At 43.6% G+C, this 427,011-nt stretch overlaps 4 protein-coding genes and 1 long non-coding RNA gene across 11 annotated transcripts in view; 4 read left to right on the top strand and 1 right to left on the bottom strand.

Annotated features, from left to right (window-relative positions):
- LOC106577489 (TBC1 domain family member 14) overlaps nucleotides 1–5,017 on the top strand; it is an 86,886-nt gene extending 81,869 nt beyond the window's left edge. For both annotated transcript variants that reach the window (XM_014155520.3, XM_014155523.3), the window contains 4 exons: nucleotides 156–284; nucleotides 614–723; nucleotides 1,946–2,204; nucleotides 2,586–5,017. In XM_014155520.3, the coding sequence (XP_014010995.1) occupies nucleotides 156–284; nucleotides 614–723; nucleotides 1,946–2,204; nucleotides 2,586–2,633 (546 nt within the window). In that variant the 3' untranslated portion in view covers nucleotides 2,634–5,017. The remainder of the gene's footprint in view (nucleotides 1–155; nucleotides 285–613; nucleotides 724–1,945; nucleotides 2,205–2,585) is intronic.
- A 21,548-nt stretch (nucleotides 5,018–26,565) lies between these two features.
- LOC106577491 (transcriptional adapter 2-beta-like) lies at nucleotides 26,566–31,971 on the top strand. Its single transcript, XM_014155525.3, has 2 exons — nucleotides 26,566–26,872; nucleotides 27,423–31,971. The coding sequence occupies exons 1-2, from the start codon at nucleotides 26,603–26,605 to the stop codon at nucleotides 28,599–28,601; spliced, it is 1,449 nt and encodes a 482-aa protein (XP_014011000.2). The 5' UTR covers nucleotides 26,566–26,602; the 3' UTR covers nucleotides 28,602–31,971.
- A 146-nt stretch (nucleotides 31,972–32,117) lies between these two features.
- LOC106577492 (grpE protein homolog 1, mitochondrial) lies at nucleotides 32,118–36,705 on the bottom strand. Its single transcript, XM_014155526.3, has 4 exons — nucleotides 36,571–36,705; nucleotides 35,775–35,919; nucleotides 33,709–33,790; nucleotides 32,118–33,486 (listed from the first exon to the last, which is right to left on the bottom strand). The coding sequence occupies exons 1-4, from the start codon at nucleotides 36,636–36,638 to the stop codon at nucleotides 33,134–33,136; spliced, it is 648 nt and encodes a 215-aa protein (XP_014011001.1). The 5' UTR covers nucleotides 36,639–36,705; the 3' UTR covers nucleotides 32,118–33,133.
- A 43,327-nt stretch (nucleotides 36,706–80,032) lies between these two features.
- On the top strand, nucleotides 80,033–423,991 carry LOC106577493 (VPS10 domain-containing receptor SorCS2). 6 transcript variants are annotated; one of them, XM_014155530.3, is made up of 27 exons: nucleotides 80,033–80,452; nucleotides 182,160–182,227; nucleotides 243,071–243,170; nucleotides 370,340–370,504; nucleotides 372,784–372,857; nucleotides 374,641–374,705; nucleotides 378,620–378,738; nucleotides 381,382–381,471; nucleotides 385,094–385,273; nucleotides 386,767–386,913; nucleotides 392,200–392,302; nucleotides 396,197–396,273; nucleotides 396,974–397,065; nucleotides 399,610–399,717; nucleotides 408,463–408,583; nucleotides 408,680–408,813; nucleotides 409,339–409,467; nucleotides 409,677–409,848; nucleotides 411,478–411,798; nucleotides 412,240–412,363; nucleotides 413,011–413,123; nucleotides 413,429–413,551; nucleotides 413,665–413,764; nucleotides 413,902–413,943; nucleotides 419,619–419,721; nucleotides 420,332–420,629; nucleotides 420,922–423,991. In XM_014155530.3, exons 1-26 carry the CDS (start codon nucleotides 80,084–80,086, stop codon nucleotides 420,582–420,584), a joined length of 3,492 nt encoding a protein of 1,163 aa, XP_014011005.1. In that variant the 5' UTR covers nucleotides 80,033–80,083; the 3' UTR covers nucleotides 420,585–420,629; nucleotides 420,922–423,991. The 6 variants fall into 6 exon arrangements, with proteins under 6 accessions (XP_014011005.1, XP_014011002.1, XP_014011004.1 ...); XM_014155527.3 differs by having other exon boundaries at nucleotides 420,332–420,534; XM_014155529.3 differs by having other exon boundaries at nucleotides 420,332–420,522.
- On the top strand, nucleotides 93,158–117,355 carry LOC106577494 (uncharacterized). The gene is made up of 3 exons (XR_001322157.3): nucleotides 93,158–116,043; nucleotides 116,160–116,256; nucleotides 116,353–117,355. It is a non-coding gene; the product is annotated as an uncharacterized LOC106577494 (long non-coding RNA).
- Nucleotides 423,992–427,011: the final 3,020 nt, after the last annotated feature.

The raw sequence follows: 427,011 nt of genomic DNA on the forward strand, positions 1-427,011 counted from the left end.
ACTATAACCGTCAACATCGCTAACACACTATCTCGTGTGTTCATTTTTGAGTACACAGTACTGAGATGCAGTATATCAACATAGCTACAGCAATGTAGCACTACTAACATACACTTAACGTAGTCACTAACACCTGTTCCTCCCTGGGGGTTCAGGTGCAGGGCATGTCGTTCATCGCGGCGGTGCTGATCCTCAACCTGGACACGCCGGACGCCTTCATAGCTTTCGCCAACCTGCTGAACAAGCCCTGTCAGATGGCCTTCTTCAGAGTGGACCACAGCCTTGTGAGTACAGTTTAGTCACACACACACACACACACACACACACACACACACACACACACACACACACACACACACACACACACACACACACACACACACACACACACGCAGTTAGTTAGTTAGTTGAATTTGGCGTTTGTGCTGGGCTGGAACAAAAGCCTGCACACCCTGTTAGCACTGATTTGTACAATACACCACTGCAATCATAGCACTTAGCACCCTGTTGGCAACTGTATCGACGTTATTACATTTGTCTGAGTCATAGTCCACATAGCCCGGCTCTAGGAGCTATCTGACTCGGTTGTTTCTTCTTGCTTCTACCTCCTCAGATGTTGAAGTACTTTGCAGCATTTGAAGTGTTCTTTGAAGAAAACCTACCAAAGCTGTTTGTACATTTCAAGGAAAACAACTTGACCCCCGATATTTATTTAATTGACTGGTAAGTCAGACCCCCATCTTTTTCTCTCTTAATCCTATTGCTCATGTAAAATATGTGTATAATCTGTATTTTTGTGCCACATAAATGAAATGAAAGATCACCTACTATTTACGAATATGAAAAAAGATATGATTAAAAGATGGACACGTTTTTTTCTGGGTGTAATTTTTGCCCTTTAGAATGTGTTATTGTGTACTGAGAAGACCGGACGTGTTTAGAATGTGTTATTGTGTACTGAGAAGACCGGACGTGTTTAAAATGTGTTATTGTGTACTGAGAAGACCGGACGTGTTTAGAATGTGTTATTGTGTACTGAGAAGACCGGACGTGTTTAGAATGTGTTATTGTGTACTGAGAAGACCGGACGTGTTTAGAATGTGTTATTGTGTACTGAGAAGACCGGACGTGTTTAGAATGTGTTATTGTGTACTGAGAAGACCGGACATGTTTAGAATGTGTTATTGTGTACTGAGAAGACCGGACGTGTTTAGAATGTGTTATTGTGTACTGAGAAGACCGGACGTGTTTAGAATGTGTTATTGTGTACTGAGAAGACCGGACGTGTTTAGAATGTGTTATTGTGTACTGAGAAGACCGGACGTGTTTAGAATGTGTTATTGTGTACTGAGAAGACTGGACGTGTTTAGAATGTGTTATTGTGTACTGAGAAGACCGGACGTGTTTAGAATGTGTTATTGTGTACTGAGAAGACCGGACGTGTGAGTGGCTTTACCGGTGGTCTCCTCTCCCACCCAGTGCTCTCACCACACAGCTGCCAGTTTTCACATCACTTACTTATACACTGATTAAGAGATGAGGGGGAGGTGGAAGTCAAGAGAGGAAGCCCTGCACATAAGCTATTGGACCATGTCAATAAATAAAAACAAAAGCACCCCAGGAAAATACATTTAATCTGTAGATAGTTTGGGAATTTGCTGATTTACAAAGCCTTATCTGTTCAAATGCCATTGTCCTTATCTGCATTCTCTTTCTCACTCTCTCTTGCTCATTGTTCTATTTTTGTGCATTGGACTGTGTGTGGTTTTGTGCTCGTTAGTGTGTGCTTGGTGTGTTTGCGTCCATGTCTCGATGGACTACTCACGCCTGTGAATGTGTTTGTGTGAAAATAACGTCAGGCCTCTGTCTTTATGATACCTTTTGTACCTCAATGCTTCAATATGGAAAGTGTAACCAAATAAAGTATCTCTATATCTATTTATAGGATCTTCACCCTGTACAGTAAGTCGCTGCCTTTGGACCTGGCGTGTCGGGTGTGGGACGTGTTCTGTCGCGACGGTGACGAGTTCCTGTTCCGGGTGGCCCTGGGCATCCTGCGCCTATACGAAGACGTGTTGACCCGCATGGACTTCATCCACAACGCCCAGTTCCTCACCCGCCTGCCCGACCACATCTCCCCCGACCAGCTCTTCTCACACATCCACGCCATCCACATGACAAGCAAGAACAGGAAATGGGGGCAGGTGAGATGACACACAGACGTGGACATTCTGGTTTTCCTCGGTTTTGTTTTTAGGAGGGATGTGCTAAGAAGCCTTCTGAGGCAGCTGACTTCAAAATAGTATCTTGAAAATAGACATTCTTTCAGGTGCGGCGCAACAGAGTTAGGAATGTGGGGGAAGGGACACTTATGTCAACTCTAGGTTTGTGCTTTGTTGGTTAGCACCACTGCCTATGTACAGCATTCTAAAGAATGAGGCTTGATGGAATTTCCTGGAAGCCCTTTCCTATGTGATTGAATAGATGAGATCACACCATGCTTCTTCCTTTGAGTATGGTATGAACTCCATGCCCCCTGCTTAACATGACTGATATTTCCTTGTTTCTCCTTTTGGCATCCTCAGGTTCTTCAGGCCTTGCAGGAGCGGAACAGTCCAGTCCTAAAGCGCTGAGTCCAGTTATCCAGGAGCAAAACAACACAGACACTAGCTCATTCTCCGACCCAGTACTCCACCTGACCGTGTGAAACACTAGACTCTAGCCCAGGCCAGGCTGTGTGTGAAAGCTGCCCTCTGGGCCCCAGATAGACATGCCCTCCCTGGGATGGACCTACCCAGGCTCGGAGTGCTCACGGATGGGGAGAACCAGCCACTGTGTTCCCCCTGGACCTGGTTCATGGAGCAGAGAAACTGGAGGTCTGGAAAAGACAGGGCTAAGGGGGTGCGAGGACTTATTATGACCCCCCTCAACACATGTTGTGTCCCCCTTCCTCAAATGGAACCGGGCAGATGAAGGATGCTCTCGAATGTACTGTACACTCCCATATGTCTATAGCAGGGATGCTAGTTTCTCTTTTTCTCTTGATCTCTCCTCCCTCTTTCTCTCACTTTTTCACTCCCTGTGTCTCTCCTCTTTCTCACTTTCTCCTCCCTTTCTACCTCTACTCCCAGCCTCCATTGCCGTTGATCATTCCTACAAATCAGCTGCGATTTTTACTGTTAGCCTTTGTTTTTTTTGTTTGGTCTGATGTGGTTTCAATGTGTTTTTAATTTGTTTGCCGTTCATTCGTTTGTTTTTATTTGTTTCCGTACCATTCTATGACGTAAAGACTCCCAAGGAGAAGCCGTGGCTATTTGTGATTTGGGGACAACTGTTCATCGGCTTGAAAAGAGGGGTAGTGAATAGATTTTTATTCTTATGAAGATTCATCGGAAATGCAACAAATAGCAATTTTTTGTATGTAGTATTCTGAGGCACCTCAATGTTACGGTTAACTTTTTAAATAAACATTTTACCAACCCTCTTCAAAGAGGAAATAAGCTGCCTGGAAAAATAAATGAAGTGATATTTAATGATGTCCTATACATACACTAAATTGGTTTTTAACTGGAACAGCTAGGGTAGATTATGAGTATCTTCTGTCGTACCATACTACTGTATATCGGTTGGCTTTTTTTTCTGTTATTTGATTTTTTGCACATTTCATTTGTCATTGTAATGAATTATTCTGTGTTCTTTGTTTCTAATTGAAGTGTCATATCTTAATATGTGTAACGGTTTGATTTTGAAGCTGCTTCACCAAATGTGTTTTGCTACGGATGTCGGTGTGCAATAGAAGACTCTGAAAAGGAAAAGAGATTGCTGTGGATCTTCTGTATCCCTACTATCAAAAATGCTGGTATCCCTATTTGGCCTCAGTATGCCCTTCCTCTATTGGATGTTCTCACTCAGTATGTGCTGTAACCTAATCATAAGCGGTCTTACTCCATGGTGAGGAGCAGAGTGGCTCAGATCTATTGCATGCTGTATGTTCCCTGTTCCATAATGCCTTTGCTCATGTAGCTGAAAGACCTGAGTCATGTTAGGAGCTCTGATTTACCCCGTTTCAAACTAACTGAACACACCAACCTTGGTTTCAAGGTGTGAGCTGTATGGGAGAGAGTTGTTCAACAAGATGCTTTGGTGTGGTGTTCAGTTCACAGATCCTACTACTGCTTTCATGTCTGCCGCCACCACCACCACCTGCCAAAAAGATAACTCCTCTGTAGATGATTCTGAATGTATTGGAGGCTAGGTCCAAATGCAGGTACCGTACAGAACGCGCCATACTCCAGAGCCCCCAAGCATTTAGTGATCCCTTTGGCTGTTGGGGATCACTCCTCACCCCCCTGTGCACGTAGACATTCAGATCACTGTATGAAGACGGATGCACTCCATTCCCCCTGCTCCCTTTTTGCGGTGAACACTGCAGTACTGCAATAAAAAATGACAATCATTCTTGTCACCTCGTGCAGTTTCACCCCTGTAGTTTCACACTGTCATTTGGACAATTTATCCCATGTTTTTACGATTTTTATTTTGCCTTGTTGAGTACTTCCTGTCATACTGTATCAGTGTCCCTCACACGTGACCATCGAGGATCCTTGTATGTGTGTTTGTTGTGTGTATGTGCTTTTGAAGAGCTTCCGGTAACTCTGATAGCATGTCAACACGCCTTATATCACAGAAGTGCAACCTGGTAAGTATAAATGGCCCCTGTTTTAAATTATTGAATACATTTTTTTACAAATCTGACCTCGCCATGAAATAGAATAATAGAGGCATCATGATGAGTTCTGTCCATTAGATTTGTAGTAAATCTGCTTTTCTTTATGCTTTGTTTTGATTTGTCAGTTTGACTTATGTCCTCTTGTTTTAATGTGTGACATTTCCAATGGACCCTTTTCTGTTGTATTGAACTAGAGTTGACCTTGCTACCCTCCCAGCCAAGTCCAAAACTGGAACTGTGTATATAACTACTGTTTTATGAAATAAATTATCTATTCATACCGGTTAACTTGATTGACCATGTTATTACCTTTTATCTCTACTACTTATGTGTGTGTTGTCATTGTTTTTCCATAGTTGCAAAGCAAGTGATCGCCAGGAAACCGCTTCATAGCCAAAGATTGTGTAGAGCAGGGGTATTCAACTCTAACCCTACAATTTCCGGAGCATGCTGGTTTTCTGTTTTATCTGATAATTAATTGCACCCACCTGGTGTTCCAGGTCTAAATCGGTCCCCCTGGTTAGAGGGGAACATGAAAAAAATGCAGTGGAACTGGTTTATTATTTATCAAACAACCATACATGAACAAAAGACAATAATCAGACGCACACACATTTCAACAAACATCAATGACATCATACCTGCTCAGACCCATATGTTCCCACCACAACCATACAAATCACATATGTCTCGACCACACTCATCCTTCATCCCCTGGCCTCAAATTGCACTGTTCTATTTTTCTCTGTAGCACACACCTTTTCAATATTTAAATAATAGTGATGGAGAATCATTTGATTTCCAGTTTTTAAGTAGATACTTTTCTTGTCAATGATTTTGAAAAAAATATTGGTCCTCCCCATTGGGTATCCCACAGCACCCTCATATGCCATGTCTTGAAATATGCACATAGACGGATTAATGACGTTTTACGTGCCCCCAACCGATTGTGTTTTTTCTGTTCGTTTATCTGCGTTTTCTAACTTTATTTTTTAAAACTTATTTTGTACATAATGCTGCCCCTACCGTTTTCTTATGACCGAAAATAACTTCTAGACATCAGGACTGCGATTACTCACCACGGACTAGCAGAATACTTTTTCTTCTTTCACAACTCTGACGAACCCAAGTCGGAGGATATACGGCTCCCTCGGGAACAGGCCCCAACCCCCGTGATCTGTGTGAAGAGGAGGCGGAGAAAGAGAGGCCGGAGAGTGCGCTGCCTTCTGAGAATTCGGAGGCTATCGAATAAACCCCCACTTCCCTCAATTCTGATAGCAAACATGCAATCTTTGGACAATAAAATCGACGAGTTATGGGGAAGACTAAACTACCAACGGGACATTAAAAACTATACCATCTTATGCTTCAGGGAGTCGTGGCTGAAGGATGACAATATCAACACAGCTGGCTGGTTATACGATGTACCGGCAGGATAGAACAGCGGCGTCTGGTAAGACAAGGGGTGGCGGACTATGTATTTTTGTAAATAATAGCTGGTGCCCGATATCTAAGGAAGTCTTGTGCTATTGCTCGCCTGAGGTTGAGTATATCATGATAAGCTATAGACCACACTACCTACCCAGAGAGTTCTCATCTGTGTCCTTCGTAGCTGTTTACATACCACCTCAGTCAGAGGTTGGCACTAAAATAGTGTTGAATGAGCTGTATTCCGCCATCAGCAAACAAGAACACACTCACCCAGAGGTGGCGCTCCCAGTAGCCGGGGACTTTAATGCAGAGAAATGTAAAACTGTTTTACCAAATTTCTATCAGCATGTTAATTGTGCAACCAGAGGGAAAAGAACTCTGGACCACCTATACTCCACACACAGAGACACATACAAAGCTCTCCCTCGCCCTCCATTTGGCAAATCGGACCATAAATCCATCCTTCTGATTCCTACTTACAAGCAAGAAAATTAAAGCAGGAAACACCAGTGACTAGATCAATAAAAAAGTGGTCAGAGGAAGCAGATGCTAAGCTACAGGACTGTTTTGCTAGCACAGACTGGAATATGTTCCGGGACTCCACCACTGGCATTGAGGAGTACACCACATCTGTCATTGGCTTCATCAATAAGTGCATCTATGACGTCGTCCCCACAGTGACTGCACATACATACCCCAACCAGAAGCCATGGATTACAGGCAGCATCGGCACTGAGCTAAAGGCTAAAGCTGACACTTTCAAGGAGCGGGACTCTAACCCGGAAGCTTCTAAGAAATCCCGCTCTGCCCTCTGACGAACCATTAAACAGGCAAAGCGTCAATACAGGATTAAGATCGAGTCGTACTACACCGGCTCTGACGCTCGTCAGATGTGGCAGGGCTAGCAAACCATTACAGACTACAAAGGGAAGCACACCCGAGAGTTGCCCAGTGACACGAGCCAACCAGATGAGCAAAACTACTTTTATGCTCGCTTTGAGATAAATAACACTGAAACATGCATGAGAGCACCAGTTGTACCGGAAGACTGTGTGATCACGCTCTCCGCAGCCAATGTGAGTAAGACCTTAAGACAGGTCAACATTCACAAGGCCGCAGGGCCAGACGGATTACTCAAAGTATGCGGACCAACTGGCAAGTGTCTTCACTGACATTTTCAACCTCTCCCTGTACGAGTCTGTAATACCAACATGTTTTAAGCAGACCACCATAGTGCATGTGCCCAAGAATACTAAGGTAACCTGCCTAAATGACTACCGACCCGTAGCACTCACGTCTGTAGCCATGAAGTGCTTTGAAAGGCTGGTCATGGCTCACATCAACACCATCATCCCAGAAACCCAAGACCCACTCCAATGTGCATACCGCTCCAACAGATCCAATGATGCAATCTTTATTGCACTCCACATTGCCCTTTCCCACCTGGACAAAAGGAACACCTATGTGAGAATGCTATTCATTGACTACAGCTCAGCGTTCAACACCATTGTGCCCTCAAAGCTCATCGCTAAGCTAAGGACCCTGGGACTAAACACGTCCCTCTGCAACTGGGTCCTGGACTTCCTGACGGGCCACCAACACATCCGCCCAGCTGATCCTCAACACAGGGGCCCCTCAGGGGTGCGTGCTCAGCCCTCTCCTGTACTCCCTGTTCACTGATGACTGCATGGCCAGGTACGACTCCAACACCATCATTAAATTTGCCAATGACACAACAGTGGTAGGCCTGATCACCGACAACAACGAGACAGCCAATAGGGAAGAGGTCAGAGACCTGGCCATGTGCTGCCAGGACAGCAACCTCTCCCTCAATGTGATCAAGACAAAGGAGATGATTGTGGACTACAGGAAAAAGAGGACCGAGCATGCCCCCATTCTTATCGACGGGGCTGCAGTGGAGCAGGTTGAGAGCTTCAAGTTTCTTGGTGTCCAAATCACCAACAAACTAACATGGTCCAAGCACACCAAGACAGTCGTGAAGAGGGCACGACAAAACGTATTCCCCCTCAGGAAACTGAAAAGATTTGGCATGGGTCCTCAGATTCTCAAAAGGTTCTACAGCTGCACCATCGAGAGCATCCTGACTGGTTGCATCACTGCCTGGTATGGCAACTGCTCTATACCAGGTGGTGTCAGAGGAAGGCTAAAAAAATTGTCAAAAAGACTACCGCCACCCTAGTCATAGACTGTTCTCTCTGCTACCGCACGGCAAGCGGTCTTGGAGTGCCAAGTCTTGGTCCAAGAGGCTTCTAAACAGCTTCTACCCCCAAGCCATAAGACTCCTGAACATCTAGTCAAATGGCTACCCAGACTATTTGCATTGCCCCCCCCCCCCCCCCTCCACACCACTGCCACTCTCTGTTGTCATCTATGCATAGTCACTTTAATAACTCTAGCTACATGTACCTGCTACCTCAACTAACCGGTGCCCCCGCACATTGACTGTACATTTATCTCTTATTCTTATCCTTATTTTTTTTTTAACTGCGCTGTTGGTTAGGGGCTCGTAAGTAAGCATTTCACTGTAAGGTCTTCATCTTCAAATAATATTTTTGCAGGAATCTCCTTGCGAATGATTTTGCCGAAGATTGTATCTCCGCCGAATACCTGTTGTATTCGGTGCATGTGACTAATACAATTTGATTTGATTGATTAATAGTAAACTTACATTGTCAAACTTCGCCCATTACTTTTATGACTTTATAGCACTCCCAGAAGCCATGAATTATTGATTTGTTTTACACTTAAGACCTGACTGTGCTGTTGTGTTGTAAAATTTGTGAATTTTGTCTCTTGTTATAATAAATTCTATACAAGAGTTTATACTGGTTTAAGAGTAAGTTCCCTCCATCTTGTGCCTATATCAGTTATTGTTTCTAAGAGATAGCCTATCTAATTGACAATCTGCAAGGCTTTGTATATCTTACCTATCATGTGAGTCAGATAGGATTCCCTCAACATTGCTCTGATGACCAAAAGCTTTCAGGTTGAAATTTCGTGATATTAATCTTTTAAGTTGGGGGGGGGGGGGGGGGTTGTTGCATTATGAGCTGAAGTGAAAGATTCCATGTTGACAAATAGTATGTCAGAAAAAGTATAGGAAACTGACAGATTGTCTTTTTATACAGATGGAAATGTTCCTGATGAATGCTGTTTCCAGTAGTACCAAAGAAGAATCCCCAAACAATTAATTGTGGCATATGAAATGACCAGATCTGACTGCACTCATAAGGGGGTCATGTATGTAGCCTAAAATAAGTTTCCTTGTCATACATAGTTTCCACACACACACACACACACACACACACACACACACACACACACACACACACACACACACACACACACACACACACACACACACACACACTACACCTATAGTAGTGATATTTATTTTGATATTGTCTCTTTTCCAGGTTGATCACGAAAAAAAACTGCCCCATTTGTGCCAATCCAGATGAGCCTTTGATTGACAGGATCATGAAGGCCATCGATGAGAGTAAATTCAAGTAACCACTTCACTGGAAGAAGGCTAATGTCTGAGCATGTATAAACTCTGGCTCCTACTTCATTGTCAGCTCTGCTTAGAATAACTGTTTTACTTTGACATGTAGTGACAAAAACTTTTAAATTATATTCTAGCAATCATGATAATCACTTAGATGTATAACACATGTAATGAACATGTTATGAACATGAAATACGTTGTATAACTCAAAAGGGCTTACCAAGAAAAACTTCAAAAAGGACTAATTCGAGGCAGAAAATAGTTGCCGCTCTTAACAAAAAAGTCAGGATGAGTACATTGTTCAGGATGAGTACAGTTGACTGACATCTTCCTCAAGGCGACCTGACAATTGCACTTAGCTCATATTTATAGCCTAGTGGCCTTCTGAGACACAACAATGTAAAAATACAAATATCATGATTCAAGGTAAATAAATTGCAATTTAGCACACAATAAGAAGACGACAAATCAGGTGTCTAGTTGATTTTTTAAACATTTTTATTTCACCTTTATTTAACCAGGTAGGCTAGTTGAACAAGTTCTCATTTGCAACTGCGACCTGGCCAAGATAAAGCAAAGCAGTTCGACACATACAACAACACAGCGTTACACATGGAATAAAAAAACATACAATCAATAATACAGTACAAAAATCTATATACAGCATGTGCAAATGAGGTAGGATAAGAGAGGTAGGGCAATAAATAGGCTATGTTGGCAAATTTATTACAATATAGCAATTAAACACTGGAATGGTAGATGTGCAGAAGATGAATGTGCAAGTTGAGATACTGGGGTGCAAAGGACCAAGATAAATAACTAAATACAGTATGGGGATGAGGTAGATTGGATGGGCTATTTACAGATGAGCTATGAACAGGTGCAGTGATCTGTGAGCTGCTCTGAGAGCTGGTGCTTAAAGCTAGTGAGGGAGGTAAGAGTCTCCAGCTTCAGAGATTTTTGCAGTTTGTTCCAGTCATTGGCAGCAGAGAACTGGAAGGAGAGGCGGCCAAAGGAAGAATTGGCTTTGGGGGTGACCAGTGAGATATACCTGCTGGAGCGTGTGCTACGGGTGGGTGCTGCTATGGTGACCAGTGAGCTGAGATAAGGTGGGGCTTTACCTAGCAGAGACCTGTAGATGACCTGGAGCCAGTGGGTTTGGCGACAAGTATGAAGCGAGGGCCAGCCAACGAGAGCATACAGGTTGCAGTGGTGGGTAGTATATGGGGGGGCTTTGGTGACAAAACGGATGGCACTGTGATAGACTGCATCCAATTTGTTGAGTAGAGTGTTGGAGGCTATTTTGTAAATGACATCGCCGAAGTAAAAGGATTGGTAGGATGGTCAGTTTTACGAGGGTATGTTTGGCAGTATGAGTGAAGGATGCTTTGTTGCGAAATAGGAAGCCAATTCTCGTCCCAGAACTTTTTTGTTTGTACTACAGGATGCAAATTTCTGTTTGAAAAAGCTAGCCTTAGCTTTCCTAACTGCCTGTGTATATTGGTTCCTACTTCCCTGAAACGTTGCATATCACGGGGGCTATTCGATGCTAATGCAGAACACCAGGATGTTTTTTGTGCTGGTCAAGGGCAGACAGGTCTGGAGTGAACTAAGGGCTATATCTATTCCTAATTCTACATTTTTTGAATGGAGCATGCTTATTTAAGATGGTGAGGAAGGCACTTTTAAAGAATAACCAGGCATCCTCTACTGAGGGGATGAGGTCAATGTCATTCCAGGATACCCCGGCCAGGTCGATTAGAAAGGCCTGTTCGCTGAAGTGTTTTAGGGAGCGTTTGACAAATAACAGCTTATCAATGACTGATTGACCTTCCCACCAGCCAAAGGTGAACCTGGGCTTGTAGAGAGTGAAGGATGTCACTGCAAGACCTGGCAGAAACATAGAGTACAAGTTCCTTGCAACAACAGTGTGTAACTCCACAAAAATCATGTCAGTGTGTGTGTGTGTGTGTGCGAACCGTGTTGTCAGTTAAATGGTCAGTATTTATCAGTCATTAACCATTGCTGAGATTCCTCCTACTGAGACACTGGCGGATGGCAGGAAGCTGTGTGTGAATGCCACAAGCTACTTTGCGATGTGATCTGGATGTGATCTAACACAATATACAGGACTTATATCATATAATACAAATGTCTTCACTTCATTTTTAGGTTTTCCATTGCTGCTTATTTGTGTGATTTTGTTTTCATAATGTAATAACTGTAATATCCGGTAACTGTGCTTTCTTACTCATATCAGTGGGGACTTTTTTTTTAAACTTACTCCTTTCCTGTTTTTTACATAGCATGCATATTGTGTTAAAGATAAGGTATTCACAATTAATCTGAAATTTTACAACGTATTCCTCTATGTCCTTTTCACCTCTGGGTTGTGTTCATTTTAACTGACCATGTAATAAAACGTAATGAATTTGTTCAGATATTTCCCTCAATTCCTAGGCCATTAAATTACCCAGACTGGGAAGGGACCACAACCACAACCCCTAGCCCAAACACCTCTACAGTGTCCTTTTCCCCAACCACACAAAGAGAGGAACCAATGAGCATGACACCACCAAGGGACTAAGGTGTGGATTTGTATGACTATTATGCGTATGACTATAATGTGAATGATTATGGCAGTTTCCCTGGTGAAAAACAAGCACAAGAACAAGCAGCATTACCCCCAGGCTTTCCAGGACTCTCTAGATCACCAGGGTAACTAACTTCAGCTGTCATTCTCAGTTTACTGTGGTCAGCCAGGGTGTTGTCTGTCATTCTGTGGAGGGATGGGGTTAGTAGTATAGCTATTTTACCCAAACATGCTATTCTGTACCTACCTACACTATTGATAACATGGACTAAACTGAATGTTTATCCTAATCATTACTGGAAGAGTGTGACTAATGCCAAGCTAAATGTATAAATGTATATTTCAGGTCTCTCTCTCTGTTTCTGTCTCATGCAGGGATTGTCTGTGCTGCATGTGCGTCAATAATGAGCAGGGAAGAATAGCTAAGCTAATCACTAATGTTGTAGTGTACACATCTCCAACCTGCAACGTCCTGGAGGTTATGTAAGCTTCATTGATGTGCTTTATTACTGTATTATTGTTCATCATATTACTGTATTATTGTTCATCATATTACTGTATTATTGTTCATAATTTACTCACCATACACTTTGTTTTATAGTACCTTTATTGTGAATGTTTGACTTATCATAACTGTTTCATATTACTCTCCAATGTGGTCCTATGCACAGCGCAACTCTGAAGACGACTGGTCAGAAGATTTGTGTAGACCTCACTCAACCCTGGGCCAAAAGAACTCTGAAGAGATTGCAGTTATCGTCAGACTCCACTTGAGGGAGTAAACCTAATTTCAATGCATCCTTCTGAATGCATCCTCCTCAATGATGCTATGCTGAAAAAGTTGTACTTTATGATACAGTATTTCCACAGCAGACAGTTGTAAGTAAATGCTGCTTATCAAAGAGCTAAATGTGTCAGCCTTTTGACATTTCATATCTGATAAAGATGTTTGATAAGTAATGACTGATTCTTTCCACCCTGGAAAAGTTCTTTTTAAATATTATTTTTGTTATCTGATTCTGCTAACTGGGAAACTAAACCACTGAGTGAAATTAAAAATGTTACATTTTGATGACAGCTTAAAGTGATTGCAAATAAACTGCTCAGTGTGCTCTCTACCACCAATCCTGAGTATTGTAGTTTCCTTCATGACAACTGTAGTATAACCTGGTGTTGTAAATACAAATACAACTAAAACACATGCCAGCAAAGAAAGTAACAGACTACTTATTATAATACATATGGTTTTCCTCTGTGGACAGTTAGTGATTTATGACTGATCAGAGACCTTTTGCAGCATGCTCACTCATAGGGTGAGAATAGTTTCCTTTACAATGTCGCCATCTACTGAACATCAGAGAGGATAGTTGATTATCTTATAAGAAAAAAAAAGCTGGTAGTTTGCCATAGTTTTTGGAATAGCCTACATAACAAGTCATCAAGTGGATGGTGAAATGACTTGAAGTGATGTTATTTTATTTAACCAGGCAAGTCAGTTAAGAACAAATTCTTATTTGCAATGATGGCCTACACCGGCCAACGCTGAGCCAATTCTGCACCGCCCTATGGGACTCCCAATCATGGCCGGTTGCGATAAAGCCTGGAATCGAACCAGGGTGTCTGAGGTGACGCCTCTAGCACTGAGATGCAATGCCTTAGACCGCTGCGCTACTTGGGAGCCCGAGGCACAACTTTGGTTTTAGAAGTGGGGGGGTATAAACTGGCGGTGGGTCTGGGGGTCCTCCCTCAGAATTGTTTTGGGCATCTAAAGCTCATTTCCTGCATTTCTACTAGGGCTGTCTGTCAAAAAACATAAATTCTTGTTGACCAAGAGTATCAATTGGTAAAACATTTTAAATATGTATTTTACCCTAGACAAACCCTATGTGTTTTAATAAGATCAACTAGGTTTATGTACTGACCTAGTCTGATGCTTTAAGCACGCTGTTTGATTAAATAATTAAGACACAAATGACTCAAGAGGGAGCAAGCGATAAAGAGCCTTCTGCCATTAAGCTCCTGAAGTTGCCTGTAATAGGCTACACCAGCGGTCAGCAACCTTTTCCATTTGGAGGGTCAATTTATCTTACAAGTTCTACCAATCTGCACCAGTTATGATTTTCATATGCACATTTGTGGAAGTTTAATTTATAATACTCTTTGTATCTCAAAAATCATTGTCTGTTTAATCTACATTCAAATTATACAAATCTAAAAGTACATTTTATTGCCATCTAAAAATAGCCTACATAAAGCCAATACAAAAATATTGCAGCCTACAGGTCAAAAATATCCTTTAAATCACATTGGCTATGCATGGCCTGTCTGAAACATTGTATCAACAGGGTCGGGTGAACCTCACACTAGCAATGTTGTATAAAATATTCTGGGCCCTCAGAGTTTCCCACGCCAGTGAGCTCAGGACAGACACAGCTGTAGGCTATTTGTACAAGGGATACGAATGAATCAGTTATTTTATTAAGTTTCCACTGGATCAGAGCATTACATTTTTCCCTTTCATGCCGAGTGGTTATCAAAAAGAGAGCTGGAACTATTGTTCAAATACTGTACTTTGAGGAACTATCGTCATTCTGAATTGATTCCAAAAAACAGAGTTTGTTTACTTGCTGTTTGAGGTGAAGAAATATTACATTGAGAAGCTCAACAGCTCATTCATTAGAGGTGGTGACTCAAAACAATCAAACATCCCCAACTGGGCACATTTATAGAACTAAATTTGTGTGCAGGCCAGGTAGACTAGTCTTACCTCAACATGATTAGTCAGGTGCGCATCCTTACTCAACATTGACAAGAGCATTTCAAACAAAAGACGATCAATAAATTAAAAACTCATGAATGCAATAAACAATAAAAAAATCTCAAGTGTAGCATAGGTTATGAGTTCTGCGAAACACATGTCCAAGCCGACAATAAGAACAGTAAATAACGAATAATATTTTGAATGCGTTAACCAAACAAACACTGGTGTAACGCGCACGCTGGGAGTCGGGAAGCAAGTACAGGACTGCAAATGAAATCAATAGAACAAAACAAGAAAAACTTAGACATGAAACAAAGTCAATAACACCTGAGAAAAGAACCAAAGGGAGTGACAGATATAGGGGAGGTTAGAACCTGTCGAGCCAGCTGAGGCATGGAAGCCTGACGAGCCAGCTGAGGCGTCGCCGAGAGCTTAGGCAATGGAAGACTGACAAGCCAACCGAGGCTTGAGAACCTGTCGAGCCAGCTGAGGCATCCCCGGTTGCTTTGGCAGCCGCTCTTAGACCCCGATGTCACCAGTAAAAATAAATCCCTGTTGCTTCCCTTTGGTGAGGCATTATTCTGTAACGTGTACACTGGGAGTCTGAAAGCTGGGGAAAGAACCAAAGGGAGTTAGAGATATAAGGGAGGTAATCAGGAAGTTGATGGAGTCCAGGTGAGTGTCATGAGGCGCAGGTGCGCGTAACGATGGTGGCAGGTGTGCGTAATGATGAGACAACTGGCGACAACGAGCACCAGAGAGGAGGAGCAGAAGTAGACGTGACAATTAGAAATGATAGGAAGTACAGATAAATGTAGGCTACTACTGGTGATATATGTAATGGGGAATTGATAGACACAACAAAAAAATACACACAATAAAGGGAAACAATGAATACCCACGAAATGGTGGGAGAGAACGCATTCTGGAGAGAAAAGTGCCTTGTGCATATGAGCCACAATCCCCATATTCTTGGACCATGTCAAGACTGTGGCCTCCTCAATGGATTAGTCCACTGAGACAGGTGTCTCATGTGCCATTCATTCTTTTAAATCTATTTGTGACCGCTGGACAAAAGAAATCTCATGTTTTCAATACATACAGTATTCCATATAAGGCACCCAGACCTTATGAAAGTTGCACAGTATACACTTAATCTTGTAATAATTATTCAAATCTAGTGATATGTAACTTGACATTTCTGCTATCCATTGTGACATTGTGGGAAGATAACTAACATTCCAATTTGTAAGTCGCTCTGGATAAGAGCGTCTGCTAAATGTCTTAAATGTTAAATGTTAAATGTAATTAACGGCAACGTATTTATTAGCTGCTATAAATACTAGGTTACATAGTTTCTTCTGATAACATTCTCCAGTATAAACATTTCCAGCAAACAAAAACAGGGAAAAGGGAGAATCTGTAGACATGCTGAGATAAAAGAAGACACTTTGACTGAATTCATCCTGCCTTCACAAGATCATAACATGCAAATATGTCCCCTTTTGTGTTTTACATGATATTCAGTTTCACTGGCATAATAGTACGCTCTATGGATGGTCTTAAACTGCAGTAATTTACGTCTGAGATGATATGAACATGACTTGGCATTCAAACATATCTGTATCCATTCATCATCATCAATACTGTCTCCCAGGTCTTCCTTACATTTTTGTTTTGTGTCATCAGGAAAGCCTATATCAACTTTTGATAAAGTTTGGAAATAAACTTGAGGTTTGTCAAACTGCCTTAAAATAGTTTAAATATTTGACGCTTCTGGCTTGTCCAATGATTACTGCACAGAGAGAAGGTGTTGTGTCTGCAAAAGTTCACCTCAGCAATGTCACAGACTTGACTTCCATGCTTGCCTGACCCTGCTGAGACCCCTGTCACAATCTGATCCTGCTCAGATGAGGCATGACAAAGAATTACCTTGGTGTACATTTACAGTGCATTCGGAAAGAATTCAGACCCCTTGACTTTTTCCACATTTTGTTATGTTACAGTCTTATTCTAAAATGTATTATATTTATTTTTTTCCTCATCAATCTACATAACCCCATAATGACAAAGCAAACATTTTTTGATTTTTTTTTTAAATGTATAAGAACAATAACAAAAAAAGCATTATTTACATAAGTATTCAGACCCTTTGCTATGACACTAAAAATTGAGCTCAGATGTGTTCTGTTTAGGGTTGCACATTTTGGGAAATATTCAGAGGCAGAACCTTTCTGTGGGAATTAACAGGAATATATGATAATTAATGGGAGTATATGGGAATTAACGGAAATATATGCAAATTAATATTAATACCATTTAAATGTAGATGTTTTTTGCATTCGATATATTTACCATATCATATGGAGACAGAAACATAAACATTTTACTTTATCATAAGTAGACATAATTGCAAATGATTAAATCCTTCCAATATAATTTTTTATTAACTAAACAATTTAGTTACGACTTGCACTTTAATTAAATTAGTTGACTCTTCATATTTCACTGAACAACAAAATAAAGGGAATATTGAATAATCCCCAATGATCAATCGCATCTCCCAAAAACATTTTCAACATACATCTGTAAAATGATAGTCTAGAAACTAAAGCTTTGGTTGTCTTCCTCTCAGGCTTCCATGTCTTCTCCCTGGACCCTCTCAGTGTCCACCTCTTGAACATCCGACCTGAGGCCTCATCTTCACTGTCACTTTCCAGCCTTGTTGAGAATGGCTCATTGTCAAACTCAAAAAGCCTCAAATTTTCCCGGATGCCCACCAATTTTTCAACCCGTGTATTGGTTAGCCTGTTGCGTGCTATGGGTGTGTGTGTGTGTTCCAAAACAAGGACCAATTGTGTTCTGAGGCGACTGATGTTGGTGGGATTTGGAGGATGATGGAGGCAACAGGGGAAAGAGCCTCAGATCCACAAAGTCCCTTCCAGCAGGTGGCTGATGAGTGGAGAGAACAAGTATTTGATACACTGCCGATTTTGCAGGTTTTCCTACTTACAAAGCATGTAGAGGTCTGTAATTTTTATCATAGGTACACTTCAACTGTGAGAGACGGAATCTAAAACAAAAATCCAGAAAATCACATTGTATGATTTTTAAGTAAATAATTAGCATTTTATTGCTAATTGCAAACAAACATGTTGGCACGACTGCCATATTGCATCTCCATCCTAAAGCCCTTGCTTGGTAGTGTACTTCGCCAGACTGCCAAGAACCTTGCCCTCATCCAGGCCAAGGTGGTGAGACACGGTAGTGATGACACCATAGGCCTTGTTGATCTCTGCACCAGACAGGATGCTCTTTCCAGCATACTTGGGGTCCAACATGTACGCTGCGGCGTGTATGGGCTTCAGGCAGAAGTCTTTGCGCTTCTTGATGCATTTCAGAACTGCAGTCTCCTCTGCTTGGAGCAACAGTGAAGTAGGCAGGGCAGTACGGATTTCTTCTCTTACATCTGCAAGCAATCAGACAGGATGGCATTGTCTCAATCTGTGCAATGGCTACTGCTATAGTTTTCAGGCTGCTTACCACTCTCTCCCAAAATTCATAATCCAGGAGGATCCTCTTGATGGAGCTGTTCATATCGGCACACTGTGATATGCCCATTTCTTGGAGAGAATCCTTCCCCTCCAGAAGATTGTCAAACATGATGACAACACCACCCCAACGGGTGTTGCTGGGCAGCTTCAATGTGGTGCTCTTATTCTTGTCACTTTGCTTGGTGAGGTAGATTGCTGCTATAACTTGATGATTCTTTGCATACCTAACCATTTCTTTGGCTCTCTTGTAGAGTGTATCCATTGTTTTCAGTGCCATGATGTCCTTGAGGAGCAGATTTAATGCATGAGCAGTCCAGCAAGGGGTGTGATGTGAGGGTAGGACTCCTCCACTTTAGACATGGCAGCCTTCATGTTCGCGGCATTGTCTGTCACCAGTGCAAATACCTTCTGTGGTCCAAGGTCATTGATGACTGCCTTCAGCTCTGCAATGTAGAGACCGGTGTGTCTGTTGTCCCTTGTGTCTGTGCTCTTGTAGAGTACTGGTTGAGGGGTGGAGATGATGTAGTTAATTATTCCTTGCCCACGAACATTCGACCACCCACCAGAGATGATTGCAATACAGTCTGCTTTCTCTATGATTTGCTTCACTTGAACTCTGTTGAACTCTGCAACCAGCAAATGAGTAGATAAATCATGTCTGGTTGGAGGGGTGTATGCTGGGCGAAGAACATTCAGAAATCTCTTCCAATACACATTGCCTGTGAGCATCAGAGGTGAACCAGTTGCATACACAGCTCGAGCAAGACATTCATCAGCATTTCTCTGACTACGTTCCTCCATTGAGTCAACAAAACTTCTGATTCCATGAGGACCACGAGCTGTTGCTATCGATAAGGACTCTGATTCATCATTTTCACCTCGAATAGAAGTAGAGGGACTTTTGTCAGAGGTTGCTTGTTGTGAGCACTGAGGGAACTTTATGCACTGGACCAGATGATTCTGCATCTTTGTTGCATTCTTCACATATGATTTGGCACAGTATTTGAAAATGTACACAGCTTTTCCTTCTACATTAGCTGCAGTGAAATGTCTCCACACATCAGATAGTGCCCGTGGCATTTTCCTGTAAAGATTAGATTTTTTTTTTTTAAATCACTAATACAATTCCATGTACAGAGAAATAGTTAAGCAGTTAGCTTAAACAACTCCTTTCTAAGATCAATGTTTTAAAATGAAACATGCATGGAAACAGGTGAATTAACACTCCTCAGTTCGCAGGCTCAAGCAAGCTAAACCCCACATGGTAGCAAAAACTAACTAGCAGAAATTGTTAACAAGTTAGAAATTATTTAAACACACTTTGCTGTAGGCTACTATTTACTAGTTAACAAAAAATAATGTATGTCTTATAAAAATACACTGCTCAAAAAAATAAAGGGAACACTTAAACAACACATCCTAGATCTGAATGAAATAAATAATCTTATGAAATACTTTTTTCTTTACATAGTTGAATGTGCTGACAACAAAATCACACAAAAATAATCAATGGAAATCCAATTTGTCAACCCATGGAGGTCTGGATTTGGAGTCACACTCAAAATTAAAGTGGAAAACCACACTACAGGCTGATCCAACTTTGATGTAATGTCCTTTAACGAGTCAAAATGAGGCTCAGTAGTGTGTGTGGCCTCCACGTGCCTGTATGACCTCCCTACAATGCCTGGGCATGCTCCTGATGAGGTGGCGGATGGTCTCCTGAGGGATCTCCTCCCAGACCTGGACTAAAGCATCCGCCAACTCCTGGACAGTCTGTGGTGCAACGTGGCGTTGGTGGATGGAGCGAGACATGATGTCCCAGATGTGCTCAATTGGATTCAGGTCTGGGGAATGGGCGGGCCAGTCCATAGCATCAATGCCTTCCTCTTGCAGGAACTGCTGACACACTCCAGCCACATGAGGTCTAGTATTGTCTTGCATTAGGAGGAACCCAGGGCCAACCGCACCAGCATATGGTCTCACAAGGGGTCTGAGGATCTCATCTCGGTACCTAATGGCAGTCAGGCTACCTCTGGCGAGCACATGGAGGGCTGTGCGGCCCCCCAAAGAAATGCCACCCCACACCATGACTGACCCACCGCCAAACCGGTCATGCTGGAGGATGTTGCAGGCAGCAGAACGTTTTCCACGGCGTCTCCAGACTCTGTCACGTCTGTCACGTGCTCAGTGTGAACCTGCTTTCATCTGTGAAGAGCACAGGGCGCCAGTGGAGAATTTGCCAATCTTGGTGTTCTCTGGCAAATGCCAAACGTCCTGCAAGGTGTTGGGCTGTAAGCACAACCCCCACCTGTGGACGTCGGGCCCTCATACCACCCTCATGGAGTCTGTTTCTGACCGTTTGAGCAGACACATGCACATTTGTGGCCTGCTGGAGGTCATTTTGCAGGGCTCTGGCAGTGCTTCTCCTGCTCCTCCTTGCACAAAGGCGGAGGTAGCGGTCCTGCTGTTGGGTTGTTGCCCTCCTACGGCCTCCTCCACGTCTCCTGATGTACTGGCCTGTCTCCTGGTAGCACCTCCATGCTCTGGACACTACGCTGACAGACACAGCAAACCTTCTTGCCACAGCTCGCATTGATGTGCCATCCTGGATGAGCTGCACTACCTGAGCCACTTGTGTGGGTTGTAGACTCCGTCTCATGCTACCACTAGAGTGAAAGCACCGCCAGCATTCAAAAGTGACCAAAACATCAGCCAGGAAGCATAGGAACTGAGAAGTGGTCTGTGGTCTCCACAGGCAGAACCACTCCTTTATTGGGGGTGTCTTGCTTATTGCCTATAATTTCCACCTGTTGTCTATTCCATTTGCACAACAGCATGTGAAATTTATTGTCAATCAGTGTTGCTTCCTAAGTGGACAGTTTGATTTCACAGAAGTGTGATTGACTTGGAGTTACATTGTGTTGTTTAAGTGTTCCCTTTATTTTTTTGAGCAGTATATATTCACCCCACCCAGTATTGTATTGAAAACTTACCAGAAAGCATGTTGTCCTTGGCTCAGACAGTGTAGTGGTGTGGGCTCAATAGCTTCTCATTAGAGTGCAAGATCTTGAGAATCAGCTGTACACATGATGGAAGAGTGCACTGCACATATGATGCAAGAATGCACTGTGCATGCAAAGGGTTGCAATTCCATTGAATTGGGGATGGTTTAACCAAAATATCCCACAAGACCTAGAATTGCCTTATGTGTATCCCACAAAAAAAAGGTTCACTGTTATAAGCTAACCTTTTTGATGAATGTAAGCAAAATTCCCCAAATTCCCGTGCATAACTTACCATGGAAGATTTCCGTAAAAATACTGGAAATTTACCGGAAAGTTTCTGACCCTTTGCAAGCCTAATCTTGTTTCCACTGATCATCCTTGAGATGTTTCTACAACTTGATTAGAGTCCACCTGTGGTAAATTCAATTGATTGGAGATGATTTGGAAAAACACACAGCTGTTTATATAAGGTCCCACAGTTGACAGTGCATGTCAAAGCACAAACCAAGCCATGAGGTCAAAGGAATTGCCCGTAGAGCTCAGAGACAGGATTGTGTCGAGGCACAGATCTGGGGAAGGGTACCAAAACATTTATGCAGCATTGAAGGTCCACAAGAACACAATGTCCTCCATCATTCTTAAATGGAAGAAGATTGGAACCAAGACTCTTCCTAGAGCTGGCCGCATGGCCAAACTAAGCAATCGGGGGAGAAGGACCTTGGTCAAGGAGGTGACCAAGAACCCGATGGTCACTCTGACAGAGCTCCATAGCTCCTCTGTTGAGATGAGAGAACCTTCCAGAAGGACAACAATCTCTGCAGCACTCCACCAATCAGGCCTTTATAATAGAGTGGCCAGATGGAAGCCACCCCTCAGTGAAAGGCAAATCACTCCTCGCTTGGAGTTTACCAAAGGCAACTAAATGACAGACCATGAGAAACAAGATTCTCTGGTCTGAAGAAACCAAGATTGAACTCTTTGGCCTGAATGCCAAGCGTCACGTCTGGAGGAAACCTGGCACCATCTTTACGGTGAAGCATAGTTGTGGCAGCATCATGCAGTGTGGGGAGACTAGTCAGGGTTGAGGGAAAGATGAATGGAGCAAAGTACAGAGAGATCCTTGATCTCAGGACCTCAGACTGGGCGAAGGTTCACCTTCCAACAGGACAATGACCCTAAGCACACAGCCAAGGCAATGCAGGGGTGGCTTTGGGACAAGTCTCTGAATGTCCTTGAGTGGCCCAGCCAGAGCCTGGACTTGAACCCAAACAAACATCTCTGGAGAGACCTGAAAATAGCTGTGCAGCAATGCTCCCCATCCAACCTGACAGAGCTTGAGAGGATCTACAGAGAAGAATGGGAGAAACTTCCCAAATACAGCTGTGTCAAGCTTGTAGCATCATGCCCAAGAAGACTCGAGGCTGTAATTGCTGCCAAAGGTGCTTCAACAAAGTACTGAGTAAAGAGTCTGAATACTTATGTAAATAGGATATTTCCGTTTTATTATTTTAATACAATTGCAAAAATGTATTAAAACCAGTTTTTGCTTTGTCATTATGGGGCATTGTGTGAAGATTGATTAGGGGAAAAAACGATTTAATACATTTTAGAATAAGGCTGTAACGTAACAAAATGTGGAAAAAGTCAAATACTTTCCGAATGCACTGTATACATGATTTTATCTAAGAATAGAATCAAAGGTTCAATAACTGAAATTACCATTATTTCCAGATCCCAGACTGTAGCCTACCCATCAACTCAAGTTGGAACTTTGTATCCATTAACTGAACATATACTGAAAAATTCACCTGAGCTCCGTAGACTGGTCTTCCCTGGCTGTCTGACACAGCTGGGACCCCTGTCACCATCTGATCCTGCTGATCTTGATGAGCATAGTATTGTATACTGACTGTGCACCATGGCAGTGTAGTCTGTAGAACTATTTATACCATGTAAGTGTGAAAAATAGACAATTAGCTAGGGAAACTGACAGATCAATAACGTTACATTACTATACTGACTCTAATAAAAACTCACATTGTGCTGTCAAAAAACGTCCGAATATCAGTCTTCAATCGTTTGGCAGCTGGTTTCATCGTTTGATTCAGGTCTAGCGTGATTGAGGCAAAAATAATAGCTAAAGTTAGTGAGCTAGCTAGCTGACGTTAGCCAACTTTTGGTTGCTCTAATGGTACATCAATTGATGAAAACTAGCCAAGTGAATTTACTTCTGTTGAAACGGGACAAAAAGGCTACAAAATATTTCCATACACACAACAGCTGTTAAGATACAGCTACCTGACAGATAGAGAGACTACAGATGAACTGGCTGTGGTAGCTACTAGCTAGCTAGTTCATTCTCTTCAGACAGAACTTCAGTCGAGAGGGGATGAAACATTACTGTAACTAATGTTACATGTCAGTTACACTACTAGCTCAGCACTGGAAATAAAAAATAAAAAAATTCTGTGTAGTCAAACAGCAGTTACCTTGCCAGCTACATCAGTCAAATAAAGAGTAGATTGTTTCTGTTTAGGTTGCTTTTACAACTCAGAGAAAAAGCTCAACATACACAGAGACAGCAGCTGCAGACAGCAGCACTGTACCTTTCAGACTTCACACAGCCTGTCCGCACGCTCTGTCGTGTCCAAGTGGTCCTAAATTCAGCCGTCTGAAACCGCCAAACAGCCTACCTGAGGGCTCTGAGGCGTCCGCATGATCCTAAAGCACACCAATGCCGCTTTTAGTATCACAGTGCAATAATAAAACTGGGTGGGACAAAAATGCAATTTTAGAATGTGGGGGTGGGGGTCATGTCCCCCCCGTCCCCAATGAAAGTTCCGCCCCTGGATGCAATGGTGTCTGTCACTAATTAGGTAACTGAAAGCATTTCATATTCAGAATCATTGAGCTTCACTACTCACACTGTCCATATCAAAGCTGAGGTTGTAGCCTATTATGGTCCTTTGAGAAATATTAGAATTAGGACATGAAGAATAAACTGAATATTTATTATAAATGTGAAAACATAACTCATTAATGTATTTATGCATTTATGAACATGCAAGTAATTTTGCATGACAAATATGCCCTTATTCACAACAAATGTGTTTGATCGCATTCTTTCATTGCTTTGTGTGTCAGTGTGTGTGCGCTTATACGTTAGCGTGTCTTCCCGTGTATCCTCTCCTCTCCCTCACTTCGCCGTGGGTTTGGTGTGCTCCACTTTCTCCTTCACCCCGGAACACTTCAGTATGAGCTCTGCGTGCCTCTCCTCCAGGCCGTCTGAGGCATCCACCTTCTCCTCAAAGTCTCTCAGGAGGGTATCGTTGCCCAGCAGGCCAGGTTGTCCATGCGGAGGCCGACCTTGGCCTACTTGGTCTTGGTCAGCACGTCCTGGCCACCACCGCCTCCACTTCGGCCAGCTAGGCCTGCTTGGCCTGGTTCTCCATCTGCACAAACTGGAGCTTCTCCTTCACGTGGGCCAGTACCTGGACAGTGCTGGTGATCTTCTTGTACAGTTTGAGGAACTCCTCGTTGTGCTCCTCTATCTTCTCGTTCTGTATGCCTGGTTCTCGATCTTCATCTGCTCGAAGTCGATGAGGTGCAGGTCCTCGACAAACTCCCCCTTGCAATCCACCTTCTCCTGGCTCTGCTGCCGCAGCTCCTCGGCCTGCTGCTTGGCCGCCTCCAAGTCATGCCGGTGCTACCACCTCAGGTCCTCCATGATGGCTATATTCTTCTAGTAGCGCTGCTCCTGGTTAGACACGCCTTCTCCTACTTGGGATGTGCGTCGTAACCTGTCTTCTTGCAGATATACTCCACCAGCTTGATCTGGAGCTGACCGTTGACCTGGCTCTGTTTCTCCTTCTCCACCTGCAGCTCTATGAAGAAGTTCATGTAGTCTTCGTAGTCGAGGCTGGGGCCTTACTTTTCAGTTGGAGAGGGACCCTCTTCTTCAACCTGCACAGGACTGCAGCACTCCCTCTCGGGGGTACCTGGGCCTAGTTTGGTCCATCTTCATCATCGTCGTTATCGTTGCTATTTTCGAGTGTAAAACTTCACTCACGGGAGAGAGGCTCCCCTACTAGAGGCTTCATCTCCGGGCCCTCTCCCTCTTCAAATGTCAAGCTCGTGGGTAGGTTTGCTTATGTGGGTGACTCGTCTCCAGCGCCTGGCTCAAATGCGGCTGAGTTCCCTCCCTCTGTCTCAGTGTAACTGGTGTGAAATGGCTTGCTAGTTAGCGGTGCGCACTAGTAACATGTCAATCGGTGACGTTCAATTGGTGCCCTGCGAGGGCAGCAGCTTTTGTGGCGCAATAGGTAACGATGCTTTGCGAGTGACTGTTGTCAATGAGTGCAGAGGTTCCCTGGTTCAAGCCCAGGTTGGGGCGAGGAGAGCGATGGAAGCAACATCAGTTGAGGTGCAATCTGTTGCCTGTTCTGGTGAAGCTTTTTCAGACTCCACTAACACGCCCTCCTCATCCTCATCTGCAGGGGTATCAGCTTTATTCTTACTGTCATCAACATTAGGGGATTTGCCCTCCTCCGAGGGCTCTACAGCTTGTGTCTTCTGGAGTTGTTCATTGTTCTTCAGCTCTGTGTTTTCAGGGTCATTGTCTTGTTGCTCTGCATCCGCATCGATGGGAATGTAGTATTCCTGACAGAAAAAAGCTAGAAAATCACATAAGTATGTCAATGAAGTCCCAATGTGTAAGGCAAAACTCAAATATATCAACACAAATTAAATTAAACACAGCTATGCGTTTTGTAGTATAAAACGAAGTCAAGAAACGCTAAATGAGAACTTCACTCAGAAGTCAATGTTTGTCAATGAACCTATTGGTGTTTTGAGTTGTCCTGGAAACTGAGCATGTAAGCCAATCACAGGCGTTTGCGCCAAGCTTATTCATATTAATGAGACGCAGTTGTGAGACTCCAGTACGCATGCCCTCCCCCCGCGACACTGCTGCTTCCAACAACAAGCAAGAAGCCAGCAACATGGCCGACCTAGGAAAGAAGTACTGCGTAAACTGCCTTGCAGACGTTACGAATCTGCGACTTCGCTGTACTGACTGCCCAGATATCGAACTGTGTCCGGAATGCTTCTCCGCAGGTGCAGAAATCGGTAATCATCGGCGATGGCACGGTTATCAGCAAGTTGACGGCGGGCGCTTCCCACTCTGGGGTCCCGAAGCGGAGGGAGGATGGACTAGCAGGGAAGAGCAGTCGCTACTCGATGCGATCGAGCAATATGGCTTTGGAAACTGGGTATTTCAATTTATAGCCTACTTGTCTCATAGCTAGCTAGCTAGAATACACATATATGCATAAAATGATATAGATTAAATGTGAATGAGTAAACTTACACTGTGTTATTTTACATGAGAGTATCTCCGAATACATTGGACAACTTCAGACTGACAGCCAGGACTTGTCGAGAGTTGGCAATATCGATGCAACTCTGCAAGCCTTGAAATCCACCTTGTTTTAGTCCTGATTACAGCTAGCTAGCTAAATTGTTATAATGCATATTTTTTTTATACAAATGTACATTGCAATCCAGGTTGCAAACCTGCACTGCATTATGAAAACGTTTAGTTTAATGTAGGCTGGTCATCTGTTAAAATGAATCTGTTGTATGTATTGCCTATCAACGGATTTCAACACACGTATGGTAATAGTGTATAGCAATGCATGCAGTGTCTGTCTAGATGCTTGCAGTGATGTATCCCTATATGTGTAATTATCTGCATTTTATGAGGGGGAAAAAAAGCATCCCCCAAGTAACACTCTGCCCTGTGTGTGTGTTGTCTTTCAGGAGGACATGGCCACTCACATGGGGGCGATTCGGACCCCCCAGGAAGTCATGGACCACTACGTCAGAATGTACATTCACGGCAACCTGGGCAAGGCCTGCGTCCCTGAAAGTATCCCCAACCGGGTAACGGACCACACCTGCCCCAGCGGTGCCCCCCTGTCCCCCAGCCTCACCACCCCCCTGCCCCCGCTGGATGTGACCCTGGGCGAGCAGCAGCAGCTGGGCTATATGCCCCTTCGCGACGACTACGAAATTGAGTATGACCAGGAGGCAGAGAAGCTCATCAGCGGCCTGTCGGTCAACTACGACGATGAAGACGTGGAGATTGAAATGAAGCGGGCGCACGTGGACATGTACGTGCGCAAGCTGCGGGAGCGTCAGCGCCGCAAGAATGTGGCCCGCGACTACAACCTGGTGCCCGTCTTCCTTGGGCGAGATAAGAAGGACAAGGAGAAGCCAGGCACGCTGGGAGTTGTAGGTGGCGGGGGTAGTGGTGGCGCCGTCGGAATGGGAGGAGGAGTAGTGGGGACCCTTCTGATGCTGACCAATCCCATTGTGACGCAGGGAGCTGCAGCCGTTCCTACAGTGCCAAAGCGTAAGATCACCAAGGAGGAGAAGGAGCAGCGGGTCAAGTTACGGGGGATGTGCCAGTTCATGGCTCTGCGGGAGTTTGAGGACTTCTTTGACAACATGCACAAGGAGCGCATGCTGCGTGTCAAGGTACGAGAGCTGCAACGATACCGCCGCAACGGCATTGCACGACTGGACGAGTCGGCCGAGTACGAGTCGGCGCGGCACAAACGGGAGAAACGCAAGGAGAACAAGAGTGTGGCTACCTCCAAAACAGGCCGAGGCGGCGGGCTCGGCCCTGGGGGAGGGCTTGGAGGAGTAGGCGGTGGCATCATCAAAGAGGAGGGCAAGGAAGGCGAGTTTGCAGCCATTGAGAACCTGTCCGGCTTTGAACTGCTGTCGGACCGGGAGAAGGTCCTGTGTAACACGCTCAACCTCAGCCCCACGCGCTACCTGACCGTCAAGACCATCATCATCAAGGACCACCTTCAGAAGCGCCAGGGCATCACCTCCAAGAGCCGCCTGCCAGGCTACCTGGACAAGGTGCTCAAGAAACGCATCCTCAGCTTCCTCACAGAGAGCGGCTGGATATCCCGAGACATGTCCTAACAGTCCATCGGGTTTGTAGGAACTGGACTGGGAAGTGTCCTAACAATGTGTGTATGGAGTTGGTGGGGACTGAGGATTATAGAAGGACCATGACTCTGTTCTCCGTTGGATTGGTGTGTCTTGTTAGAAACGATGTGAGATTTGCACTCGTAAGCTCCACATAGACCAAACTATTGGATTTTACCACCTTTTATCTCGTTTTGTCCAACATCATCGACCACAGGACTGTTTGTGAATATGTACATTGCAAAGAATAAGGATTTCCCCTTAAAAAAATAAAAGTTTGGATACCATTTACAGGAGAGTGATGAACAGATATATATTTTTGCATTTGAATCCATATGAATGATAATGTATGGGTAGATGATACAGGGTCTCTGTATTGAAATTCCAGTGAAGGATCGCCTAATGCTGCTGGGCAAACCAGACAACACTGTTTTCAAAGCTGTTCTCAAAGTATAGTTTGCCTCCAGCTTCCTTTTAGCCTGGTCCCAAATTAGTTGGTGCTGTCTTTCCAACTCCTATGGTCATTGACCAGACAACACCAACAGATCTGGGACCAGGCTAGCTTCCTTTAGGTCAGGATGTAGTTTTGGAGAGCACAAGTTAGTGCCTATTCAAACAGCAATACAGTCACACTGTGCTGCAACGCAGGGGGTATATCATCCTATTCCTCCCATGAAGAGATGAAGGCCGGCAAAGCATACAGGAGTCAGTATTTGGCAGCTAACGCTCTCGTAGAGTACTGCAGTAATCCCCATTTTGACTTTTGTAGCTTTGTGGCAGTCTAACTTAGGATGTCAGGCTCAGAATTTGGCACTGAGAGGAATAGCCTAACTTCTCACTATTCTGTTCCATCCCCTGCATGATTTCTGATTCTAGTAGGCTATTCACTAAGATAAGAAACATTTTAACTTTTAAATATGGGCATTAACCAATGACATGCGTACAATCCTTAAGCACAAATCAAAAATCTCTTGTTTGCCAAATGAGCATATAGGCTATCACTAGTTTTTTTTACTACCCTGTTCCATCGCAGGTTAAGTTTGCCATCCCATTGGTTTGGATATTATGGTGTTAACTGTGTGATGGCCTGTCAGACTGTTTTTAACCTCTTAATGAATATGTGGTGCATGATTGTCTTCTTATCACCGGTTGCATGCTGTTTTGTTTGCCAGTGTTTCACTTATCCAAAGGGATTAAAGTCATATTTAAATGTTTTGAAGACCAGCTACATTTGCTCCATCTAACTTCCTGGTTCATTGTTTATATTTTTTTTACAGTCACAGCATTCATATAGGCTACTGTACACATCACATGGCCTTGCAAGTACAATATCAAAGGCCAGGAATAATCTGGTAGAGTAAAGGGACGACTGCCTCAGAAAAGCTTGGTTGGTATTAGACATTGATGTTTTCCATTGACATCAAATGTGTTTGTTCCCAGCACAGGTACTTTGAAGTGTCCACTGGCACCTTTTCTTTCTGACATCCAGTTAGCCTGTTTAAAATGGAAAAGGTGAACTACTGCAGGGATAAAGATGCGGTTTGGTTGTATAGAAAGTGTTGAGGAGTATCAAGTTTGACGCTGGGAAGTAGATGTAATGATCGCATACCAGTGGAGGCTGGTTGGAGGAGCCTGTCCTCCTATAGCTCCTCTGTCACACGTATAGGCCTTGGTGGCATCCCCATCATAGTATATTTATCATACCACAGAAGTAATAAAAGCAATATATTGTATTTATGCTTCCCCATAAGCTTGAAAGTATCCAGACACTGACACGGCCCCTGGGTTCTCGCATCACCTACCTGAAGATTTCTATTTGTTGCAACAACTGGCACGGTTTACAATCAAAGACTAGATATCTCCTTATCTGGTTTAAAGAGAAAACTGTTTTTGAACCATAACGGCATCTATGATTTCTTTTCACTTTCCTCTGCGGTGCCGAGGGCTTTTGTGCGTGTCGATCAGAGAGGTGGTAGGAGAGCGCCATTTAAATGTAAATGGAGTTTTGAATGGGCATCGGTTGATGGGCAGAGTTGGAATACAAAAGTGGGGTTGAGGCTGGGAGAGCGAGGGATGGGCGTAAGAAGTAGTGGAGTGTTCAAGCTCTATCTCTGTCAAAGCATAGATTTAGTTTTGTGCTGCTTCTTGTTCTATTTTCCTCCCTCCGCCTCTCCTTCCTCTCCCTGTCCATGTACTGACTCTTGGATCTTGGTGCTTTTTACTGATAGGGATTTTGCCATAAAACTAAAGCCCCATTCCTCACTGCTGTTTCTGCTGCAGGGAGCCAGTTGCCCTGCGTTCAGAGGTGGAGCTAGCTGGTCAGCCCAGTGTTATATTTATTAGAGAACATAAAATAATCATTTCTTATTGGACAAGGCCAGGTAGTCCCTCCCTGTTTCACCCTATTGTCTTCCGTTTGGTGCCTACTGAATGAGACCCAGGCTGTATTAAGAGGTCAGCCTGAGAGGTCAGAGTTCAGTCTAGGCTAGAACCTCTAAAGTTGACAGTGCCTATTATCAGTCTCTCATTTCCTGTCAAAGCCAGTAACTAACTACTTCAACCATTGTCATTATAAAAAGTTAAAATACATTAATACACACAGCCTGTTTCCCATAGCCGTGTTTAATAATCAGGGTGTGCCATTGCTGTGCCAAACCATTTTACCTATGGCACAGATATTATGACCGAGGGAAACACAGTTAAGCTAAAGCTTCCCATCAGTAGATTGCATTCTGAATTGTTTCAGCCTCTTTTTCTGTACTTATTTATGTTCAAAAGATAACATTTTATAGGTGGTTGAAATTACTCTTGTTCTATGAAACATCATTACCATTTGATACAAGCATATGGGAGTGTTTTGCCTGTTTTTGCATGTGAAGCCAAGTGTTTTAAATTATGTAAACAGTACATTTTGGTTAAATGGCTTGATTGAAAATTATTTCCATTTGAATTGTTTCTAAACATCAAGACTTCTGAGGGTGGGGAGAAAGGTTTTATTTTATTTCTGTGGAATTTTTTGCAAAAATATTTTACCAAATGTACATGATTTTTTTTGGAAGATAAATTGAAAATGAACATATTAATACTGACCTGTGAAATGTACAGTATTTTATTTCAGGGACTTTATAACTAAGAGAAAAACAAATCTTAAATATGCGAGAGAACCATTTTAAGCCTTTTGCATGTGTTGTCGTTGCATGCTGTTAAACTGTTCATGTGTACAAGTAGTATGCTTAGGAAGTCAAAGCATTTGTTAACAATTCAGTGGTTGAAAATGTTGAGGGGGAATTTTTGATGGCCCATTCTTTGTGGTTGCACAGGACATAGTATGTTTTGTATTAAAAGTGCAAATACTTTATACTTCTATGGCTTCCTTGGTTAATTTTTACAGCATTGGGTGAGTTGAGTATGTGGTAATATCGCTGATAGTTTGAGTGTTCTACATTTATGAAGCCTTCTACCTACAGTGTAACAGTCAAATCGAAAGCAATAAAATCAGGGGACTTCTGATTCAAAGTAAATCTGTTTATTTAAATGCTGCTGTGGCACTCAACAGAACAACTATTCACTATAATGTTCAGTTCAAATAGTTATTGTATAAACTCAATTGGTATTATGCCGTCTATCGTAGACCACCAAGTCGACATCTGCCAAAGCAGTGATGTACAGTGAAGTCCGGAATGATTACATCAGAGGCTCAACATAATGTTGCTTATCTCAGGTGAATCTGTAATCAATTTGACCAGAGCATTTCGACAACCGTAGTCATTGTTCTACTGTACCTGAACAATAATTTGTCTAGACATCATTTATAAAAATGAAGTATACAGTACATGTAAAACTGTTCCTGGAAGCAATACTAAAACAGCAATATACAGGGTTAAGTTGTGCCAAAAACAACTCATCTTACAGGAAAAATGTCATTATTTTAAATTCAATTGTATGAGAGTTCTCCAATGATAGTGATGACAACAATTTGGTCTATAATCAATGAGATCCATTACATTCTCCCATCCATAACACAATAATTACAATGACTGGACAAAGAGAAGAATGGAATCTGACCCCGATGACATACGACAGAAACGACTTGCATGAAACTGGTTCTGTGCTCTACATGCCATTACAAGTGTTACTTCTGTTAAAACATATTTGCTCCTGGCATATACATGGGTTCTATCCCAATTATCTACCCTTCTCCCAAAGTATGCACTTGCACACTCCCTGTCATGGATTTAAAGACAGCGTAAACTCCCTCCAGCCAATGCTTATACCAATCCAATGCTTTTCAATTCATGACGGGGAGTGAGCGAGTGCACACTTCCGGAGAAGGGTGGAGAATCGATATGCAGTCAAAACAGGCTGTGTGATGATGTCGTCCATGGTAACAATATCAGTTCGAGTTGGATTCCTGCCTCTGAGGCAACGTTAGGTGGTTGGGGGAGGGGGCTCTGACCAGCCTGCTGTACTTAAGGCGACCCGTCGCCCAGGCAACAACATCACGGTCGCACTGAATCTCTCTTTTTTTAAGGGGCTTTGGCCACGCCCACCAGCGCCGGCCGGAGGGTGCGCCCATGGAGCTTGTAGCCCACCTTGGTTACTATGGTGACCGTGCCGGGCTCTTTACCCTCCACGGGGGCGTGAAATAGAGCCTCATGCTCATAGGGGTCAAACTTCTGCCCTCCGTCAGGGTTGAGCTTGAACAGGCCGTGCTTGGCGAAGACCTTCTGGATCTGCGTCTCCGTCATCACCAGGCCATCGTACAGGTTCTTCAGGTGGGGGTTCTTCTGAGAGGTCACCTCCTCCTTGGGCACGCTCTCCGTCGCCTTCTCCAAGATGTCTGCCACCTCCAGCAGGTCTTTGCAGAAGCCTTGGACTCCTGATAGGTGTGGGAAGAAAAGAGAGATGCATTCTGTATTCTGAAAACAGACTGAACACCACAACATCATTCAATATACCTACATATTAACTTTATACTGTGTTCCTTGCTGTCAATGAACCAAAATGATGGTTTTAAATACCACTTATGTGTGTCTTTCTGCTGGGTCCAATGCACTGGTGAGACAAATAAATATGCAAACGTGCAAATATGCAAACTCACCATATTTCTTTGCGTCTTCCACCATCTTCTGACTCCTCGTCCTGAGGTTCTCCATGTCTGCCAGAGACCGCGTGTACTTGTCCTGTAGACCGAGACAACCACACTAATTCTGAGACCACACAGAGACCCCATGAGGAGATTTTTTTCCTCAAAGCTCTTCTGACTTAACCTGTTAGGGCTAGGGGGCAGTATTTGCACGGCTGGATAAAAAAATGTACCCGATTAAATCTGGTTACTAATCCTACCCAGTAACTAGAATATGCATATACTTATATATGGATAGAAAACACCCTAAAGTTTCTAAAACTGTTTGAATGGTGTCTGTGAGTATAACAGAACTCATTTGGCAGGCAAAACCCTGAGACATTTTCTGACAGGAAGTGGATACCTGATGTGTTGTATTACCTTTAAACCTATCCCATTGAAAAACACAGGGGCTGAGGAATATTTTGGCACTTCCTATTGCTTCCACTAGATGTCACCAGCCTTTACAAAGTGTTTTGAGTCTTCTGGAGGGAGATCTGACCGAACAAGAGCCATGGAACGATGATGGCCCATTAGACACCTGGCGCGCGAGTTCATGTTGGGTACCATCGTTCCAATACGTTACAAAAAAGAATGCATTCGTCCACCTTGAATATTATTCATGTTCTGGTTAAAAAAGGCCCTAATGATTTATGCTATACAACGTTTGACATGTTTGAACGAAAGTAAATATATTTTTTCCCCTCGTTCATGACGAGAAGTCCGGCTGGCTTAGATCATGTGCTAACAAGACGGAGATTTTTGGACATAAATGATGAGCTTTTTTGAACAAAACTACATTCGTTATGGACCTGTGATACCTGGAAGTGACATCTGATGAAGAGAATCAAAGGTAATGGATTATTTACATAGTATTTTCGATTTTAGATCTCCCCAACATGACGGCTAGTCTGTATCGCAACGCGTATTTTTCTGGGCGCAGTGCTCAGATTATTGCAAAGTGTGATTTCCCAGTAAGGTTATTTTTAAATCTGGCAAGTTGATTGCGTTCAAGAGATGTAAATCTATAATTCTTTAAATGACAATATAATATTTTACCAATGTTTTCTAATTTTAATTATTTAATTTGTGGTGCTGACTTGACTGCCGGTTATTGGAGGGAAACGATTTCCTCAACATCAATGCCATAGTAAAACGCTGTTTTTGGATATAAATATGAACTTGATAGAACTAAAAATGCATGCATTGTCTAACATAATGTCCTAGGAGTGTCATCTGATGGAGATTGTAAAAGGTTAGTGCATCATTTTAGCTGGTTTTATGGTTTTGGTGACCCTGTCTTTGAATTGACAAAACATTACACACAACTCTTGTAAATGTACTGTCCTAACATACTCTAAATTTATGCTTTCGCCGTAAAACCTTTTTGAAATCGTAAAACGTGGTTAGATTAAGGAGATGTTTATCTTTCAAAGGGTGTAAAATAGTTGTATGTTTGAAAAATTTGAATTTTGACATTTATTTGGATTCAAATTTGCCGCTCTTGAAATGCACCTGCTGTTGATGGAGTGCACCACGGGTGGGACGCTTGCGTCCCACCTAGCCCATAGAGGTTAAGGATTCAGCCAGGATGACATCACGGCAACAGTGTAAATACGAGTCTATGTATACCTTCCAATGTCCATACTAGTATACCACTTGGAATGTAAGCAGGCTTCATTCTAGGTAGTATTTTATTTTAATTGTATTATTTAACTAGGCAAGTCAGTCAAGAACTAATTCTTATTTACAATGACAGCCTACCCTGGCCAAACCCTAACCCAGATGACGCTGCGCCAATTGTGCGCCGCACTATGGGACTCCCAATCACAGCCTGTTGTGATACAGTCTGGAATCGAACCAGGGTCTGTAGTGACGCTTCTAGCACTGAGATGCAGTGCCTTAGACCGCTGTACCACTCGGGAGCTAGCGTGGATGTTGGAACCGAGTCTATGTAGTGACCCAGGAGTAGGGTGAAGATGCCCCTCCTAGACACTGATCTTGAGTAAACTAGGTAAACTTCACCCTGGAGCCAGACTCACCGTGACCTCTTTAAGCTGCTCCTCCAGCTGACCCTTCTCCTCGGCCAAGGCCTTTTCTGTAGGGCTCTGCTCAGCCTTCTGGTCCTCTTCTGACCCCTGGCCACTCTTCTGATGAGCTGCTGTGCATAGGAGCCGCTGGGATGCCCTAACAGAACAGAGAGAAATGGGTTAGATACACAACAGAACTTCAGCTGTTTATGCAGTGGTCACTTTAGTTCACTGGGATTCTTGTAAATGAATGTAAGTGTGTAGCAATGGTTGCAACTACTTTATGTATATGCGTCATCGGTCAAATCGTTAATTGGTGGCACGTGCCTTAAACGTTTCCTCCCCTTGGCATCTTTCAATTTGTCATAATCTGGTGAATCTCTCTCATTGCATGTGCTCTACTTTGCCAATAAATGGGCATAGTATATTGTGGTGTTTTAGTAGGTATGCCATCTGACTTGGCAGCATTGTGACTAGCTGAGCATAACGTTAGTTCATGAAAGCAAGGTTGTTTAACTAGCTAACGTTAGCTAGCCGGCTACGTTAGTAGATTGAGTTAGCTATACTAGTTAATTTTTTTAACAGACTCATAGGATTCAACTATTTTTTATGTTCAACATTTCATTCAGTTTGCTTTCCTTAAGAAATGTGCTCCCATTATGAAAGCAGCATATGACAGGTTGAAACGTTACTCAGCTAGCAAGCACCAAGGGTGATAGCAAATGGCACAAGCTAGCTAATTACTTTACAAACGACAACGTTACAATTATCTGAACAAACATATTAAAAAGCACACTCAATGTATTACCTTATTAATGAAGGCGATGCCGCAACAGAGTAACTCTGTCTCACAGCTCGTACACACCAACTCGCCATTTTTAGTGATAACACAAGCTGAAGGAGCCGAGCACCGCAACGGCAAGCGACTGAGGTTGAGCCAATCAGAAAGAGCCGCAATTAGTAGTCGCGTCCAATCAATGGTGGTATATACAATGACGTTTTCCTGTAGTTTGGTTGAGGTGACGTTAGAGGTCGAACACTTTGCACGTGACCAAGGACAGAATTAGATTGTTTTGTAAACTGAAGGTTATCCCTATTTTGTAACTTTTGGCAGCGATGTATCATCACCAAACCCATCCCTGTCATTACAATGTTGGATGGATAGGGCAATGATGATGATTACTGTGGTGATGATGATGATCAGTAAATTGGCCTGATGCTATAATCATATATGCATATGAACATTGCTTTTAATTCCTAATAAAAATATGACTCCACCCAGTGTTCCTCTTGAATTTATATTTGGATGGCAAGTCTGTCTGTTTAACAATGTTTTATCCCCAAGGAGCCGTGAGAGTTTACATTAAACATGACTACAGTGCTGTGACAAAGTATTTGCCCCCTTTCAGATTTTCTCTTTTTTTGCATATTTTTGATAGTGAATGTTATCCGATCTTCAAACAACATCTAATATTACACATAGGGAACCTGAGTTTACAAATATTTATTTAACAAAGTTATGCAACACCCAAATTGCCCTGTGTGAAAAAGTAATTTCCCCCTTACACTCAATAACTGGTTGTGCAACCTTCAGCGGCAATGACTGCAACCAAATGCTTCTTGTAGTTGTTAATCAGTCTCTCACGTCGCTGTGGATGAATTTCGGCCCACTCTTGCATGCAGAACTGCTTTAACTCAGCAACATTTGTTAGTTTTCAAGCATTAAATGCTTGTTTCAAGTCTTAATTGGGATTAGGTCTTGACTTTGACAAGGCCATTCCAAAACTTGATTTAGCCATTTTCACATAGACTTGATTGTGTGTTTTGGATCATTGTCTTGCTGCATCACCCGGCTTCAGCTCACATACGGATGGCCTGACATTATCCTGTAGAATTCTCTGATACAGAGCAGAATTCATGGTTCCTTCTATTAAGGCAAGTCGTCCAGGTCCTGAGGCAGCAAAGCATCCCCAAACCATCACACTACCACCACCATGCTTGAACATTGGTATGAGATTCTCACTGTGGAATACAGCGTTTGGTTCTCGCCAGACATAATGGGACCCATCTTGTTCAAAAAGTTTGCTCAAGTTTGCCAAAAAGCACCTGGAAGCACCTGGATGATCATCAAGACTCTTGGAAGAATTTTCTATGGACAAATGAGTCAAAAGTATAACTTTTTGGACGACATGGGTCTCATTATGTAAAAATAGAGAAAATCAGAAAGGGATGAAATACTTTTTCACGGCACTGTATATGTCTCGTTACAGTTATCAAACCATGGAGACTTGCCATCACACATTTTATACAACTAGTCTGAAACTCCTCCAGGCAATGTTCATCTTAACTGACAAATCTCAAAGCCCTTCCTTTGCTTCACCGGAGCAGCTCAGAATGAAAAAAAAAAAAGCCAGAAGAATGGTTGTAAAAATCTCTGCAGCAGGTATTGTCTGTCAGATGCAAAACGTTAGCACAAAAATCAGAGTCATTTTATGGCAATGACAAGAGGCCTTCAGAGTGCGTCTGACTGTCAAAATGGGGCATTGTATTGTACATCAGAAGTCAGCATGTGGGAGCTCTGGATGATAGACAAGTTTCCCACAGTTGGAGGGCTGTTCAAGTGGATTTTTCCCAGTCGTATGTATAAATTCCCACTTCCCACTTGGTTACGAACACAGCATTATTGCAATTTGTCGCCTTGTGTTCCCAGTTTATAACTGCCCCTGGTGGGTCAAACAGGCATGATGCCTTTTATCCCACAGCTCGATAGGGATGGACCTGAAAGAAGAAGAAACATCACAGGTTTTATGTGAAATTTGAGGGAAGAAATCAGCCTCAGATCATGCACAGTAGTCTTTCTATCTACCCTTTTTATCTCTCTCTCTCTCTCTCTCTCTCTCTCTCTCATATCTGAAAAGGCGGAGCCAATTGATTTCCAGCACTCCTCGCTGTGCCACCTGTGCAGATGTTTTGATAACCACCAAATTATTCATTTGCAGAAAGCGGAGCAGAAAGTGAAGCAGACAGAATCGGCGAGCGGCGGTGTGTGCCCCTTACGGATTCTTCATTATTTGACACAGGCCCTGTGAGATGGAGCTTGACTCTGTGTTGTCGTTTGATGATCCCAGGATGGTGTCCTGTCACAGGTCTTTGAACATAATTAAGATGCACTGTGTACCCAGCCAGTGGTGATTTTAGCATGTAGCTTAAATCTTGGTGGGGCAAAAAAAAATGTTTAGATGCATGCCAGCAAAGCCACTACACAACCCAACCCTAAACATAACATTAATTGCACTAAAACGGTAACAAACGGTGCCCACAAACTGTTAGGGCCTACATAAAGCTTTCCCAACAGCAGAGCTTTATTTTCAGCACTATAGAGTGAATACTTACCACCGCTACACCTGGCTATCAGCGGAGCCTTGTCTGGCAGCGAATAGTTCATTCAGCCTCATTTACTGCTTTTAAACAAAACCATAGCTGATATGACTGACTTGCTTAAACAAATGTGGTTTCTACTGACAATTGAGATGTACAAACTATGGCATAAGGGAACGATGAGCGGATAAGAGGCAATCCGTAATTTAGATTCAGACATTAATGAGTGAGCTAATACGGACATAGTCAATATAATTATTTGTTCAGCACTTTTGAAATGTACAGAGACAGAATTCAGAAAATGGGCCATTCTTACAGTATTCTCCCTGTACACCAAGTCAGAACCATAGAATAAATAAAGGGGACATATAAGCAGACAATGAGATCTCTTACAATATTCAATGATGATATTTCTCTAAAACAGGCTATATGTGCACCACCAAGTCAGAACAGTAGGTTAAGTTATGAGGGGGAAAGAGACCAAATTAATAGGGTGAGGCACATGGGCTACTAACAGCATACACTTAGTATTAGTTTCTTATCTACAGTATACATATCTCCCTGGCATATTATATAATGTATGCAGCAGCATAGAATACATTTTTGGACTCACCTTGTTGTGCTCACTTGAATAGGGAAAGGGGGATACCTAGTGAGTTGTACAACTACATGCATCTTCCACATTTAACCCAAACTCTCTGGATCAGAGAGGTGCAAGGGGCTGCCATAATCAACATCCACAGCACCCAGTGAGTTAACTGACTTGCTGAGGGGCCTAATTACCTTGTCAGCTCAGGGATTTGATCCTGCAACCTTTCGGTTACTGGCCCAACGCTCTAACCACAAGGCTACCTTGCAAGTCGGTGGAGTTCCCAGTTCTCTTGAACTCACGGAAGTCAGAGATTTCCCAGTTCCGAGTTTCCAGTTGTTTTGAACGCTGCAGAAGTCATGCTGGATTGACAGCATGGCCAATGTATTCAACCTTTTCTTGCCCATGGTGTTGCATGTGAATGTTTATCCTTTAAAGCTTGGAAAAGAGATCCTTAAACCCAGACTTGGACCACCTTTACTGAATAGCAGGCTAGATAATTGCTTTTCAACGGTTGCAGTTAGCCACTGATTCTTTCCAAACCACACATTGTTGAATTTGTGATTCCCAACTTGTTGTGTAATGTTTATGTCCAATGGCCGATGAGCACCGATACATTTTTATCTATAATTTCTCTTCATATAACAAGGATTGAAAAGGATTTGCCAGTAGATTGTCGACTTGATTCTTGATGATGACTGCTTGTCTGGCTTGCTAAGTAAGATTTTGAAAGTATGATGTTGACATGATCATTCCAATCAAAGCTACGGTAGATATAGTGCCCCACCTGCCCTAAATGACGGGTCGCCATTGTACCCAGCGAACATGCCCACATTGGCACGAAGTGGGCCTGTCATGCCAAATAGTGTCCCCCTGCCAAAAAGTGTCCACCTCCCTGCGTCACAATGGGATTCGATGAGTTCTAGCTTTCGTTGATGGGGTTGTTGCTGGAACTTGCAAAATTCACACTTGGGAATGAATCAAAGCGTCCGTTGCTATGCTGGCTGCTTGGTTCTATTTTACCTCGTAACGGTCGCGGAGGATGCAGGCAGTTCTAGTTCTATTTCACCTCATAAGCACTCGCTCAGTCCACACAAAAGTATTACATCAGAATCGCTCTCCAGGGATGGTGTTTTTGACTGTGACTACCAGCTGACTACCTACTGCTTCAGAAGACCGAAAAGACTGGAAAGAGAACATGTTCTTCACTATATATTTGTCTTTATATAAGAAAATGTTGTTAAATAGGAATACATTATTTAAGCTGTTTTTAGATTGGCATTGCTAGCTACTGTACTTATTTACCTCAGCCTGTTTTATTAAGCTTAATGCGGGCTAAAATATTGGCCCCATGTAAGCTGTCAACATTGGGCTAATATGCCTTTGCTCATCGGCTCCACGTTGGCCCCCAAGGCATTTGCCCAGTGTGGGCAGCCCATATCTAGTGAAGGTAGCCTTCACTCTGCCTGAAATAACCCCATCTTTTCCCAGTAAACATGCCAACATTGGCTCGATGTGGGCTAATGCGGGCAAAAATATTGGCCCCATGTAGACTGCCCACATCCATCGCTGCGACCATGATTCTGCCACCCACGTTCGATGCTACCAAAAAAGCTGCTTCAGCTTACATGCCGACTTCCTGACAATTGCTTCAGTAACCATTCTGGCTTCCTGATGTAGTTTTTGTTTACTTGTATGTTCTTTATAAGTATGTGTAGGCCTATTTAATTAATATTTTGTATGCTCATGGATTTCAGTTTGTATTGACTGAATGTGATACATTGTATATAAAGACAAACAAGTTGGTACTATCATACATATATTTTTACAAGAGAAACTGTCTCATGTCACATGCACTTATTTGTCTTTTAAAAGTCTTCATCATTGGCAGTGTACAAGATATTTAAATTGGGCATCACACAACAGAACACTAAACTGGAGCCCCCTCCTCAAGCTGGGTTTGGTGTGAGCTAGCCTGTGCTGGGCTTGGTGTGGGCTAGCCTGTGTCAATAGCGTGCAACTGCAGCCTGTAATTCAGGGCGTTCCTGCTCCGTTAGCCGTGGTTTATTGGCCATATACCACAAACCCCCAGTGTGCCTTTTTTGCTATTATAAACTCGTAATTTTTTGTCATACCCATGGTATATGATCTGATATACCACGGCTTTCAGCTAATCAGCTTTCAGGGCTCGAACTCAGTTTATAATGAACAATAAGGCACGTGGGGATGTGGTATATGGTCAATATACCACGGCTAAGGGCTGTTCTTATGCACGACACATCGCGGAGTGCCTGGACACAGTCCTTAGCCGTGGTATATTGGCCTGTGGCAAAGAAGGGGGTCGAGTGATAAATGGCAGATATGTGAGGGCAGAACTAATAAACGGGCTCTGCCCGATCACTAAAATGGCCACCCCGATCAGAACTACAGATCACAAAATGGCCGACTGCCAAAACTACAATTCCCAGAAGCAAGGGAACCCTCAGAAGGTGGAGCCGACCCACAGATAAAAGGTCAAGAAAAACCAGGAAGAGAGAGAGAGGGCGGGAAGGATCTATGAACCATAGAGAAAGAGATAATCTACATTGGCTGGATTTACCGTGTACGAGCTGGACTGTTTTGGACTTACCTGTTGGCGTTTAGACCTGGACCTACCGAGAACCAGATTTGTGTACCGAACCCTGCTATCCTTGACCTTACCTGCGGCCTGGGTGGACCAGGACAGCGAAACAAACACACAAGTACTGTCATGTTCGAAAGAACTTTCAATCTGGGCTGACTTTGGTGACAGTTTCCCACTTAATTTGTGACAAACGCTCCTAACTTTGAAGAGGTTTGCCACATGGCCATATACCACTAACCCCTGAGGTGCCTTATTGCTATTAGAAACTGGATACCAACGTAATAGAGCAGTAAAAATACATGTTTTGTCATACCCGTGGTATACGGTCTGATATACAACGGCTGTCAGCCAATCAGCATTCAGGGCTCGAACCACCCAGTTTATAATTGTAAATAAATCTCTTTTGTACATGTGTATAACTATAGATAAATCCAACAGGAGAGTTTGAGTGATGAAAGTTGGACAGAGGATCTCAATCTCTGAGCGAGAAACACTTGGGCAAACTTAAAACAAATGTCAGGCTATTTTCTGGCAATTGTGCCAATATTATGTGCCAACTGTTGACTACAAACAGTTACAGTATAAATGGCACATTTGCAAGTTTGACTTGTCATTTCAATAGGCATAGGCTAAAGACTAAAATCTGGGTTTATTAATGTAATTAAACTTTGCCATAGTTTGCTTAGATAGATGTGGGCAGCCTAAAGCCCCTGATAGGCCTACATTTTCAGATAGTCTACAGTAGCCTAGGCAAAATGTAGGCAAGATGTAAACTGAACGATTTAGTATCTTGCTTAGTTCAACTTAACAGACTAATTTTGTATTGATGTGATTGTGAGTGATGGTTTACGACATTCTTTTATGACACCTGTGGTACATGTGGCAATGCGGAATAACATTAAAACTAGTTAACTATGATTTGTGGTGATCGTTGTCTTTGCTCGCTGTAACTAACAAAGTAATACATGGTACCAGGTGTGGAAATCGTGTTTTTTCTGTGAATGTTGGAGTTTATGGAAGTGCAATGGATGTTATCAAGCCACCAGAGTCTTTGAGCCTGGATGGGAATGTGGACACGAATTGGAAAACATTTCGGCAGCGTTTTTTGCTGTACATGTCTGCCATTTGAGTTACAAAGGAGCTGTATGAATGTAAAGTTGCTCTCTTTCTTACTATAGCGGGACTACAGGCGATCAGTATATTCAATACCTTCGCATTTGCAAGTAAGGAGGATAAACACTAGTTCGCGGAGGTACTGGATCAGTTTGATGCATATTGTTCACCTAAGAAGAATGAGAACATTATCTGTCGTATACCAAATCAAATGTATATAGCCCTTCTTACATCAGCTGATATCTCAAAGTGCTGTACAGAAACCCAGCCTAAAACCCCAAACAGCAAGTAATGCAGGTGTAGAAGCACGGTGGCTAGGAAAAACTCCATAGAAAGGCCAAAACCTAGGAAGAAAGCTAGAGAGGATCCAGGCTATGAGGGGTGGCCAGTCCTCTTCTGGCTGTGCCGGGTGGAGATTATAACAGAGCATGGCCAAGATGTTCAAATGTTCATAAATGACCAGCATGGTCAAATAATAATAATCACAGTAGTTGTCGAGGGTGCAACAAGTCAGCACCTCAAGAGTAAATGCCAGTTGGCTTTTCATAGCCGATCATTGAGAGTATCTCTACCGCTCCTGCTGTCTCTAGAGAGTTGAAAACAGCAGGTATGGGACAGGTAGCACGTCCGGTGAACAGGTCAGGGTTCCATATCCGCAGGCAGAACAGTTGAAACTGGAGCAGCAGCACAGCCAGGTGGACTGGGGACAGCAAGGAGTCATCATGCCAGGTAGTCCTGAGGCATGGTTCTAGGGCTCAGGTCCTCCGAGAGAGAGAGAAAGAAAGAGAGAATTAGAGAGAACATACTTAAATTCACACAGGACACCGGATAAGACAGGAGAAATACTCCAGATATAACAGACTGACCCTAGCCCCCTGACACATAAACTACTGCAGCATAAATACTGGAGGCTGAGACGGGAGGGGTCAGGAGACACTGTGGCCCCATCCGATGATACCCCCGGACAGGGCCAAACAGGCAGGATATAACCCCACCCACTTTGCCAAAGCACAGCCCCCACACCACTAGAGGGATTTCTTCAACCACCAACTTACCATCCTGAGACAAGGCCGAGTATAGCCCACAAAGATCTCCGCCACGGCACAACCCAAGGGGGGGCGCCAACCCAGACAGGAAGACCACGTCAGTGACTCAACCCACTCAAGTGACGCACCCCTCCTAGGGAAGACATGGAAGAACACCAGTAAGCCAGTGACTCAGCCCCTGTAATAGGGTTAGAGGCAGAGAATCCCAGTGAAGAGAGGGGAACCGGCCAGGCAGAGACAGCAAGGGCGGTTCGTTGCTCCAGAGCCTTTCCGTTCACCTTCACACTCCTGGGCCAGACTACACTCAATCATAGAACATACTGTAGAGATGAGTCTTCAGTAAAGACTTAAAGGTTGAGACCGAGTCTGCGTCTCTCACATGTGTAGGCAGACCATTCCATAAAAATGGAGCTCTATAGGAGAAAGCCCTGCCTCCAGCTGTTTGCTTAGAAATTCTAGGGACAATTAGGAGGCCTGCGTCTTGTGACCGTATACCACAGCAAGGTGAAAAGTATGACGTCTATCATACAGATTGGAAATTAAAAGCACAGACGTGTATTTTTTGTAGACCTAACCTCATCTATGCTTCAAGATCAGATTGTGTTTGTTATAAATGACTCTAGAGTTAGAGAAAGATTGTGAGTTACATTTGGACAGTGCAGTAAAAATATGTCAGGAGAATGAGCTGGCACAATTGCATATTAAAACCTTTAGCTCCACACAAGCAAACACTGCTATGGAGGTGGAAAGCGCAGCAGTGGATTTTGTAGATAAGTACACAAGGGGGCACTATGAGCAAAGGATTCACAAGCAATATGATTGTAACAGGTGTGGCACCAGGCACCAGGCCAGGAAGTGTCCTGCCTTTGGAAATTGCTAGAAGTGCAAGGGAAAAAATTCATTTTGGAAAAAGGTGTTTTGCAAAGGACAAGTATGGGAGACCAAATGTTCACACCATTGAAATGGAGGAGAATGAACCAAGTGATTTGTTTGTGGGCACTGTGGATTGGATGGACAAGAACCATCACAGGTCCATACTGTAGCTAGTGACCACTGGGTTGTACCACTCGTGGTCAATGAGGAAAATATTCAGATGAGTTCACAGGATTTTGAGCATTGTCTCTCATTCACTCTATTACTCTCACAGAGAATGCCAAGCCAGTGATTCATGCACCACTCAGATTTCCCATGCCACTACGGGTGGATCTAAAGAAGTATTTGGGAAGAATGGTGAAACTCAATGTGCTCATGAAAATGTGCTCATGTTCGGGAAAATAATGTAGATTTGAGAGTCGGTATGGACCCCAAGGGCCTTAATAAATTTATCAAAAGGGAGCATTTTCAGATTCCTAAGACGGAGGAGATAGTGTGTGAACTGGCTGGCACACATTATTTCTCCAAGGTGGATGCTTCAAATGGATTCTGGCAGGTGAGGTTTAGATGCAGCGAGCACCAAGCTTTGTACTGGCAATACCCCCTTTGGAAGATATTCCTTTAAGTGGTTACCTTTTGGCATAAGATCTGCCCCTGAGTTCTTTCACAAGGCCATGGAAAGTGTTAGAGGGAGTTCGAGGTGTTAGAGGGAGTTCGAGTGTATGTGGAGGATTTTGTGGTCTGGGGGTCCACTATTCAGGAACACAATGACCAGCTGGAAAAGACTCTGCAGAGGGTTCAGAAGCATGGTTTGAAGATAACTTGGGCTAAATGTCAGTTCAGTGTGAAGGAAATCACATTTCTTGGGGATAAGCTGTCCTCGGAGGTTGTGCAGCCTGATCATGCTAAGGTCAAAGCGACGAGGGAGATGGCGAATCCTACAGATATGAAAGTTATTCAGCGTGTTTTGGATATGGACAATTTGTCTTGGTTCCACCGGTCACCAGAGGGCAGCAGAGACCAACCTAGAGACAATTATGAGACTCAGGTGTGGTCTATTTACAACTATGATTTCCCCTTCTAAAGAGGTGTGTTTTCTGTCCTTGTTTGCAGAAACTTGATTTCGGTTGCCATGTGTGTTTGTCGCCTGAGTAAGTTTTGTAATTTTTTTCTCAGTATTACGGTGATCCTTCTGTTACCTTATTTTTAGTAAAGTATTTACATTTATCCTAAATCATTGATTCCTCTTCTGGTCCATTCTCTGCACCTGGGACCAATCTCACCACGCCACAGCAAGCTTCTGCCCAAAATATGGACCCAGCAGAGATCACCCAGATCAGGAACATCATAACCCATCAAGTAGCACTGTTGGGACGGCAGCAATGAACAACTCTCCCAAATCTCAGAGACCCTCTGGGCACTTACCGATTCCTTTCAGCCACGGCATGCCCCCAACCCAGGAGGAGCCAATGCCCAAGTCTCATTGCCGAGTGCTACAGGCGTTGCCGTAGTTCCTCCAGGGAACCTGTACCGGGAACCCAAGATCCCAGCCCCCGAGCGGTATGACAGCCACCCGGGAGGATGTATGGGTTTCCTCACTCGGTGCTTGAGCTACAGTCCTCCTTGTTCCACAGGCGTTGCCGTAGGTCCTCCAGGGAACCTGTACCGGGAACCCAAGATCCCAGCCCCCGAGCGGTATGACAGCCACCCGGGAGGATGTATGGGTTTCCTCACTCGGTGCTCGAGCTACAGTCCTCCTTGTTCCACACCGATATGGCCATGATCGCCTACATCATCTCTCTACTCTCGGGCAAGGCCCTGGTGTGGAAAATGGCTGTGTTACGCACACCTCTTGGAGGAGGGAACGCAACACCCTTCTACACTCAACTCTCCGTGGAGTGAAAGAGGTATGTGACTGTAGGTGCGGGTAAAGATGGCAGAGAATTTCAGTTAACAAGGAATTTATTTCCTTCACATTGTAAAGTGGGGAAAAGGGGCTGGACGGAACCAAAGAAAGTAAAAGTTAGAGCCCCCTCTCCTACCTTACCTACCTACCCACTACTTACTTATTCTTAACGCCACCTGGCGCGCTAACCAAAATACAGGGGGTGGTCCGCCCAGCTGTTACCTAATGTGCATAGACAGAGTACATACTACAGGTATATGTATGCCCACAGGCTTCTTGCCTAAACACTCCCAAGGTGCCTTCCCCTTTCCCCCTGGGAACAAAAACAGAATAATTACTAACTTAAAGGGAACAGTTTCAATAATCCAAAAATGTCATTTTGACATACACATACCTCTGCAGGACCGGCTACAAAATAGTTTAGAACAAATTATACAGACCCACACCGAACACAGCACATACAAAGAATCTCTCCCTCCTAACAAAGGAACACCAGCTTTGATCCAGCTGGAGAAGGAGTTTGTAATTGCCGACAGCTGTATCCCCTAACGAGAGGGTGGGATCCGACCTCCAATCTGCAATGGGGCCGACCAATCAGCTGCTTGGAATCCAGGAAGCCATCCTGAAACATATACACATACAAACCCAAAACAACACAGAAACTGGGGAACGTAACACGCCAACCCCAAAACCTGCAAACTTCCAGTTTGCAATAACAAAAACCAACACGCATCCCCAGTTACTAAACCTGTGATACAGCGTTGGCAACCACATTCGCTGAACCCTTCACATAGTTAATCTGTATATTGTATCCCTGTACAATCAGAGCCCACCGCATAAGGCGGCGGTTCTGATTGTACATTTGCCTAAGAAACACTAAAGGATTATGGTCCATGAAGACCAGTACAGGCAAGGCACTAGAGCCCACATATACCTCAAACTTTAAGGCTAGCAATAAAGCCAGCATCTCTTGTTCAATGGTGGAGTACCTTGACTGACACGAGCTGAACTTACGGGGGAAGAAACTGATGGGCTGATCCATTCCCTCTTCATCTTCCTCCAAGAGAACCGCACCCACCCCCACTATACTAGCGTCTACCTCCCAACTTAGAAGGTTTGTCAAAGTTGGGGGCGGCAAGCACTGGGGCACTACAAAGTAGCGCTTTGGCAGACTCAAAAGCATAGTTACAGTCCTGGGACCACTTAAATGGTTCTTTAGGACTGAGCAGAGATGGTACCCGAACATTCCCAGTAATCTGCACAACTGGCGGCAAGTTGTGGGAGCAGGAAAAGCAACAATTGCTTCCACATTGCATCCTGCAACTGCATGCTTCCACATCCTGCAACTCCATATTAGCATTCACTGCCAAGTTGCTTCGAGTCTTCGACCACCCAGTCGGCGGAAGAGACTGTTCAGACTTTGCCAGGGGGCCAGACCAGTGGTTGATTTCGTACCCTCGCCGCCGAGAGTGGGTGGAATACTGAGGCACTGGTTACTGCTTTCCACCAGGGACTGTCTAACTCCAAGGATGAACTGGCCGCTCAGAAACTGGGAGAGGACTTCGAGTCCTTGATAACGCTAGCAATCAGGATTGACAACCGCATTCGGGATTGTGTGAGACAGCACCCTTTTGACACCACTCCAGCATCCTGGTTTCCTGAGCACCCCAAGCCCCCCGAGCACAGCATGGAGGAGCCCATACAGTTTTGACGCAAATATCTGAGCCCACAGGAACCCAAACTATGTGCGAAAGCTGCTGCCTCTACTGCGGCAGTCTTGGCCAGTTCCGTTCTGCATGCCCAGAGCTGACGGGAAAACGCCAGGACAAGGGGAGACCCTGACGAGCTGGCTACACACTCACCATCTGTCACTACCTGCAACCCTCCACTGGGACAACCGTCAGCAACAGATTCAAGCCTTCATGGACTGCGGGGCCGCAGATAATTTCATTGATCAAGACGTCACCAGAGAATTACAAATCCCTTGAGTGAAATGTCCCATCCCTCTGCAGATTCAAGCCCTTGATGGATGGCCCATCGGCTCCGGTCAGGTGGAATATCAGACCAAGCCCATTCTACTGCAGGTAGGGGTGAATCACTCAGACTCTTAGTTTTCTTTTGATCACTGCTCCTGAGAACCCCCTTATCCTAGGGTGCCCCTGGCTAGCGCTACATAACCCACTATTCTCTTGGTCAACGGGACACCTACTTGACAGGGGTAAGGACTGCCACACTAAATGTCTAAGACCCCCACAAAGAGCCTTGCCACATCCTCCTGCATCCATTGAAGTCCAAGACTTCTCCGCTCTCCCTGCCGAATACTTCAACCCCTGAAAGGCCTTCAATAAGAGGCAAGCAGCCACCCTTCTCCCTCATTGTCCATACGACTGTGCCATAGAACCTCTACCTGGCACTACACCTCCCCGGGGCCATCTGTACTCCCTCTCGAACCCTGAAGCAGTAGTCATGGACAATTACATCTGGGACTCGCTGGAGGCAGGTTTCATTCACCCCTCTACATCCCCAGCTGGTGCAGGCTTCTTCGTGGGTAAGAATGATGGATGCCTGTGTCCTTGCATCGATTACAGAGGGCTGAACCGAATTGCAATCAAGAATCGTTACCCCCTACTCCTGATATCCGCTGCCTTGGAGTTGGCCCAAGGGGCCCAATTCTTCACCAAACTGGACCTCCACAACACTTACAATCTGGTGAGAATCAGGGAAGGAGATGAGTGGAAAACTACCTTTAACACCCCTAGTGGCCACTATGAGTATTTAGTCATGGATTATCGAACTCAACAGCAGTCTTTCAAACATTGGTCAATGACACTCTTAGGGTTATGTTGAATCGTTTCGTCTTTGTTTACCTCGATGACATCCTGATCTTCTCCAAAACCCTTCTGGAGCACATACTGCACATACTCCGCCAAGTCCTGAGACGAGTCCACTATATGTAAAGATAGAGAATTGTGTGTGTGTGTTCCATATATCCCAGGTTTCCTTCCTGGGTCACATTATCTCTACCGCAGGCATCCAAATGGATCCCGTGAGGCTTAAAGCGGTCACCGGCCCTGTCCCACCTCACTCAAACCGGTCCAGGGGTTCCTCGAGTTTGCCAATTTACACAGCCGTTTTATACGCAACTTTGGTGCAGTGGCAGCGCTTCTCACGGTCCTAACCTGCAAGTCCCCAGACCCATTTTTGCTGGACCCCCAAGGCTGACAGGGCGTTCATGGCGCTCAAGGGACATTTCACCTCTGGACCCATCCTTGTTCATCCTGATCCTACTTGTTCCTTTGTGGTAGAGGTGGACGCCTCGGGCACCGGGGCAGGGGCTGTCCTTTCACAACGGCACGAGGAGGACAAGAAACTGCAACTATGCGCCTTCCTCTCCAAGCTGTTCACACCTGCGGAAAGCAACTACGATGTAGGCAACCGGGAGCTCTTGGCAGTTAAGTGGGCCCTTGAGGGGTGGAGACACTGGTTGGAGGGAGTACCTCATCCTTTCGTGATCTGAACGGACCATAAGAACTTGGTCTCCAAGAAGCCAAGATGTTAAACGCTCGCCAGGCTAGGTGGGCTCTGCTTTTTAACAGGTTCGACACTAGCCTATCGCCCAGGATCCAAGAAGCAGATGTCTCTAACTAGGAGAGGGACAGCAAGCCTATCATCCTCAGCTCCTGCATTGTGGCCCCTGTGATATGGCGTATTGAGACCACAGTCCGACAAGCCCAGACCCGAGAACCTGACCCTGGTGGGGGACCCACTAACAGACTTTACGTTCCGCAATCAGCCCGTTCCCGAGTACTACAATGGGGACACTCCTCTAAATTAACTGGGCATCCAGGGGTTAATCGGACACTGGTATTCCTGAGGCGGAAATTCCAGTGGCCCAACATGATTGAGGATGTGAGATCCTTCATGGTGGCTTGTTCTACCCGTGCCCGAAACAAGTCTTCATGACAGCGACCGGCTGGATTGCTCCAACCTCTGCTCGTCCCCAGCCAGCCCTGGTCCCACCTGTCCGTAGACTTTATCACAGGGTTACCTCCATCCCAAGGGCTTACCACTATCCTTGTGGTCATCGATCGGTTCTCCAAGGCAGCCCATTTCATCGCCTTACCCATGTTGCCCTCGGCGACGGAGACAGCTGATCTCATGATTACCCATGTCTTCCCCGGGATATTGTCTTGGATTGTGGGCCCCAGTTTGTCGCACGGTATTGGAAATCCTTCTGCTCCCTGTTGTCGGTGTCTCTCTCCTCGGCGTTCCACCCACAAGTTCCTCGTCTGGGTAGAGTATGCTCACAACACACTGCTGGACTATCGCCATTCGAGTGTTACTTCGGACTCACCCCCCCGGATCAGAGCGCAATCCTCTTTGCTCTGCTCCTCTGCCCAACACCAACACCAGGCAAAATGGCACCGAAGGCCTCTTCGTCTCCTCCGACTCGGTCAGCGGATGTGGCTGTCCACTGTGATCTTACCTTTAAAGTGGACTCGCGGAAGCTTGCTACATAGGACCATTCCAGATCCTGAGTTTCATCAACCTGGTCACCTATCATCTCCTTCCCAGGTATGAGGGTCTGCACATCCTTCCATTTCTCCCATCTCATCCACATTGCCTTGCATGTGGATATGGTCATGGAGTCACTTCCTGTTTCTGAGAAGCAACTCAGGAGAATAGCTGAAGAGACCCATTCTTTGCAAGGTGATCCATAATCTGGAAAATGACTGGTAAAAAGGCTCTTGTAAGCAGTACTTCCCACTAAGTGCAGAGCTGTCGGTGGTCAATGGTGTACTGTTGAAGAACAGAATGGTGGTCCAAGAGGCTTCTAAACAGCTTCTACCCTCAAGCCATAAGACTCCTGAACATCTAGTCAAATGGCTACCCAGACTATTTGCAGTGCTTCTCCCACCCCCTCTTTACACCACTGCTACTCTCTGTCATCTATTCATAGTGACTTTAGTAACTCTACGTAAATGTATATACTACCTCAAATAACCGGTGCCCCTACACATTGACCCTGTATCGGTACCTCCCTGTATATAGTCTTGCTATTGTTATTTCACTGCTGCTTTAATTACTTGTTACTCTTATTCTTATCTGCATTTTTTTAAATTGCATTGTTGGTTAGGGGCTCGAAAGTAAGCATTTAAGGTCTACACTGTAAGGTCTACACCTGTTGTATTCGCCGCATGTGACTAATAACATTTTATTTGATACCTACTGGGGTCTGTGTCCCCACCCAGAATGTTTTTTGCCATCTAAAGAATTTCCTGCATTTTTACATAATCCAATATGCCATCATTGAACAAAAATTAAGCATCAATGCCCTTAGTCATCAAGCTAGGTAAGAGGGATCATTATTAAATGTATAAGTGGTTAATAAGAATGAACTAGATCAAAGGTAATTCAATAGTAAATATTGTGTTGCACCTTTAACCAATAGCCTAACACATTAACAACTTGAAGTACAAATATTTTGATTGTCTTTAAGACATCCTCTATATCACATTTCAGCCTGCACACCTGACCCCCACCAGTCTAGTCAATAACTCAACTCTCTCCCAACACTATTTCTTTCCCAGTTCCCACCTTTATTTTTTTTAAATTCCAAAGTGAAAGGTTTGGGAACAAAATAAAAAACACAAAAATACCACATACAATTCCAATCTACTTTAATACACAGAAACAACAAATACTCCATATAATTAATCTCATAGGCCTAATAGTTCTGAAGAGTTTTTTTATTTATTTTTTTACTTGCACATAATATAGCTGGGTTGCCCCGTCCTGTCCCTAGGGGTCCACCACTCTGCAGTGACAATCCACAACAGTGACAACCCACAGGATGGCAGACCCCAAGGGCCAGGACTGAGCAGCCCAGCAGCTAGGCATTGCCTAAATAGTTATCTCCCCTGATGTGGCAAGTTTTCAATACTGACTCCCTTTGTTGTACTGTTTTCCATATAAGGCATCCAGACTTTATGAAAGTTGCCTCGTATACACTTTTAATTTTGTAATAAATCATATTTAGTGATACATAGCTTGACATTGTGGGAGGGTAACCAACCTTACAATTAATTGAATGCATTTCTTACCCACTGTAAATGCTTGGTTACAGTTTCTTCAGATAAGTCTCCAGTATCAACATTTCCAAGCAAAAAAAAAAAAAAAAACGGGGAGAACGGAGAATCTGAAGTACATACTCTTTGCCAGAATTCAGCCAGCCTTCACAAGACCATAACATATGCAAATATGTCCCATTTTGTGTTTTACACCTCCACTTGAGGAATGACGTTTCTAAGTGTATGTAATTCAGTTTTACTGGCATACAGTACGTTCTATGGATGCTCTTAGACTGGAGTAATTTATGTCTGAGATAATATGAACATGACTGGGCATTCAAACATACCTGTATCCATTCATCATCATCAATAGCTTTTACCAGATCTTCCTCACATTTTTGATTTACATGCTTTGTGTCATTGGGAAAAACCTCTATCAACCCTTGATACAGTTTGGAAATTGTCATGACTTTCCTGTTTGGATCACAATGGGTCAGATTAGCTTGGCAATGGTTGATAATAACCAGACCTTCTCTCACCCACTGGAGAGGGGAGGAGGGAACTGGGCCGGTTTGACAGCTCACACCCTGTCGTAAATTACAGGAGAAGAGGACTCTCTTTTCCCCTTTTCCTGCCGAAACTCTAACAAATTCAAAAGAAACTCTAACACGTTCAAAAGTGATTACTGGAACAATATTTCTAATATATGAACGTGGGGAATGGTCGGAGGTGATCTATAGAAAACTAGAGCGTGTCAGACTGACGGAACCGTCTCCTTCGGCCAGAGTGCATAAAAGGCTTGGTAACGAAATGAACATTAGACCAGGAAAATGTGAGGCGGTATCTACACGTTTGAAATGGTTGGAACATTGAACCTCAACACAACGTGAAGGAAATCAACTCATCTCACAGACTAGACCAGAACATCGCCAGGCTGCAGCTGTGCGTGTAAAGTGGTTAAAACTCTGACTATCAACACGAGGTGGAGAGAAGAGAACTCCCTTCTCGGACAATCACTGGTATGCTGATTAGCGGTCTTAAGTCAAATATCTAGAAAAGCAAACTCTTCAAATGATCCTACTATACTTCTCTTCTCAAATCACTGTATCTTACTACGCTCATCACCAATGGGAACCCTCGACACGGCTGGCTAGCTATCTTCCAGAGTGAACAACAGTAGAAGACGGGAAAAGGGAGACCCCTTTCAGACAATCAGAGCCATACAAGCTTGCCGCTGAAAGGCCAACATCCTTCCTAAAGAGGGCTGGTTCCGACAGAGATAAATTGCGAACGGCACTCACACATAAATACATTAATGATTTCTGATTCCAATCGGGCGGTGGTTCATGTGCAAAGTATATGATTACCGTGAGAATAGTTTTGAAAATGTATCGATGATAAGTGTATTTTTCTCTCTCTCTCTCTCTCGCTCTCCATGTCATTGTGTAAAAGTCACCATATTGTGTCAGTCCCCTAGGGACCTTTGTCTCATGTATTAAGGGTGTATGTTTATTCTGTTTTATTATATAGTTAGCTAGTAAATAAATAATTAAACCCATTTGTGTAGTACTGAATCATGAGTAAGGCTGGGGGTTTTGCAGATCCAAGAAGGTTACGACTGTTCTGAATGATGTTAAAACCTCTTGCATCTAGATGTTCCGCTAGCGGAACCCCATTCCGCCAGCGGAACCCCTAGCCAACAGCCAATGGCATCGCATTGCGCGAAATACAAAACCAACTAAAATACCACAATTCAATTTTCTCAAACAATCAACTATTTTACACCATTTGAAAGATAAGACTCTCGTTAATCTAACCACATTGTCCGATTTCAAAAAGGCTTTACAGCGAAAGCAAAACATTAGATTGTCAGGAGAGTACATAGACAAAAATAATCACACAGCCATTTTCCAAGCAAGTACATGTGTCAATAAAACCCAAAACACAGCTAAATGAAGCACTAACCTTTGACGATCTTCATCAGATGACGCTCCTAGGACATTGTGTTACACAATACATGTATGTTTTGTTCAATCAAGTTCATATTTATATCAAAAAACAGCTTTTTACATTAGCATGTGATGTTCAGAACAAGCATACCCACCGAAAACTTCCGGTGAATGTGCACATCCATTTACAAAAATACTCATCATAAACGTTGACAAAATATATAACAATTATTTAAAGAATTATAGATAGACTACTCCTGGATGCAACCGCTGTGTCAGATTTTAAAATAGCTTTACAGAGAAAGCACATTTTTCAATATTCTGAGTACATAGCTCGCCATCACAGAAAGCTATACAGACACCCGCCAAGTTCGGAGCAACCTAAACTCAGAATTAGTATTAGAAATATTCTCTTACCTTTGCTGATCTTCGTCAGAATGCACTCCCAGGACTGCTATTTCCACAAGAAATGTTGTTTTTGTTCGAAATACTCCATATTTATGTCCAAATACCTCCGTTTTGTTCGTGCCTTCAGAGCACTATCCAAAGGCATAACGCGCGAGCACAGTACTCAAGACGAAAAGTCAAAATGTTCCATTACCGTACTTAGAAGCTTGTCAAATGCTGTTTAAAATCAATCTTTATGGTATTTGTAACGTAAAAGTGTGATAATATTTCAACCGGACAATAGCGTATTCATTCAAGGAGAAAAATAATGAGGGGCGCGCTCGCGGGATCGAGCATATCCAATCCCTTTGTTGCCAGGCAGTCCACTCAGTAACTAAGCTCCTATTATCTGCCCAGTGACAGGAGAATGCTCAAACCACTTTCTGAAGGCTTTTGACAGCCAATGGAAGCCTTAGGAAGTGCAACGTAACCCCACAGATACTGTAATTTTGAAAGGGACTAGAAAGAAGAACTACAATTCTCAGATCCTCCACTTCCTGGTTGACTTTTTCTCAGGTTTTTGCCTGCCATATGAGTTCTGTTGTACTCACAGACACCATTCAAACAGTTTTAGAAACTTCAGAGTGTTTTCTATCCAAATCTACTAATAATATGCATATTCTAGTTTCTGGGCCAGAGTAGTAACCTGTTTAAATTGGGTACATTTTTCATCCGGTCGTGAAAATACTGCCCCCTAGCCCAGACAGGTTAAATAACCTCTTCGTGATTCCCCAAATCCTAATGAGTTAATTGTTACATGATTAATTTAATTGGGTAACAATTAAACATAGTTGATTAAATAAATAACAGTCATCTGATTAATGAAAGTAAAGTCACGACAAAATCAAGTTTGGAGATTCTAGATTCTCTGGCCTGATGAAACCAAGATTGAACTCTTTGGCCTGAATGCCAAGCGTCACATCTGGAGGAAACCTGGCATCACCCCTTCAGTGAAGCATGGTGGTGGCAGCATCATTCTGTGGGGCTGTTTTTCAACGGCAAGGAAATGGGAGACCAGTCAGGATAGAGGGAAAGATGAGCGGAGCAAAGTACAGAGAGATCCTTGATGGAAACCTGCTCCTGAGCGCTCAGGCCCTCAGACTGGTGCGAAGGTTCACCTTTCAACAGGACAACGACCCTAAGCACACAGCCAAGACAACACAAAAGTGGCTTCGGGACAAGTCTCTGAATGTCCTTGAGTGGCCCAGCCAGGACTTGAACCCGATTGAACATCTCTGGAGAGACCTGAAAATAGCTGTGCAGCGAAGCTCCTCATCCAACCTGACAGAGCTTGAGAGGATTTGCAGAGAAGAATGGGATAAACTCCCCAAATACAGGTGTGCCAAGCTTGTAGTGTCATACCCAAGAACACTCAAGGCTGTAATCGCTTCCAAAGGTGCTTCAACAAAGTACTGAGTAAAGGGTCTGAATACTTATGTAAATGTGATATTTCCGTTTTTATTTAATTTCTTTAATTAAACAAAAAGACAAAATAACAGTTTTTGCTTTGTCATTATGGGGCATTGTGAGTAGATTGATGAGGACAAAAAGCAATTCAATCAATTTTGGAATAAAGCTGTAACGTAACAAAATGTGGAAAAAGTCAAGGGGTCTGAATACTTTCCGAATGCACTGTACTTCCTAAATAGGCCTATGATTAGGCTATAGTTTACTACATTGCCAATAAATAAATATTGATCACCTATATTTCTCAGTCTGAAAATCTTCCCACTCCTAAAAAGTAGGCTATAAAAATAGCTCAAGAGAAGGTGCAAGTCTCTCCTACTCTGCTTTCTTCAAACTACATCAAGCATATCACAGATCACTATCCCCTCCTCTCTTCTCCAGACTATTTCCGGAGACCTTCTCCCTTACCTCACCTCGCTCATCAACTCATCCTTGACCGCTGGCTACGTCCCTTCCGTCTTCAAGAGAGCGAGAGTTGCACCCCTTCTCAAAAAACCTACACTCGATCCGTCCGATGTCAACAACTACAGACCAGTATCCCTTCTTTCTTTTCTCTCCAAAACTCTTGAACGTGCCGTCCTTGGCCAGCTCTCCTGCTATCTCTCTCAGAATTACCTTCTCGATCCAAATCAGTCAGGTTTCAAGGCTGGTCATTCAACTGAGACTGCTCTTCTCTGTGTCACGGAGGCTCTCCGCACTGCTAAAGCTAACTCTCTCTCCTCTGCTCTCATCCTTCTAGACCTATCTGCTGCCTTTGATACTGTGAACCATCAGATACTCCTCTCCACCCTCTCCGAGTTGGGTATCTCCGGCGCGGCTCACTCTTGGATTGCGTCCTACCTGACAGGTCGCTCCTATCAGGTGGCGTGGCGAGAATCCGTCTCCGCACCATGTGCTCTCACCACTGGTGTCCCCCAGGGCTCCGTTCTAGGCCCTCTCCTATTCTCGCTATACACCAAGTCACTTGGCTCTGTCATATCCTCACATGGTCTCTCCTATCATTGCTACGCAGACGACACAAAATTAATCTTCTCCTTTCCCCCTTCTGATAACCAGGTGGCGAATCGCATCTCTGCATGTCTGGCAGACATATCAGTGTGGATGACGGATCACCACCTCAAGCTGAACCTCGGCAAGACGGAGCTGCTCTTCCTCCCGGGGAAGGACTGCCCTTTCCATGATCTCGCCATCACGGTTGACAACTCCATTGTGTCCTCCTCCCAGAGTGCTAAGAGCCTCGGCGTGACCCTGGACAACACCCTGTCGTTCTCCGCTAACATCAAGGCGGTGACCCGATCCTGTAGGTTCATGCTATACAACATTCGCGGAGTACGACCCTGCCTTATACTGGAAGCGGCGCAGGTCCTAATCCAGGCACTTCATCTCCCATCTGGATTACTGCAACTCCCTGTTGGCGGGGCTCCCTGCCTGTGCCATTAAACCCCTACAACTCATCCAGAACGCCGCAGCCCGTCTGGTGTTCAATCTTCCCAAGTTCTCTCACGTCACCCCGCTCCTCCGCACACTCCACTGGCTTCCAGTTGAAGCTCGCATCTGCTACAAGACCATGGTGCTTGCCTACGGAGCTGTGAGGGGAACGGCACCTCCGTACCTTCAGGCTCTGATCAGGCCCTACACCCAAACAAGGGAACTGCGTTCATCCACCTCTGGCCTGCTGGCCCCCCTACCTCTGCGGAAGCACAGTTCCCGCTCAGCCCAGTCAAAACTGTTCGCTGCTCTGGCACCCCAATGGTGGAACAAGCTCTCTCACGACGCCAGGACAGCGGAGTCAATCACCACCTTCCGTAGACACCTGAAACCCCACCTCTTTAAGGAATACCTGGGATAGGATATATTAATCCTTCTAACCTCCCCCCCCCCCCCCCCCCCCCCCCCCAAAAAAGATATAGATGTACTATTGTAAAGTGGTTGTTCCACTGGATATCTTAAGGTGAATGCACCAATTTGTAAGTTGCTCTGGATAAGAGCGTCTGCTAAATGACGTAAATGTAAATGTAAATGTACCATTCCAGTGTTTAATTGCTATATTGTAATTACTACGCCACCATGGCCTATTTATTGCCTTAACTTACCTCATTTGCACTCACTGTATTTAGACGTTTTGTTTTCTTTTTTTCTACTGTATTATTGACTGTATGTTTTGTTTATTCCATGTGTTGTTGTATGTGTCGAATTGCTATGCTCTATCTTGGCCAGGTCGCAGTTGCACATGAGAACTTGTTCTCAACTAGCCTACCTGGTTAAATAAAGGTGAAATTAAATAAATAAATAAATAAAAATATATTGGCTGATATAGCCCAGTAATACAGATAGCTTAATATAAGGGCCATGTGAGAATCTCTGGTAATTTAACCTATTTCGTAAGTTATTTTGTGCATTTGATATTGCCTAAAATTATGCATTTGTGCATTTGATATTGCCAAAAATTGCTGGGATCACGACTGGCAAGTAAGCTGCGTCAAATATGCCTAAAATAACATTGTGCGACTGCGGATAGGTTTGATACCCGTTCTTGCGGTAGTGAGTCGGACAGAAAGCCAGTGGGTGCTGACCTGGTGTGGAATGAAGAAATTGGTCCCAGACATCTACTATGCCCCATGATAGTGAAGCATTTAAATTTAGAGCTGTTTATTACTGTGTCAGTGGAAAAAATAGGGAATTAGCTAGGGAAACTGACAGATCAATAACGTTACATGCCATACTGACTAATAAAAACTCACATTGCACTGAAAAAACATCAAAAAATCGGTCTTCAATCTTTTGCCAGATGTTTGATTCAGATCTAGTGTGATGGAGGCAAAAAAAAACGTTAGACAACTTTTGGCCAGCTCTCTCTCTAAAGGTACATCAACTGACAAAAGCTATCCAAGTTAATTTACTTCTGTTGAAACGGGACAAAACAAAGGCTACAAAACATTTCCATACAATCAACAGCTGTTAATAACAATAGCCACCTCATATTCTATCTATCTGACAGATCGCTAGCTAGAGGCTAGAGCTGACCTGGCTGTGGTAGCTACTAGCTAGTGTAGTTAATTCAATCACCTCAGTTGAGAGGGCATGAAACATTAGCTAACGTTACTGTACATGTCAGTTACAATACTAGTTTTTTTCTGTTAAGTTAAACAGCAGTTACCTTGCCAGATACATGAGTAAACTAAAGAGTAGCCAGTTTCTGCTCTCCTGCTCTTTGCCTTCACACAGCCTGACAGCCCGCTCTGAGGCGTCCGCATAGTCCTAAAGCACACCGATGCCGCTTTTTGAATCACATTGCAATGATAAAACAGGGGGAAGAAATTCAATTTCAGAATGTGGGGGGACACCCCCCACCCCTCGCCCCTCTTTCCATGACATAGACTGACCAGGTGAATCCAGGTGAAAACTATGATCCCTTATTGATATCACCAGATAAATCTAGTTCAGTCAGTGTACATGAATGGGAGGAGATAGGTTAAAGAATGATTTTTAAGCCTTGAGACAATTGAGACATGTATTTTGTATGTGTGCTATTCAGAGGGTGAATGGGCAAGAAAAAAGATTTATGTGTCTTTGAACTGGGTATGGTAGTATGTGCCAGGTGCACCGGTTTTAGTGTGTCAAGAACTGCAACACTGCTGGGTTTTACATGCTCAACAGTTTTCCGTGTGTATCAAGAATAGTTCACCACCCAAAGGACATTCAGCCAACTTGACACAATGGTTAGCCCATGCTGGGCGATTGTGTAGGCTAGCCTTTGTTGGGCTGATGTGGGATTGTTGTGGGTTAGCCTGTGTTGGTCTTGTTGTGGGCTAGCCCATGTTGGGGTGGTGTGGGTTAGCCAATTCTGGGCTTGCACTGATGTAGGATTGCAACCTGGTCTCAGAGCATTTAGTATTGTAACGACCCGGTATTGTGTTCTGTGTTTGTGGGTGTGTTATGGTTCTCATGGCTACTAGCAGGGGTTAAATATGTCAGGACAGAGGGAAAGGTTGGGGGGGTATGATGGGTAATCCCGCGGGACTTGGAAATGATAAATAGGGATTACTGTCTCATCTTCTCTCTCTTTTCTGTTCGGGGCCTTGATCTGTTCCTATGGGAGTAAACATGAATTAGACTTGGTATAATTGTGTACGTTCGGCATTTAGCGGCGTGGGCTGTGGCCTGAACAATAGCCCAGTTTAGGAATAAACCTGTGTTCTGACCTGCACACCTAGAGTCCGTCTCTTTTCCCTTTATGACCCAGCCGGGTCATTACAGTATTATTCTGTATGTAAATCCGTGACACTCCATTTAGTACGATATGTTATGTTTGGTATGGTTACATAAGACAAATGGTTACTTAAAGATGCACTATGCAGAAATCATTCCTCCATTTCCTGGTTGCTAAAATTCTATTAGTTTGCCTAATTTCAGTTTATGTGGCAAAACAAGCAAGTATAGTGTAGACAATCATTGTCCCATCTAAACTGCTGTGGAATATCTTTTCCATCACCAAAAATACAGTATTTTCAGCTGGTGTACAAAGCTGAAAGTAAAAGATGCAAAAACGAGCACAAGAAGCATAGAAATAGTGAACATAGAACAGATCTACTCCTTCTTAGACTTTCTTTCAATGACAATGACAGATCTGTAACTCAAATTTCTATGTGAATTTGGTCTGGTTGCCCAAAAAGTTACATATTGTAGCTTTAAAGCAAAAACAAAAGGAGGGTGGTTGCGCGGGGTGGATGGGTAGCCGTATAACGTGAACATCTAGCAACCTGAAGGTTGCAAGAAAGAAATCTCCTTAAAGACAACTTTAGCATTTTAGCTAATTAGCAACTTTCCAACTACTTACTACTTTTTATCTACATTGCAACTACTTAGCGTGTTAGCTAACCCTTCACCTGCCCTAACCTTAACCCTTTTAGCTAACCTTAATCTTAACCTTAACCCTTTAACCTAACTCCTAAACCTAACCCTAACCTTAAACCCTAACCTCTATCCTAGCCTATGTTAGCGAGCTAGCTAACGTTAGCCACTTTGCTAGAATTTGTAATGTATCATATGTTTGCAAATTCGTAACATATTGTACATTTAGCCATTTTTTTACATATAATACCATTTTTCATTTGTAACATATCATATGTAATGGGTGATGGGACATACTGAAATTAATACATACCATAAACAATGTAATATATCATACTAAATGGAGTGTCTTCTATTTACGTACAGAATAATACAAAGTGCTTTGAGATCAGGTTAGGGATTGCTGTGGGATAGTCGGTGTTGGGCTGGTGTAGACTTTATGTAGGCTTGGTGTGGGCTAGCCCGTCCTCACCTTGCCCATCTAATACCCACATGGGGATAATGGGGTCATGTTTGCTGGGTAAGGGTTTGTGTAGAGCTGTTGGGTTTCTATATCAGTCTATGGCTTCAGAGCAGCATGTATTTTCAGTATCAATTAATTAGAATTAGAAGAGAAAGATGCAAACTGACATGCAGTGATCTGGTATTTTGCATAACTATATATTAGCAATGAGTTAAAGGAGAATTCCAAATGCATTGACCAAGATAATCACTAGATTATTTTTGAATTGCCTGAGAAGGTTATATGAATCATCACTAACCAGAGAGTGCAAACCTTAGTGGCTCATATAATTCAGGATCCATTTCCGCACTCTCTCTTTACTGGGGCCAAATAGAAAGATCATCTTTCTCCGTAAAAGACAGATTTAGGTTCCTCTCATTAAAATGTCTTCACCAATGTACTTTTGTGTTTGTGTGCTCTTTGAACACCAACATGATCTGAGCAGGAAAGTTTAGCATTGGGGACGCTCACCCACATCCTCGTCACAAAGATAAAATTGGAAGACAATTTACCACATGTCTGTGGTAAAAATGTCATTCTACTGGCTCTATTTTAACAAGCCTAACGCAATGTTATATCTAAGCGATGGCAGTAGAGATATAGGTTCACAAGATCATGTGTAGTTTGTGCTGTGTTTTTGTCTATTTCTAAGGGCAACCATTTTGTGACCATGCTGTTTTGAAGACCTAATGTAATGTATGCCATTTAGCAGGCGCTTTTATCCAAAGCAACTTGTGTGCGTTCATTTCTTTACATATGGGTGGTCCCGGGAATATAACTCACTATCCCACTATCAGTGACCTCATCCCTGCTTATCTGTCTGTGTTTTCCGACCTCTGATACCTCCCTGACTTCATTACCGGTTACTCTATTTCCAGACAACTCTCCAAAGTTGATGTGGGTAGACAGACAAGTGTTTGTTTTTCTCCACTCTGGTGCTTTTCTAGGTTAAGGGCCTAGTCCTTATGAATAGTCATTGTGACTGTACCACCCCGGGGGCCTGCGGACGCTCTTTACTGCTGCTCCTATACTGTTAGTGATGGTGACAGAAGAGATGCACCGAAATAGCAGACTGATGTCATGCAGAAAGAGGGGGAGGGGGAGAGTGAGAGAGGAGGAGAGAGAGAGATAGCAAAGAGGCAGGTAGAGAGAGGAGAGAGGTATAGAGCAGACTGAAAGGGAGGGTAAGAGAGAGCGGGTTTGTTAAGTTAACTCTTCATCGAGATCTTAATGATTCTAATGCAAACAGAAAAATGCGAGACAAGTTTCATATTGGTCTCATTGTTTATTAGCAATTAACAGGAATCTTTCATAACCCCTCGTTCTCTTGCATTGAGACTAACAAGGCTGTCACAACACTGCAGAGCAGCTGTCACTTGTCTTTATACATATCAAATCGCTACTGTTGCTTGGTGTGAGTCCTCTGTTTGATACAAAAAACACATTTCTGTTGTGATTGACAGACAACTCCACTCACTCTATCATGAATGGTCAATAGAGGGCACTGAAGCATAGTCTACCTGCCTGGCCTGGTCCCACAGAACAATAACATGTGCAGGCTATAATTCAACTGTAGTCCAGCATCGAAACACCCAAACCTCTTGTCAAGGGCCCAGAAGGAGAGAATATATTTTATAGATTAGGAAGACAGAGCATATTTCTGTCATGAATGTTCATGACAGACAGAAAGACATTCATCCATCTCTACTTTTGTTGACTGAATTCCTTGCCACACAAAGCGAAAGAGAGAAAGAGAGCTGTTCCTTTGAAGGAGGCAGTGGCGACCCATCATTCAGGGCAGGTGGGGCTTGCCTGTTTTCCATGTTATTTTGGCATTAATATGTGTCACATATCAGTTTGCAAACAATGTAAAAAATATATATATCATTGAGTTAATAAAGTCACATACAAACATGGTCTCTTTTTTGTTTTCTTGAGTAAGGCAGCTCCAAAATGTAGGTGTTTTCAACCTAGCTCAGTGCTTTCTGTGGTGGTGTGGCAAGCCAGCAGAAAATACGGAGCGTTGCACTATGATTGGCTCAGTGTTCTGTCACTCATGTGGACACTACGTCACCGCCAAGTCTCCGCCAAGGGTAGAGCTTGAAAATTCTAGCCCCTTGGGTGGTGCCATAGAGTTACATTAGAAGTGTCCATCCAAGAAGGTCCTTGGCCACAGATAAAAGGATGTCAAATCACATTATATGTACAGTAGCTTTGATTGGACTGATCATGTTAACATCATACTTTAAAAATCTTAGCTAGCAGTCATCATCCTGAATCAAGTCGACAATCTACTGGCAAATCATTTTTAATCCTTGTCATATGAAGAGAAATAATGAAGAGAAATTATAGATAAAACGTATCCGTGCTCATCGGCCATTGGACATAAACATTACACAACAAGTTGGTAATCGCTAATTCAACAATGAGTGGTTTGGAAGGAATCAGTGACAGTGGCTAACTGCAAGCATTGCAAAGCAATCATTAGCCTGCTATTCAGTGGAGTGGCTGTGTGGTCCCAAATCTGGGATTAAGGGGCTCTTTTCCAAGTTTAAAATGCGGCACTCAAAACAACTGTTAACTCAGGTATGCAAAAACTTGACTTCAGTGAGTTCAAGACGACTGGGAAGTCGGGAATAAACGAGCTTCGACTGGGAAAATAAGTTTTCAACGGTCATCCAACTCGAAATTGTAAATCCGGCCTCTTTCTAGAGCTACAACGTCATCATGATTCAGCCTTGTTATTTTCCTGAGTTCCCAGTTGTTTTGAAAGCACCATAAATCCAAAGAATGCCAGACTTTGATGACAAAATTTGCCCACGAAGGACCGCGGTGCCACCTTCCTGTTCAAGTGAGCACAACAAGGTGTATTGTATGCTGCTGCATAAATGATGTAATATGCCAGGGACTATTGCTAAGAAAGTAATACCAAGTATGTGTTATGTAGTAGTAGCCCATGTGCCTCACCCTAATAATTTGGTATATTTACCCCTCTTAATTTCGCCTACTGTTCTGACTTGGTGGTGCACATGTAGCCTATGACCTGTTTTAGAGAAATGAAATCATCAGATATTGTAAGAGCTTTCATTGTCTGGTTATATGCCCCCTTTATTTATCTTACGGTTCTGAATTGGTGTACAGGGAGAACACTGTAAAAACGGCCCATGTTCTGAATTCTGTCGCTGTATATTTCAAAAGTGCTAAACAAACAGTTTACTACGTCCGTCCTAGCTCGCTCATTAATGTCTTAATTGAAATTACGGATTGCCTCTTATCCGCTTGTCGTCCCCTTATGCCATAGTTTGTACATCTCAATTGACATTAGAAACCACATTTGTTTAAGCAAGTCAGCCATATCAGCTATGTTTTCTTTAAAGGCTGAATGAACTGTTTCGCTGCCAGACAAGGCTCAGCTGACAGCCAGGTGTAGCAGTGGAAAGATGTTGGGACTGCTGTTGGGACAGCTTGATGTAGGCCCTAACAGTTTGTTGGCACCATTTGTCACCGTTATAGTGCAATTCATGTATTGTTTAGTGTTTTTTTTTGTGTGTGTTGCGGCTTTGCTGGCATGCATCCCAGTTTATTTATTTTTTGCCCCACCAAGATTTACATGGTAATATCGCCACTGGAGAGAGGCATCTGTCATCACTGCTATCTTCAGAGCTCATCAATGTGTGTGTGCCTGTGTGTGCACACGTGCATGTGCGTGTGAGCTGGGCGTATTGTCCCACTGCAGTGTATGTTTGTAAGGGAAAAGATGCCTTTTCCGTCTCCATTTGGGACCGTAAGAGTTTTGTTTTGCTTTCCGAGCTGCGGCACCATTAAATGTTAATCCGTCTCTGAAACTCCCCAGTGGTGTGGATAAAGATGGATTCCCTCTCATTAAATCCTTCATAAATGTTATATTATTTGGCTTTCATTCACATTTTGGGCCTCTCGGGTTCTCATAGACACAGAACATTTTCACCTTGTGCATTGTGTTTACTGCAAAGTGCATTAATCAGTTTTAGACATTCTCAAAGTACCACATTTCCCCCCTATCTCCCTCAACCTCAACCACAAGCCCATCATCCCAATAATTTAGTCTCTGAGCAATGCACTTGAACTCGTTGGTAAGAAAACTTCCTTGGCATTTTTTCCTCACAGGAGTTTTGGCTCTTATCAGGCGACCTACATCTAACCTTGTGTGTGGAATAACTTTGCGGCATAATTCACTGGTAAATGTGTCAGTGTGATCGCGTCATTTCCTCCAGTCTCCCTAGGCACAGAGAAAAGCGTGAAATCCACCCTCCCTCTCCTATCCTCCTCCCTCCCCCTTGATCATGATTAAGATGTTGTTTGCTTAGCTGGGTGTAAACAGATCTGTCACAATTAGTGGCGTTAGAGAAGGATGGTATTCCTACTTCCCCTTGGCGTGGACCAACGGCACAGAACACCAGGGGTGTGATAGTGGGAGGGTCCTATAGCAAACAGGAGATGGATAGTATCCTTAGGGAAGAGCTGGGTTGAGTGGGAGTTCTGGGTGGGAAGGTGTGGAAAATATCCCACTTGAGAATAGATGCATGGGAGTAGGCCCACCCTACTCCAGCTATAACTCTCTAAATTTCCATAGCGTTATTACTATACATACAGTGTTTGCATTCCATTGCTCTAGATCATTGGTTCCTAAACTTTTTATAGTTCTGTACCCCTTCAAACATTCAACCTCCAGCTGCGTACCCCCTCTAGCACTAGGGTCAGCACACTCTCAAATGTTGTTTTTTTGCCATCATTGTGAGTTTTTGTCACAACCCGGCTCGTGGGAAGTGACAAAGAGCTCTTATAGGACCAGTGCACAAATAATAATATAATCATGATCAATAATTTTACTCTTTATTTAACCATCTTACATATAAAACCTTATTTGTACATCAAAAATTGTGAATAACTCACCACAGGTTAATGAGAAGGGTGTGCTTGAAAGGATGCACATAACTCTGCAAAGTTGGGTTGTATTGGAGAGAGTCTCAGTCTTAAATCATTTTCCACACACAGGTTGTGCCTGTATTTAGTTTTCATGCTAGAAGACAGTGAGGGCTGAGAATCCTCTCTCACATAGGTATGTGGTTGCAAAGGGCATCAGTGTCTTAACAGCGTGATTTGCCAAGGCAGGATACTCTGAGCGCAGCCCAATCCAGAAATCTGGCAGTGGCTTCTGATTAAATAACATTTTCACAGAACCGCTTGTTGCAATTTCGATGAGGCTCTCCTATACAGATATCAGTAAGTGGACTGGAGGCAGGGCATGAAAGAGATAACGAATCCAGTTGTTTGTGTCATCCGTTTCAGGAAAGTACCGGCGTAATTGCGCACCCAACGCACTCAGGTGCTTTGCTATATCACATTTGACATTGTCCGTAAGCTTGAGTTCATTTGCACACAAAAAAAATCATACAATAATGGAAAGACCTGTGTGTTGTCCTTGTTAATGCAGACAGGGAAGAGCTCCAACTTCTTAATCATAGCCTCAATTTTGTTCCACACGTTGAATATAGTTGCGGAGAGTCCCTGTAATCCTAGATTCAGATCATTCAGGCGAGAAAAAACATCACCAGTCATGTGAGAAACTCATCATCATGCAAGCGGTCAGACAAGTGAAAATTATGGTCAGTAAAGAAAACTTTAAGCTCGTCTCTCACTTCAAAAAAACATGTCAATACTTTGCCCCTTGATAACCAGCGCACTTCTGTATGTTGTAAAAGCGTTACATGATCATTGCCCATATCATTGCAAAGTGCAGAAAATACACAAGAGTTCAGGGGCCTTGCTTTAACAAAGTTAACCATTTTCACTGTAGTGTCCAAAACTCTTTCAAGCTGTCAGGCATTCCCTTGGCAGCAAGAGCCTCTCGGTGGATGCTGCAGTGGACCCAAGTGGCGTTGGGAGCATCTGCTTGCACGCACCTTACCACTCCACTATGTCTCCCTGTCATGGCTTTTGTGCCAACAGTACAGATACCAACATGAGCATTAGCTACGTTGGAATTCCCACGAGAGAGTAACGGTTAATGTGATTGGATGTTAATTTCACTAGGCTACCTGTATTTGACATTGTGCTGTTATTTCGCTGAACACTAGACGGTTGAATTTATTTTTGGCAGTGAAATGAGGCTACTCAGGTGAGAAAAAACCCAAATGTATAGCTCCGTTGGAAAATATAGATGGACTGTTTGAAAATGTGAAAAATGTATATATATATTTTTTTTTAATTTAAAATGTGAATCACATTTTTATTTGGCGTACCCCCGACGGCAGTATGCGTACCCCAGTTTGGAAATCCCTGCTCTAGATGATGCCCATACAGTGGTGAGGCATTGTGAATGATCCATGTACTGAATGGTGTGGAAGGTCCTATCCTTTTCAAACATGGTTATGAGACGTATCCATCATATTGTGTCGTGTGGGTTTTCTTAGCTCCCGAGAAGGTCAATTGACATGCTATTGTAACTCACTGTTAGATAATGTTGTTGACTATATTCACATTCTTAGTTGCAGTTAAATGGTTGCTTTGTGTGAAGCAGAGGCTACTAATGCTTTCCAGTCAGAGCCTTTACAGCTACAGGGAACATGCCAAAAGTAGCTCAAGGACCTTAGGTGCACTTTTTCTTTATTCACTGTATGCTGCCATGTCTCTCAGGTCTTTTGTACGCCCAGGGTGAGCATAGCATTTACCAAGGTCCTTCACTCATTTGCACCTATTATGGTGTGTGTGTGTGTGTGTGTGTGTGTGTGTGTGTGTGTGTGTGTGTGTGTGTGTGTGTGTGTGTGTGTGTGTGTGTGTGTGTGTGTGTGTGTGTGTGTGTGTGTGTGTGTGTGTGAAGTAGGAGAGAGTTTGATGTGTGTCAGAAAGAGTATGTTTGTGTGTGTGACTGTTCGCATACCCATGTTGTCACACCCTGAACTGTTTCACCTGTCTTTGTGCTTGTCTCCACCCCCCTCCAGGTGTCGCCCATCTTCCCCATTATCCCCAGTGTATTTATACCTGTGTTCTCTGTTTGTCTGTTGCCAGTTCATTTTGGACTCTGATCTGGATTACTGACCTCTGCCTGCCCTTGACCTGTCATTTTGCCTGCCCCCTGTTCGAGTAATACACTTTTGTTACTTTGACACTGTCTGCATCTGGGTCTTCCCTAAAATGTGATACCAAGTACTTTATATCCACATCCAGCACATCTACATTATATCCACAGACGACACTAAGCAGACACTCTGACTGGGTCTACGGGTGGTTGTGTGTGTGTGTGTGGGGGGGGGGAGGGGGGGGGTTAGTTATCAGACTAGTGGTGTTTAATCTCAGACGACAGAGCGTGACAGTGGCGGCGTGGAGCCCCAATGAGGGAGGCCGGGAGAGAACGACCCCCGCTTAATGGACGGTTACGGTCCTCACAGGGATACACACACACGCACACACTGACTACCCACCACACAGAACGAGTGTGTGCTGCTTAATGGAAGATTGAGGCCCTTGATGAGACACCCGCCGCACGGCGTAGATGAGATCCAGTGAGCGTTGGGAAGGGGGGTGAGGGGGTGATTGGTTTTAGACTAGCCCACTGAGGTAATTACTCCTCAGGTTACACGGGGTCAATCGCTGGCAGCCTCACTACTTCACTGGAACATCCCATTAAAATGTGTTTGAAATACTATTAGCACCCGATAAAGGTGTATGGGTCATGCTAGGGAATGGGAATGTATGACTATGTTATCACTGAAGTATTATATGCTGACATTCCAGGGTTGAAGATCTTGTCCTCTGTAGGTCAGTTGGTAAACCATGGCACTTGCAAAGGCAGGATAGTGGATTCAATTCCTGGGACCATCCATACGTAAAATGTATGCACGCATGACTGTAAGTCGCTTTGGATAAAAGCGTCTGCTAAATGTCATTATAATATTATTATTATTATATTTTAATTTAAGATGACGGGATATTGGCCATGTATGCGCTGACTTCAATGTAAATTTGGTTTCTTGGTTTTAGTCTTGAATAGGCCATCAATGAAATAAATACATTATACAGTTAAGTATCATATACACATAGGAACAGAAGAAACACAGATGTAGGATCTTAATTTGAGATAGTTTTCTACAGCAGGAAAATAATCCTGCAGCAACAGGAAATAGGAATTATTACACTATGTGGATTATAATTAATGGACATTTTTGTAGGCGTTGATACACAAAATCAAGTCTGACTAAGTGGAAATGACCAATTTAAACCTCAAATACAATATAAGTTTTAAATTACCTAACACTCGGAAAGTTTGTATCCAAACTGTTTGGCAAGGCAATGAAAAAGGAGTTGGCAAAATCTCAAACAGACTAGAAACCCAGACCAGCATTCCAATCTACAGTATTTATGCTGTATTCAATTGAGTAATTGTGTCAAGCTAAATAAAAATAATTGACATACAGACACCAATGGCGATAGTCAGTGACACTGTAGTATGTGTTCCCAATCCAAATTCAATAGCATAACCTTTTGGTGAATTTAAACTCTGTAAATATTTCAACACGCCATGGATGGTTGACTGTGACGGTGTAGTGTGTGAGTCTATAGTCAGTGATGATAGTTAGGGGTGAATGCCGAGGTCTTGTATCACATTAACACACACTGCTGCCAACAATAAACCCTGGGCCTGTGTTCCACAAGCATCTCATAGTAGGACTGCTGATCTAGGATCAGGTCCCATAAATCCATGTAATCTTATTCATTATGATCTGAAAGGTAAAACTGATTCTAAATCAGCACTCCTACTGTGAGGTGCTTTATGAATACAGGCCCTAGCCCATCTCTCCACTGAGAAAAGCACCAAGCTAACGTGGCGCTACATGCTGCGTTAAATGGGAGCTTTTGCTCCATGAACTGTCTTGGTAAGCTGGATGTTATTTTGATTCATGTGAAAGAGTAGGCCTATTCAGGCACTCTGGGAGTTCAATGAAATGCTTATGAATAAAAACAACAACATATATTTCAGCATTAAAATCTTCACCAGGCAAACAGCAGTAAGCAGTATACTTTTTTTCACTTTCACTATTAGAACGATAACGACAGCCCTATTGTAAGACCCACTGCATGCATCCCAGAATTTGTATTCATACCAGCCCAGTTAGTATTTTCCTCCCCCTGCTGCTCTTGTATGCAGCGAATTACAGCAGTATCAAATATTTACATTTTATCACCAGTTTAGGAGCAGCAATTTGAGGCAAGGATGCTGACAACAGAGGTCAACAGAGATATACACACACTCCCCACTGGGCACACACTGGTTGAATCAACGTTGTTTCCACGTAATTTCAATGAAATTACATTGAACCAACGTTAAATTTACGTCTGTGCCCAGTTGGTCATCATCATCTGTAATCTCCCACTGTGCTCCCAATGCAGTGTGTGTTGTGTGTGTTGTATTCTCTTGCATGAGCAAAACGCATAGAGATGGGGAGAGGGAAAGATAAGGGGTAGATGGGAAGTTAAAGGGCTAGGCAAATTCAGAAAAGAACACTAAAGGTAGAATGCATGACAAAAATAGAGAAAGACCCATTGATAACACAAAAAAATGGATACGAGGACTTCGGGGTGTAAGGACTCTCCTCACTCTCTCACACCCCTCATCCTGTCCTCTCCTCTCCTCCATCCCTCTCCCTGCAGTAGGTCCAACACCATCAAATATTCAAACTCCTTCAGCTCCTCCTAGACCTCCCTCGACACCTAAAACGGCTGATCCATGAACGGTAAATAGCCTGTGGTTCGCCATTTATTCTAAACCAACAAAAATGAACTAGCCCACAGACAAATTGGAGGACAAGGGGTACCTGGCAGTCATCAATATTTTACAGAGATTACCTTTTCCATATCTACATGTACAGGGACTGTACAGTGTTGTTAGTTGTGGGTTTACAGCATTTTAACCAAGGGTTAAGTACAGTGCTTTATAACTGGATCTATGTGGAACACAGGAGGTTGGTGGCACCTTAATTGGGGAGGATGGGCTTGTGGTAATGGCTGGAGCGGAATGGTGGAATTGTATTAAATACATCAAACACATGGTTTGATGCCATTCCATTTGGTCCATTCCAGACATTATTATACCGGCCAGGCTAGCGACCAGGTGCTTACCAAAGAGGAAGAGGTGAAGCGAGAGGTTTTACTCAGTACAAAATCTGTCCACGAAAATAATCCCACGAAGTGAGGAATTTTTATTTGGAGATCAGTGAGAGACTGTCAAATTTGGTCAACAAAAAATGTAATTGCTAATTTGCTATGTGAGGTTTATTTGATCTAATAGAAGTTTTGTACTGGTTATGTTGCAACAAGTGCGCTAATATAAGTGGACGCATGTGTCATTTTTGCAATTTTGAAAAAAACTGCTTTATATTGGAGCTGTACCTGTTGCCACTGAGATAGATAGAGGAATCATCATGGATATAACCCATTTTTAGCATGGACGTTGCCATTGAGGGCTTTTACCACTTTAAAGTAGTCACCTGGGTGGGGATTACAATTAGTTGGGATGCAATGTTAGCCAATGAAGAAGAAGAAAAGGTACTATTTTAAAATGGAGATATAATAGAATAGAATAGAAAATGAATAGAAAATGTTTGGCATTACTCAGGTGTATCATTCTGAACCCTGCAGATAGAAATGTGATGTACAGAGTCTGTACTCCCAAAAGCATATTCTACATGTTCTTCACACAATAGCCATGCAATGTTACGGAACCTCCAGATAGAAATGGCTATTTATTCACCCTGCTGTCCTTATTTTGTTCTTATGTAAATGTTAAATATGCATTTGTAACATTTAGTTTTATATACAGCTGATCTTCAACCTGGTTTCAGAGCATTTCGTATTTCTCTGTACATAAATCCGAGACACTCCATTTAGTATGATATGTTACGTTTTGTATGGTATGTATTAATTTCTGTATGTCCATCACCCATTTTGTATGATATTTTACGAATTACAACTTGTATTATATGTTATAAATTTGCAAAACGTGCAATACTCTACAAATTTGTAAAACATACTATATGTTACAAATTTGCTAAATGTTTGATATGTTATGATTTCTAGTTAGGTGGCTAACATTAGCTAGACTAGGCGTTAGGGTTATCAAATCAATGTGTCAATGTGAATAGTCCAGGTGAACAGTTGATTAATTGTTCAGCAGTCTTATAGCTTGGGGTTAGAAGATGTTAAGGAGCCTTTTGGACCTAGACTTGGCAGTCCGGGAACCATTTGCCGTGCGGTGGCAGAGAGAACAGTCTATGATTTGGGTGACTGGAGTCTTTGACAATTTTTGGGGCCTTCTGGTTAGTATATAGATCCTGGATGGCAGGAATCTTGGCCCCAGTGATGTATTGGGCCATACACACTACCCTCTGTAGCACCTTGCGGTCGGATGCTGAATAGGTCAAGATGCTCTCGATGGTGCAGCTGTTTGAGGATCTGGGGACCCATGTGTTTGGACCATGATTGTTTGTTGGTGATGTGGACACGAAGGAACTTGAATCTCTTGATCCGCTTCTCTGTAAATTGGGGCCTGTTCGGCCCTCCTTTTCCTGTAGTCCACGATCATCGCCTTTGTCTTGCACACATTGAGAGAGAAGTTGTTGTCCTGGCACCACACTGCCAGGTCTCTGACCTCCTCCCTATAGGCTGTCTCATCGTTGTCGGAGTTGTGTCATCGGTAAACTTAATGATGGTGTTGGAGTCGTGCTTGGCCATGTAGTTGTGAGTAAACAGGGAGTACAGGAGGGGACTAAGCACGCACCCCTGAGGGGTCCCAATGTTGAGGACCAGCATCACAGATGTGTTGTTGACTACCCTTACTACCTGGGGGCGGCCCATCATGAAGTCCAGGATCCAGTTGCAGAGGGAATGTGTTTAGTCCCAGGGTCCTTAGCTTAGTGATGAGCTTTGTGGGCACTATGGTGTTGAACGCTGAGCTGTAGTCAATGAACAGCATTTTTACGTAGGTGTTCCTTTTGTCCAGGTGGGAAAGGGCATTGTGGAGTGTGAGTGAGATTGCGTCATCTGTGGATCTGTAGGGGCGGTATGCGAATTGGAGTGGGTCTAAGGGTTCCGGGAAGATGGTGTTGATGTGAGCCATGACCAGCCTTTCAAAGCACTTCATGGCTACCGACGTGAGTGCTACGAGGTGGTAGTCATTTATGCAGGTTACCTACGCATTCTTGGGCACAGGGACTATGGTGGTCTGCTTGAAACATGTAGATATCACAGACTCAGTCAGGGAGAGGTTTAAAATGTCAGTGAAGACACTTGCCAGTTGGTCCGCGCATGCTCTGAATACACGCCCTGGTAATTCGTCTGGCCCCGCAGCCTTGTGAATGTTGACCTGTTTAAAGGTCTTGCTCACATCGGCTACGGACAGCGTGATCACACAGTGATCTGGAACAGCTGGTGCTCTCATGTATGCTTCAGTGTTGCTTGCCTCGACGCGAGCATAAAAGGCATTTAGCTCATCTGGTAAGCTCGCGGCTGGGTTTCCCTTTGTAGTCTGTAATAGTTTGCAACCCCTGCCACATCTGACAAGTATCAGAGCCGGTGTAGTAGGATTCAATCTTATTCCTCTTTTGACGCTTTGCCTGTTTGATGATTCGTCTGAGGGCATTTCAGGATATCAACTAAGCGTCCGGATTAGTGTCCCACTCCTTGAAAGCAGCAGCTCTAGCCTTTAGCTCAATGCGGATGTTGCCTGTAATCCATGACTTCTGGTTGAGATTTCTACGTACTGTAACTGTAGGGACGATGTTGATGCACTTATTGAGGAAGCCGTTGTCTCAGGTGTTATACTCATCAAAACCATTGGATGAATCCCGGAACATATTCCAGTCTGTGCTAGCAAAACAGTCCTGTAGCGTAGCATCCACGTAATCTGACCACTTCCGTATTGAGCGAATCACTGGTACTTCCTGCCTTAGTTTTTGCAGGTAAGCAGGAATCAGGAGGATAGAATTTTGGTCAGATTTGCCAAATGGAGGGCAAGGGAAAGCTTTGTATGCGTCTTTGTGTGTGGAGTAAAGCTGGTCTAGAGTTTATTTTCCTCTGGTTGCACATGTAACATGCTGGTAGAAATTAGGTAAAACATTTGCCTGCATTAACGTCTCCGGCCACTAGGAGCACCGCTTCTGGATGAGCGTTTCCTTGTTTGCTTATGGCCTTATACAGTTCGTTGAGTGCGGTATTAGTGCCAGCATTGGTTTGTGGTGGTAAATAGACGGCTACAAATAATATAGATGAGAACTCTCTTTGTAGATAGTGTGGTCTTCAGCTTGTCATGAGGTACTCTACCTCAGACGAGCAATACCTTGAGACTTCTTTAATATTAAACTTTGCGCACCAGCAGTTATTGACAAATAAACACACTCCACCGCCTCTCGTCTCACCAGACGTAGTTGCTGTGTCCTGCCGATGCACGGAAAACCCAGCCAGCACTATTACCCATGTCGTCGTTCAGCCACGACTCGGTGAAACACAAGGTATTTGTCACGCCCTGACCGTATAGATACTTAATATTCTGTATGTTTGGTTAGGTCAGGGTGTGACTCGGGTAGGGAAGTCTATGTTTTTTGTTTCTTTGTTTTTGGGCTGAGTGTGGTTCCCAATCAGAGGCAGCTGTTTATCGTTGTCTCTGATTGGGAAGGTTGCTTTCTGTTTAGCATTCTGAGCCTGACAGAACTGTGCGCTTTCGTTTTTTCACCGTTTTTTATTTTGTTTGAGTGTGTTGTGAAATAAATCATCATGAACACTTACCATGCTGCACCTTGGTGCACTTCTCCTTCTTACGATGAGCATTACAGAACCTCCCACTAAAAATGGACCAAGCAGCGTGGCCAGGATAGTTGGACGTGGGAGGAGATCCTGGACGGCAAAGGGCCCTGGATGCAGATTGGGGAGTATCGCCGTCCAAGGGAGGAGATGGAGGCAGCAAAGGAGGAACGGCGACGCTACGAGGAATTAGCACGGCAACAACGGAAGCCCGAGAGGCAGCTCCCCCAAATGTTCTGGGGGGGGGGGGGGCACACGGGAGATTGGCGGAGTCAGGGTTGAGACCTGAGCCAACTCCCCGTGCTTACCGTGGGGAGCGTGTGACCAGTCAGACACCGTGTTATGCGGTGATGCGCACTGTATCTCCAGTGCGCATTCATAGCCCGGTGCGCTCTGTGCCTGCGCCCCGCATTTGCCGTGCTTGAGTGGGCATTCAGCCAGGACAGATTGTGCCGGCTCAGCGCTCCTGGTCTCCAGTATGACTCCTCGGTCCAGGATATCCTGCGCCAGCTCTATGCACTGTGTTGCCAGTGCGCCTTCACAGCCCAGTTCGTCCTGTGCCAGCACCCCGCACTTGCCGGGCTAAAGTGAGCATCCAGCCAGGACAGGTTGTGCCAGCCCTATGCTCCAGACCTCCAGTGCGCCTCCACGGCCCAGTATATCCTGTGCCAGCTCCACGCACCCGGTCTCCAGTGCGTCTCCCCAGTCCGGTGAGACCTGTTCCGGCTCCATGTACGAAGCCTCCAGTGATGATCCATGTTCCGAAGCCTCCAGTGATGATCCATGGCACGAAGCCTCCAGTGATAACCCATGGCCCGGAGCCTCCAGTGATAATCCATGGCACGAAGCCTCCAGTGATGATCCATAGCCCGGAGCCTGTAGTGATGATCCATGGCACGAAGCCTGCAGCGACGGTCCCCTGTCCGGAGCCTGCAGCGACGGTCCCCAGTCCGGAGCCTCCAGCGAAGGTCCCCAGTCCGGAGCCTCCAGCGACGGTTCCCAGTCCGGAGCCTCCAGCGAAGGTCCCCAGTCCGGAGCCTCCAGCGACGGTCCCCAGTCCGGAACCTCCAGCGACGGTCGGCAGTCCAGAGCCTTCAGCGACGGTGTGCAGATCAGAGCCTCCAGCGGGGGGTCCCAGTTCAGAGCCTCCGGCGACGATCTACGGTCCGGTTCCACGAAAGTGGGGGGAGCCCCAAGCGGAGGGGGATCTGCGTCCCGCACCAGAGCCTCCACCAAGAGGAGATACCCACCCGGACCCTCACCTATAGGTTCAGGTTTGCGGCCAGAGTCAGCACCTTTGGGGGGGTCTGTCATGCCCTGACCGTAGAGATCCTTAATATTCTCTATGTTTGGTTAGGTCAGGGTGTGACTCGGGTGGGGAAGTCTATGTTTTTTGTTTCTTTGTTTTTGGGCCGAGTGTGGTTCCCAATCAGAGGCAGCTGTCTATCGTTGTCTCTGATTGGGAATCATACTTAGGCAGCCTGTTATCCACCTGTGTTTGTGGGAGGTTGTTTTCTGTTTAGCATTCTGAGCCTGACAGAACTGTGCGCTTTCATTTTTTCACCGTTCGTTATTTTGTTTGAGTGTGTTGTGAAATAAATCATCATGAACACTTACCACGCTGCGCCTTGGTCCACTTCTCCTTCTTACGACGAGCGTTACAGTATTACTGTTTTTAATGTCCCGTTGGTAGCATAGTCTCGATCATAGATCATCGAGTTTGTTTTCCAGTGATTGCACTTTGGCCAATAGAACCGATGGTAGTACTTCTGAATCCTCACAAGGCACCGCAACCTTCTCCCTCTGTATCTCCATCTTTTCTTCACGCGAATGACGGGGATTTGGGCCTGGTCTCTGGGAAGCAGTATATCCTTCGCGTCGGACTCATTAAAGAAAAAATCTTTGTCCAGTTCGAGGTGAGTCATCACTGTTCTGATGTCCAGAAGCTCTTTTCGGTCATAAGAGACGGCAGCATCATTATGTACAAACTAAGTTACAAACAATGCGAAAAAAACAAACAAAATAGCACAGTTGGTTAGGAGCCCGTAAAACGACAGCCTTCCCCTCCGGCGCCATTATCTGAAAAGGGGTTAGGGGTTAGGGTTAGGGTTAAGCTTAAGTTTAGGTGCTTAGGAGTTGGGTTAGATAGGTTAAAGGGTTAGATACTACTGCACTGTTGGAGCTAAGAACCCAAGCATTTCGAATCACCCGCAATAACATCTGCTAAATATGTGTATGTGACCAATACATTTGATTTGATTTAACTTTAGGAGAAGGGTTAGCTAAAATGGTTAAGGTTAGGGTTAGGGGAAGTGTTAGCTAACATGCCAAGTAGTTGCAAAATAGCCTAAAAGTAGTACGTAGTTGAAAAGTTGATAATTAGCTAAAATGCTGAAGTTCTCCTTGGTGAGATTCAAACTTGCAATCTTTGGGATGCTAGACGTTCATGTTATATGCCCACCAAACCAACCTACTTTAGTTTTGCCGTAAGTAACCATACAAAATATAACATATGTAGGCCTACAGTATCATACTAATTTGAGTGTCCCGGATTTATGTTTACTATATTACATTTAGTCTTTGAGTCCAGACTGACAAATTGGAAACCCCTGGAACACTATAAACACCAAGCCATTGTCAGAGGTTAGCAAAACAACAATAATACGGCATGGCTGCTATTCAATGGATTGTTGCTCTCCAACATAACCTGCGCAGGCAGCTCAGTCTGTTGGTGTAGACTATATGATGTGCATTTTCTCACGGAGCCCGTTGCAGACTCACAATGAAGGGGGTATCCTTCCAAAATACGGGCTTTCCCGGGATACTCGGATTAAACAAACCATATGTGTGCAGTAGAGTAGGGTCAGTTACTGTATAAAAGGAAATTGAGACCGATATATTGTGATGCTGTGTGTTAAAGCACTGTGGAGGTAAGAAGACGCCGGGGGTTCAAATCTTGAAATGAATTAACGTTACATGACGAAAATGGTTAGTTTGTAGATTATGGTGTTATTTATTTTCATTCATAAAAACTATTCTGCGAAATGTATAGGCCTAGCTTACGTTTAACATTAAATGTGGGCTATTAGTCGATTCTGCTTATGATACAAGTGGCATCGATTTCAGCACCTGGGAATTGGACAGCTAGGCCAACAGGATCGTGTGAAAAACCGAACACGGCCCCAACGACGCTCTTGGTTGTGGCACTAACCGTTTCATTCTACACGCTTGTCATCGTAATGTTTAAGTTATATCGCAGTTGGGAAAGAGGACCAGACCCAACTGCTATCACACCAATGGGATAGCCACCCATTAAGCAGACTGGAACTTCAATATTTTAATGGTCAACGGCCTGAGTGAACTATCTTCATTTATCCACCATCTTTGAGGATAGTAGGCCTATATCATCTAGTGGGAAGTGATCAAGTCAAATAATTTAGTCTCGTAGAAACAGCAATGGTTTTGCAGTACGAGATGCGTCACCAGATGGCGCCCATGCTATGTACACGGCGCGCGTCCTCTAGTTGGCACACATAGACGACCACGTTGTTACCAGTGTCTGCCCTCGCTCCAGTTCCACTCCCTCTCTCCCCGCCTCCCTCCCTCCCTCTCTCTCCGCTGACAGTATAGCTATCTATCTTCCACTCACATCGCAGTCTCTGTCAGTATCCGCGGTATGAGCGCTATAGGCCTAATGGCGCGAAGCATGGTATCTCTGCGTCCGAAAGGAATCGTTTCAGCGCACCTGTGCTTGGCGGTGGTTATCGCCTGGATGTCATTGATGAGACCCGTGCTATGTGACAGCGGCGTTTTACACCGGAGCGACGGGGATCGTATGCTTGACAGCCGCGGCGCTGTAGGCATAGACGGGGTTGACGGAGTGTTCGGACCGGGCTTGGGTGATAATGATGGGGACGTGGAATCCCCGCGCTTCAGGAGAGCACTATCCCAAGAGAAAGTGTCCCTGCTCAGCAGCTCGTTCGTGCTCAAAGGGGATGCTACTCACAACCAGGCGATGGTGCACTGGACTGGGGAGAACAGCAGCGTAAGTACCGGTCCCGTCCCGGTTCCACTCAGTCGCGATATGTCGGGTTCCCTGCTTGTAGCCTACACAACCCACCAGTCACCAAGACACCCAATGCCGATTGACACAAGTTATTGTCATTGCAGTAGCTATACATGCGTAAATTATTTTCCGTCATGGCATTGCGCATGGCATTGAATCTATGTAGAAAAAATTATTATTCGAGTGCGCATCTAAAAGGATAGGCATATGGTATATGTTTACAACAGCTTATTTTCCTATTGTGTGTCATGCTCCGACTGGTGAGAGAGAGGGCATGATTAGGTGCGGAGAAATGCGCCTGTCTTTTGTTTAGCTGCACATTATCATGACAGCCTGTTTGAACGGCGCGCACACTGGAGGCTGGTTTTTCTGTCCCATTCGGTGCCACTAGGTTAGTGTTGTTGACTGACATTGTCATATATGATACGAAAGTGTGTAAATAATATGTATTAGTAGCCTATCAACCTCGAATGTTTCAGTGTATTTACGGCATTTGTTCCAACAATGAATGGCGCATAATTAGAGGTTAATAACCTAGTTTAATTGACATGTAATTAATTGACATCTGTAACTGTATATTTTGAGCTTCGCAAGGCCGAGGTCAAGTCAGAGCAGGCCAATGTAAACAACATAAGAGGAGGGCTTTGTGACTGGGTAGCCTATTGTCAGCTGCCCGGGACCTCGCAGTGTCTACCGGAGACATCACTTCAATACGATGCTATTGTCATCAGCTAAGACAGAAATTGCCCACTCCTGCAAACACAATCAAGACTGCTCTCTAACATGCCTTGAAATAGACGTCAACTAGGTTCGGTAGCAGTTATTTAAAGCCACAAACAGCAACATGCTAGGCCTATAACATTGAAATCACATTTTGACTTGGCATTGAATTTGATTGATATCTATTAAAAAAAACTGAGTGTGTAGGCTAGAACACACAATTTTGGCTTAAAAAGTGCGATTTTTATTCCCGAAGAACTTCTCTACTTCAATATGCACTGATTCAGTACTGAGCCAAGTGTGAATCTGTCAGTCAGTCAAACGTACACTGACAGCCTAGGAGGACATGTTTGAGTTATCCTAAATTAACTTGGCAATGTCCTACTTTGAAAGGTCGACTGTAAGGAGGCCTCCCCTTATATAACGCAGGCTAATAAAAGAAGACAAATGCTGCCATTCAATATCACCAGGTCTGACATTTAGGCCCCCAGCACAGATTGATAGGTATAAAAAATGAATTTCACCCCCCCCCCCCCCACCCTATTTGAGAAATTTGTATGGATTGATTTGAGGAAACCTCAGAATTTGTGTGTATAAATGGCTATTGGGGCATCATGATTTGGAATCCCTGAAGAATACAGCCACTTCTGAATCTTTGCTTTCTATGAAAGGGGAAATGATGGAGCAATCATGGGCAGAAGATGTGTTTTTTGCTCCGAGCCAAGATAAGATAGAAGAGTCCAAGGTGGGTGTTCTTTGTTAGTGTAGTAACCCATTTAAAAACCCACTCTACCTGTCTCTATGTCTTTAAAGTGATTATTATATGGCTTGATGAAAGCACTTATGCCCTCTGCTTTGTCTTCTCTGTGCCCATATTACAATCACATGTGCTGTGCTCGACTCACTCACTTATGACAATGACAAGATGCGTGCTGTTATTTCTCTGAGAAGCCTTGATTGATCAAGTGCCACTCAGAGGAGAAAATCACTCTCTCTCTCTCTCTCTCTCTCTCTCTCTCTCTCTCTCTCTCTCTCTCTCTGTGTGCATACGTTGTCGCTGTTGGAGATCGATGATGCCTGTGTTTAATAGGGAGGTGGTGGGAGGAGGATGTCCTGTTTAGAGAGAAAGAGAGTGGTGGGCGGCTTTCACTGATGGTGGAACATCACTTGAACAGAGAGAAATGGAAAAGGGCGGATTCAGGAGGTTGAACAAAATGGAAATGTAGAGCAAGACAGAGAAAGAAAGGGAGAGGGGAGGTTGAGAGAGCGCTGTCTTCTTTGAATTGGTTGCTAGAGATGCTGCTGGTACATGTGCATTTTATTCACGCATACACACACACACACACATACACACACACACACACACACACACACACACACACACACACACACACACACACACACACACACACACACACACACACACACACACACACACACACACACACACACACACACACACACACACACATGGGATGGGAAGTATTTGAGATTCGTATTTGAATTACTTCTGAGTATTTTGTCATTTGAGTTACACTGGGCAGAACTACACTCCAATGTACACTGCTCAAAAAAATAAAGGGAACACTTAAACAACACAATGTAACTCCAAGTCAATCACACTTCTGTGAAATCAAACTGTCCACTTAGGAAGCAACACTGATTGACAATACATTTCACATGCTGTTGTGCAAATGGAATAGACAACAGGTGGAAATTATAGGCAATTAGCAAGACACCCCCAATAAAGGAGTGGTTCTGCAGGTGGGGACCACAGACCACTTCTCAGTTCCTATGCTTCCAGGCTGATGTTTTGGTCACTTTTGAATGCTGGCGGTGCTTTCACTCTAGTGGTAGCATGAGTCGGAGTCTACAACCCACACAAGTGGCTCAGGTAGTGCAGCTCATCCAGGATGGCACATAAATGCGAGCGGTGGCAAGAAGGTTTGCTGTGTCTGTCAGCGTAGTGTCCAGAGCATGGAGGCGCTACCAGGAGCCAGGCCAGTACCACAGGAGACGTGGAGGAGGCCGTAGGAGGGCAACAACCCAGCAGTAGGACCGCTACCTCCGCCTTTGTGCAAGGAGGAGCAGGAGAAGCACTGCCAGAGCCCTGCAAAATGACCTCCAGCAGGCCACAAATGTGCATGTGTCTGCTCAAACGGTCAGAAACAGACTCCATGAGGGTGGTATGAGGGCCCGATGTCCACAGGTGGGGGTTGTGCTTACAGCCCAACACCGTGCAGGACGTTTGGCATTTGCCAGAGAACACCAAGATTGGCAAATTCGCCACTGGCGCCCTGTGCTCTTCACAGATGAAAGCAGGTTCACACTGAGCACGTGACAGATGTGACAGAGTCTGGAGACGCCGTGGAGAATGTTCTGCTGCCTGCAACATCCTCCAGCATGACCGGTTTGGCGGTGGGTCAGTCATGGTGTGGAGTGGCATTTCTTTGGGGGGCCGCACAGCCCTCCATGTGCTCGCCAGAGGTAGCCTGACTGCCATTAGGTACCGAGATGAGATCCTCAGACCCCTTGTGAGACCATATGCTGGTGCGGTTGGCCCTGGGTTCCTCCTAATGCAAGACAATGCTAGACCTCATGTGGCTGGAGTGTGTCAGCAGTTCCTGCAAGAGGAAGGCATTGATGCTATGGACTGGCTCGCTCGTTCCCCAGACCTGAATCCAATTGAGCACATCTGGGACATCATGTCTCGCTCCATCCACCAACGCCACGTTGCACCACAGACTGTCCAGGAGTTGGCGGATGCTTTAGTCCAGGTCTGGGAGGAGATCCCTCAGGAGACCATCCGCCACCTCATCAGGAGCATGCCCAGGCGTTGCAGGGAGGTCATACAGGCACGTGGAGGCCACACACACTACTGAGCCTCATTTTTACTTGTTTTAATGACATTACATCAAAGTTGGATCAGCCTGTAGTGTGGTTTTCCACTTTAATTTTGAGTGTGACTCCAAATCCAGACCTCCATGGGTTGATAAATTGGATTTCCATTGATTATTTTTGTGTGATTTTGTTGTCAGCACATTCAACTATGTAAAGAAAAAAGTATTTAATACGATTATTTATTTCATTCAGATCTAGGATGTGTTGTTTAAGTGTTCCCTTTATTTTTTTGAGCAGTATATTTTGTATTATCCAAATACTATAATTAGTATTTTCCAAATACAAAATACTTTTCTATAAAACAAAATTAAGCGGTTCACATTTTGTGTCCCCCCCTTTCACCCTGCAGAAGTCTGATAGCACAATGATAGCACTATAGTGTGATAAAAGTGTCTAATAAATGAACTAAATATAAATGTAAATGTGAAAATGAACAAATACACAGCATGCTGAGTATTATTCTAATGAGCTCCGCCCCAAAACAATATACAGTGTGCTTTGCAGTTAATTTTGTTGTGTTCATTTTTACATATACATAAACATTTTGGTCATTTAGTAGACATACTCATCCAGAGTGACTTGGTCAACTAAGGTAGTTAAACAACAACATATCACCGTCATAGCAAGTAAAAACATTTTTTTAACCGTTAATGAGAATGTTGTTGCTGTTAGGGCCGGCTACTAATTACATTTTGTTTTTTAATATACAAAATATGTTTTTTAATTAAATACATTACAAAATACAAGTATTTTGTTGTTTATTTTGATACATTGATTTTGTATCTGCATTTTGTAATTGTATTTTGTAATTTTTGCCCATCTTAGCACACACACACACCCACACCCATAGGATTCGGTACATCTTCCCTGCCTCTCAAGTTCTTTAACACCGCTCTGAGTGGTGAGTATCAGCCTCTTTCAGGAAGTGGCATTAGCTATGTACATAATGCATAGCCCAGCCAGTCTGGTTTGATACAGTCTATAGGGCCTTCAGAGGTGGCTGTGGCCAGACAAAGGATACAGACGATTGTCAATGTCAATAAATGTATCCCAAGATGCATCATGCCTGGTGGTATCTGGAGGTCAGACTCTATGGGACTGCCCAATTAGAATTTGACCTTTTAATTGTGTGTACACAAAGCCGCATTGCCCTTTACCCCCTATTATTACATATTTATTACACATCTAGACAAATATTGCCAGTGTACTGAAGGGTCATGCACATTGTCATAATGGTAATGTAGACATGAACTTTTCTTCATAATGACGCTCAAGACATGCACGCGCACACACGCACACACACACACACGCACACACGCACAAACACACGCATGCACACACACACGCACAAACACACGCATGCACACACACACACATGCACAAACACACGCATGCACACACACGCACACGCACGCACACACATTTTCCTTGTCATTAAGTTAACGAGACAGGGTTCAGACGCTTGGTTGAACCAACAAGACTCTGTTCAGCAGGGAGTCCGGGTTGACATGTGGTGTAATGAGGGCATGGTCGTGTTTGGACCGCACACAGTCTGACCGGAGCCAGAGGAACATTCCCGTACATGTCCCCAAGAACGGTAATTAATTCCAGAACCCCTTGTTGTCAGTTCCGGAAGACATTCTGGGAACGGTCGGGCACCAAGCCCCATAACTTGATACCAGCATTCCGAACAGAGAGTTTGCTTCCACTGTTGAAAGAGCCTTCTTTGTGCTTCCCTATGCACTCTGTCACTCTCTCTCTCTCTCTTTCTCTCTCCCCTTTCTTCTGGGCTTTGTTGACTAGCTCCAGGGCTCTGAGAAGTCGGGTCCGCTCTATTTCTGCACTCATCTTTCGATCGCGTTAAGCTCAGCATTTAGCAAGTGTTCTGTAGTATCCAGGGCCTCTACTCTGTGAAGGAGATAGACATGAGGGGGAGTGAAAAGGATAGAGAGAGAGGGAGAGCGAGAAAGAGCGCGAGAGAGATTGGATGATGGATGAATGCAAAGTGAGAGTTTTAGAAAGGGAATGAGTGATTGAGAGAGAGAGAGAGAGAGAGAGAGAGAGAGAGAGAGAGAAAATATATATATATCATAAGCACACACTCTCCGATATTTTGGTCCTCCCTGAAGAGTGAGTTTCTGACCCAGGTAAACACACCCCCCCCTGTGTGCTTCTTGTTTTTTCTGATGACTGCACACACTTGCATTGTTGTGTTAAAAGAGTGTGTGTGTGTGGAAGGCAATGGTGATGGTGGTGATGAAAAGTTTCAAGATGATGAAGAAAGACCACAAGGAGGCACACCGGAGGAGGCTCATGGGAGGAGCTGTAGGAGGACGGGCTCATTGTAATGGCTGCAATTGAATTAATGAAACCCTGTCAAACACATCAAACATATTGAGACCACATGTTTGACTTGGTTCCATTTATTCCATTCCAGCCATTCCAATGAGCCCATCATCCTATTTCTCCTCCCATGAGCCTCCTCTGGTGTGCCTCCTTGTGGTCTTTCTTCATCGTCTTGATACTTTTCATCACCATCATCATCACCATCAAACATAATTTTCCTCTTCTTCTTATCGTTGTTTCTGTTGGAAGGCCTATAGGGATGGGTGTTTACGAGTGTTGTTCACCACGGTGTCTGTGTTGATGACCCTGTGTCCCACTAAATGACATTAAGGAGACATAAGATGACATCACCTCCTTACCCCTTCACCCCTGTCCTCCCCCCTAACCCCCCCTTGTTACCACGGCGATGCATTCCGCCAAGCTGCCAGATGCTGTCAGGAGATTGCAGGGATCATTTCAGCCAATCATGTCAGGGGTTTATCCCCTGCAGCAAACATGTAATATAAACATGATATTTGGTGCATTTAGATTGAGAATTGAAAAACATGTTTTATGATAAGGTGCTTGATTGCAATTTGCATACATAACATATTTTGTCTCCCTCCCACCACCACTTCCTGAATCTGGTCGTAAGCTGAGGTGCTGACTTAATGCAAAAGACATTTGTTCACGCTTCGCATACTAAACAGACAGTTCATTTAGTTCCACTAGACTTCGGTTGGAAATTGTTTGTACATGTGAAGTGAGTCCTCCAAATCGTTTATGTCATCTCTCTCGATCCATCCTCTGCGCACTTTTCTCCAACCAGGCTGTAAGTCAATGCTAGGTCTGGAAGTTTAGGGCTGATCTAGTGTGTGTGTGTGTGTGTGTGTGTGTGTGTGTGTGTGTGTGTGTGTGTGTGTGTGTGTGTGTGTGTGTGTGTGTGTGTGTGTGTGTGTGTGCGTGCCTGTGTGTGCCTGTGTGTGTGTGTGTGTGTGTGTGTGTGCGTGCCTGTGTGTGTCTGTCTGTGTGTGTGTGTGTGTTTGTGTGTACAGTTGACATGAATCATGGGTCCGACTGGAGACAAGGTCTTTGCCAGGGAGTTCAGAATGACTGGTTCTGCCACCAAAGATGCCTGCTGGCCCGTGGCTTAGAGTGCCCTCCCTCCCTCCCTCCCTCCCCTCCCTCCCCTCCCTCCCTCCCTCCCTCCCTCCCTCCCTCCCAATGTTTCTGTCACTGATTGTCTCACAATAACAATGACAGGGCAGCATAAGGCAATGGTTGCAATGTTTTATAATTATAACATAGATTTAGACTTAATGCATGTATTAACTAGTAACTACTTACTGTTAAATTGATGCTATCACCTATTGCTTGATCTGAATGATGCACCTTAGAAAGTCTGATGCAAAGTTATTATCTCATTACTGTGGGTTGGTTCACAATTTGGCTTGGTACACTATTTTGCTTGGTACACTATTTGAGTTGGTACACTATTTGGCACAGACCATCTATACATAACACCTAAGGCTACTTTACTTTAGCAGGGTGAGGCTTCCAGGTCAACCCCATGGGGAACCAACCAGGCAGGCTAGGCTAGGCAGGATGCTGCACTAGCATTAGAGATGAGAGCTAATTAGGTTGTGTTTTAGATGTGTTTTCCTTCCAGATCGTTCTGATCGGGCTGGCAGCAGCAGCGGGCTGATAAGATAAGGGAGAGTCCTAGGGTGATGTGATTGTTATCCAGGTTCTGTTGCTACTGATGAGGTGGATAAATTCCACTCTTTCGTGATTTCTTTCTTTCTTTCGCTCTCTCTGTCTCCTTCCTGTTATTCCCTTCCATCCTGGGCTCAGCCCTATCGTTCTAGCTCGAGGCAGTACCCCCTCTCTCTCTCTCTCTCTCTCTCTCTCTCTCTCTCTCTCTCTCTCTCTCTCTCTCTCTCTCTCTCTCTCTCTCTCTCTCTCTCTCTCTCTCTCTCTCTCTCTCTCTCTCTCGCTCTCTCCCTTTTTTTCTTTCCTTTTTCTCTCTCTATTTGGCGGTCTCACAAATGAACACATCCCCATCTTGGGGAGCTGAAAACTATTCAGACTTAAATAAACTATTCTAGGGATGTGTGTGTGTCCCGGCAACGGGAAAAACAACCACTTGGCAGGCCTTGGCCCTATGGACACTTACGCTTTCCTCCTCCTCCATACTTCCTGCCTTCTTTGATTGACTTTCTTTACAGTGAGTGCTCGCGTCTTAGACGTGGTTAGTTTCTTCCTGGATTTGGGGACTTGTTTTAATTCCTGCTCATCAAGTTGTTGTTTGTGTTGCCTCTCTTGGAAATGCTGAAATTCTGTAAGGGTCTTCCAGTGGATGTGAGATGTTCATGAGAAGCGTTCAGATTGCGCTCGTGCCTCTTGCCGCTTTGTAGACCTGCATATTTCATTCTGACTCCAGCTAATAATACAGCCGCAAGAACTACACTCTTTCACCGATGGAAAAGGCCTTCGGATTTGAAGTGTGTGTGTGTGTGTGTGCGTGCGTGTCACGTGCGTGTGTATTTGTCTGTCTGCGCGTGTGTGCATGCATGTGTGTACGTGCATGCACGTGGATGTGTGTGGATGCCCTACTGCTGCTTTAGTACAGTAGTGAGAAATCTAATATGAGGGGAAGGGATATGTTGCGGCACAGTGAGATAGATCCCTTAGTGGCTCAGCGGGGTTACCTCCCTCTCATCTGCTCCTCACTAACACCACAGATTGGAGATTGGATTCTGGCCAGGCACTCTATACTCTACCTGTCTGTCTCAGCAGGTGTTACTGCATAGCTTTTCACACTATTTCTCACTCCTGCACTTGACCAGATCGTTTGTCAGTATTGAAATCTCCATCTGTTTTTGGTTTGTTTCAATATTATACAGAAACCATTTCTACTGTTAGGAATATCATCTCCTTCCTTTTTCATTGGACTTGTCAGTCTCAATTGGTGGAACAGTCTGCGTTATCCAAATATTCTGTGCCCTGCCCTTGGGCCTAATGGGTTCTATTGGCAGCAGTCGAACTAGGACCAGGAGCCCAGACCCTAACTCAGGAAAAATTCAAAAAAGTTGTTAAAACGCAGTTCTGCCGCCCAAGTTCTCCTACGGTGATGTACGTGCCCAGCTGCCTTGCCAAACCAGCACTCACACACCCAGATGGAAAATATGCATGAGTTGACCGACGGCCGTTTGCCAGCAATCATTTTCCCCCGGAAAAGGTGAACCATTTGTGACTCACATTGATAGCAATTAGCGCACCCATGTACCGGAGGAAGGGGAGGCTGGAGAGAGAAGAATGAAACAAATGAGAGAGAGAGACGCAGTGGGCTCTTTTTTTTAATCTCAACTTCATGTTACTTGGGCAGTGTGACAAACACGCTTGTCAAAAATAGATCCCTGTTTTACATGAAAAAGACATGGCCGATGCTATGATCTCACAACACGACAATGCCGCCACATTCTTTGGTGGGCTTCCATAGTGTTGGTTATTACATTCATTTCTCTCCCCTTCCCGCTAACTGTTGCCTGTATGATTAGATGAAGACATGGGAGACGACAAGAAAAATGGAGAGCGGCAACAAATTGAATTATTGTTTTGAACGCTGGCTTGTCAAAGCATCGGCTATAGAGAAATCCAGACGTTCTGCACAGCATCCAAGGAAATCCATGCCATGCTTTTAGTTATAACCAGACTGTCACTGTGAAATATTATATAGCCTACCATAAGGTGTACCATGATAGGTTTCCATTATAGAGTTTTGCAGTGCATACATTGAAATGTAAAATAATGTCATGACCTTTACATCAGCAGCACCTATAGATTCCAATATGCATCATTTATGATTTTCAGTGAGCCCTATTTGCACTGCTCTGTCTAGCCTAGCAGTCATGAGGTGGAAATAGCCCATATCTACCTATAGCACCTCTTTTAGACTCTCCAATATAACTACATGACAGTCAGCTGCTTGTTATCTCGAAATTCTCCCTCCATCCTGTCCAGGTTGTTTATGATCTTGTGGTCCGTCCATTTCCCAGGTGTTGCCGTGGTGCAACTTTAGCAATGCAATTCCATCAGTGTCCTATCCGCGACGGCCCAGGGATGAGTAGAGAGTGATTTGATCCCTGAACCTCCTCTGGACTGTTTGCTATTGCAATTGAAACTTTGTTTTTCCAAGGGAGCGCAGGACGGGAGAGGAGGTGAGAGAGAGAAGTGGCTCTCTCCTCGGAATAATGCGAGGGTAAACAGAGAGGCAGTGCATCACACAGTTAATGAGATTCTCCACGTTCAATCCAAAGCTGTCAGCATCAGGGGAGAGGCAAGCAAAAACACACATAGGAATACACAAATGTACATACTTGCAGGAATGTACTATCTAGGCTAGCACGCAAGCGCACACACAATCCCCCCCCCCCCCCCCCCACACACACACACACACACACACACACACACACACACACACACACACACACACACACACACACACACACACACACACACACACACACACACACACACACACAACACAGTCTTGTAAAGCTAACCTTGTGGGGACACAATTCAGTCCCATTAAATCCTATTTTCCCTAACCCCTAAACCTAACCCTAACCCGTACTCTTACACTTATCCTAACCCTAACCATAGCCCAAAAACCTAACCTAAACCCAAAAACCTAACCTTAACTTTAACCCTAAACATTAGCCTAGCTCCTAACCCTAAAACGAACCCTAGCTCCTAACCCTAACCCTTAACGCAATTCTAACCCTAACACTAATTCTAACCTTAACCTTAACCCTAAACCGCCTAGAAATAGCATTTGACCTCGTGGGGACTAACAAAATATCCCCAGTTTGTCAAATTTTTGTTTGTTTACTATCCTTGTGGGGACTCAAACACACCCTCCTCTCCCTGTCCGTCTCTTCCTACCTTCCCCTGTGTGTATTTGGGCAGGCTGTTTGTATGCAAATGCATTGTCCGGCGCGCGTTGGTTGCGATGGGAAAAGCCAATTGATTGTCACAGTGTGCTGGGACTGAGGTAAACCCTGCTAGGAGAGGCAGGCCTTGAGGAGTGTTTGCTCGTTTTTCTATTTGTCTGTATTCAAGCAGGCCCAACTGGTTTTCCTTTGTGTACTCCCCTTTTTCCATGATCATTTATCTTTCCGCACGACATCGCCAAGCCAACAGACATAACCAACAAAGACTTTCAATGGTGGTTTCAGTCAAGGAAGCAAAAGCTTCTTTTAAATGATGTCCATTTAATTTGCATGATCTGGGAATATTGTGAAACCGTTGTTACTCTTTCTTTGTTCATCTTAAGTCTAAGGCCTCTGTCATACATGGGAGTACAAGCACTATGGTGAATACACGCGGACACTAGATTATCCAAACTGTATCCATCCAGTCATGGAATTTAACACCTTGGCCCTCTGTGACAGTTATATAAAAAGACAGAGAGAGTGTGTGTGTGTCAGTGTGTGTGTGTGTGTGTGTGTCAGTGTGTGTTTTTCCCATTCCAGTGGCCCATGGAAAGAGGACATTCCATCTGGTGTGTTACAGGTCTGTAAAAGCATTCCCCCTTTTCCTTATAAACCTCAGCCCCCATCTGCCACACACACACATACACAGGCACACACATACGCGCACACACACACACACTCCGCTGCTCTGGTCTGTAGGTGAAGATTGCTGTTGTATAAATTAGAGTGTAGTGTATACTTTTATTTGACGGTTTGATAGCAAATGTTTATATGTTTGAGTGTGGGGGTGTGACAGTAGGGTTTTATAGTACTTTGAGTGAGTGTGTGTGAATACGAGTTTGTGTGTAATGTGTAGGTGTATTGCCTCCCCCCCTCCCCCCTGTCACAGGCCCCAAATAAATCCCCTTACTGGACCCGGTCTTCAACATGGCCGCCAACACGGTTGCCTAGGAGAATCCCCAGAAGCCCCCACATTCTGCAGCCAGCTGTTCTCCCTCTACCCCACCGCCTTGTGTTCTGTTTTGGCCACACTGGGGGGGGGGGGGGCTTTTTGTGTCTCCTCCAAACCCGTCACAATGGCCGTCCGAGTCCCTATGACCTCATTCTCATTACAGAGAAGTCGCTACAAAGCGGGGGGAGAGGAAGAAACAAGGGGAAGGGGAAGTAACATCCGTTTGAATGTCTGGTTGGTGACGGGTGGAGGAGAGAGGATGCCCACTGCATCTTTGGGGGGGGGGGGGGGGGGGGGGGGGGCACGGGATGTGTGAGTGTGGAGAGAATGGAGAAAGTCCACTCTCGGGCATTTGGGCCAACTTTGGCACGCACTGAATGGAAGAGGGAAATCACACATACCAGTTAAAGCATGGACTGAGTTCGTTATGTCACTCGTCATGGTGATTGAACGCAGAGTCTCTGCATGTTTCTCTATTCACTTAACTATGGCATGTTTGTCTTGGTCGGACATTGTATTAGACTGCATCTTAATCAAACATTTGGCTGCACTATCAACACAGAATTGGTAACACAGATACAGTGGGTGCAGTTTTATCAATTGTAACTAATCATAGCTGATTCCTGATGATGCAGACAGAGATAGTGGAGAGGATCCGTTTACGGAAAGGCCATTAGCTATATATGAATGGGGAGAGATATCTTCACACATATCTTCACACATACAGAGGGATTATATCTGCCTGTCCCCCCCCCCCCCCCCCTCTGTTTCTCTCCCCCCTCTGGAATCTCAGGATATCTCTTCAGTCTTGTATCTAGTATCTCCCTCCCTCCCTTCAATCTTTTTTTTGCTCCGTCTCTCTCTGGGAATCTTTCGATATCTGGGGCCCTTCCCCCCCCTCTCTATCCCCCTCTCTCTCTGTTTCTCTTTTTTTCTCTCTGGGAAGCCATGGGTATCCCATCGGTCTTGTCTCATTTTACGCCCCGTCATCAAAACCCGAACTGTAGCATACCTGGGGCAGAGCTTCGCCTCGGGGAGCAGGAAGACCCTCGTCTGAACTCCCACAAGGCTCTGTTCCTGGTAACCCCTGACCCTGCCTTGTTAGAAGAAAATCCTCCATAAAGAAAAAAACCTTAAACACCATGTTTAGGGCAGCACCACTTGGGGGGAAATGGGGGGAGAAAAATGAGCTAAGCATTGTGTTTAAAAAAAATATCATCTTATTATCTTCCGTCAGTGTGAGATGTTGATTGGCTCCAATTAGTGTTCCAGCATCTGCACAAGGTGTCTCACGTTGCTTTACCCATTACTGTCATGACGATTACTTATCTGTCTGGCAGACGGTCTTATCTGAAGATGGGGTGGAGGGAGGGGCTGTGGCTTCCAATGACAGATGTGTGTGGGAGGGGGGCCTCTCCTGGAAAATATATCTATTTCAAATGCCTGGGGAGGAGGAGAGGAAAAGGGGGATATTGCAAGGCGATTGCTGCACTACACTGTACTGTTGTCAGCATCTATAAGAATAGACAGTCAAAATGAGCTTCCTCTTACAATGGGCAAGTATATAACAAGTGGAATTGGTTAGGGAAGCCATACTTTACTATTAGAAAATCTCATATTAACTATTTTTCTCCAGCTCCCCGACTATTTTCTTTCGCACTCTCGGCCCATTGTGTAAAATACTTTCTCTGTCGGCTTTTCCATTCGAGACACAATTTGCTGGATGAGATAGAGCCCTGTGTCTGGCCAAATCATCCCAGCGCGGTGGTGGAAGAAATTGAATTTTCCTATGAATATGTGATTGGCTGGGATGTGGTCTCAGTATTCACGGAGTTGTGCTAATCCACGGCGGGGAACACAAACATAGCCGTGACGCTATGGCGCTAACACCGGCCAGCAGCTGCCGTCACACACACCCCAGGATGAAATGCACACACACAAACACACACACACACACACACACACACACACACACACACACACACACACACACACACACACACACACACACACACACACACACACACACACACACACACATTGTACATACATACACACGAGACGGGAGGCAGCAGCTGTGTGTGTCTGTGTGTGTGTGTCTGTTTGTGTATGCCTGTCATTGTGTTGGAGTCGTGTGTGTGCGCACATGTGTGTGTAAGTGCACATGGGTGAATATGTGTCTGCTATTTATGCTAGACTTATGATTAATATAGTCGTTTGGGACTCTTGTTCAGACATGCTTGTGCTCTCTGTCCACTCATAGACCTTTCATAGACCACTTGTGAGCCCACAGTAATTCAAATCCATACCCAGCTAGCCCATTTGGTTCCTTGGAAGTTGTGGGAATGTATGTTTTTGGTTTCACGTTCGTTGTGGGAATGAGGCCATACGTTTCCTTACCGGTAAAACAACATTTTTAAACATTCTGAGAACAGAAGTGCAAATTTTGCCTGTTTTGGGAGCTTTTATTTTTAGGTTGCAGAGAGATTCTGAGAACGTTTTACTCTGGTTCCTTGAAAGTTTTCCTTGGAGGTTTTATGAACCTTTTACTGCAGTGGGCTAAATCAGGGTCACACAGAGTGTTTCTTGGTAGTCTTTAAAAAATCTACTTTGAAATAAAAGTGTACACCTCACACACATGGCTATGAAAAAAATGATGGCACATGTACCATGTCAGATATAGAGTTGAAATGTATTACATTTTGAGTTTTCATCCCAATATTACGCTTTATATACATCACAGAAGACCGTTTGACATACAAACACCGGATTTTGTGTGTTTAAAAAAATATATATATGTTTCAATAAGACCTTTAATAACAGTGCTAGCTTATTTTGGGGTCACCCTTTTTGAACTCCAAGTACAGATAGAACACAAGGAAATTATTGTCCTTAGGCATTGATAATGCAAACACATTTATTGTGACATGGTATCAGTGAGATTTGAACCTATAAACATCTGTTCTCTATCATGGAATTAGTCCACCAGAATGGAGCTAGTATGCCATGTACTTTTACACATAATATGCAATTTAGCAGACACCTTTATACAGTCATACGTGCATACATTTTACATATGGGTGGTCCCAGGAATCAAACCCACTACCCTGGCATTACAAGCACCAAGCTCTACCAATTGAGCTACAAAGGACTCATTTTAGAAAACTGTTCATTTTAGTCTATTCAAACAGACCCCATTTCAAAGCAAACAAGCTCTCATTAAGACCAGGTGTGGCCAATTCACACACCTGAACACACTTAAAGGACAAATCCACCCAAAACCACTCATTTCTATAATTTGCAGTGAGAATATGTGAGAACAATATTTTGGTGAACAAATGGCTCATTTTGTCATTATAATAAGATTGGTGACAACATGTGAATATTGTTGTGGAAATCTGTTGCAGCTCAAGTCGACTACAAAACCCACAATGCAATGCTTTCTCTATGGCTAGCTAGCAAATGTAGCTACACACAATAATGCCAAAGCCAATATCAGCACGTGAAGTAGCTTGTTAGCTGTAAAATCACTAAATTGCACTATCAATTTAGGAGTCTAGAATCTCACCATGTTTAACCTGCAGATTGATGTGCCTCACAGAGAGGAGTCTGACATTCGCAATGGCACCATGCAAAGCACCCTGGTCTGAAGGGGCAGACAAATAGGAGAAATGTGTTTCTCTAGGTAGGAATATCACAAAAATATGATCAATGAGGGAAGACAACCTGCCGCGTTATGACATCGGCCAGTATTGAAATCTGACATGTATGATAGATTTTTCTCGCAATCTAAAAGTCTGTATTCCTATTAACTTCCAGTGTAGTGAGAATGGCAATAGGCCAGATACTGTACACTTGAAAACATGAAATGACCCAGGGAATCGATAGAAGATCGCTCAGAGATGCACAGAAAAAATGTACAATTCTAAATGGGTGACTCTACTTTAACAAGATCGTTTTTTTGATGCTGAGTTACGGGATGGATATGTTTTTAAATAACGTCCTTAGTATGTTCTCTGAACATTACAAACATTTTCTTGTGGTTTTTATGGAATGTTTTATTAATGTTCTCACAACAATTTGAGAACATGACTTTAGATAGAATCATGAGGACGGCGCACAGTTGGCCCAGTGTCATCTGGGTTAGGGTTTGGCCGGGGTAGGCCGTCATTGTAAATAAGAATTTGTTCTTAACTGACTTGCCTAGTTAAATAAAGGTTAAATAAATAAAAAATCTGTAGGAAACGTTATGCTGAAGTTTTGAAATGACCACAGAAGAACATTGTTTCTTAACCTTCTTGGAACAATTTGAGAACATAACTTTAAATAGAACCATGAGGAAATCTGTAGTAAACATTATAGTGAAGTTCTAAAATTCCCACAGAAGAATGTTGTTTCTTGACATTCTTGGAACAATTTGAGAACATGACTTTAAAATAGAACCATGAGGAAACCTGTAGGAAATGTTATGCTGAAGTAGAGGAGAGTGGGGTAAGTTGAGCCATTTTTTACATTCAGCATCACTCCATTATGGAAAATATAGCATTCTATCTAACAAAGATATCTACATATATTTCAGGATATTGTGTATCCCTGGAAATAATCAGAATTAATTTAAACATTACAATTTTGAAAACATAACTTAAAAAAGTGGTCTCTTGGCACAATTTACCATGGGTATGGGGTAAGTTGAGCCACGGGAAAGGATAAGTTAAGCTGCCTACACATTTCTGTACTGAATGAAATATTACCATTATCTTTTAAAAAAACGTACCCAGGTTTGCATCCAACCTTTTTATGCGACTGAAGTACGTCGGATAAAAAAATGTCATTACAGGCCTGATAGAAACAGCAACTTTGTCGGTAAACTTTCCAAATGTTGACAAAAACGAAATACTCTATGCAAAATAAGATATTTTTGTGTCTGTAAAATGTATTATGCGATAAATTGTGGTGGAAACGCTTTTAATGCGCAAGTATTGATAAGATAAAAATCATATTGAAGTAAACTTGGAGTCACACAATGATATGTCGTGTGGTCCTCCCACTACAACTTGGGAATATGAATTATGAAAGACACGGTGATAAGTTTGATGCTCCTTTACAATACATATTGAGAGTCTTACTCTAGTGACATGATGGTAGATGCTTGGCTGCCATCTGACAAATAAAAATAATCTTGCTCTTTTGTCCATAACAATCTCATCATGTAGACTACACCCCACTGTATCTGCAAGCCGTTGGCTAGAGTGCACGTGCCAAGACCAGAATGGCACATTCCCTATATAACGCAACATTTTTATCGACAAAACCATGGGTAGAGTAGAACATGCGATGGAAACCCATTTAACTTGTATTTTTTATTAGGTACATGCAAATTTAACTGCGTAAGTTATTTTTTTACATGCAATACGTCATCATGTACAGCCTTTTATCTGCAACAAGTCAGTGTGATTGAAACACCCCACTGCTGGGAAAATGTGCAAACTGTTTTTATGCAGATTTTAGAATATTCACATGAAAATCTGTCGCCAATTGGATGGAAACCTAGCTCATGTATATCTTTATTTCCCAAACACAATTCAACACAATTACATAAACTTTTTGTCTGGTAATCATTTTAAGAATATTTTAACACAGGCTTAACACCTAACACAAACTTTGTACTTTTATTTAACACTTTTAGCATAAGCCAGGCCCTGTTGTTACCTTATATCCCAGTGATAATGCCTTGTATTACGCCTAGGAAGAAAACACTTCAATTTGCTCAACTTGCCATTGGCTCAACCATCGGCTCAACTTACCTCATGGCCATTGGCTCAACTTATCCCAAGGCAAATGTTTTGACTATATTAGCCCACACAGCTGCAAGGATGCACTTTCATGCTAGGACCTCCCATTGAAGCTTATAGAGACCCCAACTGATGTATAGAAGTCTTAAAATGATCTACTTTGGTTTAGATACAATTATCATGAAACCTCTAACACAATACATTTATTTGACTTGACTTTTTTTATCTAACTTGCTTACCTCTTTTTCCATGTGGTTTCTTCCTTCACAGACTCCATGAAATGATAATATATTCCTAAATATTTTGTCAAATGATACACTTTGTGTATTATTTCCTATTAACAAGTATGGCTCAACTTACCCCCTTGGTTCAACTTACCCCACTCTCCCCTATTGAAATTCTCACAGAAAAACATTGTTTCTTAATGTTCTCTGAACTATTTTAGAACATTCCCAATATCAAACCAGCTGGAGAATGTTCCTAGAACTTTACCAACATTGAAATGAAACGTAACCATGTTTGATGTGCCAAGTAACTATCCTGCACCATTCAAAGAAAGATGTGGGAAAGTTATATGCAAAATAACCATCGGACAACCACACTCTCACCCAGCTCTAAGAAACATATTGTTTTCAGAACCTTATGTTCTAGCTGGGTAGTGTCTGCTTGGCTAATGCCTATCATATATTTATCTTTATGCTAAGTACCTCTTGAGTTTGCTCCTATGGCGGCATTGGCGTCTCCACTGAGCACTTCAAACCACTTCCTTTGTAGCACCTGTGCTGCTGCAGAAAAATGATATAATTCTCAGATTTATTTTAGGGAAGCAGTAATGAGTGTACTGCAAGGCGAGCTAATGCCTCTGGGCTTGTCTCCCATGTTAGACAATGCTACGGAGTATGAGTCTCTCTCTCTCTCGCTCTCTCGCCTGCTGCCATATCCTCCACCACACACACACACACACACACACACACACACACACACACACACACACACAGACACACACACACAGTCACTGTGGGATAACACCTGTGAGTCAAACTCAATGGATCTCCCCCTCAGCACCAGCTCGGCTTTGTTCATAACTGAGTGGGTTTGTTATTTACAATCATATATTTCTCTCTCTCTCTATCTCCCTCTCCCTCTCCCTCTTTGTCTCTTTCCAGCACTTCACAGTTTCTGTCCCTCAAGTCAAAACTGAGCCTTCAGGAGTTAGCTCGATTCTCCGTCCACCCGAGTGACCTTTAAAACTTCTCTCGTAACAATGGAGAGGCATTCACTGTTTGCCAGACTGTATGCCACTCAACAGGGCAGTTCTGAAAGCCCTGTAATACCACTTGACTCCAGCGATTGTAATAAAGAGCATCAGCTGTCATCAGCCACGCCTTTCCACATGACATTCATGTGCTACACATGAATAACCGGATCCGTTTCCTTGTAGCAGATCTCTGTAATTTGATAAAACTGTGGATATTAGTTGAAGCAGAACCTTCCTGTCACTCTATATACCTAAGGGCATTGAATCTCCTCACTAGGCTGGAATCTTGTCAGTTGACTAGAATTTATTCCATATGACCCCTCTGTAAGTTTTCCTATATCAGGTATCCGAATCAAACTCGGGTTCAAAACCTTTAGATGTGTGTGATTGAGCTCACCTGGCGCAGTGGAACCAATGGAGTAGTCACAAAGGGCAAACTCAAGCTAATTCAAGCACACACTCTTGAACCTAGGTCTGGTCAGAATGGTGTAGGCCCGCTGTTGCTTGTGTTAAGTCTGACCATGCGTAAGATTGCAAAAAGTCCTTTTGACATAGTCGAAAGTTTTACAATCCCCCCCCCTCCCCCGACTGAGACAAAGCACGAGGAGTCTTTGGAAGAAAGTGAACTCCGATCCCGACCAAACCCAACGACTGAAAAATGTACTCAAATCATAATCCAATGATTTGAGACATTACGAAGAAAAACTCAAAACAGCCGGCTGACACCATATTTGACGGGCCTCTCAAGTGTAACTAATCACACGCCCTCTGAACGGGATCCCCTTTTTTCATTCTCTCCCATCGCATCACAGATCTTACCCTCTCTCCCTCCTTTCCTCCCTCTATCCCTCCTTCCATCCTGACTTCCATTGTGTCCGCCCAGAGCCCCTATACCTACCCAGACAATAAAATGTAACCTGGCACGTCTGAGAGCCAAATGCTCGGGGTAGAGAAAAGATTGCACCGATGCCCACACACACAACAAAAGAAAGGGGGGAGGGGTAAATCTGATAATGGCTTCCTCTGCAGAATATAGGCTTCTTCCTGGGAGCATTGTGGCACAGCACCCTATTCATCTACCAGGCTTAGGCCCTGTCCTATAATTACATATTCTTCATGGGGTTATATCAGTGAAGCCTGGGTATATGAGAACGCTGGTCAACAGACATAGGCGTGGGATGATTAGAAACAAGCTCAAAAGGTGGGTTTTTGTACCCCCCCAGACCAGATAGGAGACATGAGGGAGCAGAGGAAGGGAGCAAGAGAGAGGGCTTCCTTGTATGTCACAGAGATAAGAGTGAAAGAGGCCATCAGTGGAGTGTACAGTATCATTGAACAAACAGCTATTGTTTGGCCAGTTTCTCACCCCACATTACATTGTTGCCCACTGTTCCTGAATCCTGGCACAGAGGACTGAATATCCATGCCTTTCTTCTCAGTCTTCTCACGATCCCCTTGGCTGAATGAAATAACATGACCTATGAAATGTGACCACTTCCTGATACGGTGACTGTTTCTATATGGCACCCTATTCCGTATTGCACTACTTTTGACCATGGCCCATAAGGCTAACGAATAGGGTTCCATTTGGAACAGTCACTATGATCTATGAGAAGTGCAGACCGGCTACTAATTGTTTTCGCTAAGATCTCCCAATGCACGAGTTAGTCAACTCAAGTTAGGGTTTGGCCGTGTGTATGTAGCATTGATGCTTGGATGAGTTTTTCGTTTCTATCTATTCTGAAGAGTGTAATTAAAAGGGCAACACTTCGCAATCGCTGTTGCCTGCGGTTATGGCAAATGTCTTCATTTGCCTTGGTGGTTGCATTGTCTACAGAAAGGTGAACTAAGGTGCTTTCACCCTCAGCAGGTTGATGGCCTCCTGTCACACTAGCCCAGGGGGCTGGATATCTGACTCCCCATTCACAGTGATCCACTCCCACGTCTCCTTGTGTTGGTGTGTGTATGTACAAAAAAATATAAAACATGTATGCACTCACTACTGTAAGTTGCTCTGGATAAGAGTGCCTGCTAAATGACTACATTTTTGAATACAATATCTAAAGGTGTGTGTGTATGAACATTTTGAGGAGCTCTGTCTCCAATCAATTGGCCTGAGAGAGGAAAACACCATGACTTTCTTTTCTCATGCTCCCTTTCTTTCTTTCTTTTTCCTGAATGGAGGAATTCTCTGAAGCTCTTTCCCAATTGGGCAAATGGTTGTGGCAGCTCCCACAATCTCCTCTGTCTGTTCCTTTTTCGACACAGATATGAACACAATCACGAACACACACACACGTTTGTTTTACTATCCTTGCGGGGACCAAACAATTGAGTCCCATTCAAAATCCTATTTTCACTAACCCTAAACCTAACCCTTAACCTTAAATCCAATTAAATTAAACATTACAATTGTTTTGGGGTCATATGCACCAAATATAACTGGTGTAAACCTTCCCCTGAAATGCTTGCTTACGAGCCCTTTGCAACAATGTAGAGTTTAAAGATAAAATCAACGAGTAACACAAGAGGATTCAAATAAAATACACAAGAATGGAGCTATATACAGGGAGTTGCAGTACCAGATCAATGTGTATGAGGTGTTGGAGGTAGATACAGCATCAGGATAGATAATAATAACAGTGAAATAAAGAACAAAGCAGCAGCAGCGAATGATGAGTGTAAAATGTGTGTGTGCGAGTGAGCGTGCGTGCGTGCGCATATAATGTGTATGTGTGTGTGTTTGTGTTGTGTCGGTCTGCGTGTGTGTGTTATGTGTGTGTGCATATGTAGTGTATGTGAATGTGTGTGGGTTTTGTGTGGGAGTGAGTGCATATGTGGTTTCTATATATAGTCTAGTGCAGGGATAGGCAACTCTGTTCCTGGAGTGCCACAGGTACTGCAGGATTTTGTTCCAACTAGGCACCACACCTGACCAACTAAACTAATTGATCAGTTTAGTGATTGCCTAAATTCAACACACCTGGTCTTCCAGGTCGATTAGAATCAGGGACCAGGGTTACTTCCCCTGGTCTAGTGAATGTGCGTAGGGTCAGTGCAAGATAGAGTCAGTGCTGGTAGTCTGAGTACCATTAATTTACTATTTAGCATTCTGGCTATTTAGCGGACTTCTGGCTTGGGGGTAGAAGCTGTCTCGGAGCCTGTTGGTCCGAGAGCCGATGCTCCGGTAGCGTTTGCTGGACGGTTACAGAGTGAACAGTCTATGGCTTGGGTGGCTGGAGTCTTTGGCAATTTTTTGGGCCTTCCGCTGACACCGCCTGATAAAGAGGTCCTGGATGGCAGGGAGCTTGGCCCCAGTGATGTACTGGGCTGTCCGCACCACCCTCTGCAACACTTTGCTGTCAAGGGTGGTGCATTCGCCATACCAAGCAGTGATGCAGCCAGTCAAGATGCTCTCGATGGTGTAGCTGTAGAACGTTTTCAGGATCCGAGGGCTCATGCCAAATCTTTTCAGCCTCCTGAGGGGGAAGAGACGCTGCCGTGCCCTCTTCACGACTGTGCGGGTGTGTGTGGACCATGTTCAGTTCTTCATGATGTGGAGTCCAAGGAACTTGAAGCTCTCTAATCGCTCCACAGCCGCCCCTTAGATGTGGATAGGTGTGTGCTCTTCCCTATTTCTCATATAGTCCACGATCAGCTCCTTGGTCTTACCGACGTTGAGGGAGAGGTTGTTGTCCTGGCACCACACTGCTAAGTCTCTGACCTCCTCCCTGTAGGCTGACTAATCGCCCAGGGTGATCAGGCCTACCACCGCTGTGTCGTCAGCAAACTTGATGATCAAATCAAATCAAACTGTGACATTGGACGCTGTAGGTGTCCAGGAGGGCAGGTAGTTTGTCCCCGGTGATGCATTGTACAGACCGCACCACCCTCTGTTGGGTGCCGTACCAGGAAGTGATACAGCCCGACAGGATGCTCTCAATTGTGCATCTGTAAAAGTTTGTGAGTGTTTTATTTGACGAGCCAAATTTCTTCAGCCTCCTGAGGTTGAAGACACTGTCTGTGTGGGTGGACCATTTCAGTTTGTCCGTGATGTGTACGCCGAGGAACTTAAAAATGTCCACCTTCTCCACTGCTGTTCCGTCGATGTGGATAGGGGGGTGCTCCCTCTGCTGTTTCCTGAAGTCCACAATCATCTCTTTTGTTTTGTTGACGTTGATTGAGAGGTTGTTTTCCTGACACCACACTCCGAGTGCCCTCACCTCCTCCCTGTGGACTGTCTCGTTGTTGTTGGTAATCAAGCCCGCTACTGTTGTGTCGTCTTCAAACTTGATGATTGAGTTGGAGGCGTGCATGGCAGTCATGGGTGAACAAGGAGTACAGGAGGGGGCTGAGCACACACCCTTGTGGGGCCCCAGTGTTGAGGATCAGTGAAGTGGAGATGTTGTTTCCTACCTTCACCACCTGGGGGCGGCTCGTCAGAAAGTCCAGGTCCTTATTGCACAGGGCGGGTTTGAGACCCAGGGCCTCAAGCTTAATGATGTGCTTGGTGGGTACTATGGTGTTGAATGCTGAGCTATAGTCAATGAACAGCATTCTTACATAGGTATTCCTCTTGTCCAGATGGGATAGGGCAGTGTGCAGTGTGATATAAATCAATGTTATTCTCTGAGGCTGCCCGGAACATTTCCCAGTCCGTGTGATCAAAACAATCTTGAAGTGTGGATTCCGATTGGTCAGACCAGCGTTGACTGGTTCTTGTCACAGGTACATCCTGTTTTAGTTTCTGCCTATAGGGAGGGCCTTGTATGCATCGCAGAAGTTAGAGTAGCAGTGATCCAGTGTATTGCCCACGTCAGTGCTACAATCAATATGCTGATAGAATTTAGATAGCCTTGTTCTCAAATGTGCTTTGTTAAAATCCCCAGTTACAATAAATGCAGCCTCAGGATTAGAGGTCAACCGATTATGATTTTTTTCAACGCTGAAACCGGAAAAGATTATTGGAGGACCAAAAAAAGCCGATACCGATTAATCGGCCAATTTTTATATATACATTTGTAATAAATGACAATTACAACAATACTGAATGAACAATGAACACTTTTATTTTAACTTGTAGTTATTATAGGAATTATAGGACTATTTCTCTCGATACCATTTGTGTTTCATATACCTTTGACTATTGGATGTTCTTATAGGCACTTTAGTATTGCCAGCCTAATCCCGGGAGTTGATAGGCTTGAAGTCATAAACAGCGCTGTGCTTCAAGCATTGCTAAGAGCTGCTGTTTGAATGAATGCTTACGAGCCTGCTGCTGCCTACCACCGCTCAGTCAGCCTGCTCTATCAAATATCAAGTAATTACGGTCTTTGTTAGGAATAAATGGCCTTTCAACAGTTCGCAACGAGCCATGCGGCCCAAACTGCTGCATATACCCTGACTCTGCTTGCACTGAACGCAAGAGGTGACAATTTCCCTAGTTAATATTGCCTGCTAACATGAATTTATTTTAATTACATATGCAGGTTTAAAAAATATACTTGTGTTTTGATTTTAAGAAAGGCATTGATGTTCATGGTTAGGTACATTATTGCAACGATTGTGCTTTTCTTAAATCATCACCTGTTTGGCGAAGATGAAGTAGGCTGTAATTCGATGATAAATTAACAGGCACCGCATTGATTATATGCAACACAGAACAAGCTAGTTAACCTAGTAATATCATCAACCATGTGTAGTTAACTAGTGATTATGTGAAGATTGATTGTTTTTTTTATAAGATAAGTTTAATGCTAGCTAGCAACTTACCTTGGCTCCTAGAAGCTACAAGGTCCTTTTGATACTGCACTTGCGTAACAGGTGGTCAGCCTGCCACGCAGTCTCCTCGCGCAATGTAATCGGCCATAATCGGCATCCAAAAAGGCAGATTACCGATTGTTATGAAAACTTGAAATCGGCCCTAATTAATCTGCCATGCAGATTAATCGGTCAACCTCTACTCAGGATATATGGTTTCCAGTTTACATGGAGTCCAGTGAAGTTCCTTGAGGGCCATCGTGGTATCTGCTTGAGGGGGGATATACACGGCGGTGACAATAATCGACAAGAATTATTTTGGGAGATAATATAGTCAGCGTTTGATTGTAAGGAATTCTAGTTCAGGTGAACAAAAGGACTTGAGTTTCTGTATGTTATGATTACATCATAAGTTGTTAATCATTAAGCATACACCCCTGTCCTTCTTCTTCCCAGAGAGATGTTTATTTCTGTCTGCGCGATGCATGAAGAAACCCGGGGTCTGTACCGACTCTGAAAAACATATCTCAAGAGAGCCGTGTTTCCTTGACACAGAGAATGTTACAATCTCAGATGTCTCTCTGGAAGGCAACCCTTGCCCTAATTTCGTCTACCTTGTCTAGAGACATTGGCAAATAATATACTCGGAAGCGGTGGGTGATGTGCAGCCATCGAAGTCTGACCAAGAGGTGTTGGTGTTAGAGTCAAGCGTGGCCATGCATTTGTGGGTGAACAGGGAGTACAGGAGTGGACTAAGAACACACCCATGATCCCTAACTTTAACCCCAAACCCCTTTAAAGCTAAACCTCACCCTAGTTTTTTAGTTTATTAACTACCATTTAAAAAAAACAAGCACACATAAAGCTTGAAAAAGTCATACATGCACATGAGTAATATCATCGAGGATAACACACAATAAAGTCTGGGACTTATTTCCATTGTGGTCCTCTTGAGACAAGATTGCTAGACAAGATCGAACACAGTTAAACACAGTATGGCAGTGAAATAGTAAAACAAAAACAGAGAAGAAGAACATCTATCTCATCATTGCAGTTACATCATAGGGGTTATTCATATGGGCACAGAAGACAAAGCATATTTTTACTTTATTTTTAAAGCTGCCAAGAGAGGACATTGTTTTTATGGGCAGAGGCAACTTATTCCATTCTGAGTTTCCAGTATACAAGAAAGTACCTTTCCCAGCATTACTCCTGAACCTGTATAAGCACACATAAGCAACACCTGCTGCTGTGATTGTGTGCATCCCTAACACTAGGAAAGTAATCACTTAGATATCTGGACGCAGGACCATAAATACTCCTGTAAACCAAACCTAGTCTAATCTGGGACACCCTAGCCTCAACAGGCAGCCAGTTTAGTTCCTGAAAGCAGCTCCTGCCTATGTGTGCCTAGACTCACCTTTAATACTACCCTGATCAGCTTATTCTGGGCTATCTGGAGCGTCCCCTTCGTAAGTTTAGATAAGCCCCCAAACCAGGAAGTACTAGCGTAGGCAAAGTGGTATTGAATGAGGGCAGTGGCTAGCACTTTCATGGAGTCCTTATCAAGCAGCTTGGACTTTCTAGCAAAACCTTAGTCCTGACGTAAACCTTCCCTAGCACTTTATTGGCCATGCTCACACCTCCCAAGCTTCCATCAAAGATACATCCCAGGTAGCTAAGAGGTTTTAGTAGTCAGCACCTCACCCTCTAACTCCACTCTGATTTCAGAGGACCTACCCTAACTCCTAAGCCTAACCCCAATTGTAATCCTAACCTCTAAGCCTAAAATAGCCTTTTTACTTGTGGGGACCAGCGAAATGTCCCCACTTTTGCCTTGTTTAACTATCCTTGTGAGGACTTCTGGTCCCCACAAGGATAGTAAAACCAAAAACACATCAGGTCCCATGATCTCTGTGCGGTTCCAAATCAACGGCGATCTCAGCAACGGGATGTCAACTGATCGAATTCTGCTCATCCTCCAAGTCCTATTCGCGTAATTCCATGGTAATAGAATTACACTTTGATTTCACTTTAAAATGTATGCCAAAAAACAAACATTGATTTCAAAGTTTAACAAACCATACAACTCTATGCACAAGGACAACTTTGAACAATTTAACAGAAAATGTCACAAACACATTTACTGGAAGAACTGCAGATGCAAAGTTTGGTAACAGAATTACGGTAAAATCTGTTTTGTGACAACATTTTCCAAAAACTGTTAAATATCTGCTAAAAATTAAGATTCACAGATGTCTGCAGAAAGAATGGGGTGTCTATGACATGACACCTTGTGTTTGAAAAAATGTATTTTGATTGAGCTACAGTAGTGAAGTGGATTTACATCCAGTAACTGAATTACATCATGGGTACCTGATCTGTACTATACAGAAATGCATAATTATGGATATGAATATCACTCTCTTCATGGCGATGTATCCTGAATAGGTACACAGAGTTAGAAATTCTTATTTTGCATATTATTTTAATAAGCTCTGCCCCCAAACACCACCACATTTGGTTGGTCCGAACCAGACCAAATCTGAAACAATCACAGCAGAGTCAAAATCAAGCTTTATTTATATAGCACATTTCAGACATGAATAGAACGCAATGCGCTTTACAGGAACAAACATATTTAAAAACCAATGAAAATAAAAATAGAAATATTTACTACACAAACATAAGAGAATAAAAAAACTCAATAATAAAATCTGAAAGACTAAACACCCTAAGGAAAAGCAAAAATAAAAAGGTGTGTTTTAAGATCGCTTTTAAATACGCCCACAGTTTTGGCCCCCCTCAGGTGCTCGGGCAGACTATTCCAGAGGCACGGGGCATAGTAACTAAAGGCTGCTTATCCATGCCTCTTGGTCCTAGGCTTTTGGATAGTTAAAGGGCCATGCCAGAGGACCTGAGGTACCTACTGGGTACATAACTCAAAAGCATGTCTGATATGTATTGGGGTGCACAATCATGGATTGATTTAAAAACCAATGGAAGAATCTTAAAATGTATTCTAAAACTCACAGGTAGCCAGTGGAGACTAAAAACCGGTGTAATGTGTGCTTTCCATCCGGTCAGTACCCGTACAACCAGAACCAGCGCCTTATGCATATTTTTTGCAGTTGACCAATTACATTTCAGTCATTTAGCAGACGCTCTTATCCAGAGCACTTGAATACATACATTTCTTCTCTCCATACTGGTCCCCCGTGGGAATCGAACCCACAACCCTGGCATTGCAAACACCATGCTCTACCAACTGAGCCACACGGGACCAATGGCTTTCTTGGGTAGACCAGACAAGAGAGCATTACAGTAGTCAAGCGGGCTTTTAATAAAAGTATGGATGAGTCTCTCTGTATCAATCTGAGATAGAAACGTCCGTACCTTGGCAGTGTACCTCAGGTGGTAAAAAATATATTTTGGTCACATTCCTAATGTGTGATTTGAAATTGAGTTCAGAATCTAAAATGACACTGTTACGAATCCCTTTGGCCCTGCAGTCTAGGGGGGATGGAAACGAGACCCGTAACATAACTCATGCAAATCATAATAGTGATAAAGAACAGTGAGAACAAAAACCACAGACAACTTAAATCTACCGTCAAACACTATAGGTTTATTTTAAAACACACGGTAAAGGGGGGCGGGAAAAGGGGCTGAGCTGGACCCAAGGAAATAAATAATAAGTATTCAAAAACACCCCTAAGCTAGTCTACCTGCTTCAAGCACAGCTAGCTAACTAACCAATAAAATACAGTTGGTGGTTTGCCCAGTTCTAACTAGTGTACTTAGACCAAGTATTCCTACGGGTATTGTATGCCCATGGGCGACTTGTCTTGGTACCCCCTTCTCCCACCATCAAACAAACAGTCAACACTTTAACAAAAACAATACTCACAGGCTGACGGACAAAGTGACATGTAGTTGCAAAAACAAAAGAGAGATCAATCCAGCGAGAGATTGAATGATACAGAGAGGTCGAGCTACAGAGAGAAAGATTGAACTGTTGAGAAAACTACTGACTGGTTTTTTAAACCAAGGGAAAGGGGATGTGATTGGTTGAGGGAAAAGGAGCAGGTGTCTTGGTTGGTGACTGATTGAGGAATGATAATTGTCACCTGTGAGGGGAGAAGGAGAGAAAAGAAATACACATACAGGATACACACTACCAGTATCCGTAACACTCCCACCCTTAAAAGAGCAACCCTAAGGGGGATTGCGAACAAAGTATACTCACAAGATCAACACTCAAAGTCAACTTTACAAAAATCATTATTTTACACACGAGACAAAGCATCTGCTAACACATTATCAGAACCCTTTTTGTGACGGATCTCCAAATTATAATTTTGCACAATAAGCGCCCAACGCATAAGGCGCTGGTTCTGGTCGTACATCCGGTGGAGAAACACTAAGGGGTTATGATCAGTATATACGATCACAGGTAGGGCACTAGAGCCAATGTACACTTCAAAGTATTGCAGAGCTAACAAAGCTAGAGCTTCTTGCTCGACGGTTGCATAGTTTGCTTGACATTTGTTAAATTTTAGTAGAACAGCACCAGCACCTCAGGCACTAGCATCTACTTCAAGTTTAAACGGCCGTTCAAAATCCGGAGCAGCAAGTACAGGGGTATTACATAAGAGTGCTTTAGCAGTATCAAAATCTACCTTACAATCCGGGGACCACTCAAACGATCTAGCCAGACTGAGCAAATCGGTCAAGGAAGCAACTACCGCAGAGAAGTTTTTACAGAAACTACGGTAGTAGCCAACCATCCCTAAAAAGTGGCGTAGCTCTTGTCTGGTGGTAGGTGCAGGGAATGCAGTTATAGCCAAGACCTTGGCATCAACAGGGCGCACCTGTCCATGGCCGACCTCTTTGCTGAGATAGGTAACAGTAGCCTTCCCAAACTCGCACTTTGCCAAGTTCAGGCTTAGAGAAGCAGCTGCCAAACTTTCACATACTACCCTTAGAGAGTTAACATGATCTGACCACTCAGACGAATAAATCACTAAATCATCAAGGTATGCACTACAATTGGGAACGCCAGATAATACTGCGTTAACCAGTCGTTGGAAAGTGGCTGGTGCATTCCGCATCCCAAAAGCCATGACTGAGTATTGTAGGAAGTTGTCTGGGGTCACAAAGGCAGAAATCTCAGAAGCACGTGAGGTTAATGGAACCTGCCAGTAACCTTTTAAGAGGTCCAACTTTGTTACATAAGTAGCAGCACCAACAGTGTCAATGCAGTCGTCCAGTCTGGGTAACGGGAACAAATCTGGCATTGTGACAGAATTTACCTTTCGATAATCCGTACATAACCTGGACGTACCATCAGGTTTAGGAACCAGAATGCAAGGAGAACTCCAGGGCTTGAACTTGGCGTAGCCAGGTCGTTCTCCAACAAATATCTCACTTCATCCCTCATTATTTTCCTCTTAGAAGCGTTGACACGATATGGGTGTTGTTTGATAGGGGCAGCATTTCCAACATTAATGTCATGTTCCAACATGTTTGTGCGAGTAGGAACGTCATTAAAGAGACATGGAAAACTGTGTAGTAGCCTCACAATATCGTTGGCCTGTCTGTCCGTTAAATGAACCAGACCTGACTGGAGAGACAGCAGCATTTCTGAGTTGGGCAATCTAACGCAATGTTGCTGAGTATTGCACAACTTTAATCCATCAACATCATTAATATGACAGCCCACTATCATAGCAGTAGAAGCAGAAAAGACATCAGTACCTTCCGCTGTTTTTGAACTATCTACCTGGGTGATGGGTCGGGTGTGGTATGCTTTCAACATGTTAATGTGGCACACACTTTGTTTGCGTTTTCTATCAGGAGTTTGAAGCACATAATCAGTTTCACTTAATTTCTTTCCAATCAAATAAGGACCAGAGAAACGAGCTGACAGTGAAGATCTTGGAACAGGCAATAACACCAGTACTTGGTCACCTGGCTGTAGTGGACGAGAAACAGCCTGTTTATCATAGTGTCTTTTCATACTCCTCTGTGAGGAAGACAGAGCTTCCTTTGTGAGAGAACAGGCTTGGTGTAGGCGCTCACGAAAGCGACTAACGTAGTCCAACACATTCTCATCTCCCGTACACAACTCTTGGGACAAAAACTGTTCTTTAAGGACTTTCATTGGTCCTCTCACTGTGTGCCCAAATACTAGTTCAGCCGGGCTGAACCCTAGGGACTCCTGTACAGTTTCACGAGCAGCAAACAAAACTAGAGGAACTCCCTCATCCCAATCTTTCTCAGATTCCAAACAATATTTACGTAGCATAGACTTCAGTGTCTGTTGCCATTGTTCAAGCGCACCCTGAGACTCTAGGTGATATGCGCTTGACACACGGTGCGTAATTGACAAGGATTTTAACACCTGCTTGACGAGCTTTGATAGGAAATTTGTACCTTGATCAGTTTGTACCACCTTAGGTAGCCCAAATGTCGCGAAGAATTTAATTAAGGCTTTACTCACTACCGGAGCTGTAATCCTACGCAGAGGAATGGCATCGGGGTATCTTGTTGCCATACACATAATCGTTAACAGAAACTGGTTACACGTAACAGACACCTAAGTTTTTTACCTGGTGTGTGAATTAAAATGTGCTGCCAGATCCTCTCTCTCTGCTTTGGCTCCAATAATAAGTACCTCGGTCTTGTCTTGATTTAGCTGGAGGAAGTTGTGAGTCATCCAAGTATTTAAATCACTAATGCAGTCGAATAATGTGTCTGTTAAACTAAAATCCTCTGGTGACACAGAAATGTAAAGTTGTGGTTCGTTTGTGTAGCAGTGAAAATCAATGCCTTGCTTTCTGATAATGCTGCAATGGGTAACAAATATAACCTGAACAGTACCAGACCCAGAACCGAACTTTGTGGAATGCCACATGTGCAGTGACGTGTAATCATGGATGCCAAGGGAAGTCAAGATTCTTAAAAATAAATAAATAAATAAATAAAAATATTTAGTCTCTGTGTTTCATACATTTCCTTTAATTCGTAAGAGGCTGAATGTATCTCACCGGAGAAAGCATTTGAGCGAATGAAACAGCGCCCCCTCTGTCTCAGTATGTTTAGCACCTCCATCTGATGCTGTCTGGTCAAAAATAGTATGACACTGTTGTCGCTCGTAGCATTGAATGCAAGGGAAGCCAGCGAGCATTTGGCCTCCCTTGATGAAAAAAAAGTATAAAATAATAGCCAGTCAGCATTGAGGTAAACTGAGTGAGCTCAGCTGTGAATGGTCCTGGCGCACCAAAAAAAAAAGCGTCAAGGGAACCCAATTTAGATTTGGCTTCACACCAATCACTTCACATGCCAAATGTCATTGACAGAAAAAAAATAGAATTGTTGCATCTCGTGGAGTTGTTGTCCTCTGGTGGCTAGCTAGCTAGCTGGATAAAATCGTTAATTTCCTAACTTAGCCATGGATTGAGATAGGGATTTGGACTTGTGGTTTTAATTAATTCTCCGTACTGGTAACAATATCTACCAAGAGAATTATAATCTATATTATTAGTAGCCATCTATTTACCACCACAGACCATTGCTGGCACTAAGACCACACTCAACCAACTCTATAAGACCATAAGCAAACAAGAAAATGCTCATCCAGAAGTGGTGCTCCTAGTGGCCGGGGACTTTGTGCAACTAAAGGGAAAAAACTCTAGACCACCTTTACTCCACACACAGAGATGAGCTCTCCCCCGCCCTCCACTTGGCAAAACTGACCATAATTATATCCTCCTGATTCCTACTTACAAGGAAAAACTAAAGCAGGACGTGCCAGTGACTTGCTCAAAATGAAAGTGGTCAGATGCTATGCTACAGGACTGTTTTGCTAGCACAGACTGGAATATGTTCCGGGATTCATCCAATGGCATTGAGGAGTACACTACCTTAGTCATCGGCTTTATCAATAAGTGCATGGACGATGTCGTCCCCACAGTGGCCCTGCGTACATATCCCAACCAGAAGCCATGGATTACAGGCAACATCCACATCAAGCTAATGGCTAGAGCTGCTGCTTTCAAGGAGCGGGACACTAATCTGGACGCTTATAAGAAATCCCGCTATGCCCTCAGACGAACCATCAAACAAGCAAAGCGTCAATACAGGATTAAGATTGAATCCTACTACACCGACTCTGACGCTCGTCGGATGTGGCAGGGCTTGAAAACTATTACGGACTACAAAGGGAAACCCAGACGTGAGCTGCCCAGTGACGCGAGCCTACCAGATGAGCTAAATGCCTTTTATGCTTGCTTCGAGGCAAGCAACACTGAAGCATGCACGAGAGCACCAGCTGTTCTGGACGACTGTGTGATAACGCTCTCGCTAGCCGATGTGAGCAAGACCTTTAAACAGGTCAACATTCACAAAGCCGCGGGGCCAGACGGATTACCAGGATGTGTACTCAAAGTATGCGGACCAACTGGCAAGTGTCTTCACTGACATTTTCAACCTCTCCCTGACCGAGTCTGTAATACCTACATGTTTCAAGCAGACCACCATAGTCCCTGTTCCAAAGGAAACGAAGGTAACCTGCCTAAATGATTACCGCCCCGTAGCACTCACGTCGGTAGCCATGAAGTGCTTTGAAAGGCTGGTCATGGCTCACATCAACAACATACTCCCGGATACCCTAGACCCACTCCAGTTCGCATACCACCCCAACAGATCCACAGATGACGAAGTCTCAATCGCACTTCACACTGCCCTTTCCCACCTGGACAAAAGGAACACCTATGTGAGAATGCTGTTCATTGACTACATCTCAGCATTCAACACCATAGTGCCCACAAAGCTCATCACTAAGCTAAGGACCCTGGGACTAAACGCCTCCCTCTGCAACTGGATCCTGGACATCCTGACAGGCCTCACCCAGGTTGTAAGGGGAGGCAACAACACGTCTGCCACGCTGATCCTCAACACTGGGGCCCCTCAGGGGAGTGTACGTAGTCCCCTCCTGTACTCCCTGTTCACCCACGACTGCGTGGCCAAACATGACTCCAACACCATCACACAACAGTGGTAGGCCTGATCACTGACAACGATGAGAGCCTATAGGGTGGAGGTCAGAGATCTGGCCGTGTGGTGCCAGGACAACAACCTCTCCCTCAATATGAGCAAGACAAAGGAGCTGATTGTGGATTACTGGAAAAGGTGGGCCGAACAGGACCCCATGAACATCGACGGGGCTGTAGTGGAGCGGGTCGAGAGTTTCAAGTTCCTTGGTGTCCACATCACCAATGAACTATCATGGTCCAAACACACCAAGACAGTCGTGAAGAGGGCACGACAACACCTTTTCCGCCTTCAGAGACTGAATAGATTTGGCATGGGTCCCCAGATCCTCAAAAAGTTATACAGCTGCACCATCGAGAGCATCCTGACCGGTTGCATCACCGCCTGGTATGGAAACGGCATCTGGTCGTAAGGCACTACAGAGGGTAGTGTATACGGCCCAGTACATTCCTGGGGCCAAGATTCCTGCCATCCAGGACCTATATATAATAGGCGGTGTCAGAGGAAAGCCCAAAAAATGTACTCCAGTCTCCAGTCACCCAAGTCATAGACTGTTTTCTCTGCTATCGCACGGCAAGCAGTACCGGAGCTCCAAGACTAGGACCAAAAGGCTCCTTAACAGCTTCTTCCATAAGACTGCTGAACAATTAATCAAATGGCCACCGGACTATTTACATTGACACCCCCCTCCATTTGTTTTGTACACTGCTGCTTTTTGCTGTTTAATATCTATGCATAGACACTTCACCCCTACCTATTTGTACAAATTATCTCGACTAACCTGTTCCCCCGCATATTGACTCGGTACCGGTACCCCCTGTATATAGCCTCGTTATTGTTATTTTATTGTGTTACCTTTTTACAATTTTTTACTTTAATTTATTTGTTAAATATTTTCTTAACTCTTCTTGAACTGCACTGTTGGTTAAGGGCTTGTAAGTAAGCATTTCACAGTAAGGTTTGCACTTCTTGTATTCGGTGCATGTCACAAATAAAGTTTGATTTGATTATAACAGCGGTTCTGATCCAACCATAAATTCATACATTGTGCCCTGGCCTGAGCGGATGGAAGTTCAACATGTAGCTAGATGTAGTAGGCTAATGTTAACTAGCTGGCCTGGCGCATCATCTGGCACTAGAGTCCTGCATCAGGCAACAACAAAAAAACTGTCAGTGGTCCTGGAGTTAAGAGTGAACTTGGGTAAATACAATGGGGGAATTTCACTTGACATGTGGACTGATGATTTTAGAAAAATAGGCACGGTGGGCTTTTGGTTTATCTCACACTAAAAACAGAAATAAATTATTCTATATAACAAACTGGCTTTATTTACAAATTAGTAAGAATGTCTCACCCCATGTTCAAGAATGGCCTTTTTTCCTTTATTCAGATTACAATCGCTCACATTCGGTTATCTGAAATGAAATCATCTCCAAAATATTGTTATTTAAAAAAAAAAGCTATAGAAAGTTGGTTGGAATTTCAATTTTAAAAAAATGAACTTGTCTGTTAGCCCTACATTAAAGACCAAAATTGGTTCACGAAAATTGTGATCAATAAAAATATTTACCAGTTTCATTTAAGGACCTAAACATTTACAGCTGTATAGATTGCAAAATAGTTGGGAAGAGATTTTCGATGTACCAATTCCATGGCACATGGTTTCTGAATTGACACGCAATTTTCAGTTTATTATAACCTACTATATTATAACCATAAGTCCACGCAAGTTTCTTCCAGGGTTAGGACTGTAACCACCAAAGGACTTGAAAATGAGCCGGAACTGAGAGGATCTCCAAAACTAAAGGTATTTTTGTTTCAGTGCATTTTCTTTAAAAACATGTATATAGCCTATCAATGTGTAGGTATACTGTATAATAACATCGATAATTGTGTACTAAAAATGTGAATGTGTTTTTGCAGAGCATACAACCATGCCGACACCCATCCGTGGAGATCATTGGACAAAGGGCTAGACAACGGGCCGCACCGAAAAAAACGCATGGTTCCCAAGAAAGTGGTTAGTTTTGCTCGATTCTTAAAATGTCTTTCTATACACAGTATTGTGTGTTGTAGTCACTTTTAATTCTTAATTGATCTACCGTTTCTATCATAGGCCACTGTAATCAATTGGGGCTCAGGGCGGGACCATTCTGTTCATCTGATGAAGGTGGACATGGATCAGATTCAAACTTTGAAGACCGAGATCGAGTCATTTGATTCTTTTACCTTTATTTAAGGTAGACCAGTAGAAAGAGCAACATTCTCTGAGGGAAGAGATACTGGTGACAGCTGATGCATTGGTCCAGAGCCAGGCGGTATTGGCGGAGAGTCAAGCGGCATTGGCGGAGAGTCAGGCGAAGAATGGCGCGTTGAAGAGGGCGAGGAACAAGATGGAGTCATAATCCATGCCAGGCATGCCAGTGAGCTCTGGAACTCTACCTCCGACAGGCAGTCAACATACTGTACGTGGCGGGTTCAATCGCTTTATTGTTTAATTATTTAAGGCTCCTTTCTATTCTCCGTGCTGGAGTTCTTTTAAGAATAAAGTAGGCTAATGAAGGCAACACATTGTTGCTTACTGGAACACCCAAAGTCATCCACTTGTTATAATAGGATTTGAAGCAATAGCTTACCCGCGTGTGGTCAACTATTTCAGCACTGTTTCGCACTGCTCTGAGACAAGCATGGGGACTGGTCTTGATAAATCAATGAGATTTTTATTTTCACTGAATCTCCGTTTGGGTATTGGTTAGCCTACAATTAGGGTGTGGAAAAGTTAGGATTATTTTTTGCTGTCCGTCAATGATTCCCAAACCAAATGTAAAGAGCTTGAGCAATTTTGACAAAAACTATGAAAATGCATGTAAATGTGGCCCTAAGGGTTGTGCACAATCTCACATTCAATTCGTGCATATATGTACATAATGTATATCTGCAGATGTGAGTTTTTGTGTGTTTTTGTGTGGCTTTACAATGTTTACTATGTACTGTAGGCTATGGGTACTTGTTAGATTGCACATTAGCCTAATAAACATCTGCATTTTGAAATTGTTTTTTTTACCATGGTAGATGCTGTGTTTTTTCTTGATGGCCAATATTAAAAACTGTCATATGCATTTGTGCAGTCAATCGCTTTATTATTTAATTATTTAAGGCTTCTTTCTATTCTCCGTGCTGGAGTTCTTTTAAGAATAAAGTAGGCTAATGAAGGCAACACATTGTTGCTTACTGGAACACCCAAAGTCATCCACTTGTTATAATAGGATTTGAAGCAATTGCTTGTGGTCAACTATTTCAGCACTGTTTTGCGCTGCTCTGAGACAAGCATGGGGACTGGTCTTGATAAATCAATGAGATTTTTATTTTCACTGAATCTCCGTTTGGGTGACCTAGTAGCCTACTCCCTAGTAGCCTACTCCCGACCGGCCGCGTTGTACAGCGTCAACTTTTGAAAGCCAGTCACCGCACCCCTCCCCCCCACACCCCACCATGTTAACAAAACTTTTTCTCTCTTTCTAATTCTCCTATTTTCTTCTCGCTAAATAAAAGGTACTGTAGTTGCCCTGATACTTCCCACCTTTCCCTCAGCTATACATCCATGGCTCTTCCTATAGCATCTGCCTCCATCTAATCCTTGTTTAGAGTTACTGAATCTGGCGCTGTCTGTCAGATGTATAATTTTTGGTTTTTCTTGTAATATAAACACCATTATATTAATCAAATTAATTAAGCTACATTTCTTAAAATCAATCCCATATACTATGTTCTTACAAAAAAAGGTTTTAAATTCTCTAGTACAGCCAATATTAAAAACAGTCAAATTCTTCTCAAAGATGCCCTCTGGTGGTCAAACTGGCACTAACTAGCATTAATGGCAACAATGGCTGACACTTAAATAATGTGCCATAGAATTCTGCGGCAGCCTGCAAGCAGTGCTGCAGTACGACGCAATTTTTAAAGAACCACTGTACACAGAAATCGGAAACATGGGCAACCACATAATTTAGCTTACATTGATTGGACTAAATAGTTGTTGGTATATTTTAGTTGTCACTGTATTAGACTAAGCATAGTTGATGAGATGATGTTGAAATTTTGAAGTTGAAATGGTGCTGTAATAGTGGAGGCAGTGCCTGTTTTTTTGTGACTTGCGGTAACTCTCCGTAAATCAATAGTAGTTTAGTAGTCTGAAAAAGTCCGAAACATTAACTTGCTTGACCATGCTGTAGGTCATGTAACTGTTTGTTACATACAATATGTTTTGTGGACTTTACCGGACAGATGTTTCTCTCCGGTTTTGTGATGAAACAAATGTGTGGTTGAATATATTCTGCAACTGTCCTCTTATTGTCTTGTCCTTATGCCTATATATCATGTTGTCAAGGCATATGAACTAACAGGTTATAGAGCAAACAATGCAAATATCACAACACATAGGTTGTTATATGAATTGGCATCCCCGGTTATTTTACCCATGCACCGCTACTGCACATGTGATATCAATTTTCTTTGAAAACCAATTTTTCCAGAATTTTGCACATTTAAGTTTGGAGATTAGCCAAAAATAGCTAAGAGCTGAAGAATCTAGGTTACATTTCTTCAGAAGGGGTTTCACCATAGCAGTTTGTAGTGCAGTGGGGAAAGTGCCTGTGAACAATGAGTGATTAACAATAGCTTGTACTTCTTCAGATATGCAATTAAAAACTGTTCTGAAGAAGGTGGTGGGGATAGGATTGAGAAGGCAGGTAGAAGGCTTAAGTTGTGATATCACTTTCCTGAGCATGTCTGTGTCAACCAGGGAAAATAAATCCATAGTGCTTTTGCGTGGTAGGCTAGAGCACATATCATCAAACTTCTCATCAGGTCTTGCTTGACTAATACCCAGCCTAATGTTTGCTATCTAATCTCTGAAATATGTCGCAAACTCATCACATTTAGATGTGGATGAAAGTTCACATTGATTTGCAGGGGTAGGATTTATCAGGCCATCAATGGTCAAGAAGAGTACTCTTGAATAATTCTGATTATTATTGATCAAGTAGTAAAAATGATCCCGTCTGGCATTTCTAATTGCCTTGTTATACAGTTGGTATAGAAAGTCACCACCCCCTTTCAAAATGTTCACCTTTGTTGCCTTACAGCATGAAATGAAAACACATAAAAGGGGTATTTTTCCGGCTTTATTTACACACTGTAACCAACAATATCCAAGTGAAAAAAGGTGGTTCCACAAAGGGTGCTGTTCACTTATCCAAATAGGGTATTTTACTGTTTTAGTTGTAAGTCATTTTCAGAGTTTTTTCGCCAAAAAAAATCACTTGGATACTGTGTGTAAATAAAGCCGGACTAAGTCTGATTTTATGTGTTTTCATTTCAGGCTTAAGGCAACAAAAGGTGAACATTTTGAAAGGGTGTGGTGACTTTCTATACCAACTGTATAACAAGGCAATTAGAAATGCCAGACGGGATCATTTTTACTACTTGATCAATAATAAGAATTATTCAAGAGTACTCTTCTTGACCATTGATGGCCTGCCTACGGTCTGTGGACCGACCAAGGTCCGACCAAGGTCCATGACATCAACTCCCTCCTGCCCACGGTTCTGGCCAACTACTCCAATATTGACACCGTCATCACTCACGTAGGTTTTTATCAAGGGGCTTTCTATTGACATATCCTCTATTGTTGATGCTGCTTTATCTGATCACTACTTTTTTAATACCTTGATGCCCATAGCACAGGGTAATACTGAACGCATTATTCCGCGTCCAGCTCCCACACAACCGGCGCTACCAGAAAAGAGGCCGGGAGTATGGGAGTCTGATCCATGGGCCGCTCCTCTGTGTCATACAGCCGGGACAGCGCGTCTGCCTTTGTATTCTGGGAACCTGGTCTGTCGGATAGGGTAAACAAAAAACGGGTAAAGAACATGGCCCACCTTGCCTGATGAGGATTCAGTCTCCTCGCGGCCCGATGTACTCCAGGTTGCGGTGGTAAGTCCAGATGAGAAAACGGTGTTTAGCCCCCTCAAGCCAATGTCTCCACGCCTTCAACGCTTTAACCACAGCCAACAGCTCCCGGTCCCCTACATCATAGTTACACTCCGCTGGGCTGAGCTTCTTCGAGAAGAAAGCACAGGGGTGGAGTTTTGGTGGCGTACCCAAGCACTGTGAGAGCACGGCTCCTATCCCAGCCTCGGACGCGTCCACCTCCACTATGAACGCCAAAGAGGGATCCGGATGGGCCAGCACGGGAGCCGAAGTAAACAGAGCTCTTAGCTGCCCAAAAGCCCTGTCCGCCTCAGCCGACCACAGCAACCGTACGGGACACCCCTTCAGCAGTGAGTTAATGGGAGCAGCCACCTGGCCAAAACCCCGGATAGATCTCCGGTAGTAATTGGCAAACCCTAAAAATCGCTGCACCTCCTTTACCGTGGTGGGAGTCGGCCAATTACGCACGGCTGCAATGCAGTCACTCTCCATCTCCATCCCTGATGTGGAAATGCGATACCCTAGGAAGGAGACAACCTGCTGAAAGAACAGGCATTTCTCGGCCTTGACGTACAGGTCATGCTCCAACAGTCGTCCAAGTACCTTGCGTACCAAGGACACATGCTCGGCGCGTGTAGCGGAGTATATCAGAATGTCATCGATATACACCACTACACCCTGCTCATGCAGATCCCTGAAAATCTCATCTACAAAGGATTGGAAGACTGATGGAGCATTCATCATTCACTAAGTACTCATAATGCCCTGCGGTGGTACTAAACGCTGTCTTCCACTCGTCCCCCTCCCGGATACGCACCAGGTTATACGCACTCCTGAGATCCAGTTTCGTGAAGAAGCGCGCCCCATGCATTGATTCAGTCGCCGTGGCGATAAGAGGTAGCGGGTAACTGTACCTCACTGTGATTTGATTTAGACTTCTATAGTCAATGCACGGGTGTAGACCTCCATTCTTCTTCTTCACAAAAAAGAAACTCGAGGACGCGGGTGAAGTGGATGACCGAATGTACCCCTGATGCAGGGATTGAGAGACATATGTCTCCATAGCCACCGTCTCCGCTTGCGACAGGGGATACACGTGACTCCTGGGAAGCGCAGCGTCTACCAGGAGATTTATCGCACAATCCCACCGTCGATGAGGTGGTAATTGAGTCACCTTCTTTTTACAGAAGGCGAGAGCTAAATTGGCATATTCTGGGGGGATGCGCATGGTGGAGACCTGGTCTGGGCTTTCCACCGTGGTAGCACCAATAGAAACCCCTACACACCTCCCCGAGCACTCTCGCGACCACCCCGTGAGAGCCCTCTGTTGCCAGGAGATAGTGGGGTTATGCTGAGCTAACCAGGGAAGGCCTAGTACTACGGGAAATGCAGGAGAGTCAATGAGGAAGAGACTGATTCTCTTCTCGTGACCCCCCTGCGTCACCATGCCCAAGGAGATGGTGGCTTCCCTGATTAGCCCGGACCCTAATGGTCGACTATCCAGAGCGTGAACCGGGAAAGGTCTAACTACAGGAATAATGTGGATCCCTAAACTAAGATCTAACGCTCTGTCGATAAAATTCCCAGCTGTGCCTGAATCGACGAGTGCCTTATGCTGGGAATGCAGGGAAAAATCTGGGAAACAAACAGGTGGTCAACAGAGGACTCTGGATGAGTGTGGTGCAGCCTCACCTGGGGTGACGCCAGAGTGCTCTGCCTGTTGCCTCTACTCCCAGAGGAACCGACATGGCACCGACCAGCAGTGTGCCCTCTGCGGCCACAGATGGTGCACGTGATGGCTCCTCCTCCAGTCTCCCTACGCGCAGCCCCCTCAACTCCATGGGCACACGAGCGGGAGTGCTGGAAGATGGCATCGACAGAGCCCCCTCTGGACGTCCGCGGGTGACCAGCAGGTTATCCAACCGGATGGACAAATCCACCAGTTGGTTGAAGGAGATGGTGGCATCTCTGCAGGCCAGCTCACGTCGGACGTCCTTGCGCAGGCTGCACCAATAGTGGTTGATGAGGGCCCTGTCGTTCCAGCCTGCTCCGGCAGCCAAGGTCCGGAATTCCAAGGTGAATTCCATGGCGCTCCTCGTCCCCTGCCTCAAATGAAAGAGCCGTTCCCCCGCCGCTCTACCTTCGGGTGGATGGTCAAAGACGGCCCGAAAGCGATGGGTGAACTCCCCGAAGTGGTCCAACGCCGCATCTTCTTCTCCCCACATGGCGTTTGCCCCCTCCAGAGCTCTCCCCGAGAGGCATGAGACGAGGGCAGACACTTTCTCCCTTTCCGAGGGAGCTGGGTGCACAGTGGCCAGGTAGAGGTCCAGTTGTAGCAGGAATCCCTGGCACTGTGCTGCCGTCCCATCATACTCCCTGGGAAGGGAGAGACGCATCCCATTGGGACTGGTTCCGGACGGGATGGGTAGAGGTAACCCCGGTTGCGCTGGTCGAGGCACTGGGGAGACTTCCTGTCTCTCCCAGTGGTCCATAGTCTGGACAACGCGATCCATCATGGCACCAAGATGATGTAACATAGCAGAATGTTCCTGGACGCGCTCCTCGACTCCTCTAACCGGGGTCCCTGCTCCTGCTGACTCCATGGTTCGGTGTGTAATTCTGTCAAGGGTGTGTACGGGAGGCGAAGTCAGGTGCAGGAGAGCAGAGTGTAGTGAACAGGCGCACTTTAATTCCGTACCAAAAATGACAGCACATAAAAACAATAACGTGCCAAAAACACGGAACATAGCAAAAGTAAAGCGCCTGACAATAATCCCCATAACAAACAAACAATTACACACAAAGACAATGGAGAACAGGGGAACAGAGGGGAACAGAGGACTAAATACATGCAGTAATTATGGAATGAAAAACAGGTGTTTAATGGAACAAGACAAAACCAATGGAATATGAGAAATGGAGCGGAGATGGCTAGAAAGCCGGTGACGTCGATCGCCGAACACCGCCCGAACTTCGGTGGAAGTCGTGACAGTACTATGTTGGCTGGCCAAACTTGTGAAACAGACGTCTATGATTGGTTCAGATTTGGTCGGGCCAGGACAGACTGACCAAATTTCAAGTACTTTTCAACATCCATGGACGTCTGGTGTCGGTCGGTGCTCAGTGGATGAGGATGCTTGTTGCAGTAAGTGGAAAGAGGGTAGGTGGTAGGTGCCATGGTAGGTGTCAGTAAGAGCTGGGAGAGGTGACATTAACTGGAGAGAGTGAGAAAAGTGAGAGGGAAAGTGAGGAGTTGTCCAGACTGCTTTCACAATCTTGCTTTGACCACTAGATGACAGAAGAGAAGAAAAAAACGTTTTTGGAGCTTAACATAACAGTATGTCAGTGGAAGGGAGTACAGTAGCAGGTGACTTAACTGGTTTGTGACTACTATGATTTCCCATTGTAGCCAATTCAATTACATTAATTCCGTTACAGATGTTTTGGTAATTCCGCTACCGATTTGGTAACAGAATTTCACATTTTAATCACTTAACAATTCATAAATACACGTGACATCAGTAAAAACACTATAACTAATTGGTAGGACTACCTTTACATGTTACTTCTGTGAACTTTCACTATCCTCGCTCCACATGAGGGAGAGAAATTAGAAAATATGTTAAAGATACAGTATGTGTGTTTTTGGTAACAGAATTACAAGGCACATACAGAAGGCAAATTATAAGTGTTGCTATTAGTTGGCAGGGGTCTTTACTTCAGCATTATTGTGTTTTGATGTATTTCTAATATCTTTTAAGACATTTTCTTTTATGTTTGACCAGAAATCAAGTACTTTGCTTTTTCCAAATGTTTAGGATGGGAAAAAGGTTAAACTAATTGACATACCTTAATATAGATTTGTATCTTTCATTTGACACCCAATTTGACATGCTCCTATGAACTTCACATGTTGGTGCTCATGGGTCCTTTTAGATGGAAATGCCCACTGTGTTCTTAACTCGCCCCTCCTTATCCATCTATGGGCTCCACTGCTCAACCTCTCAGGGCTCTGGGTTAGTGGAGGAGACCTTTTCCCCGATAGCAGTTTCTCTATGGAGCTTTATATTGTTGTGACCTCCGAGTAACAGCAGGCTCTCTAGTGGAGTGATCCCCTCTGAAACTCTCTTTGTGTGGCTGTCTGAGGGGTGGGATTCAGGCTGAAAATGAAAGTGGAAGCTGCAGGCTAGTAGATGGGGAGGGGGGCTCCAGAATGTACTCCCTTTGAAGCCAGTCTGACCCTGGAAGTGGAGATGTGAAGGCCAGTGAGAGGTTCTATGGTGATGTGAGGGGTTCTGAATGGCTGGGTGGAATACAGACCAGACATCGGGCCTTTAGTGTAAGGTGCCGTCTTTCAGATGGGACGTTAAACGGGTGTCCTGACTCTCTGTGGTCACTAAAGATCCCATGGCACTTATCGTAAGAGTAGGGGTGTTAACACCGGTATCCTGGCTAAATTCCCAAGCTGTCCCTCATACCGTCACAGTCACCTAATCATCACCAGCATACAATTGGCTCATTCATCCCCCTCCTCTCCCCTGTAACTATTCCCCAGGTTGTTGCTGTAAATGAGAATGTGCTCTCAGTCAACTTATCTGGTAATATAACGGTAAAAAAAAATAGGGCCTTTAGTAATGACCCACTGGAACTCTGTTGATTTAAAGGGGATTGGGTCAGCTGAACTTGGTGGAATTCGTTTTTCCTATTACCATTTTGGTGAATTTGGCCTAATTTGAGGAGAAAAAAAAACTAAAAAAACATGGATAGATGTTTTATGGATAGAACATTTCTAACTATTACTTTCTCTTTCTCTGTGTGTATGCATCCCACATCGGTTGCTATGGGGTAATGTTGTTAGGAACAATATAGGATTAATCACAGTAATTGTTTGTCAAAATAATAATAAATGCCAATCCTGGTTATAGGTAAGAATCCTTTGTAAGAACTGGTTACATTATTACACATATTATTTGTTAATTGTGGAAACAAATTAAGATATGCACAATTTATATATATATATCTATACAGTATATACAGTACCAGTCAAAACTTTGGACACCTACTCATTCCAGAGTTTTTCTTTATTTTTACTTTATTTTTATTAGATGCATGATAATGGTCCATTCTAAATCAAAACTAATTTCACACATTATTTAGTACATGTAAAGACAAGATTAAATCAAGAATAGTCTGATGGGTGAATTATATATTGTCAACTGTGAATGATGCTCAGCTTGTGTGGAGTAAGGTATGAAACAGAAGCCTTTTTTTTGTGACTTTTTCCAATCATAGTCCCACACCTCATGCAGCCTAGCCCATAGGCCTATGTGTTTTGATAAGGTTTGTATCACAACTAAAGTGACCAAATAATTATTAACATTAAGCACATTAATCTGCTTTACAACCGGTGTAGAGCCTTACTTGCATACATTGGCAGCGTGTGTTTAAAGTTTGGGGAAGATCATTTTCACCATAAAAATGCACCTTTATAATAAAGCATTGAATGCATAATCACATTTGTGTTTACTTTTGAGAATGGTGTTTTCCTGCTAATTGATCGCATGTTGGAACATTCAAGCTTATATGTGTGCATTGCTGCGCTTATAATGTGAGGAAATAGCCGAATGGTTTATTAACATTTTATTAAAAAATGGGATCATTTTTATTTTACCCCCTTTTTCTCAATATCCAATTGCGATCTTGTCTCATCCCTGCAACTACCCAACGGGCTCGGGAGAGGCAAAGGTCGAGTTATGCATCCTCCGAAGCATGACCACACCCAACCGCGCTTCTTAACACCCGCCCGTTTAACCCGGAAGCCAACCGCACCAATGTGTCGGAGGAAACGCTATTCAACTGACGACCAAGGTCAGCCTGCAGGCGCCCGGCCTGCACAAGGAGTTGCTAGAGCACGATCAGCCAAGTAAAGCCCCTGCTGCCAAACCCTCCCCTAACCCAGACGACGCTGGACCAATTGTGCGCCACCCTATTGGACTCCCGGTCAAGGCCGGTAGTGACACAGCCTGGGATCGAATCTGGGTCTGTAGTGACGCCTCAAACACTGCGATGCAATGCCTTAGACCGCTGTGCCACTCAGGAGGCCCCGTTTATCAACATTTTAAGCTAAGCGTTCTGCTCTGTTGCATCAGCCTCATTGCTTAAAAATAAAACAATTGTACTATTGGGGATAGTAGATTAACATAGGCTAGTGATTTTGCTGTTCGTTAGGCCTTTTGCTGACGAAAAGTAAATGTGGACAGTTCTAACATCTTCAATATGAGCCGTGGAATTTGATATGAAGGATGTATGCAGTTGCATCCCCGATGTGTCTGTCTTCACTTGTAGCCTACTTAGGAGCTGAGATAGATGCCTGTGAGGAGAACCGGATCATGTGACGGGAATTGGCTAATAAGAATTGAGATATCTGAGAGAGCCATGTGAGTGAGAGGTTCTTCAGAACACCCCAACCGGGAGAAGGGAATTCTAATTATTATATTCAGCCAGAGGGCACAACTGCCACTGGCTGCAAAAGGCATGGATTTTTTTAGGTGGCATTACGGCCACACTAGGGGGATGCTGCCGGGAAATTCGAGGCATTATCAAGTGCTTGTGAATGAGAGACTGATGAAGTGTGTGCAGCTTGTGCAAGAAACAAAGCAGAGCTCATGTCTTTCATTCAAGTTTTATGAAATAATCATTAGAATGTATTAAAAATCAAAAATAGAAATAAAAATAATAGTCATTTACAACAATAACAATGTCTACACTATATTTCTGATCAATTTGATGTTATTTTAATGGACAATTTTTTTTTGCATTTCTTCCAAAAACAAGGATGTTTCTAAGTGACCCCAAACTTTTTAACGGTGGTGTGTATATATATATATACAAAAAAAGATATATCGGGGATTGGAAATGATGCAGACAATTACATTGACGTAAGCCTCAATCTATATAAAAAATATAAAAAAACGGTTACTTTATCTTCAAGAAGATTATAAGACCCATTCATATTTTGACATCCTTGGAATTGAACAATGCTTCTGTTTTCCCTGCAGAAAAGTACCTTAATATCTTAAAGGAGTCAACCAGCTGTGTCTTTACTGGAAATACAGTGATGTTAAAGCTTTATGAGTGATAATGGAAAAGGAGTTGTGTCAACGAAAGCAGCCTGGGTTATCTTGCGGGGACATCACAAAGGGCAAAATGGCCACACAGAGAGAACAGGTGTTCCAGCTGAATCACCTTCAAGAATAAACCCCAAAGGTGTGGGAGTTATTCCATATGTCTCTGTGCTTGGGATTGTTTGTGCTCTCTTGATTCTACAGTACACATTGCAACATTGGCAGAATGTTGGTATAACGTTACCGAAGCTTGTGAGCTTTCTTCTGGCCAGTGTCTGGTAAATCAAAGTGCTCAGCCTGTAGCCTGTAGTCTGTGGTGATTGGCTTTGATGAGTGGTTGTCGACATGCAGCGAGTAGCTTTCTGTGTCAGAGGCTACAGCCTTGACCTTTTTAACTAGACAATCCAGCAGAGCTCTCACAATGCACAGATTGACTTCACCATGCTCCCGAGTGGCGCAGCGGTCTAAGGCCCTGCATCTCAGTCACTACAGACCCTGGTTTGATCCCGGGCTCTATCACAACCGGCCGTGATCGGGAGTCCATAGGGTGGAGCATAATTGGCAGAGTGTGGTCCTGGTTAGGGGAGGGTTTGGCCGGGGTAGGCCGTCTTTGTTAAATAAGAATGTGTTCTTAATAGGCTAGGTGGGACGGTATTGCATGAAAATACACATGCAATATGTCAAAATAAAGCTTAACTTCTTGTTAATCCAGCCGCGGTGTCAGATTTCAAAAAGGCTTTACTGCGAAAGCAAACCATGCGATTATCTGAAGACAGCACCCCACCATACAAATACATAACAATCATTTTCAACCAGGCAGGTGGCGACACAAAAGTCAGAAATAACGATATAATTCATGCCTTACCTTTGAAGATCTTCTTCTGTTGGCACTCCAATATGTCCCAGAAACATCACAAATGGTCCTTTTGTTTGATAAACTCCTTTCTTATATCCCCAAAAAGTCAATTTATTTGGCGCGTTTGATTCAGAAAAACACCAGTTCCAACTCGCCCAACATGACTACAAATTATCTAATAAGTTACCTGTAAACTTTGTCCAAACATTTCAAACAACTTTCCTAATCCATCCTTAGGTATCCTAAAACTTAAATAATCGATAAAATTTAAGACGGAATATATTGTGTTCAATAGCGGATAAAATCAAAGTGGAGTGAGCTACAGGTCGCGCGCCCCAAACAAAAGAGTCCACTTGGCTTGACACTCATTCTGAATAGCCGTACTTCTTCATTTCTCAAAGGAAAAACATCAACCAATTTCTAAAGACTGTTGACATCTAGTGGAAGCCATAGGAACTGCAACCAGGTTCCTCATAAATCTAGTTTACCATAGAAAACAAATTGAAAACACAGTGAAGTCAAAACAAAAAAAATCCTGGATGGTTTGTCCTCGGGGTTTCGCCTGCAAAATAAGTTCTGTTATACTCACAGACATTATTTGAACAGTTTTAGAATATCCTAGCTTCTGGGCCTGAGTAGCAGGCAGCAGGTAGCAGGCAGTTTACTTTGGGCACGCTTTTCATCCGGACTTCAAAATACCGCCCCCTATCCCAAAGAAGTTAACTGACTTGCCTAGTTAAATAAGGCTGAGAAAAAAAAAACATGAAACTGATATTTGCTTCCTGTCTTCGGTATGTAGCAGGTACTTTATTTAAGTAAAATGAATCAGTTCCTGATTATTGGATCAAGCAGGGATCAACTTACAGTGGTTGCTCCACTAAAAGTTTGGCGATTATGCTGCGGGACTTAGAGGTAATTTGCGGTGTAGTACGGTACCCTGCATCACCACTTCATTGCTCCAGACCAGCACAAGGGAGAGTTAGAGCGCCGATTATGCTTTTGGGTCCTACTGTGTCTCTAACTGACAATGAATGGGCGACATAAACCTAAATAGAAACTGATAAAGTGTGCACAACTTCAGTATTACGTACAAAAACTGTTGTTACACCAAGGTTTTTATTATTTTCTTTTGTTAGGATTATTTTGCTCTTACTGTAGTACTGTAGCCCCACTCCCGACATGGTCATGTTGTACAGTGCCTGACACTGCATAGCAGTACAAGCTGTGTTGCTACAGATGCTGGTTCAATACCTGTGCTGTCCTCGACTGGGAGACCCATGAGATGACTGTAGCTTTTTGGTTTCTCTCCCTCTGAAAACATAAAATAATTCTAAATAACAAACTGGCTTTATTTATAAATTAGTAACAATGTCTCACCCCATGTTCAAGAATGGCCTTTTTCTCGCTCATTTTACTTTATTTGAAAACAAAATTATCTCCAAAATATTGTTATTTTTTAAACAAAGCGATTATTATTATTAATCATTTAGAATTATATAAAATCCCTTTGGATATTCTCACAGATATATTATTAACCCTGTTATTAGCAGGACAATATATATTGGTCATATTGGTCATGGCTCCCGAGTGGCGCACAATGGGATTGCCTTGCAGTTCTCCAGCTGTATCCACTGAAAGCGCACGAGGTTCAAGGCATGAGGGCAGGGGGCACAGAATGTGCCACAGAACCACGTTCAGAAGACGGACCTAGCCCATGGGGAAGGGAGGAAGAGGAAGGGAGAGGGGGGGGGGGGGCATTGCACTAAGCAACACTTTAAGGGGGGGCATTGCACTAATAATGGCTCTGACTAATTACCGCTTTCCCCGTCGGGGAATTGAACCCCAGTTTCCCGCATGCCCGCACAACATGGGGATTTCTTAAAATCAGTCCCATATACTGTACTATGTTTTTACAAAAAAGGTTTTAAATTCTCTAGTACAGCCACTATTGAAGGCTATCAAATGCTTCTCAAAGATGCCCTCTGGTGGTCAAACTAGCACCAACTAGCATTAATGGTACTAGTGGTTGGCACTTAAATAACATGCCATAGAATTCTGCGGCACCATGCAAGCTGTGCCGCAGTACGCTGCAACTTTTAAAGGACAAACCACTGTAATTGGTTTTATTGTGTCTTTACATTGTGCCAATGCTTCTGGAGCATTAATATATCTGGCAACATTGGCCCTAATTGATCGTCATTGTCTAAGAAGCAGTGGCTCCAAGCAGGTGCCCAGCCATGAGCCCTTCCCGTCCTTTCCCCCAAATGGGCCCAGATCAGCCAGTGATAGGGCTGTGGGGTCAGACTGAGGTTATTAAGGGAGATGTTTGGAGCCACAGAGTGGGGGAGGGGCTTGGAACAGTGGATTACTGGCTTAATGTTTTGACCGCAGCTGCCACCTCCAACAATGCGTACACACACACACACACACACACACACACACACACACACACACACACACACACACACACACACACACACACACACACACACACACACACACACACACTAATGTATCCCATCAGAAGGGATAGCAGGCAGGCGGCCCCTGTAAATTAACAGTACAAAGCTTCTTTGTGGATGTTGACAACAGCTTTCTCTTTAAAGGGCCTACCTGTCCCATAACACCTGTAATTACTCTCTGTAACCCCAGGGTCAATACCGTGGGTGATTAGAGCCAGGCTGAGCTGTGATGATAGTACCTGGGACGAGACCCCGAGGTATGGAATGCTGTTGCTATGTTCCCACAACGTTCTATCAACTGTTAATAGATGGGTTGCCTCAGCAGACGGGTTTGTGCTAATGCTAAGTGAATACCACATGAACTTCTGAAGCTGAAAGTATTCTGAAGTGGTTTTAGAGGAGTTGTTCATATGGTACATTGTGTGACTATTGTGTGACTATAATAATTTATATAATATAATATATTCCTTTTAGCAGACGATTTTATCCAAAGTTACTTATAGTCATGCGTGCATACATTTTACATACAGGAAGTCCCGGGAATCGAGTCCACTATCCTGGCATTGTAGAAATGTGAACACACAATAACAATAAGTCATTTTACACTGCCTAAAGCACCTACAGAGCTCACTGTGTGTGATGAAAAACATAACATTCTATTCTAAATGTTCACTGTCTCTATTTCTGGAGGTGTTAAGCCAAAATAATAGGTGGGTAGAGCTTTTCCTGTTTCTTTCTAAGGCTGCTGTGCTGGGTAATGCAATCCTTATGCACAGAGCAGTTTCTCTCAGGAACTCCATTGTCTCCCTCTGTTAACTTCCGACCTCGAGAGACTATCGGTTCGCTCATTCAGCGTGGAGCTACCAACCACTTACAAAAGCCTTTAGATCCTAATGATCATGTTACTGTAACACTGTATGACTTTGAGGTAGGAGGTAGGAGGGTCAAACTCCCACAAGTCATAGACATGTGATGTTCTTGTATAAAACCAAGATAAAAGGAACCCGATAACTTTCGTCATAGAACAACGCTTGCTTAATTAAAGTCATATCACCACGGAAACGGATGAAGATACATACTGTAGGTATTCTAGTACAATGTTGGGAGGAATTCACCAAACGACTCTGCTAAGGAGGAGGAGGAGTAACTTGGACTTTTGAGTGCGAGTAGCACTATCCGTCACGGTTGGTTTCGACCGTGATTGGAAGTCATTGCGGGAAATGTGGGGAATGCCTCGAGTCAGGCACGAGTGCTGAATTGAACCGGGAGACATTTGCATTATGAACATGCATGTCCTCAGTGTGTGTGTGTGTGAGTGAATGAATGTCACTCCATGCATGTACATTGAGAAATGGTTTAGTCGTTCAGTGTGTCTGCGCAAAGGGGAAACCTGGGAATATGAATATTTCGCCAGTAAACTGTGAAAATTGTAGAATGAGAGAAGGATACGAATGTCTAGTAGGAATTATCCACTGCTCTTGTACAATACCCAGCTACAATTATTGATGTAGCTATTTGTGTCTAGACAGCCCTGTCAATGTAGAATAGACAACATATGAATATGGTAATATAAATTAAACTATACATCCACCTGTCCGGTTGGATGATAAATACCATGTTGTATGTACAATAGAGACGGCTTATCATGGAAACCTTGTCAGGCACTGTCAAAGTAAATGAAGCAGGAGCAGCCAACTAAAACGAAAGAGGGACACTTTCTTGTACCAGGGATAAAGATATGTGCATTACCATACATACATGTTGAAGGTATGAACAGGTGTTAAAACACAATGTTTACTCTAAAGGAGTTCCCACTTCTCAGTGGCGTATGGCTATTTAAGGCTTAGTAATGAACTTAAGGACTGTCACCCAGAGCTTAATTAAGCCCTTACCCTGCATGGCAGCCTGGGGCTTAGGTGTATCGTATCTAATTAACACATGGTAATTAATTTGCAGAGTGGGAAGTGGATGGGATGTCGCTGAGCTGTAAGGAAGCCTCTCTAAGAGAGGCAAGACTCACTGAGTGTGTTAACTTGGAACAGATGGTTCAAGAGGATGGTCTATGGCTAGAAAATATTCTGACCCCAGAGCAGTGAAAGTAGGTTTCAAGTTCATCCAGACTTCAGCTAGGATTCAGTTCCACTAGAGAAACTTTCTTAACATAACCTGTGCTCCATCTGAGACTGGGATTTTAACTAGACTTTGATTCAGGAATTGTTGATATAGGCGGTTCAGCTGGGTATCTGAAGCGATTACAATCATTGTCCAAGATAGTTCAGAAAAGGAGCAGGGCGAAGAGAAGGTGAATGTTTCTCAATAACTTTGAGTCTTGCCTTGTTCCAGAGCTGTTTATCGTGTTCATATTTGAGGCATTCTCATAATAGTTGGAGAAAAATGTCTCTACTTCTCAACTGTCCCTAGGACAAGAGTGCAGTGTGAACAACGGAAGTCTAAAGAGGTCTGGGAGGAACTCACGGCCAGGGAGGAGATCCGAGGGATGTTATCCGTGCTTGGTGTGTGTTCAGGTGCCCGTGGCTGTGTGCGCAAAGATTAGCCATGTCTGTGTGTTTGCGTGTTTGTGTGTGTGCGTGTGTGTGTGTGTGATAGGTTCTCACTGCAGTGAACTGGTGTGTTTTTCTGGGGGTATGAGAATTAGGAAGGTAAGAAGGTAATTCAACGGGCATTGGAAGGGAAGGTGCATGATTCACCTGCAAACTCATTCCTAAGAGAACAGAAAACCCCAAGGCACAAAGGTTTAGTTCATTACATAGTATTGTGTTCCTGTGACAGACCATACAGTATCTCTCTCTCGCTAGCCTTCTCTCTCCTGTTATCTTTCTCTTTCTCTGTCCCTTTCTCTATATCACCCTCTCTCTTTGATCAGGGATTTACACAGATGCACACATACACACAAACACACACACACACACATGGCATGGCGTCTGTGGTGGACAGATATGGCTGCAGTACAGATTAGTCCTGTGGATGTCATCCTTGACAGGCCCTGAAACAATGGGACCAGACGCTCCACCACTGATAACCACCACGTATTGCTAACACGCTACAAATCTCTGACAGACAGCACCTCACAGAGATGCTGTGATGTTTATGCACCCCACTGATAGCCACCATTGCTAACAAGCTAACAGATGAAAACAGACAATGCCTCACGGGGATCCAACGATATTTCCTGTCTCGTTTGGTCATGGCTACCTTCATGTAAGTTTATGTCATGTTAGGTGAAAGTAGCTGGAGTTTAAAAAAAATAAAAATAATAATGTGTACTTTTTAGCCCTTTTTCTCACCAATTTCGTGACATCCAATTGGTAGTTACAGTCTTGTCCCATCTCTGCAAATCCTGTACGGACTTGGGAGAGGCGAAGATTGAGAACCACGTGTCCTCCGAAGCACGACTGCCAAGCCGCACTACGTCTTGACACAATGCCCGCTTAACCCGAAAGCCAGCCACATCAATGTGTCAGAGGAAACACCGTACAGCTGGCAACCGAAGCGTGCATGCGCCCGGCCGCCACAAGGAGTCACTAGAGCGCGATGGGACAAGGACATCCCAGCCAGCCAAACCCTCCTCCAACCCAAACGACACTGGGCCAATTGTGCGCCGCCTCATGGGTCTCCTGGTTGCGGGCGGCTGCGACACAGCCCAGGATCGACCCCAGATCTGTAGTGATGCATCTAGCACTGCGATGCAATGCCTTAGACCGCTGTGCCACTCGGGACGCCAAGCAGCTAGAAGTTAAGCGACTTGATCATGGGACGAAAAACCTTGATTTTAGGATGAATCAGGTTGTGCTCGCCAAATTGAGTGATTGAATGGTAAAATAGTCATTAACTCTTATAAGTCCTATAAATGTATTGGTTCATAGAGTGTGTAACCAATATTATCACAGTCCTCAAGACCGCAGTAGAAACTAATGTAAAAAACAGAATTCTTCAAGGGAAGCTTGTGTGGTGGCACCGGTCCAGTCCTGCTGTATAGGAAGAAGAGAATCAAAGAGTGGAGGTAGTGGAGCTACTAGCTAGCTACTACAGTGCTGTGTGATCTTGCTAGGCCCCAGCTAGCGCTAACTGCCTTTGTTGCTGCTCTGGGCCTCCCACTTTGATCACAATATACCCTGCTGCGTCAACTTCCTTCTACAGTCTGCCCACAGCGAGAATCTCTCTCATCTCCAGTCCCTTGCTTACTATACTATCATGACAGCATTTGCCTATTATGTCTAGACATGAAGTGAATTTGGTACAGAGCCTAATGTAATGTTAACATGAAAAGTGTTTAGATTGAGTTAGTAGTCCAAGGTGAAAAGGTATCTGTGTGTAATAATATATTTACCCATCCCTTTTGAAGTTCAGGTTTTATCCCACAAGCGATGTAGAGAAAATGCCATCAAAGTAAGAGTCTTGGTCTGCTTTCGTGTGTGTGATGTAGGGAAAGGGTAATTTTCCGGCAGCCCTCTCTGCGGTTCTCAGACAACGGCAGTAGGAAAGCTAGGAAAGAGAGGGATCAAAGTAAACAGATATATGCAACTGTCCCGTTTATTACCGGTCCCCCTCTAGACTTAAAAAACAGATGTATGTGCTTGCAACGCACTCCTGGATTACTGTGGCGACTCCAAACCGACACATTCAAACAGGCGGCCATGGGAGGGTGGGTTCTGAGGAGTCTTAAACCCCAAAGCAGGCTGGGTATGGGGTGGTGGACGCTCTGAGAGGGTGTTGGACAGAGCAGCTGTCCTGTCTTTCTCAGAATACTTCACCTGTATCCAACCCTTAGCCCTTACTTCCTGGTGCCTGGCTGACTACTGACGATAGACACAGATCTGTGCATACGATAGACACACATCTGTGCATGCAAATACGAGTAGCCTACATGAGCACACATTCCTGGTGAAATAGATTTGGGAGCTCTATGGTTAAATCATCATGCCTCCGCATATTACATGGGGTAATACAATTATACCTCTTCTTATTACAGTAGACATGTTCATATCATATAAACCCCCTGTCCTCAGAGGTTCCGATATGAACATGATAAGTTCGGGTCAATCCATCTAGGACCAGGGCTAAAGAGTTGACTGGACTGCAAGGCATGTACTGTATGTCTGAGCATCTGAGCATACACCCTCACCCCTCTACACCTCCCTTTTCTCGCTCCCTTCATCATATTTTCGTCTTTTAATAGCCCCTTGTCCCTGCTTCCCCTTTCTACCCTTCCCTCTCACCTGTCTACCCCTGGCAACAGAGACAGGGAATGAGACGGTGTAGAACTATGACCAATCGGGGAAAGAGTGGATATGTAGGTTGGCCAATGGTGTAGGATGAAGTTGACCCTATAGGGGCCAGAACTTGCTGCATTACCCTAAGGTAAGATATAACCTGCGCTGTTGTATGCACAACATTCTCTGTGGAACAGAGTGGTGTATAATAGTGTCATATTGAAATGGAAAAGCTGTGTAGTGTTCAGCTCGCTGTGTGCAGATCAGATGTGTGTGACAGCCAGCAGGGGAGTCATATAGGAAATGACAGCCACACTTTCAGTGTGACTCACAGTTGTTCATGCGTCACTGCTGGGCATAAGTGGTGCAGGTGTATGTCATATGATGTGTGTCTGTGTGTCTGTGTGTGGTGTGTGTGTGTGTGTTCATGTGCGAGTATCTGACATGATGTGTAGTGCATTCGGAAAGTATTCAGACCCCTTCCCTTTTTCCACATTTTGTTACGTTACAGCTTTATTCTAAATTTGATAAAATACTTTTTTCTCCTCATCAATCTACACACAATACCCCATAATGACAAAGCAAAAACAGGTTTTAGGAAATTTTAGCAAATGTATGAAAAATAAAAACAGAAATACCTTATTTACATAAGTATTCAGACCCTTTGCTATGAGACTCAAAATGTAGCTCAGCTCAGCTGCATCCTGTTTCCATTGATTGTCCTTGAGATTGAACTTGATTGGAGTCCACCTGTGGTAAATTCAATTGATTGGACATGATTTGGAAAGGCACACACCTGTCTATTTAAGGTCCCACAGTTGAGCACGTCCCCATTCTCATCGACGGGGCTGCAGTGGAGCAGGTTGAGAGGTGTCCACATCACCAACAAACTAACATGGTCCAAGCACACCATGACAGCCGTGAAGTGGGCACAACAAAACCTATTCCCCCTGAGGAGACTGAAAAGATTTGGCATGGGTCCTCAGATCCTCAAAAGGTTTTACAGCTGCACCATTGAGAGCATCCTGACTGGTTGCATCACTGCCTGGTATGGCAACTGCTCGGGCCTCCGACCACAAGGCACTACAGAGGGTAGTGCGAACGGCCCAGTACATCACTGGGGCCAAGCTTCCTGCCATCCAGGACCTCTATACCAGAGGTGTCAGAGCAAGGCCTTAAAAATTGTCAAAGACTCCAGCCACCCTAGTCATAGACTGTTCTCTCTGCTACTGCACGGCAAGCGGTCTTGGAGTGCCAAGTCTTGGTCCAAGAGGCTTCTAAACAGCTTCTACCCCCAAGCCATAAGACTCCTGAACATCTAGTCAAATGGCTACCCAGACTATTCGCATTGCCCCCCCCCCCCCCCCCCCCCCACTGCCACTCTATGTTGTCATCTATGCATAGTCACTTTAATTAATTAACTCTACCTACATGTACATACTACCTCAACTAACTGGTGCCTCCACACATTGACTCTGTACCGGCACCCCCCTTGTATATATTGTTATTTTTTACTGCTCCTCTTTAATTACTTGTTACTTTTATCTCTTATTCTTATCCATATTTTTTTTAACTGCACTGTCGGTTAGGGGCTCATAAGTAAGTATTTCACTGTAAGGTCTACACCTATTGTATTTGGCACATGTGACTAATACAATTTTATTTGATTTAATTTTATTTGACTGTGCATGTCAGAGCAAAAACCAAGCCATGAGATCGAAGCAATTGTCCATAGAGCTCCGAGACAGGATTGTGTCGAGACACAGATCTGGGGAAGGGTACCACAAAATTCTGCAGCATTGAAGGTCCCCAAGAATATAGTGGCCTCCATCAATCGTAAATGGAAGAAGTTTGGAACCACCAAGCTCTTCTTTGGAACCACCAATCTCTTCTTAGTGCTGGCCGCCCGGCCAAACTGAGCAATCGGGGGAGAAGGGCCTTGGACAGGGAGGTGACCAAGAACCTGATGGTCACTCTGACAGAGCTCCAGAGTTCCTCTGTGGAGATGGGAGAAACTTCCAGAAGGACAACCATCTCTGCACCACTCCACCAATCAGGCCTTTATGGTAGAGTGACCAGACGGAAGCTACTCCTCAGTAAAAGGCACATGACAGCACGCTTAGAATTTGCCAAAAGGCACCTAAAGGACTTAGACCATGAGAAACAAGATTCTCTGCTCTGATGAAACCAAGATTGAACTCTTTGGCCTGAATGCCAAGCATCATGTCTGGAGGAACCCTGGCACCATCCCTACGCTGAAGCATGGTGGTGGCAGCATCATGCTGTGGGGATGTTTTTCAGTGGCAGGGACTGGGAGACTAGTCAGGATCGAGGGAAAGATGAACGGAGAAAAGTACAGTGAGTTCCTTGATTAAAACCTGTTCCAGAGTGCTTAGGACCTCAGACTGGGGCTAAGGTTCACCTTCCGGCAGGGCAACGACCCTAAGCACACAGTCAAGACAACACAGGAGTGGCTTCGGGACAAGTCTCTCAGTGTCCTTGAGAGGCCCAGGCAAAGCCCGGACTTGAACCCGATCGAACATCTCTGGAGAGACTTGAAAGTAGCTGTGCAGCGACACTCCCTATCCAACCTGACAGAGAAACTCCCCAAATACAAGTGTGCCAAGCTTGTAGCGTCATACCCAAGAAGACTCTAGGCTGTAATCGCTGCCAAAGGTGCTTTAACAAAGTACTGAGTAAACGGTCTGAATACTAATGTAAATGTCATATTTCAGTTTTTTATTTTTTATAAATTTGCAAACATTTCTAAAACCTGTTTTTGCTCTGTCATTATGGGGTATTGTGTGTAGATTGATGTGGGGAAAAACTATTTAATCCATTTTAGAATAAGACTGTAATGTAACAAAATGTGGAAAAAGTCAAGGGGCATGAATACTTTCAGAATGCACTGTATGTGAATGTGAGTGTGTTTGTCTGTCTGGTATGTGTGTGCATCTGACATGATGTGTGTGTGTGCGCGCATGTGTGTGATGTGTCAGATGTGTTTGATTGACAGTAGGCCAACAACAGCTAATCAAGTGGGGTTTAGGAGATGCTGCGTCTGGACTGAGCTGTCCGTCAATAAGGCCTCATTTTCATGTTTTAATGAACATGGTTGGTGTCTGAGGTATAGCTTCTCTCCCATTGGTCTGCCTGACCAGCAGAGCATGAGAAGGTTCAGTTAGCGTGCTTCTGACATTTATTTAAAGTTTGGTTTGTGTGTGTGCATGTATGACTCTGACATACCCTCTAATTATGTGTGTGAGATAGGTGGTTGTCTGCGTCTTCGCGAAATGCAGTGTGTGTGGGGAATGTATGTGTGTGTGTGTGTGTGTGTGTGTGTGTGTGTGTGTGTGTGTCTGTGTGTGTGTGTCTGTGTGTGTGTTCTTTGGTCCGGGTCTTTCAACATGTATAACATAGCCAGGTCACCCGTGATACAAGTCAGTATTCGATGTCCATCCATGTCTGAGGACGTCGGGAGATGAAATTAGCACTGTTACCTTTTAGTAGGTTTTCGTTTTGTCAGGGTGTTGTGGACAGGGATGGCATCTGCTTCTGATTCCAAAGATTGCATGTTCGAATCCAGCAATAGAAAGTTGTTTTTGATATTTTTGTTTTAAGCCTATCCCAAACCTTAACCCTTACCTTAACCATTCAGAGTTATTGCCTAACCTTCCAAATTTGAAGTCAATTTCCTAAACTTAACCCTGACCTAAAAAATGCGGAGTTAATTCCTAACCTTAACCTTAAACACTTAGAAATTTGACGTTTGGAACAACTTCAAAATTGGACATTTGAGAAACATGGATGAACGTCTAATTCTGACGTGAGACTGTGAGAGCTGGTAGGTATAACGAGCAACGTCCCACACCTTCATTTCACCTTGTTGGAAACATGCCGTTGACAGATTCATCCATCTCCCTTTGAGAGTGTGTTAAAAGTGCCGCTGCGCATCAAAACTGCAGACACAGATGCTTATAGACATTCACGGACACACACAAGCACACAAACACGTGCACGAAGGCATGCATGCACACACCCTGACTTGGCGCATACTGTACAGCAGCCACAGACTCATTTATTACCCTAATCACTGCCTTTCTACATGGGCTCTAACAAAGACTAAAATAGTAATTCTGGGGCCATAGAAAGAGAAAGAAGGCTGTAAAAGGAGACATGAAACTAAATAGACTCCCTGCTTCCTTTCCCCATCTCCTCAGACGACGTCTTTACATTTTAATCAATATGAGTTTAGCATCATAGCGCCACTGCTCCGCAGCGCAAACATATGAGGGGGCATAATTAGAGTTAGAGGAGCGACAGGGAACCCAGCACGCACACACACACTATTTACAGCTCCAGTCTAATGGCACCCAGTGGACCTCTATTACAACCTTTATTTACTCTCTCTTTCTCTTTAAGGAGTTATTACCCAGAGCAATGGGGCCCCTGTCACCTCTCACCCCTGAACCCTGGTGTTACACTGTGTACGGTCCTCAGGGAAACACAGGCTAATGGTTCCCACGGGAGGTGTCTCGCATGCTGTGTGGGCCATCGCTCATAAATAATTAATTTGGTGTGTGCTTATATTTGTCCTATTTCACACATGTACAAGTTTGTATAAATACATGTGTGAATTGGGAATGTGTTCTTTGCATATCACAACTCTCCCTGAGACATCCTCGAAGATTGTGGTCACAGCCAGGATCTGCAATTATAAACGGCGACCCTGGACCAATTTGTCCTATGCCTTGCTCAAGAGCACATCGACATTATCGGCTCGGGGCTTCAAACTAGCAACCTTTCAGTTACTGGTGCTAATCGCAAGGCTACCTTCCGGAGTGTGTATGTGTGTGTGTTGGTATAGAGGCTGAGTAATTGAGAATGACCCCCTAGGTCAGAGCTGTGTTCACCTGTCAGTAAGTTAAGCGACCGTATCTATCACCCACATATACTTTCTTACCCTCAAACTCACACATACATTCTCAAACACACACCCTCCCTCAGCTCACGAAAAATACTCCATATACAACGCGCATGGCATGCATATTATCGGGCAGAATGAATGTGAAATGTCAGTTCCGCCAAGGACATACTGTAAAACTGCCTTAAAGAATAATTAGAAAAAAAAAAATTTTCCATGTAAAACTACCTTTGAAACGCTGCCTTGATACAGCCAAGACAGGAGACAATCGGATGATTTATTCAGTTAGAGTAGCTAGGTTTCCAACCAATTGGCAACAGATTTTCATGCAAATATTCAAAAATCTGCATAAAGAAAATATGCAAATTTCCCCACCAGTGGTGTGTTTCCACCAAACTGACTTGAAAGCAGATAAAAATCAGTGCATGATGACGTAATGCACACAAAATGTACTTTTCCGCTTAAGTTAAGTACCGAATAAAATTTGAATGTTCAATGTGTTTCCAACGCATTTTCAACTCTACCGATAGTTAAACAGCAAATGTGCCTACTCTGGTCTTGGCACGTGCACAGTCGGTGTAAAGTACTTACAGTTGAAGTTGGAAGATTACATACACTTAGGTTGGAGTCATTAAAACAGATTTTTTCAACCACTCCACAAATTTCTTGGTAACAAACTATAGTTTTGGCAAGTCGGTTAGGACATCTACTTTGCGCATGACACAAGTAATCTTTCCAACAATTGTTTACAGACAGATTATTTCACTTATAATTCACTGTATCACAATTCCAGTGGGTCAGAAGTTAACATACACTAAGTTGACTATGCCTTTAAACAGGTTGGAAAATTCCAGAAAATTATGTAATGGCTTTAGAAGCTTTTGATAGGCTAATTGACATCATTTGAGTCAATTGGAGATGCACCTATGGATATATTTCAAGGCCTACCTTCAAACTCAGTCAAACTTTGCTTGACATCATGGGAAAATCAAAATAAATCAGCCAAGACCTCAGAAAAGAATTGTAGACCTCCACAAGTATGGTTCATCCTTGGGAGCAATTTCCAAATGCCTGAAGTTACCACGTTCATCTGTACAAACAATAGTACGCAAGTATAAACACCATGGGACCACGCAGCCGTCATACCGCTCAGGAAGGAGATGTGTTCTGTCTCCTAGAGATGAACGTACTTTGGTACGAAAAATGCAAATAAATCCCAGAACAACAGCAAATGCCTTGTGAAGATGCTGGAGGAAACAGGTACAAAAGTATCTATATCCACAGCAAAACGAGTCCCATATCGACATAACCTGAAAGGCCGCTCAGCAAGTAAGAAGCCACTGTTCCAAAACCGCCATAAAACGCCAAACTACAGTTTGCAACTGCACATGGGTACCAAGATCGTACTTTTTGGAGAAATGTCCTCTGGTGAAACAAAAATAGAACTGTTTGGCCGTAATGACCATCGCGATGTTTGGAGGAAAAAGGGGGAGGCTTGCAAGCCGAAGAACACCATCCCAGCCGTGAAGCACGGGGGTGGCAGCATCATGTTGTGGGGGTGCTTTTCTGCAGGAGGGACTGGTGCACTTCACAAAACAGATGGCATCATGAGGGAGGAAAATTATGTGGATATATTCAAGCAACATCTCAGGACATCAGGCAGGAAGCTAAAGCTTGGTTGCAAATGGGTCTTCCAAATGAACAATGACCCAAAGCATGCTTCCAAAGTTGTGGCAAAATGGCTTAAGGGCAACAAAGTCAAGGTATTGGAGTGGCCATCACAGTCCTGAATTCAATCTCATAGAAAATTTGTGGGCAGAACTGAAAAAGTGTGTGCGAGCAAGGAGGCCTACAAACCTGACTCAGTTATACCAGCTTTGTCAGGAGGAATGGGCCAGAATTCCCCCAACTTATTGTGGGAAGCTTGTGGAAGGCTACCGAAACGTTTGACCCAAGTTAAATAATTTAAAGGCAATGCAACCAAATACTAATTCAGTGTATGTAAACTTCTGACCCACTGGGAATGTGATGAAAGAAATAGTTCTCTCAACTATTATTGTGACATTTCACATTCTTAAAATAAAGTGGTGATCCTAACTGACCTAATTTCTACTACGATTACATTTCAGGAATTGTGAAATTGAGTTTAAATGTATTTGGCTAAGGTGTATGTAAACTTCAGACTTCAACTGTAAGTGAAAATACTTTAAAGTACTACTTATATCGTTTTTTTGGGTATCTGTACTTTACTATTAATATTTTGGACAACCTTTACTTCACTACATTACTAAAGAAAAATGTACTTTTTACTCCATACATTTTCCATGATACCCAAAAGTATTCATTACATTTTGAATGCTTAGCAGGACAGGAACATGTTCCAATTCACACACTTTTCAAGAGAACATCATAAGGTATATATACTTTTACTCAAGTATAACAATTGGGTACTTTTTTCACCACTGCACGTGTGCTCTAGCCAACAGCGTGCAGAAACAGTGCGGGTAGATTAGTCTACATGATGAGATTATTATGGATAAGAGCGAGAACATATTTATTTGTCAAATGGCATTCAAGCATCGATCATCATGTCACCAGAATAAGACCCTCAACATTTATTGGAAAGCAGCATTAAGCTCATACTGTGCACTTTCACAACCATGTGAAGTTTATCACAATTTATTTAATCTGTAGCCTAATAAAATTAATGGTTTCCCGAGTCTTACTAGGAGACACACCATGTCATCGCGTGACTCCATGTTTACTTCAATATGATGGTTATTATATTAATATTTGCGCATAAAAGCGTTTCCACCCCCATTTCTCGCATAATACATTTTACAAACACAAAAAGATCCCACCATGTCGAACGAACAAATGATCTGTCGGCATTTATGAATTTTCTTTATACGGTATGAATTTACATGCATAAAAACTGTGGATATAGACATTATTTTTATTTATTTACTCTGATTTATCTATTTCTCCCTCTCTTTCCGGCCTCGCTCTCTGCCAGGTCTAATGTTATCAGGGTCGTAATGAAACGAGAGCAAATGGAATCACTCATGGGCCTTAACGAGACCATCACTCAGAGGAGACTACAGCTGTGTTCGAATACTCATACTAACAGCACTAACTGTACCATTTTTGACATGAATTGAGTATATAGGATACTTATTGGTCATAGTATGGATACAGTTAGTATGCCAAAGATTCCCGGATGTCGTACTAAATTCGATTTCGGGTAAAATATGATACACACAGAGGACACTATTTCAGTACTTTAGGGCCCATAATGCAATTCTTCAGGAAATGGGCATGGCTTCCCATCATTGTGGTGGGTCCCCAGCAGGACAGTTGAGCTAACATAGGCTAATGCGATTAGCTTGAGGTTGTAAGTAACATGAACATTTCCCAGGATGCAAATTCATTGCTTTAACTAATTATGACAAATGTTATGAAAATGTTGAGCAATGTAATAAAGGAATGACTTTTCAAAAAAGTTACCTTACACGTTATGTTGGCTGACAATTTGTTAGCTAAGCTGTCCTTACGAACCACATAGCATATTATTACAGCAGTATGTACCGGTATGTTAGCTAGCTACTTAATGTTAGTTGGCTACTTGCAGTGGGGGAAAAAAGTATTTGATCCCCTGCTGATTTTGTACGTTTGCCCACTGACAAAGAAAGGATCAGTCTATAATTTTAATGGTAGGTTTATTTGAACAGTGAGAGACAGAATAACAACAACAAAAAAATCAAAAATGTTTTAAAATGATTTGCATTTTAATGAGGGAAATAAGTATTTGACCCCTCTGCAAAACATGACTTAGTACTTGGTGGCAAAACCCTTGTTTGCAATCACAGAGGTCAGACGTTTCTTGGAGTTGGCCACCAGGTTTCCACACATCTCAGGAGGGATTTTGTCCCACTCCTCTTTGCAGATCTTCTCCAAGTCATTAAGGTTTCGAGGCTGACGTTTGGCAACTCGAACCTTCAGCTCCCTCCACAGATTTTCTATGGGATTAAGGTCTGGAGACTGGCTAGGCCACTCCAGGACCTTAATGTGCTTCTTCTTGAGACACTCCTTTGTTGCCTTGGCCGTGTGTTTTGGGTCATTGTCATGCTGGAATACCCATCCACGACCCATTTTCAATGCCCTGGCTGAGGGAAGGAGGTTCTCACCCAAGATTTGACAGTACATGGCCCCGTCCATCGTCCCTTTGATGCAGTGAAGTTGTCCCTTAGCAGAAAAACACCCCCAAAGCATAATGTTTCCACCTCCATGTTTGATGGTGGAGATGGTGTTCTTCGGGTCATAGGCAGCATTCCTCCTCCTCCAAACACGGCGAGTTGAGTTGATGTCAAAGAGCTCCATTTTGGTCTCATCTGACCACAACACTTTCACCAGTTGTCCTCTGACTCATTCAGATGTTCATTGGCAAACTTCAGATGGGCATGTACATGTATTCTTGAGCAGGGGGACCTTGCGGGCGCTGCAGGATTTCAGTCCTTCACGGCGTAGTGTGTTACCAATTGTTTTCTTGGTGACTATGGTCCCAGCTGCCTTGAGATCATTGACAAGATCCTCCCGTGTAGTTCTGGGCTGATTCCTCACCGTTCTCATGATCATTGCAACTCCACGAGGTGAGATCTTGCATGGAGCCCCAGGCCGAGGGAGATTGACAGTTCTTTTGTGTTTCTTCCATTTGCAAATAATCGCACCAAATGTTGTCACCTTCTCACCAAGCTGCTTGGCGATGGTCTTGTAGCTCATTCCAGCCTTGTGTAGGTCTACAATCTTGTCTCAGACATCCTTGGAGAGCTCTTTGGTCTTGGCCATGGTGGAGAGTTTGGAATCTGATTGATTGATTGCTTCTGTGGACAGGTGTCTTTTTTACAGGTAACAAGCTGTGGTTAGGAGCACTCCCTTTAAGAGTGTGCTCCTAATCTCAGCTCGTTACCTGTATAAAAGACACCTGGGAGCCAGAAATCTTTCTGATTGAGAGGGGGTCAAAAACGTATTTCCCTCATTAAAATGCAAATCAATTTATAACATGTCTAACATTTATTTTTCTGGATATTTTTGTTGTTATTCTGTCTCTCACTGTTCAAATAAACCTACCATTAAAATTATAGACTGATCCTTTCTTTGTCAGTGGGCAAACCTACAAAATCAGCAGGGGATCAAATACTTTTTCCCCCACTGTATACACCAAACTTACCAGTATATTAACTATAGGCTATCTAACCAATGTTTATTGACTTGATTATTCTCGTCATTCTTAGCTTAGCTAAATGGTATAGTTGTGCGTTCTCATTGGACATTCGTGTGCTTTTGTCAATTCGCTCTGGCTATCTACACCGATTTCAGAGCACTCTCATCTGAGTGCACCAGAGCGCAGAATAATGCATTTACAAGCCTCAACAACCGTTGAGTATGGCCGGTGTGTAGCGAGTGCGTAACTGGCTGCAGGGAAGTCAGGCGCAGGAGAGCAGATTTGGGTAGCAAACGGAGCCCTTTATTACGGCGAACAAACACACAGCACTAAGAAAACTAAACACATACGGGTTGACATAACCCGGCGCAAACCAGTCTGACGTGCACATACACGTAACATAAACAATTCCACACACAGACATGGGGTGAACAGAGGGTAATATACATTCAGTCTGATGAGGAAATGTGAACCAGGTGTGCGGGAAAACAAGACAAAACAAATGGAAAATGAAAGGTGGAGCGGCGATGGCTAGAAGACCGGTGACGTCGACCACCGAACGCCGCCCGGACAAGGAGAGGGACCGACCTCGGCGGAAGTCGCGACACTGTGTCAGTAAACGTCAACAAAAAAGCATAATTAAATTGTTGCTAGCAGCACAGTTACAGTCACCATTGCTCTGGATAACATGAAAACTGCCTAACCAGCTCGGCTAGGGCGAGTAAAATGGTCAGAGTGGTCTCATTTGTGTCTGGAATTAGCTAGCAAACTAGCCAATGTTAGCTTGGGTGCTTGACTGCCGTTGTAAGGTCAGAACGCTTAAATCAACCCTACTCCTCTGCCCAAGCGTCCAGTGTGCGCTCTGAGAGCGAAACGCTCTGAATTTACAAGCAGACAATCTGACAACGCTCTGAGTTCAGGAGCACACTCTGGCACTCCAGATTGAATTTAAGAACATACCCAAAGTCGTAAAATGTCTCATTCGTCATTTGTTATGCTAACTAGCTAAAAGGAGGTTGCATAGCAACAGCATCAACTTCCTGTAGACAGGCGAAGAGCTAGCACGTTCAACTGAAAGAATACCGTTTGTTTACAGTATACTAAAATGAACTAATAGTATATAGTATGTAGTATATACTCATTAAGTATGTAGTATACAATATGTTAGTATGGGTATTCGAACACAGCTTATCTCTGCTTGAGGCTGGCTGCCAACAGTTTTCTAGGGCTGATGGGAAATAGAGTCCTCTAGAGTTACATTTGGAGGCTCTGGTTTTTCCATTTGGCCTTCTAGTACAGCAACAAGTACTACATTTTTGTGTTAGAGTTAGTTAAGAATTTTTTGTGGCACTTTGATATTGACCTGGGGTGGTTAATATCCCTGACAGCAGAGAGACAATTACCCCTGGGTACTGGAACTTGACCATGAGCCATCAAGCTTGAGAGAAATTGGATATAAGTTTTCTTCCTCTTGCTTTTGAGCCACATCCCTCTATGTCCTGCCACATTACCACATTACCACATGAAAGCACAGTGTTGGTGCTTGTCTAATTGGAAGTCAGTGCATGAAAATGATATTGATATTGTAATGTGTGTAAATGCAGTGTGCTTAATGTACTGTATATAGTCTCAGTGCACATGAGAGATGAGCCGTGGACGCCCGGAGAGGCTGAGTGACAAGGACGTCACACACATTAAGACGTAACAACAGAGCACAGAGCGATGATTGACGTGTGTGGGTGGATTAATCATGTCTGTATTCATCTGTGGGAGTATTGGTGCCACAACAGTGGATGAATGAAAATCGTACTCTTGTGTTTACGTCTGTCTAAGAATGTGAAGAAAATGCCAAAATAAAAAAACCTCAGGTTGATTGGATTTGTCCAGATATCTCACTGCTTGGTCATGAATAAACTAGTAATAAGGTATTAACTTAGCGTGTCAGTTATTCTTATCTTTTCAAAGTTCTCAAACCCATGTTTAGCATCTCAGCTACGTTTTTCCTGCTTCACCCAGTAACTATTGGAACCGTGGCCCATTCCGACGTCATTCCCATTCCCTGTGTGTGTCCCATCCCCATTACTGGTCCTCCGGGCCTTGATCCCAGATTCCCCCTAGGAACATTACAGAGGGTTTGGGAGGGGAAGGCCCAGACCGCTGTGGGGTCATTGTGGCCCATCGATTTGCCCTATTAAGCCCATTCAGCATTCACAGCCCAGCGCATTAAAACCCTCTCAAAACAGACACCAGGCGAACGAGACAGGACCAGCCATTGTGCTTTGTTTTGGATTTTTTATTTTTGGATGATGGATAGAGGGAGGGAGATTGGCGGGAGGGAGGATGGAGGGGGAGGGAGGGAGGAGTGGAACTTTGGACAATAACAATAGCATCACAAACACACAGTGTGGGATGGAGGGAGTAGGGAGAAGAAATGAGGGGAGTAAACAGTGAGGAAAGAGTGAAATATGGAATGAGAGAGCGGGAAAAGAAGAGATAGGGATAGAGAGACTCGGAATGGGGGATTGAGGGAGAGGGAGGGAGGGATAAAAACAGAGAGAGATTAGTGGTGATGCCATGCTTTATGGTGTCCCCAGGTGAACACATAGACTATTCTTGAGGGGGAGAAAACCAGTCAATACATCTCAATACGCCTCAGCAGCACAGTTTGACTGTTGGAGACATCGACTGTGACAGAGAAAAATATTTCCCCCAACACCCCTCCTCATTTAAATCCCTTACCCCCTGCCAGCCAATCGCAATTACTTTGGTAAAAGCCTCCAGTGTGTGCCAACCAACATTCCCATCTCACACCTGCAACAACACCCCCCCTCCATCCCCAAACAAATCCCTGCCCCACTGCACCCATCAGACGGGAATAATAACAAGGAGATCATTAATTTGCCCCAAACAAGGCTACGGGTGGAGGGGAGGGGGGCTTTATTGCACGCCGTTGTGTCCGTGGAGTAATTAATTAACGAACTAGGCTAACACCGTTTCTTAATTAGCACCACATGAAAGGAGATGGGGGGGATGTTGTGGCTTTGGCCACGGGTAAGAAATGAGGATAGAGAACCAAGGAGACTAGAAGACCAGTTACCCAATGGTTTACTAGAGCTTCTGGAAGATACGGGGGAGATATGAAGGAGGAACGGGGCTAACGGGCAGAGGCTGCAGCTCAACCAGTTTAACCTCATCAAACCAGATACAGTAGTACCTTATAGTCTCTTATACAGTACCATTGGTAGGCGCCATCCTGCAAGTCAGCATAAATCTATGCTGTACCCTATAGTGCTGCACTGATGCATCTTCAAAGGGAATCCTTGCACCCATGAAGAGATACATGTACATACTGTAGGCCTAACAAGATACAGATTCTTTTGAAGCTCGGTCAGTAACAGATGCCTCAAATTCCCACAATTCTTTAAAGTGAGACTAGGTTGAAAGTGCATTTGTTGGATGAGGTTGAAAAAGCGTTTTATACTATGACTGGAATCCCTGGAATGTTTTTGTTTTAATCTAGAATGCATTCATAGAAAGAAAATATACGTTTTCCTAGGTTTATTAGGTTGATAAAGGTATTAGACTGCATGCTATAACCCATTTATAGATGTCAATGGCTGGCGGGCAGCAGCAGTCATCTGTGCTTTGCTAAAGCCGTGCACTCTGGTTTCCCTTTCACTGTTGTAATCATAACTGTGCCCTCAATGTGTGTCAGAGGTCTACTGGCAGGAGCACGGGGGCATCGCAGTAATGTATTCACATCATTTAATCAGATTCATTGAAAATCTGTGTGTGTGTGTGTGTTGCCTCGCAGTCCTATCGGCACGTACAGAGAGGAAGTAAGGTTTGTTGAGACCATATAAATAGATAGAAAGATGAGCAGTACCGTCTCTCCCCTTGATCTTTATTTAAGGGACCCACATATTATGGAAACGCTGAAAATAGCTACGATTCACTTCCTGAATTCTTTCATCATAAGATACATCAGGATTGAGCTAGGTGTAGTTCCAAGATGAGCCAATAGTAATCCATGTCTGTCTGTCTGTCTGTCTGTCTGTCTGTCTGTCTGTCTGTCTGTCTGTCTGTCTGTCTGTCTGTCTGTCTGTCTGTCTGTCTGTCTGTCTGTCTGTCTGTCTGTCTGTCTGTCTGTCTGTCTGTCTGTCTGTCTGTCTGTCTGTCTGTCTGTCTGTCTGTCTGTCTAACCCCTCAGGGCGACACCCCCACACTGGCCTCAGAGTTGTCGTTCCGTAAACCATTCCTCTCCTCTTTTACTGTCTTCTAACCCGGATCTGTTCCGTCAAACAGAGGCTTGCTGTCACGTTCTGACCAGTAAGGGGTTATCTGTTATTGTAGTTTGGTCAGGACGAGGCAGGTGGGTATTTGTTTTATGTGGTTCGGGGTGTGTGTTTATGTAGAGGGGTGTTTGATTTATGTATTCCGGGGTTTTGGTCTATGTTCTATGTTAGTGTATTTTCTATGTTCTAGTCTAGTCTTTTTAGTTCTATGTTTAGTTTATTGATTTGGCCTTCAATTGGAGGCAACTGTTCCTCGTTGCCTCTGATTGAAGGTCCTATATAGAGGGGTGTGTTTTGTTTGGGTTTTATGGGAGGTTGTTCTTTGTACTGCTGTGTGAGCCTACAAGACTGTTCGTTCGGTTATTGTTTTGTTTATTAGTCGTGTTCACTATAAAAGTTAAGATGAGCACTCAACCCGCTGCGCCTTGGTCCAATTACTATGACGACCGTTACACTTGCAAAGATAGAAAACTGAACCCGCTCAAGTGTGTGCGTGTGTTTTTTTTTTAAAGCTCCTAGTCTTCTTTATTAATTATGTACAGATATACAACTCTCATGCAAGTTTTATCTATATTAAGTCAATTAATAATGGAACGGCATTGTAATTACATAGAACTTATCACAGATCTTTCCATCGCTCCCCTCTCTCGCTCTCTGTCTATCTATGCCTCCATCTCTCATTTACTCTCCATCTCCGTCTGTCCCTATCTCTTTGTCTCTGTGCTTAAGTTGAATCCAATCAGTTCTCTTCACTGTCAGCTTCTATATTTTGTCCTTCTGTGGGCAAGCCATTATTAAACAAAGAAAGGCATTGTACAGCTATATGGTACATTCTTCTACAAGTATTTATTTGTCTGACTGGTCACTTGAAGTGTCTCACTTTCAGGAAAATGACTCAGAACGGCCACATCCCCAGAGTGTGAGGGAATTTTTATTGTCGTGTCATGGCCGCCAAGTTGGACTACGAGAAAATATGGCATGAGGCAGCCAGCCAGCTAGCCAACCAACCAGCCAGCCAGACAGCATACAAGTACCGACTCACGCTGTCTTTCTCCATGCACGTAGCTATCTATAAAACAGTGGCAGCGGTGGTTATGTTAGCACTCTTCTCCGGTAGTCTCTTTGAAGTAAACCACCGGTTAATCATTGGCATGAAACAAACATCATCAACAACAACACCATTATCTCTGGTCTGTTCTTTTGTGAGACGCAGTGCAAAACATGCTCCCCCTGGATCCTTTTTCATAATACAACAGAAACGTACAAGGAAGTGGAGGGCTTTGATGGATAGCAGCACCAATCAGTAGTCTCTGATTAAACCCAAATGCAAATTTGACAGTGCAAGGTGTTTGTTGACTTTGTTCATTTGAAAATTATGTTCACAAAGCTCTTCTCTCTCTGTCTCTCTCTGTCTCTGTCTCTGCCCCCCCTCTCTCTCTCTCTCTCTCTTTCTCTCTGTCTCTCTCGCTCTCTCTCTTTCTGAACTCTTATTTCATCAAGTAGAAACAGCACCCAGAGGGAGATGTGCTTTGTTGATGCTCCGTACAAACAGTAGTTATTAACTGATCGGTGGGGGTTAGTTCCTGTTTTGAGCGACTCAGTGAGGGTTGTCATATGGAAGTGGTGTGGCAGAGGGTGACAGAGAGACGGGGTTGATGGGTACTGTGGGAGGAGAGGGGGCAGGCCCTCACCCAGCAGGCTCAGGCGAACGCTTCTTAAAATAGCTCTGTGTACTGACAGGACAATGATGGGTGTGTGTGTGTGTGTGTGTGCGTGTGTGTGCGTGTGTGTGCGTGTGTGTGCGTGTGTGTGTGTGTGTGTGTGTGTGTGTGCGTGCGTGCGTGCGTGCGTGTGTGTGTGTGTTTTTGGTCTGTGTGTGCCTGTGAAATCTTAATAACAGCAGCTCTACCAGACCTACCCAATCATTAGCAATCTCCACAGTCACAAGGTCTTGCAAAATAACAACAGCAGAAAGAAAGAAAGAAGAGAAAGAAAGAAAGAAAGAAAGAAAGAAAGAAAGAAAGGAAGAGAAAGAAAGAAAGAAAGAAAGAAAGAAAGAAAGAAAGAAAGAAAGAAAGAGGGGGAGGGAGAGAGAGAGAGAGAGAGAGAGAGAGAGAGAGGAAGACTTGAGAAAAATTGATGGCCTAAAATGCACAATGATTGATACAGAAAAGCTGAGACAGAAAGAGAGGGCAATCATTTTCAGACACACTGTCCAGGCGATCAAAATGTGCGCACACACACCGGCACGTACACACACACCTGTCTTCTTCTCCTATCTCTCACACCTTAGCAGGAAGGCGTCTGGGTCGATATACAAAACTCCTCTGCCTATGTGTGAGCTGCTGCAGTGCATATTGAGCACTCTTTGATAGATTTTCTCACCTGTGTTACACAGAGAGAGAAGAGGAAGGGAGGAGCGAGAGGGAGGACAAGGGGAAAAGAGGAGACGGAATAGAGGAGACAGAGAGAACGGGGGGAAGAGAAACATGAGTACTAGAAGGACAGAAAGAGACAGAAGAGGATATAGAAAGCTGAGGGCAGAAAGAGAGAAATGGAGGGGGGTAAAGTTGTGTAACCCTAAACATGCTCAGTTAATTCTAGGCCAAACGGATGACGGCCAAGCCAAACCTGGACCCTTTCCCAGAATGCTTTTGCCAGTGATAAAATCATGATTGGGTATAGGCTAGCGTAAAACTATCTTGTTATGTATTCCAACGCAACTGACTAATTGACTGAGACTACTTTTGTGTGCCTGGGAGTGAATTGTCATTGTGTATCATTTGTTTTTCCCTGTTTGTATTGACACTTCACCCAGAGCTGGTGCTCCATGAGAGAAAGTAGCAACTCATATTGCTTTTGAATCATGGCTATACACATTATGATTCATCACTGATAAGTTAAAGTTGTGCAAAGATCTGAGTACTTTGTTGCAGAATGCAGGAATTGTAACTGTTAGCGTTAGTATTACATCATAGTGGTGTACAGGTCAGCTGTTTGTTTACCCGCATCCGCAATTGCTATTAACCCATCTGTAAGGGCCTGAATATATATGTTAATGTGAAAATCGGAAGCCCACACCCGACCCTAACTCGCAAAATAGAAAACGTGCTATAGGCTATGTTCAAAGAGGTGGAACGGGTGCAGGATTTATTTTTCGCCTGATTTTGATATGTTTTACTTACAATTTCCAACATTTTGGCAGGCTATTTCTTAGTCAACTTGTCTATAATTGGATACATGCAGCTTATCTTCTGTCATTTTATGCTGCCCTAGAAGAATAAATAAACCCTTGCTCACCAGAATAATGCCAACAATCGATAGAATGAACGCTTCAATCCAGTTGACATCGGTAAAGTTCTCTCTGTCGTCTTCTTTCACGGAGCAAAGACGTTTAGGGAGAAAACGCAATAACTAACATTTCCAAATGACATCAGTTTAACCGGTTGTAAGGAAATAGAAAGCTGTGGTTGAAGTATGATAAAGTTAGCACCTCTACAGATGGTATCTAACTGAGCATTCGGATTCTCTCTCAAGATGCTGAAAGAAGGAAATCAGATTTCTCTACTCTTGTTCCAGAGTCATTTTACTGCAAGAAACGCTTACTTCTGCAGGAGTTCATATTAAGGCTATGTGAGAGGTTATAGACCTACAGTCAGTGTCCAGATTTCAGTTTCCATTTAACCCATCTGAACAATAGGCTACAGTTCCCTTGATGTACCATAGGCCTATTTGAAGTCCCCGTCTTGTGACTGTCGAATTTGTATTGTACCTCACAATCATCACACATATCTTAACTTATTTTCCAAACGTTGCTTTTCTCTTTATTTTCAACTCTCCTTTTGCAGCTTTTCTCTTATTGAATTAAACAACATTGTCCTTTTTGCCTTCCCTGTAGCTCAGTTGGTAGAGCATGGTGTTTGCAACGCCAGGGTTGTGGGTTCGATTCCCACGGGAGGCCAGCACAGAAGTTATTTTTTATAATTATGAAATGAAATGTATGCATTCACTACTGTAAGTCGCTCTGGATAAGAGCGTCTGCTAAATGACTAAAATGTAAATGTAAATGCCTCCGTGGATTGACATGAACTTTTTCTGTCTGTTCCCAAAAGCATTTGGTGACTGGTGTATAGGATATTTGGCACGCGTAAAGTTAGTTCCTGAAGCATAAGCTTTTGCACTAATGCCAGATAGGCTAAAATAATGAAAGAAAAACCTCAATGTAGCCTATAGATATAAATAGCACAAGAATAAAACATTTATGTATTTAATAAGGTATTTTTTTTCTCTTTACTCAACCTTTTCTCTTTATTCAACATATTTAATGATCCTAAACCCGTCTGCCCTGCCAATATAACCGCGTGGACTGCGGGTTATGAGTCAACCTGCGCATCACTATTACATCAGTATTTGCTTGTGATTAGAGAGAAAGACCTTGACTTTCATCAGTTAAATGTGTTTATTTTGGCAGCACTTAAAATTACTCTCTTTTACAAAGACTTACAAAGCCCTCACCATTCATTTTTGGAGAGGAGAAATGGAGGTTGGGCTCTCTATTAAGCCCATTTAGAAGCCTATAACCTTCCTATATAAATCAATAATGATAGCATTGTAGCTAGCTACTGTATCAGGTTAACACTGTGCACTTCCTTAGCATCATCGTTAGCTCTCACAGCTCGGCAGGTAGCCTAGAGGTTAAGAGAGTTGGGCCAGTAACAGAAAGGTGTCTGATTCTAATCCCTGAGCCGACTACGTGTGCCATTGAGCAAGGCACTTAACCGTAATTGCTCCTGTAAGTCGATCTGGATAAGAGTGTCTGCTAAATGACTAAATGTCAAATGTACTGTCCTTTATATCTCTGAATGTACCTCAGCGCTAAGTCGCTAACACTTGGCTACAGTCCTGTTTAAGGGATTCGTAACGACAAACTCTAGCCATCCATTTTGACTTGTCGGTGCGCTCATGTGGAAGATAAAATGTCTGGGCTGCACATTAGTCTCCAGACACTCTGGGATTGTTTTATTTCCCTTCTCAGAGATGTGTAATCACTGGCTTCTGTGGCTTTGTCTCTGTTAACCTGGTCTTCCCTTGGCCTTGGAAACAGATGAGATTGTCTGTCTTTCTTCTATCTGATATTTGTAAGAGAGAAGGGACTCAAAGTTAGGGTTGGTTGTGAGATCACAAAGGGCTATTAGTATGTGTGGGAGTGGAGTGGGTGAGTGTTTGTGTGTGTCTGTGTGTGTGTGTATGTGCGTGCGTGCGTGCGTGAATTTGTGTGTAACTGTCACTATGGTAGGCAAGATGTTTGTTGGTTAGATATAACCTTCAAGTGTTGTTCAGCCAATTGGAACAGTTTTGACGTGAGGCTGCTGGCATGTTTTTCTTAAAGTGGCTTGCTGTTAAGACTGGAGATAATGCTGCTTTTGTGGAACAGGTTTGAATGCACGCACGCATGCACGCACACACACGCGCACACACACACACACACACACACGCACGCACGCACGCACGTGCGCACACACACACACACACACACACACATTCATTGACACAGATGGCAGCACACAAAGTCTCTCTCTCACACACACACACACACACACACACACACACACACACACACACACACACACACCACACACACACACACACACACACACACACACACACACACACACACTGCTGTGTTCCAGGTCCTGAATAAGCCCTAAGGAGATGTGGTCAGTGTGGGTAAATAAGTGATTGTTGTAGCATCGAGCAGGAAATTAGTGTGTGGATTTCCTAATTGCTATGCTAATGTTGGTTGACCAAGTGTACCGCAGAATTTTTAGATTAGGGACTTTAACCTGGTTTAACCAGACCTTTTTAACTATGCATGACACACACACACACACACACACACACACACACACACACACACACACACACACACACACACACACACACCACACACACACACACACACACACACACACACACACACACACACACACCTTGCTGAAAGTCTGAGAACAGTTCCTACTAATTAGAAGAGAGAGAGAAAGGGATTCGCTCAACCAATCACAATGGCCACAGCTCAGTTCGACACTTGTGAATTAATCATCATTAACATTTAAGAAAACAAACCAGTAATCAGACCAATACACCCTGAACTCACCATGTCCAAGACCATATCCAGGCACAACTGAATTTTCTCCTTAGTAATGAACTCAGTACATTCCGATACTCTGTCTACTCCACAATCCCATCACTAAATTAGATCTGTGGATTAAATTAGTCCAATTTGGATTTAATAGGTCCACTTAGGCTCCCTGTCAATACTGTAGGCACCTGTAATTTGAGTCAGGGCCATTTGTAATAGATTACACTCCAGCCTGCTGAAGTCATCTGACACACATATCTCTGGGTTTAGTGTGTGCGTGTGTGTGTGTTCATGCCTCTTTTGTTTATTAGCTATTCATGTGGATTTAAATCCATACTGTACCTCCTGCAGGGTTGGGTATGTTACTTTGGAAATGTAATCTGTTACAGTTTATAGTTTCCTGTCCAACATTTTTGTCAGTAACTTAATTTTGGATTACCCAAACTCTGATTTGTAGAATGGCGTCGGAGAGGATGGCTGATGTTTTACATGTCCCTAACCAACTGTGTTATTTTGTTCGCTTTTTTGTGTTGTGTGTAACTTATTTCTTTAACTTATTTTGTACATAATGTTGCTACTACCGTCTCTTATGACCAAAAATAACTTCTGGACATCAGAACAGCGATTACTCACCACAAACTGGAAGAAGCTTTTTCCTTTAATGAGTCCGACGAGTCCGACGTGAAGGATATACTGCTTTCCTGGGAACAGGCCCAAATCCCCGTCAGTTGCATGAAGAGAAGAAGGAGAAAAAGGGGGCAGAGGTCGGGCTGCCTTATGAGAATTTGTAGGTAAGCAAGTAAACCCCCACTGCCATACGTTCTATTGGCAAATGTGCAATCATTGGAAAATAAAATTGATTACCTACGAGCAAGATTAAACTACCAAAGAGACATTCAAAACTGTAATATCTTATGTTTCACCGAGTCGTGGCTGAACGACGACATGAATAACATACAGCTGGTGGGTTATACACTGTATCGGCAGGATAGAACAGCAGCCTCTGGTAAGACAAGGGGTTGGCGGTCTATGTATACAGCTGGTGCACAATATCTCGAAGTCTCGAGATTTTGCTCGCCTGAGGTAGAGTATCTCATGATAAACTATAGACCACACTATCTACCTAGAGAGTTTTCATCTGTATTTTTTTTGTAGCTGTCTACATACCACCACAGACCGATGCTGGCACTAAGACCACAGTCAATGAGCTGTATACCGCCATAAGCAAACAGGAAAAAACTCATCCAGGCTGTGGCAGGGCTCGCAAACTATTACAGACTACAAAGGGAAGCACAGCCGAGAGCTGCCCAGTGACACGAGCCTACCTGACGAGCTAAATTACTTCTATGCTTGCTTCGAGACAAGTAACTCTGAAACATGCATGAGAGCATCAGCTGTTCCGGACGACTGTGTGATCACGTTCTCCGTAACTGACGTGAGTAAGACCTTTGAACAAGGCTGCAAGGCCAGACGAATTACCAGGAAATGTACCCCGAGCATGCGCTGACCAACTAGCAAGTGTCTTCACTGACATTTTCAATGTCAGAGTCTGAGTCTGTAATACCAACATGTTTCAAGCAGACCACCATAGTCCCTGTGCCCAAGAACACTAAGGTAACCTGCCTAAATGACTACGACCCATAGCACTCATGTCTGTAGCCATGAAGTGCTTTGAAAGGCTGGTCATGGCTCACATCAACATCATTATCCCAGTCCCCTCCTGTACTCCCTGTTCACTCATGACTGCATGGCCAGGCATGACTCCAACACCATCATTAAGTTTGCCGATGACACAACAGTGGTAGGCCTGATCACCGACAATGATGAGACAGCCTATAGGGAGGAGGCCAGAGACCTGGCCGTGTGGTGCCAGGACAACAACCTCTCCCTCACCGTGATCAAGACAAAGGAGATGATTGTGCACTACAGGAAAAGGAGGCCCGAGCACGCCCCCATTCTCATCAACGGGGCTGTAGTGGAGCAGGTTGAGAGCTTCAAGTTCCTTAGTGTCTACATCACCAACAAACTGACATGATCCAAGCACACTAAGTCAGTCGTGAAGAGGGGCATGACAAAACCTATTCCCCCTCAGGAGGCTGAAAAGATTTGGCGTGGGTCCTCAGATCCTCAAAAGGTTCTACGGCTGCACCATCGAGAGCATCCTGACTGGTTGCATCACTGCCTGGTATGGCAATTGCTCGGCCTCCAACCGCAAGGCGCTACAGAGGGTAGTGAGTAAGTCCCAGTACATCACTGGGGCCAAGCTTCCTGCCATCCAGGACCTCTATACCAGGCGGTGTCAGAGGAAGGCCCTAAAAATTGTCAAAGACTCCAGCCTCCAGTTATAGACTGTTCTCTCTGCTACCGCACGGCAAGCGGTACTGGAGCACCAAGTCTAGGTCCGAGAGGCTTCTAAACAGCTTCTACCCCCAAGCCATAAGACTCCTGAAGTCTAATCAAATGACTACCCAGACTATTTGCATTGCCCCCCCCTATTTTACACTGCTGCTACTCTCTGTTATTATCTATGCATAATCACTTTAACTCTACCTACATGTACATATTACCTCAATTACCTCGACTAACCGGTGCCCCCGCACACTGACTCTTGATTTTTGCTTACTTTCTGTTACTTTTGGATTACTTTCCCCTTAAGAGTCATCAGAAGAAGACAAAAAGAAACCATCAAACGTGCTTTGTGTCATCATAGTGATCTCTGACTTGTGGTCAAACTCTCTCAGGTGGACCAAAACTGAATGTCATTGAAGAAACAAAAAGGTGTCATAATATATTTTTTCACAAACGTCCTTTATTTTTTTATGATTTCATTTTTATTTTATTTATTTCATTTTTTACTCCAGATAGAAACATATACGAATAACAACTTACAGATGCACACAAACGTGGCAGGGGGCGTGGCAGGGGGGTGTGCTAATGGGCGAGGTCGGCCCGTCGGTGCGGCTGAATTTCTCTACACCGCCAATTATGGCGGTTGTAAGGGAACCCGACTAAAGTCTGGAAAACTGTCAAAACTCTAAAGGGTTGCACTTGCTCCTCTCTGACCCAACAAATCAATTCAGACTCAGGGCTCATTACGGAAAAAAATGCCATCATGCATTTAATCGTCATTTTATTTCAGCGGGCTATCTTTTTGAAAGAGCGTCTAACCCTTCTATCTCTAAGAGTGGGCTAAATCAATCTGGGTTTAGGGCACAGCACTATCACAGCAACCACCTAAATTGTTACCTATATTGTCAATGCTTTACACGTAAAAATGTATTGTGCTGTCTTGTTTGTGGTTTAAAAAATTAAATAATTTGATACTGTTGATCATGCTTTTTATTGAACAAGTTGTCCTGGATTGGCCTGGGCTCTAAACCCTGCTCTAGGTTTCATTATTATCTTAGTGACAGAACTCAGGCCATCGTGATTGATAGGGTTTCATGAAGTATATAAAGGGAGAATTTCTTGAGGTATATGAAGGTGTTCCGCAGGGGTCGATACTAGGACCTATTCTTTTCACTATTTATATAAAAAGCAATTGGTTAAAAATAGTACATGTCATTTATATGCCGATGATACTATTATGTAAGCAATTGCCTCGACTGCTGAACTGGCTGTGACAAGGCTGCAGTCCGATTTTGCAGTTGTGCAGGAGTCATTACTGATTTAAAACTTGTGCTTAATATTGGCAAAACTAATGCATGTTGTTTTCAAGTTCTCATAAGATTGTCTCAGATGGACATCTTCACTCATCTGATGGTTCTATAATCCCTGCATACAAATACCTTGGTATTTGGATTGACAATGATTTAGTGTTAAAAAAACATACGAATACTCTTCTTTAAGAAACTTAGATTTAAAGTGGGCTTTTTTTTTTACAGAAACAGATCTCTCTCTAGTCAGCAGGAAGCAGATTGTGCAGTCAACCTTTCTACCTGTTCTTGATTATGGAGATACTATTTATCAAAGTGCAGCTGCCTCTACTCTTAAACCCGTGGATTCCGTTTTTCATAGCGCCCTTCGTTTTATCACCGTAGACAGTATTTTTACTCATGACTGTATTCTTTACCAAAAGGTGGTCTGGACCTCTTTGAATTCACGTAGATCACATCATTATGCTCTTTTTGTTTACAAAGCCCTGCTCCACATGCTTCTGACTTACCTAACTTCCACTGTTAAGATTTAAAATGACAAGTTATCTAACCTGTTCACAGAGTTGGTTAACTACGTATACTAGTTTGGTGTCTACAGAGTTAGTAAGCCTTTAGTTTTCTTGCTTTACATGTTTGGCATGATCTCCAAAATACATTTAGAATAGATGTGTTAGTGTCCCTAGGGCAGTTCAGGCAGCGGACAGAGGATTTTTATAGTGAAGAATGTGTTTGTTTTAGTTGACTGTGCATATTGTGTATATTTATGTTCGTCTGTGCAATATGTTTTGTGTCATATTTTATTTTTGATGTATTTTAGGAAATTGTAAATGCAGGGCTTCCTCATAAAAGGTGACTCCCTGATTAAATAAATATAGGGTATATTTTCGAGTGTATATGCTATATATAGATAGAGAGATTTTTTTTGTTTTATTCAGAAAAAAAATAATCCCTCGAATAAAACATTTGATATACACTATCGTTCAAATGTATGGGGCCACTTAAACATTTCCCTGCTAGCTGATAACCTCAGCTATCTACGTTGTACCTCTCTGGAACAATGAGTAATTGCACGCAGGCCTGTGCTCAGTGGAAATATGAACAAATTCCCCTAGAAGCTGATCATCTTATGTCAGTTTTGTGTTTTCACTCTTATTGTTATGGTCAGGATTTTGAAAGAGATAAGCTGATCCTAGATCAGTGCATACAGGGACCTCCATCTGTTCCTGTTGCAAACCAATGCCATTATCCAGGAAATGTTCATTAGCAAACCTCCAAAATCCCCAAATGGCCACCAATTCTACACCAACCACAAGCTTGATTAATGACATTAGAATCATATTTTCGATTAGAACATAACCCTTGGTTTGGACGCTAGCCCATATCCCTTTAGATTCACTTTCTGTTACATCTGCCAAGTGTTTTAAAGGCGGAACAGACTCAAAACTTCTCCTTTAACCAACTTTGACAGATGAGGGAGGCAATTTGTAGAGACCTTTCATGTCTCCAGTGCCCACATTACCACTAAGCTTCTCAAACACAAGTTTCTCTTCGCAGTGGGAGATAGATAGTTCATACAGGGTGATGCCCACTGCTGCTCACTTTATTTGAAACTGACCTTCAGACACACAGTTTCTGTTACATAATGGAAAGGAATGGAGAGAAATCTGAAATTAATAATACCGAGGAATTATATCCCTGCCAGTTTGAATGTCGGTTGGCACAAGTTGGCAAACCTCTTCACTCTTTTTCACAGCTTACTGTCTCTCGTGATGCTAGATACTGTTGCACAAGAGTTGAACTTTCAACTGAGTTTGCAGAACACTGCCATGGCTATCTATTCTTTTATTGTCTGTCTTTAAATGCTTTTAATTTAATAATGGGGATCTACAAGTGGTTCCTGTATGAATCAGTTGCGGTGGCCATATAATACTAAAAATAACACTTTTTTTTTTTTACCTAACAGGACATCTCGACCCTTGACATCATTATTTAGTAGACATTTAAAGAAGCCCTCTGGGTCAATGGAAAGTGAGTACTTACCCAGTAGCTGTGATGGGTTGGTTTTCAAGTGATGAATGCTTAGTGTCCTCGATCTGAACTAGGACTAAACAACGCACTCACACACGCACGCATTCACACTCGAGGCACTCTATATTCTGTTGAAACCCATCAGGTGCTGCCGACTCCTCTCTTTTCCTGTTCTCTTCACCACTGATGTTCGGAGTGGTTGAGCTGTGTGCGTGTGCGTTTGTGTGTGTGTCTTGTGTACGTTCTCAGCTGATTGTCTTTGCCAGAGTCAGGCCGCTGTCTGCTCTGTTCGCTCTCAAACGATGTGAATTGGCCCTGCTTATGATAGCATGAGTTCAACCAACCTGGCTCTCTCTCTCTGTTGTGTGGCTGACAGGAACAGAGTGAAATACAGGAGAACAGGAGACACAGTAACCTTTAATCCCTAACGGGATTAATTGACACATAAACAAACATTGCAATAATTCACTGTGATAATTCAGTGATAATATTTATTCCGGTGTTCTCTGCAGTGTATGTACATTGTCTGTGGTTGGGATATGTGTGCGTCTGTGTATGTGTTGCCTTGTCTATGTGCTGCAGAGACAGTAGCCACAGTGTGCTGTGAATAGCCGCCAGCCCAGTATCCTCCATCCTCTCTCCTCCCCTTCCATGCCCGGTGATTGTATCTGTGGTGATAACAGAAGCTGCTTGTTGTCAGGGTGAATGGAGGGGGCTTGTGGGCACAGCTGTGGCAGGGCTCCGTTGGCAGAGGGGCACAGCCTGTGCCAGCCTGTCTGTCTGTCTGCATCTGGGAGAGACTGGGCACACACAGGCTGACGTTGGACTAGGGAGGGCACAGGGCCACTGGTTTTGTTATTTTTAGAGTTGATACTTCCCCCCGGTATCTTTTAGCTCTTTCTGGAAAACAGCAGAGACTCTTTCTGGAAACTCTTTCTGGAAAACCCAAACTGATGGGTTCATGACTAGTGTATCGTTTTAGTATTGTTTTTGGGCCATGTCATGCAACCAGGTCAATAGTTGGTTTTGCCCAAAGTTTAGGGAGAGAGAGTTTGGCGCACCTTCAACATAGAAGAGTTCAGCTTTGTACCATTTGAGATTGGGAAATGTATCAAGCAGGGTCTCCCCCCCATCTCTCTCTTTCTTTATCAGCCTCTCTTCCCCTCTCCTTCATACCTTCCCTCTTTTTTGTTCTCCCTTCCATTCTGAGCTTCTGCCTGTGTCTCTTCTATGTGAGAACAAAGCACAGATCTTGATAAACAATACATCTCGATTAGGGCTTGCCCAACCCTTCCTTTTTCTTTCCCACTCAGTCTGTCTGCCACCACAACCTCAGCCTAGGCCCTGTTTATGGATGAGCCTACACGCCAGGGACGAGCACTGCCGGACAGACCCAGGAAAAACCCCTCCGCCATCTGCACCGGCTGACATTTCCAATTTTCCAATCTTCCACCTTACTATCCTGGCGTTGCAAGCGTCATGCTCTACCAACTGAGCAACAAGACTGTACTGTAGGCTGTTCATACAGGTTCATTCAGGGCACAAGCACACTATCTGATCTGTTTACAAAGTCTCTGACAGACCAAATCATAATCTGTTCACCGTTCAGTGGCATAGCACAGAGGTGGGCACAGAAGTGGGCTAAGAGACGGGCAGAGTCCGTTCTCTCTGTAGTGGACGAGTAGTGCCCACTTGCCAACTTAAAAGGAACATAGCTGTGGTGATTTCCAGCACACCTTAGACAGGTTTCCTAGCCAACATAAACCTGGACTCTTTATTTCTGTCCTGGATGTCATGCATTTTAACAAGTTTGCTTTTGACATCAATTTCTTTGGCTCTGCTTTTAACGTTTACAAGATGTCTCATTGCGTTAGTTTATTGGTGCACGGTCTAGCTAGGTTTACGGGTTTGGGTGAGGAACAAGACTTGAGGTATTTTTCTGTTTTTCACTCCTGCGGCTGAAGCGGCATGGGCTTTTAACCCTATCAGTCTCAAGACCCCAGCCCTTATATTTAGCCTCACAATGAAGTGTTTTACGATTTTCGTTTAAGGACAAATAGGGCAAGAGGTAGAACACAAAACAATTTGACATAAACAGTTACATTCATGAGTTTTATTGACAAATGCCAAAGCAAAAAACCTTATATGAATGGTGTAAGTACAGAGATTGTTTGCATACTGGGAAATGAATATCCAACTAGCCAGTGACAACTGTGTGGAGTTTGGAGTTTGTGACAGCAACTATGTGAGCTTATTACAGTATTATAGACACTATGTCTGGGATTTACTATGATCTTCTATGTAGAAGACCCCTTACCGTCGAATGACACTTGTGTGGATTGTGAGCATTATAGAGCTAAACATTTTACATGTGCGTGTTCATGAGTCTCAGCTTTTCATAGAGACAGTAGCTGTTTTTTTTGTGTGTATTTTTTAGTTTTTTACCCCTTTTTCTCCCCAATGTCATGATATCCAATTGGTAGTTACAGTCTTGTCCCATCGCTGCAACTCCCGTACTGACTCAGGAGAGGCGAAGGTCGAGAGCCGTGCTTCCCCCGAAACACGACCCCGTCAAGCTGCACTGCTTCTTGACACAATGCTTGCTTACCCCAGAAGCCAGCCGCACCAATGTGTCAGAGGAAACACCGTACACCTGGCAACCGTGTCAGCGTGTATTGCGCCCAGCCCGCCACAGGAGTCGCTAGAGCGCGATGGGACAAGGACAAAACCGGCCAGCCAAACTCTCCCCTAACCCGGATGATGCAGGGGCAATTGTGCACCGCCTAATGGGTCTCTCAGTCGCGGCCGGCTGCAACACAGCCAGGGATTGAACCAGGACCTGTAGTGACACAGCTAGCACTGCGATGCAGTGCCTTAGACTACTGCGCCACTCGGGAGGCCTGAGACAGTAGCTTTTAATAGTTTGTAGCGCAAACCATTCGGACTCACCAGATGTTTTTGTATAAAAGACCTGGCCCTGGGCCCCTTCGGGATCCGTCCTTGTCTCATAAACACCACTTTAGCTCAGCCCCCGTTAATCACACCGACTAATGGTTGGTGTCTACGGATGCAGAAGATGAATCCAATCGTGCAACCCAGAAGTCTGTAGCTCAAACACACTATGTTTAAAAGATACGTCGGGACTCATTGGTATAATTCTAAAACTTTTTGTGACCTCATCTCGAGTTGGGCTGATCTTAACAGTAGAAAAGTTTTGCGTCATGTGGACACAAATCTAATTTAAATGTTTAATTACTCTGCCATTTTTTAAGTCATGCTTCCCCCCCCACGTCCTTGATTATTCCTTAATGAGTCTATATAATACACTGTCATTGTTAGAATCTTAGAATTGTTAGAATCTTAGAATCAAACATAATTTGTTTTAAGAGGACGTGATTTTTTTTCTTCCTGCCCCTCATTCACCAGCAGTCATTCACTGAAAGTCACGCATATAATAATATAGTTAGCCTAAAGACAAGATTACATTGACAATAGTCTGATGGGTGACAATATTATCAATTGTTAAATTGTATATGAAGAATCTGATGAACATCAGCTTGGTATTGATACAGAGACAATGACACAGAGTGCCAAAAAGTGACTTTTTCAATTCCTCCTATGAGTCACAAGAACAGATTCTGCAGTTTCCAAATCACCTATCCCTGCCAAACAACTCTTTAAAATGACCTCTTGAGCTCTATTTCAAAATATAGCTTTTTGGCGATTCCATGCCATTCGGGTCTTTTTAAATGCATTTTCTTAGTTTCATAATGTTTCGTAAATGCCCACACCAGTAGAAATATATTTTTTCTAGCTGAAAGACAATGGCCAGAGCTTACCCATGATGTTGCACATCAATGTAAGTAAATAAGTCCACGTTTTAGACAAAGTATTATATATTTGGTTTTGAAGTGCCAAATCTGAATGTGTGACTTAAGATGTTTCCATCAGTCTTACATGTTTTTTCCTATGAGATGACAAGCAAATAATTTTCAGCATACAAGCAAATTATTTTCAGCAAACTTTTCCGTTTGAAATTTTTTTACATTTTTTGAAACAAGAAACAATTTTTTATTTTTTTTTTCACTTCACAATTTCGACTATGTTATGTATGTCCATTACATGAAATCCAAATAAAAATCAATTTAAATGACAGATTGTAATGCAACAAAATAGGAAAAATGCCAAGGGGATGAATACTTTTGCAAGGCACTGTAAACAACTATTGATTTAGAACCATGGAAAGTTACTGTAAGTTGCAAAGAAAAAAGGAGCTGCCTCCTCTATTCCAAATACATTTCAACTTCAAAATTTCAACATCATCAAATCAGCTATGCTTGGTCTACTACAGTGACATCTAAAAGACACCAAATACGATTTAGTCCAATCAACGCAAGCTAAATATGATGTGGCTGTCCATGGTTCAGGTTTGTGTGTGTGTGTGTGTGTGTGTGTGTGTGTGTGTGTGTGTGTGTGTGTGTGTGTGTGTGTGTGTGTGTGTGTGTGTGTGTGTGTGTGTGTGCGTTTGTGCAAGAAGAAAAACATGTTGACTCACCCTACTTGTAGAGAAATGCTGACGAAACAGCCTATGAATCTGTCATACAGTACAAACTTTTATTTTTTGTTGTCCTAGGCTACCTGACTAAAATGCTTGCTCGGTAGCCTTACTTCCTTTCATGGGCAACGTTAGCTAGTTGACATTAGCCTTCTACATTTAGCTACATATTGAAGTTCCATCCACTCAGTCCAGGGGCACAATGTATGAATTTATAGTTGGATCAGAGTCACCATTATAATCATTGGCCAGTACGGAGAATTAAGTAAAACCACAAGTCCAAATCATTATCTCCATCCATGGCTAATTTAGGAAAGGGCCAATTTTAGCTAGCTAGCCACTGGAGGACAACAACACAACAAGATACAACAATTCCAGTTGTTTCTGTCAATTACGTATTTCTCTCGATGAGATGTGATATATATCTATATATATATTTTTTAACCTTTATTTAACTAGGAAAGTCAGTTAAGAACAAATTCTTATTTACAATGACAGCCTACCATGGAACAGTTGGTTAACTGCCTTGTTCAGGGGCAGAACAACAGATTTTTACCTTCAATGCTCTGGAATTCGATCCCAGCAACCTTTCAGTTACTGGCCCAACACTCTAACCACTAGGCTACCTACCGCGAAGCAAAATCCAAACTGGCTTCTCTTGACACTTTGTTTTGGTGCTTCAGGACCATTTACAGTTGAGCTCCCTCAGTTTAGCGCAACGCTGATTGGCTATTATTTAATACTTTTTTTTATCAAAGGAGGCCAAATGCTCACTGGGTTCCCTTGCATTCAATGTTATGGGTGGCAACAATATCATACTCTTTCTGATCAGACAGCATCAGATAGATGGCCTTCACATACAGAGACAGAGGGGTGCTGTTTTGCTCGCTTGGATTTTTTCTCCGATGAGATACATTCACTCTTGCAAATTGAAAGAAAATTCTGAAAACATAGCGAGAGGAAAGGTAAATTATTTTACATTTTTAGGGGAAGCCTGGCTTCCCTTGGCATCCATGAAATCTCGCCACTGTTGATGTATAGCGCCACAATTTAGATAATGCATTGATACATAGCTAGCTAGCTCACTGAAATGGTAACAGAGAGAACAAAGAATATAGCTATTTGATCATGTCTAAATATTACTGACATCTGGAATCCGACACGATTTCAGGTCAATTATCAAACGTCAAGAGTCAAACAACTGTCAACCTTCAACACGTAAACGGCTCACATATGTGTGGTTTAGCTGAGACTCTTGACAGGTAGGCTGGTAGTCTTTTTCTGAAATAATTATTTTCACTTGACTTACATTGTAGTGCGCCTGTCTTAATTGAAATGGTGCTCACATAACTTTCATTAGCTGGCTAAGGTTAACATGCTAGCTAGTTACACTGAGAGCTCTCAGTCAGTGCCCAATTTGTTGTTATTTCTCTGATACACGTGAAAATCACCACGACATCCCACCACAAATTCCTGAATATGTATTAGCAGCCTGCGTCAGTCTTTGAGGTGGAACCTAAATGAGAATTTCTGCTCTAGGACAGGAATTACTTGAAATAGGTGCGGAAACTTCCTCTGAGGTTGGCCATTAAGACCTGCACTTAAAGAGGCAATCAGCAGTTAGTTGGCATTAGTTGGAAGGGAGGTCCCTCGAGGCCAGGCTTTTCTAGTTTTAAAGTCAGGGTGGCCTTCGACTGAAGAGGTCAGATTGGAGGTTGAGAATGAAGGGGGGATGAAGAGAAAGCGAGAAGGAAAGATAGAATGGCTGCCTGTCAGTGAATTTTGGATGAAGTTTTCCTCTGGAGGTTTCGAGAAAGCTTACTTTGGAGTTTGTGTACGTACCTCTTCCTCCTCTTCCAAATAAAGTGTGAAAATGCATTAGCGCAAGGCCAGGGCCCCAGTCGGGTGGAGAAGAGAGGAAAGAGGTGAGAGAGAAGGGGACACAGGAAAGAAGAGAGGTAGGGCAGGGTTATTAGCCGAGAGGTGCTGATGGCTTTTGACAAGAGCCAGGTCTCTCTCTCAGACTAAATAGGGGCCTTTTAGGGCCCAGCTGGAAGAGAAACCTGGGGGAAATGACCAGACACCGTAGGGCCTGTTCAGTCACAACACCCCCGGCCCTGACAGCACCTCTCATATGCTCTGGACAGATATGTGCTACGACAACAACTGTGCCCCCTAAAAGGGGAGCTGCTGCTGTGTTGTTGCGTTTAGTGGGGTTTGGTTAAGCTTTATTGGAGGTGCTGGAGCAGAGTGTTTGGAGTAGGTAGGCTGAGTGTGGAATGGATCAGGTGAGAGGGAGAGAGAAAGAGGGAGGAGGTGGGGGTAAAGGAGGGAAGGAGGTAGAGTAAGAGGAGGCTCCCGAGTGGCACAGCGGTCTAAGGCACTGCATCTCAGTGCTAGAGTTGTCACTACAGACCCTGGATCGATTCCAGGCTGTATCACAACCAGCCGGGATTGGGAGTCCCATTGGGCGGTGCACAATTGGCCCAGCATCGTCCAGGTTAAGGTTTAGCTGGGGTAGGCCGTCGTTGTAAATAAGAATTTGTTCATAAGTGACTTGCCTAGTTAAATAAAGGTTAAATAAGAAGTGTGCTTGAGGAGAGAAAGTTAGTGAGAGAGAGCAAAAGAGGGAGAGAAAGGGGGCGTCTGAGGGAAGAGGTGGTGGTTGTTGGGATTGTTTGTTCACTGTTGAGGAAGCGTTGTGCTTCAGTTGACAGGTAATTGAGCGCTGCTCTACAAGAAAATATAATTAACTCCAAATGCCATTGTTAAGCACTCGCACTGCGCAGAGTCAGGATGGGTTCATCGCAACCCGACCTGGTCACCCCAAGTGGATTGCATTTGCCTCTTGAAAGGGGTTCAAATTAGTAGATTTTTTTATGACTCAATTACCAAAGTTCATATTCAAACTATGATGCAAAATGTTTGATAAACTGTTGTTGAACTGGTTCGAGGGGAAGCAAAAACACACACTCGCTCAATAATGTATTGTCTTCCCATAATTAGTCCACAGTTCTATGAATACATTTGGCAAAATTAAATCCTGAGAGGTAGCGCTTCACTTTGTGTAACATGTCATTGAGCCCCCCTTCACCACTGAGCCCTGTCTCTGTTCCACTTTTTGAGTTCCTCTCTAACTCTCTCATCCCACTGTAAATAGCTATTGTTGATGATAAGGGTTTTGATAGTGCTGCGGTATCAAGAGCAATAGAGCAGCTCCATGGAGAGAGGGAGATGTTTTTGCTCCATGGAGAGAGGGAGAAAGGGAGACATAAAGAGAGGGATGATTGTGAAACTCAACCAGAGGTGGAGGGAGAGAGAAAGGACACACAGAAGGTGAGCGAGAGAGCAAAAAAGAGCTTGAGATGGAACAAAAATGGAAAGAGAGAGGAGGGGTGTTAGAGAGACAGAGGGGAAATGCAGAGAGAGATGTAAAAGCGATAGGAGGGGTGTTAAAGAGGCAAGAAGGGAAAAAATGACAGAGGGTGAATGACTGTGAAGCGGTGATCATGGTAATCCTATGGGGACAGCTGTTCAGCCTGGTGCTAGCAGCTGTATCCACTAAAGGGGATGCTGTCTGGGTCGGGGTGGGACTCGGCTTTCCTTTCCAAATGCCAGAAAAAAAGCACTCACCATTTTGACTCACAGATGTTTATGCGCGTCCGTATAGACAGTGTGTTATGTAGTGTCCTTTGTCATCTACCCAAGGTGCTATGATGTTGGGTGCACGCACACACAGGCAGAGACACAAACACACACGCACACACTTGATGCTTCCGCCCCATGCTTCTTCACAGGTGGGCTCTCGGTCTGCCTCCGAATCCCCACCCTTGCATTTTTCCTATCTGGAAAGATTTGATTGGGAATTTCAGAATAAAACTCATTGGAACGAGACCGTCTGGCTGGATGGAGGGATGGAGTGGTCTTTGATCAGCCACAGAGGGAAGGACGAGAGAACGACAGAGCAAATATTTTATTCCTGCCTCTGCTCCTTTTCTGTGGACTCCTGTTGTCTTTCACATGGACTGACTGGCTGTCTGCTGGTAGAGAGGATCAAGGTAGATTGAGTTTGAGGTGTGGCAGCTGAACTACAGTACTGTCCTGGAAGTGACGGCAACATCACAGATTGAATGTGTTCAAAGAGATATTTTTGGGCATATCCACTTTTTGGCATGTGGGAGCGTTATGCTCTATTTTTGTCCCCATTTTGTCCTTGTTGCTCACACAACTGAAACAGTCAAATTATTATTTTTGTAGTTTATACAAAGCTTGTCAATGACATGGTTTCTCTCCGGAAGAAAGGCGACAACAGTACACCACCAAGCTCTGAGCATCATACTGTATATTTGCAGAGTCATAGCTTCAATGTTCAAGCAAGGTCTTGAACCACCCAATATCAAGACCCTGCAGGCTTGGTTCAATCGCTAGAGCGCTCCCCTCACCACTCATTCCCAATGTATGTCCAAATAAGGACATCCAAGAACCCATCACCTCTGGGCTTGAACCTCCAGACCCAGGCTTGGCTCCATCCTCAGCGGAGCTCACCCTCCACCCCCTGTCAATAGTCCACTAAGCCCCCCCTATGGAGGTCAAATCGATGGACAGATCTAAGGACCAGGGGGCCAGCAGTAATCCCTGGGCCCTGGTTGAGCCATATCGATCACTCGGTCAATGAGATGAGACTACTTATCAGCCTTAGGGATTTCTCTTTTTACCTCTCTTTCCATCTATCCTTCCTTTCATCTCTCTCTCTCTCTCTCTCTCTCTCTCTCTCTCTCCCTCTCGCTCTCTGTACCTCTGAGGTTTCAGTCTCAATCCTGCTGGCCCTGTAAACCTTCTAAGACTGTCAGTCCATCTCCGGCAGCCTCTATCAGCACCGCACTTCAATAGGAATACACCAGTGTTGTTTTACGTTAGTGTTGTTATACATCAGTGTTGGTCTACACTACCGTTCAAAAGTTTGGGGTCACTTAGAAATGTCCTTGTTTTTGAAAGAAAAGCCATTAAAATAACATAAAGAGGTGACTCCGGGCGAAGAGGCGACTCCGGAATGCTGGCCTTCTAAGCAGAGTAGCAAAGAAAAAGCCATATCTCAGACTGGCCAATAAAAAGAAAAGATTAAGATGGGCAAAAGAACACAGACACTGGACAGAGGAACTCTGCCTAGAAGGCCAGCATCCCGGAGTCGCCTCTTCACTGTTGATGTTTAGACTGGTGTTTTGGTGTACTATTTAATGTATCTGCCAGTTGAGGACTTGTGTCTGTTTCTCAAACTATCCACTCTAATGTACTTGTCCTCTTGCTCAGTTGTGAACCGGGGCCTCCCACTCCTCTTTCTATTCTGGTTAGAGCCAGTTTGTGCTGTTCTGTGAAGGGAGTAGTACACAGCGTTGTACAAGATCTTCAGTTTCTTGGCAATTTCTCACATGGAATAGCCTTCATTTTTCAGAACAAGAATAGACTGACGAGTTTCAGAAGAAAGGAATTTGTTTCAGGCCATTTTGAGCCTGTAATCGAACCCACAAATGCTGATGCTCCAGATACTCAACTATTCTAAATTCCAGTTTTATTGCTTCTTTAATCAGGAGAACAGTTTTCAGCTATGCAAACATAATTGCAAAAGGGTTTTCTAATGATCAAATAGCCTTTTAAAATGATAAACTTAGATTAGCTAACACAACGTGTCATTAGAACACAGGAGTGATGGTTGCTGATAATGGGACTCTGTACGCCTACGTAGATATTCCATAAAAAATCTGCCGTTTCCAGCTACAATAGTCATTTACAACATTAACAATGTCTACACTGTATTTCTGATCAATCTTATGTTATTTTAATGGACCAAAACATTTGCTTTTCTTTCAAAAACAAGGACATTTCTAAGTGACCCCAAACTTTTGAATGGTAGTGTATGTCAGTGTTGTTATGAAGTGTGTGTTTTATGTGCACTAAAGTATCAGCCATGAACTGAGTTGTTTTGTTTCGAAGAGCTTACTTCTACCTCGCCCCTGTTTGATAAGGTTTAATTCATGTGAGGGATTACAAATGGAAAAAGAAAATCACTGCTTTGCATGGGTGGATGGATGCGTGCGTTTGTGTGTCTCTCCGCATGCCATGTTATGCTCAGGTTTTTTCTAGGTCGTCTCAACTACATAAACAGACTAATGACTGGACGAGACCCTAATTACAGACATGAATCAGATATGTGTCACGGAAAGCAGGAGAAAGAGACAAGAAAAGAAAGAGGGAGCGAGGAAGAGAGGCTTACATAGCATGAAAAGTAAGAGAAAAACAAAGAAACAAAGACCAGACACAACGAGGGAGTGAGAGACACAGACACAAAAGGAGGACAAAAACAGTAATATAGAAGTAATAGAAAAAGACAGCAGAAGAGAGTCAAATACAAGAATACTATACCATGACAGATATATAAATACTGTAGGAACCAGTGGGAGCCAGCCAGTCGAGTGCTGAATACCTCAGTCTAACTGGATGGAGTCTGCTGTGTGTGTAAGGGTCAGTATAGTAGAGGTTCCTTTGTATTCTTTGGACTGCAGGGCCAGCAGAACCCACAGGTCCATGTAATTGCCTTCTCCCTTTCTGCCGGAGCAGTTTAATGAGCGGTCGCCGTCTGAAACAACCGTTAAAATGCCAGCGTGTGTGGGTCACTGCCCGGTGTGAGGGAAGGGGAGGGAGGGTGGTTGAGGTAGGTGCAGAAACGTGTTCAACCAGACATGATCGCTCGGGGTCTGATAACTATTATTAATCAGACCCAGATTATTATGGGGTCTGATTATCAATGGTATTGAAGGAGAGGAATGGAGGTAAGAGGAGGCAGAGTGAAGTCATTTCTCAAATTGAATTGTCTGGGAATGTTATTTCTACACACTTTGTGCCTTGTGAAAATCAATTGGGGTTCAATTTTTGAAAAATAGACAAATGTATTCCTCTTAATTTTTCCAGACTGTGATGAATTGCTCATCTGTGTGTGGTCTGATTTCTAGAGAATGTGTTTGCCTCAAGGGGGGTCATACACTCCGATACAGTAATTGTATTTCACTGTTTTCGCTTTAAAAAATGAATGACCGCATTCTTTCTCTCAAACTAACGCTCCTCTCGTCTCTCTTTATCCCCACCCCCTTTCTTTTTCTTTTTTCTTTCGCCAAACTCTCCTCTCTCCTCAAAAGCTGATTGATAGCTTTTCATTGAGTCTCTCAGTGTAGCGGAATGTCATGCGGACAAATGACGAGATGGTGATGTGAAACCAGAGTTCACGGTCGACTGTGTCGCGGCGTAAAAGCTCAATGGGGGCTTGTGTAATTTGTGTGTAGTTATTCATGAATCCTAACTGCTCAGTTGACTTTTCCCTAGTAAATGCCATCCACGGGCTGACAAACAACATTCCCACAGTGTGTCACCATCAGACCGCTGCAATGTTGCCGCAAGGTTGCATGGACGTTGTGGAAGAGAATTAAGCTCGTCATGCCAAATGCTTGGGAGTTTCTAGTGCTTTCTACACTCTTAGAAAATAAGGTGTTTTCTAGAACCAAAAAGGGTTCTTCGGCTGTCCCTGTAGGAGAATTCTTTGAATAACCCTTTTGGTTCCAGGTGGAACAGTTTTTTGGTTCCATGTAGAACCCTACATGGAACCCAAAGGGGTGCTCCTATGGGGACAGCCCAAAAAAACTTTTGGAACCTTTTTTTCTAAGAGCATACTGTTCATACTGATCTAACAAATAGAATAGTAATAGTGAACAGGAGTTAGATTTGTGGAAATGAGCCAAGCCAGTCTTCCAGCCAAGCCAGTCTTGCATGGTCAATTAGTTCAATACAAACTCCCTTTCAGTTTGCAGTTTCAATCAATAAAATGCCTCACACAATGTTTTTCTGTCGTAGTTCATTCCAAAATGAGCCGTAAGACTTAATCTCACTCGTCTCAATATATTTGCAGATCTATGTAGTCTATATATTTTTTGTATGTAATTGTAATCAACTTGCCACATACTGCTGTTTTGAATTACAGGAAGATCATTTTTAAGATTAATGCTCTGCTATGACCTTTAGGGAGTGCCAAACTTTGCCTCTCAGTCAAATAAGCTGTAGTCGGGGCCTGCCAAGCTACAGTCTCGGGCTCCGGCCAGTGCCCGTTGGTGGCAGCGGTGGGATAACGCTTCTCCAGTAATCCAGCAATTTTGTTAGGGAGGGTAGGCACTCCACTGCCAACAGAACGCTCCCTTTGCCTCCTCCCCAGGGTGATTAATTTCCCCATCGTGCAGAACTCAGTCTCAAACTCATTCTCAAACCAGTGCAACACATGGATAGGACCACAGAACAGTGTGGTGCAGGGTTTGTCTGGAGCCACAGCGCTTTATGGGCTGGTCGGATACAAAACCACGGGAATGTTGACAAGCAGATGAATGATGCATGCCTGAATCTCTGTCGGCCCAGTGGAGAGTAAGAGAGAGAAGCACTTGAGCTCTCCTTCTCTACTTTTTCATATTTCACAGGACGCGTCCTGGATGCTATTTGATGCAATCTGTATTTTATCCAAGGCAGTCTATTGCAAACAGGGACACATATGTGGTTGTGGCAGGTCCGGTGGACACCAGCCGAGGCATGTTAAAAAGCATTACGCTCTCCTGAGAGGAGACCTTTACTAGCCAGCCCTGTTATACATGAGATAGTATAGGATACATGATTATTATTATTATTATTATTACTATTATACTGCTTTGGCAATATCTATAGATTGTACTTCATGCCATTAAATCCATTTTCATTTTGATTTATTATCTCTTGTATAAGTGGTGCACGCTGACAGGCTCCCCGTATTAAGTTGTCCTGTCTTCCTATCTTCCTATGCAACTTTTCATGTTAAATTGAGAGTTTTGCACAATGAGGTCAATGACTAACCAGATCAGCCACCAAATCAGCCACCTGTTCTCCCTAGACTCCTTCCTTCTCTCCTGTGCCAGTCCCCCACCTCTCCACTACTCTTCTGTCCCTCCATCCACACCTAAACTTGTCAGTGAACTAAAATTGACCTCACCAGGTCAGGCCAATTAAAACTAGAAAAAAAAACTATTGGTGGCAACACCGAAAGTCCAGATGTTCAGCATAGCAGATAAAGTCAGCGTTGGTGTTTCATTCCGTTCCATCTCTGGCTGGATAAAGTGTCAGATAGGCCTAGGTCTCACTCGGAGTGTCTCATTAGAGCTGTGTGGATAGAGAGGGACAGCTGTGCAGAGGCGGACAATCTGTTGCCATCTGGCACACGGCCAGACAAATGGGGGAGGGATATGCTCGCTCACTGTGTCGCAGGATGTCACACAAGACCCTGCCTGGTTTCACATACTTCAATGGCTTTGAGTAGAAGTTCAGATTATCACTGATTTCCAGTTCCTCGTCTGTGGGGAGCAGTGGCGGTCGGTGCCGTTTAAGATGAAGGAGGATGATAAAAAAATGTATGAGCATGGCCTTATTTCTATTACAGCATATTGGATGTCTGTCATTCATATTCCATTCACCCAGCTCAATGTAACATTGATAGGTTTAGGCTACTACACAACACTCACATTTTCCCTGTACCCATCATGAGGTTTCTACAACCTAGCCTTGAATGAAAGTTTACAATGTACAGTACCAGTCAATGGTTTGGACACACCTACTCATTCAAGGGTTTTTCTTTATTTTGACTATTTTCTACATTGTAGAATAATAGTGAAGACATCAAAACTATGAAATAACACATGGAATCATGTAGTAACCAAAAAAGTGTATATATTTTATCTTTTATATTCTTCAAAGTAGCCACCCTTTGCCTTGATGACAGCTTTTGCACACTCTTGGCATTCTCTCAAACCAGCTTCACCTGGAAACCAACAGTCTTGAAGGATTTGGCTGCTTTTCCTTCACTCTGCGGTCCAACTCATCCCAAACCATCTCAATTGGGTTGAGGTTGGGTGATTATGGAGGCCAGGTCATCTGTTGCAGTACTCCATCACTCTCCTTCTTGGTCAAATAGCCCTTACACAGCCTGGAGGTCATTGTCCTGTTGAAAAACAAATGATAGTCCCACTAAGCGCAAACCAGGTGGGATATCGCTGCAGAATGCTGTGGTAGCCATGCTGGTTAAGCGTGCCTTGAATTCTAAATAAATCACAGACAGTGTTACCAGCAAAGCACCCCCGCACCATCACACCTCCTCCTCCATGCTTCATGGTGGGAACCACACATGCAGAGATCATCCGTTCACCTTCTCTGCGTATCTGGAAGACACGGCGGTTGAAACCAAAAATCTTACATTTGGACTCATCAGACCAAAGGACAGATTTTCACCAGTCTAATGTCCATTTATCTTGTTTCTTGCCCCAAGCAAGTCTCTTCTTCTTATTGGTGTCCTTTAGTAGTGGTTTCTTTGCAGCAATTTGACCATGAAGGCCTGATTCACACAGTCTCCTCTGAACAGTTGACGCTGAGATGTGTCTGTTACTTGAACTCTGTGAAGCATTTATTTCAGCTGCAATTTCTGAGTCTGGTAACTCTAATGAACTTATCCTCTGCAGCAGAGGTAATTGTGGGTCTTCCTTTCCTGTGGCGGTCCTCATGAGAGCCAGTTTCATCATAGTTCTTGATGGTTTTTGCAACTGCACTTGAAGAAACTTTCAAAGTCCTTGAAATTCTCCGCATCAACTGACCTTCATGCCTTAAAGTAATGGATGGACTGTTGTTTCTCTTTGCTTATTTGAGCTGTTCTTGCCATAATATGGACTTGTTTTTTTTACGAAATAGGGCTATCTTCTGTGTAACACCCCTACCTTGTCACAACAGAACTGATCAAACGCTTTAGGAAGGAAAGAAAATCCACAAATTAACTTTTAACAAGGCACACTTGTTAATTGAAATGCATTCCAGGTGACTTCCTCATGAAGCTGGTTGAGAGAATGCCAAGAGTGTGCAAAGCTGTCATCAAGGCAAAGGGTGGCTACTTTGAAGAATCTCAAATATAAAATATATTTTGATTTGTTTAACACTTTTTTGGTTACTACATGATGTGTTATATGTGTTATTTCATAGTTTTGATGTCTTCACTATTATTCTACAATGTAGAAAATAGTCAAAATAAAGAAAACCCCTTGAATGAGTAGGTGTGTCCAAACTTTTGACTGGTACTGCGTATAATTATTTCTCGCAACTATCTATTTTTTATTTATTTTTATTTCACCTTTATTTAACCAGGTAGGCTAGTTGAGAACAAGTTCTCATTTGCAACTGCGACCTGGCCAAGATAAAGCGTAGCAATTCGACACAAACAGCAACACAGAGTTACACATGGAATAAACAAAACATACAGTCAATAATACAGTAGAACAAAAGAAAACAAAAAGTCTATACACAGTGAGTGCAAATGCGGCAAGTTAAGGCAATAAATAGGCCATGGTGGCGAAGTAATTACAATATAGCAATAAACACTGGAATGGTTGATGTGCAGAAGATGAATGTGCAAGATACTGGGGTGCAAAGGAGCAAGATAAATAAATAAATACAGTATGGGATGAGGTAGGTAGATAGATGGGCTGTTTACAGATGTTCTATGTACAGTTGCAGTGATCTATGCCCTCTCCTTCTCTCAACTTTTCCCTTCACTTGTGAAATTCAGTCCACAACACATCAGTTTTCTGTGACCAGGCGAAAAAACCTTTCCAAGCCAAATCTTCATGTCATGACCTACAGACAGCCTACATCGTTGTCAAGTCATAGTCAACATACTAGAACTAATGCAATTTATGAATCCGCTACAATCATGCAGTACAGTGTACAGTCAGAAAGCAGTTTAGCAGTTACACCTGCGGGCCACAATGGCAATAAATTAATAAAACCAAAAGCTTGCCTTGACTTGGAAGAGTTCCAGTGTTGAATGTTTGAGCCAAGTGTTTGAGTAGGCTAAACTAGGTAGTGAAAGTTAAAAACAAATATTTATATATATAGCTAGCTCTCTTTCTCTCTCTCTTGCCTCTCCTTAATTTTGGAAGAAATTAATTGGTTCAAAACTGTTTAATATTGTTTTTCTCTCTCTTTGAGTTAACTTTCACCACATTTTATGCACTGCAGTGCTAGCTAGCTGTAGCTTATGCTTTCAGTGCTAGATTCCTTCTCTGATCCGTTGATTTGGTGGACAACATGTCAGTTCATGTTGTATAAGCTCTGATAGGTTGGAGGACGTCCTCCGGAAGTTGTCATAATTACTGTGTAAGTCTATGGAAGGGGGTGAGAACCATGAGCCTCCTAGGTTTTGTTTTGAAGTCAATGTACCCAGAGGAGGACAGATGCTACCCTACAGAGTGCTGCTGAGGCTATTGTAGACCTTCATTGCAAAACAGTGTGTTTTAATCAATTATTTGGTGAAATGTGAATATATTTAGCAGAGTTTTACCTAAAAAGGATAACTTTCTGAATGTTTCACTATTAAAATTGTCATGAAATACACTGAGGAGGATGGTCCTCATCTTTTTTCCTTTTAGAGAAGCAGGTAGCCTAGTGGTTAGAGCATTGGGCCAGTAACCGAAAGGTCGCTGGTTCGAATACCTGAACCAAGTAGGTGAAAAATCTGTCGATATGTCCTTGAGCAAGGCACTTCATCCTAATTTGCTCCAGATGCGTCGTACCAGTACGGCTGACCCTGAAACAACAAATTTCACTGCACCAATCTGGTGTATGTGACAATAAAATATATACCTTTTATAATTATTTTGCATTAACTGTGTAAAACTGTAGGAGCTGGTTTCTGCCACTGCATCTGCCAGGGCTGTAATCAAATCAAATCCAATTGTATTTGTCACATGTGCCAAATACAACAGGTGTAGACCTTACAGTGAGATGCTTACTTTACAAGCCCTAACCAACAATGCAGTTAAAATATATATATATATATATATATATATATATATATAAGAATATCAAATAAAAGTAACAAATAATTAAAGAGCAGCAGTAAAATAACAATAGCGAGGCTATATACAGGGGGTACCGGCACAGAGTCAGTGTGCGGGGGCACCAGTTAGTCGAGGTAATTGAGGTAAGAAGTGCATGTTGGTAGAGTTAAAGTAGATATTAACAGAGAGTAGCAGCAGTGTAAAAGGGGGGGGGGGGGGGGGGGGGGGCAATGCAAATAGTCTGAGTAGCCATTTGATTAGATGTTCAGGAGTCTTATGGCTTGCGGGTAGAAGCTGTTTAGAAGCCTCTTGGACCTAGACTTGGTGCTCCAGTACCGCTTACCGTGCGGTAGCAGAGAGAACAGTCTATGACTAGGGTGGCTGGAGTCTTTGACATTTTTTAGAGCCTTGCTCTGACACCCCTGGTATAGAGGTCCTGGATGGCAGGAAGCTTGGCTCCATTGATGTACTGGGCCATACGCACAACCCTCTGTAGTGCCTTGCGTTCGGAGACCGAGCAGTTGCCATACCAGGCAGTGATGCAACCAGTCAGGATGCTCTCGATGGTGGAGCTGAGGACCCATGCCAAATCTTTTCAGTCTCCTGAGTGGGAATAGGTTTTGTCGTGCCCTCTTCATGACTGTCTTGGTGTGCTTGGACCATGTTAGTTTGTTGGTGATGTGGACACCAAGGAACTTAAAATTCTCAACCCGCTCCACTACAGCCCCGTCGATGAGAATGGGGGCGTGCTCGGTCCTCCTTTTCCTGTAGTCCACAATCATCTCCTTTGTCTTGATCACAATGAGGGAGAGGTTGTTGTCCTGGCACCACACGGCCAGGTCTCTGACCTCCTCCCTATAGGCATGCTGCTGAGGCTACTGTAGATCTATATTGCAAAACAGTGTGTTTTAATCAATTATTTGGTGACATGTGGATATATTTAGTATTATAGTATGATGGCTGTTATCGAGTTTGGCAGTCGACTGCTCGGGCGATTGTCATCGGTTCTGTTCCACTGGTCTCAAAGCGTCTTCGGAAGCCCAAGCTACACCAGGGATGGAACTTTGAGCTTGAGTTGCTTTGAGAAAACGTGTCTTGAGACTTTTTGAGTGCTTTTGATAGAACTTGGCTCAGTTTTGTGGACAGCGGCTTGGAGCTACTCTCAAAGTACACTCAGTGTTCCACAGATGTGCGAAATAATGTAACCCTCTCAAGAGTCCCACTGTGGGCTTTAAAGACTAGCTCAGCCTCCAGAGGGTTCAGCCTCCGTCAAGAGGCCTGTTGTCCTCTTGGACTAAAATGCCCTTTCCTGCACTGCTCTTCCCTGGCATGAAAGGGCAACGCTTGTGCCTGGAGCCCTGCTAAAGGTTTGTGAGGGGCTAGGCCTAAATGTTCTCACTGGATTAAAACATATTTGTGGGAAATAGTTGGGCCTGCGGCCAAGTGTGTTATCAAAAGAAGTTAGGAGAACAACATCACTTTCAGTTTATCGGACAAAGGAATCCATTAGAGGTTCACAACCTAAAGTAATTTGTGGCCCCTTGCCCACTTCTTTCTCAGAGACCACCCACACTTGTTTTCACCCAGTAGTCTTTGCCAGTTGTGTGGTGTAGCTGTATTCTAGGGTTTAAGTTGACCTCAAGGTTTGTTATAACTCTAGTATGGTCAAACATGTTATATAAGCTAAACAGACTACTGCCTCTGCTTCAGGCCAGGGCCCTTGGCCAATCAGCTTCTCCCAGCCCCAGGGCAGTTAGGCCCAGTGTCTTCTTCCCTGGCTCCTAACACCTCACTGCGCCAACCTTACAATCAAACCTCCAGGACTAACTGCACTCCCTGACCCTCCTGCACCGACCTCTCGCCATTTCAACGCACTCCCATCAGGCCACACACTGCTGTCAAAACCCGGGGAGTCCTCAGAAAATATGAAAGATGAATGAAGTAGTGGGACACGCACACACATACACACAAACTCACAGTTGTTTTTTTACATTTGACCAAGATGCCTTGGTTCTATGAATAATAGATTTCAGAGGTTTCTTTTGAGTTGTATATTAATAAAGGTGGCTTTTCTTCCCCCAAAACCTGATGTTCAGCACTTGTACTTGAATATAATAATAAAAGGGTTTCATATTTGAAGCATGTCCTGAAATGATATTCAGCATTAAACAAAACACATAATTTGGCTTGCGTGGGGGTAGTGGGAGGATAGCACTCTGTAAACATTTCCTTCTAAAATTAAAGAGGCAAACAAGACAGCTATTTGTATAGGGTAATAGTCTCTCCGCGCTCCCTCAAACAAATCTTGGCATAATCAGTAGAAGGGCCAGGAAGCAGAATTCCCCAAAGACAAGGAAAATCAGTTTGAAATAGAAAAACACGTTTTGAATCAATTTGAATCAAACCAAATACTGTTACTTTTGCAATACTTACCATGCCATCTGTGAAACCGGTTCAAACTCTGTTGTACAGTTGTGACTCACCCTTCATCTCTCCTCTTCCTCAGGTCATCCTCATCCTGACCAAGTACTACCACGGTGACTCCAGCAAGGTTCTGGAGAGCTCCCTCTGGAGGTAGGATCAAAAGGCTGTGTGTCTGTTTGTTTATGTGTTCGTTTAGCCCTGTCCACCTATCAGGACTGTTACACACTGTTAGGTTAAAGGGTTGTGGGATGATTTATCTCGTTGCTGTGCTTCTCAGAAGACACCGTGGCACTGAGTACAGACAGAACAGAGTGGAAGAAAGACGCAACTTCAGCGGGCGTGAGAGCGGGCATCTCTTTGAGCAGATAGCATGTCATCGTGGCACAGGACAGGCCAGTGTATTGCATGTAATCCGTTACATGTAACTGATTACAAAAAAAACTAACTTTAATCCATTACTTTACCAGCAAAAATATTGTCATCAGATTACAGATACTTTTGAAAAACGAGATGATTACTTCTAGGATCACTTTTTAAATTCAGAAAGGATGTTTCCGCAAAACAAAATTGACACCTTTCTCAATTACTTTCAAATCAGCATTGAAAAAAGGCTCAAGTTGAAAGGAAAACTCCACCCAAAAACAATTTTTTGATATTTGTTTCATTAGTCCGTTGTTGATATATTCCCAAAATGTTTACCAGCAATCAAGTTGTAACTTTCAAAATGCATCACACGGGCCAGATTTCTGTATTTTGAAAGTTGCATATCTTGAAAACTTGATTGCTGACATGCAAAACATTTTGGGAATATATCAACAATGGACCAATAAAACAAATACCAAAAGATAGTTTTTGGGTGGAGTTTACCTTTAAGTTTGTTCCGCCTTAGAGTCTGACCACAGGTCAGAGACCACTATGAGGACACAGCAGATGGATCTCGGGAAAAGACCAGGACTAGGCTTTTGTAGGCTACAGTGCAAACTATGTCTTCCAATGGTGCGACTGCTGTCGGCATCCAAAGATTATCCAACTTGAAGAAATGCTTGGAGGTAAGGACGACAGCAGTGGTGTAGCCTACGGGCGATACGGATATCACTTCTTATTGATATCTACATAGTGCATAGATCTGAATCACACTGCTGCTCTCTCATTTAGCTATTTGTGCAATATGGATTGTGGTTGTTGTGGATGGCTGTTCACAAATGTATATGTGTATTTTATCCCAATAACGGTTGAACTAAAAAAGTTTAAGCTGCTGTTTTTGCGACCAGTGGACAGCCAGTGAAAAATGCGCTCTTGCAACAGCTGCATAGTGCGGATCCCAGCCTATGGAATAAAACGTTTGAGGGAGTTCCTACCGTAGAGTCAGATCCTCCCATTGTCACGCCCTGACCTTAGAGATCGTATTTATTCTCTATGTTTGGTTAGGTCAGGGTGTGACTCGGGTGGGAATATCTATGTTTTCTATTTCTTTGTTTTTGAGCCGAGTGTGGTTCCCAATCAGAGGCAGCTGTCTATCGTTGTCTCTGATTGGGAATCATACTTAGGCAGCCTGTTTTCCACCTGAGTTTTGTGGGAGGTTATTTTCTGTTTAGCATATGTGCCTGACGGAACTGTGCGTTTTCGTTTTCCCCTTTTGTTATTTTGTTTGAGTGTTTCTTGAAAATAAATAATTATGAGCACTTACCACGCTGCGCTTTGGTCCACTTCTTCAACTACAAACGATGAGCGTTACACCCATAGATTCAAAAATAATTTTACAGGATCTCTATGGTTCCTCCCTTCTAAACTCCTCTGTGGTATTGTGTTCCATACTACCAAAAACACGTTTAATTTAAGAAGACCACGAGTGGGGCTTTTATTGCTCTTTTTAATTTGTGCAGATGAAGAAAATTCTATTAATAGGCCAAATGGACACATGATTAAACTTGCACACTTTTGATAGACTTAAACAGCTGCAAATTATCGTGATATCAAAGTGTCACCAACAAAAACATAAACAAAAGGCCTATAGCAAATGCAGCATATGGCATACATTTTGTCATATGCAAATAGCACTTTTCGGTACTGCACAAAGCATGCCATTCCATGAGAGCAGCAATTCTTTTTCAACCTGAAGCAATGAGCCCAATCAGTCCTCCACGGCTACAAAATAATAAACAACAGAGTATGCTAATAAATCCTTTGTTTTTCTGTTATGCTGCTCAGGTAAAACAATTTGGCTATTCTATATTTCCATATTTAAGTCCTATTCTTGAAGATCAAGGGGTAAATTATTTGGAATGATTGGAAATATGACAGACTTTGGTTTTTAATGTAAAGCCTACATAACCAACACATAAAGTAAAATGCAACATCCATTTATGACCAGCTATGTAAAATCGAACAGATTAATCCTGCAATAGATGTCGTTCAATTGGTAATATTCATTTTTTAGCTTCTTCTAATGCCTATTAAGGGGAAGGTAATCAAATAGTAAATGAAAGCAATCAGATTACAATATTGCGTTTTGGTAATCCAAAAGTTATGTTACTGATTAAAATGTTGGACTGTAACGGATTACATTTAGAAAGTAACCCTACTCAACCCTGGTCATGACTGGGCCTGACAGGCCTCTAATAGAACTCCCCAGTCGGCAATGACATTGCCACTTTCCTCAATGTTTCAAAACTAGAGCACTAGCTCAAAACCAGTCACTCCTCCACATACATTTAGGTATTCTAGATCATAAGCCATCAAATGTCAGGGTCCTAGTTATAAGGACACTGGGTAGTGAAAGAAAGCCGTCTAGAAATCAGTCACAAACATTGAATGTGTCTCACGGCAGTACTTACTTCATTCCCTTCGCCTCACTCTGGGTTCTCTACACTTCAAAGTGCTGGCCGCTCATTAGGTGTGACTGCCTGTCTCTCTCTAGAAGCCAAATTAATAATGTACATATTTCCACCCTGCTCCATTTTGATGTTTTAATGTTGTTACTCAAGAATAATTATTTTTATTTTCACCATGACAAACCAGTCTGGTGGGAAAAAGAGATGTAGGAAGGTGAACAATCTGGCACATACACTGGACGTCGTTAGCTTCTCTTTTTCATGGTCCGTAGCGTGAAGAGAATTTGCATGTTTTTGTAAGGAGCTAAAATGGCCGCCATGGTGTTGTTGTGCTATTATGATGATTTGGTTCGATTCCAGGGTGTACCACAACCGGCCGTGATTGGGAGTCCCATAGGGCGGCGCACAATTGGCCCAGCGTCGTCTGAGTTAAGGGTAGTGTGTCATTGTAAATAAGAATTTGTTCTTAACTGACTTGCCTAGTTAAATAAAGGTTAAATAAAAATTATAATAAATACATGTCTGGGGGCATTGGTTTCCTGTCAGCTCCATAAAGGCTGTGCAGTCACATCAGTAGAGCAGCTTTAATATTACAGATAGATTGTGGCTTCCATCAATGTAACTGTCTGCATCATTTCCAATCCCCCAAATATATATATTTTTTAAAGTATATACGGTGCATTCTGAAAGTATTCAGTCCCTGTCACTATTTCCAAATGTTGTAATGTTACAGCCCTATTCTAAAATTGATTAAATAAAATAACGATCCTCATCAATCTACACACAACACCCCATAATGACAAAGTGGAAACATTTAGACATTTTTGCAAGTGTATTCAAAATAAAAAACAGAAATACCTTATTTACATAAGTATTCAGACCCTTTGCTATGAGACTCGAAATTGAGCTCAGGTGCATCCTGTTTCCATTGATCATCCTTAGGATGTTTCCTCAACTTGATTGGAGTCCACCTGTGGTAAATTAAATTGATTGGACATGATTTGGAAAGGCACACGCCTGTCTAGATAAGGTCCCACAGTTATTTTCCAATATCCTCCCCACATTGAAATTATTTAAGATTAATATATATGCAAATTATTTGATGGGGTCACCACATTCTGTCCCCAATCAACACTTTTTTTTACTTTTGGTGACAGCGAGAATGACATAAGGAAGTAGTCAAGACAACTAGCTTGATTGAGCCTCCACCATGTATATCTTACTGGGCCAGGATATTTAAGCCTCCATATCCACAAGTTCCAATATATCCATGATATGTGTGATTTTCTTAAGTGCATGAGGGTGATAGTTTGTACTGTAATTTCCTTTAAGGTCCATTGAGGTATTTAAAATCGTATTAGAATCCCCCACCATAATAAGAGAGTATTGTATTGCGTAGACTTGATCAATTATTATATATATATTCAAAGAAACGTGAATCATCATTATTTGGACCGTATAGATTAATTTGGACATTCGGATCAAAATTATTATTAATTGATTAAACCCCTTTTGAGTTTCTTTGCCCATGGGAGAAGTATATTTCACAGCCCCCACCCCCCCCCCCCCACCCCCACCCCCCCACCTCCGCCATTTTTGAATGACTTTCCTGTAAACAATAGATATTATATTCCTTCTCTTTTAGCCAGGTAAATACTGATTGTCTTTTTTTATTATCTGCTAAGCCATTACAATTATAACTGGCTATACTTATTTCACCATTTACCATAATGAGATACACGTTTAAATTCTATTTAACATAATATACAGTGCATTCGGAAAGTATTCAGACCTCTTGACTTTTTCCACATTTTGTTACGTTACAGCCTTATTTTAAAATGGATGAAATTGTTTTTTTCCCCCTCATCCATCTACACACAATACCCCATAATGACAAAGTAAATGTTTTTTTTTATATATATATACATTTCCTAAATTTCTAAAAACCTGTTTTTGCTTTATCATTATGGAGTATTGTATGTAGATTGATGAGGAAAACAATTTATTTAATCCATTTTAGAATAAGGCTGTAACGTAACAAAATGTGGAAAAAGTCAAGGGGTCTGAGAACTTTCTGAATGCATTGTATGTTTGTAAACTTATCATTAAAAAGTACCATAATGATTGCGTGTCCAAATAGCTTTACCATGATATTTGCACTGCTACTGAGTAAACCTCCAATTGTTCCCCACTATTCCACTCGCTAAAACTTCCCCTCATCCCAGGTTGGGTTGTCGTCCCAGTGACTGGCAGACCACCCCTGTCCATCTGGATTCTAGGGCCTTTGAGAGATTGGAACCCATCCTTTAAGAAGAGCACACAGTGCCACCCACAGAACAGAAGTAGATTAACTGCCAAAAGCATTTACAACACCCTCACCTCGATTGTATTGTATATAACTTTATTTTTATTTTTTATATATATTAAAACGTCTTGCATATCTTAATTTATTTCCAGAACAAACTAATAATATGTGTAACAATGTAGGCAGTTCAGAAGATGGATTGTTACATATAACCAGGATTAGGCATTACAAAAATTACATTTTTGGCAAACAATTATTATTTTGGCAAACAATTATTGTGATTCATCCTATGTTGTCCCTAACATCATTACCCCATAGCAACAGTTGTGGGATACACACACACACACACACACACACACACACACACACACACACACACACACACACACACACACACACACACACACACACACACACACACCCCCTTCCCCCACAAACAACCACAAGCTCAGATGTTCAACAGTTGTTCCATCCCCGAGCCCAACTCAAGAAAGGACTTGATGTGCAAAGGCATATACAGTTGTAGCTGTTTGAGAAGGCATGCAACATTTAGCAAGAATGGGGAGATTTGATTAACCAATGTCAAGTCCTAACTGATGGAGCTTAGATACACCCCCTTCCCCTGAAACACACGCTGGTCCCCCGTTGTGAGCATTTTCCCAAGCATCTCTGTGCAGTCAGACCTTTGATTATTTTGTAACACCAGGGCCACAATAATTTTCCCACTCTCTGATTGTCTGTGTGTGACCACAATCCCATGGGTTACTGCAGCTAGTGTTGCCAGCACTGCCACTACCTGGGTCCCACCGGCTAGGTACAAGTTCGTCACGGTTCTCATTAGCAGCTTTGAAAAATTCCTTGTATATTATGCTCACCCATCCGGGGGCTTTGGCTTTGTGACCAACCCTGCCAGGCAGGCTCAGACTCTTGAGAGGGCAGTGCTGCTTATGTATGTCTCTGACCATGTTTATCTTTCTGTCTTGGCTGCATATAGGCTACTTACAGTAGGCCTATAAAACAGATAAGGACTTCTCCTTAGTGTATGGGTTGCTCAGTTGGGTGTCTAGGGTTGGGGAACCGTTCCATCATGATAGAACAAAAAATACATAAACTATATTTATAATTTATTTTTAAATGTATATCCCATATCTCCACAAAATTGAAGGCTCTCTCTGTCACAACTCCTGCTCGCAAGCACACATGGGCTCTGGCATTTGCAACCATTTTCCTTGAGTCTGGACGTTGTTGTCCTTAAGCTTGGGATCAAACAGGGAAGAAGATGCAGAGGATGAATGGGCTCGGCACCTCACTCTGTCAAGTGGTGTAAATCAAGACCCAAGGCGATTGCTTGGCGTTGCTCTGGAGGAAAGTTAGCTGGGAAGACAAGAGAGAGAGACTTCTGCAAGGATTCTGGGTCAGTGAGTTTAAACCCATGTCATGGGCTTGCCTTTGGAGTTCTGTGGACTTGCTTGAATGTGATTTTCTTTGGTGTGGGCTACATCAACCACTACAAGGTGAAAGGAGATAGATCTGGTTGGCGTCTGTCTGTCTGTTTACCCCTCCCTTACTCACTCTGTATTTCTTGTCAGTTCTCCTAAATTGGAGGGGTTCTGGTTAAGGTTGAAAAGTTCCGTGAGAAACCCAAGCATGTCGGCCACAAACTGTCCCTTTTACTTTCCTGTGACTCAGCTGAAAGATAAAGTATCTGTAGCAACATTTCCTGCCTCAGTCATTTCTGGATTCTGGAGGGGGAGAAGCGATCCCATGTTTTTTCAATCAGGATTAAACCAGAACAGATAATGGGTTTGTGGTGTGGGACAATGCTATGTGAACTGGGCTCTGGAGAGATGGAGTCTGCGGTTGCTCACAGTTTCATTGCCTTAATTTGGTTAGTTCTTAGAGAACATCAAATGAGATTGATCTATTACAGATAGTCTCGCTTAGGCACAGCGGATGAGAAACTAAATATTGATCATTATAAGTGCGGCACTTCTTGCTGGTCAATTATAAGCTTCCCGAAAAATGTGTCTGTGCCTTAGCTACATTTCCCTACTGAAACAACTCTGTGTAAAACCAGTCTGTTTCTGGTTATGCTCAGATAAGACAAAGTTGGAAAAAAATAGGGATAAACAAAGTGTGTACTGCTTCACTGTAGCTTATGGGATTTAGTGAAAATGTCCCTTTTGCACTTGTGTCTGTGGAGTGTTGGCTTTCGTCAGCCATGTGGGTTTAATGTCTCTGACTCCAATAACCTGGGTCTTGAATCTGTTATAGCTGTCCCAGGATCACCAGCTATAACATAGAACGGCTCTCTTTGTCATCCGAATGGGGAAAACACTGAACGTTTACTATGCTATTGAGGCAATGTCAACCAACCTGGGATGTTTATTCCCAAAAAGTATTTCACAGTTTGTATTTGAATTAAATAAGACAGAGTATGTGCTTTACCTTGTATAGGAACATTTTACAATTGCTCCATATGGGCCTAGAAACCGACCAAGTGGAGGGTTATAGCTTGCCAATTCTTTATTTATTTAACCTTTATTTAACTAGGCAAATCAATTCTTATTTACAATGATGGCCTACCCCAGCCAAACCCTAACCCAGACCGTGCTGGGCCAATTGTGCACCGCCCTATGGGACTCCCAATCACAGCCGGTTGTGATACAGCCTGGAATCAAACCAGGGCTTGTAGTGACACCTCTAGCACTGAGATGCAGTGCCTTAGACTGCTGCGCCCCTTGGGAGCCCTATCAATCACATCTATATTGAGATGGCAATATGAAATGTATGAACAGCAGGCCTGCTATTCCCCTACCACACACACTTATTTCACAATCTCTCACTCTCTTCCCTCGCTTTATTGATCCTGACAGAGACAGGGACAGAAGAAAGAGAGGGAAAAGAGATTGAGATTAAGGAAAGAGAGAAACAAAGGGGAGAAGACAGGGATGGAGAGAGGAGTAGAGGGATTGCAGAGTAGAGGAAGTGTGCATGGGAGGAACGTGACAAATGTCTGTAGTGGGCCCCGTACTGTTGTGCCTGAGGGGACCCTGGGGGTATGCTCTCTCTCTCTCCCTTCCTCCCTCTCTCTATGTGACCCCTGCCACTAGTGGAGGGTAAAAGGAGACGCAGCAGGCTGGCACTGGTCAATAATTGATGTGATCGCCGTGGCGATGATGAGGCTGTTGTTGTTCCTTTGTATTCTGCTTTAACTCAAGTGGTTGTGCACGGTCAGGGGCCCAGACCTCACGGTGAGAGAGGGAACATGTATGTGCACATGTTTGTGTGTATAGACAAGCTAGCTTGTGTGTGTGTGTGTGTGTGTGTGTGTGTGTGTGTGTGTGTGTGTGTGTGTGTGTATGTGCATGTGCCATTGAGGGAGCATTCACCTTACCGTGAACCTCAGAGCACTTTTGCTCCCCTTTTTGAGTGCATTATCTCACACTCCTTCCCCTCAGTTTACCCCCAGAACTTCTGGTGTGCTTTTAGTTTCTGGCACAAGTTCTTACTCCTCGGAAGTCCTTAGCAAGAGACCTCACTACACTCTCTTTGCAGCTGTTCTAGAAATGGCGTGCGTCCAAAATGGCTCCCTATATTCCCTGTTTAAGTAATGCACTTCATTGGGAATAGGGAGCCATTTGGGATTCACACCATGTCTAAAACAGCTGCAGGGGCCCCCATATCCAGAGATCCAGACTTCAGCTGTGGTCTCTCACTGTCCCTATTATCTCCAATGATGAATTAGCATGTCAGAGTCTCAGCGCTATCATTGCTATCAATCATCATATGGTCGAGGCATGTCAACATTTGTCTTCATTTGCCCAGACTCTTCAGTTAGAGAAACAGGAAATAGCAATAGTCTGAGTCATTCTACTGTACTGTACAATAATGTACCCCCACACCAGATGGTAAACCCTTTAGCCTTACTGTATGTACATAAAGGAAGTCACGTTAAATGTTGGTCATCCAAATGGACACAGCACCATTGTAGCCTGGGTGTTTTTTTATTTTATCTCATGGAGGAATAACCTGTTTAAATAAAGGTCCAGTGTTTCAAGATTTCTATGAAATATGACCAATAATGAATTACAATATGTTGAAATTATGCTAAAAAGCAGCTTTTCTGTGTTGGAATGGCATGGGCATACCCCAACAACAGAATGGTGTGGGTATATAACGGTCATAAAAAAATATTAATGCGATTAGACCGCTGATTGGCCAGCTCAGACAAAGAGCCAACATGACATCATGTTCTATGAGGAAATAGCAAGTATTTTTGAAACGGTCTGTTGGAGATACAAGTTTAAGATGTTTGTTTTTTAAAGTGTTTTTTCCCCAATTCATGCTTTGGCCAGAAATATGAGTATACACTCTTTGAAAAAAAGGTGCTATCCAGAACCTAAAGTTTTTTTTGGGCTGTCCCCACAGGAGAACCCTTTTTGGTTCCGGCGAGAACCATTTTGGTTCCAGGTAGAACCCTATTGGTACCCTTTTTTTAGTGTAGGACGAGTCAACAACATGATGAACTTTTAAAAGTGAGATTTTCATTGAACAGTTACTTTAAAGGAAGAACATTTTACAAAACAGTACTCAAATAGCTGTGACTGGTTGGCGTGAGTAAGGAGCTGGGGTGTGGATCATGTGTTTGGGGATGGGAGATTTGTTTCTGCATTAGTAAGAGGGGATGTTAAACCTGAGTGTGTGTTGACAGAGCCAATCTGAAGACTTTGAGGTGAGCCACATGCAATACTCTCTGGGACGTAAGCCTGGCACACAAGAGCTGAGACAGGCAAGGATTAGGAAACACAGATTCTCTCTCTCTCATTCTCTCTCTTACTCCCTCTCTCCTTGTCTCTCTCCGTGTCTCTCTCCTTGTCTCCCTCTGTTTCTCTTTTTGTCTGTGACACACACACACATTGACTCACATTCAAAGAGTCTTTCTGTGCCGTACATTTTTATTCATACACACATATTCACAAACCTGTGTCACACACGCATGAACAGACACACTTTGTTTAAAGGAGGCGGTACACTCTAAAAAGAAAAGGTTCCTGAAAGATCGTGTAGGGGTTCTTCAAATTGAAACTGTGGGGGAACCTCTATATTATTATCAGTATTATTATTAATAATCAGCATAACAATAATGACAAGAACACAATATTTTTGCTGTCAGTGTTTATTATGATTTTAGTGGCAAAGCCAAATTCAAAAATCTAAACATGAGGTGAACTCCCAGCAGAGCTCCAAGTTCAATCAGTATGTCCTCTGGCGTGTTAATGTGTGTGTTGATATCCATCGTATCTATAGCCAGAAGGATTTTGCAGTGCATGATGGTCTAACAGATATCCAGTTACAGTATATTCATCAGCGGTGTAGGGAGGGTGAAGTCTGCGAATACAAAAATAGTAATTATACAGATGATTAACAAAATGTGCACATGACAGTGTTCACACCTTGGTTTTTGTGGTAAATGTGAATGAAAAAAAACGGTTCACTTTTGACAAAGGTTTTCATACACATACCTTGACAAACCAATACCAATTGTACATACCACAGACACACAAGTAAGTGGGCAGTTCAGGCACCTGCGCCCAATGCAGCTATAGCCTTCAACATATTCTTACCTCTTTGCTGATTAACATCCATTGAACTGTGTCCATTTTCAGTTTCAGAAAAAAATTAAAAGGGAGAAAGTGCCAAACAACACAGCCATTTGCACAAATATGAAAAGATAGATGGTATCACGATGAAACAATATACACTGCTCAAAAAAATAAAGGGAACACTTAAACAACACAATGTAACTCCAAGTCAATCATACTTCTGTGAAATCAAACTGTCCACTTAGGAAGCAACACTGATTGACAATACATTTCACATGCTGTTGTGCAAATGGAATAGACAACAGGTGGAAATTATAGGCAATTAGCAAGACACCCCCAATAAAGGAGTGGTTCTGCAGGTGGTGACCACAGACCACTTCTCAGTTCCTATGCTTCCTGGTTGATGTTTTGGTCACTTTTGAATGCTGGCGGTGCTTTCACTCTAGTGGTAGCATGAGACGGAGTCTACAACCCACACAAGTGGCTCAGGTAGTGCAGCTCATCCAGGATGGCACATCAATGCGAGCTGTGGCAAGGTTTGCTGTGTCTGTCAGCGTAGTGTCCAGAGCATGGAGGCGCTACCAGGAGACAGGCCAATACATAAGGAGACGTGGAGGAGGCCGTAGGAGGGCAACAACCCAGCAGCAGGACCGCTACCTCCGCCTTTGTGCAAGGAGGAGCAGGAGAAGCACTGCCAGAGCCCTGCAAAATGACCTCCAGCAGGCCACAAATGTGCATGTGTCTGCTCAAACGGTCAGAAACAGACTCCATGAGGGTGGTATGAGGGCCCGACGTCCACAGGTGGGGGTTGTGCTTACAGCACAACACCGTGCAGCTTGTTTGGCATTTGCCAGAGAACACCAAGATTGGCAAATTTGCCACTAGCGCCCTGTGCTCTTCACAGATGAAAGCAGGTTCACACTGAGCACGTGACAGACGTGACAGAGTCTGGAGACGCCGTGGAGAATGTTCTGCTGCCTGCAACATCCTCCAGCATGACCGGTTTGGTGGTGGGTCAGTCATGGTGTGGGGTGGCATTTCTTTGGGGGGCCGCACAGCCCTCCATGTGCTCGCCAGAGGTAGCCTGACTGCCATTAGGTACCGAGATGAGATCCTCAGACCCCTTGTGAGACCATATGCTGGTGCGGTTGGCCCTGGGTTCCTCCTAATGCAAGACAATGCTAGACCTCATGTGGCTGGAGTGTGTCAGCAGTTCCTGCAAGAGGAAGGCATTGATGCTATGGACTGGCCCGCCCGTTCCCCAGACCTGAATCCAATTGAGCACATCTGGGACATCATGTCTCGCTCCATCCACCAACATCACGTTGCACCACAGACTGTCCAGGAGTTGGCGGATGCTTTAGTCCAGGTCTGGGAGGAGATCCCTCAGGAGACCATCCGCCACCTCATCAGGAGCATGCCCAGGCGTTGTAGGGAGGTCATACAGGCATGTGGAGGCCACACACACTACTGAGCCCCATTTTGACTTGTTTTAAGGACATTACATCAAAGTTGGATCAGCCTGTAGTGTGGTTTTCCACTTTAATTTTGAGTGTGACTCCAAATCCAGACCTCCATGGGTTGATAAATTGGATTTCCATTGATTATTTTTGTGTGATTTTGTTGTCAGCGCATTCAACTATGTAAAGAAAAAAGTATTTAATAAGATTATTTCTTTCATTCAGATCTAGGATGTGTTGTTTAAGTGTTCCCTTTATTTTTTTGAGCAGTATACATTTAGATCATACAAGGGAGAAACCTTACCTGCTGTTTTCTCAGTTTTCTCATTTTTTAGTTGGGCAGTTAGGGTCCTGCAAGAACCCCCTTGAGAACTAAGGAGGTTCCTTGATCAACCCCACCTCCTATGGGGTTCTTGGAAGTACTTTTGGGGGCATTGTTCAGTGCCAAGAACCGTAAGGTTCTTCAAACAACTTTGAGGATCTTAGAACAACCCTTGATGAACCACTCATTTTTAAGAGTGTAGAGCTGCATATCCACGTACGCACCCAAGTCACACACACACACCTCACACATGTCCTGTTAGTGTGAAAGACCAGCCGGGATGTATAATTCATGTGTTCTTCACACTTCTTTTGAACTGACGACAGGCTGCTAGAGAGAGAGAGAGAGAGGGAGAGAGAGAGAGAGAGAGAGAGAGAGAACTCACCCCTCCGCCCCCTCCCCCCTGCCCCCCTCCCCTTTCATCAACCCCTTACCCCCCAAACCCCATCCTCTCCCTCCAGGGGGCTTCATAATGTAGGAGAAGATCCTTTGACAGACCCTCATCACACCTACACACTGACACCTTTCATACACACACATGCACACACGTGCGTGCACCCACGTATGCACGCGCACACACACACACACACATACATGCATAGACACATGCAAACATGCACACACACACACACAGGTCCACAAAGTGCAAGCATGGGACTTGACACATAGAGAGAGGGAAAGAGCAAGAAAGAGAGAGATGCCCGAGGCCTTCATCAGACACACAGCAGTAGGGGGTACACTTCAAACTTGTCACAATCGCATCTCCTCCTCTCATACGCTCTTCCTCTCCCCATCACTGTCTTACTCTCTCTTTGTTTCTCTCCTTCCTTCCTCTGCATTTCCATTCCCCTGTGTCTGTCATAATCGATATGATAGTAAGGTCATTGCTCTCGAGTCACGACCCATTTTTGTCTCTGTCTGATCTTGATCCTTCAAAGTTACGTTCGAGAGGCACACACCTGTATCCATCCCACATTTTAAATGTGTTGACTATTAGCCATTTCAATGGCTCAGATCGAGTTTTCATAATCACAAAGACGCTTTTTCTTTAATAGTTCAAGTACTTTATCCTTCTCTCTCTCTTTCTCTCTCTCTGTCACCCCTCCCTCTTCCCCTTGTTCCTTCCATCTCCCACGGCTGCCGGGCTGACCTCAGTCACAACTCTGCCCTCATGTTATTCCGCTTACTCGTTCTCTCTCTATCTCTCTCTTCCTCCCTATGTCTCCCTCTTCCTTTCTCTATAATCTTCCTTTCCCCTCTCAGGCCAGACGGTCTCTTTGCTGTAAATAGTTAATCGAGGCTAGCGGCATCGTCTTCCCCATTACACTCAAGTCCTCCATGCATATTTCATGGCCCAGGGAGAGGTAGAGAGAGAGAGGGGGAGAGGTAGAGAGAGAGAGGGGGAGAGGTAGAGAGAGAGAGGGGGAGAGGTAGAGAGAGAGAGGGGGAGAGGTAGAGAGAGAGAGGGGGAGGTAGAGAGAGAGGGGGAGAGGTAGAGAGAGAGAGGGGGAGAGAGAGAGACAGCGAGGGACAGACAGACAGACAGACAGACAGACAGACAGACAGACAGACAGACAGACAGACAGACAGACAGACAGACAGACAGACAGACAGACAGACAGACAGACAGACAGACAGACAGACAGACAGACAGACAGACAGACAGACAGACAGACAGACAGACAGACAGACAGACAGACAGACAGAGATTGAGAGAGAGAGAGAGAGAGAGAGAAAGAGTAATGAAGAGTGAGAGAGAGAGGGATGTAGAGAGCTGGAGAGAGAAAGAGAGAGGGACGGAGGGAGACAGATGGAGGGAGAGAGAGGGATGGAGGGAGGGAGGCCGCACTGCTCGGCCTGACAAAGAAATTGATGTGGAATTAATAAATCATTGTGGATCCTCAGTGCTGGGGATTATTGAGAGTGTTTGGGGTAGCAGGCAGCAGGAAAGGCCCACCACAGCAGCTCTCTGAGACATAGAGAGAACCGGAACACGCACTCACTAATAAGGAGAGGAGATGGAGGAAAGGGAGTGAGGCGTATAAATAGATAAAGAAGAGGCTTGTGGATGCTTCAGACTTGTTGCAGGTGAAGCGAGTATTGGGTTTTAAATGTTAAATTGGTTGTGCATCTGATACTTGGGTTATGCTGTAGCTTAAATCATGCCAGGAACTTGCTGCACATTTATGTGGCAACAATGGGCACTCTCTTACCATTTGAGGTTTTCTTAGTTACCTCAAATAATTCAACGCACTTGGTAACTACTGTAGCTGGTACCAAATGAACTGGGCACTAAGTACCAGGAGACATGGAGGTGGAGGAAGAGGAAGAGTAGGAAGATAAGTTTAACACAACACCCACTCTTGGCAGTGCTGGACGGTGACAGTAAGTGACTGATGGCCTCGGAGCCTAATGGCAAGCTGAGGGTGATAATGATGAGGGTGATGATGATGATGGTGGTGATGAAGATGGCGGTATATTAGCGCTGAGTGATTAAGCAGGCTGAGGTGCTAATGAGGACAAGGGTGTCACCACAGGGAGGAAGAGAGGGAGAGAAGGAGAGTGGGAGAGAGAGAGAGAGAGAGAGAGAGAGAGAGAGAGAGAGGGAGGTGGAGAGAGAGGGAGATTGAAGAGAGAAAGAGAGAGAGAGAGTATTTATTTATCTGTGCAGCAGGCCTGACCGTTATGATCCCACCAGTCCCTTGAGTATTATTGTCACTCTATTATCTCTCAGCAACTTTCACTTGGTGAATAAGATAACATGATATCTATGATAACATTGCATAGTAGATATCCATATCTATTATTGGACAGAAACTCTGTAATTTCCCTCAGTGTTGCTATTTAAAAAGAAAGATATACAGTATTGTATGCAATGATTCTGCCCAGTTGTTACTGTCCCCCTATCCCAGTGGTACTGTATGCAGTCACACAGTTGGCCAGAAACCCGAATCGTAAATCATTTTAGAGTTTTGCGGGCCAATGAAAATAGCAATAACATGCAGGAAATGGAGAGTTTGCACAGTATCGTATGTGGTATAGATGTTTGCCAAATGATTACATCATTAGAGAACAAGGACAAAGCCGAAGTCTTAAGTGACTGAGCGCCCTGGAGTGGGAGAGGAGTACAGTACGGGGGTAGCAGGCACTCACTCATTAACTATCTGATGTTGTCTGAAACGAACTGGAAAATAAGACAACTGTTAAAGCATTTGTGGGTGTGTATGCGCGTGTGTGTGTGAACACAGTACACAGTCTTTATGTGTGTGTCTACATGTGGGCATGTGGGTGTGTGCGTATGTAAGCGTGCATGCGTCTATGTGCGCATCCACGCACGTGTATGCCTGTGCTTGCATATGTGTACTGTATGTGTGTGTGTGTTCTCTCAGATACAGCACTACAGTGCTGGCCTGCAGATGGTTTTCACACTGACTCAATGGGATAGAGCACCAAGCCATCTGGAAGGAGTTTCACATGTCCTTGGACATTGTTCTTCCTGGAACCAGAAGCAGGCCTCCAAACTACAGACAGCTGCCTGGAGTGAGAGAGGTATAGGGGGAGAGAGAGAGGGAAGGAGAGAGAGAGAGACAGAGGGGGAGGGAGAGTGAGAAGGGGGGGGGCAGTACTTGGCGAAGTCTCTCTCTCCCTTTGTATCATTCTCATGCTCATTCACTCACTTTCCTCTCTTTCTTCCTTTAGCTTACTTACTTTCTCTCCCGTCCCCTCCTCCCATTTATCAACTCTGTCCTTTCATGTCTATAAAAAAATCAAATAATCCATAAGGTACCTCTGAGTTCCAGACCTCGCACTCTATAGGCACAACAGTGCTGACAGTCCAGGATTGATGGTGTTAGCTTACATCTGGGACGATTTGTAGTCTTTTGGCACGCAGCACCTTGCAGCATGTTGGTTATATCTACAGTGATATGCATGGGGTTTGGGTTGGCACTATAACTTACATTCATTAGAGGATCTTAGACTTTCTTTGAGGTAGATTCTATTTGGGATGGTGAGTGGGATATGGAGACAGGGATCAGGCTTGGGCGGTATCCAGATTGCTATACCTTTATATCAACCTTGTGCCATAGCTGTTTGCAAACCCCACTGATACTCTGTAATCTGAAGGTTAGCAACGCTAACAACTACATGTCAAATCCAAAAGAGAATGCTAACTAAATGCTAACGAGCGCGTTGCGAACATTTTGTGCAGTTTCTGACCTGAAGTATACAAGTAAAAAGCTACTCACAGTTGCACACACACAAAAAATATTAGCCAGCAAGGCTCTTGATCCAGCAGGGGATTCTCTGCTGTTACCAAGCGAATGCTTTATTTGGAAGATCCTAACAACTTAGCTAGATAGCTGACTACAGTGGCATGCGAAAGTATTCACCCCCCTTGGCATTTTTCCTATTTTGTTGCCTTACAACCTGGAATTAATTGTATCATTTTATTTACACAACATGCCTACCACTTTCAAGATGCAAAATATTTTTTTATTGCGAAACAAACAAGAAATAAGACAAAAAAACAGGAAACTTTAGTGTGCATAACTATTCACCCCTCCCAAAGTCAATACTTTGTAGAGCCACCTTTTGCAGCAATTACAGCTGCACATTTTTTGGGGTATGTCTATAAGCTTGGCACGTCTAGCCACTGGGATTTTTGCCCATTCTTCAAGGCAAAACTGCTCCAGCTCCTTCAAGTTGGATGGGTTCTGCTGGTGTACTGTACAGCAATCTTTAAACCATACCACAGATTCTCAATTGGATTGAGGTCTGGGCTTTGACTAGGCCATTCCAAGACATTTAAATGTTTCCCCTTAAATCACTTGAGTGTTGCTTTATCAGTATGCTTAGGGTCATTGTCCTGCTGGAAGGTGAACCTCCGTCCCAGTCTCAAATCTCTGGAAGACTGAAACAGGTTTCCCTCAAGAATTTCCCTGTATTTAGTGCCGTCCATCATTCCTTCAATTCTGACCAGTTTCCCAGTCCATGCCGATGAAAAATTGTGTTCTCGGGGTGATGAGAGGTGTTGGGTTTGCGCCAGACATAACATTTTCCTTCATGCCCAAAAAGCTACATTTAGTCTCATCTGACCAGAGTACCTTCTTCCATATGTTTGGGGAGTCTCCCACATGCCTTTTGGCGAACACCAAACGTGTTTGCTTATTTTTTTCTTTAAGCAATGGCTTTTTTTCAGTCCACTCTTCCATAAAGCCCAGCTCTGTGGAGTGTATGGCTTAAAGTGGTCCTATGGACAGGTACTACAATCTCCACTGTGGAGCTTTGCAGCTCCTTCAGGGTTATCTTTGGTCTCTTTGTTGCCTCTCTGATTGATGCCCTCCTTGCCTGGTCCATGAGTTTTGGGGGACGGCCCTCTCTTGGCAGGTTAGTTGTGGTGCCATATTCTTTTCATTTTTTAATAATGGATTTAATGGTGATCCATGGGACTTTCAAAGTTTCTGATATTTTTTTATAACCCAACCCTGATCTGTACTTCTCCACAACTTTGTCCCTGAACTGTTTGGAGTGCTCCTTGGTCTTCATGGTACCACTTGCTTGGTGGTGCCCCTTGCTTAGTAGTGTTGCAGACTCTTGGGCCTTTAAGAACAGGTGTATATATACTTAGATCATGTGACAGATCATGTGACACTTAGATTGCACACAGGTGGACTTTATTTAAGTAATTATGTGACATCTGAAGGTTATTGGTTGCACCAGATCTTATTTAGGGGCTTCATAGCAAAGGGAGTGAATACATATGCACCATTACTTTTCCACTTTTTATTTTTTAGAATTGTTTTAAACAAGTTATTTTATCATTTCACTTCACCAATTTGGACTATTTTGTGTATGTCCGTTACATGAAATCCAAATGAAAATCTATTTAAATTACAGGTTGTAATGCATCAAAATAGGAAAAACATCAAGGGGGATGAATACTTTTGCAAGGCACTGTAGTTACTAAATTAGCAAACCAAATGCACAACTGCAGAGCATTTACTACATTTTAGACAGTTAACTTAATAGTTGCAAAATATCTAGCTGGCAAACATTTTTGTTGTGAATTCCAGACTGTAATTAGATCACCTGGTGCATACTGCACAACAGTGAGTGACTCACAAGGCTCCGGTTTCTTGACATTGTGTGCTTGGAAACAAACACCACCTGACATGTGACTGGGGACTACCAAAAGCTTCATAATAATGTGACAGATGAAATGAAGAACGCAGTGTTCTTTATCTCCTAAAGTAATGACAAGTTGACTTTGCTTAAAAAGTAGCTACAAATATTCACATTTTTAAAAGAAATGGTATTGACGGTATTGAAAACCACCCCGTGGCTTTTTTCAAATAACAGTGATGTAGGGAATGTGGGATGTGGTGACTGGAATGGGAATTGTGGGTCTTTACTGCCCTCTCTGGATACTGTCTATGGAAGGCTAATATTTGTGGGTGATTGTTATGGAACTTTGAAGTATAATGAAAAGGGATGATGGTTTTCCTTGGTTCACTTTTATGATCATTAGTTACAAGGCAGAGCATGTCTGCAGGTAGACGCATGCATATACTCACGTAGACGGGCGTACACACACACACACACAAACACACGAAACTGAGAGGAGTAATGAGTTTTCATTAACTATCATTAATTCATGTTTTAACCTTGTGTGGACACCCGTCACAATGCAGCCCTGCCATTTTAGAGAACGAGGAGGCGAGGGAGGGGGGGAGGGAGCGAGGGAGGGAGCGAGGGAGAGAGAGAGAGAGGAGGGGATGAGGAGTTGGAAGGAATGCACAGAGTCTTCATTATTTCTTCGGAAGGGATCGTGTCCCATCCTCTCAGAGTAGAATGGAGAGAAGAGGATACACACAACATACTCATAACACACTCTTATGAACACATATTGTATTCAGGCCACAGTGAGTGCTTCCACTTTGACAAAAATTGTCCTGAGTTAATTTTATTCGTGCTCCACTCCTATTGTTGCTAAAAGTGTTGTTCTTTAGTGAGGACCTGTGTTTCTCCTGTTCATAAAGTTAAATGAGAGCCAGCTGCTGGAGGTCTACATGGTTTCAGCAGTACGTGTTAAACTGTGTGTGTGTGTGAGACGCCCCAGATAAGAGAACACTGCCAAGCTAATACTAAGCTAATGGAAAGTTTCCTGGAACAGGGTCAATTGAAAAAGTATGATGTTAGCCGGTACGCTCAATGCAACAGCTAGCTGTGGTGGCCACACGTTGCCTTTCCTCTCAGTGCTAGAGGGAGAAGACAAACAGGGAACACACAGACCTAATCCTCTGGTTTGGTATCTGTGGCACGTTTCCTCGTTCTCTCACAATGTGTCAGAAAGAGAGAGAGAGAGAGAGAGAGAGAGAGAGAGAGAGAGGGAAGGAAGGAGAAAGGGAGAGAGAGAGAGCTAGCCAGTGTTCGGGACAGCATGCGCACACAGCTGGGACGGTGTTGGCCACACATTCCTGCTCATATTCACCCTGACAGAAAGCACTTAATGGACACACACACACACACAAACCGGCCTGACATCCCCCTGTGAATAGACTTGGCATCACCTGGCACAATCAACAATACTTTAATGGTAAGGAATACTCTTCATAAAGTCTTGTTCCTCTTATATTTACAGACTGCCACTTTTTATAACTGCTCAGATAATTACCGTAAAACAATAGTCATTATCACATTAACGACCTCGTTAAGTTTCCCATTTTGGAACTGTTGTGCAAGCGAGAACATTTGGGGTAGTCAGTTTGTTATTGGGGTATGTTTTGAGAGAGAGAGAGAGAGAGAGAGAGAGAGAGAGAGAGAGAGAGAGAGAGAGAGAGAGAGAGAGAGAGAGAGAGAGAGAGAGAGAGAGAATCTGCTAAACCATATCTTAAACCTTTTTATCATGTTTCTGTGAAACCCAATTTCCTCAAAGATATTTTATATGGGTGATAGCCGACAGGACTGAGGGGTGAAGGTTGAAGGGAAACTGACAAGGAGTGAGGGTTTTTTAGGTTGAGGCGAAGGGTGAGGAGCATCGGGGTGAGATCAACGTTTGAATCCTCTTCAGCACCAAAGGGAACAGCTAGCCCATTTGCCAGCATGCACCACAGAGTTGGCAGCCTACCCACAATCCTCCTCACCAGTGTGAAGGGGCCGGCTCAGGACCCGCCAAGCAAGACCACTGACCTGCACCTGCATGACGGGAGAGAGAGTGGGACAGAGAGGGAGGGATTGTGGGGGTAAAGAGAGATAAGGGATGGACGGGGGAGGGGCTGTTAAAGGATTCAGAGTATTGGTTTATTGTAATCCCTATCAGCTTTTGCCAAGCATCAGCCATTCTTCCTGAGGTCCACACAAAAATATAAAACACTACAAGTAACAAAACACTGATACATTGCTAGACAAGAACAGTCACACAAATACTAAATACAACGATATACAAACAATACAACTAAAGAATAATGTGTGTGTAGATTGGGTGTTAGAGTGTGGTGGTGTGTCTATATGTTTGTGTGTGTGTCATTTCACAGTCCCTATTGTGCAATGAGATCCTGTTTTATCCTTTTTTTTAAGGTCTTTTTTGTTTTGTTTTGTTTATTGGACATGGGAGTTCCATGTGATCATGGCACTTTATAATACTGTGCTTTGCCGTGAATTTGTTTTGAACTTGTGGACTGTGAAGAGACCCCTGGTGGCATGTCTTGTGGGGTATGTATGGGTGTCTGGGCTGCATGTTATTTCATTATGTAGACAATCTGGAATTTTAGGTATTCTCATAAAAACTAGAAGAGAAGCAGTTAATATCTCGTCAACCCTCAGCATGTATGTTGTTGATGTTAGTTCTGTATGTGTAGTTAAGGGCAAGGTGTGCTGCTCTGTTTTGAGCCAGCTGCCCAGGTCTGTGCTGTATGGTCTGGGCAGAGAACATATAGAGCAGGGCCAGGCTGGAGGAGCCAGCACAGACACAGGCCAGGGTCTATCCCTGAAGACCCAGCTACAGCCACTGCCCGCTCATATGCCAAGAAACTAGCTAGCTGTCCCTGCCGTCACCATGGCAACCCATAACAACACAGCACAGCTGGAGCTGTCCTAGGATAAGTCTCCTTTGTAAAACGAATTATTGCTTTTCTAAAATGGTTGCCAATATATTTATAAACATATTAATGAAATGTTTTCATAAATTATATTATTTTAACAAATACATTTGTACAATATGAGGATGAAATGATAGTCCTAAAAATCAGTGGTGTAAAGTATTTAAGTAAAAATACTTTAAAGTACTACTGTACTTTACTATTTATATTTTTTGACAACTTTTACTTCACTACATTCCTAAAGAGAGCAAGAAAGTATCCCTGGTCATCCACTTCTGACTCTCTATACACCTGCTTTGTTTGTAAAGGATGTCTGAGTGTTGGAGTGTCCCCCTGGCTATCCATAAATAAAAAGAAAAAAGAAAACGGTGCCATCTGGTTTGATTAATACTTTTACTTTTGATACTTAAGTATATTTAAAACCAAGTACTTTTAGACTTTTACTCAAGTAGTATTTTCCTGGGTGATTCACTTTTACTTGAGTCATTTTCTATTAAGGTATATTTCCTTTTAATCAAGTATGGCAATTGGGTACTTTTTCCACCATTGCTAAGAAGATGTCCAGTTTCACTGACTCACCAAGTGACGTGCAGCTCACTCACTGGCGATTGCCGGTGCGCTCGTGCCAAAAGCCTATCTCTTTCAGGTTTTACATTCTATAACAATGCTCTTCGCTCAATAGGGCTGTTTGGAAGTTCATAACATATTTGGTAGTCTACAGACAGATTCGTGTTCTCTTTTCAGCAGGAGCCATTTGCTTTCCAACCTGTTTTCCCGCAATTGTCTTTGAAATATTGCGAAAGGCGTGTTTTGGCTGCATGCTGTTCAATGAAAGATTTGCCTCATGTTCCGACTGTAGGCATAGAGGAGGCAACTTGAAATAACTCTGATCACTTTTATTAGAATTGTTATGTTTTTGTTGTTATTGTTATGTTGCAAACAGAGACAATTATTTTTCATGCCACAAGAGGTACCGGATTCTGGCAAATGGATTCCGGAATGAAACAGTCCGAAACTGAGAGGTAGTAGATCCTGTTCCGTCAGGATCTGGCTCAAATGAAGCACTGTACAACCCCGAACTGTTGCAAATCAAATACTAGCATGGAAAAATCATGTGTAGATGCTTTTTTTCCCGAGGGAGATGAAGTTTATGAATTTCCTGCCTGGGCTGCAGGACAGTGGAATTATGCCATTAACATATCATGGTATTTAGCGGGAGTTGTTGTCCCACAACTCCTGCATATCAATCAATCAATCAGGATCCAACCAATCTGTTTTATAATTAAGCAATAAAGGCTGGGGGGGGGGGGGGGGGGGTGTATATGGCCAAAATACCACAGCTAAGGATACAGCCATAGTATATTGGCAATACACCACAAACACCTGAGATGCCTTATTGCTTTTATTAACTGGTTAGCAACGTAAATAGAGCATTTAAAATAAATGTTTTGTCATAGCCATGGTATACGATATACCACGGCTTTCAGCCAATCTGCATGCAGGGCCCGAACCACACTGTTTATAATGGAGTTTATAGTATATTGCCAGAATTACATGTCTTCGTTCAGGAATTAAAAAGTTCTAGAACTTCTCCCTCCTTCCCATTCTCTTAGCTGGTCCAAATGGTCCCTCTGTGGTCATTTGATGTCAAATAATGTCATAACATAACCTGATTTAGTCAGGGTTTGGTTCTTAAGTAAGCAGGACCTTCTTAGCAGATTTTCCAGCACCTCCCAAAATGACTTATAATGGTGTTTTAATTAAAGCAGCATTTGGTTGTGCTCAGAGATTTCTTATTTCCTACTCCTTTCCTCCCTCTCATGCACTCTTATTCTCATCTCCAAATATGAATTCCTTAGCTGCTGAGGAGAAATCTTTGGGGAAATGGATTATGTGGGCTGGGAGTCTTCGGGGAGAGCAAGGATGCATCGCAGACTTGAAGACTATTGGATGGTTGGAAGGAATTAGGATAATTATTTGCAGTGGGTCGATGTGGTTCACATTTCTCTGATGAGAGGGGGATGGGTAGTGGTGTCTGTGCGCGTATTCATGTGTGTGTGTGTGTGTGCGTGTGTGTCCATGTGTGTGTTAAAAGTGTTCAGGGCCAGGCTGAGGGTAGGTGCGATAACTAAAATATAGGGGTCAGTGAAGGACAGCTCACACAGTGCCTCTTCCTCCCCTCAACCAACACCACCGCTGCGGCTGCTGCTGCTAGGTGATAAAAAACACCTCCCAGCCACGATCGATACACTGCCTCTGAGTGAGCCCTGCTGACTGCTGAGTGTGTTTGAGAGGGAGCGAAAGAGAGAAAGAAAGATTGAGACAGTTTGTATATGTATCCATTTAGCCATCACTATTTCATGGGACATCTTCTCAAATAACATATTTCAAGCCATCAACACCCATTATTCTATATTTGTAACATGGTTTCTTTATGGCATACTATTCATGGGTTGCATGTTTCGTTACTGTCACGTGCGCTCCCTCTCCGGCTGTTCGTTATGGCGCACACCTGTCACCATCGTTATGCGCACCTGCGCGTAGTCAGACTCACCTGGACTCCAACACTTCCCTGATTACCTTCCCTATATACGTCACTCCCTTTGGTTCCTTCCCCAAGCGTTATTGTTTCTGACTCTGTTTCATGTTGGTGCATTGTTAGTGTTTTGTGTTTTTTGTTTTGTTTATTTATTAAAACACTCACTCCCTGAACTTCTTCCCGACTCTCAGCGCACATCGTTACAGAATAACGCCTCACCTAAGGGAAGCATCAGGGAGTGTTTTTTAGATGTTTTTGTGTCAGGTGGAATGACGTCGAGTCCGGGAGCCGCTACAGGCTTTCATGCCTCAACCAGATCGCCAGGCTCCGATGCCTCAGCCAGCTCGTCGGTTTTTCATGCCTTCGTCGGATCGCCAGGCTCCCCTGCCTCAGCCGGTCTGTCAGGTGCCCGCTCATCAGCAGGGGTGACCGGTCCGCTCCTGATCCCCGGGATGGTCCCCTGGTTTGGCGTCCTGCGGTTGGAGCCGAACGCACCAGTGTTTATTTATTAAAACACTCACTCCCTGTACTTGCTTCCCGACTCTCAGCGCACTCGTTAGAGTTACAATATTGTTTTGAACATTAGTTTTGTACTGAATTCTAACTGAGCATTCTACTCAATGCATTGTCAATTAGGGCTGATGAACATTTAAAACAAAGTGCTTTACAGTGGCTTGTAAATACAATACCATTCAAAAGGAGGCAAATAGTTTTCATGTCGCCAGATTGACTTTAGATGCAGTATAACGTTAGCTAGTTAGCTAAGATTGAGGAGAGGTCACCTGATTTTAGCTTGCTAACATTAGCATCGCTAACTATTTTTGATTAACTTTGCTAGCTAATGACAACATTGCCATCTGTCTAAAGTAAATTTGATGACATGACAATGCTGTAAAGTTGTTTCCTACATTTAACTAATTTAGCAATGCCATCTTATTTCCAGGCACTATAGTGTAATTCACACTAAACAGTCATTAGCCTTTGTCCAGAATGACTAGGCTTATCATGACTTTAGGGCACCACTATTGCGCCACTGGTAGAGGGAGGCTTGAGAAAGTTCATAACAATGGCATTACACAACAGAGTGAAGGAGGTTCAACCTATGAATACATAATTGTATGTTTTAGAATGTAGACTGTGTCGCACCAATCTCCTGAGGGCAGTGGAAGGTGTCCGTAGAGTCAAAGTACAAGAATGTGCAGTGGTGGAAAAAGTACTCAATTGTCATACTTGACTAAAAGTACAAATACAAAAAAAGTGAAAGTCACCCAGTAAAATACTGAGTAAAAGTCTAAAAGTATCTGGGTATAAATGTATTTAAGTACAGTGGTGGAAAAAGTATGACATTGTCATATTCATATCCTTATATTGAGAAAACCAGATGCCACTTTTTTATTTTTATGTATAGACAGACAAGGGCACACTCCAACACTGGGTATCATGTTTAGTGAGTCCGCCAGATCAGAGGCAGTAGGGAATGTGCATGAATTGGACCATATTGCTGTCCTGCCTGAGCATTCGAAATGTAATGAGAACTTTTGGGTGTCAGGGAGTAAAAAGTACATATTTTCTTTAGGAATGTAGTGGAGCAAATGTAGAAGTTGTCAAAAATAGAAATAGTAAAGTACAGATACCCCAAAAAATGAATTAAGTAGTAATTTAAAGTATTTTTACTTAAGTACTTTACGTCACTGAGAATGTTTTATGGCGTCCACATGCTTCTTAGCTGAAACAGTTTGGTAGAGTTTGTGCCTACATTATGATGACATTTTGCGACGTTTTTGTTGATTTTGGACTCCGGTGAGGGTTTTTTCGGCTGTTTCGGCACACAACCTTTTTTTCTTGAGGCAAGCCAAAGTTCGGAGCTGAAGTCTACGCCCCTTCATTGGTGATTGATCAACAGTGGAGATTTTTTCAATAAAGTATTTTTTGTCATACAACGAGAGCCGACTTGTTTTCATGCACATTGTTTCATTGAGAAATACCGCACCAAACATCTTAGTTAGATGTAAAATTGTGCTACTAAGATCTCTTCAGCAAAAACGTCAAAATGAATGACAGTTCTCTTGAGTTATCTTAGATGAATTCAGACTATTTTCAGGAAGTGTATACTGGCTACGCCGTCTCAAAATGGACAAGCAATACTATTGGTGCTTTTTTCTTTTTCAGGAAGAGAGGGAAGAAGAGGGAGGAAGAGAGGGAGGGAAGAAGAGGGAAGAAGAGGGAGGAAGAGGGAGGAAACTGAAGCATGCTGACGCCTTTAGCCATCCTGTCAGGCCTGTGTGTGTGTTTGTGCGTGAGTGTATGGGTGTGTGCGTGTGTGTGTTTGTGTGCGTATGCGTGTGTGTGTTTGTCAGTCTGTCCCTCAGGCATGGGGCGTGTAAAACCTTCAGTACTGACACACACATCTCACCACTGATCCATTTGGCTACTATGCACCTTTACAAAAAGTGTTATATTGATTTGTATCTGTGTGTGTTTATATATGTGTGTGTGTATGTGTGTGTGTGTGTGTACGTGTGAAGTTAGAAAGCAAAGCAATATGAACCGTAGTTACTGTATATTGAGGTGCCCTATCCCATCTGGACAAGAGGAATACCTATGTACAGTAAGAATGCTGTTCATTGACTACAGCTCAGCATTCAACACCATAGTACCCACCAAGCTCATCATTAAGCTTGAGGCTCTGGGTCTCAAACCCGCCCTGTGCAATTGGGTCCTGGACTTCCTGACGGGCCGTCCCCTGGTGGTGAAGGTAGGAAACAACATCTCCACTTAGCTGATCCTCAACACTGAGGCCCCACAAGGGTGCGTGCTCAGCCCCCTCCTGTACTTCCTATTCACCAATGACTGCGTGGCCATGCACGCCTCCAACTCAATCATCAAGTTTGCAGATAACACAACAGTAGTAGGCTTGATTACCAACAACGACAAGACAGCATATAGGGAGGAGGTGAGGGCACTCGGAGTGTGGTGTCAGGAAAACAACCTCTCACTCAACGTCAACAAAACAAAGGAGATGATTGTGGACTTCAGGAAACAGCAGAGGGAGCACCCCCTATCCACATCGATGGGACAGTAGTGGAGAAGGTGGAAAGTTAACTTAAGTTCCTCGGCGTACACATCACGGACAAACTGAAATGGTCCACCCACACAGACAGTGTGGTGAAGAAGGCGCAACAGAGCCTCTTCAACCTCAAGAGGCTGAAGAAATTTGTCTTGTCACCTAAAACTCTCACAAACTTTTACAGATGCACAATTGAGAGCATCCTCTCGGGCTGCATCACCGCCTGGTACGGCAACTGCACCGCCCATAACCGCAGAGCTCTCCAGTGGGTGGTGCGGTCTGCACAACGCATCACCGGGGGCAAACTACCTGCCCTCCAGGACACCTACAGCACCCGATGTCACAGGAAGGACAAAAATATTATCAAGGACAACAACCACCCGAGCCACTGCCTGTTCACCCTGCTACCATCCAGAAGGCGAGGTTAATACAGGTGTATCAAAGCTGGGACTGAGAGGCTAAAATATGGCTTCTGTCTCAAGACCATCAGACTGTTAAACAACCATCACTAACACAGAGAGGCTGCTGCCTACATACAGACTTGGATCACTAGTCACTTTCATAATGCCACTTTAATAATGTTTACATATCTCGCATTTCTCATCTCATACTGTATGTATATACTGTATTTTATACTATCTATTGCATCTTGCCTATGCCGCTCGGTCATTGCTCATGCATATATTTATATGTATATATTATTATTCCATTCCTTTACTTAGATTTGTGTGTATTAGGTAGTTGTTGTGGAATTGTTAGATTACTTAGATATTAAGTAACTGTCGGAACTAAAAGCACAAGCATTTCGCTACAATCGCAATAACATCTGCTAACCATATGTATGTGACCAATAGCACTTGATTTGATTTTACAGTTTTCACAGATTGTCTTCAGGGCCCTGGCATACAAATTATTATGATGTCATCAACATGGGACCAGTATAAGCGACATTTTAATCTAGTTTAGTGTAATTCACCTGCCCTTCATTTGTTCACTTCATCTTAGCATACGACTCCTAAGCACTCGGTAGTGCACTCCTAAGCCACTATTGAAAGTGAACAGAAAGAGACTGTAGTAGAGGGAGTCTCAAGTGTCGTTTTCCCACTTTAGACCAAACAGAAATACCCAAATGTCTTTTAAATAAATGATGCAGTGAAGTCAGACAGGAGTCAGGATAGTGGTTGTTAACCAGCCGGTTGTTTAGGCTCCTGAAATGAAAGAGTTAATAAACCACATCGTTCCTCTGGAGTTGTACTACCTAGTCTCCCATGAAAGCCACTCAACCTTCCTGTCTCTGCCTATTACCTCTGCTATGTTGCACCACACAGCCCTCACCCTCACCCTCACCCCCACCTTCACCCTCAGTGCCAGTCTACTTGTAATGTGCCCTCCACATTATTTCTACTCTGCAGTCAGCATGCACGGTGCATGGAAGAGAATTTGACTGTAACATTACTTGAAAGTTTCTCTTCAAATGTTAATGTTACCTGCTTGCAAGTATTTCCAAAAATGAAAGGAGACTGTCTCATTTGAAGTGTTCAAAATGTGCCTAATCAGTTCAGAAGAACCTCTTTTCCCCCATGGTTTTGAACTAAGCCTTTCTTCTCTTGTCTTCTTTTTTTTCCATGTCTTGTTCTCTTTCCTCGAGTCCTCTGTTTCTAATTCTCCATCCCCAGATGGCCTGATGCCATGTTGAGAACCACCACAGGCATTCTGATACATCAAGGCTAATGCCTGCTTCCCCTGGCTTCAACTCTCTTAATGTTTTATAGAGGGCTGGAAAGACAAAAGAGTGCTGCAGAGAGAGCACTGTCAACAGAACTGTTTATTTCCATGTAGCATTAAGGGAATTGTCTCTAATGGAGTTAGCTGGTGTTGGAATGCCATCTAGGCTTTTCTTTTTAGCCCGAGACAACCATAATGTGGAAATGTATAACAAAGAAACGTTAATGAATAGTATGTCGTTTCCGAGGGCAAAAGTATTTTGCGGTTGATCTGGATAGAAATGATAAACATTAGCCACGGATTACGATTAAAACGTTCTTATAAATGCCATGTGATTATGCCCTTTCATTTGATTATCATTGAAATAAGAAACCTTTGATGAAATGAATGACAAAAACCCCCCGAAACAATCACGTAGCGATTACGTAATGCTCGTAATGCTCATTTTGCAGTTGGCGGTTGGTTTGGACTGAATCAGGAGGGGCTTTTTAACCCCCCAAAAATGTATCAGTGAGGATTTTGCCAATGGGTGTGTGTGCGTGCATGTGTGTGGATTTTTACCTCTAATGATAGGAAGATGGAAGTGTACTCGTTCATGATGTTGTCGTTGGAGAAATCCCTGTCTTGTGGAGCCTCGGTTGGTCGCTGCATATGTTTATTGTGAAATTGATACCCGCCGCCTTGGCCTGGCTGTCAGCGAGACAGTTTTCCCATTAGCGCTGACGTGTGATTTATCACCTAGACTTCCCATATAGGCCAGCCAATCACTGGATGGGATACTGCCTGGCTCTGGTTCAAGACCACTCACGTTCTCTCTTTTTATGTCTCTCTCTCTCTCTTTCTCTCTCTTATGCCTCTAACTCTCTCTCTCTCTCTCTCTCTCACTTTTCCGCTCTCCATCTCTCTTCCTTTCTCTTCCTCTCTCACCATCTTCACTCTACCTCTGCCTCTCCCTCTGCCCCCTCTCTCCCTACTCTCTCTCTCTCTCTCTCGCTCTCTCTCGCTCTCTCTCGCCCTCCGGTTTCTCATTCTCTGCTAATCCATTTCACGGCACTGTCTGAGATGTGCACTTTTCAGTATGGCCGCTGTCCCCATGACTCATTCTCACTTTGAGATTCTATAACTTCTACTCTAATGGAATGTTGGTTGTGAGAGACTGGGGGTGTGAGTGACAAAGGGAGATTGAGTGAGGGAGAGTGAGGGAGACAGAGAGAGATGGAGAAGGAGAATGAGGGAAGATAACTTGATTTTCTTTGTCACATGGTGATAATCCTTACAGTCGATTTCAAAGGTCCCTGCATGATGTCGGACACATTGAGGGATAGGCTCTGTATTGGCCATTCCCGCCTTTTCTAATGACACACTGGAGACCCCTCGCACACCCCTACCCTCGCCATGACAGCAGCTCACCAGCCCAGGAAATCGCTTCCCCAAACGTTTCCCTCAGGAAGCGCCACACTGAAAACGAATGACAGCGTGTCAACTCAAATGGTTCCCGCTGTTATGAGAGAGAAATGTAATCATGACAAATCCTCTCTATTTCAGGTAGTTATTGCCGCCTGCTGAAGCCCTAGCTAGCCTATGGCGCTAACAGTCCCTTCTTTTTAGCTGTCGCTGTTGTTATCCCCTCTAAACGTTAGTAGTCATATTAAACTTCCCACTTGCTACTCTCGGCCGGGGAAAAGTTGCTGACGCTGTTGCAGCTGCATACAGGATGTCTCTCTCTCTCTCTCTTTCCCACTCTCTCTCGCGTTCCCACTCTGTCTCTCTTCCACTCTCTCTCTCTCTCTCTCTCTCTCTCTCTCTCTCTCTCTCATGGCAGATCTCGCAACTCATGGCCTAGGCAAAGGAATTTAATTGAACTGATTTAAGGTGCCCAAATGCCAATAAACTCTAATGCAGTTAAGCATAAATAAAGTGGCTAGTTTGGGGCCAGTGGTTGTTGGCAGACCTGTCGACAGGGAGCTGACGAGGGCCCGGTTAGTTCCTATGATGTAGAGGCGGTGTAGAATAGCTTTATTGATTAAAGAGGCATCACATTAGGATGAGAAATATGGCGGCGGGCACCGCTACTGCCCTGGAGTCAACCATGTCGTGAGTCCTGCCCTCAATGTAATATTTAGTACAGAGGAGAGGAGGTAGGGGAAGTATAGGCCTATACATGGGCCGCCAGTGGTTAGAGTGTTGGGCCAGTAACCGAAAGGTTGCTAGATCGAATCCCCGAGCTGACAAGGTACAAATCTGTCTTTCTGCCCCTGAACAAGGCAGTTAACCCACTGTTCCTAGGCCGTCATTGTAAATAAGAATTTGTTCTTAACCGACTTGCCTAGTTAAATATTTTTTTTTACTAAACTTTCTCAATCAGGGTGGGCTAGATATGAAGAATGTCCATCTGTGGTAATGATGATTAAAATGATCAATTACTGCACATGTTGATGTATGGTTCCCAAGGGTGTTGTGGTTTTGAGGAAATTAATAGATTACTTTTGACTTGACCAACTAGGCTACCGTGTTACTAAATACATCATAATCTTAGAATTAGATTCTGTAAGCAGTTAAAAAGTACAGCCCTTTCAAGTCGCTACACACACAGAGTCAATAGTTCAGGTCATGTAGTGTGTGACAGTAAGTCACTGGTTCAGTGTGTGCGTGTGTGCATGTGTGTGCGTGTGTGTGTGGTGTGACTGTAAGGACAGACCTCTCTCTACCCTCCAGCTGTGGACTATTAAACCTTCACCGCATCCTCTCGGCCAATAACTCTCTGCCTTTTAATATTCGCTTGTTTGTTTTGGTCTCTGCCAGAGAAGTGCACTGTTCCCTCTGTGATCGTTACAGAAACCTGACCTGTCCCTATTCTTTACCTCCTGGCTGGGAGGGAGAGAGGGAAGGAGGGAGACAGAGCGAGAGAGGGAGAGAGCGAGAGAGAGAGAGAAGATTGAGAAATGAGAAAATCAAGAACCAAGTAAAGAAGAAAGACTGCAAGATTGCCTGGAGAGAGGTAGTTAGAGATTAAGGAAGATGTTAGCCAGAGACATAAAGAAGAAGAGATAAAGAATAGACTCATTACATCTGCACCTCACAGAAACAGACAGGCCCTGTCCCATCTGCGCTCGGCCCTATTCCATCAACCTTTTAGCTGTGCAAGCAGCGGTGGCAGTGGCTGCGATAAGAGCCCTGAGGCTGGTCTGCTAACCTCACTGTGACCTGGGCCCCGCCACCCACTGAGCCTTATCCAAGCAGACATCCTCCTGGTGGCCCCTACCGCAGACACCGGCTGAACAGACCCTCCTGAGAGGGCCATCACCACAGGAGGTTCATGGCACCTTCATTTGGGAGGACGGGCTCATGCTAATGGCTGGAACGGATTCAGTGGAATGGTATCAAATACATGGAACACATGGTTTCCATGTGTTTGATGCCATTCCATTTGCTCCGTCCCAGCCATTATTATGAGCCGTCCTCCCCTCATCAGCCTCCATTGGCCCTCACCTCTGTCCACAACACGCCACTCTAAGTGAGGGGTAGAGAGGGGAGAGGGGACGTGTGTGTGTGTGTGTGTGTGTGTGTGTGTGTGTGTGTGTGTGTGTGTGTGTGTGTGTGTGTGTGTGTGTGTGTGTGTGTGTGTGTGTGTGTGTGTGTGTGTGTGTGTGTGTGTGTGTGTGTGTGGGAAGGGAAGGGAAGGGATGCGTACTGTATGCCAGTAGCGGGGTTACATCAGTGCATTCAAGTGAAAAAGAGCAACTTTCCGTTTTGGATGATCTGTATTCCGCTAGCACCTCCCTTGATGAGAGGAGAATGAGGCAACCTCCGAGTTACACAAGTATACTTAATTGACACACACAGGATTGAAGTGAACATGGAAAGGTAGTGGTTTCTATACACGCACACCACGCCGCATGTTCAGAGATATGATTGTGTCCAGTTGTTGATGGGCAGAGACAGAGATATTGCTCTCTGTCACAACTTGAGGGACACTAAGAAGTGGAGGCAGGAGTTGGGGATCTGGGACCCAAGCTGACTGCCTGTGATTGGCTGACACCACGGTGTGATAAAGACCCTGGCATCCATGACCCCAAGCAACTAATTGGTGGCCAGAGCCCTAGGTGAGAAGGGTCAGTTTAAGACCTCCCTGGCCTGCTTGGCTCCAGTGGGAGAGAGGAGCCTGCTGCAGGAGTTAGAAAGTTAGAGTTTGTCTCTGAGAGAGGGCTGTGAGAAAGCGTGCTAAAAGGAAATTTGTAACAAAAAGTATTTAAAAAGTAGTTCACAATGAGTGAAAGGCTGAGCTATAGTACATTAGAGGCATAGTTGGGGAGTAACTGATTACATGTAATCATGCGATTACATGCAATTAATTATATGCAATCTGATTACCAAAAACACTCTAACTGTAAGTAGTTACCAGCAAAAATATTGTAATCAGATTACAGATATTTTTGGAAAACTAGATTACTTCTTGGATTACTTTAAATTCAGAAATCGAAAAAAAATACATTCTCAATAACATTCAATTCAGCATTGAACATTTTTTAGTTTAAGTTTGTTCCACCTAAGCAAGTCTGACCACAAGTCAGAGACCACTATGATGACACACCAAATGCGTTTGATAGTTCCGTTTTGTCTTCTTCTAATGCCTCTTAAGGGGAAAGTAATCCAAATGCAACTGAAAGTAATCAGATTACGTTACTGAGTTTGGGTATTCCAGAAGTACGTTACTGATTGCAATTTTGGATGGGTGACTAGTAACTAACAGATTACATTGAGAAAGTAAGATACCCAAACCTGATTAGAGTTAGTGAGAGTAGAGCAGGGGATGACGCATGGTGGTCCTGGAATGGAGAATCAGAGGGGAATTTACAGAGATTGTGTGTGTGTGTGTGTGTGTGTGTGTGTGTGTGTGTGTGTGTGTGTGTGTGTGTGTGTGTGTGTGTGTGTGTGTGTGTGTGTGCTTGCTTGAGTGTGTGCGTACGTGCCTACCTGCGTATGTGTGTGTGTGTGTGTGTGTGTGTGTGTGTGTGTGTGTGTGTGTGTGTGTGTGTGTGTGTGTGTGTGTGTGTGTGTGTGTGTGTGTGTGTGTGTGTGTGTGTATATACCTGTGTTTGTATGTGTGTTTAGTTGTCGTTTTATCCACTTGTGTGTATTTCTATGTGTAACTCCTGCCAGCCACCAGGGTTATGTACAGAACAGTATTACAATGCTCTCAACAGATTATAGCCTATTCATTTTGCTGGCTTCTCTTTTCAATTTGAACAGCATCTCTCTGCAGCGCAGCTGTAGTGAATTATCACACGTCTCTATTCAAAGGCTTCCTGCGGTGACAACAAAGAGGGGTGGCTTCTAATCTCCTCAGGCTAGAGGCAGCATGGCAAGGTTTACACCTTTGGGGCAGAGCTGCCTCCAGAACATGATTTGTCCCAAAAAATCATCAACCTGCATTTGCTATGTGTGCCTCCAACCTGCTCTGATACAGTACAAAGAAGATTTTACTTTGTATAGGTGTTGAATACAATGAGAAAATGAAGTCTAGGTAACTTGATGCCGAAGAGGTAGTACGTTTGTGAGCTAAGCATTCACTGTAAAAAGTTCTGCTAACAATTTTTTGGGGTGGAAGCACATTGCCTTGAACCATTTGAGTTACCCAACTCTCTGCGTTCAATACTTAAAGTAATAAAGTGACCACACATATGGTTCTTTTTAAGTTGTAAAAACTTTTATGAACTTTTTGACACTGGATTCTGAACTATAACGATTGAAGTTGCTTCAACACTCACACATAACAATGTTGGGTGCCTTCTAAGTTATTAACCTTCATTATAATTTTTTCCCCCAAGTGTAAGTGTTATGTTATTCTGATTAGTACATTTCGGTGGTCGTGTCTTAATGTTTAATATTGTTCTATATATTTGACAAATTGTCATTTTAGCCCACCTTAACAGGCGTTGTTGAGCACTGTGCTCATTCCTCTACTAGTAACTGGAGGTAGAGCTGCTGTAAGAATTACAGAATGCTGAATTAGCCTCCGTTATTAAGAGAGGTGCACATGACGTTGTTGATGGTGGGAATGGCTTGTCTCATTATTGAATGTCAATTTGTCCGACGGTTTTGAAATCCGTTCATCATGATCAATTACAACTCATAGCACAATAAACTGCTCAATACTATTTTGGAAATATACTTTTTTCTTCAAACATGCAAGCAATATTGTGTAAAAGTATCATAAAGTCTAAAAATGTTGAATTACTCACAATCCTCAGATTGGTATTATTAAGTATTCATAACTTGCAAAAACATAATAATATATACGTATATATGTGTGTGTGTGTATGTATATGTATGTATGTATGTATGTATGTATGTATGTATGTATGTATATATATATGTATGTATATATGTATATGTATATATATATGTATATATATATATATATATATATATATATATATATATATATATATATATATATATATATATATATATATATATATATATATATTTATTTACTCAAAAATAAATCTGTCTGACTACTACTTTATTATTTGAAGTAAAGATGTAAAACATAGAATCAATCATAACTATCATAACTATATTTACTCACTAACCAAATATTTGTTAACAGTACTCAAAACAATAAGTGATAAGAAATCTTATTGACATATGAGTTTGTACCACGCTTAGGATTTGAGTTCTACTGACCATTGGAGATGTTTGAGTAGCCACTACTTAATTTCTTTAATGAGTTAGGCAGTTACTTTCTACTGTGTAGGTTTAGATGGGGACATTTTTGTACAGTTTGAGAAGTGATGGAGCCTAAAGTTTGAAGCAACCCAGTCAAGTTGGCCATTTTGATTCCACACCACAACATGATGGGTCTGATTGAAGTGCTCTTCATCACGAAGCCTCATTTGATTTGTCTCTTTTATTAAGAAAACACAAAATCAGGAAGTTATTGATGTGAAAGTGCCTCCGTACATCCTGAGGAACAATGCACTTCAATTTTAAGAAGCTTGCCGATTTGATTGTCTGCCCTTCGGTCTAATTCAGTCTTGTAAGAGGGGCTTTGGGCTATGGTTGTCAGTTTAATAAGAAAGATGCAGGAGGGAAATATACACTGCTCAAAAAATAAAGGGAACACTTAAACAACACAATGTAACTCCAAGTCAATCACACTTCTGTGAAATCAAACTGTCCACTTAGGAAGCAACACTGATTGACAATAAATTTCACATGCTGCTGTGCAAATGGAATAGACAACAGGTGGAAATTATAGGCAATTAGCAAGACACCCCCAATAAAGGAGTGGTTCTGCAGGTGGGAACCACAGACCACTTCTCAGTTCCTATGCTTCCTGGCTGATGTTTTGGTCACTTTTGAATGCTGGCGGTGCTTTCACTCTAGAGTAGCATGAGACGGAGTCTACAACCCACACAAGTGGCTCAGGTAGTGCAGCTCATCCAGGATGGCACATCAATGCGAGCTGTGGCAAGAAGGTTTGCTGTGTCTGTCAGCGTAGTGTCCAGAGCATGGAGGCGCTACCAGGAGACAGGCCAGTACATCAGGAGACGTGGAGGAGGCCGTAGGAGGGCAACAACCCAGCAGCAGGACCGCTACCTCCGCCTTTGTGCAAGGAGGAGCAGGAGAAGCACTGCCAGAGCCCTGCAAAATGACCTCCAGCAGGCCACAAATGTGCATGTGTCTGCTCAAACCATCAGAAACAGACTCCATGAAGGTGGTATGAGGGCCCGACGTCCACAGGTGGGGGTTGGGCTTACAGCCCAACACCGTGCAGGACGTTTGGCATTTGCCAGAGAACACCAAGATTGGCAAATTCGCCACTGGTGCCCTGTGCTCTTCACAGATGAAAGCAGGTTCACACTGAGCACGTGACAGACGTGACAGAGTCTGGAGATGCCGTGGAGAACGTTCTGCTGCCTGCAACATCCTCCAGCATGACCGGTTTGGCGGTGGGTCAGTCATGGTGTGGGGTGGCATTTCTTTGGGGGGGCCGCACAGCCCTCCATGTGCTCGCCAGAGGTAGCCTGACTGCCATTAGGTACCGAGATGAGATCCTCAGACCCCTTGTGAGACCATATGCTGGTGCGGTTGGCCCTGGGTTCCTCCTAATGCAAGACAATGCTAGACCTCATGTAGCTGGAGTGTGTCAGCAGTTCCTGCAAGAGGAAGGCATTGATGCTATGGACTGGCTCGCCCGTTCCCCAGACCTGAATCCAATTGAGCACATCTGGGACATCATGTCTCGCTTCATCCACCAACGCCACGTTGCACCACAGACTGTCCAGGAGTTGGCGGATGCTTTAGTCCAGGTCTGGGAGGAGATCCCTCAGGAGACCATCCGCCACCTCATCAGGAGCATGCCCAGGCGTTGTAGGGAGGTCATACAGGCACGTGGAGGCCACACACACTACTGAGCCTCATTTTGACTTGTTTTAAGGACATTACATCAAAGTTGGATCAGCCTGTAATGTGGTTTTCCACTTTAATTTTGAGTGTGACTCCAAATCCAGACCTCCATGGGTTGATAAATTGGATTTCCATTGATTATTTTTGTGTGATTTTGTTGTCAACACATTCAACTATATAAAGAAAAAAGTATTTAATAAGATTATTTCTTTCATTCAGATCTAGGATGTGTTGTTTAAGTGTTCCCTTTATTTTTTTGAGCAGTATATATATATATAGAGAGAGAGAGCCACAAAGCAAGAAAAAGGGAGAGGGGGAAGGAGGAGAGAGTGAGAGGAAGAGAGAGAAAGGAAGAGGGAGAGAGATATAAAGTTGCTGAGGCGTTATAAGTGCATCTCTTAAATCCCCTTTCCTAGCTGTTGGTGACAGTGGGAAATGTCAAGTGTCTCAACACCTTTCTCTATTTCTAAGCACCGTTGCTCACACCTCACACACTCTTACACACCCTGACACAGTCTGGCCCCAAATGGCTGTGTACTCATTGGGGGGCGAGGGGCTGCATGTTAGCCCTATCATTAAGGAGTAGTGCACACAAAGGTAAAGAGTGTGAACACACACAAGGAGTAGATGTACACTCACGTTCAGGTGCAATCGCACACACATGCACGCACACATACAAACACAGGACAAAACGGACACAGACACACACAGACACAAGCAGGCTTGTCCAAATACATCACACACACACACACACACACACACACACACACACACACACACACAAACACAATACCTGCATATTTTCTAGACAGAGGCCATAGATTTCATCTAAAATACCTCAAGTTATTTACAGATCACAGAAATAACAATAAAACAACAGAACAATGAGAATATGTCACATGATGTCACAGCCTTTCCAACCATAACCTTTCCAGTCTGTGTGTGTGTGTGTGTGTGTGTGAGTGTGTGTGTGTGTGTGTGTGTGTGTGTGTGTGTGTGTGTGTGTGTGTGTGTGTGTGTGTGTGTGTGTGTGTGTGTGTGTGTGTGTGTGTGTGTGTGTGTGTGTGTGTGTGACACGAGCCCCTGTGGGGATGAACATATGTACTTGTCTGTGAAGTGAAAAGCTTCCACACACACATAGAGTATATACACACACGTGTGTGCGCTGTCAGGGCACACAGTTACACAGGTGGTTCTGACGGGCCGTTTCCCTGGAGACATCCATTGCAGACTTAATTGGTTTATTTACAGACTGTTGTGCAAGGAGCAGAGGTGTGTATGTGTGTGTGTTCTGTGGTGATAGTGTTACCATTGAGTGTGGAGTACCATAAGGGGGCCTTGTATTTAGGAGAGGTACGGGGGGTGGGGGTGGGGGGGGGGAATATAGAGATCCTAATTGGGTGTCCGGCAGAGTGGTGTGTCTTCAGTCTCTAGGGCTGCATCCCAAAAGGCACGTCCCTATGTGCCTCATATTATCCAATAGTAAGTCTGTGTATGTGTCTTTTGTGTCTGTGTCTGTATGTAAAGTAAGCCTTGGACAATTAAGCTTTGTCCGAGCCAGAACAAGCCTATCTCCTGTTTCTGTAGCTTGAGGCAGCTTAATGTACAAGTACACCCCCCTGGAAAGGACACTAGTCTGTTGCAGGGCAGTAGCACCAATCCATCTTCTTAAAGTAACTGTCCAGTGTTTCCAGATTTCTATGAAATATAACCTATAATTAATTACAATATTAGTGAAATAGTTTTCCTTACAATTTTTATTTTATTAAGTTCTGTATGTTAAAAAGCAGCTTTAATGTATTGTAATGGTGGGCATACCCCAACAACAGAATGGTGTGGGCGTATACCGGTGATTAAAAACATGAAGATGAGTAGACTGATTGGCCAGCTCATCCTGCTCAGGTGGATGCCATCATCCTGTTAGAGGACTTTGCAAGCATTTTTGAAACGGCCTGTTTGAGGTTCAAGTTTGAGATAGGGTTTTGAAGTGTTTTTTTCTCCAATTTATGCTTTCGCCACAAATATAGGATGAGTCATCAACATTATTTGGGTATGAGTTAACAGAATCTGAACTTTTAAAAGTGAGACTTTCACTGGAGAGTTAATTTAATGCCGAGTGCCAAGCAGTATGACCCGTCTTTAGATTCTTTGGTTTGACTCGACCAAGGATCGAACCCCCAAATTTCTAATCCCTGGGCGGACACTCTTACCACAAGGCCACTGAGTTGGTGTCTGCCTGAGTCTCTGCATGGGTGTTTTGTGTGCAATTACCTCTGCAAGAGGTTAAGTTACTGCATGTTCCTAGAGTGCTTTGACCAGGATGTTTGACTGATGAAGGTCAGGGCATCATGTTTAGGCATAATCTCCATCTTCATGTGGCCATCTGGCTTTTACGACCACTAGGCCTAATGCACAGCATCGTGGGCTAATAACAAATTGTGCCACATTTGATTGCCGGCCAAGAAGTATTTTATCTTATTACTTTTCCGCTATGGTATCAAAAAGCCTGCTGTCTGCAAATTTTGACATTATAATTCAGAAAGCCGACGAGGAGGCAAGTGTGCTTTTAATGCAATTACACAAATGAGGCTGAATGCTTTTAACACCCAATGTTTTTAGCATTCATTGAAGGACCAGCACGGTGTGGCCCTTTTAATCTAAATGGGCTTTCCACAAGCGTTTCCTTTTAAACAATGAGTAACAAGGTGATGAAGTGGTTGTTGACTCACACCTGGGAAGGAATGCATCTGCAGTGAATGGAGCCAAGATGGTAGTATGTGGGTTGAGCCGGAATGGAGGCAATGCTGTTTCAGCACCATGGACAGCAGCACAGAGGGGCATTGCTGAACTTCAGTTCAGACAGAGGAGAAATCTAGTACCCACTCTATTGTAGTCTCACTAAGTAAAAGGGAGAATAATTTAAAGTCATAAACAACAAAATTGTCTAACATCATTAATTGCATCCGAACTGCATTTTATAGGTGTTCACTGCCACTTACACTACATGACAAAAAGTATATGGACACCTGCTTGTCGAACATCTCATTCCAAAATCATGGGCATTAATATGTAGTTGTTTCCCCCTTTGCTGCTATAACAGCCTCCACTCTTCAGGGAAGGCTTTCCACTAGATGTTAGAACATTTCTGCGGGGACTTGCTTCCATTCAGCCACAAGAGCATTGGTGAGGTCAGGCACTGATGTTGGGCAATCATCCCAAAGGTGTTCGGCAGGTTTGATGTCAGGGCTCTGTGTAGGCCAGTCAAGTTCTTCCACACTGATCTCGACAAGCCATTTCTGTATGGATTTTGCTTTGTGCACAATTGCATTGTCATGCTGAAACAGGAAAGGCCTTCCCCAAACTGTTGCCACAAAGTTGGAACCACAGAATCGTCAAGAATTCATTGTATGCTGTAGCGTTAAGATTTCCCTTCACTGGAACTGAGGGGGCTAGCCCGAAACATGAAAAACAGCCCCAGACAATTCTCCTGGCATCCGCCATACTCAGATTTGTCCGTCGGACTGCCAGATGGTGAAGCGTGATTCATCACTCCAGAGAACGCGTTTCCACTGCTCCAGAGTCCAATGGCGGCGACCTTTACACCACTCCAGCCGACACCTGGCATTGCGCATGGTGATCTTAGGCTTGTGTGCGGCTGCTAGGCCATGGAAAACCAGTTCATGAAGCTCCTGACGAAAAGTTCTTGTACTGACGTTGCTTCCAGAGGCCGTTTGGAATTCGGTAGTGAGTGTTGCAACCGAGGACAGATGATTTTTACTCACTACCCGCTTCAGAACTCGTGCCGTTCTGTGAGCTTTTGTGGCTTACCACTTCGCTGCTGAGCTGTTGTTGCTCCTAGACGTTTCCACTTCACAATAACAGCACTTACAGTTGACCGAGCCGCTCTAGCAGGGCAGAAATTTGACAAACTTGTTGTTGGAAAGGTGACATCCTATGACGGTGCCAAGTTGAAAGTCACTGAGCTCTTCAGTAAGGCCATTCTACTGCCAATGTCTGTCTATGAAGATTGCATGGCTGTGTGCTCGATTTTATACACCTGTTAGAAGCAGGTGTGGCTCATCCACTCATTTGAAGGGGTGTATCTTTCAAAGCTGTCAGTTATTTTGTCCTTATTTCATCAGTATTTTACAGACTTGTACTGGAACATTCAATGTCTGAGTGAGTTAAGTTGGTATGTGTGCTCAGCATGAGGGACTGAGTGTGTATTTGTCTGTGTGTGTATGTGTGTGTGGCGTGTCTTTGTGTGCGCCCAGCGGGGGTGTGTCCCGCTTCTCTCGGAGACGTGGCAGATGCTGATGAGAGCTGAGGGCGTCCCGTGGTGGACGCCGTGGAGTTTCCATATTGGGCTTCCCGCCACCTGCACGCTCGACACCCTGGGATACGGATCACTATGTTATTATGAGTCATCAACACTCTGACAACCACTCATGTGGTAGATGAGACCAACCCCCCCCACTCACCCCCCAACACCCCATCCTCACAGCAATTTCATTGATCATGAAAATGAATGTAAATGTGAATTCTCCATGGTATTATCCAACATCTCCTAAATGGCTAAATAAATTGACCTATCTCACTATCAAATGGACCATAATACCCACCATGGTGAACTCTAATAGAAGTACATAGGGTCTGATTAATTTCAGCGACGATGGAAGAGTAAAACAGTCGTCAGAGCTGATTTCTCTGACAGATTGGTTTGTCTTTGGTCAGTCAGATGTCAGCATGAGCCTTTTACCCAGGAGGCCTCCTCTCTGACATCTGGAATGGGCAGGGCATCTGACATCTGTCAGTCCGGTCCGTGTTAGGTCAAAGTTCAAATTGATGAGATTAAAGGGTGAAAAGATAGAGAAGGTAAGAGGGCGATAAAGACACGCAATCAGGATTAGCTCGAGGTTAACAATCTGTAAGAGAACGTTCAATTTGTCATAACATCACACAGTGACTTACTCGGTCCAATCTGCTGGTTCTTATGTTGAAATTCCTTAATCATCTTTGATCTAATCTCAGTCATTCCTCTCCATATCCACATGTATATCTGTGGAGATTTGCACAGTCAGAAGTGCGTTATACATACAATACTACACCCATCAGCTGGTTCAAAGGCAGTAAGACACCTTTCATGTTGCAGGCTTGGCTCTTTCACGTTGTAGTCCCCTTTACATTGGTTGTTTGATCACAGTCAGTAGATATCTCTGGGGGGGGGGGGGGGGGGGGGGAATGGGTTGGGTTTATGCTGGGTTCTTTTGGAACGCCTTGAGCGAATGGTATGCCTGCATACAGCAGGGTTGGAGTGGGTGGATGCCCATCTGACCCTCAAGGCTTGCCGTGGTGAGCAGTTGGAAGGGTTGGGGGATGTGATGGATATCATGATATCCACTGCTTAGGTGAGCAAAAGTTCCCTGTAGACCTGAGGACTGAAGTTAGCTCCCAAGGCTAATGTTTAAGGTTTATCTCAGATGACTTACAGGGTGTGCGCCTAGTTTTTCATCCTTCTACTATAGTACTCACTAGCACTGACCTATAGTGGATTGGAAACTATTTCTCAGCTTTAAATTGAAACACTGAACCGTGTCTTCCAAAAAGTTCACTTTCTGTTTGGAGAACTCCAACTTTGCACGAATGCCAAATGTTAGAAATCCGTAACTCGAAACTGAAGACAGCTTGCCATCGAAACATTGGTTAATAAATTGTTGCATCGGAGCTACAATACTTAAAAAGGTGCTATCTAGAACCAAAAAAGGTTATTTGGCTGTCCCCATAGAAGAAGCCTATTAATTCCAGGTAGAAACCTTATCGGCTCCATGTAGAACCCTTTCCACAGAGGGTTCTATATGGAACCCAGAAGTGTTCTACCTGAAACCAAAAAAGGTTCTCCTATGGGGACAGACAAAGAAACCTTTTGGAATTATTTTTTCTAAGAGTGTTGAGTGTGCGGCTTTTCATTTTCTTTAAAAAAAATATATGTATTTTATTTTTTATGTTACCCTAATTTTCCAGGTAAGTTGACTGAACACATTCTCATTTACAGCAACCGACCTGGGGAACAGTTACAGGGGAAAGGAGGGGGGAGGAATGCGCAAATACAACTCTAACAAGGTTTGGTCTGTATACCTTTATTAGGGAATAAATACATTCAGTCAGAATATAGTCTATATTGGAGACTGGAAAGGGTAGGACTTCAAGAGAACTTTGGTAGCCACTACATGACCAAAAGTATGTGGACACCTGCTCGTCGAACATCTCATTCCAAAATCATGGACTTTAATAGGGAGTTGGTCCCTCCTTTGCTGCTATAACAGCCTCCACTCTTCTGGGAAGGCTGTCCACTAGATGTTGGAACATTGCTGCAGGGACTTGCTTCCATTCAGCCACAAGAGCATTATTGAGGTCGGGCACAGATGTTGGGCAATTAGGCCTGACTCACAGTCGGTGTTCCAATTCATCCCAATGGTGTTCGATGGGGTTGAGGTCAGGACTCTTCCACACAAATCTCGACAAACCATTTATGTATGGACCTCGCTTAGTGCACGGGGGTATTGTCATGTTGAAACGGGAAACGGCCTGGAAGCACATACTTGTGTAGAATATCATTGTATGCAGTAGCATTAAGATTTCCCTTCACTGGAACTAAGGAGCCTAGCCCGAACCATGAAAAACAGCCCCAGACAATTATTCCTCCTCCACCAAATTTGAGAGTTGGCAGTATGCATTGAGGCAGGTAGCGTTCTCCTGGCATCCGCCAAACCCAGATTTGTCCATCGGACTACCAGATGGTGAAGTGTGATTCATCACTCCAGAGAACGCGTTTCCACTGCCCCTGAGTCCAATGGCTGCAAGCTTTACACCACTCCAGCCGACACTTGGTATTGCGCATGGTGATCTTAGGCTTGTGTGCGGCTCCTCTGCCATGGAAAACCATCTCATGAAGCTCCCGTTGAACAGTTCTTGTGCTGACGTTGCTTCCAGAGCCAGTTTGGAACTCGGTAGTGAGTGTTGCAACCGGTGTCCACATACAGTGGGGGAAAAAAGTATTTGATCCCCTGATGATTTTGTACGTTTGCCCACTGACAAAGAAAGGATCAGTCTATAATTTTAATGGTAGGTTTATTTCAACAGTGAGAGACAGAATAACAACAAAAATATCCAGAAAAACGCATGTCAGAAATGTTCTAAATTAATTTGCATTTTAATGAGGTAAATAAGTATATGACCCCCTCTCAATCAGAAAGATTTCTGGATCCCAGGTGTCTTTTATACAGGTAACGAGCTGAGATTAGGAGCACACTCTTAAAGGGAGTGCTCCTAACTGCAGCTTGTTACCTGTAAAAAAGACACCTGTCCACAGAAGCAATCAATCTCTCAGATTCCAAACTCTCCACCATGGCCAAGACCAAAGAGCTCTCCAAGGATGTCAGGGACAAGATTGTAGACCTACACAAGGCTGGAATGGGCTACCATCGCCAAGCAGCTTGGTGAGAAGGTGACAACATTTGGTGCGATTATTTGCAAATGGAAGAAACACAAAAGAACTGTCAATATCCCTCGGCCTGGGGCTCCATGCAAGATCTCACCTCGTGGAGTTGCAATGATCATGAGAATGGTGAGGAATCAGCCCAGATCTACACGGGAGGATCTTGTCAATGATCTCAAGGCAGCTGGGACCATAGTCACCAAGAAAACAATTGGTAACACACTACGCCGTGAAGGACTGAAATCCTGCAGCACTCGCAAGGTCCCCCTGCTCAAGAATACATATACATGCCCATCTGAAGTTTGCCAATGAACATCTGAATGACTCAGAGGACAACTGGTGAAAGTGTTGTGGTCAGATGAGACCAAAATGGAGCTCTTTGACATCAACTCAACTCGCCGTGTTTGGAGGAGGAGGAATGCTGCCTATGACCCCAAGAACACCATCCCCAACGTCAAACATGGAGGTGGAAACATTATGCTTTGGGGGTGTTTTTCTGCTAAGGAGACAGGACAACTTCACTGCATCAAAGGGACGATGGACGGGGCCATGTACTGTCAAATCTTGGGTGAGAACCTCCGTCCCTCAGCCAGGGCATTGAAAATGGATCGTGGATGGGTATTCCAGCATGACAATGACCCAAAACACACGGCCAAGGAAACAAAGGAGTGGCTCAAGAAGAAGCACATTAAGGTCCTGGAGTGGCCTAGCCAGTCTCTAGACCTTAATCCCATAGAAAATCTGTGGAGGGAGCTGAAGGTTCGAGTTGCCAAACGTCAGCCTCGAAACCTTAATGACTTGGAGAAAATCTGCAAAGAGGAGTGGGACAAAATCCCTCCTGAGATGTGTGCAAACCTGGTGGCCAACTACAAGAAACGTCTGACCTCTGGGATTGCCAACAAGGGTTTTGCCACCAAGTACTAAGTCATGTTTTGCAGAGGGGTCAAATACTTATTTCCCTCATTAAAATGCAAATCATTTTATAAAATTTTTGACATGCGTTTTTCTGGATTTTTTTGTTGTTATTCTGTCTCTGTAACGGCTGTCTGTAAGAGGGAACCAAGGTGCAGCAGAGGATGTGTTCATCATTAGAATTTTAATTCAACAAACAAGAGAACACTACAAAATGAACAAAAACGACAGCAAACAGTCCTGTTAGGAAAATACTCTATACAGAAACAATTACCCACAAAACCCAAAGGAAAAACATGCTCCTTATGTGTGACTCCCAATCAGCAGCAACGAGCTTCAGCTGTGCCTGATTGGGAGCCACACACATGGCCCAAAACAAAGAAATACCAAAACATAGAAAAAGGAACATAGAACGCCCACCCAATGTAACACCCTGGCCTAACCAAAATAAAGAACAAAAAAACCCTCTCTATGGCCAGGGTGTTACAGTCTCTCACTGTTCAAATAAACCCTAATATTAAAATTATAGACTGATCATTTCTTTGTAAGTGGGCAAATGTACAAAATCAGCAGGGGATCAAATACTTTTTTCCCCCACTGTACTCCTGTATATATTGTTAAACTTTTAGAACTTTCTCACAATGACCAGACTCCTGTGAATCACTTTGCTGTGCTGTTCTCATTGGCAGCTCTGCTGATCTCTATACTACTGATACTGATGCACTGAATGACTTAAGCCCATACATTTATTTAAAGCTCAGTGGATCTTCAGTAATGGAGTCAGTTTTAAGTGTTCCTAAACTCTCCCTGCAGTATGTGAATATAAGTCTTACTGACTAATGCCAGTAATATTAATAGTTGTGGCTTTCCTTAAGAGTCTCTTGATAAGACATTAATTTTTTTTTGGGGGGGGGGAGGATTAGAGTTGTTAAAAGCCTAAGGAAAAACCTCACGTCGTTATCGTTTTTCAACGATGGCAATTAGTTATTTTTGCCTTTGTAAATTCGCTCTTATTCCGACATGCCTGGGAGTGGTTACTGAGACTCAGAGAAAATATGATAAGACAAGTTACAATGTTCTGTAATTTGCTGCAAGATTAGAAAGCAAAAAGACACTAAATAGGTAAAGTGGTGTTATATCTTCATAACTCTCGCTGAGCACAAACAAACAGTCTTTCCCTTATATACAGTTCAAGTCAGAAGTTTACATACACCTTAGCCAAATAAATTTTAACTCGGTTTTTCACAATTCCTGACATTTAATCCACGTAAAAAATTCCCTGTTTTAGGTCAGTTAGGATCACCACTTTATTTTAAGAATGTGAAATGTCAGATAGTAGTAGAGAGAATAGTAGAGAGAATGATTTATTTCAGCTTTATTTCTTTCATCACATTCCCAGTGGGTCAGAAGTTTACATTAGTGTTTTGTAGCATTGCCTTTAAATTGCTTAACTTGGGTCAAACGTTTCGGGTAACCTTCCACAAGCTTCCCACAATAAGTTGGGTGAACTTTGGCCCATGCCTCCTGACAGAGCTGGTGAAACTGAGTCACGTTTGTTGTCCTCTTTGCTCGCACATGCTTTTTCAGTTTTGCCCACAAATTTTCTATAGGATTGAGATCAGGGCTTTGTGATGGCCACTCCGATACCTTGACTTTGTTGTCCTTAAGCCATTTTGCAACAACTTTGGAAGTATACTTGGGATCATTGTCCATTTGGAAGACCCATTTGCGACCAAGCTTTAACTTCCTGACTGATGTCTTGAGATGTTGCTTGAATATATCCACATCATTTTCCTCCCTCATGACGCCATCTATTTTGTGAAGTGCACCAGTCCCTCCTGCAGCACACCACCCCCACAACATGATGCTGCCACCCCCGTGCTTCACGGTTGGGATGGTGTTCCTCCCACTTTTTCCTCCAAACATAACAATGGTCATGGCCAAACAGTTGTATTTTTGTTTCATCAGACCAGAGGACATTTGTCCCTATGTGCAGTTGCAACCGTAGTCTGGCATTTTAATGGCGGTTTTGGAGCAGTGGCTTCCTTCCTGAGCAGCCTTTTAGGTTATGTTGATATAGGACTTGTTTTACTGTGGATATAGATAAGTTTGTACCTGTTTCCTCCTGCATCTTCACAAGGTCCTTTGCTGTTGTTCTGGGATTGATTTGCACTTTTCGGACCAAAGTACGTTCATCTCTAGGAGACAGAACGCGTCTTCATCCTGAGCGGTATGACGGCAGCGTGGTCCCATGGTGTTTATACTTGCGTACATTTGTTTGTACAGATGAACGTGATACCTTCAGGCGTTTGGAAATTGCTCCCAAGAATGAACCAGACTTGTGGAGGTCTACAATTTTTTTTCTGAGGTCTTGGCTGATTTCTTTTGATTTTCCCATGATGTCAAGCAAAGAGGCACTGAGTTTGAAGGTAGGCCTTGAAATACATCCACAGGTACACCTCCAATGGACTCAAATGATGTCAATAAGCCTATCCGAAGCTTCTAAAGCCATGACATAATTTTCTGGCATTTTCCAAGCTGTTTAAAGGCACAGTCAAGTTAGTGTATGTAAACTTCTGACCCACTGGAATTGTGATACAGTAAATTATAAGTGAAATAATCTGTCTGTAAACTATTGTTGGAAAAATTACTTGTGTCATGCACAAAGTAGATCTCCTAACCGACCTGCCAAAACTATAGTTTGTTAACAAGAAATTTGTGGAGTGGTTGAAAAACAAGTTTTAATGATTCCAACCTAAGTGTATGTAAACTTCCGACTTCAACTGTATGTAAAACTCACACACAGAGATATTCACCAGACTGATGGACCCTCTCATAAGTGTTCTCTACCATGGCACTTATTCATGTACACAGATTAATTCTGCATAAAAGCTTAAAGGATGATCTCACTCTCTTATTTCTCTCTCTCACACACACACACACACATGCTTGCTGAGGCGCATGAAACACAGGGATGAGCCGTAATGACTGATATCTGGAGTGTGTGGTGCACGGCTTGACGTTTATTGTCAGGAGTCTTGTCCTGGAGGCAGAACTGAGCGATTTCCCCTTAGATAGAACAGCTGCAAAGTCAAAATTGGCTTTATTGTAAAAATGTATAAAAACATCTAGTGTCCACTCTGCAGAGCTGCCTCCAGAACAAGATTCATGATGAAAAACCTGCATGTGGAGTCCGGCATCGCCTGTCCCCAAAGATCTTCATAAGGATGGGGGGGGGGGGGGGGGGGGGGGTATGGCGAGAGGTACTAACAGCACTGTCAGCTCCTCCAGTGAGCTGAATCCAATTGGTGGAGGCTGGTGGCGGTGGCGTCATCTTAACCACATTAAGATGAGGAAGTGGTCGTGAGGGATATCAACACATACACATGCTCACATACTCGCATGAAAGACATACCATACGCACACATGCAGGGACAAACATCACACACACACACACACACACACACACACACACACACACACACACACACACACACACACACACACACACACACACACACACACACATAGATTACTGTGTAGGTGGACAGTCACTGCTTCGATAGATCAAGATAGCTTCACACTCTTTCAATTTCCCCTATACGTTATGATGGCACTTCACAGAAGGGTTCATACTGAAAAGCTATCATTGAGATAATAAGTAAACTTCAACAGCCTTTTTCTCTTCAGCATGAGGCGTAATTTATTCCGTGTCTCAGAGTGGATGGGGATACCTAAGCTAATCAAACGCTGACGCAGGTAGAATGACTCACGGGTGACTCTTCTCACCTCTCGACGCTGTTTTAGCTACCTGTACACTCACTTCTCTATATTCCTCCCTCCTTCCCTCTTTCCCACCACCTCTCCTTCCGCCTCTCATTCCAAATTACCTGAGACCCCCATGGCTGTCAGGTGGGCGAGCGATACTTGTCATGGCGGCAGTACCATTACCGCCACCCTGCCCCGAATTCCACCGCCCCCGCTAGACAGCATCCATTTATGCTAAAGCTAACGAGCTTTAGCCAACAGGCAGGGATGATAACGAGCTAACATGGAGTCACAGTAGCTTTGCTTCGACTTCTCTTCAGCTTAAAGAGCTTCAGAGTGGAGGCGAAGGTCTCACTGAAGTCACTGGAAAAGTACCCAGCTGGGCCTTAACGCGAGGTGTATTTTCATCGCAATGTGGGTTACGTTAAAAGTTGACAATGATAATTGTGATGTATGCAAATGGTTTCTCTTTCTACTCCTGCATATGTTAGAGGGTGGTTGAGTGAGTACTCTACCACATTCTTGTGTTCAAATTGAGCTTGTTGGTGATGTTTTAAGAAACAATTTTATTAGTAAATTGAATATGCAATGTTGGATTCCGATTCATTTAATTATGCGCACCAGGAGAACTAGGTGCATTTTCTTGAGTGCATGTGGAAAATACAACATTTGGTTATTTGCAACTGGTGGGAGAATTATATCCACATGTATCATATCCCTTTTTAAATGGATTTAATTCATTATTTCAATTCATTTCCATGTTCCTCTTTAAAGGCCCAATGCAGCTGTTTTTATATCAATATGAAATAATTTCTGGGTAACAATTAAGTATCTTACTAACCACGTTTCCATCCACAGTTTTTATGCGAGTAAAGCCATAATGTATAAAAAAATTACGACAGCTGTGATGGAAACAGGAAGTTTCGGAACACTTTTAGAAATACCAATGGACCGTTTGTTCGTTCGACATGGTTGGATCTTTTTGTGTCTGTAAAATTGATTATGCGAGAAATGGCAGTGGAAATGTCTTTATCTGCAAATATTGATAGAATTACCATCATATCGAAGTAAACTTGGAGTCACGCGATGATATGTTGTGTGTGGTCCTCCCACTACGACGCGGTAAACCATTCAGTTTATTAGGCTACAGATGAAATAAGTTATGAAGTTCACAGGGTGGTGAAAGTGCACGGTATAAATGTTTTTATTCTGGTGACATGATGATCGTTGCTTGACTGCCGTTTGACCCCCAAAAATATTCTCATTCTTATACATGATAATCTCATCATGTAGACTAACCTACCCACAGAGCCTACCCACACTGTATCTGTGAGATGTTGCATAGAGGACATGTGCCAAGACCAGAGTAGGCACATTTGCTATGTAATGCAAAATAGCACAGTTTCTATTTTGTTACAAAACTATCGGTAGATTTAAAAATGTGATGGAAACACATTGAACATTAGATTTTTATTTGGTACATGGAAACGTAAGCAAAAAAGTAGTTTATTTAATGTAGTTTCTTAAAGATTTGCATGCAGTGCCGACTCAACCTGAAAAGGAGGCATTTAGAGGTCAAGAGAGAACATTATGGTTGTAGTTTCTGAAGATCATAAGATTACTTAAAATTCTCATTTCAACTCTGCTTTCACAGTCTATTCCATTGAATTGGAATCAAAGCTGTCAACATTTTATATAACAGTCATTGCTTATTCTGACTTGATGAAGACATCATTTTTTTATTTAACCAGAACAAATTCTTATTTACAATGACAGCCTACTTGGGGAACTGCCTTCTTAGGGATAGGCATCCCGTCAACGGGACAGTTGTAAATCATGCAGCGCCTTGTGTCACGATCGCAGATTTTAGAGAAAGAACCAATGTCGGTACAGCATGCCTTTTCCTTTTGGACGAAAATTATAAGAATATTCAAAGTTATGAAGTTATGAAAACTGTCTGTTTTGCAAATGTTGAACTTATATGGCTACTAATACTGGAAAAGCTAAATCAAAGTCCAAGTATACAGATTTGACGATATTCTTGCAGAAAAATGTAATATGAATGCAAATGTCTCCTTCACGATTTTCCCAAATGTACCTGGGTGACTTCACACTAAATGTCATGTAGTTCGCTCATACTTCAAGTTATCCGTCTGAACATACACTTTGCACATACACTGCTGCCATCTTGTGGACACCATTGGAATTGCAACCAGAGTGATGGCTAGAACTGGGACCTTTCTGTTGCATTTCAAAGATGGTGGTAGATAAAAAAAACAGTTGCTTTTTTCTTTGTATTTTCTTCTACCAGATCTATTGTGTTATATTCTCCTACATTCAATTCACATTTCCACAAACTTCAAAGTGTTTCCTTTCAAATGGTACCAAGAATATGCATATCTTTGCTTTAGGGCCTGAGCTACAGGCAGTTAGATTTGGGTATGTCATTTTAGGAGAACATTTTTAAAAAAGGGGGCTTACCCTAAGACGTTTTAAGGGATAGAACAACAGATTTTTACCTTGTCAGCTCGGGGATTTGATCCAGAAACCTTTCAGTTACTGACCGAACGCTCTAAGGACTAGGCTACCTGCCGCCCCATATAGGTCTTAACTGATGACCTCGATGCCATCAACATAATGTATTGTAGTAGGTATTGACTTTATACTGCATTTCAAATGTAACTTGTTTCAGAAAATAAGTTATTGCATAAAGAATATACTCTAATGCTAGACTTGCACTGTTTAGCCAATGATTTGGCTAAACAGTTCAGCAAGTTTAGCTTCTGGCCAAACTAAAGAGCAATAGTTAAAAGTTCACGGCAGGAGGCAATGTTGGAGTTCACACTGTAGCCACATACCCACCAGAGCCCACATGACAGTTCGGATCCCATATCAGACTGACAACAGAAGGACTTGTCAGATAGTGTCTGGTTAGAGCCCTGTGGGCCCCTGAGGGCATCCATAGGGGCCTGTGTATCAGCCTCTGATTCAGGGGTCACTGTGGAGCCGTGTCAGAAACTTCCAAAACATGGCTGTCAAAACTGACAATGATTCATGCTACCAGGCTACTGTATGTCTCCTGTCCTGTTGCTCTGAGAGACCACTGAAAAGGTTGATGGTACAGTACTGAAAGGTGCCTCTCCTCTGGAGACGATTTCAGATGTTGGATATAACCAATTTGTCCAATACTTTGCTCATCTGTGCCTTTGTCCACAATAATGAGAGAGTCACATGGGTGACATCATTTCTATTCTTCGCTTGTAGCTCCAAGTGAGTAACGTTAGCCTCTTGGCAATATGTGGAGTCACATAAATACTGCATGTCCAGAAAAAGGGACAGAGGCAACATTTCAAGGGCCTGAGGGAGCTCTCATAAGCAGTGTGTGTTTTGACAGTGGCCCTCATCCACCCATTACTGTGTTCTTGTGGCTCTGTAGCACACTTCTGAGTGCCCCTCCACCACTCCTGAGTGCACTTACATGGCCTGACTCTCTCTCTCTCTGTTGGCTAGTTGCCCGGATGGTTCAGATGGCATGCTGTGTTGGTGGCATACTCGCTGCATGATTGACAATGACTAAGCACAGCATATCTTTGCTCTTCCTACAGTTCGATATTGTTTAATTATTTACGAATGTTAAAATATTTGGGTCATAGTTGTTATATTTAGATGATATTGTGTCATTTCTAAAGAGGGGTAAATGGAACTCTATCTCCTCTCATGTGTATCCATTTGCATACGTGTGGGGGTATACGTCTTTCTAGCTTCCAGTACTGCTACTGTATTCTCCCAATGACATCATCCCAAACTCTACTTTGTTCTACTCTGGTCTTCTGGCTCTTCTGTTCTGACACTATCTAATGTGAAACCCCACTCATGGCCCCAACAGTACAGCACATCTCCTCCCTGGCCTTTCTACTGCACTGTGCATCACTGTCGTCCCCTCTCCCTGGCTCTGGTCCCACAGGGGCCAACAACTCCTCAGGGAGTCTGGAGTCATAGTTTGATGAAGCTGTGCCGAGCGAGATGGCACAACTCCAAGTCAGACCGCCTCTCTATCATCGTTCAGGAAATGAAGGATAAGAGAGGAAGGGAGAGCTAGGAAGACAGAGAGGCATCAAATCAATGCCCGTTGATGAAGGCATGAGATCAGTTGAAAACGCTGGTTCTCCCATTTCTTTGGTGTCCAGATACTTCAGTGTTGATTAACGTAGTTGTATATAGATCAGTAGTCTAAATGGGTCTATGGGTCTACCTGTGGGGATGCGTGGGTGTTACTGCATTAGTGTTGTTCAGTTCAGTAGTTTCCTACTGTTACTGTTATGGCCTTTTTTCAGTATTTTTTTATTGGAGTACATGCATGTCACGGCTTTGAAGTCACCACCATAACTCCTCTCCAGGCATCTCAGCAGGGTGCCATTTTATGAGGTGTGAGTCATTCAGGTGACATTACACGTCAGTACTGTCACCCCGGGGCCATGGAAAGTTCACACAGTCAGGGACCAACTGCTATCAACATGGGTTCACACATTTTACGTACATGTAAATGGCCTCAGGATATCGCAGTTCATAGACTTTCGCAGGTTTTCACAGCCTCACAGATTCAGTGTTCACAGGTCATAACAAGGTCACGGGGATCTTCAAAACAAATATCCTGAAAGAAGAACATTGCTGTTTGTTTTGTCTGGCTTATTTGTTTTGTCTGGCTTTTTTGTAGACGATTGTTCTACCACAGAGTTTCTAAACCCAGAGGCGCAACATCGCGAGACTTACGGGAGCGCTTGTGAAGCAGACCAAACTGGGGTTTGGGAAGTCAATTTACATTTTCTCGAAATCTAAAGGCACATCCTAGATTCGAGCCAATGTCTTAAGTAGTTGAACATGATATTACTCCAACTTTGTGAAAGTGACAAACTGACACGTTTACATTTTTGTCAAAAACAACTTTATATCGAAGGATTGCCTTTGATTTGCCTGCCTGATTTGACGACAGTTAGAGCGGATGACCTGTTTCTGTGCATGAGCTTAGCTAGCCAATGTCGCCATGACATCGCCTACAAGTGTGATCGGGGAGAAGCAGTTTCTGCCTGTCTTTGGTTCTACTTTCCCACTGTCCTTCACACGTTGACCTTAGTGTACACATCAACATGTGACAGGTTTTTGAAAGTGGCCCCCGTCTCGATCCATCCTCCCATGTTGCAACAGACGATACAGCGTTGACACAATCAGGTCGCTGCCCAAAACCATAAAGCATTTTACTGGGTACACCTCAGCCTGTCCTCAATTTATCAACTGTATCCATTGTACCTCTGTAAATAAACAAAAAAAAACAAGAGGGGAAGACACATAATATAAACAGATGGATGGATGCCGAGGCCCTGTCTGTCTTGTAAAACCTAAATGCAGTAAGGCACATTGTCAGTCAGGAACAGATGCCAGTCAGACAGAGGACTTTGATAGCTGTTCATATGTGATAGGATAGCAGCCATAACTAACAGTGGAGATGGGTGGATGAAGACCAGTGGCGTCTTATTTCAGTGGCCGCCACATTGTCATACAGTGGCAAAAACTTTGACTAGACAGAAACAGTCTAATCTAGGGGGACCTTGTGTATCAGGTTTCAGGTATGACCCAAGTGCAGACTGTGTAGAAGTAACCATTGTTATTGTAACAACAGGGGCAGGCAAACGACAGGTCAAGGCAGGCAGGGGTCGATAATCCAGAGTAGTGGGGCCAAGGTACAGGACGGCAGGCAGGCTCAGGCAGAGTGGTCAGACAGGCGGGCTCAGAGTCAGGACAGGCAAGGGTCAAAACCAGGAGGACGAGAAAAGAGAGACTGGGGGGGTGAGGGAAACAGGAGCTGAGAAAATGCTGGTTGACTTGAACAAACAAGACGAACTGGCACAGACAGCCCAAAAACACAGGTATAAATACCCAGGGGATAAGTGGGGAAGATGGGTCGACACCTGGAGGGGGATGGAGACAAGCACAAGGACAGGTGAAACAGATCAGGGCATGACATTGTGAAGATCAAAATAGGTTGCAAAGTAGGTTAACCTCAAGGGAGTTCACATTTGATAAAATAGTATATTTATAAAAATAGTAAAGGTTGTCATAATAAACACACTCACAGGGTGTGGAGTCTGCCTTTTTTGGCTGATAGACTGCATGAGGACAGTGTCATAAAGAATAGGGCTATATCCCAAATTAGCCTAATCATCATCTCCTCTGCAGAGTCAAGATATATACGACTATACTTTTGGATGGGGGTGATCTGTTGGATAGTATTTCTGGTGTGTTGTTCTGATGACTCTGCAAATCAGCTTGAACGGTAATGCCAACCCTTGGTTGTATTTTAATGGCAGCGATATAATTATACGATCCATCTATATATGAAAAGCTCCTCTCAGTCTTCGTCACTAAAAGATGAAAGGAGAGTGATAGAGGTCATTAAGATCCCTTATATCGTACACAATAGCAAACATGTCTTGCACAAATTATGCACATTTCTTCTGAAAATACACTAATTAGTCAATAATACCAGGCACTAATACTGTCTTAATAAAAGAGGAAGCATTTTTCACCTTCTTTTACTCAAGTTTCAGTTGAGAGGTTTTTCAGTCTGCTGCAGTTTTTGTGGCTCTGTGTTGTTGTGGGTTGGGCTAGGATGACAGATTTGTTGTGGGTTTTAGTTTGGATGACAGAAAATAAAAAAAAAATGAGTTTGGATGAGAGAATGGCCTGGCAGATTTTCCACCGCCAGATATGGCTCAATCCTCTTCGGTCTCAGTCTGTGATGTTGGCCCCCGCCCAGGCCCGATGAGCCAGACAGGGGTCCCCTGGGAGATCTCTGTGTGGCCCAATCACCGAACGGCATGGCCAGTCCAACGAGGCCGTCTGGTGGCCTGGACCAGATTCAGACTGACAGCGTCTGTCTGTGCCTCTGTGTGTTTGCAATACTGAGCTAGAGTCATGCTCTCAACTCAAATTCAACCTTCTCCAAATCTAGGCTATCCCCTGATCTCTCAAGCCATAATCAAAGTCTTGAGATAGAATTTCTGTCGAGAGAGAGACTAGCTATCCCCTGCCTCTTTCATGTGTAAATCTAATCTCTGTTCTGTCATTAGGGTTCATTTGAACCCCAGTCAGAGCATGAGCTGGGCTCCTCTACTCACACATTCCAGACATCCCCTAGACATCCAAGGGCATTAGATATTACAGACAGAGAGTGCACATGCACAAAGAGCGAGACGTGCGAAACCTGACTTCAATCTCTGACATGTCTCAATCAGCATGGTTCTCTTGATCTTGAGTACAGTAATGCATCAAAGCCATATAGATCATTATAAACTGGCTAGTTTGAATTCTGGATTGGCTAAATTCTACATTCTAGCCGTGTGTATGAGACCAGGTGTATGACACAACCATACTTGATAAAAATACTTGTTCTTATATTACTGTAGCTACGGTATGATATTATAATATGGGCAGTCTTGGGTACATTTCAATTTAGTCTATTACACAGAAAAGGCTTTCTGGTACACTGAAAACTGTATTCCCCTTCATTCTGAAGTTGCCTTTTCTGACTCCTACCATTCTAACCATTGTATCTTTAGCAATACTCTTCTAATGCATTCTCTGGCCTTGCTGAAAGTTTCCCCTCCTCTTCCATCACTGCTTCTCTGCCTACACCTCTCTTAGCTCGGGTGTCTGCTCACTGCGTCTGCCCGATGCTCTCCATTTGTCTTCCTGGGGAAGGGAGCCGCTGGGAGCGACCTTGACATATTAGGACATTAAATCTGAATCAGCGCCTAACACCATCCTAAAGTGTTTTCGCTCGCGCTCTGTTTTCTCAAGCGCATCGACAAAAACACAATTTCTACCCAGAGTGTCTGTCTCTGACTGTCTCGCACTCATCTCTCTCTCTTTCTCCCTCTCTCTCACTCGCTCTCTGAGACACAACCCCCCCCCCCCCCCCACACACACACACACACACAATCTTTCTATATTTTCCCTGTCTCACAATATATTCTAATTTAAAGTTATATTTTTTCTTCCGCTGTTTGTATCTCCTCTTTCATTGTTTTCTTTATGACTCTCCATGCGTCATTCTCTGATACACAAGTGATTGTTTGGAATGGAAATGGCATTGTACCCTGGGGCATCATCAGTGACTTTCATCAGTTGATGTCAACATGAATATGTATGTATAAACCTCAGAGTATTTCTCTGCTATTGAAACTCTGTGCAGTGCAGATAGATTTTGAATGGCAGTTAGGCTGCGTTTACACAGGCAGCCCAATTCTTCCATGTATTGGTCTTTTGACCAAAGGAGGTTGGTGGCATCTTAATTGGGGAGAACAGAATCGTGGTAATGACTGGAGCGGAATCAGCAATTCTAAACTCATCTTGAACACTGAATAGTCAGTGTGAAAAAGCCTGCAGGTTATGTTGTATTTTATTTAATTTTTTCATTAATATTGTTGTAGTATAGCCTTGGATTTCATCTATTCAATATGGCATGCTGCAAGGAATAATATGACATAAAATGCTTCAGAGAGAAGCATCACTCAATATTTCTCCATTTTAGAAAGTGGCTTTGGCAGGAGTGTGAAGAACAATGTATTTTTGTACAAAAGATGTTCGGTAACACTCCTTCCTTTCTTCCCATTACACTCTTTCCCTGTTCCCCTTCCTCCTCCTCTCTATCTCACATTCCCTCTCTCCAGTGCACTGTTTCAAAGTAATTATTTCTCACTCATCTAATGTAGCTCATCTCATCCATCCAGTCTATTAATCTGGGTAGCTGACTGGCATGTACTAAATTAACTCTCCTATTAACTTAACATCATTACTCTTTTACACGTTGGCCATCCGAACACCGGGGCTCCAAACACAATCCCCCAAATTAGCCTTATTAGTTACATAATGTCTCATTGATGACCCTTTGACTTCAATCCCATGGGAGATTTAACGAGCATTTTTTTGTCTCTCAAGCATTTAAATCCAAATGATCACAAAAGCGTTCTCTCTTACTCGGTGGTAATGAGGCTGTTTATACTGGTTGAGGAATCATTGCTCAATTAGAATTTGTTGTGTTTTCCGCTACTGTCCCTTTAAATCTAGTTAGCTTTTGGCTCCTTTAAATGATTAAATCCACTAACATTTTCAGGCAGCAGGTAGCCTAGTGGTTAGAGTGTTGGGCCAGTTACCGAAAGGTTGTTCGTTCGATTCTTCAAGCCGATAAGGTGAAAAATCTTCCTATGTGGCCTTGAGCAAGACACGTATCCCTAATTGCTCAAGGGTCCCTCTGATAAAGGTAGACCCTGGTCTCAGGGAGAGTTGGGATATGCAAAAAACTATGCACTCAGTGTATCATCTTGTGAGTATGCATAGAGTCAGTGCAAGAGAGACATTCAGGCATTTGAGAAGCTTTGAGGGTTCTGTGTGGCTCAGTTGGTAGAGCATGGCGCTTGCAATGCTAGGTTTGTGGGTTTGTTTCCCATGGGGGAAAATTACAAAAAATGTATGCACTCACTACTGTACGTTGCTCTTGATAGGAGTTTCAGCTAAAATGCGGCAGTGAACTAAACATTTAAAGAAAGCTATAAAAATGTATGTGTTCTTAGGTTTTAAAGGTACTGACTGACAGCCTATGGACTTCATCTCCCCTCCCTCTCCCTGTAGGCCTCGGTAACAGCAGCAAAGTCAGCACACAGCTTTGAGTTGAGCTGTAAGCTCTGGCTCCGTATACACTCAGTCATCAGCAGGATCTGTCTGTCGTCTCTGAGTTATCCAGGTTAAACAACCCCCACAGTGCACTGGGGGAAGATGAAAACACTACTTGCTGACCGCGGGGACGTGAAGAAATAGCTCAACCCCTACTAGGCCACTCCATTTTGTGCAGCCTGTCAGAGCACTCAGCTAGAGCTTTGCCGAATGGATCAAGGATTGTGACGACTTGGTGTGTGTGTGTGTGGGGGGGGGGGGGGTGCTCTGTGTCTGTGTGTGTGTTTGCGTGGCCACACGTGGGCATGCACATGTTTGCGTGTATGTTTATGTGTCTGTCTGTGTGTGCATATCTGTCTGCCGGTGTGTGTGCTAGGTTGTCGTTTATTGTCATGAGTCTTGTCCTGGAGGACAAGAACTGAGCGATTTCCCCTTAGATAGTACAGATGCAAAATCAAAATCGGCTATATTGTAAAAATGAATGAAAATTCAAATGTGCTTTCTGGTCTTAATTTAAGGTTAGGGTTAGGCATTAGGTTTAGCGGTGTGTTTAAGTTTAGGGTTAAGGTTAGGGTTAAGTTTAAAATCATATTTTATGACTTTGTGGCTGTTCCAGCTACTGGCCACTCTGCAGAGCTACCTCCAGAACATGAACAAGAAACGCTAACCTGTGTGTGCGACTGTGTGTATTTCCTCTTGTTATACCCATGTGTTTGTGTGTGTGCCCACCATTGTGGTTGCTGCCCTGCTGAGTGTAAGACGGTAACGCTGTAAAGTAAATCCACTTGTCTGGTGCAGAGTGGGGCCGGGTGGACTTGATCTCTGATCACTCCCCTTCATCAAGGCCTCCCCTGCCAGCCCCCTCTCCCATCCCCTCTCTTCAACACTGAATGCTCTATGCTCTCTCTCCACTTACCTCTCTCATTCAGCACAGCAGCACTTCCATTCCAATCTGGTTCAGGAGGTTGGACTGACTATCTCTTTATAAAAACGTACCACTTCAGGGGTATCCTTACTGGCAATAGTGCAATACTGGAATAGAAATCATGCCAATTGAATATATTTTAATATAGAGTTCCTCTGTGTCCACTATACCTGTTGGTTGGCCTGTGTTTACAGTTATATCTGAGTCTCCTTTATACTTTGGTTTGATTCACACCAAACATGTAGAATATGCAGTCTCGCAAAATGAATGCAATTGACTCTGAATAAAATACGCCTGTCAATTTCCCACAGACTGCCATACCTTTTCACCCTTGGCGAGCAAAACTGCACCATTCAACAGAAAATGTCACAAATAATGACTTTCCCGGCACTAGCGGCGCCATCGCTAGGTGTTTGATTTGGCTAGGCTGGAGAAATATCCTCAAGGAGCTGACCATCAATCTCAGAATCTCAGGGTCCTTGCTCCATAGCTGTCACCTAACCATCACCTGCTCATGAAACTGCCAGATTTTGGTGATTTGCCAGTGTGTTTCGCTGCTTCGCCCCTAGCCCACGGTTATTCGTCAGTGGAGAATGCTAATAAAAAAATAATGGCTCAAGAGTGCTGTAGTGTAAAAAAAATAATTACTGCTTCTTATGTGTGAGAAATTAAGATTGCATTTTGACTCCGTTTATGTTGATGCAAAGATTTTGTAAAACCTGTAATTCAATCAGACCCACGATATTGACCTCTCTCTCTCTCTCTCTCTCTCTCTCTCTCTCTCTCTGTTTCTCCTCAGGTCTAGTGACTATGGCACCACCTACAGCAAGCTCAACCTGATGCCTGGGACAACTATCGTGGTTTCTAACTTCTATATCTGCCCAATCAACAAGAAAAAGGTAAGAAGTCTTCAGCCTGCTTTGTCTATATTCTCCCCGCCACTCACCTGCAATGACATTATAGCTGCAATTAGTTATTGGCAACTTCCTCTTAGTCCACTGACCTTGAAGACAGTTATTGTCGAGAGACAACACTCAGCTGCTTTAGGAAAGCTTGGTGACATGGTTTTAGATAGGGATTTTTTAAAATTGGTTTTCAGTTAAAAAGATAAGAAAATTGTATACAATTCCTTGTGAATTCCTCGACTCCTTGCACGTCGACTCCAGGTGTCGATTCCCATTTTTGAGTGTCAAGAATCGATTCCGCTAGGAATTGACTCCTAAGATTCAGTATTTTTGGAACGGAGGAGACTGATTAGTTGCCGTACTTCCGTGAACGCAAACACTTGCATCTTTCATAGCGAGCCACAGAGGAACGGAGAGAGAGGGGAGGGGCACCGTATAGGCAGGGCTGCCACCAGGCAGACAGAGTCAGAAGTGTGCACTAGCCCTATCTATCGGCAATCAAAAGGTGTATTTTGCAATGGAATGCTGAAACTTGCAATTTCTCAGCTTGCAATGTCTCGCAACTTCAGTAAAGCTGGGCCTATCATCAAAGAATAGGCTAGGACATTCTACACACAACAGACTTAGGACAGACTGAAGACTGAACACACGCATCATTAGCAAAGAGTAAGAGCAGGCGAGCCAGCGTGAGGAAGAAGGTAGAGGGGGCAGGCAGAAAGAATGTCTTGGTAATCTGTATCTTGCAATGTCTTGTCTTGCATGCCTCACAAGTTCATCAAAGTAGCCTAAAGATTGTCTCTTCCTGTCTGGTTTTATTTATATTACACAACTTTCCCCAGGCCTTTATAGCCTACCATCTAGTTAGGCTATAATGCTATTTTTTTTCTGTTAGGGATTTTTCTTAACGTTAACGATCCCAACTTCGTTTAAACAATTTAATGTTAAAATGTTCGCATCCCTAATTTTAGACAGAGTTGTAGATTTCATGAAACACAAAGTTTAGGAGAAAGTGAGGGCACTTTGGACCTGCTCTTTATTTTCCCCTTCCGTCTCCCGTGGCAGCTTGTCCATTCAACTGATGCTATCCCCTGGGCTCAGTGCTCTAATCAATAAGAGATTGAGGAGATTAGACAAAGTAACTCATCCATCCTCTCCATTCCACCAATTCCCAAATTCACCTGGGACTCTCTGACTCACCCTCCAGGGTCACACACACACACATTTTCACGATGGTTGGAGACGAGACACTGTACTGTAGCGGTTAATAGCCTGGGAATAGACACCGTTGCCTTAGAGCACACAAAGAGCTATACATACCTCGGCCTAAACATCAACACCACAGGTAACGTCCACAAGGCTGTGAATGATCTAAGAGGCAAGGCAAGAAGGGCCTTCTACGCCATCAAAAGGAACATAGAACTCGACATTCCAATTAGGATATGGTTAAAAATACTTCAATCAGTTATAGAAACCATTGCCCTCTATGGTTGTGGGGTTTGGAGTCCATTCACCAACCAAGAATTTACAAAATGTGACAAACACCCAATTGAGACTCTGCATGCAGAATTCTGTTAAAACGATACTTTGTGTGCAACACTAAACCCCAAACGATGCATGTAGAGCAGAATTATGACTATACCCACTAGTTATCAACATCCAGAAAAGAGCTGTTCAATTCTACAACCACAAAAGGAAGCAATGCCCACACATTCCACCATAAAGCCTTCACCTACAGAGAGATGAACCTAGAGAAGAGTCCCCTCACCAACAGGTAGGGAGGGAGAGAGAATCTAAGTGAGAGACTGATGGCGAGTGAAAGAGGGAGAGAGAATCTAAGAGAGAGAGAGACTGACAACGAAGGAAAGATTGCGAGAGACTGAAACGGAGAGTCTGAGAGAGAATCTAAGAGAGAGTGAGCCGACAGGGGGAGATTGGTGTCTCAGGGGTCCTGACTGTGAACTGTGAGTGTCTGCGTTCTGACAGTCGGAAGTCTGGTAATAAGAACTGTGGATCAGCTTGGTATTTAAACATACCCCAGGGCTAGCAGGAGGGAATTCCTATCAGTGGGAGCCCAACCACTGCTCTCTGTGTGTGTGTGTGTGTGTGTGTGTGTGTGTGTGTGTGTGTGTGTGTGTGTGTGTGTGTGTGTGTGTGTGTACATACAGTGCCTTGCAAAAGTATTCAGACCCCTTAGATTTCTTTCACGTTTTCTTGTGTTACCAAGTGGGATTAAAATACATTTAATTGGTGAAGGTGGTACTAAATGTTACCAAAACTTCAAACAAAACTGAATATTACATAAAGGCAACCTGAATGAACAAATAATTCAACAAGTACATACTTATTTCATTTACTTCATAAACAAAGTTAATCCCAATTGAGATGTTGTGGCAGGACTTGAAACGAGCAGTTCATGCTTGAAAACCCACAAATGTTGCTGAGTTAAAGCAGTTCTGCATGCAAGAGTGGGTCAAAACTCCTCCACAGCGATGTGAGAGACTGATCAAAAACTTCAGGAAGCATTTGGTTGCAGTCATTGCAGCTAAAGGTGGCACAACCAGTTATTGAGTGTAAGGGGGCAATTACTTTGTAAACTCAGGTTCCCTTTATCTAATATTAGGTTTTGGTTGAAGTTCTGATAACATTCAGTATCAAAAATATGCAAAAATAGAGAAAATCAGAAGGGGAGCAAATACTTTTTCACGGCACTGTATACAGTCCATTCGGAAAGTATTCTGACCCCTTGACTTTTTCCACATTTGGTTACGTTACAGCCTTATTCTAAAATGGATGGAATTGTTTTTGTCCTTCATGAATCTACACACAATACCCCATAATGACAAAGCAAAAACAGGTTTTTATACATTTTTCCAAATAAAAAAATGGAAATATCACATTTACATAAGTATTTAGACCCTTTACTCAGTACTTTATTGAAGCACCTTTGGTCGCAATTATAGCCTTGAGTCTTCTTGGGCATGATGCTACAAGCTTGGCACACCTGTATTTGGGGAGTTTCTCCAATTATTCTCTGCAGATCCTCTCAAGCTCTGTCAGGTTGGATGGGGAGCGTTGCTGCACAGCTATTTTCAGGTCTCTCCAGAGATGTTCGATCAGGTTCAAGTTCGGGCTCTGGCTGGACAACTCAAGGACATTCAGAGACTTGTCCCGAAGCCACTCCTGCGTTGTCTTGACTGTGTGCTTAGGGTCGGTGTCCTGTTGGAAGGTGAACCTTCGCCCCAGTCTTAGCTCTGGAGCAGGTTTTCATCAAGGATCTCTTTGTGCTCTGCTCCGTTTCTCTGTACTTTGCTCCGTTTTTTTTCTCCGTCTGGCCTGATTGGTGGAGTGCTGCAGAGACGGTTGTCCTTTTGGAAGGTTCTCCCATCTCCACAAAGGAATTCTGGAGTTCTGTCAGAGTGACCATTGTGTTCTTCATCACCTCCCTGACCAAGGCCTTTCTCCCGTAATTGCTCAGTTTGACCGGGCAGCCAGCTCTAGGAAGAGTTTTGGTACTTCCAAACTTATTCCATTTAAGAATGATGGAGGCCATTGTGTTCTTGGGGACCTTCAATGCTGCAGAATTTTTTTGGTACCCTTCCGACACAATCATGTTTCGGAGCTCTCCGGACAATTCCTTTGACCTCATGGCTTGTTTTTTGCTCTGATGTGCACTGTCAACTGTGGGACCTTATAAAGACAGGTGTGTGTCTTCCCAAAACATGAACAAAGTAATTGAATATATCACAGGTGGACTCCAATCAAGTTGTAGAAACATCTCAAGGATGATCAATGGAAACAGGATGCACCTGAGCGCAATTTCGAGTCTTCATAGCAAAGGGTTTTAATACTTATGCAAATAAGGCATTTCTGTTTTTTATTCCAACCACCTGTTTTCGCTTTGTCATTATGAGGTATGGTGTGTGGACTGATGAGGATACAAATGTATTTAATCCATTTTAGAATAAGGCTGTAATGTAACAACATGTAGAAAAAGTCAAGGAGTCTGAATACTTACTGAATGCACTGTGTATATAAAAATGTATAACAAAAATACCGTATAGTCGTTGCAAGAGTTTTCAACCACTTGGTTTAGGCAAGCCTAAATTAGTTCAGGAGTCAAATGTGGCTTAACAAATCACATAAATCACTGTGTGAAACAATAGGGGCTGACCTGATTTTTTTATGACTAACCCTTTCTCTTTCCCCCATACATACTACACATGTAAGGTCTCTCAGTCAAGACTGAATTTCAAGCACAGATTCAACTACAAAGATCAGGGAGCTTTTCGAAAGCCTCATAAAGAAGGGCAGTGATTGGTGGATGGGTAACAATAACAAATCAGACATTGAATATCTCTTTAAGCATGGTTAATAATTATGCTTTAAACCACCCAGACACATCAGAGATACAGTCGTACTTCTGAACTGAGCTGCATGACAGGAATGAAACTGCTCAGGGATGTTACAGGATGGAGCTATGCACAGGCAAAATCCTAGAGGAAAACCTGCTTCAGTCTGCTTTACACCAGAGACTGGGAGAGGAATTCACCTTTCAGCAGGCCAATAACCTACAACACAAGGACAAATCTACAAAGACCTCAAAATTGCTTGTTTAACCATGATCCCCAACATCTTGCCAGAGCTTGAAGAATTTTGAAAAGAATAATGGGCAAATATTTCACAATCCAGGTGTGCAAAGGTCTTAAAGACAGTTGTAATCGATGCCAAAGGTGTTTCTAACATGTTAACTCAGGGAGCTGAATACTCATTTAACAACTATATTTTAGTTATTCCATTTCTATTAATCTTTATAAAATATTAGAATTGTTCTTCCACTTTGACATTACAGAGTATTTTGTGTAAATTGTTGTCAAAAAATGACAATTAAATCAATTTTAATCCCACTTTGTAATACAATAAAATGTGAAGAAATCCAAGGTGTCTGAATACTTTTGCAAGGTTTTTATTTTTTTAAATTTTATTTCACCTTTATTTAACCAGGTAGGCCAGTTGAGAACAAGTTCTCTTTTACAACTGCGACCTGGCCGAGATAAAGCAAAGCAGGGCTACAAATATAACAGCACAGAGTTACACAAACAAAAGTACAGACAATAACACAATAGAAAAATCTATGTACAGTGTGTTCAAATGTAGAAGCGTAGGGAGGTAAGGCAATAAATAGGCCATAGAGGCAAAATAATTACAATTTAGCATTAACACTGGAGTGATAGATGTGCAGATAATGATGTGCAAGTAGTGATACTGGGGTGCAAAAGAGCAAGAGGATAAATAACAATATTGGGATGAGGTAGTTGGGTGTGCTATTTACAGATTGGCTGTGTACAGGTACAGTGATCAGTAAGCTGCTCTGACAGCTGATGCTTAAAGTTAAAGAGGGAGATATAAGACTCCAGCTTCAGTGATTTTTGCAATTCGTTCCAGTCATTGGCAGCAGAGAACTGGAGGGAAAGGCAGCCAAAGGAAGTGTTGGCTTTAGGGATGACCAGTGAAATATACCTGCTGGAGCGCGTGCTACGGGTGGGTGTTGCTATGGTGACCAGTGAGCTGAGGTAAGGTGGGGCTTTACCTAGCATAGACTTATAGATGACCTGGAGCCAGTGGGTTTGGCGACAAATATGTAGTGAGGGCCAGCCAACGAGAGCATACAGGTCGCAGTGGTGGATAGTATATGGGGCTTTGGTGACAAAACGGATGGCACTGTAATAGACTACATCCAATTTGCTGAGTTGAGTGTTGGAGGCTATTTTGTAAATTACATCTCCGAAGTCAGGGATCGGTAGGAAAGTCCGTTTTACGAGGTTATGTTTGGCAGCATGAGTGAAGGAGGCTTTGTTGCGAAATAGGAAGCCGATTCTGGATTTAATTTTGGATTGGAGATGCTTAATGTGAGTCTGGAAGGAGAGTTTACAGTCTAACCAGACACCTAGGTATTTGTAGTTGTCCACATATTCTAAGTCAGAGCCGTCCAGAGTAATGATGCTAGTCGGGGCGGGAGGGTGAAAGCAGCAATCGGTTGAAAAGCATGCACTTAGTTTTACCGCGCATTTAAAAGCAGTTGGAGGCCTCGGAAGGAGTGTTGTATGGCATTGAAGCTCGTTTGGAGGTTTATTAACACTGTCCAAAGAAGGGCCAGATGTATACAGAATGGTGTCGTCTGCATAGAGGTGGATCAGGATGGATATAGGTCTATAACAGTTTGGGTCTAGAGTGTCTCCAACTTTGAAGATGGGGATGACCGCGGCAGCTTTACAATCTTTGGGGATCTCAGACGATACAAAAGATAGGTTGAATAGGCTGGTAATAGGGGTTGCAACAATTTCGGCGGATAATTTTAGAAAGAGAGGGTCCAGATTGTCTACCCCAGCTGATTTGTAGGGATCCAGATTTTGCAGCTCTTTCAGAACATCAGCTGTCTGGATTTGGGCGAAGAAGAAGCTGGGGGGGGGGGGCTTGGGCAAGTTGCTGCAGGGGGTACTGAGATGTTGGTCGGGGTAGGGGTAGCCAGGTGGAAAGCATGGCCAGCCATAGAGAAATGCTTATTGAAATGATCGATTATCGTAGATTTATCAGTGGTGACAATGTTTCCGATCCTCAGTGTAGTGGGCAGCTGGGAGGAGGAGCTCTTATTCTCCATGGACTTTACAGTGTCCCAAAACCTTTTGGAATTAATGCTACAGGATGCAAATTTCTGTTTGAAAAAGCTAGCCTTAGCTTTCCTAACTGACTGAGTAAATTGGTTCCTGACTTCCCTGAAAAGTTGCATATCGCGGGGGCTATTCAATACTAATGCAGAACGCCACAGGATGTTTTTGTGCTGGTCAAAGGCAGTCAAGTCTGGAGTGAACCAAAGGCTATATCTGTTCTTAGTTCTAGATTTTTTGAATGGGGCATGCTTATTTAAGATGGTGAGGAAAGCACTTTTAAAGAGCAACCAGGCATCCTCTACTGACGGGATGAGGTCAATATCCTTCCAGGATACCCGGGCAAGGTCAATAAGAAAGGCCTGCTAGCTGAATTGTTTTAGGGAGTGTTTGACAGTGATGAGGGGTGGTCGTTTGACCGTGGACCCATTACGCACGCAGGAAATGAAGCAATGATCGCTGAGATCCTGGTTGAAGACAGCAGAGGTGTAATTAGAGGGCAAGTTGGTCAGGATAATATCTAAGAGGGTGCCCATGGTTATGGATTTAGGGTTTACCTGGTAGCTTCCTTGATAATTTGTGTGAGATTGAGGGCATCTAGCTTAGATTGTAGGACAGCCGGGGTGTTAATAAGCATGTCCCAGTTTAGGTCACCTAACAGTACGAACTCTGAAGATAGATGGGGGCAATCAATTCACATATGGTGTCCAGGGCACAGCTGGGGGCTGAAGGGGGTCTATAACAAGCGGCAACGGTGAGAGAATTGTTTCTGGAAAGGTGGATTTTTAAAAGTAGAAGCTCGAATTGTTTGGGCACAGACCTGGATAGTATGACAGAACTCTGCAGGCTATCTCTGCAGTAGATTGCAACTCCGCCCCCTTGGGCAGTTCTATCTTGTCGGAAAATGTTATAGTTAGGGATGGAAATTTCAGAATTTGTGGTGGTCTTCCAAAGCCAGGATTCAGACACGACTAGGACATCTGGGTTGGCGGAGTGTGCTAAAGCAGTGAATAAAACAAACGTAGGGAGGGGCTTCTAATGTTAACATGCATGAAACCATGGCTTTTACGGTTACAGAAGTCAACAAATGAGAGCGCCTGGGGAATGGGAGTGGAGCTAGGGGCTGCAGAGCCTGGGTTAACCTCTACATCACCAGAGGAACAGAGGAGGAGTAGGATAAGGGTACGGCTAAAGGCTATAAGAACTGCTCGTCTAGTGTGTTCAGAACAGAAAGTAAAAGGAGCAGATTTCTGGGCACGGAAGAATAGATTCAAGGCATAATGTACAAACAAGGGTATGGTAGGATGTGAATGCAGTGGAGGTAAACCTAGGCATTGAGTAACGATGAGAGAGGTGTTGTCTCTAGAAGCACCATTTAAGCCAGGTGAGGTCACTGTATGTGTGGGGGGTGGAACAAAAGGGCTAGCTAAGGCATATTGAGCAGGGCTGGAGGCTCTACAGTAAAATAAGACAATAATCACTAACCAAAACAGCAATAAACAAGGCATATTGACATTAAGTACAGGCATGTGTAGCCGAGTGATCATAGTGTCCAGTGAGTAGCTAGGCAAGCTGGAGACACAGCGATTACTTTCGTTTTGCCTTATGTAACCATCTGTCTTATGTAACCATAGCAATCATAACATATCATTCTAATTTGAGTGTACCGGATGTACGTTTACTTTGTTACGCCTAGTTCATGAGACTAGGATGTGAGATTTGATATTCTGCACAAGACGAGAAGTGGGCCAATGACCAATCACATTTCTCAAATGCTTTGGGGCAAAATTCTATCTAAACCTGGAGAGGACAGTTAGGACTAACTACTTACAAAAAGCATGCTTCTGACGAAGCACTACAGTACATGAGTAAGTTAATAGCCATATTAGACTGAAAGATAAGGTAATTTCGTCAAACTTGTGAGGCTCTCCATGCTCATTCAACATATCTGCTGCAACTTCACTCAATCCCATTTTAAAAGTCTCCCTTCCTAACTGTTTTACATTCCCTGCCCAAAAATGCTTTTCATGTCGGCTACACTGTCCCACGAATGTCCTGGAAAATCACACTGTTGTCCCACATTTTGGTATTTTAAATGTGGTCACCCTAAACGCATCGTCTCTCCCCGAGATCAATAATCCTAATCACATGAGACACACAAAGAGAAAGCGGTTGGTAAAACCCTATGACGGGATTACATGGGGAAAAGGTGTAAGGGGTTCCAGGTAATCAATAATAAATCCAGAGGCAATTAGAGGAAAAGGTGAAGGGTACAGACAGATCTCGTAAAGCCTTCTTTCTAGTACCTCAAGGACTGGTCCCTTGATACACTTCAACACAAATAGCCTCTGAATAGCCTCTTCAACACAAATAGCATTTATATTGACTTTTATATGTAACATAATCTATAGCTGATAGATCTGTATTTGAATCAGACCTGGGTTCAAATTGTATTTACAATCCTTCAAATACTTTGAGCGTTTGCTTGAGCCTGCCTTAAGTGCCAGATGGGATTTTGCACTTTTGGGGCCATCCTCCCAGCCTAATTTCGTCAGGCATGCTAGTCAAGCACAGCAAAGTATTTGAAATAAAACAGATAATATTTGAGTCCACGTCGGATTTGGGTTCCCCTCAGGCTAGGTTGAAATTTACATTGCCCGTCAATTCTGTGGAGTTAAACAGAGTTTGTTAACATGGGGACCGGCTAGATGAAAGGTCATTGATCCAGGACAGGAGCATCTGTTAGATGGCGTGGTGAACTTGTGACTGGCCCAGCTACGTGTGAATGACTTACAGATCAGACAGAGAAGAAGAGAGAGTTCTACTGCCCAAAGATAACCTTGTCGTACAGAGAGATTTTTATTCACACAAGGAGTGACGTGTGCGTGGTGGTGAGATAGGAAGAGAGAGGAGAGATAGACAGGGAGAGAGACAGAGAGGGTAGAGTGTGTGCCTGTGAGAGAGTGATATGGAGAAGGGAGAGACAAAAGTAGTCAGAGACAGAGAAACAAAAACAGGCCTTGTAAGAGAGAGAGGGAACAGTTTGCTATTTCTCTCCTTTCATTTGGACATACAGTACCATATACTTATCTATGATGGACATTCAAATAGCAGGATAATTATCCCTGGACAAATCACTGTCTGACTCTCTCCTTGATAACTCCTCCACTCTCGATAGAAAACTTTAATGGAAGCAAGATCATTTTTGAAAATGTGTTAATTCTTCTCAAAAAAGAAATTCTCCAGCGTTATCTCAGGGTAGAGGAGCCGCGCAGGCAATTACAAAGGAAATTATGGGAGGAATCTTTTCAATAGCATTCATAGGAGCTGCATTCTAGTGGAAGTTGACCTTCTAGGCAGATAGAGAAAATTCACTGAGAGAAAAGTGTTTAGCCAGTGCTTGTGTGGAGTAGCTAGCTTACTTGATATTTCCTTCATTTCCACTGCCAAAACCCTTGTTGAAATGTATAATCCATAACTACTAGACTATACATTCACTTTGAAGGGAAGCCCTACTTTGTAAGAGAGCTATACACTTCAAACATAGCCTCAATCGTTGTAGCAGAGAAATGTACAATATGGTAGCTATCGATCAATCAATCGAATGCATTTTATAAAGCCCTTTTTACATCAGCAGTTGTCACAAAGTGCTTATACAGATACCCAGCCTAAAACTCCTAAGAGCAAGCAATGCAGATGTAGAAGCACAGTGGCTAGGAAAAACTCCCTAGAAAGGCAGGAATTAGGAAGAAACCTAAAGAGGAACCAGGCTCTGAGGGGTGGCCAGTCCTCTTCTGGCTGTGAATTGTGGCAATTATAAGATTACATGGCCGTTAAGGCCAGATCATTATTCAAGATGTTCAAACGTTCATAGATGACCAGCAGGGTCAAATAATAATCACAGTGGTTATAGAAGGTTCTACAGGTAAGCACCGCAGGAGTAAATGTCAGTTGGCTTTTAATAGCTGAGCATTCAGAGGTCGAGACAGCAGGAGAGAGAGAGAGAGAGAGAGAGAGAGAGAGAGAGAGAGAGAGAGAGAGAGAGAGAGAGAGAGAGAGAGAGAGAGAGAGAGAGAGAGAGAGAGAGAGAGAGAGAGAGAGAGAGAGAGAGAGAGAGAGAGAGAGAGAGAGAGAGAGAGAGAGAGAGAGAGAGAGAGAGAGAGAGAGAGAGAGAGAGACGCACAACCTGGTGGACATGGACCATGTCCGAAGAGGATGGCTGACGTTTTACATGCTCCTGACCAACTGTGCTATTTTGTTATGTTTTTTTGGCGTAACTTATTCTTTTACTTATTTTGTTCATAATGTTTCTGCTACCATCTCTTATGACCAAAAATCATTTATTGACATCAGAACAGCAATTACTCACCACAAACTGGAAGAAGCTTTTTCCTTTAACGAGTCCAACGAGAAGGATATACTGTACTGCTTTCCCGGGAACAGGCAAAAATCCCTGTCATTTGCGTGAAGAAAAGACAGAGGAAAAGAGGGCGCAGATCGGGCTCCCTTCTGAGAGTCCGTAGGCGTGCAAGTAAACTCCCATTGCCATCCATTCTACTTGTTAACATGCATTCATTGGAAAATAAAATTGATGACCTACGATTACGATTATCCTACCAACGGGACATTAAAAACTGTAATATCTCATGTTTCATGAGTCGTGGCTGAACGACTACACCGATAATATAGAGCTGGCGGGATTTTCCATGCACTGGCAGAACAGAGAAGTTACGTCTGGTAATACAAGGGGTGTGGGTGTGTGTCTTTTTGTCAATAACAGCTGGTCCACGATGTCTAATATTAAAGAAGTCTGGAGGTATTGCTCGCCTGCGGTAGAGCACCTTATGATAAGCTGTAGACCACACTATCTACCAAGAGAGTTGTCATCTATATTACTCGTAGCCGTCTATTTACCACCACAGACCGATGCTGCCACTAAGACCGCACACAGCCAACTCTATAAGGCCATAAGCAAACAAGAAAATGCTTATCCAGAAGTGGCGCTCCTAGTGGCCGGGGACTTTAATGCAGGCAAACTTAAATCAGTTTTACCAAATTTTTACTAGCATGTGCAACGAGAGGGAAAAAACTCCGGACCACCTTTACTCCACACACAGAGATGCATACAAAGCTCTCCCCCGCCCTCCATTTGGCAAACCTGACCATAATTCTATCCTCCTGTTTTCTGCTTACATTCAAAAACTAAAGCAGGAAGTACCAGTGACTCGCTCAATATGGAAGTGGTCAGATGACGCAGATGCTACGCTACAGGACTGTTTTGCTAGCACAGTCGTCCCCACAGTGACCGTACGTACATTTCCCAACCAGAAGCCATGGATTACAGGCAACATCCGCATCGAGCTAAAGGCTATAGCTGCAGCTTCAAGGAGCGGGACACTAATCCGGATGCTGAAAAGAAATCCCGCTATGCCCTCAGGCGAACCATCAAACAAGCAAAGAGTCAATACAGGATTAAGATTGAATCCTACTATACCGGCACTGATGCTCATCGGATGTGGCAGAGCTTGAAAACTATTAAGGACTACAAAGGGAAACCCAGGCGCGAGCTGCCCAGTAACGCAAGCCTACCAGACAAGCTAAATGCCTATTATGCTCGCTTCGAGGCAAGCAACACTGAAGCATGCTTGAGAGCACTAGCTGTTCTGGATGACTGTTTGATAACTCTCTCGGTAGCCGATGTGAGCAAGACCTTTAAACAGGTTAATATTCACAAAGCCCCGGGGCGAAATGGATTACAAGGACGTGTAATTAAAACATGCGCGGTCCAACTGGTAAGTGTCTTCACTGACATTTTCATCCTCTCCCTGACCGAGTCTGTAATTCCTACAGTTGAAGTCGGAAGTTTACATGCACCTTAGCCAAATACATTTAAACTCAGTTTTTCACAATTCCTGACATTCAATCCTAGTAAAAATTCCCTGTCTTAGGTCAGTTAGGATCACAACTTTATTTTAAGAATGTGAAATGTCAGAATAATAGAATAATGATGATTTATTTCATCTTTTATTTCTTTCATCACATTCCCAGTGGGTCAGAAGTTTACATACACTCAATTCGTATTTGGTAGCATTGCCTTTAAATTGTTTAACTTGGGTCAAACATTTCAGGTAGCCTTCCACAAGCTTCCCACAATAAGTTGGGTGAATTTTGGCCCATTCCTCCTGACAGAGCTGGTGTAACTGAGTCAGGTTTGTAGGCCTCCTTGCTCGCACACAATTTTTCAGTTCTGCCCACACATTTTCTATAGGATTGAGGTCAGGGCTTTGTGATGGCCACTCCAATACCTTGACTTTGTTGTCCTTAAACCATTTTGCCACAACTTTGGAAGTTGGAAGTTTCCTGACTGATGTCTTGAGATGTTGCTTCAATATATCCACATCATTTTCGTCTCTCATGATGCCATCTATTTTGTGAAGTGCACCAGTCCCTCCTGCAGCAAAGCACCCCCACAACATGATGCTGCCACCCCCATGCTTCACAGTTGGGATGGTGTTCTTCGGCTTGCAAGCCTCCCCCTTTTTCCTCCAAACATAACGATGGACATTATGGCAAAACAGTTCTATTTTTGTTTCATCAGACCAGAGGACATTTCTCCAAACAGTATAATATTTGTCCCCATGCGCAGTTGCAAACCGTAGTCTGGCTTTTTTATGGCGGTTTTGGAGCATTGACTTCTTCCTTGCTGATCGGCCTTTCAGGTTATGTCGATATAGGACTCGTTTTACTGTGGATATAGATACTTTTGTACCTGTTTCCTCCAGCATCTTCACAAGCTCTTTTGCTGTTGTTCTGGGATTGATTTGCATTTTTTGCACCAAAGTACATTCATTTCTAGGAAACAGAACGTGTCTCCTTCCTGAGTGGTATGACGGCTGCGTGGTCCTATGGTGTTTATACTTGCGTACTATTGTTTGTGCAGATGAACGTGGTACCTTCAGGCATTTGGAAATTGCTCCCAAGGATGAACCAGACGTGTGGAGGTCTGCAATGTTTTTTCTGAGGTCTTGGCTGATTTCTTTTGATTTTCCCATGATGTCAATCAAAGAGGCACTTAGTTTGAAGGTAGGCCTTGAAATACATCCACAGGTACACCTCCAATTGAATCAAATGATATCAATTAGGCTATAAGAAGCTTCTAAAGCCATGACATAATTTACTGGAATTTTCCAAGCTGCTTAAAGGCACAGTCATCTTAGTGTATGTAAACTTCTGACCCACTGGAATTGTGATACAGTGAATTATAAGTGAAATAATCTGTCTGTAAACAACTGTTGGAAAAATGACTCGTGTCATGCACAATGTAGATGTCCTAACCAACTTGCCAAAACTATAGTTTGTTAACAAGAAATTTGTGGAGTGGTTGAAAAACGAGTTTTAATGACTCCAACCTAAGTGTATGTAAACTTCCGACTTCAACTGAACATGTTTCAAGCAGACCACCATAGTCCCTGTGCCCAGGGAAGCGAAGGTAACCTGCCTAAATGATTACTGCCACGTAGCACTCACATCGGTAGCCATGAAGTGCTTTGAAAGGCTGGTCATGGCTCACATCAACAGCATCCTCCCGGATAACCTAGACCCACTCCAATTCGAATACTGGTCCAACAGATCCACAGATGACGCAATCTCAGTCTCATTCCACACTGCCCTTTCACAAGTGGACAAAAGGAACACCTATGTGAGAATGCTGTTCATTGACTACGGCTCAGCGTTCAACACCATAGTGCACACAAAGCTCATCATTAAACTAAGGACCCTGGGACAAAACACCTCCCTCTGCAAATGGATCCTGGAGTTCCTGATGGGCCGCCCCCAGGTGTTAAGGGTGGCAACAACACGTCTGCTATGCTGATCCTCAACACTGGGGCCCCTCAGGGGTGTGTACTTTTTCCCCTCCTGTACTCCTTATTCATAGACGACCGCATGGCCAAACACGTCTCTAACACCATCATTAAGTTTGGTGACGACACAACAGTGATAGGCCTGATCACCGACAACGATGAGACAGCCTATAGGGAGGAGGTCAGAGACCTGGCAGTGTGGTGCCAGGACAACAATCTCTCCCTCAATGTGAGCAAAACAAAGGAGCTGATTGTGGACTACAGGAAAAGACGGGCCGAACAGGCCCCCATTAACATCGACGAGGCTTTAGTGGAGCAGGTTGAGAGTTTCAAGTCCCTTGGTGTCCACATCACCAATGAACTATCATGGTGCAAACACAACAAGACAGCCGTGAAGAGGCCACGACAAAACCTTTTCCCCCTCAGGAGACTGAAAAGATTTGGAATGGGTCCCCAGATCCTCAAAAAGTTCTACAACTGCACCATTGAGAGTATCCTGACCGGTTGCATCACCGTCTGGTATGGCAACTGCTCGGCATCTGACCGTAAGGCGCTACAGAGGGTAGTGCGTGCGGCCCAGTACATCACTGGGGCCAAGCTTCCTGCCATCCAGGACCTATATAATAGGCGGTGTCAGAAGGAAGCCCATAAAATTGTCAGAGACTCCAGTCACAGACTGTTTTCTCTGCTACCACACGGCAAGCGTTACCCGAGCTCCAAGTCTAGGACCGAAAGGCTCCTTAACAGCTTCTACCCCCAAGCCACTAAAAATATCATCAAGGACATCAACCACCCGAACCACGGCCTGTTCACGCCACTATCATCCAGAAGGCGGGGTCAGTACAGGTGCATCAAAGTTGGGACCAAGAGACTGAAAAACAGCTTCTATCTCAAGGTTAAATAGCCATCACTAGCCGGATACCACCAGGTTATTAACCCTGCACCTTAGAGGCTGCTGCGCTATATACATAGACATGGAATCACTGGCCACTTTAATAATGGAACACCGGTAATTTTTATAATGTTTACATACTGCTTTACTCATCTTATATGAATATATTGTATTCCATTCTACTGTATTTTAGTCAATGCCACTTCGGTATTGCTTGTCCTAATATTTATATATTTCTTAATTGTAAGGACCGACCCTGGAGATGAGAAGCAGGTACGGAGAGTTAAACATTTAATAAAGAATGGACATGGAACCGGGTAATACACAGACATAAGACAAATTAATGCAGCAGCTGTAACACTTTGGGATTCGTGGGTGTGGAGTCAGGCGCAGGAAGCAGGAAAATGTTTGGTACAATATGTAATTTAATAAGTACTGAAAAACCGAGGAAATATGTCCAAACACAACAGGGTGAAACAATAACCCCGAAGTCCAAAATACATGTACCACAAAACATACAAAGTGACAACACGTAACAAGCCCGCACACAGAACAGGTGGAGAGGCGGGCTTAAATAATAAAACTAATTACTAATGGGAAACGGGTGAAACTCATAAAGACATAACTAACAGAAAAACGAAAAAGGGATTGATGGCAGCTAGTAGGCCGGTGACGACGACCGCCGAGCGCCACCCGAACAGGGAGAGGAATCGCCCTCGGCAGTAGTCGTGACAGCAGCGGGGAACAGAGCTGTGGAACTGACAAATATAGGGGAGGTAATAAACAGGTGATTGAGTCTAGGTGAGTCCAATAAATCGCTGATGCGGGTGACGCGGGAAGGCAGGTGTGCGTAATGATGGTGGCAGGAGTGCATAATGCTGGGCAGCCTGGCGACCTCGAGCGGGAGCAGGCATGACTTTAATTCCATTCTTTTACTTTAAGATTTGTGTATTGTTGTGAATTGTTAGATACTACTGCACTGTTGGAGCTAGGAACACAAGCATTTCGCACCACCCGCAATAACATCTACTAAATATGTGTATGTGACCAATAAAATTTGATTTGATTTAACCTTAACAGAAAGCCAGTGTAGAGAGGCTAGCAATGGAGTAATTTGATACATTTTTTTGTTCTTGTTTAGATTTTATCAACCGTATTTAGCACTAGCTGAAGCTCAAAAAGGAATTACCACATAGAAATATGTTTAACCATTTATTAAGAAAGAGTAATGCAAGTACTGGAAATAAAGTATCTGCCCAATAGAAGTGTCAATATATAATATTACCTGCAAGCAGTGCCAATCCCCCAGTAGGAAAACAGATGGAGGCTGGGTGGTGGTGGGAGCAAAAGAAGCAAACGCATACAGTAGTAGCAAGCAGTAGCAAGATGTGTGAGCAAAACCGGTCAGCTTATAGACCGTCAAATAAGGTAGGCGTGATTGTTACTAGCATCTAAATGATGGAAATTCTGGCACTCAGGTACCCTTTCTGAAATGGCTTTGCTTTATTTCAGAAAGGAAACACCACGTAGAAAGATGTTTAACCATTTATGAAGAAAGTATAATGCAAGTCTTCGGCGATAGGCTCTGCTCCCTTCAGGGTTCATGGGAATATTCTACCTATCGAACTAGCAACTATAACATGCTGACCACACTGCTCGCGCCACGCGTGCATGAGCTTTGCTAAATAAATGTACACATACATGTTATTCAATCATTGCACCCACACTGCTTGCGCATGTCAGCAAGCGTCTATGTGGCCAGGCTCTGAAATATAAATTTGTTCTATTTGTGACGCTCAACACGCTCAACGGTCCGGCCTCTGGGGGTGGCAGGTAGCCTTGTGGTTAGAGAGTTGGGCCAGTAACCGAAAGGTTGCTGGATCCCCGAGCTGACAAGGTAAAAATCTGTCATTCTACCCCTGAGCAAGGCAGTTAACCCACTGTTCCCCGGTCGCCGAAGACGTGGACGTCGATTAAGGCAGCCCCCCACACCTCTCTGATTCAGAGTGGTTGGGTTAAATGCGGAAGACACATTTCAGTTGAAGACATTCAGTTGTACAACTGACTAGGTATACCACTTTCCCATCTCCACATTGGTTTTTAGGAGCATATACCCACGTGGGTGATTGAAAGATAAACTTAGGTCTACATTCCGGTTGGTTGTAGTAATGTAGTTAAGTTGGTTGCCAACTGTGGATTAATTGTCGGAGTAGAGGACCTTGTGCATTTCAGGTAAAATAACAACCCAATGTTTATATACCAGGACAAATTAGTTAGCAACAGCAAGCTAGCTAGCTAAATTTCCATAAAAGTTTAATACTTTTTGACCTGTCCCCAAATTAATATAATTAGTTCAGAGTTTTTTTATATTTCAACCTGCATTTCCTGATTGCTTCTGGTGTGGGTGAACAAAATCAACTTGCGTGCGATGGCGCAAGTGGACGCACGGGTGCGTGCGGTTTGATCAGCATGTAAGCAGTAAGAACCCAGCTACACTGGAGACACACCGCCAGTTGCGCTCGCTGAAACTAAATGAGTAATCATCTGGTGGGTCTACATTAAAATATTTCCTTATCTAACAAGCAACCTTAAGGAATACGACCCAGCCAACTACCTGTTGTGCAATGTATGTTATATCAAGTTGCCAGCAAAGACGGCAACATGTAGGCTATTGACCACGGCTGACGCAATCATAGCAAACTTAATGAGACATGATACTGGCAGATAAACTCATCACCGTTTTAGAGCTCTCAATAGACCAGCTAAGGTCATTCTAACGTTACATGACTGTCTACCATTACATGACTGAATACTACGGTAACTGCAGTGCCTTCGGAAAGTATTCAGACTCCTTGACTTTTTCCACATTTTGTTACGTTTTTCAAAAATGTATTAAAAAAATGTATTCCTCATCAATCTACACACAATACCCCATAATGACAAAGCAAAAATATTTTTTTTTAGAAACTGAAATATGACATTTACATAAATATTCAGACCCTTTACTCAGTATTTTGTTGAAGTACCTTTGGCAGAGATTACAGCCTCGAGTTTCCTTGGTTATGAGGCTACAAGCTTGGCACACCTGTATTTAGGGAGTTTCTCCCATTCTTCTCTGCAGATCCTCTCAAGCTCTGTCAGGTTGGAGGGGGAGCGTTGCTGAACAGATATTTTCAGCTCTCTCCAGAGATGTTCGATTGGGTTCAAGTCCGGGCTCTGGCTGGGCAACTCAAGGACATTCAGAGACTTGTCCCGAAGCCATTCCTGCGTTGTCTTGGCTGTGTGCTTAGGGTCGTTGTCCTGTTGGAAGGTGAACCTTCACCCCAGTCTAAGATCCTGAGCGCTGTGGAGCAGGTTTTCATCACAGATCTCTGTACTTTGCTCCATTCATCTTTGCCTTGGTCCTGCCTAGTCTCCCAGTCCCTGCTACTGAAAAACATTTCACAGTATAATGCTGCCACCACCATGCTTCACTGTAAGGATAGTGTCAGGTTTCCTCCATACGTGACGCTTGGCATTCAGGCCAAAGAGTTCAATCTTGGTTTCATCAGACCAGAGAATCTTGTTTCTCATGGTCTGAGAGTCTTTTGGTGCCTTTTGGCAAACTCCAAGTGGGCTGTCATGTGCCATTTACTGAGGAGTGGCTTCCTTCTGGCAACTCTACCATAAAGGCCTGATTTTTTTGGAGTTCAGCAGAGATGGTTGTCCTTCTGGAAGGTTCTCCCATCTCCACAGAGGAACTCCGGAGCTCTGTGAGAGTGACCATCGGGTTCTTGGTCACCTCCCTGACCAAGGCCCTTCTCCCCCGATTGCTCAGTTTGGCCGGGCGGCCAGCTCTAAGAAGAGTCTTGGTGGTTCCAAACATCTTCGATTTAAGAATGATGGAGGACACCGTGTTCTTGGGGACCTTCAATGCTGCAGAAATGTGTTGGTACCCTTCCCCAGCTCTGTGCCTCGACGCAAGCTCTACGGACAATTCCTTCGACCCCATGGCTTGGTTTTTGCTCTCACATGCACTGTCAACTGTGGGACCTTATATAGATAGGTGTGTGCCTTTCCAAATCATGTCCAATAAATTTAATTTACCACAGGTGGACTCCAATTAAGTTGTAAAAACAACTCAAGGATGATCAATAGAAACAGGATACACTTGAGCTCAATTTCAAGTCTCATCGCAGAGAGCCTGAATACTTACTATATAAATAAGGTATTTCGTTTTTTATTTTTAAGACATTTGCAAAAATCTGTTTTCACTTTGTCATTATGGGTATTGTGTGTAGATTTCTGAAGATTTCTATTTATTTAATCCATTTTAGAATAAGGCTGTAACGTAACTAAACATGGAAAAAGTCAAGGGTTCTGAATACTTTCCGAAGGCACTGTATGTGTAGCATGAGCTTATGCAGTCGTATTTCAATTTCTCATAATGACACACTGCTGGGTACCCTCGATGAGGCAAGATGAGCTGTCATCTTGGTACATGGGAAATATTCTAACTAGGCAACCGTAAGAAGTATGAACCCGCCTGCCATTAACCTAGCCAACCGCCTGCAATATAGATGCAAAGCCAGTTGGATTCGCTGAGGCAGGATGAGCTGGTATATGAGAATATTCTACCTATTTAACATAGCTACTGGACCACTGGGCTGACACAATCATGATCATATAACAATACTGCAGGAACGCATGTAAACTCCACGATCTCTGAATCAATGAAATGACGGGTGTGCCTTGTTAAAAGTTAATTTGTGGAATTTATTTCCTTCTTAATGTGTTTGAGCCAATCAGTTGTGCTGTGGAAAGGTAGGAGTAGTATACAGAAGATAACCCTATTTGGTAAAAGACCAAGTCCATATTATAGCAAGAACAGCTCAAATAATCAGAGAGAAATGACAGTCCATCATTACTTTAAGACATGTAGGTCAGTCAAGCTGTGGGTTTTGCAGTACAAAACCCGTCAAGCGCTATGATGAAACTGGCTCTCATGAGGACCGCCACAGGAAAGGAAAACCCAGAGTTTCCCCTACTGCAGAGGATAAGTTCATTAGATTTACCAGCCTCAGAAATTGCAGCCCAAATAAATGCTTCACAGAGTTCAAGTAACAGGCACATCTCAACATCAACTGTTCAGAGGAGACTGTGTGAATCAGGCCTTCAAGGTTGAATTGCTGCAAAGAAACCACTACTAAAGTACACCAATAATAAGAAGAGACTTGCTTTGGCCAATGGGACAATGACCCAAAACACATCTCCAGGCTGTGTAAGGGCTATTTGACCAAGGAGAGCTGCATCAGATGACCTGGCCTCCACAATCACCCAACCTCAATACAATTGAGATACATTTATTTTACCAGGTAAGTTGACTGAGAACACATTCTCATTTACAGCAACAACCTGGGGAATAGTTACAGGGGAGAAGAGGGGGATGAATGAGCCAATTATAAGCTGGGGATGATTAGGTGACCATGATGGTATGAAGAACAGCTTGGGAATTTAGCCAAGACACCAAGTAACACCCCTATTCTTACAATAAGTGCCATGGGATCTGTAATGACCTCAGAGAGTCAGGACACCCACTTAACACCCCATCCTACACAGGGCAGTGTCCTGGGGTATTGGGATATTTTTGAGACCAGAGTGCCTCCTACTGGCCCTCCAACACCACTTACAGCAGCATCTGGTCTCCCATCCAGGGACTGACCAGGACAAACCCTGCTTGGCTTTAGAAGCAAGTCAGCAGTGGGGGGCAGGGTGGTATGCTGCTGGCCTTGAATCACTGAGTGAAGGAAAAGCAACCAACAAGTGCTCAACATATGTGGGAACTCCTTCAAGACCGTTGGAAAAGCATTCCTCATGAAGCTGGTTGAGAGAATGCCAAAAATGTGCAAAGCTGTCCTCAAGGTAAAGGGTGGCTACTTTGAAGAATTTAAAATGTAAAATATATTTTGATTTTGGTTACTTCATGATTCCATGTGTGTTATTCCATAGTTTTCATGTCTCCACTATTATTCTACAATGTAGAAAATAGTAAAATTAAAGAAAAACCCTTGAATGAGTAGGTGTGTCCAAACTTTTGACTGGTACTGTATGTGTTATGTACCCTGAGGGTACAAAACATTAGGAACATGACATAGACTGAGCATGTGAATCCAGGTGAAAGCTATGATCCCTTATTGATGTCACTTGTTAAATCCACTTCAATCAGTGTAGAAGAAGGGGAGAAGACAAGTTAAAGAAGGATTTTTAAACCTTGAGACAATTGGATGGATTGTGTATGTTTGTCATTCAGAGGGTAGATGGGCAAGACAAAAGATTTAAGTGCATTTGAACGGGTTATGGTAGTAGGTGCCAGGTGCACCGGTTTGAGTGTGTCAAGAACTGCAGTACTTCCCGTGTGTATCAAGAACGGTCCACCACTCAGAGGACATCCAGTTAACTTGACACAACTGTGGGAAGCATTGGAGTCAACATGGGCCAGCATCCCTGTGGAAAGTTTTTGACACCTTGTAGAGACCATGCCCCGACAAATTGAGGCTGTTCTGGGGGCAAAAGGGGGTGCAACCCAATATTAAGAAGATGTTCGTAATGTTTTGTACCCTCAGTGTATATGCCAGTAAGCTATGAGAGAAGAGCCATGATAGATGATGACCTGATACAAGAAGAAATAGACCCCATAGATACTGACAAATCTCTGAATATGAACTAGATTTAATGTAGAAATCAAATGTAATTTGTCACATGCGCCGAATACGACAGTGAAATGCTTACCTACAAGCCCTTCACCAACAAAGCAGTTTTATGAAAAAAAGTGTTAAGGAAGTATTTACTAAAAATAAACTGTAGTAAAAAAATGTTTTAATTTTTTTTTATAAATAAATAAATAAATAGTACAAATATAAAAATAACAAATAATTAAGGAGCAACAATAAAATAACAGTAGCGAGGCTTTATACAGGGGGTACCAGTACATAGTCAATATGCATGGATAAAATTAAATAAACCCTCTCAAACTTTTTTTGTCGGAGGGCATAGTTCGTCGGTTAGAGTCCCGCTCCTTGAAAGCAGCAGCCATTTGATTAGCTGTTCAGGAATCTTATGGCTTGGGGGTAGAAGCTGTTAAGAAGCCTTTTGGACCTAGACTTGGTGCTATGGTACAGCTTGCCTTGTAGTAGCAGAGAGAACAGTCGATGTCTAGGGTGGCTGGAGTCTTTGACAATTTTTGGGGCTTTCCTCTGACACCAACTGGTATAGAGGTCCTGGATGGCAGGAAGCTTGGTCCCAGTGATGTACTGGGCCGTACGTACTACCCTCTGTAGTGCCTTGCGGTCGTAGGCCGAGCAGTTGCCATATCAGGCGGTGATGCAACCAGTCAGGATGCTCTAAATGGTGCAACTGCATAACTTTTTGAGGATCTGAGGACACATGCCAAATCTTTTCAGTCTCCTGAGGGGGAATAGGCGTTATCATGCCCTCTTAACAACTGTCTTGGTGTGTTTGGACCGTGATAGTTTGTTGGTGATGTGGACACCAAGAAACTTGAAGCTCTCAACCTGCTCCACTACAGCTCCGTCGATGAGAACGGTGGCGTGCGTGCTCGGGTCCTCCTTTTCCTGTAGTCCACAATCATTTCCTTTGTCTTGATCACGTTATCCTGGCACCACACTGCCAGGTCTCTGACATCCTCCCCATAGGATGTTTCATCATTGTCGGTGATCAGGCCTACCACTGTTGTGTCGTCTGCAAACTTAATGATGGTGTTGGAGTCATGCTTGGCCATGCAGTCATGGGTGAACAGGGAGTACAGGAGGGGACTGAGCACGCACCCCTGAGGGGTCCTCGTGTTAAGGATCAGTGTGGCAGACGTGCTGTTACCTACCCTCACCACCTGGGGACGGCTCATCAGGGAGGCCAAGATCCAGTTGCAGAGGGAGGTGTTTAGTCCCAGGGTCCTTAGCTTAGTGATGAACTTTGACGGCACTATGGTGTTGAATGCTGAGCTGTAGTCAATGAATAGCATGCTCACGTAGATGTTACTTTTGTCCAGGTGTGAAAGGGCAGTGTGGAGTTCAGTAGAGTTTGCATCATCTGTGGATCTGTTGGGGCGGTATGCAAATTGGAGTGGGTCTAGTGTTTCTGGGATAATGGTGTTGATGTGAGCCATGATCATTCTTTCAAAGCAATTCATTGATAAAGACGTGAGTGCTACGGGTCGTTAGTCATTTAGGCAGGTTACCTTGTTGTTCTTGGGAGCAGGCAGTTGGTCTACTTGAAACATGTTGATATTACAGACTCGGTCAGTGACAGGTTGAAAATGTCAGTGAAGACACTTGCCAGTTGGTTAGCGCATGCTTGGCGTGCACGTCCTAGTAATCCGTCTTGCCCTTCGGGCCTTCTGAAACAGAGAGAGTGATCACACAGTCGTCCGGAACAACTGATGCTCTCATGCATGCTTCAGTGTTGCTTGCCTCAAAGCAAGCATAGAAGTTATGTAGGTCGTCTGGTATGCTCGTGTCACTGGGCAGCTCACGCCTGTGCTTCCCTTTGTAGCCCATAATAGTTTGCAAGCTCTGCCACATCTGACGAGCGTCGGAGCCAGTGTATTACGATTCAATCTTAGTCCTGTATTGATGCTTTGCCTGTTTGATGGTTTCGTCGGAGGGCGTAGTTCGTCGGTCAGAGTCCCGCTCCTTGAAAGCGGCTGTTCTACCCTTTATCTCAGTGCGCATGTTGCCTATAATCCATGGCTTCTGGTTGGGGTACGTACGTACAGTCACTGTGGGAACGACGTCATTGATGCACTTATTGATGAAGCCAGTGACTGATGTGGTGTACTCCTCAATACCATCAGAAGAATTCTGGAACATATTCCAGTCTGTGCTAGCAAAACAGTCCTGTAGCTTAGCATCTGAGTCATCTGACCAATTCCTTATTGAGCGAGTCACTGGTACTTCCTGCTTTAGTTTGTGCTTGTAAGCAGGAATCAGGAAGATAGAGTTATGGTCAGATTTGACAAATGGAGGGTGAGGGAGAGCTTTGTGCGATGTCTCTGTGTGTGGAGTAAAGGTGGTCCAGAGTTTTTTTCCCTCAGGTTGCAAATTTAACATGCTGGTAGAAATGAGGTAAAACGGATTTAAGTTCCGCTGCATTAAAGTACCCAGACACTAGGAGCTCCGCCTCTAGATAAGCATTTTCTTGTTTGCTTATGGCCTTAAATTGCTCTTTGAGTGCCGTCTTAGTACCAGCATCGATTTGTGGTGGTAAATAGACAGCTACAAAAAATATAGATGAAAACTCTCTTGGTAAATAGTGTGGTTTACAGCTTATTATGAGCAAAACCTTGAGACTTCCTTAATATTAGATTTCGTGCACAAGCTGTTATTTACAAATAGACACAGACCGCCACCCCTTGTCTTACCGGAGGCAGCTGTTCTATCTTGCCGATGGACTGAAAACCCTGCCAGCTGTATGTTATCCATGTCATCTTTCAGCCACAACTTGGTGAAACATAAGATATTACAGTTTTGAATGTCCCGTTGGTAGGATAGTCTTGATCGGAGCTCATCCATTTTGTTATCCAATGATTGCACGTTTGCTAATAGGACTGATGGTAGAGGGGGATTACTCACTCGCCATCATATCCTAGAAGCCTCATAGCATGGGTTAAAAGATCTGCGGAAACATTCTGTATTCACTTGGATAAAATTAATCTGTCTGCCATCATACTGCAATGGAAGGGTTGGCTAGTTTACATTTTACATTTACATTTAAGTCATTTAGCAGACGCTCTTATCCAGAGCGACTTACAAATTGGTGCATTCACCTTATAATATCCAGTGGAACAACCCAAATGCATGAATAGCACGGCATTCGCCTCGTAAGGTGATGGATGCGAAGCCTAAACATGCACATGCTCCCACGAATGCAATATCAGCAGCCATGCCATAATGAAAGACTGTGTACAGATGATGAAACAAGAATATTACTTAACACCTGAGTGTGCGAGCATTACTACAACAATAAGAGTTGCAGCATAACACATGATAGAACCAGTATGTAAGACATGATAATAATATGCAACAGAAGATAAATGAATAATTTCATTATTCTAGAATGAAGTGACCACTGTAATCAGCATACAATACAATAGCATATGGTAGAATAGTGGTCACTATAGTGGTCACTGCTGTCACTGAAAACTACTAGACTATGAGATGACCGACAGGGTGGGACTATCTATGTAAAATGCATGACATGATTAAACATGGCTAATAAATACAGAGCCTAAACCTACTGCTGAAGATAGGATTACTAACTTGACTGAAAGATGCCATTAATGTATGCTAATAGCGGCCTGTTTGCTGTTTGCCTATACTCTCAGCGAGAAAGTCTACCAGTATAGTGTCATTGCCTGTAAAGTCAAGGAAAACTTAAGCTCCTGTGAGGATTTTCTTTTCATCATTTTTGACCTCGCCATTGATGTAAGCTGGCTTTCCCTTGGGGATACTGGAGAGGAGCGATCAAAGTCCATTTCATTAAAACCATGCCTATATTTCCTTATTTTTTTATAAGAAAATTTGAAGACACATAACCATGAACCATGATAACCAATCACATGAATATATTACACAGTTTCCATCTCCTTCCAAAGCTGTAAGCTGAGCCAGCTAAACCCATGAGGCGACCAAAGAAGACCCAACAAATCCCTTGTTTCGTCTCTCTCTCCAATCCCTTTCCATCCCTATGAAGTCCCTCAGCTCTGTAATGACTGTGGCCTATGGCCATAGAGAATCAGCCTAGCTTTCATCTCAGCTCCACAGCCACTGTTCTGGGAACTGCTCTGGGAGAGATAAAGAGCCAGTGGAGCATGGAGAGCATGGGGAATGGTGAACTGGGATCAGTCAGGCGCTAGGCTATAACACATGGTGGCTAATGCTCACTGGAGGATAACTGGTTCAGGGATCCTGTAGTGAAGGCTATGGTGATTCTCCTTCCGTGTCTGGATGTATCAGAAGCAATGTAAAACCCCTGTGTGCCTAGGCCTTTATGTCATACATAGAATTAATTTGGTTCTTCCTGCTCCTGCTTCCTGTGTAAAACTAGGATGATCTTAGTCCTTTTACCACGGATGTACAATTAAGGATCTTAAGTTGATCACTCTTTTGTTACTGAGAATTTTCCTGGAAGGCAGGAAATGCAAACTTGCAGTGCATTCAAGGTTTAAAAAGGTTTGTACAGTTAGTCATTTCCACTTTAAAATGTCAGACTTGATTTGCGCTAATGAAATGTATCGACCCATACAAAAACATTCCATTAATTATAATCCAAATAATATTTTCCTGCTGGAGCAAACTGGCTCAAATTCTACATCTGTACTAGACATCTCAGGGGCTGGAAACCCCAATGCATAGGCTCTGAAATTATTCTGTAATACAGTATCCTATTATACTCAGGTCTTAAAAACCTCTTACATCTAGATGTTCCGCTAGCGGAACGGCTCGCCAATATCCAATGATAGAGCGTGGCGCGAATTACAAACTCCTCAAAAATCCCAAAACTTCCATTTTTCAAACATATGACTATTTTACACCATTTTAAAGACAAGACTCTCCTTTATCTAACCACATTGTCCAATTTCAAAAAGGCTTTACAACGAAAGCAAAACATTAGATTATGTCAGGAGAGTACCCAGCCAGAAATAATCAGACACCCATTTTTCAAGCTAGCATATAATGTCACAAAAACCAAAACCACAGCTAAATGCAGCACTAACCTTTGATGATCTTCATCAGATGACACTCCTAGGACATTATGTTATACAATACATGCATGTTTTGTTCAATCAAGTTCATATTTATATCAAAAACCAGCTTTTTACATTAGCATGTGACGTTCAGAACTAGCATACCCACCGAAAACTTCCGGTGAATTTACTAAATTACTCATGATAAACGTTCACAAAAAAGATAACAATTATTTTAATAATTATAGATACAGAACTCCTTTATGCAATCGCGGTGTCCGATTTTAAAATAGCTTTTTGGTGAAAGCACATTTTGCAATATTCTGAGTAGATAGCCCGGCCATCATGGCTAGCTATTTTGACACCCACCAAGTTTGGCACTCACCAAACTCAGATTTACTATAAAAAAAATTGGATTACCTTTGCTGTTCTTCGTCAGAATGCACTCCCAGGACTTCTACTTCAACACCCAATGTTGTTTTGGTTCCAAATAATCCATAGTTATATCCAAATAGCGGCGTTTTGTTCTTGCGTTCAAGACACTATCCGAAGGGTGACGCGCCGGCGCGTATCGTGACAAAAAAATTCTAAATATTCCATTAGTGTACTTCGAAGCATGTCAAACGCTGTTTAAAATCAATTTTTATGTGATTTTTCTCGTAAAATAGCGATAATATTCCGACCGGGAGACCTTGTTTTCATTCAAAGACTGAAAATAGAAAATGGAGTCTTCACATGCACATGCGCACCCGTGTCATTGATCTCAGATCGACCACTTTCCAAAACCCCTACTGTTTTTCGCCCAGTGACTGCAGAGTCATCATTCCCCGTTCTGGCGCCTTCTGAGAGCCTATGGGAGCCTTAGAAAATGTCACGTTACAGCAGAGATCCTCTATTTTCCATAAAGAGGCTATAGAAGGACAAGAAATGGTCAGAGAGGGCACTTCCTGTATGGAATCTTCTCAGGTTTTGGCCTGCCATATGAGTTCTGTTATACTCACAGACACCATTCAAACAGTTTTAGAAACTTTAGGGTGTTTTCTATCCACATCTACTAATTATATGCATATTCTAGTTTCTGGGCAGGAGTAATAACCAGATTAAATCGGGTACGTTTTTTATCCGGCCGTGAAAATACTGCCCCCTATCCTAAACAGGTTAATGCTACCTTAAGAAGCATATGGCCACTCATATGATACCACAGCCACAACTCGGTATAGATTTGCTTGCTAGCTAACACAGTGAATTCAGATTATGATGCAGCGTGAAGGCCTTTATAAGGTTTGTCCATGGCAGGGTTGTCATTAGGAAAATGTGGAGCCAGACAATATGACCAGGAAGATTTAATTTAATGGCTATTTGAAAAATTTACAGGACCCATATGCATTGGGTGCATAACTCATTAGGGTGTCAACCCACGGTGCTCAGAATGACAGAAATCACATTTAGATTATGGTAATGCTTTTTAACAGAACTTGCAACTCATGTAATGAAGCAGCCAATAAAACATCATTTCAAACATTTGCCAAAATGCAATTCACAGGAAACATCATTCTAAACAGCACACCTGGGAAAACATCATTCTAAACAGCACACCTGGGAAAACATCATTCTAAACAGCACACCTGGGAAAACATCATTCTAAACAGCACACCTGGGAAAACATCATTCTAAACAGCACACCTGGGAAAACATCATTCTAACCTGTTATGGATAGGGGGCAGTATTTTCACAGCCTGATAAAAAATGTACCCGATTTAATCTGATTATTACTCCTGCCCAGAAACTAGAATATGCATATAATTATTAGCTTTGGATAGAAAACACTCCAAAGTTTCTAAAACTGTTTGAATGGTGTCTGTGAGTATAACAGAACTCATTTGGCAGGCCAAAACCTGAGAAGATTCTGTACAGGAAGTACCCTGTCTGACCATTTCTTGGCCTTCTTTGCCATCTCTATCCATTACAGAGGATCTCTGCTGTTACGTGACACTTCCTACGTCTCCCATGGGCTCTCAGAAGGCGGCAAAAAGCTGAATCGTGGCTTTGCAGGCTCTGGTTGAAAAAAAGTAGGGCGTTTGGGTAGTGGCTGGTTACAGTACTGTGAGACTCAGGCGCATGCCCGCGTCGACCGAATGCTTTGTTTTCTTTCCTCTGTTTACCTAAACGCAGATTCCCGGTCGGAATATTATCGCTTTTTTACGAAAAAAAATGGCATAAAAATAGATTTTAAACAATTTGTCAACACATGCTTCGAAGTACGGTAATGGAATATTTAGAAATCTTTTGTCACGAATTGCACCATGCTCGTGACCCTTATTTACACTTCGGATAGTGTCTTGAACGCACAAACAAAACGCCGCTATTTGGATATAACGATGGATTATTTTGGACCAAACCAACATTTGTTATTGAAGTAGCAGTCCTGGGAGTGCATTCTGACGAAGACAACAAAGGTAATCAAACTTTTGCAATAGTAAATCGGAGTTTGGTCAGGGCTGAACTTGGTCGGTGTCTAAATGGCTAGCCGTGATGGCTGGGCTATCTACTGAGAATATTGCAAAATGTGCTTTCACCGAAAAGCTATTTTAAAATCGGACATATCGAGTGCATAGAGGAGTTCTGTATCTATAATTCTTAAAATAATTGTTATGTTTTTTGTGAACGTTTATTGTGAGTAATTTAGTAAATTCACCGGATGTTTGCGGGGGGTATGCTAGTTCTGAACGTCACATGCTAATGTAAAACAGTTGGTTTTTGATATAAATATGAACTTGATTGAACAAAACATGCATGCATTGTTTAACATAATGTCCTAGGGTTGTCATCTGATGAAGATCATCAAAGGTTAGTGCTGCATTTAGCTGTGGTTTTGTTTTTTGTGACATTATATGCTAGCTTGAAAAATGGGTGTCTGATTATTTCTGGCTGGGTACTCTGCTGACATAATGTAATGTTTTGCTTTCGCTGTAACGCCTTTTTGAAATCGGACAGTGTGGTTAGATTAACGAGAGTCTTGTCTTTAAAATGCTGTAAAATAGTCATATGTTTGAAAAATGGAAGTTTTCGGATTTTAGAGGAGTTTGTATTTCGTGCCACGCCCATCATTGGATATTGGAGCAGGTGTTCCGCTAGCGGAACGTCTAGATGTAAGAGGCTAAACAGCACACCTGGGAAAACACCATTCTAAACCATGCACCTGGGAAAACACCATTCTAAACAGCACACCTGGGAAAACACCATTCTAAACAGCACACCTGGGAAAACACCATTCTAAACAGCACACCTGGGAAAACACCATTCTAAACCATGCACCTGGGAAAACACCATTCTAAACAGCACACCTGGGAAAACACCATTCTAAACCATGCACCTGGGAAAACACCATTCTAAACAGCACACCTGGGAAAACACCATTCTAAACAGCACACCTGGGAAAACACCATTCTAAACAGTGCACCTGATAGTGTTTCCATATGTGACAGAGATGAAAATCCCAGTTAGAAACTTAAAGAGCGGGAATTTAAAGATGCAACAACTAGGATGGGTTGCTAATATGACAAGTATTTTCCCTTTGACTTCTGGGCAACGAAGGAAAGTTGATATAAAAAAGTGTATATAAAACCAATAGAACAGGAGAGAAATGGCGCATGGGGAGTAAATGGAAATACATATATATATTTTTTTTGTTGCCAAAATTATATCATTACTCCTGTCTATACAGAAATAAATAAGGTAATTCAAAATACTTCACTAGAAAGCATGACTTAGCCACAACTGAATCGAGGATCATTAGCTTCTTTGGAATAGCTGTAGAATGTTTCACAAGCTCGGTAGGCCTAGGCCTATTCTGGAAGCCTGCAATTTGGGCAGCACCCGTGGAAATGGGCCTAGGCCTATTCTGGAAGCCTGCAATTTTGGCAGCACCCATGGAAATGGGCCTAGGCCTATTCTGGAAGCCTGCAATTTGGGCAGCACCCGTGGAAATAGGCCTAGCTGATTGTTAAGTTGCGGCTGTCAGTGAAAACCATCTCAAATGTGTGAAGATAATGTGTCCTGAGTATAATTGAAAATGTTGAGACAAGAAGAAGGGGAGTGGGTGTGGCGGGAAGGGGATGGGATGGGATGGGTGACATAGGTGAGTTTCCAGAATGGCTCAGCTGTCTCTCGCCAATTCTTGAGCATTTATTGTTTAATTATGTGAATTGTTTTCCCTTTGATAATTTTTTTTAGCAATTCCCCATTACATATGTGATCAGTAGTTAATGTACCATTAATCCCTGTCATTTAGTTGCATTCATTTCTGTTAATACATGTAATAATTATAGTAATTTACTGTTCTCATTTTCGGAGTGGAAACGTTGTTTGCAGAGTTCACAACATGCTACACTTGTGAGAAACAAGTTTTGGTTTATTTGATCAACCATCATTTTGTATTGTATTTTATTTGGCGTGCAATGAGCATGTGTCTGTCACGTCCTGACCAGTAATAGGGATTATTTGTTATTATAGTTTGGTCAGGACGTGGCAGAGGGTATTTGTTTTATGTGGTTCGGGGGTTATGTGTATGTAGAGGGGTGTTGTATTTATGTGTTCCGGGGTTTTTGGTGTATGTCCTTGTTTTGGTATTCTAGGTTTTTCTAGTTTGTGTATTTCTTTGTTGGTCTGTGTGGCTCTCGATCAGGAACAGCTGTACATCGTTGTTCCTGATTGAGAGTCATATTTAGGGAGCTTGTTTTCACCTAGTTGATTGTGGGTAGTTGTATTTGCACTGCTGTTGTTTAGCCTGCAAATCTGTTAGCTGTCGTTTATTGGTTTTCCGTGTTCACTATAATAAATATAATTATGAGCACGCAACCCGCTGTGCCTTGGTCTCTACATTACGACACCCGTGACAGTGTCTGGTTTCTCTGTCCTGATAATGTTGAAGGAGCGTGCTCACCTGACCACGCATAGAAGTACCTGGCCTGCTGCACGGAAATGTAGGAAAGTGTTTTTTGTTTTTTTTAACATTCATTGCAAATGATAATATAATAAAACTATAGTTCCTCACAGTAAACTATTTGAACAATCTTTCCAACAATCTCCCCCTTGATAATCACCAATCCTCGGTGTGAAAGAGCAACGGAAGTTATAAACCTACTGTCGCATTGGCCTATATGCTATGAGTTCCATGCGCTCATTTCTGTAGCCGCCAATGGATCACGGTGAATCAATGTGTTCATATAGAAAAGGCCGGTGATCTCACATTAGTTGACTTTTAACTTTGAGATTGTTATCATTTTTAATTCGGATTTTTATGATTAACCAAATGATTTTGAGAAACAAAAACGTTATTATTGAAATGCACATATGAAAGCGGTAGAAATGGTAGGATGGATTGTACACTTCCTCAAACTTGAAACTCCCTCGCCGCCTGTGAAGTCTTTTTAAAATAATGCCGTCCATGTTCGGATTTTGCCTATAGTCTACTTTGAAGCAAGGCAAGCCATCCCTCATAATATGAAGTAAAACATTCAGGTTTCAGACAATGAATTATGTTTTCAAAAAGCATACTGCCTCAATCTCACATTGTAAAGTGGTGGGTGATGCGCTCATAGTTTGTTGCCTGTACTTGAATGGTGAATGGGAGACGCGCTTCAATTACCAGTTGATAAATACAAATAGTTGCTATTTTTAATCATGCACCAAAACAGTTATTAACACACGATTGCATTTAGAATTGTTGCACAATGAATGAGCTTATGAAAGCACATGCTTATGCCAGCAGCAACCAGCTGAGGATCTGCAAGAGAAATCCCGCTCAAAGTAGGCTCTGTATACTGTGCATGTGTGATAGTTGTTTTGGATAAATAAGTTACATGATGACTAACAACACACACAGGCCAATTTAAGTCCACAAAATGATGCAAATTAACATATAGAACGACAAGCATATGACGGTCAAATGTATTTCCATCGACTCGTATTTTGCAATGGGATTTTTTTCTCTCTGGTAATTTGGGCAACGGTTTTATTTATCGGTTTTCATTTTTTGTTGGGGGGGGTCAAAAGCCAGCTATTGCCTGCGAACTGAAAACCCTGGTCCATGGTATGACATATAGGCTTGGGATGATATTGATCTATTTAACTTGTATCAGAAACGGGGGATAGTGTCGCCCCCGCAGTTTGTTTTTAGACTCTGTGGTCAACACTGTCCACACGCAGCCCCAGATAGGAATACATGGATTGACCTGACCTGGATTCTCTCATAGATCAATACAGTGGAATATACCATTGGCCAATCGACAGGTGATGGACTCACAGTGCTATCTGGTGGTAGATGAGGAGAAAGTGCTGATCATTGCAGCTACATTTGTCATTGCGTGCCTTAATAGAATAAGAGTTTCATTTAGCTCAAATGATTTTTGATCAAGTGTTATTTGAAGTGCTGTTTGATTCATTCCTTCAGTTGTGTGTCTCTGAAAAGCTGTTGTCGTCGCTATCGACTTACTACATTTAAGTTTGACATAACCCACTTGTCAAGTTGTCCAATATTAGCATTAGAATCTAAAAATAACCATCTGCTAATCACTTTATAGCAAGCCCAAGTAGATTAGAGTGGCCAAGTTTAGCCACAGTCATTCCATTTTGGAGCGCTGGCTGCTTTGAGTCCAGCTGACTGTAGCACACTGGTAATGGTAAGGCCATTAAAACCAGAACTGTGAAATCCTTAATGGGTTGTAGATGGCTTTGTTAGGACAGGAGATACAGACATATTACACTCACTATTAGTAGACGAATAACAGGAATGATTAGGCTTGCAAAATTCCAGTAACTTTCCACCAAATTTGCAGGTTTTTCAGAATTTCCATTTGGAGGAATCCCAGAATCAGGAAATCTGGAATCCTCCGATCAGGATTTTGGGAATTTCGGGAAGGTTACCAGAATTGTTTAACCCTAGGAATGATATAGTACACATGTAAGTGTAATAGTAATGATAGTGGGTTTTATTTTAGGCCTAATTTCACAGCAAAAGCTTGACGTGTGTATAAAATATATAGGCTACATGTACAAAACCCAGTATAGAGTGATGTACATGGCTAGGCATTAGAAGGCCACAAATCCCAGCCAATGTTGATTTGATATTGCATGTTAAGTTGTACATGCTAAAAGCTCACAAAGGACGCCACTGTCCATTTTACCCCTTGCCTCTTTTCCAGTATCCATCTTTCATGCCCTTTACCATCCTGTCCCTTTCATCCCGCTCTCTCACCCCGATGCCCATCCATTCCTAGTAAATGCAGCAGAGTGAAGGCTATTCCCCTCTCCTCCTCCCCTCCCTTTCTCCTGCCATCTCTCCCTGTGTCGTGCTGCAGCCTCCTGATCTAGAGGGCCTTCCGTCCTGCGCCAACACTGCCATATATATTAACACCACAATAGAGGCTATTTATATTATCCCCTCTTCCTGTCCTCTCCCTCCTCCTCTTCGCTAACTGCTGCGGTGCGACCCTGAGCCAGACACAGCGGATTGATTGATCGTGACTCGGGGGGGGCGTAAGCGTGCATGCAAGCATGAGTACGTGCGTGTATATGGCTGAGGAGGGAGATGGCACTACAATCAGACAACCCCAAAGCACCAAGTTACTAATCCGATACAGGGGAGAAAGAGGCGTGAGGGGGGAGACCGTCTTGTTGTGTAGCTGAAACAGCAAATTATCCAGCACTAGAGGGTGAAAAGGGTAAGAGGGAGGGCATATAATAACAAATACCTAAACAATAAACACAAATAGTAAAAGTGCTTTAGCTGCAGTAATTTCATGCAGAACCCAGTGCACGGTATACTGCAGTAAAGCTGTATATTCATGTTTCGCTCATACAATGTGTATGGCTGTAATGTAGCAATGTTGTTATGAGGGTTGGATGGGGGATCCTCAGCTTGTTGTGTTTCCAGGCACGACGGGCAAACAGACAGACAGACAGTGTTTGTGGCTGAATAGATTGATAGACATTCTCCCCCAAATTCACTCCTATTCACTCTTCTCTTATCTCTCTCTCTCGCTCTCTCTCTCTCTCTGTGTGTCTGATAGGCTAGGATGAATTTTACCATATTGCTTACACTTATCCAATGGTTTCAGATCTAGAGGCTAGAGGCTGTAGGGCATATGTGTTGATTTGCAAAGGGGCAGTCAGGTAAAGAGGAGAGTCAGAGTCATACAAAGTCATACTTCACCAAAATATACCTAGACTGCATCTTACGTGAGCATCCTTAACGTTCGCTGAGTCTCGAAAATTGGCAATTTTCTTCACAGTGTGACACCCAGTGACAGTTCATATTCCCTAGAGATGAGCCTTGTCAATTTATCTCCCGACAGCTCCCCTAAAAGGTTTCCGGGGAATCTCATTGGCTGATGTTGCGCTGCAGGATGACAAAGTGTATTATTAAGGTTAGCCTGGTGTCCAAATAGAAGATTCATGTTATTTTTCTGTCCCCATCACTGTCACTTAACCAGTCGAATTGCATGTGACACGGTCGGATGAACGATCGGCGAGAGAGGGAGAGAGAAAGATAGAGGGAGAGGGAAAGAGAGCGAGAGAGAGAGAGAGAGAAAGAGAGAGATGTAGGATGGATTACCCAGAAGCCCTGAAGAGTGTCAGGAAATGGTGTGCGTCAACCACTGTCACTTTCCCATTGGGGGGGTGCAGAGTAGAAGGGGGGGGGGGGCACAGAGGTGCATTGAGTTTGCGTATGTGCACATACTCGACCCACACACTATTGCTGGTAGAGTGTCACTGAGGGGTCTGACAGAGGTGGAGAGTGTCAGACAAGGGGCACAAACACTCTCACCCTGAAGGAGCCTTTCTCATAACTATTTCACTCCTCTTTAAAGAGAGTTAGAGCTGTCATGCCGCCATAACCATACCCATCCATGCACAGCCAGACACCCATCAGAGATGTGTCTGACAAAACAGACTGGATCCGCCCTCTTATCTCCTGTTTGGCTGAGCCTGGTCCTTCAACTGAGACAGAGTGTCTGCCTGTCGGATACTTGGACAGGCGGTCTCCTCCCAAAGCCTGGAGCAGACAACTAGACCAGATTCTTGACCGACATCAACTAGAGACACCAGACAGTGAGGTTGTTTTAGCCAAATTTTGACGTGGTGAAATGATCCAAAAAAAGGGTCCCGTTTGATGAAATGGGTCCTGCGTGAGACATGATGTTGTTGACTCTATCTCAGCTTGACAGAGCTAACTGTGCAGCTCGGATGCTTAAAAGCTCACCTTGTGTCCCATTCCCCAGACCTTACGGTATAGCCGTTTGTGAGGCCAAATCAATGTCTTCATTTCTGCTCTCATGTGCAAAACACCAAAGCTGAGAAAGAGAGAGAGAGAGAGAGAGAGTAGAAGTGTGCGCACACACGTTCATCTGTCTCTCTGCAGGCCCTAATGGGAGCTATATGTTTATTCCCAATACAGACTCTACACAGTCTCTCTATTTTTTGTGTTGATCCCGAGTCCTCATGCCCCCGTATTAGTCTCACTCAAGCGTCTGCCACAGGGGATATGAGCATTTATTATCTCACTACCACTTCTGTTTCTGCATGTGTGTGTGTGTGTGTGTGTGTGTGTGTGTGTGTGTGTGTGTGTGTGTGTGTGTGTGTGTGTGTGTGTGTGTGTGTGTGTGTGTGTGTGTGTGTGTGTGGCGAGGTCTTGAAATGATCTGTTTACTGCACGGCACACACTGTTACTGGAGATAATTGGGTCCAGGCACGCAAACGAGACACACATACACGACAACACGCGCACCCGTCCCACACACAAACACACAAATCACCCCCCCCCCCCCCCCCCCCCCCCCACACACACAGCGAGGGTCCACATCGTTCTGTGTTGTGGGGTACTCATTACTGTTTCCCTGTAGACCTGGAGGCAGCAGTGTGGGTGTCAGAGGAATTTTAATAGGGTTGATCTGGGACCCTTTCTGTCTCCGTCTCAGACCCAGCTTCATTGTCAGGCTATGGGAATAGGTTTGAGGGACCTGGGTTAGCCCTGAGAATGGATGTCAAAAGCCCATTCACCTTCATCCCTCACACGGGAATACTGTGTGTAGAGCCTGTATACTGTGTGTAGAGAATGCAGTGATTGCTTCTAGGTGGGGTTACTATAAACTTGACGCACACACACAAGCGCGCAAACACATACATGGACTTGTCAACACGGCACTGGAAGCGAGTCAAAAATTACTGAGTTGATACAGGCAGCTCAATTATGATATTTTGCCCAATTATTGGCAAAAGAGCTTATCTGATTGGTCAAAGGACCAATTAATGGAAAAAAATCTGAATTGGGCTGCCTGTGTAAATGCAGCCAATGAATCGCCTTCACTTGTAGGTGAGAGAAAGAGAGAGGCCCTACACACCCTAATTGACAAACAAACAAAACAAAATATCGGCAAAGTCTTCTCATGCTTTGTTGATGAAAAAAAAAGCTTTTGACTCAATTTGGCATGAGGGTCTGCTATCCAAATTGAAGGAAAGTGGTGATGGGGAAAACAAACAATAAACGTACAGTTAAAATAGACAAAACACACACACATTTATTTTCACAATGCCATGTGGTGAGACAGGGATGCAGCTTAAGCCCCACCCTCAACGAATTGGCGAGGGCACAAGAACAGTCTGCAGCACCCGGCCTCACCCTACTAGAAGTCAAATGTCTACTGTTTGCTGATGATCTGTTGCATCTCTCCCCAACCAAGGAGTGCCTACAGCAGCACCTAGATCTTCTGCACAGATTCTGTCAGACCTGGGCCCTGACAGTAAATCTCAGTAAGACAAAAATAATGGTGTTCCAAAAAAGGTCCAGTTGCCAGGACCACAAATATAAATTCCATCTAGACACCATTGCCCTAGAGCACACAAAAAACTATACATACCTCAGCCTAAACATCAGCGCCACAGGTAACTTCCACAAAGCTGTGAACGATCTGAGAGACAAGGCAAGAAGGGCATTCTATGCCATCAAAAGGAACATACAAATTAGGATCTGGCTAAAAATACATGAATCCGTTATAGAACCCATTGCCCTTTATGGTTGTGAGGTCTGGGGTCCGCTCACCAACCTAGAATTCACAAAATGGGACAAACACCAAATTGAAACTCTGCATACAGAATTCTGCAAAAATATCCTCTATTTACAACGTAAAACACCAAATAATGCATGCAGAGCAGAATTAGGCCGACACCCGCTAATTATCAAAATCCAGAAAAGAGCCATTAAATTCAACAACCACCTAAAAGGAAGCGATTCCCAAACCTTACATAACAAAGCCATCACCTACAGAGAGATGAACCTGGAGAAGAGTCCCCTAAGCAAGCTGATCCTGGGGCTCTGTTCACAAACAGACCCCACAGGGACCCAGGACAGCAACACAATTAGACACAACCAAGTCATGAGAAAATAAAAAGATAATTCCTTGACACATTGGAAAGAATTAACAAAAAACAGAGCAAATTAGAATGCTATTTGGCCCTAAACGGAGAGTACTGACCCAAAATTAAGGAAAGCTTTGACTATGTACAGATTCAGTGAGCATAGCCTTGCTATTGAGAAAGGCTGCCGTAGGCAGACCTGGCTCTCAAGAGAAGACAGGCTATGTGCACACTTCCCACACAATTAGGTGGACACTGAGCTGCACTTCCTAACCTCCTACCAAATGTATGACCATATTAAAGACACATTTCCCACTGATTACACAGACCCACAAAGAATTCAAAAACAAATCCAATTTTGATAAACTCCTATATCTATTGGGTGAAATACCACAGTGTACAATCACAGCAGCAAGATTTGTGATCTGTTGCGACAAGAAAAGGGCAACCAGTGAAGAACAAACACCACTGTAAATACAACCATATATTTATGTTTATTTATTTTCCCTTTTGTACTTTAACTATCTTTACAACACTGAATGTAGACATATAGACATAAATATATAGACATACATTTTATATATATATAGACATACATTTGAAATGTCTTTATTCTTTTGGAACTTTTGTGAGTGTAATGTTTACTGTTCATTGTTTTATTGTTTGTTTATTTTTTTACAAGGTTGTTATTTTTTCCTGCAACCCCCATTGTGTGTTGGTTTCAAAGGTCTGTAACAGCAGACATTGGCCTTGTTTTGAAGACACAAGGATAAATCACCCTGGGATCAGCTCTCCACTGTCTGATGTTAGAGGCTTGTATAGTGTAACTATGGGAAAGAAGCTTGTTGTTCTATGAAAGAGTACACACACGCGTGCACACATACTCACACGCACACACACACAAAGAGGGGTGAGATAGAGGGGATGTTCACCTGGTCCTCTCCTTTCTCTTATGTCTCTTGTTCCCTTAGGGAGCTCTTTGGAAAGGACCATGGCTTGTTTCTGCGAGTCCCACTGCATCCCTGGGCCTTAACCAGACACATACACACACACCCTAGAGTGCACACACACACACACATACACACATTACAGTTTTAGGACACACATCACCACTTCCCCAAGGGGAGCAGAAACATAACTTCAAAACTCATCCTTCTATCTCTCAAAGTCACACCCCACTGTCCTATCGAGTGTGTCTTCCTTGCATGCCATTTGTATGAATATAGCCCCAGAGATAGACAAACTGACAGACAGGGTCCTTGAGGCACCCCTTCCCGAACGTTTTAGCGAGGTGATTCTTCTAGAGTAGCAGTGTTTCCCACAAGTTCATAGAGTAACCAGCAAAATAGAAAAAATAGCCAGCCCCCCTGGGTTCGGCAATTTTTGCAGAAGGAGCTCTATTTTGGTGGCCTCTGGTACATTCTAATGCCTTGATTCCATCTGAGATACACAGCAAAATTATGAAATACTTTATGGAGTTTACCTCCCAGATGGAAATATGTGTTGTGGTATTGTGTAGAAAGACTTTACAATTGAAATGACTGTAAATGTATTAATTCAGTGCACTGTTTGTTGTTTTAGACATTGTTTAGGTCTAGGAACATTCATCCTTTTAACATTTTACCTGTCTTCTTTTGAGATTAAAGTCTTATTTACTGCAGGATATGAATTGCCACAATGAAGTTTGTTCTTCAAATGATGTATTTTATTCAAACAGAAAAATGATGTAACTAGCCCACATTATCTTGGAAAATATATTAAAGGTTTTGTTAAATGTTGAAAAACCACAACATTGGATATTCTAAGTCCACAACAATGCTTAAACCATATCAAGAGACCACTTTTGAGGTCTGGGAAAAATCTGAGAAATGTAGATTGTTGGGTGTAGTTCCCCTTTAATTCAAGTGTGCACCTACCAAGAGGCTGTTGTTTAGCGGTTGTTTTTTGTAGGGGACGTGTTATGGTAGAGTTTGCAAAACAAACACCCACTGGATTGATGAAAACAATCATGATATCATTCTGCCAGGTAGGCTTAAGCTACTTTGTAGTTAACGTTTAATTGAGAAGGTTTTTGGGAAAACCTTTCCATCTACCAGAAGACTGTTTTTCATTAGCATCATCACTAATGGCTACACAAAATGGTAGACGTGCCCACTGCACACACAGAGTTGCATTCTCGTTGCCTCTTCAGAAAGTTGCAGGAAAATACGAATCGCTGATGAATTCTATTCGTCTTTTGATAAACTTTGGCAAATTAATACATTTTCAGTACGTTTAGTAGATTTCCTTTTAAGGTCAATACATTTTTTAAATATTGTTTAATTCCGTTTTAATGCCTGGATTTCTTGAGGGCCCTAGTTATCTTTGTACCAAAATGAGGCTCTCCACTACCTCTTGTTCCTGCAGTGATGATTCACTATCTTCATCGAATGTTTTTATAATTTATCTGTAGATAATCGACCAAAAAGCCTGGGCCTGCCAGTAGCCTATGCAAATTAGGGAGTGAAAAGAATGGGTCACCGATTCGGTAGGCTACACTCACTGGCTGACGAGATGAGTTACTCACTTTAGCGTCACTGTCTGGCAAGCCCCGACATTTTAGGAAAGGAAATCTAGGAAATCCTTTGGTTTACTTATCCCGATACCATGGACATATAACCACGTTTCATGATAGATGAATGGCAAAGGGATATAGGAGAACGACTTTATTCAGTCAGTTTGACACCTTTTTATAAACTAGTCAACACTTGCTGTTCAGTTGTCAATCAACGAACAGTAAATAGCCTACTTGCTCCACATGGCTGGTTATGTGAAACACGTGAAAGACAATAAATGAATGTGTCAGAAAACAATAGTTAGGCTATTGGATTTCGACACCTCGTTACCACTTACATTACATGGGACGAGCAAATTCATGAGCAGCATGCTTTCTCTCCCTCCTCCATGTAAAGAAATTCTACTGCAACCAGAGATCTGCATATAATGAGGAGATACTCATGTCTCCACCCTAACAATGGGAGTCGTTGTCCCAAACGCGGGAAGGCAGGTGACAAGTTAAGGTGCAAAATAAGCCAATAGAAATGCATTGGGTTTATTTTTATCGCTTGATTTGTGATTGACAGGCGCCTATCCTATCAATAGATCGCTGGAAGATTCATTCAAGCGGGAGAGAGCTCAAAGGACTATCGAATTGAAACTTTTAAATGAAAAGTAGCCTAGTTAATATGAAGTGGAAAATGTAGCCATCTAAAATGTTGTGTAATAGCTGATTAGCCGACAGCCAGCGCTAATGAGTTAGGATGTAAACAAGCTAACAGCTAACATTTCTCATCTTGTTTGTAGAAATGTTAACTAATGTCTAAGCTAAGTTGTATAGAGAAGAGAACTACTATAACTGTTCATGTAGGATCCTCATGTCTTTGTGTGTCTTTGTTAGTGTTCCCTCAGATTTCTGCAGTATTTCAAATAGAATCCTGAAGTTTACATTAGCTTTGCCTTTATAGATTGGAGTCGGCAAGTTCAAAAGGCGCCATCCACTGAAATCTCTTGCGCGGATTAAATATGAATGCTATCAACTCTGTGGGGTTATGTTTGAAACACATTTTTGTTTGAAAGTGTAAAGAAAGAGAGTCATGTCTACTTTTGGTGTTATTGGAGTGTTTGATCAAACTTTGAGACTGAAGTTTGATAGGTGGAGCAGCAAGGTGCATACATCATTTCAGTCCATGACACAATATGTTAACCAGACTATTTTACAAGCTATTTTAACAGGCCTATTGAGCATCACTATAAATGTGTTCTTGGGATGGCACGATGTGAACTCACTCTGATAGATTGAGGAGGGGGAGGGGGGTGCATGTGTGTGTGCGTGTGAAATGCATGCATATACACTGAGTATACCAAACATTGAGTGTGTGTGTGTGTTTGTGTGTGGGTGTGTCATCCTATTGCCCCCTTCACCCCACACACACACATCCATTCTTCTATCGTGTCAATTGTTCCCAGATCGGACGCACGGTGGGCCACGCTGCAGGATGAGAGAATAAATAAAGGCCAAGTGCATGAGGCCATTTCGAGGCCCGAATGAAAAATGGCCCTATTTGTTTTTGAGCTGAAATCAATGGCAGAGCGCTGTGGTCTGCTGGCGCGTAGCTGGGCCGCTCCACCACTTCTCCCTGGGCTCCCAGTCCCCCCTCTCTCTTCAAACACAGAAGACAAAGGGATGTGGTGATGGCTCCCTTTGTGTCTGTCTGTCTGTTTGTCTGTCTGTCTGTCTGTCTGTCTGTCTGTCTGTCTGTCTGTCTGTCTGTCTGTCTGTCTGTCTGTCTGTCTGTCTGTCTGTCTGTCTGTCTGTCTGTCTGTCTGTCTGTCTGTCTGTCTGTCTGTCTGTTCCACTCAGGATCTTAACCAAGGGGCTACACTGAAGGTGTAATTGGGGCTGCTTTTACATAGACGTGCCCCATAAAAGGGGGAAGCAGCGGTGAGGTAGAGGAGGATGCTGTTAGTAGTGAGTTAACTGAGCATTTGGCTGTAACTAGAAAGAAGCGTTTGTCCCAATTACCCAGAACCACTGGAGCAGAGGGGGCTGGCGCCGACATCGCAGGGTGCATCTTCTGAGTGGGTGATCTGCATTACTGCATCACTTATTTATCTGTCCCTCTCTCCTTCTCTATTTCGGGGGGGGGGGGGGGTGTGTGTGTGTGTGTGTGTGTGTGTGTGTGTGTGTGTGTGTGTGTGTGTGTGTGTGTGTGTGTGTGTGTGTGTGTGTGTGTGTGTGTGTGTGTGTGTGGTGTGTGTGTGTGTGTGTGTGTGTGTGTGTGTGTGTGTGTGTGTGTGTGTATGTTCATCTGCATGTGTGTGTATCCAGTGCAGTCAGTATGTATTAGACAGACAGAGTGAGGCTTGGCTAATTGGTTCCCATGATGCATCAGCAGTCAGTTGTTAGCGCTCATGCTAATGTGGGCTCAGGATGGGGGCAAGGTGATTGGCCACTGAGAAAACATGCCGGTAACCTTTTGACCTCCATTCTGTGGTCTGCTCGTACCACCCACCATGGGTTATACGTTGCCCTTAGCAACAGATCTAGGATCATCATACCCTCCTAGACCTTCACCAGTAAGAGGTAAAATGCAAATCTAACCTCCGATCAGTGTCTAAGGGCAACTCCCTCCTACTCTGTCATACCGCTTTGGCCCATTCAACACTTTCTATGAGATGTCTCAGCTCATGGAGTGGAACGGAGAAAATGTGTTCTAATTAGGTTAAACAAAGGTTTGTTCAGGGATAAGAGGAGGCATGGTCTTTTATAGACCAGATGGAATTAGCTAAAGCTTCCAAAAGGTTCTGCCCCACAGTTAGTGTCTTTTCTTGCCTGGAAAAAAACAAAAAACCATTGAATCACTTCATATCCTTGTCTGCTGGCTAGCAACCATAACAAAGTCTATGAACTAAGATCTGAGAAATGTACGTCTGGATTTTAAGAGGATACATTTTATTGGCCTCGACTTTGGCATGCTTCAAAATGGCGTCACCTCCAAAACCTGTGTTTTCCAAGTCCAACAAGTGGCTAGCTAAATAAGCACATATGATTCATTATGGGTTTTGGGACAAGGGTTCTCTAGAGTCGTGTCGTGCATCATGTTTAAGTTCCAGTTCCCAGGGCATTGTCTGAGATCTGGAAAACAGTCGGAGTGGAGTGCTATGTCGCCATGATAGGCCCAGGTGATGAACGACCTTGCTGTGAAATGAAAGTAAACATTATGGCAGAATGAGGGAAGGAAGAAGATTTTACCCAATGCAACCTTTACATTTCTGAATTAGAGCAAAGGTGAGGGCGAGAATTAGGAGGGGAGAGTGGATGAAGCAGACAGTCAGAAAGATGGCAAAAGAGACATGCAATGAGAGAAGGCTTTGAGACAGAGAGCGCACGAGAGAGCGATGGGGGGGGAGAGAGGGATGAGGGAAAGGTTGGAAGAGGGGAACAGATGACAAGCAGGCTCATTATTCTCAGTTAAATGTCAGTCGCTGAACTTCAGCTTGTTTGTTTCTGGCTGTTTAAATGCCTTCCTCGGGGCTCTGATCCCTGCGCCTCCCCTACTCTAATTGAAGCCCATGATAAACAACGGAAGAGTGTGTGTGTGTGTGTGTGCGTGCGTGTGTGTGTTCCCCAGACTGGCAGAAGGTATGCCTGCAGGGCATAGACCAGAGCGCCGGGCATGTTTACCGGGTAATGGGTAATGCCAGCCTGGCAGAGTCCATGGAGAACTATTATAGGGCATGCTATTTCTGTTATCAACTAGAGTTATGGGTTTATCTTGAAATGGCCACCTAATGTAAAAGTACATCCCAGAGCTCTTTCAAACCAATTTTGTTCCTTGTTTGAGTCGATAATGGCCCATCATTCGAGCGACTCTCTGCATTATTGATGCAATGAATAAATAAACAAATAAACAATGAAACAAATATGTTTTTGTCACGGTGCGGACTTGGTCTGTGTCCATGTGTTTGTGTGTGTGTGTGTTTGTGTGTTCTCGTGCATGCACATGTCTGTAATGAGCTCAAGGAAGTGCTGTGTGAACAGGGAACAGACTGGTAACAGCACACTGAATGGATTTGAATGCCAGCCTTGAGGTCAACTGGCAGTCCTAACAATGGGACTGCTCTGATTCCTCACCGCCATGAATCTCAAATGCTACAGGAGAGAAGAGACAGCCTTGACATGAGCCCCAGGTCAATAATTCAGTGATTGACTGGAATATACTACAGTTTCAGTTTCGTCTAATTGCTTTACAAGGTGCTCTTGTTGAAGTCAGTGATACTGATACAGGTGCAGGATCTTAATTTGACCAGTATTGTCATAGCAAGATTATCATGCGGCAGCAGGATTTGAACGTTTAGTACATAATGTCACTTGATCAGTGGTTAGGCTGGACAAAAGTAGGTTACATGGAAAGTGCAATACTGTTAATATAACCGTGTGTTAGTGCCGGTTTTCAGTGAATTTATGTAAATCACAAAACTCATCTGCATTTGCTGCGGCGCAGGACAATTCTCAGATCATACAATCGGTACACCTCTTTAAATTCAATGGTGTAAACCCCTATGCTACTTTTGTTGGTGCTTAAAGGTGGAACATCACCTCAAAACTACTTTGGAGATGGTTATGCTAGTTTTCAGGTCATTGCTCATTCAGATCATATTTGATAGCATTGTTATTATTAGCCGCGCTGTTGCTGTCAGATTTACCATAGTCCTAAACACAGACCTTGTTTCAGGGTCACTTGAGGTAAATGTAGCGTTGTTGAGTGTGTCTGAAGCACAGGAATTTGAAAGATGTTTTCCCGAGGCTTCACTGCATAATGAATTGCCTGTTCCTGTCTGGTGTCCTGTAGAATTGAGCCCCCCTGTGATTTTTCTTAATGCCCGTGCAACGCTTTGGCCTGGTTTGCTATCTACCTCTCTCAAAGAGTGCAGTGTATAAAGTCAGAACATCTGCTGTGTCAGCCACTGCCTGTCACAAAGGGAATACCCCAAGACTCGATCCTAGGCCCCACACTCTTCTTAATTTACATCAACTACATCACTCAAGCAGTAAGAAGCTCTCTCATCCATTTATATGCAAATGATAGTCTTATACTCAGCTGGCCCGTCCCCGGATTTTGTGTTAAACGCTCTACAGCAAGCTTTCTCTGCCCTTAACCTTGTTCTGAACAACTCCAAAACAAAGGTCATGTGGTTCGATAAGAAGAATGCCCTTGTGACCGGTGTGATTACTACCTCTGAGGGTTTAGAGCTTGAGGTAGTCACCTCATACAAGTACTTTGGAGTATGGCTAGATGGTACACTGTCCTTCTCTCAGCACATATCAAAGCTGCAGGCTAAGGTTAAATCTAGACTTGGTTACCTCTATCGCAGTGGTTCGCAAACCTTTTATAGTCCCGTACCCCTTCAAACATTCAACCTCCAGCTGCTTACCCCCTCTAGCACCAGGGTCAGTGCACTCTCAAATGTTGTTTTTTGCCATCATTGTAAGCCTGCCACACACACATTATACAATACATTTATTAAGCATAAGAATGAGTGTGAGTTTTTGTCACAACCCGGCTCATGAGAAGTGTCAAAGAGCTCTTGTAGGACTTTGACCCTTATTTAGCCATCTTACATATAAAACCTTATTTGTTCAACTCACCACAGGTTATTGAGAAGGGTGTGCTTGAAAGGATGCACATAACTCGGGAAATCTGTCTGATTGCAAGCTGTCCAGGCCCTGATGCAGCAAAGCAGCCCCTAACCATGATGCTCCCTCTTCCATACTTAACAGTTGAGATGAGATGTTGATGTTGGTGTGCTGTGTCTTTTTTTCTCCACACATAGTGTTGTGTGTTCCTTCCAAAAAAACGGAACTTTAGTTTAATCTGTCTACTGAATATTATGACAGTATTTTGCTCTTTTGCGAACTTCAGACGTACAGAAATGTTTTTTTTTGGACAGTGGGCTTCTTCTGTGGTGTCCTCCCATGAACATTTTTCTTGTTTAGTATTTTACATATCGTAGACTTGTCAACAGAGATGTTAGCATGTGCCAGAGATTTCTGTAAGTCTTTAGCTGACACTCTAGGTTCTTCTTAACCTCTTTGAGCATTCTGCGCTGTGCTCTTGCAGTCATCTTTACAGGAGGCCACTCCTAGGGAGAGTAGCAACAGTGCTGAACTTTCTCCATTTATAGACAATGTGTCTTACCGTGGATTGATGAACATCAAGGCTTTTAGAGTTACTTGTGTAACCATTTCCAGCTTCATGCAAGTAAACAATTCTTCTGACATCTCTTTTGTTCGAGGCATGGTTCATATCAAGCAATGCCTCTTGTGAATAGCAAACTCAAATTTTGTGAGTGTTTTTGATAGGGCAGGGCAGCTCTAACCAACATCTCCAATCTTGTCTCATTGATTGAACTCCAGGTTAGCTGAGTCCTGACTCCAATTAGCTTTTGGAGAAGTCATTAGCCTTCCTAGGGGTTCACATGCATTTTCTAACCTACACTGTGAATGTTTAAATCATGTATTCAATATAGACAAGAAAAATACAATTTGTGTTATTAGTTTAAGCACACTGTGTTTGTCAGTTGTTGTGACTTAGATGAAGATCATATAAAATGTTATGATCAGTTTATGCAGAAATCTGGGTAAGTCCAAAGGATTCACATACTGTTTCTTGCCACTGTATCTTACTCAAAAGTATGTCTTAGAACCAGTGTTGTGTTCGAGACCACCTAAAGCGACTGAGTCAAGACTGAGACCGGGAGAGGGACAAGGGGTCCGAGACCGAGTCAAGTCCAAGACCATGATTGCAATTTTGTCAAATCACCACCATAATAAGAGTTCAAATTGTCCAGTATTGATCATCATCTGGTGAGTGGAACTGTGTTTCTTATTGCAGTGCATTTGCTGTTAGCCATACCTTAGCCATATCTTTGAAAATAACTTATGTGTGTGAAACATTGTTGCATTTAAAGTGGAACTGACAGCATTTTAGCAACATGAAATCGTATTATCTGTTCATATACACCCCCAGAAAGAATATGACTCTTTAAAAAAAAACACTTAGATATGGTCATGTTCACATTTTAGAATGTTTAGGAATTATGTTTCTTAAGGCATTTGTGAAAGTTCTATAGCATGAAGGAAAGAGTGAGAAAGCGGCCGAGCGTTTGGACAATTAATAGACACTGCAGTAAATAAAACCTGAATAAAGGACCGGAGTCTACACAGGCAGAACTACAGTAGGCCTTTATATGAACACGCCATTTGCCACATGGGCCTGCGATCAGTCATTTTGAACTGGACTGTGTGTTTACAGGCAGTTGCAACAGTGTGACCTTAGATCATTAGAACACATTCGCCAAAAGTCACAAAATACACCTGAATGGATTTCTGTAAATATATAAACAGCAAGGGAGTCCTCTTACATTTGGGGACTTTAGAGTCTTATTGATCATACAATCATGAAAAGGCAGGCTCTCTCTCCCTCAGTTATGCACATCAACAACAAGATCAACAACTAATGCTCGCCAGAGCAAGATGAGCTCAAATCTAACGAAGGAAAATTAAATAAACCCTCTCAAACTTTCTCAGATAGTTGGCCGTCAAAATTGCACTGATAAACGATGGGGAATTGTAGCATCCTCGTCCTTCTGCAGCTTGCCTGCCAATCCATGCTTGTCCCACCCATGCTAACTGGCTAAAGTTGGCTAGCTTGCTAGCTAGATACTTCCAGACACAAATGAGAACATCTCAATCTGACTATTTTACTCGCCGTAGCAGAGCTGGTTAGGCTGGTTACATGTTATCTAGAGAGATCGTGATTAATTGTCACTGTTTACTGACACCGGTCATATTCAGTGGGTGATGCAAGTTTGTAAATTCATCAGTTGTTCTGTGCACTGGCACATTCAGACGAGAGTGCTCTGAAATCGGAGTAGGATAGCCAGAGGGAATTTGCAAATGCAAGAGATATGCTAACTGGATAACTGTCGTTCAAGCCTCTTCCTTGCCAAACAAATGACACCTGCATCTCTAGCTGTGTGTAGCCACCAAAAAACAACATGAAGGGAAAAAGTCACTCACCCAGTCCTGCAATGGCAGGACATGACATTCTCCTTGCAGCTAGCTAGCGTTAGGCTCAATGTTTTTAACTTTTAACTTTCCTATTAGCCATATTATGACTGACTTGTGATCATTGTCATACTATCCAAGTACAACCCTAAATCCGTAACCATGGGCACCCTCTTAAATATCATCCTGACCAACTTGTCCTCTAAATACACCTCTGCTGTCTTCAACCAGGATCTCAGCGATCACTGCCTCATTGCCTGAGTGCGTAATGGGCCCACGGTAAAACGACCACCCCTCATCACTGTCAAACGCTCCCTAAAACACTTCAGCGAGCAGGCCTTTCTAATCGACCTGGCCCGGGTATCCTGGAAGGATATTGAGGATGCCTGGTTGCTCTTTAAAAGTGCTTTCCTCACCATCTTAACTAAGAATGCCCCATTCAAAAAATGTAGAACTAAGAACAGACATAGCCCTTGATTCACCCCAGACTTGACTGCCCTTGACCAGCAAAAAAACATCCTGTGGCGTTCTGCATTAGCATCTAATAACCCCCGCGATATGCATCTTTTCAGGGAAGTTAGGAACCAATATACTCAGTCAGTTAGGAAAGCTAAAGCTAGCTTTTTCAAACAGAAATTGGCTTCCTGTAGCACTAATTCCAAAAGGTTTTGGGACATGGACTCCATGGAGAATAAGAGCACCTCCTCCCAGCTGCCGACTGCACTGAGAATAGGAAACACAATCACCACCGATAAATCTACGATAATCGATCATTTCAATAAGCACTTTTCTATGGCTGGCCATGCTTTCCACCTGGCTACCCCTACCCCGGCCAACATCTCAGCACCCCCTGCAACAACTTGCCCAAGACCCCCCTCCTCCACTATGCAATCTGGTTTCCGAGCTGGTCATGGGTGCACCTCAGCCACGCTCAAGGTCCTAAACGATATCACAACTGCCATCGATAAAAGACAGTACTGTGCAGCCGTCTTCATCGACCTGGCCAAGGCTTTTGACTTTGTCAATCACCGCATTCTCATCGGCAGACTCAATAGCCTTGGCTTCTCAAATGACTGCCTCGCCTGGTTCAGATAGAGTTCAGTGTGTCAAATCGGAGGGCCTGTTGTCCGGACCTCTGGCGGTCTCTATCGGGGTGCCACAAGGTTAAATTCTCAGGCCGACTCTTTGCTCACTATATATCAATGATGTCGCTCTTGCTGCTGGTGATTCTCTGATCCACCTCTACGCAGACAACACCATTCATCATTCATGTATACATCTGGCCCTTCTTTGGACACTGTGCTAACAAACCTCCAAACGAGCTTCAACCCCATACAACACTTCTTCCAAGGCCTCCAACTTTGGTGACGAGTATGAAGCGAGGGCCAGCCAACGAGAGCGTACAGGTCGCAGTGGTGGGTAGTATATGGGACTTTGGTGACAAAACGGATAGCACTGTGATAGACTGCATCCGGTTTATTGAATAGGGTATTGGAGGCTATTTTGTAAATGACATCGCCGAAGTTGAGGATCGGTAGGATGGTCAGTTTTACGAGGGTATGTTTGGCAGCATGAGTGAAGGATGCTTTGTTGCGAAATAGGAAGCCAATTCTAGATTTAACTTTACATTGGAGATGTTTGATGTGAGTCTGGAAGGAGAGCTTACAGTCTAACCAGACACCTAGGTATTTGTAGTTGTCCACATATTCTAAGTAAGAACCGTCCAGAGTAGTGATGCTAGACAGGCGGGCAGGTGCGGGCAGCGATCGGTTGAAGAGCATGCATTTAGTTTTACTTGTATTTAAGAGCAGTTGGAGGCTACGGAAGGAGTGTTGTATGGCATTGAAGCTCGTCTGGAGGGTTGTTAACACAGTGTCCAAAGAAGAGCCAGAAGTATACAGAATGGTGTCGTCTGCATAGAGGTGGATCAAAGACTCACCAGCAGCAAGTGCGACATCATTGATGTATACAGAGAAAAGAGTTGGCCCAGGAACCCTGTGGCACCCCCATAGAGACTACCAGAGGCCCGGACAACAGGCCCTCCAATTTGACACGTTGAACTCTATCAGAGAAGTAGTTGGTGAACCAGGCGAGGCAATCATTTGAGAAACCGAGGCTATTGAGTCTGCCGATGAGGATGTGGTGATTGACAGAGTCGAAAGCCTTGGCCAGGTCAATGAATACGGCAGCACAGTATTGTTTCTTATCGATGGCGGTTACGATATCATTTAGGACCTTGAGCGTGGCTGAGGTGCACCCATGACCAGCTCGGAAACCAGATTGCATAGCGGAGAAGGTGCGGTGGAGTTCGAAATGGTCGGTAATTTGTTTGTTGACTTGACTTTCGAAGACCTTAGAAAGGCAGGGTAGGATAGATATAGGTCTATAGCAGTTTGGGTCAAGAGTGTCCCCTCCTTTGAAGTGGGGGATGACAGCAGCTGCTTTCCAATCTTTTGGAATCTCAGACAACACGAAAGAGAGGTTGAACAGGCTAGTAATAGGGGTTGCAACAATTTCGGCAGATAATTTTAGAAAGAAAGGGTCCAGATTGTCTAGCCCGGCTGATTTGTAGGGGTCCAGATTTTGCAGCTCTTTCAGAACATCAGCTGACTGGATTTGGGAGAAGGAGAAATGGGGAAGGCTTGGGCGTGTAGCTGTGGGGAGTGCAGTGCTATTGACCGCAGTAGGGGTAGCCAGGTGGAAAGCATGGCCAGCCGTAGAAAAATCCTTATTGAAATTCTCAATTATAGTGGATTTATCGGAGGTGACAGAGTTTGCTATCCTGAGTGCAGTGGGCAGCTGGGAGGAGGTGTTCTTGTTCTCCATGGACTTTACAGTGTCCCAGAACTTTTTTGAGTTTGTGTTACAGGAAGCAAATTTCTGCTTGAAAAAGCTAGCCTTGGCTTTTCTAACTGCCTGTGTATATTGGTTTCTAACTTCCCTGAAAAGTTGCATATCACGGGGGCTCTTCGATGCTAATGCAGAACACCACAGGTTGTTTTTGTGTTGGTTAAGGGCAGTCAGGTCTGGAGAGAACCAAGGGCTATATCTGTTCCTGGTTCTAAATTTCTTGAATGGGGAGTGCTTATTTAAGATGGTGAGGAAGGCATTTAAAAAAAATAGCCAGGCATCCTCTACTGACGGGATGAGGTCAATATCCTTCCAGGATACCCGGGCCAGGTCGATTAGAAAGGCTTGCTCACTGAAATGTTTCAGGGAGCGTTTGACAGTGATGAGTGGAGGTCGTTTGACCACTGACCCATTACGGATGCAGGCAATGAGGCAGTGATCGCTGAGATCTTGGTTGAAAACAGCAGAGGTGTATTTAGAGGGCAAGTTGGTTAGGATGATATCTATGAGGGTGCCCGTGTTTACGGCTTTGGGGTGGTACCTGGTAGGTTCATTGATAATTTGTGTGAGATTGAGAGCATCAAGCTTAGATTGTAAGATGGCTGGGGTGTTAAGCATGTTCCAGTTTAGGTCACCTAGCAGCACGAGCTCTGAAGATAGATGGGGGGCAATCCGTTCACATATGGTGTCCAGAGCACAGCTAGGGGCAGAGGGTGGTCTATAGCAGGTGGCAACGGTGAGAGACTTGTTTTTAGAGAGATGGATTTTTAAAAGTAGAAGTTCAGATTGTTTGGGTACAGACCTGGATAGTAGGACAGAACTCTGCAGGCTATCTCTCCAGTAGATTGCAACACCGCCCCCTTTGACCGTTCTATCTTGGCGGAAAATGTTGTAGTTCGGGATGAAGATTTCAGAGTTTTTGCTGGACTTCCTAAGCCAGGATTCAGACATGGTTAGGACATCCGGGTTGGCAGAGTGTGCGAAAGCAGTGAATAAAACAAACTTAGGGAGAAGGCTTCTAATGTTAACATGCGTGAAACCAAGGCTATTACGGTTACAGAAGTCATCAAAAGAGAGCGCCTGGGGAATAGGAGTGGAGCTAGGCACTGCAGGGCCTGGATTCACCTCTACATCACCAGAGGAACAGAGGAGGAGCAGGATAAGGGTACGGCTAAAAGCTATGAGAATTGGTCGTCTATGACGTCCAGAATAGAGAGTAAAAGGAGCAGGTTTCTGGGGGTGATAAAATAGCTTCAAGGTATAATGTACAGACAAAGGTATGGTAGGATGTGAATACAGTGGAGGTAAACCTAGGCATTGAGTGATGATGAGAGAGATTTTGTCTCTAGAAACATCATTGAAACCAGAAGATGTCATAGCATGTGTAGGTGGTGGAACTGAAAGGTTGGATAAGGTATAATGAGCAGGGCTAGAGCAGGGCTCTACAGTGAAATAAGCCAATAAACACTAACCAGAACAGCAATGGACAAGGCATATTGACATTAAGGAGAGGCATGCTTAGCTGAGTGATCATAAGGGTCCCGTGGGATTCAGACAGCTAGCCGGATCATAGGTAGCAAGCTGGCAGAAGATGGAGGGAAGTCTGTATTTAGCCACCTCGTGCGTTTCCGTCTGTAGATTAGTGGGGTTTCGTGTGGTAGGGGGGACCAGTCCAATTGGCAAAATAGTTATAGTGGCCCAAGAAAATTGTCCAATAGACCTAATCAGATATCAGCCGATAAGACAGCTAACGATTAGCAGGCCGCAGATGGGCGTTCAGGTTACGTCGTGACGCAGGGGTCAGTTGGATAACTCCCTCGGGCAGATAACGTCGGTAGTCCAGTCGTGAAGGGCCGATGGGGCTCCGCATCGGCAGTAAAACGGGTCTGGATAGGTGATTGTAGCCCAGGAGTGGCTGATGGAACTCTTCAGCTGGCTAGCTCCGGAATAATTGATGTTAGCTCCGGGACTGACATTAGCCAATAGTCACTCGGGTAGCAGCTAGCTAGCTGCAAGATCCAGGTGTAGATGTCCAGAGCCTGTGGTAGAAATCCGGGAACATGGAGAGAAAATAGGTCCGGTATGCTCTGGTCTGAGTCGCCCTGTACAAAACTGGCGATAACGTTTTGAGTTAAGGGATAGCTGATGGCCGCTAACTGTGGCTAGCTGAGCTCCAACGTTAGCCAGATGTATCACTCCAGTGTTAATGCTAAATTGTAATTATTTCGCCTCTATGGCCTATTTATTGCCTACCTCCCTACTCTTCTACATTTGCACACACTGTACATAGATGTTTCTATTGTGTTATTGACTGTACGTTTGTTTATTTGTAACTCTGTGTTGATGTTTTTGTCGTACTGCTTTGCTTTATCTTGGCCAGGTCACAGTTGTAAATGAGAACTTGTTCTCAAATGGCCTACCTGGTTAAATAAAGGTGAAATAAAAAAGAAATAAAATTGCTCGTTTGATTGTATTGACATTCCCAGTCTTTGCTACATTCGTCCTTTTTTGTCCAGAGTATAAAGTTATTGAAAATTAAACAGTGCATCCCAAATGGAGGCAGCAAACAATGTACCAGGCCAGCTGTGCATTACAAACTGTTAGCAAGATAATAAACAGCTAGTAGCAACAGTGTAAAAACAGGGTGGGAGGGAGGGGGGTCAAAGTAAATAGTCTAAATATCCATTTGATTAATTGTTCAGCAGTCTTATGGCTTGGGGTTACAACAGGCCTACAAGCCCTCAGTCCAGCCTCTCTCAGCCTATTGCGGACAGTCTGAGCACTGATGGAGGGACTGTGCGTTCCTGGTGTGACTCGGGCAGTTGTTGTTGCCATCCTGTACCTGTCCCGCAGGTGTGATGTTCGGCTGTACCGATCCTGTGCAGTTGCTGTTACGCGTGGTCTGCCACTGCGAGGATGATCAGCTGTCCGTCCTGTCTCCCTGTAGCGCTGTCTTAGGCATCTCACAGTATGGACATTGCAATTTATTGCCCTGGCCACATCTGCAGTCCTCATGCCTCCTTGTAGCATGCCTAAGGCACGTTCATGCAGATGAGCAGGGACCCTGGGCATCTTTCTTTTGGTGTTTTTCAGAGTCAGTAGAAAGGCCTCTTTAGTGTTCTAAGTTGTCATAACTGTGACCTTAATTGCCTATAACTGTAAACTGTTAGTGTCTTAACGACCGTTCCACAGGTGCATGTTCATTAATTGTTTATGGTTCATTGAACAAGCATGGAAACAGTGTTTAAACCCTTTGCAATGAAGATCTGTGAAGTTGTTTGGATTTTTACGAATTATCTTTGAAAGACAGGGTCCTGAAAAAGGTACGTTTTATAGTTAATGTATTCACCCCCTTTGCCTTGAAGCCCCTAAATAAGATCTAGTGCAACCAATTACCTTCAGAAGTCACATAATTAGTTAAATAAAGTCCACCTGTGTGCAATCCAAGTGTCACATGATCTGTCAAATGATCTAAGTATATATACGCCTGTTCTGAAAGCCCCCAGAGTCTGCAACACCGCTAAGCAAGGGGCACCATGAAGACCAAGGAGTTATCCAAACAGGTCAGCGACAAAGTTGTGGAGCAGTACAGATCAGGGTTGGGTAATAAACAAATATCAGAAACTTTGAACATCCCACGGAGTACCATTAAATCCATTTTAAAAAAATGGAAAGAATATGGCACCACAACAAACCTGCCAAGAGAGGGCCGCCCACCAAAACTCACGGACCAGGCAAGGAGGGCATCAATCAGAGAGGCAACAAAGAGACCAAAGATAACCCTGAAGGAGATGCAAAGCTCCACAGCGGAGATTTGAGTATCTGTCCATAGGACCACTTTAAGCCGTACACTCCACAGAGCTGGGCTTTATGGAAGTGTCGACAGAAAAAAGCCATTGCTAAAAGAAATACATGGGCAAACACGTTTTGTGTTTGCCAAAAGGTATGTGGGAGACTCTCCAAACATATGGAAGAAGGTACTCTAGTCAGATGAGACTAAAATGTAGCTTTTTGGCCATCAAGGAAAACGCTATGTCTGGCGCAAACCCAACACCTCTCATCACCCCAAGAACACTATCTCCACAGTGAAGCATGATGGTGGCAGCAGCATCATGCTGTGGGGATGTTTTTCATGGGCAGGGACTGGGAAACTGGTCAGAATTGAAGGAATGATGGATGGAGCTAAATACAGGGAAATTCTTGAGGGAAACCTGTTTGTCTTCCAGAGATTTGAGACTGGGATGGAGGTTCACCTTCCATCAGGACAATGGCCCTAAGCATACTGCTAAAGCAACACGTGAGTGGTTTAAGGGGAAACATTTAAATGTCTTGGAATGGCCTAGTCAAAGCCCAGACCTCAATCCAATTGAGAATCTGTGGTATGACTTAAAATTGCTGTACATTAGCGGAACCTATCCAACTTGAAGGAGCTGGAGCAGAAGAATGGGCGAAAATCCCAGTGGATAGTTGTGCCAAGCTTACAGAGACATACCCCAAGAGACTTGCAGCTGTAATTGCTGCAAAAGGTGGTTCTACAAAGTATTGACTTTGGGGGGTGAATAGTTATGCACATTTAATTTTTCAGTTATTTTGTCTTATTTCTTGTTTGTTTCACAATAAAAAAAATATGTTGCATCTTCAAAGTGGTAGGCATGTTGTGTAAATCAAATGATACAACCCCCCCAAAAAATCTATTTTAATTCCAGGTTGTAAGGCAAGGGGGTGAATACTTTCGCAAGCCACTAGCCATTAAACCCAGATTAAACAGTGTTGTCTCTTTGTGTTCCTCCACCTTACTGCTCGAACTGATCACAACAGTAACACCACTAATTAGCTACAACTCTAATGGTGAGACTGTGGCATCTGGAGACTTCTCGACAATGAAATGAGCAGATTAGAAGTTCTGTGTGTTTCTCACGTAGGAAGAACATCTCTTCAATGTAATTTCGGTATAAATATACCCATGAATAGGCCATTCCAAGACATTTAAATGTTTCCCCTTAAACCACTCACGTGTTGCTTTAGCAGTATGCTTAGGGCCATTGTCCTGTTTATTTGTAACATTGAAGAGATGTTCTTCCTACGTGAGAAACACACAGAACTTCTAATCTGCTCATTTCATTGTCGAGAAGTCTCCAGATGCCACAGTCTCACCATTAGAGCTGTAGCTAATTAGTGGTGTTACTGTTGTGATCAGTTCGAGCAGTAAGGTGGAGAAGAGACAACAAAGAGACAACACTGTTTAATCTGGGTTTAATGGCTCGTAAAAGACTACAAGAGTTTCCAGATGCCTCGCTTACCAAGAAACACAATGCAAAACACACTTGTTAAAGACTCGTATAGACCCATCTCGCTATTAGATCCTTAGATAAATGAGTCTCTGTTCAATAGACAACCTGTTGTTTGGAGCTGATCTTTTCTCAGATTTGATTATTCATCTTTCTCATAAGAGATAACAGGGACTGATTGTGTTGACCTTTAAATGACAGCTGCCACCATGTCCAATCTTTGTATCTTCATACTGTTCTTTACAAAATGACGAGATTGTATTCAGGGTCTTTCTGCCTCAGTCAATGCTTCACATGCATTACATGCTTCTGAACTACAGTGCATGAAAAAGTATTTGCCCCCTTTCTGATTTTCTCTATTTTTGCAAATTTTATACTGAATGTTATCAGATCTTCAACCCAAACCTAATATTAGATAAAGGGAAACTGAGTTTACAAATAACAAAATAGACTGATACTTATTTAATATATGTAATTAACAGTTATGCAACACCCAATTCCCTTGTGTGAAAAAGTAATTGCCCCCTTATACTCAATAACTGGTTGTGCCACCTTCAGCTGCAATGACTGCAACCAAATGCTTCCTGTAATTGTTGATCAGTTTCTCATGTCACTGTGGAGAAATTTTAGCCCACTCTTCCATGCAAAACTGCTTTAACTCAGCAACATTTTTGGGTTTTCAAGCATGAACTGCTTGTTTCAAGTCCTTCCACAACATGTCAATTGGGATTAAGTCTGGACTTTGACTAGGCCATTCCAATGCTTCAAATTTGTTGATTTGTAGCCATTTTCATGTAGACTTGATTGTGTATTTGGATCATTGCATGACCCAGCTGCGCTTCAGCTTCAGCTCACAGACGGATGCCCTGACATTCTCCTGTAGAATGCTTTGATACAAAGCAGAGTTCATGGTTCCTTCTATTAAGACAAGTTGTCCAGGTCCTGAGGCAGCAAAGCATCCCCAAACCATCACACTACTACCACCATGCTTGACCGTTGGTATAAGGTTCTTACTGTGGAATGTAGTGTTTGGTTTTTCGCCAGGTATCATGGGACCGATGTCGTCCAAAAAGTTAGACTTTTGACTTATCTGTCCATAGAACATTCCTCCAAGAATCTGTATGATCATCCAGGTGCTTCCAAGTGCTTTTTGGCACACTTCAGTCAACTCCTGGAAGAGATGGGTACCATTATGTCTGCCAAAAACCAAACACGATATTCCAAAGTAAGTACTACAACACTGCTTAGAACTGTCATTCCTCATATTATTGTCATTATAACCCTCAGGCTTGGCATGTTACACTAAAATACTCCAAATAATATATCAATGGACACCGATATCCATGGGTATGTGAATGCTGAAATGACATTAAAGAGATTTTTTTCCTATGTGAGAAACACACAGAACTTATTTACTGCTCATTTCATGGTCTAGAAGTCTCCGGGCGCCACAGTCTCACCATTAGAGTTGAAGCTAATTAGTGGTGTTACTGTTGTGATCAGTTCGAGCAGTAAAGTGGAGGAACACAAAGAGACAACACTGTTTAATCTGGGTTTAATGGCTCGTAAAAGACTTCAAGAGTTTCCAGATGCCCCGCTTACCAAGAAACACAATGCAAAAAACACCTGTTAAAGACTCTTATAGACCCGTTCTATTCAGGGTCTTTCTGCTTCAGTCAATGCTTCACATGCAGTACATGCTTCGGAAATACAGTGCCGTGAAAAATTATTTGTCCCATTTCAGATTTTCTAAATGTTTGCATATTTTTTATACTGAATGTTATCAGATACCCATCTTGTCCAAAAAGTTGACCAAAAAGCACCTGGAAGCACCTGGATGATCATCAAGATTCTTGGAAGAATGTTCTATGGACAGATGAGTCAAAAGTCTAACTTTTTGGACGACATGGGTCTCATTATGCCTGGCAAAAAACCAAACACTACATTCCAAAGTAAGAACCTTATACCAACGATCAAGCATGGTGGTGATAGTGTGATAGTTTGGCGATGCTTTGCTGCCTCAGGGTCTGGATAACTTGCATTAATAGAAGGAACCATGAATTCTGCTCTGTATCAGAGAATTCTACAGGAGAATGTCAGGCCATCCGTCTGTGAGCTGAAGCTCAAGCACAGCTGGGTCATGCAGCAAGACAATGATCTAAAACACATAATCAAGTCTACATGGAAATGGCTAAAAAGCAACAAATTTGAAGTATTGGAATGGCCTAGTCAAAGTCCAGACCTAATCCCAATTAATATGCAAAAATACAGAAAATCATGAAAGGGGCAAACATATGTTTTCACGACACTGTGGGAACACACTATGCTTTGAATAGCATACATGCTAAACATCACACTTTCTCCCCTTTGATGGTGAACATACTGTACTCTGCCTCATCGTAGACTATACTAACTAATGAGGTGCTTTAATATTCCCTGCTATGGGACTTCCCTCAGCAACCAAGACTGATGGGGGGGTCCTTTTAATGATGTAGAGGTCTCTCTGAGCAGCAATGTACACCGCAGAAGGTCAAGCCCATGCTGAATCATTTTTAAATGTTGATCTCTCATGCCCATTGGCCCGAGGTCCGACTTGCCCTATATGTCCCAGTAGGGACACCATACGGGGGCGGTGATGATGATGGCTCCGACTTGTATTTATCTCACCTTTTCTGTAATGAGTTTTTGACTCACTGTTAACGGGCTCTTCAAATGGTGCTTAACCTTTCACGTAGAATCCCTATGAACCATACTCTGCAGCTCCCTTTTGAATGTCTTTGTCCAATGAGAATGGGAGCTTGGCATTTATTGTGTTTCAGTGGACAATAACAACTCACAGCATTACCTGTTAGACTCTTTTAGGCTGTATTTTCAGGTGTGGATAATGAGAAAGCAGACAGCGTCACTACTGTATGTATGCATACTTTCACATCTTTCTTTCGCTTTCTCTCCCTCTCATCACTGCAGCTCTTGCTCTGGCTCTGTTTGTTTTGTTGGTGCTTTCTCAACAGCAACTGATGGATTCATACACAGGCTTTCCCATCTCTTATCATGCCAGATGCCACCTCTCCACCACCATCATTTACTACTTCCCTCTGTAAAGCCACAGAGAAGAGAGCGGGAACAGAGAAGAGAGCGGGAACAGAGAAGAGAGCGGGAACAGAGAAGAGAGCGGGAACAGAGAAGAGAGCGGGAACAGAGAGAGAGCGGGAACAGAGAGAGAGAGCTGCGAGTCTAATGAGGCATCATTAACTACTGCTAATTGGTGATTTAACCTCTGCCACAGGTTGTCATGATTCTTCCCCATGCTAGCTGGGAAAGCTGGGCTTCTCAGGAGCCAGACACTCTCCTCACAATAGTTAGTTCTGCTTTTGACATTCCCTTATAAATGTTTACACTGAGTTTCGGCCTGTTGACGGCTGTCGTCAGTCAGTCATACTGGTTAAGTTGCTGTCAGATAAGAAAATAAACTGAAGTTAGAGAGACATTTGAAATGTCTTTATTCTTTTGGAACTTTTGTGAGTGTAATGTTTACTGTACATTTTTTGTTTATTTAGCTTTTGTTTATTATATATTTCACTTGCTTTGGCAATGTAAACATATGTTTCCAAGGCCAATAAAGCCCCTTAAATTGAAATTGAATTGAGAGAGCTGGTGGGGAAAAGAGGGGTAAAGATGAGGTGAGATAGAGACAAAGAAAGATAATAGAGAAAGGGATAGAGACTGTTAAAAGGAACAGAACAGTGAGTTTTGAGTTTGCATGGCTTGTAGCCGTTTTCCCTGCAGCATCCACTTAATCAAAGGCGATTGGGATCCCGACACCAAATGTATTTTCAGTCTCCTTAGCACAGTGGCTAGCCAATCATCACGGCCCAACAGTTTGATGGATGGGCCTTGAAACCAATGAATGATCTGCCAAGATATACATCTCCCAGGCATACATCTTCTCAAAGATGAAAAAGTTATTTAAATTGGTTGTACTCCAACTTTCCTCTTCAATATCTCTCCATCTCATCTCTCTGTTTATGCCAACGTGTCTCTCTCCCTACCCCTCATCTCTCTCTTCACTCTCTCTTCAAGTTTTCTGAAGGAGTAACTTGTGCCTGAACAAGGCAGTTTAACCCACTGTTCCTGGGACATCATTGAAAATAAGAATTTGTTCTTAACTGACTTGCCTGGTAAAATAAATAAATAAATAATAGAATGTGCTTTGTCTCTGCTTGCCGGTTAATAGTTAACTAACCAAATGGAAAAGGCAGTTCCCTTGCATCTAACTCCTATCTTTTTGAAATTGCATTACAATATGGCCGCATTAGCCTTATTCAAATCCGTAGCGCTTAAGCTGTAATGGTCTCCCTACGTCATAAACAACAATGGGGAAAAAAACACAATACTTAAATACAAAAAATATATATATTCGCATCACTTCTCTGTATTAGTAAGGTGAATTGTCAGCTAAGTGCTTGTAATGACTGGTTAGAAAAAGGAATTGGAAATGACAGGGTTTTTATTCTAGATAGATGTGGCGAGCCCAGGATCACTGTCACAGCTGTTAGAAGGAGCGGACTAAGATGCAACGTTTTCGTAGTTCCACATATTTATTTAACCAGTGAAACCGAACGCAACAATTAAACACTTCAAAATATACACAAAACAACAAACTGTGACGCAGGAGGATCAAATACACTCACAACGAATAATCCCCCACAAACACATGTGAAACAAACATCAACTTAAATAGGACCTCCAATTAGAGACAACGACAACCTGCTGCCTCTAATTGGAGGTCATGCCAAACAACACCAACATAGAAATGCAAAACTAGAAACTGAACATAGACATACAAAAACAGACAAACACCCCCTGTCACGCCCTGACCACTCCACCATAGAAAATAACCACTCACTATGGTCAGGACGTGACAATCACATTTTCATATATGTGAAGGCTTGAATTTTCAATTGTTCTCACCGGCTATAACAAGTCCATTTAGCAAGAGAAATGTATAGGGGCCAAGGAGTAGCAGGGAAGACTGTGAGTCGAGGTGTGTTTTTCAGGTAACCCTGACCGAATCAATCCTAGGTTTGACTTGCCTCTGTCAAGCATTTCATAAATAGGGCAAATATGACCATAGAGAGAGGGAGAAAGATGGAGAGTGAGAAATAGAGAAAAGAGAGGGGGAATAGACAGAGAAAGAGCAAGGAGAGGGGGGTGAGAGACACAATGAGAGGGATATTTGCTTGTTAAATGTTAAACATGAATCCACTATAAACAGATATCTGCTCCTTATTTAGTTTTTTTATTGACTTAATTAAATAGTCTGTTCACTGTGAATGGAATAACTCATTGCAACTCGCTGTGGTAACTCCACTCCAGAACTACTGTAACTGTACTGTTTTATAGACAATGTTTTCTCTCTGTGAAAAGGTCAGTGGTTCCCAATTACCCTAGTCCTGCATGGGCGGCCGTCCATCACAATGCTAGCCTTGGCCATGACCCCATCCCTGACCCCTTTCCCCCAGCTCCAGACCCAGCCATGAGGGTGAGTCATTCCCCTCCCAAAACAAAATCCACCCCCCTCTGAATGTTTCAGCAGGCCCAAGGCCAAACGTGTGGAGACTGGAGAGCAAGAACCACTCACACACTTGCTATATCCAAGCACGCACACACACACACACACACACACACACACACACACACACACACACACCAGTATCTAATGCATGTCCAGTGAAGCTCTTTCCCCCCCCCCTACCTTACCCCATCTAAACCCAGCTCACCAGGGAGCTGCACGAAAGGCCTTGGACACCCACCAAACTCGCATGCACGCAAGACCGCAGACACACACTTACACACATGAACTCACACACACAATTCTTCCATCCCTATACAGACAGCCACCAAGCCTGTCACAGCAAGGCACTGCAAGGCAGCAAGAGTTGAATAATACATGTAAGCCTTCAGAAAGGGCCAACCAGGCCAAACAGACACCCCCTTTCTGTCCTCAAAAACTCAACCTGACCCGCCCTGGGTCCCTCTAATACACACTGACAGGGACAGCACTACATGTTTTTACACTACACTACCAGGGGCTCGCGATAGGTCAGGGCAGAGATATGTACACAGCACTGGCAGGGGACACTTCAGAGAGGGGGTGGGGAGGGGTGTGAATACATGGGTGTTCTCAGACACAACCAGACTGTCTACTGTCTTTTTGCATGTTGTGGTGTTACACTACATAGAGTTTGAATAGGAATGCTTGGAATTAAACATTACTAACATGGAAGGGATGCTTTGTTAGCCTTTTACAACATGGTTTATTTGTGTAATCTAAAAAAGAGAAGGGAACCTGAAGTGTGTGTGTGTGTGTGTGTGTGTGTGTGTGTGTGTGTGTGTGTGTGTGTGTGTGTGTGTGTGTGTGTGTGTGTGTGTGTGTGTGTGTGTGTGTGTGTGTGTGTGTGTGTGTGTGTGTGTGTCAGCATGCCACACACACACAGCTCTAGGAGCAAATGTTAATCAGACAGGCGCTGTGTGTGTTTCGCCACTCAGTGGTTGTCAGTGACTGTGAAGAGGCTGTCACTCAAACACATGGGGGCGGAGAGGGGGAACAGGCCTTTGTAAATATTTGTACTGTGTGTGTGTGTGTCAGTGTGTGTGTTTGTGGGCGTGCATACTTGCGTCTTTGCTTGCATGCGTGTGTGTGTTGCCAGTTAAGCTGGGATGTGAGTATCACAACAAGCAAAGAGGAGACAAAGAGTGTTTGCCTCTGAACAAGGGAGGGGTGGAGTGATGCAGAGAAGAGTGGAGGGAGGGAGTGAGTGAGGTCTTTTCCACTATTGCTGACTGTGTGTATGTTTGTGTGTGTGTGTGCGTACGTACGTGTTAAAACTCAGTTATTACTTTGGGATGCAGGTGCATGCTGGTCTGAATGTGTCTCTAACTGATTACCTCACCAGTATTAGTAATCATCAGTTGATTTTACACATTTATCTACCGGACTGCCTGTCTACAAGTCAGTCTTACTGCCAGTTTGTCTCTCAATTTATAACGGGATCCCAACCAGTATGTTTCTTCAGACTATGTTGGGTGACTTTTACCTGTGAGCACTAGAGTTTGAGTCAATTAAATGAGCTGAAATGCAGCTTGTTCAGTTTAAGAAGACAGATAGATGTAGTCATACCTCGGCGGTGCTGAGCTAAGCCATCAACACCCGGTGTGTATTATCTCACTCAAATATTCACTTATGACATCATAATGACGATTACAGTCGTTAGCTAACAACTCCCTCCATCTCATTTCCACAACCTGCATCAATAGCACACTAGGGGAAGAATGAATGCATGGACAAAGGTATTTTATTAGTGGTGAGAAAACAAATACCCCATTGGCTTTTATTTTTGCCTTCCAAATCCTCTTTAAACTTCCCGGCTTCCCTCGTATGACAAATTACAAGTGGAATTAAAAATGTGTGTTTTTCGTGGCTGTAATTCTAGGAAGATGGGACTATCAGTCAGCAGGCTCAAACAAGCTCCATAAGGCCTGTCTCATTTTGGATTTTGGTAGTGAAACTGGCATTATTTGATCCAATATGGAGGAAGACGGGGGCTCGTTACTCATTCTCTCTCTCTCTCTCTCTCTCTCTCTCTCTCTCTCTCTCTCTCTCTCTCTCTCTCTCTCGCCCTCTCTCTCTCTCTCTCTTGTTATGGAGAGTACGTCCCCAACTTTTGAAGTAGTTATAGGGAACTTTGAACTAACTTACTGTGCTAACAACAGGACACTCTCTCAGCATGAGCTTTCTCACACTTTCCTTTCATCCACAAACTCCATTCTTTCTCACCCTCTTGTTTAACCTGAAGGAAAGAAAGGTAACAGCTGAGCATGATTTAATTGTAGAGGCACTTTCAGAAGTGACTTTCAGAAGTCTCTACACACAATAATCACCTATTCTGACTTTGTTACCTTACCATAGGTGCCTCAAGGCCCATAATCAGAACATGAGGTTTCTCTCAGTGTGTGTGTGTGTGTGTGTGTGTGTGTGTGTGTGTGTGTGTGTGTGTGTGTGTGTGTGTGTGTGTGTGTGTGTGTGTCTCTCTCTCTCTCTGTGTGTGTTAGTGCATGCACACGCGCGCATGTTTTTTTCTCTCAATTATGCAGCTTTCTACCTTTCTCATTTGTTCGACCATTGTGCAATGCATCCTTGGTTACCATGGAGCTGACGTGTTACTGAGGTGCCAATAGCCAAGCCAAACTGCGTTTAATAGCAAAAAAAAACACACCTGAAGTGTTCCACAATAATGCCAACAATATTCAACTCTTGATTGATGGTTAGAGAAAGACAAGCCCAAGCGTAGAACAGTTATAACAGGGATTAAGCAAATCACAAGGAGAAAACAAGTTGGGGCTGAATCGTCAGCCATTAGCCATAGTATGCCTACACACTCCTATTAATCAGATACAGAGACAGGTCACAGCAATTAAGCCATGGCTCTTAAATCAACAGTGTTTCAGTGTTTCAATCTCAACGTGATTAATTCACTTTGTGGTTCTTGTTTTGTTTTGAGCAAGATAATGTTCTTTATGGTCTAATTATAGCCTCAATTAGATAAGCATATTAAACGATTTTCATATTCAATGTGTATGCCTTGAAAACAATGGGCTAATATAATTTTTTCTTCAACAAATCGTCTAATTTGGCCTCCATAGTGAATATGAAACCAGAATGCCACAATCATCCCAACCATGCTAACCTAACCATTACACAACATTGCTGTCCATCCTCTTCTCCTCGCAGTAGGCTTGACCATTGGCTCAACCTGAGCAGGTTGCTATAACAACCGCTTCACCACACAATGGTCCTCAGTTGGTAGATCATGGAGCTTGCAACGCCAGGATAGGAGGTTTGATTCCCAGGCCCACCCATATGTACAATGTGTGCACGCATGACTGTAAGTCTAATTCTGTGTGAGCCAAATCAACTTCTTACTAGATTCTCATTCGTCAACTCAAATTACAGTATGAACCTAAGAGATTACTTGTCAATTTGAGCCCACCATGCTTACAGCCTTTGGGTTTTAGTCTTGACAGAGATGGGGATTACTTCCACCACTATCACCATAACGATTCATCCCACCATCGCCATGACGATCCATCCCAGCGTGTGATCAAAGCAGCAGTGGTTATGTTGCATGTCAAGAGGTGCTGAGTTTGGGATGCTGCCAGAAAAGCTGAGTCAATCGTCACTGAACGGATTTTAATTTAGCTTCGCAGCTTTCGGCGACATACGTATTAAAAGATTTATTCACCACAAGAAAAATGTATTTGTTCATCCATTTTCTATATAGAGATTTCAAGGGGTCACTTTGGAAAGGGGTATTTGCATATTTTTTGCGTGTGGGAAGACAGGTTTTTCAGAAACTATCAAATGCTTGTCCCAGTCCCAATTTCCGTCTCATTAGAGTTCCTGATTAATGATGAACTGAACAGAAATTATGAATTACGAAATTAATTATTAGAATCTATGGACACAGATAAAATAAATGCTTATCAAATCGAAATGTTTTATGAGTATCATATATGAGTCCTACTGATTTCTAACTTTCTGCTTTCTTATTTTTATTTTATCTTATTTTTCCACGATCTTTATAGCATCAGACACACATTTACCTTTTGCAGGGTATTTTAGACACTAATGGTCACTGGCCAGTTGATGGTCCGTGCCTAGGATCAGTACCTCTCATCACTTCTCTTTACAGTGTGATAACCAGACTTTAAACAACTGTATTGTTTGATTGGCCTGCATGGCGTTTTCTCTCTAATTGGAGACAGAGAGATGAGCTTGCTGTAAAGGAATGCCCTTTTGTTGTTTTTCTGTCTCTCTCTCTCTCTCTCTCTCTCTCCCTGTTTCCCTCTCCCTCCCTCTCCATCAATCTGGTCCCCATTTCCACCCTTCAAGGACCAGAGCACCAAAAAAGTGTCACCTCTGGCTCCTGTGAACGTTTTTCACAACAAACACAGACAGACACACACACACACTATAGGTTAGCGCCTGTTTACAAGTTAAAGAGTTGACAGTTCAAATCGGTTGGCGCCGCTTGAACGTACCCCATATAAGAGCAATTTATAGGCTCCCATGCCTGCCAGGTTAAAGATGAATGGCTTATTTGTTGTGTACACACATTCTTCATGCCTGTGTGCTCCCCGACCACATGTTGTGATGGGGTGTAATGTGGTTCTCACACATTTTAGAAGAGCCTCTGTAACCATGGCATTGGGGGAAAGTGGTTGAAGCCGTACCTTCTCATTTTTCTTCAGCTCGTGAAAGGAGTCGTCTTACTTATTATCTCTGTGGTTCTACATTTCTTTACTTCCCAGCGAGAGGCCCATTTCTTAGTGCTGTCTAAAAGGTCATCTAGAGAGTATTGGAAGGGTTAGAGAACTTGGTTTGTCAGTAGAAGGTCTATACCGTTCCAGTTCATAAGGTCGCTCTATACAAATCAAAAGATTCTGCAATAAATTCCTCACAACCCATACAGCATTTGACAAGTTGAATACTGGAAAAACAAATACCCCTCACCATACCCCTACATTACGGAAATGTACCAGTGTGAGATTTTGAAAGTGTTGAGAAAGAGCACAAGGCTCCGTGTTACAGGATTTTTGAGGGCAAGTGGCTGATGTGTTTTGTTGAATATTTCAGTACATTACATTACTTGCTGGGGAGAGATGGAGGGAGACAGAGGGAGGGCGGCAGCTGGCGGTGAACCCTGCGTGAACCTTTTCGGGGAGAGTTACACCCGGGCCAAACGCTGTTTAATCTGCTTCCATGTGGCCCAGCCAATCCTCTTTGTCTAGATCAGCCAGCCCAGCGGTGATGGCATTTTTCTGTGAATACTGTAAATAATGATGTAAAAAAAAAACGTTGATGTTATCTAATGTTGTTGTGCTCAGGTGAGGTTGAGGTCGACAAAGGAAGGTGTTTAGAAAAGCCTTTTTGATTTGAATGTGATTGTGTGTTTGGGGGGTGTGTGTAAATGTGCACGTGTACAGTACATACCTATGTGCCTGGGGGTGTGACAGATGTAATGAGAGGTGGTTTAACCCTAACCCTTTGGTTGTATGAACTCAAGGTCACTGCAAAATGCTAACTTTTTCCTTTCCATAGTCTTATTGTTTCCCTTCCGAGGGATATTTTTCTTTTACACGTCATCTATTCTCTCAATCTTTGTGTTGTCTCAAGCTATCTTTGGAGGACATAAAAGCCTGTGCCTTGTGTTCACTGTCTAATTGTAAGCAGAGAGAAATAACCAGAATTTCAACCTCTGAGAAAGTGCTGCATTCTTTGGCCTAAGAATGTAAAACATGGATCCAAAGGGACATACCTGCACATCAGTGCCATAAGGATTATCTCAGCCACTGGTGCACCATGGGAATTGTAGTTCATGCTCACATTCATAGATCACCTGTATTCCTATCCATGTCGTAACTTTAATTCGTTGTCATTAGTTGTATAAGAGATGGTAGTAAAGCCCATTTCTCCATTCCCCTGCAGTCTGAGACCCTTCTCTGAAAACGTCTTTCTCTGCCTGCCTGCCCTCCTTTCTGTTTCTCATTTGACACACTGCTCCTCTTCAAGGATTTATTCCGTCATCTCATCTCCCTATTTCACAAACACGCCCAAGCAACGAGATGTCAGAAAAACAGCCAAAGCTTAACAGAAACTAGTCAAAATAATAAATAGATCCATCTCACTGAGTGTGAGCGTGAGTGTGAGCGTGAGCATGAGTGTGAGCATGAGCGTGAGCATGAGCGTGAGCATGAGTGTGAGCATGAGTGTGAGCATGAGTGTGAGCATGAGTGTGAGCGTGTGTGTGTGTGTGTGTGTGTGTGTGTGTGTGTGTGTGTGTGTGTGTGTGTGTGTGTGTGTGTGTGTGCAAGCGAGAGCTAGATGGAGAAGGAAAGAGAGAGAGAGAGAGAGAAGCGAGAGATGTAGAGGGAAAGAGGTAGCATCGTGATTCATGCGCCTTGTGTCTCATCGCCCATTCGTTGTTATCTACACAGGACACTTACAGTGATAAATACCTGTCAGGTGAATGATATTCTCTCTTTATGGTCTCACATCGCATGGCTCTATGACTGGCCTGAGCAGACCCTATCTGTCAATGTAGGAGGATCCTGCTGAATATAAAGGCTTTCTTCACGTATGGTAATAACAATAAAGAATTGGACGTACAGTTGAAGTCGGATGTTTACATACACCTTAGCCCAATACATTTAAACTCAGTTTTTCACAATTCCTGACATTTAATCCTTGTACATTTTCCCTGTCTTAGGTCAGTTAGGATCACCACTTTATTTTAAGAATGTGAAATGTCAGAATAATAGTATAGAGAATGATTTATTTCAGCTTTTATTTATTTTATTTCCAGGTTTGTAGGCCTCCTTGCTCGCACACGCTTTTTCAGTTTTCTAAAGGATTGACTTTGTTGTCCTTAAGCTATTTTGCCACAACTGGAAGTATGCTTGGGGTCATTGTCCATTTGGAAGATGCATTTGCGACCAAGCTTTAACTTCCTGACTGATGTCTTGAAATGTTGCTTCAATATATCCACATAATTTTCCTCCCGCATGATGCCATCTATTTTGTGAAGTGCACCAATCCCTCCTGCAGCAAAGCATCCCCCACAACATGATGTAGAAGCTAGCTAGCTAACGAAGAACAACAAAGAATATCTAGTTAACAGAAGAAAAGAAAGAGAAAATCAGGACAGAAGAAAAAGGATATCAAAGTGAAACAGTTCTCTAAAGACACAGGAGACAATAATACAAGAAACAACACTTCTGTAGCTTGTTAACTATGTGTCTGTCTATCCCTGTTCTCTCCTCTCTGCACAGGCCATGCAAACGCTTCACACCGCGTGGCCGCTGCCACTCTAACCTGGTGGTCCCAGCGCGCACGACCCACGTGGAGTTCCAGGTCTCCGGCAGCCTCTGGAACTGCCGGTCTGCAGCCAACAAGGCTGAGTTCATCTCAGCCTATGCTACCCTCCAGTCCCTAGACTTCCTGGCGCTGACGGAAACATGGATTACCACAGATAACACTGCTACTCCTACTGCTCTCTCTTCGTCTGCCCACGTGTTCTCGCATACCCCTAGAGCATCGAGCCAGCGGGGTGGTGGCACTGGAATCCTCATCTCTCCCAAGTGGACATTCTCTCTTTCTCCCCTGACCCATCTGTCTATCTCCTCATTTGAATTCCATGCTGTCACAGTTACCAGCCCTTTCAAGCTTAACATCCTTATCATTTATCGCCCTCCAGGTTCCCTTGGAGAGTTCATCAATGAGCTTGACGCCTTGATAAGTTCCTTTCCTGAGGATGGCTCACCTCTCACAGTTCTGGGTGACTTTAACCTCCCCACGTCTACCTTTGACTCATTCCTCTCTGCCTCCTTCTTTCCACTCCTCTCCTCTTTTGACCTCACCCTCTCACCTTCCCCCCCTACTCACAAGGCAGGCAATACGCTTGACCTCATCTTTACTAGATGCTGTTCTTCCACTAATCTCATTGCAACTCCCCTCCAAATCTCCGACCACTACCTTGTATCCTTTTCCCTCTTGCTCTCATCCAACACTTCTCACTCTGCCCCTACTCGGATGGTATTGCGCCGTCCCAACCTTCGCTCTCTCTCTCCCGCTACTCTCTCCTCTTCCATCCTATCATCTCTTCCCTCTGCTCAAACCTTCTCCAACCTATCTCCTGATTCTGCCTCCTCAACCCTCCTCTCCTCCCTTTCTGCATCCTTTGATTTTCTCTGTCCCCTATCCTCCAGGCCGGCTCGGTCCTCCCCTCCTGCTCCCTGGCTCGACGACTCACTACGAGCTCACAGAACAAGGCTCCGGGCAGCCGAGCGGAAATGGAGGAAAACTCGCCTCCCTGCGGACCTGGCATCCTTTCACTCACTCCTCTCTACATTCTCCTCTTCTGTCTCTGCTGCTAAAGCCACTTTCTACCACTCTAAATTCCAAGCATCTGCCTCTAACCCTAGGAAGCTCTTTGCTACCTTCTCCTCCCTCCTGAATCCTCCGCCCCCTCCCCCCCCCCCCTCTTCCCTCTCTGCGGATGACTTCGTCAACCATTTTGAAAAGAAGGTTGATGATATCCGATCCTCGTTTGCTAAGTCAAACGACACCGCTGGTCCTGCTCACACTGCCCTACCCTGTGCTTTGACCTCTTTCTCCCCTCTCTCTCCAGATGAAATCTCGCGTCTTGTGACGGCCGGCCGCCCAACAACCTGCCCACTTGACCCTATCCCCTCCTCTCTTCTCCAGACCATTTCCGGAGACCTTCTCCCCTTCCTCACCTCGCTCATCAACTGATCCTTGACTGCTGGCTACGTCCCTTCCGTCTTCAAGAGAGCGAGAGTTGCACCCCTTCTGAAAAAACCTACACTCGATCCCTCCGATGTCAACAACTACAGACCAGTATCCCTTCTTTCTTTTCTCTCCAAAACTCTTGAACGTGCCGTCCTTGGCCAGCTCTCCTGCTATCTCTCTCAGAATGACCTTCTTGATCCTAATCAGTCAGGTTTCAAGACTGGGCATTCAACTGAGACTGCTCTTCTCTGTGTCACGGAGGCTCTCCGCACTGCTAAAGCTAACTCTCTCTCCTCTGCTCTCATCCTTCTAGACCTATCTGCTGCCTTTGATACTGTGAACCATCAGATCCTCCTCTCCACCCTCTCCGAGTTGGGCATCTCCGGCGCGGCCCACGCTTGGATTGCGTCCTACCTGACAGGTCGCTCCTACCAGGTGGCGTGGCGAGAATCTGTCTCCGCACCATGCGCTCTCACCACTGGTGTCCCCCAGGGCTCTGTTCTAGGCCCTCTCCTATTCTCGCTATACATCAAGTCACTTGGCTCTGTCATATCCTCACATGGTCTCTCCTATCATTGCTATGCAGACGACACACAATTAATCTTCTCCGTTCCCCCTTCTGATAACCAGGCGACGAATCGCATCTCTGCATGTCTGTCAGACATATCAGTGTGGATGACGGATCACCAGCTCAAGCTGAACCTCGGCAAGACGGAGCTGCTCTTCCTCCCGGGGAAGGACTGCCCCGTCCATGATCTCGCCATCACGGTTGACAACTCCCTTGTGTCCTCCTCCCAGAGTGCTAAGAACCTTGGCGTGATCCTGGACAACACCCTGTCGTTCTCCACTAACATCAAGGCGGTGACCCGATCCTGTAGGTTCATGCTCTACAACATTCGCAGAGTACGACCCTGCCTCACACAGGAAGCGGCGCAGGTCCTAATCCAGGCACTTGTCATCTCCCGTCTGGATTACTGCAACTCGCTGTTGGCTGGGCTCCCTGCCTGTGCCATTAAACCCCTACAACTCATCCAGAACGCCGCAGCCCGTCTGGTGTTCAACCTTCCCAAGTTCTCTCACGTCACCCCGCTCCTCCGCTCTCTCCACTGGCTTCCAGTTGAAGCTCGCATCCGCTACAAGACCATGGTGATTGCCTACGGAGCTGTGAAGGGAACGGCACCTCCATACCTTCAGGCTCTGATCAGGCCCTACACCCAAACAAGGGCACTGCGTTCATCCACCACTGGCCTGCTGGCCCCCCTACCTCTGAGGAAGCACAGTTCCCGCTCAGCCCAGTCAAAACTGTTCGCTGCTCTGGCACCCCAATGGTGGAACAAGCTCCCTCACGACGCCAGGACAGCGGAGTCAATCACCACCTTCCAGAGACACCTGAAACCCCACCTCTTTAAGGAATACCTAGGATAGGATAAAGTAATCCTTCTAACCCCCCCCCTTAAAAGATTTAGATGCTCTATTGTAAAGTGGTTGTTCCACTGGATATCATAAGGTGAATGCACCATTTTGAAAGTCGCTCTGGATAAGAGCGTCTGCTAAATGACTTAAATGTAATGTAAATGTAATGATGCTGCCACCCCCGTGCTTCACGGTTAGGATGGTGTTTTTCGGCTTGCAAGCCTCCCCATTTTTCCTCCAAACATGACGATGGTTCTATTTTTGTTTCATCAGACCAGTGGACATTTCTCCAAAAAGTGCGATCTTTGTCCCCATGTGCAGTGTAGTCTGTCTTTTTTTATGGCAGTTTTGGAGCAGTGGCTTCTTCCTTGCTGAGCGGCCTTTCAGGTTATGACGATATAGGACTCGTTTTACTGTGGATATAGATACTTTTGTACCTGTTTCCTCCAGCATCTTCACAAGGTCCTTTGCTGTTGTTCTGGGATTGATTTGCACTTTTCGCACCAAAGTACGTTCATCTCTAGGAGACAGAGCACATCTCCTTCCTGCGTGGTATGATGGCTGAGTGTTCCCATGGTGTTTATACTTGCGTACTATTGTTTGTACAGATGAACGTGGTAACTTCAGGCGTTTGGAAATTGCTCCCAAGGATGAACCAGACTTTTTTTCTGTGGTCTTGGCTGATTTATTTAGATTTTCCCATGATGTCAAGCAAAGAGGCACTGAGTTTGAAGGTAGGCCTAGAAATACATCTACAGCTACACCTCCAATTGACTCAAATGATGTCAATTAGTCTAACAGAAGCATCTAAAGCCATGACATCATTTTCTGGAATTTTCCAAGCTGTTTAAAGGCACTTAGTGTATGTAAACTTCTGAGCCACTGGAATTGTGATACAGTGAATTATAAGTGAAATGATCTGTCTGTAAACAACTGTTGGAAAAATTACTTGTGTCATGCACAAAGTAGATGTCCTAACCGACTTGCCAAAACTATAGTTTGTTAACAAGAAATGTGTGCAGTGGTTGAAAAACTAGTTTTAATTACTCCAATCTAAGTGTATGTAAACTTCTGACTTCAACTGTATATAGCTAATGATATGATTAACAGAGGCTTTATGGTAATAATAATAGTGAATAAGACCTGTATCACTTTTCTGAAAGCGCTTTACTGAACATTGTAAGCGGAGGACAGGGAGGAGGAGAGGCGGAGGGGGAGGGGGGAATCACGTCATCTGATACATAACCCCACCCCCTTGCCACCCTGCTGCCCACCTCATTTACAGTGCCTTCAGATGTACTCATACTCTTTTACTTTTTCCACATTTTGTTGTGTTACAGCCTGAATTTAAAATTGATTAATTGAGATTTTGTGTCACTGGCCTACACACAATACCCCATAATGTGGGATTTTTACAAATTAATTACAAATGAAAAGCTGAAATGTCTTGAAACAATAAGTATTCAACCCCTTTGTTATGGCAAGATTAAATAGTTACATAATAAGTTGCATGGACTCACTCTGTGGCAATAATAATGTTTAACATGATTTTTGAATGACAACCTCATCTCTGTACCCCACACATACAATTATCTGTAAGGTCCCTCAGTCGAGCAGTGAATTTCAAACACAGATTCAACCACAAAGACCAGGGAGATTTTTCAATGCCACACAAAGAATGGCACTGTCACGCCTGCTCCTGCTCCCCAGGCTCCCACCATTACGCACTCCTGCCACAGTCATTACGCACACCTGCCTTCCCCCCCGTCACATGCATCAGCAGTTATTGGACTCACCTGGACTCAATCACCTCTGTCATTACCTCCCCTGTATTTGTCTGGTTCCCCGCTCTGATCCCTGCTTCAGCATTAAAATGTAATTTGTTGTTGTTTACCTGTGTGCTGACGCTGTTCCTGTTTTGTTACCTGTCTGTTCCTGAATAAATGTTGACTCCCCGTACCTGCTTCTCATCTCCAGCGTCGGTCATTACAGAATGCTGAAGCCATCATACGAAGCATCGGGGAGTGGTGACGTCAAGGTCCGGGGTCCGCCACCGATGGAACCGGGGGTGCCTAAGCCAGCTCATCGGGCTGTCACTCCCTAGCTGGCTCGAGAGATTCTTGCCCTGGTTGGCTCGGAAGGCGCCCATCCCACGTCGGGCCTCAGCCAGATCATCAGGTTTTTACACCCAGCCGACTCGTCAGGCTGCTACGTTTCATCCGGATCATCGGGATCCCACGCCTCAGCGGGATCAGCAGGCTTTCATGCCCCAGCCAGATCGTCGGGCTACTATGCCTCAGCGGCTCGCCAGGCTCCCATGCAGGGGGGGGGGTTACTGTCACGCCTGCTCCCTCTCCCACCCTGGTGCTCGAAGGCGCCACGCTCCCCAGCATTACGCACACCTGCCTTCCCCCTGTCACGCGCATCAGCAATTATTGGACTCACCTGGACTCAATCACCTCTGTCATTACCTCCCCTATATCTGTCGGGTTCCTTGCTTCAGCATTAATTGTTGTTTGTCGTTGTTTACCCGTGTGTTGACGCTGTTCCTGTTTTTATTATCTGTCTGTTCCCGAAAAAATGTTGACTCCCTGTACCTGCTTTTCATCTCCAGTGTTGGTCGTTACAGGCACCTATTATTCATCCTAATCAGACAAGTTTTTTACATGGATGATACATTGGATATAAGACAAGTACTGGAAACATCAGAACACTAAATGCCTGGAATATTTCAATTTTGGAGAATCTCTTATACAGTGGATTAAAGTTATGTATAGTAACCCTAGCTGTAAAATTGTAAATAATGGCTACTTCTCAGAGAGTTTTAAACTGTTAAGAGGAGTAAAACAAGGTTGTCCACTACCAGCATATCTATTTAGCTATTAAAATCAGATCCAACAATAATATCAAGGGCCTTGAAATCCAGGGTTTAAAAACAAAGGTGTCATTGTAAACTGATGATTCATGTTTTCTTTTAAATTCACAATTTGGATCCCTCCACAGTCTCATAGATGGTCTAGATACTTGTTCTAACCTCTCTGGATTACAACCAAATTATGATAAGAGCTCTATATTATGTACAGTAGTTTGCGAAAGTATTCACCCCCTTGGCATTTTTCCTATTTTGTTGCCTTACAACCTGGAATTAAAATAGATGTTTGGGGGGTTTGAATCATTTGATTTACATAACATGCCTACCACTTTGAAGATGCAAAATATTTTTTCTTGCGAAACAAACAAGAAATAAGACGAACAAAACAGAAAACTTGAACGTGCATAACTATTCACCCCTCCAAAGTCAATACTTTGTAGACCCACCTGTTGCAGCAAGTCTCTTGGGGTATGTCTCTATAAGCTTGGCACATCTAGCCACTGGGATTTTTTTCCTATTCTTCAAGGCAATAATGCTACAGCTCCTTCAAGTTGGATGGGTTCCGCTGGTGTACAGCAATCTTTAAGTCATACCACAGATTCTCAATTGGATTGAGGTCTGGGCTTTGACTAGGCCAATCGAAGACATTTAAATGTTTCCCCTTAAACCACTCGAGTGTTGATTTAGCAGTATGCTTAGAGTCATTGTCCTGCTGGAAGGTGAACCTCCGTCCCAGTCTCAAATCTCTGGAAGACTGAAACAGGTTTCCCTCAAGAATTTCCCTGTATTTAGCTCCATCCATCATTCCTTCAATTCTGACTAGTTTCCCAGTCCCTACCGATGAAAAACATCCCCACAGCATGATGCTGCTGCCACCTCCGTGCTTCACTGGGGATGGTGTTCTCGTGGTGATGAGAGGTGTTGGATTTGCGCCAGACATAGTGTTTTCCTTGATGGCCAAAAAGCTCAATTTTAGTCTCATCTGACTAGAGTACCTTCTTCCATATGTTTGGGGAATCTCCCACATGCCTTTTGGCGAACACCAAACGTGTTTGCTTATTTTTTTCTTTTAGCAATGGCTTTTTTCGGTCCACTCTTCCATAAAGCCCAGCTCTGTGGAGTGTACGGCTTAAAGTGGTCCTATGGACAGATACTCAAATCTCCGCTGTGGAGCTTTGCAGCTCCTTCAGGGTTATCTTTAGTCTCTTTGTTGCCTCTCTGATTAATGCCCTCCTTGCCTGGTCCATGAGTTTTGGTGGGCGGCCCTCTCTTGGCAGGTTTGTTGTGGTGCCATATTCTTTCCATTTTTTAATAATGGATTTAATGGTGCTCCGTGGGATGTTCAAATTTTCTGGTATTTATTTATTACCCAACCCTGATCTGTACTTCTCCACAACTTTGTCCCTGACCTGTTTGGAGAGCTCCTTGGTCTTCATGGTGTCGCTTGCTTGGTGGTGCCCCTTGCTTATGCTTTTTTCATTTCACTTCACCAATTTGGACTATTTTGTGTATGTCCATTACATGAAATCCAAATAAAAATCTATTAAAATTACAGGTTGTAATGCAACAAAATAGGAAAACTGCAAAATTGGGTGAATACTTTTGCAAAGCACTGTATTGGAACACAAAAAAAGGACAACTTTTACATTACCACGTAGTTTACCAATAAACTGGTCTGACGGTGAAGTGGACATACTCTGTTTTCATATCCCGATAGAAAGAAATGATATCACTACAATACATTTTAATAGAAAGCTAGCAAAAATAGTTAAGATCTTGCTACCGTGGAAAGGAAAATATTTGTGGAAAAATCTATTTGTAGAAAAATCACCCTGATTAACTCTTTAGTCATATCCCAGTTTACCTATTTGCTTATTACCTTGCCTACACCTAGCGACTAGTTGTTCAATTATATGAGCAAAAAAAATCTGCTTTATTTGGAATTACAAGCCAGACAACATTAAACGGGTCTATTTATATCATGAATATGAATTCGGAGGGTAGAAATGATTAAATATTAAAGCATTAGACCTCTCACTAAAGGCTTCATTCGTCAAAAGTTATACCTAAATCCGAACTGGTTCCCTAGCAGATTAGTATGGAAGAGGCAAGTGGAAGGGGGAGAAAGTAAGGAACTTGTCTGGCGGCCCTGCATTAAAGACTAATATTGGCTAAAGAAAATTGTGATAAGTGAAAAGGTATACCAGTTTCATTAAAGGACCAAAAAATGGACAGCTGTGCCACATAGAATGCAAAATATGTGGGAAGAGATTTTCGATGTACCGATTCCATGGCACATGGTTTATGAAATGATACGCAAAACAATGCCGGATTCAAGAGTTTTAAAATGTGTATTATTATACAAACTTCTTGAAACCAATATAATGTGGATACAACCATCCCAGCTCTGTAGATTTTGCTGCGAAGAGAACAAATCATTAGATCATTTGTTTTGGTGCTGTCCATATATAGTTCAGGAATGGCTAAAGAATTGCAATATTTACCTGGAGCTAACTCTGAAAATAGCACTGCTGTGTGATTTGAAATGTCACAGTCAATCGATTTAAAAATATAATAATGCTCTTAGCAAAAATGTTTATCTTTAATTTACAATCTGTAAAATCTATGAGAATAGAAAGGTTCAGAACATTTGTGAAACATCACAGCACAGTTGAAAATCTTATATATACAGTACCAGTCAAAAGTTTGGACACACCTACTCATTCAAGGGATTTTCTTTATTTTTACTTTTTTCTACCACAGCATTCTGCAGCGATACGTCATCCCATCTGGTTTGTGCTTAGTGGGTCTATCATTTGTTTTTAAACAGGACAATGACCAAACACACCTCCAGGCTGTTTAAGAGCTATTTGACCAAGAAGGAGAGTGATGGACTGCTGCATCAGATGACCTGGCCTCCACAGTCAACCGACCTCAACCCAATTGAGATGGTTTGGGATGAGTTGGACTGCAGAGTGAAGTAAAAGCAGCCAACAAGTGCTGAGCATATGTGGGAACTCCTTCAAGTCTGTTGGAAAAGCATTCCAGGTGAAGCTGGTTGAGAGAATGCCAAGAGTGTGCAAAGCTGTCATCAAGGAAAAGAGTGGCTACTTTGAAGAATCTAAAATATAAAATCATTTTTGATTTGTTTAACACTTTTTTGGTTACTTCCGTGTTATTTCATTGTTTTCATGTCTTCACTATTATTAGAAACAAGAAACTATTAAAAATAAAGAAATATCCTTGAATGGGTAGGTGTGTCCAAAAATTTTGACTGGTTCTATATATATTTACAAAAACAATTATGAAGGATTGAAAATTATGCAGTCAATTATATTGATGGAAGCCACAATCTATCTGCAATATCAAAGCTGATCTACCCCCTAATAAAAACATTTTTTTATTATTATGGCACTTATTTGTAGAAGGGTAAAAATAAAAAAGCTGACATTGAATATCCCTTTGATCATGGTGAAGTTATGAATTACACTTTGGACAGTGTATCAATACACCCAGTCACTACAAAGATACTGGTGTCCTTCCTAACTCAGTTGCCGGAGAGGAAGGAAACCGCTCAGGGATTTCCCCATGTGGCCAATGTTGACTTTTAAAACAGTTACAGCAGTTAATGGCTGTGATAGGAGAAAACTGAGGACTGATCAACAACATTGTAGTTATTCCACAATACTAATCTAAATGACAGATTGAAAAGAATGAAGCCTGAACAGAAGACAAATATTCCAAAAAAAGCATCCTGTTTGCAATAAGGCACTAAAGCAAAACTGCAAAAATTGTGGCAAAGAAATTAACTTTATGCCCTGAATACAAAGCGTTATGTTTTGGGCAAATCCAACACAACACATCACCGAGTACCACTCTTCATATTTTCAAGCATGGTGGTGACTGCATCATGTTATGGGTATGTTTGTCATCGGCACGGACTAAGGAATTTTTTAGGATAAAAAATAAATGGAATAGAGATAAACACACGCAAAATCCTAGAGAAAAACCTGGTTCCGTTTGCTTTCCAATAGACACTGGGAGACAAATTCACTTTCAGCAGGACAATAGCCTAAAACCCATGGCCAAAAATACACTGGAGTTGCTTACCAAGATGACATTGAATGTTCCTTAGTGGCCTAATTACAGTTTTGACTTAAATTGGCTTGAAAATCTATGGCAAGACTTGAAAATTGCTGTCTTTAATTACTTTTGCCAAAATGTCAAAATGTTTTCACTTTCTTATTGGGTAACGTGTGTAGATGGGTGAGAGAGAAAAAAATCTATAAAATCCATTTTGAATTCAGGCTGTAACACAGCAAAATGTGTAATAAGTCCAGGGGTATAAATACTTTCTGAAGGCAATGTAGGATATTAAACAACAAGCTCATCAAGGCCATTGGGTTCCTCAATTCTCATTGCTCTGAAGGACATTGAGTACATTGTAGTCATGCAGCCATATGTAACGAAGTGTGATGCCTTGCGTGGCGCTCCATTGCCCATTTCCTAAATGGTCATAATTTCCTTTTGACATCAGACATAAGATGTAGGGCTCATTGAGCTAAGCGAAGGTTTCTGGATCAAGGATTTGAGGGTGTTCATTAATGCTAATCTGCAGAGTTGCATTGGTAATTCACCCTTTTAACTGGCCTTATGTTATTCGCTTTCCCTTTGAATTGAACATATGGTTCATTTCCTAAATGGCTGATTTGTTAACTAATCGTTTTGGCTTTCTTTTTTCCATGTCTTGCCCACCCTGCTCCTGTGCTGCCCCACAATATCAGGTAAGACTATTATCTTCTTACAGTCCAAAGCTGAAATATAACAAACGCACACCTTTCCGCGTCATGCAGTCTTTGTATCAGCATCTAATATTTTGCATGGTAAAACATCTTGTACGGTATACCATCTCTGCTCTGAGCCATAATGATCCAAGTCAGAAAAACCTACAACATGTTATAACACTGAACTGTGTGTGTGTGTATTACCGTGCGCTATTTGTCTTATTACCGTGCGCTATTTGTCTTATGCACCTACTGGAAGCACTCCAACATAATCCATCAAGATCATTCCCTTACATTTTCATAATACACAAATAGGACAATGGAGGAGAGGGGGAATATGGGCTATAGTTACTCTGGTAATGGCATGGGAGGGGGTTGGATTGTGTAAAATCATCTTCCCCCACATGTTGTTGACTTATAAGGCCTGGTGGTTGAGGTTAGTTGTTCAAGAGCAGTCCAACAGTCCACCATTCTGTAGACCTAAAGAGTTCCATACAAGTTTTATCATGTCCTCTTTTATCATGTCCTCAGGGTACATGGGTAATGTAGTGCAACCAATGGCCCACTAACCAGGAAATATGTTCCTGTACTGTACTATCGCTAGAGAGGGTTTCAGTGCATGCTTACGCTGGTGTTGTCCTGTGCAGTACATTACAACAGACTTGCCCATGTGTGTAGTGTATGTTGTCCTTATGTACTGTATGTTGGTTTGACATGAAAAGCAAAGGACAAAAGCTTCTCAGCGTCCTTGAGAAAAATGATGAATTTCATCAGCGTTTACAGAGGCGCTAATCACAGCCTACAGAAGCATGTGCTTTAGTCATTGCTAATTCGCTAATAAATTACCTCACAGATGAAACATGGCGTTCGCCAACACCATCAAACACACTTTGTTTGTTAACCAAACACCCTAAGTAAATGTTTGGTTAGCGCTTTATCGCGTTTGAAAATGTTCACATGAGGAAAGCAAAACCCCCCAAAAATTGTCTCTTTTTATCATTGATTAATTTAATGCAATGGAGAGCGAGGCAGATTTGGAGATAAACTAGCGGTGTGTTAAATTTAGGTGACAATTAATGCAGCATATCACTTTGCTCAACACCACAGCACATTAAGCTAATCCTCAGAGTCACAGCAGTTCCCGTAATGTTTGTTTAGCAAACCAAATCCCCCAGGGAGGCTAAACCAAAGAGTTTTTGACGTGTGTATTGTTATTCTGTTGGCCTGGGTGAATGTTTATTGGGACACTGAGGGACTTTGCTTGTTTTGGACAGTGTGACATGGTGTGTGTGGGGGGAAGGGGGGGGGGGGTCCATGTGTGTGTTGACATCTGTATTCGTATGGATCCATCTGAGAGGAAAGTGACTGAGAGGACAAAGTGTGTGTGTTTAGTGTGTGTGATGAGTGTTTTTACTGAGTGACTCACACCGCTCTTTGTGTGTCAATCTTAAGCATAACCTTTCTCTCCTCCCGCTTTCCTCTCCTCTCAGTGTTTTTTATTCATTGCTCTACATTAGATGGCCCTGTATGTCAGCGTGATTCTGTCTGTCCTCGTTAACCCCGTCACACTGCTATGACTCAGGCTGTACACACGGGGTTAAGTGCCTCCCTCAAGGACCATGCAGGCCCATCAACACAATCTCTCTCTCTATCCCTCTATCTCTCTCTTTTCCATATTCCCTCCATCTTTCTAGAGTGCATCTCTATCCCCCTTCCTTTCCTTTCATCTCTCCCTCTGACTCTTTCTCTGTTTGACACTCAGACAGATTATTTCACTTATTATTCATTGTATCACCAATCCAGTGGGTCAGAAGTTTACATACACTAAGTTGACTGTGCCTTTAAACAGCTTGGGAAATTCCAGACAATTATGTCATGGCCTTAGAAGCTTCTGATAGGCTAATTGACATCATTTGAGTCAACTGGAGGTGTACCTGTGGATGTATGTCAAGGCCTACCTTCAAACTCAGTGCCTCTTTGCTTGACATCATGGGAAAATCAAAATAAATCAGCCAAGACCTCAGAAAAAACATTGTTGACCTCCACAAGTCTGGTTCATCCTTGGGAGCAATTTCCAAATTTCCAAAAGTTACCACGTTCATCTGTACAAACAATAGTACGCAAGTAGAAACACCATGGGACCACGCAGCTGTCATACCGCTCAGGAAGGAGATGCGTTCTGTCTCCTAGAGATGAACGTACTTTGGTGCAAAAAGTGCAAATCAATCCCAGAACAACAGCAAATGACCTTGTGAAGATGCTGGAGGAAACAGGTACAAAAGTATATCTATCCACAGTAAAACGAGTCCTATATCAACATAACCTGAAAGGCCGCTCAGCAAGGAAGAGGCCACTGCTTCAAACCTCCATAAAAAAAGACAGACTACGGTTTGCAACTGCACATTGGGACAAAGATGGTATTTTTTGGAGAAATGTCCTCTGGTCTGATGAAACAAAAATAGAACTGTTTGGCCATAATGACCATCGTTATGTTTGGAGGAAAAAGGGGGAGGCTTGCAAGCCAAAGAACACCATGCCAACCATGAAGCACGGGGTGGCAGCATCATGTTGTGGGGGTGCTTTTCTGCAGAAGGGACTGTTGCACTTCACAAAATAGATGGCATCATGCGGGAGGAAAATTATGTGGATATATTAAAGCAACATCTCAAGACATCAGTCAGGAAGTTAAAGCTTGGTCTTCCAAATAAACAATGACCCCAAGCATACTTCCAAAGTTGTGGCAAAATGGCTTAATTAAGGACAACAAAGTCAAGGTATTGAAGTGGCCATCACAAAGCCCTGACCTCAATCCTATAGAAAGTTTGTGGGCAGAACTGAAAAAGCATGTGCGAGCAAGGAGGCCTACAATCCTGACTTACACCAGCTCTGTTAGGAAGAAGGGGCCAAAATTCACCCAACTTATTGTGGGAAGCTTGTGGAAGGCTACCCGAAACATTTGACCCAAGTTAAACAACTTAAAGGCAATGCTACCAAATACTAATTGAGTGTGTGTAAACGTCTGACCCACTTGGAATGTGATGAAAGAAATAAAAGCTGAACTAAATCATTCTCTCTACTATTATTCTGACATTTCACATTCTTAAAATAAAGTGGTGATCCTAACTGACCTAAGACAGGGGATGTTTACTAGGATTAAATGTCAGGATTTGTGAAAAACTGAGTTTAAATGTATTTGGCTATGGTGTATGTACATTTCCGACTTCAACTGTATGTCCCCCATGTAAGGTGTAAAACAACACAATAACGACAACAGCACCTGCAAAAACCTCCAGGCTTCCCATCACAGCTAATGGCTATGAGTTTCTGTGGTGATCCGTGCTTCAGATTAACACAATGATAAATGTTACTGGAGACACTCAAAGTGTCAGTTATATTCTGCCACATTAAAAGGCACATTCAGTGAGAGACTGGAGGCGCCTAGAGAAGTGTCTCTCGTGTCTCTATGCATCTTAATGTACACATACTAGCGAAGCATTTAGTGTGCTCGAAATAAACGGTCTGTAATTTTGTGGTGCTGTCATGACAGTTGCAGGATGTGTAGAAAGAGGCTGAATATCTACATATACATGTACACTGAGTGGACAAAACTTTAGGAACACCTTCCTACTATTGCGTTGCACGCCCTGGACTTCAAGGTGTTAAAAGCGTTCCACAGGGATGCTGGCCTATGTTGACTCTAATACTTCCCACATTTGTGTTAAGTTGGCTAGATCAAATCAAATCAACCTGCTCCACTACAGGCCCGTCGATGAGAATGGGGGTGTGCTCGGTCCTCCTTTTCCTATAGTCCACAATCATCTCCTTTGTCTTGATCACGTTGAGGGAGAGGTTGTTGTCTTTGCGCCACACGTTCAGGTCTCTGACCTCTTCCCTATAGGCTGTCTCATCATTGTCGGTGATCAGGCCTACCAGTATTGTGTCATCGGCAAACTTAATGATGGTGTTGGAGTCTTGCCTGGCCGTGCAGTCATGAGTGAACAGGGAGTACAGGAGGGGACTGAGCATGCACCCATGAGGTGCCCTGTGTTGAGGATCAGAGTGGCAGGTGTGTTGTTACCTACCCTTACCACCTGGGGGCGGCCCATCAGGAAGTCAAGGATCCAGCTGCAGAGGGAGGTGTATAGTCCCAGGGTCCTTAGCTTAGTGATGAGCGTTGAGGGCACTATGGTGTTGAACGCTGAGCTGTAGTGAATGAGTAGCATTCTCACATAGGTGTTCCTTTTGTCCAGGTGTGAAAGCGCGGTATGGAGTGCAATAGAGATTACATCATCTGTGGATCTGTTGGTGTGGTATGCAAATTGGAGTGGGTCTAGGGTTTCTGGGATAATGGTGTTGATGTGAGACATGACCAACCTTTCAAAGCATTTCATGGCTACAGAAGTGAGTGCTACGGGTCATTCGTCATTTAGGCAGGTTACTTTAGTGTTCTTTGGCACAGGGACTATGGTGGTCTGCTTGAAACATGTTGATATTACAGACTCAGACAGGGAGAGGTTGAAAATGTCAGTGAAGACACTTGCCAGTTGGTCAGCGCATGCTCGGAGCACACGTCCTGATAATCTGTCTTGCCCTGCGGCCTTGTGAATGTTGACCTGTTTAAAGGTCTTACTCACATCGGCTGCTGAGAGCGTGATCACAGAGTTGTCCGGAACAGCTGATGCTCTCATGCATGTTTCAATGTTACTTGCCTCGAAGCGAGCATAGATGTCATTTAGCTCATCTGGTAGGCTTGTGTCACTGGGCAGCTCTCGGCTGTGCTTCCCTTTGTAGTCTGTAATAGCTTGCAAGTCCTGCCACATCCGACGGAGCCGGTGTAGTACGATTAGATCTTAGTCCTGTATTGATGCTTTGCCTGTTTGATAGTTCGGCGGAGGGAATAGTGGGATTTCTTGTAAGCTTCCGGTTAGAGTCCTGCTCCTTGAAAGTGGCAGCTCTACCCTTTAGCTCAGTGCGAATGTTGCCTGTAATCCATGGCTTCTGGTTAGGGAATGTACGTACAGTCACTGTGGGGACAACGTCCTCGATGCACTTATTGATAAATCCAGTGAATGATGTGGTCTACTCCTCAATGCCATCCGAAGAATCCCGGAACATATTCCAGTCTGTGCTAGAAAGACAGTCCTGTAGTTTAGCATCTGCTTCATCTGACAACTTTTATATAGACCGAGTCACTGGTGCTTAATGCTTTCATTTTTGCTTGTAAGCAGGAATCAGGAGGATATAATTATGGTCAGATTTGCCAAATGAGGGCGAAGGAGAGCTTTGTACGCGTCTCTGTATGTGGAGTAAAGGTGGTCTAGAGTTTTTTTTTTTCTCTCTGGTTGCATATTTAACATGCTGACAGAAATTAGGTAAAACTGAATTTAGTTTCCCTGTATTAGAGTCCCCGGCCACTAGGAGCGGTGCCTCTGGATGAGCGTTTTCCTGTTGGCTTATGGCGGTATACAGCTCATTGAGTGTGGTTTTAGTCCCAGCATCGGTCTGTGGTGGTATGTAGACAGCTACGAAAAATACAGATGAAAACTCTCTAGGTAGATAGTGTGATCTTCAGCTTATCATGAGATACTCTACCTCAGGCGAGCAAAACCTTGAGACTTCCTTAGATATCGTGCACCAGCTTTTGTTTACATATATGCATAGGCCCCCGACCCGTGTCTTACCAAAGGCTGCTGTTCCATCTTGCCGATAGAGTGTATAACCCGCCAGCTGTATGTTATTAATGTCGTCGTTCAGCCATGACTCAGTGAAACATAATGTCTCCTTGGTAGGATATACGTGCTTTCAGTTCGTCCCATTTATTTCCCAATGATTGAACGTTAGCTAGCAGGACGGATGGCAAAAGCAGATTAGCCACTCGACGCCTGGTCCTCACAAGGCACCCTTGATCTCTTTCCGCTAAATCTTTGTTTCCTTATTGAGCGAATGACGGGGATGAGGTCCTGTTCATGTGTTTGTAGTATATCCTTCCCGTCCGACTCATTAAAGAAAAACTCTTCGTCCAATTCGAGGTGAGTAATGCTGTTCTGATGTCCAGAAGCTCTCTTCGGTCATAAGAGACAGTAGAAGCAACGTTAAGTACAAAACAAGTTATGAACAATGCGAAAAAACAAACAAAATGGTTGGTTAAGAGCCAATAAGATGGAAGCCATCCCCTCCAGTGCCATCAATGATATACTACCCAAAGAACGTCCTTTGGGTAATGGACCATTCTTGATACACACGGGAAACTGTTGAGTATGAAAAACCAAGCAGCGTTGCAGTTCTTGACACTCTCAAAACGGTGCACCTGGCACCTATTACCATACCCCATTCAAAGGCACTTAAATAATTTATCTTGCCCATTCACCTTCTATATGGCACACATATCCAATCAATGCCTCAATTGTCTCAAGGCTTAAAAATCCTTCTTTAACCTCTCTCCTCCCCTTCATCTACTCTGATTGAAGTGGATTTAAGTTACATCAATAAGGGATCACCTGGATTCTCTATGCAAAGTCAGTACCTACATGTACATATTACCTCAATTACCCCGACTAAACGGTGCCTCCGCACATTGACTCTGTACCGATACCCCCTGTATATTGCCTCGCTATTGTTATTTTACTGCTGCTCTTTAATTATTTGTTACTTTTATTTCTTATTTTTGAATAATCTATTTTTTACTTAACACGTGTTTTTCTTATTAAGGGCTTGTAGGTAAGCATTTCACTGTAAGGTCTACACCTGTTGTATTCTGTGCATGTGACAAATAAAATGTGATTTGATTCACCAGGCCCGTCTGTGTCATGGAAAGAGCATGTTTTGTACACTCAGTGTACATACTTAAACAAATGTATACTTTATATAGAGTACATTGTCCTTTTCATTGGCTTCTTACTGTGTAGGTGCCGATAGACATGTACACTAAACAACCAGTGGTGATTTTAGCATGTACATTTTGGTGAGGCAAACAAAAACTATTTGGGGGATTGCATGCCAGCAAAGCCACAACACAGAACAAAACTAAACAATACATGAATTGCACTATAACGGTGACAAATGGTGCCCACATACTATTAGGGCCTACATAAAGCTGTCCTAACAGCAGAGTCCCAACAGCAGTCCCAACACCTTACCACACCTGGCTATCAGCGGAGCATTGTCTGGCAGCAAAACAGTTCATTCAGACTAATTTATTGCCTTTTAAAAAAACATAGCTGATATGGCTGACTTGCTTCAACAAATGTGGTTTCTACTGACAATTGAGATGTACAAACTATTGCATAAGGGGATGACAAGCGGATAAGAGGCAATCCGTAATTTCGATTAAGACATTAATGAGCGAGCTAGGACAGATGTAGTCAATATAATTATTTGTTCAGCACTTTCGAAATGTACAGCGACAGTATTCAGAACATGGGCCTTTCTTACAATGTTCTCCCTGTACACCAAGTCAGAAATGTAGGATAAATAAAGTGAGCATATAAGCAGACAATGAAAGCTGTTACAATATTCGATGATTACATTTCTCTAAAACAGGTTATAGGCTACATGTGCACCACCAAGTCAGAACAGTAGGTGAAATTAAGAGGGGATAATAGACCAAATTATTAGGGTGAGGCATATTTTGTCTTCAAACTTTGTTATCAAAGTCTGGAATTCTCTGGATTTATGTTGCTTTCAAGACAACTGGGAACTCGGGGAAAAAAAGGTTGAATCATGATGACATCAGTGATGTTCTGGACGTAGCTCTAGAAAGAGGCCCAAGTTCCCGATTTACAATTCCAAGTTGGATGACCGTTCAAAACGTATTTTCCCAGTCAGAGCTAATTTTTCCCGAATTCCCAATTGTCTTGAAATCACTGAAGTCAGATTTCCCAGTTCCGAGTTAACAGTTGTTTTGAGCGCAGCAGAAATCATGCTGGATTGACAGCAGGGCCCATGTTAAGTGTTTATAATTTAAACTTGGAAAAGAGATGCTTAAACCCAGACTTGGGACCACACAGCCACTCCACTGAATAGCAGGCTAATGATTGCTTTGCAATTATTGCAGTTAGCCACTGATTCCTTCCAAACCACTCATTGTTGAATTTGCGATTTTCAACTTGTTGTGTAAAGTTTATGTCCAATGGCCGATGAGCACCGATACGTTTTATCTATCATTTATTTTCATTATTTCTCTTCAAATGACAAGGATTTAAAAGGATTTGCCAGTAGATTGTCGACTTGATTCATGAGGATGACTGCTAGCTAAGATTGGGCACTTCTATTGTAACTCTATGGCAGCACCTAAGGGGCTTGAATTATAATTGTTTTTGTAAAGAATGTGGGGCTCACTGTAAACAACCCAGTGAAGTGGGTGAAGAGAGAGAGGGAGAGAGAGAGAGTGGAGGACCCATCATAGCTGACAGGAGAGCAACAGCGTTTTCTCTCCGATACCAATTACACTCCCAGCAGGTGATGATCACTCGGCCAATAATCCCTCTCCCTCCCTCCTCCTTCCACCCGTCTTCTCCCCCATCTTTAATTCTGCGCCCCCACTGGCCAGCGCACCAGGGTGAGAAGTGGTACAGTGTCCCCTCTCTAAGCACCAAGAAGTACCACAAGAAGGCACCAGCAATGTGTGTGTGAGTGTGTTTGTTTTAGGTCAGGGATATGACTGTTTGTTAACCCTTGTAAAAAAAAAACATGAACAAATCACGTGGTTTTCAGACACGTGTGAACACAATTTCACGTGAATGTATTTATTACATTTTTTCAAGTTAAATTTTACCAGTCAGACACGTGGTTTTCGGACACTTGTGAAGTTTCACATGTGTTTTTCCTAGTGAAAAAAATATTCCCCAAGTGACATATTTTTCACATGATTATTTGCTGGAGGGGGGAAGAGGACAGCCCCGAGGGCGAGGAGCGGGGCGGTCCGGTTTGGCAAAGGTGGAAATTTCGGATGATGTTGAGATCTAGAATGTCGACCACCGGAACCCAACACCGCTCCTCTGGACCGTACCCCTCCAAGTCTACCAGGTATTGGAGCCGACCCCCACTACATCGGGGTCTGTAATTGGTATGTTACCTCATTGATCCTCCGGAGGACTTTGAATGACCCAACAAACCGAGGGCTCGGCTTGTGGCAAGGCAGGTGGAGCAGGAGATTCCTGGTGGAGATCCAGACGCGAACACCAGGTTTGAACACCCCTCGTCCACCACAGGAGCGTCGGTCTGGCTTGAGTCCACTGAGCCAGGGCCAGCTGTTACCTCAGGATGCACTGGAAGAGAGACAGCCTGGTGGAGGAGTGACGAAGTGAATTCTGGGCGCACTCCCCCTGCCGGTCCTCCCTCTCCAGAGCCTGGTTGATGGCCACGTCTCAAAGCATGGGGGCAACGATTCGGGAGGGCGGAAAGGTCTTCGAAAGCCAAGTTAACAAACAGATTACCAACCATTTCGAATCCCACCGTACCTTCTCCGCTATGCTATCTGGTTTCAGAGCTGGTCATGGGTGCACCTCAGCCACGCTCAAGGTACTAAACGACATCATAACCGCCATCGATAAGAGACATGTGCAGACGTATTCATCAACCTGGCCAAGGCTTTCGACTCTGTCAATCACCACATTCTTATTGGCAGACTCGACAGCCTTGGTTTCTCAAATGATTGCCTTGCCTGGTTTACCAACTACTTCTCTGATAGAGTTCAATGTATCAAATCGGAAGGCCTGTTGTCTGGACCTCTGGCAGTCTCTATGGGGGTGCCACAGGGTTCAATTCTCGGGCTGACTCTCTTCTCTGTATACATCAATGATGTCACTCTTGCTGCTGGTGATTCTCTGATCCACCTCTACGCAGACGACACCATTCTATATACATCTGGCCGTTCTTTGGACACTGTGTTAACAAACCTCCAGATGAGCTTCAATGCCATACAACTCTCCTTCCGTGGCCTCCAACTGCTCTTAAATGCAAGTAAAACTAAGTGCATGCTATACAATCGATCACTGCCCGCACCTGCCTGCCCGTCCAGCATCACTACTCTGGACGGCTCTGACTTAGAATACGTGGACAACTACAAATACCTAGGTGTCTGGTTAGACTGTAAACTCTCCTTCCAGACTCACATTAAGCATCTCCAATCCAAAATTAAATCTAGAATTGGCTTCCTATTTTGCAACAAAGCATCCTTCACTCATGCTGCCAAACATACCCTTGTACAACTGACCATCCTACCCATCCTCGACTTCGGCGATGTCATCTATAAAATAGCCTCCAACACTCTACTCAACAAATTGGATGCAGTCTATCACAGTGCCATCCATTTTGTCACCAAAGCCCCAGACACTACCCACCACTGCGACCTGTACGCTCTCATTGGTTGGTCCTCGCTTCATACTCATCGCCAAACCCACTGGCTACAGGTTATCTACAAGTCTCTGCTAGGTAAAGTCCCGTCTTATCTCAGCTCACTGGTCACCATAGCAGCACCCACTTGTAGTACGCGCTCCAGCAGGTATATCTCACTGGTCCCCCCCAAAGCCATTTCCTCCTTTGGTCACCTTTCCTTCCAGTTCTCTGCTGCCAATGACTGGAACGAACTGCAAAAATCACTGAAGCTGGAGACTCATATCTCCCTCACTAGCTTTAAGCACCAGCTGTCAGAGCAGCTCACAGATCACTGCACCTGTACATAGCCCATCTGTAAACAGCCCATCTATCTACCCCATCCCCATACTGTATTTATTTATTTATTTATCTTGCTCCTTTGCACCCCAGTATCTCTGCTTGCACATTCATCTTCTGCACATCTACCATTCCAGTGTTTAATTGCTATGTTGTAATTACTTTGCCACTATGGCCTATTTATTGCTTTAACTCCCTTATCTTACCTCATTTGCACTCACTTTATATAGATTTTTTGTTTTCTTTTTTTCTACTATATTATTGACTATGTTTTGTTTCTTCCATGTGTAACTCTGTGTTGTTGTATGCGTCGAATTGCTATGCTTTATCTTGGCCAGGTCGCAGTTGCAAATGAGAACTTGTTCTCAACTAGCCTACCTGGTTAAATAAAGGTGAAATAAAATAAATAAATAAATAAATATTGGCCGATATATTTTTTTAAATGTTGGGTGCACTCAGGACAGTGACCTCTCCCGATTCGTGGCTATGGGACAGGGCATCAGCTTTGATGTTCTTTGGACCTGGGCGGTATGACAGAGTGAAGTTGAATCTAGTGACGAAAAGGGCCCACTTTGCTTGGCGCGGGTTCAGCCGCCTCGCTGTCCGTATGTACTCCATGTTCCGATAGTCGGTGAGGATGAGAAATGGTCCTTGGCGCCCTCCAGCCAGTGTTCCCACTCCTCTAGTGCCAACTTCACCGCCAGGAGCTCCCGGTCGCCAACGTCATAGTTCCTCTCTTTCCGAAGAGTAATATGGATAAGTAGGAGAGTAATATTACTATAATATTATAGTAATATGCACATGGATAATATTTCTGTGGGTTACCTTGGCGTTGTGACAGGACAGCCCCCACGCCCTGAGGCATCCACCTCCACCACGAAGGGCAGCGTAGGATCTGGGTGTTTCAGCATTGGGCGGCAGTGAAATGGCCCTTCAGTAGGCAGAAGGCCTCATCGGCTCCACACCAACTTACAGGGGCCACACTCAAGGAGAGGCGATAGAGCTGAAGTTCTTATTAAAGCGGCGGTAGAAGTTGGCAAACACCAAAAACCATTGTAGTCTCTTTATGGTGGTTGGGACTGGCCATGACCTGACTGCCTCGACCTTCCTGTCATCCATAACCACTCCCTGTGGGCTGACCTGGTATCCTTGGAAAGAGACAGCAGCCTGATGGAACTGGAACTTCTCTGCGATTACGTACAGGTGGTTCTCCAGGAGGCATTCCAAGACTACCCGGACGATTTGATCCTCCAAGGTGGCCGAGTAGATCAGGATGTCATTGATATACACAACCACCTGACGCCCAAGCATGTCCCGGAACACTTCATTCACGGATGCATGGAACACCGACGCAGTATTGGCTAATCCATAGGGCATCACCAAGTACTCGTAGTGCCCACAGATCTTGCTGAAGGCCGTCTTCCAGTCATCCGCCTCCCGGATGCGGATCAGATTGTAGGCATTCGGTACTTGGTGGTGATGGAATTGAGACCTCTGTAGTCGATGCAAGAACATAGACCACCCTCCTTCTTGGCCACAAAGAACAAGCCTGCCGACGCAGGGGAGGTGGATGGGCGGATGAAACCCTGTTGGAGAGCCTCCTGGATGTACTCCTCCGTAGCCTTGGTTTCAGCCACCAACGGGGTAGACGCGGCGGCGTAGAGTCTGCTAGCAGGCCGATGGCACAGTCCCAGGGGCAATGAGGAGGGAGACAGGTAGCGCGGGTCCTGGAGAAAACCTCCCGGAGATCCTGGTAAACCTCAGAGATGTCGGCCTGGAGGGACTCTCAACCACAGGACTCTCAACCAACGTGGAACCACAGGGTTAAGGGAAAGCAGGTCTTCCGACATCCGGGTGTCCAGGCAGTAATCTCCATCCTCAACCAGGAGATGGTGGGGTCGTAGCGTTTGCGCCTCAGGAGGCTGAGGATGAATGTGTGTACGGGTGCCTTGATGAGGAAAAGAAGGCTTTCTTGGTGCAGGGATCCCACGGTGATGGTGAGTGGTGCTGTGATGTATGTGATTGTCCCAGATCCTAGTGTTCGATGATCCAGCGCTTGAACCGGAAACAGAGAGGAGAGAGGGTTTAAGGTTAAGGGATGAAGCAAGGGCCTGGTCATTAAAATTCCCTGCGGCACCAGAATCCACTATAGCTGTAGAAACAACACATGAGGGACAGGCAGTTAGTGAAATCGGTACTAAAATGGAATACTCACGCCTTCCCCAGGAGACGGATGATCACGGGGCCGTCTCAGCCTCGGGGAGGCGTGTGGCCCCGGCCTCCATAGTTCAGGTTCTGAATCAGAATGGTCAACGAGTGGCGCAGCGGTCTAAGGCACTGCATCTCAGTACTAGACGTGTCACTACAGACACCCTGGTTCGGATCCAGGCTGTATCACAACTGGCCGTGATTGTGAGTCCCATAGGGCGATTCACAATTGGCCCAGCGTCATCCAGCTTTGGCGGGTGTAGGCTGTCATTGTAAATAAGAATTTGTTCTTAACTGACTTGCCTAGTTAAAAAAATGTTCAATAAAAATAAAAACAATTAAAACGAAGAAGGGTGACGGGGTACCGACACTCCTGAAGAAGGTTATCTGGACGAATGGCCATCGCAATGAGGGTGTCGTCTCGGCAGGCCAACCCGGTCTGGACCTCTTCGCTCAATCCTCTTCTGAATAAGTACAGAAGATGAGGGCATACTCCGCAGCAGGCTGGCCATCCTGTCGTAGTTGGAGTAGGCGCTCACCCCCTCTGCCCTTCGGTTGATGATCGAAGACTCCTCTGAACAGGGCCATGAACCTCTCATAGGAACCCAACTCCTCCTCTCCTCTCCCCCAGATGGCCGGAGCCCACACCAACGCCCACCCGGTCAGCAGGGAAATAACCGTAGTAACCTTGAACGTTTCGTGGTGGGGGCTCCTATCTGATAAGTGAAATAGAGGGAGCACTGGAGGAGGAAGCCATGGCATTTGGATGGAGTCCTGTCATATTTGTCCGGGAGGGAAAAACGGGCATTGCTGACCTCCGCTCATGGTTGCCAGGTGTGCGTAATGATGGGTTGCCAGGACCAGTGGTTAGTAGACCGGCGACGTCGAGCACTGGAGCGGGGAAGCGGGAGTAGATGCGACAACTATGCCATGGATGCAAGGACTGACCATCCATGATATCAAAATTATAGTTTCACCAATGTTTTTAGGTTAAAGTGTTTGTTTACATTTACTTTATTTACAAACATTTTTCTTACATGTGGAACGGCAAATTCGATTTTCACATGTGATTGATTTCACATGTGAAATTGCAATTCACGTGAGGGGAATTTTTTTATTCTCCTCACATGTGAGCAGATGGTGTTAACATGTGAACTCTATGTGAATACGTGAAAATATGGTTGAAACTACAAATTTGACATTTTTGTAAGGGTGTGTGTATAATTTGTCTTGCATGTAATAGAAATGACTGTGTGTGCTAATCTCACGTCCATGTTGTATTTTCTTTACTGTATTGAAGGCAACAAAGAAGTACAGAATGTGAATGTAACTTGTAGGCCTAAAAATCACCTTCCAATTAATGTAATTGATTCTGAATTAGACCGCTTTACCCAGCATTCCATGTGTTTACCCACCATTCCATCCTTTACCCAGCATTCCTTCCTTCCGTTGTGGTGGTGGTTGGCCGGCACCAGTGCCAGGAAACCTTGTAGAAACCCCTTGACTGGGCCAGGATGTAGTGCCAAGGCCCTAGTCTACAGTAGCTATTGACTGACTACACCCAGCTCTCATGTTTAAAGACCTGGCTCTACTCTCTCACCCTCTGTGTCTCTGTCTCTCTTAGGGACACACGCAAGCACACATAGAGACATACAGTATGCATTCTCTGATTCTGTTTCAAACACTTTTCTTTCTGTGTTCGCTTTCAACACATTCACTCACAAGTGCACGCACAGACATGCACAGACAAAAAAAAATTCTCTCTATCTCTCTCTCTGTATCCCCTCTCCCATCTCTCTGGTGTAGTTGAGTATAATGTAGTTTGGAGTGGTTGTGGGTGGGAGAGACAGCAGCAGTGAGAGTGGCAAGCAGCAGGTTAGAGAGTTGGCTGGTGTTCTTATGAGCTTGTTTGATTCTTGGCCCAGTCCTGTTCTAACATGGGGGATCTGGTCAGTCAAGGAGAAACACTGCTAAACTCTGTACTCCATACTCTTGTGACATAGGCCTACCTAGTTTGACGACATAAAAGCGTTGAAACATCATAGACACACACAGTCTTTGTTGAGTTCAGAAGTCCAGTGGTGCTGGTTGAATGAGGCCCTTTCTAAACCCTTTCTTAATGGCTTCTCTCTGTGAAGTCCCACTCTGTGACTATTGTCAATCAGGAGTGGTAAAATGTGTAGGCAACAGGGACGCTAGGTTAGGCTAGGTGAGGGGGTAACAGGGCCTAAAATCGCGCCATACCTCTGGAGAATGGGGAGACAATGGAGTATTATAGGGGATGTAGTACAGACAGTGAAGAGACAAACAAAGGAAAGTTAGCATGGTTACTGACCCATGGTTAGCATCTCACTCTGGCTCTGAAGCAGACCTTGTTCTCCTCAGTACTCGTCTCTGGTTGAAGTCACTACTGGGACTTGGACCACACTGTGACAGTCCCATGTCCCAAACTGCTCTACTGAACATATCTTCATACCCCACGTTGACAATGTCTTGAAATAGAAAGAGTGAAAACACATCTACTTAAATAGAGAAAATAGACATGAAAGTTCAATGCTAAATTGAGATATTACAGTGAAATACCGCTTTTATAGATATCTTACTTTGAATGTGGGATTTGTTTGTTTGTTGACAGTGGAGTCCATAAGGATTATATTTGTTGTTGGAGCTACAGTAGATACCACACAGTACTCACAAGCAGGTCTGGTATCATAGTGTAGCCAGGCCTTGTTTGCTGTTCCTAACAACCCTCTCCCATGACAACGCAGCTTTTTAGCTTCTGTTGTTTTTCCCTCCAATCACGTCGGCTCCCCGCACCACTCGGCAACGGTCCCGTTAGCGCGGTAATCAATAACCAACAAAGTGGCCGACCATCCAGAAGGGTTCAGCCCTGAAGGCAATTATTGAAGGAAGGGAGAGAGAACAGAACGGAACAGAATCTGTAAAAGGAGTATTGTTCCTGGTTGAACAGTAGTCAGGGCTGAGTCACTGCAAACCTTGACCTCCTTTGTCACAGTCAACCTCTGGGTCAGTGTCATTATCAAAGAGGCTATTCATGTTCATATAGACTAAACATATGTGTTTATAAGGTCTACAGTGATATCCGCTCTGTGGTCAGTTGTATAAAGTTAGAGGGCCTTGGTTTGCCCCTGGTTGAGTAAATGAATGCTTTATTGTGAGTTCATATTCTCAAATTGATATCAACCTTTGCATAAGCATATACCAAGAACTTCATACAACTAATCCATACTAATCCATCCAAAACAGTAGCAATATTGTTAATCCCAGTAACTAAGAAGTGTATACATAAGAAATAGCTGCCGTTTTAACTTCTATGTGGATCGTCTCTTAATTCTAGTCTATAACACGTGACACCTTCACTGATCTAAAGGGCCAACATTATTCCGAAGCATCTTCTTGATGTAGGCTTACGAATGTAAAGCCGCAAAGACAGTTTTCTATTTATCCGCCCCAAAACAATCTGACTCAACTTTCTTAACAAGATTTGCATGGATTACAGAGAAAACAACAGAAAAAAGAGAAGAGTGGAGCATGTTTATATTGTTTATAGGCATATGGGATGCCTGAATTGCATGCCTGATTGGGACCGATGCAAATTGAAATGATCCCCGGCTTGCCTCCGTTGCGCGCTGTAAGAAATACAATCAGATTTGATACGCACACGAATGATTTAGAGAATCACACACACTGTAGAAGGTGTACCAAGGTAGGTTAACATTGTGAGAGAACAAGATGTGTGTATTAGTTTGTGTGGTGATCCATGTCATGTTGCTTCAGAGCTGAAATAATCGTTTCACTAATACCTGTATGCAAAAAGTGATGCATAGCAATGATACCATGTTGGTGCATCAAAATAATGGTTATTTCTTGAACCATTTGATATTGTATTGTTCTTTTGTAATAGGTGGTATGTGTCTCAGTTAGATAAGGATATTTTTACCATTTCAATCTGCTGGCCTGCTTGCTGCTGATCCTATATACTGCATGAAGATGACAAGATGGGGATGGCCGCCCTGTTGCTAGCTCCCAAACAAGTTTCTAGTATTATTTCCTGTGACCGAAAAGCACTTTTGGAAATCAGATCTGAGATTACTCACCACAAATTTGACTTTCTGGAGCTGGATCCTTTGTCTGGGTTACCCGAAGAAGTTCCATTCATCACGTGAGCCCTTTTTCCAAAAGGATGCCGCTGGAGAAGGGGAAGACGAGCTGGAGTACTAGTCCAATTAAGGAAACGGTTAAACCACTCTCTGCTTCATAGTATATTACTTGCTAATGTAGTCTCTGGACAATAAACTTTGTGAGCATAGAGTGCGGATTTCCTACCAGAGAGATAGGAGCGGCTGTAACGTAATCTGCAGAGACATGGATGTCGTGGGAGGTGCCTGATCAGGCTATTCAGCCTGCAGGATTTTCTGTACATCAGGGAAAATTTACTTTGCGTGAAATATAAAGGCGAAGGAGTATGTTTCAAGATCAACAACTTATGGTGTGATTGTAGGAATGTACAAAACCATAAGAGTTTCTGACCTGGAATTCCTCACGATCAAATGCCTACCCCATTCTCTCCTGAGAGAATTCACAGCTGTTTGAATCATGGCTGTCTACATGCCCCCACAAGCCGACACCAAGCTGGTACTCTAAGAATTACACAGGACCTTGAACAAATTGGAAACAGCATATCCCGAGGCCACATTTGTTGAAGCCGGGGACTTCTCCTGAAATTCCACCAACACATCTCTTGCCCCAGAATTACATTGGACTATTGTTATTCTCCATTCCAAGACGGATACAAAGACCCCCCTTTGGCAAATCAGACCACACCTCCATTATGCTCCTCCCCATCTATAGGCAGAAATGAAAACAGGAGGCACCCGTGGTAAGACCTGTTCAATGCTTCAATCCATGCTACAGGACTGTTTTGATCACGCAGACTAGGATATGTTCTGGGCCGCAGGCTGCCTCTGAGAATAACATCGCCGAATACACTGACTGTCTTTGGGTTCATCAGGAAGTGCATGGAGGATGTTTTTCCTACAGTGACAATTAGAACATACCCAAACCAAAAACAGTGGATGGCAGCATTCGCGCAAAACTAAAAGTGTGTACCACCTCATTTGTGACCCGTTTCAAGAAGCTAGGCGTACAGTATGTCGCACATCACTACTTCAGAGGAGAGGCGTTTTTTTATTTTTCAAAATGCGTTTTTTTGGCTGAAATGTCTACTTGAACATGTGAACTTTCATGTGCCTTAATAACAAACGTGTATGCCAGTTGTTAAATTACGAGCCTAGTTGGTTTAGAGACAAAAAAAGACAGGACCTTCTCGCTAGCCATGATTGGCTGAGATAATGGCGAGAAATTAGTTTGGATTGATCTGCCATGTATCACGCTTCTGTCTATAACATGAGCTGCTCAGTATGTGTAGATAATCCTTGCTACCGCGGCTTTTTAAAATATATAACAATTTAGGCATAGAGATCTACAAAAGTGTTGCTATAGCTCTCAACAACATTGATGCCCAAAATTGATCAGGTGCTATTGACAAAGATCAGTGGGAAAAAGTTGTGATGGGCTACTTTTCTGCAGGTCAGTGTGAACCGTAGTGACTTGAAACAACAACGGGCCAAACAATCTGTAGCTAGCTACACACCAAACAGAAAAGAGATGCTGCCATGAAGCATTCATCCATGTTTACGGGTAAGAGTCTAGCTACATTTTCAGATATTATGCGTTTCAAATTTTGGCAGAAAGTCATTTTCATTGCAAGTTAAAGCGTACTGTTTGCTAGCTAGCGAACGTTAGTTTGCTGACTCGCTAGCTAACGTTACATGTATGATCTGTGTAGTAATATTATTTGTATCTCAGAATCCGTTTGCATTGCTAGTTATAGCCTAATGTTAACTAGCTAGCTAACGTCGAACCTAGTTGGTTAGCTTTAGCTACCTGCAGATTCATACTCCAGCATTTCATCCATAGTGGCTAGCTATGACAATACGTTTGTACTGTAGCTATTGGTTGTGATTATGGTTCATTGTTTAGCTAGCTAGCTACATGTCGAAACAAAAGACTCCACTTCGCAAGAGAATGATTACATGACCCATCAAGTTAGCCAGGTGTGTCTGGGGATGATTACGGCCATCAATTGTATTTCATGAACATGTCTATAACATGTCTAAATAATAGTGACGCATCCACTTAGCTAGATGTGACTGGGAGGTGGTTATAGCATTTATTTCACTTGACCCATCAATTTAGACAATTGTCTGGGTAAGAATCATCTAATAATTCTAAAGTATTTATACAATATTTTTATTTAGACACTTTCATAGTCAGATTAGGATATAGGCCAAGGACTAGATAAAGTGTATTTTTACCTGGAGTTTTTCCTTATTGTAAAGAGATGGGTGTGGCTGAGGCTTAAGAGGGTGTGAACGATGCTGAATAGGTGTAGACAAAGAAGAGCTCTCCAAAGAATTCAAGGGCCATTTTCTCAAAAGTGGGGTTACAAGTTTATCAACTTCCAAAGCCAAATTACTTTCCCATTGTTTCTCAACGGCAGTGTATGATATATCTTATCAGTCTCTACTTCTATCCAATTTAAAAACATAATTTCAAATTTTGCTACATAAGACCGAATTGAGGCGATGGGTCACATTTAATCACGGCAAGTTGACTGGAAACACGGACGAGTACAAACAGACTACCTATGACCAATTAAATGGCTCAAACACGAGTTGCATGTGGCAGGGACTTAAGACAATTATGGCTTACAAAGGGAAAACCTGCTGGAATGTTTACGAACATTTTCAACCTCTCACTATCCCCGTCTGTTGTCCCCACTTGCTTCAAGATGGCCACCATTGTTTCTGTACCCAAGCAAGCTAAGGTAACTGAACTAAATGTTTATTTCCCAGTAGCACTCACTTCTGTCTTCATGAAATGCTTTGCAAGGCTAGTCAAGGACCATATCACCTCCACCATACCCGACACCCTTGACCCACTCAATTTGCATACCGCCCCAACAGATCCACGGATGACACAATCACTGTTGCATTAGACACCTCCCTATTGCACCTGGACAAGAGGAATACCTATGTGAGAATGTTGTTCATTGACCATAGCTTTGTTTTTAACACCACAGTGCCCTTCAAGCTTATCACTAAGCTCAGGGCATTGGGTCTGAACTCCACCCTGTGCAACTGGGTCCTAGATTTCCTGATGGGCCGACCCCAGGAGGTGAGGATAGGCCTCAACACCTTCACTATGCGGGGCCCCCCAGGGTTATGTGCTCATCCCCCTCCTGTACTCCCTGTTCACCCATGACTATGAGGCCACGCATGACTCCAACTCAAACATCAAGTTTGCTGATGACGTGTATATATTTTGCAAATTCTTCCGGTGTGCATACGTATAGATTGCGTTTTGATTACTGTTATACCCTGACTACACCGCTCGCGTCGTGTGCATGAGCGTTGCAAAATACATTTAGGAATCTATGTTATTCAATTATTGCACCCACACTGCTCGTGCGCGTCAATGAGCATCTGCGTTGTCAAGGGCTAAAGTAGAAGTCATTCCTATTTCTGATGCAGATCGCGCTGAAAGTCCTGCCTCTCCCATCTCCTCATTGGTTTATAGAAGCAAGTACCCACGTGGGTGATTGAAAGATGAACTGTTGCCGGTTGTCGTGGTAATACTATGAAAGTTTAGATGCCAATCACCATATAAGTTAAACGATGAAAAAGCCTGGAAGGAAGAGTGATGACTAGAAACGATTTGGTTGACCGTTTTTATGTGTGGATTAATTGTCAGAGTAGAGGACCTTGTGCATTTCAGGTAAAATAACAACCTAATATTTATATCCCAGGACAAATTAGCAAGCAACAGCAAGCTAAATTGCCATAAATGTTTAATGCTTTTCGACCTGTCCCCAAATTAATGTCATTGGTTCAGAGTTTGTTTTGATATTTTAACCTGCGTGTCGTGATCGCGTTTGGTGTAGGGGGACAAAATACATTTATGCACGATGGCGCACGCGCACAGCCGGTTTGGGTTCCGTGTTATAGTGCTATTTGGGTTATTATTAGATTCGTCCCAACCTTCTTGATTATCATTTTTTAATTTAATTTTAATTATTTGTTAGGAGCTACAGTAAGCAGTAAGCATTTTGCTGCACCCGCTATAACATTTGCTAAACTGTGTAGACGACCAATAAACATTTATTTGATTTGATATCCTTGTCACTGTCTCCTTGTGTACTGTGTGAGTCACCACGGCTGGCCTGGAACAGTCAGTCCCTCAACCACAATCAGTGCCAAGTGTCACCTTTTCATTCAGAGCCGAAATCTAAACCTCTATTTTGTATGGTCAGCGTTTTGAGTAAATTTGGTCGAAATTGCCTTAGCTTGGTCAGATAAAGCACTATTTGTCCTGCGACTAAACGTTTTCTCCATCGCTTCTTGGATTAGATTATGAAACACTTATGACACACGTACACCAGTGGAGGCTGCTGAGGGGAGAAACTATGTGTTGGATGTATTTGTATTTGATACCATTCCACTCATTCCGGTCCAGTCATTACCGCAAGCCTGTTCTCCCCAATTAAGGTGCCACCAACCTCCTGTGACGTACACATTGAGCCATTTTCACCCAGCCTGAGGAGAGGATATATGCCACTTGGTGGGTGTGTTGCACTTACCTGCCTCTTAGGAGAGAAAACTGTTCGTTTTTTGCTACTCCTTAACAGCCTAAAGTGGTCTGACTTTGTTGGGGCTCGATGCTCAAGGACTACGTGTGTGTCGGTGTCTACACAAGTGCAGTATGAGCAAGATCAGTATTTTTAGAGCCTTACCTAGGTGCCTTGTTCTGTACTGCCATTGGGAGGTGTGTATACATATGTAGGATCTTAATTGGATCACCCTGTTACAGGAGAACCTTCTGTAAAATGTGTAGTGTTTTTGAGGTTTATAGTCTTCTGTAGTTTGTAATTTTCACTTAGAAATTTCCGACTTCATTTTCCCTTACAAAAACATGCATCGACCCCAACAAAAATGTCTATGAATTATAATTCACATGTCCTGTTGCTGCAGGATTGCTTTCCTGCTGTAGCCAACTGGCTCAAATTATGATCCCACATCTGTCTCACACTCCCATCTTTCTCACTCCTGCTCTCTCTTTCACACTTGTTTCCTATCATGTTCAATCCTCCATCTCTCCCTACCTTTTCATCCCATTCCACTCCACCCTCTCTCTCTTAAATACATGCTTGCATGTCCCCACCACCCCCATTTTGTCAAATTGTCATCAGTCTTAAGATATACTGTATGTGTTTTCCCCCTGCCCTCCTAGAGTGTTTCCATTATTCAAAGCAATCCCTAAATATGAAAACAGGGCCATTGGCAGACCAGGCAGATGAACCCGTGGCCTTCTCACTCTCCCCCTGCCTGCCATGTGGAACAGACTATTTCGGGCACATTTGGCCTAAATCTTTAATGGACCAGCTATCATTTTCCAGGGGAACAGGAGAGGATTTTTCAGAAATGGGAATGGTAATCATTTGAGAATGGGAATGAAAGAGTGTGATTAAGGAGAGAGAGAGAGAGATTCCATCCCTCTTTAGAATGGGGTTTGGTGGAAGGAATGGTGAACGAAGGGGCTTGTTGCTATAGCTATCTTGACTTCCGTTAGCAAACTCCCCGGGTGCTCTCCTCTGATCACTATCATTTGCGCTGTGTGTGTGTGTGTGTGTGTGTGTGTGTGTGTGTGTGTGTACCTGCGCATGTGTGTGTACACAAAAAAAATCGGTTTACTTTTTTGAACATACACATCCCTGGCATCGCCTGTTGTACAGTTGTTATTTTTAACACACTATGCATAGAGGGGGCCGTGGGGGTACTAGCAGACTTCGTCTAATGACAAGCTTCTTGTGCCTTGACTGTCTGATCAGTGTGTAGTGCAGATGTGAATCTATTTACAGACAAGGAATCCATGGGCTCTGAAAAGGAGGAGGTGGAATAGGAGGATGAGGAGGAGAAGGAGGACAGAAGATGAGGGTGATGCTCTGTCCTTGACAGCAACGAGGGAGAGAGGGAAGAATTAAGGAATAAGAGAGAGATCAGAAGGACAGATAGTCAGAAGACTCTCCACTATAAAACATGGAATGGGCCCATCTGTATGTTGGCTATAGTCAAAGAACAATTAAAGGAGAGCCGCACACTCTAGGAGCTCAGATGCAATAATTTAATAACCAACGTTTCAGCAGACAAGCCGTGTTCATCAGAGTACAGGCAAAGCAAATATTTTAGCTAGAACTATAACAAGAGGATAGTTTGAGATAGAGATTGAGATGTCAACCCGGAAGCATGTGTGATCACCAGTCAGCACAGACTGTGTAGATACTGTGTCCACCTGCATAATATGCTCAGTCCATGTGTCTGAATTGTCATCTGGTTCTTTGGCATTGCAGAACTGGTCCTGGGGACTCCCTCCCCTCCCTGTCCAAGCAGTGGAACACTCAGTAATAAGTTCTGACCCTTGCATAGCACCCTTCCTGGCATCTCTCTCTGTCTCTGTCTCTGTCTCTGTCTCTGTCTCTGTCTCTCTCTCTCTCTCTCTCTCTCTCTCTCTCGCTCTCTCTCTCTCTCTCTCTCTCTCTCTCTCTCTCTGTGTATCATAAATGAAGAGGGGTAGCTTATGCAGCTGTCAGCGGAGGCTTTCCTCGGGGCGACAACTCTCGTCTCACATCTCAGCTCCTTTAATAAGCGTCAGGGCCAGGGGGTCGATGTGGACTTTATTAAAACATGGACTTTATTAATCTGCTGCTGCCCAAATCACACATAGACAGGAGAGGAGGAGAGAAGAGAGAGAGTAAATTAGAGAGAACTAGAGAGAGAGAGAACAAAAGAAAGAAAGAGCGAGATCAGAAAGTGGTAGAGACAGGACTTTCCATCTGTCTTTGGGGCTGCCTTTTTGAATGAAGGCAGACAGGCCAATCAGGGTCAAAAATAGTTTGATGACGGTTGTCTTTCATTGGCCTGGTCTTTATCAGTTATCACAAATCCTAAACCCTTTTATAGATGCCAGCAAGATGAAGACTGGGCTGGTGATTTACTGCAGATAGAGGCAGAGAAACGACACCCTACACAGCCATTAGACAAATGAAAAAAGGGCCATTGTCCAACTGCTGCTCACTCTCAACCACCACCATCATCATCACCTTCACCTTCATCTTATTCTTCTACTAAATTATCTCTGGTTTATGACATGCCCAGAAGGGTAAACAAAATATTAATACCAGCCCTTCTCTGCCAACACACACACAGGCAATATTCAAACATAAGTATACACACAAATACACACACACACACACACACACAAACAAACACTCAAACACACACACACGCACACTCACTAAAGAAAACCCACTTAACCTTCAAGTCATCTGTGCATCCCAACGGCCCCTGCAGCCACTAATGTGCTAATGATGTTTCAGAGTGTTGGGAGGGCTAACATCTGCTAGCTAGCGTTACTGCAATCACACATACACACATATACACACGCACGCACACATGCACGCACACACCCACGCCCACACACACACACACACACACACACACAGAGACACAGACACACACACTGCTACTGTAATCTCTCACCAAGGGAGAAGGAGATGACACCTCACAGTTAAAGTACTTCACCCCAGGCCAAGCTAATGTATATCTCCATACACTATCCGGTATTAACACGGACCGGGAGGTTTGAATCCGCTCTCACTCTCATGGAGTTAACTTTTAATGCGATTTAAAGTGAAGAAAATAAAGAGTTATAGGCACATACTATAAATAAACATAGACTTCAGATAGTTTCCCCTCACTCTTTGACTGTTTCAAAGCATCTCCCACTCTCTCTGGGAGAGACACAAACCTGCACTAAACATAGTGTGCTAACCACACTTTACAGTCATAACACAAGGGAAGTCAGAACAACGTATTGACCGTTGGGGTACTCGGTATACCAAAAACACTGGACTTCATGACTTACTAGGGACCGGGACCATTTCCCTTTTAATGATCTTCACGGCCAGACGCCATACACACTTATGTCTCCTGTCCATCAGGCCTGGTAAGTTGTGTTGACTCACGACGGCTGGGGCTGGCTATAGGGCTGTGGCTTGCGCTGGGGCTGGCTATGGGGCTAGGGCTAGCGCTGGGGTGGGGTGGGGCTGGGGCTGGATTTGGAGTGGGCTGGGGCTGGCTATGGGGCTAGGGCCAGCGCTGGGGTGGGGCTGGGGCTGGATTTTGGGTGGGCTGGGGCTATCTATGAGGCTGGCTATGGGCTGGGGCTATCTATGGGGCTGGAGATGGAGCTGGGGCTGGCACTATCCATAGTCTTGCTCTCCCGTGATGTTAGGCTGTAAATCAGGATCTGGCTCAACGCAGACTTTGGTAATGGTAATATCTGGTTGGTAATGTGTGTAAGTGAGGACAGCCATTGTGTTGGTGGATCGTAATAGAAGTCAGAGATACTGAGGCATGGGTTACCCAGTATCTGCCACGTAGTGCGTGGCGTACGTGGTGTGCGTGTGCATGCACTTGTGTATGTTCACACAGATGTATTTTTGCCCACATGCATACCTTGTACGTGAGCTTTTTTCAGATCTAGTATTCAGGTGAATTGGAACTGCTTCTAGTTTACCTCTGATACATACTGTATGAACCTGGGTTTTTGTGCCCAATCAGTCCCATAGACTGACAGTAATCTACTAACAACTATTTACTATAGCAGTGGCCTTGGCTGCCCACGCCTCTCTGGATTCTCAAAGAACGGCATTTTTCTCATCTAGTTACAGTATCTGAACCGATCAAGATTCATCTATAGTGGCGTTGTCTGTGTGCGCAGTTGGTGGGGATCGCCTGAGGAAACCTTGCCATCACTATGGTAACTCAGTCATGATCATACAGTAGGATCAGGTGTCTGATGAAACCAGGTTTGGAGTCCAGCCCCTCTCTTCCTTTCTCCGCCTTTTCCCTCCTCCCGCTTCCTCTCTTCATCCACAGCTGTGGGGAAATAGGTCTCATGTAATGACTAGGAACATTAACAACACACACCACTGCAACTTGATCCCCCTGTGGAAAAGTCAATGAGATACACACATTGGTTTTCCTTCCTCCAAGGGCTGTTGAACCAGTTCTTACCCCAGGCCTGGGCTCTCATCCTGGGGTACAGTGGCCAGCCCTTGTCCTCTTCCAACTTCCATCCCATCCTTCTAACATTATGATGTCTTATTTGTTTTTTTGCATTGGTGGGGGATCTTACTGTGTACAAGTAAGATGTTGTATTGTAACTATATACAAACTTCAATTTTCACCCCAAGTGGACACTGACAACAGAAAAATAAGAACTTTGACCCTTTGCCTTCTGATCACCGGGATGTGGGGGAAAGTTTAGCCTGGGGGTTGTAGAGGTAAAGGATGCTGCTGTGGGTGAGTGGAACGGGGAAACAGGGTTGCAGGGAGGGAGGGAGGGAGTTTAGAATGTACTGGCTTGGGGTTGAGTTGGGTTGGCTGTGATGGACTAGAATTTAAGTGGATCTGGGTTAGGTTAGTTCAGGGTGAGGGGTTGAGAGTGGAAGTAATAGTCTCGTGTTCCAGGATGAGGTTGGGGAGGAACGGGAGGATCGAAGGGCTATAGTATCCGGGCCTGGCATTGGTTTTGTTATCCCTGACTTCCAGTCAGACCACGGGAGACTGACGAAAAGCAAAAACATCCGTAAGATCTACGTAGGATCTACATCCGAGAGTTAGAAGAGCCCAGTCCCCCTCTCCCTATTGCCCTAGAGCCCTACTGCTAGGAAGAGCATCTGCATTCAACTGAGCGACATACAAAAAACCCATATACAAACAAATAAAGATTAAAAAGTATACTGAAAATATAAACGCAACATGCAACAATTTCAATGATTTTACTGAGTTACAGTTCATATAAGGAAATCAGTCAACTGAAATAGATTCATTAGGCCCTAATCTATGGATTTCACATGACTTGGCAAGAGCTGGCCCAGCCAATCAGAAGGAATTTTTCCCCACAAAAGGGCTTTATTACAGACAGAAATACTCAGTTTCTTCAGCTGTCTGGGTGACTGGGCTCAGACGATACCGCAGGTGAAGAAGCCAGATGTGGAGTTCCTGGGCTGGCGTGGTTACATGTACTCTGCGGTTGTGAGACCGGTTGGACGTATTGTGAGGCCAGTTGGCCAAATTCTCTAAAACGACGTCGGAGGCGGCTTATGGTAGAGAAATTAACATTCAATTCTCTGGCAACAGTTCTGGTGGACATTCCTGCAGTCAGCATGCCAATTGCACTCTCACTCAAAACTTGGAACATCTGTGGCATTGTGTTGTGTGACAAAAATGTACATTTAAGAGTGGCCTTTTATTTTCCCCAGCACAAGGTGCACCTGTGTAATTATCATGCTTTTTGACATGCCACCCCTGTCAGGTTGATGGATTATCTTGACAAAGGAGACATGTTCACTAACAGGGATGTAAACAAATTTGTGCACACAATTTGAGAGAAAAAGCTTTTTGAGCATATGGAACATTTCTGGGATATTTTATTTCAGCTCATGAACATGGGACCAACACTTTACATGTTGCCTTTATATTTTTGTTCAGTATACTTAAAAACACAAGTGATTACATCATTTCCGATTGGGATGTGGATTTCTTTCCCTCCTAAAGAGCAAAGTAAGCTCTAGTGAGGATTTTCTGGGAAATAAGAGGATTTGTATTGGTCAATGCAGTACAGTGCAGTACAGTGCAGTACAGTGCAGTTTGGGCTAGTTGATCTAAAACATGGCCTCTGTCTCTGTACTGTAATTAAACCAGGACAGAACAGAGACAGTTAGTGTGCTGAATGTCCCTGGGTAGTCATTAGCGATGCTTCTGGTTTCATGTTTTCTTTCTGCAGGTAATGAAACGGCAACAAATTACCGTCTGTAGTTAACATGCAACTGTGCAGCGAAACGGATGGACCCCCCTCCCCTCTCTCAGGAAGAAACTTCTGGGGAAGAAAATTAGCGTTGCGCAGAGAATTACTCTTTACTCACAGCATGGGCTGGTCTGTGCTCAGTAATGCCGCCCGTTGACGCAACATGCTTTCAGTTCCAGATATCTCATAATTTTTTCTGTGGGGGAGAAATAGGTTGAAGAGATCTTTGGTATTATCAGGCTCTAAGATGAAGGGTCAATAAAGACAAGAAAAAATGAAAAGCATTTTTATTGTTGCAGGAGCACAGATAAGCCGTGCAAACAATCCATTTCAGAGAAAAAAAGGGTCAGATAGGTTTTTGTTTTCTCCCTCCCTCCCTCCTCATCATTCTCCCTCTCTCTTTCTCGGTTTCCATCCAAAACCAGAGAAACGTAGTCTGCTTAACATGACCCAAAAAGACAAATTGAAGTGACTGGACAAATGATAGCATTATTTGTCTGTAAATCAGTCTAACGATAACAACATTTCCATCAAATCACTATAATAGCTGTTGTTTAGTCAGGCATGACCCTTTATCAAGCTAGCGTCCCCTTTCTACTAACCTCTGCAAAAGGTCTGGGTCAGTCCGTCTGTCTGTCAAACAAACAGGCACTCAAACAATGAATCATACTGAAGTACTGTCTATCAGCAAGGGATGATGAAGTTCACTCTGCACAAGAACTGTTCATTGGGAGCTTCATGCAATGTGTTTCCATGGCCGCCACAGCAGCACAGAAGCCTAAGATCACCATATGCAATGCCAAGCCACTGCTGGAGTGGTGTAAAGCCATGGACTCTGGGGAAGTGGAAATGCATTCTCTGGAGTGATTAATCATGCATCACCATCTGGCAGTCCAACGGATGAATCTGGGTTTGGCAGATGCCAGGAGAACGCAACCTGCTCCAATGCATAGTGCCAACTGTAAAGTTTGGTGGAGGAGAAATCATGTTTCGGGCTTGGCCCTTTAGTTCCAGTGAAGGAAAATCTTAACGCTACAGCATACAATTACATTCTAGACGATTCTGTCCTTCCAACTTTGTGGCAACAGTTTGGGGAAGGCCCTTTCCTGTTCAGCATGGCAATGCCCCCGTGCACAAAGCAAGGTCCATACAGAAATGGTTTGTCGAGATCGGTGTGGAAGAGCCCTTAACTCAACCCCGAACACCTTTGGGATGAATTGGAACAAATCAAATCAAATTTTGTTGGACACATAGACATGGTTAGCAGATGTTAATGCGAGTGAAGCGAAATGCTTGTGCTTCTAGTTCCTAACTATTAGTTCTCCTAACTAATCTAACAAATTCACAATGACTACCTTATACACACAAATGTAAAGGGATGAATAAGAATATGTACATATAAATATATGAATGAGCGATGGCCGTGCGGCATAGGCAATATGCAGTAGATGGTATAGAATACAGTATATACATATGAGATGAGAAATGTTGGATATGGACATTATTAAAGTGGCATTATTTAAAGTGACTAGTGATACCTTTATTAAATCCATGTATTAAAGTGGCCAGTGATTTGGGTCTGTATGTTGGCAGCAGCCTCTCTATGTTAGTGATGGCTGTTTAATAGTCTGATGGCCTTGAGATAGAAGCTGTTTTTCAGTCTCTCGGTCCCCGCTTTGATGCACCTGTACTGACCTCGCCTTCTGGATGTTAGCAGGGAAAACAGGCAGTGGCTCGGGTGGTTGTAGTCCTTGATGATCTTTTTGGCCTTCCTGTGACATTGGGTGCTTTAGGTGTCCTGAAGGACAGGTAGTTTGCCCCCGGTGATGCGTTGTGCAGACCGCACTACCCTCTGGATAGCCATACAGTTGTGGGCGGAGCAGTTGCCCTACCAGGTGGTGATACAGCCCGACAGGATGCTCTCGATTGTGCACCTGTAAAAGTTTGTGAGTGTTTTAGATACATGCCAAATTTCTTCAGCCTCCTGATGTTGAAGAGGCGCAGTTGCACATTCTTCACCACGCTGTCTGTGTGGGTGGACCATTTCAGTGTGTCCGTGATGTGTATGCCGAGGAACTTAAAACTTTCCACCTTCTCGACTACTGTCCCATTGATGTGGGTGGGGGGGATGTCCTGCTGTTTCCTGAAGTCCACAATCATCTCCTTTGTTTTGTTGACGTTGAGTGAGAGGTTATTTTCCTGACGCCACACCGACCGCAAGTGTGTGTGTGTGTGTGTGTGTGTGTGTGTGTGTGTGTGTGTGTGTGTGTGTGTGTGTGTGTGTGTGTGTGTGTGTGTGTGTGCGTGTGTGGATCGTGCGTATGCATCGTGTGTGTGCGTGTGTGTGTGTTGTCTCGTGTGTGCATATGCATTTGTGCACGTCACATGACATCTCTCTTTGTGTTTGCTTGTGCGTGTGTGTCCATTTCAAATGAGTCGGTGGAACATCAGAGACTATGTATTAGGATTAGGGTACTATTTAGTTTTTCAGTTGAGCTAAATCCCAAGTCTACTCCTCGCCTACACTTCAAAGGTAATCAATTCAACATACTAAAATGTCAGACAACTTGCAAAGTGTTCCAAAGGATGAATATTAACATGGATTTCTTGCCAACAACCATACTTTGTCGCCAGTTACAACAAAGTGCCAATAAGCCCTATACTGAATTCATCAAATCAGTTTATGGTAGATCAGATTCCACTGTTATAGTGGGTGGGTGGTTGTTATCATTTGAATGAATGGCACTTAACTGTACTGGATGGATAGCTTCTTAGACAAGTGGGTGGGTATTACCAATTTGGTTAGCATCTACTGGCTACTGTCGTCGGCCAGGGATTGGCTAGTACCATACTGGAGATGAATGATTGCTTGATCTGGGGCTGGAGATTTGTATTCAATTAGCCCAGTTTAATGAGCATATTTTTTGGGGGTCCTCTCCTTCATTACCATTGATATTAGTGCTTTCTTTTTCTGACCCTGCCTCTACAGCTCCCCCGGTGGCCTGCCTGTCGCATTACCCTTCTGTTAATTATCATTATAAGTGACAGTAGTCTAACTACTGAGTGAAACCTCTGCTGTAAAACGGCCTTGTAGTGAGATTACATTTCAAATACAAAAGAAATCACCCGCAAATCTAAGTTATCTCGTTGCGGGTGCGTTGGAAAAATGCTTTAACTTCAAAGAGAAGACAAACCCGCACACTGCTCTTGCTCATGTCACTTTTTTTTATTGGGGGTGTGGTTTGAGTGGGTGTGTCCTTGCCACCACCAAGACACACCCATCTGTCAGAACCTTGCCAGCAGCTCTTTCCCCACACTCAATCACAGTCCATCTGCAGAAATAAGCAGAGTTGCATCCAAAGTCAATCTGGCGACATCACAATCATGACATTTTGAAATGTTATCATGCTTCCAAGCCAAATCACAGTTGTATTGAGGTAGGCAAATGTTAGCCAGCTAGTGAGGTAGCCAGCTAGTGAGGTAGCTAGCAATGATACTGATAATCAAAATATACATAACCAGATATATAACCAGCAGTCTATGGTCTAGCTTCCTGTATATTCTGTACATTGGTCCCCACCACCACTGGGGACCAACAAACTCTGACTACCTATTTTTCATGATAGGGTCCTTCAGCAGAGCATGCAAACCATAATTGGTCAATCCAAATAAGGCTTTTCAGTCTCAAACGGCTGTGATCCTTTGAACATGTTGGGGGCGATGAAACAATGGAGCCCCTGAGGGGATTCGTTTATCTGGCCCAGGTCACCCCGGTGGGAGGAGTTTGGACCAGGTGAAAAGTGATTGCATTCGTTTTGGAACCAGGCTGCCTCCCGGGCGTGAGCCAGGTGCCCCTCTCTGGCCGAGGGCAAAGTCGGCTCAAACAAAAGTGACGTATTCAAGCACGTGGAGTAATGAGAAGGATTCTGTGTTTTCACATGCAGAAGTGGATTGCTTTTGATAGAAACACTTTATCTGCCTTCCCAATGAAAACTAGTTTGAAAATTAAAACATTTATTTTATGGACGATGCACCTAGCTGCCTTGTTGACAACATAACCGAGCGGCACAGATTACTGTTTGATTTGAGAAGGGCACTCCTCCCTCCCCGCTTTCCCTCGATGACATGATGGGCCATTGCCTGGTTCAACCCGGGCCAGTGGGCGGAGGGGCGATTTGCACATGGAGCTTGGCAAAAGGGGGTATGATTTGTTTACATAATTGTAATCCAAACCCAACCTTCATTTACTTGTTGTGACGCACTGAGGTTCCAAACTTTAGGACCAAAATGGTCCTATTTAAACAGCCACATAGGCTGTTTTCAATGGGATTAGTTGTTTTTTATGGGCAGTTGCTCTTTAAAGCCTACGTGTCGGCCTTTTGGCCTTCATCAGAGCTTTTAAAAAGTTTCTATTTTCTTTGATGAGATTCAATTTAAATGTGAAGCAGGGATAAAGTGATGAGGTCAAGTGCCAAGGCATAAAATAAAAGAGAGAAAATAAAAGTTGCAACCATGATTAAGTGATGAAACGGACAAGGCCTCTTTTTATGTGGAATCTCTGTCTGAGAATGTTGTTGTCAAGGAGGCATCATGAACAGTTCAATACCTCTCTCTCTCTCTGTGTGTTTTTTAATATCCTCTCCTTGCTGGATGTCCCAGTCTGGCCAAAGCCTATCCAAGGCAAACAGGCAAACACACTCACCACTCAATGCCCCTTCATTGATTCCCTTTCTTCTCTTTGTGTGCATATCCTCATGTTAGAGCAGCAGCTGTGTACTAGCTGGTTGGAGATCTTTTGTCTGCAGTCTGATTCCACAGACTAGAAAAAAAAACCATGTTGGGTAAGAGAATGGCCTAGTCGAACACTACGGCTATAGAATGGAGATGCTTATTATTGTGTGTGTGTGTGTGTGTGTGTGTGTGTGTGTGTGTGTGTGTGTGTGTGTGTGTGTGTGTGTGTGTGTGTGTGTGTGTGTGTGTGTGTGTGTGTGTGTGTGTGTGTGTGTGTCCTCCACCGATCCCATTGCACTGATGGGCTAAGTCTCCTTCTGGGAGAACATGGGGAGTCATATTAGGCTCTCAGACTGACTTTCCCATCAGACCCATACTGTACACAAACAAACAAGCACACACAGTACATACACACTGCTACATCACACGCTAAATTATAGAATTCAGACCGTTATCCACTACTATATTCTCTTGGCATGTACCCAGGTCTTTTAGTTTTACAATAATTCCTTGATTGCATGTCCATTAAGTACTTAGGTCAGTGAAAGCAGGGCACGATATGCTTGGGCATCAGAGATTATTATGGTAATATATACAGTTAGGTCCAAACTGGGCTCCCTAGTGGCGCAGTGGTCTAAGGCACTGCATCTCAGTGCAGGAGGTGACACTACAGTCCCTGGTTTGAATCCAGACTGAATCACATGATTGGGAGTCCCATAGGGAGGCGCACAATTGGCCCAGCGTCGTCCGGGTTTGGCCGGGGTAGGCCGTCATTGTAAATAAGAATTAACTGGTTAAATATATTTTTTTAACAATTGAGCTGCAGAGGACCATGCTGACCACTGTATCTCTGATCATTTAGGACGTTGAGATTTCGTAAAATACTATGATGACTATGATGTGTCTGACTATGGTGCTTAACTCATAGAGGTCACTCACACTATATCTCTTGAACATTCTCATCAGTCAGAGATTTTCATATTGTACAGTACTGTGAAGTATGCTATTATTAAAGTCACAGTTAGAAATGCTTGGCCAGTTTTAGCTAATTTCCCTAGTGACTTTCCACCCTTCTCCTCACAATGGTCCAATTCGTGGGGACCTCCTCTCTCTATCCCCTCCACTACCCTCATCACGCACACACACACTCACACACACAAACACACACACGACACAAAAGACTCACCCCGTTAATTAACTGCTCACAACGGAAATTAAATATCCTCTCTCTCCACCAACGCCCGGATATCCCCCTAATTATTCCAGTTGTATAATTCAGTGGTTTTTAAAGTGCCACTAATTTTTCACCGGTGCAGATAAAGTCGCAACTCTCCGTATGGCTGGAAATAATCTTTTGGTTTTAAGATCCTTCCTGTTCCCCCGTAATTATCTACACCGGGGGTCCCTGAGTTATCAGTTTGATTGGCAGGCGAGGAGAGAGCAGAGAGGAGCAGCATGACTTTACTTCGCGCTAATGTAGACTAGAGGTATCAGAGTGACTAGAAAATGTTCATTACAGACTAGATAGTGTTTGAATGTGGGATATAATTGATTACTTTGATTTGGTGGCACACTAGGTTGATTTGGTGTACTTCAGGGCATGCACAGCTAACCAAACCAGTTTATTAGGATCTATTGTAGCCCACCAAGGGTCAGTATTCCAATAGTCCTTTAAAACAAACAGTTACAGTAACTGTTTAATACAGATAAATTAACACAATTAAAGCATCTCATTTCACCATTTGAGATGGTTGTCTTGTAGATCTCAGATGCATTGACTTGAAGTACATTTTACATTTTAGCAGATGCTCTTATCCAGAGCGACTTACAGTAGTGAATACATACATTTCATTTCATGCATTTATTTGTATTTTTTGTACTGGCCCCCCGTGGGAATCGAACCCACAACCCTGGCGTTGCACACACCATGCTCTACCAACAGAGCTACAGGGTGTACTCAGTACTCCCTAGACTCCGCCCTCTGTGGACACCACTGAAGGAAAGAAGTTGGATTTCGTGTTGGGTCCTTGGAAGAGTTTCTTCCTCAAGAACCTTTCATCCCTTGTTTTGGTCCACATCCAATATATGATTTTTCAGTCTTATTTTCAGTTATATTCACTTTTGCCGTTCAATCACTCTCATTCAAATTCCATTCCAAACTTTCACAATCCGACTTTTAAGAGGGCACAGAGTATGAGTTGAATTGGAATGATTAAACTTACGATGGAATATTTGAGAGGAATGAATGGGAGATTTTTCTTAAATACATCAGAGCTTTTACTAGTCAGAAAACCAAACCTCTGAGGCCATTTAAAATGTTACACCCCGTCTCTCTCTTTCACTGTGCTCTTAGTGGAAGACAAAATAAGAAAGTCTCCTTAATTGAATTTTTTTCCATTAAAGTTGAAAAGCACAGTAAATTGTCAGTCTGACTATGCAACTCAATGTGCCACTGGTTCATTGATCCAGCAACAGTTTTCATCGCTCTTTTATTAGGCCTTGAGCCTGGGCTAGAAACAATCACCGTCTCCTCAGCGTCATCTCCTCCCACCAAACACTCTAATTTCCTCTCCGTCATCCCCCACCATCGATTAACTCCCCCTGTCATGCATGACAATCACTTTCTCTCGATATGACTATCTCTTAATTACTCGCACTCTTTCTCCTGTTCTGTCAATCTATTTCATACATTTTTATCTCCCCCTTTATCCCTCTATTTCACTCACTCTTTCTGTCTGTTTCTCACACTATTGTCGCTATTTCATCCACTCGCTTTCTCTATTTCTACGTTTTGTTTCTTTATTTCACTCTCTCTCTTTCTCTGTTCCACTTTTTCTCCCTTTTTCTCCTCTCTCTCTCTGTTTTTTATCTTTGTTTTTCACTTTCACTCATTATCTGAAGGAAAGATGAGTCATAATGAGTTTTAGAGTTAGCAAGATGGCTACCCAGACTATTTGCGTTGTCCCCCCCCCCCCCCCCCGCCCCCCCGCCAACCCCTCTTTTACGCTGCTGCTACTCTCTGTTTATCATCTATGCATAGTCACTTTAACTACACATTCACGTACATATTACCTCAACTAGCCCGGCTAACCGGTGCCCCTGCACATTGACTCTGTACCGGTATCACCTGTATATAGCCTCACAACTGTTATTTTCACAGTCATTTTACTGTTTTATTTATTTTGTATTTCTTTACTTATCTATTGTTTACCTAATACCTATTTTTTACTTCAAAATTGCACTGTTGGTTAGGGCTTGTAAGTAAGCATTTCACTGTAAGATCGACACCTGTTGTATTTGGGGCACGTGACAAATAAACGTTGATTTCATTTGAAGATCAGAGAAGAGAGGTCAATCATATAATCATGTCACCCACAACTGGATAAATCAAAGCACCAGAGTGTGTTTGCTCCACTTTCTCCACTGTCTCCTGTACCCTTGGGCACTAGGAAGGAGACACACATCACATAGGCTAGCTAGGCTACCGCCCAGAAGCAAGGAGACAAATCAAAACACTGCTTTAGTGACTAACAGCTCGGTATATTCAGAGCCAGAGAAACAGTTGATTTTATCTGTTTTTTTGGACAGTATTTTCCCCTGTATTCTGAGAATTAGCTCGGCTTCAGCTTAATATTTATATCTGGTACTTTTTCCGCTTAATAACAATTATCTCAAATTGAGTGCCTAAAAACACGTCAGTGAAATGATTGAGCTAATGTGTTTTATTCCCAACCTGACAGAGTGTTACATCTCTTATCTGCAATTACAGATTTAGTTTATTTATTTAACCTTTATTTAACTAGGCACGTCAGTTAAGAACAAATTCTTCTTTTCAATGGCGGCCTACCAAAAGGCAAAAGGCCTCCTGCGGGGACGGGCCTGGGATAAAAAATATATATATATATATATATAAAACACAAATCACGACAAGAGAGACAGCACAACACTACATAAAGACAACAAAATAGCATGGCACCAACACATGACAACACAGCATGATAGCAACACCACATGACAACAGCATGTGACTGGCAGAACAGGTGTTGTATGTGGAGGATGAGGGCTGCAGTAGGTATCTCATAGGGGAAGTGAGTCCTAAGAGGGTTTTATAAATAAGCATCAACCAGTGGGTCTTGCGACAGGTATATAGAGATGACCAGTTTACAGAGGAGTATAGAGGGCAGTGATGTGTCCTATAAGGAGCATTAGTGGCAAATCTGATGGCCGAATGGTAAAGAACATCTAGCCGCTCGAGAGCCGATCTATAAATTACGGCTCCTTAATCTAGCATGGGTAGGATGGTCATCTGATCAGGGTTAGTTTGGCAGCTGAGCTGAAAGAGGAGCGATTACGATAGAGGAAACCAAGTCTAGATTTAACTAGAGAAGGACAGTGCACCATCTAGCCATACTCCCAAGTACTTGTATGAGATATCTGCTCATTTTGTTAAACCACATTTCAGGTCCGTTCGCTAACCTTCAGGTGATTATGCCATTTTAACCTTTTTGTACATGTTATGGCTGGCAAATGCAATGTGTACTTTCAACTTTTCAAACTGGGATAAAGTGAGAACAATTAGCCCTTAATTTTGTACCAGCTATTCCACAAGTTCACTACAATAGAGAATTGGGCCATACAACATGCTTTGGTTTTTGTTTTGCAATCATAGTTTTTATTGTTTACTTTCATAATATAGCAATGCAATTGAATTACATTTGACCCCCAAAAAATATAATTTCAAAATCATGAATAGAGATATACAATACAGGAAATAGAAAAGGAAACAAACTGTTTGTTTTTGCACCGTGTTTTGATTGAATGCTAATAGTGACACTTACCATATATTCTTTTAATGAATGGCTATGACTTTTTAGAAATGGTTGTTCTGGACAACTTGTAGTCTTTTGAAACACTTGTAGAAAAGTCAGATGTCACATTCGTCATAATAAAATTATATCCAAGTTTAAAATTGCCCAAAAACACACAGGAATTTGTATATAAACAATCAAGTCATGACCTTGCAAAACTGTTCAAGGTAATATTATATGTGTAACGGCTGTCGTAGAGAGGGGACCAAGGCGCAGCGTGTTGAGTGCTCATGATGAATATTTATTTTAACTCAGAACACTAAAGGAAAAATAACAACGAGAAAACGAAAGCGCACAGTTCTGTCAGGTACATAAACTAAACAGAAGACAACTACCCACAAACACAGGTGGAAAAAAAAAAATACTTATGTATGATCTCCAATTAGAGACAACGAGGACCAGCTGCCTCTAATTGGAGATCATCACCCCAAAAAATATAGAAATAGAAAACTAGAACTCAAACATAGAAATACAAAACATAGAAAAACACAAAACCCTGTCACGCCCTGACCTACTCTACCATAGAAAATAACATCTTACTATGGTCAGAACGTGACAATATGCCAATAAAAACACTATACACCTGTTTGTTTCTTGTTTTACTGCGCTCTGTGAGGGAATGATTGTTTACCCATAGAACACGGCCCTGCGATTTACAAGCCATAGCCTCGTGTGTGAGGAATGCACAATCTCCCTCCTTGATTTAGCCTATTTAGGATTAAGGATAATGAAAATACAATGCAAATATGGATAAATCATTTTGCTGCCGCTCTGCTGCGTTTCCACACACATTCATTTGGTCTCAGCGGGGAATATTTGCTTTTGTGTGTATGCCTTAGTATTGAATGCCCTTTCTGCAAATAAATACATATTCGTAAAGGTAGGCAGTAAAATAGATGGTCAAGTTTACCAGACCTCCCGCTTGACCTAAGGGTATATTGGTAGCCCGGATACAAATTGCCTGGAAAAGGTCTGGTTTTATCGAGTCGGGGGGAAGGCATTGGGGACACACACACACACACACACACACACACACACACACACACACACACACACACAGGGTGACCTGTGTCATAAATGCTGCCAGCGACCCACCTGGCACTTACTGACTGACCCCTGTGTTCATGGAGCCGTTTGGAACTCTAGCCGCCACACACACACACACACACACACACACACACACACACACACACACACACACACACACACACACACACACACACACACACACACACACACACATCACACACACACACACTAAAATGTGGACACACACACAGAGGCACACACACTAAAATATGGACACACGTACAGAGGCACACACACATACAACATGGACACGCACAGAGGCACACATACTAAACCATGGGTACACGCGCTCGCATGCAAACTCTCTCTCAGTATCTCCCCCACTCTCTCTCTCTCTCTCTAACTATCTATAGCTGTCTGTCTCTCTCATGTTGCTATTTCTCTCTATAGAAAGTCTACACCCATTGAACTTTTTTTCCCATTTCGTAGCGTTACAAAGTGGGATGGAAATAGATTTAATCATGTTTTTTTTCCTTCATTGATCTACACAAAATACTTCATAATGTCAAAGTGAATTGAAGTTTTTATTTATTTATTATTATTAATAAAAATGTTATAACTCAAATAAAGTCATTGCGTACGTGTTCCCCCCCTTTGTTTAGGCAAGCCTAAATTAGTTCAAAAGTAAAAATTGACTTAACAAATCCCATATTAAGTTATATGGACTCACCCTGTGTGAAATAATAGGGGTTGACATTATTTTTTTAATGACTACCCCTTCGTCTGTCCCCCAACATCTGTAAGGTCACTCAGTCAATACTGAATTTCAAGCACAAATTCAACTACAAAGACCAGGGAGCTTTTTCAAAGCCTCATAAAGAAAGGCAGATAGATGGGTAACAATAACATATCAGACACTGAATATATCTTTAACCATGATCAAGTTAATAATTAGGCTGTGGATGATGTATTCAATCACCCAGACACCTCAAAGATACAGTTGTCCATCTGAACTGATCTGCAGGACAGGAAGGAATCTGTTTAGGGATGTCACCATGAGGCCATTGGTGATTTTAGAACAGCTACGGAGTTCAATGGCTGTGATGGGAGAAAGCTGAGGATGGAACAACAACATTGTAGAGACTCCACAATAATGACCTAAATGACAGAGTGGAAAGAAGAATACACATATGGAGAATACAAATATTCTAAAACATGCATATGTACGCAACAAGGCACTAAAATAAAACAGCATAAAAAAAACACGGCAAAGGAATACACTTTTTGGCCTAAATGCAAAGCCTTATGTTTGGGGAAAATCCAACACAACACATCACTGAGTAACTGCCTCCTTGTTTTCAAGCATGGTGGTGGCTGCATCATGGTGTGCATCCACCACCATGACATCGACAAAGACTGTTTTTGTTTTCAGGATTAAAAGAAATGAGATGGAGTTAAGCACAGGCAAAATCCTAGAGGAAAACCTGCTTCATTCTGCTTTACACCAGACACTGGGAGAGGAATTCACCTTTCAGTAGGACAATAACCTATAACGCAAAGCCAAATCTACACTGGAGCTGCTTACCAAGACAGTGAATGTTCCTGAGTGGCAAAGTTAACGTTTAGACTTAAATCTGCTTAAACATTGCTGTCTAGCCATGATCCCCAACAATTTGACAGAGCTTGAAGAATTTTGAAAAGAATAATGGGCAAATATTGGACAATACAGGCGTGCAAAGCACATTTGAGACTTACCCAAGAAGACTCACATCTGTAATCGCTTCTAAGGTGTTTATAACATGCATTGAGGGAGGGTTAGTACTTATATAATCAAGCTATATTAGTGTTTTCTTTTTCATTAATCCTTTCTTTTTCATTAATCCCCCCAAAAATGATCTTCCACTTTGACATTATAGAGTATTTTGTGTAGATCAATCCCACTTTGTAACACTATAAAATGTGAAGAAATCCAAGAGAAGTGTAGACCTTCTATAGGCACTGTAATATATGTCTGTTTCCCTCCCTCTCTCTCATCTATATCTCTCCTTCCCTGTTTAGCTATGCAGGTATTCTGTTTCCCTTTTTGCAAGGTCACCGGCTGGGCTTACCTCTGTTCCTGTTCATCTCCCCACTCCTTCTCATCTCCCTCCCTCTCTCTTTTTAGGCAGGAAGGTATTTGATTTCTCCTCCTGCAAGGTCAGAATGTGGTTCTCTCTCTTTCTCTCTCTCTCTCTCTTTGGCCAGGAAGGTATTTGATTTCTCCTCCTGCAAGGTCAGAATGTGGTTCTCTTTCTTTCTCTCCTTCTCTCTTTTTAGCCAGGAAGGTATTTGATTTATCCTCCTGCAAGGTCAGAATGTGGGTTCTCTCTCTCTCTCTCTCTCTCTCTCTCTCTTTCACTCTCTTTCTCTCTATCCCTCCCTCCCTCCTTCTCTCTCTTTCTCTCTCAGTAGTTCCTCCACTCCTGGCCTGCTAGCTGACTTCAGTGTAAGTGCTTGTGACAGGGGTAGGTTATGATGGCGCTGATTGCGCTCTTTGGCTTGACCCAGACAAATTGCCTGTGTGAGTGTCAGGTTCTGTGGCCGGAGGGCAGGAGAGCGGACCAAGTCCTGCTCTGCTCTCTCAACCCCACCCTCCTCACTTGCTTTTCCTGTTCCTGTCCTCTCCTTCACACTGTGTGGGTGATCCAGTGCACTCTGTTCTCCGTCGTAGAGATGTAACTGATCGCCATTCGGCAGTCATCGATCTCTTAAATCCATTTGGCATTCTTATTGCAGTAATGCCTATTCTAAATCAGTTTATCCTCTCTGTCTGTGTTTTAAGTGTGTTATGGTTGAGATAACCTGCTAAAGAGACATCATTTAGGGGTTTATGAGGACATTAGTCAGGTGGATCTATGCATACAGTATGGACACACACACGTAAACACACAGAGACACATGCACACGCAAACACACACAAACTCCCGCATGCACTAGCTCTGCAGCGAGGGAGCCGCACACTCTTAACTCACTGCGATTACATCTGAAATCATTCCTCAGTGGTCTCTCTCTCTCTCTCTCTATCTATCTATCTATCTATCCACCTCTCCCTTTCTCTCTGTCTGTCTCTCTCTCTCTCTCTGCATCATGCACAACGTGAAGGTAACAGAAAAAGGAGAGGGACGTGCCAGAGCGTGTTTGAACAACTCCTTCATCTCCTAATGGGAGAGGGGGTAGAGGGAGAGATTGAGAGACAGAGAAAGAGAGGGGAAGAGAGAGAGAAAGGGGGGTTGTGAAATGAGAGAGAGGCATAGCGAGGAATCTCAGAGACAGATAGCGCTGGGTATGGAGATAGGATCAGAAGGACAGAGAGAAAGTCTGAGACTGACAGAACCTCAAATAGCCACAGGATAGTTAGAGAGATATGTCAAAGAGAGAGGGAGAGGCTGAGCATAAGAGAGAGAGAGAATTAGAGGAGAGTGAGAGAGGAAGTCAGATTGAAATGGAAAGAGGGAGTTGGAGGAGGAAACACGCAGTAACAGACAGAATGATAGGGAGTTGGAGGAGACATATGAGAGAGTGGGAGTTAAAGTGCACATCGTTGTCAATCTGATGTTGGGCACGATAAGCACTGTTCTTGGCACCAGCAGGCATTGAGGCGGAATCTAGGGCACAAGCCGTTACCATAGAGTGGGCCCTACTTACCACTCCTCCTCCTCCCTCTACTTGGCAAGACAGAGTCCCATCCGGAAACACTCTCTCTGTCTCTCTCTCTCTCTCTCTCACTCTTTCTTGTAATGACAATGGTAAAGATTAGTTCTTCAATAGCCATGGAGCAGAGCCAAGATGGAGCCCCAGAGCCGCCGAGCCGTGTCCTGCCAGTCGCCACCGGTGTAGTACAAATGCACCTGCCTCTTTGGAAACTAATATCCATAATGTACGGAGCCATGGTTAATGCATTAGGAATGTAGCTGTGGGTAGTAGATGCTCTCAGGACCCTTTTCTCTCTCGCTTCCTGACACCTCTAACACCTCTAGTACTACTCTGTATTGGGGCTCTCACACCTTTACCTGGTATAACGTGGATCGTTTATCACCTAGCCTGCTCCCTGGACAGCTAACACACTTTTGAGTGGTTTGCGGTGTGTGCGCTTGGGTGGGGTCTGTCGGTGCGTGACGTGCGGACATAGCTGCATGTGTGCATGACAACATGATTTGAGTGTTTATGGGTCTGGATATACAGAGTGCCTCCTGGAGACATTCCTTTTTTGGGGGGGGGGGGGGGGGGGCAGTAAATGGGTCTCAACTGTATTAATTCGTTTTGTGTACTTTCGCAGAATGTTGTGTACTTTCTCATAATGCCGTGTACTTTTGCATAATGCTGTGTACTTTCGCATAATGCCGTGTACTTTCTCATAGTGTCGTGTACTTTCTCATAGTGTCGTGTACTTTCTCATAGTGTTGTGTACTTTCTCATAGTGTCGTGTACTTTCTCATAGTGTCGTGTACTTTCTCATAGTGTCATGTACTTTCTCATAGTGTCGTGTACTTTCTCATAGTGTTGTGTACTTTCTCATAGCTAGTCCTGGGGAGATATTAATAATGTCATGTCAATATACTCCTGTTCCCCCAGGCGATCCTTACAACAGCTACTATTCTCTAGTTTATTCACAGCGTAACACGGCTCACCACTCACCTATTGCACAGGCCCCGCTCTCACTGAAAATCAACACTGCCAATTTGCATATGTAATTGGGTGGAAAGCAATTGGGCTGGAGCTACGTTTCTAGAATGGCAACAGAGAATCCTTAACCGAAGGATTCTGTGTTTTTCCTCGGCTCAGGCGGATGGGAGACGTTTACAGATTCGACTAAACAACTGCACTCACATGACTCCAAAAGGATGAATGTTACTGTGGTGCATCGGCATCAGTCTGCAGCCTGGTAGAGATGTTGTATGTGTGTGTTACTGTGCAATTGGTTGAGCAGGGACAGTAAGTGTAAGGTTCCTTTGACAAGTCTTCATTTCTTTGCTGGGTTCTAGGAGACAGACAAAGAGTCAGACTGTCCGTGTGTGTGTGTGGGTGGGTGGGTGGGTGGGTGGGGTGGGTGGGTGGGTGGGTGTGTGTGTGTGCGCGTGGGTGGGTGGGTGGGTGGGTGCGTGCCTTACCATGGTGCCACTGTGTGGGGGACTTTTGTTTACCCAGTAAAGTATACCCAAGGCATTAGCATCTCTTAATCCCTCCAAATGGCAGTGGTATGTCCTCAAGCTACTGAGATCTGTCCCACAACCGTCTATCAAACCATTTCCCATCCCCTTACACACAACATGTATCTTTATAGATAGATAAAACCTGCTGTACTCGTATATACCTGAGCAGATGTGTTTTATAAGTGATTATATGACCTAATACACATTGATCCGGGAGGAAGTGACTTTCAATGTTATTGTTTACTACTTTAAGTCCACAGGGAAGATTAAGCATGATCACTGATGGCAACTCAAAGACGCTGGTAATAGTGAACGAGGATTGCTTTGTCTCTTTATCTTACCCACAAGAGAGTGACTGTAGTTTGAGGCCTATGGACACAGAGTACCAACAGTACTGCCATTTCTATGGTATTCCTATTAACATAACTCCGCCAATGTATCATACACCCACTATGCTGTCTCAAGTGTAGACACAGGAAGTTTTGGGAGCGCTTTTATCTGTGACACACAATAGGAGCTCTGTACTGAGTGAGCGAGAGTTATGAATTGGAAGAAACAGTTTTGAGCAACGGTTGTGGTGAAAAGCTTCTGATTCTGAGAGTCTGAACTCTCAGTACAGGAGCACTATTGTAGTTCCTCTGTCCTAGTACTGACTTCTCAAAGTTCATGGCTTAGTTGTTGTTGTCGTGAGTGAAGTCAGGGAGAAGGACCAAGTTTGAGGTTTAACTTTGCTTTCTCTTGTTTGGTTGCTTTTCAAGAGGTTGGGTGTTCTGTCGGATTGACAACAGCACCATTCATAGGTTGTCAGCGTTACTGCAACACCAGTAGGTCATGAATGGGATAGAAGGCAGCCAGGGGTAGTAGCCTATACTGTTCTTTGATGCCACTTCCTAATCCAATAATAATAGCTTGGGCGAAGCTATTTCAGGCAGTCTATAAGGTTATTTGGTCACAAGGTTGTTTATCTGATCCAAACTGCGGATGTTGTGTTGTTCAGATTCGACTTTTGCTACTTTTATTACGCTTTGTTGCTTATCTAAAATGTAAAAAAATATAAGCTGTTGTTATAAAGGGGAGGTCAGAGAGGGCCAGAACCCGGCTTTGTTTAAGGTGTGTGACGTCAGAACAGTCCTCTCATAGTAGTCATCAGGTCAAGCTGGGTGAGTTCTGTTTAAACAAGAGGTATTGGAATAGGCGGACATTTTGATGGATGCGTCCCCCAGGGAAAGCAGGGCAAGGTGGGACACACACACACACACACACACACACACACACACACACACACACACACACACACACACACACACACACACACACACACACACACACACACACACACACACACACACACACACACACACACACACACACAACAAAGTATGTCTCTTGGCCTTTGAGATTCCTAGTTACTTCTCCTCCACTGCATTTTTCTGCTGTCTATCCCTCCATCTCTCCGTCCTTCCTCAGTTCCTTCCATCTCTGTGAACGAAAGAGAAGTGTCTCTTCTCTCCGTGGGCAGTGTCGCAGCTGTCTGCAGGCAGAACAAACAGCCAGGCTAGGAGTTGTTAATTGACCGTGGCGATCCATAGAAGGCTGCTTAGACCCGGCTCGCTCAACCCTTACACACGTGCATGCGCACACCCACACAGCACACAAACACACAGCCCAGATTGGGGAGCCAGTGCGATGCAGAGCGGAGCGCCCTAAGGAATGTTATTATAATTTTGGGGGGTATTTTACCCCCTTTTTCTCACCAAATTTCATGATATCCAATAGCAAACTTGTCTCATCGCTGCAACTCCCCAACGGGCTCGGGAAAGGCGAAGGTTGAGTCATGCGTCCTCCGAAATATGACCCGCCAAACCGTGCTTCTTAACACCCGCCCGCTTAACCCAGAAGCCAGCTGCACCAATGTGTTGGAGGAAACACCGCTCAACCGACGACCGAAGTCAGCCTACAGGCGCCCGGCCCACCACAAGAGCGCGATGAGCCAAGTAAAGCCCACCCGGACAAACCTTCCCCTAACCCGGATGACGCTGGGCCAATTGTGACACAGCTTGGGATCAAACCCGGGTCTGTAGTGATGCCTCAAGCCTTAGACTGCTGCACCACTCGGGAGGCACTAAGTAATGCTTAATTGCAGGCATGAGGGGCATAGCAATAGTGAGAGGAAGAGAGAGGAAGTAGGCTAGCTTGTGCAATTAAATGGCCCAAATTCAGTGTATATGCAAAATGTAGATGAACATTTTTCCCATCTTGCCCCGCATTGGACTGTTCCCCCATGTCTGATTATTGCAGATGACAGAATCTTGAGCGATCTGATTGGATAATACGCTTGTGTTGCTCAACCCTTTAGGTGGTTTACCTCTGTGTGTCCAACACTTAATGATGATTGGTGAGATGGTAAGCTCGGAGTTCCCCCGTTTAATGTGTCCCTGTTATGAGCTATAAAAGGGAATATTAGATCATCAATATGGTGTCGCCACGGAGGAAGCCTTGAGGATGGCTCTGGTTGGAAATATGGCGTGCGTGGGTGCATGCGTCTCTCCACGCGTACCACACGTACCATAAAACTGCTGACATGGCTCCTGTCGCGTTTCAACCCCATGAACCCAATTCAAACGTTACCACATTACCATTACCCTATACAGTATGACCTTATCCTGATCTCCCTTCTAACCTCTGACCTCTCTCTGTCAGGTGATCCTAGTGAGCTCGTCCATTAACGAGCGTGACCAGATGCTGTTCATTAGTACAGACGAGGGCTCCTCGTTCCAGCGGCAGCCCCTCTCCTTCACCGCGGAGACCCTCCTCTTCCACCCCAAGGAGGAGGACAAGGTGCTGGCTTACTGCAAGGAGGGAAAGGTGGGTCAATGTCATAATCAGAGATAATTGTGCTTTTGTGGGGGTATCTATTTCATGTTCGTAGCATTTCTATCAGTTCACAATTAACAGAAATATATGTTGTAAATATGCTAAAATGCCAAAAAATCGCTTTGAGCAGCAAACTTGTTTTGGACAGATATACTTTACTTTTACAGTGCTACTCTTAATTCACAGCTAGGATAGCCTTGCCCTCGCAAACATAGAGTGTAGTGTTGTGTGGCGTAGGTAGCCTAGCGTAAAGAGCATTGGGCCGGTAACTGAAAGGATGCTAGTTCGAATCCCCGAGCCGACAAAGTGAAAGATTTGTCAATGTGCCCTTGAGCAAGGCACTTAACCCTAATTGCTCCAGGGTCGTGTTGTTAATGGCTGGCCGTGACCTTAGTCTCCAAGGGTGTCTCAGGGGGAGCTGGGATATGCAAAAACACATTTCCAGTTCACCCATGCTGTATAGAAATGTGTGAAATATGACAAAAATCTACTTCATGCTGTTTTATTCTGCATGGTTGTAATCATATAGCCTACAGTGTAGGGAATAATGAGTAGAAGTGTGTTGAATTGACCAACTATATGTACAGTCCAAAAAATGCCCTTAGACACAGATCTTTGTAGGATCAGCTTACCTTCCCCAGATCCCAACCATTTTTAAATCCATAACCATTAGGGTAGTAAAACACAAAACTGACCGTAGATCAGTGTCGAGGGACAGTTCTGCATCACATTCTGCATCTACGATCTCTTCTCAGATAACTCACAGTCACAGTAGCAACAGCATATGGAGGGACCTCCACTTTAATCATTTACAGTTAATTAAACAAGAAATTCAATTAGGTTTTAATCTGTTCCATATGGCCAGGCTACAGATGGAGAGTAAAAAGTCATTTAACAGTACAAAAAATCATTTAGCGGAAGAAAGAGATGGGAGGCCTACGGTGGCCCCCCTCTCCTCCAACCGCCTGTTAGAATTCATATATTTGTATGGGAAAGATGATTGGTGAGATAGTGCCCCTTGCGATTGGTTATTCTTTGGAGATGTTGCTGTGGTCAGGTTTGATTTATCTTGGTTCAGCCAATCCGGTTGTATTACGTTTGATCTTATCAATTAAATTGGGCTGTCTGGATTTCATTGAGAGATTCAGTGTTTGTAAAGGTTTGTTGTCTTCTGCTAAAGTGTGTATGCACTTACAATACCCTATGTGCGTGTCAGTGGAGGCTGCTGAGGGGAGGACGGCTCATAATATTGGCTGGAACGGAGGCAATGGAATGGTATCAAACCATGTGTTTGATGTATTTGATGCCATTCCATCTTTTCCACTCCAGCCACTCCAACCATTAGTGTGTGTGTGTGGGTATGTGGCAGTAAGGGAATGTGTACAGGCTTGCTGGTGAAACCTTTTTTGTGCTGTTTATGTCTGCTGGGATACTTGGTGAGAAAATCAATACATATTCATTATTAAGCCGATCAATGGTACACATGCACACACAACCAAACTCGCATACTGCACACACACACACACACACACACACACACACACACACACACACACACACCACACACACACACACACACACACACACACACACACACACACACACACACACACACGGAATAACCCACTAAGATTAATAGAGGTTAGCCTGAGGTAGGTGAACTGTGAAATTCTGTGCTTGACTTACTGGACCGGATGTTCTTCAACACAATTTACTACACACTGAGGGTTGTTCTTCAACACAATTTACTACACACTGAGGGATGTTCTTCAACACAATTTACTACACACTGAGGGATGTTCTTCAACACAATTTACTACACACTGAGGGATGTTCTTCAACACAATTTACTACACACTGAGGGATGTTCTTCAACACAATTTACTACACACTGAGGGATGTTCTTCAACACAATTTACTACACACTGAGGGATGTTCTTCAACACAATTTACTACACACTGAGGGAAGTTGTTCAACACAATTTACTACACACTGGGGGATGTTCTTCAACACAATTTACTACACACTGAGGGATGTTTTTCAACACAATTTACTACACACTGAGGGATGTTCTGACACCATAAAATCACCAATACTGACATGAAAAGCTATGACAATCATCCATTTCACCTCTTTATCCATACAACTCCTATTTGTCTGGCATTTACAATTTTTTTTCACATCATTTTATGACATTAGCTACGACTTTGTTGTAAAGAACCTTGGTGTAATATCATTGTTTGATAGTTTGATTGTTTTCTATTCAAAGCTCTATGTGTCCACGGATTTGGGCCGGAAGTGGACTCTAATGCAGGAACGAGTGACCAAGGACAGGATATATTGGTCAGTGATTTTCTATTCCTATTACAGTATGTCTCCCACTTGCTTTACAGTACTGTAGCTCTGGCCTTTACATTGTCACACCCTCACTCACAAAATGTAGCTGTGATCAACTCATGGGTTAGAGAGAGTTTTTCACTTTGAGGTTTATCTCCTCACTCCTTCTGCATCCTCTCTCTCTCTCTATCCCTCCCTCCCTCCCTCCCTCACTTGCTCCTGTTCTGAGTGTACCCAGAAGGTCATAGAGACAGTTCCTGCCTGCTTGCTGCTCTCGCCTCTCAGAAATGATCTTTGTTCGCGATGGATCCAGATCAGTGGTTGTAAAGCCAGTAGTGTTGAGACCTGGACATCTGTCCATCCCTAACACCAAATCATCCCCAGCACATCTTACTGTATGAGGATAAATAGGGTAGTTCTAAAGTCTGTTTTGCTTCAAGCAGATGTTGTGGCTAATATCTGATCTAGGATCAGATTACCCAACACAAATCGGACCTTCGCCCACTATCAGCTGAGATGTAAAACTGATCCCAGAACTGGGTATAGAGGCAATTTCCTTACACTTTACAATGCATTGCATTTCACATATGGATACTATTACAAAGGCGTTATAAAACCTTTTTATGATGTATGTATTGGCACTAGCTGTAGGAAATGAGAGATCAAAAGATTACGTACCATATACGTAATCCAAGCACCACATTTGTATCCCTAACCACTGACTACTAATAAAATATAACCACATATACTTTGCTTTGGCCAGTGTCTCCCCAAACAGTATAATAGCGAGCATGTAATGAGACGTAAAATACTAACAGAGACACAGAAGTGATACGCCTAGGGAGTTTTTCCTAGTCAAGTCATATGGTCAAGCAAAACATTTCTCTCTTCCTAGAACACATTAGGACCAGGAGTTTTTTCTGACCACATGATCTGACCAAGGAAAACTCTTGGCCCTGAAAAATCCTCTCAAAGCATCCACGCTTTCCGAATTGCCAGAATTAGCTAATTGTTTGGGCTGGAATAGCTTTATCCTCACTGCGTGGCCTACTGCTCCTAAAAGAGCGGAAGAGAAGAGTGGTCTGGGATCCTTATAAATCAGGAACACTTTAAAGAGCTAGTCAGCCTCTATCTGGCAGGGTGGTCCGTCTGACGAGATGGACGCCAGACACTAGTGCTTTGTACCACTCTGTTTCTCTACACGTTCAGAGTTGGGTTTAGAGGTATTTCAACTATTTATCTTGTGTAAAGCATTGCTGGCTAGTGGCTATCCCATGAAATAGAACAGATGTGAATTGGTTATGGGTGGTGAAATGGTGGCTCGTATGCTGCTTGAGGCCAAGAGCAGACAGGAAACACAACTCAGAGAATGACACAGTATGTGAGTAGAATACGGACGTAAGGAAAAAGTGAAATAGAATGCAACTTTTTTCAGAAGGAGTTTTGTTCACTCTATTTCTCCCTTCCTCCTTTCCTCTTCCCTACCCCCTTCATTCTCTCCCACTCTTCCCCAGCTTGCTAATTGCTCATAAAGCCTCTTTATAGGGAGCATAATGGAGGTTTTATATCTCACCTATATCTTTATAGAACTGGGGAGATTTCACAGACTTCCCTGCCGACTTCTAATCAGATTCACTTTACTGGAGGACAGAGAGAAAGTGACGAAAGGAAGGGGGGTGGGGGCAGAGAGAGAGAGAGAGAGAGAGGAAGCAAAGGAGGTTAAGTGCACGACAAGTTTGGTTGTGTTTTTCCCAACTGCCAACTTCAATACTAACCTCCTCTTTTTCAGGTCTGTGGCTGGTGTAGATGTGGACCCTGACTTGGTGCATATGGAGATGCAGGACACAAGTGGAGGTATGATGCTCTTCTTTCAGTGTGCATGCATGTATGTATGGCTTATGTGAACTACATCTTTGCCCTCTTTCTCACCGACAAAATAAGATTCTTCTAGAATCCCCTAACCACACATTGCTACGCTTAACTACCCATCTCTCATGCTATTCCTCTCCCTTGAAGACAAGTCTGTCTGTTCAACGCTCTCGACTCCTCATTCAACTCCCACATGCACCAGGATTATCATATCATTATATGATATTATCATTATATTATATTACCATGAATTATCATATCATCAGCCAGCCAGGTTAGCTCTGTACGACCCACCAAGGGGAATAGGTGTGTATTGTGTGGGGGGGTGGGGATGGTTGTGTGTGTGTGTGTGTGTGTGTGTGTGTGTGTGTGTGTGTGTGTGTGTGTGTGTGTGTGTGTGTGTGTGTGTGTGTGTGTGTGTGTGTGTGTGTGTGTGTGTGCGCGTGAATGCTTGTGTGTGTGCTCGTGTGTACACATTTGTGTGTGTCTGCATGCCTATGTTAGAAAGTACAGTACCAGTCAAAATTTGGGACATAGGTACTTTCTTTATTTTTACTATTTGTTTTCTACATTGTATAATAGTAGTGAAAACATGAAAACTATGAAATTACATATGGAATCATGTAGTAACCAAAAAAGTGTCAAATGAATCAAAATATGTTATATATTTGAGATTCTTCAAAGAATGCTTTTCCAACAGTCTTGAAGGAGTTCCCACATATGCTGAGCACTTGTTGGCTGCTTTTCCTTCACTCTGGGTCCAACTCATGACAACTCATCCCATGATTGTGGAAGCCAGGTCATCTGATGCATCACTCTTCTTCTTGGTCAAATTGCCCTTACAAAGCCTGGAGGTGTGTTGGGTCATTGTCCTGTTGAAAAACAAATGATAGTCCTACTAAGCACAAACCAGATTGGATGGTGTATTGCTGCAGAATCCTGTGCTAGCCATGCTGGTTAAGTGTGCCTTGAATTCTAAATAAATCACAGACAGTGTCACCAGCACAGCACCCCCACACCATCACACCTCCTCCTCCATGCTTCACGGTGGGAACCACACATGCGGAGATCATCCGTTCACCTACTCTGCGTCTCACAAAGACACACCGGTTGGAACCATCAGGACAGATTTCCACCAGTCTAATGTCCATTGCTCAAGTTTCTTGGCCCAAGCAAGTCTCTTCTTCTTATTGGTGTCCTTTAGTAGTGGTTTCTTTGCAGCAATTTGACCATGAAGGCCTGATTCACGCAGTCTCCTCTGAACAGTTGATGTTGAGATGTGTCTGTTACTTGAACTCTGTGAAGCATTTATTTGGGCTGCAATCTGGGGTGCAGTTAACTCCAATTAATTTATACTCTGCAGCAGAGGTAACTCTGGGTCTTCCTTTCCTGTAGCGGTCCTCATGAGAGCCAGTTTCATCATAGCGCTTGATGGTTTTTACGACTGCACTTGAAGAAACTTTCAAAGTTCTTGAAATGTTCTGGATTGACTGACCTTCATATCATAAAGTAATGATGGCCTGTCATTTAAGCTGTTCTTGCCATAAAATGGACTTGGTCTTTTACCAAATAGGGCTATCTTCTGTATACCACCACTACCTTGTCACAACACAACTGATTGGCTCAAAAGCATTAAGAAGGAAAGATATTCCACAAATGAACTTTTAACAAGGCACACCTGTTATTTGAAATGGATTCCAGGTGATTACATCATGAAGCTGGTTGAGAGAATGCAAGAGTGTGCAAAGCTGTCATCAAGGCAAAGGGTGGCTACTTTGAAGAATCTAATATATAAAATATATTTGTTTAACACTTTTTTGGTTACTACATGATTCCATATGTGTTATTTCATAGTGTTGATGTCTTCATTATTATTCTACAATGTGAATATAGTAAAATTAAAGAAAAACCCTTGAATGAGTGGGTGTGTTCAAACTTTTGACTGGTACTGCATGTGTGTTTGCGTTGGAATGTGTTCGGTACACTTTCACAACCCACAATCCCACAGTGTAGACCAGGAGAAGTATAGAGTCTGAGACTCGAAGGCACAAAAAGAAGGAGAGGAAGGACAAATGAAGGAGAGGACATGTTAATAATACCTTGTTTACTTATCACAGTTTTCCTGATGGAAATTAAGTCACCAAAGTGTCATACTTAATATAGTGTCATCATCCTCCCCCAGAAAGTGAGAAACAACTCCCAAATCACATATGTGTGTCTATACTTTCTCATTGGGTACCGGACATGCAGCTTAGAGTGTGAAACCTGTCATCCTGAACAAGCTCGGCCGTGTTTTTTCAGAGAACCAGAGAGTCTGTCTGTCTGGGCCAGCTGCCCAGGCAGGAGAGCTCTTTCCTGGGCTAGGCAGGGCCACATGGTTCCCATCTCCCACACCCTCCCCCGCCTCTCTATCGTATGGCAGCTCATACATCCAGACGGATGGGTTAGAGGGGCCCATGCGACCAGGCATGCCAGGCCAAGCTGTTCCCCCTGCGCCACCCTGTCACCCTGGGTCCTGTCAAGGTTAAACGATGGCAGGTAGCAGGGGGGATGGAGGGTGGCCTGGTCACATAGTGGAGCTGAACCTCAGGGAGAGGCCTAGTTCTAACATAAATCCTGGGACTTGTGTAGGGTCTGTGCCCGGGGATGGTGGGTGATGAGGGGGGTAGATGGGTGGAGGGGGTACAGGTGATGGGTTGATGGATGAAGCAGGCTCGCGGGGAGACTGGCAGGGTCTGTGTGTGTCATTAGGGAGATTGATGTGGGGAGCGTTGCGGGTGCTAATGGAAACACATGGACATCCTTTTGTCTTGTCACACACCCAGATATATACAGCAGCACACTGAACAAGTGCACATAGACTCACATAAGCATGTTGGGAAAAAAACTCGAAGTAACCTCCTCTTCTCTAACTATCACGTAATCTTTCACACCGTCTTTCAAACTGTACACATAATTCATGTTGGAAACCGTGGTGGTCTTGGATGTTTTGAAGAGATGACTGTATGCCCAAAACGCCTGCTCTTTTCCTGCATTCTTCCCTTTAGTCTTTTCTTTCCGGAAGTTTCTCTTTCCAACTGCTACATTGTTTCATGATACATGGTTTTCAGTTGTTTTGCATTATTTCCTTATTATTTCCTCCTCAGTCGGTCAGGCAGCGAGAGTGTAGCAGGTCTGTGAGCAGTGTGAATAAGTGTACGTGTCACAAGCTGGAATTGAATGCTTAACCAATCTAATTGCCTTTTAATGAGTTCTCCCCGTATGCTGTTTTGATTAAACGTCTGAGCATTTCGGTACATTCTCGGCCAGCCAGAATAAAACAAAAGTTAAGCAATGATAAACAACAAAAGAAAGAAAGAAAGAGAGAGAACTTAAGACATCCCCCCCCTAAGATAGAAGTTTGTTCTGTGGTGTTTTGGACTGTTTGCATTTTCTTACAACGCTAGCTTGTCACTTCCATCTGACTTGTGAGGCAGAAAGCTGATGGATTTTCAGCAGTCTTGCCACTACTGACTGCTGTTGCTGATGCAGCTGCTGCTATGTGAAATTCTATACGCTTTAGCGTAGCGACAGAAGCTAACCCAATCCTCTCTGCCTTTCTGTCGGAGGCTAGGCCTAATCCCCTTGCCATTTTGACTGGAGAAAAGTAAGGCGCCTAGTGAAGATCTGCCGTATCTAATACAGCTCAGCACTCAAAACACTCCCTGTCTACCTGATAACTTTCAATATATCTGTCTCTCCTTTTCTTACAGTCTGTCCGGTCTCTCTCACTGTCCCTCTCTCTCGCACGCATACACGCACGTACGCACACATGCACACTAAATCTGACCACACTAAAACTTTATCAACATTGTTTATCCCTCTAAAAGTTTCACTTTTTCTTATTTTTCTCTCCCCAGGGTACCTGTACGTAACCTGTCTGATCCAGAACTGCTCAGACAAGATGGTGACGGCTCAGTTCCTGGGGAAGATCGACCACAACTCTCTCTCAGTCCAAGACGACTACATCTTTGTCAAGGTAAAGAGACATTTACAAAACCCTTTGTTGTCGTGATATGTCTTCATAATTGTTTGGTTATAATGTGCCACAATGGTATCCCTTTCTTAATCTACTCTCTTTGGCATTCAGATAGGAAGGAACAGTTGCTTGTTAGGACATTGCACATCATATGATGGAGATCCCATAGTGTGGTAGCTACAGCCACCAGCTTATTCTGTGATGAGAGAGAGAGGGAGTGAGGGAGGGAGAGAGGGAGGGAGGGAGGGAGGGAGAGAGAGAGAGAGAGAGAGAGAGCACATTTACAAATAAGGTTTAAAGAAATGTTACTCAATCTGAATATTGTGTGTGAGAGAAATGGAGAGAGAGACAGAGAGAGAGAGACAGACAGAGAGAGACAGACAGAGGGAGGGAGGGAGCATTTAAAAATCTCATTACATGTGGAGGCCCGTGCAGGGTCAGTAGCAACAAAAGATTGGACTGTTATCCCCAGGGATTATCCCTGGAGCATTACTAACTACTACTACTAGGCTGCTGGGAGGGATGTGTGTTAGGGGGACAGTCATTCCTCAAAACACGCTCGTACGCACACACACACACACACACACACACACACACACACACACACACACACACACACACACACACACACACACACACACACACACACACACACACACACACACACACACTGAGACACATACTTAAAGAGACACACTGAAACACACAGAGAGACACACGCTGGTGTGTGTGCCCAAAGAGCTCTATTTTCATATCATCCAACAAATGTAAAAGCCTGCAGTTTGCTAAATGCCATTGGCTCTTGGATTGGAACCTGTGCTATGGTCAGATAACATGAAATTAAAGCTCTTTGGCCTTATACACCAGTGTTGGCTTTGCCATCAAAATAAGGATACATAAGCAAAAAAGAACCCCATACCTACTGGGGCCCTTGTTAAGGTCAACGGCATCAGGAACGTGACCCAGTACCAGGACATTTTAGCCAAAAACCTCTGCCAGGAAGCTGAAACTTGGCCGCAAAGGGGATCTTCCAGCAAGACAATATCCTATAAGCACACATCAAAATCCACAAGGAAATGGTTAACAAAAACAAAGTTTTGCAATGGCCATCTCAGTCTCCAGACTTGAACCCCATCGGATATGTGGTTTGAATAGAAAAGGGCAGTCCAGCGCAGATGAAGGATATTGAGGATCTGGAAAGTTTCTGTATGGAGGAATTGTGAAGATCCCCCCCCCCCAATGTGTTCTCCAATCTCATAAAACTTTTTTTTAAAAGGCTCAGTGCTGTTATCCTTGCAAGTTGAGATATTGAAATGTATTGAAATAATAATAGTTTTTACCCTTATCTTTTTGAGAGAAAAAAAAGCTTACTTGTTAAACAAAATCTCTTTCTCCGAGCAATTGTATTCGTATAAAATAATGTAATTTTCTGAGTGTTTTGAGAATACAATATAGCTGAGTATTTGTATTGTTTATTTTATACAGTCTGTTTTGTTTCCAGAGCGACTTACAGGAGCAATTTGGGTTAAGTGCCTTGCTCAAGGGTACCAATAATTTTGGACCTGACTATATACTGTACACATGCAAATAAGCACACGCAGACACTGTTCAAATGCCCAGAAGCGCACACACTGAGACACACGTGTAGTAACCAGCTCAGAAGCGCCCACACATGCACTAGTGAAATGACAGATGCTCATGCCAGTGGTATGCTTGTGCCCGTGGGGTGGGTGGGTATCAGATGCTGAGCTGTATGGAAATGCAGACTCAGACAAACAGTGAGAGAGAGCGCCAGTGTTAACATTGGCACATACACCTACTAGCTTAACATCCACAGAAAAACATTCCAGCTTAACTTCCACATCGCTGGCCTGAATAAGCTGGTCTTCAGCTTAGCTCAGCAGATATTGTTCGAAGTTTGGTCATCTTGCATCTACTTTCCACCAGTGAGATCAGGGCCCCGTATTCACAAAGCTCCTCAAGGTAAGAGTGCTGTTCTAGGATCTGGCCACCCCTGTCTGGTTCATTATTATCTAAAAGGAAAAACTGATCCTAAATCACTACTTCCTACTTACCACAAACAGCCAAGCAGACGGTATTGAGCTGACACCACTGATCTCTCACAGTGCTAACAAACGTTCACACTTCCCCCATACTGTAAAATATGATGTCGATGGGCTTTTTTAACCGGGTCAGCACTCATCTTCTCTGATTGGATGATTCCACCTCAGCATGAGACAGCACAACTTCATCATTACCCAGAAGCCTCCTGCTGGGATTTGCATACTCTCTGTCTCTCGTTCTCGCTCCTTCTCTCCCTCTCCCTCCCTCTCTTCCTCTCTCTCTCTCTCTCTCTCTCTCTCCCTCTGCTGAGGTACTGTATTTCTGCTGAGCTCATCTCTCTCTTCAGGGAATAACAGATGGTGCACCTGTGGTGGTTAGGTTACTGGTGTGCACCTTTTCTCTCACCTTGTTTCTATTTCTTTCTCTCCATCTGTCGCTCTCTGTTTCTCTCTGTCTCCTATTGTCTCTTTCGCAGGTGAGCTGTAGAGTAGATCAGTCATAATGACCGTGGTGTGAGAGACATGGAGTTAGCCATTGACATGGTGTGTTTTTCTCTCTCCCTCTCTGTCTGTTACCTAGGTGACCACAGGAAACCGCACCAAGCACTACGTTTCATACCGACGGAATGAGTTTGTCCAGATGAGGTTCCCTAAATACGCCCTACCAAAGGTACAGTGCATGAAATGGAACTGACCCCAACCGTACACAATAGAAATGACATACTGTTCCCTTCATGTCAAGGTACAGTACCTTGAAATGGAACTGACCCCAACCTTGCACAATACAAGTGAAATATTCCCAATATGGTGCAATACAGACTGAGGGGCATACCGTATCTTCAAAGCAGATAGGAACCTCTGCTGTCAGTGTATGTGGCTCAGTAGACGGTGTTAGCCTGGCACTGGCTGAGTGTTATTGAACACTATTGATTGGAGAGCAGACTCTTCTGCTTTCTAGCTCACTAGAGAGAAAAAGCAATAGTCAACGTCATTTACACTCACCCACACGCATACAAGATACCACACACACTCTAGGGACAGTGTATGGAAAATAGCACAAACTACACACGTGTGCACGCTAAGCGCGCACACACACCACACAACACAACACACAGACACACACACTAGGGATAGAGTGTGCATGGAATGACTTAGATTCTACCTCCATACCACTTTGAGGGTCTTGTGTTTGATTGCTCAGGCCCTTTGCGCTCTTTAAGGAAGGGGAAACACACACACACACACACCACTCCTTCCTGCTTACCACAGCGTTTGACCGATCATTGAAGCAGGGCTTGTCTTAATAAGTACTGTATCATCCTAAGGGGATGAGAGAGAGCATGGGAAGCGGATCACTTTGATTAGGTGTCGGGGAGGCCATGGAGAGGTCTGCTGAGTCAAGTCATGATTTTCTACCGCCCCAGTTTTCCTTTCTCACTACATATTTCCTCTTAGCAGCTGATTGAGCAGATAGGCCACTCGTTCAAGTATGGAGCTTTTAGGTAAGAGAGTGCAGGATGAAGAGGATAGAGAGACTGGGAGGTGAAAGAGATGAAGTAAGCAAGTGTGTGTGTGGGGGGGCTTGTAATACATGTGTAGAGAGAGAGAGAGAGAGAGAGAGAGAGAGAGAGAGAGAGAGAGAGAGAGAGAGAGAGAGAGAGAGAGAGAGGAGAGAGAGAGGAGAGAGAGGAGAGAGAGAGAGAGAGAGGAGAGAGAGAGAGAGAGAGAGAGAGAGAGAGAGAGAGAGAGAGAGAGAGAGAGAGAGAGAGAGAGAGAGAGAGAGAGAGAGAGAGAGAGAGAGAGAGAGAGAGAGAGAGAGAGAGAGACTAGCTGTGGTTGCTGAGCTTCTTGTTTTCCACTGTGAATTATTGAGGAGCTTTTGAAAAATGCAAAACCAATCTGAGAGTGAAGTTGGGCCTCCTGAATTTATGGAGTTGTTAACAGCCTCTGTCTACCCTGTTTGTTTGTTAGTCTGAAGAGCTGCTAGACTGTGAAATCGTAGGCGATAGTCATCTCTTTCTCTTCCAGTCTCTGTTTCTCTTTCTTTCTCTCTCACTCCCTCTGTCTCTCATGCACACTTTATCTCTTCTCCCTCTCCCTCTTTTTTCTCCTTCTCTATCAACACCATCTCCAGCTCTGTATCTCTCTCACTTCTTGCTCTCTCAATATATTCCCCTCCTTTTTTCTCTTTTTATGTGTCTATAGTAACAACCTTTGTGGTGAGCCCTTTCTCTTCCAGTCTCTGTTTCTCTCTTTCCCTCACTTCCACTCTCGTGTCTTTCTCTCTCCTCACACTCTATGATGTTCTCCTCCTTTTTTGTCTTTTCACCCGTCTCCATACTGACACGCTTTGTGGCGACCCCAGGAAGCCTCTGTGAATGTGTCTTAAAGCCTGTCTCCATGGGAGTGAATGGGAGAATACTGTCTGTTGTCTCTCTCTTAGAAAGTCTGCTATGCTATGCTGTCGGTTGCCTCACAAAGCCACATAGTGACAGGTGCAGCAGAGTCTTATTCTCCCACAGAGACACATCAGCCCGCATGCTAACCGTTTGAGAGCGTCGCTCCGTTCAGTTATGGCCTGTCACCAGTTGCGTAAGTCAAATAATAAGTGAAGATGACATCCTTTTCACTCTTCCTACTGTACGTAGGCAAATCGGTGTCCCCCGCTCCCCTTTGTGTGGATGATGCTAGCTATTTCCAAATCGATGGCATTATACAGGAAATATAGCACAGTAGGTTTCTGCAAAGTAATCCTTTGCTTTGGAGTAGGATTGCACACCTGAGCACATATACGTGCTACTTTCAGCTGTCTGACTTGAGCTGCTCATCCACAGCAAATCCACATAACTCCATAGAGGATTATTCACTGGGCTTGGAGCGGTGTAAAACAAGTGGGTGGATAGCTGCTGTGAATGTAGAAGTCTTCAGGACTTGAAGTTTACAGACTCCTCAATGCCAACTCCTCAGGCTAAATACTCTGCAGGAGAGATCTGTCAACACAGAGAGGTGGTTTGCATAGACTTAATCAATGCAGGAGAGGTGCATAAGGGAATAGTGAACACACACAAACGCACACACACCTACTCACACGTAGTCACATAAACAAATGCACATTTGAGTACTTTATCTAGATCCATATGGAGGTACAAAGGGCATATGGTTGGACAGTCACACATATGCGCGCGCACACACACACACACACACACACACACACACACACACACACACACACACACACCAGGTTGAGCTACCTTCACGTAGCACAAAGCGTTACAGAGCACAACCAGCACTCTATCCCTCTCTCCCACTCTCACCCTCTGTCTTTATCCCTCCATCCCTCTATCTCTCTTCCCCTCATCTACTTTACTATTGATGACTGAAATTCTGCCCAGTAGGCATCTTATGTGGTGGCTGAGTGTTCGCCTAATTTCACCATGACCCAGATTTGTTTTACCTCAAAGAAAAACATGCCAGCTATCGTTACCAGTGCTTCCACTTACAGTGCTAGATGAACAAAACCAGCAATACGTCCGCAGTCAAGGACTTTGTAGGGAAGTTGTGCACTAGTTCTATGCAGTAGCTTGCAGATTCATTGAACCAGAGTTCATTTGACTATTGTGGTGCAGACCCATAAATCAGCATTTAAGACATATTGGGCCAGTTTCCCGACCTAGCCCAGAATTTTAAAGCATGCTCAATGGAGAGTCCCAGTTGAAAGTGCTTTTTAGTCCACAACTAGGCTAAAGATGTGTCTAGAGTGTCAATGTGTGGCGGTTCTGGACTGCTCATCACCGCTCACTTCTCCTGAAGTTTGACGTTGCCTCTCCATCTCTATTGCCATGTTAATGTAATCAGAGTGTCTCACAGGGAATGCCAACTCAGGCTCTGGAGTCTGTACATCAGCCACTCTGTTTCTAACATCTGCATAAGAGTAGAAGCCCCCCGCAAGTTATGAGTGGAAAACCTGGGTTTTTGTGAACAGCCGAAAGTGTTCTTGTACTCCTGTTTGTTCTCCTGTCACCGTTGATACAATATGCACAACTTTCTTGATGTTTCTCTCTCTCTCTCTCCTCTCTCTCTCTCTCTCTCTCTCTCTCTCTCTCTCTCTCTCTCTCTCAGTGATCTCTCCCTCTCTGTCTCTCTGTCACTCCATCTGTCTCTGTCTCTCGCTCTCTCCTTCCCTTTAGTTTATGAAAAGACTGACGGCAGATTGAAGTTGTTGACGTAACTCCTATTCTCCTTCCCTCTTCATACCACCTCCTCTCCCTCCCCCCATCAACCCCTCTCCCCAGGACGTCCACATAGTGAGTACGGATGAGAACCAGGTGTTCCTGGCTCTGCAGGAGTGGTACCAGACAGACACCTACAACCTGTACCAGTCGGACCCGCAGGGCGTCTACTACTCCATCGTGCTGGAGAACGTCCGCAGCACCAAGCAGCCTGAGGAGAGCGTCCTTATAGACATACTGGAGGTGAGTCATGTGGCGCTCCTCTGTGGCTCTGTTGGTAAGAGTGATTGCAATGCCAAAAATGAGCAATGCCAAGGTTGTGGATTCGATTCCCGCTGCAAGGTCACATGATATACTAAAATTGATGTCCTCACTACTGCAAGTCATTTCGGATAGAAGTGTCTGCTAAATGGTATTGAGAGCAAGCACCCTGCCCCCTAGCTACAGGACAGTGTTATTACACCTTGACCAATGAGCGTGGTAGATGTATGGTATGTTTCCCTCAAAACCTTAACCTTGTGTGCTTAGGTGTGAGTTGTCACACACCTGCTTTGAGGCATTATAATTTTATTGACTCATCTTTCTGCAAAACAAACGTGTATGGCTCATTTCCGTAGCGTTGTTCCCACTCACTCAACTTCCACCGTTGCTAGTCATTGCCAAGGTAACAGTGGGTAGGTGGTCTCACCTCCATGTCAGCGGAGAGCGGTGTCTGGAACGCCTGTGGCCTGGAGTGGGTCTTAAAATGGCACTGGATCCTGCGTGCCTTCTAGACAGACAGCTTACGTTAAAACACACAACGTGAATGTGTTAGAATGCCATGCATTCAGTAAGGAGGGTCCCACTATTTTTCCTGCCTCCCAAATTGGGTTTTGAAGCAGTTTTTCATTGTGTGATTGTTAGCAGTATACACACTCCTTTTGTTGTCAAAAATAAAAACACATGGGTGAGATATGTGTTTTCACTTTCCATATTTTATTCTTTTTTTTTGTTGGTTAAGCCATCATTCATTGGGTTTGTTTTGACAAGGTCTCCCGGCGGAGGGAAGTCAAACAGAGCGAGGGAAGAGTAAAGGAAGAGAGGAGGAAGTGTTAGAGGAGGAGAGGCAGTGGCCCGTGGAGCTAAGGGCCAGCACCGAAGAACTAATTTTCTCTCCTCCTTTCCTCTCCTCTCGCACCTGTAGCCCCGGGCCACACTGTCCATCACACAGAGAGAGAGAGATGGAGAAAGAGAGGTAAAAGAGACAGGGATAAAGCTGGAGGAAGACAGAGAGAAAGTTAAAGGGAGAGATGTAGGAGACAGAGGGAGAGAGAGAGAGAGAGAGAGAGAGAGTAAGAGAGGAGTAGAGAGTGTGTGGTGCGGGTACAGATGGAGACAGAGAAAGACAAGTCAGAGAGGTACACAGACAGATAAGAGTTTCGCAGATAGAATTGCAGAGAGAGATAGAGAAAGGTCGAAAGAGACATGTTGTTTAATTCCCTCTTCCCCTTACGCAGACTCTCTTGACAGGCCGCCGACTGACCCAGAATCCGCAGCAGTTACATTATAGATAGGTGTGTCTGGAGATGCCAGCTCTTCTGTGTGGTTCTGTCTCTAACTGTCTGATCTCTGAACACTCTTCTGTATCAATCCTGTGCTTTTAATAAATAGCTAGGACCCATACAAACTGATCCCAGATCAGTATTAAACCTTCCCATAATATCATAACTGAGACGTTTGTTGTAATTGGTTTCCAGGTCCGTGGGGTCAAAGGCGTCTTCCTTGCCAATCAGAAGGTGGATGGCAAAGTGACGACTCTCATCACCTATAACAAAGGCCGAGACTGGGAACCCCTTGCCCCGCCTACCACTGACATGAACGGCAAGCCGGTCACCTGCCAATCAGTAAGGAACCCATGCACTACCTACATACATTATACCAGACCTGCACTACCTATATACATTATACCAGACCTACACTACCTACATACATTATACCAGACCTGCACTACCTACATATATTATACCAGACCTGCACTACCTACATACATTATACCAGACCTGTACTACCTACATACATTATACCAGACCTGTACTACCTACATACATTATACCAGACCTGCACTACCTACATACATTATACCAGACCTGCACTACCTACATATATTATACCAGACCTGCACTACCTACATACATTATACCAGACCTGCACTACCTACATACATTATACCAGACCTGTACTACCTACATACATTATACCAGACCTGCACTACCTACATACATTATACCAGACCTGCACTAAATATATACATTATACCAGACCTACACTACCTACATACATTATACCAGACCTGCACTACCTACATATATTATACCAGACCTGCACTACCTACATACATTATACCAGACCTGCACTACCTACATATATTATACCAGACCTACACTACCTACATACATTATACCAGACCTGCACTACCTACATACATTATACCAGACCTGCACTACCTACATACATTATACCAGACCTACACTACCTACATACATTATACCAGACCTACACTACCTACATACATTATACCAGACCTGCACTACCTACATACATTATACCAGACCTACACTACCTACATACATTATACCAGACCTGCACTACCTACATACATTATACCAGACCTACACTACCTACATACATTATACCAGACCTACACTACCTACATACATTATACCAGACCTGCACTACCTACATACATTATACCAGACCTACACTACCTACATACATTATACCAGACCTGCACTACCTACATACATTATACCAGACCTACACTACCTACATACATTATACCAGACCTGCACTACCTACATACATTATACCAGACCTGCACTACCTACATACATTATACCAGACCTGCACTACCTACATACATTATACCAGACCTGCACTACCTACATATATTATACCAGACCTACACTACCTACATACATTATACCAGACCTGCACTACCTACATACATTATACCAGACCTGCACTACCTACATATATTATACCAGACCTGCACTACCTACATACATTATACCAGACCTGCACTACCTACATACATTATACCAGACCTGCACTACCTACATACATTATACCAGACCTGCACTACCTACATACATTATACCAGACCTGCACTACCTACATACGTTATACCAGACCTGCACTACCTACATACATTATACCAGACCTGCACTACCTACATACATTATACCAGACCTGCACTACCTACATACATTATACCAGACCTACACTACCTACATACATTATACCAGACCTGCACTACCTACATACATTATACCAGACCTACACTACCTACATACATTATACCAGACCTGCACTACCTACATACATTATACCAGACCTGCACTACCTACATACATTATACCAGACCTGCACTACCTACATACATTATACCAGACCTACACTACCTACATACATTATACCAGACCTGCACTATCTACATACATTATACCAGATCTGCACTACCTACATACATTATACCAGACCTACACTACCTACATACATTATACCAGATCTGCACTACCTACATACATTATACCAGACCTGCACTACCTACATACATTATACCAGACCTACACTACCTACATACATTATACCAGACCTACACTACCTACATACATTTTATTCAGAGTGATTTACAGGAGCAATTAGGATTAAGTGCCTTGCTCAAAATCAGCAGATTTTGGTTACTGGTCCAGTGCTCTTAACTGCTAGACTACCTGCAACCTTCACCAATCCAGTCCATAGACCTACATATAAGGGATTACTTCTAGGATGGAAGGAAAGAAGGATGCAGTTTTGAAGCATTGGAACAGGCCATGGTCTTTCCAGGGCTTGATGTCCATTAGTCACAAGTCATACGAAGTACGCCTATAGCCATATAACACAGACAGAGAGCGAGAGCCCACTTTTCAAATTGAACCATCACTCAATCTGTGACAGAGTTCCACATAGACAGAGATATCATCTTCATGCGTTGGGAACAGGGAGTCATAAAGACAGGCACAAAGCCAGGGAATGAGACACTGACAGACTGACACACACACACAGAAGTGTCTGTTTCCCCATATCTCACCATAACGACCGCCTATAACACAAATCAGCCGTTTTAGAACACCCGTGTCTCAGGGCGACTACGACCCCCACAACACCGTCCTTGTTTAGCCACGCCCCACCCGGTGAAACCAGGTTACAGGTCCGACAGACAGCTTTATATCCCCTGACAACAACACTGACACCCCACGGTGTCGCCAACATGACACCAGTGGTGTAACGCGAACAATGCTACGACTATACCTTCATGACATGTCTCAGAGCACACCGGAAGAGTAATGGCCATTGAACAGAAGGATGGCGGTTTTTAAATGACTGTTAAAACAATCCATGTACCTTAGATTAATGTCCGTAATCTTTGTTTAATCTACTGCCTAATAGCGCAGCAAAGTCCTTGTAAATTGCTTCTTTTTTTTCCCGTAAGTGATTTACTGTTTAGCGTTGCAAGGGCCAGATACAAGCGATTTGACTCAGTGCAGGTGCAACGTGATACCATCTGTACTGGAGCTAGGCTAGCCAGGGCAGCTAATGTTTTACTGTCATAGGAAGAGTGTAGGCTTAATGAGAGAGAGAGCGAGAGAGAGAGAGAGAGAGACCCACCTTTAAAATGGGCAGTCTTAGTCTTTGTTAGTTTAACTTTAAAAACTGCCCTAACGGCATTATCGTTATAGTGCCATGAGAGTTTTCAAATTCCTTGACGGCTCGTGAAGGAAGCATGAAAGGTAGCTTTGAAAGATGGTTCTTGTTGACGGGCCTGCACGGTCCTTTAGGGAGGCACTTAACCCCGTGTGTACAGCCAGAGTCATAGCAACAGGGTTAACGAGGAGAGACGGCATCACGCTAACATACAGGGCCATCTTATGTATGAGTCATGAATAAATAACAACACTGAGAGGAGAGGAAGACTGGAGGAAGAGCGGAAAGTGGAGAGAAAAGTTACGCTTAAGATTCATACACAAAGAGTGGTGTGAGTCACATGTAAAAACACTAAACACATACACTTTGTCCCCTCAGTCACTCTCCACTCAGATGGATGTCAACACACACACTTGCATGTCACGAACACACACACACATAATGTACACCCCCACCCGCGCACACCACGTAACACAGTCCTTGACCAATATACAGTACCAGTCAAAAGTTTGGACACACCTACTCATTCAAGGGTTTTTCTTTATTTTTGCTATTTTCTACATTGTAGAATAATAGTGAAGACATCAGAACTATGAAATAACACATATGGAATCATGTAGTAACCCAAAAAATATATTTTAGATATTAGATTCTTCAAAGTAGCCACCCTTTGCCTTGATGACAGCATTGCACATGCTTGGCATTCTCTCAACCAGGTTCATGAGGTAGTCACCTGGAATGCATTTCAATTAACAGGTGTGCCTTGTTAAAAGTTCATTTGTGGAATTGATTTCCTTTTTAATGCAATCAGTTGTGTTGTGACATGGTTGAGGTGGTATACAGAAGATGGCCCTATTTGGTAAAAGACCATGTCCATATTATGGCAAGAACAGCTCAAATAGGCAAAGAGAAACAACAGTCCATCATTACTTGAAGACAGGAAGGTCAGTCAATCCGGTAAATGTTAGGAACTTTGAAAGTTTCTTCAAGGGCAGTTGCAAAAACCATCAAGCTCTATGATGAAACTGGCTCTCATGAGGACCGCCACAGGAAAGGAAGACCCAGAGTTAATTCTCCTGCAGAGGATAAGTTCATTAAAGTTACCAAATAATTGCAGCCCAAATAAATGCTTCACAGAGTTCAAGTAACAGACACATCTCAACATCAACTGTTCAAAGGAGACTGCATGAATCAGGCCTCCTTCATGGTCGAATTGCTGCAAAGAAATCACTACTAAAGGACACCAATAAGAAGAAGAGACTTGCTTGGGCCAAGAAACACGAGCAATGGCCATTAAACCCGTGGAAATCTGTCCTTTGGTCTGATTAATCCAAATTTGAGATTTCTGGTTCCAACCACAGTGTCTTTGTAAGATGCAGAGTAGGTGAACGGATGATCTCTGCATGTGTGGTTTCCACCATGAAGCATGGAGGAGGACAGGTGATGGTTTGGGGGTGCTTTGCTGATGACACTGTCTGTGATCTATTAGAATTCAAGGCACAATTAACCAGCATGGCTACTACAGCATTCTGCAGTGATACGCCATCCAATCTGGTTTGGGCTTAGTGGGACTATCATTTGTTTTTCAACAGCACAATGACCAAAAACACACCTCCAGGCTGTGTAAGGGCTATTTGACCAAGGAGAGTGATGGAGTGCTGCATCAGATGACCTGGCCTCCACAATCACCTGACCTCAAACCAATTGAGATGGTTTGGGATGAGTTGGACCGGAAGAGTGAAGTCAAAGCAGCCAACAAGTGCTCAGCATATGTGGGAACTCCTTCAAGACTGATGGAAAAGCATTCCTCATGAAGCTGGTTGAGAGAATGCCAAGAGTGGGCAAAGCTGTCATCAAGGCAAAGGGTGGCTACTTTGAAAAATCAAAAATATATTTTGATTTGTTTAAAAAAAAAAGTTACTTCTGTGTTATTTCATAGTTTTGATGTCTTCACTATTATTCTACAATATAGAAACTAGTAAAAAATAAAGAAAACACCTTCAATGAGTAGTTGTGTCCAAACTTTTGACTGGTACTGTATGTCAAAAAAGTCCCTTAATGTATTATAATGTTCCTACTCCTTAAATGTCCCGATACAAATTCACTCAGCCCACAGAATGTCACTCCACCCGTCAGAAACTCTTTGGTTTAGCCTCCCTTGGGGATTTGGTTTGCTTAACAAACATTACAGGAACTGCTGCGACTCTGAGGATTAGCCTAATGTGCTGCGGTGTTGAGCAAAGTGATATGGGAGGGAGAGCGAGGGAGCGGGAGAGAGAGCGAGGGAGCGGGAGAGAGAGAGATAGGGAGAGATCTGGGATGATATAGCTGGGTTACACACATGGCCACCTAAACAGTAATAAACTCCAACAGACATACAGGACCCACAGTTCCCAAAACATACTATCCTTTAATTTCCCATAAACTCTCTCTGTCCTGTCTTCTAGCCTGACTGTCACCTCCACCTCCACCTGCGCTGGGCTGACAACCCTTACGTATCAGGGACCGTCCACACCAAAGACTCCGCCCCCGGACTCATCATGGGTGCAGGTGAGTAACCATGACAACCTCCACCCAGTTACATCATTACTGCAGTGGCCATGGCTACTACTGTACATTAGTATGACCAGTCATCCTGGTTGTTTAGCTTTACTTATTATTATCTGTATGTGACACTGTAATAGCTTCTGTCTAGGGTCACTAACACTAGGACCCCCTCACAGTTTGCTAGTGAACAGGCTTTGGTTAGGCCTTTTAGCCTAAGTAAGGTTTAGCCTACTTGTTCTAGTGTGGGATTACAGCCCCATTATAGGAAGGCAGTTTCTGAGCCTGTTGTTTTGATGGCTCTATGTGTTGTAGTACAATGGAGCCCTCAGGCAGATAGTGGGGCTCGTAACAAGGCTGGACATAATGCATGCTTACATCAGGCAGACACAGTGAGGGAGAACTAGTCGTGGAGCTATGTGTGTGTTCCGCAGTTCATCAAGCGCACTATCCACCAAAACCTTCCCGGAGTGCTCTATTTTTGACAAACCCACAGTATCTGGATTTAAAACATCCCACGCCTCTAGACAACCTGGATTTACCCCAGAAAGGCAGTGGGTTAGAGGAATGGAAGATACAGTGCCAAAGTACTTCAACCCCAGAGAAGAGTTCACTCAGTCATTGCTGCTTTTATTTATTGAATATTTGGCATTTCTGTGCGGGCACCCCTGGAGGAGAGCTAAAATAGGGGTCCGTAGTGAAGGGGATAAGTGGGCTGCCTCATCTCCTGAGTGAGTACGAGCTGCCTCGCCATCCCTTACATCCCCCCTCCTCTCTTCCCTTATTCCCACTGTTAAGAACGAGAGGAAAATTACCCTCCATCTGAAATGATTTGTCGGTGCAGGAGGCTTTGATCCAACAGATCGCCCCCTCCTCCCTAATTTTTACTCCTTCACTCTCTTTTTTAACAAAATGAGACAGTTGGAAGAGCATTTTCTTTCTCGACCTTGTGTTCAAAGGGAGAGCATTAATAGCCTGGAGATCCCTGTACTCTTACAAAAAAAAGGGTTCCAAAAGAGTTCTTTGGCTGTCCCCATAAGATAACCCTTTTTTGGTTCCAGGTAGAAAAGGGTTTAACCTGGAACCAAAAGGGTTCTACCTGGAACTAATAAGGTTTCTTCAAAGAGTTCTCCTATGGGGACAGCCAATGAACCCTTTTAGGTTTTAGAAATCACCTTTTTTTATACGTTTGTAGTGCTGTAACTAGGGCTGTTACGTGACCGTATTACCGCCACACCGACGGTCACGAGTCATGATGGCAGTCAAATTCCATGTGACCACTTAGTCATGGTAATTGGGCCTACCTGGTACTCCACACTCTATTGTCCCTCTAATCACTCTGACATCAACACTTCATGAGAGCCCATGAGCTCATGTTGCGCAACATTTCTATAGGCTATGCAATTGTGTGAGAAAACAGAGTGATGGCCTCTATTAAAAAGAGGAGGATCCCATCAGCTTTCTATAGACTAGGCCTACTATATTTATTTCTCAACCTTCCTAATATTAAGCACATTGCTTCTCTTTAAAACAGGAGTATAGCCTACCTGGCTGGCATGAAAATGAACCACGGGAAAAGCGTCCTCCATTCGCTATTTAAGTCCATAGATTACATTTTCTTCCTCTGCTCCTGTTTCGAGACAGGTGTATAATAATGGTCCAGTCTAAATCAAAATAAATTTCACACATATATTATTTATTATTTTTAAAGACAAGATTAGATCAAGAATAGTGTGATGGGTGAGAATATTAGCCTATCACTTGTGAATGATATATTGTCACTTGTGAATGATGACCAGCTTAAGGAAAACAGCGCATGCTTTTTTTGGTGACTTTTTCAAATCATAGTCGCACATATAGGTTTGTATCACAACTAAATTGTCCAAATAGCTTCTTAAAATGAAGCAGATTTTTCCGCTTTACAACGGGTGTAGAGCCTAACTGGCATACATACACAGCAATTTTCACCATAGAAATGCGCCTTTATAATAAAAGCATTACATGCATAATTGCATTTGTGGTCATTTTTGAGAATGGTGTTTCCTGCTAATGGAGATTTGCGCTTATAGCCTACTGCCATAGTAGTTTATCTACATTTTAAGCTGTCGCATCCCACAACTGTCCCGGACTATGTTTGTTGCACAGAATATAATAAGTCAACTGTTGTACTATGGGGGTTAGTAGATTGACATAGGCTTGTGCTTTTGCTGTTTATTAGGCCTACTCATCTTGTTGGCTGCCGAAAAGTAAATGTGGACAGTTCTTCCAATATCTTCAATATGTGCCTCGGAATTGGATGAGGACGTGCGCAGTTGCGTCCCCGATGTGTCTGTCTTCACTTATAGCCTGTGAGAAAGACCCGATCACGTGACTGAGAGCCATGTGAGTGAGAGGTGCTTCGGCACGCAGCGGAGAGAAGGGAATTATAATTATTATATTCAGCCCAAGGGCACAACGGCCACTGGCCGCAAAAGGCATGGATTTTTTTAGGGGGATTATGTCCACACAAAGGGGATGCAGCCGGGAAATTCGAGGCATTATCAAGTGCGTCAGCCAACAAGATCTCTTATTCATTTTTGTAGGTATTTTCTTAAAACTGCATTGTTGATGTCACGGATCCCTCTGAAACTTTCATTGCGCACACCTGGCCCCTATTCCCAATGATTGTATTTGTATATAGGTGCCCTTTGGTTTCCATAGGGCAGTCGATTATTGTTACAATGTCCGTTGGTGCGTGTGAGTACCTGTGCTATGTGTTTTGGCTTTCGTGCATTGTGGATTGCGCAGATGATTGCAGGTCTCGTCCCGTGTGTTAATCATTGTGCCCATGTGTTATTTATTCAAGGTACTCCTCGCTCTTTTTGGGGGGGGTTCTACCCTGTGTTTTGTTACGTGTTTGTTTGGTCTTCGTCCCCATGCTTTTACACGGCACGCCGCAATTTGAGCTTAATAAAAACCCATATTACGCATTCCTGCGCCTGTCTCCCGAATCATTCATACCTACGTGACAGTTGGTTAAGGGCTTGTAAGTAAGCATTTCACTGTAAGGTCTACACCTGTTGTATTCAGCGCATATGACAAATACAATTTGATTTGATTTGTCAACTTGTGAATGAGAGACAAAGCAGAGCTCATGCCTTTCATGCAACATTTTTTCAAATCATCATTAGAATCGCATCATGCAGCCTTAGAATGTATTAAAAATCAAAACAGATAGCCCAGCACTTTTATCATAAATAAAGTTACATAAATAACTCTAAATGAAGCATATAGGAATACCTGTTTCTTTGTTAAGCGCTCAACACAAAATAGCCACATGTGCGCACTCCCTCAATCGTTTGGAGAAAATATAATTTCCATTCTATTCAGTTATGTTCAATTGTATTCTTCAAACTTTAAAATAATATAAAATAATGCCATGGAATTCTAAGCAAATCTTGTCTGCTAAATGAACTAGTGTAGCCCACAGCCATATGGCATAGCCAGATCAGGACCTAACATAAGGACAACTCCGAGTATGCTATTCTGTTCTTTTGAAATAGACTACATTTTCTTCATATGTTTCTTTAGACCTGTCTAAGATAAATCATGGATTTATTGGATGGTGTAGGCTATATTACATGGATTTATTCGACTTTTTAAAATGTAGATGTTCCAAAGGTCTGCATCAGTGGCTTGTAGGCTATGCGTGGAAGCCAGGAGATGCTAGATGTGTTTATGTTAATTAACGGTCAATTACCGCGTGACCAGCAGTTATTTGCTTGACAATCACCGGCTGACAAAATGTCATGACCGCCACAGCTCTAGCTGTGACATCCATGGCTGCTGCCTGCTCATTCAATTGACTATCTCTCTCTCTGTCTCTCTCGCTCTCTCTCTCTCTGTCTCTCTGTTTGTCAGGTAACCTGGGTTCCCAGCTGGTGGAGTATAAAGAAGAGATGTACATCACCTCTGACTGTGGGAAGACTTGGAGACAGGTGAGTCTCTGTCTCTCCCCACCTCCCTCCACACCTCTCTCACCACCGCCCTCCCCACCTCCCTCCCCGCTTCTCTCCTCACCTCCCTCCATACTTCCCTCCCCTCCTCCCTCCCCGCTTCTCTCCTCACCTCCCTCCATACTTCCCTCCCCACCTCCCTCCCCCACCTCTCTCCTCACCTCCCTCCATACTTCCCTCCCCACCTCCCTCCACACCCCTCTCACCACCGCCCTCCCCACCTCCCTCCCCGCTTCTCTCCCCACCTCCCTCCATACTTCCCTCCCCACCTCCCTCCCCCACCTCTCTCCCCACGTCCCTCCATACTTCCCTCCCTCCATACCTCCCTCCTCACCTCCCTCCCCACCTCTCTCACCACCTCCCTCCCCACCTCTCTCTCCACCTCCCTCCATACCTCCCTCACCATCTCCACCCCCACCTCTCACTCCACCTAAAAAAGGAGAAGATTCAGGGAGGAAATTCAATTCAAGGCGGAGGTTAACTTCCAACCTCCTGACAAAACCTATTATACAGTGTTCAGCTTTTTGAAGAAGTTTTATGACAACCTCTAATTTCCATGCTCTTCTTTTATGTGATGTATTAATGTACCGTAATCTAATTTATTTCTAGCGCTTATCGTCCTACTAACTTTTCACTCCCTGGTCTTTTCGACACTTCCTGTGATTGTCCTTCCTGTTTGCAGGTGTTTGAGGAAGAGCATCACATCCTGTACCTGGACCATGGAGGGGTCATTGTTGCCATCAAAGACACCTCCATCCCCCTCAAAATACTCAAGTAGGCTCATTTTACTGTCAAAATACTCTGTAACTCCAATACTCATGACACTCAATATACCAATACAGGAGCCACCAATGTGTCCATACAGTCCTATGACCGTTCATCTATGACCTTCAAAACACCTGACCAGGACTAGGTCTCTCCTGTGGATCATATCTATATCAATAGATTTTATCTCAATGAAGCTATAACCTTGATAAACGTTGAATGAAAAAGAAATGATAAAAAGCACTCAGTAATGAGAATCCTTATCACTGACCTTTATCAGCAGATGACCTTTGTCTCAACAGCCTCATCAGCATCAGAAAGGTCAACTTTATGCCCACTTCACCCTCTAAACCCCAAATCACTGCCTTGGGACTGGGCTGCAGTAGAAATCTTCAGGCAAGAGCGTGAGAGTGTTTTGAAAGGCGTTTGGGAGACATTGCCACAGTCAGTGTCTGTACTCTGTGTGCCCTTTATTTAAAGGTAAACTCTCTCTGAGAGAGAGAGAGAGAGGAGAGAGAGAGAGAGAGAGAGAGAGAGAGAGAGAGAGAGAGAGAGAGAGAGAGAGAGAGAGAGAGAGAGAGAATGAATGAATCTGTGTTAGTCATGAGCCCTCCAACAGCCCTAAAAGACCCTTCAAACAAAAAGAGAACCCTCTTCAAACCCAGTCACTGACACGAGTCCAAAATCCATATCCTCAAAGGAGACGTTTTTCTCCCCCTCTCAGAAGGGCACTTGAATTTGAGAGTTCAAGAAGCAGGCCCTCTGGGTTTCCAACACCGCTACATATGTACTGTAGATCACAGAGATTCACTTTCTGTTAGGGGCCCCTTGGAAAGCAAAAGGCCCCAACTCAAGGATGACCCTTGCCAATATTCTGACTTCACTGCACATACTTGTTCAAATAATGTTAGATAATGCCTGGCTTTGAATAACATCAATAGCAGCGGGGTTGTTTGGGGTGATGTACTATCCCACCACTGCCATGTCGCTTTTAATCATATAAAAACATAACGTTCTCGGAGATGAGATGGCAAAAAAAGAAAAAAAATTGTCTTATACATAATAAGGTTCTGTGAATTTACAAGTAAATCCACACTTATTTTCATGCAGTCATGTTTTGTTTATACAGTGTGTGTATGAGGTATGGATTAAATGCAGATTGGTGCTAGGAAAGGCTGTAGTGTACATTAATTCATCACAAATACACAGTTATTAATGTTATTAATGCATTAGACTGCACCAAAGGTTTACGAAAATGTGCACTTAGGATAAGTTATTCTTTCAACATGCTCTTAGTGTTAGAGAGGAAGAGAGAGACAGAGTGATTGAGGGGGGAAAAAAGCCGGAGAAAGAGAAAGCAAAACTGAGACACACAACAACAAACCATTCCCCCTTGCTAATTCTCTCTGTATACAGTATTGGGATGTCTTTCTGGCTCTGATTCTCTCTGTATATATTGTCTAATCTCTGTCTCTCTAGAGTCTCTCTAGTTTTACTCCTGGCTTGTTAGCACAACAATTTGCATACCCTGCAGACATAGGTCTGCTACTCAATCCCACAGTGATTCCTTTCCAATACATAACCCTATTTATGTAAGTAACCCTGTTGATTCTGGGAGCCATATCCACAGGAGGTTAAGTTGAGTTAGAAGTTAGCTATCCGTACCCCTATCCTCTAATTTTAAAGTCCTTCCTTAAAGTAAACAGTAGCCTGTGGTTCTGGTGGCGTGTTTGAAGACAGACCCACGCAGAAACATCTTGGCAATGACATGCGGTCTAGATGTTGACTTGACAGGTCCTTAAATCAGGTCGCGGTTCAGTCACAGTTGGAGATTATCCTATCTCTCATGACATGTATGCAATGACAGCATTACATCCTCCTAGACAGAAGCCTTACTAATATGAAGGGTGTTTTTTCTGCCTCTTTCCAAGATGGCCATTCTAGGAAAGTCTGTAGAACTCTGTAGTTTATGAATGACAGCTTCCACCCTCATCATGGGCACAGACTACACCTCCTACTCAGATGCATGCATCAATCTGGACCTACCATCACTTCACACTCGCAGGGAAGTCTCTCAAGATTCTTCGCAAAAGATCACTTCTAAAAAATCCGATCTCTGGCTACTGGCATATGCTCCCTCCTCAACGATCGTCTGTGAGCATACACCAGACCCGCTCCTCAACTAAACTGGAACTGATCCACTGCAGGACTGAGCGTTTCCACTGCAGTGCCATCCCAGCCATGGTTCGCCTACTGAACAGCTCACGATGATCAGAATTTTTTGCCTATATCTGTTGTTTATTGTATTTTAGTTTGCATTGACATTATATTGAAAAGTAAGTCGTATACACAATTCAGCATATTGCTGCCATTTGTACAACGTTCTGCTGAAAAAAACTGTAAAAAAACAAAACATTATCTCTCTCTAGTTAGGAAGAGTACTACCAATAAGAAAGCTCATATGAATGCCTCTTCCAAGATGGCCGCCTGTTGAAAATAACCCATAGACTTCCATAGAGTTGTTGTAATTGTGTTAATGTTTTTTCTCCTTAGGTTCAGTATCGATGAGGGAAGGACCTGGACCATCCACAACTTCACCAGCACCTCGGTTTTCGTTGATGGACTTCTGAGCGAACCGGGAGATGAGACACTGGTCATGACGTAAGTGTACCGTGGAATCTTCCAGAATCCTCAATGAAGCTGTACATTTTGGGAAGGGAATGATGAGCTTTGTAGTATGGTAATAGGCCCTATTTCAAGGGAACCTCTTCTCCAACGCTCTGCCATTGGTTCAATAGAACTCTCTCAACTTGTAACAAGTCATTGATTGGTTTCTTAACACTATTAATTCAACACTAAGGGGTCTGATTGGCTTGAGCCTATTATTCAGATGAGATGGCCAAGCAATGATTCACCCAGGAGAGTGAGAATTGATCCTGCAGTCTCAGTGACACCTCATGCTGCTTACCTCACAGTTCTACCCTGCTCTCCTGGCTCCTCTGTTCTCCAATAAGGGGCTTAGTAAGGAATATGGAGCAGCTGCCTCTTCAGCAGGGTTTTCTCATCTCCCCAATGCACTCTCCATTAGTTAAGGACACGGCCATTTCCCCTGTGATTTTCTGCTGCACTTCCTCTTAAGGGATTGATTAGCCTAGTGTTTTCTTCTGTACTTCTCACTTTTTATGTTGCTCTCTACCTCACTCTCTCGCTCTCTCTCTCTCTCGTTCCCTAAACCCCTATCTCTCCCTCTCTCTCTCTACCTCTCTCTCTCTCTCCCTTCCACTCTCTCTCCATTTCTCTCCCTCTCTCCCTTAATCTAATCATCTTCAGTGAATTAGATGGAGTAATTGTAGAGGCACATCAAGTCAAAGTTTTGGCCCCAGTGGGGCGATAAGACCTGGGTTTCATTTGAGCAGAAATGCGGGTAGTGGATGGGGGTGTCGTGAGAGGACAGAATCATGAGCTAACAGGACAACAATTTTCTCCTGCGCCGAGTTGCGGCCATGGGTCTGATTCGGGTCGTCACGGAAGACCGACACACGCAGACACACACATGCACACACACGGACACACACCCCACACACACACGCCATCTGCCTCCTGTGAGATATGGCGAGGAGTGAGACAGGTAGAGGACAACTGATGGCCAACCACGATTGCCCTGGTGTATTTTCCAGCCCTGACTTCGATTTTTTTGATGGTGGAGGACTCTCGTCTCGTCTTTGAACAGTGACTTACTGTAGCACCAAGGACAGGCTGGAAGGGGGAGAGGCCTTTCCACATACTAATGACAAGAGCCTTGGGAGGTTAAAACTGTGACTGGACACATTATTTTAAAGGACTTGCAACATATGTGATTCACATGTTTGAGAGGGAGGGAGAGAAAGAGGGAGAGGGGTGGACAAAGGGAGAGAGATAGTGAGAAAGAAAGTGAGAAAGAAAGAAAGAAAGAAAGAAAGAAAGAAAGAAAGAAAGAAAGAAAGAAAGAAAGAAAGAAAGAAAGAAAGAAAGAAAGAAAGAGAAAGAAAGAAAAATATCAAGTTAGAGTGATAAGGAGCAGGACGAGACATATCAAATCAAATCGAGCTTTATTTATTCAGCACATTTTAGACATGGAATGCAATGCAATTTGCTTTACAGGGGGAAAAAAACGAATGAAAATCAATGAAAATAAAAACTGAAATATTTACTACACAACAAAAGATTTTAAAAAACTAAAGAATGACACACTGAACAACTAAAAAAGCAGCCTAAGGAAAAGCAAAGCTAAAAATATGGGTTTTAAGATCTATTTTAAATATGTCCACAGTTTCGGCCCCCCTCAGGTTCTCCGGCAGGCTATTCCAGGGGCTGGGTGCATAATAACTAAAGGCTTGGTCCTAGGTTTTGGAATAGCTAAAAAGTCAGTGCCAGTGCCAGAGGACCTGAGGGACCTACTGGGTACATAACTTAAAAGCAGATCTGACATGTATTGTAGTGCAAAATCGTGGATTGATTTAAAAACCAATGGAATAATCTAAAACTCACAGGCAGCCAGTGCAGAGACCTTTAAACTGGTGTAATGTGTGCTCTTCATCTGGTCTTGGTCAGTACCCATGCTGCAGCATTCTGTGTGTTTTGCAAGTGAACAATGGGTTTCTTGGGTAGACCAGACAGGAGGGCATTACAGTAGTCAAGCCTGCTTGTAATAAAATCATGGATGAGTCTCTCTGTATCAGCCTGAGAGAGAAACGTCAGCATCTTGGCAATGTTCCTCAGGTGGTACAAAGCTATTTTGGTCACATTCCTAATGTGCGATATGAAATTTTGTTCAGAATCTAAAGTAACACCTAGGTTTTTTACTTGGTGTTTTGTCTTTATTGCCCTTGAATTAAAATGTGCGGCTAGATTCTCTCTCTGTGCTTTGGTTCCAACAATACGTACCCCGGTCTTGATTTAGCTGGAGGAAGTTCCAACTATTTAAATCACTAATACAGTCTAATAATTTATCCATAGAGCTAAAATCCTCTGGTGACACAGAAATGTAAAGTTGTGTATGGTCTGCATAGGAGTGAAAATCAATGCTGTACTATCTGATAACGCTGCCAAGGGGTAAAATACAGTATATAAACTGAACAGTACCAGACCCAAAATCGAACCCTGTGGAGTGCCACATAAGATATGTATTTTCCCTGAGTTATGTTCACCAAAGGTGATAAAAATTCTTCACCGGTTAAATAGGTCCAAAACCAATTTAGAACTGGACCGGAGAGGCCAACCCACCTCTTCAGTCTTTCCAGAAGGACATCATGGTCAACAGTGTTGATAGCAGCATTTAAATCTAAGATGTTTGGCATCTGTGTTGGCTCTAAGATAATTTACCACTTTAACTAAAGCTGTCTCTGTGCTGTGTGCTGTGGTGGGCACGAATACAGTTGGTACTTCAAAAATAATTTAGCTGTTTGAACACCAATTTCTCCAGAATTGTTCTTAAGAATGGAAGGTTGGAGATTGGCCGAAAATTGCTAAGATCTGAGGAATCTAGATGACTTTTCTTCAAAATGTCACCTGCTGGCTCGAAAAAACAACAGGAGAGGTAGAGTCAGGCGCAGGAGACAGAGAGTTCTTGACCACACTTCTTTATTCAAGACAACTGGATGTGGTCACCAAAAATATAGGGGCGCAGCCCTTAAATTATTCTGCGGTGGTGTACACAATGAAAACAAACCACAGGCAGAGGGAAAAACTAGTACACGTTCCTATAGCACAAAACCCGGACAAGAAACACAATCACGCACAAACACATACATCCTACGCTAAACGAAATAACCCCCCCCCCACTAATGACTAACCCAAAACAGGTGCGTGCCTACCTAGACCTAACCAACAGAAAGTGAAACAAAAAGGGATCGATGGTAGCTAGTAGGCCGGCGACGACGACCGCCGAGCTCCGCCCAGCCGAGGAGGGGCGCCACCATCCGTCACTGTCGTGACACGAAAGGGGTTTCACCATAGCAGTTTTTAGTGCAATGGGAAAAGTGAGTGATTAAGAATAGCTTGTAATTCTTCAGATATGCAATTAAAAACTGTTTTGAAGAAGCATGTCTGTGTCAACCAAGGAAAATAAATCCATAGTGCTTTTGCGTGGTAGGCTAGAGCACATATCATCAAACTTCTCATCAGGTCTTGCTTGACTGATACCCAGCCTAATGTTTGCTATCTAGTCTCTGAAATATGTCGCAAACTCATCACATTTAGATGTGGAGGAAAGTTCACATAGGTTTGCAGGGGCCATCAATGGTTGAGAAGAGCACTCTCAAATGATTCTGATGAATAGTGATCAAGGTCAAATGAGCTCGTCTGGCATTTCTAATTGCCTTGTTATATATGCCAAGTTGCTCTCTCAGAATATCATAATGGACCTGCAACTTTGACTTCCTCCACTTCCACTCTGCCATTCTGCAATTTCTCTTTAATTGATTCGTTTCCTCACTCATCTAACGGGCTCTCTGTTTGGATGTGGCCTTTTTCAACCTTACTAGAGCTATGGCATCAATGGTTGCCATTCATTTGCTATTAAAGTATGATCAACTAAATCATCACACGAGGTAGGCAGAATAGGTGATGGAATATTGTTCATACACTCAATAAAATCTGTAGCAACTTCAGAGGTAAAATAGCATTTCTTAATCATGTGTTCAGTATTACCCTGTGCTATGGGCAACAAGGTAGTAAAAAATCCCCAGTGGTGATCAGATAAAGCAACATCAACAATAGAGGATATGTCAATAGAAAGCCCCTTGATAATAACCAGGTCCAGAGTATGGGTGGGCCCAGTAACCTGTTGGATAAAGTCCATAGAGCTCAAAAGATTCATAAATTCAATGGCCTTGGAGTCAGTCTCTTTGTCAACATGAATATTAAAATCACACAACACAATGATTTTATCATAGTTCTCAAGGACAATATCAAATTTATTTATATAGCCCTTCTTAGATCAGCTGATATCTCAGGGTGCTGTACAGAAACCCAGCCTAAAACCCCAAACAGCAACAATGCAGGTGTAGAAGCATGGTGGCTAGGAAAAACTCCCTAGAAAGGCCAAAACCTAGGAAGAAACCTTGAGAGGAACCAGGCTATGAGGGGTGGCCAGTCCTCTTCTGGCTGTGCTGGGTGGAGATTATAACAGAACATGGCCAAGATGTTCAAATGTTCATAAATCAGCAGGGTCAAATAATAATAATCCCAGTAGTTGTCGAGGGTGCAACAGGTCAGCACCTCTACCGCTCCTGCTGTCTCTAGAGAGTTTAAAACAGCAGGTCTGGGACAGGTAGCACGTCCGGTGAACAGGCAAGGGTTCCATAGCCGCAGGCAGAACAGTTGAAACTGGAGCAGCAGCACGGCCAGGTGGACTGGGGACAGCAAGGAGTCATCATGCCAGGTAGTCCTGAGGCATGGTCCTAGGGCTCAGGTCCTCCGAGAGGGAGAAAGAAAGAAAGAGAGAATTAGAGAGAGCATACTTAAATTCACACAGGACACCGGATAAGACAGGAGAAATACTCCAGATATAACAGACTGACCCTAGCCCCCTGACACATAAACTACTGCAGCATAAATACTGGAGGCTGAGACAGGAGGGGTCAGGAGACACTATGGCCGCATCCGATGATACCCCCGGACAGGGCCAAACAGGCAGGATATAACCCCACCCACTTTGCCAACGCACAGCCCCCACACCACTAGAGGGATATCTTCAACCACTAGAGGGATATTTTCAACCACCAACTTACCATCCTGAGACAAGGCGGAGTATAGCCCACAAAGATCTCCGCCACGGCACAACCCAAGGGGGGGGCGCCAACCCAGACAGGAAGACCACGTCAGTGACTCAACCCACTCAAGTGACGCACCCCTCCTAGGGACAGCATGGAAGAGCACCTGTAAGAAAGTGACTCAGCCCCTGTAATAGGGTTAGAGGCAGAGAATCCCAGTGGAGAGATGGGAACCGGCCAGGCAAGGGTGGTTCGTTGCTCCAGAGCCTTTCCGTTCACCTTCACACTCCTTGGCCAGACTACACTCAATCATAGGACCTACTGAAGAGATGAGTCTTCAATAAAGACTTAAAGGTTGAGACTGAGTCTGCGTCTCTCAAATGGGTAGGCAGACCATTCCATAAAAATGAACTCTATAGGAGAAAGCCCTGCCCTAGACAATAGTTCAGATGATACAGTAAAGAAAGTGGGGCAGTGCTTCGGTGGCCTATACAGGGTTATGGCCAGCACTGGTGGGTAACATTTAAACAATATAGCATGATGCTCAAAAGACCCAAAGTCGCCAAACAAAATGTCCTTACATCTGAAAGCTTTAGTAAAAATAGAGGCTGTCCCCCCACCCTTTTTCCCTTTTCTGATAGAGGATGACAACTTGTAATCTGGGAGGAGGCTTCAATAAGAGCGGCAGTACAGTCTGATGACAGCCATGTTTCAGTGAGAAACATGCAATCAACTTTGAGCTCAGTAACGAGGTCATTCACGAGAAAGGTTTTACTTGTGATTGCTCTCACATTTAAAAGCGCCATATTCAATAGAAATACAATCATGGATAAAGAGAGATTGGGAGTGAGAGAGGGGGATAAAACAACAGCATCTGTGATCAAGATATGAGTTCACAGTTGCAGCCTATTAGAATGGGGTGAATTGTTGCATACGTAACGGAACAGATGTCAGGGCTGCTGACATATTTTCCCATCAATCTGTTCCCAAAAGAGCATGCTCTCACAGACGGTCTATGAAAATAAGTGCTCAAAATGCTACATTTTAATACATAAGTAAAAAAATGTTACTTCCTCATTTTTTCATAATGATATAATGCCATCTAGTGGACATATACAATAACGCATATCATACAATGCTCTTATGAATGCTTTTGAGCCTCTTTAAAGAGACCATTTAGGACAATCTTTTGTGCAGAGCAGTCAATGGCTTTTTAGGCCATCTTAATAAAAGGGACATCTGGGTCTTTGATGTAGCCTTCCCTGTAGCTCTGTTGGTAGAGCATGGTGTTTGCAACACCAGGGTTGTGGGTTCGATTCCCACGGGGGACCAGCACAGAAAAAATAAATAAAAATGAAATTGTATGAAATGTATGCATTCACTACTGTAAGTCGCTCTGGATAAGAGCGTCTGCTAAATGACGTAAATGTACAAAGTATGGACTATAGAATGGTCCAGGAGCACTCAAGTGGATCCCTGCTCATTAGGGAAGTGTTGATAAGTAGAGACCACAGACATGTCACGAAGCTACTGTCAGACTGCTCTGTTCCCAAAAGAGGGGATTGGTTCAACCATGTCACATGACCAGGGACCAGAGGATATGGTTCAGGAGTCGCACCTCATGGAATAGGAGTTGGAGCTCTGTGGCTGCGTTTAGACATGCATCCATGTTCTGCTTATTTTTTTATTAATTTGTCTTTTGACCAATCAAATCAGTTCTGAAAACAATCTGATGTGAACATGTCTGATGTGATTGGTCAAAGTACTTAAATGAGTGGAAAAAATATTAGAATTGGGTTGCCTGTCTAAACGCAGCCGCCTATGTGGATAAATGTGGAAATGGTTGGATGTACGGGTGGGTGGAAGGGTGGGCAGATGGATGAGTGCAGAACAGACAGGGCAGACAGTCAGACCGAAAGAGGGTGGTGCGGACGGCCCAGCGAATCACTTGGATTGAGTTCCTAGCCATCCAGGACGTACATGTCAGGAGTGTCTGAGAAAAATTGTCAAAGACTCCAACCACCCGAGACATGGAGAACCGCTGCTCTCTATGCTCCCATCCTGCAGACGGTACCGGTGAATCAAGGCTCAGACCAACAGACTCCTGAACAGCTTCAATCCCCTGGCCATAAGACTGTTAAATGGCTAACAACTACTTCTCCCCTCACACCTACGCTGCTGCTAAAATGATTATTGATTTGATTTATTACTACCACTACGCTGCTGTTCATTGATTATTGATTGCCATTACAATTAGTACCTATCTATTTTATCCTGCTACTAGTCACTAATTCTCCTCTTTACATGTATACAGTATATTATCACTAGTATATAACGATAAGTATTTATATGTTCCTGCTTCCACTCATTTACCAGCCCTGTTAACATGTAAACTCAGCAAAAAAAGAAACAGCCCTTTTTCAGGACACTGTCTTTCAAAGATAATTCGTAAAAATTCAAATAACTTCACAGATCTTCATTGTAAAGGGGTTAAACACTGTTTCCCATGCTTGTTCAATGACCCATAAACAATGAATGAACATGCACCTGTGGAACGGTCATTAAGACACTAACAGCTTACAGACGGTAGGCAATTAAGGTCACAGTTATGAAAATTTAGGACACTAAAGAGGCCTTTCTACTGACTCTGGAGAAACACCAAAAGAAAGATGCCCAGGGTCCCTGCTCATCTGCGTGAACGTGCCTTAGGCATGCTGCAAGGAGGCATCAGGACTGCAGACGCCTAAGCTCGTGACATGTCTGTGAGACGCCTAAGACAGTGCTACAGGGAGACAGGACGGACAGCTGATCGTCCTCGCATTGGCAAACCACGTGTAACAACACCTGCATAGGATCGGTACATCCGAACATCACACCTGCAGGACAGGTACATGATGGCAACAACAACTGCCCGAGTTACACCAGGAACACACAATCCCTCCATCAGTGCTCAGACTGTCCGCAATAGGCTGAGAGACGCTGGACTGAGGGCTTGTAGGCCTGTTGTAAGGCACGTCTCTTCTTATTGGTGCCCTTTAGTAGTGGTTTCTTTGTGTAACGATGTACTCTGAGAGTTAGGAAGCAAGTTCAGTGAGTGAGTACATTTAATAAATAAATGAACAAAACTAGAAACACAAACAGCGCACCGCCATTCCTGTGGCGGTCCTCATGAGAGCCAGTTTCATCATAGCGCTTGATGGTTTTTGCAACTGCACTTGAAAAAACGTTAAAAGTTCTTAAAATGTTCCGTATTGACTGACCTTTATGTCTTAAAGTAATGATGGACTGTTGTTTCTCTTTGCTTATTATAGTGCAAAGCTGTCATCAAGGCAAAAGGTGGCTATTTGAAGAATCTCAAATATGACATACATTTAGATTTGTTTAACACTTTTTTGGTTACTACAGGATTCCATATGTGTTATTTCATAGTTCTGATGCCTTCACTATTATTCTACAATGTAGAAAATAGTAAAAATAAAGAAAAACCCTTGAATGAGTAGGTGTTCTAAAACTTTTCACCGGTAGTGTATATATATTTATTTATATATCATTATTATTATAATTTTTTGTTATACTATTTTGATATTGATTACTGCACTTCACTGTGCATGTGACAATATAAATGTATCTCTCTTCCCCTTATATCTCTCTGCAGGGTGTTTGGTCACATCAGTTACCGGTCAGACTGGGAGCTTGTCAAGGTGGACTTCAGACAGTCATTCCCCAGACAGTGTACCGAGGCCGACTACGACTCCTGGAAACTCACTGACCTGAAGGTACCCAACACACACACATTCCCATGTCTTTGTAAATATCTTGCGTTTATCCTACACTTTTACAATCAGCTAATGTATACTTTCGGCCCGCATCAGGGAGAGAAGTGCATCATGGGTCAGGAGAGGAGTTTCAGGAAGAGGAAGGACACCGCATTCTGCATCAAGGGGAAGAGCTACACCTCCGCCCTCACTACCAAGACCTGCCAGTGCTCCGAGAAAGACTTCAACTGGTGAGACCACAGCAAAACCAGAACACTCTAATGCAATAGTATATACTTCAGATAAAGACTTGATAAATAAATTATAAGGGTCACTGTCAGGGTTAGGGTTTGATTCCTTTTGTATTCAGGAGATGAATTGAAAATCCAATACAAGCATTTTCAATGAGGATCCTCTTTAATTTACAACACTGTTCTTGAATAAGATGATAAGAATGACACTGACCCTAAGCTTGATTGATTCACAACAAACAGAATCAATCAATGCTGTTTGTAGACTCTAGACGATTGATATTGATCCTATTATGTGAAGCCTGTTGGCGTCTTTGTTGTTGGTGTCTATCGATCATTGAGGTCATGAACTGTATTTGCTCTTTGACGTTGCCCTTTGTCTGCACACTAGATGGAACTTACCCTTAGGCACTGATATGTTTTCCCCTCTTCCAATCCTAACCTTAACCATTAGTGGGAGAAACACAAAAAATTATCGTAGATCAGTGCCTAGGGGGTAACGTTCTCCTCTTCCTCTGTGTTTAGTGACTATGGGTTTGAGCGTGCCCCGAGCCTGAAGACCGAGGGAGATAGATGCTTTGCTGACTTCTGGCACGACCCAGACTCGCCACCTGACGACTGCCATCTGGGACACGACTTCGAGTCCAGCACAGGGTGAGGGATAATAGAATGCACAAACACACATATACACACAAACACGCACATGCTGCCTCTCACCACTCTTCCTCTCCCTACCTCATCTCATTAAAAATTCATCATTATTATTTTAGTACTCCAGTCTCTCTGCCTTACGTAAACTACACCTGACCCATCACAAGTCCCCCTGTTTTCTGACATTGGTACGGTCCTGTGCTGTGTTGCAGGTACAGGAAGGTTGTGTCCAACATGTGTGAGGGGGGAGTGAACAAGCAGCAGAGCGCCAAGCAGCACACCTGTCCTCTGCTGCCTCCCAGAGGCCTCCAGCTGGGTATAAAGGGGCAGATGCTGGCTGTGGCGCCTGGTGATGACATCACCTTCATCGTCCACCAGGAACAGGTACGGATTACTTAAATCAAAATTTTGAGCAGTGTAGGGAGTCTCAAAAAACCATGTGTTTTTGTGTCTTTGTCTGTGTGATTGTGATAATAGCTAGCTCAGAAATAACCCCTGTTTTCCGAATGCAAGTTAAATGTGTAATGTGATAGGTATTACTATTTTTTTTTACCTCTTAGGGCTAGGCCCCTTTTTTCTCCACTTCCTGTCTGAATGACATGCCCAAGTAAACTGCCTGTAGCTCAGTCCCTGAAGCCAGGATATGCATATAATTGGTACCATTGGAAAGAAAACACGTTCAAGTTTGTAGAAATGTTAAAATAATGTAGGATAATTTGACACAATAGATATGGTAGGAGAAAATCCAAAGAAAAAACAACTGACATTTTTTTTGGAGAGAGACCATCCTCTTAGAAATGCAAGAGTAAGGTCATATTAAAAATTAGCTCCCTGGATGCAATTCCTATGGCTTCCACAGGGTGTTATCAGTCTATGTTCAAGGTTTCAGGCTTGTAACTTCAAAAAAGAATACGAAATATCAGTTTTAGCAGAAGGACACAGTCTTGGAAATTCGTGTTTGCGTGCGCTATGAAGACGTTACACACCTGCTAAAATCGGTTTCCTATTGAACATACTTCTTTCCGTAAGAAATATTATAGTTTGATTACATTTTAGGGTATCTAAGGAGTAAATAGAAATGTATTTTGACTTGTTGAAACAAAGTTTAGGTGTAGATTTTCGGATTCCTTTCTCTGCATGTTGAATGAGTGGATTACTCAAATCGATGGCGCCAACAAAACAGACTTTTAGGGATATAAAGAAGGATTTCATCTAACAAAACAATACTACATGTTATAGCTGGGACCGTTTGGATGACAAATCAGAGGAAGATTTTCAAAAAGTAAGTGAATATTTAATCGTTATTTGTGAATGTATGAAACCTGTGCCGGTGGAAAAATATTTTGATGTGGGGTGCCGTCCTCAAACAATCGCATGGCATGTTTTCTCTGTAATAGCTACTGTAAATCGGACAGTGCAACTAGATTAATGAGAATTTAAGCTTTCAGCCGATATAAGACACTTATATGTACATAAATGTTTAAAATCCATAATATTAATAAAATGTTTATTCAGTTGTCTTCCTCAAATTAAGCGGATGATAAAGCAATCTTTTTGCGAGAGGGAGGGAATCTGATTTCATTGGTCCTCAACTCGCAGCTCAGACACTTAATTCAGGTTAACTCTGAGTTGGCCTGCACTGGAGCAGGTTAAATCTGAAGGGTTCGTTGCCATAGAAATTTACCTGGCTAAAAGGTGAGGCACTCTCATGGTACTGGTTATCACAACTTGAACTCAGAGTTGACCAAAGTTACTTCGCTATTGCCTCAAACTACATTCGTAGTATATAGGGCTGTGGTTTTTGGTTTTTCCTTTCAATTAAGGCCTCGACAACCAGGTGAAGGGAGTTCCTTACTAATCAGTGACCTTAATTCATCAATCAAGTCCAGCTAAAATATGCAGAGACTCGGCCCTCTGTGGAATGAGTTTGACGTGAAAAATGGAGCATTCGTTTATCCCATTTATCAGCCCAATTCAGTGATGTTCTCCTCCTGTACCTCCTCCCTCACCCAGGGTGACACCAGCAACACTAAGTACCAGGTGGACCTGGGTGACGGGGTGAGGGCCATCTACCAGAACCTGACGGTGACAGACGAGCCCATCCAGCACCGCTACGAACAGCTGGGGGTCTACCGTGTCACCGTCAAGGCCGAGAACATGGCCGGACACGACCAGGCCACCATGTACATCCAGGTTTCAGCCCCTCTACAGGAAGTTCACCTGGAAGTAGTTCCCATTGCCGGGGTTAACCAGGAAGTCAACCTGACAGCTGTGGTGCTTCCTTCAGAGGCCAACCTGACTGTCTTCTACTGGTGGATAGGAGACAACCTACAGGTAATGTATACTGACCAGAGGAGGCTGGTGGGATGAGCTTAAGGAGGATGGGCTCATTGTAATGGCTGGAATGGAATAAATGGAAAGGAGTCAAACACATCAAACATATAGAAACCACATGTTTGACTCCGTTCCATCAATCCAACTCAGCCATTACAGTGAGCCCTTCCTCCTATAGCTCCTCCCACCAGCTTCCTCTGACACTGACACACGCACAAACACACAGGCACAACCTACCATTAATTCATACTGACACACACACAACCCACAGGTAATACACTTCAAATGCAGATTTATGGAAACTAATGTTCAAAAGGTGATCTGAGCCATTTGCAACCACTGTCTTTTTGTGATGCTAACAGTGCTAAAGCTAATGTTGAGTGTTTATAAATGATTTGGTGAATTGATGAATTAAAACATTCATTGTGTGTCTCTATGCAGCCCAAGCTGTCCCTGGAGAATAGTCTGATAACGCGGTTCCCTGAGGAAGGAGAGGTGTCTGTCACTGTCCAGGCCTCTAATGGACGCTCCATGGTGCAGGACACCAAGACAGTCCGCATCTACGGTAAGAGAGAGGGGACATTGCAGTCCTGATGAATATTTGTGTGCTGTACATCAACTATTTATGATGTTATCGTATGAGGCAATAGTTTTATTATAGATGATATAGCTCTAGTTGTTTGGTTGTGTCTCTGGTGTTTTCCATGACCTCATGTGTTGCTGTTGTGTAACTGTGTCCCTGGTGTTTTCCATGACCTCATGTGTTGCTGTTGTGTAACTGTGTCCCTGGTGTTTTCCATGACCTCATGTGTTGCTGTTGTGTAACTGTGTCCCTGGTGTTTTCCATGACCTCATGTGTTGCTGTTGTGTAACTGTGTCCCTGGTGTTTTCCATGACCTCATGTGTTGCTGTTGTGTAACTTTGTCACTGATAATGATGTCATCTTAACAAATCTAGATGAGTTTAATTTATTCATGAGAGAGTGCTAACTGAGCAGAACTGTACTGTATTATCTTACCCCTAGAGAACTGATGATACAGAAACAACATACTGCAAAATAAGTGAATGTAGGATTGTGAGAAACTGTTGACTTATTCTAAATCATCTTAACGATAGAAATGGATAGGGTATAATTCAAATTGAGATTTTTGTTCATCTGAATGCAGTAACCCAAAATGCTGCCGACTTCCTGTGTGTTCTGTCCAATCCCAGACCTTTTCCAGGTCATCCCTCTGGCCTTCAGCAGTAACCTGGACCTCCTCAACCCCAACATCCCAGAGTGGAGGGAGGACGTGGGTCAGGTGGTCACCAGGATTCTGGCCAAGGTGGGTCTACTGTACTCACCTCATACATGACCTGATGCTATAACATAACAGGACCAGTCTATTCCTTAGGATACATAATGATAGCATCTGCATTGGCCTCAATATGTTTGGTTAAATTATTCAATTCGATATAGACATGACAGGCACGTTCAGTATAGTTATGAAATGGGAGAAAACATTTGGCGATGAAGGGACTACCTGAATAAAAAAAAATGCTCATGTCGTAGAAACATGGTCGTAAAAATATAGGATACATGTCACATAAGTTGAAGATGTCGTTTCGGACCATGACCTTTGACCCCCAGATCACAGGTATCCCTCAGGAGTCCCTGGTAACCATGGTGAAACCGGGCCTGCCCACCACAGCCGAGCTGTACATTCTCCCACCAGAGAGCAAGCCTGCTAAGAGGAGTGTATTTGTGGATAAGGTACACTATCAAACACACACACTACCTAACTAATTGGCATTGTTGGACTCATTCATATTAGTAGAAATTGAATTGTGTGAATTTTATGGTTGTGTTTTATATTTTTTCCACAGCGTATCCCTGCCATTAAGCAGGCCTTCAATGAGAACAACGTTAGCTTCATCGTACGAGGAGGTCTACAGGTGTTGGTGACCTTAGCTGACCCTAACGCAGGTAACCATTCCCATTACTGTAATCATGTCCTTGTGATGTTGTAAATATGATTTTATAATAGATATGTTCTCCAATAATTATTTGGTGTAATGTTGACTTTGAATCGATAATTTAGTTTTTATCAATCTATTTCCAAGGACTAGTAGCTAATGACTCGTCCACGAGAGCGACGGAGATCGGTGCGTTAGTCGCCCCACACAATCTTTTATTAGCTTTCCTTCCTGCTTTCTCAAAAAGAGTCTATTTCCTTTTGATCTCCTCAAATCTAATTAGTCTTCTGTTTTTGTTACCTTCTCTCTGCTCTGCTTTCAGTGTTATTTTCCTAATTTCTTACCTACTAAATTGCTAAACTGTTAGATACACTACATGACCAAAAGTATGTGAACACCTGCTCATCGAACATCTCATTCCAAAATCATGGGCTTTAATATAGAGTTGGTCCCCCCCTTTGTTGCTATAACAGTCTCCACTCTTATGGGAAGGCTTTCTACTCCACTGAACAAAAATACAAACGCAACATGTAAAGTGTTGGTCCCATGTTTCATGAACTGAAATAAAAGATCCCGGAAATGTTTCATAAGTAAAGGCTGTCTTTCACTCGCCTCTTTCCCGTATCCAGATGGTAGGCATTCCGAAGGTCCAACTTACATTTTACATTTACATTTTAGTAATTTAGCAGTCGCTCTTATCCAGATTTTTTTTGTACTGGCCCCCCGTGGGAATCGAACCCACAACCCTGGCGTTGCACACACTTAGAGAAGATGGTCGCTCCCTTAAGAGGTTCGAAAGCCGATGAGATGACTGGTAGAGGGTAACGGTTTTTAACCGGTAGTCGATACACAGGCGCAGGGTTTTGTTCTTCTTCTCCACAAAGAAGAACCCTGCGCTGGCGGGAGAGGCAGATGGACGAACATTCCCTGCAGCGAGAGAGTTCTCAATATACTCCTCCATAGCCTTGGTTTCCGGACATGACAGGGAGTAAGCCGCTCCTGAGGTAGTGTAGTGCCCTGGAGAAGGTCAATGGCGCAGTCATAGGGTCGATACAGAGGGAGAGACGTAGTGCTGGCCTTGTTGAAGACCTCTTGGAGGTCCAGGTACTCCGCGGGAATGGCAGAGAGATCTGGGGCTTCTCCCAAGCCTGCAGGAAGATGTCCCGGGACAGGCTGTGCTGACATAAGACACTGCACATGGCAGAACGGGGTCCAACCTACGATAGAACCAGCATCCCAGTCAATCATGGGATGGTGCTTCTGGAGCCATGAATACCCCAAAACCACGGGTACATGGGGAGATTCTATGAGCAGGAACTACATACACTCACTGTGATTTCCTGATACTTGTACAGTGGGGGAAAAAAGTATTTGATCCCCTGCTGATTTTGTATGTATGCCCACTTACAAAGAAATGATCAGTCTATCATTTTAATAGTAGGTTTATTTGAACAGTGAGAGACAGAATAACAACAACAAAAATCCAGAAAAACGCATGTCAAAAATGTTATAAAATGATTTGCATTTTAATGAGGGAAATAAGTATTTGACCCCTCTGTAAAACATCACTTAGTACTTGGTGGCAAAACCCTTGTGGGCAATCACAGAGGTCAGACGTTTCTAGTAGTTGGCAACCAGGTTTGCACACATCTCAGGAGGGATTTTGTCCCACTCCTCTTTGCAGATCTTCTCCAAGTAAGGTTTCAAGGCTGACGTTTGGCAACTCGAACCTTCAGCTCCCTCCACAGATTTTCTATGAGATTAAGGTCTGGAGACTGGCTAGGCCACTCCAGGACCTTAATGTGCTTCTTCTTGAGCCACTCCTTTGTTGCTTTGGCCGTGTGTTTTGGGTCATTGTCATGCTGGAATAACCATCCACGACCCATTTTCAATGTCCTGGCTGAGGGAAGGAGGTTCTCACCCAAGATTTGACGGTACATGGCCCTGTCCATCGTCCCTTTGATGCGGTGAAGTTTTCCTGTCCCCTTAGCAGAAAAACACCTCCAAAGCATAATGTTTCCACCTCCATGTTTGACGGTGGGGATGGTGTTCTTGGGGTCATAGGCAGCATTCCTCCTCCTCCAAACACGGCGAGTTGAGTTGATGTCAAAGAGCTCCATTTTGGTCTCATCTGACCACAACACTTTCACCACTTGTCCTCTGAGTCATTCAGATGTTCATTGGCAAACTTCAGATGGGCATGTATATGTATTCTTGAGCAGGGGGACCTTGCGAGCGCTGCGGGATTTCAGTTCTTCACGACGTAGTGTGTTACCAATTGGTTTCTTGGTGACTATGGTCCCAGCTGCCTTGAGATCATTGACAAGATCCTCCTGTGTAGTTCTGGGCTGATTTCTCACCGTTCTCATGATCATTGCAACTCCACGAGGTGAGATCTTGCATGGAGCCCCAGGCCGAGGGATATTGACAGTTCTTTTGTGTTTCTTCCATTTGCGAATAATCGCACCAAATGTTGTCACCTTCTCACCAAGCTGCTTGCCGATGGTCTTGTAGCCCATTCCAGCCTTGTGTAGGTCTACAATCTTGTCCCTGACATCCTTGGAGAGCTCTTTGGTCTTGGCCATGGTGGAGAGTTTGGAATCTGATTGATTGATTGCTTCTGTGGACAAGTGTCTTTTTTACAGGTAGCAAGCTGTGGTTAGGAGCACTCCCTTTAAGAGTGTGCTCCTAATCTCAGCTCGTTACCTGTATAAAAGACACCTGGGAGCCAGAAATCTTTCTGATTGAGAGGGGGTCAAATACTTATTTCCCTCATTAAAATGCAAATCAATTTATAACATTTCTGACATGCGTTTTTCTGGATATTTGTTGTTATTCTGTCTCTCACTGTTCAAATAAACCTACCATTAAAATTATAGACTGATCCTTTCTTTGTCAGTGGGCAAACGTACAAAATCAGCAGGGGATCAAATACTTTTTTCCCCCACTGTAGGTTGATAGGAACCGTATTACCAATAGAGAGCACATCCAGCACTCTGACGTCCATGGGAATGGAGAGGAGTTGAGTGGAGATTCCCAGCCCCGAGACCAAGATAGCGTCGATAAAGCTCTCGTCAGCCCTAGAGTCAATGAGCACCCGGAAAGATTTGGCCTGGTCAACCCACAACAGAGTGGCATGGAAAGGGGTACGAGTAATGGGAGATTGGAATATCCCTGTACGGCTCACCAGAGTACCAGTACCTACTGGTGAGCCTGGTCTTTTTAATGGACAGGTGGAAGTATAATGTCCTGTAGTCCCTCAATACAGACAGATCCTGGTGCTCAACCTGAGTAAATGTTCATCCGGAGACAATTTAGCCCTTCCCAGTAGCTTGGTCTCTGGAGGAGGTGAGTCAACCGCCCTCAGTGATTCGGGCACTCGGGTGACCTCGGATTCTCTCGGTAAGATGGACGTCGGGAACTTCCGGGATTCCGCGGAGGCGAGGTGGGAGCAGTGGATGAGCGAGTGTGACCGGGAACAAATCTCCTCTCCCTCCTACATTCCCGTAGCCACCCATTGATCCGTAAGGTCAAGGCGATGAGGTGGGTGAGGTCCATGGGAAGCTCCCGGGCTGTGAGCTCGCTCTAACCTCTGATAATACGTGAAGCAATGTGTCGAAAAGGGCTTCCGGGTTCCAAGCACTCTCAGCTACCAACGTGTGAAAATCCATCACATAGTCTACCACACTACAGGAGTCTTGACATAGTTGGAGCTGCTTACGAGCAGCCTCTCTCCCGGACAACAGAGAATCAAACACTTTTCGTACCTCCGCCACAAACTCCTCAAGACTAAGGCAAACGGTAGACTGTTGCTCCCACACCGCCGTAGCCCAGGCAAGTGCCCTCCCGGACATCAGCGTTATGAGGTATGCTATCTTCAAGTGGTCCGAGGGGAAAGAAGGCTGCAGCTCGAACATGAGGGAGAACTGGGAGAGAAAAGCCCGGCAGGTTCCAGAATCTCCAGCGTAGCACTCCGGAGGAGGTAAGCAAGGTTCTCGGGACACTGGGGTAGGCTGGGAAGAAGCGTCACTGCTTGCGGGGTTTTACTGTCTGGGGAATTACTGTTGTGGCTCGCTGCGTAGTAGGGAATCTGCGGAATATATTGAATGCATGGTCATGGCGTTCAGCCAGGGTATGGAGTCCCTCTATAAGGCTTTGCAGTAACTCCTTGTGTCTTCCAATGGTGGCTCCTTGGGAGGAGATAAAGAGTTGTAATCCAAATCAGAGTCAGGCAGGTACAGGACGGCAGGCAGCATCAAGGTCAGGACAGGCAGAAAGGTCAGAACTGGGAAGACGGAACACAGGACTTGACAGGACAAGACAAACTAGCAAAAGACAAACAGAATACGCCAGTATAAATAAGCAGGGGATAATGAGGGGAGATGGGAGACACCTGGTTGGGGGTGGAGACAAGCACAAAGACAGGTGAAACAGATCAGGGTGTGACAATTGTCGTGCCATTCGTCCGCCGCCATCACCTCATGTTTCAGTATGGTAATGCACGAGCCCATGTCACAAGGATCTGTACACAATTCCTGGAAACTGAAAATGTCCCAATTCTTCTACGGCCTGCATACTCACCAGACATGTTACATGTTGCATTTATATTTTTGTTCAGTATAGACGTTGGAACATTGCTGTGTGGACTTGCTTCCATTCAGCCACAAGAGCATTAGTGAGGTCGGGCACTGATGTTGAGCAATTAGGCCTGGCTCGTAGTCTGCATTCCAATTCCTCCCAAAGGTGTTCGATAGGGTTGAGGTCAGGGCTCTGTGCAGGCCAGTCAAGATGTTCCACACCGATCTCTGCAAACCATTTCTGTATGGACCTCGTTTTGAGAATGGGGGCATTGTCATGCTGAAACAAGGAAAGGGCCTTCCCCAAACTGTTGCCACAAAGTTGGAAGCACAGAATCATATAGAACGTCATTGTATGCTGTAGCGTTAAGATTTCCCTTCACTGGAAGTAAGGGGCCTTGTCCAAACCATGAAAACAGCCCCAGACCATTATTCCTCCTCCATCAAACTTTACAGTTGGCACTATGCATTCGGGCAGGTAGCGTTTTCCTGGTATCCACCAAACCCAGATTAGTCCGTTGGACTGCCAGATGGTAAAGCGTGATTCGTCATTCCAGAGAACGCGTTTCCACTGCTCCAGAGTCCAATGGCTGCTCGGCCATGGAAACCCATTTCATGAAGCAGGGCAGAAATTTGATGAACTGACTTGTTGGAAAGGTGGCATCCTATGACGGTGTCATGTTGAAAGTCACTGAGCTCTTCAGTAAGGCCTTTCTACTGCCAATGTTTGTATATGAAGGTTGCATGGCTTTTATATACCTGTCAGCAACAGGTGTTGCTGAAATAGCCGAATCCACTAATTTGAAGGGGTGTCCACATACTTTTGTATATGTCGTGTATTTTCGCAATATCTGCATAGGTAAACAATATGTTCGAATGATGTCTAATCTTTTCCATTTGCTTTTAAACCTACTCTATATTTTCTTGCACAATTTGCGTGCAGATCTCTTTTCCAGACTGTTCTAAACCCTGAGGTGTGGTGGTGTGTGTGTGTGTGTGTGTGTGTGTGTGTGTGTGGTGTTTACCGAAGCGGAGTGGAATTGACTGTTTGCAGTGAGATGTGTATGTATTCTGTTGGGTTTATTGTGACGTGCCAGCTATACTCTTGTTTCAGTGTCTTAGTTGGCCACATCCATAGCAGGTGTGTGTATGCAGACTGTGTGAGTGTGTGTGTTACCTACCCTGTGTGTCTGTGTACTGTTAATTTCCCATCTGATGTGTGTTGTCTATCCTTGTGTGTGTATGTGCCATATCATAATATGTGTGTGTGTATTGTCCCCCCTGCAGGCTCTCAGGGTGGAGTGGCAGGTCCAGGTGTCTGGGCTCTGGCTGTCATCTTCCTCATCAGCGTCATCGCTACTGGATCCTTCATCCTCTACAAGTTCAAGAGGTGGGTATGATAGACTCACATATATCAGATATTCACTGGGCACTAGTTAAGATTTTGCAGTTGACAAATTATTTGTAATTATGTTCCGCCCCCTTGACCATCCACTCAAGAAAAAAATCGGCCCCCGGGTGAATCTAGTTCATGATCCCTGGCTTAGAGCATGTGGTCAGGAAAAACTCCTGGAGCTAAAACAATAATGTCCTTTGGTATACGCTTTTACCTATCGTGACATAGTCAATATACTGCATGTTGCCCATGTGGGAATCAAACCCCCAATTCTGGTGTTGCATTAACCATGCTTCAACCATCAGAATCAGTCATCCTCTGAAGCATTGCATGACCACAGATGAAAATATAACTGCATGTATGAAGATACAGTAGGTGAATGCATTACTGAATCAATATAGATATACTAGAATACATAAATGCATGTACTTGATGAATCTAGAATGTAGATGAATGAATATGTTGTGCATGATTTGTCTTCTTTTCACAAGTCACACCAATAGCACTTCCTTTGCATCCGATGCACAAAGTCCTCAATCTGTCACGCATTAACATGAACTACAACTCCAACCACAACCTCTCATCAAAACTACAAATCCCACAGTCCTTGGCTTAGGACTGAGGATGCCTATCCTCCACTATTTTTCAGAAAGCTGCCTGGCCGGAATGTGTATGCCCAGATGCACAATGAGAAGGAGCAGGAGATGACCAGCCCTGTCAATCACAGCGAGGACACGCAGCACATCATCCAGGGGGAGGAGTTTATCGATGACGATCTGGACTCGCAGACTCTAGGTAACGCAGGAGGTAGCCCCGCCTTCCGTTCCCTTATAAGGACTAACCCCCACTACTACTAACAGAACAGCCTGCTACTACTCACAAGCCCATGCAGCTAAAGCAAGGTATTAGTTATTTGCAAAATTATTATTATTTTTAAATCTAATGTTACTAACTCCAGAACGATATTGTGAATTAAAGGTTAATTTAAGCATTGTAATACTTATATAAATGGGAAATATTAATAAAATAGTTACTTTTTAAAAGTTAGAGTTTGGCTAAAAGATGACCCTTGAAACGAACAAGGATATTGTGCTTTAATGTTGCAAGATAAAGAAGCATGTGGGATTTTCCCTTTTAAAACCAACTGATCCTAGGCACTAGTCTCACCCACTTATTCTCTCTCCTTGTTGCTAGGTAACCACTCGGGCGTGGTGCTGAGCATCAACTCCAGAGAGCTGCACAGCTACCTGACCAGCTGATGGCTGAACACGGACACACTAACCAGCTAGCCATGCTAAAGAGCTAGCCATGCTAACGAGCACAGGGAACTCTACTCTGCCTTCCTTCTCTGTCTCTCTGTCTGACCAACCAATCCACCACTCCCCTTACAGAGGAAGAGAGAAACCACCATAGTACTACAGTCTAGCAGTACTCTCTCTCTCTCTCTCTCTCCCTCTCTCTCCTCTTCCTCTCCTTGTCTCCATGGCCCCTCGCTCCCTCGTTATGGCTCTTGCTCTTGCCACTGGACCAGAGGGACACTTACTGTATCCTCCGTTCTGCTTCTCCCTCAATCCCTCCCTCCACTGCGTTACTGTAACATCAGGGGTGTGGGCCAACTCTGCTTTTTACCCAGTGTTCTTTGCACCCAGTATCCTTTGCACCCTGTGTCGTGTTTGCTCGGTGTGTTCTCATTGGCTAAACCCCGCAGAGACTGATTGGACGCCACCCAGTGAGGATGGACAGTTCCGGTGACATCACAGAGACGACGCCCCACCCACTGGCCTGCTATTTAAAACGCTGTGTACTGTAAGACTCATCTTTTCACTGACTGTTTTTACACACTAGGTAGTTCCCAGATATCATAGTACACTAGTAGAAGGATAGCGGGGTACACAATATGACCAAAACAGAGCCATGCAATGACCAGGCCATAGCCGTGAAAGTACATCATTCTCACACACAGTTTGGGTACTGTGGGTTAGTCGTGGAGAAAAGAGAGGTGAAGATGTTAATAGCTTTGTTACAACTCTGGGGGATCCTACAAAATTAAGAGAAGGTTTTTAGGAGAATCGTTTTTGTTTTTTTTAACAATCCCATAATTTATAATTGCCGCCATCTCTGTTTTTCTCTCTCTCATTTAAATGCAATAATACTCTTTCTCAGGAAAGAATTAGATGAAATGCCCCCTTTAAATCTGCAGGGTTGTTATATGAAGGATAGGGTGTGGAAAGGGAGCAGTCTGAACCAATAATGTACATAAACCCTGGATTGCTGATGCAATGTATTGGCCATTGAGAGGCTTTGAAGCCACCGGTCAGCCATATTGGCACTCCCCAGTAGGAGCAGGAATTAATGGAATTCTACAGTATCTCAATTAAATGTTTCAAGGACAAAATTATATGTATTTAAGTTTGTTTTTTTTGTAGAAGGGAAAATAACATTTAGTAACAAAAATATATATACACTTTAAGGGAAATGTTTATATATTTATATATATTTGAATGTTTAGCTCACATAATATAATTTAAAAGTATGCTTTAAGGAGTCTGGAACAGAATACGTCTGGCAAAAACTAATGTAGACATTAATAAATGCATTTCTATAGCTTCCAAAATATTTTTTACACTGGTGGGGGAGTGCCAAGATGGAGGCACAGTGGCGTCAACACAGCGCCCCCGAATTAATCATCTAGTGTATATATAAATCATTGGTCTGAACTGAGGCAGGGTTGTGTTAGTGAAAAGAATGCAATTACCCAAATAGGCACTAAGGGGTGGTGTTGCACTGTTTATAAATCCCAGATACAGGTATTTAAGAGTCGTGCTAACATGAAGCATGTGGGAATTATCCTCATTCATTCACAATTATTTACATACAATCCTTGTTTAAATGGTCTTCTTTCATCATACGGCAATGTATAACAATGCTCTATAATAATGAAATATTTGTATTTTTTATGTTTTACGGTACTTGATTACTAGGTGAGGTTAAAGGAGTGACACTTTGTATGGTGTTTGATATTTTAGCAAAGCTACAGCATGTCACGTCCCTGGTTAAAAAGTCATTGTTTGTCCCACCGTGCCTAAAAAGACGCAGACTCCTCTGCTCTATGACATTTCCTGTGCATTTCCACTATTTATTTATTTACTAATAACAATTTGACCGTGCCACCAAGATACCCCCGGGTCAGAGGTCAACGTGAGTTCATTTCCCCAGAGACTAAGGTCGTCGTCATGGAGATAAAGGTGTGGCTGTCGTTATATGAGCCTATATTAGGCAGAGTTAGCAGTGGTATGGTGGTAGGTCTCCTATATAATTTGGTTGGTGTACATAGATGTTTATATGAAAAACCTCCCACTGTATATAGTCACTTGAGTGTGAGTATTTTACACTAATATGAAAACACACACACAAGTCTTTTGGATGCCCCCTTCACTGAATCCCCCATCACAGTAAAATGACACAGGGAGCTTTCTCATTACCATTGCTTGCTTCTCATGTATCAGCATTATTTCTGTGTATAGCTAAGTATCACAGACTTTTATAGGTAGGCTACTTTCTGTTGTATCCATTGTTTAACTGGAAAGGATATCTCATGATCAAATCTACACCCTTCACTTCTGTACTCATGCTATTGTATCTATGGAGATATTGCATTTTGGATACATTTGTTTAATTCCTGTAAAAATGTTAAGTAAATCTTAGTCAGTAGCTTTCCTTCCCATTGCAAATTTCCCAAGACATTTCATTTACACTAACGATGCAGTCTTGAGGAGTGCAGTCTAGAGAGAAGTGTACCATCTTCACATATTGGGCCATATGATGGGGTTGTCTTGATTGAGGCAGAGTACACGTCTTAGTGACAAATGCTGAGAGTCAATCTCAAGCTTCCCAGTGAGTCAGTTACATTCATGATAATGTAGGCCTATCTGATACGAACAGACACCACACTGGACTATTCTATTTGATTCTCTGTTCTTCATCTTTTGTACATATATATGCTCATATTTGGCTTGTTCTTAGTTTTCTAGTGACGTTGTCTGTTATTATTTCCCCCCCCCCCCCCCCTTGTGGGGATCAAGAGAATCCAACATATTTCTGAAGGAGATTCACTGTTGTTGACACAGACTATGTGAAATTGACCGCAGTTGTATTAATATTTCTGGGTTTGTTTGATTTTTGGTCAATTAAAAATGTGTTGAAGTCCTCAGAAAGTGTATCGCACTTAACCTGCATTCTGGAATAAATCACTCCCCTAACTGTACATGTTTGTTGTCGTAATTTTATCTGTTCAATAAAGATTTGACTTCTTCAAAGGCTTGATGATTAGTTGACTCAGCTGTGCTAGCTCTGGAATAGAGCAAGTACATGGAATGGCTGGGGGTTTGAGAAAGAGGAGAGGTTTGAGAAATTCTCTTTTAAACCTATCCAACTTGCAGTAAATATGCACTTAGTAATGACACACATGGAAATTAAACTATCAATCCTGCTGTCCCCAATATCTTGCGCATTCCAACAGATCGTTTGGAATGTTCAAATCAAACTTTACTGAAGGGGTTTCATCAAGTGAATGACAAACACGTCATCACCAATGAGCATATTTGATGGGTTAATGGCTAATGGGTTTGAGCCACATCTCTTGTTCTTCAATGAGCCTTTGCAGACCTGTCGATGTGAAGCACATGAAGACAAGCATTTCAAGTATGAAGGAGTTGGTGGCACAGGGTTGTGGGTTAGAACCAAGGTATTGCACTTGGATGTCATGGCAGTTGGTGGAATGTGACAACTGATGGAGGTTAAAAGCTTGAACCTACAACCCTGTGCTTACTGGGGAGAAAACTTCAAGGTAAGAACTTTACACCAGACTCCTTCACTTCTCATTGTATTTATTTAACGAGGCATGGCAGTTAAGAACACATTCTTACTTGCGATGCTGGGCCAATTGTGCACCGCCTTATGGGACTCCCAATCACAATGTGATGTGATTCAGCCTGGATTTGAACCAGAGTCTGTAGTGATGCCTCTTGCACTGAGATGCAGTGCCTTAGACCGCTGCACCGCTCTGGAGCGCATCAGAAGTTGTGAAAATTTTCTTGAAATGTACACTAAAAGGTCAAGACATGAAAATCAACCCCACAACTTTATGGTTACAAGGCAGGAATTGAACCTCAGAGCCATTGCCTCCTGTCATCCCCCATTGCTTCAGACCCATCCGGATGAATCTGAACAAACGAGCCAATCAGCAGGAGAGAAGGAGTTAGCAGACCTAGTTCTCACATTTTACAGATCTAAAACAAGTGACTGAGAATTCAGATCTGATGCAATCATCACTATGGTTTCTCAGTTTATTATCAGATTCTTGGGTTTATTCCTGCATTGACGTGACTAGTATGGTGTGGTTTCCTATGCTAGATCATGTTTTGAACGACTGCTTTCTCATATACTGTATCGTGGGTCATTTCTTTCAATGCTTTGTTCTGAGAATATAGAGAATAACATTTTCATGGAGTTAAGATTCATTTGGTCTGACTACACAGCTAACCCAACACCAATAAACAAGAAAAGAGGACATTTGGAAAGAAGTTTATTGCTTTTATTTACAGCCGTTCGTCACCGAGTTGGCAACTGTCAAAAGAAGTACAATGGAGTAGAAAAGTCTAAGGTGCAAAACAAACAATGTTGCTGTTTCTCCCCTACTCCCTCTGCCCACACCCAAATACACCCCCCCCCCCCCCCCCCCATTTTGAAAGCCTAACTTGTCCTCCCCTCCCCCATCTCGTGGTGACTTTGGCCGGGATTCAATCCCATCGCAGGTTATAGACATTGCGGCTTTTAAAGGGATAGTTCACCCAAATTACAAAATGACACATTGGTTTCTTTACCCGGTAAGCAGTCTATGTACAACGTATGACAGCAATCCAAGCTTTGGGTTTAGCTTCCCTGGCAGTAGCTGGTACCGTTTCCAAATGCTAACGTTTTAGCATTTGTGGTACAAATCCCATTCAAGTCATGGGACCGATAATCAGAATTTTTCGCATCATGTTCAAATCATCTATATCTGACATTTGGTGAGCTTCACAATAACATTTAGATACTTTTGGATGATTTGGTCATGATGCATGAAAAATGCTAATATTGGTCCCATGGCTTCAATGGGATTTGTGCCACAAATGCTAAAACGTTAGCATTTGGAAAAAGTGCCAGGGAAACTAAACCAAAGCATGGATTGTCCATAGACTGCCTACACGGTAAGGAATATGTCAATATGTCATTTTGTGTTTTGGGTAAACCATCCCTTTAAAGGCAATGTTCTCGGGTTTGCAGAGATCCCATTCACGGTAAATACTGCTTATGTGATCAGATTGCATATGCGATCGGATTAGAATCCCGGCATCAATCTGACAGAATGGAAAAGCTATACAAATATTTACACTCTGATAACTTGAGAAACCTCCATTGGGGGCCATTTTTGTTATGAACAGCCTCATATTCCAACCAGGCCAGTAAATACACCATAAACCAGCCGTTTTAAAGGTAAATGTGCCTTTGAGTAAATGGTAAAAACGTAGCTTGTTTGCAGTAGTACATCAACGTGCTACTTTCACTCCTACAAAGCACAGTGGTTAGGTTACACTGAGCTGTGTGGATATGGCAGTATTTGCAGGGTACTGTAGATGTGGTAAAAGCATTACCAAAAGCACCATTAGAAATAAATTACATAATGTGTGTGTGTGTGTGTATGAGTGTGTGTGTGTGTGTGTGTGTGTGTGTGTGTGTGTGTGTGTGTGTGTGTGTGTGTGTGTGTGTGTGTGTGTGTGAGTGTGTGTGTGTGTGTACACGTGCGCGTGCCTATGTGGTGTGTATGAGCTGAAACGTGTTGCTACAGTAGGAGTTGGAAGTTCAAGAATCCACAACTAGGTCACAGTCTCTGGTTGAAGCGGAGAACACACAGTATTTCTGACCATACAGGCCTCTATTTCTAACAGTGTATTGGTGATGGGGTTGGAATGTGCCTTGGAGACGTTTCAACACGCGCACACATACACTCACACACTATCGTGCACACTAACACGCATGCCACAAACACGCTCACTCACACACACACAAACACACAGTCGTGCACACTAACATACAAGCCACAAGCACACACACACACACACACACACACAGTTGTGCGCATTAACACACAAGCCACAAACACGCACACACACACACACACACCAGATCAGATCACAGGGCTACAGTACACCAGTGGCATGATTAAAAGAGCTGGGCCGAAGCTCC

Source organism: Salmo salar, chromosome 18 (assembly GCF_965601325.2).
Source record: "Salmo salar chromosome 18, fSalSal1, whole genome shotgun sequence".
Taxonomy (NCBI): Eukaryota; Metazoa; Chordata; class Actinopteri; order Salmoniformes; family Salmonidae; genus Salmo; species Salmo salar.

Bases quoted from the DNA above. Each gene is read 5' to 3' on its own strand.
- LOC106577491 (XM_014155525.3), top strand. From the start codon at position 26,603: ATGGCCGACCTAGGAAAGAAGTACTGCGTAAACTGCCTTGCAGACGTT. The intron at 26,873-27,422 runs GTATTTCAATTT...GTTGTCTTTCAG, and splicing joins AATATGGCTTTGGAAACTGG to GAGGACATGGCCACTCACAT.
- LOC106577492 (XM_014155526.3), bottom strand. From the start codon at position 36,638: ATGGCGAGTTGGTGTGTACGAGCTGTGAGACAGAGTTACTCTGTTGCG. The intron at 35,920-36,570 runs GTAATACATTGA...CTGTTCTGTTAG, and splicing joins GCATCGCCTTCATTAATAAG to GGCATCCCAGCGGCTCCTAT. The intron at 33,791-35,774 runs GTGAGTCTGGCT...CTCGGTCTACAG, and splicing joins AGCAGCTTAAAGAGGTCACG to GACAAGTACACGCGGTCTCT.
- LOC106577493 (XM_014155527.3), top strand. From the start codon at position 80,084: ATGAGCGCTATAGGCCTAATGGCGCGAAGCATGGTATCTCTGCGTCCG. The intron at 396,274-396,973 runs GTGAGTCTCTGT...TCCTGTTTGCAG, and splicing joins GTGGGAAGACTTGGAGACAG to GTGTTTGAGGAAGAGCATCA. The intron at 397,066-399,609 runs GTAGGCTCATTT...TTTTCTCCTTAG, and splicing joins ATCCCCCTCAAAATACTCAA to GTTCAGTATCGATGAGGGAA.